The sequence below is a fragment of the Macaca fascicularis genome, chromosome 4 (genome assembly GCF_037993035.2).
Source record: "Macaca fascicularis isolate 582-1 chromosome 4, T2T-MFA8v1.1".
Taxonomy (NCBI): Eukaryota; Metazoa; Chordata; class Mammalia; order Primates; family Cercopithecidae; genus Macaca; species Macaca fascicularis.
Genome location: NC_088378.1, coordinates 14,056,479 through 14,633,194, shown reverse-complemented (window position 1 = coordinate 14,633,194; position 576,716 = coordinate 14,056,479). Strand labels below are relative to the sequence as shown.

General features: G+C 40.8%; 5 protein-coding genes, 3 long non-coding RNA genes and 1 pseudogene across 36 annotated transcripts; 5 read left to right on the top strand and 4 right to left on the bottom strand.

Annotated features, from left to right (window-relative positions):
• Nucleotides 1–46,683: 46,683 nt before the first annotated feature.
• Nucleotides 46,684–52,305, bottom strand: LOC135970387 (uncharacterized). The gene is made up of 2 exons (XR_010586064.2): nt 52,171–52,305; nt 46,684–47,723 (listed from the first exon to the last, which is right to left on the bottom strand). It is a non-coding gene; the product is annotated as an uncharacterized lncRNA (long non-coding RNA).
• A 70,868-nt stretch (nt 52,306–123,173) lies between these two features.
• On the top strand, nt 123,174–124,438 carry LOC102146286 (heterogeneous nuclear ribonucleoprotein A1-like; annotated as a pseudogene).
• Nucleotides 124,439–130,098: 5,660 nt separating this feature from the next.
• On the top strand, nt 130,099–182,177 carry SLC22A16 (solute carrier family 22 member 16). The gene is made up of 8 exons (XM_005551580.4): nt 130,099–130,190; nt 149,826–150,305; nt 159,929–160,046; nt 164,207–164,738; nt 168,118–168,245; nt 170,995–171,104; nt 175,643–175,742; nt 181,778–182,177. Exons 1-8 carry the CDS (start codon nt 130,138–130,140, stop codon nt 181,985–181,987), a joined length of 1,731 nt encoding a protein of 576 aa, XP_005551637.2. The 5' UTR covers nt 130,099–130,137; the 3' UTR covers nt 181,988–182,177.
• An 8,867-nt stretch (nt 182,178–191,044) lies between these two features.
• DDO (D-aspartate oxidase) lies at nt 191,045–213,352 on the top strand. Of its 12 annotated transcripts, none has more exons than XM_065543217.1 (6): nt 191,140–191,246; nt 193,308–193,483; nt 196,290–196,360; nt 198,467–198,575; nt 202,004–202,180; nt 211,808–213,352. In XM_065543217.1, exons 3-6 carry the CDS (start codon nt 196,300–196,302, stop codon nt 212,373–212,375), a joined length of 915 nt encoding a protein of 304 aa, XP_065399289.1. In that variant the 5' UTR covers nt 191,140–191,246; nt 193,308–193,483; nt 196,290–196,299; the 3' UTR covers nt 212,376–213,352. The 12 variants fall into 12 exon arrangements, with proteins under 12 accessions (XP_065399293.1, XP_065399289.1, XP_065399288.1 ...); XM_065543216.1 differs by having other exon boundaries at nt 196,290–196,396; XM_074036883.1 differs by lacking the exon at nt 211,808–213,352 and adding an exon at nt 204,280–204,418 and having other exon boundaries at nt 196,290–196,396.
• A 33,092-nt stretch (nt 213,353–246,444) lies between these two features.
• METTL24 (methyltransferase like 24) lies at nt 246,445–370,016 on the top strand. Of its 4 annotated transcripts, XM_045391664.3 has the most exons (6): nt 246,445–246,851; nt 281,890–281,988; nt 289,323–289,462; nt 307,980–308,208; nt 356,076–356,204; nt 369,819–370,016. In XM_045391664.3, exons 1-6 carry the CDS (start codon nt 246,534–246,536, stop codon nt 369,840–369,842), a joined length of 939 nt encoding a protein of 312 aa, XP_045247599.2. In that variant the 5' UTR covers nt 246,445–246,533; the 3' UTR covers nt 369,843–370,016. The 4 variants fall into 4 exon arrangements, with proteins under 4 accessions (XP_045247599.2, XP_073892983.1, XP_045247598.2 ...); XM_074036882.1 differs by lacking the exon at nt 356,076–356,204; XM_045391663.3 differs by lacking the exon at nt 369,819–370,016 and having other exon boundaries at nt 356,076–359,219.
• A 194-nt stretch (nt 370,017–370,210) lies between these two features.
• CDC40 (cell division cycle 40) lies at nt 370,211–420,218 on the bottom strand. Its single transcript, XM_005551576.4, has 15 exons — nt 420,012–420,218; nt 407,815–407,901; nt 400,066–400,195; nt 393,914–393,997; nt 392,291–392,430; nt 391,540–391,636; nt 390,072–390,211; nt 389,186–389,260; nt 386,987–387,032; nt 384,583–384,684; nt 382,912–383,027; nt 382,525–382,658; nt 376,188–376,264; nt 373,492–373,636; nt 370,211–372,513 (listed from the first exon to the last, which is right to left on the bottom strand). Exons 1-15 carry the CDS (start codon nt 420,198–420,200, stop codon nt 372,336–372,338), a joined length of 1,740 nt encoding a protein of 579 aa, XP_005551633.1. The 5' UTR covers nt 420,201–420,218; the 3' UTR covers nt 370,211–372,335.
• Nucleotides 420,219–420,692: 474 nt separating this feature from the next.
• Nucleotides 420,693–494,203, top strand: WASF1 (WASP family member 1). Of its 14 annotated transcripts, none has more exons than XM_045391662.2 (10): nt 420,963–421,178; nt 422,440–422,500; nt 469,687–469,847; nt 480,531–480,665; nt 485,302–485,455; nt 486,780–486,897; nt 488,440–488,612; nt 490,471–490,650; nt 491,806–492,434; nt 493,343–494,203. In XM_045391662.2, the coding sequence occupies exons 3-10, from the start codon at nt 469,715–469,717 to the stop codon at nt 493,498–493,500; spliced, it is 1,680 nt and encodes a 559-aa protein (XP_045247597.1). In that variant the 5' UTR covers nt 420,963–421,178; nt 422,440–422,500; nt 469,687–469,714; the 3' UTR covers nt 493,501–494,203. The 14 variants fall into 14 exon arrangements, with proteins under 14 accessions (XP_073892982.1, XP_065399286.1, XP_045247597.1 ...); XM_074036880.1 differs by lacking the exon at nt 422,440–422,500 and adding an exon at nt 421,905–422,049 and having other exon boundaries at nt 488,443–488,612; XM_045391660.2 differs by lacking the exon at nt 422,440–422,500 and adding an exon at nt 421,905–422,049.
• A 51,212-nt stretch (nt 494,204–545,415) lies between these two features.
• LOC141410192 (uncharacterized) lies at nt 545,416–546,574 on the bottom strand. Its single transcript, XR_012434349.1, has 2 exons — nt 546,250–546,574; nt 545,416–546,063 (listed from the first exon to the last, which is right to left on the bottom strand). It is a non-coding gene; the product is annotated as an uncharacterized lncRNA (long non-coding RNA).
• A 2,358-nt stretch (nt 546,575–548,932) lies between these two features.
• Nucleotides 548,933–550,794, bottom strand: LOC135970514 (uncharacterized). 2 transcript variants are annotated; one of them, XR_010586193.2, is made up of 3 exons: nt 550,559–550,794; nt 550,347–550,462; nt 548,933–549,219 (listed from the first exon to the last, which is right to left on the bottom strand). It is a non-coding gene; the product is annotated as an uncharacterized lncRNA (long non-coding RNA). The 2 variants fall into 2 exon arrangements; XR_012434395.1 differs by having other exon boundaries at nt 550,760–550,794.
• Nucleotides 550,795–576,716: the final 25,922 nt, after the last annotated feature.

The following is a 576,716-nucleotide window of genomic DNA, read 5'->3' as shown; positions in this document are numbered from 1 at the left end:
TTTCCCACATTGCAGAAAAGACCATAAACATTGAGCTGCTTAAATCTCACAGGGATGGTTTCTACTTATACTTTCTAGTAATGATTGAGTTGTGATATTCACCTCTGCCTCAGCTGTATCAACACAGCACGACAAAAATTATACGGGTTTTGGAGACAAGGCAAACTTAAGCTTGATGCCCAGCCCTTCTATACACAGGGCTCTGAGCTGTGTGACCTTAGATAAGCTACTGAACCTCTGTGATCTTGTTTTAGTTTTTGTCAAATGCCAAAAATATTATTTACCTCAGAGTTTAAAGAATAAACGAGATGAGTGCTGACCAGAGTGCCTGCCCCAAAGTAGATTCTCAATAAATGTGATTTCCTTTGGTTTGCAGTTTCCTCTCCAACTTATGCGTTTGAATCTGTGATTCTGGTAGAAATACAAAGTTTAATGTTCGTTATCTCCTTCATTTGATGATCACTCTTTTGACAAAGGATGACATCTGTGAGATGACTGGGTTAGCCATTTTGCATGAGTGAATGCCAAGAAGGGCACCACTCCTCGTGCCTGGAGGCATTCCCACACGCGGAGGTCTATCTAACAAGCACCGGGCTGTCCAACAAGCACTAGGGCCTGGCTTCATTAACAAAACTCTTGAAACAATGAGGCACTCTTTCGTTGTGTTTTGGTGACATCGCCCATCACCTCCTTTTGTTCCTCCTACATCAGCAAGGAAAAGTTCACTAAATTGTATTTCTATGCCATTTATAGCTGTGGTTCTACCAATAAGCAACTATCTTGTCTGGACATTCAATTGCAACATTAAAAAGAAGCCACCCAGCTAGTCTGGTTCCACCTGCATCTGAGATTCTAAAGGGAACATAATTCCTCTATTTCTACACTGTGGTTCTCATAAATTACCATCTGTACTTCCAACTCCTAAGTGATCATATCTTATAAGGCATGGCCTAGAGATTCACAAAACTTCTCAGTTGCCAATACTTTTGTACCATTTATATGAGAAAGACAGCCAGGAACAAAAATAACTTGTGAATTTTGAGAGAAAAAGAGATCATCCATCTGCAAGTAGATAGCAAGAGGAGTCCCTCTGATTACAGCAGCCCCTAGTGCATGAGTGGGTAGGAGTAGGAGCTCTCAGATTCCAGTTAGCTGGTAAGCGCCACTCGGTGAGGCCTGATGGAGTTGGAGCAGTCAAGGTCCATAAGCTCCAAACCAATAAGACAGGGCTCCCTTCCAAAGTCCTGCCCGTAGGAGAAACTGCTGGGAAGCATCATCCCAGTGGAGCAGGGCGAAGGAAAGAGAAGGTTCGAATGCAAGTGGAAAAGGGAGAAGAGGTGGATCCAGAAAACCCAAAGGCATATTTCTCCCTAGAGAATCTGTAGAAACTTTCTAAGTTTTTCTAACCACGGGCATTTCAATTCTACCCACATATATAAACATCTTCTAAAAAGCACTTTCTCAATTTTCCAATGGCTTAAAAAAATCCACACATACTTTCATATAGGCAAGAAATAGATTTGTATTTGCTTTTCTGCTCATACTATATATATAAAAGCTTTTTTGAGCTGAACAAGGAGCTTAGCATTAATTGTAATATATGCATATACATATTTTCATATATAATTACTTATTTGCTTAATAGGAACTTGAACAAGATGATTCAAAAAATAATTATAGGCCAAGTGGAGGCTTCTACCAACTAAATTGTATGAAAAATTCTCCTACGATTGTAATATGTTTTTGTTTTTTTTTTTTTTTCTAGCAAGTTCTGAATGAGGAAACATAGGTTTTGAAGCAGAAATTCTTGTGTGTGTTTCATGTAGTCTTTTTTTTTTTTTTTTTTTTTTGAGACAGAATCTCGCTCCATCACCCAGGCTGGAGTGCAGTGACACAATCTTGACTCAGCAGTGACACAATCTTGGCCCACTGCAACCTCCACCCCCGCCACCCCCCAGGTTCAAATGATTCTCATGTCTCAGGCTCCCCAGTAGCTGAGATTACAGGCGCCCACCACCAGGCCTGGCTAATTTTTATATTTTTGGTAGAGATGGAATTTCACTATATTGGCCAGGCTGGTTTCAAACTCCTGACCTCAAGGGATCTGCCCACTTCAGCCTCCCAAAGTGCTGAGATTACAGATGTGAGCCACTACACCCAGCCTCATGTAGTCTTAAAACTGCCTGGTGACTTTTCTCGTAAGATTGCCCTGCATTATTTAATTGTTCTATTATCATTTAACATTTAGGCTTGTATCTTGACATGAACTAAATAGTGTACTTGTTAGAGCAAGTACCATATTTCTGTTTTTGTTCACCTTTGAATCTCCCCAGGGCCCTGTACATATAATGAATGTCCAATTACATTGTTTAAGTGAGCTATAGAAAATTAAGTTTGGGCGTATGGAATAACTTCCTAAATTGAAATTTTTCTAATTGGTTGCTAATCTACACAGGCCATGTAACCTCACTGTTGGAAACCATCAACTGTTCCATTGCCCTTGGGGTGGTTTACATACTACGTGGCTTTTGACAGGCTCTTTGTATTGTTCCTGTCCCTATGTTCTGTGGGAAAAAAATAATAAAAAGGCTGAACATCTTATCTGGAACTTGCCCTGGCCAACAGAATGAACTTTTGTTTACTCCCAAGGCTAAGGAATAAAAACAATGGATCTATAATCTAGATCTTTTCACCAGATCTAGTTTCAGCAAACAAGCCAATCTCCAGCCTGCCACGGCCACCACACCCTTTCTAATTCAGAGAAAGCAGCAAATGGATTCTGCAACATTTTACACTGTTTTAAAAAATCAGCAAAACATTTCAAGTTAAAACTACCTAAAATCCTCCTTATCAATGCATCTGCACGTAAAACTTATTAACGTGTAAATCCAACTTAAAATATTGTTCAGAAAGCCAAACAAATATTCTATCCATCCTAGTGTGTCACAAGTGAATGTTTCATGAAACACTACTTTTATCATCTTGTTCATAGATTTTTCACAAACAAAAGATTACATGGCCAAATACATCTGGAAAATTGTGGGTTAACACCACGAAAAAGAACAGGACCAGGCCAGCACGGTGGCTCACACCTGTAATCCCAATACTTTAGGAGACTGACCTGGGAGGATTGCTTGAACCCAGGAGTTTTGAGACCAGCCTGACCAAAGCAAGACCCCATTTTTACAAAAAGTTAAAAAAAAAATTAACCAGGCATGGTGGCTCATGCCTGTAGTCCCAGCTACTCTGAAGGCTGAGGCAGGAGGATCCTTTGAGCCTAGAAGTCAAGGCTGCAGTGAGTTGTGGTGGCACCACTGCACTCTAGCCTAGGTAACAGAGCAAGACCCATTTCAAAACAAACAAATAAAAAGAACAGGGCTTCATCAGAGCCTTTTTGTTTTGTTTTGTTTTGTTTTGTTTGAGACAGAGTCTTGCTCTGTTATGCAGGCTGGAGTATACTGATATGATCTTGGTTCCCTGCAACCTCTGCCCACCAGGCTCAAGTGATCCTCCCACCTCAGCTTTCCGAGTAGCTGTGACTACAGGCACATGCCACCACACCCAGCTAATTTTTATTTTTTTGTAGAGATGGGGTTTCACCACGTTGCCCAGGCTGGTCTCGAACTCCTGAGGTCAAGTGATCCGCCCGTTTCAGCCTCCCAAAATCCTGGGATTATAGGCATGAGCCATGGTGCCTGGCCAAGCCTTTAATATGCGGATAACGTTGTGAATTTCCGGGAAGGTGATATAGTGCAACCTTTCTAAGCTTACCTCGCCAAAGAACTGTTTTTTTCTTGTACCTCCAAAGAATGCTCTGATGAAGCAATTTGGAAATCCCTGGTTGCAACAGATGCTGTTGTTGCCTCCTGCCCAGCCATCCTTTGCTTCCTCCTTGCTCTCAGAAGCTTGATTTGTTCACTCTGCCCAGAGTGGCCATGTCCTTCTGAGGAGGGTGGGCCCCTTCCTCAGCTCCAGATAAATACTGATTGGACCTAACCAAATACACTGAACTCTGTCATAGTCCATTTTCTGTGCTATGGTAAAATAGCGCAGTCTGGGTAATTTACTTAGCTCATGGTTCTAAAGGATAGGAAGTTCACAATCAAATGGCCACGTTTGGTGAGGGCCTTCTTGCTATATCATGACATCATAGAAGGCATCACATGGCCAAAGAGGGGAAGAGTGCGTGAGACAGAGGAAACAGGGTGAACTCATCCTTTTATCAAGAGCCCACTCCTGCCATAACTAACCCACTCCTGTGAAGATGGCATTAGTCCATTCATGAAGTCAGAGCCCTCATAATCTGATCACCCCTTAAAGGTCCCATCTCATATATATTTTTTTTTTTTTGAAATGGAGTCTCGCTCTGTCACCCAGGCTGGAGTGCAGTGGTGCGATCTCAGCTCACTGCAAACTCCGTCTCCCAGGTTCACACCATTCTCCTGCCTCAGCCTCCTGAGTAGCTGGGACTACAGGCACCTGCCACCACGCCCGGCTAATTTTTTTGTATTTTTAGTAGAGACGGGGTTTCACTGTGTTAGCCAGGATGGTCTCCATCTCCTGACCTCATGATCTGCCTGCCTCGGTCTCCCAAAGTGCTGGGATTATAGACGTGAGCCACCACGCCCAGCCAACCCATCTCTTAATATTATCACAATGGCAATTAAATGTCAGCGTGAGTTTTGGAGAGGACATTCAAACTGTAGCATCTTGTTTTCTTTGCCAAGCTATTGGTTTAAGCATGGTGTGTTAGTCCATTTGCATTGCTATTAGAAAACACCTGAGACTGGTTAATTTATAAAGAAAAGAGGTTTATTTTGGCTCACTGTATTAGTCCATTTTCACACTGCTATAAAGACACTATCGGAGACTGGGTAATTTATAAACAAAAGAGGTTTAACTGACTTATAGTTCTGCATGACTGGGGAGGCCTCAGGAAACTTACAATCATGGTGGAAGGGGAAGCAGTTGCCTTCTTCACAAGGCAGCAGGAGAGAGAGAGAGAGTACAGGGGGAAATGCCACATTTAAACCCTGAGATCTCATGAGAACTCCCTCACTATCATGAGAACAGCATAGGGGAAACCGTCCCCATGACCCAATCACCTCCTACCAGGTCCTCCCTCAACACATAGGGATTACAATTTGATATGAGATTTGGGTGGGGACACAGAGCCAAACTATCTCTCTCACGGTTCTGCAGGCTGTACAAGAAGCATAGCACTGGCATCCGCTTCTGGTGAGGTCTCAGGAAGCTTTCAATCATGGCAGAGGGTGAAAGGGGAGCAGTTGTGTCACATGACTAGGGAGAGAGAGGGAGAGAAAGGAGGAGGTGTCCAAGGCTCTTTAAACAACCAGCTCTTGTGTGAACTAATTTCCATGGGGAGCGCACTAAGCCATTCATGATGGATCCACCCCCATCACCCAAACACTTCCCACTAGGCTCCCCCATCTCCAACATTGAGGGTCGCTTCAACATGAGATTTACAGGGGGCAAGCCTCCTAACCATATCACAGGGAATGTAATATAATTCTGGCCAATAAAATTGGAGGGAAAATCTTCTGGGAGGGGGGTTCTAGTAGGATTTGTTTCAGCTTAAAAAGATAACCAAGACACCAAAATTCCCTTTTCTACCTGTGGACATTTGTAAATGAGCTAGGAACTGTGGCAGCCATGTCAGGGCCGTGAAGGGAGCTAGCCTCAAAGGCCAAGCTGAAACACAAGAACCAACGAGAACAAAGGTGGAAAGAGCTGGGATTCTTAAGAACAGCATCAAATTCGTGATCTAATCAGCCCTGGAACTGCCCTATCTCTGGATTTCTTTTCTGTGAGATTATAAATGACCTTAGTTTAAAAATAAATTTTATTTAGATTTTCTGATATTAGCAGTCAAAATCATTCAGATATGGGGAGTTTAACCAGTCAGAGACTTATTTAATGCCATTAGCATGATTACAGAACATTCAAAACATTTTGTTTGGAAATCTTTATTGTTACAAAGCAGTGGCTGATTACAAACTGAATGTCTCCTACTATTATTACTAGGGGCTGCAATCTTTATGTTTAGATGAATGACTCTAATATTACTATTTCTAGTGCCTCTGAATTAGGAAATTAAACATTTATTCCTTAGCAGCAGTGACGGGCTATAATGATAAACAATTCTCAAAGCACTGTAACAATGAAATCCATAACTAAGTGCTGAATTCCCTTGGAGCCTCTTAGGAGGCAGAACACGTTTAGCAGCCCTGTGCCTCTGCATGGCTGTCTGCTTGAGTGCTGCAGTGCCTAGGCTAAGACTATTCTCCCCTTTACCTTCAACAAATTTGCAATGAATCCTTCCTATATGCAAGGCACTAGAAGAGGTTCCTGTCTTCTGTCCTCCAAACCTTAATCCCCCACCCCAAAAGTCCTGCTTAGGCCTTGTCTCCATGAAGCCTCCCTAATTACTCCAGCCCCCATTGAGCAACCTCTTTGAAGAATTCATCCAAGATACCCAGGCTGAACCATGTGGTTTGGCATTTAATTGTATACACCTATATTTTTCTCTTATTAGCTCATGTTTTCTCTACCCCACCCCACTGAAAGAAAGTAGTAAAGAGATGGTGGAAATGATAAGAGTACTGTTTAAGTTAGTGGTTCTCTGTCAGACCTACATCCCCTTTTTACAAGGAATATTTTTGTCATGCCCTTTATCTATCATGAAAATCATAGATAATATAATTGACCTCTACATGCAATTTCCAAATACATGGATACAATACCCTAGGTGTATTATAAGAGAGAATAAAAGGAAAGTAACTTACGATAAAGTGCAGATGCTCCTCAGCTTATGACAGGGTTACATCTGGTTTGGATGTAACCCATCACGAATCTAGCAGCTATTGAGTAAATATCACTTTTGCAGCATCATATAGTTGAAAAATTATAAGTCAAACTATCATAAGTTGGAGACTGTCTACAACGTGTATTTCATTGTATAGATGTTTGGGATGACTACATTAGAAGCCACTACAAACTAGTAAGAAAATGCAGATTGATATGAGGTATTGTATTGGCAACTCAGATGCCACAAGCCATGGTGCTATCAGTGATGTGACTTTATTATTTATTATTATTTTTCTGTAGATCTCTTCTGTGGTCACAGTACAACTTTCTGAAATGATGAACAACTTTTGGTAATGTTAAAGAAAAAAAAAGAAGCCAATCAGCTTAGCTTGATTTACGTGGTATTCTTATTTCTAGCAATTCAGCATATATTAAAACTATGCAAAAAGTATATTTTGTTTATATGAAAAGTGAGTTAGGTTCACTTTTATTAGTTCATATAATTATAAACAGATTTCAGGACATTCAAAAGTTGTAAAGGCTGCAGGATAATTCATTGTGGGGCACGGTCTGGCATATTTTGGCACACCCAGCAACTCTGGCCCTCACCCCCTACAGGCCACACTAACCCCCTGTTTTTAGATAACCTCAAAAGTCCCTACAGATTTCTAGAAAGTCTCCTGGGATGTAATGGTTATAGTAAGATCCACTGACCTAAACCAAGACCCCCTGGAGATAGGATTATTACCATATAATCCATCTTTACCCTGAGGGCCTGAGGTGAACCCCCAAATGCCAGCTTACTGGTTCACTGCCCTGGTTCTCAAGGCAGTGCTGAGACCCATCAAAGGAGACAGCAGGTCAAACTAGGGGAGAAGGATGGTCTGCTTCCCCCTCAGGTTTCCATTTGTTCCATGCACCAGTTGAGTTCCCATGCATACTTCTGTTTGAGCAAAGGGTTCCTCCATTTTAAGAAGTGTTACGTATGTTTTGGCGGTTGTGTTCAGCTTTATAATTGCCTTTCTGGGAGGAGACATGTTTATTATCTCACCCGATCATGCCAGAAGTGAATGTTCCATTCAGTTCTTGTTTATAGTTTCCACCTCTTTATTGAGACTCCCTGTCTATTGAGTCATTGTCATTATAGTTTTCTTTAATTCTTTGAACATATATGTAACAGCTGCTTTGAAGTCTTTGCTGAAAATAATTTCTTGGCCCATGCAAGGTCAATGAGTGCTGCTGGTCCCTCATCTGAACCTCACATCTCAGGATTCAGTCAGCACATTCACTTCCTGTGGTCAAAACTTCATGGGAAACCACATCATTGTTCATAACCACTTTTAAAATTCATCATGAGAAATCCCTGTTCAAGGAGAGAAACTTCTGATGATGGAACAGCTAAGGAGAGATCACTCTGGGCTGAGAAAGAAGTATTAAATGGGGCTGGGTGGCCTGGCTTGGTGGTCTGGGCCTTCTGGAGGCACTGCAATGCTGGGCATCTCCAGGAAGAAAGAAGAGCCCTCCCACTAGCACTTCTTCCTCTTGCCAGCAGAGAGAGGACACAGCGGGCCTGGACTCAGAACACAGGAGCTGGAAAAACACAAGACTCTCTGGCTTCAAGCTCAAGAGCTGATGAATTCATCCCACAGTCAGGATGCCCTGGGAACCTGGGATGGGTTAGATATACCCAAGTCCTTGGCCAACTTCTGGTCCCCTGATTGTGCTTGTGTCCACCTTGTCTACATCTGCCTCAGTCTTTCCTTTCCTGCCCTTTCATGGCTGACCCCCACTGCCCCCCTGTCTAACAACTCTATTTAGTTAGACACTGCCTATATTCTATCTGTTTACAGTAGAGGCCCTGAGCCTGGGAGTTACTTGTGAATATCTTCTCTTTGATCTATTGACAGCATAATCCTCAGAGTCATGTTATTTCCCACATTTCCAGCTCCCGCAGTCCTGTGTTTGCGTATCTAGGTACAGAGAAACTCCCCATCTTGATGGTGAGCTCTGGAGGGCACAGCACAGCTCTGATCAGGAAGATCTGGGTCCCAGCCCCTCCCTGGTGCATGGTGTGTATGCCCCTCGGTGAGCTCTTTGGAGCCCAGTGTATTAAACTGTGAAAGGAGGACCACAGGGCTCATGCCAGGGCAAAATGAGCTAAGGAGCATCCAGCATCCGGCTAAGATGTTATTGACAATCCTAGCCTTTTCCTGTCTTTTCATGGCAGGGGCCTTATTTCCCATGCACCCCCTATATCATCTAACCCAGTTCCTGGTTCTCAGTTGCTGCTCAGTAAATATTTGTTAGGGGAATTACCTGATGCTGATCTCTTCTGCTTTTTTAATTGGTGGCTTTCACATTGTGTTCAGTGCAGTTTTAGGAGTTCTGACGAGGTGCCTGAGGGCCCAGGTGGGCCAGGGTAGGTGGAGCCAGCAAGGGTAGGTGAGAGCTGGTAAGAGTTGAACAGTGGAGGGGTGGGGTGAGTTGGGATCTAGGCGTGCCCCTATGTTCTCACTGCTAGTTTGCATTTAAATTGGTATGGGAATATTTTCTTCCTTGAAGAAGGGATTCTGTGATTTAAAGTTTGAAAATAGGCTGGACATGGTGACTCATGCCTGTAATTCCAGCACTCTGGGAGGCCGAGGTGGGTGGATCACCTGAGGTCAGGAGTTCGAGACCAGCCTGACCATTATAGTGAAACCGTGTCTCTACTAAAAATACACACAAAAAATTAGCTGGGCATGGTGGCGCATGCCCGTGATCCCAACTACCCAGGAGGCTGAGGCAGGAGAATCGCTTGAACCCAGGAGGCTGAGGTTGCGGTGAGCCGAGATCACGCTACTGCACTCCAGCCTGGGTGACAGAGCAAGACTCTGTCTGAGGAGTAATTTAATTTTACGAATGATGCAGATGTCTATCTCCAACTTCATTGTCCCAAACATTAGCCATTACAATTAAATTAAAAACTCAGTTCTAAGTTCTTCAGCCACACTGGTCATATTTCAAGTACTCAGCAGCCACATGTGGCTACTGGCTACCACTTTGGGCAGCACAGATACGAACATTCTCATCATTAGGTAACTGCTCAATGTGTTCATCTTGCCTGCTGCCCAGATAGAGCAGATTTTTCGGGACAGGGGAATGGCAAAAGAGAAGGCATTTAATACACAGGGAGCTGGCTAAAGGGGAAACGGGAGTTTTATTATTGTTCAAATCATCCTCCTCAAAAATGTGGAGGCTAGGGTTTTGCAAGGATAGTTTGGCAGACAGAGGACTAGGGAATTGGTGCTGCTGACTGGTTGGGATGTGGAAGCTGGTCCTGGTGCACTGAGTCTGCTTCCACAGAAGAGTTGCTGGTCCCAGTGGGGCCATCTGGTCAGAAAGGCAAAAGCTTGAAAAGACATCTCTAAAGGTCAATCTTAGGTTCTACAATAGTGGTGTTATTTACAGGAGTAAGTGGGGAAGCTGCAAATCTTGTAACCTCTAGAATAATGGCTGGTAATCATTTAGCTATGCCCACATGGTAGCAGAGTTCAGGCCCCTCTCATTCTCCTAACCTGGTGAGCTTCCATTAGTTTTACAAAGGTGGTTTAGTTTCGAGGACTATTATCATTTAAACTATAAATTTCTCCCAAAGTTAGCTTGCCCCACACCCAGGAATGACCAAGGGCAGTTTGGAGATTAAAGGCAAGATGGAATTGGTTAGATCAGATCTCTTTCACTGTCATAATTTTCTGTTATAATTTTTGCAAAGGCAATTTCAGTTACAGAAAGTTCTGTAAGACGTTGTTGGTCTATATTTTCTATTGTTTAAGTCATAGGACTTAGTAGACAGATAGTGGCTGTATCCCCTGTGCTGTAATATGTTTGTGGGCTTAAAGGGTAAGTTGAGTTGTCCATAGATGTAGGTTTGGATCCTATTTATTAACTTGCTATTGCCCTACCTGACTGGCTTTACATTCTGTCCTCTGTACCAGGGAGGTTCAGTCATATCAGAGGTTTCCATCTACTTTATCCATCTACTTTATCTCTAAAGGTCCCTGTGATTGTGTCTTTGTTCTCTTGGACCCACACCCATGATGAAAATGAACTGCTTTATTAGGTAATGATTGGCTTACCCTCCCACTTTTGTTAACGAAGGCTATTTATAACTACCAACAAAAAACCCTTGATCAGTATACGATTATCAGAATTCTTATAGTGAATTGAAGTAATTCCAACCCAAACTTAGAAACAGGACATTATGGTTAGCTTAGCACCTTATCTCTGGTAATTGTACAGTTTCCATGTGGCGTCTTTCAAATATTGAAAATAACTTATTAGTGTTGTTCCCTGTCTCTGTTACTACCTTCTCCCACCCTTAGGTCTTGTTAGGATTGCTTAAAGTTTTTTTCAGGTTTTTAAAGAGATTCTAGGTCCAGGGAGTGAAAAACTTTCGACAAAATAAAGTTAACAGAGTTTATATTTGAGTGAAGAACGATGTATGAATCAGGCGGCACTCACAACCAGAAGAGGTCCAGAGAGCTCTGCTCTATAACGTGGGCAGTGAGTATTTAAGACAGGAAAAGCCTTGAAGAAAGCAGAAACAAGGAACAAAAAGTGCATTGGTTGTTTCAAAGTTACTTTCCTTGTAAGGGTTAAAGCAGAGGGGACTTCCTTATCATGCTGGCTAAAGCTGGCCAGCTTGGAGATTTGGCATTAACTATGTTTCTCTTCTGATTTCTTGTTTCAGTTTGGTGATATGAAACTTTAGCATGAGTGACTCCATTTTGGTTTGATCTGATGGGGCCTAGTGCAGGAGTTCAGTCCAGATCAATGGCCTGCTATAAATTTTATGTAACAATATTCTCCCATTTTGGTCAGGCTGTCACCTAGGTGAGTGTGACCAAAACTTAGGGCATCAGTGTTACTCTCATTCACCATCATTCCCAGTTCTTGGCCTCAACGTGTCACTCATAGGTCCTGGTGACCTTGATATCATGCTTTTCTTTGATTTTTAAAAATCATTCCAATCATATAAAGACCATTTGCCATTCAACTAATGCTGCATGCAAACGTTTCAGACCTTTTGAGAGGGAGACTACTGTTATGACTGTCAGGAAGATAATACCAAGAGTGTGGTATATGCTCATTAGCCAGGGCTCCCATGCACCAAACCAACTAAAACAGACAAAGTAAAAACAAAGGTTAATGGCTAGAAGCATGGTCTCTGAGTCCAGAAGGCAATCAGTCAAGAAGATTACCAGATGTTGGATTTGAAGCATCTTATATTTTTTAACTTTTTTTTTTTTTTTTCAGAGACAGGATCTCGTTATGTTGCCCAGGCTGGTCTTGAACTTCTAGGCTCAAGGGATCCTCCTGCCTCAACTTTCTGAGTAGCTGGGACTACAGGCACATGCCACCATTCCTAGCTATTTTATTATTATTATTATTATTAATATTAGTTTTGGATATGCGGTTTCACTGTGTTACCCAGGCTGGTCTTGAATTTCTGGCCTCAAGTGATTCTCCTACCTCAGCATCCTGAGTACCTGGGACTATAAGCATGAGCCGTCATACCTGACTTTGAAGCATCTTTTGCAGTTTGAATGTTTCCAGTGATGTCTGAGCAGCTCACAGCAACAGGCACAAAAGTTGTCCATACGTAAGCTGGTAAGCTGTGGTGGTGAGTTCTTTTTAAGTCTAGATTAAGTTGTCCAGTTTCAGCTTGCAGGAAAAGGGCAATTTTTGTTCTTAGTGATTCCAAGTCAGAAAGATAGGAGAAAATTGGAAATCTTAGTTTGAAGAGTTACAACCAGATATTGAAGGAAACTGAAAGAATCCAGGATCCAGTCCAGTTTACAAGTAAAAGCTTTACAAAATGAACAGGGCTAGAATCTAATAATGGGTGCACAATAGTTTTTCTCCTGAAACATAATTTTTCTCTCAATCATCCCCATCCCCACCATAGTCAATCACGGCAAGATCAATCAGCCAGCAAAACAAGTCTACTCTCATTAACATGGGCCGATCACCTATACAAGTGTAACAAGAATAGTGATTGACCACACAAGCTCTTTTTACACCTACTTTACTGAAACATTTGGTCAGGAATCTCAGATTAGACTTTTCAAAGCCTTTTGTCCAGTCTGTTTTGCATTGCTCTAAAGGAATACGTGAGGCTGGGTAATTTACACAGAAAAGAGGTTTCTTTGGCTCACAGTTCTGCAGGGTATACAAAAATCATGGTGCAAGCATCTGCTTGGCTTCTGGTGAGGGCCTCAGGAAGCTTTAATTTATGGTGAAAGGCAAGGAGAACTGATGTGTTGCATAGCAAGAGAGGGAGCTAGAGAAAAGAGAGAGGAGGTGGTGCCAGGCTCTTTTAAACAACCAGCTCTTGTATGAACTAATAGAATGAGACTCACTCATTACTTCAGGGAGGGCATCAAGCCATTCATTAGGGATCCACTCCCATAAACCAAACATCTCCCACTAGGCCCCACCTTCAACACTGGGGATCATATTTCAACATAAGGTGTGGAAGGGACAAATATCCAAACTATATCACCTTTCCAGACTAGGAAGCCAAGCCACGGACTCACTCTCTGATGCCATCATACCTGTAATGCCAGTAGGTTTGGGTGAATTCTTCTCTTCTTCAGATCTTTAAAATACATTTAAGGTTTCCGATCCTTCTTTTCATAAGGCTAAAAAACCCAGTCTATGCATATTTTCAAATATGATGCTCTGGCCAAAGCCTTGGTAAAATAACCAATGTTTCCAATTGTATTCTGTTATAAAGAGAACAAATTCTTATTGAACTTATGCAGATAACTATATTGTCATAAAATAAGAATATTCAGCCAGGTGTGGTGGCTCATACCTATAACCCCAGCACTTTGGGAGGCCGAGGTGGGAGGATTTCTTTTTTTAATTAAATTAATCAATTAATTATTATAATACTTTAAGTTCTAGGGTACATGTGCACAATGTGCAGGTTTGTTATGTAGGTATACATGTGCCATGTTGGTTTGCTGCACCCATCAACTCATCATTTACATTACGTATTTCTCCCCCAGTCCCCCACCCATGACAGGCCCCAGTGTGTGATATTCCCCGCCCTATGTCCATGTGTTCTCATTCTTCAGTTCCCACCTATGAGTGAGAACATGCGGTGTTTGGTTTTCTGTCCTTGCAATAGTTTGCTGAGAATGATGGTTTCCAGCTTCATCCATGTCCCTGAAAAGGACATGAACTCATCCTTTTTTATGGCTACACAATATTCCAAGGTATATATGTAACACATTTTCTTTTTTTTTTTTTTTTTTTGAGGCGGAGTCTCGCTCTGTTGCCCAGGCTGGAGTGCAGTGGTGCGATCTCGGCTCACTGCAAGCTCCACCTCCCGGGTTCCCGCCATTCTCCTGCCTCAGCCTCCCGAGTAGCTGGGACTACAGGCGCCGCCACCACGCCCGGCTAATTTTTTTGTATTTTTAGTGGAGACGGGGTTTCATTGTGTTAGCCAGGATGGTCTCGATCTCCTGACCTCGTGATCTGCCCGTCTCGGCCTCCCAAAGTGCTGGGATTACAGGCTTGAGCCACCGCGCCCGGCCGTACCACATTTTCTTAATCCAGTCTATCATTGATGGACATTTGGGTTGGTTCCAAGTGTTTGCTATTGTGAATAGTGCCACAATAAACATATGTGTGCGTGTGTCTTTATAAGTAGCATGATTTATAATCCTTTGGGTATACACCCAGTAATGGGATCACTGGGTCAAATGGTATTTCTAGTTCTAGATCCTTGAGGAATCGCCACACTGTCTTCCACAGTGGTTGAACTGGTTTACACTCAGTGGGAGGATTTCTTGAGACCAGCCTGGGTAACATAGTGAGACCTTGTCTCTACAAAAAACAAACAAACAGGCATATCATGTTATATGCCTGTAGTCCCATCTACCCGGGGCTGAGGTGAGAGGATCGCTTGAGCTTGGGAGGTCGAGGCTGCAGGAGGCCATGATGATGACACTGTACTCTGGCCTGGGCAGAGTGCGATCCTTTCTCACTAACAGTTTCTGAATTATGGAGAGATCAAGTAGGGAGAAAAAAGGAACTGTTTCAATTATGTTACAAAGGTATAATTTACCAAATTCTTGTAAGCTATAGATAGATTTTTAAATAATCTGAAATACAAATATGAAAAAGATAATTTAAAAAAATTATTGCTGGATGTGGTGGCATATGCCTGTTGTCCCAGCTACTCAGGAGGCTGAGATGGAAGGACTGCTTGAGCCAAGGAGTTTGAGTCTAGCCAGCCTGGGCAACATGTCTCTAAAACAAAAACAAAACAAAAACCAAATTATTTCTCTCTCTCTCTCTCTCTCTCTCTCTCTCTCTCTCTCTCTCTCAGACAGTCTTGCTCTGTCACCCAGGCTGGAGCACAGTGGCGCAATCGTGGCTCACTGCAACCTCCGCCTTTGGGATTTAAGTGGTTCTTATACCTCAGCCTCCTGAGTAGCTGGGATTACAGGCATGCACTAGCATTCCCAGCTAATTTTTTGTATTTTCAGTAGAGACAGAGTTTTGCTGTGTTGGCCAGGCTGGTCTCGATCTCCTGGGCTCAAGTGATCTGCCTGCCTCAGCCTCCCAAAATGCTGGGATTACAGGCATGAGCCACTGCGCCAAGCCTGATTCTTTTTCATCAGTTCATTTAGTTCCACATAATTAATTCTCATTTTGCTTGATGTTGGGCTAGCAACTTATGAACCAATTTGTTTCTTCATTAGAGTTCTGGAAGTTCTTACACAGTCCAATAGTATATTCCTATGTTACCAGAAACCTGTACTTGTCAGAGTTCTTTCCATACATTTCCTTGGGAGATACCTATTTTAAGATTATAGTTGCTTGCAAAACCTTTCAGGAGAGCATCAGAGTAAAACAATTTACTGTCTATGGATGACAAGACTTAAAATGGTCAGGGTCGCAGTGACTCACGCCTGTAATCCCAGCACTTTGGGAGGCCAAAGTGGGTGGATCACAAGGTCAGGAGATCGAGACCATCCTGGCTAACATGGTGAAACCCCGTCTCTACTAAAAATACAAAAAATTAGCCGGGTGTGGTGGCGGGGGCGTGTAGTCCCAGCTACTGCAGTGAGCTGAGGATCGCGCCACTGCATTCCAGCCTGGGCAACAGAGTGAGACTCCATCTCAAAAAAAACCAAAAAGGTCGTGGTTAAAGATCTGATGAGAGTTTATTATGGTAATGACACAATTGACATGTTAAATCATTATTTCTGTGACATACAACATTTTAACATAATAACCAGAATTATAACTGATAACATTATGCCAAGACATATCAGATTTCTTGGAATTTCACAAAATTTCTGGAACACATAAACACTCAATCATCGTTGCTTATTTGACAAATGCTTATTCTGCAAATTTAACATATCAATTAAGCCTAATTAGCTTAACATTTCTCTTTTATAAGGAGACCTTCCAGGACCCCTGGAAGTTTCCAAAGTCAATGTGGGATAAAAAAGGCTTAATTTAGAATTTGATTTTGGAAAGTTTGTCAAAAACACCAAAATGTTTGTCAATATTAATATCAGTATTAAAGGTTTGATTTTTATCAATATCAAAGTCTTGGTTTGGAAAATTTGTCAAAAATATCAAAACACTTGATTAACTTGGATCACAGATTATGAGACAGTACCAGAATGACAAAGGATCTTAAAGACAAATACAGAAAAGTTACATAGTAGAAAAAAAAAATTTTAACATTGAGAATATTCTGTTTTCTTAATTAAAAGATCTAATAAAAGACAACATGGGCAATACAAAATATGTTCTAAAACTTCTTCGTTATGTTCATAAACTTTGTTACTGGGTGGCTTTGATGAAATTCAGATATTCAAAAAATACCTCTCCAGCAGATACATTCTCAGCCTCTTGAGTAATGGTGATGGTATTTAATTATAAAGCATTATTCAGATGTTAATGAAACACTTTCACTGCATACTCATTTACTTCTTACAAGAACTCTGTCTTGTAGCTAAAAGCAGTTAAGCTAACATTAGAACTAAAAAAATTTTTCGGCCGGGCGCGGTGGCTCAAGCCTGTAATCCCAGCACTTTGGGAGGCCGAGACGGGCGGATCACGAGGTCAGGAGATCGAGACCATCCTGGTTGACACGGTGAAACCCTGTCTCTACTAAAAAATACAAAAAAAAAACTAGCCGGGCGAGGTGGCGGGCGCCTGTAGTCCCAGCTACTCGGGAGGCTGAAGCAGGAGAATGGCGTGAACCCGGGAGGCGGAGCTTGCAGTGAGCCAAGATCACGCCACTGCACTCTAGCCTGGGTGGCAGAGCGAGACTCTGTCTCAAAAAAAAAAAAAAAAAAAAAAAATTTAGTTCTTTCTATTGAAACACCCCCTTTACAAATAGAAATTTTTACCTCCTGAGACATAAGTGTATCATATAGTGAACATATATGCTGTTTTTTGGCTAAGCAGTATATATTTTCCTTTCTTTTAGTTAATGCTATTAATAATTTTAACTTCTAGGAGAACCACCCTAAGTGCTTCAACTAGACTTAACTCTATCCCTGAGTCCAGGGATGAACATGTGACTCAGACTGGCCAATCAGAGATGTCATTCCCCTGGCCTGTTACCCAATATAGACCAATGAGAGTCATGTACAGAACTTTTATAGAAGAAAATATAAGAAATTGTGATGTGGGCAGCCATCTTGCTAAACATGTGGCATCTAAGAAAGAAGCCAACAGAGCTGATATATCAGATACTTGGACCTATAAACATAATTTCTTTAACATAAGTTTAAGTTGTCAAGCCAGAAGTCAAATTTACTTGTGGGCTTTTTGCAGAATTTCCCCTTTTGCTTCAACTAGTTCATGTTAGATTTTCCTCATCAATTGCGAAATAGTGAATTTTATCTCATACGGATAAATAATTATTTAAACAAGAAAAGTTAAATACTGGAGAAGAGCTATGTCATTTTTAATCACTTCTAGTTTCGGACGTTAGTCAGAAGCTTGAGGGACACTTATGTAGCTACTCTGGCCCCAGGCACAGGATCTGAAAATATCCTACTCAGGATCCGCATGAGGTCTACTGGACCCCAACACATGTAGAAGCTCAGTAGAAAACTTATTGAATGTTGAATAAATCTGGGGTAGTGTGGACTTCCATGAAGCTGCAATATATGTGCATGCCTTATTCCTGAAATAAACTATTCATACATATGCAAAAAAAAAAGAAAACAAAAAAAGACAACGTAAAGCACAGGAAATCATTTTGATAAAACACCAATTCTTTGTTTTCTAGGCAGAGCACTTAAGAAAACGTTTTTCCAATAAAACTTTGTTTGTTTGTTTGTTTTTTAACTTAGAGAAACCAGCTTCAAGTTTTGTACCAATGAACTTTTGATATTAAGATTCATTTTTAAAACCCTTAAATAATTTTATTCAATTTTGACCATCTTGACCACACATAAAATTTCTCTTTCAAAAGCCTTCTAAAACTTAAAAAAAAGTTTTAAATTTTAAGTTCCGGGATGCATGTGCAGGACGTGTAGATTTGTTATGTAGGTAAACATGTGCCATGGTGGTTTGCTGCACCTATCAACCCATCACGTAGGCATTAAGCCCTGCATGCATTAGCTATTTATCCTGATGCTCTCCCTCCCCCGACTCTCCCCACCAACAGGCCCCAGTGTGTGTTGTTCTCCTCCCTATGTCCATGTGTTCTTATCATTTAGCTCCCACTTATATAAGTGAGAATATGCGATGTTTGGTTTTCTGTTCCTGCATTAGTTTGCTGAGGATAATGGCATCCAGCTCCATCCATGTCCCTGTAAAGGACATGATCTTATTCCTTTTTTATGACTGCATAGTATTCCATGGTATATATGAACCACATTTTCTTTATCCAGTTTATCATTGATGGGCAATTTGGATCGATTCCATGTATTTGCTATTGTGACTAGTGCTGTAGTGAACATATGCATGCATGTATCTTTGTAATATTTATATTTATATATTAATTATAATGTATTATATATTATATAATTACATATTATATAATTTTATATATTTATATATAAATATTTATATATATATAAATACATATATTTTTATATATATAAATATTTATATTCCTTTGGCTATATACCCAGTAATGGGATTGCTGGGTCAAATGTTATTTCTGGTTCTAGGTTTTTGAGGAATCACCACACTATCTTCCACAATGGTTGAACTAATTTACATTCCCACCAACAATGTATAAGGTTCCTTTGTCTCCACAGCCTCACCAGCATCTGTTGTTTCTTGACTTTTTACTAATCATCATTCTGACTGGCATGAGGTGGTATCTCATTGTGGTTTTGATTTGCATTTCTCTAATGATCAGTGATGTTGAGCTTTTTTCATGTGTTTATTGGCTGCATAAATGTCTTCTTTTGAGAAGTGCCTGTTCATGTCCTTTGCCCACTTTTTAATAGGGTTCTTTGTTTTTTTCTTGTAAATTTGTATACGTTCCTTGTAGATTCTGGAGATTAGAACTTTGTCAGATGAACAGATTGCAAAAATTTTCTCCCATTCTGTAGGTTCTCTGTTCACTCTAATGATGGTTTCTTTTGCTGTGCAAAAGCTCTTTAGTTTAATTAGATCCCATTTGGCAATTTTTGCTTCTGTTGCAATTGCTTTTGATGTCTTCATCATAAAATCTTTGCCTGTGCCTATGTCCTGAGTGGTATTGCCTAGATTTTCTTCTAGGGTTTTTATAGTTTTGGGTTTTACATTTAAGTTTTTAATTCATCTTGAGTTAATTTTTGTATAAAGTATAAGGAAGGGGTCCAGTTTCAATTTTCTGCATATGGCTAGCCAGTTTTCCCAGCACCAATTTATTAAATAGGGAATCCTTTCCCCATTGCTTGTTTTTCTCAGGTTTGTCAAAGATTAGATAGTTGTAGATATGTGGTCGTATTTCTGGGATCTCTATTCTGTTCCATTGGTCTATGTGTCTGTTTTTGTACCAGTACCATGCTGTTTTGGTTACTGTAGCCTTGTAGTATAGTTTGATTGAAGTCAGGTAGTGTGATGCCTCCAGCTTTGTTCTCTTTGCTTAAGACTGTCTTGGCTGTATGGGCTCTTTTTTTGTTCCATATAAATTTTAAAGTAGTGTTTTTTTTTTTAATTTTGTGAAGAATGTCAATGGTAGTTTAATGGAAATAGCATTGAATCTATAAATTACTTTGGGCAGTATGGCCATTTTCGTGATATTGATTCTTCCTATCCATGAGTGTAGAATGTTTTTCCATTGTCCTCTCTTCTTTCCTTAAGCAGTGGTTTGTAGTTCTCTTTGAAGAGGTCCTTTGCTTCCCTTATTAGCTGTATTCCTAGGTATTTTATTATCTTTGTAGCAATTGTGAATGGGAGTTCATTTATGATTTGCCTCTCTGCTTGTCTATCATAGGTGTGCAGGAATGTTTGTGATTTTTGCACATTGATTTTGTATCCTGAGTCTTCGCTGAAGTTGCTTATTAGTTTAAGAAGCTTTTGGGCTGAGACAATGGAGTTTTCTAGATATAGGATCATGTCATCTGCAAACAGAGACAGTTTGACTTCCTCTCTTCCTATTTGAATATCCTTTATTCCTTTCTCTTGCCTGATTGCCCTGGCCAGTACTTCCAATAGTATGTTGAATAGGAATAGTGAGAGAGGGCATCCTTGTCTTGTGTGGGTTTTCAAGGGGAATGCTTCCAGATTTTGCCCATTCAGTATGACATTGGCTGTTGGTTTGTCATAAACCCCCTTATTATTTTGAGGTATGTTGAGAGTTTTTAACATGAAAGGATGTTGAATTTTATTGAAGGCCTTTTCTGCATTTATTGAGATAATCATGTGGTTTTTGTCTTTAGTTCTATTTATGTGATGAATTACATTTATTGATTTGCACATGTTGAACCAGCTTTGCATCCCCGGTATGAAGCCGACTTGATCATGGTGGTTAAGCTTTTTGATGTGCTGCTGGATTCGGTTAGCCAGTATTTTATTGAGGATTTTTGCATCAGTGATATTGGCCTGAAGTTTTCTTTTTATTGTTGTATCTCTGCCAGGTTTTGGTATCAAAATGATGCTGGCCTCATAACATGAGTTAGGGAGAAATGCCTCCTTTTCAATTGTTTGGAATAGTTTCGGAAGGAATGGTACCAGCTCCTCTTTGTATCTTTGGTAGAATTCAGCTGTAAATCCATCTTGTCCTGGGTCTTTTTTGGTTAGTAGGCTAGTTATTACTGCCTCAGTTTCAGAACATGCTATTGGTCTATTCAGGGATTCAACGTGTTCCTGGTTCAGTCTTGGGAGGGTGTATGTGTCCAGGAATTTATCCATTTCTTCTAGGTTTTCTAGTTTATTTGCATAAAGGTGTTTATAATATTCTCTGATGATTGTATTTCTGTGGGGTCAGTGGTGATATCCCCTTTATCATTTTTTATTGTGTCTATTTGATTCCCCTCTCTTTTCTTCATTAGTCTAGCTAGTGGTCTATCTATTTTATTACTTTTTTTCAAATAACTAGCTCCTAGATTCATTGATTTTTTTTTTTTGAAGGGTTTTTTTTTGGTTTTTTTTTTTTTGGTTTTTTTGAGACGAAGTCTCGCTTTGTTGCCCAGGCTGGAGTGCAGTGGTGCGATCTCAGCTCACTGCAAGCTCCGCCTCCCGGGTTCACGCCATTCTCCTGCCTCAGCCTCCGGAGTAGCTGGGACTACAGGCGCCCGCCACCATGCCCGGCTAATTTTTTGTATTTTTAGTAGAGATGGGGTTTCACCGTGTTAGCCAGAATGGTCTCGATCTCCTGACCTCGTGATCCGCCCACCTCGGCCTTCCAAAGTGCTGTGATTACAGGCGTGAGCCACCGCACCCGGCCTTTTGAAGGGTTTTGAAGGGTTTTTTGTGTCTTTATTTCCTTCAGTTCTGCTCTGATTTTGGTTTTTCTTGTCTTCTGTAAGCTTTGGGGTTTGTTTCCTCTTGGTTCTCTAGTTCTTTTAGTTGTGATGTTAGGGTGTCAATTTTCTAACAAAAGCTAGAAAGTGAGATCTTTCTAGCTTTTTGATGTGGGCACTTAGTGCTATAAGTTTCCCTCTTAACACTGCTTTAGCTGCGTCCCAGAGATTCTGGTATGTTGTCTCTTTGTTCTCATTGGTTGAAAAGAACTTCTTGATTTCTGCCTTAATTTCATTATTTACTCAGGAGTCATTCAGGAGCAGGTTGTTCAATTTCTATGTAGTTGTTTGGTTTTGAGTGAGTTTCTTTTTTTTTTTTTTTTTTTTTTTTTTGAGACGGAGTCTCACGCTGTTGCCCAGGCTGGAGTGCAGTGGCGCGATCTCGGCTCACTGCAAGCTCCGCCTCCCGGGTTCCCGCCATTCTCCTGCCTCAGCCTCCTGAGTAGCTGGGACTACAGGCGCCCGCCACCGCGCCCGGCTAATTTTTTGTATTTTTAGTAGAGACGGGGTTTCACTGTGGTCTCGATCTCCTGACCTTGTGATCCGCCCGCCTCGGCCTCCCAAAGTGCTGGGATTACAGGCTTGAGCCACCGCACCCAGCCTTGAGTGAGTTTCTTAATCTTGAGTTCTAATTTGATTGCTCTGTGGTCTGAGAGACTGTTTGTTATGATTTCAGTTCTTCCGCATTTGTTGAGGAGTGTTTTACTTCCAATTATGTGACCAGTTTCAGAGTAAGTGCCATGTGTTGCCATGTAGAATAAACAATGTATATTCTATTGGTTTTGGGTGGAGAGTTCTATAGATACCTATCAAGGTCCATTTGATCCAGAGCTGAGTTCAAGTCCTGAATATCCTTGTTAATTTTCTGTTTTGATGATCTAATATTGACAGTGCGGTGTTAAAAGTCTCCCACTATTATTGTGTGGGAGTCTAAGTCTCTTTGTTGGTCTCTAAGAACTTGTTTTATGAATCTGGGTGCTCCAGTATTGGGTGCATATATTTTTAAGATAGCTCCTCTTGTTGAATTGAACCCTTTACCATTATGTAATGCCCTTTTTTGTCTTTTTTGGTTTGTGTTGGTTTAAAGTCTGTTTGGCCAGAAACTAGGATTGTAACCCCTGCATTTTTCTGCTTTCCATTTGCTTGGTAAATTTTCCTCCATCCCTTTATGATGAGCCTACATGTGTCTGCGCTGAGATGGGTCTCTTCAATATAGCACACCAATGGGTCTTGTCTCTTTATCCAGCTTGCCATTCTGTGTCTTTTTACTGGGGCACTTGGCCCATTTACAGTTAAGGTTAATATGTTATGTGTGAATTTGATCTTGTCATCATGATGCTGGCCGGTTATTTTGCAGACTTGTTGATGCAGTTGCTTCATAGTGTCATTGGTCTTTGCACTTCAGTGTGTTTTTGCAGTGGCTGGTAACAGTTTTTCCTTTCCATATTTAGTGCTTCCTTTAGGAGTTCTTGCAAGGCAGGCCTGGTGGTGATGAATTCCCTCAGCATTTGCTTGTCTGAAAAGGATTTTATTTCTTCTCTGGCCTATGAAACTTAGTTTGGCCAGAATCTGGGTTGGAAATTATTTTCTTTAAGAACGTTGAATATTGACCCCTAATCTCTTCTGGCTTGTAGGGTTTCTGCTGAGAAGTCTACTGTTAGTCTGATGGGTTTCTCTTTGTGGGTGACCTAGCCTTTCTCTCTGGCTGCCCTCAACATTTTTTTCCTTTGTTTTGACCTTGGAGGATCTGATGATTACGTGTCTTGGGGTTGATCTTCTCATGGAGTATCTTACTGGGGTGTTCTGGATTTCTTGAATTTGAATGTTGGCCTGTCTTGTTAGGTTGGGGAACTTCCCCTGGGTAATATCCTGAAGTATGTTTCCCAACTTGGTTCTTTTTTCCCCGTATTTAAACATAAACTAATATTTAGTCCTTAATGCTTCAGTATTTTAACTTTTTTTTTTGGAGACCGAGTCTCGCTCTTTCATCCAGGCTGGAGTGCAGTGGTGTGATCTTGGTTCACTGCAACTTCCACGTCCCAGGCTCAAGCAATTCTCATGCGTCAGCCTCCCAAGTAGCTGGGAGTGCAGGCATGCACCGCCACACCCTGCTAATATTTGTATTTTTAGTAGAGATGGGGTTTCACCATGTTGGCCAGGCTGGTCTTGAACTCATGGCCTCAAGTGATCTGCCTGCCTTGGCCTCCCAAATTACTGGGATTACAGGTGTGAGCCACTGTGCCTGGCCTATTTAAACTTAATTAGAAATTACCTAGGCATGTAATGAATATCTATTACCTAATTTAACTTACTATAACTTTAAAGCTTTTGAGCTACCAGAGAGATTTTTGAAACTATGAAAAGTTTACTTATAAACCTTTATCTCACTTACATTCACCTAATTCCCTTGTTCTCAACAATTATGCTTGAATTACTCATGAAAATGTTCACAGGACATTAAACAAAACTAGTCATTACCAGGCTGGGCACAGTGGCTCACACCTGTAGTCCCAGCACTTTGGGAGGCTGATGCAGGTGGATCACTTGAGGTCAGGAGTTTGAGACCAGCCTGGCCAACATGATGAAACCCCATCTCTACTAAAAATACAAAAATTAGTAGGGCATGGTGGCATGCGCTTATAGTCCCAGTCACTCAGGAGGCAGAGGCAGGAGAATCTCTTGAACCCAGGAACTGGAGGTTGTAGTGAGCTGAGATGGCACCACTGCATGCCGGCCTGGGTGACAGAGCAAGACTCTGTCTCAAAAACAAACAAACAAACAACTAGCCATTATTGGCCGGGCGCTGTGGCTCAAGCCTGTAATCCCAGCACTTTGGGAGGCCGAGATGACCTCACGAGGTCAGGAGATCGAGACCATCCTGGCTAACACGGTGAAACCCCGTCTCTACTAAAAAATACAAAAAAACTAGCCAGGCGTGGTGGCGGGCGCCTATAGTCCCAGCTACTCGGGAGGCTGAGGCAGGAGAATGGCGTGAACCCGGGAGGCGGAGCTTGCAGTGAGCTGAGATCCGGCCACTGCACTCCAGCCTGGGCGACAAAGCGAGACTCCGTCTCAGAAAAAAAAAAAAACAAAAAAAAAACTAGCCATTATCTTAAGTCATTTCCCTGTTAACTATTTTTACAGCATGTGCATATTAGGCAGTCATCATCAAAGCAAGAAACTAAAAGTTATATATAATTTTTTAATGTGTAAGTCAGGAGAGGAGACACAACTGTTATCATTAACCCAAAAATATTTTTTTAAATTCTCCTTATTTTTACAACAATTATCTTAGAAAAATCTACAATATTAAACAAATCTTATTTACCAAAGGTTTCCCCAAGTCATGTAAACTCTGAAAGCATTTGGGTTAGTTTCTGCACTTCCAAAGGGTTTAAGGAATACTTAATTCATAAGAGCACATATTTTCCTTTAAGCCAATCAAATGGACCTTCTCTAAGAGATTTTATAATTTGGAAATAGTATCTGAGGTAGGAAAATATGATATACATAACATATAAGCGGACATACATAAATATACATGCTGGGGCTCAGAAAACAATACCCCAAAACGAGGCAGCAGAAGCAGCCTCAGAAATGAAAGCTTTCTTCTGAACTTTTTCTGCCCTCTTGCCTCAGTCCTTTTTTCCCCCAAGGGTAGCTATAGAAACTAGAATCGCTCTTCCCCAAGGCAGGTCATAAAAACCAGAACCCCTTTCCTTCAAAGCCAGCTGTGAAAACGAAACATATTACTCTGCCTTTCCCTCCACCTTTCTGTGTAAAAACTGGCTGTAAAGAAATGTTCTGATCCATCTTGTCTGACTGTAGGTCACGAGACCCTCAATCCAGAGGGGGTCCTGCCCCACACCCACAGGCAGGAATGCGTGCTCAGTGAGGCCAACAGGAATCCAGACAGGCCGTGCTGGGTTCCCCCTCAGTCCACTAGCATCAGATCATACCCTCTCTTTCCAATCATATTTCTACATAGCTGTTCCTACTTTGTTGAACCTCAGCATAAAACTTCACAATTTCCCTTGTATCTTTGAATCTTCATTCTGAAGGCTCCCATATATACCTGTTAAATAAATTTGTTTGCCTTTTCTCCAATTAATCTACCTTCTGTGAGTTGATTTTTCAGCAAACCTTCAGGAGCCAAAGGGAACTTTTCTCTTGCCCCTACAGAGTCCCAGACTCCCTGCATTTAAATGAACTCATTATTTTCTGTCTTCCTGAAACCTTTCCTACTAGAGGTCTTTTACCAAACCCTGTTCAGTTTTTGTCTAACCTGGTCGGATACCTGAAGCCTTCCTGTAGAACCTAATCCAGTTTCTCTTGTGACTTCCACAGATAGTCTGGATCAAAACTGTTCATATAAATTTGGACACAAATAATGGAGCTCATATCCAAGGGGGACTTACCATTGACACCCTCCAAATGTGCAAAGAGAAGCAGTGAGCACAAGGGGCTCAGCCGAGTAGCCAGTCTGTTTGTTTATTAATCCTGGAGTTCATCAATGGGGATCTCCTTTGAACCCTTGCTTTTGACCGTACGTCTAATAAAATAAAACCTTAGACAAAATAAATTTAACAGAGTTTATTTGAGCAAATAATAATTCAAGAATCAGGTAGCCCTCAGAACCTAAAGAGGTTCAGAGAGCTCTGCTCTGCAATGTGGCCAGTGAATATTTATAAACAAGAAAAGGCTGAAGAATGCAGAATCAAAGAATAAAAGACGGATTGATCATTTCAAAGTTGTTTTCCTTCAAAGGGTTAAAGCACGGGGGCTTTCCTTGTTATGCCAGCTAAAACTGGCCTGTTTGAGGATTTGGCTATTATCTCTCTCCTGATTTCTCTGGAAGGTTAGATAAACAACTTCGTTTCAGTTTGGTGATATGAAACTTTAGCATGAGTGACTCCATTTTGGTTTGGTCTGGTGGCATCTAGTGCAGGAACCTAGTCCAAATCAATGGCCGCCTACAAATTTTATTTAATAGGAGGTAATGATCCCAAAAGTTTAATGTGAGAATTTAGAAAATCAACTAAAAAAAGCCTAGTTATCAAATCTGTAAATCAAACAAAATCTAGAATATATAGACTTTTTAGTGTAGAAAACAGGATGTATTGTGTGGTTGCATTTTAAAAATACATATAGGGTGAGACTTCTGGCTATTGCAGAGTGAAGAGGTTGGCAAATTCTCACCCCCACAAAACTGGGCAACATTGTGAAAAACAATTTCAGGACTATGGAAATCAACCAAAAGGAAACAAGGAATTAAGAAGTTTTTAGTCTGAAAATTTACTGGCTAGGTGCGGTGGCTCACACCTGTAATCCCAACACTTTGGGAGGCCGAGGTGGGTGGATCACTTGAGGTCAGGAGTTTGAGACTAGTCTGGCCAACATGGTGAAACCCCGTCTCTACTAAAAATACAAAAATTAGCCAGGCGTGGTGGCACGTGCCTGTAATCCAGCTACTCGGGAGGCTGAGGCAGGAGAATTGCTTGAACCCGGAAGCAGAGGTTGCGGTGAGCCAGGATCATTCTCTCTGCACTTCAGCCTGGACGACAGAGCAAGACTTCATCTGAAAAAAAAAAAAAAAAAAAGTTGTATGTAAAAATGATTGATGAGCATCTACGGTTTTCATGCCTGGAGCTTCACCCTTCCCTGTGCCCTGAGGACATGCTGCCTGGCAGTTTTACCAGGGCAGTACTGGCTGTGAAAACCATCAGCCTCACTGTCAGGGGGATATAGATTCGATTTGGAGGGGGAAATGGAACCCCACACCCAATAGTGTTGTCAGGAAAAGCTGTAAACTCAGTAGAAATTGGAAAGGAAAACTCAAAGCTCAGCTAGTCTGCAAACACAGTCTTGGTTGGTGTGAGCAGCTGACCGGCTAGAAATTTAATGGAGAAAGCCTAGAAACAAGAAAGCCATAGAAATGCTATGTAATCTCTCCACAGACCCCGATGGACCAGGAAACTATGCATATGGACAGGGGAAAGCCATGAGGGCCTTGACAAAAGTAAAAGTTAGGCAGACTTGAAAATAGAGTGAACTTTAAATGTATTCTTCATCCCACACACAGATCCATCAGCAAAGGATGGATCTTGTAGGCTTAAGGTGTTTGAGCACAACCTCTGCCCAATCGTTGGCTGACCACTAAACTAAGCTACAGGGACTACTCTTCGAAGGCCAGGCTAAAAATTAAACACAAGACTTAAAAACAAAAGGCTGAACAGAGACATTAGTGGCCATGTGCTGCAGGAGGCAAAGATGCCGCTGATTGCTTCTGGGCAAATAAAGACAATAATAACTGCCTCGGGAAAAGAAATCAGAGTCCAGAGTTGCTAGAGTATATTATCTAAAATGTCAAGTTTTCAAAAAACATTATGAGACATGAAGAAACAAAATCTGACCCATACTCAGGAAAAAAAAAAAAGCAAAATAAACTATGAGTGGTTCCAGAAATTAGATTATTGGACAAAGATTTCAAAGCAGCTATTATAAATATGTTCAAAGAACTAAAGAAAACCATGCTTAAGAATGAGTAAATCAGTGTAATGACAATGATTCAACAAATAGATGATCTCACTTAAAACGCAGAAATTAGTTTTTAAAAAACCCAGTGGAAATTCTGAGTTGCAATAAATAATAACAAAAATAAAAATACTAGAGGAGGTCACAGAAGAGTCAGTGAAATTGAAGATAGATCATTAGAAATTACTCAGTGTGAAAAAAAAGAGAGGAAAAGATAGAAGAAAAAGTACACAGTGCCTCAGAGACTGGTGGGATAACATGAAGCATACCAACATACATGTAATTGGAATCCCAGGAGACTCCAGAGAAATGACAGAAAAATGTTTAATGACATAATGCATGAAAATTCCCCAAATTTGACTTAAAAAAATCATTTCACAGACTCCAGAAGCTCGAGAAACTCTAAGTAGAATACATACAAAGAGATTCGCACCTGGACACATCATGGTCAAACCACTGGAAGCCACACCAAAGACAAGAGAAAATCTTAAAACTAGCAAGAGAAAAACAAATCACCATATACAAGGGGACAATATGATTAATGGTCAACTTCTTGTCTTTAAACCATGGAGGCCAAAAGACAGTAGAATGATATATTCAAATTGCTGAAAGAAAAAGAAAAAACTGGCCGGGCACTGTGGCTCACGCCTGTAATCTCAGCACTTTGGGAGGCTGAGGCAGGCGGATCACTTGAGGTCGGGGGTTCGAGACCAGCCTGACCAACGTGGAGAAACCCCGTCTCTACTAAAAAATACAAAATTAGCTGGGCGTGGTGGCGCATGGCTGTAATCCCAGCTACTTGGGAGGCTGAGGCAGGAGAATCACTTGAACCCGGGAGGCAGAGGTTGTGGTGAGCCGGGATCGTGCGCCTGGGCAACAAGAGTGAAACTCCATCTCAAAAAAAAAAAAAAAAAAGAAAAGAAAGAAAAGAAAGAAAGAAAAAACTGTGGACCAAGAATTCAAAATCTAGAAAAACTAATCTTTAATAATGAAGGTAAAATATATTCCCAGATAAAGAAAGAATGAAATAATTTGTTGCTAACTGACCTGTTTACAAAAAAATAAATAAATAAAAAATGCAGGAAATGGTAAATGTGTGGACAAATAAAGACATATAAACATTGATCTTTTCTTATGATTACTTTGAAAAACATAACATTCTGTAAAACTATAATTACAACTCAATTCTAAACTTGTAACACATATATGTGTAACATCTAAATACTAATCACATAAAGGAAAGTGGAAATAAACTTATAGTGGAGAAAAGTTGTTATATTTTACTGGAACTAAGTCAGTATCAGCTTGAAGTAGATCGTGACAAGGTAAGATGTATATATTCATCTGTTGAGCAACCATTACTAAAATAAAATGTTTAAATAGCTGCTAGGCATAGTGGCTTACATTTGTAATCCCAGCATTTTGGGAGGCCAAGGCAGGCAGATTGCTTGAGCTGGGGAACTCAAGACTAGCCTAGGCAACGTGGTGAAATCTCATTTCTATAAAAAACACAAAAATTAGTCAGGCATGGTGGGACTAAAAATGGGCACCAAGAGGTTGAGTCTTCAGTGAGCTGCAGTCATGCCACTACACTCCAGCCTGGGCAACAGAGCAAAACCCTGTCTCAATAAATAAATAAATAAAATAAAGTAAATGAAAATGTTACACAATACATTTGTTTAACATAAGACAGTAAAAGAGTAACAAAAGAACAAAAAAACTGCAACATATAGGAACTAAATAGCAAAATGATAGATATCCAATCCTATCAAGTACATTAAAAGTATATTATTTCCTGAACATCTAATGAAAAGGTAGAAATTCTCAGGCTGGATACAAAACAATATCTGATAGTATGCTGTCTACAAGAGACAAACTTGAAATCCAAAGATAAAGATTGACAAAGAACAGGGAAAGTTTTACTATGTAAACAGTAACAGTGAGATAGCTGGTATGGTCATACAGACATCAGACAAATAGACTGTAAGACAAGAAATATGCTAGAAATGAGGAGAGATATTTCATAATGACAAAAATGTCAGTACATCAGGAAGATATGTGTATACACACCTAAAAACAGAGCCCCCAAATATATAAGACAAAACTTGACAGAATCAAAAGAAGAAATTGACAATTCCACAACTTTTGATATTGATAGAACAACTGGACAGAAGATGAGTAATGCTGGAAAAAAGCATGGTGGAAGATTATACATTCTTTTCTTTTCTTTTTTTTTTTTTTTTAATGGGGTCTTATGTTTCACTATGTTGCCTAGGCTGGCCTTGATTTCCTGGACTTAAGCAATCCTACCTCAGCCTACTGAGTAGCTGAGAGTACAGGCACCCACCACTGGGCCTGGCTACTGAACACACCTTCTTTTTAAGTGCACGTGAAACGTTCTCTGGGTTAGACCATATGCTAGGCCATTAAACAAATATAAACAAATCTGAAATAATTTGAATTATTCAAAACATGTTCTCTGAATACAATGGAGTTAAGAAATTTGAGACATCCCCAAATATTTGGAAGTTAAACAATGCATTTCTAAGTAACCCATGCACCAAAAAATAAATAAATAAGGAAATTAAAAAACGTTAAGAGGCTGGGAGCGGTGGCTCACACTTATAATCCCAGCACTTTGGGAGGCTGAGACAGGAGATTTGCTTAAAACCAGGAGTTCCAGACCAGCCTGGGCAGCATGATGAAACTCCATTTCTACCAAAAGTTAAAATCAATTTTAAAGTAAACAAAATACAACATGTTAAAATTTATGAGCTGTGCCAAACCAACGTTTAGCACAGCTCATAAATACAGACCACCTATATTAAAAAAGAAAAAAAGTACTAAAATATTACAAATCAGCTTTCACTTTAAGCAATTAAATAAAGAAAAACAAATGAAACTCTAAGCAGAAGAAAAGAAAATAAAAATTATAGTAGAAATTGGTAAAATGAAAACAGAAAAACAATACAGAAAATCAATTTAATTGAATGAAAAGTATGAAAATCTTTTTAAAGGATAACCATTTAGCTAGACTGAATAAGAAAAAAAAAAGAAAAGGCACAAATGATCAAAATCAATAATGATGAGGGGCCATCACTACTAATTTGAAACAAATTAAAAGGATTTTAGGAGACTATTATGCAAGACATGAATTACCAAAACTAACTCAAGAAGAAACAGAAAGTCTGTATTCATCTATGACAAGTAAAGTAATTGAATTTGTAGCTAAAAACCTTCCAACAAAATAAACTCTAGGCCCAAATGTTTTCACTGGTGAATTCTACCAACATTTAAGGAAAAAATAATGCTAATTCTACAATTTTTCCCAGAATATAGAAGCAGAAGAAACACATCTTGACTCAATTAAGTAAGGCAATGATACCCTAACACCAAAACTACAAAAAGATTTACCAAAAAAAAAAAAAAAAAAAACCCTCAAATTACAGGCCCAAATTCTTCATGAACATAAATGCAGAAATCCTTAACAAAACATTAGCAAGTCAAATTCAGCAGTATAAATAAGAAGATAATACATCACAACCTAGAGGGGTTTATCTTGGTAATCTCAATTATGAATAATTTGTCTCTGGATGATGAAATTATGGGGAGTTTTTTTCCTCCAAATTTTCAAAAATGAACATGGTTTAATTCTTTAATGAGAATTTAAATATTGCAATTTAAAAGAAATACAATGAATTTTCTTCCAATATTTTCTGGAGTAGAGAGTGAGTGGAAATGCTGATTTGGGTAAAAGAGAACACATTTCTTTCTCTCTCTCTCTCTCTCTTTTTTTTTTTTTTTGAGATGGAGTCTTGCTCTGTCACCAGTCTGGAGTGCAGTGGTGTGATCTCGGCTCACTGCAAACTCCGCCTCCTGGATTCAAGTGATTCTCCTGCCTCAGCCTCCTAAGTAGCTGGAACTACAGGCGCCCGCCACCACACCCAGTCAATTTTTGTATTTTTAGTAGAGACAGGGTTTCACCATGTTGGCCAGGATGGTCTTGATCTCTTGACCTACTGATCCATAAGGAAAAGATGAAACCATGAAATTAAAAACAGCAAATGTAGCAGGATGCCCCCTCATCTGTCCCATGACCAAGCAAGGGTCCAGCAGAGTCCTCAGTGACAAGCAGGGGCCTCTGAGGCCCCAACCACACAGAGGAACCACCTCCCCTGCATAACCGGGACATTTGCACGAGGACACAATCACGTTTTGTCATTTGCCAGGTATATTATAATAACTCCTTTTTCAAGGGCAAAGCAGTGAGGAAGTCATCAAAGTGGCCACGCTTGTAAATGGCATGGCATGTGCAGAAAAAAGAAATTTCTAAGTATTTCTTCATTCTCTGTTCTTGGCTTGGACCTTGGACTTTATTATAAATCGTTACTCTAGTACCAAAAGCTGAATGAGACTATTGTGCTATGGAGAAGGGTAATCTCTGCCGGCAGGAAACCAGAACCGGTCTACCTCCAAAATCACCAAGAGGGATATTTTATTTAATTTTCTATTCTATTTCCTATTTTATTTTGCAATTTGAAAAAGGAAACGATGGGTGATATAAATTAAGTAATTTCTTTCCTTACCAATCTACCATCTTTCCCAAAATTCTGGCTCAGAGCTCTAGTGACACAACTTCTTCCCCCACTTCAGTCTGGAACAGAGTGGGCAGGTGTGGAGACTTAGTGATGGGACAGCTGAGGCACAACTCACTGAGCTGATGCTGGTGAGAACCCGCAGTCACAGGCTTGGGTATCCCCGGGCCTGAGCAATGTGGGATCCCTCCCTTTCTGGGCCCTATGCGCCTCCTCACATATTTGATGATGCCCCAAATTCCTTTAACAAAAAGCATTAGAGACAGAAAGTCTAAAATGCTAATTGCAGGAGAGGAGAACCATAGGCTGGGGTTCAAACTAAAATGCAGCGATTGATGCAGAGCCAGTTCAGGGAGCAGCCTGCTGACAGTTCTAGATGTCTGAATGGAGGCCTCCTACCTACATGATTCTGCCTGTGTTTGGATGCCATCTTTCATCAGACCTAAAAACTGCGTCTGTATTTCTGCCAAAGAATAAGTTAAGGTTCCCGGGGACTCTGGGCAGCGTAAGCGATGCCCAAGAATTCTGTGAGGTGATATGGCTGACTTCATGCACAAGGTACCACACTGCAGGGCTCCTTCAGCACCACACGAGTAGTGAGCTTCCCACTCGTAGGCGAGAAGGTATCAGGCCTGATTCAGCAGGAGGAACAGTAACGTGAAGGATGTCCCTCGGACAAAAGTCAGAATGAGGCCAGGTATGGTTGACTCACAGCTATAATCCCAGCGCTTTAGGAGGCTGAGGCAGGAGGATTACTTGAGCTCAGGAATTCCAGACCAGCCAGGCCAACATAGTGAGACCTTGTCTCTACTAAAAATAATAAAAAAAAAATTAGGCCAGGTGCAGTGGCTCACTCCAGTCATCCCAGCACTTTGGGAGGCTGAGGCGAAAGGATTGCTTGAGCCCAGGAGTTTGAGACCAGCCTGGCCAACATAGTGAGGCTCTGTCTCTATAAAAAATAAAAAAAATTGTCCAGGTGTGTTGATGCACACCTATAGTCCTAGTTACTTGGGAGGCTAAGGTGGGAGGATCACTTGAGCCCAGGAGGTCAAGCCTGCAGTGAGCTGTGATCATGCCACTGCTCTCCAACCTAGGTGACAGAGTGAAATGACAGAGCAAGACCCTGTCTCTAAAAAATAAAAATAAGGTAAAAAGTCAGAGAGGTGAGAAGCACTGGGCAGGAGGAAGCAGGCAGGGAGACTGAGAGCTGCCTTGGGACAGCAGATGACAACGTGACAAGGTGCCGCAAGGAGGATGTGGAAGCCGCTGAGGGCAGGGCCTGGAGTCACTAGTGTGCCTGTGTGTCAACAGTTTCCCTGAGCCCACCTGTGGTGGTAGAGAAGGTCCTGACTCCCTTGAGGCTGCCTGACTTCCTTCTGGTCTCTCCTTGCAAGTCCTAAATATCGCTCTCCACTCCTTGTCACCTCAGAATCTCTTCAGCTAGGGTTTGCCATGGCCAGGACACACATGAGGAATCTGAGATGGCTTAAATGGCAAGTCTTCCTATTCCAACACCTGTGTCCTTGTTCACAGAGCCAAGACTGGTCCACCTGCTTCTTCGCTCTGCTTCCGTGTCCTTGGTCTTGCACGTGTTTCTGCCTTCTGGGTCCTGCAAGCGCATGTTACTTTATTTGCCGCCTAAGCCTCACTCTTCAGGCAGCTGTCTAAATTCATTGTCTAAAGGCAACGAATCATGCAGCAGTTAAGAAGATAGACTCTGGTACCAGGCATTTATTAGCTATGCAATCATGGGCAAGTTACTTATGTTCCTTCTGCCTTAGTTTCCTTCTATGTGAAAGGGATAATAATACCACCTGTTCTCATAAGCTTGTAAGAATAGAAAGAGTAAATATTTATAAACGATTTTTTGAGACATGGTTTCACTCTGTTGCCCAGGCTGGAGTACAGTAGCGTGATCACAGCTCACTGCAGCCTTGACCTCCTGGGCTCAGGAGATCCTCCCACCTCAGCCTCCCAGGTGGCTGGGACTACAGGTGTGCACCACCGCACTCAGCTAATTTTTTGTGTTTTTGTAGAGACAGGATTTTGCCATGTTTCCCAGGATGGTCTCCAACTCCTGGGCTCAAGTGATCCACTTACCTTGGCCTCCCAAAGTACTAGGATTACAGGCATGAGCCACTGTGCCCGGCCCATATTAACAATTGAATAATGACTGGCATATGGCATAAGGCTTGGCTCTTGTGCATGTATTTATTTATTCAACACATGTTTATTGAACAGCCACGTGCTACGTGCTGCATCAAGTGATGGAGATGCAATGGTGAATACAAAGAAGCCCTCAGGAAGCCTCTAGTCTAAATGAGGGACATTTAGACTTTCATCAATAATTGTACTTTAAATAACAGTACACAGTGCTTAACGGAGAGGTCCTGTTGTAGGACCACCAGGTTCAACTGCCCGTCGGACAGTAACAGACCAATACACAGAAATGGTGGGAGTTGTAGCAGAGAAACAGTGTAATAATCATATGGCAGCCAAACAAGGGGGTGGGAGGGAACCTCAAATCTGCCTCCCCAGGGAGTTTTAGACTGGAGTTTTTAAGGGAATTTTGGTGGGTAGGGGGCTGAGGAGCTAGGGGTTGCTGATTGGTCGAAAAGTGATGGGTGAAGTTATGGGACAAGGAGATGAAGGAACCACATTTCTGTGCTGGATTAGCACCTTGGGGCTGGGGTTCTGCAGACTCATTGACGTCAGGCATTCTACTGGAATGCGGGATCTGAAAAATATCTTAAGCAATTTTTTGGTGAAAAGGTCCAGTGTCAGAGATTCTATCTCTAAGAACAGTGAGGGAGCAGGTGGTCCATGTGCTACGTGACTTTCGGTTAGCGAGCAACTGCAGGGAAGTGGGTCAAAGTGCACCAGCACACCCTGGTCAGTGCCTAGCTATAACTCTGCCTAGAGCCTGGCTTGAAATTCTCGTTAACGCTGTGAGAGTGCTTTCAGTGCAGTGCTGAGAGAGTGTAATATTAATAGATCTCACCCAGGGTGGGGTGAGATGTCTGAGGCCAGACATCCAATTCCCATCTTCTCACTGGCATCTTGAGATAACCACTGGCTACCCTTTGGACTCCGGTCCCTGAAAAGAAGCCAGTTTGCTTCCTGAACTAAACCAGTGCCCTGAGATGGAAGCATGATATCATTATAAACCACCACAACCAAACCACATACCAGGAAAACACAATTCAGATCTTCTTGTCTCTTCCGCCAGCTGTGAGACATGGGGCAAGGCTCCAGATTCAGCTGGGCCTTTATTAACCAGCCCTGGAGTTAAATCATCAACCCAGAGGTCTGTCCTAACCCTGGAGCCCAAGGAGAGCCCTGATTTATGCAACAAGCAGGGTGAGTGTTGATGGATTTGTCCTTCCCAGTTACAGAGAGTATTTCAGAGTCAGCAAGGTCAAAGTGCCGAACTACACCAGAAATGACAAGGACATTGTAAAAATTCAGTGAGCCCATTAGATAATTAAAACTGTTCAGACTCTCAACTTTGTTTTAAGGATTTTTTTTTTTTTTTTTTTTTAAATAAGATTTTGCACTTGGCCCACCCTGGAGCGCAGTGGCACAATCACCGCTCACTGCAGCCTTGCCCTCCCAGACTCAAGCGATCCTCCCACCTCAGCCCCCTGAATAGCTGGCACTATGGTGCGTGCCACCATGCCTGGCTAATTTTTTTTTTTTTTTTACTTTTTGTAGAGGCAGGATCTCACTATATTGCTCAGGCTGGTCTCCAACTCCTAGACTCAAGTGATCCTTCTGCCTCGAAGTCCCAAATTGCTGGAATTACAGGCCCAAGCCACCACACCCAGCAGGAATATTTTTAAGGCAGAAAAAATGGTAAATATGTGACCAGTGGGCAGGGATTTGTTAATTCTTTTAACCCAAGTCAGGGCTACTGTCCAGGCGATACGCCAAACCTGGGCCGGCTTCCGTCCCGAAGTGGACTTTGATGCCTCACCACTCAACGCGCTGGCCTTTGGGCCAGCAACGTCACCACCTCCCGGGAGCTTGTTAGAAATGCAGAGCCTTGGCTGGGTGCAGTGGCTCATTCCTGTAATCCCAGCACTTTGGGATGCCAAGGTGGGTGGATCACCTGAGGTCAGGCGTTCAAGGCCAGCCTAGTTAACATGGTGAAACCCCGTCTCTACTAAAATTACAAAAATTAGCCGGGCATGGTGCGGGGGTGCTTGTAAATCCCAGCTAATTGGGAGGCTGAGGCTGCAGAATTGCTTGAACCCAGGAAGCAGAGATTGCAGTGAGCCGAGATCACGCCATTGCACTCCAGCCTCGATGGCAGAGTGAGACTCTGTCTCAAGGAAAAAAAAAGAAAAAAAGAAATGCAGAACGTCAGGCTCTCCCTCAGACCTACCGCATTAGACTCTGCATTGAACAAGCTCCCCTGGTGAGTGGCGTGTGCATCAGTGTTTGAGAAGCACTTGCCTGAGGGGTGTTGGGAGGCTGCCAACCTATGTCAGGTGTGCTTTAAATATGGCACCTGTGTCTGCACTGTACAAACTCAAAGGACCCAACAAGTCATCTCCGTCTGTGTCTTCCGTTAACAGAAATACCCTAAACTGGGGGTGGAAAGTGGGTGTCTGAATATTCCTGGTTTAGCAGTAAGAATTCTTCAGCAATGAAGAAAATCTAATTTGCACTCCTAAATGGCACAAAGCCTGTTTCCTTTATGGCTTTGTCTTTGTTTCATCAAATTTACTCGCCATGGTCCATACCCGAGACCAGTCAGCTCTGTGCACCAACTGAGTTAAGGCCTGCCTCGCTCCTCCAGCCAACCAGCAAGTGTGGGTACCACACTGGGTGCCAGGGGATGGAGATGGACAGCATATGATCCCTAGCCTTGGGGGTGCCTTTGTTTTGCTTTGAGTTTTGGAATTTCCTAGACTTGGAACTCAGAGTCAAGTTCAGCTGAAACAGCTGAACGTCCCCAAGCTTCCTGCAGAAACTCCCAAACCATGAACTTTGCCTATGGTTCTGAGTCAACGCCATAATCTAGCCAAGTCCCACCTTCATCTGAATCAAAGAGCATGTTTGAAGTGATAGTTTTAACTTCCTATTCTGATGGTAGGGAGGATGGTAGGAGAGATGAGGGGGTGAGTGCTTTGTCCTTATGGATTTCTGATTTTTAAAAAAATTCATTTTTTGTGAAGACGGGGTCTCCCTATGTTGCCCAGGCTAGTCTTGAACTCTTGGGCTCAAGTGATCCTCCCAGCTTGGCATCCCAAAGTGCTGGGATTACAGGCACCAGCCACTGCACCTGGCCTGTTGTTGTTTTTTATTTTTGTTTGTTTGTTTCTGTTTGAGACAGTGCCTTGTGCTGTCACCCAGGCTGGAGTGCAGTGGTGCGGTCATGGCTCACTGCAGCCTGGACCTCCTGGACTCAAGTAATCCTCCCGTCTCAGCCTCCCAAGAAGCTAGGACTACGGGCAAGCACCATCATGCCTGGCTAATTTTTTATTTCTGTTTGTTTATTTATTTATTTTTGGTAGAGATGGGGTCTCCCTGTGTTGCCCAGGCTGGTCTCAAACTCCTGGACTCAAGTGATCCTCCTGCTTCAGCCTCCCAAAGTGCTGGCATTATAGGCATGAGCCACTGTGCATGGCTGGATTTTTGATTCTTAATCTCAGCTGTACCCAGGAAACTAAAAACGTTTATGCCTAAACTGCAACCCAGGTCAGTGCAAGAACATTTGCATAACAAAAAAGTGAACTGTTGTAAGTGCTTTTCATTTTGTTGAATCTCCACAGCAACCCTATGGAGTAGGTACTCTTATTACCTTCATGTTTGGATGAAGTCACTTAACTCCCCAGAGCCCCATCATCTTCATCCAAACATGAAGGTAATAAGGTCCCTCAGTCTGTGAGGGGTAGAGCCGGGCAGTCTGTCAGTTTCTGCACTGGACCGTTATGCTAAAGTGCTTCAGATTGGCCCCCAAGTGCCCTTACACATCTCCCCAGGTGTCCATGGAGGGTTAAGCACCTCTGCTATAGACTCAGCAGAAGCCTGACCTGCTCTTGACTCCAGTCTCACAGAATCTATGCTCCCCCAGGTAGGAGGCGGCTGCCAGGTCTGGGGTGGGGATGGCACCTCAGTTGTGCAGCCTCAAATCAGAGCAATGCCCCTGGTTTTGTTCCTGCTGTCTAGCTTCAGGTGCTCACATCTCAATGAAGGCAAATCATCCCAAAGTCATTTTGCCCCAGCCCCAGATCTCTTTTTCCACCTTCTTATCCTCTCCATCTTCTTTCCATCTCACTCCCTACCTTTAATCTCATCGATCTAAATAGGTTCACAGCACTGTTTATCGCCCACGGGATTGGGTTATAAATCTACCCAATTTATAACCCAGGGAGGCTGAGGCTGGAGAATTGCTTGAACCCAGGAGATGGAGGTTGCAGTGAATTCTGCAACCTCTGCCTCCTGGGTTCTTCCACCAAGTTTTCAAGGCCCTCTACGTCTTGAGCTGGCGCTGGCTTTGTTTCGCTAAACCAACCTCTGCTCTCAGCCCCTCTGCTTGCCTAGGCACTACCCTTCTTCCCTTGCCTGTGTTGGACTGACCCAGGCCCCAGCTTCTCCCTGCTCCCCACCTCTGGCCCACATGGAGCTCTCCAACCTCTCACTTAACACTTTCTGTCAACCCCACAAGCCTTTGATTAACTATTCTGCACTGTCTTCTGATTATCTTACCAACACCACCAAGGACAGGGACTATAATAAATAGTTCTTGTGTTTTCCCTGCAGCATGAAACACTAAGCTAAACACATCACAAATTTGCAATAAATGCTTGCAGAATTAGATTTATGGACAGACTTAGAAAGCAGGCTGATTTAACCTTTTTCCTGGAGGTGATTGAGAAATATAGGGTGGGGGATGGTCTTTGAGTTGGTTGGGACAGTGTCACAGTTGAATACTGGGCAGGCTAGATGCTGCAGTTGAGTACTGGGCAGGCTAGATGCTGGAGAGGACATAGGAGGCAAGGAGGTCTGGATTGCAGGGTGCAGTGAGATCGATGTGTAAGGGCTATCTACTGTGTATTGGTTATCTAGTGCTGTGTAACCAACAACCTCCAACCTTAGTGGCTTAAAATAACAAGTGTTTACTATTTTGTAAGTTCTGTGGATCATGAATTTGAGAACAGCTGTTCCCCTGGCTGGCAGTACAGAGGTGTCACGATTCCTGGAGTTACTGTAGAAGACATGAATCAGCAGGAGTTCATCAGAGCTCTGGTAGCCTTCCTTAAAAAGTCCAGGAAGCTGAAAGTCCCTGAATGGGTGGATACCACCAAACTGGCCAAGCACAAAGAGCTTACTCCCTGAGATGAGAACTGGTTCTACACAACAGCTGCTTCCACGACGTAGCACCTATACTGCCAAGGTGGCGCTGGGATTGGCTCCATGACCAAGATCTACGGGGGATGCCAGATAAATGGTGTCCTGCCCAGCCACGTCAGCGAGTCTCCAAGAGTGTGGCCCACTGGGTCCTCCAAGCCCTGGAGGGACTGAAAATGGTGGAAAAAGACCAAGATAGGGGCCACAAACTGACACCTCAGGGTCAGAAAGATCTGGACAGAATCGCTGGATAGGTGGCAGCTATCAACAAGAAGCATTAAAACAAATGATCCTGGGTTAATAAATTGCCTCAGTCATTAAAGAAAAAAAAAAGAGAATGTGAGAGCAGCTTAGCTGGATGGTTCTGAATGAGGGAATCTCATGAGGTTGAAGTCATGATGTCAGTTGGGGCTTCAGTTATCTGAAGGCTTGACTGGGGCTGCAGAATCTGCTTCCAAGCTCACTCACACGCATGGCTGTTGGCAGGAGGCCTCAGTTCCTTGCCATGTGGTTGTTATGCAGCTCACTTCCCCCAAAGCAAGCAACCTGAGAGAGGGAGAGAGAGGGCAAGGCAGGGGAGCATGAGGTCTCTGATGACTTAGCCTTGGGAGTGACAACCATCACTTGTACTGTGTTCTGTTGGCTACACAGACCAACCCTGAGACAATATGGAAAGAGACTACTCAAGGGCACGGACACCAAGAAGGAAGCTCATTAGGGGCTATTTTGGAGGCTGTTTCCACCAGGAAACATAAGACTCCCGCTCAAACCCACTGGAGGGATGGAAGAGGAGGGAGAGAGTCTCAAAGAACTCCAGCCTGGAGTCTGGAAATTGAGGGGTCTCCTTCTCAAAAAGGCCTTTCTTGACTACTCTGGCCAAACACTGCCCCCCACCCTCAGGTCACTCTCAGGTTATCCCATATACATTCTTTGCACTTTTCACTTTGAAATTGCCTTTCTTGCAGATTTGTTGTATCTTTCCCATTAGGAAATAAGCTCCTCGTCACACACCAACATGGCACATGTATATAAATGTAACAAACCTGCACGTTGTGCACATGTACCCTAGAACTTAAAGTATAATAAAAAAATTTAAAAATAAGTTTAAAGTATAATAAACAAATAAAAAACTATGCTCCTCGTGAGCTGGGAACCTGCCTTGTTCATGCTGTGTTCCCAGTACCTAGTGCGGTGCATGACATGTAGTGGGTATCAGTACCTATAGATCTAATGAACAAATGAATGACACCTGGGGGAAGGGACACGACCCTTTGCCTAGGGGTGGGAGTTCGCACTTTGCACAAGGATGGGGCCAGTGGGGCTGAAATCCAGCTGGCGCCCTGCGTTGAAGTCTCGTCCTGGGGCAAAGCCTTCCTCCACTGAATACCTGAGTCCTCTCAGCTGGGTCTGCCTCAATCCTACAAAGGGCCATGTGTGCTAGCAGAGGTAGGGGGCTCCTGCCAAAATGTTGGGGTGGAGGCTGCAGTCCATAGTGCTCTCCCAGAGATCTTTTTATTCTTATTTTTTATTTTTAGAGACAGGGTGTTGCTCTGTCACCCAGGCTAGAGTGCAGTGGAGTGATCATAGCTTGCTGCAGCCTCGAACTCCTGGGCTCCAGAGATCCTCCTGCCTCAGCCTCCCCAGTGGCTGGGACTCTAGGCGCACGCCACCGCAGCCAGCTCAGAGATCTTTCTGAAGCTCACTCTGCTTTTCCTGTGGTTCTAGCCCTTTCCCTCCTGTTTGAGGCTCCCTTAGGCTATATAAGTCACTCTGCAGCCTCTCCTCTAGAGTAAATAAACCATTCCCTCGAGGTCCTTTTCTGCCCCAACCAGTCTCTGTGACTTTACGAGCTTGACTTAACAGGAAGTTCACCTTCTGGCTTCTGTGTGTTAAATAGCATTGTCTGGACTGACAGCCCCCGCTCTGCTGAGCCTAGAACCCAGGGGAGGAAGTGGACACGCTAGTTTGAGTTTGGCCGTTAAAACAGAAGGAACATTGATCAATACAGGACCTACTTCGTTCCACAGCAGCTACACACAGTCACGACGATTTCTTACCTTTCTATGGTGGCTTATGTTTATAAACAGCTTTTCCATACTTCAATTGTCAACAGGAAACTGTCATTACCACGAGCTAAAAAGCATTTACTGAGCACCTGTTGCATGCAGAGGGTGCTGTGAGAGGGAATATAGTTGTGACAAGAGAGATGGTAAGTTATTTATCTCCCAAATTTAATGTTAGGTAAGAAATGTGAAGTGCAGAACACTAGGTATGGTAAATTTCTATTTGCATAAAAAAGGTATTATACAAGGAAACATGCTCTCACCCGGCCAACAGAAAGGTGACTGTTTCTTCAGAGGCCTCACAGGATAGTGTTATCGGTGAAACAACCACAGCACAGGGCCTGGCCTTCATAAAAAGTAAAAAAAATAGATGTATATATATTTTTATATGGCTTGGTGTCTTTGGGAGAATACACAAGAAACTGACTACTCTGGTTACCTTTGGGTGAATGGGATGAAAAGAAAGCTTACTTTTCATTGTATTCTTTTGTACCTTTTGAATTGTGGACCACATACCTATATGAAAACATAATAATGTATAATTAAAGCAAATGATGAGATTTTAAAATAGAGCATTGTTAGAAGCCACATAATCTGTAAAGTAGAATATGTAATGTAGATATTTTTGTCTCTAAAAATGTTGTGGGCTGGGTGCAGTGGCTCATGCGTGTAATCCCAGCATTTTGGGAGGCCGAGGCGGGTGGATCACAAGGTCAGGAGTTTGAGAACAGCCTGGCCAACATGGTGAAACCCCGTCTCTACTAAAAATACAAGATTTAGCCGGGCGTGGTGACGGGCGCCTGTAGTCCCAGCTACTCAGGAGGCTGAGGCAGGAGAATCGCTTGAACCCAGGAGACAGAGGTTGCAGTGAGGTGAGATAGCACCAGTGCACTCCAGCTCTGGGTGACAGAGCAAGACTCCGTCTCAGAAAGAAAACAAAAATGTTGTGGTTTGTGTCTTTTATTAACTTTACTGGAGTGATTAACCAAAGCAAAACATGTAGGTATTTGCTTCCTCTCTGTCTGGGCCTCTGCCTTGGCCACTTGGACTTCCTAACAGCATGGCAGCTGGATTCCAAGAGTAAGTGTTCCAAGAGGCCTGGAAGGGAAGCTGCAGGGCTTCCTGTAATCTAGTTTCAGAAGACCTACACGGTCATGTGCACCACATTTTATTAGTCAAGTAAGTCACTAAGGCCAGCCTAGATTTAACAGAAGGCAAATTATGTGCACCTTTCAGTCTGAAAAGTTCCAAAGAGTTTGCGTCCATCCCTAATCCACCACACACAGAAGCAAAAGCAAGCATGCAAACAAACAAAACAGAGGACTAACATAGTGTTGCCAGGTTTTATTTTGACAAATAGAAATATTAAAAAGCAACACCAAAAAATGTTGTCATCCCCTACCACATTGTCACATCTGTTTCTTAAAAGTAAGTACTTTTCTTCCACCAAAAAAAGTAGAAAGGACATAGTTCCAGAACAAACGGCAGTTCTTTAAATAGAACAAATTTAGCTTAATGAAAAACTTGCTATGCTGTACTTATTTTTCTCATTTCAGACCAGGTAGAAAACTAGGTCATGGAGAAATTGTCCATTGGCAAACCACCAGGCGCAAGGCATGGGGACCTCCGCGGTGCAGAGCAGCACTCCCCTACTGCTGGTTTGCATCCAGGCTCTCCATGAAACCTGTGTCCTGCTGGCTTCTGGGATTTACCTCCCTACTCAGCTCCCAGTTGCCAGGGAGGTGCCAATGGGCTTGTAGGCAGAAAGATCTGCCTGCTGTCTAGGTTTCCATGGCACCACACTGATGGGGATTTTTTTCTGGCATCGTCAGGCTTTCTGCCCCAGGTTGGGTTTCTTACACTGTGGCTTCTGCTCTGTGTAAGCCCAGAAGGCTGGGCTATTCTGGCTCTGCAGGTCTAGACAAGAATTAGTGATACCATGGGCCTGACACAATGGGAAGCCTGCCCAAGGCCACCACCATCACCCGCTCTGAGCGTATCCAAATCACTGGGGGAGGCTTTCCAGCACCAGCCTCCACCTTCCTTGAATTCCTGGCACCTCTACAGTATGAAGCCTAACAGGTCCCACAGTGGGAATGTCGTACTAGATCAACCAGCAACCTTCACTTGGTCCTCTGCGACCAAGTGTCGGGAGACCTCTAAGCCAAGCCATACTGTATTTCTATGCATCGCCCAGTGTAGCTGACTGAAGTTTTACCAGTGGAAGGGAATTGCCTGCTGACAATCAGCTACTCAGATGGCTGAGGATTAATTTTCTAAGTGTGTCTGACCTAGGAACATGGCAGACATCGGAAGCAGGAATGGGTGCCAGCCGGGGAGGCTCATACCCTCTGGGTCACGTCCTCTCTGCAAAGCCTCAGCATCTTGGGGAAGCATAGTCCTACTCCACTTTCCCTAAACATTTCTAAAATTATTTTAACATTTATTTATTTATTTATTTATTTATTTATTTATTTTGAGATGGAGTATTGCTCCATCACCCAGGCTAGAGTGCAGTGGCACAATCTTGGCTCACCGCAACCTCCGCCTTCCGGGTTCAAATGATTCTCCTGCCTCAGCCTCCTGGGTAGCTGGGATTACAGGCATGTACCACCACACTCAGCTAATTTCTGTATTTTTAGTAGAGATGGTGTTTCACCATGTTGACCAGGCTGGTCTTGAACTCCTGATCTCAAGAGATCTGCCCATCTTGGCCTCCCAAAGTGCTGGGAGTACAGGTGTGAGCTGCTGTGCCCAGCCCATTTCTTAAATTCTTGATGCAGAGGGAGGAACTAGTGTCTACTGCTCACCCTACAACTTTTAGGTAAATAGTTGTCTCTTAGAGAAATGACCTCAAAATGGACTTTTGTTTATTAAAGGTATAATTGAATAAAAGGGCCAACTAGAAACAAGAGTTATGCATCTAGAAACCAGAGTCATGTATCTATGAGAGCATATCTCTTGGGTGTTTCCCCAACAGCCCTGATACCAGACATCAGGAAGCAGGACAGGGTCACCTTCCCCATCTAGTGATGCATCTAAGAAGCCGGTCAGCCCAAGCAAGGGCAGGCATAAAGCCCTAGATTTACAGTGAGCACAAAGAGTCACCTCAGCAGCCCACAGAGCTCATCCTCTGTGACAGTCCTAATTAGAAACATTATACGTAAGGAGAGGAAACAATTTACACAGACTCCAGCATGAGCTCATGGCAGTAGCTTGTTTGTTTTCCAGCTCCAGCCGCGAGGCTATAGACACACACCTCTGAAAAAATAATGCATATGTATTTTCAAGACTGATATTTTCAGATACTCCAGAAAAACATGGCAGTAGCGATGTGCTGTAGCAAAACCATCTCCATTGTGACTCCGTCTCTCCTTCGCCTTTTACCGCCCCTGTTGTCTGTCTTGGTGTTAGGATTTTGTTAGTAACTTAATATTTCAAAAAATAATTTACAACATGTTTCTTCTTTTCTGTTCTCACATAACCTTGAGATTTAAACATTTTTCCATCTGCCTTTTGTTCCTTTCCACCGGGCAGCCCCTAGTGATGTTTCCTGTGCTTAACGGAGCAGAAATTAGCAAGCATTTCTGTTTACCAGGGATGCTGCGCCTCGTGGAACAGTCACGCCGGCGTGTTACTGAGCATTTACATTCATACTACTTAACTGTTGCTAGGGGAGCCAGATAGAAAAAGACAAAGGGCATAAATCACAGCGTCTTGCTGATATTTTACCGTCAACACTCTTTCTCTTCTCTCTCATTTGGAGCAGGAGTTTTTTCTCTCTCTGTAGTCTCTTGGTCTGGAATTCCTCATCCTGGTTTCGGGAGATTCATAGAAGATGTCAATTGACCTTCTTTATAACCCACACCTTACTTATAACCCCCATATATCTCCTCCTTTTTTCTGCCCTCCTGCTCTGGTTTCCCTGTGTACTTACAACAGTTGGTCGGTAAGTTGTGGTCTGTGGTTCCACATCGCCTGGGTTTGAATCCCCACTCTAGTTGTGTGATCTTGGGTTAGTTCCTTAGCTCCTCTGAGTGGGCTTCTTCCTCTGTAAGGTGGGGGATATGCTTGTACCAGCCTCATGAGATTGTTACGAGCATTAAATGAGGCTCTGCATGTGAAGAGTCTAGTAGACAGTAGGGATTCAATAAGCCACGTTTTATTTCTGTCATCAGTAGTCTCGTGGCTGTCTTCAAGCTTGTCCAACCCATGGCCCATGGGCCACATGTGGCCCAAGACAGCTTTGAAAGCAGCCCAACACAAATTTGTAAATTTTCTTAAAGCATTGAGATATTTTTGCAATTTTCTTTCTTAGCTCATCAGCTATCATTAGTGCTAGTGTATTTTATGTGTGGTGCAAGACAATTCTTCTTCCATTGTGGCCCAGGGAAGCCAAAAGATTGGACACCCCGTGAGATCTTCTAGGCGACTGGCCCCAGTGAAATTGTGACCATGGAGGATAGTAGAGTCCCCGTAGCACACACAGGAGATGTTCCACAAACTTCATATGATCAGCACCATTTTCGGGAGGCCCCACGCTGTGCCGAACATCATGAATCAGTGAGGGTTTAGGAAGCACATCGACCTCCCAGTGTTTGGGAGTTGCTGTTTTAAGACGGCCCCATTTACCATTCTACTGCCTACATGAAGAGTGAAGACTAATCCGTGGACAGGATACCTCTCCAGCCTAGCTGTGCTCCGCTCCCTCTTTCTCGTCTACATCGAACCCTTTTCCTGTGGATTGAGATGAAAAGTCCTTGAAGGCACCACCTCGTGCTGCTGGGTCAGTCTAGACAATATTTAAGTCACATCCATTAAGTTTTCCTTAAAGAAAATGTTTGAAATATTTCTTTCTTCAGTTTGATACTAAGGGTATTTTGCCACAAGACACTTCCTGATGACCCAATTTCAGGTCTCCGTTCTTTTATCTATGTGAGAATTCTCCACTTTCAGACTCTGCTTAATTTAACTCTCTCTGAAAATGTGCAAGTTCATAAAAGAAGGTAAAATAATTACCACAGTGCATACAAAGAGGTGAACATTGCTTTATATGTACAAATGGTGTGTTACCCCAAGTGGATTTCCTGGGCCCGCCTCCTCCTTCTGTCCCAGGAGCCTGACCCACCTCTGGCCCCCAGTGAACTGCAGAGGTAGAGGGGTAAAGAAGAGCAGTTGAGTGGCTCAGATTGTTGCCTGAACTCCGGACCGAGGAGCAATCACGAGTAACCCCAGAAACTGTCCATTGGTTTGCGCACTCATGGCATGAAAAGAAGTTCCGTTCTTTTGTGCTGTCCTGGAACATCAGCCAGCTCTTAAGTCACGTTGCCCGGATTCATGTGCTCCTGCAATGAAAGGCCCTATTGTCAACAAGGCTGGTCAACAAGGCAAAGCAAAGTTTGCCCCATGCATTAAAACCTGGAACATCCTGACTTGTTACGTGCTGAGAAATGTGTGCTTGGTATTGTATTAAAGCAAATGAGGAGGGGCAGTGTCTTTAAAAATACCCAAAGCAAAGAAAAATAGATACTATCTGCTCAATGTCCCAGAGTAGAGGCTTTTAAAATGACCTGAGAAATAGGTTTATTGCTTTCATTGCTTCCTTCCTTCTTCTTCCTCCTTCTCTGACATTTGCCCTCCTCTCTAAAAACTTCCCCTCATGGTGGCCCCAGGCTCCTGTCAGGAAGTCTCGCCCACTGGGTGGTTGAACAAGCAAAGCGACTGTTCAAAGGATTCAGATAACATGGACGAAAAACACATGGAAAAGCTGATACTGAGTTCCATTGGGTTTGGAGTGGTTCTTGTGGGCAACGGATGCAGTGAGCTGAAACATACATTAAAAATACAAACCCTTAAGATCTGACTGGGTAAGACTTAAGCCCAGTATCTTTCAGAGATGGATGGCTAGGTGCAATACCCAGATCTTAGCTCTGCCTGAGTGTACCAGTGAACCTGCCCAGGTTTTAGTTTCCTTTTCTATAAAATGATAGCTTGGTTCTGATGATCTTCAGGCTCCCTTGGGAGGTCCTTGAGGCTTCAGCTCAAACCCTGGCTCTGCTATCTACCTCTTCTTGGTGCTGAGATTCCATAATATCCTTCAATTACTGTGGGACTGACTTAGTAGCAGGCATCAGAGGGAATGGAAGCCTCTACATTATCAATGCAGAAATTGAGGCAAGAGGCCAACATTATTGCACAAAACATGGCAGATGTTGGAATGAAGAAGACGGTGAGATACAGGCAGCAACAGAGCCTCCTTCATCTCTGACACAAAAGAGTCTTGACTTGAAGTTCCCCAAGCCCCTTCTTTTCTCCCGGGTGCTCAATGCTTTCAAAGCGACTTCAATCTCAAGTTGGGAGATGTGGCCCAGTTCAGGGTCTGCCACAGACTCAGGCACCGTCCCTTCTCCCATCTCAGTTTCTTCACTGGCAAATGGAAGGTATGAAATTAGATGATTTTTAAAGCCCAGCTCAGAGCTAACATCCAGAATTCCAGGAATTCCAGGAAATGCGCACTAAAACTAAGATTCTGAAACAAGTGAAAAAACAGACTAAATACTCAAACCAACTATTTTCAGACATTGGAGCACAGGTGGCACAGGACAATGATTCCCGAATGGAAACAAGTGAGGTGAGTCCTATTTGCCCCAGCTTGCTGCCTGGAGAGACTTTCCAGGCCATGGCACAAGGACACAGAGTACAGGTGGAGCACAGCCATATCCCTGTGTAGAGGGATGGGGCTGGGGTCCCAGGGACACTCGTGCACCTAGAACTCACAGGAGAGAATGCTGGAGAGAAGAAAGCTGCACACGGAGAGAACTCTGGAGCTCTGCAGAGTGTCATCTTTGGGTCTGCAGCAAAGTATTGATCAGCACATGCATGTGAGGAAAAGAAATGAGGCCAGAAAAAGCATCACCCAAAAAAGTTAGAGGGAACAATTCCTGGAGCTCCCACCAGCCAGAGAATAGCCCCTGTGGCCACCAGCCACAGTTGAAAACTTTCTAATTCATGGGGCACTGAGTAGAACACTCTGAGGATTGTCTCAGTAATGCAGCCCAATTCAGCTTACTCTAAAGGTTCCTGTGGCCCACTCCTAACAAGGCTTAAAAGCAAGTCTTGGCTGGCACGGTTGTGCGTGCCTGTAGTCCCAGCTACCCAGAAGCGTGAGGGCTGGGGCAGGATGATTGTTCAAGCCAGGAGTTCAAGACCAGCCTGGGCAATATAGTGAGACTCTGTATCTTTTTTTTTTTTTTTTTTTTTTTTTTTTTAACAAAAAGGCCGGGCATGGTGGCTCAACCCTGTAATCCCAGCACTTTGGGAGGCCAAGGTGGGTGAGGTCAGGAGTTCGAGACAAGCCTGACCGACATGGAGAAACCCCATCTCTACTAAAAATACAAAATTAGCCAGGAGTGGTGGCACATGCCAGTAATCCCAGCTACTCGGGAGGCTGAAGCAGGAGAATCACTTGAACCCAGGAGGCACAGGCTGCAGTGAACAGAGATAGCGCATTGCTCTCCAGCCTGGGCAACAAGAGCGAAACTCCGTCAAAACAAACAAACAAAAAAAAACAGGCCATGAAAGGATCAAACTGTTTTCAAGTAAATTAACTGTGTAACTGTGTCCTGGAACAACACTCAAAAGTTTTTTTGTGTATTTGTTTGTTTTGTAAAGAATATCCAGGCCAGGCACGGTGGCTCACACCTATAATCCCAGCACTTTGGGAGACTGAGGAAGGTGGGTCACTTGAGGTCAGGAGTTTGAGACCAGCCTGGCCTCAAACATGGTGAAACTCTGTCTCTTCTAAAAATACCAAAATTAGCTGGGTGTGGTCAGGGGGTGCCTGTAGTCCCAGCTACTAAGGAGGCTGAGGCAGGAGAATCATTTGAACCCGGGAGGTGGAGGTTATAGTGAGCCGAGACTGCGCCACTGCACTCCAGGCTGGGTGACAAAGTGAGACTCTGTCTCAAAAAAATAAAAATAAAAAGAATATCTAGCACTCAGTAAGGTAAAATTCAAGCAAGAGAAACAAGAAGAAAATTATACCAAGGCATATCATAATCAAATTGCTCAATACCAGTGATAAAGAAAAAAATCTTAAAATTAACCACAGGAAAAAAATTATGTTAGAAACAGGAGAACAAAGATAAGGATGGCAGCAGAGTTCATGTCAGAAGCAAAGCAAGTGAGAAGACAGAGGAACAATAATCTTTAAAGTAATCAGAGAAATATATTGTCAACCTAGAATTCTACTTTTTTTTTTTTTTGGTCTTTCACATGAAATGGCCACTAACCTAAAATTCTATACCCAGCAAAAATGTCTTTCAAAAACAAATGCAAAAGACTGTTCAAACATACAAAAGCAAAAAAAAAGACCCCCCTGAGGACCTATACGATAAGAAATGTTAAGGGGTGTCCTTCAAGCAGAAGGACAATGATACCAGATAAAAATCTGGCTCTACACAAAGAATGAAGAGCTCTGGAAGTGGAACTTCAACTACTCTAAACATGCAACAAGCTATGAATGGAGACCCTTTCTGTGGAGGCTTCCAGGACCCAAGAGTGAGGACAGAGAAGTACTCTGCCTGAGCTGACACCCACCAGAGCTGAGAACCAAGGATTCCTAAGAGGTGACATATGTGGCTGTGTTACTGCCAACTCCACCTTCTACCCAGTGAGACTGGGGAGGAGGGAGAGAGAGAAGTAAGTCTAAGGGTCACCAGAGCGCAGGACGTGTGAGGAGTGGAGACTTGCTGCCCTTCCTGCGGTTATGGGTAATGGGGTGGCTGTGCTTTCTCCCTAGTAAGGTTCTAAGAAAATGATTCCACAAATATTGGGATGTAAAGTAGCTGCCCATTGGACATTTGATTAGGAAAAGGATTTTCTGGCTTATTCATACATCATTAGCGATAGAGGAGAGTTTTGGAGAAAAAAGAAAGGGTGGAAAGAAGAGCTGCAGGGGCAGTCTGAACTCACTCAGTTGGTCAGGGCCAGAAAATGCATTTCCTGCGGTTCAAGTGGATACTACTTAGAAGGTGGCTGGATTTGTTCTATCCCTACCCCAACAGGGTTCTCTCTCTATTTACCGGGGAGCTTGAGCTGAGAGAGTCCGTAGAGTGCATATTCAGTCATGGGAGTTGAGGGGCATGGAGGTGGTTGAGCCTGGATTTACCATATCCCTGCCCTGCAAGTCTCTCTAAAAGAACCCAGATGTCTTCCAGAGAAAGCTAGCATGTTGATGCCTGCCTCACAGCCAGTCCCAGTGGGCCACCACTAGAGAGAAGGCTACCGCCGCCCTGTTAGTTTACGACCCTCTGCCCTTTCTTTGTCCTACCTCTCAGCCCAGTGCACTAGAGGAACTAGTTCCCAAAAGGAAAAGCGAGAGTAGGGGAGTGTCCCAGAAATAGAACTCCCTCATTCAGGGTCCAGGTCCAAGCTTGCACTGGACTGGGGGAGGACAGTGGCGCCGGGAGATGAGGTGAGAGTAGAATCAAGTTTGGAATTGATGTTTTAAAGTGGACTGAGGGTTAATACCCGAAAACAACGGTAGAATTTTGGACCCGCCCAAGATGTAATTAAGAGATCTGCTACCCACTGGAAAAGGTTGAGCACATTTGAAAGCGTTTCAGAAAATGAAAAAGACTTTTCTGTCTTTAAGAAAACAAACAAACAAACAAAACAAAAGAACAAAAAATACTGTCTTTCCCCAACAGGCACAATTACATTTGTAAAGATGGTTCCCAGCAGATGGTGAGGTGCTAATGAGTCCCGTGAGGCGCTCAGGAGAAAACTCACCTTCACCACCTTGCTCCTGGTGACTCCCAGCACACCTGGTCCAGCCTTTCCTCTGCAGCTGTTCTTCAGTGTATGGCTTGTCCGCCTGGAAGGAAGACTGGAGAGGGTGAGCTGATCCAGGGAGCAAAGGCTTCATGTGCCCTCTGGCCTTTTTCAGCAGGGTTAGCGGGGTGGGGCCCTGGGCCCACTCTCAGGTTTGGGGCCATCACTAGGTCCTGGCAGCTGCAGTCCCGTCTGGCCCGCAGGAGGCCACAGGTGGTGGCTAGGCCTGAGGAGAAGGTGGAATGTGAGTACCCCACATGGCTCTCCCGGGAAGGGCCCTTGGCAACATCCGCAGAGCTGGGCTCCACCCCAGTTGCAGCCTTGACATTTGGTTATTTTCTATTCTTTTTACTCTTCAAATAATACATGTTCTTTATAGAATCAGTTAGAATGCACAAATAAGCAAATAAATAAACAAATACTTCTCATAATCTCAGCACCAAACAGCCACTGTTAATAACATTTTTGTGAATTTCCTCTGAGATTGGGTGAGTGTATGAAATACACACACACACACACACACACACACAAGCAAAATGGATTAATATTCCATACACATACGTGGGATATTCATATTGTTTACAACTTTCTGTTATCCTAACTAAATAGGGTGTGATGAACACTTTTACTCATAATTTTTTGTGCATATGCCTTATAATTCCTTTGAATAACTTCCCAAAAGGAAGCTGTACCAGGGAAGTTGTTTTTAAAGTCTAGTAGCTGAATTTCTAGCAAGTACTGGTGGAGGAGGAGGACCTGGAGAAGGGGGTGGGGGCATGGGGGGAGCTGGGCCTCAGGGGAGGCTCGGGAAGCTGCCCCTCTCCTTTGCTTCCTTCGGTTTCCCTGTTTAATCCTTCCCTCCTTCCTCAGGCTCCTCTTCCCCTGGTCTTCTCTCTCATCCTTTAATTCCTTCACCCTTTGCCCCTTCTGCCATTTCAACTCCGGATTTTTCCTCCAGTGCTCAAACCTCATTCTGTTCCAGGGATTTGAATGTCCCTCACTGCTTGGTCTGCCTTCCTACCCCCCGTCCCCACCAGGTTCCCTGTGGAGACCACGTGGTGGCAGCGTGGGGTTCCTGCCCTCTCAGGTTTGTGACCTGCAGGGAAGAGGGAGGGTCTTTTCTAGTGGCTCCCGCAATGCCCTAAGGACTCTCTGATTGGCTTGGCGTAGATCACACGCCCACCTCTGAACCAATGACTATGCCCGATGTTCACCGCGGCCTCATCTGGGCCACCTGCTGGAGCCCTGGAGTTGGGGTGAAGCCTCACCCAGCCCACAGGAACTAAAAGTGGGGCAGAGGAGCGTCCTTGGATGAAGGTCAAGCTCTGTTCTGGGAATAGTGGAAATATCCTTGGGACATTAATCTCCCATAGACAGTGAAACGCTGCTTGCCCATGGGAGGATATGATAAACGTGAAGATTTTGCTTTTAAATGTAAGAATTGTCAGTGTCATACCTAAGAAATGATGGGAAATAATATTAAATATTTAAGAGTGTTAAAATAGATCAACTGCAAACGTGTGTTCCCAGGACATAAATCTGAAGGGCATACATTAACTAATAGACGGGTTATTTTTCTTTAAAGAAAAATCCCTCATGTGTCTTATATATACAAAAGGGATTCATAAGGAAGGACTACCTAGTCTCCCTTTTCACCCCAAATTTACAGTGTTAAAAATAATTTTACGGCTGGGCATGGTGGCTCACACCTGTAATCCCAGCACTTTGGGAGGCCGAGGCGGGAGGATCACTTGAAGTCAGGAGTTTGAGACCAACCCGGCCAACATGGTGAATCCCCATTTCTACTAAAAATGCAGAAATTAACTGGGCTTGGTGGAGCACGCCTGTAATCCTAGCTACCCAGGAGGCTGAGGCAGGAGAATCACTTGAAACTGGGAGGCAGAGGTTGCAGTGAGCCAAGATTGTGCCACTGCACTCCAGCATGGGCGACAGAGTGAGTGGGACTCCATCTCAAAAAAATAAAATAAATAGATAGATAAATAAATAAATAAGTTTACTATTAACTGAAAATCTTTTCAGTGCCAGATCTTGAGTTAGGCTCTTGATGTGTTGTTATTTTTAATCCTTACAACAACTCTACAAAGCAATCTTAGTACTCTTCATTTACAAAGGAGGAAAAAGAGGCTGAGAGATTATATAACCTTCCAACAGCGACAGCACTAGTAATACCCACCAAGTGATCAAGCCCAGGTTGTATGTACCAGAATGCCCTTCTTGGCTAAGAAAACCTAAAATTCCCTAACTTGTGTTTGGCTGAATTTCTGAGGGCTTTGAGTGCCCACAGTGCTCCTGCTGCTTCAAAAGCTGCAGCTTCAGCTGCTTTTGAACATCTTAGTGACTGCAGGGACAGAAATAGCACTAAGTGGAAAAAGGATCCAAAAGAAGAATCTAAAACTTCAGCTATTATATAGACACAAAGATATACTACTTAGGTCTTTCCAAATGGATGAAATGATGCCATACCTAGGTTTTCCAAAGAATTCATTCCTTTTGGTATGGCTGAACTGGTGAGGATTCTTAAGGAAGGACTACCTAGTCTCCCTTTTCACCCCAAATTTATAGTGTTAAAAATAATTTTACGGCCAGGCATGGTGGCTCACACCTGTAATCCCAGCACTTTGGGATGCCGAGGCAGGAGGATCACTTGAGGTCAGGAGTGTGAGACCAGCCTGGCCAACATGGTGGGGGCTTCTTAAAAGCATTCTGATGCCATCTCCTGGTAAAGCCAAGGGCTTGGGAACTGAAATGTACAAGAAATAAACATGCAGTGAAACACCTGAGAGTCTATTCTCTTTGTGCCTCCCGTCATTTCTGCAGGCTGAAGTTTCCATTTAATTTTTGCATCACATCTTTAGCACTATTGGACATCCTGGAAATCTCATTCACAAGATTTCAAGTTTGAAGTGATAGTGTTCGCTATCAGAGCCCCTTTTATGTCAAAGAAATTAGAAGCAGGAAGGTTGATGCATTCCCCCACAGGTGAGTCACCAAGAAAATGTTTGAGTCTTCAAAAGGCGATGGTTCCACTCTTAGCTGGTGAATTCCATGAGCATACAAAGCTCTGTTTGTAACCCTGTCAGATAAGAAGAATCTGGGGCGTGTTTTTTATTTGGTACAGGAAATAAGAGGTGGATGATTCCAGTTTGTGGAATTTGACAGTCTTCTGTTCAGTCAGTATCTCTTATTTTGTTACGCTTATTTTAACAGAAAAGAGGTCTTTTAGAATGATATGAAACTCACACTCTGCATGGGGACAGGTAAGGAGGGAAGCGTGGGATGTGTACAGAGAAAAGGCAGCAAGCCTGTTTGCAGCAAAGGAAATGTGGCATGGGGCGGAGGGACAGGGCCACCTCAGGGAGCATTGAGAGCTCAGCTATGGAGTTTAGGCTTTCTTCTCAAAGTAGTGGGAGTTAATGAAGGTTTTTGACTAGATGTATCAGAATTGTGTTTTCTGTTTTTTTGTCTGTCTGTTTATTTGAGACAGAGTCTCTCTCAGTTGCCCAGGCTGGAGTGCGGTGGTACGATCTCAGCTTCCTGGGCTCAAGCCATCCATCCTCCCACCCCAGCCTCCTGAGTAGCTGGGGTCACAGGTGCATGCCACCAAGCCTGGCTTATTTTTGTGTGTATATATACATATTTGTAGAAAAGGGGGTTTCTCCATGTTGCCCAGGCTGGTCTCGAGCTCATGGGCTCAAGTGATTCATCCACCTCAGCCTCCCAAAGTGCTGGGGTTGCAGGCGTGAGCCACCGTGCCTGGCCAGAACTGTGTTTTAGGGAGAATAATTTATTCACAATATAGGAAATAGAACAGAACAGAGGGTGGAGGGAGGCAAGCCTGTGAGATGTCTACTATAGAGTCCCAGGCTGACACTGGAAGGCAGGTGTTAGCATCAAGGGTCAGAATGGAAAAGACGTCAGGAGGGAGAAGCTACTGTAGAGATGGAAGTTACAGGTCAGAGTGGATAACGAAGGAAAAGATGGTGCTGCACTGGGTGATTGCATGGGTGGTGGTGCTGTGTACAGATTGGGATGAACATGGAGGAAGCACAAGGGTTGAAAGAGGGGATCATGGGTCCACTTTTGAACATACTGAGTTTGAGGTGTCAGTAGGACATTTGTGTAGGGATGTGAAGAAGAAAGTTGGAAATACGAGTGTGGATACAGAGACAAGTCCAGGCTTCAGTGGGACTCAGACAAGTCCAGGCAGATGAGGAGGAAAGAGGCTAGAGAAATGGTAGAGAAAGGAGAGAACAGAGATCTGGGAAGCTGAGGGAGGAGTTTTAAGAAAAAGGTGGGCCAGGCGCGGTGGCTGTAATCTCAACACTTTGGGAGACCAAGGCAGGGGGATCACTTGAGGCCAGGAGTTCAAGACCAGCCTGAGCAAGATACTGAGTTCCCATTTCTACAAAAAAAGAAAAAAAAAAAGTTATCTGGGGTGGTGGTGTATGCCTGTAGTCCCAGCTACTCAGGAGACTGAGGCAAGAGGTTTGCTTGAGCCCAGGAGGTCCAGGCTGCAGTGAGCCATCACACCACTGCACTCCAGCTTGGGTGACAGAATGAGACTTTGTCTCAGGAAAAAAAAAAAAAAAAAAAAAAAGAGTGGTGTGGTTAGCAGTATCTGATTTGGTAGAGGGATGAGAAGGTTGAGGATAGACGCTGGTAGACTTTGGCTTTTACCCTCATCCCTGTCCAGTAAGAGTTCTCAAATTGCAAAGCATTTAAAAGTGAGTGGGAATCATTAAGGGAACCATACATTTCAAAATGATTAAAATGGAAAATTTTATGTTATATTTTGCTACAAAAGAGTAAATGAGAGAAAAATGTTAACATCTAAAAAAATCATATTGTTCTCTACATGTTTCTTTTTGCTTGAAACATAATAAATTGCCTTGAAAAGTAAGTGGTAGGTCAAAAACAGAAGTATTGATACAAACCACACTTTGGAGAAATGTGATAGCTAAGTGAAGGAGGGAGAGCATGAGTGACTCAGCTTAATGGGTAACAGGAAAGAAAGAACTTGTTTTTTGTTTGTTTTGATGAGGCAACTTGTTTATCTTTCTGGGGGCCATCACTTACCCACCACCGGCCCCCATCTTTGTTTCCACCTTCATTGTGGAGTCTCACACTCAACCTGGAAACAACTCAACCTAGAAACAACATGGTGAAGGTGAGAATGAAGATGGGGGCCAGGTGGTGGGTAAGTGATGACCCCCAAAAAGATATATCCACATCCTAGCTCCTGGAACTGTGGATGTGACCTTATTTAAAAAGAGGATCTTTGCAGAGGTAATTCATAAGGATCTTAAGATGAGATCATCTGGATTATCCAGGTGGGTCCTGAATCCAATGACAAGTGTCCTTATAAAGGGCAGAAAAGGAGAAGACAGAGAGAATAGGAGGAGCCCCTGTGAAGATAAAGGCAGAGTTGGCAGCAATGCAGACACAAGCCGAGGAACACTGGGTATCACCAAAAGCTGAGACAGGAAGGATTCTCCCCTAGAGCCTTTGGAGGGAGCATGGCACAGCTGACACCTTGATTTCAGACCTCTGCCCTCTCAGAACCGTGGGAGAGTGTATTTCTGTGGTCTGTAGCCACCATATTTGTTGTGGTGATTTGTGAAAACAGCCTTAGGAATCTAAGAGGGGTGGGGAGCTTGGCCCCAGTCTGGGGTCCTGAGCAGTAGGGCTGTGTCTCAGGCTTCTCATCTTCCGCGCCCCACCCGGGGCCAACACAATCAGTTATTATGAGTTTATTCATTTTGGGCTCAAATTCACAAGATAGTATTTCACTCAAAGTGATAACTTTGTCTTCATTTTTTTTTCCTTTCTCATTCCCAGGGGATTTTAGAAAATCAACAAATATTTTATTCCTTTTTAAAATTTTTTTTCTCACACCTTTACCCCAGAGGATAGAAAGTCAACAAATATTTTAGTACTGATATCTTTCTCTTTCACTTCAATTTTTAAAGCTGGGACACTGGCGCCAGCGGGGCCCAGGGCTTGCGAGGGGAGCTCCTCCCTGGAGTCCCACTCCTGCCCTGGCACACAGACCAGGTGACGGGGGGCCTGTGACCGAGCAGGGCAGCACGTGGCAAAGGGCAGGGGGCCAGGGAGGCCTCCCTCTGATAACTGCTGTGCATTCGAGCTGCTGATGGGAATGTCCCAACCCTTCTGAGGGTCATGAGGTGTCAGCTCTCAGCAAGCAGGGGGACTGGACTGTGCACGAGACCTCAGGGCCAGGCACCTGAGGAATGGTGATCCCTGTCTTCCCCCTGACTCTGCCTGGGTGGAGCTAGGTGCTGCTCTGGCTGAGATCCTCCTCCAAGCCAGACCTGAGGTTCTATTTTTGAGGACCAAAGGAGGAGAGGGATCTTGGTCTAGGGAGAGCTGACATAGCTGCCCTCCCTCCTGTGCCCGGGAAACATTTTTCCTTGGGGACTTTCAAGGTATAAGGACCTCCAGGAGCCGCTTCAGTCCTCTTGTGTGCTGCTGTCTGGCAGCCCTAGGGGTGACTGCTGGGCAGGGTGGCCCTGGGAGAGACTGCAGCAGGGTTCTGCGCTGCCAACACTGCCACTTCCCAGCCACCCAGACCCAGCCTCACTGGTCCTGGTGACTGCCTTTCTCTTCCATCTTCCCTGGGCCAGCGAGCCACGGAGTCCTTTGCTTCTTTCCCGCTTCAAGCACCTCTGCTCTTCTTTCTCTAGCTGACTTGTCCAGGAGTCCTTATCTGGAACCTCTGGTCTTTGTACCTCCTGGCCTGCCCTCAGCTGCTCCATTGTCTGGGTCCCAGTGCTTGCCCACAGTATTCAGGGGACATCCCGGACTCCTTGGCCACCACCCACACCATTCTGTATTCTGCTCCCCCTAACAGCTCCCAGTCTCTGCATGAACCTCCCACTCTGACTACACTGCACTATTGTTTCCTGGACACACGGCGCGCACTCCTGCCTCCACACTCCTGCTTCCTCCTCCTGGAATACCCTCTCTACTGGCCTACCACCACGCACTCCTTTAAGAGCGAGCTTTCCTCCCTCCATAAAGCCACTTCTATGTGCTCCAGGCCACAGAGTTCTCTCTCCCATGACAGTTTCCTTCCTGTACAATAGTATTGCCTCTGGAGCTTCCTCACCTTCCACCTGGTGCTGCTACGTTTCCACGTGTGTGTGTATGCTCTCATTCATTCATTCTTTCTAACATTTGTTCCGAAGAAAATACATCATGTGCTTATTATGCATCAGGCTCTAGAATATAAAGATGAGTAAAACCTGGTCCCTGAATTCTAGAGGTCTCCAGGTGTGGTGTGTGTGCTGTGTGCCTCCCTCTGGCTCTTCCAGATCCAGCCTCTGCTCTGCTTATGCCCTGGGCAAAATGGCCCAAAGCCAAAACAAGCAAACTGGCTCCCCTATAACCAAACCAGACAGCTTGGGGCCTGGCAGTGCCAGGGGAGAGCTGGCATGAGCAGGGCAGAGGCTGACTCATATGCTGCCATCCACAGGCCCCATTGCCCTCTGGCTTCTGGTGGGCTGTGGCTGGGCAGCCCCCCAGGAGAGCAGAAGTTGAAGCTGCAGGGGCTGGATTGCCCTGCCCCTCGCTGTGGGGTCGCCCTGTCAGCTGTGTCACGATTCCTGTTAGTTCCCACTCTGCTGTCTCTGGATCTAGTGACTGTTCCCTTCACCCTCAGGCCAGGGGTGCTGCCCTCGCCCCAGCCCCCAACCCGATACCCTGCTCACACCTTTGCAAATAGTGTCTTTACTAAACTCTCCCAAGTGTCTATGTGTGCCATTTCCTTCCTGCCCAGCACCCTGAGTGAAAGCGTTTTGAAACCAGGGAGAAGCTGGGGGACAGAGGCACATAAGGTGCCGAGGCTTCCACACAACCAGAGTCCAGTGCACAGCGGGCGTGCTCATGTCTGCAAAAGAAACTTCCACTTTTCTTAATTCAACCCATATCCCACTCTACTGCCCACGTGGATCCTTTTATCATTGCAGGATGACCAAAGTCATTAAAAATTTGTAAAACGCCTGCTTTAGTGAAGAGCTTCTGGCGAAGGCCTTTGGATCTGTGCCCCTGAGGGCTCCAGAGCAGGACTCCAACTGGTAGTGTAAGACGTGATGTCCTGATGTGGGTGGCAGTTGCTAGAACAGGGACTGTTTCATTTCATTAGCAGTGAAGTGTGCTGTCAGCCGTCAGTGTTAGCCACGGGACAAGATGCAACCTAATCTGACTCTGAACATCCTGTCCTAGCCACCACTGAGCTCTTCCCCCTTAGGAGGTCGCCAGAAGAGTGTTGATTGGACAAGGAGAGAGAGCCCTCTTGAAGAGGAATGGTGCTAAAGTCAACCTGAAGCCTTCTGAAAATTCAGCGGCCCTAGAACGGTCCCAAATGCTATTTACTGCAAAGCAGAGCTCTGTATCCAGAGGGATTGTCCTGGACTCCACTCAAGAGGTTTAGCTTTTAAAAAGCCTAAAGGATCCCTGGCTTATCTGTTGGGTGAGCGTAAGAGTCAGATCCCAAAGGATTACATGATATGATGGATGCTTCAGCTGCTTCACAGGAATTTAACAGAAATATAAGATTTCTCAGCTGAAGCAGAGTGTCTAAGAGACAAAACTTTTTAAAACCCCACTAATGTACAACCTCAAGCCACAACTGGATTCAATTACTGCGTGGAAAGAAAGGCATTTTCTTATAAAGTCACTCTGTGTCCGTGCCTGGCTGTGAGCTGGGTCAGCCATGACAAAGACAAGCTTGTGTGTTGTTTTTGGCTGTTTTTCCTTTCAAGCCCTTCCCCTGGCACTGCCAGGCCCCAGGCTGTTTGGGTCGGTTGTGTGGAGGCCAGTTTACTTGTTTTGGCTTTCAGCCTTTCTGTTCAGCATTGATGATAGAAGAGTGGGCCTGTGTCCTGCATGGCCAGTGATGGGCTATCAGCATGGCTCGGTGGTGGCACCATGCCCAGGTGCCCCTTAGGCGGCACACAGTGTTCATTTAGGAGGCACACAGTTTGTGAGGAAGGTAAACATTCTATGGAAGGAGCCCGGCAGAGATTGTAGGGGACTTGAGATGGGTCTGGGCACATGTGGGTTTGGGTGTTGCCATTCTTAAATATTAATACAAGTACCTAACATGTGGAGTGCTTACTCTCTCTAGGCCCTGTCCTAAAAGCTTTACATGTATTACTTCATTTAAGCCTCCCAACAATTCTGTGAAGCAAATGTTACTATTATACCCACTTTACAGATGAGGAAATTGAGGAACAGAAGGGTACAGAGTTTGCCGAAGGTCACACAGTAAGTAGCTGAGGGTCCACGTGCTTGATCACTCCATTGTCAAAGAGTATGGTACAGAAACTTTAAAACCATGATATGTGCATTTATGCAGTCACTAAATATTTTTAGTGTTCTTTATTCATTATTTTCCTTAACATAGCATATTATATTAATACCTGAAAGGCATATTTGTATTGTTATATAACATGTTTGAAATCACAAGAATGGAAAGACCCATTTGGTTCAGTCTGCCTTGGGGAAGATAAGAACATATGTACAGAAAGACCTAGCCAGTGCAATAAGGCAAGAGAAAGAAATAAAAGGCACCCACATAGGAAAGCAAATCAAACTATCTCTCTTGCTGACTATATGATTCTATACTTAGAAAACCCTAAAGACTCTGCCAAGAGGCTACTAGAACTGATCAATGATTCTAGTATGATTTCAGGATACAAAATTAATGTATAAAAATCAGTAGTATTTCTATACACTAAAATATCTAGACTGAGAATCAAATAAAAAACACAGTCCTATTTACAATAGCCATGAACAAAATGAAATACCTAGGAATACAGCTAACCAAGGAGGTGAAAGATCTCTACAAGGAGAACTACAAAACGCTGCTGAAACAACTCAGAGATGACACCACTAAATGGAAAAACATTCCATGCGAATAGGTTGGAAGAATCAGTATCATTAAAATACCACTACTGCCCAAAGCAATTTACAGATTCAAAGCTATTCCTATCAAACTACCATGTTATTCTTCACAGAGTTAGAAAAAACTATTCTAAAATTTGTATGGAACCCAAATAGCCAAAGCAATCCTAAGTAAAAAGAACAAAGCCAGAGGCATTACTCTACCTGACTTCAAACTATACTGAAAGGCTAGAGTAACCAAAACAGCAGGATACCAGTACAAAAACAGACACATAGACCAATGGAACACAATAGAAAGCTCAGAAACAAAGCTGTACCCCTACAACCATCTGATCAACAAGGCTGACCAAAAACAAAAAAACAAACAAAAAAAAGGAATAAAGGACTTTCTATTCAATAAATGATGCTGGGATAGCTGGCTAGCCATATGCAGAAGAATAAAACTAGACCCTTACTTTCACCATAAACAAAAGTTATCTCAAGATAGATTAAATATAAGACCTCAAGTTATTAAAATCCTAGAAGAAAACCTAGGAAATACCCTTCTCAACACTGACCTTGGCAAAGAATTTTTGGCTAAGCCCTTAAAAGCAATTGCAACAAAAAACAAAAATTGGCAAGTGGGACCTAATGAAATGAAAGAGCTTCTGCACAGCAAAAGAAATCATCAACAGAGTAAGCAGACAACCTACAGAATGGGTTGCAAAATATTCTCAGACTATGCATCTGACAAAGGTCTAATATCTAGAACCTATAAAGAACTTAACAAGTAAAAAGCAAATAACTCCACTAAAAATGGGCAAAGTACATGAACAGATACTTCTCAAAAGAAGACATACAAGCAGCCAAGAAATGTATGAAAAAAGTTCATCATCACTGATCATCAGAGAAATGCAAATCAAAACCACAATGAAAAACCATCTCGTAACAGTCAGAATGGCTAATATTAAGCAGTAAAAAACAACAGATGTTCGTGAGGCTGTGGAGAAAAGAGAGTGCTTATACAGTGTTGATGAGAATGTAAACTAGTTCAGCCACTGTGGAAAGCAGTTTGGAGATTTCTCAAAGAACTTAAAACAGAGCTACCATTTGACCTAGCGATCCCATTATTGGGTATCTACCCAAAGGAAAATAGATCATTATACCGAAAAGACACATGCAACTGTATGTTCATCACAGCAAAGACATGGAAACAACATAGGTGCCCATCAGAAGCAGATTGGATAAAGAAAATGTGGTGCATATAAACCATGGAATACTATACTGCCATAAAAAAGAATGAACCATGTCCTTTGCAGCAACATGGGTGGAGCTGGAGGCCATAATCCTAAATGAATTAATGCTGGAACAGAAAACCAAATACCCATGTCCTCACTTATAAGTGGGAGCTAAACATTGAGCACACATGGTCGTAAACATGCAGACAACAGACACTGTGGACTACTAGAGGGAGGAGTGAAGAAGCAAGATGTGGGTTGAAAAACTACCTATTGAGCACTCTGCTCACTAACTAGGTGCAATGTGCCCATCTAACAAACTGGAACGTGTACCCCTGCATCTAAAATAATGGTTGATATTTTAAAAAAACAATATATATAATCTTACATCTATTCTATGTAAAATACATATATTTTAGGGCCTGGCACATGATAGTAATGACTCATATGGAAAGCCAGCAAGCTTTCATAAGATATTGCACACAAGGAAAGTTAAGAACCAGCTTGCTGGGCTGTCTGATCACCACCTCAGGCTTTCTGCATGAGCTTGGCTTTCTGATAGGAAAATCCAGGGCTCTGAGCCTGGAATGAACGTATGCATGGCCCAAGCTCCACCAGCAGCTTAATTCACTGTGACAGTTATCAGTTAGTTGCCTCCCAGCTCCAAAGTCGCCCTTCATTACTCGCTCTGCGAGAATGGTGAGGGTAGGCTTTGTCAGTATGGAGTCCTGGAGGGACATTGTGAGAGAAAATGGTTGCTCTTCCTAGTTCCAGGGGGCTTGCTGTCTCAGGCTCTTGCAGCTTGCACAGCTTTCTCTGCAGCCCCAGGCAGCCAGCAGCCTGAGATGCCTTCCTGTGGACAGCTTCCCTGGGCACCTGCCTGTGAATGACCTCTGCCAGATCCCCCTCAGGAAGCTTTGCAGTAGGGTGCAAAAAATGGGGTATTGCCCCTTGGATGGCTTCCTTGGAACCCGCTTGGGCATCTTTGCAATGGATGCCTTCCTCAGCACTCCGGAGACAGGTTTCTGGAGAGCCTCAGCAGTGAGGCCCCTCATGAACTTTTCCCCCATCCTGAAAGCCCTGGCCAGACCCTCTCCCATGAGGCCTGGATCTCAGCTCTTCCTTGAATGCTCTATCTCAGTCCTAGGGGAGAAAGCTGCTGTCTGTATCTGCTATTCCTATATTCTTTAGAGCTCTCTTTACCGGTTACTAGCCAATCTTTCACCACTCCAATCCCCTGTTACTAATCTGTTATAGTTAACTTTTCTTGTAGAAATTACTGATTTGTCTCCTGATCAGAGTTTAGTACATTCACCATATTTTTTCAGTCCACCATTTAAAATAAAAATGTAGCTCCCTACATGAAAAAACCTGCAAGAATCATGGAAGCAACAAAAACAATATGAAAACACTTTCACCGTTAATTTACTAAGTTAGAAGTTTCCATATTCTCTTTCAGTTCTTGGCTCTCTTGTTTAATTTTTCTGTATTTGTAACCTGCGTGCATAATTGAGTCTGCACTCTAAGTTTATGAGTTGACCTTAGTTTACGTAAGCAGTTTGATAGCCCGATAGTCCCCAAGTAGCCACTGGTCACATAGTCCTTGCGTTTATGATCAGGCATGGCGATACAATATTCCATTTTCTTCCCGTGCTGAAATTTGCTAAGCTAGTTCCTGATTGTTGCATACATGGGTTGGTTCATGCTTTTCCATATTACAAAAAGCACAGATCAAAATATTTTTGTTCAAGTTGCATCAACCCCACCTAATTTTTCCTCTTGTTTCTTCCTTTCTCGGTTCTCTAACAGCTGGGCTCACATATTTTCCCACTGGGAGACAAGAGATTATAGGAAAAGGAGTGAGGAATCCAGAGAGAATGTCTGCATAAGAAGGAGGGTGGAGATTTCTTACTGAACTAAAGGCTTCAAGAATCGGCAAATACCTGCTCAGTAAATATCTCCTGCCAGGAAAAGAACCAGTCTCAGAGGTGGAGGCAGAGAGGAATCATTGGTTGGAGAGGAGGAATTTAGAGTCAGGAAGCAAGGTCATTCTGGAGATCAAGACTGTCTTTTCTTGAGTCTCTCATAGTGTAACCTGTGACTAATGCATTAGTCATACTGAGCACGTGGAAACTACACAATATACACTAGAAAAACATTTTAGTTCTCAAGAATAGCCTCAAAATCAGACAATGCCTGAAGTAATTGAGAGTGGGAAGCACATTGTACGAGTGATTACTGTTCTCTGACATTTTAAACCACCAATAACTCAATTGTTTCCTGAATTCCCAGAGAGTCAGGGAACATGAAAAAACCTTCTTTGTCCCTCAGTGTAGTAAATGTTAACCTCATACTTAAATCTTTTTCTTTTTCACATAAAAGTGTTCCTGGTATGAAGCCCAGAAAGAAGCTTAAGCATAGCTCCCCCTGAATTGTTCATTTTCTTGTTCGTACATAATGCTTACCTGGAAATTCTTTATTTCACACTCATTCTTAAAAGGAATTTTGCTGAGTCTCCAAATGACTGTTTTCAAAATTTTCTTCCATTTTTCTGACTTGGAATCACTAGAAATTAAAACTGTGCTTTTCTTAAAGCTCTGTAAACTGAAGCTAGCAACTTAAACTTCGGGAGAAACAATAGCAACATATGTATGTATATGTGTGTCTCTCTCTATATATATGTACAACTTTTGTGCCTGCCTGCTGATGTATGGACTTCTCAGAAAGTCCACTTGAATACCCGATTCAAGTCACAATCCAGAAAAATCTGGACTGCAGTGGCAACCTGAAGATACTTGAGAGACTCTAGAAAAACTAGTCTATTGACTGCTCCGGGACATTCACCTTTGCTTTCCTTCTGTTTCCGTAGAAATGCCTCCTAATAAAGATCTGATTGCCTGCATCATATATAGTGGCCCACCCCGTCTACAATGCCACCTCCTAGAATGAGACACAGCTGTTTAACTGAACTGATCTATTCTCAGGACTAAGAGACTGACTAAAGAAGATACGAGGATGATATATTTAAATTTGCTCTTTTCTGTTCATTCCAATTTGTCTTTCTATTTCTTTGTCTATCTCTAACAATCTCTAAACCAAATTTCTCCAAAGCTGTTTGCTTGGCGTTTAATATGTGAATTTTTTTAAGTTTCAAAGTGATGACTGAAATATTTCACCCCAAAATATGGCTCCCTGGTATAGTGAGTATGTGAAATTCAATGCCCTTAGAGATCAACAAGCACTAGAAGAGACTTTTCCCCGTAAAGATAGGACTGACTCACCGAGGAGAACAGTTGCTCTTGTTAGCCTCCATTATCTCATTATCCATTACAGGAAAGAAGACCAAGAATGTAACACCAGTTCCTATACAACCCTTGGGATGCACACCTGTTCCTATACAACCCTTGGGATGCACACCTGTTCCTATACAACCCTTGGCAGGCACACCTGTTCCTATACAACCCTTGGGATGCACACCTGTTCCTATACAACCCTTGGCAGGCACACCTGTTCCTATACAACCCTTGGCAGGCACACCTGTTCCTATACAACCCTTGGGATGCACACCTGTTCCTATACAACCCTTGGCAGGCACACCTGTTCCTATACAACCCTTGGCAGGCACACCTGAACAGAACCTTTTTTGAGATAACGACTATCTCCAAGGATCATTTAAATTCCAAGAACTACTTACGAGTTAATTTCTGCTCCCTGATCCAACCATTTTCCTTGGTGATCATTTATTGCCCCTCAATACAGTTCTTTTCCTCCCCATTCACATAACGCATTTTACCCAGATTCAAGGCCCCATTCTTTCTGTAACCTCAAGACGGCATGTAAGCTGCTGTACCACATTGAGAAGATGGGTCTTCATTCTGAACGTTCCCATGTGTACACATTAAATAAGTTTGTATACCTTTTCCCCTATTTATTATTATTATTATTATTATTATTTTTGAGACAGAGACTCCCTCTGTCGCCTAGGCTGGAGTGCAATGACGTGATCTCGGCTCACTGCAGCCTCCACCTCCCAGGTTCAAGCGATTCTCCTGCCTCAGCCTCCTGAGTAGCTGGGATTACAGGTGCGCACCACACCTGGCGAATTTGTATATTTTTAGTAGAGATGGGGTTTCACCATGTTGGCCAGGCTGGTCTTGAACTCCTTACCTCAAATGATCCACCTGCCTCAGACTCCCAAAGTGCTGGGATTACCGGTGTGCACCACTGTGCCTGGCCATCTGTTCCCCTATTTTTTTTTTAAAGTAGTTTTGCTGCACATGCAATTCTCAGTTATTTTCTCTTATCACTTTGAAGATATTGTTCCACAATTGTCTAGTTTCTGTTGCTGTATAAAGGTATGTTGCAATAATCTAATTGTTGTTTCTTTGTAGATGATCTATCGTTTTTCTGCTTTAAGATCTTTTTGAGTTTAGCATTCTGCAGTTTTATTACTGCTTTTTGCAGACTGGGTGTAGACTTTTAAAAATTTATCCTGCATGGTATATGGTGTGCATCTATAACTGCCTAGTAAGTTCTTCTTGCCTGCTGCCCAGATAGAGCCAATTTATCAAGACAGGAGAATTGCAATGGAGAGTTTAATTCATGCAGAGTTGGCTGAATGGAAGAGTTTAATACACATACAGCAAGCTAAATGGAAGACTGGAGTTTTATTATAACTCACATTAGCCTCCCTGAAACACAGTCTTGCAGGCAGGGGGCTAGGGAATGGGGAGTGCTGATTGGTTGGGTTGAGGATGAAATCACAGGGAGTCCAGGCTGTCCGCTTGCTCTGAGTCAGCTCTTGGATGGTGGCCACAAGACCAGAGGAGCCAGTTTACCAGTCTGGGTGGCGCCACTGGATCCATCAGAGTGCAGAGTCTGAAAAATATCCCAAACACCAATCTTAGGTTTTACAGTATTAATGTTATTCACAAAAGCAATTAAGGTTAGGAATCTTATGCCCTCTGGCTATATAACTCCTGAGCCATAATTTCTAATCTTGTGGTTAATTTGTTAGTTTTACAAAGGCAGTCTGGTCCCCACGCAAGGAGGGGGTTTGTTGCCGGGAGGGTTTGTTATCATCTTTGTTTCAAACTATAAACAAAATTCCTCCCAAAGTTAGTTCAGCCTATAACCAGGGAGGAAGAGGGGCAGGTTGGAGGTTAAATGCAGGATGGAGTCAGGTCAGATCTCTTTCATGGTCATAATTTTCTCACTGTTGTAATTTTTGCAAGGGTGGTTTAACTTTCTGTATCTGGGAACCCATCTCTTATCAGTTCTGGAAATTCTCATTTATTATCTTTTTTAATATTGGTTTTTCATCTATTTTCTCTAGTCTTTTCTGCCACTCCTATTACATTAAATCTTATTCTATCCTCTATGTCTTAACCCCTCTTTTATGTTCTATGTTCCTGTCTCTTTGTGTTATATTCCAGGTAATTTCTTCAGATACGTTAGTTAAATAATTCTCTTTTCATTTGTTTCTTATACACTGTTTAATTTGGTCATTGAGTTTTTAATGTCAACAATTATGTTTTTCATTTATAAATGTTTTACTTGGCTCTTTTCCAAATCTGCCTGGTCATATTTCATAGTATCTGAGTTACTTCCACACATTTATGATCTCATCTTGGATTTCTTTAAATATTTCCTATACAACCCTTGGTATGCACAATTTTGCATTTAAAATGCACTATTTTGCATTTAATAATTCTAATACCAAAGGCTTGGGAGTACACATTTATTGTTTATTATTTTTGCTTTTTCTTTCATATGCTGGCTTATTCTCTTGCTGTTTGGTGGTGGTCTTTGATCCTGAATACATTGTGCTTGATCACTGGGAGTCTTGGGGGCCTAAATTGAAGTTATTTACTTCAGAAGAGGTTGTCACTTGCTTCTTCCATGGCCCAGAGGACTGGTTGAGCCTCCTTCAAGGGTCATGGTTTATAGTGGGAGACTTGAAGTTGGCTTTTGCACCTTGCAATGGGCTTGGGGCTTAGTGTCAGATTTTATCCCACACTTACCTTTTAGCTCTTTCCTGGATTTCAGCTCACTGCCATTGTTTCTTTGTTTGGAGAGTTTGTTTGCCATTGCTGCAAGCCCAGCAGTGCATTAAAAACATGTTGCATCCAGAATGTGGTAGAATTATAGCAGGAGGCCTTCAGAGGGTCAGTTTTGTCAGAAAAGTGAGAATGGACGGCAGGTGTTCATAATGTTCAAGGCATATGAACACAACAGCAAGAATTAGACAGGCACAAGTAGGTGTAGCCCACCCTTCGAAACCTTAGGAACAATAAGACATAGACATAGGAAAGAACTAGAGCACATTTCAAAGCTCTCCTCTGTCTCTCTTTCTCTGTCTACATCTGTCTATCTATGTCTATATCTACAGCTGTATCATCTAAATGTCCTATACGTAATACAAAGGTAGAGATGGGTGAAGAACTGATACCCAGAGTAAGCGTAGGATTTCCTTTAAAGGCCCGAAGCTGGTGCTCAGGGTGGAGGAAACAGCATGAACAGAGGTGCTGGGAGGGAATAAGTATGGGATCATCTCCGTGTCTCTGTTTATAACAAGGGCCTTGCCTCACTATTATCCTTCTGGCTTCATAATTGCAGAATTTAACTAGTAATTTTGTGTACAAATATCTCTTTTGAGAGACTCCTATAATTTCCTTATTTACAATATGGATGCCCATTAGAGTCCTCATAGTCTTATCAGGTGGCTTTTACATGTGGACAATGTATGACTGTATTATTTACTCCTTTCATGATCATCGTAGCTAGGCGTGCTGAAATCGATCAAGCAACAGCGTCTCAGAGAGATGCACCTTGTTTCCTACTTTTGCATGCAAAATTGCTGTTTTTTCCTTTCGTTGTCCACTTATTGAGGTGAGGTTTGAGAGTTCTGGTTTCTGTTTTTTAACACTGAAATCACCGCTGACTTGTCCATCAAGTCAGCACAGCCTTTCCTTGGCACAGCAAAGTCTGTCTGGCTGAACCTCCATCTGGGCCTGTGGCATTCTACTGAACTTTGTAGTTTTCTCTATTCTTCAAAGCATAACTATCTGAAACAGGGTCTACTTCTGGGTTGTAAATTAGTTGTAGAAAATCTGGGCTTTGAACAAAAACCACATTTGAAGGCACATGTCTTCTTTTTTTATTGGCTTTTGCTCTAAAAAGCAAAGGCTGAAAAACAGCTGTTAGCTGTTTATACAGTTTTTTTTTTTTTAAGTGTTAGACAATAGCTGTTTTCTTCTCCACTTACAATGGCACATTTTTTCTCAGGCCATTAAAGTCCTCTCTCCGTGTGGCCATGGGTATTGGTATGCACCTCCTCCCTTTCCCTAGGTTTCTGAGGAGACTAAGGGTTGTTGTTTTTTTCTTCCTTTCTTCAGTTTCTGGTTTTTGGTTTTGAATTCAGACTTTGGTCTCTCAGGATAGATGGCCGAATTTGGTCCCAGGCCAGAATCCTTCTGGGCCAACTTGACCCACGTATTCACACAGGACGCTCTAGAGGAAGCTTCTATAGGTGCACAGTGTTGATGGTTTGTGGCTAGATGACATGGGCAGAATTAGATATTGATGTAGTGGTTATTGCTGTCTATTCTACAGCCCTGAACATCGATTGTTTGCTTTCCTCTCTTAGGAATTCAGAAGACAATGCTTTCCAATCCCCTTGTCCTTGGACGTGCTCTGAGGATGCTGCCATTTCTCATTATCCTCATGGTCCCAAGCAAGCAAGATCAGCAGGGCTCAGGGACACACTGCACATGAGTGAAAAACACTCCCCAGCCTGCGAAAGGAACCAGCCAAAATGTTTTTCAGCACTCTTGTGCTGAGTGTTACCATAGCAATTTCTACTGTTTAAGACCATGGTAGCACCATCAAGTTACATGTTATACCAGGTTTTACTGGAATGTTATTTGCCTACAATTTGCCTCCTTTTAATCAATTTCTGTTCTTTCAGGTCATCAACTTGTATTGATTTTACTTATGGGGGAGTAGTCTAGCCTGTGACTTCTGGAAAAGATAGCTTCTTATACCTCACTAAGAAGACACAGGGGCTGGGTATGTCTCCCTGAGATCTCAGACATTCAAATCCCGCCTAACGAACATGAGCCTCTCCCTTCATTTACCCATCCATCACACCATAGGCTGGGCCACCTCTAAACCAGTTTCTAGGACTTGGGATTTTTTTTTTTTTTTTTTTTTTTTTTGAGACAAGATCTCACTCTGCCAGCCAGGCTGAAGTGCAGTGGCATGATCACAGCTCACAGCTCACTGCAGCCTCTTGCTCCCCAGGCTCAGGTGATTCTCCCACATCAGCTTCCCAATAGCTCAGGTGACAGGAATGCACCACCACACCCAGGTAATTTTTGTATTTTTAGTAGAGATGGGGTTTCGCCATGTTACCCAAGCTTGTCTTAAACTCTTGGGTTCAAGCGATGCTCCCACCTCAGCCTCCCAAAGTGCTGGAATTACAGGCCTGAGCCACCACACCTGACAAACTTGGGAATTCTTACAAGGTGATGCCAGGGAAGCACTGCAAGCTTGTTAGAAACTGCCTTTGCAAAACTTATAACAGTTAGAAAATTATGACAGTGAAAAAGATCTGACCTGACCAACTTCATCTTACCTTTAACCTCCAAACCGCCCTAGTCATTCCTGGGCATGGGCCAAGCTAACTCTGGGAGAATTTTATAGTTTAAATGATAATAACTCTTCCCAAAATAAAACTGCCTTTATAAAACTAATAAAAGGCCACAAGTTTAGGATTACGAGAGGGACTTGAATTCTGCTAAAATGTAGGCACAAAGGATTATCAGCCATTGTTCCAGAGGTCACAAGCTTTGTAACTTCCCCAATTACTCCTATAAATAACATCACTATTGTAGAACTTTTGAGATGTTTTTCCAAACTTTTGCATTTCTGATGACCGGATGACTCCACCTGGACCCGAGACTCATGACTCACCCTGTCCTGTGGCCCCACCCAGAAGTGGACTCGGAGCAAAAGGACCATTTTCTATACCCCAGTGGGCGCATCCCCAACCAATTAGCAGCACCCATTCCCTAGCCCCCGACTGCCAAACTCCCCTTGAGAAACCATAGCCTCCAAATTTTCTGGGAGGCTGATTTGAGTATAATAAAACTTTGGTCTCCTATGTAGCTGACTCTATGTGTATTAAACTCTTCCTGTATTGCAATTCCCCTGCCTTGGTAAGTCAGCTTTATCTGGGCAGTGGGCAAGAAGAATTCACTGGGTGGTTACATGTTGAAATAAAGATATACCTGGATAACAGACAAGCTTTGTACCCTTCACAGAGACTCTAGGGATTTGTAAATCTATAGTGACAATGCCGCCTCCAATCCCCCAACAATCCTCCCCAAAGTACTCCTCCGTCTTATTCTTCATCACACATGACTAAACACATTTTGCTCTTATTTAGTAAGGGAACAGCACATTGTGATTGTTGCTTTTAGAATAATTGGTCCAAATTAGATAATTAGAAAAATAGTTCCCATAGATGTAACTCAAAACAGTAGGTTTGTATGACACTATTTCAAAAACAAGTTTTGTGGTTAAAATAATACCTCCCTTTGGGAGATAAGAGTTTTGGCATATTAAAGGCTCCAAGAAGTCCTGTGACAAAGACATTTTGTGGAACTCTTTTCACAGGACATCTATTAACCTCTCTCAGTACAGCCATGGGGAAAACATTTCCTGAACTCTGTCTTGAAGTTCAAGTTGTCAGCATCCTCAGGCACATTTGCCCCCTGGGAATCCTGGTTTCAGCTGCCCCATCCTGCTGCTGCCCTGTCTCCACTGATCCTCACCGATTTCCTTTGTTTATGGGACAGGGCTCAATAATGGGTCAGATCAGGGTCCCACACACTTCCTCAGAGTTTAAACTAAGAGGGGAGGGGAGCTGATGGTGGAGGGAAAAGCTGCCTCTTCTCCACTGTTGTCCTCACCCACCCTCTTGCTTACAGGGGGCTGCTTCTCTTGTGTGGCACATTTGCTGTCACTATTAATAACTGTATAGTTCATTTGCCATCCTGTTCTAATTGTGGCTCAGTTGGAGGAGGGCATAGACATAATGTGTGAAGAAGGATGCTGACCCACAGCTATTCTTCCAGAAAAAGGCAGGCACCCCCAAAGTATAAGGGGAAGGGCACTTCCCCTTAGCCAGGTGGAGGCTGGCATGGAACATAAAGTCTAAGTTGAAATGGATATGGCCACCACAAAGAAACATGTGACTTTGCAAAAAGAGACAGATGGACAGTGACTTGGACAACTGTACCATATCAGAAGCACACCAGCTCCCTGAGCACAGAAACATCCATCTCCAGCCCAGAGATAGAAATGTTTGTAAAACAGTGTAACAAGTTCTGCCCAGTCTCCCACTAGGTGTCCGGGGAATGGGTTGGGGGGATAAGGAGGAGGAGGAGGAGGAGGAAACAGGTGTGTTCTGGCCAGTAATTCTCTCAAACAGGGGATGAGTATTGTTGCCAGCAGGACTTCTCAAAGGACCGTATCTTAGTTCAGGCTGTCATAACAAAATACCATAGACTAGGGGGCTTACAAACAACAGAAATTTATTTCTCACAGTTCTGGAGGCTGGTACTCCCAAGATCAAGGTGCCAGCAGGTTCGGTGTCTGGTTATGGCCCTAATCCTCATAGATGGCCACATTCTCACTGTAACCTCCCAAGGCAGAAGGGGTGAGGGGTCCAAGGCAGAAGGGGTGAGGGGTCCAAGGCAGAAGGGGTGAGGGGTCTCTTGGGGCCTGTTTTATGGGGACACTAATCCCATTCAGGAGGGCTCTTTATTACCTAACAACCTCCCAAAGGCTCTACCTCCTAATACCATCATTTTGAGTGTTAGGATTTCAAAATACGAATTTGAGGGGGGACACAAATATTCAGGTCATAGCAGAGGGTGACTTCCATTTGTCAATGAAACCAGACTGTGTATGTATCACTCTTGCCATCCATGCCATGGTTTGCATGTGATGTTGGGCAACAGGTTTATTTGGCCACATTCATGCCCACATCCACTAGACATGCACACCCTTCCCAAGGAGAAGGGGGAAAAAAAGCTAGAAACTGGTTGCGTAACAATCGTTAGTTTTATAACTGAGTAAGTTATGAATAATAGTGCTTTCAGCGATTTCATTACCAATCTGCCCCCAGGAGCAAGATGAAGCTGATAAAATATTTATGGGCTAGTAAATATTTTCTACTAATTTGCAAGGCTGTAATAAAATCCATGAACCTGATGGCCTGCAGGAAACATAACAAGAACTAGGAATGTAGAGTAATTTGGAGCTAGAAAGCCTCTTAAGACCCTACAGGAAATGACTCCCAGAAAGCAGATGAATCACAGTATTTTAAACAGAAAATAATGATGTTACGTTTGTACTTAACCAGTTATAGCCTGAGAACAATTTTCCACAAGGAAATTGAAATTTCCTGCTCTCCATTATTCTTGGGTTAAGAAATAAAATTAATTTAAGTATATAGAAAACAATATTCAAATAAATAAAAACAGTTACTGGAACACTGTATCCTGTAATGAATATGAACTTTTAGGATTGTAATTTTTAAGAAACTACAGTATGCACAGTCACATTGTGCCCTCTTGTGGCAGAAATATTGTGATCCGAGGACACGCCCTGGTGTATTTTATTCAGTAATTAATCGGGTTTGTTTGGAGGAAGTTTGTTCAAGTGAAAAGACGGTTTGCAGAAGGGAGTTGGCAAAGCATTGTTTCTGGGGCACTCTAGAGGGTGCACACCTGGAAGGGGCTGTTCTTAGCCAGGGGAGCAGCTGTCAAAAGGATTCCTGATGTTTTAACACATGCTAAGAAATACCCGTCACAGAACGCTGCTTCAGTTGTCGTCTAATGTTAAGCTTGCTCATTTAAAATATTTTATTACTGGTTATCCTCATCTATAAATAACAGTAATTGCTATTATTTAGTGAAACAGGCAGCTGATACACAGTATCTCATTTAATCTCAAAACTATGAGGTAATATAAGGAAACTGAAGATCACAGTTATTAAGTAATGCTCTAGTTTACCTAACTAGTAAATGGAAGAGCTGGGATTTGAATTTAACTTCCCCTGATTCCATAAGCCTATGCACTTCCCATTCTGCCAAGCTGACTCTCTAGCCAACTATTTCTTGTACTGAATACATGTGAGATGCTGCTGCTGGGTTCCCTGGAACTGACGAGGTGTAAGTAATATACTCCCATCCTTCAGGAACTTACGGCCTAAATAGGGAAATAAAAAAGTACACGGAAAAGAAACCGCCATACGAGGCAGCATACAAGGAATATCCATGTAGAACTATTTTTTAAACAAACACACCAAAGATCTGTAGAGTCATGTACATTTCTCCCCATCAGTGCAGTAGAGCTATATATTTTCTGAAGTTACTCTCCCATTGCTTTTGGCTTTGAGTGTGAGCAGGGCTTGTGGCTTGCTTCTAAGCTGTAGAATATGGCAAAGCTGTTGGGATGTATGTGATTATGTGTGACTACATGATTATGTTACATAAGATATTAGCACCCATCTTGCTGGGTTCTCTTTCTCTCTGGCTTTGAGGAAGCAAGTGATTGCATTGGGGAACACATGGCAAACGTGTGGGTGGTGTCTAGGAGCTGAGGGCAATAATTGAAGTCTTCAGTCCCAAAACCATGAGAAACTGAATTCTGCCAATGAGTGCCTCCAGTTGAGCAGTAACATTGTTACTCAACAATAGATAACTAGTACATTTATCTTTTAAAGTGTTATAATTTTAAATCTCGCATTTAGGTCTTTGATCCATTTCAAAAAAAAACCTGATTTTTGCTTTTTTTTTTTTTTTTTTTTTTGAGACAGAGTCTTGCTCTGTCACTCAGGCTGGAGTGTAGTGGCAGGATCTCAGCTTACTGCAAACTGCACCTCCAGGGTTGAACTGATTCTTGTGCTTCAGCCTCCTGAGTAGCTGGGATTACAGGCGTGTGCCACCACGTCCAGCTAATTTTTGTGTTGTTAGTAGAGATGTGGCTTCACCATGTTGGCCAGGCTGGTCTCCAACTCCTGGACTCAAGGAATCCACCCACCTTGGGCTTCCAAAGTGCTGGGATTACAGGCATGAGCCATTGTGCCTGACCTCATTTCAAGTTAATTTTTATAGATGGTGCAAGTTTCCCATTGTAAGGTACAGGCTGACATTCTCTCTCTCTCCCTTTTTTTTTTTTTTCTCACTTTTTTCTCTTTTTGGCATCTGGCTATTCAAATGTTCCAATAACCAATGTTGCAAATATATCTTTTATCCATTGAATTGTCGCGGCATCTGTATTAGTCTGTTTTCACGCTGCTAATAAAGACATAGGGCTGGGCGCGGTGGCTCACGCCTGTAATCCCAGCGCTTTGGGAGGCCGAGGCGGGCGGATCACAAGGTCAGGAGATCGAGACCACGGTGAAACCCCGTCTCTACTAAAAATACAAAAAATTAGCCGGGCGTGGTTGTGGGCGCCTGTAGTCCCAGCTACTCAGGAGGCTGAGGCAGGAGAATGGCGTGAACCCGGGAGGCGGAGCTTGCAGTGAGCGGAGATCGCGCCACTGCACTCCAGCCTGGGCGACAGAGCGAGACTCCGTCTCAAAAAAAATAAATAAATAAATAAAATAAAAAATAAAAAAAATAAAGACATAGGAAAGAAAATAGGTTTAGTGGACTCACAGTTCCATGTGGCTGGGGAGGCCTCACAGTCATGGCAGAAGGCAAAAGGCACTTCTTACATGGTGGTGGAAAGAGAGAATGAGAGAGAAGCAAAAGTGGAAGCCCCTTAAAAAACCATGAGATCTCATGAGACTTACTCACTACCACGAAAACAGTGTGGGAGAAACTACCCCCATAATTGAATTCTCTCCCACCAGGTCCCTCCCACAACATGTGGAAATTTATGGGAGTACAATTCACGATGATATTTGGGTGGGGACACGGAGACAAACAATATCAAAATCTTTGTCAAAAGACAATTGGCCATATATGTGTCTATTTCACTGCAACCTGCACCTCTGGGGTTGAAGTGATTGTTGTGCCTCAGCCTCCTGAGTAGCTGGGATTACAGGCATGCACCACCATATCCAGCTAATTTTTGTATTTTTAATAGCGATGTGGCTTCACCATGTTGGCCAGGCTGGTCTCCAACTCCTGGACTCAAGCAATTCACCCACTTTGGGCTTCCAAAGTGCTGGGATTACAGGCATGGGCCACTGTCCCTGGCCTCATATTTCTAGACTTTCTGTTCAGTTGCTCTATGTATCTGCCTTTATGCCAATGCACACCGTTTTACTTATTGTAGCTTTTTAATAATTCTTGAAATCAGATAGAGTAAGTCTTCCCACTTCATCTGTTTTTTTCACCAAAGATATTTGGCTATTCTAGATGCTTTACATTTTCATAAAATATTAGAATGCAAGTTCATCACAGTGCCAGAGCATCCCCCTTTTCTGCCCTGTTGTCCCAGGCCAAGAGCCTTAGCCTCTTTGCTTTAGTTTCCTCAACCCTGGGTAACCTGTCCTGTGGCTCACAATTTCAGGGGACCTGTGTCAAGCTCTCTGAGAGGCTTTCTTGAAGCTCCTCTTCGGACTTATGGTGAGAGAGTGTCATCACCTCTCATAGGGTAGCAGCAGCTCTCACCAGGAACTCTTTCTGTAAACCCACTCCCAGTGGAGTTCCAAGGGGAGAGTCACCAGACTGTTTTGTGCCTTCTATGTGACCTGTATTCTTGGCCACTTGCATTGAATGTCTTCATCTTGGTCTGTCCCAAAATTTGCTTTGTGTTCAATATTTATCATGTCTTGGTGTTTCACTCAACACTTCCAATTCAATATTTTGTCACTCATCTAAATTTAAATGTTACTCATTTAGATAATTTCATCTAGAATTTTTAGTTGTTTTATAGAGGGAGGGATGTCCAGGGAACTGAGCTTGCAATAGTCCCGGAAACAGAAGTTTGCAATTACTTGCTTACCCATTATTGCTGCTATTTTCTTCCTGTTACCATTATAGTTATAGATCAATCATATGGAATGTACAAATTGTTTCTCTGTAGTGCAATCTCATCATAGAACAGAGAACTATCCTATTTGGGGAGGCAGAAGAAATAGAGTAATACTTTGCCTTTTGAATACATTGGGAAGAAGAAAAGTGCTCAGATCTCAGTAAAATCTGAACATTTCCAGGTACTTTTCAATATTTAGATGTAGCTCTTGTGAGTACTAAGCCCACCTCCCAGCTGGGGAATGTTACATAGCAGCATTTAAATGGGAGATGAACAATCTTAACCACATGCTGGTTCTGAGGCACTTTCCTGCAGAATGACTATATAAATCCAGGTGAGTGCTTGTAAAACATACAATTACACCCCCACAGAGTGGACTGAAAGCACGTAGTCAGGCAATGAGCACAGTTTCTCAAGATTAATAATAGGGCTATAAAAGAAATACAGGATCTCCTTCACTTTTTTTTTTTTTAAAGGAAAAGGCCAATATTTATGCTTGAATGTCTTTATAGTTTGAGACACACTTTTTGTTAAAATAAATTAATACATAATTGATGATGTGTATATACATATGTACCTTGGTTTGGGGTTGATTTTTTTTATAACCTTGTAATTTAAATCCAAGGGAAATTTTTTTAAACTGGTAATTTACTTGAGTTTTAAAAACCTCATGATGAGGGTAATAATTAAAATAGTAGCAATAGCAGTGTAGTATATGATAAAGGCAGCATTTGAATCAATGGAGAAAAAATGGGTTAGTGTCACTCCACAGTCTTGGGACAATTGGCAGTTATTTAGAGGAATGTATCTATGTATCCGTACCTTTTTCTTTTCTTTTTCCTTTTTTTTTTTGAGTCGGATCTCACTCTGTTGCCCAGGCTGGAGTGAAGTGGCAGTCATAGTTCACTGCAGCCTTGACCTCCTGGCCTTAAGTAATCCTCCTGCCTCAGTCTCCCAAAGTGCTGGAATTACAGGTGTGAGCCGCTGCTCCTTGTGACCTTACTCTTTCTACCAATAAAAATTCCAGATTGTATTAGTCTGTTCTCACACTGCTATAAAGAACTACTTGAGATTGGGTAATTTATAAAGAAAAGAGGTTTAATTGACTCATAGTTCCACAGGCTTAACAGGAAGCATGACTAGAAGGCCTCAGGAAACTTACAATCATGGCAGAAGGTCAAGGGAAGGGTGCACATATTTACAATGGCAGAGCAGGAGAGAGACAGACAGCAAAGGGGGAGATGCCACACACTTTTACACAACCGGATCTCGTGAGAACTCACTCACTAGCACGAGAACAGTAAGGGGGAGGTCTGTCCCATGATTTAATCACCTCCCACCAGGCCCCTCCCCTGACATGTGGGGATTACAACTCAAGATGAGTTTTGGGCAGGGACACAGAACCAAACCATATCACAGATGAAGTTTTACAGGTAAAACACGAAGAAACACAAACCTTAGAGCAACAGAATAAACCCATATATATGTATGTGTACATATGTGTGTGTGCACACATACACATATACATGTACTCATGTAAAAATTTTGTAGCACCCAAGGGTGTAAAGTAAAAAATAAATATCCCCTTCTTCACCCAACCTTCCTTTTCTACTCCCTGGGAGAAAACAAGTTATCAGTTTCTTGCATGTCCTTCCAGAGATACTCTGTATATATTTAAGCATATATGTGCATACTTTTATTAAAAGACATTCTATTGGATAGAAAAGATTATTCCATTCACTGTTTGGTAAAATATTAATATCTTGAACATCTTTCCACTTAATACGTATTGTTCTACCAACTCATTATTACTGATTGCCTAGTATCTCACTGTATAGAGGCACCATATTTATTTAAACACTTTCCTAAATTGCTTTTCTCATATGGCAATGTTTCATGGTCTTCCCCTATAGCCCATATGGATCTCATTATGGGAGATATCTCTACTTTATTTTCCCCTATTGCATAGTATTCCACTCTAGGAATATACCACAATGTATTAATCCATTGACAGGTTGTTTCTAACTTTTCTCTATTACAAACAATAGTTTCTAGTACATGTCCTCTTATGAGAATTTCTCTAAGACAGCAGTTCTCAAACAGTCAAAGGATCACCCTGGCTATTGTGTTGAGAATAGACATGGCGTCAGGGATCAAGAACAAAAGCAGTGACCGTGGCAGGCCATCGCAAATAGTCCAGATAAGTGACTGAGTGGCTTTTACTAGAGAGTGGTGGCAAGGATGGTGGTGACAAGTGGTTGGAATGGGGCACAGTTTGGAGGTAGGAAGGATGGTGGTGACAGGTGGTTGGAATGGGGCACAGTTTGGAGGTAGGAAGGATGGTGGTGACAGGTGGTTGGAATGGGGCACAGTTTGGAGGTAGGAAGGATGGTGGTGACAGGTGGTTGGAATGGGGCACAGTTTGGAGGTAGGAAGGATGGTGGTGACAGGTGGTTGGAATGGGGCACAGTTTGGAGGTAGGAAGGATGGTGGTGACAGGTGGTTGGAATGGGGCACAGTTTGGAGGTAGGAAGGATGGTGGTGACAGGTGGTTGGAATGGGGCACAGTTTGGAGGTAGGAAGGATGGTGGTGACAGGTGGTTGGAATGGGGCACAGTTTGGAGGTAGGAAGGATGGTGGTGACAGGTGGTTGGAATGGGACAGTTTGGAGGTAGGAAGGATGGTGGTGACAGGTGGTTGGAATGGGGCACAGTTTGGAGGTAGGAAGGATGGTGGTGACAGGTGGTTGGAATGGGGCACAGTTTGGAGGTAGGAAGGATGGTGGTGACAGGTGGTTGGAATGGGGCACAGTTTGGAGGTAGGAAGGATGGTGGTGACAGGTGGTTGGAATGGGGCACAGTTTGGAGGTAGGAAGGATGGTGGTGACAGGTGGTTGGAATGGGGCACAGTTTGGAGGTAGGAAGGATGGTGGTGACAGGTGGTTGGAATGGGGCACAGTTTGGAGGTAGGAAGGATGGTGGTGACAGGTGGTTGGAATGGGGCACAGTTTGGAGGTAGGAAGGATGGTGGTGACAGGTGGTTGGAATGGGGCACAGTTTGGAGGTAGGAAGGATGGTGGTGACAGGTGGTTGGAATGGGGCACAGTTTGGAGGTAGGAAGGATGGTGGTGACAGGTGGTTGGAATGGGGCACAGTTTGGAGGTAGGAAGGATGGTGGTGACAGGTGGTTGGAATGGGACAGTTTGGAGGTAGGAAGGATGGTGGTGACAGGTGGTTGGAATGGGGCACAGTTTGGAGGTAGGAAGGATGGTGGTGACAGGTGGTTGGAATGGGGACAGTTTGGAGGTAGGAAGGATGGTGGTGACAGGTGGTTGGAATGGGGCACAGTTTGGAGGTAGGAAGGATGGTGGTGACAGGTGGTTGGAATGGGGCAGTTTGGAGGCAGGAAGGATGGTGGTGACAGGTGGTTGGAATGGGGCAGTTTGGAGGTAGGAAGGATGGTGGTGACAGGTGGTTGGAATGGGACAGTTTGGAGGTAGGAAGGATGGTGGTGACAGGTGGTTGGAATGGGGCAGTTTGGAGGTAGGAAGGATGGTGGTGACAGGTGGTTGGAATGGGGACAGTTTGGAGGTAGGAAGGATGGTGGTGACAGGTGGTTGGAATGGGGCACAGTTTGGAGGTAGGAAGGATGGTGGTGACAGGTGGTTGGAATGGGGACAGTTTGGAGGTAGGAAGGATGGTGGTGACAGGTGGTTGGAATGGGACAGTTTGGAGGTAGGAAGGATGGTGGTGACAGGTGGTTGGAATGGGACAGTTTGGAGGTAGGAAGGATGGTGGTGACAGGTGGTTGGAATGGGACAGTTTGGAGGGAAGGTAACGTGACTTCTTGACCCTTCGGTATAAAGTGTGAGGGGAAAAGAGACATCAGTGAAGATTCCAAAGTTGGGGGCCTAAACATCCAAGAAAATAAAGTTACCAATGACCAAGATATGGGACACTGGGAGATGAGCACCTTTGGGGACAAGATCAATGTCACAAAATCTGTTTTGGACATATTAAGGTTGAGTGCCCATCAGACTTCCCAGTGAGATGTCAAGAAACTAAGAAAGAAGGAAAAGATCCAGGGACAGACATTGACAAAAAGCAGCCAGTGAGACAGGAGGAAATCAAGGAAGCACAGAGTCCCAGTTTCCAGGGAAAGGAGGTGATCTAATTTCTTAAATGCTGCTGACAGGTAAAATATGAGAAGACGTACAGCACACTACAGGAACTGGCAAAGTGGAGTTCACTGTACAGCGCACTACAGGAATCGGCAAAGTAGAGTTCACCAATATGGGCTAAAGCCTGACTGGTGTAGGTTCAAGGGAACATGGAAGAAGAAGAATTAGACACAGTGATTAGAATTACAACTCTTTGGAGAGTTTTGCTTTAAAAGGGAACAGGAGGCTCGGTGCAGTGGCTCACACCTGTAATCCCAGCACTTTGGGAGGCTGAGGCGGGCGGATCACGAGGTCAGGAGTTCAAGACCAGCCTGACCAACACGGTGAAACCCTTTCTCTACTAAAAATACAAAAATTAGCCATGCTTGGTGGCACATGGCTGTAGTTCCAGTTACTTGGGAGACTGAGGCAGGAGAATCGTTTGAACCTGGGAAGCGGAGATTGCAGTGAGCTGAGATCATACCACTGCACACCACCCTGGGCGACAGAGCGAGACTCTGTCTCAAAAAAAAAAAAAAATTTAAAAAAAGGAACAGGAAAAAAGGGACAGTAGCTTGAAGGGATGTGGAATCAAGTGAGGATGCTAAGATCACAACATTCTTGTAGGCTGCTGGGAGATCCCAAGTCGAGAGGAGGAAAGTGCAGGGAAGAAAGGCACTAAGGATTCAATTGAGGATTGACGTCCTTGAGTATGTGAGAGGAGCTGGGGACCCAGTGCACAGGTTGTATGGCTGGCCTTAGGTAGGAGCACAGGAGTTTGTCCTTCATAGCAATGGGAAAACAAAATACACGAGCATAAACTCAGGAAAGGGGTTAGATGTAGCGCTGGGAATGTGTAGAATTTCTCTACTAACTGTTTATTTTCATGGTGCATTAGGAAGTTAGGATCAGCTGAGACCGACTGGCTAGGTGATGAAGGGCAGTCATGCAAGGGATGAATGCGAAGTTTTGCCTGTGACGAAGGACAGATGGTCACAGCTGTGCCATAAAAGACAACTGAATTGGCAAGTGAAGACCATCATGTCCCCTGGCAAGGCAAGCTGGTAAGCTGCCCTAGCAAACCAAAAACCAAGGAAGCGTAAGGCCAGATGGGCAGTGTGGTTCTGGGGAGGGCCCCTTTACTGAGCAAATCCTGTAAACACTGGCTGAGAGCCGGCACTAGGCTAGGATGGTGAGGTGGGATTGTGGGGGAGACAGGCCACCCCTTCTTCGACTGTTTAATCTACAGAGATATATTTTTCTGCAAGAATAAACCTGATTTTTATAATTGAAATAATTGGGGGGAAAAAGATGATATCCTCAGGTATCTGGTGAGAACAGGTAGAAGAGGGAAGGGAAGTTGGGAGAACTGAAGAATGAATTTGCAGGAAAATGGGAGGCACAATTTTTACAGCTTGGAACAGACATGCACTTTCCTCGTTAGGCTCAACTCTCCTTTTTACTTGAGTTATGCAGAGCTAGCTGCACACACTGTGCTACCAGGTGACTGGGTGGACTTTGACAAGTCCCTTTAGGTGTAAAGCACGTCCTGGAAGAGGTGCTTTCTGAGGCCCCAGCCCACAGCCCAGTGATTCTGCCACGGGACCTATTTTCCCTGAGCAATAATGGGAGAAGTTGGTTTTTAAAATAGACAAAAAGAGGCCGGGCGCGGTGGCTCAAGCCTGTAATCCCAGCACTTTGGGAGGCCGAGGCGGGTGGATCACGAGGTCAGGAGATCGAGACCATCCTGGCTAACATAGTGAAACCCTGTCTCTACTAAAAATACAAAAAATTAGCCGGGCGCGGTGGCGGGCGCCTGTAGTCCCAGCTACTCGGAGGCTGAGGCGGGAGAATGGCGTGAACCCGGGAGGCGGAGCTTGCAGTGAGCCGAGATCGCGCCACTGCACTCCAGCCTGGGTGACAGAGTGAGACTCCGTCTCAAAAAATAAAAAATAAAAATAAAAATAAAAAAAATAAAAAAATAAAATAGACAAAAAGAAAATCCATCCCAAATATTAACTGTTTTTATAAACCTCTTAAGTCATTCTGTCCCTTTCCTCTTTTATGGTTCCAAGTAAATCCAAGAAGGTCATCATTAAATAAGCCCTAATTATAAAAGACGTGTTAAGACTTAGTGTGCTTGGCCGCCTCAGCTCCTTAGCCGGCAGTAATAAAACAATGAACCCCAGCAGGACTCCGTTCCAAATCATATTCTGCAGTTATTGTTTTGACTCCTTTCTTTCATAATTGCAAACAGAATCCCACTGAGCTCACACACTTTCAAAACGACTGTTTGCCCACACTGCAGAAAGTCGTGCGGCATTTTCGAAGAGCCGCTGTTGTTTTCCCATGGCACATTTATATCTCAAACCTACATTACCTAATGCTTGCTGCACGTTATGATTTTAATTTGCTTCTTATTAATGCCCTTCCTTAATGAAGTTTTAGAAAATACAGTTTTATGTCAAACTTTTTGCTACCTTTTTTTTTTTCCGTCTTTGATTATCTCTTTGTTCCACTGGACACAAAGCAGTACTTGGCAATAATCAATTCTAGGCAACCACATCAAAGAAGCTGTATTAGCATTTTCTGTTAAGGTCTCATTACTAAATAGTTGGTAAAGGCAATAATATTGTTTTTGTTTTCTTGTTCTGGCCTTACAAATATTCTTATTTGCCCATGTATTCTTGTATAGTTCAATGATATTTAATCACACAGTGCTAAAAATTAAGTGATTCTAAGTTTTTTCTGCTGTTGGAAGAAACTGGTATGTGATTGCACAAATCATTCTGTATATTGTAAGCTGGGATAAATCTTGAAGTGCTTTTCTTCATGACTGTAGGTCTATCTATCTTTAAAGCTTAGTATGAATTCTTCATATATCTGTGCACGAATAACTCAAACAACAAAGAAACATATTGGTTTCTATAACAGAAAATTCACGGGTGGTTGAACTCAGATAAGGTCTGATCCAGAAAACAATGTTTTTTTTTTTGTTTTGTTTTTTGTTTTTTTTTTTTTTTGAGACAGAGTCTCGCTCTGTCGCCCAGGCTGGAGTGCAGTGGCCGGATCTCAGCTCACTGCAAGCTCCGCCTCCCGGGTTCAGGCCATTCTCCTGTCTCAGCCTCCCGAGTAGCTGGGACTACAGGCGCCTGCCACCTCGCCCAGCTAGTTTTTTGTATTTTTTAGTAGAGACGGGGTTTCACCGTGTTAGCCAGGATGGTCTCGATCTCCTGACCTCGTGATCCGCCCGTCTCGGCCTCCCAAAGTGCTGGGATTACAGGCTTGAGCCACTGCACCTGGCCTCAGAAAACAATGTTATGTAGGAGAAAAATATTAGAGAGAGGACCAGGACATTCATTAATACAAATACTAGGCTAGTTTTTGAGATTTTGTGATTTCTAAATAATAATTGTCAGCATTTTTTTTGCTGCGGGTGAGCATGTGTCCACATGTGTGCATCTGAATTGGTTTGCAGGTTTTGTGTGCCTCTACTTTCGTGTTGTGTTCTTTTTAAAAATTTTAACATTATGTATTTTTTTTTAATGAATGAATTTTTTTTTTTTTGAGACAGGGTCTCCCTCTGTTGCCCAGGCTGGAATGCCGTGGCGCCATCAAAGCTCACTGGAGCCTTAATCTCCCTGGGCTCAGGTGATCCTCCCACCTCAACCTCCCGAGTAGGTGGAACCACAAGCGCATGCCACCACGCCCAGCTCTTATTTGTAGTTTTTGTAGAGATGGGGTTTTGCCATGTTGGCCAGGCTGGTCTCAAACTCCTGGGTTCAAGTGATTTGCCCACCTCGGCTTCCCAAAGTACTGGGATTACAGGCATTAGTGATACTCCTTTCCCTATTAATTTTTTAAGTTGAGAAAAGATAACTGCATATATTTATCATGTACATGTTGTTTCGAAATATGTACATATGGCTGGGCGTGGTGGCTCAGGCCCGTAATCCCAGCACTTTGGGAGGCTGAGGCAGGCAGATTGCCTAAGCTCGGAGTTTGAGACCACGCTGGACAACATGGTGAAACCCCGTCTCTACTAAAATGCAAAAAAATTCGCTGGGCTTGGTGGCACGGGCCTGTAGTCCCAGCTATTCGGGAGGCTAAGGCAAGAGAATTGCTTGAGTCCCAGAGGCGGAGGTTGCAGTGAGCCGAGATCGCGCCATTGCACTCCAGCCTGGGCTACAGAGTAAGACTCCGTCTAAAAAAAAAAAAAAAAAGAAAAGAAAAAGAGAAAAGAAATATGTGCATATTGTGGAATGGCTGAATTGAGCTAATTAACATATGCATTATTTCACATATGTATTTATCGGCTTTTTAAAATGTGTAAAATATTGTGATTTCTTTTCTTATTCTAAATGACTTTGTGTTTATAATTTTTAATCTTCTAAAATGGTTCCCCCAAGTTATATAAACTTTAAGTCTCACAAAACCTGGATCTGCCTCTGCTGAGCAAAGGGTAAGGTTGCTCCCAGAGGAAAAGATCTTGTGCACACTCAGGAGAAAGGATACCTAATGGCAAAAACAGGGCATGACCAGTAAAGTTTTAATCTTTTCTGAACTTTCTTTGCTTTGAATTCTGCCTCTATGAGGCTGATAAATGTTTTCATTGGCAATGAAGATATTTTAAGGCAGGGATTATGTGTTAAACCTCTCTGGTTGTGCACCCAGTAATCAGCGAACTAACTTGTGTGGAAGAACATATTGCTGTATTAACACTTCTTTCCAGTAGTGATTCCAAAGTGATTATACAGTCGTCCCTTGGTATACCCATGGGATTGGTTCCAGGACCTCTCCGCCTCACCCGCCCCCTCACCTATATACCAAATCCATGCATGCTTAAGGCAAGTCCCACAGTCAGCCATGCCGAACCCGCACATAGGAGAACTCAGCTGTCTGTACAGGTGGGTTTCATATCCCTTGAGTACTGTATTTTCAATCCACATTTGGTTGAAAAAAATCCACGTATAGGTGGATCTGTGCTGTTCAGACCTGTGTTGTTCAAGGGTCAACTATACTTTTTTTTACTTGAACACATAAAATTTTCATGGAGGAGTCCAAATTCCATAAAGGAGTTACATCATAAACTCAAAAGGCTCTATAGAGAAAGATTATTACAATAGCAAAACATGTTTGCAGAACAAAACAATGACTCAAGTCTTGGACGTGGACCCACTTATTTCAAATAACCATCCATTGGCTGTGTCTCTAGTATTTGTTAAACAGAACTTCAGCTACAGTAAGAAATCTTGCCTGATGAAAGATTATGATTAAGAATTACTGAATGTAACTCAGTGTTTTCTAACATCCTTGAGGAGCATATATTTGTTTTAAAGGTAAATCTGGAAAATGAGTTTTAGGAAAAAGTTAATGTGCATTTACTTGGGAGGTAAATAGTTAAATTAGACTCTTTTCCTTGGCCTTTCCAAGGAGGTTTGGGTTTCATGTTGAGTTTTGTTGTAAATTGAAATTCATTTGCAGTGAGAAAGCGTGTTGAGAATGGATTTTGTCAGGTTTGTCCAGAGACTGTTGTCATTGGTCTGGAGAGGGAAGGATCTTACTCCCGTGGAATCTTTGGCTTCTTCCAGAATGTCCTCATTTGGCAATTCTGGGTGAAACACGTTGGTACTTTTTTTTTTTTTTTTTTTTTTGAGACGGAGTCTCGCTCTGTCGCCCAGGCTGGAGTGCAGTGGCCGGATCTCAGCTCACTGCAAGCTCCGCCTCCCGGGTTCACGCCATTCTCCTGCCTCAGCCTCCCGAGTAGCTGGGACTACAGGCGCCCGCCACCGCACCCGGCTAGTTTTTTGTATTTTTTAGTAGAGACGGGGTTTCACCATGTTAGCCAGGCTGGTCTCAAACTCCTGACCTGGTGATCCGCCCGTCTCGGCCTCCCAAAGTGCTGGGATTACAGGCTTGAGCCACCGCGCCCGGCCGCGTTGGTACATTTTTAAGTAACTGTAGTTTGACGTCTTGGAGTTGGTTGGGAACAAATCCAAATAAACCGGCATCTGCCTTCTGTTTGCCTTGTTCATGCTTTGCTGTTGGCCAAATCACCTCTCTCAGCAGAGTGTCCTCTTTTTTTTTTTTTTTTTTTTTTTAACAGTGTCCCCTGGTAAAAACCAGGGGGTTGTTTCCGAATGAACTCCGAGGTCCAGTTAGCTGCAACATTCTCTTATTCTAGGATTCTATTTTCAGGAACACAGATACTTTCAGACACATGTTAAAAGGCTTGGTTAACATTGGAAATAGTTCCTCAAAACTTAGAGGTTAAAGTACTGTACTGTTAAAGAAGTTAAAGTACTGATTTTAAACTTTTCTAGAAATTTTCTGGGAACAAGCAGTGTTTTTCAAGATTTCCTAGAAGGAAGAGACCTTTTTTCCCTACCAGCAGTCTGTCTATCTTTTCAGACAATCATTTTGGATTAAGGATATTTATGTAAGTGGTTAGTATGCTTCAGAATGCCTAGGGTTTATTAAACACAGGTGTATGCATTGTCATATATTATAAACATCTTTCCACCTTAATAAATATGCAACTAGGCCATCATTTTTACTTTCATTTTAAAATTATATATTATTGGCCAAGCGCAGTGCCTCACGCCCATCATCTCAGCACTTTGGGAGGCCGAGGCCAGTGGTTCACTTGAGACTAGGAGTTCAAGACCAGCCTGGCCAACATGGTGAAACTCTGTCTCTACTAAAAATACAAAAATCAGCTAGCTGCGGTGGCACGTGCCTGTAGTTCTAGCTATTCAGGAGGCTGAGGCATGAGAATTGCTTGAACCTGGGAGGCAGACGCTGCAGTGAGCCAAGATTGTACCACTGCACTCCAGTCTGGGCAACAGAGACTCTGTCTCAAAAAAAAAAAAGAAAAAATTATATATTATTTATTACAGAAGTAATAACATCCTAGTATGAAAACCTCAGATGATTCAAGACTGTATATTCCCCTATGCCAAAATATAAATTTCAACAGCTGCATAGTACTTTCTTATATAGAAAACACCATAATTTACTTAACCAGTCCCCTGTGAACATTTGGCCCTTAAGTTGCTTCCTTTTTGCTTTTCTTATAAATAATGCTATACTGAAAATATTGTACATAGACAATTGTGCATTTCTCTGATTATTTCCTTATTTTAATACCCTTGTGATTATAAGGGTAATATACTGTATACAGTATTTAGTTATAGAAAATATAAAAATAATAAAAATACTTTTATCTGAGGCAGTTAGGACCAGTAGATAGACTATTAACTGAAAAAGTTGGTAAAGCAAAGAATCATAAGAAAAGAAATTTTATGAAAGATCCAGATGACTTCAATGCTATTTGAATTGTTTCAGAGCATAAAAAGAGAAAATACCCAAGTTATTTTATATGAAGCCAACATAACATTGAAAACAGTGTGCAACAATGATTGCACAGGAAAATTCTAGACTAATCTCATTTATGAATATCAATACAACAATCCAACATAAAATATTAGCAACCAGACTTCAGCAGCACATGAAAAGGATAATAAATTAACAATTAGAGTTTATTACAGGAATGCAATGACCATTCTTATTTTTTTTCTGAGATGGAGTCTTGCTCTTGTTGCCCAGGTTGGAGTACGATGGCACAATCTCAGCTCGCTGCAACCTCTGCCTCCTGGGTTCAAGCAATTCTCCTGCCTCAGCCTCCCGAGTAGCTGAGAGTACAGGCACCCACCACCACGCCTGGCTATTTTTTTGTATTTTTGGTAGAGATGGGGGTTTCACTATGTTGGCTAGTCTGGTCTCAAACTCCTGACCTCATGATACACCCACCTCAACCTCCCAAAGTGCTGGGATTACAGATGTGAGCCACTGTGCCCAGCCAATGACCATTCTTTATTTTGAACTCTTTTATTATGACATGAGAACATTAATATTATCTTTTCAATAGGTACTGAGAAGGCATTTGATACAATCCAGTATTCATTCCTGGTGAAGATTTCATAAACCAGCAATAGATGGATACTTTCGGCATGAGTAAATATCTCTATCTTGGTCTAAAACCTAGCACTGAGCATAATGGAGAATGGAGGAACACCATATGTTTCCATTAAAGTAAGAAACAAGGCAAAGGTGTCCAGGCCCACTGCAATTATTTAACATTATTCTGCAGGTACTAGCTAATTCAGTTAGATACAAGAAACTAGGCATCAACTGAAAAAAGAGGAGGTGGCCAGGCATGGTGGTTCATGCCTGTAATCTTAGCACTAGTTGAGGTGGGTGTATCACTTGAGCCCAGGAGTTCAAGACCAGCTTGAGCAACATGGCAAAACCCATCTCTACTAAACATACGAAAACTGAGATGGGAGGATCACCTGAGCCTGGGGAGATGGAGGCTACAGTAAGCCATGATCCTGCCACTGCACTCCAGAGAGATACTGTCTCAAAAAAAAAAAAATAATAATAATAACATAACCATCATTTGCAGATGATATCATGATATATCTGGAAAATTTAAAAAGAGTCATTTGAAAAATTATGTCAAACAATATGGGAAGTAATTTGGCTTGGTAAAAATAAATAAATACAGAGAAATAGTCCTTTTTTTTTTTGACAGTCTCACTCTGCCACCCAGGCTGGAGTGCAGTGGTGTGATCTTGGCTCACTGCAACCTCTGCCTCCCAGGTTCAAGCAATTCTTATGCCTCAACTTCCCAAGTAGCTGGGATTACAGACAAGTGCCACCACACCTGGCTAATTTTTGTATTTTTAGTAAACATCAGGTTTCACCATGTTGGCCAGGCTGGTCTCAAACTCCTGGCCTCAAGTGATTTGCCTGCCTTGGCGTCACAAGTTGCTGAGATTACAGGTGTGAACCACCACACCCAGCCCAGAAATAGCCTTTTAAGTATAAAACAATAATCAATGAGAAGATGTAATAGAAGATCCTACTTACATTGTAGCTGAAAAAGTAGATTAAGCTTAAAAGAAATATAGAAGTTCCAGTTCAAAAAAATTTAAACCCTACTGAGAAATACAGGAGAGAATGTGAACAATTGGAAAGGCATGGTCTGCTTTTGAGTAGAAAGACTCATCATAATCATGTCAACTGTCTTTATTTTAATGCAATCTCAGTAAAAACGCTGTAAGGAGGGCCGGGCGCGGTGGCTCAAGCCTGTAATCCCAGCACTTTGGGAAGCCGAGACGGGCGGATCACGAGGTCAGGAGATCGAGACCATCCTGGTTAACATGGTGAAACCCCGTCTCTACTAAAAAAGATACAAAAATATAGCCGGGCGAGGTGGCAGGCGCCTGTAGTCCCAGCTACTCGGGAGGCTGAGGCAGGAGAATGGCGTGAACCCGGGAGGCGGAGCTTGCAGTGAGCTGAGATCCGGCCACTGCACTCCAGCCTGGGCGACAGAGCAAGACTCCGTCTCAAAAAAAAGAAAAAAAACCCAAAAAAAACAAAAAACGCTGTAAGGAATTTTTTTTTTTTTTGAGACCAATTAAGGTGCCTCTCAAGTTAATATGAAAAATAAATTAGGCAGGAAGAGTTGGAACAATTATAAAAAGAAGGGGTGGAGAACAACCCAGATATTAAAGCATATTATTATATAAAACCAGAATAATGTATGTAGCACAGTGCTGGCATGTTACAGGCAGCTTGATGGAACAGGGTATAAAGTCCTGAAATGCATATCAGACATCATTTATGATATATGCTGTTGTTTTGCGATATGATAACAGTGCATTTCAAATATAGAAGGAAAAAATGGATTACTTAGTTAATGGGAGTGAGACAAACCAGATGCTCTCTGGAAACAAGTTGAATTCATATTTCACATCTTATACCAAAATACATTTCAGATGGATCCAATATTTAAATATAGGAAGTAAAGAGAATGTTTTCATCATGAAATGGGGAAGAAATTTCTGAGTATAATATGAAACCCAGAAGAAAAGCTTGATCAATTGGACTGTATAATAATAATATAATTCAATATGACAAAAATAACCATAAGGAAAGTGAAAATTCAAACAACAGACTGGGGGGAAGTATACAATTTCCATCATATGTAAAGGTTTTATATTCCTGTTATACAAAAAACTCCTACAAACAATGAAAAATACCAACAACCAACAGAAAAATGAAAAAAAAAAAGAAATGTGAACTGTAGAAGAAAAACACAACAGGGTCTTAAGCATATGAAAGATGCTCAATTATATACATAATAAGAAAATATGAGAAAATACTAACTGTAAAGTAGTAACATTTTACATGCCAATTTGGCAAATCTCAAAAGTTTGCTAACATAGTGTGTAGGTGAAAGTGAGAGAAAAATAAACAGTATTACAACATACTGAATGGAGTGTAAATTGGCACCATGACTATGAAGAATAATTTTGCAATATCCTTCAAGATGATAGATATAAATATACTTTCACCCAGCAATTCACCTCTGGGAATTTAGCCAACAAATAGCTCTCATATGTGCAAATAGCACATATTATTATGGCAAAATTATTCATGGTAGCTTTATTTGTAATTGTGAAAGACTGGAAACAATCCAAATGTTCAACAATAGAAGTTTGGTTACAATGTTTTTGGTTACTGTTTCTTTTTTTAAATAATGGAAAAATATTGTAGAGCTATTTAGAAAGAGAAATATAGTGGCTTGAACTGTCCTCTACGACAGAGTAGAGCAAGTTACAGAACCATTTGTGTAAAAACAAAAGGAAGGAAACAAATATATTGATTTTTGTTTTTTTGCTTGTTTATGCATAAAATATTTTTGAAAGGATACCCAAATACCTTAGTTAGCTGGGGTTGCCATAACAAAGTACCATAGCCTAGGTGTTTTAAACAACAAAAATTAATCTTTTCACAGTTCTGGAGGCTGGAAGTCCAAAATCAGGGTGCCAGTATGTCGGGGTCTGTTGATGGAGACAGACTATGAAAGCTCTTCAGTGTCTTTTTTTTTTTTTTTTTTTTTTTTATGAGATGGAGTCTAGGTCTGTCACCCAGGCTGGAGTGCAGTAGCACGATCGTGGCTCACTGCAACCTCCGTCTCTCGGGTTCAAGCAACTCTCCTGCCTCAGCCTCCTGAGTAGCTGGGATTACAGGCGTGTGCCACCACACCCGGCCATTCTTTTGGTATTTTTATTAGAGTCGGGGTTTCGCCATGTTGGCCAGGCTAGTCTGGAACTCCTGACCTCAGTGATCCACCTGCCTCGGCCTCCCAAAGTGCTGGGATTATAGGCGTGAGCCACTGTACCCGACCCAGTGTCCCTTCTTCCAAGGGTACTAATCCCATCATGAGGGTCTCACCCTCATCAACTCATCCAAACCTAATTACCACCAGAAGCCTTCATCTCTAAACACCATCACATTGTGAATTAGGGCTTCAACATATTAATTTGATGAGGACACAATTCAGTCCACAGTACCAAGAATTTGATCATAGTAGTTGCTGCTGGGCCCAGAGAGGAAAGCAAGATGTAGGAGAATAGGATTGGAAAGGTGATTTTTCATTGCTTGCTCTTTGTACCTCTGTAATTCTCTGTTTATCTGATATCAACCAAGTGTCCAACAATTCAATTCAGTTCTGACCCTCTGTGTTACCGACCACATGTTCTTGGACTCTTAATAGAAAGTGACATGAGTCTGAAAGAGTTTTTCCAGATAAGACATCACTGGAGGTTATGGCCAGACACGAAGGCAGCATGAGATGGAGAGACATCAGGGTAGGCTATGCAGGTTGAAGGGTAGGGTATGCAGGTTGAAGGGTAGGCTATGCAGGTTGAAGGGTAGGGTAATGCAGGTTGAAGGGTAGGGTATGCAGGTTGAAGGGTAGGGTATGCAGGTTGAAGGGTAGGGTAATGCAGGTTGAAGGGTAGGGTATGCAGGTTGAAGGGTAGGCTATGCAGGTTGAAGGGTAGGGTATGCAGGTTGAAGGGTAGGGTATGCAGGTTGAAGGGTAGGCTATGCAGGTTGAAGGGTAGGCTATGCAGGTTGAAGGGTAGGGTATGCAGGTTGAAGGGTAGGGTATGCAGGTTGAAGGGTAGGCTATGCAGGTTGAAGGGTAGGGTAATGCAGGTTGAAGGGTAGGGTATGCAGGTTGAAGGGTAGGCTATGCAGGTTGAAGGGTAGGGTATGCAGGTTGAAGGGTAGGCTATGCAGGTTGAAGGGTAGGCTATGCAGGTTGAAGGGTAGGGTATGCAGGTTGAAGGGTAGGCTATGCAGGTTGAAGGGTAGGGTATGCAGGTCAGCATTATCTGCTCAGGATGGTTTTCTTGAGTAATGGACCACCTGGTGGTCTGACCAGCAGCAACAAGGCTGTAATCAATTGTCCAGCATTCCTTCCCAGGTGGGACACTCCACAACTTTGGTTTGATATGTAGATTTCCTAAGGGCAATTCCTAATTCTTTAAGTAAAAGGCATAAACATTATGAAGGAGGAGCCACGTCTCATTCCTATTCTATCTCATATATACTTAGGGTTAGTGTCAGATTCCATAAGTTAAAGGACTCAGCCCCACAAAACTGCCCCCACTTCAGATGCTGGTCTTAAGTCATGGGCCACTCATACCTTTTTTTTTTTTTTTTTTTTTTTTTGAGACAGAGTCTCTCTCTGTCGCCCATGCAGTGGCACGATCTTGGCTCACCGCAACCTCCGCTTCCTGGGTTCAAGCGATTTGTTTGCCTCAGACTCCTGAGTAGCTGGAATTACAGGCGCGCACCACCATGCCCGGCTAATTTTTGCATTTTTAGTAGAGACAGGGTTTCACCATATTAGCCAGGCTGGCCTTGAACTCCTGACCTTGTGATCCACCCATCTCAGCCTCCCAAAGCGCTGGTATTACAGGTGTGAGCCACCGTGCTCAGGCCCATATTTCTGACTAGCTGTAGATTGGTGATTGCCATGAATCCCTCCTCAGTTTGAGTATTTCGCTAGAATGTCCCCCAGAACTCAAGAAATCATGTTACTTATGTTTATCAGTTTATTATAAAGGACACAAGTGAACAGCCAGAGGAAGAGGTACGGAGCGTAGAACCCCAAAGAGTCCCAAGAGCAGAGGCTTCTGTCCTGTGAAGTTGGAGCCAGCCACCCTCCCAGAACGGGTTGGATGTGTTCACCAGCCCATGAGCTCTCCAAACCCTGTTGTTAAGGGGTTTACATGGAGTTTCTTACATAGGCATGATTGATTAAATCACTGGCCAATGGTGATCCGATTCAATTTCCAGCCCCTTTTCCCTTTCCAGAGGTTGGAGGGTGAAGGTTCCAATAATCTAATCAAGGCTTGGTCTTTCAGGAGAAGAACCTCTATCCTCAGGCTATCTAGAGGTCCTCCAGGAGTCACTTTATTAGCATAAACTCAGGTACAGTTGAAACGGGCTTGTTATGAACAGTAAAAGATGCTCCTATTTTCTCTATCATGCAGGAAACTCCAAGGGTTTTAGGAGCTCTGTATCATGAACCAGGGACAAAGACTCAGTATATATTTTCTATTATATTTTACCACAGTGTTAATGAAAAAGGGTCCTGATCCAGACCCAAGGAGAGGGTTCTTGAATCTCATGAAAGAAAGAATTCAAGGTGAATCCATAGAGTGAAGTAAAAGCAAGTTTATTAAGATAGTAAAGGAATGGCCGGGCGCGGTGGCTCAAGCCTGTAATCCCAGCACTTTGGGAGGCCGAGACGGGCGGATCACGAGGTCAGGAGATCGAGACCATCCTGGTTAACACAGTGAAACCCCGTCTCTACTAAAAAATACAAAAAACTAGCCGGGCGAGGTGGCGGACGCCTGCAGTCCCAGCTACTCGGGAGGCTGAGGCAGGAGAATGGCGTGAACCCGGGAGGCGGAGCTTGCAGTGAGCTGAGATCGTGCCACTGCACTACAGCCTGGGTGACAGAGTGAGACTCCGTCTCAAAAAAAAAAAAAAAAAAAGATAGTAAAGGAATAAAAGAATGGCTACTCCATAGGCAGAGCAACCCTTGTGGATGCTGGTTGCCCACTTTAATGGTTATTTCTTGATTATATGCTAAATAAGGGATGAATTATTTATGAGTTTTTGGGGAAAGGGGTGGGCAATTCCTGGAACTGAGGATTCTTCCCTCTTTTGGACCATATGTGGTAACTTCCTGATGTTGCTATGGCATTTATAAACTGTTATGACACTAGTGGGAGTGTCTTTTAGCTTGCTAATGCATTATAATTAGTGTATAATGAGCAGTGAGGATAACTAGAGGTCACTTTCATTGCCATCTTGGTTTTGGTGGGATGTGGCCGGCCTCTTTACCACTTTATCAGCAAGGTCTTTGTGACCTGTACCTTGTGCCGCCCTTCTATCTCACCCTGTGACTAAGAATGACTAACCTCCTGGGAATGCAGCCCAGTAGGTCTCAGCTTTATTTTAACCAGCCCCTATTTGAGATGGAGTTGCGCTGGTTTGTATACCTCTGACAATAGTACCTTTTGAATTTTGACCTATGTATACAAACACACACACACACACAAGTATTAATACTGAGTAATACTGAGGGTCGGGGGAATGCTCAGACAGAGTTACCCAAGTTCGCATAATTTGCCATGGTGAGAGTTGGACCTCAGGTTTCCTTACTTCTGTCTGAAGGTTTTTTTCCAATATGCTGTGATTACTTTTTCATCTCTTTGAAGATGTTTACTGCTTTCATGACTGAGTATTCTGGTTTTTAATATTTGAAGGTGAATCCTTTAGATTTAGGGGCATGGGGGCCACTTGTGTAAGGTCAATGATGTTTCCTCACATATTAATGCAACTTTTCTCTAATATTCCATGCAAGATATAGTATATAGAGAGGCAACCATGTGTATCATGCAATTTGAGAAAGACTTGGAAACTGTCCCATCCAAAAGTACTCATCTATTAATCTGCTCAAAGAAATGTGAAAGAAAACTTAGAAGAAATCCTACTACTGTGTAGTATCTCTTAAGTAAAATGCAAATATTTCTAGGAGAGGTACTCTTGAAATGGGAGAATTCCCTGGCTACCCTTACAGGACATGCAACAGGGCTATTGCTCATGTGTTGGGTCACCACACACTCAAACCCCTAACAGGAGGGAGAGCACACAGAGGGCAGGCACAGGAGCTAGGGCAAGTGCTTTGAGGCTCCAGCCCCATGGCAACATCAGGGGTGGGTGCCTGCCTGTGACTCCCAAAGCCCAAGCGGGCATGGCCTGTGTTATAGTGTGCTCTTTTAGCTTTGCTGTCCACAGATGGCTTAAGTGTTAACCAGTTCAGTGGCTCTTCTGCCTTTTTGCAAGGGCAGACGGCCAGTGTGACAGCTTTCTGTATCCCAAGCTCTTGTCCAACATCCCGGAAGAATCAGGTCACACACGGACTTGAAGGGTAGTGAATGTGGGGGTTTTACTGGGTGGTGGAGGTGGCTCTCAGTGGGATGCTTGGGGAGCTAGAAGGGGGATGGAGTGGGAAGATGATCTTCCCTTGGAGTTCAGATGCTCTTTCTCTTCTCTGCCACACCATTCTGCTGTTCTTCTGCTCTTCTGTTCATCTTCTCATCTCCTTGTCTGCTCATCTGCTTCTGGAGCCTGAGGTCTGTTATATGGGTACAGGATAGGGGGGTCAAAAGACAACTTCTGGGACATGAAAACAGGAATGCCTGTTCCCATTTAGGGCCTCGAGTAGCTAGGCTTGAGGATGGAGCCTTTGCTGGGAAACCATCCTCTTCTACCTAGTATCTCTCCATCTCCTGACTATATTACTATTACACTGTCAACAACTATTATTAACTCCTGAAAAAATGAATTTAACAGATTCCTGCTTCCAGGTCAGATTCTAAGAGCAGGCTTCTACAGAAATGGGACAAGCGGTTGATGAAGAGTCAAATTCTGTAAAATATTTTAAGAGATTTATTTTGAGCCAACTTTGAGTGACCATAGCCTATGAAAGAGCCCTCAAGAGGGCCTGAGAACATGTGCCCGAGATGATTAGGCTGTAGCTTGGTTTTATACATTTTAAGGAGATATGAGACTTCAATCAAATTCATTTAAGAAATACATTGGAGGCTGGGTGCTGTGGTTCATGCTTGTAATCCCAGAACTTTGGGAGGCTGAGGTGGGTGGATCACCTGAGGTCAGGAGTTCGAGACCAGCCTGGCCAAATGGTGAAACCCTCTCTACTAAAAATACAAAAATTAGCTGGGTATGGTGGTGTTGCCTGTAATCCTCGTTCCTCGGGAGGCTGAAACACAAGAATCGCTTGAACCCAGGAGGCAGAGGTTGCAGTGAGCCGAGATTGCACCACTGCACACTCCAGCCTGGGTGACAACGTGAGACTCTGTCTCAAAAAAAAAAAAAAAGAAAAAGAAAAAAAAGAAAAGAAAAGAAAGAAAGAAAGAAATACATTGGTTTGGTCCTGAAAGGTAGGACAACTTGAAGCAGGTGAAGCAGGGGTTTCCAGCTTACAAGTAGATTTTAAAATTTTCTGGTTGGCAATTGGTTGAGTTTATCTAAAGACCCGAGATCAATAGAAAGGAATGTTTGGATTAAGATAACAGGTTGTGGAGGCCAAATTTCTTGTTGGCAGAGGAAGACTTCAGGTAGTAGGTTTCAGAGAGAATAGGTTGTAAAATGTTTCTTATGAGACTTAAAGTCTGTGTTGATGTTAATGCTGGAGAGGTATAATGAGGCATGTCCAACCACCACTGCCCATCATGGCCTGAAACAGTCTTTCAGGTTAAATTTTAAAAGAGCCCAGGCTGAGGAGGAAGTCCATTCAGGTGGTCGGGGCGTCTTGGAATTTTATTTTTGGTTTACAAAGGGATAATAAATTTTGATTTAAAAAACAAAACACCTGAGCGTGGGCTCAGTGGCTGAATCCTATAATCTCAGCATTTTGGGAGGCCAAGGTGGGAGGATCACTTGAGGTCAGCAGTTTGAGACCAGCCTGTCAACCACAGGGAGATCTTGTCTCTACACACACACACACACACACACACACACACACACACACACAAATCTGAGGATCTTCGTTTTTTTTTCTTCAAAGACAGGCTCTTACTATGTTACCCAGGTTGGATTTGAACTTCTGGACTCAAGGGATCATCCCATTTCAGCCTTCCAAATAGATGAGACTAAGACATGTGCCACCACATGCATTCTCTCAGTTTTGTCATCTGTAAAATGAGTGAGCTGGACTAGTGTGTCCTCAGATTTCCTTCCTTCTGAGCTCCGTTCTGGCTAAATGATTTTTCAAATCCCTTATCTCACTTGCATCCTGTGGAAAACCTGGGGAGGGCGGAAGGGCAGGGGAGATTATTTTTCTTACTTGTTAGATGAGGAAGCCAAGATTCAAGAGGTCCATGATCACCAGCTATCTTAATCCATTTGAGCTGTTATGACAAAATGCCACAGACTTGAGTCAGTCACTCATAAAAAATCAATTTATTTCTCACAGTTCTTGAAACTAAGAATTCAAAGATCAAGGCGGCAGCTGATGAGTTCTCAGTTCCTCTGCTTCCAAGAAGGGGCCTTGGGGCAGCATCCTACGGAGGGGATGAATGCTGTCCCCTCACATGGTGGAAGGGAGAACAACAAAAAAGGACTGAGTGCTACATGGAAGCCTCAGGGCTTTAATCCCATTCACAAAACATAATCACCTCTTAGATGCCACACTTCTTAATACTATCACATGAACCATTACGTTTCAACACATGAATTTTGGAGGAAATCACTCAAACCATAGCACCAGGCAAGGAGCCTGTTTAGCACGGGCACTGAACTCCAAGTTTAGTTGCCTTTCCACTGTATCATACTCATTCATTCATCTTTTGACTACAAGGTGCTGGGGATGCAAAACCAGAAAGATAAGCCTCCTGCCCTCTGGGGGCTGACAGGGGCTGGAGAAAATGAATGCTTAGAGAACCTCATGGTCAGCTTCCTGCTGGAAAGCGAGATGGAGGAAGGAGGACAGAGAGTATCGGGGACAGAGCAAGTTTCCTGGGAGATGCCCATCACTGAAGCTGAACGAGAAAGGATGAATAGGTGTTTGGTATAAAGAAAGGGAGAGCCTGCGCTCTCAGGAGACAATACTTCATCCTTAAGTGGGATACTTAGGGTGCCATGTCAGTCGTCTGTGGTGGACTGCAAGACAGAAATTTTTGGGTAGAGGGGTTTTTCAACCCTTTTTGGATAAGATAGATTGTCACTACGCTGTTAACGTCTGTGTCAGATTTTCAGGGTCATAGGCGCCTTCTAATTTGCTGTTCTGCCATCCGCTATGCGGTCTTTATACAAGAGGCTACATTGTGAAAGACTGAAGCTGGCAGACAAGTAACAGGCCATGCCATAATTACTACTTTGGGTGGTTTATAGTTGGTTTCACTTCCCAGATTATGAAGGGGGATTAGCATTCCTCTTCAGATTGTCAAAAGACTCAGTAACTCACCCAAGTTTCAAAGGCAAAATACAAGAGCAAATTTTCATCACTTAAAAAAAAAAAAATGTATTGTGGATACTGCCTGGGCTGAGGGCTCCCTGGAGCAGGGACACGTTGCTTCCAGGTAGCATCAGTGCACCACATTCTGCAACTCTCTGCTTCAAACCCCAGCCCCTTAAGAAATACATTTTGGAAGCACAGCTGGAAAAATTTCTCTTTTGCCTTTCTCAGCCCTGCTCCTTATTTTTTGATAGCTTTGGCCGGTGTCACTGCGAGAAGCAGCTGTCTGGAAGATGTTGCTACTCTTCAGCTCACTCACAGACCTGTAAACACACACACACACACACCTTGCACCTCCCTCCTGATGCTGGCAGAACCCGTCTTCTGCTACATTCTTTGGATTTCTAACACCAACATTTTATAACATTCAAGGTTCCTAGGCCAAAATTGTATCCATTTCTTGTTCTTTGAAAGAGACTGACAGTAGCTATTCTAGGTCTTATGCACATTCTACAGATCTCCTGTTTTTCTTTTATGCTAACAGGAAAACATTTCATTCACTGGGACCTTTCTTAATTTGCTACATTTGTGTAGGAACCAATCCTTTCAAAACTGCTCCACGTAGAGCCCTCAGCAGGTGTGCACGTGAAACGCATCAGAGAAAGACTGTGCTGTCCACGTAAGAGGAAAACATGCATCATTTTGAACAAGTGGAGAAGAAAGAAAAAGAGGAAAAGAGGGAGGAGGAAAGAAAAAAGCTGGAAAGGTCAGACTGAGTCCGGAATTGGTGGGTTCTTGGTCTCGCTGGCTTCAAGAACAAAGCCGCCAACAATTGCAGTGTGTGTTACAGTTCTTAAACATGGTGTGTCCGGAGTCTGTGCCTTCTGATGTTCGGATGTGTTTCCAGTTTATTCCTTCGGATGGATTTGTGGTCTCCCTCGCTTAAGGAGTGAAGCCGCACGCCTTCACAGTGTTACAACTCTTAAGGTGGCACATCTGGAGTTCTTTGTTCCTGTTCCTCTTGTCCAGAGTTGTTTATTCCCACTCATTCCTCCAGGTGGTTTGGTGCTCTCCCTGGCCTCAAAAATGAATCTATATACCTTCCTGGTGAATGTTACAGCTCATACAATCTGCGCAGACCCAAACACTTAAAGAACAAAGCACCCATGCTGCACAAGGCGACCCCAGCCAGTTGCCACTGCCTGGTTTGGGCAGCCTGCTTTTATTCCCTTATCTGGCCCCACCCACATCCTGCTGATTGGTCTGCTTTACAGAGAGCTGATTGGTCTGTTTTACAGAGAGCTGATTGGTCCATTTTGACAGAGTGCTGACTGGTGCATTTACAATCCCTGAGCTAGACAGAGGGTGCTGATTGGTGCATTTACAATCCTCTAGCTAGACATAAAAGTTCTCCAAGTCCCCACTAGATTAGCTAGACACAGAGCACTGATTGGTGCATTTACAAACCTTGAGCTAGACACAGGGTGCTGATTGGTGTGTTTACAATCCCTTAGCTAGACATAAAGGTTCTCCAAGTCTCCACTGGACTCAGGAGCCCAGCTGGCTTCACCTAGTGGATCCTCGCCAGGGCCATGGGTGGAGCTGTCTGCCAGTCTCGGGGCCGGCCGGCACTCTTCAGTCCTTGGGCGGTTGATGGGACTGGGCGCTGCAGTTCAGGGGATGGCGCTTGTAGGGGAGGCTTGGGCTGCTTAGGAGCCCACAGCGGTGGGGGAGGCTCGGGCATGGCAGGCTGCAGGTCCCGAGCCCTGCTCCGAGGAGAGGCAGCTGAGACCCCGGGAGAATTTGAGCTCAGTGCCAGCAGGCCGGCACTGCTGGGGGACCCGGTGCACCCTCTGCAGCTGCTAGCCCGGGTGCTAAGCCCCTCACTGCCTGGGGCTCACGGCGCAGGCCGGCCGCTCCCAGTGCGGGGCCGCGGAGCCCATGCCCACCCCGAACTCGCTCTGGCCCTCGAGCTCTGGTGCACAGCCCAGGTTTCTGACCGCGCCTCTCCCTGCGCACCTCCCCGCAAGTAGAGGGAGCCGGCTCCGGTCTCGGCCAGCCCAGAGACGGGCTCCCACAGTGCTGTAGTGGGTCGAGGGGCTCCTCAACCACTGCCAGAGTGGATGCCAAGGCTGAGGAGGCGCCGAGAGTGAGGGCTGCTAGCATGTTGTCACCTCTCAAGACCAGCATCCTCGCAGACACTCAAGCTTGTAACCTCCTCTCCCCTCCTCACATTTATTTGCCCACCCCAGGGAGTAGGTTCCCAAAGCCTGTCATTCTTCGCCATCATTGAATGAAGCCCTTTATTCTGTGTCTACTATCATCTCTTTAACCTGGATGCTGAATACTAAGCTCCCAGAGGATCTTTCTGCCATCAGCTTCTCCACCCTCCTCCACCCTCTGCCACACCCCCATTATCAGACCAGTCTTCTCACAGCACCACTCTGGACAAAACCTTCAGTAGCTCCCCACTGCTCAATAGTCTTGGCCTAGAATTCAAGGCTCCCCTTGTTGTGGCCCCAACTTTATTGAGCACTTATCACAAGCCAGGTACTCTGTTAAAAGCATTTAAATGTAATTTGTCCATCCAAAATCCCTTTCCAGGAATGTACTTTCTCCCCCACTTCCTCTCCCACTCTCTGAAGTGTTGTGCTGCTATTGATGAGAGATAAGCATATGATGCAGGCCAGCCAGTAAGAGCATTTCACAGCCTGGCCACAGGCCAGCCAATCTGAGCATTCTACCCTCTGCCACCCCACCGCCACTCTCAGCTTGCTTGCTTTCTTTCTCTCTCTCTTTCTTTTTTTTTTTTTTTTTGAGATGGAGTCTCGCTCTGTCGCCCAGGTTGGAGTGCAGTGGTACTGTCTTGACTCACTGAAACCTCTGCTTCCTGGGTTCAAGCTAGTCTCCTGTCCCAGCCTCCCAAGGAGCTGAGATTACAGTCACGTGCCACCACATCCGGTTAATTTTTGTATTTTTAATGGAGACGGGGTTTCGCCATGTTGGTCAGGCTGGCCTCGAACTACTTACCTCAGGTGATCTGCCTGCCTCAGCCTCTCAAAGTGCTGGGATTACAGGCATGAGCCACTGCGCCTGGCCCCATCCTTAGCTTTCTGAAATATGTGTAGGTGTGGTGGAGAGGGGGCTTCTCTCTTCTGGGTTTGAAATCTACACAGAGAAGCAGAGAGGAGAAGTGAGGGAGAATGAGAGAGAAAGGGAGACCTGATCACATTGTCTCTCTGGATCCCATGGCGCGTGGGGCTTGCTCTACCTCTGGACTTTACCCAGAGTAAGTCAAAAACTTCCCTTGTTTTCTTCAGCCTGTTTGAGTTAGGTTTGCTGTTACTTGCAACTGAAGCCATGAAAAAAGTGTCAGGGGTGAGCGACGACTATCTGGCCGGTGGCAGGGAGGTAAAAGAATTTACTAAGACAGACCAGGCGGGGTCGCTCACGCCTGTAATCCCAACACTTTAGGAGGCTGAGGCGGGCAGATCACCTGAGGTCGGGAGTTCACGACCAGCCTGACCAACATGGAGAAACCCTGTCTCTTCTAAAAATACAAAATTAGCCAGACATAGTGGCGCATGCCTGTAATCACAGCTACTCAGGAGGCTGAGGCAGGAGAATCGCTTGAACCCGGGAGGCAGAGGTTGCTGTGAGCCAAGATCGCAGCATTGCACTCCAGCCTGGACAACAAGAGTGAAACTCCGTCTCAAGACAGTTGTAGGTAGAAAAAGGCAGATTCATTAGAGAAAGTATGAAAATACCTTTCAAGGAAGCAATGGGCAGGCTCAGCAGAAGAGGCATTGACTGCAAGGAAACAAAGGCTTGCTGGACGTTTTATAGGACGGTTCTGGGGCTACAGAGTGCCGCACTCAGTACTGATTAACGCCAAGGTTGCAGGGAGCTAACTTGGATTTTTTCGTATCAGTGGAAGATCTGGTGATAGCTGGGTATAGGAAGATTGTGAGTTATTTGTGCAGCAGGGCTGTGCTGGAGCATATACAAAGGCAGACTTGTAGCTTATCTGCTTCTTTTTGCTTTCCCCTGCTCCCACCAGCCTGACTCCCTTTCCCTAATTAGGACGCCAGAGAGAGCACTTAAGAGGGCCTATGTCATTTGATCCTCATGACCACCATGAGGCAAGACTGTTAGTTCACCATTTAGATGGGGAAGGGACACCTGAGTGATAAGCCAGTGCCCAAGGTCTCACAGTTTTTAAGTGGTAGAGACAGAATTTACAGCCAGGCCTATGACTCTGAGGCTGCTCTCTTAATGATGAGTTCCAAGGCCTTCCAGGAAAATGTACCCGGTATTTCCTGTGTGCCGGGCACTAGGCTAAGTGCCACACACTTGTCCTCTCCTCATCTGCTGCTGTTCCCAGCGTGTTCCACACACCCCTCAAAGAGGCCCTAGGTTTTCCCACATCTGCATCTTTACCTGGAACATGCTCTTTGCCCCACCTCTGTCTGGCAATATTTACTTATCTTTCCAATCTTGGATCAAATGTCGAATCTTTCTGGAAGTCTCCAATACCACACTCAGAAGCAAGTACTTCCTCCCTGGAGTCTTAAGGCGTTTGATTTGACCCCCAGGCCAGTCAGCTGCCTTTAAGCGCTGATGACACAGGAACTGGTAGGCATTTCTTAGGGAGAGTGGGGAACTGACAGTCTGAAGTTACCAGATTTAGGTTTTAGTTATTTTGATGGCATCTTGGCAAAACACCACACTTTTCGATAACAAGAAATGCCACTGTCATGGAATGGGCAGTGGCTTTGGGGTAAGACAGGGCTGGGTTTGAATCTGACTCTGCAACTCTAGAGCTTGGGTGACATTAAAAAGATTACCCATTCTCTCTGAGTCTCATTTTTCTTGTCTGAATATGAGGATGAGAGCAGTGTTGATCTTAGAGACTTGAGAGAAGTAAATGGGATAATGAATGCTAAGGGCTTAGCACAGTGTCTGGTGCCATGTATATATGTTTTTATATAAGGGATTACATCTTAAACTCATTTTTGCCCCTGCATGCAGAGCAGATGCAGGTAACACACATATTATTAAATGAAGGACCAAATCTTATGAATATCCCTCCTTTAAACCTTCTCCTAGTCTTTGATAGCAACTGGCCACCTGTAGTTGCTTAAAGAAGCTAAAGAGAATTGGAAGCAGCAAGATAGAAGAGAGGTAGAGGGAAATGGGAGTCAGAAAATAAACATCCTTTTAAGACAGGCCATCATGCTGGGCACTGTGGCTCACGCCTGTAATCCCAGGACTTTGGGAGGCCGAGGCGGGCTGATCATGAGGTCAGGAGATCGAGACCATCCTGGCTAACATGGTGAAACCCTGTCTCTACTAAAAATACAAAAAAATTAGCCAGGCGTGGTGGTAGGCGCCTCTAGTCCCAGCTACTCAGGAGGCTGAGGCAGGAGAATGGCGTGAACCCGGGAGGCGGAGCTTGCAGTGAGCTGAGATTGCACCACTGCACTCCAGCCTGGGTGACAAAGCAAGACTCCATCTCGGAAAAAAAAAAAAAAAAAAGGCCATCATAAGAGCAGCGCAGGTATTCCAGCAAGGCAAAAACCAGGATTAATTTTGTTCCTTAGATGATCCACTTCATTCCTTACTTTGTCTTTTCTCGGAGGACACTGGGTGAGATGACCAATGACATAGGCTGCATTGTTCCTTTTGGAATTGTGCAGTGTTCCCAGTTCAATCTTCCTCATAAGTGGGCGTGAGGCAGTGGTGCAGTGGTGGTGCTGCCATGGTGGTAACAGCAGCTGCCCAGCAGCTTCCTGACCTCTGGGTTGAAACTCTGGAGGTGTGACCTTGAAACCAATACTCATGTTATGACCCCTGACTTCTCCTCCAGTCCTTCCAACAATGTTGAAAGCATACAATTATCTTTCTTATATCCCTCTCTGCTTGAAATACTTAGAGGGGTTTCTGTTTCCACCACTTAGCTCTGATTTATACACATAGCGTATAGAAACAAGCATATTAAACATTAGTTTTAAATTGGGCATGGTCACACTCCTATATTCCCAGCTACTCAGGAGGCTGATGTGGGAGGATTGCTTGAGGCCAGGAGTTTGAGGCTGCAGCAAGCTATGATTGCACCGTTACCGGTGGAAGACATCAGAGTTACTGGTGGTGAATCTGTACAGGTCTGCAGCAACCTCAGTTCTTGCTTTTTCAGAAGAAAGAATTCAACCGAGGAGCATAAGGCAGAAAAAGAAACTGAGGCAAGTTTCAGAGCAGTTTATTAAAAAAGGCTTATTTTTTTAAAAAAAGACTTTAGAATAGGAAAGAAAGGAAAATTCACTTAGACCCAAGCAGGCACCTGAACGTCAAGTGCAGTGTTGAACCTTGATCCTAGGACTTTATAGGCTGGTCCCTTTCCCATGATTCTTCCCTCAGAGTGGGCTGCCCACATGCACAGTGCCCTCCTTATCCTTGGGAGGTGAGCATTCGCAGTGTTTAGGAAGTTGTACACATGCCCATCTGAGGCTTTCTTCCCTTTTCTGGTGGAGTGCCCTCAGAAGGTCATCCTTTGCCATTTTGTCTCTCTCCTTTTTTTTTTTTTTTTTGTGAGACGGAGTTTCACTCTTGTTGCCCAGGCTGGAGTACAGTGGCGTGCTCTCGGCTCACCATAACCTCTGCCTCCCGGGTTCGAGTGGTTCTCCTGCCTCAGCCTCCCGAGTGGCTGGAATTACAGGCATGCGCCACCATGCCCGGCTAATTTTGTATTCTTTTTTGGTAGAGGTGGGCTTTCTCCATGTTGGTCAGGCTGGTCTTGAACTCCCAACCTCAGGCGATCCACCCGCCTTGGCCTCCCAAAGTGCTGAGATTACAGGTGTGAGCCACCCTGCCGGGCCTCCATTTTGTCTCTTAATGCACATGCCCAGGAAGTTGTGTCTTCCTGGTGCCTGCATTCAGTTAACACTTCAGTGCAACAGGTGTGGGCCATCAGGAAATGCCTTCTCCCTGGTGCGGGCTGCCAACGTATCACTTTTAGAGAGGCAATGTGATCATTGCCAAAACATCACCTGACATTCCTAGCGGGTGAGGGAAGAGCCCTCTCCAGCCCCACTCATGCTTGTCTAACTACCTGTAACAGCGCTACTTGCACTCCAGCAGCCCGAGTGACAGAGTGAGACTCCATCTTTTTTAAAAAAAGAATTTTTACAACGTGAGTCAATTTATTTAGAAAATTACAGAGATATGACAGTTACGAAGATGGTCATCAGTGGTGGGATGCTGAAGTGTGGGAAACACTGGTCATATTTCATAATCATAACCAGGTGGGCATTATCGTTACCTTCAAGAGAAAGTGAGGTTAAATGAATCCCTCAGGATTACATAGCTGTTAGGTAGTGTTTCTGACTCCACAGCTCACTTTCTGAAGCTGGAGAAAGGAGTTGGAACTTTATTTGGTCGGCATCAGAGACCAAACATCAAGTGGCACTGTAACTGCGTCCTGAAGAATGAGTAGGATTTATCCAGTGAGGTGGGGAGGGATTTCCAGGCTGACATGGATAAAGGTGTGGTGGTGTGAGTGGGCACCCTGCGTCTTGGGAACTGATGGAGCCCTGCAGTTCTAGAGCAGAGGAGTTGCATGGAAACGTGACTGGAGGTGATACCTGAGAGGTGAGCAGGAATCTAGTCCTGGGAGTCCTTCAAAGCTGTGATGAGGAGATGACACAATTCTGAAAGCCAAAGAGCCATGGAAGGATGTTAGACAGGGTGACCTATTTGCATGGGAATCTTAGAGAGGTTACTTCATCCAGTGGAGAGCTAGGGCTTAGGATCTAAGCTGATGAGGGAGGGGTGGGCTGAGGAGCCTGTAGGTGTGTGATAAGAACTGAAACTATTTCCCTCCACACAGCTGGCTTTCTACATTGACATCATTTTACTATTTTCCTGTCTTCATTAACATGACTTTACTATTCCAGGAAACTCTTGCCCAGAAAGATATAAGTTACAAATACCTTGTGGTTCATTTCAAGAACTTCCCAAACTCATTTAGATGAATATCAAATGGTTAAGCTTTTCAGTGTAAAACGACAGTTTACTCCCCAGAATCTTTTGAACCCCTTGCCTCAAAATCCCCACCTCACTATGTCCTCCAATCCTAAACTCATATCAAGATCCGTATCAAACCCCATTCCAGCCCCTCCATTGAAATACCTGCCGGGAACCAGACTCCAAAACCTCATCTCCCTTCGTCCTCTGCTTTCTAAACACTATTAAGACTCTGGCAAGGTTGCTTTCCTTTACTGCTGTGAGACTTGGCTTTATCAAGTAGTAGTAAAACCGCCTTTGCAAAAATTATGACAGTGAGAGAAATCTGATACAGCTGGCGTCATCTTGCTTCTAAAGCCTCACAAGCTGATCCCCTTTGTTAACTTTAAAACAAAGAGGATAACAACCTCTTCCCAAAACTAATCTCCTTGCCCAGGAACTGAAACTGTCTTTGTAAGACTCCTGAAAGTCCCCAAGGTTAGGATTATGGGAGGGGCCTGAATTCTGCTAAAATGTAGGCGTAAATGATTACCAGCTATTGTTTCTTAGCTCGCTTTTCTATAAACCCTTACAGCCCAAGGTCACGTAGCTGGAGGGCACAAGATTTGTAACTTCCTCAATCCCAATTGCTCCTACAGATAACATCATTATTGTCAAAACCTAAAAATTGATCTTTGAGATATTTTTCAGACTTTTGTATTCTGTCAACCAACTGACTCCACCTGGACCCATGACTCATACCAAGGAACATGACACCCACACAGAAACTCCCATCCAGAAACTAACTCAGTATGCGAAGGCACTTTGGACACTTCTATATTTCATTCCCAATCAATCAGCAGGACCCATTTCTTAGCCCCCTACCTGCCAAATTATACCTAAAAGCCGTAGCCTCCAAGCTTTTGGGGAGGTGAATTTGAGAAATGTTTCCTCTCCTTCTGCTTGGTTGGTGATAATTAACTTTTTTTTTTTTTTTTTTTTTTTTTGAGACAGGTCTCACTCTGTTGCCCAGGCTGGAGTGCAGTGGTGCCATCTTGGCTCACTGCAGCCTCAATCTTCTGGCCTCAAGTGATCCTCCTTCCTTAGCCTCCCTACTAGCTGAGACTACAAATGCATGACCACCATACCTAGTTAATTTTGTTACCGGAAAGGGGTCTTAATCCAGACCCCAAGGGAGGGTTCTTGGATCTCGCACAAGAAAGAATTTGAGGTGAATCCATAGAGTAAAATGAAAGCAAGTTTATCAAGAAGGTAAAGGAATAGAGAATGGCTACTCCATGGGCAGAGCAGCCCTGAGGGCTGCTGATGGCCCATTTTAATCATTATTTCTTGATTATATGCCAAACAAAGTGTGGATTATTCATACCATCCCTTTTTAGACCACCTAGGGTAAATTCCTGACATTGCCACAGTATTCGTAAACCATTTTGGCACTGGTGGGAGTGTAGCAGTGAGGATGACTAAAGGTCACTCCCATTGCCATCTTGGTTTTGGTGGGTTTTAGCTGGCTTCTTTACAAGCAAGGTCTTTATGAATTGTATCTTGTGCTGACTTCCTGTCTCATCCTATGACTTAGAATGCCTAACTGACTGGGAATCCAACCCAGCAGTTCTCAGCCTTATTTTACCCAGCCCCTACTCAAGATGGAGTTGCTCTGGCTCAAATATCTCTAACATTTTCCCACTTCCTTTTATAAGAGAACCCTTAGTCCTAAGGGTTACAGAGGGATGAAGATCCATCTTCTGTAACTTCATGCTGAATAGGTGCGATGATATTTCTGCCTAACTATTATTAGGGTCTCTTGTATTGGGGGTAGAGAGGAGCTCAGTCAGAAAGGATTGGTATGGCGAGGGTCATTTATAGTCTTTAAGTTCTGACAAAAGGTGATATCCAGAAGATTAATAAGTGTCCAGTTTAAGAGAACATTGTGTAAACTTATCCTGCATTCCTACACATAAGATACAACAGCAATATATTCCACAAGAGTAAAGCTAAATAAGCAATATTATACCAAGTAAATGAAATAAGAAGCCTTTCTATGAACTGGGCAACTGTTGAAACCAAGCTGATATGATATGGGGTTGCTAGATGATTCCAGTATGTGTCCAGAATTAGAATATTGTTCAAGAATTTTACATTACTCATCCTTCTTGTTTCTTCTGAGCAGCAGCCAGAGATCACTAGTTGGTTCACAGGAATAAGTAGAGTTAATCTAGATTGTAGAAAAAAAAAAAAAACCCTCAAAAACAACTGATGGGGCTAGAATCTAATAACAGGTGTACCATAGTTCTTGAAACATATTTTTTTCTCACTCCAGTCTCTCACTTTTACTAAAGGCAAATCATGGTATGACTGATTTACTTTATTATACTTGGCCTGATTATTTGAATAAAGTATAGCAAGAATAATTATTTTTCACATAGGCTTTTAAAGTTGGCTTTGTTCTATAAGGAATTTCACATAAGATTTCTTTTTAAAGCTGAGCCCAGCCATGGGTTTGTACCCTCAAATACCTATGAGTTGGGTAAATTCCTCTCCTCTTGAGGTCCTAAGATAACCTGGGGCTCTGAAGCCTGTCAGAAAGTGACATTCTTTACTTACCAGAGATCGGGAACCCTATACAGGGGCTGTGTAGACAAGGTATGGAACCCTATACAGGGGCTGTGTAGACAAGGTATGAGGTCAGTTTTCCCAAGGGGCTTTTATTGACTCTCTAAGTCAAGTTTGATTCCTTAAAGAAAAGCATGCCATTCCAGTCAAAACCTCAGTAAAATAAACAGTTTCTCTAATTGTGCCCTGTTACAAATGAAAATAGATGTTTATTGTACTTCTGCAAATAACTATATTAACATAAACTAAGAATACTTACAATCTTCAAATTCTAGAGAAATCAGGTAGAAAGAAACAAATGTGCCCCAAATTTTGTTCACAGGAGTATACTTTACTCAATTGTTAAAAGCTGTAAATAGCTCAAAGGAAAAGTTCTCTTGACTCGGAAACACAAAACAAAGAATCAGCAATTTTTAAAGCAAAAAGTCAAAACAGATTCCAGTCTTCTGTTCATTCATTCTATTCAGCTAACTCCCGTTCTGCTGATATTCATGAACATTTCAGCTTCTCATGGGTTTTTTTCCTCTATTGTAATGTCACGATCTCCAAAGTTACCAGAAAACCTACATTTAGGAACATCTTTTAGAATTCGATAGTTGATTATAAACCACCTTATGAAGAGATTAAAACAAGACAGCAGTTGTCTGTGAATGACAAAAAGTCTTAGGACAGCCACAGTCATAAACACAATTGAGGCCAGGCGCGGTGGCTCATGCCTGTAATCCCAGCAGTTTGGGAGGCCGAGGTGGGTGGATCAGTTGAGGTCAGGATTTCGAGAGCAGCTTGGCCAACCTGGTGAAACCCCGTCTCTATTAAAAATACAGAATTAGCCGGGTGTGGTGGCGTGTACCTGTAATGCCAGTTATTCAGGAGGCTGAGGCAGGAGAATCACTTGAACCTGGGAGGCAGAGGTTGCAGTGCCAAGATCACACCATTGCATTCCAGCCTGGGCAACAGAGCAAGACTCTGTCTCCAAAAAACAAAACAAAACAAAAACAAAAACAAAAAACCATGATTGACAAAGAAATTTGTTACCTCTGTGACACACAATAATTTAACATAACAGTTATTACTGATAACGTACACTAAGTTCTACCAGAATTATAGGAGTTTCACATAACTTTTGAACACATACCAGTAAGATATTTATACAAATACAGCCCAAAGAAAGTCAAACATTATTCATATTTGACAATGCTTCCTGTATACTTTTTATGCCAAATAAGCCAAATTATGTTATTTTTGGACTTTAGGAAACCTAATATCTTAAAAGATTAATTAGGTCAGAAAAAGACATAATTTATAATTTTTGTTAAAGAGCAGATCAGTGCTCTAACAAAAACCTGTTGTGCTTTTATTCCAATATTCAATTTGTGGAAAAACTAAATATTATTCGTTTAACTTTAGCCAATATGTTCATACACATAATTTCTTTCGCAAGACCAATTTTTCACAAATGTTCCAAAGAGTCAAAGAAGCAGTTCATTACCTTAAAGCATTTAGCAAATCTAATATCTGACCTGCCTAATTTAGACCAAATGTCTACATTTTTGAAGATATTTTTATTTTACCAATAATCTTCAAAACCATTTTTATTTCTCAAAGATTACTCAAGTCATGTGAACTAAAAGGCATCACGCTTTTTACTTTTCTGACAAAATATTTGCTACCTAGTTATTATACACCAAAGTTCTCTCATAATGGGAAGTAATTTTTAATACCCCCAAAAGTAAAAAATGTCAGGTGATGCAATGCAAAACAGTACAAAGCCTTCGGTTTTGAGAGGAATCTATCCACTTTTTAATTCCTGAGGTTCCATGAGGAAAACAGGTTTTTCCCAAAACGGGATCTGTGGCTCCTCCTATGTTTTTCCCAAGGATTTCCAGACTGTTAGAGCTTGAATAAGCTGACTTAACCACAGTGCTCTTTTAAAAAGTCTTTTTAAATCTCGTATTACCAGACTTTAGCCAGGCCAAATGGCCAAGATTCCTGGCTTTTGAACTTTATCAAAAGCAACCTCACGGGTGAAACCAACAAGTCTTAACTAAAGTTATGGCTTAATCACGAGTCTATGAGGTATTTTCAAAGAGGTAGTAAGCAGTTTTTACAAGATCTAGAATCTCCAATGGTAGCTGAAAGAAAGGAAGATTCAAGAAGGGAAACCAGAAGTTGTACATGGAGGGGAAGAGAATCAACAAATGTTAAAGGTCATGCAGAAATCAAACCAGAAAGGAGTCATCCCTTAAGCTGGAACTGAACCCAGGCCATCACTGTAAAATGGCAGAGACCAAGAGAAAGCACGGTCACATGGTTACAAGGTCACGCTCCCAAGGACATGAAACAAGATGAGAGGGAAACTTTATCCAGTTTTTTTTTTTTTTGGTTTCAGAGACCTGCAGCAAAATTTGTAACTGACAGGTTTGCTGGGTCATCTTGAATAGTGGGTTTATAGGGGTCCTAGGCTTGCATTCTGTCCTAGGGTACCCATCTTTATGACAGAACAATACAGAAAGACACACAAAGCACACCAGATTTGCTACAGTGTAAGATTACCTCACAGATCCTTTTTCCCATTAATCAACACTTTAGAGAAGATAACAGAGATTTTCACCATTCATTCAATCAGTTTGCACAGCAAGAGAGAGGGGTCAGAAGTCTGACTGGTAAGAAATTCTTACCATTTTGCCAGCATGCCAGGCTTCTGGGTTCCCTTTCCCTGAGTGGCCCTAGTGACCTGGCTTGCTGCACCGTAGCCCTGGGGGCCAACCCTCAACACAAAGGAAAACTATCTTTTGCCATTCCGGCGGGAGCAAAATACATGTGACAAAACACAGACATCAGCCACTCTGCTTAGCACCCAATATCAAACTGGCAAGGCTCAGACTTTACCCCAGTTGGCCCCATAATTGTTAATCCAACCTCCAACAAGGAGTTTCAACTTGTGGGGGTAAGATGGTAGCCCTGCGTAACAGAAAAGATAAGAAAGAGAAAGAAGAGAAAAGGAGTAAAGCATTGTCTGTGGTAGGGTGGGGAAGGTGAAGAGCTCAGAGAGGTCAGAGAAAAACCCACCTATCCCAGCGATGCTGAATCAAAAGTTCAGTTTGTCAGTCACAAAGGGATCTTTTCCAGCAGTTTCACCACCTCTCAGGTTTCCCCCTTTAGGGAGGAAAAAGCTCCCCATGTCCCATGATCCTGTACATGACTAATTCTGTCACCCACAGCCATAAGCAAAGAGTGCAAGGCACACTAATCCAAAGAAATAGCAGTTAACATCCTGCAATGCCAAACCTGTTCTTAGCAGAGAGGGACTTTGTCAAGACAGGCCTCCAACTCCCTAAATTTTAGGAAGGACTCTATCTTCCTACGTTGGGCCTTGAACCCAGGTTTGGTCAAGCATCCTTGCCTTTTATTAAGAGGGGCCTTTAAACCTCTCTGTCTGAGGAGAGACTCTAACTCCTCTAAGTTGGGCCTCTAACTCAATCCCAGCCTTTACCCGGGTATTCCACCACTTACCCATAGTTAACCAGTCAGTGCTAGTCTATTTCCTTTGGGTCAAGGGTCTCCTCAGCAGAGTCTCTTCATGGCTCTCCAGAAAGATGTTACTGGAAAAGGGTCCTGATTCAGACTCCAAGAGAGGGTTATTGGATCTTGTGCAAGAAAGAATTCAAGGTGAGTCCATAGAGTAAAGTGAAAGTAAGTATATAAAGAAAGTAAAGGAATAAAAGAATGGCTACTCCATTGGCAGAGCAGCCCCAAGGGTTGCTGGTTACCCATTTTTATGGTTATTTCTTGATTATAACCTAACAAGGGGTGGATTATTCCTGCCTCCCCCTTTTAGACCATATAGGGTAACTTCCTGACATCACCATAGCATTTGTAAACTGTCATGGCGCTGGTGGGAGCATAGCAGTGAGGATAACCAGAGGTCACACTCATGGCCATCTTGGTTTTGGTGGGTTTTAGCTGGCTTCTTTATTGCAATCTGTTTTATCAGGAAGGTCTTTATGACCTGTATCTTGTGCCAACCTCCTGTCTCATCCTGCAAATTAGAATGCCTAACCAGCTGGAAATGCAGCCCAGCAGGTCTCAGCCTTCTTTTGCCCAGCTCCTATTCAAAATGGAGTTGCTCTGTTTCAAACACCTCAGACAATTTTGTTTATTTTTTGTAGAGATGGGGTCTCACTATGCTGCTCAGGCGGGTCTCAAACTCCCAGGCTCAAGTGATCCTCCTGCCTTGGTCTCCCAAAGTGCTGAGATTACAGGTGTGAACCACCATGCCCAGCTAATTAAACCGTTTATTTGCTGCAACACCTCATGTTCTTAGTGCATTAGCTTTTCTGGACAGTGGGCGAGACGAACACATTAGGTTGTTACAGTTTGGGTGGTATTTTCTGGGATCTGGACCTGGAGAATCTACTCAGTCAGAGGAGGGAGCCAGCTGTGGTGGCATCAGCACCTGTAAGTCCCAGCTACTTAGAAGGCTGAAGCAGGAGGATCACTTGAGCTCACGAGTTTGAGTCCAGCCTGGGCAACATAGTGAGACCCTGTCTCTAACTTTATGAAAAGAGAGACAGAGAGAGGAAATAGGGGAAGAAGAGCCAGGGATAAGAAATGCAGGGGATGGCTGGATGTGGTGGTGTTGGAACCGAACTGTCGATTTCTTCCTGGGCAGGGGTCGTCGCGAAGGATTACCGACACGAGATTTACAGCAGAGAGTTATTTATTACTAGCGCGCTAGGGTCCCAAGGCCAACTAAAAAAGGGCGGACTCTGTACAGCCCTAAAAAAACAATGTTGTTTTTATGCAGATCATTCAAAAATAATTAAAAATTCTATAACAAAACTAAAAAAAAAAATTAAACAACAACAACAAAAAAATCTCAACAAAATTAATTTAAAAATTAGTACAACCAATCCCCTTGACTTAACACCCTAATCTCCACCATCTTAAAACCCCTCATCCTACTCACACTCATCCTAACTTTCGGGCCATACATACTCAACCACTTACTCACCCTTATTAAAAATAAAATAAACATAGTACATACTATGGTTCTAACCCAACAATACCAGAGCCTCAGAACTAAAAAAGAGGCTCAAAATTGAGCCTCTGACACAAAAAGAGGAGGGAATGAAACTAGGCCGCATAAAACTTAGAAACTAGGCCTCATAAAAAAAAGAACTTAAAAAAATTAACACCAGGTGGCTCTGGATAGGGTCCCACCCTGCCTCAATAGGGTCCCACCCTGATAGGGTCCCACCCTGCCAATTCCGGGAAACAACCTCATGGGGTCCCACCCTGCCAATTCCGGGGGTCCCACCCTGCCTCGAAGTTCCCGGAATCAACAACTCCAGGAAAAAACCTCATAAGGTCCTGCTCTAACCAATTAGAACAAGACACCTTGCTCAGGCCATAGACAGACCCAATTACCACGCGCCTAAAGCTTTGTTTGAATTTCGCGCCCTAAGCTGTGTTTGAACTTGTGTTTGCCTATATAAACAGCCTGTAACAAGCAGTCGGGGTCCCAAGGCCAACTTAGAGCTTGGGACCCTAGCGCGCTAGTAATAAATAACTCTCTGCTGTGAATCTCGTGTCGGTGATCCTTCGCGGCGACCCCTGCCCAGGAAGAAATCGACAGTTCGGTTCCAACAGTGGCTCACTCCTGTTATCCCAGCACTTTGGGAGGCTGAGGTGGGCAGATCACGAGGTCAGGAGTTTGAGACCAGCCTAGCCAGCATGATTAAACCCCGTGTCTACTAAAGATACAAAAAAAATTAGCTGGGTGTGGCGCATGCCTGTAATCCCAGCTACTTGGGAGGATGAGGCAGGAGAATTGCTTGAACCCAGGAGGCGGAGGTTGCAGTGAGCCAGGATTGTGCCATTGCACTCCGGCGACAGGGTAAGACTCCATCTCAAAAAAAAAAAAAAAAAAAAGAAATACAGGGGACATCAACATTCAAAGGCAGTAGGGGAGTCAAGGTAATTTTTCGACAGAGAATCCAACGTTAGCCTAAATTTCATCTAGATTCACAGGCCCTGAAAAGCAGGACTTTGGAATTTGGAACCAGGAGCCCTCAGCTGGGTAGAACACAGTGGGTGCTAGGTAGGGGTGAGGGTGGCAATTAGAAACCAACCCCAGCCTGGCGCATGGTAGGACAGAGGTGATGGGGTGTCTGGAATTGGAGAGAAGTGTGGGAAGCAGAGAGAGAGGGTGCTGAGACAAACTGGACTCTGGAATTTCCCCAGGCAGGCTCTGACTGGGCTCTCCTGAGGAGGGAATTCAACTTGGTAGCTGGAGCAGGCTCCCTGGGCCAAGGGGAGGACAGGGTGGGGCAGAGCCTATGAGAATGTCTGCAAGACTCTTACTGCAAGAACTCAGTGAGCTGCCATCCTCCCCCTCCCCCACCACACAAACTCCCCTTTCCACTTTGTTGGTGATTTCTTATCTCTGGACGCTTCGGGTGCATTTATAGCTAAACTTATAATCGAATGCATACTTGTCATTTTATAAGTATAGCTCTGGGTTACTCTCTGCCCATCAATTAACTCAATTATGGTGTTTGCTGTCTGTCCTCTTTCTACTTTCTGGATACCTTGTATGGACCTAGATGTGGTTCCCGGGACACTTTGAATAGAAAGGCCAGGCTGAGATGAGGTTTGGGCCTGGAGGCCCCTTGGACGACAGGACATCAGAACATTTACTCAGATGCCAGGGAGTCTAAGTCACCTAACTGAACAACTACGCCTTCCAGATTTAGAAGAACGCACATACATAGTTTCCTCTCAGACCCCTGCTTTCTCCCCTCCCTCTCCCCCCACCTCCCTTCCACTCACTGGCAGAAATATATCCACCCCGTATTGTGTTAAGATGACTGTATTGTATTTCTAAAAGGCAAGTGTGTTGTTGATAGGCCTCCCTTTAGGAAGCCGAAAGGCTTGCCTGAGTGGTGGGTGGGGTTAGAGCCAGGCGCCCAGTCTTCTTCCATTCCTGTGTGGAGAAACTGCTTTTAGGAAATTGCTTACATTTTGTTTTATTATTTCCTATGCTTGGACTATGTCCATTCATTCATTTATTCAACATGTATTTATTGAGCACCTACTATATGTCAAGATGCCTACTCTCGTGGAGCTTGTATTTGAGAGTAATGATATCAGAATGCACATATTATATATGTATTATATATGCATGTATTACATATATATATATAATTAGGTCGAAGAAAAACAAAACCAGGTGGCATGGTAAGGGGCTAGAAAGTGATGAGGACTGATATTTTAGGAGGAGCAGAGAACAGTGACCTGACTGAAGTGAGGAAATAAGCCATGTGGCTCTCCAGGACCAGAAGTTTCAGGCAGAGGAATAGCACGTGTAAAATTCAGAGACTAGAGAGGAAGGTGTTTACTGTGTTTGCTGTCTTTGAGGATGGGCAAGGATGCCAGTGTGGCTGGAGTGGAGCAGGAGTTGAGAAAGAGTGGTAGGGAGGTGGGTCAGAGAAGCAGCCAGAGCCATGGCCGGACTTTGCATTTTGTTCTGAGCATGATAGGAGGCAGCTGAGCAAGGCAGGGACTTGATCTGGATTCTATTTCTGATGAGCACTTTCCTGCTATGTGGGGTGAGGGAGGAAGCAAGGAGAGCAGCTGGGAGAGACAGAGTGTAATAGAATCAGGGTCTATTATAAAGGAAGAGCAACCAGAATTTTCTAATGGAAAAGGATATGAAGTGTGAAAGCAAAAGAGGAGTAGTAAAAGACACCAAGGGTTTTGACCTGAGCAACTCAGGGACAGGGGTGTCATTTACTTAGATGGGAAGTGCTGAAGATGTGTGGTGGAGATGCGGAGAAGGTGGAAGTGTTAACAAGTCTAGAGTGCTGGGGTGAGGTCAGGTTGGACATGTAAATCTGGGGGTCATCAATGTATGTTTTGAAAGCCATTAAGATTGTCTGTAAAGAACCACATGGTAAGTGTTTTAGGCATTGTTCCAACCACTCAACTCTGCCGTTATAATACGAAAGCAGCCATAGACAATATGTGAATGAATGATCGTGACCATGTTCCAATAAAACTTTATTTTAGAAAGCAGATAGTGGGCCAGATTTGGCCCATAGGCTATAGTTTGCCAACTGTTAGACAAGGTGGTATTATCTAGGTAAATTTTAAAAAGAAAAGAGAAGAACTCAGAGCCTTGGGGCACCCAACACTTAGAAATTGGGAAGAGGAGAGGGATCTAAGGGAATGAGATATAGCAAGCAGCAAGGGAACAGGCAAATTAAGAGATTGGGGTGGCATGGGAGATGTCAGATATTTCAAGAAGGACAAACCAATATTATGGTGCCAATAAACATTGTGAAATACATTGAAATGGACAAAAAAATGGAGTGTTCTGTCTAGTATACCTTCAGGGTTATATTCATCTTTCATTGCTTTTGATCTATTTTACAGCTTTGTGAGTTATAGAAAACTGACAATAATGCAAATGATTCTTGTCTATAAAAACAATTATATCTGGTTGAATGCAATTACTTGCACTGGTAGAATTGGTAGAATGCAATTGCCCTGTGAATAAACCAGTTTTGCATTTGTAATCATGTGATGCTTAACCACAAGGATATGTTCTAAGATGTGTGGTATTGTTAGGCAATTTTGTCATTGTGCAAACATCATACGGTGTGCTTACACAAACCCAGATGGTATAGACCACTACACACCAGGCTGTAGGATAGCGCCTATTGCTTCGAGGCTGCAAACCTGAACAGCATGTTACTGAACTGAATACTGTAGGCAATTGGAACACAATGGTGAGTATTTCTGCATCTAAACATAGCTAAATATTAAAAAGGCACAGTAAAAATACAGTAAAAAAGATTTGAAATGCTACATGTATGGAGTGCACTTACTTTGAATGGAGTTTACAGGACTGGAAGTTGCCCTGGGGGAGCCAGTGAGTAAGTGATAGTAAATGTGAAGGCTTAGGACATTATTGTACCTGATGGCAGATTTTATAAATACTGTACACCTATGCTACACTAAATATATTTAACACTTTTTTCTTTCTTCAATAATAAATTAACCTTAGATTACTGTAACATTTTAATCCCATGAATTTTTAAATTTTAACAATCTTGTTGACTCTTTTCTAATAATATTTAGCTTAATACACAAACACATTGTACAGCTGTACAAAAAAATTTTGTTATATCCTTATTCTATAAACTTCTAACATTTTTAAATTACTTTTTTTTACTTTTTAAACTTTTTTGTTAAAAATGAAGACAGAAACACATACATTAGCCTAGGCTACACAGGGTAAGGAATATTAATATAACTGCCTTCCACCTCTACTCCTTGTCCCACTGGAAGGTCTTCAGGGGCAATAAGATCCATAGGGCTGTCATTTCCTATGACAACAATGCCATCTTCTGGAGCACCTCCTGAAGCACTTGTCTTAGGCTGTTTTACAGCTAAATTTTTTTTTTTTTTTTTGAGTTTCACTCTTGTTGCCCAGGCTGGAGTGCAATGGCATGATCTTGGCTCACCACAACCTCTGCCTTCCGGTTTCAAGCGATTCTCCTGCCTCAGCCTCCTGAGTAGCTGGGATTATAGGCACCCGCCACCATGCCTGGTTAGTTTTTTTTTTTTTTTTTTTTTTTTTTTTTTTTTGAGACGGAGTCTTGCTCTGTCGCCCAGGCTGGGGTGCAGTGGCCGGATCTCAGCTCACTGCAACCTCCACCTCCCGGGTTTACGCCATTCTCCTGCCTCAGCCTCCTGAGTAGCTGGGACTACAGGCGCCCGCCACCTCGCCCGGCTAGTTTTTTGTATTTTTTAGTAGAGATGGGGTTTCACCGTGTTAGCCAGGATGGTCTCGATATCCTGACCTCGTGATCCACCCGTCTCGGCCTCCCAAAGTGCTGGGATTACAGGCTTGAGCCACCGCGCCCGGCCTAGTTTTGTATTTTTTGTAGAGACGGGATTTCTCCATGTTGGTTAGGCTGGTCTCGAACTCCCAACCTCAGGTTATCCGCCCGCCTCAGCCTCCCAAAGTGTTGGGATTACAGGCATGAGCCACCGCGTCTGGCCTACAGCTAACTTTTTGCACTCTAAAATAATGATGAAGGTACAGTATAGTAAATACGTAAACTAGTAATACAGTTGTTTATGATCATTATCAAGTCCTATGCACTGTACATAATTGTATGTGCTATGCTTTTATACAACTGGCAGTACAGTAGATTTGTTTACACCAGCATCACCACAGATGCACTGCGTAATGCATTGCGCTATGATGTTAGGACAGCTATGATGTTACGAGGCAACAGGAATTTTTCAGCTCCCTTATACCCGATGGGAATACCAACATATATGGGGTCCGTTGTTGACTGAAATGTTGTGTTGCAATGTGTGACTGTATTAGTAAACTTATAAAGCTTTCCTTATTGCTTTTGTATGTGAGGTTCATGAACTTCTTTAAACTGGTTGTAACATCTTACTGGTTCCCTCATTAGCGAGTAATATAAAATCATTTACATGTGTTCATTTTATATTTGTATGTAAGTCATGATTTTACTTTTTGAAATTATTATTTGACAGTGGAGATTGAGTAAAATAAATATTAAGAATTCACAATTAAAATTGGCAACATGTAGATCATGGTGACTTTGATAAGAGCTATTTTGGAGTAGGAAGTGAAAGACTGATTGGAACAAATTGTATAAAGCTATAATAAAGACACACGGGCACAGGGGTAAATAAATAGACCAATGGAACAGAGTTAGAGATCCCAGAATAAACCCACACATAAATAGAAACTTTATAGATGGCAGAGTTGGCAATGCAGGAAAAGGATGGAGTCGTCAATAAATGGTGCTGGTGCAATTTGTCATCTATATGAGAAAAAAACAAAACTGAATCTCTACCTTGAACAAATCAATCTGTTCCAGTGAATTTAAGACTTTGATATGGTTTGAATCTCTGTCCTCGCCCAAATCTCATGTCGAATTGTAATCCCCAATGTTGGAGGTGGGGGCTGGTGGGAGATGACTGATCATGGAGGGGGATTTTTCATGAATAGTTTAGCACCAACCTCTTGCTGCTGTTCTCCATGTGAGTGAGTTGTTGTGAGATCTGGGCATGTGAAAGTGTGTAGCACCTCTTTACCTCTCTTGCTTCACTCTGGCCATGTGACATGCCTGCTTCCCCTTTGCCTTCTGCCATGATTATAAGTTTCCTGAGGCCTCCCCAGAAGCTGAGCAGATGCCAGCACCATGCTTCCTGTACAGCCTACAGAACAGTGAACCAATTAAAATTCTTTTCTTTGTAAATTACCCCACCTCAGGTATTTCTTTATAGCAATGTGAAAAGGAACTAATACAGACTTTTAGAAGAAAATAGAAGAGAATATTTTTATGTCCTCATGTTAATGAAAAAATGTTAAAATAAGACACAAAATCACAAACTTTAAAGGAAAATATTTATGAATTTGACACCATTAAAATTTTAAAAACACGTTTGATTGTCAAAAGACACATTAGCTTTCTGCCCATGGACGCCGCCGAAGAAGCATCGTTAAAGTCTGTCTTCTCCCTGCCGTCATGTCTAAGTCAGAGTCTCCTAAAGAGCCCGAACAGCTGAGGAAGCTCTTCATTGGAGGGTTGAGGTTTGAAACAACCGATGAGAGCCTGAGGAGCCATTTTGAGCAATGGGGAACGCTCACGGACTGTGTGGTAATGAGAGATCCAAACACCAAGCGTTCCAGGGGCTTTGGGTTTGTCACATATGCCACTGTGGAGGAAGTGGATGCAGCTATGAATGCAAGGCCACACAAGGTGGACGGAAGAGTTGTGGAACCAAAGAGAGCTGTCTCAAGAGAAGATTCTCAAAGACCAGGTGCCCACTTAACTGTGAAAAAGATATTTGTTGGTGGCATTAAAGAAGACACCGAAGAACATCACCTAAGAGATTATTTTGAACAGTATGGGAAAATTGAAGTGATTGAAATCATGACTGACCGAGGCAGTGGCAAGAAAAGGGGCTTTGCCTTTGTAACCTTTGACGACCATGACTCCGTGGATAAGATTGTCGTTCAGAAATACCATACTGTGAATGGCCACAACTGTGAAGTTAGGAAAGCCCTGTCAAAGCAAGAGATGGCTAGTGCTTCATCCAGCCAAAGAGGTCGAAGTGGTTCTGGAAACTTTGGTGGTGGTCGTGGAGGTGGTTTCGGTGGGAATGACAACTTCGGTCGTGGAGGAAACTTCAGTGGTCGTGGTGGCTTTGGTGGCAGCTGTGGTGGTGGTGGATATGGTGGCAGTGGGGATGGCTGTAATGGATTTGGTAATGATGGAAGCAATTTTGGAGGTGGTGGAAGCTACAATGGTTTTGCAATTACAACAATCAGTCTTCAAATTTTGGACCCATGAAGGGAGGAAATTTTGGAGGCAGAAGCTCTGGCCCCTATGGCGGTGGAGGCCAATACTTTGCAAAACCACGAAACCAAGGTGGCTATGGCGGTTCCAGCAGCAGCAGTAGCTATGGCAGTGGCAGAAGATTTTAATTAGGAAACAAAGCTCAGCAGGAGAGGAGAGCCAGAGAAGTGACAGGGAAGCTACAGGTTACAACAGATTTGTGAACCCAGCCAAGCACAGTGGTGGCAGGGCCTAGCTGCTACAAAGAAGACATGTTTTAGACAAATACTCATGTGTATGGGCAAAAAACTCGAGGACTGTATTTGTGACTAATTGTATAACAGGTTATTTTAGTTTCTGTTCTGTGGAAAGTGTAAAGCATTCCAACAAAGGGTTTTAATGTAGATTTTTTTTTTTTGCACCCATGCTGTTGATTGCTAAATGTAATAGTCTGATCGTGACGCTGAATAAATGTCTTTAAAAAAAAAAAAAGACACATTAAAGAGATTGAAAATACAATTACTCATTAACACTTAACTGACAAAAGATAGGTATCCAGATTCTGCAAAGAACACTTACAAATCAATATAAATAAAAATAACCTAATAGAAAAATGTTCAAAAAATATGAATAAGCACTTATCAGAAGAGAAAATTCAAATCATCAATGAACATATGAAAAGATGTAAAACCTCACTGCTAATTAGGGAAATGCAAATTAAAACCCCAATATAACACTATTTTATATCCCTTAAAGGGACTAATCTTTAAGAGTCTGATGATACAAGTATTGGCAAAGATGTGGGGAAATTAGAACTTTCATACTCTCTTGATTGGAAGATAAATTGATATAATCACTTTAGAAAGCAATTTGGCTTTTAAGTTTTTTTAAGGTATATCTCCAGGAGTTGTTGTGGTATAGGATATGCATATAACACAGCAACTCCTGGAGCTATGCCTTAGAAAAACTCACAAATATGTACAGAGGGACAGTTTATAGCAGTGTTGCTGTAGTAAAATTTTGGCTATAACCTGCCTATCCATTAATAAGAAAATGGTGAAGTGACTTGTGGTGTACTGGGACAATGGAATATTATGTAGTAATGAAAAACAAAGGATTAGAGCTGCATGTATCAATATGGATGAATTTCACAAACAGATGTTCAAGAGAAAGAGCAAGTTGCACAATACATGTTCATACCTAGTTTTCAGTGTGCAGATCTCGCATATTTTTTGTCAGATTTATCCCTAAGTATATTTTTAGTGCTATTGAAAATGGTATTTTAGGCTGGGCCTGGTGGCTCATGCCTGTAATCCCAGCATGGCTTTGGGAGGCTGAGACAGGAAGATTGCTTGAGCCTAGGAGTTCAAGATCTGCCTAGGCAGCATAGCGAGACCTCCTCTCTACAAAAAAATAAAAATAGCCAGGCACAGTGGATCATGTCTATAATCCTATCATTTAGGGAGGCAGAGGTGGGGGTACAGCTTAAGCCCAGGAGTTTGAGACCTGCTTGGGCAATATAGCGAGACCATGTTCTCTACAAAAAGGGGGAAAAAAGACAAAATAAATAAAAATTTACAAAATTAGCTGGGCATGGTGGTGCATGCCTGAAGTCACAGATACTCAGGAGGCTGAGGTGGGAGGATCACTTGAGCCCAGGAGGTTGAGGCTGCAGTGGGCTATGATCATTCCACTGTAGTCCAGACTGGACAACACAGTAAGACCCTATCTCAAAAAAAAAGAAGAAAACAGTGTTTAAAACATTCCAATTTCTAATTGTTCCTTACTAGTATATTGAAATACAGCATACTGTTGTATATTAATCTTATATCCTGCAACTTTGCTAAAATCACTTATTCTAGTAGCTATTAAAAATAGATTCCATCAGATTTTCTTTATATATGACCATGTCATCTGTGAATAAATACGGTTTTATTTCTTCCTTTTCAATTTGAATGCCTTTTTTCCCACCTAATGCTCTGGTTAGAACCCCCCATACAAAGCTGAATAGAAGTAGTGAGAACAGACAACCTTGTCTAATTCCCAAACTTAGGGAGAAAACATACAGTCTTTCACATGATGTATACTGTTAGCTGTGGGTTGTTTTTTGGAGATGCCCCTTATGAGATGGATATAATTCCCTTATATTCTTAGTTTGTTCAGTGTTTTTATTATGAAAAGGTGTTGGCTTCTCTCAAATGTGTTTTTTGCATTGATTGGGATGATCATGTTTTTTCATATGGTCTGTTAGTATGGTAAATTATATTGCTTGATTTTCGGATATTAAATCACTCTTTCATTCTTGTGATAAATCTCATGTGTTCATGATGTACTGTCCTTTTAAAATATAAAGAGACATCCAATTTGCTAAAATTTTGTTAAGAATTATTGTATCTATGTTCATGTAGGTATATTGGTGTATAGTTTTCTTGCCTTGTAAGGTCTTTACCTGGTTTTGATATCAGAGTACTGCTGGACCATTCAGTGATTTGGGAGGTATCCCCTCCTCTTCAATTTCCTTGAACAGTTTGTGCAGAATCAATATTATTTCTACCTTAAATGTCTGACTCTGAGGTTTTCTTTCTTTTCTTTTTCTTTTTTCTTTTTTTTTGAGGCAGGGTCTCACTCTGTCACCCAGGCTGGAGTGCAGTGGCCCAATCATGGCTCACTGAAGCCTCGACCTTCCAGGCCCAAGCAATCCTCCCACCTCAGCCTCCCAAGTAGCCAGGATAACAGGCATGCACCACGATGCCTGGCAAAATGTTTTGTATTTTTTATGGAGATGAGGTTTTACCATGTTGCCCAGGCTGGTCTCAAACTCCTTGGCTCAAGCGATCCTCCTGCCTCAGCCTCGTAAAGTGTGAGCCACTGCATGTGGCCAATCCTGGGGTTTTCTTTGTGGAAACAATGTGTTAGTTTGTTTGCATTGCTATAAAGGAATACCAGAGACTGGATAATTTATAAAGAAAGGAGATTTATTTGGCTCATGGTTCTGCAGGCTGTACATGAAGCATAGTGCCAGCATCTACTTCTGGTGAGGGCCTCAGGAAGCTTCCAGTCATGGCAGAAGATGAAGCGATGCCTGAGTCACATGGTGAGAGAAGGAACAAGAGAGAAAGAGGAGGAAGTTCCAGACTCTTTCAAACAACCAGATCTTGTGTGAACTCATAACTGAGAATTCACTCATTACTGGGGAGGATGGCACCAAGACATTCATGAAGGATCCGTGATCCAAACACCTCCCACCAGGCCCCACCTCCAACATTGGGGGCTACATTTCAACACGAGATTTGGAGACGACAAACATCCAAACCATATCATAAAGTTTTTAATTGCATATTCAATTTCTTTACTAGACGTAGGCCTATTCTGGTTATCTATTTCTTCCTGAGTGTTGTTAGATTGTATTTTTCAAGGGATTTGTCCATTTTATCCATATCGTGCCATTTCTATCTGGTGTAATTAGAATAGTGTTCATATCAAAATTCAGTTTCTCCATATCTTTTCCAGGTAACTCTCCCTTTGGTGCTTTGAAGCAATAGGGCATCTTGACTGGCTACCATGGCCCCCACCTTTCCTCCTAGGCTCAGCCCTTGACAAAAGTACTCCTCACTACTCTCTCATCTTCCCCCCACCTTGTATCCCTCTAGCATTCCTCACCTGAAGAACTTAGGCTTTCTTAAGTCTCTTTAGTTAGCAGGAAACTACCTAATTTAAAAACCTGGTCAGGCCTGTAATCCCAGCACTTTGGGAGGCCAAGGCGGGCGGATCACCTGAGGTCAGGAGTTTGGGACTAGCCTGACCGACATGGATAATCCCCGTCTCTACTAAAAAAATACAAAATGAGCCGGGAGTTTTGGGGCATGACTGTAATCCCAGCTACTTGGGAGGCTGAGGCAGGAGAATCGCTTGAACCCAGGGGGCGGAGGTTGTGGTGAGCCGAGATCGCGCCATTGCACACCAGCCTAGGCAACAAGAGCGAAACTCTGTCAAAAACAAACAAACAAACAAACAAAAAAAACTCTCCAAGCTGTTTATTACTTAAGGGTTTAGTCCTTCCAAGAGTATTTATGTTTCAGAAGAGAATGTCTGGACAGGATTGTGCCTAACAAAAGTCAGTCAATTTTTAATGGTGTTATTGTGGGCTCTGTGACAAGTAGGGGAGGGAAGCACTTTGGGAAAAGGGCCCTCCTCTTTTTAAAATACTATTCAAGTACAAGTTTGCTGTTATTACTCTTCTGCTTTAAGGCTGTCTATAGGGAGTTCCCTTTGTCCTTCGGTCAAAGTAAAATGTTTGACACAGCCTTGCAAGATCCTGCCTCTTCTCGAGCCATCAGACCCAGTCTTACTGCTCTGCTCTGCTGGAGCTCTGTCCTGGCCCTCAAACTGTTGGATTTCTCTGAGAAAGCGATAGTGTGCTCAGATTTTAAGGATGAGGTGGAGAAGTTCAAAGAGAGGGCATTTGCTATGGAACTGAGGCTACCAAAGTGACAAAGAGAATGCATCCCGATAGTGGCCTTATAAAGTGGAGTAGCACACTGACAGTGCGACCAGTGACTGCCAGGCTGACTAGAGAAGGCAACTCTCGCTGTGGATATAGTTGGAAACTGGCTTTTCTGCTTCAGCGCTGTGGACCAGCCATTGGCCTTTCTTCCCTAAAGTTCATTCACCTGATACCTTCCAGAAGGAAGGCCACCTCATGCCTGGGTTGGCCATGTGCCAAACCCCTGCCCACTCCAAAGTGTGGCTTGGAATGATGTGATCTGCTTATTAAAAATCAGATTGCAGGAGGCCAAGGCGGTTGGATCACGAGGTCAGGAGATCGAGACCATCCTGGCTAACACGGTGAAACCCATTTCTACTAAAAATATTAAAAATTAGACGGGCATGGTGGCGGGTGCCTGCAGTCCCAGCTACTTGGGAGGCTGAGGCAGGAGAATGGCCTGAACCCGGGAGGTGGAGCTTGCAGTGAACCGAGATCGCACCACTGCACTCCAGCCTGGGCAACAGAGCGAGACTCTGTCTCAAAAAAAAAAAAAAAGAAAGAAAAGAAAAGAAAAATCAGATTCCTGTGCCCCAGGCAGACTGACTCATCAGGGGTGGAGTCTAGAAATAAATTTACATTTATTTATTTTTTATTTTTGTATAGACTAGGTGTCACTATATGATGGTCTCAAACTCCTTGGCTCCAGCAATCCTCCCCCTTCGGCCTCCCAAAGCACTGGGATTATAGGCCTGAGCCACCGCGCCAGCCTAATTGTACTTTTTTTTTTTTTTTTTTTTTTGAGACAGAGTTTCACTCTTGTTGCCCAGGCTGGAGTGCAATGGCAAGATCCTGGCTTACCGCAACTGCCGCCTCCGGGTTCAAGCGATTTTCCTGCCTTAGCCTCCCGAGTAGCAGGGATTACAGGCATGCACCACCATGCCCTGCTAATTTTGTATTTTTAGTAGAGAAGGGCTTTCTCCATGTGGGTCAGGCTGGTCTTGAACTCCCGACCTCAGGTGATCCGCCCGCCTCGGCCTCCCAAAGTGCTGGGATTACAGGTGTGAGCCAGTGCGCCGGGCCTTAAATGTACCTTTTAAACCAAGTTCTGCAGTAGATTTTCAGGCATGAAAATTTGAGAACCATGTTTGTGAGGGGCGTCATGCGGAAGGCCATATATTCTTGCAGCCAGTAGACTGAACCCGGACCTTGCATCCCCACCCTGGGCTCTCTCTCAGCGACAACTTTTCCCAGGTGTCGGGGCTTCCCTCCAGCGTGACGACCCCACGGATACGGTGCCAAGAGCCAGGCTGGCAGCTGGGCGGGCGGGAGAGCGGCGGGGCTGGGGGCGCGGGCACCATACGACGGCGGGCTCCGGGACCACAGCGCGCCGGGGAGGAGGCCGAGGCGGCGGGAAAAAGCCGAAGATACTTGAGGGGACGGAGGGACCAAGCGACGGAGGGAGGAACAGAGTACAGCCTCGCGCTCGTACCGAGCACTGGGACGCGCGGGGAGCGCAGGAGGCCGGGCGGGGAGGTTCGGGGCGGGGCGTGCTACCCGCAGCCCCCGGAGCTCGGCTAACTCTGCGCCCAGTGCACGGCAGCACCATGGGGTCCCGCCACTTCGAGTGGATTTATGACCACGTGGGGCACTTCGGCAGGTAGGGGGCGGGGTGGGGAGGGGGCGCCACGCGGGAGGCGGCGCCAAGGGGTCCGTTTCTTTCGGTTGCGGCAGGGTTCTCGCGCGGCGCTCGCGATCCGAAAACATCTCCACTCCCTCCTTCCCCCGCGCAGTCCGGACACAGGCGTCCAGATGCCGGCCCCGAGCTGGGCTTGTCCCCTAGGACTCTGGCAGCGGGGCCTGGCATGGTGATCAGAGGCGCCGGGCTCGCTCGGGGTGCGCCTGTTGCCAGGCAGGTGGGACCTGAGTGCTCTCCGCGGCAGCCGATGCTAGAGGCCCCCCAGGGGCCAGATCGCACGCTTAGCGGGTGCCTGTGCCTGGCGGCCCGTTTCTCTAATCCCTTTTCTCACTTCCCTAGACGGCTGCTGCCCCCTTCTGCCCCGCGCCGCCGTAGGGCCTCCCTCTGTGCCTGGCAGGTATTCCCCAGGGACAACCGTTAGTCAGAGTTGGTTGCCGTTTATTAAAACCTAATATGTGCCAGGTACACTGTACCGAGAGCTTACACACAGTTCTTCATTTGATGTTCACCGGGACCCTGCAAAGGAGGTGTTCAAATCCCTATTTTAGTGATTGGGAAACTGAAGCTGGCGGGGTCAAGGACTCGTAGCCAACGCATGGTGGAACCACGTTTTACCTCCGTACACCCTCTTTTCATTTGTCAAACGGATTTAAAATTTTTAAAATTATTCATTCGTGCGTTCATTTATGGACAGAGCTCCTTTATCTGACTCAAGAGTGCTTTGAGAAGAGAGGTAGCCGGGTGAGGGGCCATGCAGCGTGACGGCCGGAGATTTGGAGCTGCGTCTGAATCCTGGCCTGCTACTTACCTCTGATATGATTCTGGAGATACTTTGTGTCTCAGTTTCCTATCCAGAAAATGGGAATTAGGCTTAGCGAAGAGATGATGTGGTGCTGTACTTCAAGGTGGAAGGTTGTATGCGTTTTGGTTTTGATTCCCAGTGTCTGCAAAAAAGAGCTGTTAGGACAGAGGAAAGGGGCAAGAAGCCCCAGCTGTTCCCTGCTTCCTTCTGCTTGCATCATTGAACGCTGTCTTGTGCCTGGCTTGGTCATAAGCCGTTGGTACGTGTTGCTTCCTTTAATTTTCACTACAGTCTGATAAGGTTGGTAGTATCACCCTCTTTTCACAGATGAGAAAAACAAGGTTTCTGCCTAAGCGTAAATCTAATACTAGCAGGGCAGAATTGGATGCCATTGGATGCCCATCACCTCCACAGCCCACACTCTCAACCATGATGCACTCCTGAGCACGGTTAGGTGACGGCCCCTCGGCTGGGCCAAGCTCTTTATGTATGATCTCATTTCATCCTTTTGGAAGCAGAATAGCACAGAGGTTAAAAGATCAGTTTTAAGGCTGGATGTCTGAGTTCCCATTCTGGCACTACTATACATTAACTATATGGTCTTGAGCATATTATTGACCACTTTCTTATCCGTAAAATGAGGCTAATAATAGCAGTACAAATGTTTTCAAATAGGAGTAGTGAAAATGTGTATATGAAGACTCCGCATGCAGTTTCTCATCCTCACAGTAACTCAATGAGGTAGGTGGTACTAACACCTTAGGTCCCCTGTGTTTTTTAGGGATTAGCTGAGATAATTATATTAGCTCGTGTTTGACTAAGGTACCCTATCAAACAGATTCCTCAACTGGAAGTTTATAACTCTCCAGTTGAACTGCCCACAGCAGGATCTGTGCCACAAGACCAGTCAGGGGCCCTGACAGGTGGGGCAGCTCTGCCATCCATGGCATGGGGCTCCTTGTCTGTGCATGGAGCAGCTGCTCATCCATAGTGACAGCTCACTATGGTGAAGAGGGGCCAAATGGGTTTGAGGAGACAGCTCTTAGCTGGCCACCATAATGTATGCAAAAGTCTTATTATTCAGTAAGTTCTCAATAAGTCATGGCTATTATTGTTACCTGAGTTCCCATATTGGTGGTCAGGATTGACTTGTGAAAGCAGCTTACAGGAGGGAAAAGGGTAACAAACCAATGCTTATACAGTAGAAGGTGAAAACAGTGTGACTGTAACACAGTACCCCATTTTTCTCAGATATTTGTTCTAATTGGTCTCTATTTTTATAAACAGAAAAGAAAGTTATTGTGATGATTATTTAGTCCTCTTTTTAAGGGAACCTAGTGAAAGTGTTAAGTAGAGCAGTGGTCTCCAACCTTTTTAGCACCAGGGACCCGTTTTGTGGAAGACATTTTTTCCGCAGACCTGTGGTGGGGTCGGGGGGATGGTTTCAGGATGAAACTGCTTCACCTCAGATCATCAGGCATTAGATTCTCACAAGGAGCTCTCAACCTAGATCCCTTGCATGTGCAGTTCACAATGGGGTTCACGCTCCTGTGAGAATCTAATGCCGCGGCTGATCTGACAGGAGGTCGAACTTAGGAGATAATGCTCCCTGGTCACTGCTCACCTCCTGCTGTGTGGCCCAATTTCTGCATGGACCAGTACTGGTCTACGGCCCGGGGCTTGGGGACCCCTAAAGTAGACAACCCTGATTACCTCTCATTTCTCATTGATCATTTCTTGAATAAGGAAGCACTATTCTAGTCACCTTGAAAAGGGGGAAAACAGGCCAGGCGCAGTGGCTCATGCCTGTAATCCCAGCACTTTGGGAGGCCGAGGTGGGCGGATCACGAGGTCAGGAGATTGAGACCATCCTGGCTAACACGGTGAAACCCCATCTCTACTAAAAATACAAAATATTAGCCGGGTGTGGTGGCGGGCGCCTGTAGTCTCAGCTACTTGGGAGGCTGAGGCAGGAGAATGGCATGAACCCGGGAGGCAGAGCTTGCAGTGAGCCGAGATCGCACCACTGTACTCCAGCCTGGGCAACAGAGCGAGACTCTGTCTCAAAAAGAAAAAAAAAAAAAGGGGGGGAAACGGGATACCTGAGAAGAACTAAAATACCATTCCAGGATTTCTCCTGAAACCATATTGTAGTTCCATAAACTTCACAGCTGAAGCTCCATATGGAAAGAAATTGAGGAGACTGAGATTTAGGCACCTGTGTTGGGAGGACCTGAACCTGGATCCCTGAGTTAGCTGTCCTGGGATAAGAGAAGTGATGGTTTAAAAGTTTAGAGTTGGAATATGGAGCCTGTGGCAGACCTTCATGGATGGACAGAGGTAGGGTTTTGTCTTTTGTTTTTTGTTTTTTTTTTTCAATATGTAGTTTTTCTGGCTCTTTTTGGACTTCAGCATATGAACATCATAACATCTACCATTTATATACAGCTATGGTGTGCCATACAGTGCTTTCCAGGTGTTAACTCATTTCATTCCCACAAAGCCCATTGTTCAAATGAGGAAACTGAGGCACAGAAAGGATAAGGATCTTGCTCATGGTCCCTGGTGGTAAGTAACAGGGCCAAGATCAAACCTTGGCAGTCTGGCTCCAGAATCCATGCTCTTAACCACGATGGGCTCCACCAGTTATGCTTTTATGCGGAATGATATAATCTAGGACTGAAAGCAATTTTCTTCATCGGTCACCCAGATTGCATGGGCCCATTGCCTGGGGCTTCTGGCCACCCTTGCTCTCCCTCGCCTCTGGGTTTTCTGCCGATTGTGTTTGTGTGATTCTTTTTCCACTCATATGTCGTATCTATAAGCCTGTTGTCCTGGTGGACCCCTAGGTTGGGTACATGCATGACACCTCTGAGGGCCAAGAACCTTTGTAAAGGAGAGAGTGACGTGTTAGAATGCTAGACGCCTAAGGACATGGGGTTTGCTTTTTCAAGAAGTTATTCTTGCAACAGGGAAAGGGAAATTTGAATTGAAGGAGTGCTTAGGACCTTTCTAGCACATGGAAAGTGTGTTTATGTGAACTAGCATGGCTTGATTGGGGGCCACTTAGTGGTTGTTTTTGGGGTATAAGATATGAGAGTGAGAGAGGCAGGAGGTAAGCTTACAGTCATCTCCATGAGTGTTTTTGTATGTCATACTGCAGAGTTTGGGTATCAGAAGATTACTTTGCAGTGCAGAGGGTGGATTGGAGGGGCAGCAAGTGGGGCAAGGGGGCCAGTGAAGACCTAGATAAGAGCCCAGGTGAGAGAGAAAGAGGGTCTGGACAGTGGGAGTGTGGGCAGGGAGAACCAGACGGTTTTAGCAGGCGGAGTTGATGGGACCTCTTGGCCCTAAGGCATGAAGGAGAAGTGAAAGGGACCACATGCCCCTCCTAGCCCACCCCATGCCCCATGCCCAGGATTTCTAGTTTGTGTGGGTGATGGTACCCTAAACTCAGAAAGTTACCTTCCAGGTGGGGCAGGCCTAGATACTGAGCTCAGTTTGAGATTGGTTTACCTTGAGTTCCTTGTGGGAATTCCAGGCAGAGACATCCAGTGGGAAGTTGGGTAGATAATCTGTTGCTCAGGGAAAATGCCCCCTTGTTAATATGGATCAGCTGGCCATCCAGGGCTGCAGTCCAGCTGGCCAGTGCCTTGTGGACAGATTAGGCATGCCTTGGCACCTGTTCCAGCTGTGTCTCAGCAGGGGTGTTGCTGAATACTTTTCCCTCTCCCTGGGCCCTGTAGATAGAAAACTTTTAAATTGATATATTGCATATATGCAGAAAAGTGTGCACCATAATCTACAACCTGATGAGCTGTCATACAGTGAACACACCCACGTTACCCCCGCTGAAATTATCTCCTCTTATGCCTTCTCCCAAGCTGTACTCCATCCCTGTCACCCAAGCTCACTACTCTCCTTACATCAACCATACTAAATGTTACATAACTGGGGTAAAAAGCACGTGCCCTTTGGCTGCTTTTGTTCCACACTGTGTTTGTGAGATCCACCCATATTGTGTGTCACAGTAGTTAGTCGATTTTCATAGCTACCTAGTATTTAATGGCAAGAATATTTCACGGTTCATTCATTTACTGTCAACAGACGTTTAGACTGTCTCCAGGTTGGGCTTGTTATGAGTTGCCTTTCTCGCATTTGTCTTTTAGGGTACGGTTATGTGTCGCTTAACGACAGAGATACTTCTGAGAAGTTCATCGTTAGGTGATTTTGTTGCTCTGCAAACATCACAGACTATATTTACACAAACCTGGATGGTACAGCCTGCTACACACTTAGGCTCTATGGTATAGCCCACTGCTCCTAGACTACAAACCTGTACAGCATGTTATTGTACTGAATACTGTAGGCAATTGTAACACGATGGGAAGTATTTGTGTACCTAAACATGGAAAGGGTATAGTAAAAATATGGTATTAAAATTATAATCTTGTGGGACTACTGTTGTATATGTGGTTCATCATTGACTGAAACGTCGTTTTGTGGTGTGGGGCTCTACTTGTGTGTGCATTTCACTGGGTATATACCTAGGAGATGATGTCACAGGTGGTGCATGTGGTCAGCTGCCAGATAGTTTTGCAAAGTGCTTATAAGAAATGTCACCCTCATAGGCTAGTTATTGGTTTTTCAGTTGCTCCACAACAATTGTCCAGTATTTTGAATGTCAAACCTTGTATCAGTACATAGTTTAACCAGAAAAGTAGATATCCTGGGGCAGTGTTTTCATCCGTATCAGCATCTCCTAGGAAGCTTCTTAAGCTTGTAGAGGCCTTGACTCCACCTTAGACCTCCTGAATCATGATTGCTAAGAGGGGGGCAGAAAAGACAAATCCTCGCTTCAGAGGCCTGCCAGGGTGGGTGCTGTGTTGGGGTGTGTGTGTGTGTGTGTGTATGTGTGTGTGCAGAAGAGAAAAAGAGACAAAGAGAGGAGAGGGGAAGAGAGAGAGAATAGTTCTGGTGATGACTGTGGGGGTCAGCTAGCTGAGGAAGAAAAAACTGAGGCCAGAAAGGTAGCGACAAACTGAAGAAGCTGGTAGGATCTGAAGACTGGACGTCTGAATGGTGCTGGAAATGGGGTCAGTGGGAAGGACGGGGGGAGTAAGAGGGTAGGAGGTCATAGTCAGAACGTGAGCTTTTCAGTGGTGGAGCTGCTCCAGGTGGTGAGACTAGTTAGGGAACAAACCCAAATGCCTCAGGTAAACTTTAGGCAAATTATACATGCTGCTGTTTGCAGGGGCTGTATTGTCATTTGCTGAGTTGAAATTTCAGGGATGGGAGTCAAAGAATATAAATATGTGTGTCATACATACATGATTTATGTTCTATTTCCAGTCATATTCATATGGGATTGTTATTATAGGATGCTCCTTAGGCCCTCAACAAAATTTAGTTTCAAGAGGACCTGATTTTCATGCCTCTTATTGCCATGGTGTCTAGTGGGTAGATGGTGGTCCATGACAAGCCACACTGTAATGATCTGGATGGGGTGATTCTCAGACTAGGAATGCTCCTTTAGTTAAAAACTACATGCTACCCTTTCCCTCTGGGATGTCCTAGGAGTATCTATACTTTTATCATACTTTCACCATAATTTCTTTGACCAGTCTCCTGCCAATGGACATTTCAGTTTTCTATGTTTTGCAGTTATAGATAGTGCTGAAAATGAAATTTATAAATTCACTTTGGGATAGTTGATATCTTTGTGATGTTGACTACTGGTTACTTTTAGGGAAGTCAAGTTTTATTATTATCAAAAGCAGACAGTAACATCCATTAGTGTAATGTCTTTTAGCAAAGCAGAGACACCTAGGTGCTTGATTTTACAAAAAATTAGTGCATATGAACTGTTTTCTTAGGCAAGATTAGTTTTCCATTTTATTTACATCAGCGATTCACTAAGCAAAGATTTTTTTTTGTCTGTACAGTTCAGCTAGCTCACAAACTCTGATGTATGTTGAGATGATTAAATGAGATAATGAGTGTGAACATGCTTTAAAGTATGATCCAATGTAAGGTGTTAGTATTTATTTATTTATTTATTTTTGAGACAGGGTCTCTCTCTGTTGCCCAGACTAGAGTGCAGTGGCGCGATCTTGACTCACTGCCACCTATGCTTCCAGGTTCCAGTGATTCTCCTGCCTCAGCCTCCTGAGTAGCTGGGACTGCAGTCGTCCACCACCATGCCTGGCTAATTTTTGTATTTATAGTAGAGATGGGGTTTCGCCATGTTGGCCAGGCTGGTCTTGAAATCCTGACCTCAAGTGATCCACCCTCCTCAGCCTCCCAAAGTGCTGGGATTATAAGCATGAGCCACTGTGCCCGGCCTAAGAGATTAGCATTATAGAATAAGCACAGTGACCAAGACAATGCTGAATAAGCTGTACATACAGCACAGGCAGGTATGAACAGAGTAGAGTGGAGAGGGGAGAATTGACTTCTGCTGTGTAAGATGAGGCCCATCTACAATCTGTGCAGTAGAAGCAGACTGGACTGCACTGTAGGGTCAAGGAGTCTCCTAAGAGAGCCATTTTTATTGACTGGAAGATGCTTCCTGAGAAAATGCCAGGGAAGGAAGAAACACCTCCTGAATGGACAAGCCTGCTTCCCAAGGGCAGGTGACCCATCAGCCATGCCAGGTGCTCACCCCCATGAGGCCACAGGCAATATAGCAACCCCAAGGCTCTGTGGTGACATGGCAACCAGTGCAGGGGCTGGGGACGAGGGATTCCGGCCTGGAGGTGTGAGGGTCAGCACCACTCATCTTCAAGCCAAGATGTTAGTCTGTGGGGTCTTTTGAGCAAGAGCAACACAAGCCTGTCTTCTCAGCCTACTCTTCCTGCCCAACCCCTCTGTCTAGGATGGACTGAGGCTGATTTCTTTTTTTCTTTATTTTTTATTTTTATTTTTATTTTTTTGAGACAGAGCCTTGCTCGCTCACCCAGGCTGGAGTGCAATGATGCGATCTTGGCTCACTGAAACCTCTGCCTCCCAGATTCAAGCAATTCTCTTGTCTCAGCCTCCTGAGTAGCTGGGACTACAGGCACGTGCCACTATGCCTGGCTAGTTTTTGGTGTTTTTAGTGGAGACAGGGTTTCAGCATGTTGGCCAGGCTTGTCTCGAACTCCTGTCCTCAGGTGATCCACCTGCCTTGGCCTCCCAAAGTGCTGGGATTACAGGCATGAACCACCATGCCCGGCCTGATTTCTGATCATTTTACTGCTGGCAGGGACATGTTAATATTTCCTGGAAAAAACAGAGCTAGCTCCCATTAGCCCATCAAGCACTGGGGCTCCAAGCTCTTCTCTTGGCTGCTCATCCCAAAGAGACCCTAAGAATAGGAATTAGTGTGTTCTCTCTCATCCTGGAGCTAGAAGAACACTACTTACTTCCCACCTGCATTTTGCTTTGTATTTTTCTTTTGTGGACTAGCTAGCTACCAGGGCCAGTGTCACAGATAGAGTTCAGTTTTGAAACTGTGGCTAACATGACCAGCCTGTGGTGTCCTGATAGCCACAAGACTTGAAATTAATTCCATTCAACCTATTATTTATCTACATGAGGTTCTATGATAAGTGAGGAGTGGTGGCTACATGCCAGCCTGGGTTATCTGTGAGGACTTGGAGAGGTCACTAGGTTGCGATAGTCTCCAAAGCAGGGTGTGTTCACCAGTGGGGGGTAGAGATGATCCCTTGGAGTGCCACCAAAAAAACACTCATTTTATATATGAATGTGTGTATAAAAGTCAATACATACAAATGGAAGTTTATATTTCCATATACATAATATGTTAATTTAGCATTATATGAATATGTGTGTGTACATATGTTCACTTTATATGTCGACATGCACATCTGTGCACACACACACTTTTAAAAATTTAACTGATAGGACACCCAGGCTAAATTTTTGGATACACTGGCCTATTGAACATCTCTCTTTACCAGGGTACTGAGCATGAGTCAATTTCAGCGCTGTTCATTTTCAGCCCAAGGTATTCTCTAGCATGCTATAGCCACTGCACTACACACTGTGCTGGGTGCTATGGGAGATACGAAAGTGACTGAACCACAGTTTCTGCTCTGATGAGACTTTAGCTCAACCTTTTGTAGGACTTCTGTTGTTGATTTGGTAGAGAAATAGAAAACATTCACCTGGTGTTCTTTAAAAAAATCAACATAAATAACAGAACAGTACTTCAGCTGCATATTGTGTTCATAGAAGAGAAGGAAAAATGGGGACTAGAAAATGCATAAATGAGGGCCGGCCGCGGTGGCTCAAGCCTGTAATCCCAGCACTTTGGGAGGCCGAGACGGGTGGATCACAAGGTCAGGAGATCGAGACCATCCTGGCTAACATGGTGAAACCCCATCTCTACTAAAAAATACACACAAAAAAACTAGCCGGGCGAGGTGACGGGCGCCTGTAGTCCCAGCTACTCGGGAGGCTGAGGCAGGAGAATGGTGTGAACCCGGGAGGCGGAGCTTGCAGTGAGCTGAGATCCGGCCACTGCACTCCAGCCTGGGCGACAGAGCAAGACTCCGTCTCAAAAAAAAAAAAAAAAAAAAAAAAAAAGAAAATGCATAAATGAGTGAGAATGGGAAAGGGGGAAGCAAGTAAAAAGACAGGACTGAGAGAAGCTGTCAGTGAAGGATAAAGAGACTGAAAATCGGTATTTAGGTTGGAGGGAAAAAAAAAAACGTGGAGAGAGAGGAGTATGAGAGGAACAGGCTAGACCAGTAGGTCTCAAAACGTGAGAGTTCTTGTAGGTCTTTGAAGTCTGCAAGGGCAAAACTTTTTCCTAGCAATACTAAGATATTAGCTGTCTTTTAAAAAACTCTCATTCTCTCATGAAAGTACAGCAGAGTTTTCCAGAGACTAGGTGATGTGTAATAACACATCAGATTGAATGCAGACACAGACATGAGAAACCAGCTGTCTTCTATTAATGCAAGTATTAACTGTGGAACAGTGCCACTATTCTTACTAATTTTGTTTCATTTTGTTTGGAACACTATAACTATATGTTATTTAATGTTAATATCTAGTGAATTTATTAAATTTAATGAATTACTAAGCATTTAAAAATTTCTCCATTTCCAGCCCTTTTTCTTTTGCCTTAGGAATTGCATTTATTTTTATTTTTGTTATTTTATTTCATTTTAGATTCAAGGGTACATGTGTGAGTTTGTTAAATGGGTATATTGTGTAATGGTGTGGTCTGGGCTTCTAGTGAACCCATCATCCAAATAGTGAACATTGTACCCAATAGGTAATTTTTCAACCCTCATCCCTGTTCCCTCTCTTTCTTCTTTTGGAGTCCCCAGTATCTATTATTTCCATCTTTATGTCTATGTGTACCTATGGTTTAGCTCCCACTTATAAGTGAGAACATGTGATATTTAGTTTTCTGTTTCTGAGTTATTTCACGTAGGATAGTCGTTTCCAGCTCCATCCATGTTACTGCAAAGGATGTGATTTCATTCTTTTTTATGGCTGCATAGTGTTCCATGGTGTGTATATATGCCACATTTTCTTTATCCAGTTAACCATTGATGGACACTTAGGTTGATTCTTTGACTTTGTAATTGTGAATAATGCTGTGATAAACAGACAAGGGCAGGGATCTTTTTGATATAATGATTTCTTTTCCTTTGGGTAAATAACCAGTAATGGGATTGCTGTATCAAATGGTAGTTCTATTTTTGGTTGTTTGAGAAATCTTGATAATGTTTTCCATAGGGGTTGTACTAATTTATATTCCTGCTAAGAGTGTATAAGTGTTCCCTTTTCTCCACAGCCTCACCAATATCTGTTATTTTTGACATTTTAATAATAACTATTCTGAATGGTATGAGATGATATCTCATTGTGGCTTTAATTTGCATTTCTTTCATGATTAGTGATACTGAGCATTTTTTTCCTGTTTGTTGGCTGCTTGTATGTCTTCTTTTGGAAAGTGTCTGTTTATGTCCTTTGCCCACTTTTTAATAGGGTTATTATTATTTTTTGTATTAATTTGTTTGAGTTCCTTATGGATTCTGGATATTAGCTCTTTGTTGGATGCATAGTTTAGTTTGCAAATATTTTTCCCATTCTGTAGGTTATATACTCTATCGATTGTTTCTTTTGCTATGCAGAAGCTTTTTAGTTGAATTAATTCCCATTTGTCTATTTTTGGTTTTGTTGCATTTGCCTTTGAGGACTTGGTCATAAATTCTTTGCCTCAGCTAATGTCCGGAAGAGTTTTTCCTAGGTTTTCTTCTAGTGCTTTTAGAGTGTCAGGTCTTACATTTAGGCCTTTAATTCAACCTTAGTTAATTTTTGCACATGGTGAGAGATAGGTATCCAGTTTCATTCTTCTGCATGTAGCTAGCCAGTTTTCCCAGCACCATTTATTGAATAGGGAGTCCTTTTCCCATTGCTTATTTTTGTTGATTGTGTTGATGGTCAGTTGCTTGTAGGAGTGTGGCTCTATTTATGGATTCTCTATTTTGTTCCATCCGCCTGTGTGTCTATTTGTGAACCAGTTCCATGCTGGTTTGGTTACTATAGCCTTGTAGTATAGTTTGAAGTCAGATAATGTGATGCCTCTGGCCTGGCTCTTTTTGCCTAGGATTGCTGTGGCTATTTGGGCTCTTTTGTGGTTCCATGTGAATTTTAGAATAGTTTTTTCTAATTCTGTTAAAAACAATGCTAACTCTATAGGAATTGCATTGAATTTGTAGATTGCCTTGGGCAGTATGGTCATTTAAATGATATCCATTCTTCTTTTTTTTTTTTTTTTTTGAGACAGAGTCTTGCTCTGTCACCCAGGCTGGAGTGCAGTGGTGCGATCTCCGCTCACTGCAACCTCTGCCTCCCAGGTTCGAGCAATTCTCCTGCCTCAGCCTCCCGAGTAGCTGGGACTACAGGCACCTGCCAACACACCCGGCTAATTTTTTGTAATTTTAGTGGAGACGGGGTTTCACCATGTTAGCCAGGATGGTCTCAATCTCCTGACCTCGTGAGCCACCTGCCTCAGCCTCCCAAAGTGTTGGGATTACAGGCATGAGCCACCGCGCCTGGCCCGATTCTTCTAATCCATGAGCATGGGATGTTTTTCCATTTTTTGTGTCACTTCTGATTTCTTTCATTAGTGTTTTGTAGTTCTCCTTTTAGAGGTCTTTTACTTCTTTGGTTAAGTGTATTCCTAGGTATTTTGTGTGTTTGTGTGGCTATAATAAATGGGATTGACTTTTTGATTTAGTTTGCAGCTTGAGTGTTGTGTAGAAATGCAACTGATTTTTGTACATTAATTTTGTTTGTTGAAACTTTACTGAAGTTGTTTATCAAGTCTAGGAGTCTTTTGGAGGAATCTTTGGGATTTTTCTAGGTATAAGATCATGTTGTCAGGGAACAGAGATAATTTCACTTTTTTTTTTTTTCAATTTGGATACCTTTTGTTTCTTTCTCTTACCTAATTGCTATGTTTAGGATTTCTAGTGCTATGCTATTTAGGGGCTGTGAGAGCGAAATCCTTCTCTTGTTCTAGTTCTTAAGAGGAATGCATTTTACTTTTCCCCATTCAGTATGATGTTGGCTCTGGGTTTGTTATATACAGCTCTTATTATTTGGAGGTATGTTCCTTTGATGCCTAGTTTGTTGAGTTTTTTTTTTTTTTTTCATTATGAAGTGATGTTGGATTTTATCAAATGCTGTTTCTGCATTTATTGAGATGACCTTATGTCTCTTGTTTTTAATTTTGTTTATGTGGTGAATCACATTTATTGACTTGCATATGTTGAACCATCTTGGCATCCCTAAAATAAAACCCACCTGATTGTGATGGATTATCTTTTTGATGTGCTGTTGGATTCAGTTTGTTAGTATTTTGTTGAGGATTTTTGTATCTATGTTCATCAGAGATATTGGCCTGTAGTTTTCTTCTTTTTGTTGTGTTCTTATCAGATTTTGGTATCATTATGATACTGGTTTCATAGAATGATTTATGGAGGAATTCCTCTTCCTTAATTTTCTGGAGTGGTTTCAATAATATTGGTTTCAGCTCTTCTTTGTACATCTGATAAAATTCAGCTGTGAATCCATCTGGTCCTGGGCTCTTTTCTTGTTGTAGTTGTTATATATTTTTTGTTACTGATTCAGTTTCATTACTCGTTATTGGTCTGTTCAGAATTTCTATTTCTCTTGAGGGGTTGTATGCTTCCAGGAATTTATTCATGTACTCTGGGTTTTCTAGTGTGTGCACTTAGAGATGTTCATAGTAGTCTCTGATGATCCTTTGTGTTTCTGTGTTATCAGTTGTAATGTTACTTTGATCATTTCCGATTGTGCTTATCTGAATCTTCTCTTTTTCTTTGTTAATCTAGCTAGCCATCTAACAGTTTTGTTTATCTTTTCAGAGAACCAACTTTGTGTTTTGTTGATCCTTTGTATGATTTTTTTGGTTTCAATTTAACTGAGATCAAATCTGCTCTGATCTTTGTTATTCTTTTCTTCTGCTAGTTTCATGTTTGGTTTGTTCTTGATTTTCTAGTTCCTTGAGGTGTGGCATTAGCTTGTTAATTTGAGATCTGTCTTTTTGATTTAAGCAATTAATGCTATAAGCTTTCCTCTTAGCACTGCTTTTGCTGTATCCCAGAGGTTTTGGTATGTTGTGTCTGTTTTCATTCATTTCAAAACATTTTTTTAATTTCTGCCTTTATTTTATGGTTAACCCAAAAGTCATTCAAGAGTGAGTTGTTTAATTTCCATGTACTTCTGTGGTTTTGAGGGTTCCTCTTGGTATTGATTTCTAATTTTATTCCACTGTGGTCCAGGAAGATCCTGATGTGATTTTGACCTTTTCTTTTCTTTTTTTTTTTTGCATTTATTGAGACTTGCTTTGTGGGCAAGCATATGGTGAATTTTAGAGAATGTTTTATGCACAGATGAGAAAAATATATATTCTGTGGTTGTTGGATGGAATGTTCTGTAGGCGTCTCTTAGTCCATTTGGTCAAGTTTGCATAATCAAAGCAACAGATCAAGCTCAATGATCTGTCATCATTGACAGCTTATTCGTGTCAATATGGTATTGAAGTTCCTTTTATATGACTCTTTTATATGACTGTCTATCTCTTTTTGTAAGTCTAGTAGTATTTGTTTTATAAATCTGGGTGCTCTGATACTGGGTGCATATATATTTAGGATAGTTAAATCTTTTTGTTGAATTAGACCCTGTATCATTAGATAATGCTATTCTTTGTCTTTTTAACTGTTGTTACTTTAGAGACTGTTTTATCTCATATAAAAAGAGCAACTCCTGCTCCTTCTTGTTTTCTATTTGCATGACACATCTTTTTACACCCCTTTACTTTAGGCTATGGGTATCTTTACATATTAGGTGGTCTCTTGTAGGTAGCAGATTGTTGGGTCTTTTTTTAAAAAAAATCCATTTTGCTGAACTATATCCTCTAAGTGGAACATTGAGGCTGTTTACATTTAAGGTTAATAATAATATGTGAGGTTTTGTTCCCATCAGAGTTTTGTTAGCTAGTTGCTCTGTAGTCTCAATTGTGTAATTGCTTTATGGGATCTGTGAACTTTGTACTTATATGTGATTTTATGGTGGCAAGTATTGTCCTTTCATTTCCATGGTTATAACTTCTTTAAGCATTTCTTATAGAACTGGTCAAGTGGTGATTAATTCCCTTAGAGTTTGCTTGTCTGGGAAATACTTTATTTCTCCTTGCTTTATGAGGCTTATTTGGCAGGATAAAACATTTTTGGCAGGCTTTTTTTTTTTTTTTCTTTAAGAAAGCTAAAAATAGGCCCCCTAGGCCCCCAATCTGTTCTGGCTTGTAAGATTTCCACTGAGAAGTGTCATTAGTCTGATAGGATTTCTTTTATGGGTGATCTGATGCTTCCCTCCAGATGCCTTCAAGATTTTTTTCTTTAGCATTAAACTTGGATAGTATGATGACTCTATGCCTTGGTGACATTCATCTTTTATAGCATCTCCCAGATATTCTCTGAATTTCTTGCATCTGAATGTCTACTTCTATAGCAAGATCAAGGAAATTTTCCTGAATTATTCTCTTAAATATAATTGCTTACTTTTTCTTCTTCTCTCTCAGGATTACATATAAATTATACATTTGGTCCCTTTACATAATTGCATATTTCTCAAAGACTTTGTTCATTAAAAGAATTCTTTTTTCTGTATTTTTGTTTTACTTGTTTAAACAGAAAGAGTGGTCTTCAAGCTCTGAAATTATCTTTTCTGCTTGGTCTAGTCTTTTACTATAGTTAAAGTTTAATATATCTATCTTATCTTTCATATCCTAAGTTTTTGGGGGTTGATTTTCAACTTTCTTTTGCATCTCAGTGAGCTTTCTTACAATCCATATTTTGAATCCTTTATCTGTCATTTCAGAATTTTCATTTTAGTCAAGATCCATTGCTAGAGAGCTAGTGTGATCCTTTGGAGGTGTCAAAACACTTGGTCTTTTTGGATAGCCAGAGTTTTTATGCTGATTCTTTCTCATCTGAAGGAGCTTGGTATAGTTTGGTTCTGTGTTCCACCTAAATCTCATCTTTTAACTCCCATAATTCCCATGTGTTGTGGGAGGCACATGGTGGGAGATGACTGAATCATGGGGGCAGGTATTTCCCATGCTGTTCTTATGATAGTAAATGTGTCTCACAAGATCTGATAGTTTTAAAAATGGGAGTTTCTTTGCACAAACTCTCTCTTTGCCTGCTGTCATCCACATAAGATGTGACTTGCTCCTCCTTGCCTTCTGCCGTGATTGTGAGACCTCCCCAGCCTTGTGGAACTGTAAGTTGAATAAACCTCTTTCTTTTGTAAATTGCCCAGTCTTGGTATGTCTCTATCAACAGTGTGAAAATGGACAAATATTGAGCTGTTGCTTCCTATTTTTTAATTTGCCAACATTTGAATGAGACTTTTAAAGTTTGTATTCTTTTTTCCCTTGAGGGTGTGGCTGTAGTATATATTGTGTATGATTGTTTGGCTTTGTTTCTGGGGGCTTTCAGGGGACCAAGGGTCTCTATGGGTTCCTTGGTTATGGATATCATTTGTGTGGTTGCTTTCCCAGATACTGCTTGTTGTAGTGATGTGTAGGGTGTATGAGCTGACACAGTATCTTCTGTAGGGCTAGGAGTGTGGAGGTCTCAAGAAGCTTATCTCATATACTAGCACTGCACTCTTCTGACAGCAGGTTTTTTGTTTGATGATGCAGTTCAGTCTCTAGGCCAGTAAGTGTCGCTTAAGGGTAAGAAGAGCTAGCTCACCCTCAGGTCATCTGATGGTGAGTGGAAACCCCTGCCTTGATGGGTGTGCTGAGGTCTTAGGGGTAGGGGCCAGCAGGGGGCTGCACCAGTTCCTCATCCTGGGCAGGCAGGAACATGATTCACTACCTATCATGTCCCTTTCACAGCACTTGTAACCCTCAGTTCATATAAACACTGTCCTTTGGCTCCTGGCCACTCCTGAGGTCTGTGAGAATGTTTCTATTGTGGCTACCACCAAAATGGCCTTGGGTCAGAGCCTCTTTTCCCAGTCCAGAACAGTCAGCTCTGTGACTTGTCTGTCCTCTATTGCAGGGACATTGCTACTTTGTGTAGGGAGCGGGAGATGGGCCCTGTTTTTTCTGAAAGACGAGGCAGTACCACCTCACTTTCAGTGGGGATGCAGCCACTGTGAAAAGTGCTAGAAAGCCTTTCTTCAATTGCATGAGTGCCAGCTCCCAGCAGGGAAAGTTTCTGCTGCATCTACAACAGTGAATGGGTGGAGTAGGAAATAGTCCCCTCTCCATGTCCCTTCCAAGCTACTACTACTGCCCCTTTCAGAAATTGGTGCTGTCCCTGCATTTCCTTTGTCCCAAGGAGCACTTTGGTGGGCTGTGCTCCCTGCTCCCCTAGAAGCAACCTGCACTGAGGGCTAGATTACTGGGGTTCCTGCAGCTCCCCGGGTCCTGCCAGTCCCCCATGGTTGCCAAAGTCAGAGTGATTGTGGGGTATGTTTCTGGGGTATCTGGTGATACAACATCACAAAGGCTGAGGTTGCTTGGGCAGGGCGGTGGCTCAGAACAGGTGCACAACCAGTATGGTGCCCACCATCTCAGTTCAGGCCTGAGGGGAGTGCCAGCACACCTGCCTGATTTGGTCACCTGGTATTCTCTTCTCAGGAAGTTCCCAATTCACCACTGACAGCATTGCCCAGGGTCACGAAGGCAGACGGGGCTCTCCCACAATTTGGTATTCAGCAGTTTGTTATGGGGGTGAGGTGAGAAGGGATGCACACCTATCTACCCTTTCTGTAAGACTCCAGGCTCCTCAGGGGTCAGTCTGTGCCAGATTCTTTCTGTTTTCCTTTTCTCTGCCCCAGCTTCTAACTTTGGGCTCCCTGGAAGATCCTGGCTCTCTTTCCTCCTCTCCTTCTCCATTTTAATTTCTAATACATAAATGGAGATAAATATGATCCACATAAAGAAAGGCCTTTTGGAATCTTCAAAATTTGTAAAAATATAGAGGCTCCTGAGACCAAAAAGTGTGGGAACTGCTGAGCTGAGGGATAGTCAGAAGCATCTTCCAGCGAGAGGGAGCATCAGGATGCAGTGGGGTGGGCAGGTCTGCAAAGGAAGAAGGGTGATGGAGATTGCATGTGTCAGTGGTGCAATTTGACCTCAGTTTGATCTGACAGGACCTATCTCCTACCTTCTATTTTAATGGTTTTATGGGAATGTTGGTGATTGCCTGAACTGATTCCGTTTTCAATCTAAATAATTAAGTTACCTGTTCAAAGGTCTGCTATGCTTCTTAATTTCAGGGGTTGGAATTTTGTGGGGTAATCCAAATTTTATCTGTTCTATCCTGTTGTTCTGTGGGCATAATTGTCCTTATGAGGCAATTTTTTATTTCAGAAAATATGTCGCTGTTGGTTTGAGTCTATAAATTTGGAGACTGTATTTTTTAAAATTTTAAATAAACTTTTTATTTTTTGATCATTTTAGATTTATGGAAAAGTTACACAGATAGTACAGCATCCCCATATGACCCTCACCCAGTTTCCCCTATTGTTAACATCTTACATTACCATAACATATTTGTCAAAACTAAGAAACTAATATTAATACATTACTATTAACTAACTATATACTTCATTTGAATTTCACCAGTTTTTCCAAGTGTCCTCTTCCTGTTCCAGGATCCGGTCCCAGAGCACCACACTACATTTAATTGTCTATAGCAGTTTCTCAATCTTTCTTTATTTTTTATGACCTTGACAGTCTTTAGGTGTATTGGCCAGGTAACCTATAGATGACTCCCAATCTGGGGTCTTTTTTAAATTATTAAACTAGGGTTATGGTTTTTGGAAAGAAAACAACAGAGATGAAGTGCCCTTCTCATCAGATCATAGCAGGGATACAGCATATCCACATGACGTCACTGGGGATGTTAACCTTCATCACTTGGTGACATTAGTGTTTGCCAAGTTTCTAGGTTTCCCCACTATAAAGTTACTATTTTTCCTCTTTTCCTGCTTTGTTTTTTAGAAACAAGTCACTAAGCCTAGCCCACGCTCTAGGAGCAAATTGCGGGAATTAAACTCTACTTCCAGGAAAGAAGGAATGTCTATAGATAGTAATTGAATTCTAATGTAAGAAAGATTGGTCTCCTCTCTCCCTTTTATTTTTTCATTCATTTATTTATATGAGTATGGTGTATTGTATTTGTCAAGCTTCTCCAGAGAAAGAGAACCAATAGGATACACAGACACATACACACACACACAAACACCACACATACGTACATATATATGAGATTTATTATAGGAATTGGCTCACATGGTTATAAAGGCTAAGAAGTCTCATGACTTGCTGTCTGCAAGCTGAAGAACTAGGAAACCTAGTGGTGTAATTCAGTCCCAGACTGAAGGCCTGGTGTAAGCCTTGGTCTAATTCCAAAAGTCCAAGAACCAGGAGCTCTGATGTTTGAGAGCTGGAGAATATGGATGTCCCAGCTCAAGCAGAGAACAAATTTGCTCTTCCTTCACCTTTTTGTTCTATTGAAGCCCTCAAGCGATTGGAGGATGCCCACCTCAACTGGTGAGGGTGATATTCTCTACTCAGTCTACTAGTCTGCTAATCTCTTCCAGAGATACTCTCGCAGACACACCCAGAAATAATGTTTTGCCAGCTATCTGGGCTTCCCTTAACCCAGTCAAGTTAACACATAAAATTAACCACACAGTATGGATTCATATATATTTATTTTATGCTTTGGGATATATTATGCCATTTATGTTGTTGCTCAAATTGTTTCAGCTTGCAACTGACCATTGGGAACTTTTTCAGATTGCTACCTGGGCCCCTTTCATATGCCCTTATCCTTTTGTTTTTTGAGTATTTCCTTACTTTCTGGTATTATAAGATATTCTGGGCTTATTTTGTATTTTTCTTGTCCTGGCTTTAGAATCAGCCACTTTTTCTGGCTTCTCTCACTGGAGAATGGTATTTAGAAACTAAGATCTGGGCAATGGGTGTGCTTGTTGCTATTGGGATGTCATTGCTTCTAGGCCTTCTCAGTAGATGGAGCTAGGTAATATATGTATATATTCTAACTCACAGATATAAATATATCTATAATTATTTCTATATTTATCCATTTACATATATGTTAAGATAAACATGGTGGAGACCCTTCGAATTTGCTTATGTTCCTTTTCAGCCTATAGACCAGATATAATAATTAGCTTTTCTTCTCTTGCAGATTCCAGAGAGTCCTCTATTTCATATGTGCCTTCCAGAACATCTCTTGTGGTATTCACTACTTGGCTTCCGTGTTCATGGGAGTCACCCCTCGTCATGTCTGCAGGCCCCCAGGCAATGTGAGTTTGGTTGTTTTCCACAATCACTCTAATTGGAGTTTGGAGGACACCGGGGCCCTGTTGTCTTCAGGCCAGAAAGATTATGTTATGGTGCAGTTGCAGAATGGTGAGATCTGGGAGCTCTCGAGGTGTAGCAGAAACAAGAGGGAGAACACATCAAGTTTGGACTATGAATACACTGGCAGTAAGAAAGAGTTTCCTTGTGTGGATGGCTACATATATGACCAGAACACGTGGAAAAGCACTGCGGTGACCCAGTGGAACCTGGTCTGTGACCGAAAATGGCTCGCAATGCTGATCCAGCCCCTATTTATGTTTGGAGTCCTACTGGGATCGGTGACTTTTGGCTACTTTTCTGACAGGTAAAATCAAATATTTAGGATTGTTGCATTAGTGTAGGGTTTATTTTCCTATCTGATTTTCTTGGGAGACAAGGAATTATGTTTAAAACTTGTCATTTTTATACTTCCTGTCTAAATTCCTACCTCTATGCTGATCCATTATTTAGGGATGTATAATGATAAGGATAGGCTCTGAAGACAGTATACCTGGATCCAAATCCTGGTTCTACCACTTATTAACTGTGAACCCTAGGCAAATTGCCTAACTTACCTGCATTTCAGAATCTTTGTCTATTAGCTGGTGATAAAAAATATTATCACTTACTTCAAAGGATTATTGCAAAGTTAATACAGAACAAAAGTACCCTGGGCATATAACCACTCAATAGATACTTTGAATATTTTCTTCTCTTTCAATAGACTTACTTTTTAATAGGAGTAGCCTGATTCTAAGCAGTATATCTGTAAAATTATGGGCTTGATATAACAGCCTCTTTTAGTCTTTTTGTGCTGCTGTAACAAAATACCACAGACTGGGTAATTTACAAACAATAGAAATAGAACTATTTCTCATAGTTCTGGCAGTTGGGAAGCCCAAGATAAGGTGCCAGCAGCATTGCTGTTGGGGAAGGCTGTTGTTTGCTTTCAAGATGATGCCTTATTGCTGCATCCTCTGGAGGGGATGAATGCAGTGTCCTCACATGGAAGAAGGGGTGGAAGGGCAAGAGAGTGCTCGCTTCAACCTTGAGCTCTTTAGTAAAGGTGCTAAGGGCCCTGCTGTCGTGACTTTATCACCTCCCAAGGCCACCCCTCTTAATACTCTTGTGCTGGAGATTAAGTTTCAGCATGAATTTTGGAGGGAATACTATCATTCAAAGCATAACCTGGCCATATATTTTTAAAATTTACATTCAAATGAATATGTAATTCTTAAAATAAACAAAGTTTTTATCGCTGTATGAACATGGACTACACCAAAGCACAGAGATGAACTTATTGGGTCTCCATAGTTGTGGATTTTACAAGCATGTGGTGGGCATTGAGTAGCTAAAGACAACAGCTTAGATCGGAAATCCCTGCTCTTGAGATATACCAGTCTAATGGGGCTGATAAACATGTCAAAAGAAAAATCATAGGGCTTTGTCATGGGCAGGACCATACCGCTCATAGTATGTTCAAAGGTACTAGGTATTAGTGTTTTCATTCAGCAAGCTGTTACACAAATTATCACTTGGGCCTTTTCTGTAGAAATGTGTTCACTGCTTGACTCTTGAAACTCAAAATATTTGCAACTACATGTATGAAATGTACTAAAATACATTTGCTGTATGACAAAAATGGAATATAAATAATGCTTATAACAAGGTCAGAGTACAAAATACATTAACTGAAAATAAATTTAGTTCCTTTGTCTGAACTTGGTATAGTTATATAGACATATATTGAACACTTACAATCACTTTGATAGATGCAGAGATGTATATATGTATAATAATATATAAATAAAAATATATTAGTGAAATTATACATATATTTCACGGAAATATATGTAATATATAAATAAATATATATTACACTGAAATATATGTAATATATATAGTTCACTGAAATATATGTAATATATAAGTAAATATATATTATTATTATTAAATATATATTATTATATATAAATATATTACATATATTTCAGTGAAATATATATAAAATATTTATATATATAATTATATATAAAATTTATATATAAAATATATATTTCACTGAAATATATGTATATAATATATATATATGAAAGCAAGTTTATTAAGAAAGTAAAGGAATAAAGAAGGGCCACTCCATAGGCAGAGCAGCCACGACGTATATTTTTAAAAGTCCTTGAGAATTTGCAAACCGTTAACTGGTATTCATTTGGATGTGTAGCTTGAATTCAAATGACTTGGGAGCTCCAGAAAAACCGTAAGCTAAAAAATCGGGTTGACATGGTCCATGACTCCCCGTGTCTGTATTCTCTCAGCGGAACTCGTTGAAAGAGACAGCCTCCTTGCACTTCTTGTAGTCTTCTACACTTCTGGCTGGATGTGCCAAGATGGCAAGTCCCTGACCACTTTTTTCTCTGGGTCATTTCTCAGAGCTGTCTTTGCAGCCAGTACCTTAAAAGATGAGTGCTATGGTTTAGATATGATTTGTCTGTTCCCACCAAAGCTCATGTTGAAATGTGATCCCCAGTGTGGCGGTGTTGGGAGGTGAGGCCTAGTGGGAGGTGTTTGGGCTATGGGGCGAATCCCTCATGAATGCATTGGTGCTGTTCTCATGGCAGTGAGTGAATGAGTTCTGGCTGTCACAAGGCTGGATTAATTCTCACAGGAATTGATTAGTTCCTGCAAGAGTGGATTGTTTTAAAGTGAGGACGCCCCTCAGGTTTCTCCCTGTTTACATGTGTCTGCTTTACCTTTGACCTTCTCTGCCGTGTTGTGATGTAGCATGAAAGCCCTTGCAGGAAGCCAGTACCCTTGATCTTCCCAGCCTGCAGAACTATGAGCTAAATAAACCTCTTTTCTTTATAAATTATCCAATATCAGGTGTTCTTTTATAGCAACATAAAATTAACTGATATGATGAGATAATGTCCCCTCTCTGCCCCAAAGAGTAGGCTTCCTAACTGCTTGCTACAAAACCAGTGAATTCCCCACATGCAGTGTTCCCCCTCTCTAATTCAACCCACTATCTGTGAAGTGTCATCTGGTTTATTGTGGGACTTGGGGATTAGAGGAACTGAGACAAAGATGCTGCTGCCCTGCTGCTTGCTAATGAAGTAAGTAATGAAATTCTTTGTTTCTGACCCAACCATCTTGTGTTTTTGCCAGCAGCCCTTAAACAGTACAGATTAATGTATTAACTTAGAGTAAAATAAAATTTAATACTCTTTGTTTACCCTCATCTTGGGCTTGAGAGGATTCTCATAAATTATTTTTCAAGGTGAATAAGTAGCTCAGTGAAAACCAAAACACATGGTTAAAAGGGACCATGAGTGAGAATCAGCAGAAACAATTGGCAGCAGAAGCAGACTTCTGCACAAAAACTTCAAATGCTAGAATTATCAGGCACAAATAACTATTTTTAAAGAAATAGAAGACAAGCTTAAAAATATTGATGAAAACTGGACATTGTATTAAAACTGACATAAAATTGAAGAATACCTAGGACATGTACAGATAAAAAGTGAAATAGGTGAATAATAAATCACCTGGATAGTTTTAACAACCTGTCTCGCACAGCTACAAAAAAATCCATGAAATGGATGATAACTCAGAAACAGTTATCAATATTAAAGCTCAGAGAGACAAAGAGGTGGGAAATATGAGAGATTAAAATTCATGGAGGCTGAAAAGGGAAAAGATCTGAAATTTATTTAATATTAGAAACTAATCAATGGTGTTTACCACATTAACATATTAGAGAACAAAATTCATACGATCAACTCAATACTTATAGGAAAAGCATTTGATGAATTTCAAAATCCATTCATGATAAAAACTGAAAGTAGAAGAATGCCTTTAACCTGATAAAAGTTTTCTACAATAAGGTTTACCATGAATATCCTAATTGTGAAGTTTAAAATATTAATTAATTTCTTTTTTCTTTCTTTCTTTGTTTTTTTTTTTTTTTTTTTTTTTTTTTTTTTTTTTTTTTTTTAGACAGGGTTTTGCTATGTTGCCAAGGCTGTTCTTGAACTCCTGGGCTCAAACAATTCTCCTGCCTCAGCCCTCCCAAATAGATGGGATTACAGGCATGCACTACTGCACCCAGCTCTTAATTCTGAAATGTTAAAAACTTTTCCTTTGAAATTAGGAACAGACAAGGATGTATGAAATACGTCTTCTACTTAGCATTGTATTGGATAGTCTAGCCAGTGCTATAAGGAAAAAGAGAGAGAAAGAGGGAGAAGGAAAGGAAGCAAGGAAGGAATAATGATTGGAAAGGAGAAATAAAAAGTCATTATTTGTAGTCATTACAATTTTGTATGAAAAAGTCCTACATATGAGTTGTTAGAATTAATGAGCATTTAAAATTAATTATATTTCTATATACCAGTAACAAAAAATTTTTAAAAATGTCATTGCAGAAGCCTAAAAATATGAAATATAAATGGTTAAATATAGCAAAAAGTGAGGAAGGCCCTCTGTGGAGAAAATTATAAACTTTAAGAATCAGATCATTGAAGTAAATAGATATATCACTAGACAAACAGATTGAGGCTCCTTCAGAGGCTCCTGGAATAGACTTGTGCATTCATAAACCTAAGTATAGACACATAAGGCATTGTATATTAACAGGAAAAGGATCAATCAATAAGTGGTGCTGGGACAGATGTCTAGCCATATAGAAGGAAATACAATTGGATTCATTTTCTAACATTTTACAGTACAATAGCAGTTCCAGAAGGACTAAATGTGCATATGTGAAAAAGCAAAACTATACAACTTTAGGAAAATAGTTTAGGAGAATATTTTCAGAACGTAATGGAAGGAAGGATGATTTTTTAAAACACAAAAAGCATTGACTATGAAAGAAAAGAGGGATAAATTTGACTTCGTTACAAGAATTTTTGCCCACCAAAAGACACCATTAAAAGAGGAAAGATATGAATGTGCACACACAAGAGAGAGAAAATATTTGCTTTACATATAACTAAATTATTAGTGTCCAGAATAATCAAAGGATTGTTGCTTACATCAATGGGAAAAAGACAACCCAATAGAAAAATGGGAAAAAGATTTTAAGTCACTTCATAGAAAAGAAAATCCAAATGGCTAATGAAAAGATGAACTGTCAGTGATATATAATCACACCATTTACTTTTGACCAGTTGTCAGAAGTCAAAAGTTTTGTAATGCTAAGTGTTGGCAAGGACATGGAGTAATAGGATCTCTCATCCTGCTGGTGTGAATGCAAATTAAGAATCCAAGTTGGGTTAACCTTGAAGACTGATTTGGTATCATATAGAGTTGGTGATGTGCACAGGCACATGCTCTGGGGCATATACCCTGAGCATGCTCTTGCAAAGGTCCACAGAGGTACATGCATAAAAGTGCTCCCACAACATTGTTCCTAACAGCCCTGCACTCTGAACAACCCAGATGCCTTTCAGTCGTCTCATGGACACATGTATTATAATATATTCTTACAGTAGGATATGTAGGCATAAAAATGAATGAGCCACAGCTACATGAAACAACATAGATGAATCTCCTATACATAATGTTTGGTAAAGGAAGCAAGTCACAAAATAATACATGTGGTATTATCCTGTTATAGAAAATTTAAAATCATAATAGCAAAACTAACCTATACTATTTATAAACAGTAACCTGTATTGTTTAGCATTGCTTATAAAAGTTGTAAAGTGAAACAAAAAACAAGAGATTGTCACCAAAATTAGAAAAATGTTTCCTCCTAGAAAGGGGAAGGGGATTTGTAGTCACAAGAGAGTTGCAAGAAGCTATCAGGAGGCTGGCAATCATCTCTTTCTTGCCTTGGGTTGTGATTTCTAGACATTTGACTTTTTATTATTCTTGAAGTTGTGTATATTTTATGCATTGTTATATATGTATAAAATATTATAATAAAAAATCAAAGAAATAAGATCTGATCCCACCCTTAAGGCGCTAACAGTGGAGAATATAGACTTTTAAACAGGTAATTTCAATGAAATGTGGTAAATGCTTTTCTTTTTCTTTTTCTTTTCTTTTTGAGAAGGAGTCTAGCTCTGTTGCCCAGGCTGGTGTGCAGTGGTGTGATCTTGGATTACTGCAATCTCTGCCTCTCAGATTCAAGTGATTCTCCTGCCCCAGCCTCCCGAGTAGCTGGGACTACAGGCATGTGCCACCACACCTGGCTAATTTTTGTATTTTTAGTAGAATAGGGGTTTCACCATGTTGGCCAAGCTGGTCTTGAACTCCTGACCTCAAGTGATCTGCCTGCCTTGGCCTCCCAAATTGCTGGGATTATAGGCATGAGCCACGGTGCCCAGCCAGTAAATGCTTTTAAAATAATAAAAACTCACATTTATGAACACTTTATTATACACTAGGTACTATTCTAAATGTCTTATATATCATCTCATTTAATTATTTAAAGAAGTCTGAGAGATAGACACTATTGTCCCCTCCCTTTTTTTTTTTTTTTTTTTGAGACGGAGTCTTGCTCTGTGCCCCAGGCTGGAGTGCAGTGGCGCGATCTCGGCTCACTGCAAGCTCCGCCCCCCCGGGTTGACGCCATTCTCCTGCCTCAGCCTCCCGAGTAGCTGGGACTACAGGCACCCGCCATCTCGCCCGGCTAATTTTCTTGTATTTTTAGTAGAGACGGGGTTTCACCGTGTTAGCCAGGATGGTCTCGATCTCCTGACCTCGTGATCTGCCCGCCTTGGCCTCCCAAAGTGCTGGGATTACAGGCTTGAGCCACCGCGCCCGCCCCCCCCCTCCCTTTTTTTAACCAATAAGGAAGAGGAAGCATAGAAAGTTCACATGGAAAATAAGGGATGGAGCTGGGATTTGAGCCCAGGCCAGCATCCCCAACTACTGCATCACACTATTTCTGAATTTCTGCTATGAGACCCCAAGGGATGATCAATGGAAGTTGTCAGATAAGAGAAGGCCCCCAAGGGAAAGGAATAGCTTTGTGTCATGAAACAACCTGGCATGTTCAGAGAATTGTGGGAAAGTCAGTGTGGCAGAAGTAGAGAAGGGCAGATTGTTAAAGGAAATGACAAGAGACAAAACCACGATGGGGATTATTTCATTTCTAGGAAGTGTGGGAGTTGTACTGGTGTGCGGTTAGGAAGACCAGCTGGGAAGCTATTGGGATGAATTATGTAAGAAATGGTGAAGACTTGAGTGAAAACGGGAAAAACAGGGAGGAAAAGATGAAGACATATTTGGGAGGCATTTCTAAACTGACAAAATTTGATGACCAATATGCAGGAGGGTGCGGAGGAATGTATTAAGGTTTAGAAGCCTGATGGAAGGGGATTTTGCTAACCAGTTCAGGACATACTAAGGAGAGAGCAGCTTTAGAAGAGAAGGGAACACATTTGGATATATTCCAATGAGCTTGTCCTATCCCTATATTAAGAAAAACAAAGTGAAGATGTATTCAAAGTTAATACCAATTACAACAGCAATAAGAGATTGCAGCTCTACAGGACATTAAAGTGGAGAAGAGCAACTGGGGCCAGATGGTGGGTGGGGAGTTAATAGCCTATACTTAGGAATCCAAGCCAGGGAAGTGGATGAAATTGCAATGGCAGAGTGTGCAGCAGAGGACTTTAGGGAGTGCCAGCATTGAGGCAGGTGGGTCATCAAGGAGGTACAAGCTGAACCAGATGAGTGGGATATTTCGCAAGCCAAGGGTAGGCACAGTCAGTGGCACTAGAGAGGACAGCCAGAAAGGACCAGGAGAGGCAACGTGCAGGTCCCTGGTGACTGCAAAGTGAGCTCAGAAAAGCTGGTTGCACCTGGTCATCATTGGCTGAGGAAACAAGTAGGAGTTGGGGAAAGAAATATTCCCTTCCGATAAATCTGTCAAGGGAGGAAATGCAAGGTGGCTAAAGGAGCAATGGAGTCAAGAGAAGATTCTTGTCTTTGGTTGGAGGTGATGAAAACTGAATGGAAGAAGTCAAAGGAGAGGGAAAAACAAAGGAAAAAGAAGTGATGGGTTTCAGAGGAAGTGGGAAGAGGCACAATCCAATACAGAGATTGCAAAATGATATTTGGAGAGAAAGGGGCATGTGTCTTCAGAGAGGCAGGAAGAGAAGGCTGAATGCAAATGCAGTTCGTGTTGGTAAGTGGACAGAGCAGGAAGTTGTGGGGCTTCCTCTCTGATGGTTTCTGTTCTCTGCAGGAGATGGCCATTCATCTACTGAGAGAGAATACACTGGAGGTGGGAGAGAAGGTCAGGCAGTGATAGGTAAAAATAGTTGTAGGTGGCATTCAGGGCTAAAATTGAATTGGGGAACATTCATATATAGGGCCAATAATCCCCACTAATGTGCAAAGAAGCAAAGAAGGCTGAAGTGTGAAGAAGATGACGGTTTCTTGTTTATTTGCATATCCTCTGCTGCACCAAGCAAATCTGTTGGTTGTAATCTCCAGACAATATCCTTTTGCCTTAAACAATTTGTCAGAGACAACCCATAGGTGGAAAATATTCACAAATTATATATCTGATAACGGCCTAGTATCCAGAATATGTAAAGAGCCTTACAACTCAATATTAAAAAAGCAATAGACTAATTCAAAAATGGGCAAAGAATTTGGATAAACATTTCTCTAAAGAATATATGCAAATAGCCAATACGCACTTGAAAAGATGCTCAACATCATTAATCATTAGGGAATTGTAAATAAAAACCACAATCAGATACTACTTCACAGCCACTGGGATGGCTATAATGAAAAAGGCAGACACTAACAAGTAGTGGGGAGAATGCAGAGAGATCGAAATGCTCATACATTGCTGGTGGGAATGGAAAAATGGGGTGACCATCTTGGAAACCAGCTTGGCAGTTCCTCAAAATGGTACATACAGAGTTACCGTATGACTATCATATGCAGTAGTAGGAATTTAACTACTAGGTATATACCCAAGAGAATTGAAAACATAAGTTCAAACAAAATCTTGTTCATAAATGTTCAGAGCAGCATTATTCGTAATAGCCAAGAAGAGGAAAATGAGCGATCAACTGATGAATAGATAAATGTGGCATATCTGTAGAATGGTGCTACTCAGAGAGAAAAAAGGAATGAAGTGCTGATACATGCTACAACACAGATGAAGCTGGAAACCCTAATGCTAGGGAAAAGAAGCCAGACACAAAAGGCCACATATTGTTTGACTCCATTTATGGGAAATGTCCAGAACAGACAAATCTATGGAGACAGAAGGTAGATGAGTGGTTGTCAGGGACTGGAGGGAGAAGGGAATAGGGAGTGGCAGCTCCCAGGCACAGAGTTTCTTTTGGGAGGGATGAATGTATTCTGGAATTAAAGAGTGATGATGGTTGCACAACCTTGCAAATATACTAAAAACCACCAAGTTGTCTACTTTAAAAGGTTGAATTTTATGGCATTTGAATTATATCACAATTTAAAAATCTGTCAGAAATAGTATTTGTTTTTTAAACAAAGAGATGCCTCTATCAATTATGAAAAGATAGGGCAAGTAAGCACATTATTCTAGAAGTAGAAGGTAGGAAGGCCTCTGTTTTTAGAGGGGCTTGGCAAGAGCTGTCATAGCCTTGTTGGACAGAACCAGCCTGGCAGGGAAGATGATCCCACAGGCAGCCAAAGTCCTGGAAGGGAGAGGACAAATTCTCCTCTCTCTTCACCCAATCCCAGGTTAAGGGGTCCTGCGGGGATGACTCAGAGTGATCAGGTATGTATATTAGCAACTCAGGTAGAGGTCTCTCCACTGAACAGCTGGTTTTTTAAAGAAGCCATGGAACTTATGTTTTGCTCAAAATAAATAAAAGAAAAACAATCAATACATAAGCTATTCAAGGTGTATGGGTAAGCCTATCTTTTATGAATTGGAGTGGATGTTTAAACTGTTACAACTCTACCTTCCACTGTGTGACTCTTATTTTTCAGGCTAGGACGCCGGGTGGTCTTATGGGCCACAAGCAGTGGCATGTTTTTGTTTGGAATAGCAGCGGCGTTTGCAGTTGATTATTACACCTTCATGGCTGCACGCTTTTTTCTTGCCATGGTGAGTTGTGTTTTTTACCTCTTTAATTCCGCTGCAGTATTTTCATAGGAAATCTTAACTCTCTTCATTTTGCTCATTTAAGATCTAGTGAGCGAGATCAAGGACTAATCTTTGTCCACTCCACTGCAGAAATCTGTCTACAGTATACCAATGCCTTATGTTTAGAATGGAACTCATTAAAGTGAAAAATTGTTGCTGGCTAGGCAGAAGTGTGTTTGCCTCTGTGTCGGGCATGTGGTCCACATCTCACAATTACTGAGGCATTATTTTATTTCTGAGTAATTATATTGGTCTAGTTAGGGCCTGTTCACTTGAACAAACAGACACTTAAGGTGTGTGGTTAAAGTCACTTGTATAATGTACAAGAAGAATGAAAACAGGAAGGCATTAGGTCCTTATGTTACCAAAAACAGGAGTTTAGTGGAAAGGGCATGAGCTTGAATACCAGCTTTGTCATATATTGGCTTGTTAATTGTATGACTTTGAGCACACTCATTATCCTCTTTGAACCTTAGGTTGTAGTCTGTAAACTGTCCATGTTATTATTATTATTCTCAGGATTCAGGGAGATTAATTATAAACAACCACAGTACAGCACCTGGTTACAATGGTAACTGTTACTAGAAATGGACTGGCCAGCAAGGAAGCTGTTTCCATGCTCAATGAGGCTTCCAGATAGATTTCTAACTATCAAACAACAGCAGCGGTGATTTTCGGTTGGAAATCACTGATCTAGGATAATAGAGGGAAGTTTCCATCTGAAGGAGGAGCTTGTGATCTTCCTAAACGCAGAGCAGCAGGTTGGATGGTCTGAGGGTCCAGAGAGAAGCAAAGGGCTTCAATCTCTCTGCACCCCCTCAGAGAACAAGATGGGGTGTCAGTTTGGGAGTCTTTTTTGATGGATAGAAAGGGTTTCTAGCAAACCGTACAGATGGCCAAGGATAAGGGAAATGCATAAAGATAAATCTAGGAGACTAGAAGATGTTGTACCTCATCAAAAAATAAATGCATATATTTAGGAATGTAAAGAGTTTTAAATACAAGATAGCAACCAGTAGTTCTGTTTCCACAGAGGACATAACTCTGTGACTGTACAGTGAGATTTCATGAGAGAAACCTTCTGGTGGGACTGAAGGTTCCACAAAGGCACAGGTACTGAGAAAGTATAAAGGTCATCTTTTGGAAGACTTAAGAGGATATTTCTGAAAATATCTGTTTCAGTCTTGCAAAATACCATGTGTTGGTTTCCAGACCCAAGGAAACAAGGCCACACCCACAGAATACATCTGTGAAATGTGGCCTTAATTTTCTGTGACTATTTCCTTTGATGTTCATGGGAAGTGGATTTGTGGTAGAATTCTGAGGATGGGAGATGCAGGCAGATTCAATTACTTAACGCATTTACTGATCTGCCCACAGAGTGTAATGCTAAGTAAACCAGACTCAGCTGTCTCAGTAAGTCTAGTAGGAAAGGCAAGACATTGATCAGCCATCTTCAAAAATAAATAAAATGTTGACAGTGAGGGCATAACAGCAGTGGGTCTGGAGGGTTCACCAGGGTCTGGAGGGTCAAGGGCTTCCTTGTTGTGAGAGATGGGTGAGAGAAGAACATTCCAGCAAAGATAGAAGCAGATGAAAGGGCCCTGAGATTAGAAAGAAAAGCCGAATGTCTGGAGAATAGAGAGGAGGAGAGACGCATAGATAAGGCTGAAGGGGTCAAGGCAGTTAGGTGGGGCTTTGTAGGATTGTCAGGATTTTGCTCTGTCTCCTAAAGGCAATGGCAATGCACAAAGGGAATTCTGGGAATTCTGGCTGCTGTGATGGGGTGGAATCCGAGAAGATGTGAGGAGTAGAGTATTATCGGTGGAAGGGATGGGTGTGAGTGGATTCACAGTGTTTTGGAGTTAGTTGTATATGGATTTTCTGAATCCAATGACAGAAGAAGTTGTAGCTGCCTCATGAGAAATAATTAGCATTGAAAAACCTGACAGGGACAAATATTACAGCTTAATTTAACTGGGAAATTTATAGTATTTGAAAGTTATCACAATCTTTGTTTAGTGTAACAGCATCACTTACCAAAAGCGACTTCTGGATTCTTGGATATAGGGTCCCGATGATCTGAGTCTTGCCATTACAAAGTTGCACAGAGAAATAAAAGCTGTTGTCACAAAAATGTTAAACTGATTATGAATACATTAGTACTCATCGAGTACCTCCCTGCCTCCTGCTAGTGTCAACCCTTTCTGACAGTAGGAATATTCTTGTAGGCCACTTCTTTGTGACTGTCTGATGCAAGGCGAAATTGCAGTTATTACAAGGGACATGTGTTTACAAAAAGTCTTTAAAAGCAATGAGGGAACATGGGAACACTGTCTGAATCTTGCCCACAAGATTTGGCCAGTTGGGATTTGGCAGAGAGAGACCTGTTAACTTTTGAAGAAATTAACATCTGCAAGGATAATCACATAGTGAGCCTTTGAAAGAGTATGATTCAAATATCTAATGATTAAGAGAGGCCTTTGGGGAAATCAGTGGTGCTCTCGAATAATTTTACAAAAATTAACTTTATGATTTGTGCTGTAGAAGTCAAATATGAAATAATTTTGTAGAAAAAATTCTTAGCCCCCTCCTCCCAAAAAACCATCATTGGACTCATTCTTTGTTTATTCCAAGAATGGTCACATATTATATTCTAATCACATATTGTAATCTAGTTTTTATTAAAGATAGGCATATTTTCAAAATAAAGTTTTTCCCCAGTTTTCCTTCTTGTGGTAAAGTACACATAACACAAAATTTACCATCGTAACCATTTTTAAGTGTACAGTTCAGTGATATTAAGTGCATTCATTCTGTTGTGCAATTATCACCACCGTGCATCTTCAGAACTCTTTTCGTCTTGCAAAACTGAAACTCTGTCCATTAAATAATAACTCTCTGTTCCCTGTCTCCCTAGTCCCTGACAACCACCATTCTACATTCTTTCTCTATGAGTTTGGCCACTCTGGTACCTCATGAAAGTGGACTCATACGATGTTTGTCTTTTTGTGACTGGCTTATTTCACTTAGCGTAATATTCATTGTATGCATAGACTACATTTTTCTTATATATTCATCTATGGACAGACACTTGGGGCATTACTTCCACGCTTTAGCTGTTGTGAATAATGCTATGAGCAGGTGTGTACAAATATCTCTTCCAGACCCCACTTTCAACTCCTTTGGATATATACTCAAAGGTGGAATTGCTGGATCATGCTGTAATTGTTTTTTAAGCAATCGTCATATTGTTTTTCCTAGAGGCTGTACCATTATACATTTCTATCACACATTACACATGTGTTCCAGTTTCTCTGCATTCCCACTAAAACGTGTTATTTTGGTTGTTGTTGTTTTTTTTAATTAGCCACCGTAAGGGGTATGAGGGGGTATCTCTTTGTAGCTTTGATTTGTGTTTCTCAATGATTGGTAAACATTTGTATTTCTTCTATTTGAAATGTCTATTCAAAGCCTTTGCCCATTTTTGAATTGCATTGTTTGTGTTTTTGTTGTTGTTGTTGGGTTTTAGGAGTTCTCCATAAAATCCCTTATCAGATATTTGATTTGCAAGTATTTTATTCAGTTCTGTAGGTTGCCTTTTCACTCTATTGATAGTGTTCTTTGATGCACAGTTTTAATTTTCATGAAGTCTAATTTGTCTACTTTTCTTTGTCTGTCAAAATAAAATTTTGATTAAATCTGTTTTTCTTACCACTAGTTAGCGTAAAGTTTTTGTCTCCATTTAGCAATTAGGATTTAACAATAAGGACCTCCTGGATACAGATAACTTGATGTGTGCATTTACAAGGGACTGAGAAATACATCCACATTATAATGGAATATTTCGATGAAACAAAAGGCAATGTCTAACATTTATATCATAAATAATCTCTAAAGTTTTGCCATTTTGGGCGGGTATGATGAGGGAAGATGAAAGGACCTATAAGAAAAAAAAAAGATAGATAGGATTGAATGTCATTTTATACATCTGATAGGGGTTTCAGAAAGCAAGTCTTTGTCATTTTCCTTTTTGCCTATATATGATTTGCAATGGGGTCAGACTCCTCAATAGTTATAAATGTGATCTTGAATATAGATCCCTATTATTTGTTTTTCAGGTTGCAAGTGGCTATCTCGTGGTGGGGTTTGTCTATGTGATGGAATTCATTGGCATGAAGTCTCGGACATGGGCGTCTGTCCATTTGCATTCTTTTTTTGCAGTTGGAACTCTCCTGGTGGCTTTGACAGGATACTTGGTCAGGACCTGGTGGCTTTACCAGATGATCCTCTCCACAGTGACTGTCCCCTTTGTTTTGTGCTGTTGGGTGCTCCCAGAGACACCTTTTTGGCTTCTCTCAGAGGGACGATATGAAGAAGCACAAAAAATAGTTGACATCATGGCCAAGTGGAACAGGACAAGCTCCTGTAAACTGTCGGAATTTTTATCACTGGACCTACAAGGTCCTGTTGGTAATAGCCCCACTGAAGTTCAGAAGCACAGCCTATCACATCTGTTTTATAACTGGAACATTGCGACAAGGACGCTTACCGTTTGGCTAATTTGGTTCACGGGAAGTTTGGGATTCTACTCCTTTTCCTTGAATTCTGTTAATTTAGGAGGCAATGAATACTTAAACCTCTTCCTCCTGGGTAAGTAGTTAAAGTATATTTAAATTTGACAGTGAAGTGAGATTTCTACCATTTGTGTGTGTGTGTGTGTGTATGTGTGTTTCTGTGTGAATTTGAGAAAAAGAGTGTGTTTTTAATGGGCCTTTTAAAACCAAGAACAATACTGCCAACCATATTATTATGATATCTCTTAGCATTATGTTGTAACACATGTACATATGAGGGGACTTCAACCAGTTCATGGAAAAATGGAATTAAAAGATAAAAATCTAAAACATAAACTTTCTCAACATGATTGCCGTCAAGGTCAAGACATTTTTGTAAGACATCAGCCATTTAGTCCATCCCTGAAGAACTGAGGGTCCTGAGAATGTACCCATGTCAGTGCGATCTTATTTACACTATTAACTGAAGAAAAATGGGTGCCGCGTACAGATTTTTTAAGATTAGGAAACAGAAAGAAGTCAGAAGGAGCCACCATGAGAACCGTAAGGTGGCTGCCTAGTGATTTCTCATCAAAATTCTTGCAAAATTGCCCTTGTTTGATGAGAGGAATGAGCGGGCACGTTGTCATGGAGGAGAAGGAATCTCTGGTGATGTTTCCCAGGCATTTTTCTACAAAAGCTGTGGCTAATTCTCTCAAAACAGTCTCATCATAAGCAGATATTTTCATTCTTTGGCCCTCTAGAAAGTTAACAAGCAAAATGCCTTGAGCATCCCCAACAAACGTTGCCATGACCTTTGCTCTCAACTGGTCCACTTTTGCTCTGACTGGACCACAGCCCTTCTTGGTAGCCATTGCTTTGGTTGGGCTTTGTCTTCAGGATCACAGTGGTAAAATCGTGTTTCATCTCGTGTTAAAATTCTCCAAAGAAATCCTTCAGGATATTGATCCCACGGGCAGTTTAAAATTTCCATGGGCAGTTATACCCTTCTCTGCAACTGATCTGGGAACAATTGTTTTGGCACCCATTGAGTGGAAAGTTTGCTCAACTTTAATTTTTCAGTCAGAATTCTGTAAGCCAGACTAATTGAGATATCTATGGTATTGGCTATTGCTTCTGCTGTTAATCTTAGTCCTTGTCAATTAGGGCTTAAACAAGATGTATTTTTTTCCTCAGTGTGGATGCTCTGCCCCTGTGGTCTTCATCTTCAATATTGTCTTGTCCTTTTCATAAGGCATCAGTGATTTCACCATTCTTCCACCCAAGCTTCACCATAAATTTAATGTTTGTTCTTGCTTCAATTTTAGCAGAATTCATGTTGCTCTAGTGGGACCTCTTTTCAAACTGATATCTTATTCTTCTGAGTGCCTCAAACTAGCTCCTCTTCAGACATGTTCTAAGAAGTTAGTACAAATTTCTTTTAGTGCAGAAAAAAATCTGAAGACACATGCCTAGTTTTTTCATAATATGCACTTTCCATTAACTTTTTTTTTTTTTTTTTTGAAACGGAGTCTTGCGCTGTCGCCCAGGCTGGAGTGCAGTGATGTGATCTCAGCTCACTGCAATATCCACCTCCTGGGTTCAAGCGATTCTCCTGTTTCAGCCTCCTGAATAGCTGGGATTATAGGCACATGCCACCATGCCCAGCTAACTTTTGTATTTTAGTAGAGACGGGGTTTCACCATGTTGACCAGGCTGATCTCGAACTCCTGACCTCAGGTGATCCGCCCACCTTGGCCTCCCAAAGTGCTGGGTTACAGGCATGAGCCACAGTACCCTGCCATCCTACCTTTTTGAAAACTCCTTGTATTTTCCATTTGAAAAAAATGCATCAGAAGAATTTAGTTCCTCCCTTTCTGCCTTCTCTCCTTGCTACCTTTTTCACACCAGTCCTTAACCCAGAGCTCTTCCCAGGGGTAACTTCTATAATGTTTGGGTTGCACCCTTTCAGATCTATTTCTGTGCATTTGTGCCGGGCATGGTGGCATGTGCCTGTGGTTCCAGCTACTTGGGAGGCTGAGGTGGGAGGATTGCTTGAGCCCAGGAGTTCTGGGCTGCAATACGCTATGCTAATCAGGTGTCCACACTAAGTTCAGCATCAGTATGGTGACCTCCTGGGAGCAGGGAATCACCAGGTTGCCTAAGGAGGGGTGAACTGGCCCAGGTCAAAAATGGACCAGATCAAAAGTCCTGTGCTGATCAGATCTGTTTCTATGCATTTCCATATATTTGTGCATATAAATGTTTTATATTTTAACATAAATGAGATCACTCACTATATATTGTTCTTTGTAAGTTGCTTCCCTTTTAAAATTTAATATGCCTGGGCTATCTGGCATCTCTCAACCTTCAGGTGTCCTTAATTTATAAATTTTAGTTGGTAAAATAACTTTTAAATACATGCAACTATAATTTTTGTTGTCATACCTGTTTCATTTTAATGGCAGGTTAAATCACTTTAGATAGCTTGAGATGTGACTCCTAGCATAAACCAAATTTGAACTAAAATGTGACAGAAATATTAGAAACCTCTTTTTATCCATCTAGTCTTAACTCCTGGTTATTTCTATGTAGGCTGCCTGTATTTTATATGATCCTCAAAACATCTTGCTTCTAAATTTTTATACATAGACATCGTGCCATCTCATTAAGGTGCTCTGATGACACATCTAGTTTTTTTTTTTTTTTTTCTGATTTCCTCAGCAGACACATCTGCTTTTGTTTATTATAGCTCAGCAGGAATTATGAGAGAAGTCGTTTTAAGAAAAAAAGATTTACTCTTTTTTTTTTTTGAAGCAAACTAACAAGTTTATAGAAAGAGCTTGTCTTAACTTCAAACTCATGCTCTATGACAATTTGAGATGGTGCAGTATCTCTAGAACAGAGTGGCCAATGGTAGGTGTGTGGAGTGTGGCTGCGGAAGCTTAGGAAGGCTAGAAGTTTAGATCTTCGTGACATAGTTTTTTACTTTTGCCAAAGACATAAATTCTCAAAAAAACTGAGCAATCTCATAAATACAAAAATGTTCCCAAAGACAAACACACATGGTTTTATATTATCTACCATTTTGGATTTTTCACGTCAGTACCCTTCCCACTAGTATTGTTGCAGATGGGTGCTTCTGCTCAATAGTTCTCTGCTGTGAAATTTTTGAACAAGTTTTTATCTCCTGAGATGGTTTGGGCCTGGTGGGAATTTGGGCTCTGGTTTTGTGCCATTTGCAGGTGCGAGGAGGATTATGAGCATTAGAGCATTTCACAGGAAACGCTCATCTCCACTGCAGTGAGTTTAAAAGTGGCAGGGCTGGCTGCCTCACAGGGATCCTTAGAGAGTTTCTAAAGGCCCTGGAAGTGAGGAGAGGGCTGCTCATGCCTTTTGGGTAGTGGGTTAGAAGGTGGGGTCCCCTTATGCTGTCGGGTGCCTAACCTTATAGAGGGCTGCTTGCTCAATGACAGGTGTAGTGGAAATTCCCGCCTACACCTTCGTGTGCATCGCCATGGACAAGGTCGGGAGGAGAACAGTCCTGGCCTACTCTCTTTTCTGCAGCGCACTGACCTGTGGTGTCGTTATGGTGATCCCCCACGTGAGTTATCTTATGTTTTATTTAGGGAATTGTTAGTTATACTGTGACAGTTTGATGGGAAGAATTTAGCTTATTACAGTTAAGTATGAAGGTCAATTCAGAGTATGATTTCGACAGAGTATATAATATTTAAAAATATGTTTTCTTTAAAACATTCTGTTTCTGTTATATAAGTAATATATGTTCATTTTAGAAAATTTAAGGAGAAACACGTAAAAAAAAAAAAACAAAAAAAAACCTAACCTGGGTGCAATTACTCACACTTATAATCCCAACAACTCAAGAGGTTGAGGGTAGGAGGATGGCTTGAGTTCAGGAATTCAAGGCTGCAGTGAGCTCTGATCACACCACTGTACTCCAGCCTGGATGACAGAGTGAGACCTCATCTCAAAAAATAAAAAATATAAAGTTCATAATCCCAATTCCCAGAGATGACCAGTGTTGTATTTTGTAAATGAAATAATCGTGTGTGAGGAAAGTCGATCACACTTTCCAGCATCATCATACTGAACATTCACTCATTTATTCATTCAACAAACATTTATCCACCATCTTTTATGTGCCGGGTGCTGGGAACACACAGCGCAGCCAGTTTCCATCAGTGTAACAGGAGGGCATATGGGACCCGTATGTACTCTTTTGTCTAGGGTGGTCGAGGATGGTGTGCCTCTCAGAGGAGGTGACATGTGATCAGAACCCTCAATGAGGGAGGCAGCCATGGAGACATCTGAAGGATATGAGTCAGATATTCATGACTGTTAGAGTTTCAATACACTGTTTTTCATTGCAGGAGATTAGTAGTTTCCAGTGTCTGGTATGCATACACACCCCAAGGAGCTTGTTTTGAAAAACAGTTTCTTAGTGAGAAACACTACCAAGAAATTCCTGAAATGACTTCCACACTCCTATATTTTGGCAAACTGCATCCCCGCAAAATACCTCTTGCATCCAGAAGTGCTTCCCCTCTTCTGAGAAAAGATGTTTTCAGACCTGTATTTTAATTCTTGATTTGGAAAGTGTCACTATAACAGTACTTAAAATATTTTATTTAATGTTCTCCTGTGATTATATAATCATTAAGCAATAGTATATCAACATTTAGAGCAAAGCATTTTAAGTTTTGCATATCGTTTGAAATTTCATTTAAGCTAACGAGTGACTTCCTTTTATAGTAGCACTTTACTTAATGATTAGGATCAGTGAGCCAAATATTTTATGTAATGAAATTTCCGGGCGATTGATACCAACTAACTGAATGCAATAAAACTACTCAGGACAAGGAGGTCTCTGCTAATTCGAGGGAACTTCATCCACACCTTTAAAAAAGTAGTTTGCAGTTAATAGTAGTTGAGTAGATGACAGCTGCCTTTAAGTTGGTGAAGAGTTGGGGAACACCAGAACCTTTGAGTTCTACAGTAAAAGGGAAGATGAAAAAGAGGAGATTTCTAGAAATAGAGCATTAACCCACAACCACAAATATCTCCCTTCCAATAAATTTTTCCCCAAATGATAAGGTCAACACAATACAAATATTAATTTAATTAATAATTGTTAATTAATTTAATTTACAATTGTAATTAAGGTGACATTAGCTCTTTAATAGAGGCATCCCAGCATCTCAGTGACTTAACATAAAGGATGTTTGTTACCTGCTCATAGAAAGTTCCATGTATTTGTACCTAGTTGGCCAAAGCGGGAGTGGTGAGTGGGTGTTTGGGTCCATGGAGTCATTCAGGGATGCAGACTGACAGAGGCACTGCCGTCCTTAACACATCAGCCCCAAGGCCACCCTGGGTCTCAGTGTCCAGCTGGCAGATGGGGGAGGAGGGAGATTTCAGAATACAGGGTGTATTTGTTAGTTACCTTTGGAAGTGGAACATGTTAAGGAGAATAAAAACCCAGGTGGAGATAAAGGTTTTGCTGTTGAGGAATGTATCAGCCACAAAGAAACAAATGAACAAAAAGTCTGTACTACTAGTTCAGTTACCACTTTCAAATTATTTTCTGAAGATAATTTATAAGCCAGGGATTACTGCCACAAAGGACACAATTTGTTTGTTTGTTTTTTTCTAAAGTAAATAGATTAAATAGGTACAAGATCTCACTCTGTTACCCAAGCTGAAGGGCAGTGTTGTGATTATAGCTCTCCGTAATCTCGAACTCCTGGGCTCAAATGATCCTCCTGCCTCAGCTTCTCCAGTAGCTGGGACCATAGGCATGTACCATCACACACAGCTAATTTTTTTGTTTTTCTGTAGAAATGGGGTCTTGCTATGTTGCCCTGGCTGGCCTAAAACTCTTGGCCTCAAGTGATTCTCCTGCCTTAGCCTCCTAGTGCCGGGATTACAGGTGTGAGCCACTGGGCCCGACCCACAATTTGTTTGTATGGCTCCTTGATTCATTCTGCTGGATCAGTTCCAGAAGGAGTGGGGAAATTCTTGGTGCCACCAGCACTATCTGGGTGTGTCTCCTTCCAAAACAGTCTTCCCAACTGGCTTTTATCACAGTTCAAACCCTCCAAAGTGGATGGGGAGGAGAGACACTAAAACTTTCCTCTACGTTTCATAAAGATGAAAAGCTTTCTCAGACTGTGTGTAGAGTTTAATATATTCAAACAGAAAAATAAGGCTCTTCATTGTTCTGAAAAAATACTGAAGGAATTAGAATGTTTTAAGTAGTGATTTTAAAGATTTTATATTTTCCTTTAAAAATATTACTTGTGATGATCTATTCTGCTAAATTTTTTCAGAAACATTATATTTTGGGTGTGGTGGCAGCTATGGTTGGAAAATTTGCCATTGGGGCAGCGTTTGGCCTCATTTATCTTTATACAGCTGAGCTGTATCCAACCATTGTAAGGTAAGGATGAATTATTTTCTGGTTGTTTTCCTGTTATCTTTCACTTGTGTGTCATTTCATTGTATTTGGCCTTTAAATGTAAATGCTTCTTTTTCATAGATGTTACCTGGATCTCTGAGATGGGAAAATGACATGCTGATACTAATTTTTAGTCTGAGGCTTTGTACCATATTAGCGAGGATATTAAACAAATTATTTTGAAATATCACTCTATTATTCCAAAAACATTTTAAGTTTCAAGTACCATAGACTTCCACTGAGTCTCTGTATTGACTCAAAACTAATTTCTCAGGATGTGTCTCTCCATGTTCTGATGCCAATTGTGTTAGTCTGCGTGGGCTGCTGTAACAAAATACCACAGGCTGGGTGGCTTAAACAATAGAAATTTATTTTCTTATAGTACTGGAGGCTGGAAGTCCAAGAACAAGGTGTCGGCAGGTTTGGATCCTCCTGAGGCCTCTCTCCATGGTCTTCAGGTGGCACCCTCTTGCTATGTCCCCAAGGGGTCTTACTTCTGTGTGCACCACTGATGTCCCTCCCTCTTCGTGTAAGACACCAGTCATATTGGATTAGGGCCCCACCCTAACAGCCTCATTTTAACTCAATCACCTCTTTAAATACCTTATCTACAAATGCCGTTACATCATAAAGTACAAGGGGTTGAGACTTCAACACTTGAACTTTGGGAGGCACAACTCAGCCCATAACATCAGTAATCATTGGCTCCCTGAGATTACCTCATCTGGAGGTTCTCAAAGCTGGCAGCTCATCACAGTCATTGAGGCATTTCATAAAAAATACCAGTCTTGGGTCCTTACACCAGACCTGCTGGATCAATCCAAGAATGAGACTCGGGATTTTTTTTTTTTTCCTTTTTTCGAGATGGAGTCTCCTTCTGTCGCCCAGGCTGGAGTACAGTGGTGTGATCTCGGCTCACTGCAAGCTCTGCCTTCCGGGTTCAAGCAATTCTCTTGCCTCAGCCTCCAGAGTAGCTGGGATTACAGGTGCACACCACTACACCCTGCTAATTTTTGTATTTTCAATAGGGATGGGGTTTCACCATGTTGGTCAGGTTGGTCTCGAACTCCTGACCTCGTGATCCACCAGCCTTGGCCTCCCAAAGTGTTGGGATTACAGGCGTGAGCCACCGCGCCTGGCCGAGACTCAGGATTTTTAACAAGTCTGCAGGTGACTTCAAGTTTCCACCCCACCTCTTTGGGGATGTCTGATGTGATTCCCACTGATCTGGGAACCTCAGGAACTTTCAGGCTTTTAAAAAGCTTTTCCAAACACATTTTACTTGGAAACTCTTTATGTGGTGAAGAGGACAGAGGTCCTTTATGGAAGCTCTGTTGGGTACCTGGAATCCCCCCAGTGCTCCTGCCTTCTTGCTCCAGGGGGCTGCAGCAGAACTTCCAGGCCTTAACAGTGCATCCTTTGTAAACCACAGTTCTTGTTGCAGCCCTGTGTCTAGATAAGACAGCTGAGAGCAGGGAGATCAAGTACCTGGTGCAAGACACACAGCTGGGACCCCAGCTATAAAGGGAAAGGATCCTTTCTCTGATTCTCCATTGGATTTTTTTTTTTTTTTTTTTTGAGACAGAGTCTCACTCTGTTGCCCAGGCTGGAGTGCAATGGTGTGATCTTGGCTCACTGCAACGTCTACCTCCCAGGTTCAAGCGATTCTCCTGCCTCAGCCTCCTGAGTAGCTGGGATTGCAGGTGTACACCACCATGCCCGGCTAATTTTTTTATTTTCAGTAGAGTCAGAGTTTCACCATGTTGGCCAGGCTGGTCTCGAACTCCTGACCTCAAGTGATCCACCCTCCTTGGCCTCCCAAAGTGCTAGGATTACAGGTGTGAGCTACTGCGCCCGGCCCATCAGACTTTTTGACTCTTTTTTTCAAAATGATCCTGTATTTTAAAGTGTAAATAGTGATTAGGGTCACACTGCTGCCAAGAGATGCTTGTCCCACAGATCTCCCTCTGTGAAATTCCATAACAGTTTCCTATCTGCAGTCCTCCCTTAAATCCTCCAAGTGGCATTTTCCTAACACCTGCTTTATCAATAGAAGTTTTCATTTTCTAAGGGAAAAAATTTGTTAGTGAGCTTGGATAATTTCTTAGCCTGTTAAAGACCCAATCTTAATGGCAACAAATAAACAAACAAGATATTAAGGTGTTTCACAGGAAACTTTAAAAAAAATCTAACTGCTCAGCTAGTGGGTTCATCCCTTTTAGGAGTATATTATTTGTCATGTGTTACAAGTGTGAAAGGCAAGTGACTTTCTGTAGAGATAAGTCCATATAACACCAGCCCAGAGATGCCTCCTCCTTGTCTCCACAAGCAGGAGGGATGTAGGACCTGGAAAATCCATTAGTCAAGAGATAGCATAAATCGTTCCCTAGGAATTTTCCATGCCCACACACCTGCCTGCTGAAATGCTAGGGCAGGCAGCCCTGTGGACCAGGATGGGTAAGTACATTTGTGTTGGCTGTAGATAGATTAATGGATATCTAGATGGATGGATGGATGGAAGAATGGATAGATAGATAGGTACACACATATATCTAAGAAAAAAGTTTATCAGACTAATATGTGACCAGGGGTATGGAATAGCAGAGGAATAACTCCCTATGTAATTGTCTATTAGCCAAGTTGTCTGAGAGTAGAGTTTTTCTTCTTCCTTCCTACTTCCCCTCTAGGTCACCCAGAGTGCTTGGGAGAGCAGTCTAATAATAAATACATCTTCTGTCCATTTTACAGGTTGTGGAACTGGGATTCACACAAGATTAGGGTCATGGTCAAAGGCACCTGGCTAGTCAGTGACCCATCAGAACTCAGATCCACATCTTTTGGCCCTTTTGGATATCCAGTGAAATACATGAGAATTTTTATGGGAGACAGTGCTTAACATTAGCAAGGGATGAGTTGCTAGCGGTAGAGCTTTAGTAGCAGAGGGGAAGAAGGTATTTTGGAGTAAGGGCTGCGTGGACTCTTCTCAGATCATATTGTGAAAGTGGCAGCCCTGTGCAGATGTACAGTAGCAGACAGGCAGAATAACAGATTACATTCTAGCGCTTACAGGTTGACAATGGTGGAGACTAGTTGAATGCAATAGAGAGTGAAGTTGCATAATTGCAAACTTACGTTGTGGCTTTGGCTCCCTTGTGCCTGACCCAGGGAAGAAGTCGCTCTAAATCAGGGAGAATATCTTTGGCATGTCCTATGGGACCCTTCTGGCCTCTCAGGTGGATTTCTGCTCAGCCAGGAAAAGCTGCAGATTTTCCCAGTTCAAAATTCAGATGGGACCAGATCCACGCAGTGCCTGGCACATATTAGACTCTCGACACACATGTGCTGAGTGAATGCATGTTATATGCTAAAACGGTGACAATCCAATCAAATAATGTCAATGTGCATTGCAATTATGAATGTTGTAGTATTTTTTAAGATCTTTTTTGTTGGCTTGGTTGTTGGTTTACAACCTCAGGTACATGACCTCAAAAAAATCCTATATGTAAATATTTAATACAGGAAATCTTTAACCAACTCTATGAGCTCCCTAAACACCCTAACACTGCATGCAAAACTTTACTTATGTATGATTTCTTTCTCAGAAGAATGCCATACTTTTGATCAGTTCTTTATAAATGTGTGTGACCCAGAAAAGATGAGGCACCATTAATTTGTAGAGGTACTTACTCACATAAAAGGACAGTCTTTCCTTACTAACATTCTATACATTTTCCTTAAGTAACCTTTAAAGAAAAGCACATTAAGATATTCCTTGACTCTAAAAAATTGAAATAGAATAGTCCACAGGTATACAGACACTTTGTTCTCTCAAATTCCCACTCCCTACCTGAAACAAATTCCTGCTGTAGAAGACCTTATTATTCTCAATGTTAGGCTGGATCAATACACATAAGGGCCTCACCTGCACAGCAGATGAAGAATGGCTTACTTCCGCACTCCTACCTTTTTTTGTCTTGAATTGTCTTGAATTATGTGCACGCTTGTATACACCACTGTTTCACACAATGTAGGTATTGTGATTTTTGAAAAATTTCAGTAAAATTATTTTCAAGCTTACATTTTTTTATGGTCATATGTTGCTTAATGATGGGCATACGTTCTGAGAAATGCATCCTTTGGTGATTTCGTGGTTGTCAGAACATCATAGAGTGAACTTACACAAACCTCGATGGCTCAGCCTGCTACACACCCAGGCTGTGTGGCACAGCTTATTCCTCCTCGGCTGTGACCCTCCACAGCATGTTACTGCACTGAATACTGCAGGCAGTCTAACACAGTGGTATTTGTGTATCTAAACGTATTGAAAGAGAGAAAAAGTCGAGTTAAAATGTGCTATTATAATCTCATGGGGCCGCCGAGGTTGACCAAAACGTTGTAATGCGGTGCCTGACCGCCCTTATCCTCGTTGGGGAGGGTGGGAAAGGAGCTGCAGAAAGCAGGTCCCTCAATCCCGGGTCACTTGCGCCTTACTCCTCTCGGCCTCTCTCCTCTGTTTCCAGGTCGCTGGCTGTGGGAAGCGGCAGCATGGTATGTCGCCTGGCCAGCATCCTGGCGCCGTTCTCCGTGGACCTCAGCAGCGTTTGGATCTTCATACCACAGGTGCGCTTCAGTTTGCAGACCCTTCCCGAGGCGACACCGAGGCAGTTTCTAATTGCCTATTAGCGACTTCTCTGTCGTTATTTATCAAAAGCCAGTACATCATTTCCTAACGGGGTTTGTAGAAACAACCCCCTTACCAACAGCTCGCCAGTCGGTGAGTAGGGTGGTGGCTGCTTTGTGATTGGCTGTTGGTGGCCTTCCACCACCGCTGAGCTGTTCATTACAACTCTGCCTGCCACAAAAGGGCGTGTCTTCACCCTTCCCTGGAAGCCAGGCCTGTCCCCACCCCCAGGCCTGGCCTTGCCTCTGTGTTTCCACTGAGTTCCTGCTGGGCAAGGCAAATTCTGGGGGCTGCCTGCTCCAAAAAGATTCTGTGGTGTCTAATGGAGCGGGTTAGGAACCCATGGTTCTCGGTTGACCCAAACCTGAGGGGCTCCGTTTCTGGCTCCAGCAGTGTGAGCCATTTGCCTGGCTTCAAAGAGTAAGAGCAGGGACACTTAGTTTGCAGATCCTCAGGTAGGGGCTGAGAGGCCGGGAAGGCACGTGAGCACTGCTGCACCTGGTGGACTCTTTTGCTCAGGAAGAAGATGCGGGATGGGTGGAGGGCAGGTGTGACTTGCCAGCCCGCAGACCCTCCCTCTCCCTCCCCTCCAGTGCCTCCTGTCTCTATTCTGATTGCCCCTTAGATAGACTCAGTCTGCAGGATTTCCTCCCGGCCTCCTCCCTGCCCCCTCTCCTCCTGGCTCCAGGCACGGGTTTCCTCCAACCTCATGGACATTCTCCCTGGACGTCTCACCACAAACTCAATGTCTCCCAAGCAGAACTGGCCAGTGACACCTGTCTCCCTCTTTTGGTTAAGGATAGGTCAGTGGCTTCAAGCATGACACTGTGGCATCGGCTTCTTATTCATCCTGTTCTTTCATCACCAAATCCTCACATTCTCCTTCAAAACCACCCCTGCATGCCTGGCTCCAGTGCCTCCCAGTCTTCTCCTTGCTCTTCATCCCCCACCCCATCTGGGTAGCATACAAGGCACCACGGCCATGACCCAGTGCCCCTGTCAGTGTCAGAATAAAAGTCCAAACTAAGCGCTATCCAGGTCCTTTCCTGACTGACCCCTTGCCCAGCTCCCCTATTCTGTTCCTCAGGCAGCTTCCCCTCCTCTCCACACTCACCCCCACTGCAAGAGTTCCCCTCTCCTCTCTGTCCCTCCTCCTCCCCTTCCATGCCACTGCCCAAATGACCCCTCCAAAAAGAGCACTTCTCTCTCATGTTTTCTGTTAAGTAGCCCTCCAGGTATCCTCTTTCCAGGAGGCCACCCAGATCTAGTGACCCCGCCTCTCCTTTTCTCAAGTGTGTCCGTATAGCATTCAGTGGGTGCCTCTTTCACAGTTGCTGTCGCAGTGTGGCTTTATCATTTGCACGTGTGTCTTCATCACCCCAGTCAGGCTGTTGTGCTTTGCAGAGCAGGACATTTTGCATCCCCACAGCTGGCCCTAGCCGAGTGTTTCTCTCAGCTTGTGTGCCACCCATGCTGTTATTCACCTACTATTTTAGATCAAATAGATTGACTTTTGGAAATTAGGTTTGTCCTAAACAATAATATCAGTGAGGTCATGGGTGTTATACTAATTATGTGTTTTTCTGAAAGACACCAACATAATCTCACAAGTAATAAAACAGTGCTTGGCATCCCCCGGAGCTGCCTTGTACACACAGCAGGTACACATACTGCTCTTCCGGAATCACTGACTTGGCATGAGTGTCTCCCGCGTCCCCGGAGCTGGCGCTCAGTAAAGCGCTTGGATGTGCCATTGGGGTGTTAGAGCCCAGCCTCTTTCTCAGGCTGACTCTGAGGTTAAGAAACCATATGGGCTGTGTGGGAGGTGTTTTGGGAGAGTCTACCACCCTTTTTAGGTCATGAACTTTTCTAGAAGAATCGCCTTTGTGCTAGCACTTGTTTTCCTTATTTTTTTTAAAAAAAGATAAAATGGAAAAGTGTTTATTAAAATAATCAGTTGAAACATGCAAATATAAAATAGATAAATTTATAAAAGCTAATTACCAAAAATAAAACCAAATAAATATTTTTTAATGGATATCTTTAAGGCTCAATTAAGGACTACGGACTTAGAAGGGATCTCTAATTTTATTTAACAGATATTTAAACAAGCTCCTTTTATTTTTATTATTTTTCTGAGACAGAGTCTTGCTCTGTCGACCAGGCAGGAGTACAGTGGTCTGATCTTGGCTCACTGCAACCTCTACCTCCCGGGTCAAGCGATTCTCCTGCCTCAGCCTCCCAAGAAGGTGGGATTACAGGCATGTGCCACCAAGGCTGGCTAATTTTTTAAATATTTTTTAGTAGAGATGGGGTTTCACTATGTTGGCCAAGCTGGTCTCGAACTCCTGACCTCAGGTGATCAGCCCATCTCGGCCTCCCAAAGTGCTGGAATTACAGTCATAAACCACCATGCCCTGGCTACACAAGCTCTTTTTTAAAGTGCTTTACAAAAATTAGTCTTCATGTAATGCAGATGCTGTTATTCTCTTCATTTTACAGATGAGGAGACTGATGGACAGAAAGTAATTATTAGCCCAGGGTCACACACCTTAAAGGTGACAGAGCTGGGATTTGAACCCAAATACCATGCTCCCTTGCCTTTTACACAAGGTCCAACAAACAATCTATACAAAAACGAGCACAGAGCAGTCAGCTCCTTGTCCAGCCTGGCCCTGAGTAGCCCATTCCTTCTCTAAGACAGTCTCTGGCCGCCAGGTGTGGTGTATATTTGTGGGAGTAGTCTGTGAATGTGCTTCCTTTGGATCTAACGAGTATTGCCTATTGTTTGTAATGAGTCAAAAAAAAAAAAATCAAATTTCCCATTAAACTTGTTTATGGATGTCAAACTGCCTGGGGATCCAGTGTTTCATATAAACATGGAAGATGTTTATATTTTCTCTTTTGAAAAGAGGCACATGAAAAATCACTCGTTCTGATGCTTTTATTATCAAGCATTATTTTCTAGTAATCTAAAAAAGGTGGACACGTTAATTAGCTTTTTGTGTGTTCATTAACTCATTTGGCAAATGTTGACTGAGTGTTGGTTTTGAACTAGCCACCCTGCTAGGTGCTAAGGAGCAGATGAAAGAAATAGCCTGTCTTGAGGGACGTCCAGTCTGGTGGGAAGAGCAGGAGAGCAAATCATCACCAGCCCCGAAGAGAAGGGCTGGAGTGGGGAAATGCCAGGTGTGGTGATTTAAAAGATACAACAGTGGTAATCATGGAACATTAAGAAACATCTTGTTTTTCAATATATCATAGCAGTAAGGCAGGAGCGGTGGCTCACACCTGTAATCCCAGCACTTTGGGAGGCCGAGGCGGGCAGATCACAAGGTCAGGAGTTCGAGACTAGCCTGGCCAATATGGTGACACCCCCCCCCATCTCTACTAAAAATACAACAATTAGCCAGGTGTGGTGGTATGTGCCTGTAGTCCCAGCTACTCGGGAGGCTGAGGCAGAAGAATCACTTGAACCTGACTGCCTGATTAGTCTTACTACCACGCTAAGAATATATATATACACACTGTATATATATATACACACACTGCATATATATGTTGCATATATATACACCGCATATATATATATGTTGCGTATATATATACACACACACAGAGTAATGAGAGCTTACATTTAATTTCATCCTCTCAACAGTCGTTTGCGACAGATACTATCCTTTCATCCATTTTACAGAAAAGGACTCTGAGGAGCAGAGAGGTTAAGTAACTTGTCCAAGGCCACACAGGTAGCAGGTGCCAAGTACCCAGGCAATATGCATATGGAGATTATAAATGGGTCAAGAACATTTCTTTTTCCTTACTTTTTTATTTTTATTTTTTTGAGACCAGGTCTCTGTCACTGAGGTTGCAGTGCAGTGGCGCAATCTTAGCTCACTGCAACCTCTGCCTCCTGGGCTCAAGCGATTCTCCCACCTCAGCCTCCCAAGTAGCTAGGACCACAGGCACGTGCCACCACACCTGGCTAATTTTTGTATTTTTCTTAGAGAGTTTCACCATATTGTCCAGGTTGGTCTCGAACTCCTGACTTCAAGAGATCCGCCAGACTTAGCCTCCCAAAGTGCTGGGATTACAAGTGTAAACCACTGCACCCAGCCTTTGAGAACTGTTTTTTTTTGAGACGGAGTTTCGCTCTTGTCGCCCAGGCTGGAGTGCAGTGGCGGGATCTTGGCTCATGGCAACCTCTGCCTCCTGGGTTCTAGCGATTCTTGTGCCTCAGCCTCCCAAGTAGCTGGGATTACAGGCATGGGCCACCTCACTCAGCTAATTTTGTAATTTTAGTAGAGACGGAGTTTCACCATGTTGGCCAGGCTGGTCTCAAACTCTTGACCTCAGGTGATCCACCACCTCAAGCCTCCCGAAATGCTGGGATTATAGGCATGAGCCACCATGCCTGGCCCTTTGAGAACTTTTTGTTGAGGGAAAATAGCCAGCAAAAAGGAAAAGATCAAAAATCTGTGAGAAGGAGGTTGGACCATGGATGGAGGGAGATCTCTGAGGAGGAGGTGAGAGGCAATAGGGTCTGGAGAGCGTGAAAGGATCTGCCTGGCCGGAGGAGGGAGGGGTGGGAAAGGGGGGACTTATTTCGATGTTTGGTTTGGGGTTTGTGGGCTTGTGGGGAGCTGTCAGGGGAGCAGGAGTGAGGAGGAGGTGGAGAGGTATGATTTGTTTACTGCCTGACTAGTCTTACTACCAAGCTAAGAAGAAAAATTCCATTCTGTTCTGGATCTTCCATTTGATTCTATTTTGCTTTTAGACTTACTCAGTGTTTTTCAGACCCTGACTTAGGGCTCTTCTGGGGTTTCTAGATCACTGGATATACTTGCCATGTCTTGAGAGACCAGAAAACGTCTTTTAAATTCCTTTGGAATGTCACTTGTAATTCCGCTACTGCTTCTGGGTTAAGCTTACTCATATATTTCTAAGAATTAGGTTATCAGTGCTCTGCAAAACAAAATAAAAGACTGCCTTCCCAAGTCTCATCTGTTATGGATGTGATCTGGCATCGCTTCACATTTGCTCTATGTATTTTATGATTCTCATTCTCAGATGCTATAAACATACCAAGCGTGTAGATTTATGAGAAAAGCCATACCTCAATTTATTTTTATAGGGTCTTTCCAGCAAATATATTTTGCTAAAGGAGTTTAAATTAAGTAAGGATGGATTGTGTTTTTACAGATTGCATGAGATTTAGCTCTGTTAATAAAAACCACCCAGCATCTTCATGATGATAAACAGAGAATAGATATGCAGACTTTAATTTTTAATATGACCTGCATTTTTAAAAGCAAATGCCTTGGCGCTAGTCTAAAAGGCTGCCTTTTATGTGTCAAAACCTAGAAAATAAAGAAATCATACCGAACTGTATAGGAAATTATATGGATCCCTCCCCCATAAAGTGGCAATTTGTTTTCACTGCCTCTGGTTAGCTTCCCCCAAATTCCATAGATTCCGGTTGATTGAAACCTGTTTTCATTCATTCATTCCCTATCATTTACTGAACTCTGATAGTGTACTGATTATTGGGGCAGGGACAGGGTTGACTAAGACACGCGTGGCATGTCGTAACCCAGGGCTCAGTTGCTTGTCTCCTCCGCAAGACTCTGGGGTCTGGAAAGATGGGGCAAGGGTCTTTTTTTCATTGTGACCACAGCTCCTAGGACAGCGCCTTCAGGAGTAATAATGCAGACAGTAGCTGGCAATTGAATAGGCGCTCCACGGTGGCTCATGAATGAATGAATGAGTGAGTGATGAGATTAAGCCTCATTGGTGACGAAAAGAACTCGAAGTCCAGCACAAGTAACCAAAGGTCTCACTGAGTAATCACAGTGACAACTGTTATGTCAAATTCAATTGCATTACCCTCTGAAAACAGTTAGGAAATTCTGTTCTCCGAAGGGTGTGTTCCTTTCTTGATGTGTCACTTATCATTATTTTTAATTCCTTCTAGTTGTTTGTTGGGACTATGGCCTTCCTGAGTGGAGTGTTAACACTAAAGCTTCCAGAAACCCTTGGGAAACAGCTGGCAACTACTTGGGAGGAGGCTGCAAAACTGGAGTCAGAGAATGAAAGCAATTCAAGCAAATTACTTCCCACAACTAATAATAGTGGGCTGGAAAAAACAGCAGCGATTACCCCCAGGGATTCTGGTCTTGGGTGAATAAATGTGCCATGCGTGCTGTCTAGCACCTGAAATATTATTTACCCTAATGCCTTTGTATTAGAGGAATCTTATTCTCATCTCCCATATGTTGTTTATATGTCTTTTAAATAAATTTTGTAAGAAAATTTTAAAGCAAATATGTTATAAAAGAAATAAAAACTAAGATGAAAATTCTCATTTTTAAAAACTGCTTTCTTATTGCTGCAAAACTATTTTTCCGCATTTGCTTTTCTATGTCGTTGATTCTCAGCCTTTCCCCACCACCCCCTACCATGCATGCCGGAGGGAGTTCACCTATTTCTATCCCACCAGTGCCACCCCTCCACGGCTTCCCAAAAGTAGGGGGCATGTGAGAATGCTTTTCTTTTGACAAAGCTCCTTGCAGATTCTATTTCTGATATTTTTTCCCCTCTTATGAAAATCATAGCTCTAAAAACAAGTGCTATTCAGAAATGCCCTCTCAAAAAATGCTTACCTTCACAATTAAACCATAAAAAAATCAGAGCTACGAAAATGATGTCTTGCTTCCCAGAACCTTGAGCCAAGAAGGCTTGAATGTGCAGACAGTCGTGCTTGTGTTTGGTCCAGATAAGGGACACATACCTGCCAGTGTCCAAGAGTGAGCTTTCTAGTCTGGTGTCCTTATTGTCCCAAAGTTACCAAATTCTCCCTATAAGTCTCCTTTACAGACCAGAGAGGCCGTGACTTTTTAACCCACTGCAACCTTTTTCAGTTGTCAGATCATCCAGGAAACTGACTTTAAGCACCATCTGGATTTGTTGCCAGTGTGAAAATGTTCGTAAGTATTCTTGCCTTTAAAAAAGTAATTTACATGAAGACTTTACTCTTTTGTTTTTTTACTATACATTTTTTCCCAACTCTACTTTAAACCATAGTCTTTCAAAATTTTTCAAAAACATTAATATCCTGGACCCTTCAACTGCAAATTATGTCATCTTCTTATCTGTGGAAGAATGCATTTCAGATTTACAGTCAGTTTCCCATAGGTTTTGGGTTTTTCCTTACTGTGGTTTCATCATAAGTTCATTTTTTTTTCGTTGCTCTTGAGATTTTGCTATAGGGTGGTATGTCTTATATCCTGCATTTGAATTGGTGAAATATTAGCATTATCGGCAGAGGCAAGTAAAAGAAGGCAGTTATATAGATGTTGTGAGTTTAAGAAGCATTGCCAAGGGGAAAAAAAGGAGGGATTTAACCTGAATTATTGACTTTTTATATGACTTTAGTTCCCTGGGTAATTGCTTAGTTCTTCACTTGGTCTTTCCATTAACAAAGGAAAAATAAAGCCAAAAACTTTTCTCCCTTTATAAAAGAAAATAACATACATAGGAGTTTATGGAGAAAAAGGAGGAAGACATTTCTTGAGCTTTTCTCTCATTTCTTATTTTGTCTCTTTTTTCTTTTCCCTCAGCCTATTTTTCTACTGCCATTAAAGTTCTTCCTCTTAGTTAACATTTGATTCTTTCTTTCTTTCCTTTTTTGAGACAAGGTCTGGCTCTATCCCCAGGCTGGAATGCAGTGGGCTTACTGCAACTTCCGCCTCCTGAACTCAAGCGATCCTCCCACCTCAACCTCCCGAGTAGCTGGGACTGCAGGCACCTGCCATCATGTCCAGCTAATTTTTGTATTTCTTTGTAGGATTTGTATTTTTTGACAGGATTTCACCATGTTGCTCAGGCTAGTCTCAAACTCCTGAGTTCAGGTAATCCACCCGTCTCAGCCTCCCAAAGTGCTGGGATTACACAGATGTGAGACACCAGGCCTGGCAACACTTTCTTGACTTTACTTTTATATTCTGTTAGTTTGTTTAGGTGATCATAGCAAAATACCACAGACTGAGTGGCTTAAACAAAAGAAATTATTTCCTCATAGTTCTGAAGGCTGGAAGTTCCAGATCATGGTGTTGGCACGGTTGGTTTCCTCTGACACCTCTCTGGCTAACAGCTGGTTGCCCTCCTGCTGTCTTTTAACATGGTCATCTGTTTGTGTATACACACCCCTGGCTGGTATCTTTCCCTCTTCTTTTAAGACCATCTGTCATATTGGATTAGGGCTCCACTCCAATGACCTCATTTTAACTTAATCACCATTTGAAGACCTCAACTCCATATATGGTTGCATTCTGAGGGTTGAGATTTCAACATATGAATGTTGAAGCATTTCTTTACATTTTTAATGCCCACTGTCTTTGTCAGTTTGGGCTGCTATTCAAAAAATACCACAGAATTGTCAGCTTAAACAACAGAAATGTATTTCTTACAGCTCTGGAGGCTGGGAAGTCCAACATTCATGTGGCAGAAAAGTAGGTTTTATTCCAGGGCTTTTTCTCTTGACTTTTAGTTGGCTGCTATCTCACTGTGTGCTCACGGGACCATTTCTTTGTGTGCACAGATATGGAGAGAGCAAGCTCTCTGGTGTGTCTCTTATCATAAGGGCATAATCCTGTACAAGGGCCCCACCCTCAGGACCTCATCTAACTCTAATTACCTCCGCAAAGCCCCATCTTCCAATACCATCACATTGATGGGGGGTAGGGCTTCAACATATGAATTTTCAGATCATGACATCTACATATGTGTGACTGTATCAGTCAACGTCTAGTCAGGAAAACAGAAACCACTGGAAATAATTCAAACAGAGAGGAATTTCATGCATAGTTAGTTATCAAAGTGCAGGAAAAACTGGTGGAACAAAATGAAGAAGTTACCTAGGGATCAGGAAGCCACTACCATGACTGGGTTGGGAGCCCACAAGCCTGCACTTTCTGCTTTCACTGCTCGGGCTGAAACCACATTTCTGCTGCTGACCAGAAACCTAGGAGCCCACACCCCCCACGGATTCTACTGAAACTGCCTATTATGCTTTCAACTGGAAGGGGTTGAACTTTTAGATTAAGTTGGGGAAAATTCACTCTTTTTTCTGGTATTGACTCTTCTATCTGTTATCATGGATTATCTCTCTCCATGTACTTGGGTCATCATTAATATCTTTTAATGAAGTATAAGTTTCTCCATAAAGGTTGTACATGTTTTTTGTTATATTCTTACAAGTAAATTTCCATTATAATTAGAAATGAGAAGTTTCTAATAATTATATTTTCTGACTGTATATTGCTGGCATAAAAGAGATTGATTTTATATGTTGATTTTGCATCCATCAACCTTGATTAAAGTATTTTTAATTCAAAAGGAAAAAATTTTCTTTACTGGGGCAGGGTGCAGTGGCTCATGCCTGTAATTCCAGCACTTTGGGAGGCTGAGGCGGGCGGATCACCTGAGGCCAGGAATTTGAGACCAGCCTGGCCAACATGGTGAAACCCCATCTCTACTAAAAATACAAAAAAATTAGCCAGGCATGGTGGTGTACACCTGTAAGCCCAGCTACTCAGGAGGCTGAGGCAGGAGAATTCCTTGAACTTGGGAGGCAGATGTTGTAGTGAGCCGAGATCTCACCATTGCACTCCAGCCTGGGTGACTCTGTCTTTAAAAAAAAAAAAAAAAGTTTTTTTTTCTTTACTGGAAGAAAAATTAGGCTTTTTGTTGTAAAAGTTCACAAATGTGTATCATGCAGGAAGCCAAACATACTTTGTTCCTTCAGCATTTCTTAATATGTGCAGCCTTCTGGTTTTATACTTGGAAAATGGTGATGATCTCTAATAGTTGGAACCTAGCCGTAACACATCCGATCTGTCTCTGATTGCAAATATTTCAAGGAGTACTTCACCATAGCATTGGAATGATCAGAGAACAAACCACATACAAGTAGGTAAACTTCAAATAGGTGACCTTGTTTCTCAGTTCTGTGTCACTGAGGTTCATGCACTAACTTGACTTTGACAGGCCACAAAGTGTGAGAGACAATGGAAGCCTGGAAGTAAAAAAGCCCTGGCTATAAGCTTCCTACTTAAGCAAACCAACCTCTCTTTACCTCAGTCTTCTCATTTGGAAATTCAGGATTATCATACAGTGTCCCTCTGGGAATGAGAAGATTAAATGAAATAATATATCAACATCATTTAATGCCCCTCTGCACAGCCCCGATATTTTACAAGGCTATTTCTCCATTCACTGTATGTGATTCCACCCACATTAGGTGTCCTGTCCACTCTTGGTCTTGCCCAGTGGGCATGGGGGCCCCGTCTGTCAGTGCTCCACATGCTGTTGCTGTCCTGACTATGCCCTACCACATGCTGTTATCCTCCCTCGTGGACTCTGCAGTTTAGCTACCTGGAGATACCTCTGCAGTTTCCCTTGTGCTCTGGTGGTTAGTTTCCATCCGTGATAGCTGCAGGAAAGACTGTGAAGCTAATGACGCAGAAACTTCAGGCCCCTTCAGTTGGACAGGCTCCTGTGATGGAGCTTAGTAATAGGTCCACTTGGACATAAGCTTTCACAGAATTTTGTAAATTTTGCAAAAGTAAGATCTAGTCACTACAATCAGCTGAGACCACTGTCTTTTTCCACTTGGTTTTTCCTTCTGTCACATTCCTCCTCTGTCACATGGCATCAAAGTGGTCACAGGCATTCTTTTCTTTTGTGACTTTGTATTTTTTTCCTCTAAAGAGGGCTCTTGAAACTGTACAAACTTCAGACCCCATAAAAGCTGAATCCGTCCCCTGAATCACTGTTAAAAGGTGTGTTGTTAGGGAGGTTCACACTCAAAATATGCTCTGAATATACTCAATTAAATGCTCTGTTCTGAGGGGACCACCTGTGTCCTTTCTCTCACTCCTATCAAATATGTAATGAAGACATACTAAATGCAAAACGGTGTAGGCAAGGGGGTACTTAATAAAATCTTTTACATGGTGTAGAGGAACATTTTCTTATCGAAGATGGTAAAGTTGACTATGGCAGCCAATGTCTTTGGCAACTTCCCCCAACAGAATATCTGGAAGTTTGGATGTTTGTTGTTTTACCTGAATTTGCCAGAAGTCAGTGATGGCTGCTCTTTTTATGTCTGAAGTCTACAGTGCACCAGCGTTTCACTGACAACTGCTTGTTCTCTAAGTAAGTTAATTTTTTTAAAATTCCCGGCCTCTCTCTGGGTTCACCCATGCCAGTTGGTGTCAGCCATTCTGCTGGAATTGAGGATCTAAAGAACACCTTAAGCAATTCTTGGGAAAAAGATCCACTGTCAGGGATTTTACCTGTAGCAACAAGTTGGGGGAGCAGGTGGTCAGCATCAGCATGCTACCTGATTCTTGATTAGTTAGCAGTTTCAGGGAAGCAGTTCAAAAGTACACCAACCCACTCTGGTCAATGTCTAACTAGAATTCTCCCTAAAGCCTGGTGTATAATCTCATTAACCCTGTGAGGATGATTTCACTGTCCTACTTCCCTGCCCCAAACTGCGGTACACATGGGAATCCCTGGCCCCTGAGCCTGGTATCTTCAATAGTCTTCCAAAGAATACAGGCTTAGGTCCTGCATTTACTGGCCACGGACACACCAGCAAAGCTAACACCCTGCAAGCCAAGAACACCCATGGGGAGCACAGCAGGAGGGGGAGGGTGGCTAGGGAAACCCTAAATGTGCTGCAGAGGTGAGGCCCTGGGGACCTCTGCAGCCTAAGTTTAAAAGTCTCTGAAGAAGTGTTGGGAAGATGATGAAGCCCAGCTGCCGTGCAGTCTCAGGGAGATCACGTCAATTCTTTGGACCCCAACCACTCACCTGGATAGCAATAACACTAGATTCTCCCCAGGTGGTTCCTGAGGTCCCTTTTAAAAGTCATCCTCAATGATACCTAAATCAATTTTCCCATCCATTTTCTGAAGGACCCTTCACTCAAGTCATAGTGCTACAGCTCTGTGTTAAAAAAAAAAAAAAAGGTTTATTAGTCCTATCTGTACAGACTCTGCACTACTACAGAGAAGCTTGCTTTCTGGGTTTCACTTCTGAGTATGTTCTCCTCTTGTTGCTTTCCAGGAAAACATAGAATCCTAACATGTGCCAGGGGAAGAAAGAGCCTTCTCAGATCTCTTCCGTGGCTCCCATTGCTTTTTGCACACCGTCCCGCATCCCAGCCAGATTTCCAGCACTTTCACACCCTGGTCTTGCACAAGCCTCCACATGAACCCCCCACTCTTTCCTCAGCTCACTTTGAACTTCCTGCCTCTGGGGCTTTGTCTCTCCAGAGATTTTTCTCCCTCCTCTTCTTTGTCCATCCAAATCCCACTGATTGTTTGGGGCCTTCCTCACTTCCCATTTATGCTCCTGGACCGGCCACTGGAGTCCACCATACTCTTCTCTCTCCTGATCCTTCACAGCACCTGCAGTAGGTGCTGTTGGTTAGAGGACAATCTTATTCTGCCTTGTTTCCTTTCTTGAGGGAGAAAACATCTCAGAAGTTCTTAAATCTTTTATAACCCTTGCAGTATGTCTTGGACAAAGTGACTGCTCTGTAAATGTTTGTTGATTGATTTTTTATAGTAGGTGCTCAATAAAATATGTATACCACCTGTGATACTGGGAACTATGTATTTGGTCTTCATTCCCGTTTCCTTACATATGACTCCTAAAACCCTTGGAATTTCCAGAGTGATAAGATCGTCTTTTGTATGCTAATGAGATATCTGGTGGCTGGGGCCCCCTAGTAAGCTTCAGGATGGGAGCTGGTCATCTGGAAACAACAAGACATGATTAGAGAGTGGGGACTTTCAGCCTTATCCCCAACCTCTGGGGAGAAGGAATTGAAGGTTAAGTTGGCCACTAGTGGCCAATGTTTTAACCATCGTGCCTACATATTAAAGCTTTCATAAAAAAAAGAAAAACACGACAGTGTTTGGGGAGCTTCCAGATGGCTGAATACGTGGAGGTTCCTGGAGGTGGTGCCCCCAGAGAGGACATGGGAGCTTCTTGTCCCTTCCCACATGCCGAGCCCTGGCCGTCTCTTCCACATGGCTCTTCATCTGTATCCTTTGTAATATCCATATTAATAAATGGGTAAAGGTAAGCAAAGTGTTCTCTTGAGTTCTGGAGCCACTCTACCCAATTGAACCATTGTTAATTGAACCTGAAAAGGGGCCTGTAGGGGCCCTGATTTTTAGCCCATCAGTCAGAAACCCACAACCTGGGGCTTGTGATTGGCATCCGAAGTAGGGTAAGTCTTGTGGGACTGAGCCCTCAACCTGTGGGATCTGACACTCTCTCCAGGTAGCTGGTGTTAGAATTGAATTGAGTTAGAGGACATGCAGCTGCAGTGTCTGCTAGGCAATCTGCAGAATGGGATGCTTAGTGTGTAGGGAGCCAACCCCCACACACCCAGTCACAGGAAGTGTTCTGTATTCAGTGACTGTGACAGTATTGAGCATAGCCGGAGAAAAAGCTGCTTTCCCGCACCACCCCCGCTCCGGCCCTCAGACCACTTTACAAAGAATTGGACATATCTCAACTTATCAGAGACCTACAACAGCTTGCAAGGGATTCTTAGTTCATTCTTGGTTTTCAGGTGGGCAATCAAACCCAGAAGTCAGGTGATTTGCTCAAGGTAAAAATGCAGGTCTCCTCACACCAAAGTTTGTGCTTTGGTTAAAATCTTGAGCTTTGGCCGGGCGCGGTGGCTCACTCCTGTAATCCCAGCACTTTGGGAGGCCGAGGTGGGCAGATCACCAGGTCAGGAGATCGAGACCATCCTGGCTAACGTGGTGAAATCCCATCTCTACTAAGAATACAAAAAATTAGCTGGGTGTGGTGGCGGGCACCTGTAGTCCCAGCTACTCAGGAGGCTGAGACAGGAGAATGGTGTGAATCCAGGAGGCAGAGTTTGCAGTAAGCGGAGATTGCGCCACTGCACTCCAGCCTGGGAGATGGAGCGAGACTCTGTCTCAAAAAAAAAAAAAAAAAAAGAGCTTGAACCTTGACGTCAGATACCCAGACTGATTTTACCATTTAAGAGACCCTGGGCCCCTTTCTTACTGTCTTAGTCTCAATGTACTCATCTATAGAATGGGGATAGTGATAATAGTACCTACTTCATAGGGTGGTTGTGATACTTGATGTCATGCGTGTGTCTAGCACGTGGTTAATGCTAAATATATGTTATTGAAAATCTTATTGTCACTATTTTGACACATGACACTGCCTCCCTGTAAACAAACTTGTTAACCGATGCCTAGAGCTAAAGCTCATGCCTAGAGCTCAGTAGACACTCATCAAATATTGAATCCCTTCTTTGAATATGTGGGCTAAAGCAGCGATCCCAAATCCCCAGGCCACAGACCACTACCGGTTCGTGTCCTGTTAGGAACTGGCCTCACAGCAGGAGGTGAGCTGTGGGGCAGCAAGTTAAGCTTCATCTTCATTTACAGCCACTCCTTATCATTTGCATTACTGCCTGAGCTCTGCCTCTTGTCAGATCAGCTGAGGCACTAGATTCAATAGGAGCACAAATCCTACTGTAAACTGCACGCACAAGGGATCTAGTTTGCATGCTCCTTATGAGAATCTAATGCCTGATGATCTGTCACTGTCTCCCATTACTTCTGGAGAAAACCATCTAGTTGCAGGAAAACAAGCTCAGGGCTCCCACTAATTCTACATTATGTTGGGTTTTATAATTATTTCGTTATTTATTACAATGTAATAATAATAAAAATAAAGTGCACAATAAATATAATGCACTTGGATCATCCTGAAACCATATCCCCATCCCCAGTTTGTGGAAAAATTGTCTTCCACGAAACTAACCCCTGGTGCCTAAAAGGCTGGGGATTCCTGGGCTAAAGAATCATGTGGTTCTATCCTAGATTATCTCCTGAATAGTGCTTCTAGCTCCAATCAATCAACAACATTACTCAGCCCTCACCCCCTCCTTATTGCTTCCTCACCAGCAGACCCAGCAGAGCCAGGCACCCGGCTAACTGTGGGCAGCCAAACGAGGTTGGAAGTTGGACAGGCTCACCTATTATTCACCATACCTACAAATCAGCTGGAGAAAGCCCAGGCTGGCAGCCAGATGGAGGGCTCGCGGGCCAGAAAGGGAAGGGCTTGGCAGAGACAGCACCATGGAGATGACAGGTTGAGGTCACTTGCTCCTTTCTCCAGGGCAATGGATGACAGAGACAGCTGTGCAGGCCAATGGAAAGGAAGACCAGGGGAATGTCCTGAATCAAGTCACCAATGGGAAGCAGTTTCGCTTTCCCTCTGTCTCAGGGCACGAGACCAGCCAGGCACTGCAAAACAAGTTTTGGTGCCAGAGACTTTGGTGGCTTCCAAGACTGCTTTTTCAGAGACAGGTAATTGAATTCTTGCTTTCAGCTGAGGGGTCGTTCCGCCCGTGCTCTGGGAGTTTGGGGGTGTGAATAGGGTCAGGGGACAGTGATGGACAGGCCACTGTGCCAGGACACACCACGTTGCTGGCTCACTCCTCCTCCCTGGCAGCTGGTTATTCTTAGCCACAGATTGCTTGCTCTTTCAACTTAGTTGATTAGAGCTGTTTTGAGAGAGTTCCTGGATACGGGAGGCTGATGTGAAACAGCGAAGCCAGTAAGGGCATCGGTGGCTGCAGGGCTGCGCTCCTCAAGCCGGACCCCACCAGGCTGCTCCAACCTGGGCCCCTTCCCTTCTCTTCCCTCAGCCCTGGCAGGCCCGCTCTCTCTCAGCTGACCAGCCCACTGTACAGCAATCAAATTAATGAATCAAATTAACACAGAAATGCATAGACTGCTCAAGGAATAGGAATAACACACTAAATTTCATTGGAGGGTTTTAAAGTCTCATAGTGTGAGAATCTTCAGAACTGGAAGAGAAAGCAGAGGCCACTAACAACCAAGCCCACGTTTCTCCTGCAAAGAGCCCGTGCTGAGGAAGCTGCCCTCCCTTCCAGAGGAAAGGTGAACCTCTGTGTGTGGGTGGCCATGGTTTGTACCATGTGGCCTCCAGTGCCCTGATTACTGTGCTTTGGACAGAGAAGGGCAACTATGCCAAAGTCAGATTCAGAGGCTGGTTGAGCCCAGCAAGCTGGCCTGGTGCTAGAATTTTCTCCAACAGGGGTGGCAATGACCAACTGGGACAATTGCATTTTCTCTCTCTCTGGAGTTTAAACCTGAGCCATACAGAGAGAGTCAGAGCAGGAACAGATGGGGAAAGCCAAGAACAGGGAAGCAAAGGCAGATGGGGAAAGCAAAGGCAGCTGGGGAAAGCCAAGAACAGGGAAGCAAAGTGCGGGGATGCTGACAGTGGAGCAAGGTTCCATGGGTGAGGGGTAGGACACTGGGTGCCAGCCCCAGAACACCCGGCCGGGGCTCCGGGATGTCTGTCCCCTGTATTTCCATTCGGACTCTCCCAAGGAGCCCCCTTTATGAGACCACCTCACTAGGTCTCTCCTATTTACCACCCAAAGGAGCAAGTAATCCATTTGTTCTGTGTTACAGATGAGGGAGTGGAGGCTAGGATACCACGGGCTGCTCCTCAGGTCACAGAACCAGTCCAGGACAGAGAGGGAACTGGTGACAGTGGCAGATGGCAGAGGAGACTGAGTTCAGCTGCTGGAACTTTCTGTAATGTCCTTATTATTAGAAACAAGTTTGTAGACAGAGTTGAATTTTGAGTTGCTCATGGATCATGCCCCTCACCACTGCTCCTCAGGTAGTTCTGGGAGCAGAGACTACAGCTCTGTGGTTTTCCATCAGCCTTCCCCAGGTTGTGCCTATAGGGAAAATGGTTAAGGAAAGGGGGATGAGGCCAGGCACGGTGGCTCATGCCTGTGATCCCAGCACTTTGGTAAGCTGGGGCAGGCAGATCACAAGGTCAGGAGTTCGAGACCAGCCTGGCCAACATGCTGAAACCCTGTCTCTACTAAAAATACAAAAATTAATCTGGTGTGGTAGTGGGCACCTGTAATCCCAGCTACTCAGGAGGCTGAGGCAGGATAATTGCTTGAACCTGGGAGGCGAAGGTTGCAGTGAGCCGAGGTCTCGTCACTGTACTCCAGGCTGGGTGACAGAGCAAGACACCATTTCAGAAAAAAAAAAAAAAAAAAAAAAGGAAAGGGGGAAGAATGTTTAGAAAACTCCCTCCAAATGCAGACCTACTTACTGGCTGGGTGTTCTAAAGGCAAGTCCAAGCCAGTTTTGTGCTACTCTCTAAAAGCCCATGGACACCTTGTTGCCCATACCCCAATATTTAACGGAAAGCAAGCTTATAGGGATACTCTCTTTATCCCATAAGAAACACCGATAGGCTAAGTCTTATTCCAAGTGGCTGAAGACCTAAGGAAAAAACTGTCAAGGCCAAACTTTGTCTGGTTGGGAAAATCCTCAAAACAAGGTGTATAGTCCCCATTTCCCTTGTCACAGGCCCATGGACACAGCACGGATTGCAGTTGTCGGGGCAGGTGTGGTGGGGCTCTCCACAGCGGTGTGTATCTCCAAACTGGTGCCCCAGTGCTCCGTTACCATCATTTCAGACAAGTTTACTCCAGATACCACCAGCGATGTGGCAGCCGGAATGCTTATTCCTCACACTTATCCAGGTGAGATATTTCAGCTCCTCTATCAGATACAGTAGATGTCAGATAGAATGATGTTAGTGGAATTCTGTTGACAAAGACAGCTGGCTATAGATGTAAGTGTAATATGCAGGGTTTTTTTTTTTCTTTTTTCTTTCTTCTTTCTTTTTTTTTTTTTTTTTTTCTTTTTAGACAGGGTCTCTCTCTGTCACCCAGGCTAAAGTGGAGTGGTGCAATCTTGGCTCACTGCAGCCTCGACCTCCTAGGCTCAAATGATCCTCCCACCTCAGCTTCTCGTGTACCTGGGACTACAGGTGCACACCATCATACCTGGCTAGTTTTTGTATTTTTGTAGAGACAAGTTCTTGCCATGTTGCCCAGGCTGGTCTCCAACTCCTGGCCTCAAGTGATCCATCCCCCTTGGCCTCCCAAAGTGCTAGGATTCCAGCCGCCATGCTTGGCCGTAATGTGCGGTTTTAACATCCTGTTGGTTCATCTCTTAGGACAGCCTCAGTTATGCCACAGGACAGAAACAACCTCCAAATCTTAACAGCTTAAAAGACAAAAGTTTGTTCTTGCTCACACTACATGTGGATTGAGCATCAGCAAGGGGCCAGCTTGTCATCAGGGACCTAAGCCAATGGAGCAGATGTCATCCTGATTGTCATCAGAGCTTGTGCCCAGGGACGGAGGGGCGGGGACCTCTGAGGTTCTCACCTCTGTGATTAAACACTTTACAGGAAGCAACTTTCAACGTTTCTGATGATGGCTCATTGGCAGAGTAGGCCACATGTCTCCACACTCAGCAGGAGGCCAGCAAGTGTGATTCTGTAGTTCCCAAAAGATGGATAGCAGAAGCATGCGATGAACAGCACTGACGACTACATGATTGGCGGCTCTCTCTTTCCACTGATAACAGTAATGACTGTCAAGTCAGAAATTACTTGTAATGGAGCTAAAATTATCCTAACTTCTAAGCCTGTATAAGAACAATTATCAGTACGTTTGTAATCAGTCAATCATAATTAGTCAATATGTATTAAGGCCTGAGATGCATGGATTTGTTTTTTATTATTATTATTATTTTTAGACAGAGTCTTGCTCTGTCACCCAGGCTGGAGTGCAGTGGCACGATCCTGGCTTACTGACTCCCTGCAACCCCACCTCTGGGGTTCAAGAGATTCTCGTGCCTCAGCCTCCTGAGTAGCTGGGACTACAGGCATGTGGCACCACGCCCAGCTAATTTTTGTATTTTTAGTAGAGACAAGGTTTTGCCATGTTGACCAGGCTGGTCTCAGACTCCTGACCTCCCAGATTGCTGGGATTACAGTCATGAGCCACCGTGCCCCACCAATGCATTGATTTTTGAACATGTCCATGCATCCTTTCCTTTCCATATTTTCCACTTGAAATGGAGGAGGAAGAAAATAGCATTAAATAGAAACCAAAATCACGTTGCAGTAATAAGATACATACTCACTGTCCCCATTTCCTCATTTCCACTCTCTTTTTCCTCTTTAATTTTATTTTTTTTAATCAAAGTTATATATGCCCATAGTTTAAGCCATCGAATAGGTTACAACATTGATTACAAACCCCAGCAATCTGGAATATAAAAATTGCCCTGTCCTTTTAATCTGGAAACTCTTGTTCTTCAATTTAAGAAGCAATCTTTGAGTTACTCAATTGTTAACTTCCTCCCTTCTGAAGTCCTTTTCCCTCTTTCTGGAAATGTTAATATGCTGGACCTCCCAGACTGGTCCTCCAATTCTTTTAGCTTTCTCCCCCTCCTATTTATCTCTCTCTGTTTTACTTTCTGGGAGACTTACTCAATTTTATCTTTTACCTTGCTATTGAATTTTTATTTCTACTATAACATTTCTAATATTCCAAAGCTCTTTTTTGTTCTCTGAATTTGCCTTTGTTATAACATCTTATTTGTGTTAGAGGGTTGCAATGTCCTCTCTTATCTTTATGAAGATACTAATAACAGTTTTTAAAAACTTTTCCCTGAATAGTATCTGTGTATCTGTCATCTCCAAACTGTGGGGTGTTTTTTGTTTTTGTTTTTTTATTTTCTCATTTTTCATGATAGAGGTTTTTCTTGGCCATGTGGTATTCTTTACCAGCCTGCTGATGTTTCTGAGTGGGACTCTGAAGAGCAGATGGGAATTTCTCAGTGTTTGCGTAGGGCTTGTTGCCAATGAGCTCACTGGAGGAAGAGGGCAGGGCCATTTATTTGGGGACATCTGTGAGACATCACAGTTTAAGTTTTTCTTCTTGGGCAGGTCATGTTTCCCAGGGAAGAGGCTTCCATGTCCTGCCTGGGGAAGGTGAAGGCCCAGATGCCAGCTGGCATTCTAGAAGGTGACAGGGGAAGAGGCTGGGGTCCTAGCATCCAGTTTGCATGTATTTGCTTAACCCTCCTGTTTTCAGCATGGCATCCCTGCCTTTGCTGGTGCTTGGTATTTTCCAGTCCAAAGACCCCTAAGAAAGAATAGACACATCTTTTATTAGGGTGGTAATGGCAGGGACCTTGGCATTGCAGGTGCAGGAACTTGGCTGGTCAGCTCCTGGGAACTGCCTCCCAGGAAACAAACACGGGCACCTGGTGTGTCCACCAGATGCCAGCTGATATAGCTTGGCTGTGTCCCCACCCAAATCTCATCTTGAATTGTAGTTCCCCTAATCCCTATATGTAGTGGGAGGGACCTGGTAGGAGGTAACTGAATCATGGAGGCAGTTACCCCCATGCTGCTGTTCTCATGATAGTGAGTGATTTCTCAGGAGATCTGATGGTTTTATAAGGGGCTTTTCCCCTTTTGTGCAGCTCAGCTCTCATGCTTCTCTTCCTGCTGCCATGTGAAGAAGGACTTGTTTGCTTCCCTTTCCACCATGATCGTAAGTTTCCTGAGGTCTCCCCAGCCATGCTGAACTGTGAGTCAATTAAATCTCTTTCTTTTATAAATTACCCTGTCTCGGGTATGTCTTTATTAGCAGCGTGAGAACAGACGAATACACCAGCTTACACTAAGTGCTTTTCTTTTGATGAGAGTTCTTGGGACCATTTTCCAGGCTCTCCTTTGCCTGCATCAGGCCTAAGTGAGTGTTCAGAAGGCTGCCAGTTAGTCATGGAATCATCCCTCAAAGAGGGTCGCTCATCTGAGGGTTCACAGGGCCATCGAGGCCCGAGTTCTCTCTTTGGCCAGGTGGCTGGGTCTCCTGGACCAGGGTTTTTCTCTCTGTGGTGCTACTAGATAAAGACTTTGGTCTTCTCTTTGGGTTTCTTTCCTACACACTATTCAGACGAGCCCAGTCATAACTATCTCCTGTGCTCATAAATGTCAATACCATATGGAGACCATGCCTGATCTGTAGGGTTGTTGTGGGGATTAAATGAGTTGACATATGAAAAGCATTTAGAACAGTACCTGGCACATAGTAAGCACTATATCGGCATTTGCTGTTGTTCCCACCATTCCAGCTATAGTTCTGTTTTAGCAGCACTTGAGCATGAATTAGGTCACCAGGCTTCCTAGACCCACTGTTGGATGGGAATTGTCTGTTCTTTGGGATGACTTCTGCAGCATGTGAATCTCAGTCGCTATTTTGTTTGTAAGGTTTGGGATGAGAACAGGGAGTTGCATTTTGGTACAACCTCACACACTGGCATAGATTGTTGGGAAAATCTATTTGTGGTCTAATTTAGTTCCCTCTGCAGCTTATTTTTTATTTATCCCTTATTTCTAAAGCAGCATCCCCAATGTGAAATTTTGGAATATAGTGTTAATTTCACATGGGCACATGTTTAAAGAAGGCAGTACAGGTTTGCTACTAAAGAAATATTTATTGGCTCTATAACAAGCGAATTGTCTGAAAATCCCGCTACTGACATGCCTTCAGTGACCTGGGGGCTTTGCCTGGGAAGCAGGATGTCTCCAAAGGTCTTTCTATCTGTTCCTTGAATTTCAGGGACACCTCTCCAAGTGAAACCAACTTAGCATCCTCTCTGCCTCAGTTCCCTCGTCTCCTCTGTGGCTTCCCTCATAGCAGCCCCTGAGGCTTATTGTTCCCTGGTCCCTAACCTAACCCTAGCCACTCTCTCATGATCCTTCCACAAGAATCAGACGGCCACATACTTCAGCCACAGCTGGATTTGTCTGTGATTTTAGGTCGTTCCTGCTATCTGTGTGCCTACACTGGACACTATTATTTTGAGGCTTAAACCTCAAGGCCTCTTGTTTCCTCCCCAACAGGCCTGGCACTCTTCCAAAAGTTGTGTCTGGGTCCAACCCCATGTGCTCTGGCAGAGGTGCCCGGGGGATGGTACAGTCCCTGCATGCCCCTGCTGGCCTCAGGAGTGCTACTCTGGCTGGCACCTGATTCCATGGTGTGGAGGGTAATGGCAGCCCCTGTTGGGAAGTCTGGCCTGCAGGGGGCTTGCCTCCAGCATGCAAGCCTTGTTTTCTTGTACCAGGAGGCAAGCCCCTGGGACTCCCCATCGAGGTGCAGTCTGTCCTCTGTCCTGGTTGGCCTGGTCCCCACAGACCTGCCCATGTCATCCACTATGTTTTCAGCCCCCAAGAAAGAGGCCCTCCGTCCTTCATCCTATTGTCTCAACTGTGTGGCCAGCTGGATCCCACAGCCATGAACTAAGCTCTGCTCAGGTTGGTTACAGACCTGCCAAGGACCTCTGTAATACCCCTAGTACCAAAAACCACCTTCCAGCTGGCTCGCATACCAGGTTTTGACCTTATTGGCCTGTTTTCCCTCCATTGATTAATCATACGAGCAGATTTGGACAGCGTGTGTCAGCATGCAAATCTCTTGTTGCTGACACATCCTCTGCCACAATGTGGCACTTTATATCAATATTCCTCCCTGCTTCCTTATTTTATTTTTGCCTCCTTAGTTTTTTTCCAAGTTTCTAGGAAGGAGCTTATTGGAAGCACTGTCATTATCATCATTTTCCTTTCTGTTCCACTTTGCTTTTCTCCATGATTACAGACACACCCATTCACACGCAGAAGCAGTGGTTCAGAGAGACCTTTAACCACCTCTTTGCAATTGCCAATTCTGCAGAAGCTGGAGATGCTGGTGTTCATTTGGTATCAGGGTAAGTGAAGAAATTTGAAGTTATTTTAGAATGTAGCATAATCTTAACAGGCATTAGAGTTCAACATAAAATATTTACTGAGTACCTGCTGTGAGCAGAGTGCTGACTTTGATGCAGGAGGATTCAGAAAGAGCATTATAGACTTTACCCCAGAGAACGGAAGAAAGGCAAGTTGTGGTATTAGACTTTTTAACAATAAACAACAATCACAGTTTCTCATCACAAATAGGATTGATTTTGGGTTTCCTCAGAGACCATGCAGTGATTTGCAAATTTGGTTAAAAAAACATGTAGGAGGTAAATGCTGGGTTTGGGTGATGTGGGGATGGTGCAGCCGATGGAAAGCAAACAGGTATGATGCTGGGATGGCTGCAGAGACCTAAGGGATAGGGACTTCTTATTTATTCGGTGTCCTTGGAGAATGAGATCTTCCAAGAAGGAAATTTTGTAGGTCACTAAACTTGCCTTTTGAAGTGCCATTTGGAAAAAAATATTTCTGAAACTGTTAGCACACTTCTATTTCATTTTTAATGTATAATTTCAGTAGGCATGCATAATTAAATGAAAATTTGAGAATAACTGCTATTTAACATTTTTATTAGTAAGACTAGCACTTAAAACATGACATCTTTTAATATCTTCCTAAACTGAGATCACTTAATATTCTATCACTTTCAATTTACATCTCAGTTTCATCATATGACATAACATACATGTCATTGGTGCATATTACACATGTAACATACATGTGTTAATCTGTGTGATAACAGTCTTTCTGCGGCCTTCTGAAAAAATGTGTCTTACCTCCTCTTTTGATATCAGGCTGCCCACTGACGTTTTCTGCTAGTCTAGTGTATACACTTGCACTGGGTGAATGTCTACCCTTTTCTCTTCTTGTTTTTCCTGACCGTCACAAACACCAAGACGATGCTGACGTCAGTAATTTCCCAAAAGCCCCTCCCCAAAGTAGTAGCTTTGCTTTTCTATCAATCTATGGATTGATTCTTCTGTATAAGTAAATCTAGAGCCAGTTGGTGAACCAAGTAGAAAAAACATTCTCTTTGATTTATGGTTATACTGTCTTTGTCCAAAACCGACATAAGCCAGTCTAATTCACAAATTTTGGCTCTAAGTAATTTTTGGAAACAGCCCTGTCCAAAATTCAAATGCCCTGTGCATCTTTGGCATAAGTATCTAGGCTTATTCATCTATTTATTCCTTCAAAACAACATATTCAGCATTCTTCAGTATCAGGTTCCTTCTTAGGTATTAGGGATATAGCAGTGAGCAATTTAGTAATACTGCTTGGTATATAGTACATGCTTGACAAATATGTGTTGAGTTAATTTTTAAGGAAGCCAGACACAGTCCTGCCCTTATGTAGCTCATGGTCTGTAGAGAATGCAGTAAATCAAATGAGTTACCAAACTCACTGGGGGCATGCGTTACCAAAAGGAAGAAGTTAGGGTGCTACGGAAGCATATGTCTGGAGAGGAAACTTGCTCTGGGAAGTGATGAGAAGCCATCCAGATCAAAGTGTTTCATCCAAGACGGTCAGGAAGAGCGTAAGTTAGTCTGGCGATGTTGCAGTGGTGAAGTGGGGGCGAGGCAGGGTGGGAGACGAAGGAGACAGCATTCCAGATGGAGGAAACAGCATACACCTAGCCCTGAGTCTAGGGCGACTGTGGTGTGTGGGAGGGACTGAAGGAAGTCCAGAGAAATGGGAAGCCATTGAGGGAGTTTACACAGTGAAGTGACTGGTCATAATTGCATTTCAAAAATATGTTTTCTGTAGTGTGGAGAATAGATTTGTGGGAAGAGATGATGATGAGATAGATTGGGTGTGGATAATAGAAACAGAGAGTGGATGGACTTGAGAAATGCCTAAGAGGAGATTTGATAGGACTTGTCAGTTGATGGTGTGTGAGAGGTGAGTAGGGAGAGAGAATCAAGGATGATTCTTGGGTTTCTGGCATTAGCACCTGCATGGATGGGTACCATTTTCTGAGTTAGGTAGGATTGGGAAAAGGGTGGATGTGTGTGCGTGTGTGTGTGTGCGTGCGTGTGTAAATGCATGAGACTTCTAAGTGAACTGATCCAGTGGGGAGTAGGTAACATGGGTCTGGATCTGTTTTTGGAGCTCAAGAGAGAGAATGGACTGGAGATATAACCTTCTAAGTGCTTAGGACTGGAAATGTAGCCTTCTAAGGGTCTGGCCTGTAGGTTGTGGTGAAGATACGGAAGAGGGCAGTCTAGCCCAGGGCAAGAGTGGGCCAGCACAGAGCCCTGCAGTAAAGGACATTAGTACCTTCATGGGGACTGCTCTGAGTCAATTACCTAGAGATATACACATTCTGATGTGGAAATTATTAGCAACTATGCACAGCACTCAAATTATTTTCCTTGCTATTTTTGAGCAATGATGATTTATAACTTTTATTTTATTTTATTTTTTTATTTTTAGGCAGGGTCTCACTCGTCTAGGCTGGAATGCAATGGTCCAGTTCAGTTCACTGTAACCTCGACCTCTCTGGGCTCAGTTGATCCTCCCACCTCAGCCTCCCCAATAGCTGAGACTATAGGCTTGTGCCTCCACACCCAGCTAATTTTTGTAGTTTTTGTAGAGATAGGGTTTCACCATGTTGCCCAGGCTGGTCTCGAACTTCACCTCGGCTTCCTAAAGTGCTCAGATTACAGGTGTGAACCACCATGCCTGGCATTATAACATTTATTCATTTACTGATGAAAACAACCCAATATTACAAATCTAAACATTTGCGTAGCAGCTATTAGTAGTACTATTACAACCTTCTTGTTAACAACCAAATCTAGACAGGAGCTTTTTAGAAAAGGAGTACTAAATTCCATCTTATAAAGCATGTTACTTTTAAGATGTTTTATTTGCCCAGTCACCAACAACTGCTATTTAGCTACTGAGTTATCTGAACCTAAGAGAATAGTAAAATAGATCATTTTCTCTTTGTATTTATAGAAACTAAAATTTTTAAATGCTCTAGGCCAAGTGTAGTGGCTGATGCCTGTAATCCCAGCACTTTGGGAGGCCAAGGCAGGCAGATCACTTGAGCCCAGGAGTTTGAGACCAGCCTGGGCAACATAGTAAGACTCTGACTCTACAAATAATTAAAAAAATTAGTTGGGCGTGGTAGCACGCACCTGTGGTCCCAGCTACCTGGGAGGCTGAGGTGGGAGGATTGCCTGAGCCCCGGAAGTTGAGGCTACAGTGAGCCATGATTGTGCCACTGCACTCCTGCCTGGGTGATGGAGTGAGACTCTGTTTCAAAAATAAAATATAATAAAACAAAACAAAATAAAATAAATAAAAGCTCTAGAGAATGTCACGTGAAGTTTACTAGAAATAATGTTATTTCACAAATGTCAGGAAAAAAATTTCACTTAATATGTTTGAGTTGGCAGATATTTCAGAGCACTCCTACCGAAGAACTGCCATTCTGGGCTGACGTGGTTCTGGGATTTCGAAGGATGACTGAGGCTGAGCTGAAGAAATTCCCCCAGTATGTGTTTGGTCAGGCTTTTACAACCCTGAAATGCGAATGCCCTGCCTACCTCCCGTGGTTGGAGAAAAGGTCAGTTGAAATGCTCCCTGCTATTTCCTTATCTGTCATAGCCATAAATCACTTCGTAGCTATTCATAAAATACATACTGAAAAGCCTCTGCCATCCCTCAGAGCTCTTTTACATTGCCTTGCCACTCACAAATGGCTAGTGCTTTGTAAAACAATCCGAAGACAGTGTTTGTGTCACAAAGACTAAGTCACACCATGCTTCTAGTAATTTGTCTTCTATTTTTTGGTGTGAACTTTGATGCCTGACTTATTCCCTATCCTTCTTGCCCCAGGTAAAACCCTCTTACTGAAACAGTATCTTAGTTTTCCTCATCTGTAAACTGGAACACTTTGGAGAATATATTTCTAGCTATAAAATGATATGATTTACTCTAATTCTTTGGATGAGAGAATCTTTTGCTTATTATAAATTATTTTTGAATTTTTTCTCATTTGTGGTAAAGAAAAAAAGTTTCATTATTTCCTTTTATCTTAAATAAGAACTCTGAAATTAAGGACCTATCCAAATTATGCCACTGCTTCCTCACTAAGCTCAGTCCGTGATACCTTGAACTTGCATTTTGGCTTACTTTTCAGGACTTTCAGGAAACTAGTACCTGGTTTCCAGTTAGGAAACACATCAAGAGTATCTCCATTTGAGATACATCAATAAATCTGTCTTTAGTTTAGTCTGGACTTGCAGGCATGTTGAGAGTTGTGAAACATTGATCCTTTCAATTCCCATAGGTGTATATTTTGGTAAATAGGAGCGATGTAAATTATTGGGTAATGTTGGGAAAGTGACTTGAAGTAGGCCGGGGCAACAGTGATCTGGTACCAGATGTAGGTTATAGGATAATTGATTCATATAATTCAAGAATTATACAACTTTTTGTTGAACACTTACATATAGCTGGCATTATGCTAGAAGCTGGTCAAAAAGAAGGATAAAATATGATTTATTGTAAAAATAATTTCATGGTCAATTGGGGATGACTGCGTGTGTATGTGTTTGTATATTAATTAACAATGGCAGTAACATGCATAGTAAAATAAACTACAGACTTATGCAGGTTGGAATGGGAGTAGAAAGAAGAAAGCCTAGACCTGCTAGGCACATGTCAGTGGCATCACAATCTAGTTTTGTAGCTTTTCAAGTGCTCTTCTCACTTTTACCTCTTAGCAATTTATATGGGACATTTTGCTTCTATAAGTCCTAGTTTCATAAAACCCATGCCCTTTTGTGCCTTGTTCACTGGCCCATAAACCGCTGTTTAAATGCCAAGTTTGGACTTGTCTACATCAGCTGATAAACGTATATTTTGAGCTATCACATGATGGAGTTGCCCACTAGCCAACAAGCAAATTTTAGCAGCATCTCCATCTTTCCTGTGTGGCAATAGTGTGTATTGTTGAATTTTCCCCCTTATAAAAATGACTAGAAATATAAAATTGGAAGCATTGATGCTAGTGATAAGCAATTGAGGCATCATATAACTTATCTTAATAAAATCCAGAATAAAATATAATAAAACAAAAAAAGTTAGAACATGTGGAAAAAGGCAATAAAATAAAATAAAATTTAGGTAAGTGGAAATTATTAGGCATGGCAAAAAATAGTAGAGTTAACTTTAATGCAATGCATAATTTTTTAGATTATGACCCAAAAAAAGCTCAAAATGGAAGAACATGTACAAAATATTGTGTATAAAAGGTGAGGTGTCATTAAGGAGTTCAACTTTTTTTGGTATTACTAGTGGTTTGGGTGTTGAAGTTTCATTATTACCCCCAAGTCCATTGTGTGGCTTTCTCATCTTGGATTTTTGTCTTAAGGATCAGTAAGGTTTCTAGAAAACTTGGCTGGAGCCCTGTGGTCTCCAGCAGATCAGAAAGAGGCAGATGAGTGAGAACCTAAGAGTGTTGTTCTCCCTCAGAGACATGGTCTAGGGCTGATTAAGGGCTTTCCTGGGTGGGGACAGCCAGGGGTATGTGTCAGGGATGGTAATTGAGAGAGAGCTAAGGGAGGTAGACAAACTCTAATAAACTCTTCATACAGATTCCTAACATTTCGCTTCATTATTTTTGCTTTCTTTTTACTCCTTATACATATTTTCTTTCAGAACCATTTGAAAGTAAGTTGCAGTTTTCCTCTTGTGGCTCAGGCTGGAGTGCAACGGTGTGATCTCGGCTCACTGCAACCTCCACCTTCCGGGTTCAAGTGATTCTCCTGTTTCAGCCCTCAAGTAGCTGGGATTACAGGTGCCTGCCACCACACCCGGCTAATTTTTGTATTTTTAGTAGAGATGGGGTTTCACCATGTTGGTCAGGCTGGTCTCAAACTCCTGACCTTAGGTGATCCACCCGTCTTGGCCTCCCAAAGTGCTGGGATTACAGGCATGAGCCACCGCGCCTGGCCCCAGGTTTAAATATTTAAATACTTGTTCTCAGAACAAGGGTATCCTCTTACATAAACACAGTAGTATAATAAAATCAATATCATTATATTGACACAACACTAAAATCTATGGACCTTATTCATATTCTGCCAATTGTCCAAATAATGTCCACATATAAATATAAATACACACAACCCATAATTTTTTCCAGTCTATGATCCCATTGCAGTCACACATTGTCTTCAGTTGTCATGTCTCTTTAGTCTCTAGTCTGTCTGTGTCTTTTATTACATTTACAAGTTTGAATAGTACAGATCAGTTGTTTTGTATAATAGAATGTCCCTCAGTTGGGGTTTGTGTGATGTTTCCTCAGGATGGGATTGAGGTCCTGCATTTTGGGAGCTTATAGGTAATCAGGGAAGGGAATGCATAGAAGTAATGTTGAATACTTATTGCATCATAGCAGGAGGCAGACGATATCAGTTTATCCCCTTATTGGGGCTGCTAACTTTCATCACCCAGAATGTCAGGTATCTCTACTGTGAGGTTACTGCTTTTTCTCTTTGTAATTACTAAATATTTTGTTGTGACATACCTGAGACTATGTAAATATCCTATTCCCATGAAATGAGTTCCCATGAAAGTAGTACTTTCACCTACGAGTTTTAGTATCCATTGATGATTCTTGCCTGAACTATTTATTACTGTGATGTTTGCCAAGTGATCATTTTATAACTCCATCTACATAGTTTGCTTTCTACTGTAAAGAAGTTTTCCTTTTCCTATATTTATTTATATCAGCATGAACTGATGGATACCTATTTTATTCAATGAATTATAATTTACTCCCTCTAATTATTTTGATGTTCAAATTGTCCAAGATTAGCTGAGTAGGAGCCCCTTCAAAGTGCTCTTGTGTCTTTTTGATATGTTCACTTGATATGCTTTTTTTTTAAAGCACTTTTTTACTTTGGGGCACAACAAAATTCCACACACCCCAAATTTTGGGAAGAAAAACGTTTTCTTTTCATGAATATTTTCACCATCTTTCCCTTAACACAAACCGGATGCAATGCCACAATCTAAATTTATGAATTCAGTGAAGAAAGAAATCATCTTTTCTCTGTTTCCATTCTCTTTTCCTCTGTCCCCTGAAATTTTCACTCTGTTGCAATGTAAATCCTGATTTGAGGTGTAGCTAAAGAACACACCCAGCATCAGACCCACCTCTACCACAACCACCAGGAAGGCCAAGTTGACATTTAGGATTTCTAGATTCCTAAGAGTGCTGCATCTTCACATGGCAGCAAGGGGGCCCAGGGGCATGCCAGGAAGCACCCACCCTCTTTCCATATCTTCCCTGAAGACAGTTGTCCTTGGCCACTCCTTGGGCTCCGGGGTGCACACAGTGGCACAGTCTGCCCCTGGGAGGAAGACAGTGCAGGCCCTGGAAAAGGACAGGGAATAGGGGGATCCTGGGTCCCCAGAAGACGGGCTAGAAGTGAAGGGAGAGGACTCCGGCTGGGCGCATGCCTGAGCTCCACACACTCTAGAAGAAGGGTACGGCTGGAGAAGGGCCAGAGCGGGGTCCTCTGGTTGACCAGCCGAAAGAAGGTGCGGCTCAGATGAGCCAGAGTAAGTTTTGAGTCCTAGTGATAGCCTTGAGCTTATGAGTAATCAGGGAAGGGGGCGTGAAGCTTTCTTCACAAACTTTCTTCGCCCAAACTTGCACTGAAGCATTGGCTGTAAAGTCTAGAAGTGAAATGCAAATGCTTAACTCCTCCTGGGAGAGAGGGCTCATTGCTTTCATTTTGCCTTAAGGGGCAAATTGTTGATAAGGCCCTGGGGAGATGAGGAGAGTTCTGATGGGGCAGGAAGGGGGCGTGAAGGCCCAGGGTACTTGAAGAGGTGTCACTGTGGGAGGGATCAAAGGCAGGGACGCCAGCCTCCCCCCCAGCACACAGTCACCTCCTCTGAGGAGTCCTCCTAAGTCTCCCAGTTGGCCTGGTGCCGCCCTGCGTCGTGGGCAGTGTCTTCCTCTGCGGGGGGCTGGGGCTCCCCACGCGGGACGGTGAGTGGGCGCCAGTCCCCGCCCCGGCCCGCTCCTGCGCACCCTCCCGGCTCCCACTACTCCGAGAGAGAGTGTTTGAGCTCCCGGCAGCCCGCGTCATTTCCACGCCGAACCAAATACTATCTGAATGATGTCTTCTTCCTGCTTCCAAAGCATCGCCTTCTAGAAGACAGGCCCCGGAGTTCCATCATCGCTGTGTTTTCAGGCCTGACTGCTGACCGCGGGAGGAAGGCTTAGGTCAACCCTGCCACCCCGTCCTCAGCTGCGGGCTTGCGGTCGGCATTTCCCGCCACTTAAAATGACCCCCGCCAGGGGGCTTCAGGCCGCGGGGACCGCAACGCCATCGGCCTGAGACCGGCGGGGGCGGCGGTGCCTGGGAATACGCCGCCTCCGGGCTGTGAGTCGGTTATCGGCAGCGGGGAGGAGAGGACCGAGGGCTGCCCTTGTGCCCCAGAGTCCTGGGGAGACCTTCTTCAGTCCGTTTGTTTGATATGCGGGCCCGCCAGGAAGGCGGCGGAGACGTGAGTGCCTCAGACAGAAGGCACGGGCTGTGCTGCGGAGGAAGACTTCGGCGCCTCTGCTTCTCAGTCCCTGGTACCCCTGAGACCTGGCTCCCTCCTGACCCCGGTGTGGGGCCTCCACAGGCAGCTCCCGATGGCCCCTGGCCATGCAGATTAGCTCCCTGCAGCCCGGAGCCTGAGTCCGACCAGGCTGGTGGAAGAACAAGGCCACGTGTCCCCTTTCCTCCCGCAGGAGGCTTTGCAGCGTCGGACTCCTCTCAGCCCAAGACGGGCCTTTCAGGGCGAGCACTTCAGGCGGGGTGGGCGGCAGGGCCACGTCCCGGTGAGGGAGCGACACCTGGGCCTCACTCTGGGCTGCCGCCCACTGACCTCCTGCCAGGCGACCCAGATGGGACGCCACACAATCTCTGCTTGTTCCTCACACTCAGGGTCTATTTTGTTGCCACCTACGCCTCTTCCACACAATGTGAGTGTTCAGCCTTCAGTGTTCTCACTCAAAAATAAGCATTTTCTCAGCAAGCCACACAGCAATGGCTTCAGCCTAAGCACGATTCTTCTGAAATAATACAAACTTCCACAAAAAATGTTTTTGTACTACAAATTAGATCGTTATTGTTTTTCAAAAGATAAAAGAGATCATCTCCTTCTCCAAAAAAAAAATAATAATAATAAAAAAACAATAATGCCCGATAATATACAGAACAAACACAAACAAAAACCCCACAGAGTCCGAGTCACCTATGCAGGTCATATTTTATATCATATTCTGCCAGTGGAGTTAAATTCTGCTGCTTTATTACTGGCTTCTTCCAGGAAATGAGTCAGCGAGGCATTAAGTCTTCCTCCAGGCAGCCCATCTAAATCAATCCTCCCGGAGGGACCAGGATTGTCCTGCCTTTGATGACATTCAGAAAACTGGGTGGCCCATTTCTGTGCTGGGCCGTGGTAACATGGACACACTTATCTCTTTCCAAGAGGCCATGCCTTATCCTGTGTCCCCAAGGAGGCCCCATGCTGACCTCAGCGCTGACCTCAGCACTGACCACACTGAGCTAGTTGCCTGGTACTTTCCCTGCCCGGCCTCTGATTAGGCCTCTCTGTAACTTTCTCTGGGAGAGTCCTCTAGCGCCCATCTTTTTCTTCTCCTGTATCTTGTGTTCTCCTGCTCGGCCTGACTCACAGCAATGCCTACGAAAGAATCTGGCTTCCTTGGCACCATCATTAGCCCCATTAGACAGCCGTGTCTGCCCTGGAGCTCACCAGGAGCTTGTCCTTTCCCCTGTCCCCCCTTGTCGTTGACGGGCTCTCCACATCACAGCCCCTGCCTCCCTGTTTAGTGCTAGCTGAGATTCCTTTCTTGCCATGGCTTCAGCTTCAGTGGAGTATGGGAATTGCCTCTGATACCAAGAGCACAGAGGGGATGAGGGGACTCTTTGCTCCTGGGAGGTCGAGTGTGTGTGTGTGTGTATGTGTGTGTGTGTGTGTGTACATGTGCATTTAAGATTTGCTTAGTGGACCCTTGTTTTCCTCAGGGGCACAGCCAACTCAATTAACCTCCTTGCTGAAACTCCCAGTGAGGTGAAGGAAAGGCACTGAGGATGACCATCCTCCATGTTTGTGGATCAGGCTGATGCAGTCTAGCAGAGGGCTAACTTAAGCTTGGGGAAATGGACGCTCTTATGTTTTAGGGTGATGACCAGAGGATGTTAGGCTGGGGCTATTTCATGAGTCCTGCTTCTTGAGTGCCCCCAACCCCATTTCCTCATGGGAGGTTGGGCCAGTGGTGTTCTCTCTCTCCGGGATGAGGTCTTGCTCAGTTGCAAGAAGCCCCAAGAGGAAAGTCACCATGCTTCTTGTACCTCCAACCATGTCACCCCAAACTTGCAGAATAACTACCTCATATGGTCATAAAAGCAGCCTGGTAGGCACTTGGTCACCTAATTTAACATCTGACTTCTGGGTACAGTTTCCTCCTATGCATTGGTGCCATCTTATGCATTGCCCATGGGGTATATAATAATGACTGGGCATCGCTATGTGGTTGCATTACAACAGCATGAAGGTGACCAGTCTCCAGGCACATTTAATGAGTTTTCCTCTGGGATCCAAGGCCTGGGAGCAATGCAGCACAGGAAACCTGACAAGGGCTAGCCACTAGGATAGCTTAAGAAGTCACTAAGCACAGGTTGGACTTTTATCAGTAGCTTGACCAGCAGGGAACCCTTGAAATGGAAAAGAAAAGACATTTGCACTTATTGAATTCTTGCATAATCATCGTAAAAACCGTGTAAGCTAGGCACTCTTATCCCTAGGAAACAATTTCAGTGAGTTTTAAAAATTTGCTGAAATCCCAAGGCTGACAGATTCTCTTATTCCCCCGAATTACGAAAATAATTCTGAGTTTTAATTAATTAGGATATCTGGAGCACAGAATATAATGTTCAAATATTAACACATGGAATCTACAATGTAAGAATCAAAAAACCCCACAAAATCAAAATAATGTTCAAATAATGATCAGTTAAAACTTTTCAAAATTGAAATACCATCCTTAATGAAACATAAGTGACATACAGGTATGGAGGATAAGAATACTCATAGATGATGCACTGGGTCTTGCATTTTACAGTAGCATGAAAAACCCCTAAACACTTTTTAAAAATAAAAGGTCTTTATTGAGCAGCTATAGTGTGTTAGGCACAGTGTTATGCTTTTTCCAGATGTTGTCTCATTTCATTTTCACAACGAGCCTAGGGAGTCAGTATTATTACCCCCATATTATGAATACGGGATTAAAGCTTAGAGAAGTGGAATAACTTGGCCAAGGTCATATGAATCGTAAAGGGTAGAGGCCTCCTAAGCACTTTTTAAAGGTGTTTTCTTTGTGTTCACCTTTTGAAAGATTATAAACACACTGAAACGTGTTGCTCAGTATTACTACAAAACTCCAATTTACTCTTCTTTCTATGCCAATGTTAAGGTGAAAAACAACCTTTACAGAGTTATTTTACCTTTAAAAACATTTATCTATTACTGTATGTTTAAGAACATAATTTAAGTTTCTAAATTGGTTGTTCTTACCGAGAGAGCCAAAAAAAACCCTGTCCCCATAAAATTTGCTACATTAAATACTTTTTATCTATGAACAGTTTTACTTATAAAACAAACAACCAAACACAACAGTAGCTCCAGCTTCATTCTCTCTCTTTTAACTACTTTTAGTTACACCAAAAAGTAATTCATTGGCTTTATTGGTTCTCTGTGGCCCCAAAGTGTAGATGCTTGCCCGATTCTTTTCTTTGGTTTGCTCGTCTCAGGTAAACAACATACTCCCTTCCTTGGATTTTTAGAATAAAAAGCAACCGAATTTAGGTTCTGTTGTTTGAAGCACTGATGCTGGCAATGCAGCTTGCATTTAATAGGAAGTGCGTTGCAGGTTCATGTGATCTCAGAGCAAGCGGAACCTCTGAGTTCTTCTTGCCTCCTGAGGGTGCTGGACAGAGTACAAGCCCTCAACAAATATTTGTTGAATAATCAATGAGTCTAATCCAGAGGGTTCAAACTGTTCTTGAAACTGCTCAGTGGAGATACTTCAGAGGTCTCTGCAGAGGGAGGGAGTGTGAAGAGACTGAGCAGATGGAGCTCTGCCCAGCAGCTTGGCCTTCAGTCAAATGCAGAGAACTGCAAAGATGCTGAGATGACAGCCTGTGGCTGGTACTTGATGGAATATGAAGCTGAGCTATTGGGGTCAGGGTCTAAGATGCCACTGAGTAGCAATGTTGATCTCTTCCGCACTCATCAACGTGAGGCATTTTTTTTTCTTTCTTTCTTTCTTTCTTTCTTTCTTTCTTTCTTTCTTTCTTTCTTTCTTTCTTTCTTTCTTTCTTTCTTTCTTTCCTTCTTTCTCTTTCTTTTCTTTTCTTTCTTTCTTTCTTTCTTTCTTTCTTTCTTTCTTTCTTTCTTTCTTTCTTTCTTTCTTTCTTTCTTTCTTTCTTTCTTTCTTTCTTTCTTGCTGTTATGTGTATTTTACCTCAATTTAAATAAAGACTACAGGTACTGGATAAGCCATTTCTTTTCATGATTGATATAGTTGGTCCAAAAAACATAACAATTACCAATCACAGCTGCCATTTAGCTCATTAGCTACAAATATTTTGTGTTCTTCTCGTGCTAACACACTTGTAGACATAAAGCTGGTGGGGATATGACCCCTGTATCTTTTAGTTAGGGAGACCAGACTAATACAAAGGAGCATGCAAGAGTTAACAATATGAGATAAAATGTATCAAATTTAGGTGTTAAATAAGTAGTAGAAATAAGAAATGCCTGGACATTTAAAATACCAAATCAACTTGGCATTTATTCAGCATCTATAACAATATAGGAATTCTACAAAATTTTAAAAGGGCAAAGCATGTAATTACCTTTGTTTTGAACTTTCAAGTGGTTTCCATTTAGATTCAACTTTAGAAATCCCCAGTTCCTAGGATGTGAAGCAGTTGATGGCTCGAATTTGGCCTGATTGGGCCCTGGAAGCTCCTGGGGTGTTTGTTCATCAGATGATTGCCTAATTTTTGTTCCTGGGTTCCTTTTCTTTACTTCCTAGAAGTAGTTGATCAGGATGCTGACAAAGGTTCACTTCATGACCTCTCTTCCATAGGATAAAAGGAAGTGGAGGCTGGATGCTCACTCGGCGAATAGACGACCTGTGGGAACTTTATCCGTCCTTCGACATCGTGGTCAACTGTTCAGGCCTTGGAAGCAGACAGCTTGCAGGAGACGCAAAGATTTTCCCTGTAAGGGGCCAAGTGCTCCAAGTTCAGGCTCCCTGGGTGGAGCATTTTATCCGAGATGGCAGTGGGCTGACGTATATTTATCCTGGTACATCCCATGTAACCCTAGGTGGAACTAGGCAAAAAGGGGACTGGAATCTGTCCCCAGATGCAGAAAATAGCAGAGAAATTCTTTCCCGATGCTGTGCTCTGGAGCCCTCCCTCCACGGAGCCTGCAACATCAGGGAGAAGGTGGGCTTGAGGCCCTACAGGCCAGGTGTGCGACTGCAGACAGAGCTCCTTGCCCGAGATGGCCGGAGGCTGCCTGTAGTCCACCACTATGGCCATGGGAGTGGGGGCATCTCGGTGCACTGGGGCACTGCTCTGGAGGCTGCCAGGCTGGTGAGCGAGTGTGTCCATGCCCTCAGGACCCCCATTCCCAAGTCAAAGCTGTAGATGACATAAAATGACAGCAAATAGACTGAGAGACTGTTGATCAAAGCACAGAATAGGTTCAAATGACTTTTCCACTGCATGTAAGTTTAATTAGACATTTCTTTGTTTTCAACATTAGAAGTGGTATAACATGTAAGCTGAGCACAGTGGCATGCCTATAGTCCCGGCTACTTGAGAGGCTGAGGCATGAGGATCACTTAAGCCCAGGAGTTTAAGTGCAATCTGGATAATATAACCAGACCCCACCTCTAAAAAACCCAACAACAACAAAAGAAATGATGCAACATGTAGGCTTCCTTAGGAAGTCTACCATTAATGACATAGGGCATAAAGCTCTATTTTTTGTTGAAAATACTTCTTATAGAGTAAAATTTCTTTAGAACTGATGTCCAAGGACCTATGCAGATTTATATGAATGTTGGAAGCTACAGAGATTTTGATATCATTTGGCTTATAAATCCACACGAAGAGATAATGTATGGAAAACGCTTAAATCACTGTCAATTGTAGAGCTGCCCGTGATCTTCGTAGGTTATAGCCAAGTCAGCAACATAATTCCTCTAAATAAAATTACATGGTGCTCACACAATGCAGGATTATTATGTTTAATTGAAGACAAAGCATGCTTGCTCCTAGTACTGGCGGCAACCTTTTCCTCCCCTCAGCTGGTAATGATGGTAGGAGACAGAGATGAAGCTGCCTGTGGATGTCATATCAATTCACTAGCTGCCTGGGGTCAAACACCTAGGGGTTGTACATTCCATTACTGTAAATGATTGAGAGCTGGTTTGCAGTATGGTTGGGTTAAGCATTTTTGAAGATGAACAGCATGTGCAGCCAAAGAACTAATTTGCTAATTAAGGTGAAACAATCATTCTGAATGAAATATAATCAGAGTATTCTGCAGTTTGTTAAGAAGTTTTGGGGAGGAGGGGAATGTGTCTCACAATAAAATGAGTTGGAATTGTGGAGCTAAATGAATTGAACCTGTTTTTTGACTCAGGCCTACTCAGAGCCTTTAATGTGTGCATGTGTAATGTGAATCCTCTAGAGAGCTTGGGTGGATGGAAAAGGACGTGCTGGTATTGAGGTAAAGAGGCTTGAGGAGGCTGGGCACGGTGGCTCACACCTCCAATCCCAGTACTTTGGGAGGCCGAGGTGGGTGGATCACCTGAGTTCAGGAGTTCAAGACCACCTTGGCCAGCATGGTGAAAGCTCATCTCTACAAAAATACAAAAATTAGCTGTGCATGATGGCGGGTGCCTGTAATCCCAGCTACTCAGGAGGCTGATGTAGGAGAATCGCTTGAGCCCGGGAGATGGAGGTTTCAGTGAACTGAGACACACCATTACACTCCAGCCTGGGTGACAGAGGAAGACTCCGTCTCAAAAAAAAAAAAAAAAAAAAAAGGCTTGAGGAGAAATGGCTTTAATTTTAATTTTTGGGGAAGATGACTTCTGTTAAATGATACAGTAAATTCTATTTTGGACATCCTGAGTGAGATATAGGGTTGCCAATGAAGAAAGTGTGGGAAAGAAGAAGCTCTCAGCACAGCTACAGCTTTGCTGTTGTGTTCATTCAGAACTTGCATATAATTTTGTTTGCAGAGAACATTCTGCTGGTAGACAGCGAGAGAAGAGCCCACCAGTGTTTTATGCAATCAGAATCATTTCTTGCAGTATTAACATTCTCAAGGAAAATCAAATGTGGGCTCTTTTCTATAGACTTCCACCAGGGGGTGGTGTTGTATCAGATTCAGATACATTGGTACATTCAAAAATTTAGAAATGACTAGAAATAAAAGATGGATACCAGGTATATATATAGTGTGTGTGCTTCTTTTGAGATTTTGGAGTTTATACACCCCAAGTGCAACTCTTCTGAATTCTAAGTATTTGAGAAATGTATAAGTTTAGACAGACTGGAAACACACATATGTATCATACATAATCTGTGAAAAATAAAAGGTTATGATAAAATTGCATTTTTTAAAGAAGGAAATAATTTTTTAATAGTTAAAAATAAAAATGAAGGCCACGGTTCAGAATAGGTAGAATTTCTGTCATTTTGAGGCAGCTTTAAGTGTACTCCTTTGTTCACTGTGCCTGTGGTTTAGATCCTGTGGCATTTTCATTGCGTGTGGTGGCTCAACTTCTATGACCTTTGCGTATTTGCTACTCTAGTTCAGCTTCACTCTGCATTTTATATTTCTAAAGTGCAACGCTGCAAGAGTGCAAGATTGGAGGCTTCTTGAGAAAGTGGTTGTGGCTGCATGCCCTGATTTCATTTTCACTAATTGCTAAGTATTTGTTCGCAGTGTCTCTGAAATATTATTCATTTCGGTCAGTAGCTGCCAACCTGGGCTGCACCTTAGAATCACCTGGGAAGTTTTTAAACAATGTCGACGCCCAGCACTGCTTTATGAAATTAGAACCTTTGGTGGGTGAGGCGGAGCTGCTGCATCAGTGTTTACTTAAAGCTGTCCACGAAGTTCTGAGAGCCAGGGCTGAGAACCACTGAGCACTCCTTCCCTCCTCTCCTTCTAGGCCCCCGCTGCTAGCATCACCATTATCCTTCCCTTCCTTCCTCACTAACTTGGTGCATGGAGCTCAGAGGGATGTGCTCACTCAGGCAAGTGTGTCCTTAGGCACTTCTGGGCAAGCTGGCCTAGAAGAATTAGCTGTCTCCCAAAGTAGCTCTTTAGAAATACTGGAACCACCTTGCTGGCTATCGGTCAGCTGCTCCAAGACAGCTATCTGTCTTTATCTGAAAGACAAGAGACTGAGTGTACAAATGGACAATGGCTAGACCACATATAAAAATAGAACTCTGGCCCACGAGCTGCAGCAACCTGCCCAGGAAACCAATTCCCTTATCTACAATAAACAACACAGGAAGCCAGCCTCCTATGTGAGTATATCAGACTTGCAGGAAGCCAGATTGCTATCTCTAGAAATAATCCAGAAAGATAAACAATAACTTCTGTAACAATTTGCACAAAATGGCCAGGACTTGATTAATAACTGACAGCATCCCTAATTTTTGCCCCTACCTCTAATTTAGAACAAATCAGAGAAAAAAAAATATTTGCCCCCACTTCTAACTTAGGACCAGCCGCATAGGATGTTCTGCTTCTAGTTAACTCGCCTACAGTGTCCCCAGGCCTATCAGGACATATATGAAGTCTTCTCTTTTTTCTGTTGTGAAGCTTTCTCACCCCTCTGCCTACCTTTGAATCTCTGCCAAATGTAAGTGTGTAAGTGTGATGGGCTGACTCCCTTGCTATAGTAAAATCTAAAGAAATAGGCTTTGCCTTTCTCATTTGACTGGTGTATTAGTCAGGGTTCTCCAGAGAAACAGAACCAGTAGGACATATGTAGATACATAGAAAGAAATTTCTTATGAGGGTTGGCTCACACAATTCTGGAGGCTGAGAAATCCCATGATGTGCTGTCTGCACGCTGGAGGCCGGAAGCGCTGGTGTAGTTCTAGTCTAAGCCTGAATGCCTGAGACCCAGAGGAGCCAGTGGAGTAAGTCTGAAGGCCACAGTGCTGAAATCCAGGGGCAGGAGAAGACAGATGTCCTAGCTCAAGCAGAGAGCAAATTTGTCCTTCCTCACCTTTTTCTTCTATTCAAGCCCTCAACAGATTGGATGATGTCCACTCACATTGGTGAAGACAATCTTTTAACTTACTGATTCAAATGCTTCTCTCTTCCGAAGATATCCTCATATATACACCCAGAAATAATGTGTTGCCAGCCAGCTGGGCACCCTTAGCTCAGTCCATTTGACACATAAAATTAACCATCACAGCTGATCTTCATTTACTTCAAAGATTTCAATGTTTATATAAGTTGAGGTCTTCCTGGGTAATCGGTGCTACTGCCTGAGAATAGACTGCTTTATTTTTTCTTTCTTGTTTTCTGTTTCAGAACATCTTTTATTTTTTTCTGAACATGAAGAACAACTGATTTCCTTCTTAAATCTCTGCTTTCAAGTGTCTGGCCTTTGTGGCTGAGTGTCTGCCTGCTGTGTCTGTGACCCAGAGGATCGAGGCTGCTTTGAGCCCTGTCAGTGCCAGTGCGTGTTTCTTCTGCAGGCAAAGGTTATGCACAAACTTCTAGGATTTTTTTTTTCAACTTTTGGGATTTTATTTGCTTAGGAAGAAAAAATGTTAAACAGAAAGGCCATAGCCCAGTTGGACACAGTTGTATAGAAGAAAGGCTATTTTTAAAAATGACATATATTCTTCTTTTTATTGAATAATGCATTCAAATCAACTGATATTTGAACCAGTTTTTCTCAATCAATTAAAAGCTTTTGGAAAAAAGGAAGAAAAGGTTGGTGGAACATGTGTCCACTGGGAGTTGTAGTTCTTAGAAACCTGTTCCAGGACTTACATAACTTGTCAAATATTTGAAATAAATGTAGCATTTTTTAAATTTCTCTCATTTTTCTTCTTAAGGGTGTGAATGATGGAGGCACATTTGAAACCTGCTTCCTCAGGATATCATTCATTCAAGAAAAGCCAATTGAGATATTTAAGTGGTCCCTTTCTTCTTGAAAAATCTCAGCAGTTTTCCACCAGGCCTGGGGGTTTTATTATCCTAAGTGACTTTGCTGCCTATAAATCACAGCCCTAAGTAGCCAAAGGGAATGCGTTAACCAGATCTCTTATAAATATAACCAATGTTTCTTCAATTATTAGCAGAACAATTGACTTCCATCTACTCAGGGCACCTGTCAACCTGGCCTGCAGCCATGATTCCCACAATTCCACCTGCCAGAGACTGTTCCCCTTGAATTATAATTTTTTTATCCTGGTGTGTGTTCTATGGTAGGAGTCCAGGACCCAATTTTTCATGTATCCCAGTATTTCTCTTCCTTGCAGATCCAAGTCATCTGGCAATGGAACTCAACCTTTGTGATTGAAACTCCACAGGGTCTTTCTGCTCTGCCCAGGACTCCTTTCCTGGGAAATCTACTCAGACCTGGAAGATTCACTCTGTGGGCAGTATCCCTCAGGCCCTACCTCTCTGGTCACAGCTTATTGGATCAGAGGAAACTGTCAGGTTTAGGCCCCATTGCAGGTAACAGAAACCCCCTAAATAATCTGTTTAAACAAGGTGGGCATGTATTTCACTCACATAAAAGAAACCTCGATATAGGCAGTTTAGGGCTGTTGTGAGGTCTCCAATGGTCATCAATGATCCAGGCTCCTTCCAGCTCATACTGTGCTATCTCAAGGGTGTGGCCCTCGTGCTCACATCCAACATGGCAGTCAGAGCTCCAGCCATCACATCATTATATCCACCCTCCAAGGACACTTCCTGGAAGGTTCACATAACACCTTTGCTTGTATTTTACTTCATAAGATTTAGCCCCAGGGTTACACTGAGATTCAAGGGAAACTGGGAATGTAGTCTTTTGTCTTGGTGGCAGTGTAAAAGTCAGGGTTTTAGTAGGCTCTGCAAAAGTATCAAACTATAAATTGAGTTAGGTCAGTGTTTGGGCTCAGAAACTGAAACCCCAGAATATGGCACGTTGACATGCTGAACTGAAGAATTCTCAAGGTCTGTCTGACCTCCTCTACCCCAATCCTCTGTTTCTCCCAAAGCACAGGATGCAGCTGTTCTCTGAAGCTCCCTTATCTGCCTGAAGTCCAAACCACCAAAGAAAAAATCAATTACCTCTGGTACCTTCCCTGAGTTTTCATCAACTGAACTCATATGACAGGAAGAAAGACTGAAGTCTGTCAACACACCTGGACAGACTTCTGTCACAAACCATGGTCTGCTCTGCAGACCCAACAAACTTTGTCCCAGGCCATTATATGTTCTTTAAACCCATTGAATTCCCCTAAAGATCATTTACAACTCCACTAAAATCATCCACACTTTCCCATCTTCTTTTCCCCTACCAAGAAGGGCATAGAACCATCTGTACCCCATTGGATTGTGGGGACTCACTCTGATTCACCCCTGTGCACATTAAGAAATTTGTATGCCTTTTCTCCTACTAATCTGCCTTTGGTCAGTTGATTTTCAGTGAACCTTTAGAGGGTAAAGAGGAAAATTTCCCTTGGCCCCTACACCAGTCTCATTAAGAATTTGTACGAAGGATTTCCTGGTGATGGTAGGCTCTGGAGATGTGTGGACTGGGGCTTGACAATCCAGGTTGTTTAGGTTTACACAGTGGAAGCCAGGCAAGAGAGAGGAAGAAGAGAAAAGGCAGAGATGGAAGCACCAGGGCCCACGTACTGCTGGGGAAGCAGTGAGAATGACCTCAGTTCTGCTCCAGACCTATTTCTTATCTTCTGTCTCACTGGACAGTCAATTCTACATTCCTCAGAAACCTCACATTAAAAAAAAATGCCTTTAAAACAATTATTGTTTTAAGAAGGTAAAAAAAAAAAAAAAAAGTGGGAGCTGAAGAATTTCAGGTTCCCAACAAAATAGTGGCTTTTTCTGTAATCATTTCAATAATAAGAATGCTTTTTATAGTTGTAGAGTAAAATCTAAACATCACAGATCAAATCCAGCATTTAGCAACTTTTGCTTAAAAATCTTGTCCCTTCTTTTCCTATCACTAACGTGATATTTTTACAAGTGCTTTTCTCCTTTATTTTTATAACCCATGGTTAAGATAAATAAGGTCAAAGCTACCCAAACAAAGCCTTTGCATTGCTCAGGCAACAGTTTTTTGTTTTTTTGTTTTTTTCAATTGGTGCTAGCTTCTAAACGTATTATTAGTTCCTAGTCAAGATCTTGTTATAACCAGTGGTGACCTCAGTAATGCAGATTATTTTCTTTAATTAATAGAACTGAGTTATGGCAATTTGTGTGACAAAACTTATATTTTAGGAGTAATGCCTGTATTTAGTTTCTTGTTTATGGATTCTATTGGGGGAATATTTTATCATAATCCTCCTTTTTCCTTGAGTCCATTAAGTGGATTCTTTCCTTTCAACCAAAAACCCTGTATAAGTCAATTTTTAAAAAACAAGTGGATCACTGTGATGGGAAAGCAGAGTTCAACTATCCACTAGACCAAAGGTCAGCAAACTGCTTCTGTAAAGAGCCCAGTGGTAAATACTTAAGGTTTTGCAGGCTACACAGTCTCTGTTGCAACCACTCAATTCCTCAACTTCACCATTGTAGTCTGAGAGTGGTCATAGACAATGCATAAACAAATGATCATGGTGTGTTTCAATAAAACTTTATTTAAAAAAAAAACAGGCAGAGTACCATATTTGGCCTGAGGACTATAGTTCACCTTATATTAGACAATAAGCTCCGTGTGGTCAGGGAGATGTCTGATTTAGCACTTTATAGCCAGCTCAGGCACCAAGCCTGGTACTTGATAAACATTTGTTGAATGACTAGGTAAGTGAACTATTAATGCAACATCAATGGATAGATTATCCCAACTTAAATTTGATTTTTTTAAAAAAAGCAAGCCCCATTCAACAAGCTGGTGTTTTGGCCTGCTGATTGATTTTCCTTAAAACTGTAAAAATCTATCTACTACTAAAATTTCACAGCTTGAATATACCATTGAGAATGCATTCATGGCCTAGATTCTCAGGCAGCTGAATTATCAAACCAGCTAAAAGGAACAGGCTGTAGAAAACTTTCTTGGGAGCAAAGCCAGCATGTGTGTGCCTTCACCCAGGTCTGCATATCTTCCTGGCATTACTCTACTAAGCCATGAAGCAGGGGCCATGAAGTAAGGTAAGGGGGCCTCTGGTAAAGGAGCCCCTGAAAGCCATGTCTCTTCCCTGTTTTTATGCCTTCTGCAGTCTCCAGGCCTGTTGTACCTGGGATTTGGCTACTGCCACAAGAGCAACAAGATAATAGATTTTTTTTTCTTTATTTCTTCTAAAAAAAAAATCAGTGCAGAACTTGCAGGTTTGTTACAGAGGTATACGTGTGCCATGGTGGTTTGCTGCACCTATTGATCTGTCCTCTAAGTTCTCTCCCTTCAACCCCCACCCCCCAACAGGCCCTGGTGTGTGATGTTGCCCTCTCTGTGTCCATGTGTTCTCAATGTTCGACTCCCACTTATGAGTGAGAATATGCAGTACTTGGTTTTCTGTTCCTGTGTTAGTTTGCTGAGGATGAAGACTTCTAGCTTTATCCAAATCCCTGCAAAGAAAATGATCTTATTCCTTTTTATGACTGCATAGTATTCCATGGTGTATATGTACCACATTTTATTTATCCAGCCTATCATTGATGGGCATTTGGGTTGGTTCCATGTCTTTGCTATTGTAAATAGTGCTGCAATAAACATACATGTGCATGTGTCTTTATAGTAGAATGATTTCTATTCCTCTGGGTATATACCCAATAATGGGGTGGCTCAGATGGTATTTCTTGTTCTAGATCCTTAGGGAATCACCATACTGTCTTCCATAATGGCTGAACTAATATACATTCCGGCCAATAGTGTAAAAGCGTTCCTATTTCTCCACAGCCTCACCAGCATCTATTGTTCCCTGACTTTTTAATAATCGCCATTCTAACTGGCATGAGATGGTATCTTATTGTGGTTTTGATTTGCATTTCTCTAATGACCAGTGATGATGAGATTTTTTTCATGTTTGTGGGCTACATAAATGTCTTATTTTGAGAAGTGTCTGTTCATATCCTTTGTCCACTTTTTGACCGGGTTGTTTTGTTTTTTTCTTGTAAATATGTTTAAGTTCCTCGTAAATTCTGGATATTAGACCTTTGTCAGATGGGTAGATTGCAAAGATTTTCTCCCATTCTGTAGGTTGCCTGTTCACTCTGATGATAGTTTCTTTTGCTGTGCAGAAGCTCTTTAGTTTAATTAGATCCTATTTGTCAATTATGGCTTTTGTTGCAATTGCTTTTGGCGTTTTTGCCCATGCCTATGTCCTGAATGGTATTGCCTAGGTTTTCTTTTAGGGTTTTTATGGTTTTGGGTTTTATATTTAAGTCTTTAATCCATCTTGAGTTAATTTTTGTATAAGGTGTAAGGAAGGAGTCCAGTTTCAGTTTTCTCCATATGGCTAGCCAGTTTTCCCAGCACCATTTACTGAATAGGAGATCCTTTCCCATTGCTCGTTTTTGTCAGGTTTGTCAAAGATCAGATGGTTGTATATGTGTGGTGTTATTTCTGAAGTCTCTGTTCTGGTCCCTTGGTCTATATGTCTGTTTTGGTCCCAGTACCACGCTGTTTTGGTTACTGTAGCCTTGTAGTATAGTTTGAACTCAGGTAGCATGATGCCTCCAACATTGTTCTTTCTGTTTAGGATTGTCTTGGCTATACAGGGTCTTCTTTGATTCCATATAAAATTTAAAGTAGTTTTTTTCTAATTCTGTGAAGAATGTCAATAGTAGTTTGATGGGAATAGCATTGAATCTATAAATTACTTTGAGCAGTATGGCCATTTTCACGATATTGATTCTTCCTATCCATGAGCATGGAATGTTTTTCTATTTGTTTGTGTCCTCTCTTATTTCCTTGAGCAGTAGTTTGTAGTTCTCCTTGAAGAAGTTCTTCGTATCCCTTGTTAGCTGTATTCCTAGATATTTTATTATCTTTGTAGTGATTGTGAATGGGAGTTCATTCATGATTTGGCTCTCTGTTTACCTATTGTTGGTGTAAAGGAATGCTTGTGACTTTTGCACATTGATTTTGTATCCTGAGATTTTGCTGAAGTTGCTTATCAGTTCAAGAAGCTTTTGGGCTGAGATGATGGGGTTTTCTAAATATAAATCATGCCATCTGCAAACGGAGACAACTTGACTTCCTCTCTTCCTGTTTGAATACCCTTTATTTCTTTCTCTTGCCTGATAGCACTGGCCAGAACTTCCAATACTGTGTTGAATAGGAGTGTTGAGAGAGGACATCCTTGTCTTGTACCGGTTTTCAAAGGGAATGCTTCTAGCTTTTGCCCAGTCAATATGATATTGGCTGTGGGTTTGTCATAAATAGCCCTTATTATTTTGAGATATGTTCCATCAATACCTAGTTTACTGAGAGTTTTTAACATGAAGTGATGTTGAATCTTATCAAAGGTCTTTTCTGCATCTATTGAGATAATCATGTGGTTTTGTCTTTGGTTCTGTTTATGTGATGGATTACATTTATTGATTTGCATATATTGAACCAGCCTTGCATCCTAGGGATGAAGCCAACTTGATTGGGGTGGATAAGTTTTTTGATGTGCTACTGGATTTGGTTTGCCAATATCTTACTGAGGATTTTTGCATCGATATTCATCAGGGATATTGGCCTGAAGTTTTCTTTTTTTGTTGTGTCTTTTCCTGGTTTGGTATCAGGATGATGCTGGGTTCATAAAATGAGTTAGGGAGGAGTCCCTCCTTTTCAATTGTTTGGAATAGTTTCAGGAGGAATGGTATCATCTCCTCTTTGTATTTCCAGTAAAATTCAGCTGTGAATCCATCTGATCTTGGGCTTTTTTTGGGTTGGTAGGCTATTAATTACTGCCTCCATTTCAGAGCTTGTTATTGGTCTATTCAGGGATTTGACTTCTTCCTGGTTTAGTCTTGGTAGGGTGTATGCGTACAGAAATTTATCTATTTCTTCTAGATGTTCTAGTTTATTTGCATAGAGGTGTGTATAGTATTCTCTGACGGTAGTTTGTATTTCTGTGGGGTTAGCGGTGATATCCATTTATCATTTTTTATTGTGTCTATTTGATTCTTCTCTCTCTCCTTCTTTATTAGTCTAGCTTGTGGCCTATCTATTTTGTTAATTTTTTCAAAAAATCAGTTCCTGGATTTGTTTACTTTTTTTTAGGGTTTTTTCATGTCTCTATTCTTCAGTTATTCTCTGATCTTAGTTATTTCTTGTCTTCTGCTAGCTTTTGGTTTAGTTTGCTCTTGCCTCTGTAGCTCTCTTAATTGTGATGTTAGGGTATTGATTTCAGATCTTTCTAGTTTTCTGATGTAGGCATTTAGTGCTATAAATGTCCCTCTTAACCCTGCTTTAGCTGTGTCCCAGAGATTCTGGTATGTTGTCTTTTTGTTCTCATTGGTTTCAGAGAATTTCTTGATTTCTTCCTTAATTTCATTATTCACCCAGGAGTCATTCAGGAGCAGGTTGTTCAATTTCCATGAAATTGTGTAGTTTTGAGTGAGTTTCTTAATCCTGTGTTCTAATTTGATTGCACCATAGTCCGAGAGATTGTTTGTTATGGTTTCTGTTCTTTCGCATTTGCTAAGGAGTGTTTTACTTCCAATTATGTGGTCAATTTTAGAATGAGTGCCATATGGCACTGAGAAGAATGTATATTCTGTTGATTTGGGGTAGAGAGTTCTGTAGACGTCTACTAGGTCCACTTGACCCAGAGCTGAGTTCAAGTCCTAAATATCCTTGTTAATTTTCTGTCCAGTTGATCTGTCTAATATCAACACTGGGGTGTTAAAGTCTCCCAGTATTATTGTGTGGGAGTCTCAGTCTCTTTGTACGTCTCTAAGAACTTGTTTTATGAAACTGGTGCTCCTGTAATGGGTGCATATATATTTAGGATAGTTAGCTCTTCTTGTCGAATTGCTCTCTTTACCATTATGTAGTGCCCTTCTTTGTCTCTTTTGAACTTTGTTGGTTTAAAGTCTGTTTTGTCAGAGGCTAGGATTGCAACCCCTACTTTTTTTTTTTGCTTTCCATTTGCTTGGTAAATTTTCCTCCATCCCCTTATTTTGAGCTGGTGTGTGTCTTTGCATGTAAGATAGGTCTCCTGAATACAGCACACTGATGGGTCTTGACTCCTTATTCAATTTGCCAGTCTGTGTCTTTTAATTGGGGCATTTAGCCCATTTACATTTAAGGTTGGTATTGTTATGTGTGAATTTGATCCTGTCATCACAATGCTATTTGGTAATTTTGCACACTAGTTGATGCAGTTTCTTTGTAGTGTCATTGGTCTTTATATTTTGGTGTGGTTTTTGCAGTGGCTGGTAATGGTTTTTCCTTTCCACATTTAGTGCTTCTTTCAGGAGCTCTTGCAAGGCAGGGCTGGTGGTAACAAAATCCTTCAGCATTTGCTTGTCTGTAAAGGATTTTATTTCTTCTTCGCTTATGAAGCTTAGTTTGGCTGGATATGAAATTCTGAGTTGAAAATTATTTTCTTTAAGAATGTTGAATATTGGCCCCAATCTCTCTGGCTTGTAGAGTTTCTACTGACAGGTCCGCTGTTAGTCTGATGGGCTTCCCTTTGTATATGACCTGGCCTTTCTCTCTGGCTATCCTTAACAGTTTTTCCTTCATTTTTACCTTGGAGAATCTCATGATTATGTGTCTCGGGATTGATCTCTGTATGTTCTCTGTAACGGCGTTCTCTGTATTTCCTGAATTTGCACGTTGGCCTCTCTTGTTAGGTTGGGGAAGTTCTCCTGGATAACATCCTGAAGTGTGTTTTCCAGCTTGTTTCCATTCTCCCCATCTCCTTCTGGTACTCCAGTCAAGCATAGGGTCAGTCTTTTTATAAAGTCCCATATTTCTTGGAGGCTTTGTTCATTCCTTTTCATTCTTTTTTCTCTATTCTTGTCTGCATGTCTTATTTCAGTAAGGTGGTCTTCAAACTTTGATATCCTTTCTTCCACTTAGTCAATTCAGCTGTCGATACTTAACGAAGTTCTTGTGCTGTGTTTTTTGGCTCCATCAGGTCATTTACGTTTCTCTCTAATAGACTGGTTATTCTAGTTAGCAATTCCTCTAATCTTTTATCAAGGTTCTTAGCTTCTTTGCATTGGGTTAGAACACGCTCCTTTAGCTCATTGTTGTATTTATTACCCATCTTCTGAAGCCTGCTTCTGTCAATTCGTCCATCTGATCCTTTGCCTAGTTATGCGCCCTTGATGGAGAGACACTGCAATCATTTGGAGGAGAAGAGGCACTCTGGCCTTTTGGGTTCTCAGCATTTTCTCATTGATTCTTTCTCGTCTTCGTGAGTTTGTCTAGTTTCAGTCTTTGAGGATACTGACCCTTGGATGGGGTTTTGTGGGGGCCTTTTGTTGTTGTTGTTGTTGATGCTGTTGTTGTCACTTTCTGCTTGTTTGTTTTTCTTTCAATAGTCAGGTCCCTCTTCTGTAGGGCTGCTGCACTTTGCTGGGGGTTCAGTTCAGGTGCTATTCATCTGATTCGCTCCTGTGCCTGGAGATGTCACTCAAGGAGGCTGAAGAATATGGAAGATGAGTGCCTTCTCCTTCTTCTGGGACCTCTGACCTTGAGGGGCACCAACCTGATGCCAGTAGTACCACTCCTGTATAGGGTATCTGACAACCCCTGTTGGAGGGTCTCACCCAGTTGGGTGGCATGGGGAGCAGGACCCATTTAATGAAGCACTTTCTCCCTTGGTGGAGAAGGTGGGCTTCGCTTCGGGAAACCCACTCGTGTGGGCTTCCCAGATTCCTCAGAACTACCAGGACTCCGGAGAGGCTAAGTCTACCGGTCTGCAGAGATGGGGCCACTTCTCCCTCTAGGGGCTCAGGCCCAGAGAGATTCAGATTCTGTCCCTGAGCCTCTGGATGGCGTTATTGGAGATTCTGCAGGGAAGCCCCGCTCAATGAGGAAGGATGGGTTAGACCTGAAGAGGCACTCTGGCTGCAGACTGCCACAGGTGGTGTGTTGGGCTATGGGGATAAGTCTTAGGACCAAACCATTCCGCCTCCCTGGCTCCAGCAGGGGAAAGTGCAGCCTGGAGGTGTAGAGATGGGTGCCACCATTCCCCTGCCCAGGAAGCTTAACGTGTTAGGCAGTTGTGAGTCCCAGTGCTGGCTGCTGCCCCGCCCCTAAAGAGCTCAAAAGACTTAGACAGCAGGCAGCCGCAGCCCGCAGCCGTGCTGGTCACTCCTCCCTCAGGGAGTTTGGTAGGCTTAAGCAGATTCCAGCTGAGAGGCCGTAAGAATCTGCATGTTCCAGGGTTGGGATGCTAGGCCCCGGAGCGTGGGTTCGTGAGTGAGAACTTCCGATCCGTGAGTTGCACAGTTCTGTGAGAAAAGCAGTTTCACCTGCTGGGTAGACTGCTCACTCACTGACTGCCTTGGCTGGAGGTGGGAGGCGGTGAGTGAGGGGTCCAAGGGTTCCCCTTCCCTGTGTGGCTCTCAGGGGAGCAGCCGCATCACACTGCTCTTCTTTCTCTCTGTGGGTCACGCTAGCCTTCTAGTCAATTTTGATGACAGAACCTGGATACCTTGGTTGCTGATGAAGGATTCACACACTTATTATGGCTTATTTTGGATGGGAGCCTCTGAGCGCTGCTGCCTCTAGTGAGTCATCTTGGGCCCCAAGATAATAGATTTTAAAAAGTCACACCTGTGTCAGCAAATTGCTTTGGCCAGAAAGCCTTCTGGTGAGGCTGTTGGCTTGTCTCTGCCTGGCCCTTCCCACACTGCCCCAGGGCGCTGCTGTCTACCTGGCCCACCAATAGCCCTTCAGTATGTCGGATCTTCTCCAGGGCTGGCCTTGCCCCTGCACTCACTCAAATACAAGTTAACTTCCTTGAACAAAATCCTCTGGACCAGGAGTCTTCAACCCGGACTGTGCATTAGAATCACCTGGGCAGCTAAAACCAACCCAAACCAACCAACTGGACAAACTAAAAAACATACCCAGGCCCACTGCCAGACCAAGAGAATTAGACTCTTTATGATGCAGATGGCAAGTATTAGTATTTTTAAAAAATCTGCTCCCAGCCCCACCTTGGTGATTTTAATGTGCATCCAGGATTGAGAACCACAGATTTAGATTTCCAGCCCTGGTTATACATTAGACTCACCTGGGGAGTTAAACATATACAGGTGCTTAAGCTCTATTCCAGACCTCACAAATCAAAATCTCACAGGGTGGGAACCAGGAATGTCTATGTTTGACAGCTTCTCCAGGAGCTTCCTGATGAACAGCTAGGGCTGAGAACCAGGCCTTAGGCCATGCCAAGAGTATACTGTTATAATGTGGACCTGGGCATGGGCATGCTAGAACCTCAGCCACCTGAGCCTGTGGGGAGGAGAGAAAACCTGGGCTAGGCCAAAAGATGGATGGTGTTGCAGCCCTTCTGACCTGGACACCCACCTCAGTCCCTTGGCCAGTGCTGTCCAAGCCTGGCAGTGTAGGGGACGCCCAGGACCTTGAATCAGTCATGGCATTGTATTAGTCTGTTTTCACACTGCTGATAAAGACAAAACTCGAGACTGGGCAATTTACCAAATAAAGAGGCTTAATGAACTCACAGCTCCACGTGACTGAGGAGACCTCACAATCACGGCAGAAGGTGAAAGGCACATCTCACATGGTGGCAGACAAGAGAAGATAACTTGTGCAGTGAAACTCCCCTTTATAAAGCCGTCAGATCTCATGAGATTCATTCACTATCACAAGAATAGCATGGGAAAGACCCGCCCCCATGATTCAATTATCTCCCACCAAGTCCCTCCCACAACACATGGGGATTATGGGAGCTACAATTCAAGGTAAGATTTGGGTGGGGACACAATGACTAACCATATCAGACACCAAGGCTGGCATGTGGGAGGCCTGAGCACTTACCAGCCAGCAGGGCTGAGGCCAAGCTTTGCAGATCTGGCTGATCTGCTACCTGGGGGGTTCTGGTATATCACTGGTTTCTGTGCCAGAAATAGGATCCTGTGTTGAACCCCATCTCGTTTCCCTGAGAACTTGAGCCTCTGCTTAGATCTCACCAACTCCTTCCCTCTTCCTCCCCAGGAGCAGACTTGCTTCTTGTGCCTGAGAAGCACCAGAAGAGATTTTAGAAATATACCTCCTAGGTCCTACTATCTGAAATTCTGATTTATTAAGTCCGGAATATGGCTCATGATTTAGGAGTTTGAAGTTCTTCAGGTGATCACGATGAAAAAAAAAAGCATTGGATATTTTGCCTCAACCTAGGATCTAGTCTTCCTTCCCACATTCCTCCTCCCCCTCAAACACTAGGAGCTCCTTTTCCTTAGAGCCACCAATTAGACTGCTTGTCTAAATAACCAGTCCTGCTGAATTACTCATGCTCCCTTCTCCCTTAATCTGTAGTTTACCCAAGGTCCCCCAGACATGATGCCATAGGATTTTTTTTACCTCCTTCCCCCATTCCTGTCTTCCTAGATTGATCAAGTTTTCTTTTAGTCCTTCCCCTCTCCACTGCCACTAGTGAAGATGTTATACTTCACTCCTTCCCTCTCTCTCTTTCTCTCCCTTCCTTTTCCTTTCTCCTTTCCTTTTTTCCTCCCTCCCTTCCTTCCTATTTTCCTTAGTAGTTAACCTAAATATTTAGTATGCATACTTGACTTAAAAGGTGTAAAGTTGACCTCATCATTTTCTTCCCGATCAGTATAAGAATCTTAGAATACTGTAATCCTAAGCATCTCTCCCATCTTTTATGTTATTGTTGTCTTATGTTTTGATTCCACTTGTTTTTAAGTCCTCCACATTTGCTATTAAGAATTTTAAAGGCTGGGTGCGGTAGCTCACACCTGTAATCCCAGCACTTTGGGAGGCCGAGGCGGGTGGATTACCTGAGGTCAGGAGCTTGAGACCAGCCTGACTAACATGGTGAAACCCCGCCCAGAATCCCAGCTACTTGGGAGGCTGAGGCAGGAGAATAGCTTGAACCCTAGAGGCGGAGGTTGCAGTGAGCTGAGATGGTGCCACTGCATCCAGCCTGAGCAATAAGAGTGAAACTCCATCTCAAAAAAAAAAAAAAAAGAATTAAAAAACTACTCAGATGTAGCCACACATTTGCTTATATAGTCATCACTTCTTGTAGTTAACTTCTGCCTGAGTTCAACATCCTTCTTGAAGCGTAGTCTCCTTTCCTCAAGGGTCCATGACTGTTAAACTCTCTTGGTAATTAAAAATGTCTTAATTTTGACTCCATTTCTAATGACAGGTGAGCTGTGTATGAACTCTGGGTTTGAAGTTATTTCCCTCTGCTTCTTGAAGATGTTATTCTGTTTCTCTGGCTCCCGTTGTTGCTATGGAGAGGTGTGCTGTAAGTCTAGCCGTTGTCCTTTGTAGGTAATTGGCTTTTCTTCTCTGATTGTTTTGAAAAATATTTTACCTTTGTCTTTGGTGTTTGTTCTGCAGTTTATTTTTAAATAATATGTCTAGGTGTGGATTCTGTTTTGCTAGACTGCTTCTTCAACCTGGGGATTTAGGCCTTTATTATTCTAGAAACTTTTCAGCCACTATTTGTTCAAAAATGTCATCTCTTCCTTTCTCTCTGTTCTCTCCTTCTGGATCTCCTATTAGATCTTCTCCAGGCTGCATGCCTATTAATTTCATGTTTTAAAAATCTCCACCTCTTTGTGTTCTATCTGAGTAATTGCTTTAGATTAATTTTCCAGTTTTTAGTCTGTCCTTGCCTGGGTCCAGTCTGCTTTCTAACCTATCCATTTAGTTTTACATTTCAGTGATTGTATTTTAATTTTAGAAATTGTATTTAATTGTATTTAAATTCTATCTTTCTTTTTTCATTATATCTTATTCTGTTCCTCTGGTATCAATTATTTCTCTTATCTCCTTAATCACTTTGAATATACACATTCTATAATCCAGCATTCAAAAAAGTTCTAGTTTGAAATTTATTCTATTATCTCAAGACTTTGGGGGAGGGTAGTAATCTTCCTATTTGATTTATGTGGAAATTAATACATATGGTGGATTATGTCTTCATGTATTTTGTAATTTGGGAGTTGTGGGACTATCTTCAGCTGATATTTTCTGCTGTGGAAATCCTGTAGCCTGGGTTGGGGAACTGTCTTTCCAGAAAAGTTTTGAATTGACTTATGTCAACACAATCACCAATCTAAAACCAGTTTTTATATTGATTTCTCTTTGGGAATTTCTGCATCACAGGAGATGCCCAGAATCCTGGATTGAGGTAAACTTCTTTGAAATTTCCCTCAGCAGATAGATAGAGGTTTTATGATTCTCCTCATAGATAGGCCCACGCTTCACAGGTTTCCCATGCATCATGTAGGGATGTCATTTCTAATACTTTCTTTGTGCAGCTTCAAGTCCTCTTCCCTTGAACCTTTCCTGGATATTGAAACCCAAACTCCCAGGCATGTAGCCATAAGGTCATTCTCTGCACATGTTGCTCTAGTATAAACAATCATTTTGAGAGTAGGATAGCGTATATCCAGAATTAGAAAGAAAATGATTTCTCTAATTCTGCAGGGACATAGTTCTACAAATATATACCTTTGATTTGTGAAACAAGACACTTCTATCATGCTAGGAAACTTTCTTCAGTCTCTACAATCTACTCCATTCCCTCCAGCAGGGAAAGGGGCTTCTTTGTGATGCTCACCGGTGCAATTCCAATATCTAGTCAGTGCTTGGTACACAGTAGGTTCTCAACCATTATTGTATGATGAAAAATGACCAACAGGTTAATATCTGCAAGACTGAGAGAGTCCTTACGAGTCAGTAAGATTTAAAAAAGGGCAACCTGATAGAAAAATGGGCAAATGATATGAACAAGAAGGTCACAGAAGACCAGTCAAGTGACTGATACATCTGTGAAAATATGTCCAATGTTACTTTTATTTAAATAATTATAGCTCAACAATGAGATTTAATTTTCCACTAACCAAATCAACAAAGATTATAAGGAAAGTTGATTTCCAAGGGTGTGGAGAAATAGACATTTATAAACTATAGGTGAATGTATAAATTGCTTTTTAGAAGGAAATAGTCTTGGTTGTTTTAAAAATTAAAAAATATTTGTTCCCTTTGACCCTATATTTCTCTCCTAGTAATTTATCCTAAATAAATATTGGTACATCTACATGATGGAGTATTTTTTGCAATCATTCAAAACACTGTAAATCTATATGTACAAATATGAAAATGTGACCAGGATATGCTAAGTAGAGCAAGTTGCAAATAATGATGAACTCTAATGTCTTTTTTGAAAAACTATTAATAACAACGTATAAATATTTATATTTCATTGTATACCAAAGGAAAATTTGAGACATATCCTCAAAATGTTAACCTTGATTGTTTTGGAGAAGAATTGTGGGAGATGTTTATTTTCATCTACATATAGATTTACCGTGATTACATTTTGTGTTATAAAGGGATGTTAATTGTATAATTTTTTAAAAGAATAATATAAAAAAGAAAAAGACCTACTGTTTTTGGTATTTAGGAGGATACTGGGGACTTTGCCCAATAGTTTCTCTGGGAGGTTGCAAGTGAGAACCAAAATGCAGGAGATTGAGGAGTGAATATGTTGTGAGGAAATGAAAATGGCAAACATAGCTCTTTCAAGAAGCTCATCTGTTGGTTCCTACAGGAAGCAAGGTACAGGGAGAGCCGTTTCAGATGGGAGAGACTAGAAAATGCTCAGATGCTGAAGGAAACAGACCCCAGGATGGGAGAAAAGGAAGATCCAAGCCATCGAGGGTTAATGTGGGCAAAGGTCAAGGGACCTTGATGTACAGAGTCCCTTGGGGAAGGCAAGGGAGAAGATGACAGAGAGAACTCTGTCATGACAGAGAGAAGGCCAGCAAGGGGGAGTGGATGTAGGCACGTTTGTAAGCATGGGTAAAGACTCTGCTGGAGGTCTTATCTATAATGACCTTAGTTATTCCCTGTAAAGTGGGAAGCAAAATCATTTGCCGATAATGGGTGGGATACCGCAGGATGGAGAAGGAGTTTGAAGAGAAGAGTGAGGTTTTAGAAGAGCCATATGAAAGATATCTGACCAGGGACACCTGAAATTGGTCACCAAGTAATGCCTGGAAGTTGGTGATCCTAGATTGGTGGTGCCCCAAATCTGCAAAACTAATTAATTAATTAAAGGCATATTTATTAAGTGCCAATGGTGTGGTCAGCAATGTTTTCAAACAGGGGGAAAGAGTGATGAATGAGATAAAAGTCTAGTCTTCATGGAGCTTATATTCAACGGGGGGAGACACCATACGTAAGTACATACCATAATTTGAGGTAGTGGTGAGTGCTGTGAAGAAGAAAACGTTATTTTTAATAGAGAAAATCAGTGTCTGCTATTTCACATAGAGTGCTTTAGTTGGGCCTCTCTGAGCAGGTGGCACTTGAACAGAAGCTTGAGTGAAGTGAGGGAATTATGATCCACGTGAATATCTGGGGAAGGACATTCCAGGCAGAAGGAACAGCAGGTGCAAATGCTCTAAGAGAATGAGTGTGTTTGGCATGTACAGGTAACAGCGAGGAGGCCAATACAACTGGGTGCAATGAGCAAGAAGGAAGTGGGAGAAGACTGGGTCAGAGATGTAGAACCAGGTCAGATCCTGCAAGATTTGGGGCCATGGTAAGGCTTTTGGATTGTGTACTAAGCACAATGGGAGGCTGTTGGAGAGTTGAGGATAAATAAATGATATAATATCATTATTCTGGCAGCTGTGTAGATAACTAATTGAAGATGGGGCAAGAAAATGAAAAGAGAGAAAGCAGTGAGGCGGCCATTGCAACAGTCCAGCAGAAAGAGGAGAGTGGGTTGGCCTAAAGTGGCAGAGAGGACAAGAAGTGGCTGCATTCAGCATGTATTTTGAAGGTTGGAATTATATAATTTGCTAATGGATTAGATGTGAGATGTGAAAATTAAAAAAGGAGGTAAAGCTGACTCCAAGGCTTTTGATCTGAGCATCTGGATGAATGAAGCTGCTATGTTCTGAGATGGAAAACATTGAGGGAGGAGAAGGTTTAGCGAAGGGGATGGGAGGTACAAATAATCAGGTGCCAGAGAAGCCATCACCACCATTCAGTTCTCAGTGCCTTGGAACCATGCAGCCCTGTAATCAGGGCCAGGTTAGCCTGCAGGCAGACTAAAAAGCACCCAAGCCCAGTGACTTCAGGGTACTCAGAATATCCTCTGTTTCCTGACTTTACTGCCCTAAAATTTCACCTGAAATTCTATCTGTTATATGTAGCGACTTTTAATAGGAAGAGAATTTCCTCTCCATTCTTCTCACTGGGGGTGGGTTGTGGGAGAGAATATACAAGGAGACTTCAAAAAGTTCATGGAAAAACAAAATTAAAATATAGAAAATATAAACTTTATTTGTCATCAGAAGTTTCGTCAAGTTCAAGACACCTTTGTAAATCATGATACAGCCATTTAGTTCACCCTTAGAGAACTGAGGGCCCTGGGAATTTACCCATGTCAATGCAATCTATTTTATATTATTAACTGAGAAAAAATGGGTGCATTTTATACATTATTTTTGAAGATCAGGAAACAGAAATAAGTCAGAAGGAGCTACATTGTCCTCCTAAGTCTATGGTGGATGCCTAATGATTTCCCATCAAAACTCTGCAAAATAACCCTTGTGTGATGAGAGGAATAAGTGGGAGCGTGGTCATGGAGGAAAAGGACACTCTAGTGACATTTTCCATGGCATTTTTCTGCTAAACCTTTGGCTAAATTTTTCAAAACACTCTCATCGTAAGCAGATATTATCATTCTTTGGCCCACTAGAAAAATGCCTTGAGCATCCCGAAAAACCATTGCCATGGCCTTTCCTCTTGACTGGTCCACTTTTGCTTTGACTGGACCACGACCACCCCTTGGTAGCCATTGCTTTGGTTGTGCTTTGTCTTCAGGATCACACTGATAAAAGTGCGTTTCATCTCCTGTTACAATTCTCCAAAGAAATGCTTCAGGATCTTGATCCCACTTGTTTAAAATTGCCGTTGAAAGTTGTGCCCATCTCTGCAGCTGATCTGGACACAACTGTTTTGACACCCATCAAGTGGAAAGTTTGCTTAACTTTAATTTTTCATTCAGAATTCTGTAAGTCAGATCAGTTTTGAGATGTCTGTGGTGTTGGCTACTGTTTGTGCTATTAATTGTCTATCCTCTTCAATTAGGGCATGAACGAGATTAATTTTTTCCTCATAAATTGACCTGGATGGTCTGCTGCTCTGGCCTTCATCTTCAACATCGTCTCATCCCTTCTTCAAAAGAGTTATCCATTTATAAACCGCTGATTTCTCTGGGGCATTGTGCCCATCAACTTTTCAAAAAGCATCCATGATTTCACCATTCTTTTGCCCAAGCTTCACTGTAAATTTGATTTTTGTTCTTGCTCCAGCTTTAGCAGAATTTGTGTTGCTCTGATCAGGGCTTGTTTAGACTGATATCTTATCCTTCTTAGTGCCTCAAACTAGATCCTGTTCAGTCATGTTATAACAAGCTAGTACGAGTTGATTTTGGCAAAAGAAACTTTTGAAATTTATGCGTAATTTTTTCATAATAGGCACTTTTTATGAACTTTTTGAAGACCGTCATACATGAAGCATGGAGAGGGATGGTGTGTCAGAGTCTGAAGGAGGTGCATGAAAGGAACAATGCCTGAGAAGGCACAGCTCTTCAAGCAGACACCAGTGGGTTTACAACTTAATGTGAATGTGTTGCAGGTCTCAGCTGAGAGTTGGCTTTGATAATGTAGAATTGGAGATGAAGAGGGTTGTTGCAGTAAAAGGTGGAAATGTTTGGGAAATCCACATATATTAGGTCTTTGCTCAGGTCAGAAGAGTTTGTTTCCGAGGGGTGGTGATGTGCTGAGCACAGAGGTATAGGAAGATACGTTTTGTTGAGGGTGAGCCATGCCTATACCCATTAAGGCTTATGTGAAAAAGTAGAAAATACTGACATGTACAAATGTAAAATGGGTATATGAACAGTAGGCAATGCATTTGCTAGTTCTTAAATTCGGAAGGAGACAAAGGAAAATGTATTTAGAAGAAAGGACGTGAGGGGGTCACAGGGGAATACTTTCAATCCTAGACAAGACAACGCTGCTGAGATTTCTCTGTTGGATAACCCAGGAAGGGTTTGTAGAAACTATGTGGTTTTGTTTTATTTTTTCCTTTTTGTCAGTCATGTATTAAATACTTTTGGGCTATGAGTGGAATGATTTAAAAGAGCTATTCAGAGACAAGGGAAATGACTGCTTGATCAGCATAATCCTGGGCTTTTAATGGGAGAAGGCTGAGATGGGTTCATTACGACTATTTTAAGCTTGCAACAAAGGGGTTTATCCACAAAGCATTTCTGCAGGCTTTCCTAGGAGAATTAGAAACTTTCACAACTATCTAATTTTAATCTTCCCAACATCCTTGTGAGGTAGGTAAGAAGGAATATTTTTACACTTTTTTTTTTTTTTTTTTTTTTTTAGCAGATCATAAAATTTCATGACAAGTATTTTCCAAAGAAACCATGTGGGGCCAAAGTGCAAAGCCAGTCAGAGAAGTCTGTCTTCTAAGAGCAAAGCTGTTTTTGTTGCTGAAGCATTTTGTTTAGTGTGTACTTTCTACTTTCTATTCTGACCTTATGGCTGTTGATGGCCTTCAATATAGTAATGCAGAGTTTAGCACTGATCACCTTAGTTATAAAGGCTTATTATGGTTTTAAGAGTGGACTGTGCATAGTGTGTGTGTGTGTGTGTATATATATGTGTGTGTGTGTATATATGTGTGTGTGTATATATATATGTGTGTGTGTGTGTATATATGTGTGTGTGTATATATATATGTGTGTGTGTGTATATATATGTGTGTGTGTGTGTATATATATATATATATATATATATATTTTTTTTTTTTTTTTTTTTGGCCAGACATTTATAGGTTTCAGAGTTGCAGAAAATTTCTCTGATACATGAAGCTGTTGAACCTTGGAAGCAATCTTTTGTTCAGCAGCTCAGAAAGCCTTTCCTGGAACATGAACTGCTAATGAAAGGCAGAAATTTTTTTTAAGTCATTGCTAGTTATTATCTTCATACTTCTTATTGTCTGAGGGGAGAACTAATTCTATTGATCTGCCCAGCTAAGTTTTACCCGTCAGTAACAAAGACTTAAGTTCTAACAATGGTGATGGATAACAGACAAACATAGCCAATTTATCCTGGGTTGTTAAACCTGAAACATAATGAAACTTTCCCCCTTTGTTTAATGTGGGATTTGAGGCAGACTACATAGAAATAGTTGTACTTCATTAAAGCATTATGGTCAAAAAGATAAAGACCTTTGTGTTAAAGAGGGTTTCTATGTTTTAAAGAGATTTGATTGTGACGGGTTATGGATTTAGCTTTCATTTTTATTTCTTATCAATGAAAGTTTAGATATCTCCTTTTCACATTTAATTTGTTAAAAAAGCTCAGGGCTGGAAGACCCCTGTGAAGTCAACGCCCTTTTGCTGTTAATCCAGAATTAGGCAACCTGAAGGATTTAACTGGTCATATTGTAATGCTAATGCTCACCACATCCCCCATTATGCTGAAAATGAGTGCTGGAATATGATGATGTGGCTTGTAAACAATTTTCATTATCATCCACTAAACATAGGAAGGCTCTAATCTAATGTATCAAATGTACGAAATCAAGATTCCCTTGAAATTTCGTCAGTGTAGCTTTTAAGTGCTTCAAGAAAGACACTTTACATGTACATTGTAACATTGCTATGAGGCTATTCTTGGTGCATTCTGTGAGGCTGCAGCAAAAAGTGAGAGGATTTATTCTGAAATAATTATGTTACATCATTATCTAATTTTGTATAAAGAAAATGCACAGTTGGGCAATGGCCACTTTATTTTGTTAAATCTCTACATTCAAAACTTATAAAATTCTATAAGTTTCTAGGAGAATGTTCTATGGTAAAGAAAGAGACTCATTTCAGTCTTTGTTGGTAAGAAACAGAGAAAGGCCTGGAAAAAGTTCTTATTGGCTTCAGAAGGTCTAGAATCAAGCTTTTTCAATGTCAACATATCTGATGTTTTATGTTTTACAGTTTGGTACTGTTTTATTTTGAAGAATATAAGGTGGGGGCCTGGGGAGTACCACAACCTGCATTCTTGGCGTTCATTCAGATCTTAATGAGGTCCTACTTCAAATTATGCCAATGTCTTCTGCTCAAAAACCATCAGTGACTCCCCATGGCCTATTTAATGCAATTCAAACTCCTCAGCCTGCTCTTTTCCAGACCTACCTAGAAACCATCCCATTTCCATGGGAGGGCTCATCGTGTTCTTTTCAGGCAGAGGGAGTGACAAGTTTCAGAGGCAGGAAAGCACAGCCGGTGCTGGGGTGCAATGAATGAGGGCACCTGAAGGTCAGGTTCACATACACCAAGTTCAGCATTGTGGATTTCTTGACATCCTCTGTTGCATCCTCTATTCACTGAACTCCTCTCTGTGCCAGAGACTGGTACCAGCAGGGAGGCAAAAATTAATAATTCACCATCCACATCCCACCCTGCATCTTCTGTGGGACTTAGGCTGGTAAACAGTCACCGCAGAGGCAGCTACGTGCTTTGACACCTGGTGGGTCCAAAGTTATAGCAATAATGGGAACTTGTTTCCTGAATTTTACATACTCTTTCCCCCCATTAAGGCAGAATTTAAAAACCACAAAGACATTAAAATAAGGACTGCTGCTATTAAAAACCTTACCAGTGATCTCATAGTCGGTGGTTGAAGCAGCTAATGTGCACACGCCGGCAGTAAAATAGCAAGACACAGACTCTTCCCCACTCTTCTTTGTCATCCATCCTACAGGGGCTTTACTCCTGGCTGCCCTTTGTGATAGGGAACTAGTTCTCTGTCCTTCTCTCTTAGCAACAGCAACATTCTTGCAGACAGCATTTGCCTCCCTCTCTGAGCAACCACCTGAGTCACTGGGGTGGGAGAGGCGGGGTAGCCCCTGGCCTTCTGCTCTCTGGGGAGGAAGCTACTCTTGTCTTTAACACTAGAAACATTCTTGAAGGAGGGATGGGTGAAGTGTGCTCTGTAACTGGATTTGTATCGAATACTGATGGTGCCAACTCACAAATGATCAGGGCTTAGGCTATTCCAAGGGTCCAGTGATAAGGAATCAGGTGACAGAGCTGGAATAGTACCAAGAGCATGCTTTGAAGAGAAATGAAGTGTGAAGTGAGCAGAGAAAACAGGAAGAGAAAGGTGAAGGAGAGAAAAGTGGTGTGGTTACATGGCACACAAACCCCACAGAAAGCAGAGATGAAAGGAAGAAAAGAGCTGTTTTAGAATAGCACAGGTGGAAAGGGAAAGGATCCACTAGTTAAATTGGACGAATGTGCTTTTCTAGAACTAATAGAAACCTTAGTGAGATACTCCCTGGCATGTGATGACTTCAAGGAAAAAGACTAGGGGTTTGCTGGTAACAACAGCAGCATAGCTCTGGTTTCCGTTTCTCTTCTCTCTCGCTCTCTTTTTGTAATTGAGAGAGGGATTTCACTATGTTGTCCAGGCTGGCCTCCAGCTTCTGGACTCAAGCAATCCTCCCACCTCAGCCTCCTGAATAGCTAGGACCACAGGCACACACCATGGTGCCCAGCTTCATTTCTCCTCTTATTTCAATTGAGTTGAGATCCAGTGAGCCCAAGCCCCAAACAATTCAACCTGAAGGCAAGAGAAAAAGGAACATAAATTGGTGCAAAACTAAAACAAATGTCTTTATGATTTATAGTGAATGGCAACAATAACAAATTATATATGATAGTACCAGGTACCAGGTGCTTCAAATCTGTTAGCTCGTTTAACCATCTCATGACAAAACCTCAATACCCTATGAGGAAGTTACTATTATTACTGTTATTATTCTTCTCATTTTAAAGATGAGGGAACAAAGCACAGAGGGTAAGGGTAACTCGTGAGCTGATGGGCATTGCATCCCAGCTAGGGCACTGAAGACTTCTCGGTGCTACTGCCTCATCAGAATAATCAAGGGACAGGCTCTCACCGTACAAGGTACCTATGGGTAATCACAACTCCTTCCTTTCACTCTACAGCTTTGGGAAATTCCCAGAGCACATAGGCGAATGAAGGAAGGAAGAAATGAAGAAGGGGGAGAGGGAGGGAGGAAAAGAGGGAGGAAAAGAAGGAAGGAAGGAAAGTTCCTTTTGCACTCCCTTCACTTCCCAGTGAGGTGCTGGGTGGAGAACAGCAGGGCTGCCAAGGGGGCTCCTGCACTTTTGAATATGAAGACCCCTTGTTAATGCCTGAAACTTTGCTAGTAACTATGCTTAGAGATTTGAGGGGGAACATTTGCACCATGGGTACAAGGATACCTTGTAATAAAAACTGCTCCCTACATATTGCCCCCCCCCCTCAACCGTCACCACGGTGGGAGCCAGTGTGCCAGGGTTTCTAAAAGTTTGATCGTGGACCACCTGTAGCTTAGCTTTGGGGGAGTCACCACTGACTTAAAACTCTCTGGAGGTGGGGCTTTTGAACCTGCCTTTTAATAACTCCCTGGGGGATTCTCATGTACACGTAAGTGTGAGAGCCTCTGTATTATGATCTGAAATAATACAGTTCTTAGCCTTTCCCCAAGGCAAAAGCAGTAATGTGATGAGAAAGAAATATGGCTTTTGACCTCAGGATTTTTAATATATTCACAAGCTGAGTTGAAATGACACAGCCCTGAGATATTTGCCTTTAAGCATGCTGTGCCTCACTTTATCCTGACAGTTCCCTGGTAATCGTTTCTGACCTTAAAAGTTTTTTTTTAAAAGCCCTTGACTTTGGGAAAGTTTTAACCAGGATTGTTTTTGACTTCAAAGTGATCTGTAGCTGGGAGATTATTTCTGGCATATGTCATAACGCTGAGATGAGTGGAAGGTGCAGGAGGGTCCACACTGTATAGGTGGTCCTATGAAAAAGGCGATGTTTTGATCATTCTTAATCTAAGCCCTTTCATTGTCATAGAATCCAGGAATGTCTCATTGTGGGGGCTAATGTCTGTGAATAAACCTCTCTAACAATGCCTCAGATGTGTTTTCTGAACACATCCAAGAAAGTGGGTATGTGTGTCTGTGTGTGTGTGTTGCATCTTTCATCAGAACTTCCTGCCCAAGGGCTCCATAGCCTAGGGTTCCCTCAGAGCCACCACTGCAGTGTTCACCCTGTCCATGCACTGTTCTCCCCACACCCACATCTTTGACCTCCGTTCTTTGTCCCCCAATGGCTTATGTGATGCATTGCCTGATTCTTTCCAAGTTCCTTCAGGGAAACCAAAAGGTACCAGGTTGGAGGTATTATTATTTGTGAGCCAGCCAATACGGGGTTGACTATGACTCTTCTTAGGTTAGGATGGATTAGCAACAAGAACTGTGGTATCTTGAGTCTGACTCCAGCAGAATTGGGGTGCAATGTCTGTTGTCTGTTAACAATTCCAGAGACATGATTAAGGCCTACCCCGTGCAAGGTATTGCTGGTTGTGCAGAAGTGATGAAGACCCCCATCCCAATGCCTGAGAAACATCCCTGGTAGAGGAAGGATAAAACAAGTCCGCAAACGTCAGAGTAAGAATTGGAGAATACGGTGTGAGGGGGAGCTAAAAAGTGTCAGGGAAGCCTTGTGCTCTCTTTCCCTGCCGGGTCTGGGCATTAAGACATTCCCCAGGCATTTTCCATATGACCAGCCCAGAGCCAGCCTTATTTGGTTGTGGAATAGGCAGTAGTGTGATTTTAGGCAGGGCTCCCAGCCTCAAATAGCAGTTCCAATGTCTGTCATTCTATTAAAACTTTGTTCTTCTAGGTCTTGAAAGCTTTCATCTTGATGGGTTCTTTTTGAACACAGATGTTTCTGTTAGGGTCCTAAGTCATGGTGAGCTGGTATCTTATGTATGTATGTATGTATTTATTTATTTATCTATCTATCTATCTATCTATCTATCTATCTATCTATCTATCTATCTATCTATCTATCTATTTGAGACAGGGACTGGCTCCATCATCACCCAGGCTGGAATGCAGTGGCATGATCTTGGCTCACTACAGCCTGAACCTCCCAGGCTCAAGCAATCCTCCTACCTTAGTCAGCCTTTCGAGTAGCTGGGACTGTGGGAACACACCAACAAGCTTGGCTAATTTTTTTGTATTTTTGGTAGAGATGGCATTTCACCATGTTGCCCAAGGTGGTCTCGAACTGCTGAGCTCAAGCAATGCACTCAACTCAGCCTCCCAAAGTATTGGGATTACAGGCCTGAGCCACCATGCTCGGCCTGAGCTAGTATCTTAATATTTAGCTACATCTTTAGGGTGGAGAGGAGAAAACTAATTGACAGTCCAGTGAACACAAATCCTATCTGGGATGTGGCTTGGGATTGGCATTTGAGGGGAGTTGAAGAATGGGTTCAAGTGTAGCAACAGGAGAATAAGAGGGAACTAAAAATAAACTTCGCTTAGTTCATTCTTCTGTTAGGGGCTGGCTCAAGGGTACCCTTTGAGGTTTCCCAACAATAACAAAGGAATATTTAATGGCTTTAAATGGGATTAAAACAGCCTTTTTTGGTGGACTTAAAAATTAATGATAGCACTTCACACTGAAAGACTTATGATTTTGCCTTCATGTAGCATTCCACTTTTAAGAATTTAATGTGACAAAATAACTATGAATGCACGCAGACTTGATTCATTCCTCACTCTTCAATTCAACAACTATTTATCAAGCATACACTATATGCCAGATACTGTTCTAGGCACCAGGATTATAGCAATAATCAATGGAAACAAAGTTCCTGACCTCATGGAGCTTACATTCTAGTTGGGGAAGACAGCATAAACAAGGCATTATGTTACCAAATCTTACAGTCAGTTTCCAGTCCGCATCTTATTAGACCTCTCAGTCTGTTACTTCTAGAAATACTTTCTTCATTTGGATTCTGGAACACCACATTCTCTTACCTTACTGCTTATCTGTCTCAGTACCCTTTGCTGGATCCTCATCTTCCTGACTTTAAACTGGTGAATCCCAGAATTAAGCCTTCAGATATTTCACACCTGTATGCTGACGATCCAATTTTCTATTTCCAGCCCTCACCACTCCCCTGAATTTCAGTCTTTTACATCCAACTGCCTATGTCACATCTCCATTTGGATGTCCAGTAGGTTTCCCAAACTGAATGGGACTACCAAAATCATACTGGATTTTCGACTCTAATTGCTGAGTTGAGTTTTTCCCTTCTCAGCCAACAGCAACTTCATTCTTCCAGTTACTCAGAAAAAACCTCGGAATCATTCTTGACTTCTTTCTTTCTCTCACACTGCACATCTGCTCCATCAGATTTAGCTACAAAGATGTCCATCACAGCATTGTTTATAAAAATGAAAAACTGGTAATTACCCAATTGTTCAACAATGGAAGAATGATTAATATGGTACATGTTGTAGTTAACAGGTTACTGTTTAAGGACATTTTCCTTATGGAAAATTTCAAATATGCTCAAAAATAAAGAGCTGTGAACCCATCATCTAGCTACAACAATGATCAACTCACAATCATTCTTGCTTCATTTACACTCCCACTTCTCTCCCATCTCCCCACTAGATTGTTGTTAATCAAATTTCAAACAACATATTATTTAATACATAAACTATATAACATATTATGTTACAAAAGCACATTATAAAGAAATATGTATAATATGATTTCATTTTTGAAAACCATCTACATGTGTAGGATAGCTATATCTGAACCATGTTATGAATGTTGGTATCTTCTTTTGCGTGTGTATATTTTCCACAGTGAGCATGTACATAGAGAAAAGGTGATGAGGAGATGGGGGATGTTGATGCCAGACATTCTAACTTCATTTTTTCGTAAATTTGATTACTTTAATTCAGACCGGGTGATATGGTTTAGATGTTTGTCTCCTCCAAATCTCATATTGAAATGTGACCTCCAATGTTGGAGGTGGGGCCTAGTGGGAAATATTGGATCTTGGGGGTGGATCCCTCACGAATGGCTTAGCACCATCCCCTCTTTGTGATAAGTGAGTTCTTGCTCTATTCGTTCATGGGAGATCTGGTTGTTTAAAAGAGGCTGGCAGCTCCTTCCTTTCTCTCTTGCTCCCATTCTCACCATGTGATGCACTGGCTCACCCTTTGCCTTCTGCCATGACTGTAAACTTCCTGAGGCCTCACCAAAAGCGGATGCTGGCACTATGCCTCATGTACAGCATGCAGAACCAAGAGCCAATTAAACCTCTTTTGGTTATAAGTTACTCAGCCTCAGTTATTTCTTTATAGTGACACAAAAAAAGGACTAACACACTGGGTATGTCACATTGTGAGATAAAAATAACCATTTGATGGAGGTGAGGATACTGTCGGCTCTGTTTTCTCTTTGGACAGTCTATAATTTAAAATGGCCACATTAGCATCTAGAGTTACAGCAGGTTTTCTCAGCTTCCGCTCTCCTGACATTCTGGGCTGGACAAGTATTTGTTGTGGAAGGCTATATTTTGCATTGGAGGATGCTTAGCCGTATCCCTGGTTAATAGGTAGCCATTAGATGCCAGTAGCGTCCCCTAGTGGTAATAACCAAAAACGTCTTCAGACATTGCCAAATGTCCCCTGGGGGGCAAAACCAACCCTGGTTGAGAATCACTGCACTACAGCAGGTGTCCAAGTTGAAATGCATGTTGTTTAGGGGATTAGAAATGTTCTGTTTCATGCATTTTCTTGGCTAAAACCTCTAGGAGGATGTAATTTGTGATCTGATGAAAGCTGCTATTGTGGTTTACTGACCTGCTTGTCTAATTAACCAACCTATGACACAGTGGTTAATGATTATCTGCATTTTTGAGACACATCCAGAAAGGACTGAGACAAGTTCAACTCTATAAGAAAAGCAAAGGTCGTGAATGAAAGCTTGCTTGTCAGCTACAACAGTGATCCATTAGATTTGCCTCTTCAGCCCACAGACTGACCCATTTTACTATTCATTATTATCCACAACACAGGAAAATACTGTGTGGAAGTTAAAAATAGATTTCTTCCAGAAAATTGATGCTACATACATATAAACAGTTCCTTTTTATTAGTAATAAACACATAGACACAAACACAACTGCAAAAGATAAAAGGCTATTTAAATATTCCATGTAATTTGACATTTTTTCCATAATGAAAACATTTTATTAGAGAACTGTAGAAATGAGATAAAGGAAAATATGAGGTCATCCTGCCCATTCTCTTCCAGAACTACACTGTTTTGTATGCACCCCCACTCCATCCTCCACCCCCAGCCCAGAGTCTTATTAAATATCCCCATTTTAATAATATAAAATACTGCTTATACTTCCTCCCACCCCCAGAGAGAAACTCAACAGAGGAGCAGAGGGTACACGCTAGTGGCACCATGATCTTTAAAAGATTACTTCTCTAGTTAGCGGTACTGTGTTGACTGCATAGAAAATAAAATTTCCAGTAAAGTCTACACCAGACATTACCAATCCAGGTTTATCAAGCACCCTACAAACTCTTATACATATTAACAGAGTTCATTTCTTGATGCTTAATGGTTATTTTCTTGAAATTATTGGGTACTCTGAATTCCAGAGAATACTGTATAAATTATTTGTAAATTTCCTTATACTTTATCTTTGCCCACTTTGGAATCAATGCTTACCTTTTCTTTTTCATGACAACATCCAGGATTTTCTTTAATGGTAAATAAAAAAAAATAATTACTACTGAGACCCTTCTGTGAGCCAGGTATTATTTGGGCATGAAATATATAATATTTTATGTAACATTTATAATCCTGCCATATATATAGGTCTGTTTATTCATGGGAAAACAGAAACTCAGAGAGGTCCAGTACTTTGCTGAAAGTCTCACAGTGCTTGAATGGCAGGGTCCTGGTTCAAACACAGTTCAAGTAAATAGTCACAGGATGTGAGGCTGGCTCTCAGTTTGTGTAAGGAAAAACTCGTACTTGTTTAAATTTGTTAAAATAGAATCCATCTGCAATATCCCCTGGACTCATCTAAGAAAAAAGCAAAAGTCAACCCTAATGGAACGTTCAGGATCCTGAGGACCCGGTGTGGCCAGGGGGTGGACTAGATTGGGTGGAGATATTTTGTTAAATGTAGAGAAACAGCCCAACTGCTTTGTTCACTAGCAGGGAATAAATTGGGTCTTTCTTAAGCCAGGAAGAGAAGAGGATTTTAGAGACGAGGCCTCCCTACAGAAAATACCCAACATTCACAAGGGCAGGGAGGTAGGGCTCCGTATTTGTTGTCTCTTGTCCATGCTGTAGGCTGTTACCGGGGAAGAGAATAGGCCGGCAGGCGCAGTCTCCCACGGAAGCATGGAAAATGAAAGAGTAAAGCAAGGAAAAAAAGAAAAGTGACCACCGCTTAAAAAATTCTAAACCCAAACTCAAACCTAAAACCCAAACCCACCCCAACTGGGTTGTGGGAAAGGATTCTACTAACAGTTGAAAATGGAACATCCACCACTGGACTTCAGGCTGTGAGAGTTCAGTCTGATTAATTAAGGTCAAGGTGGTGATGGAAATACCAGCTGGGGAGCATTTTGCCGAAAGATAAATTTGTCCCTCTGTGTTTCTGCGAGACAGCAGGGAGGTGTGTGTTTGGAGCTAAATTAATTTGATTTACATCATGCCATGGTAACTTCTGTTCTCTCCCCACCCCCACCCCCCACCCGCTGTCAGATGTCTTAGCTGGCTTTTTCCCTCTCCTTGTTCACCCCCACACATTTCATAACACGGAAAGAAAGTACGAATTGGCTTCAGGCAGAATTTAGATATAGAATAACTCTAATTTGATTATTCTGCATTGAGTGCTATTCTCTTCTCCCCAATCCCTTCTTTCTTGAGAGAGAGAGAGAGAAGTTGTAAACCCGGGCTTAAGTGCTATTTATTTTTATATTGTGCTTAATGGTGCAAACTGCTTGACTGTTCCTTGTATGCTCACCTACCCTCCTCCTATGTTTCTCCAACAACACTAATATCAGAAAATGAAGCTATGGCCCGGGATCCCGTTAGGAATGCGCTTTTTCTGGCCCTATATCTTTCAGCTCCGTCAGGCTTTGGAGGCCGGGGCGGAGGGCACCTCTTGAGGGACCCCGCACAACCGGGCCCTGGCACCTCCGGAGGGACGGAGAGGGCGCCCTGTTACCGCGCTCGGCCCACCACCCTTCCAGCGGCAGGGCGCGCTCGGCAGGACAGGATAAGGTTACGCCGAGGCTTCCTCGGTCGGGAGGGAGGGAGGCGGGTCTGAGCCCGCGCCCCGGCCCGCGGGGGAGTTCCCACAGCTGGCCGCTCCGGCCTGCGGGGCTACATCACTGCTGCCGGTCAGGCGCGGCCCGCGGGACCCCAAGGGTAGCGCCATGGCCCGGGAGAGGCCTCCCCGGAGGGGCTGCGGCACCCTGCGCCGGTGTCTACTCGGCGCCGCGCTGTTGCTCGGCCTGCGGCTGTGCGCGGACCTGCGGCGCGCCGGGTCCGGGTCCCCAGCCCGCAGCACCCTGCCGGGCCCGGCCTGGCGGCCACGTGGGCCGCACCTGCAGCCTGCGCCGGGCTCGCCGCGTGGCGCCAGCAGGAGGCAGGTGACTTACGTGCGCAGTGGGCGCCCGGCGCCGCCGGGGGGCGGCGGGAGCGGGACGCCGGAGCCTGGCTGCTGTGCCCCGCGCGGGCGCCCCCGCCAGAAGGTCAGTTGCAAAGCCATCGGTCTTGGGCCTGGGACCAGAATCCCCCTCCCGACCCCGCTACGGAGCCCGGCGCTCGGGTCCCGCAGGTCGCCCTGCGGGGACCTCCGCGGAAGAAAAGGCTTCCGCTTCTTCTCTTCCCCCTGTGCTCTCTTAGGCGGCTCCACGGGTCGCATTCTTCAGTGCCCAGATAGACTGAAGTGCGGCCGAGCGGAGTGCATTCACTATTCAGCCAGTATTTGTTGGGCGTCGCCGTGGCCAGGCGCCGTTCTAGGCTCCGCGCATCCGGCGAAGAAGGACGGAGCCCTATTCTCACTGAGGGTACATTTTAGTAGGGGAGGGTTTGCGTGATAGGCACGGAAAGGGAAAGGAAGGCGTTGCGGCTGCCATTCGTGTGCTGTGCTGCTCCCAGCCTTCCGCTCGAGGCCTGGACAGAGCTGGGTGGGTATCGCCGTGAATGGCCTGTCCACGCCACTGCCGTCATCTCGCTGAAGATCCACCAGCTGGCCGAATTTCCCTGGAGTCCCATTCCAGGCGTTGGCTGGGGGCTTGGAGGCTGGCGCCCGGTGAGAAGCCGAGCACCCAGCCCCACTTAATGAGAAGTTAATTGGATCCTCGAGGACCCAAGTAAAAACCTGGGTTTGTCTTATAATTCTCGACCGTGTTGTGCCTCCTACCTCATTAACTTATTGGCTCACACCTACTTGATTAGTCCAGTTTTAGCCTCTGATTGTTAAGGTTTTGGGCTCATCTCCTTTTTGGAGCTCGGTAATTTGCGTCATACAAGGAAATGAAAAGAACCACAGGTATGAGCTCTCCTCATCCTTTTACCCATCAACTCCTGCTTCCAGCCTCAACCACGTTCTCCAAAGCAACTACTTTCCGTTGCCTGGCTATTCGTCCTTTCTTTTAGACATCCTCCCCACCTCCACCCTGCTTCCCACCACCGGTCCTGGAGGGGAGGGAACAACTCTTCCTTTGCCTCGCTGCTGTCTTCGGCTGCCCAGTGCTAGCCTACTTTTCAGCACCACAGCCCAGCACTGCTGCCGCGGCTTCCCTTCCTCGCTTCCTTCGGGCCTCGCCCTCCGTCTTTCCACACCACTGCTGTTCCTTGCTGGGCCATCAGTGCTAACTTCCTGGATAAACTGAAATACCTTTTTCTATCTTGCAAACCTCACCTCCTGTGTAAAGTCTTAATGAGCTCTTCCAGAAGAAAGCAGCCACTTCCTCTCCAAGTTCCTAACTCACTGTCCGTGACACCATGTTAAACATTCAGCACAGTTTTGCCAAGGGCTTACCAGGTAGGCATCAGGTGCTGGAGGCACAAAACGAGTTCAGATTCTCGTGGAGGAGGCTCTTAGCACAGGCATCCGGTGATTTCCAAGCCTGTAATTGAGCCTTCAGCCTGGGGAGTCAAGAAAGGCTGCTCAAGGCGGAGGACATTTGACCTACAATGTGATGTTTCTTTTTTTTTTTTCTTTTTTGAGCCGGAGTCTTGTTCTGTCGCCCAGGCTAGAGTACAGTGGCTTGATCTTGGCTCACTGCAACCTCTGCCTCCCGGGTTCAAACGATTCTTCTGACTCAGCCTACCGGGTAGCTGGGATTACAGGCATGCACCACCACGCCGGATAATTTTTGTATTTTTGGTAGAGATAGGGTTTCACCATGTTGGCCAGGCTGATATCGAACTCCTAACCTCAAGTGACCCACCCGCCTCAACCCCCCAAAGTGTTGGGATTACAGGCGTGAGCCATGCGCCTAGCCAACAGTGTGATGTTTCTTAAGAGTGGGACTTCTTTTATTCCCCTGTGGATGTCCTCAAATATCCCATCCTTGACACCCTCAACCCCACCCTGCAGTTTTCCTTTTAGATTCACTCAGCATCTGTTTCTGCTGTCACCTGTCAAAGAATTACTCTTAACTCTTTGTCTCTACCTCAGACAACAGTACTGATGGCTGGAGCCTGTCCTACAAAGGACAGGTTTGGAATGCATAGACTCAGTGGGGCTCTGGAGGGGAGGTTCACACCCATCCTCGCTAGGAGCTTGGAGGCTGCCCCAGTGATTCAGGCTGGAGATGGGGGTGGCTTGCTGTGGTAGGTGTGGAGGTGGTGAGAAGTGGTTGGTTTCTGGATGTGTTTGGAAGGTGGATGAGGAGGAGCAGTTATTTCTCTCTTGTTTGTTTTGTTTGGGGGATAGATGGAAAGCAGGAATTAGGTTTTAGGCACGTTAAGTTTAAGATACCCTTCAGGCATACATGTGAAAATGTGAAATAGGCAGCCGGATGTGTAAGTCCAGAGCTTGGAGGAAATGTCCAGGCTGAAGGTGGTGATTTGAGAGTCATCCAAGTACAAGTGGCACTAAAACTGAGAGATTGTATGTGGTCATCTAGGAAGTGAGTGTGGCTAACAAAGAGAAGCAATCTGAGCCTGTGGCCTGGGGCTCAGTTTTATTAAAATTAAATTAGGGAAAAAAGTAAAGGAAATGTTTAGCTTTGTGCCTGGCATGTTTAGCTCTCAATAATGGTAGCTTTGCTTTCTACAGTCTGCCCCAGCTTTTTAGCCTCAGCCAGTCTCCAAATGTCATTCACTGTAACCTACAAAGGGGGCTTATGCTGACTCCTCTACCTGCAAGGCCCCATCCCCCTTTCTTATGACTCCTGACCTTTTCATCCTTGGACATTCCTCAAGTCAAGGTTCATAGCGCAGAAACCTTCCCATAGCAACCCTGCTTCATGCTGACCCCTCCCCCACTTGGAATGACAACAGAAAGAGTCTGATTTGTGCATTGTTTTGTACAAGTTGAGTCCTGATAATCCATTTTGGATGGAATGTTTTGTCTCCACAGTTGTTCTTGATGGGAAGAATTGCATTTCCCATAGTGATCCCTAGTAAATGTTTACTCCTGAGACCCCAATATGTGAAAGTATAAAAATCTTACTATTTCAGCCTATTCAGTAACAGTAAATGTCTTTGGTTAAAAATTTATAAGAAATAAATGAGCCTTTTGCTATTTCTAAAATATTAAGTTTTTAGCACCCTAAGGTAAAAATTTTCTTAGATTTCCTTCTCCCTAGCTATTATTTTCAGGATATACATCTAACCTCCGCAAATCCCTAGATAGTGATGATCTTGAATTTGCTTTATTCTCCCATTATTTCACAGTTGAATTAAAATATTCCTTAAAACTATAGAAAGATCAGTTATCTAATCCATCCTCCCACTTCTGGGAACACAGCTCAATAACCCCATGTCTCTCTAGGGACAAATCTTGTTTCTTTTCAGCCTCACATCAAGACAGCAGTGTAATATAAGCTGAATATACCATTAAGTAATTGAATAAAATTAGGAAGCTATTTGTTAAACTCCTTGGATCATAGTGTATTTAGATTTTGTTTGTTGAGAATACAGATCAACAACACTCTCAGGTTCTTGGTTACTTTGCCCCAGGCACCTCCCAGATTGATAAAGGAGAAAAAGTTCCATTCTATTTTGAGGACAACTTTCTGGGTAGATGAAAACCTGCATGAAATAATCGGGTTGCCAAGTATTTCTTGTTACTCTGCTTCCATACCAGGTGTTAGAGGCACCAAAATTCTGCCACTTTAATCATAGCTTATGCTCCTCTTAAAGAAAACAATCTACTATAAAAAGGAGTAGTGAAGTATAGTCCTAATATAATTCTTTCTTCCCTCATCCCCTTCTTCACGGAGCCATGCAAGAACTAGCTCTAAATATTTTCAGTTCTTTTGACATCAGGGGTTCTAATCTTCAAGCTTTGCGAAATGAGAGCCGATGACAGATGATGGATAAATACTGCCCTTTCTGATTATGTGCAGCCTGGAACCTATATATTCTTGTGTATTACAGATTCTTCAAGCATTCTGTCGGGACTCTTCGTCTCCAAATTTCGCATACTATGCATGCATAAAAATATCACTGTGATTCTTTCATCTTCTCTCTGTTTTCTATCTGCATGTGTTTCTGTTTGGGTTTTTTTCTTTCTTAAATGAAACAGACCTTTATTATGATTATGGATAAAGTTCTTTTTGAAGGGATTTATAGAGGACTAGATATGGTCTCCATGATTTATGCTTTTTAATGCAGCTCTTGGGTGGATGTTTTATCTCTTATAGGTTGGCAATCTGACTAAAAAACAGATGCAACATACAGGGCTCATTTGCAAAGGAGAGACACTCACTCAGTGGCCAAGCTTCCCGAAAAAATTTCATCTCTCTTATCGGATGTATTTTACTTGACATTTAATATGTTGGATAGAAAAGTGACTTCTGAGTCACAGAGCTCCAGAACCCAGCAACGTGCTGGCTTGGTTCGTTAGTTACAGATCTTTTGGAACCATGTGTCGGGGGGGGGAGGGGGAAAGAACTGTTTCCTCGTCTCCTGAAAAACCATATGGCAAAATTTAGTTTTCTTTCTCACTTCTTGTCATCCTCTTAATTTTCTAATTCTGTGATTGTCATCAAGAAGAAAGAGGAAAAATGGCATAGGATGCCCCCTGATATATCCAACTGCCTTAGGAGTCCTTACGCTTTACAAAATACTTGAAGGTAGATTTGAATTGCTTGTGAAACATGGCCCAGCAGTAGTTTCCAGCTCTTTAGGTTTTTGTCTGTGTACCTACACTTCTGTTCTTCAGGGAGCAACATTAATCAGTCCTCTCACACTGTCCTTAGGAGGCAAAGCATTTTCATTTTAAACAAAGTCACTGAGGGTAATTGAATAAGCTCCAGCAATATGTGGGTGTGAAATAGCAGTAGCTTAGTTGCACAAAGAAAAGCAGGTTTTTATTACAACTTTGATGTGTCGTGGATGAAGAATAGAGGCCTGCACTTTTTCCAAACCCCGTAGTTCCTCAGAGAGCATTCTGTGGGCAAAGGAACTGCTAATGCAGGCTCGATTGTTTTTCAACCACTGGTGCTGGAGATTTTAGCTTTTTGTGTGTAATTTGTCCCAGTCCATTTTCTCCAAGGAAAAGAATGTCTTGTCAGTTTTCTCAAATAGAATTGAATTTCCTTTTTAGTCTGTGAAGAGAATCAGGTCAAGTAGTTAAACCAAAGACTGTCAAGGCTAGGCATTTGAGTTTTTCCATCTGTGCTGTAATACCTTTGGAGTCCTTGTGTTTCTAAGGAGTTTGGCATGCTTTGTTCTGTGGTTCATAGAAAGTAACATGAGCCTGTTTCACTTACCATAAGACACACACTGAGGCAGGAATCTACCAGCATTGATAAGCTTCTTTTAAAAACACCACTTGGGTCCACTAGATACCTCACATTAGCTCCATTAATGTCTTATGTTCTGATAAAAAAAAGATAGGAAAATTTGCTGTGCAAGAAGCATTTTTATCCTGTTCAAGTAATTGAATGAAAATTGAATTTTAAGAGCCTTATAATCTAGACCCATATGTAATATAAACCAATAGCAAGCTGGGTTGCTAGTTGACTGTTCAGGAGGTAAATTTGGCCCATGAATTTTATTTGAACCACACAGTGTTTTAAGTATTTGAACATAAATATATTTATATGGGGCTTATAGTGAGTCTGGTGAGGTCCAGCTCACCATTCTCTCTATTTACCTCACCTGTTTGATCTCTGAAGGCATTTGAAGTTACAACTATAAGCCAGAGGTTGTTAAAATTAGCAATTCTTTTCCTAAAAAGTGACGATCAAGGCTAAGGTTGCTAAGCTCAGTGACAGGGTGGCACATGACTACTAGGTTCAGAAAAGCCAAAGGTCCTTTTAAATTGCTGCCGTTAAGGAAGATGAGTTACCTAAGGCTGGAGCTGGATATTGGGGAGGGTAAGATCGTAGGGGAATAGACTTAGTTAATCTAACATTCTTTTGCTTACAAACAGGAACTGGGCTCTAGCCTAACTTAAACAAAAAAGGAAGGAAAAAAGAATTAAAGAATAAACAACTCTATGTGCCTATAATAATTAGCAATTAAATTTTTTAGAATGAAATTTATTGGGAAACCTTGGGATTTCTCACTGAATTGGAGGAAGAGTTAATGACTGCGGTGTGGAGGGGAGAAGGAAAAGGGCTGCTATGGAAATCCCAGCTTTCTGAATCCTTTGATTTTCTCCCTCAAGTGCCATTGCAATACAGCTCGCCTCACTGGACTCCAGGGCTTCCTCTCTTTGTTTTTTTTTTTTTTTTTTTTTTTTCAAATTTCCAATGGCATTTTTCACAGAAATAGAAAAAATGATTCTAAAATTCATGTGGAGTCACAAAAGACCCTGATTAGCCAAAGCAATCTTGAGAAAGAAGGGCAAGTTTCAGGCATCACACTTTGTGATTTCAAATTATATTACAAAACTATAGTAACCAAAATAATACATAGTACTGGCATAAAAATAGACGTATAGATCAATGAAACAGAATAGCAAACCCAGAATAGGGCTTCCTCTCTTTGATATTCACCCTGGATCAGCTGGCTCAGGCCACGTGACCTAAACAAAGGCCAAGGGCCCCTGCCCTGTCCTGGAAGCCATTCTTAGTGAAAAGAGAAACGTTAAGTTACCCTAAAAAGTCCTTGGCATGCCTTAAGTATTCAGTATAATTTTTATGCAGTTTTGCTCTTAGGTTTTTGTTTTTCTCATATTTTATTTTGTTATTTCAACCAGCCCTTGGACTTGAGCACCTAGAAACAGAGTATAGGGTAGTTTTGGTTTTACTAATCCTGGACCCTAACATCAATGTGTGTGTGTATGAATATATGTCTATACCTATCTAACTAGCTCTATCTTTCTTTAAACATTACCTATTTCTCTATCTACATATAGTCTTATAGATAGCCTTATTTCCAAGTAGCATTGACAATAAGTTGGCACCTTTGGTATACTACTGACATTTTTAATTCAGTGAATATATGCCCACATGATCTATGTGTATGTAATATTTTTTAAAGCAAAAAGTTATTTGTGAAGACATTTATTAATTTTTTACTTATTTATTTTTATTTATTTATTTTTTTTAGAGACAGGGTCTTGCTCTGTTGCCCAGACTGGAATACAGTGGCACAATCATGGCTCACTGCAGCCCCGACCTCCCAACTCAGGCCTCCCAAGTAACTGGAACTACAGCACTGTTGCCCAGGCTGGAGTGCAGTGGTACAATCTCAGCTCACTGCAACCTCCGCCTCCTGGGTTCAAGCAATTCTTCTGCCTCAGCCTCCCAAATAGCTGGGATTACAGGCACCTGCCACCACACCCAGCTAATTTTTTGTATTTTTAGTAGAGATGAGGTTTCACTCTGTTGGCCAGGCTGGTCTCAAACTCCTGACCTTTTGATCCGCCCGCCTCAGCCTCTCAAAGTGCTGGGATTACAGGCATGAGCCACTGTGGCTGGCCTAATTTTTTATTTTATTTTATTTTGTAAAGACAGGGTCTCACTATGTTGCCCAGGCTGGTCTTGAACTCCTGGGCTCAAGCGATCCTCCCACCTTGGCCTCCCAAAGATTTGGGATTACAGATGTGAGCCACCACGCCCGACCCCCATTTTGAGGACTTTTAGTAGAGAACCTAAGTATCAGTATTTAGCCCGTGATCCCAATTAGGGTTCTCAAACCAAAGTCTCATATTCTTTGATTTTTTTTTTTTTTTCTGTCATGCATAGTTACCTCGCAGGAAAAAAAGAAATCTGCAAATTTCTTCAGGGCATCTAAATATTCACAGCCCCCCTTGCAACTGGCTAGCCTGGGATTCTTTAATGCATGATTATTTCTGTATCAGTTAGGGCTCTCTGGGTTGCAAGTGACAGACCCAACTGAAAGTAGTACAAACAGGGATTGATTGAAACCCTACTGGAGAGAAAAAGAAGAGCTGCAGGCACCAGGAAGGCCCTGGAAGTTGATTATGACTAAAATGAGCACTGAAGACCTTAGTTATCCATATTAGGCACTACCACAGATATAGTGAGTATTTACTATTCTTTTTGGTCACACCTTTGAATATCTTTCCTGTATGTGAGAAATTCTCTTCCTTTCTAAGAAACAAAACAAAAAATCATTGCCACTTGTTTTTGCACTCAAAGTGCATTCATGTGACCTAGGCTTCACCATTTAGATACACCTGCATGAGAGTTTGGATTATACCCTACAGATGCAAAGCAGGTACATGAGGGCCACAGAGTAGCTCAGTGGCTGAGATTCTAGCAGAGGCATCCAGAGCTCAGGGTGGTGTCCATGCCCAGCAATGAGGCTATGTCATCTACACTGGCATGTCTGGAGATGGTGTTTCTGCCCTTGAGATTCTGTAAACTAATAAATCTTTAATCAATCCTTTTCTGCTTAACTAGCCAGAGTACTTTCTATTGTTTACAACTAAGAACCTTGGCAGACCAATAAATTGGAGCTGGCAGTTTGGAAGGTTACAACTGTAACTTTTCCTTTTCAATTTTGCTTAGGTCTATTTAATACAGATTTTGGAACACGGTGATCACTTGGGGGCCCAAGTAAACTATGGGCGGAAGGACCTTTCCCTGACAAGATAATAACATTTTACTTCAGATACTAAATTACACGAATCTGTTAACTTATTACTAGATCAACTCAATTCAATCAACACCAAGCCCTTTTTCGTGGCACCTTGTACCCAAGGCATTGGGTGAGAGGGGCCAGTTTATGCTGTGGTCACAAACAACGCTCCCGGCTCATGATAGCAGAGGTTTATTTCTGCCTTTGCCAGATATCTGTTGCGAGTGTGGGGCGCTGCTTTGTGCTGTCACTGCATCTCTCTGGACCCCAGGCTAGTAGTGCAGCTGCCATCTGGAACATTGCTGGTCACCTTGGCAGAGGGTGAATACTCTGGAGGATCTTTGCATGGCATTGTTAAAAGCTCTAGCCTGGAAGCAACACACATTACATCTGCTCACAATCCAGTGCTCAGAGCCAGTTGCTCAGTCCCACCCAATGCTAGAGGAACCATCCTGCTGTGTGCCATAGTCAGAGAGTTAGAGATGGGTGGCAAGCAATGTCAACGGTCACCACAGTATAGTAACCCTTCAATCATCCACGTCTAAATGGACATCATCTAGGTCATGTTTCACGTTCGCTGTTTGGGATGGCTCACTGAATCTGCACATTTGACAGTACTGAATACAGCACGGGAGCCTCTTTTCAGGGGACCGAGATCTAAAATGAGGCAGATACCTGAATTTAGCAGAACAGTGAAATAAAACAAGACTCCATTTACATCTTACAAACAGTGCCGTGGTGCATCCTGGAGTTTGTTAAATGCAGTGATTCTTGTTGACATTGTTTATGTTAGATTGTTTGCAAAGAACAGGGGTGGCATGATGGTCTGCTGGTCTTTTTCTCTAGAGGGGTGGAATAAAGCAAATTATTTGAATAAATAAAGCCTTGAGTGTAAATGGGCCAAAGGCCTCTGATGAGATGAATCAAACTCCATGTCAGTCCGTCTTCATGGCCATCACTTACTCATTTGTAGTTGGAGCTGGCTGAATGACTTCCAAACATGTTTTCAGTATCCGGCCCTAAATCAGAGGCAATATTCGTGTTTTATAGCATTTGCTATTGTGCACGATGCGACAGCAAGTCATGTTAGTTTATTTTTCATGTACTTTGACTAGAGCACAATCACTTAAAAATCCCATTTAGCAAAATATGTGCTCATTGAGCTCAGAGTAATTAGGCCACAGAAGGAGGTCTTTTTCTTCAGCGGTTTCAGGAGTAGCACACGGGAGGAGTCAGTGAAAGTAATACATGGCATCTTGGAGTCCTGTTTACATGGCTTTACAAATTTCGTGAAAATACTTCAGTCTGGTGCAGCTTCGTCTATAAGATGGGCTTATATTTTCATATTTGCAGTCAGCAGTTTAAATTCTGCTCTCCTGCTTACTGAATAGGGACAAGTGGCATATCCTTTCTGAACTTGAGTTTCTTCCTTTGAACAAACGTTACTGATACTTAACTCACAGGTTGTTGTGAAGATGAAACAAGAGCAGGTAGGTGAAAGCACCTTGCAGGTGTTCACATGGAAAGAGTTCAGTCAATGAATCTGGTCTGTGTTCAGTCTTGTGTTTCCAGCTGGGGCACTGGCCTGTGAGTACCAAAAACGTGTAGATGTGTGTGCTTGTGGTGGGTAAAACCCAATATTCCTTGCCATTTTTAATATTTCTTTTATTATCCTTGAAACGTAACGCATATATAATATGCTCAGGGATCAGAGGAGTTGGAATTTTTCTTTTTAATCTGAAATAAAAGCTAGCCATAACTAGTACATTTCTGTTAGTGTTTGTATTATAAATGTATTCCCCATATAACTCATTTATTATGAAATTGTTAAGGCTTATTGTTCACATTAGTTTGTGATTTCTTTTTTCTCTCAAAACTAATTACAAATATCTTTTACAACATGCTGTTCTATGGATTTTGGTCCATAGTAGGATTGACAGTATAAATGGGATTCCAGGCTTTTGAAATACCATTTTCCCTCAAAAGAATGTTTACAAATTTCCTATTAACTGGGTCACTTACTACCACTCTGTTACCTCTTTAGTTCAAGGGAGGACAGTTGGAGTAATTGTGGGTTAAAGAGCTAATTGCTAAATTGTTTTTCTGGTCTTGTCTTCCACATTTTAGTCAATTAAGTGCATATTATTATACTTTGTACTTTATATGCATTTTAAAGATAAACTCAATCAACACAATAAACAAAGTCTAAGTATCCATGCTGTGCATGGTTTTATGCGGAATATAATTCCTTCAAAGCGGCTTATAATTTAAGAGTGAGGTAGGAGGGGCCTACTGTACTAGGAGAGTTGCATATATTCTTTCATTTAATTCCCAAAACAAAACCGTGAGGTAGGAATTGTTCTCATTTTGCAGACAGGGAAGTCAGGGCTCAACACTTTAACAAATTTGGGCAAGACACAGCTATAAGGGATGAAATGAAGGTTTAAACTAAAAATCCATGCTTTTTTCTATATTTGCCTGCTGAGAAGGGAGCTAACAACCAATTCTCATATATAGTGAATTCTTTACCAGATACAAATTAAAATCTTATAAACAAGAGGCACCACAAAGTTAACAGACAAGTGATAGTCTGGGAGAATATATCTGTAATACATAGCACCAATAAAAGATCAATATCCAAAATTTTAAAAGAACGCCAACAAAGTGAAAAAGAAAACTGAACAGAAAAATAAACGAGAAATCAGTCAGGGATTAATGGAAGAGGAAACCTGAAAGTCAAAAAATATATATATTTACATATAATGATGATTAATAAGAAGGGAAAGAAAATCAAAACACAGTGAGATTCTATTTCACCTCCATCATACTGGAAAAAACACAAATGTCTGATTGAAAAAAAAGGATTGATGGCCATATGCGCTGGCTCATGCCTGTAATCCCAGCACTTTGGGAGGCTAAGGCGGGTGGATCAGTTGAGGTCAGGAGTTCGAGACCAGCCTGACCAACATGGTGAAACTCTGTCTCTACCAAATACACAAAAATTAGCTGGGTGTGATGGCACATGCCTGTAATCCCAGCTACTTGGGAGGCTGAGGCAGGAGAAGAGCTTGAACCCGGGAGGTGGAGGTTGCAGTGAGTCAAAATCGTGCCATTGCACTCCAGCCTGGGTGACACAGTGAGACTCCATCTCAAAAAAAAAAAAAAAAAAAGGATTGAGAATAATGTAGGGACAAAGGAACTGGTTATTACACTGCATCATCCAAAGTAGCTTCCTATCCCTACTCCTCCAATATAGTCTCATTTTCTCCATAGCACGACCACTCTCTGACAATTTTTTCTTGCTTTAACATTTGTTTGCAGTCTCATCCCCCAGGAAGGTAGGGAGCTCATCTGTCTTACTCACCACAATATCCCCAGTGACTATGACAGTTCTGGCACATAGTAGGTTCTCAGGAAATACTGGCTGAAAGAATGGTTGTTTCTATCACTGGGGGACTAGACCGATGGGTTCGAGGAACAGCTGGATCTTTCAAGCGCTACCTCAAAGTCCATTTGAGGTGTCTAATTTCTGAATCAGAGTATTGCATTACAGACTCTCTACATAGATAACCCAGCATTCACTTTGCTTCAGATAACAGTGGCTGCAGAATAGAAGTTGAGAACCACATGTAGCTTATGTACGGCCCATAAGCTAAGAATGGTTTCTGCAGATGAACATTTGTAATCAGTTTGATGTTAGGATAAACTAAGTTTGTTTTTTGTTTTGTTTGTTTTTATTTCAGGTTCAGGGGTACATGTGCAGGTTTGTTACATAGGTAAACTTGTCTCATGGGGGCTTGTGGTACAGATTATTTCATCGCCCAGGTACTAAGCCTGGTACTGAATAGTTATTTTTTCTGCTCCTCTCCCTCCTCCCACCCTCCACCCTCAAGTAGGTCCCAGTCAGTGTCTATTGTTCTCTTCTTTGTGTCTATGAGTTCTCATCATTAGCTCCCATTTACAAGTGAGAATATGCGGTATTTGGTTTTCTGTTCTTGTATTAGTTTGCTAAGGGTAATGGCCTCCAGCTCCATCTTGTTCTGTTTTACGGCTGCATAATAGTCCATGGTGTATAGGTACCACATTTTCTTTATCCAATCTGCCACTGATGGGCATTTAGGTTGATTCCATGTCTTTGCTATTGTGCATAGGGCTGCAATGAACATTTACGTGCGTGTGTCTTTATGGCAGAGTGATTTATATTCCTCTGGGTACATACCCAATAATGATTTTGCTGGGTCGAATGGTAGTTCTGCTTTTAGCTCTTTGAGGAATCGCCACACTGCTTTGCACAATGGTTGAACTAATTTACACTCCCACCAACCATGTATAAATGTTCCCTTTTCTCCACAACCTTGCTAGCATCTGTTACTTTTTGACTTTTTAATAATAGCCTTCTTTTTTTTTTTTTTTTTTTTTGAGACTGAGTCTGGCTCTGTCGCCCAGGCTGGAGTGCAGTGGCCGGATCTCAGCTCACTGCAAGCTCCGCCTCCCGGGTTTACGCCATTCTCCTGCCTCAGCCTCCCGAGTAGCTGGGACCACAGGCGCCCGCCACTTCGCCCGGCTAGTTTTTTGTATTTTTTAGTAGAGATGGGGTTTCACCGTGTTAGCCAGGATGGTCTCGATCTCCTGACCTCGTGATCCGCCCGTCTCGGCCTCCCAAAGTGCTGGGATTACAGGCTTGAGCCACCGCGCCCGGCCTAATAATAGCCTTCTTACTGGTGTGAGATGGTATCTCATTATGTTTTTGATTTACATTTCTTTACTGATCTGTAATATAGAGCTTTTTTTTTCCATATACTTGCTGGCTGCGTGTAAATCTTCTTTAGAGAAGTGTCTGTTCATGACCTTTGCCCACTTTTTAATAGGGCTGTTTTTTTCTTATAAATGTAAGTTCTTTATAGATGCTGGGTATTAGACCTATGTCAGATGCATAGTTTGCAGACATTTTCTCCCATTCTCTACAGGTTGTTTGCTAACTCTGTTGATGGTTTCTTTTGCTATGCAGAAACTCTTAAGTTTAACTAGATCCCATTTGTCAATTTTTGCTTTTGTTGTGTTTGCTTTTGGTGTCTTTGTCATGAAGTCTTTGCTCTTTCCTGTGTCCAGGACAGTATTGCCTAGGCTGTCTTCCAGGGTTTTTATAGTTATAGGATTTACATTTAAGGCTTTAATCCATCTTTAGTTGATTTTTGTATATGGTATATGGAAGAGGCCTAGTTTCAGTCTTCTGTATATGGCTAGCCAGTTATGCCAGCACCATTTGTTGAATAGGGAGTCCTTTCCCCATTGCTTGGGAAACATTAATTTGAGGTATATACATTCCAGGTATATACCCCAGTGGAAAAAAATGCTATCAATAAATTTCATTCTTCTCATTAACAGATCTGTATTACTAAAAATTGTGCACAATTATTATTTTTTGAATTTCATCAATAAAAGTTGTAGAGATTTATCTTTATATAAGTACCTATTTATTAATAATATTCTTGATTTTGCTTCTTGGCTCACAAAGTTTAAAGTATTTACTGTGTGGCTTTTTTCAGAAAAGTTTTGTCAACCTCTGCTACAGAAGTGGCCTCAAGGCCCTTTAGCTGTGACTGTTGCAGGAGGATGGGTGAGAAAAACCTTCAGTGGACCCAGTCATGTCCAGGAGACTCTTGTGCTGGAGTTTTTTCATCTGTAGCTTGAGAACAGTCCTCGACTTCCACAGGGCACTGAGAATGTTTTGGGACTTTTTGACCATTCATGGGAATGGCACTGCAAAGTCTTGAAGGTCGTGAGTCCATTGTCATGCAGTGAACATTAAAGTGGTAAATCTTGGATTTGCCTCCTACTCCCTGTTACCCACCCTTTATAACATAACTGTTGCATTGTTGGGCAGATTATAGCATGAAAGGCAGGTGATCGCATCTCTTCCAGCTTCTGGGGTCACCCTTTCCCCTAATACTTAAAATGGCTTGAGCCATGTACTACAAGTTCAGTACCTTTCCTTCCCTCCAATATTCTGATAATAATGGGGCTTATCTGTTCTGGTCATCTCTCTTTGAATTCTTGCTGCTAGCTCAGTGTTTCACCTCTGGCCACTGCTGTCTCCTCTTTGCTCTGCACTGCCCACTTCTCTAATCTTCCAGAGTGACACCAACACAGGCCTTACTGAAGGTCTCAGGGAAAAGGAGGAAGATGACAATGTAGTTCAAAACAGAAATCAACTAAAACTAAAGTTTTCTTGGCCATTGGGATTTCTTACAGGCTGTCTTTTCTTCTTAGGCCCCTGCTTTCTTCTTAGGTTCCTGCCTTCTCTTATCTACACATCAATCCCTTTTCCATTTTCAAGCCTTCAACACCCCTACTCCCTACCTGGCTCTAGCAAATAAATGTCATTTTCTTTGTCAGGCAATTTAGCTTCCTTTGTTTTTCCCTTTCCTTCCAGGTCTGTCCTAGACATGAATTATGCCACTCTGGCAGACGGCAGAATTGGCTGCAGTGAGTGTTTGTTTCCAATAATCCTGTTTCTCCTTTCCTCTCTACTATTAGACAGTCCATAAAATGTGCTCAGCACAGTGCCTTGTGCATAGGAATCACTCATTATATGTTCATTGTTCTTATTATTAAGAGGATTGTGCCAACTTAGGCCCAGTGCTGGTCCCCTCATCCTAACTATGGCTACTGCAGTGTTATGGTACAGGGGAAATACATTACTAGTGGTACTTTGAGAGCAGCTATATATTGCTTCATGCAGAACCCCTTTTTCCCTTTCTACCTGTCTTCATTTTCTCCTTTGGCTTTTGGTGTTCCTTGTGAACTGTATTTATTTCTGTCTGCCATGGAAATGGGTACACAGAGGGTGATGACATAAACTTTAGGGTTCAAAAGTGCCCAGAAATGACCCAGCAATTGCATTCCAGGTAAATACCTAAAATAACTGAAAACATGTTTACACAAAACTTGTCCATGAATATTCGTAGTATCATCTACCAAAAGTTGGAAACCATCCAAATGTCTATCAGCTGATGAATGGGTACACAAGATGTGGTATACCCATACAGGGGAAACTTATTCAGCTATAAAAAGGAATGAAGCACTGATATATGCGACAACATGGACGAACCTTGAAACCTAATGCTAAGTAAAAGCAATCACAAAAGGCTACATATTGCATTACTCATTTTTTAATGAAATGTCCAGAATAGGCAAATCTAGAGAGACGGAAAGTAGATTAGTGGTTGCCAGAGGCTGGGGGTAGAGGGGAATGGGAAGCAACTGCTGCTAGGAATGGAATTTCTTTTTGGGGTGATGAAAGTATTCTGGAATTAGATAATGGTGTCAGGTGCACAGGCTGTATATATACCAAAAGCCACAGTGAAATGGTAAATTTAAAAGAGTAAATTTTGTGGCATGTGAATTATATCTCCATTTTAAAAAAATGTTCAGAAGCCCATGGAATGCATAACAGGTGTGAAAGTACATGATTTTCTCTGTTCAGATAAAGAGAAATGAACTGTGAGTGTCCTCTGGGACCTTAGCCTGATGGTACTCACTTCTGGGCGCAGACGCGTTCAGCAGAAATGTGGAGCCCACATGCTGGCCTCTCTAGGTAGCACCTGGCTTGGCCTCTCAGGAATCTTCTTCTGGCTGCTGGTGAACTTCATGGTTCTCCTTCTCCCAACAGCTCCCCAGGTGTGGCAGGTGCATTGCAGAATCAGATACACATAGCCCTGCATTAGAAACATAGGAGCTTGCTGTTTGCCAGAGCAGAGAGAGCCTCAAGCTGCCATCACTGTGAGCCTGCTGACCTCCTAGTGCACTAGCTTTTTGCACAAAGCACTGACACTGACCACCAGGGTTGTCAAAAGATGTGGCCAGGAAGCTGCCAGCCCATTGCACCTCTTATACAAGAGAGCACTTGTTCTGCTAAGGATTTTAGCTACCTTGGCCCTTCTTTCTCACCTTCATTCCCACCCAGATAACTGTTGTCACTTCATTCTAATGACTTGTGTGCAAGAAGCATCCTATGCATTTTGGAGGGCTTTTGCGTTAAAAAAGGAACAGCATTTATAGTACCTTGCTTTTAGACAGCTCTTCCCAGTTTACAGAGGCTTGTTCTGTTGTTATCCCAAGTGATTCTCATCATAACCTTATGAGTGAGACGGACATTATTTCCATTCCACCAAGAAGGGATCTGGTTAAATTACTGGATTGAGATAAATTGCGATTATAATCCAGGTCAGATGAGGTCAGATTTCATGTTCTTTCTGCTCTATACTGAGACTGCCTCTGTGCTGAAATCTGGATCTCAGAAAAATGTGTTGATTACTATACATTTGATATTAAGGCTTCTTAGAAATGTTCCAAGTGAACGAATATATCTTGAAGCTTGATTTCAGCAATTTTGTCAGGTTGAAATTTCAAGTCTGTCTTACATTTCTTAAAAACAAATTTGAACTGGTTATATAATTATAATAGGGCATGTCCTTTTGAATAGTGAATATTCATTTTGCTCAGAAGTAATAGAAAAAGGCTTATTTAACTAGTGTGCACTTAGAGGAACCTCACTCAGGAGCAGAGAGCTCCATCAGTTTTGAAATTGAAATGCTTGAATTTATTTGGATACCCTGGTTACAGAGAGTTGTTTTGGAAAATCCAAATGCCTGGGCCTTATTCCTGGGCAGGGAATGTTCTTATTTATAAAACCAAACTACCAGCACAGATTGGAGCCTGTTTAACACATACAACATTGTATCCTTTCTTGTTATGGTCATGTGTTGAGACAAGACACAGGAGAAAAGAGTGCTATCTATATATATAATTTGTTATTTTAAAAACATAGGTAAGCCATGATGCTGACAATTAAAATAAATATGTGTATATTTGTTCAAGTCATTAACTTAATAGAAAAAACAGACATAAAGTGCCCTTCATTGTTTTGAAAAAAAGTGTTTTAATAAAAAAACCATACAGGAATGTGAGAAGTAGGGTAAGGGAAATTGGAAATTTACTTTTCTGTGTCTTTTATCTGAGGAATTCTTAGGTTATAGTTATTTTGAAACCCAAACTTTTCAGTGTAAAAATAGAAGTGAAGAAAGAGGAACAGATTGGAGTCTGGAAAAAAAAAAGTAGAGAGAGAACGTACAGCAGGAAGGCTGTGTACGGGGGAATGCTGTGTTCGGCCTCATCTCAGATTTCCTCTGTACTGTGGAGATAACCAGGATGGTGAAGACTTGAACTGAGTTCAGAACAGTGGTTCTCCATGTTTTTGAGTTACAAAATTGTGATGAAAACAATTTGATGGAAGCTGTGGACAAGCTCTCCAGAATACTGAACATTTGCACACATGCCCATTCATTTGCAGTTGATTTCAGCAGATTCACGATTCTCATGAAGGTCGCTCATGAAGAGTGGGTCAGAATTGCCCATAGGAGTTTTCGGAATACAGATACCTAGGTCTCCCCTAGCACAGGGCTCCTGTGATGGACCACTCTGGCAGGGAGTCATGAGTGCCAGGTTAAGACGTGGCCAGTGGTGGTTGTGATGGTTGATTTCTAAACTTGGGATAGAGAGTTCAGTAACGGGTGTTCATCTTTAACTGAGAGCTTCTCCAGTGTGATGGGCTTCTCTCTCCTGGAATCACTTCACTCCTGGCTGGGCTGAACCCTCAGGAGGTGGACCTGCTGTCCTGGACAACAGCCCCTAGAGTCAGGACCCCTCCTCTCCACCCCCACACCCCTGCCCCTCTGCACCCCAGGCCTGGCCTAGCTACACCCTCCTTGTGCCAGGTGTGTGAGCGCCTTCGACTCCTTAAGTTAGACCTTGAAGAAGAGCTGTGTTTTCTTTTCAGGATAGTAGCCAGTGGTTCCTCCCTGCTATTGATTTTTGTGTTGTTTCATTTGTAAATAAGTGCTTGTTCTATGCTGTTAAAATGATGAATGCTGAAACAGTCTTTAGAGTTGGGAAAATTCATAGCTTCTTGAGAAAATAAATATAAAGGAAGTTATGGGTCATCTCTTCAACCTTGTCCACATCCTGGTTTATGTTCATATTCCTCCAGCTCGGCACCAACATTACTCTGGCATCTCCTAAGTTGATTAATAACATTGCACTGCCTCTATCTATACACTTGTGTCATCTCTACAATCGTTTAATGAACAAGTTGAGTAGAAGCCCCATATCCAAAGTCACGAATTTGTAGTAATTGGTCAGTTATATACAATAAAATGTGGTTAAAACAGTGAATCACAAAAACATATACATAGACCATCTATTTTAACTGAAAACATACACATGTACGTTTGTTTGCCAATCTTTTGTTGTGTGCATTGCGCCTGGCTGGAGTTGTGATCTTTCTTGCACATAGCCATCTAAACTATATCACCCACCCTTCCCAGTTTTGGTTTCTTCAAAGTGGAGCAAGAATTTGACACTTGTAAAATAGCCTAAGTGCAGAACACCTCCAGATTTTAGTGACTTTGTTATTCTTTTTTATAGTTACCTCACCCATACCTAATGCACAGTATTTAGAAATGGCACCTAGCCTTTATTGACTTGTTTGTTTCATAGGAAAGAAAACTCATTTTCTTTCTATGCACACATTTCATTGGTTTACCTAATTTTCAATTAAATTATGTCATTTCAATAACTCGTACAACTGATAGAAACTGGTTTGGGAGCAAGTCAAATGACTCCTAGCGGGAGAATGAACCAAGCTGTTAGCAGCAGGAGTACAGAGAGGGAAAATTCTGAGTTGGTTTTGTAGAGACAGATTAAGAGTGCTTCTATTGCAATGTGTGTTGAAGAAAATAAAAGTCGTGCTCCACGTTTTAAGGTACACTGAAGCTACTTTCTTTTACTTGTAAAATAAATTCCTTTAAGGAGGAATGCACTTACTTAACTTTAAGAGAATCTGCACAACATCACTATCCAGGATGAATGATTAGAAGTAGACCAGAGTAGTTATGACCAGGAGGTTATCTGTGGGAGGTCATCTCTGTGGGATCAACCTCTCATGACAAACACTGTTTTCGTCTTGACCTTCACCAATTACTTTTTCTGCATTTAACCAATAAAATTTGCAGTAACAAATATTGATAGTTGCAAGGTTACATACCAACAGTCTTTGGAATTATGAAAGCTAACTTTCAATATTATAGACTAATTAGCTCAGTGCTGTTAAACGATTTGGACAAAACCTAACCTTATGATTTCAAGTAGACAACTTATACAGGTTTAGCTTAAAGTTTATGATAACTGGTATGTAAATACTTAACTTTTTAATCTATTAAAACAAATGCTAATTTTTAATGAAGTGTTTTAAATTCTCAAAAATGTTTCCTTGTAGTTTTTCTCAGGGTTCCTGCTAAACTACTTGTCATCTCTGGTTTTAATTTTAATTTGAACAAAGCTGAATCAAAGACATGTCGGGGGTTTTGTTGTTGTTGTTTTGATTTTGTTTTGTTTTTTGAGACAGGATCTCGCTCTGTTGCCCAGGCTGGAGGGCAGTGGCGTGATCTCAGCTCACTGCAACCTCCACCTCCCAGACTCAAGCGATTCTTCTGCCTCAGCTTCCTGAGTAGCTGGTATTACAGGCATGCACCATCACGCCCAGTTAATTTTTGTATTTTTAGTAGAGATAGGGTTTCACCCATGTTGGCCAGGCTGGTCTTAAACTCCTGCCCTCAGGTAATCTGCCCACCTTGGCCTCCCAAAGTGCTGAGATTACAGGTGTGAGCCACCGCACCCAACCGACATGTAGGGTTTATAACAATTTATTTCCACCTAAAGAAAGAGTATGTCTATTTAGCTAGATTAAAGTATTACTGTAAAGTCCAGTTAGTGAATTTCCCTACTTTCTTCCAAAGTCATTAAAACAAATTGTCCTCAGCCCTAAGGATTATATCATGTTCTTTCCTCCCTGGCATTTAAATCAGTGTAAAAATGTCCCTTGGAATCATTTCTGTGGGGGACTGTAAAAGCAGTAAAACACATGGCATTTTCACAGGGCTTGTAGTCTGGTTAGAGAAACAAGATTGACACACTTGAAACAGATTATACCAAATGTTTGATTAAGTACAAAATGGGAAGTAAAAGTAATAATTGCTGAAGCACCTGCTTTGCATGCTCTATTTTGCACATAGTAGAGGCTTGAAGGATTAGGAAACTTGAGGGAATATATGGAACTAAAACTAGAGTCTGAAGAATAAGTGGAATCTGAACTGACTAGTGAATAAGCGGGAGAATTCTGGGCAAGAGGAAAAAGGCCTGACGCATGCAGTCTGTTGGGGGCATGATGCACCAGGGCACCAGGATTTGTTTTATAACTGAAATTTCCTTATGGTCTATCTGGGCACTTCCTAACTTCCCTGAATCTGATCTTGACACTGACTTGTCCTTGGTTGTACCTTTCTTTCCCTAACCAAGAATCTGCATAAGACCAATGATCTGTTCTAGCCTACCATTCGATCTCTGATGGTGTGACATTGGGAAAGTCCTGTAGGGGTGCATGCTTAATGATAACCACCTCTTTTTTTCTCATTCTGTGCACTCTTTTTTTCTAACTTTTATTTTAGATTCTAGGGTACATGTGAAGGTTGTTACATAGGTGAACTCGTATCACGAGGGTTTGTTGTACAGATTATTTCATCACCCAAGTATTGAGCCTAGTACCCAATAGTTATTTTTCCATTCTTCTCCCTTCTCCAACCCTCTACCCTCAAGTAGACCCCAGTGTCTGCTGTTCCCTCCTTTGTGCCTATGAGTTCTCATCATTTAGCTCCCACTTCTAAGAGAGAATGTGCAGTATTTGGTTTTCTGTTCCTGCACTAGTTTGCTAAGGATAATGGCCTCCAGCTCCATCCATGTTCCTGCAAAAGATATGATCTTGTTCTGTTTTATGGCTGCATAATAGTCCATGGTGTATAGGTACCACATTTTCTTTATCCAATCTGTCACTGATGGGCATTTAGGTTGATTCCATGTCTTTGCTATTGTGAATAGGGCTGCAATGAACATTTACGTGCATGTGTCTTTATGGTAGAATGATTTATATTCCTCTGGGAACATACCCAATAATGGGATTGTTGGGTTTAATGTTAGTTCTACTTTGCTCTTTGAGGAATCACCACACTGCTTTCCCCAATGGTTGAACTAATTTTCACTCCCACCGACGGTGTATAAGTGTTCCTTTTTCTTTGCAACCTCGCCAGCAAATGATAACCATCTTTTATCGAGTACCTTTTAGTAGGTGCTTGCATGAATCAGGAGAGGCTAGGTTATGACGCAGTAACGAACATTCACATGGATGTTTGGATTTCAAATTTCAGTGGATTAAAATGAAGAACTTTTATTTCTTGCTATGCTACATGGCCAGTGTGTGTTGGTAGGGATGAGAGGCAAGGTCTCAGCTTGTTGCTGTCATTCAGAGACTCAGGCTGGTCCCTGCCTCTACTTACATATACCACTGCCACTCATCAGAAAGGCCCAAATCCTTTCCCCTGACACGTTCTAATTCTCCTTTTTAACTTACTAAGGATTCATCCTCCATGACATTTTCAGAGCCACTAGCGAACTTTTTAGTGTGTTCTGTATCTTATGGAGAAAGAATTTCATGAATTTCTTACCTGTTGCACTGAGTTTATCAGTGCAAGACAGCCATTTTGGTTTTCACCTGGGAATCCTTTCTGAAGTACTACTGGGCATGCCATGTCTATATTCTCAACTAGCTTTGGGGAGGATAAAACTCCGAGACCTGGGATGGAGGCAGCATGGGGTAGTGGAGCAAGTATGGGACCAGCAGCCTAGAGGCTTGGGCCAAAATCCATTGCTGTCACCTCCTACCTGGGTGACTTTGCCATGTCATTTCACCTCTCTGAACTTCATTTTCTTCAATTATAATATGAAGCAGCTAGTCTTGATTATTGTTAAGGTCTCTTTTAATGCAAAGACCCCCTACCAGTACAATAGGTGCAGCGTAGGCCCAGCTACTTGGGAGGCTGGGGCGGGAGGATCACTTGAGCCCAGGAGTTCAAGTCTAGGCTAGGCAATATAGTGAGACCCTAGTCTTAAAAATTTTTTTTTTCATTAAAAAACATACACTGATTCCCTACGAGTACAAAGCAAGTACAATTTAAAGCTTGAAATTGTTTGTGTCTTTTGGATTCTGTAACTGCTTTGTTTTTTTAAGTTTTTACTTATGGACGGAAGGTTGTTTTTCTTTAATGAAAGGAATATTAGTCATTTCTCATACAATTAAGAAATATATTCAAGATTTCGTCAGCTTAGATCTGCTATGTTGTACAGTTTGTCACCTGTACTCTCATTTTTTCCAGTCTGAAGTGGGAGAGGGGCCTGGGTCGAGGTCAGTTGCCACTTTGGCAGCTTCGCTTCTAACCTTGGAGATTCTTGCTCCCATTCACCAAAGAATCCTGAGTCCAGAGAGTTCCACAGCAGCAGACCTGATTAGAATTGATTGACTTCCAAAAAAGTCTGCTTCCTTCAGCAATTCTTCATGTCCCTGAAAAAGGCCACTTTGTAATAAAGACTGTGGATTTTTTCCTTCCATTTAGGGTTGAGGTTGAAATACTTTTGGTTCCAGAAGAGTCCAGTGGACTCTGCCTGCCTTGTTCTGCCCTGGTGGTAGCTTCCCAGAGATTCAAAAGAAGCTTTTATGTGGCTTCTCCTAACTTGTCAGCTACTATAACTTATAGTGCATTCAGACAGAAAAATGTTCTATACATATAGAATCATGCAAGGAATGTCCCGGAACCAGAATGTTATCTCTAATTGTCAGGTAGGATTTACTGAGACTACCAAATACTGTATCACTGTCAAAGGGCAAGAGAGTAGCATAGGTCAGTATGAAACATGAACGATATGAAAATGACAAAAGAGTTAATGAATGAATGAATGCTGAGAACTGAGAAATACATACATGTATACATGCACGGTTATGTGCAACCAATGACATATTCAATGGGATGTGATAGCCTCACGAGGAAACCACTGCTACTCTTCAACCATGTGGTAAATGGTGTATGGCTTTGCTGTCCCCCATCCCCCAACCCCTGGGGCTGTCCTACTCATGGCAGAGCACTTTATGTCCTGCTTGCTTTTGTCCTGTCTCAGAGGAGAGGATCCAAGCATCATCCAGTGTCTACAACTGGTTTCCAAGAAAGGCTGTGCTTCCCATCGATGTCCTGTGCCACGTGTGGCCTCTGTCTCCTTGTCAGCCTTTGGGGTGGCTGTGGGATGCTGCCGCTCTGTGTTTTGGGTGCTCTCTGTGGCCGCTGGGATGCATTCTTTCTGCCACGATCCCTGTTCCCCTGCACTAGGTGAGGCTGGTGCTGACTAGGTGAGGCATTTTAATTCTTTTCCATGATAAAAATCACGTCTGGTTTAGAGCCTGGAGTGGAAACACTTTCCCCGGTTTGAATGAAGTTGAGACTGATATGGGCTGAGAGCCACCGAAGAGACCGCGGGGAGCCCTGTAGACCCCCTGGGTTGCAGGTTCTCTTGTGGGGAAGATGGAGATTGCTGTGCAGGTGTTGTGGGAAGACCCCCCCGTGAAATGGGTTTATAGGGGTGCAGCAGGCCTTCCTCCTGGATACACAGTGTCTCAGGGCTGGTAAATGTGTGGGGGAAGGGTAACTGACTGAAGTAAGTCAATGAACATAACAGATTGGTATTGATTCAGATGATGTTAAACTTCCGAGTTTCAGAAAGTCCAGGTAACCTTATGTATTTTGAGTAGGGTGTGTATACATGTGGAGGCAGGGTGTGTGAGAGAGACAGACAGGGACAGGAGGAGGCAGACAGAGAGAGAATCCTTACAAATATGGTTAGTGTTTTCTAAATTCCCTTTGCTTTCCTAGGCACACTTTCTCTTCTTTTTTTTTTTTTTTTTAGATAAATGTTCTCCTTCTGTTGCCCAGGCTGGAGTGCAGTGGTGCAACCATAGCTCACTGTAACTTTGAATTCCTGGGCTCAAGTGAACCTCCCACCTCAGCCTCCCAAGCAGCCGGGACTACAGGCGTGTACCACCACGCTTGGCTAATTTTGTAACTTTTCATAGAGATAAGGGTCTTGCTTTGTTGCCCAGGCTGGTCTTGAACTCCTAGCCTTAGGTGATCCTCCCACCTCAGCCTCCCAAAACTCTAGGATTATAAGCCTGACCGTGCCTGGCCCAAATATTCTTATATAAACTTACTTTCATAAGAAAACTGAAACTCGTCCCTCGTTTCCGGGTTGATGTGCTACCTCAATGAAACCCATAATTTGACATCTGAATCTGTACTATGTATGCAGACACTGTATAGTTTCTACCTCATGAAAACAAGTGAAAACCTTTGCCTTTCACTGGATCCACTCTAGGCATATGGCTTCTCTTTTAACTGCCTATGATAAAAATCCAAAATATATCAAATTTTATTATCTTAGCCATCCCCTGGTGTGTTTCAGTCTCGCTCACATTTGAACCATTTTGACCTATACAGAAAATGTGGTGAGTTTAAAGATGTCAGTTTAAGAACAAACTCCAACTCAAATTTGTTTAGCCACTCTTTCCAACTTATCAAGTTAACTTAGAGGATAAATCCAGAGCTGAGTGTTTATTCCTTCTTGTCTTTTATTTTTTATTCCTTCCTAAAAGTTATCAGGGCCTGCTTGAATTATAGTGCATTTTTTCTTGTCAGAGCTGATTTGATTTCTGGCTCCCCTGCCTCCCAGCCTACCCTCTGTGTCATGCTGCAGAGGCGGCAGATTGGCGCTCTGGATTTGAATTTCAGCATGCCTGCTGTCTACTGCCAGAGACATTTAGCAGATGGGCTTGCAGAGGGAGAGCTGGGTCTCGACAGGGAGGGGGCCTCAGGGGAAGAGGCTCCTATGGGACGGGCTGGCTCTGCCCGTTCTCACCTTGCCATTTTGACCCTGGCCCACTACTGTGTCTGTCACAAGATTAGCAGAGGCTCAGTTTTTGTTGTTGTTGTCGTCTTTAATATCCAGCACTTTGCTTATTTTGCATCTGGGTATGGAATTCTTCGAGTTTTCCTCTGAGGGGTTTGCAAAGCTTCTTGAATCTTTTTTTTTTTTTCTTTGAGACAGAGTCTTGCTCTGTCACCCAGGCTGGAGTGCAGTGGGGCAATCTCGGCTCACTGCAAGCTCCTCCTCCCAGGTTCATGCCGTTCTCCTGCCTCAGCCTCCCGAGTAGCTGGGACTACAGGCACCCGCCACCTCGCCCGGCTAGTTTTTTTGTATTTTTAGTAGAGTCAGGGTTTCACTGTGCTAGCCAGGATGGTCTCGATCTCCTGACCTCGTGATCCGCCTGCCTCGGCCTCCCAAAGTGCTGGGTTTACAAGCGTAAGCCACCGCACCCAGCCAGCTTCTTGAATCTTTAGGCTATATTTTCCATCATATATGGGGATCTTTCTGTCATTCTTCTTCTTCTTTTTTTTTTTTTTTTTCTTTTTGTGAGGCAGGGTCTCACTTTGTTACCCAGGCTGGAATGCAGTGGCACAACATGACTCACTGCAGCCTTGACCTCCCAGTCTCAAGCAATCCTCTCACCTCAGCCACCAGAGTAGCTGGAATTACAGGCATTTACCACCACGCCCAGCTAATTTTTGTGTTTTTGTAGAGACAGGGTCTCGCCATGTTGCCCAGGCTGGCCTTGAACTCCTGAACTCAAGTGATGTGCCCGCCTCAGCCTCCCAAAGTGCTGGGATTGCAGATATGTGCCATTGTGCCAGGCCTCATTATTTCTTTAATTTTTTTTTTTTTCCTGCACTGCATTCTTTCTTCCCCTCCTCTGGAATATGAGTGACATGAATGTTAGAGCTCTTGGTATTGTTGCACAGGTTCCCAAGGCTCTTTCCTCCAGCCCACAATAATTTTTCTCTCTGTTGTTCACATTGGATACTTTCTATTGATCTGTCTTCAAGTTCACTGGCTCTTTCTTGTGTCAAATTCATTCTGCTATTGAATTCATCCCCTGAGATTTTATTTCAGTTATTGTATTTTTCTGTTCTGGAATTCCCGTTTGTTCCCTATGCTTCCTATTTCTTTGCTGAGACTTTCTATCTTGTCCTTGGTTTCAAGCATGTCCACCTTCACTTCATGGATTATTTTGTAATAGTTGCTCTTAAGTCTTTGCCAAAAATTTCAACACCTGTATCACGCCGACATTGGCATCCGTTAATTGTCTTTTTCCCATGTAAGTTGGGATTTTCCTGATTCTTCATATGCTGAGTAGTTTGGGATCGTATCCTGAAAATTTGAATATTATAAGGCTGAGTTTTGTTTCAATACTGGATAATGTCGATATATTTGTTTTAACAGGCAGTTATCTTGGGTCCAGGCCTCAAGTTCCCACCAACCTCCTGTGGGTTGTAATTTCCATGTCAGCTCTGTTTTCAAAGCCTTTGTAGGGGTTTCACCTCTGTCCTATGTATATCCCACCTAGTAGCCAGTCTGGGGCTTGGGCAGAGGTCTGTCGGTTAGCTCCAGAGGTCCGTCTCTTAGCTCAGCTCTCAAAGTCTTTGCTGTACCAGCCAGGATCAGATCCACACATGTACAGTTCTAGAGTGAGCCCAGGTGCTTTACAAACTCTTTAATGGGGCCGCCTTCCCAAGCTACTCCTTCTCCCCAGTTTCCCCAGTATTATCCAGTTCCCTGAGGTTTTTCAATCTATGGCCAGAAAATCTGAGCTTTTACCCCTGCTTTGCCTATGCTCTGCTGCACACTTCCTGTGACTGTGCCTGAGTCCAAGGCCAAGCTGCGGGAAGAGAGCGACAGAAATAGTCAATGAGGATTCACCCCACTCTGTGGAGGCCACTGCCCGAGATGGGAGAGGAAATTTCCGTTTTCACGGAGTTCTGGGTGCCTTCAGGCCCCCACTGTGGCTTCTACCATCTTAGTGGGATTACTTGGGAGGGAATGCAAGAATGGAGAAAGGAAAAAAAAAGGAGGAAAAGTGGGGATTTCCTCTACTCTCCCTGAGCATCAGGAGACGCCCTGCCTCTTGGAGCCTGAACTGCAGGGCTGCTCCTGGTGCTTCCTGGCTGTACCAGTGCCCACTACCGGTGCCAGGCACCCTAGAGTAGGGGCGGGCAGGATACCAGAAGGAAAAGCAATGACGACCTGGCTCCTAGTTTCGAGGTACTTTGAATTCTGGTCTTCTTCTCCAATCTGCCCGCTACTGTTTACTTTTCAGATTCCTCAAATAACCGCTCTGTGCATTCTGTCCAGGTTTTGCTGCTGCATTCCGTGGGAGGCGCGGGGTGGGAGTATGGTTACCCAGAACGGAAACTGAGATCCTTTGTTTTTAAATGAAGTTTTTGCATGGGTTACCTGAATTTTAAACATCACTGCACAATGTATAACTGATTCTTGCTCTTTCTGAAGCAGGGCCGGGTCTGAGAAACAGTCCACTTACAGGAGACTGCTGAGGGGAAGGCACGTGAGCTGTACCTGGCACTCCCCCCGCAGCCTTCAGAAGCTCTGGGCACACACTGAGGGCGTTACAGAAACGTAACAGCAGTGCTCACAGCCTCAGCCAGGGCTGGAGTCATGTTCTGTCCAGATACCATTTTGTGCCTCTCCCTCCCCCAACTACTCCCACCCCCACCCCCTCTAAAAAGGAATAAACAATTTCCTTCAGTCATTGTTTCCTGCCCACTAACAGATGCTCTTAATTAGCACAAAATTGCAGCAAAATTGCTAAATAAATCTATTTTACTTCTTTTGGATTTGTTTCTCCCAGAAAGCTTAGGCTTCTCCATCATCAACGCATCAACACACACTCACTTTATTGTTGAGTTGGAGTCAAGGACTCACAACTTAGTTCCTTGTTCGTTTCCACGCACACAACTGTGATGCACAGAATTGATGGTTAGCCATCTTTCCCAGCAGAGAACTGCTGGTTTTGAAACCCTTCAGGAGCTCACTAGGGGTAGGAACATGCATTTGGGAGTATTGAAACTTTATAAAAAATATCCCAAACACTCTATCCGTTATCTATCGTGATAAAGAAACTGATCATTGACATTAGTCATCATATAATTTCATCCTCCAAAGGATTGTGGCCTTGAAACACAGAGGAATGGAGCATTAGAAGCATCCTTGTGGTTTATTTTATACAAAAAATGTAGAAACATGCTTGTAAAAGTGATGGTGGCACTATTTTTTGGTGATTTCTGCATGGCTGCCTAAGGTCATTCATGGGTGTGAGGATATGGTCTGTGAAGGAGGAAGCTGCTGTTCCAAATTTTAAAACAAAGAAAGCTTTTGCACAATACCGAATCGATAGCTCTCTTTTCTAGGTCATGAGTGGGCCTGCTTTTTTTCCTGTAAAATTTTTAAATGCTACAAGTTTTGCTTGAGGCTCATGGTCTTGAATTAATATATTTCTATTATGTGCACAAGTGTAAGCTGGTAAGCAAAGGAGTATTTTAAAAGATTGCTTTTTTTTGGCATTATCTTTTAGGAGTAAAATCTTGGAATTCAGCTTCATGGCTTGAGAGAATCATTTTCTTTTTTTCAAGAAACGAAACTTTATGCTGAGATCACAAATGGTAAAAATATCCCAAAGCCTCATGGCTGTGCTTGTTGCAGTCTTTTTGAGTCAAATCCATTATCTCCATGCACTGAGTGACTCAGTGATCACTTTTTACCCTTCGGAAAGTAGAATCTCAGATATCTGCAAAATAGCCACTAAGTAACATGAGCTAGTTGTGTATGGAATCTTCTGCTGTCCTTAATCTGAATTTTTGGAATTTTTTTCTAGTAATGAAAACATTTGCCTCTCATTAGAAGAAGCCTGCTCACTTTTCAATGCACATCTTCTGGACAAGGTGCCAGATAAGGCCTTTGCAAAACTGAAAGGAGGCTCCTTCCTTACCTTGGAAATCAGGACCACGCCTGCCCTGAGAAATGCTTATCTGAGGTAGGGCAGGCCTCTTCGTATGAATGCCCTGGTGGTTAGAAATAGAGGGGGTCCCCATTCCTGCAGGAGCTGGGGAACAAAGCTGCTTCTGTGTGGCAACTCATTGTAATACTCCATTTGACATTTCAGCTCAGGCCTGCTGGGGACAGACAAACAGACCAATCCAAAATGATGGTATTTCCAGCCACCTCTGCTTAAACTGCTCCTTTACCTGTCTGAAGAGGAAGTACAGGTGGCAGGCAGGATTGGGAATCCACGTTCCCACCTCCTGGGAGCAATGGGGGTGACATTGTTATGGCCACTTGATATTTGAAGCATGTGGATGACAGGCATTTAATGTACCCTGGCATTTAGGGAATTGTTTGGAGTAAAATCACATTGATTAAAAAAAGCTTTTAAAAAGGGAAAAAGGATTTTTGTCCTTTTCTATTTAACCTGCCATTGATGTTTTAAGGTGCTCAGAGAATTCTCTTTGTGGGAATTTGGGAAGGACAAATGTTGATTTGTACACTAGAGAATTAAGACAATGATAATTGAAAGAGATGATAAAAGCTAGTGGTTTCCATGGGGAAATAATCACAAACTGCTGTCAGACTGATTCCAATAAGAACATTGCTTTATGTGAAATGTTTTTTAAACAGCTCAACCAAAGCATTAAGCCAGAGCACTTCCGAGGGCATCTATTTGCGGTGTTTCTATTATATGCCCATCTGAGACTCCTCAACTTAACATTATTCACTGTTCCAACTGCTGTGCTTAGCTCCTTTGTGGTCAACACTCAGTTGGAAATGACAAATATTAGGTGGCAAGAAGAATACTATTTGAGGACCCTTAAGATAATTCTATAGTTTCACCATATTGATTTACCATATGGATTCTAAATTATTGATCTGTGAAGTTACTTTTGTGTGTTAGCCCAGGTTAAATGCTACTACTGTGTTTAAGGTGTCTCTTTAATAATGCTGGAAAGACCTTTGATGTGCTTTTGGGCTTCTAGCAGTGGAGACTGCCTCCCACGCTCTGCCTTTGTATTTTCAGGCATTTATTTTGGAGTAATACTCAGGCGCTGCGCCTTTTTGTGCTCCCAGTGTTCCCCGTAGAGATCTCTGTGAGAGCCCCTATAACCTTTTTGGCATTTATTGGTTTACACAGCTGTGGCCTATATTAAATTGTAACACAGAGCCTGGCATGTGGCACAAATGCCCACTGAATGAATGAATGACTCCTTGATCAAGTCTCACTGCCTGTTTCCAAAGAATGCTGGAACAAGAAACCTTCCATTTGCCCCTGCTGGCCCAACCTCCACTCTGCTCCACCCCAGGAGGCTGACGTGCAGGGATCAAGCACAGCTTCACTCTTCCCTGCCTTTCCTTTGAGTTTGGTCAACAGGAGGCAGGAGATCGGTGGGTGGGGCAGACAGTTAGGGTGGAGTATGTAATAGGATTGGCTGTATTCCTCTACTACAGACTTCTCCATCTAGTTCCCTTAGGCTTGTAAGGGCTCTCTGGTGTTACTAGACACAGGTATTGCATTATTTATTCCTTATTGGTTTCCTTAAGCCCTGCCCGCACCTTTGTAAATAGTCTTTTTGTTAACTTCTCTCGAATTAGCCCGTTTGAATGAGCCCACTGGATCCTGCTGGGACCCTGACTGGTTGCCCAAGTCACCCAGATGACAACATTAGTTATAATCTAGACATCATAGGGAATAGGTATAATACCTTTCCTCACTCATCGTAAGCATATGACTAACACTCCTTTAACAAAAGACAGGTCAATGAGAGAAAAGCATAACCAATTTATTTAATCAAAGTTTTACATGACATGGAAGCCTTCAGAAATGAAGACCCAGCGATGCAGGGAAAATGATCTGTTTTAATGCTTAGGTTCCATGAAGATGGACAGCTACATAGAAGTGTGATTGGACAAAAGGGTGTGATCTAATGGCAATAGGCTGAGGGGGGAACCCCAGGAAGGCCTGTCTGGTCAGCTTCCTCTTGGTCTCTCTGTGTAGCATTTCTTCCTCCTGGGTATGGGGCAAGATCCCTCTGGAACAAAGGTATTCGGGGAGAAGGGAGAGAGTGACCTTTGTAGATTTCATGGCTTGCTTTGGGGAAGAGGGTCTCCAGTTTCTCTCACCTGCCTTACAGAAGAGGAATTCTGGTTTCTAGAACCCACTCTGGGGAAGAAAGAGGAGTGAGAGACAGGAGGGCCACAGAAGATCAGAGAGAACTCACCTTTGAGGCCCATCCAATGTCCTTTTGAGACAGCCAAGTATACAGGGGACCCCGGAGTAACTCTGACCAGCCTGTGCAATGGGAGGAATGTACACTGGGCCAGAGCCCCTGGGGAAGTTTGCATCATTTGCAGTGGGGAGGAGCCTGGCCTCTGTTGTTCTGGGGTGGAACCTGAGATTCAATCTGTGAGGCAGGAAGCCAGCTAGCAGAACTTTTGCTTTGCTGAGAGTCCCTGTTTCCCTTTTCTTCCTTTTTGCCCAGTAAATTCCATTTTTCTCACCCTTCAAAGTGTCTGTGAGCCCAATCTCTCATGGTCATGTGACAAAGACCCCATTTTACCTGAGCTAAGGAGAAAGTCTTACAACACTTTAAAGTTCTTACCATGCCAAAGCACCAGACTTTGGGGAATCATGTTCTGAGCCCCAACAACATCATAGCCTGCCTCCCTTGCATTATTTCAGTAAACCTCCTCTTCTAGGCCAGCCTACCTCTGAATTAGAATCAGCTGGAGCAGGAGTCGGCAAACTACAGCTTGCAGGCCCAATCCAGCCTGCTGCCTGTTTGTGTAAATGGAGCTTTATTGGAAGACAGCCATAACCATTTGTTTACTTACTGTCTGTGGCCGCTCTTGAGCTACAGCAGGAGGCAAGGAGTTGCAACAGAAACTGTGTGGCCTGCAAAGTCTAAAACATTGGCTATTTGACCCGTTATAGAAAAGATTTGCCAACTCCTCATTTTGAGGAAAACCATAACATGTGAACTCCATCATTTTCATCCAGGGACTCCTGGGCCAGATGCTGGGGGCCCTTGTGAGTGGTCCATGACAGTGACCTGGGAGGTTTTAAACCCCGGGCCTAGCTGAGTGCTCTTGGGACATCATGTTGCTGTGCTAGCTGCTGCAGTAACCTGGGAAGCACTCAGTCTGTCAGTGTGACCAAGCAGGACTGGAAGCATTTGTGTTTAAATGTGTTGATAATTTATGATTTCAGAATCGAATAATTTCCTAAAGAGAACGACTCTCCTGAATATTTTAGCATTTTACTATAGAAGTTATTTCGTCTATGTCTGTCTCCCCCACCTGACCATGAGTGCCTCTTGGGAGAGCCTGCACAGGTTGCATGCCCATGCAGCTGGCCCTGCTCTGTGGGCTCCTGAAAAAAGAGGCAGCCTGTGGGAAACCAGGGAGGCCTCCTTCACTCTAGAGGGACTGTGTGGTGCTCAGCCCCTACAAGGGTGGTACAGGCTGTGAGGATGTGAGACTGTGGGCTCTACAGGGATCCTTCAGTGGTGTGTGTCTAATAATGCCTAAACTGAATAACCCTTGATCACTCCAAAGTGCTCGCATTGATCTCAGACCCCCATGTGAGAATGGATTCCTCTTCCCCAAACCCAGACTGTCTGCTTCACACAGACTAACCTTGTTCCCCACGACTTCCATGTTTTCTGTGTAATCCCGAGTCACCTAGGCCACCCCATCTAGGGGCAACAAACCACATTTGTACTAAAGCATCTCATGGCTGGCCTGTCTAGATGTTTCTTTTTTGGGTGCAGACAGTTCCTACCACAGTACCTGACTGGAGAACACTGTGTATATGTGTATTTACCGGTGCCTGGCACAGAGTGGCTAAAGCTCAATAAATATTGTTTGACCAAATGGTAATCAACATCAAATTCAGAGAAGGAGAAAAGAAATAAGGGTGTGGGAGGCATTAACTGGGAAGATGTATGACGAACGTTCTCCAGCTTTCTTACTAGAGTCTCTGCCTGCTCAGCCTGTACAGAACAAGAAGAGCTGTAAGAGAAGGCTGTTCTTCCAGAAGGTGCCCCTCAGGGGAGACTGGCGACATGATTCATGGGCCCAGTATAAAATGAAATGCAGGGCCTCTTGTTCAAAAATTATTAAGAATTTTGACTGACTCTAGGCACGCTGCCTGTGAGTTAGCCCTGCTCTGCAAGGAGCAGTAATAAAAAAATAATAAAATTACTAAGAATTTCGAGACAGCATCAGCAGAGCATTAAACTGAGCATGGCCTCCTAAGACTGCACATATCTTGCTCCCAGAACCCTCCCCTGCCTACTTCCTCACCGTAAAAAGGGGTTTAGGGGGCTGGGCACGGTGGCTCACGCCTGTAATCCAGCACTTTGGGAGGCCGAAGCAGGTGGATCACGAGGTCAGGAGATAGAGACCATCCTGGCTGACATGGTGAAACCCTGTCTCTACTAAAAATATAAAAAATTAGCCGGGTGTGGTGGCAGGCACCTGTAGTCCCAGCTACTCGGGAGCCTGAGGCAGGAGAATGGCGTGAACCCAGGGGACGGAGCTTGCAGTGAGCTGAGATCACGCCACTGCACTCCAGCCTGGGTGACAGAGCGAGACTCTGTCTCAAAAAAAAAGGGTTTAGGGGCCCATTCTCACTACACTGCAGGAACCCTATGCTATGACACCCAAAGCCTTTCCTGGCGCTAGACATTGACCCCACCAGCTCCTAGAGCTCTCCCTTTCCCCAGCCCTTCCCCAGCATGCACGAGCCCTCCCCACCCCTGGGAATTGCAGCGAACCTCCTGGACATCTCCTGGTGCTGACAAATGTAGGTAGGGAGTTCTGAGCTCTAATAAGGATTTCCTGACTAGTGCCCCCCTTTTTACTGGAGGGGCTCCCATTTTTGCTTCCTCCAGACCACTGCATTCCCCCAACCCTTCATCCACCCATCCTTGCTGCAAAAGGGGGCTGAGCAGATCATCCTTAACCACTCTGTTCATGGGAGCACCTCGAAACCTCTGCTAACAGGTGGTGGCTGCCTCACAGTGCTAGAAAGCCAACCTCCCCAGCCCTGGTGTTGGCAGTTCTGGGGTCCTCGCTCTGCCTGTGCAGGGTCCCAGCAGCCAAGGGCCGTGGTCCCATCTTCCTGCACTGAGGAAGATAAACAAATGCCCAGAACAAAGACGAGTCCGCAGCATTATGGTGCTTTGTTTAGAGAGGCACATATTTTTGAAGCTCTAAGCTTTGGGAGACTGTCATTGTTAAGGGAGTTTCTCTTCCTAGTGGAGCACAGCCTCAAATAAAATAAACTGCAGCTAAGGGAGAGCCCAATGGGGTCAAATGGAGTTTGCCTTTGATCATAAATGCAGAGTCAGACAGTCCCCGGGGCCTTTGCATTCTCCTGCTTAACCTGGGAGCTGGGCTGTCGCAGGCCTCATTTGTCTCCCTGTGACTGATGTGGCCTTAATGACAGCAGCTCCCAAAGAGCCCCCTGCTGCCTGTATGCACATGTGTGTGTTTTGCCGACAGCTAAAGCAGCCTTGCTTCCTCTCTGATACTGTGTCCTTCTCCTCCCACCCAGTTCCTACTTCCTTACACACAACCTATATTTTCTGTCTCTTGCAGGGTCCACGGTGGCATATAGATCTCCAGCCTTGGGCAGGCCCTGCTCAGTCCCTGGATGAAGAAGCCTGGAGATTCCTGAGATATATCAGCACCGCCCAGGTTGTGTTTCAGGCTCAAACGAGTTAGAGAAGAATGCAAAAGATCCTGATTGCCTCTTTCAAAAGAAGGAGGTGGGGAGGTTCTCAGCAACTCCTGATGAGGACTTGATGGGGAAGTGTGTTCAGAGGCGTTGTTGCTTAAACTCATCCACTCACTTGGAGGCAGATAAGATGCGTTCCATTTGCTAGGGCATGTTCCTTCCTCCAAGAGTGTCACCAACCTGAAATGTTTAAATGATTCATCCCAAAGTGTTTTAAAGATCCACTTTAGAAAATTGCTTTGGAAAACCATTTGAAATGACAGATTGGTCCCCGTGAGTAGGCAGTCGAGTATGTCACAAAACAAAACCATCATCTAGAGGTTCAAGCACCATTTTGTATTTGGAGGAACTTGCCTTTCCACTCTTCTGCCGCAGATGCTTGGCAGCCAGGGACGTGCTAGGCAAGAGAGCAGAGGAGGCTTTGCAGGCAGTGTGCTGAGGAGTTAATGAATCCAAAGGCCCTCTATCTCAGAGCACTTTAAATCATTACTGAGCACAGGCCTTTATTAGTGACTTAACACATTGTGGCAGCTCCTGCCCAGGTCCAGGCTGAGCCAGTGCCCCGAGCAGGCAAAGACACTGTCCATTAAGGAGAGTCTATGGCTCTTGACATGTTAATCAAGAGGTTCCGTTCTCTCAAGTTGCCTGATCCCAGGGGGAAAGAGAGACAGAAAAGGAAATCAAGGCCCAAGGGAAATTTAGCCCTCAACTGAGAGGTGCTAGCAAATTAGGAGCTCAGACTGCCTGGGAGCTGCAGAGCGGCTCACTCAGGAAGCTGCACAGTGGAGCTGGTGCTGTACGCCGGATCCTGGATTTTTAAAATCTCCCTCAAGCCCACTCTTGACATCCTTGTTCTCCTCCCCAGCCTCTCTGGCAGCAAAGCACTTTTCCTCCATAGGAAAGAATATATTTCTAGATCTTTAGGAGGTTAGTTAGTTTAAGGGTAAAAGAAAGTCTCATTTCTCATATAAAGCAATGAGACAAACATAGGAATTTTAGTATTTATCACCCAGACATGGACATAAAAGCTGGTTGAATTAATCATGAGTGATGGGATGTTGAATTCGTCCCTGTGCTTCTCATGATTTTATCTTATTTTGCTGCTGCAAATTAATTTGATGGACTTAGGCAGACTTAATTAAAATACTGAAATTTTAGTTTTGTAGTTTGATTTTACGTGAATGATAAGAATCTGGACCTCTTAACTGTGATTTTCAAAAGCCCTTAAAGGCTCCAGAAAAAAATAAGAGGTGTTAATTTTATGAATTGAATTTGAGAACTATGGACTTCACTCACCAAAATAAATTTACATAACACAAGCTACCAAATTCCATTCTATATGTATTTCATGTTAATGTTCCATAACTTATAAAAGGCCTATTTGCTTAGAAGAAGCTATTGAGGCATGAAATGGTCATTTTTAGATCCCTCTTGGATTTTTCCCAGAAACTACGGACTGAGAGGAGAAAAAATCTTTTTTTTTTCTTTCTTTTTTTTTTTTTTTTAAAGACAGAGTCTTCCTCTGTCGCCCAGGCTGGAGTTCAGTGGCACAATCTCAGCTCACTGCAACCTCTGCCTCCCAGGTTCAAGTGATTCTCCTGCCTCAGCCTCCCAAGTAGCTGGGATTACAGGAACCTGTCCCCACGCCTGACTAATTTTTGTATTTTTAGTAGAGACAGAATTTCGCTATGTTGGCCAGGCTGGTTTTGAACTCCTGACCTCAGGAGATCCACCCTCCCCAGCCTCCCAAGGTGCTGCGATTACAGATGTGAGCCACTGTGCGTGGACACACTTTTTTTTTTTAAAGGCATCCTCCATAGTCTGATCTTATAAACCTGGGTACTTTACTTTGCTTCTCTGGCTCTCCTTGTTCTGATCCTGAAATGGAAGAGATTGTATCAAAATTATTTCTAAGGTCCCTCCCAGTTCTGTGAGCTTGTACTGTGCATAGAGTAGTATAGAATGGTTATTAACCAGGTATTTTTGAGTGCCTACAAGGTGCCAGGAATTGTTCTGGGCCCTGAGGTTATAGTCTCTGCCCTTAAGGATCTAACCAACTCGTTGTGAAGGTGGATAACTGGAAGTATAATTATTATTCAGCTTGATGAGCAATAATAGAAAATTTGTTGTTGAAGCTCACTAGAAGGATTTTTGTCCTCCAGAAGAATGATGTAAAGTTCCCGACCTCACAATGGTTTTTAATGCGGGGCCATTTTAGCCAGATGAGGTTCTGTGCTTTGATGTACTTCCGGGTTACTAGAAGATCAGCAGATGGGAGTCACCAGAGATGACACTAAATGGTTCTTAATCAGAATCCTTTACTAACCAATGCTCCCTATCCCTCTGTATGTAATGCAAAGCTTTATGGTTGCTTTTGTGGCTTATGCCTCATTTAGAACGCATCTTGACAATGAAAGCCTACAAAACTAGCAGAATATTACAGTCACTGTTACCTAAAAAGTTCAGTTAGCAGAAGTGAGTCATCATGGGCAAGGAAAAAAAAAAAGCTCTGAAGATACTAATGCGAATTCCACCCCCATCCTCTTATGCTGCTTTTTTAACATTAAGAAATATGCTTCCCTCAAATCTGTGCTCAAGCTTGTACAGCAAGGCCGGCATTTGGTATGTGCGTCGTTGATGTATCCATTCCTCAATCCAGAGGGTATTTGTTGAACACCTGCTTTATGGCTGGCACTGTGCTGGGCCTTGGGATATTAAGCCACAGTAAAACACCCCCCACACTGGTAAATAGTTAGGGTGCAAGAGAGTTGTGTGTTCTCTAACAGGGGGCAGACAGATGGGTGGGGAAAGCTTCCTAGGCCGGGGGAGCCCGGGAGCAGAGGCATAGGGCTTAGGACAGCATGGCGTGAGACAGCAATGGGCGTGGCACCTCTAGACTTGTGCATTGTGGTCCTGGAGGCATGGCTGGGGCCATGCATTTTTAAATGAAATTCCAGAGGATATGGTGTTTGCGTAGAGTATGCAGAACATCAAGCTCAGTTTAATTAGGTACTATTTGTTTTTGTTTTTGTTTTCAATATGAAAGACCGTGATACATGGCAGAGTTCTGCAGTCCACGGTACACTGTCTGCTGCTAACAAGAAATAGTTAAATCATAAATACAGTGCTCTGTTCTAAGGGAAGTCTCCAGATTCAGCTTTTCATGGCATCCCCCAAACCATATGCCTCCAGGAAGCATGCCTTGCAGTATAAAATTAATCTAAGCAACGGTGGCTGTTTTTAAAAAGAAAAATAAAATATGGTTTAAAGCCTGTTTTTCTGTCTATCGTCTATCTATCTATCATCTATCTACCTACCTACCTTTCTATCCACCTATCCATCTATCCGTCCATCTCTACCTCTTTACCTAGTTGTCTACCCATCTATCCATTTGTAAGAATAACCTAAGAATAAGAACCCATGCTCTGGATATTCAGAATATAACTTTACAACAATACAATAGTATCTGTTGTATTTACTGCTACACACACACACACACACACACACACACACACACCCCGAGATGAAAACAATAAGCACAAAATTCTGCCCGTGAGCCTTTCAAAAATAATGGTACTATATAACCACACAGCATGGAGTTGATCGTTCTGTAAACATGCAGAAGATCATCGAAGTGATTCTCAAGTTCCAAAATTTTAAGGGTTTCCTTTGCCAGATTCTACTTATGGGTTGGCAGAAATACCAGTCAAGCTTTTGGGATACAAAATGAAATGAAAATAAATTAGATCCCTTTAAGTTAAATAATTAAAAAACATTTCACAAAATATTTTTTCCTAGAGTCTGTTTTGCTTTGTCTAGGCCTAATTTGCTTTATTTGGCTAAAATTACAAGGGGAATTAGAGAGACAGAGAACATAATTCGTTGAGCTGGAAGTTAGCTAGAAGTTACTGCCCTCACTTATTTTGCTTACAAGAGAGTTTATTGAAGCCCGGCCATAAATCCTAACTAGAAAGGGTGAAAAATCAATACTTAATTAATTTTTAGGAGCAGAAGTTTATGGAGGATTTTCAGTTGTTTACAAAAGCTAATGTCTGTTAATGAGATGGTTAATAAATGGTTAAAATTGAATAATTCTTGTGTTTTATTTCTTTTCTTTCTTTCTTTTTTTTTTTTTTTTTTTTTGAGGTGGAGTCTTGCTCTGTTGCTCAGGCTGAAGTGCAGTGGCACAATCTCGGCTCACTGCAACCTCTGCCTCCCGGTTCAAGCAATTCTGCTGCCTCAGCCTCCCGAGTAGCTGGGATTACAGGTGCACACCAGTATGTCTGGTTAACTTTTGTATTTTTTTTAGTAAAGATAGGGTTTCACCATGCTGGCCAGGCTGGTCTCAAACTCCTGACCTTGTGATCCATCCACCTCAGCCTCCCAAAGTACTGGGAATACAGGTGTGAGCCACCGCTCCTGGCCCTTGTGTTTTATTTCTGAGCTAAGAAAGGAAGAGGGGATGTTATCAGGGGGAGTGAATGAAAAAGAATGTCTCGTCAATGGAGATATATCTGTCCAAGATGAACTCTGTAGAAGAAGAAGAAATGCTTAAAGTAGACAAAGTGCCATCTTTAATAAAATAAACCCCTAGTTCCTGACTTTAGCAAAGGAGGAGCAGCTGGATCTGAAAGCTCTGACTCTGGATCTTCCATGCCTACCTGACTTTTGGAGGCCTCTGGCTAACTGTCAGTGCCAACCCCTTCAGTCCGTTGTTGGGGGTGGGGGTCAGAGGGGCTGCTGTTTTCAGTTTAAAGTTCTGGCCCAAGTGTAGCCTCTTTTAATTTGTTAAGGCAGAGATGCGACTCGCTGGAAACTTTCACTGGGGCTTTACAAAAGGCCTCCAGTAAACTCAAAAGGTCATCTGCATAAAAATCTCCCAGGGGGAGCTTATTAAAATGCATGTTCTCAGGTATCAACCTCAAAGATTGTGAGTTTGTAGATCTGGAGGGAGGCACAGGAATCTGCATTTTAAGTACCTCCCCGGTGATTCTGATGTAGGCGGACCGCACATTGAGAAACACTGTGGGAAAGGTCAGAGCTAGGTTTGGATGGCATTAGGAGGGAACGAGGAGCAAGGACCTACAAACATCACATCTTCATCTGTCATTATGGAGACATGTACACAAAGAACAATAGCAAATGGGGATCATCATGCCACTCTAATAAAAATATCCCAGGAGACTTCCCTCAAGCAGATGGCTCAGGCTTATAAGGTCCAGGCATGCTTTGGGGGCACACACAGCTGCCCTGGACTAACTAGTTGCCCACTGGAGGTGGGGCTCAGGAAGGCACCCATGTTTAAGGCACAGTAATCTGCCCACTAGCAGAACAGGGTCCAATGAACACACTGAGTTCTGACTAACTAGATTAGCAAACTTCTCTTCCCTTAGGTGAGTGGGTGGGGAATAGAAGGTGGGCAGGCAGAGACATAATTTCCATTTATCTGTGGGAGAATAGTAGGAGATGAATTATCAAATTAACATGTTGACGCACCCAGTTAATAAATGTATTCTGTAGCTGTTGCTTGAGAAAAGATTCAATTCCATTTTCTCCAATTATTTTGTCCTTTAAACAGTTGTTGAAGATCGAGAAGTAGAAAAATACTGGATTCAGAGAAAAGATATATAGGGGTTTCACTTTTTCAGCTTTCCTCTGAGATGTCCAAATCCTAGCAGAAGACACATTCACTGATAAATGGTGCGGGATGATTTTGCCAGGCTGGCCAGAGGGGATAGCAAGAGTAATGCAGATGCCGTGTTAGTTGAATAGGCTCCACCTAATATGCTCTTCTTAGATTAAAAATTTGGAAAATTAGTTAAAGGATTGGCCAAATCTAGAATATCTTTTTCTTTTCTTTTCTTTTCTTTTTTTTTTTTTTTTTAGACAGGATCTGGTCTCACTCTGTTGCCCAGGCTGGAGTGCAGAGGCACAATCATGGCTCACTGCAGCCTCAACCTCCCAGGCTCAATTAATCAACTCCTGTGAATAGCTGGGACTACAGGCGCATGCCACCATGCTCGGTTAATGTTTGTATTTTTTGTGGAGATGAAGTTTTGTCATGTTTCCCAGACTGGTCTTGAGCTCCTGGGTTCAAGCGATCCTCCTGCCTCGGCCTCCCAAACTGTTGGGATTATAGGCATGAGCCACTGTGCCTGGCCCTAGAATATCTTCTTAGGAAGAAAATTGCTTGCTGTTAATGTTTTCCAATGGATGAAAGCAATGAATCTCAAAACATTCTTTGCATCTGGAGCGGTCTCTGGTCTATGCTGTGACAGCAAAAGCTACTGCATTCATGAAGCATCATGATGACTATGAGAGTTTTAAGGGATTGGGGGAAAATACTGTTGCTCAGTAAGGTAAATATCTTGGCCACAGAACTTGTTTTCCTTATTTTCTTTGGTTTCAGCAGCCTCAGCTGTGCGAAATGTACTAGCCTCAAACACAAGTCAGAATCCCTTATGAAGTATATTTGCTTTGTGTGCAGTTGAAGTTAGAGACTTGCTTCTGCTTGACTTACACACACGTTCCCTTTGGTTTTCTTATCTAATTTTGATGGATGAGTTAAGAAAAGTGCTTCTGTTAGCTCCGGAAGAGCCTCCTGCCTGGGGCTGTTGCCCTTCTCCCCCAGGAGGAAGCGCATTCGAGCAGTGTATCACAAAGAACACTGCCTTATCAGCAGGGACTGCCTATTAACTTCACTTGACCCGTGGTCAGCTGTTTACCTTGGATAACACCTGCCACCTTTCTGGACCTTAGTGGCCCCACCTTATCTGCCTGAAATAAGGGATAACTAAGCTTGGGAGTATGCTTCTGAGATCTATGCCTATGATTGTGCCTCACATCTTATAGTAGGCCCTCTGTGGGTAATGAAGACGTGTGTGCATGGTGAGCACTGTTCTCTGTGTCTGGAATGCCCTTCTTGGTCCAAGTCTCCCGGTTCATCCTCCAGGACTAGCACCCCTCTACAAAGCCTTCCTGCCACCACCGCTCCTCCCACATTTTGCTCCTGATTTGTTCTGCCCTGCACACCCTGTGCACATGGCTACAGCAGCTCTTAAATTCTCTCCAAACCTGCATATATTCTCCATGAGATTACTTATTATCTGGTCATTGAAATTCCTCCAAACACTTTATAGCAGTCTTGTGGTTCCCTGGGGAGGGGAGTAGTTAGCATTGGAGGAGGATATAACTTTCCTATTATGGTTTTCAGGGATGGGGAAGCAATAAGTCCCTACCTGCTATTTATCATCCAACATTTCAAATTATTCACATTGATTTCCAATCTTTACAGATTGCATGCAATCACATGAATACAGACAGCCTGGCTACTGACTCTAGTCCTACACACAAGCCCTGGTCAGTGTGTCTTGACGACAGGTTCAATTTAGCTCATCAAATCCGCAACAAGCAGTGCCGCCTCTACTCCTTAGGGTGAGTACTTTTTTTACAGCAGAAGAAAACACAAACACTGCCTCAGGCAGCTCAGACCTTTTGAGCAACACAAAGTTGGAAAATGGTTGCAGTGTATAACAGGTGCCATGCTTTGCTTCCTGTCATTGTTTCAGACAGATCTGTCTGTTGTGTAACTGAAGGCATGTACAGATCACCGAGATCTCCGTGGTCAGAGGCACTTTCCCTCCCATTCTGCTGGTAACAAGTTGGAAGCCCCCATTCTCAGCATGTGGATGATCCTCTGGGTGAAACCAGTGATTTCCAGCTAGACTAAGAGGATCCTTAGTATAAGGAGAGAAGAATATTACTGTGTGCCGAAAAAAAAAAAAAAAAGAGAGAGAGAGAGTATGTTAGATTTTTTTTTTTTCCTTGAAAGGGGATCTCACTCTGTCACCCAGGCTGGAGTGCAGTGGCACAATCACGGCTCACTGCAACCCCTGCCTCCAAGGCTCAAGTCATCCTCCCACTGTAGTCTCCCAAGTAGCTGGGACCACAGGCACACACCCACCACACCCGGCTAATTTTTTGTATTTTTGGTAGAGACAGGGTTTTGCCATGCTGCCCAGGTTGGTCTTGAACTCCTGAGCTCAAGCGATCCACCTGCCTCGGCCTCCCAAAGTGCTGGGATTACAGGTGTGAGCTGCTGCACCTGGCCATATGTTAGAAATTTTATGCACAGTTATGATGTATAAACCAATACCAATAATGGCTATTGTTAGATTTGTATGTTTTATACCAATGATAAATCTGTATCTAGTTATATTTTTAAAAGGAACAAAAGGGAACTCTTATAAAAAACTATGTCATTTTGTCAAAACTGAGAAAAATTTATATCCAGTTATTCAGGTTGAAAATGACCTAGATGTACAAATGGATTAAGTGAGCTTTTTTGTAAAAGGATGGCTACAAAGTAATGGGACTATTTCACCAAATACACCAGTACTTACATAAAAACAGTTCCGAACTTACAAATGATATATGGCTCAAGAAAAAGAAGACAGGAGGAAATTATTTTTGTCGGGAACATCCTGTTCCATAGACTCTTTGTAAGGGCAATGTAGATTCTTAGGCTAGACCACTGAAGTCTTTAAGTCTTTTATAAACAGCACTGGGGACCCTAATGTGACATTGATTGTCTCCACGTCACATGCTTCCTCCTCACCTGTAGGTTTCATCACTTCTAGAGTCTACATTCAGGCCCAGGTACGACAACTACGAGCTAGAATCCTGGGTGGTCAGGGTTAGGGGCAGACATCTGGGCGATGTGGAGACCTACCCAAAGATTCCAAGGTAGAGAGAATCAGCATCACTGTCAAACTATAACAAACAAGAATTACCAGTCATTGTGGATTTTATTCTTTCAAAAACAAAAGAAGAGTTTAAAGATAGGGAAACATTCTCATATGGGTTAAATGAAGAGCAATGGTGTGTATCGGTGGAGCTTGGCACATACTAGGCACACAATACGTACTTGCCATGTAGAAGATCGCTGGAGAGGAGAGACTAGAGACGAAAGCTGGTTATGCTGTGATGGAAGTGTGGAGGCTGTGGATTGGAAGATGAGATACTCAGCCAGTTGATGGGCAGAGCTCTCTTTCTGGAAGCCCACCAGCCCACCTTCAAGATTGGAGGGAGGATGGGAAGTTGTGACAGCAGAATTTATTTTATGTCACATTAAAAATGTCTGAAAGTGGGTCATAAAAAGTGGCATAGTACCACATGCAAGTTGCTCCTGTTTTCTTGCTCCAAATTGCCTCTGTATTTTACTTAATATTTTACGCCCTGGGATAATTTCATTTAAAGGGATAACTGAGTAAAATAAAACTTAGAAAGGAGTTTTGGGGGAAAGTTTCTAAATTCCTTTTTGCTTTCCTTATACTTCAGAGCTGTTGGATAAGATAGCTCTGCAGGAAGAGTTCAGATTATTACATGTAAAAAGGTAGTTTCCTATTTTAAAATATTTTTATTGACACACAATATTTGTACAAATTAATGGGGTACATGTGATATTTTGTTACAGGCATAGCATGCGTAGTAATCAAGTCAGGGCCTTTAGAGTATCCATCACCTCGAGCATTGATCATGTCTATGTTTTGGGAGCATTTCCAGTCCTCTCTTCTAGCTATTTTGAAATATAAAATTTATGGTTGTTAACTGTAGTCACCCTACTCTGCTTTCAAATATTGGAACTTATTCCTTCTGAGGGAGGAAAATAGGCTCTGGAGGCAGGGAACATAAGGCCAATTCACACTTCAGCTATGACAGGGCATTTCCTTTCCGTAGGGCATATGCCCAGTAAATGACTTTGTAACTTTACTTGGTCCTCTTCATTTACATAGGGTGTACACAAGTAACCAATGTAAACCTCTAGAGGGTATTTAAACCCTCAAAAATTCTGCAACAGGGCCCTTGAACCCCTATACTCCGGCCTGTTCCCACACTGTGGAGTGTACTTTCATTTTCAATAAATCTCTGCTTTTGTTGCTTCATTCTTTCCTTGCTTTGTTTGTGCATTTTGTCCAATTCTTTGTTAAAGGTGCCAAGAACCTGGACGCCCCTGCACTGGTAACACTTTTATCTAACTGTATGTTTGTACCCGTTAAACAACCTCTCTTCACTTCCCCTCAGACACCCTTCCCAGCCTCTGATAACCATCATTCTACTCTCTCTACCTCCATGAGGTCAACTTTTTAACTCCAGCATATGAGTGAGGAGATGCAATATTTGTCTTTCTGCGTCTGACTTGTTTCATTTAACATGCTGACCTCCAGTTCCAAACATGTTGCTGCAAATGACAGGATTTTATTCTTTTTTTTAATGGCCAAATAGTATTCCATTGTGTATACACGCCACATTTTCTTTATCTATTTATCACTAATGGACACTTAGCTTGACTCCATATCTTTGTTATTGTGAATAGTGCTGCAATAAACATGGGGGTGCAGGCATCCCTTTGATATACTGCTTTCCCTTCCTTTGGATATATACCCAGAAGTAGGATTGCTGGATTGTATGGTAGTCCTATTTTCAGTCTTTTGAAAAATCTCCACACTGTCTTCCATAATGGCTATACGGATTTACATCCCCATAATCAGTGTGTAAAAGTTCCCTTTTCTCCAAATTCCTTGCCAGTATCTGTTATTTTTTGTCTTTTTAATAATAGCCATTCTAACTGCGATAAGATAATATCTCATTTTGGTTTTGATGTACATTTTCCTGATGATTAGTGAGGCTGAGCAGTTTTTCACATATTTATTCAAAAGAAAAATAGACAAATGGGACTGTATGAAACCAAAAAGCTTCTGCACAGCAAAAGAAACTATCAACAGAGTGAAGAGACAACCTGTTCAATGGGAGAAAATATTTGCAAACTATTTATCCATCAAGTGACTAATATCCAGAATATACAAGGAACTCAAACAACTCCATTGCAAAACAAACAAACAAAAATTCTATGAAAAAGTGGGCAAAGGACATGAACAGACATCTCTCAAAAGAAGTTTCTTATTTTCATTTAAATGTTTACCATTGAAAATTAACTTTGGGGCCAGGCGCAGTGGCTCACGCCTGTAATCCCAGCAGTTTTTGAGGCTGAGGCAGGCAGATCACTTGAGGTCAGGAGTTCGAGACCAGCCTGGCCAACATGGTGAAACCCCGTTTCTACTAAAAATACAAAAATTAGCCAGGCATGGTGGTGCATGCCTCTTGTCCCAGCTACTCAGGATGCTGAGGCTGGAGAATCACTTGAACCCAGGAGGCAGAGGTTGCAGTGAGCCGAGATTGTGCCACTGCACTCCAGCCTGGGTGACAGAGCAAGACTCCGTCTAAAAAAAAAAAAAGGAAAAAAGAAAAGAAAATCAACTGTGTAAAGAGCATCTGAATTCCACTGGGAAAAGAAATGAATAGATGACAATGGCCAATATTTTCCTAAAAACATGAAAGCACTTACTTAATTGAAAACTGAAACTAAAGAAAATATTTCTGATGCCTAAAAAAAGATGCTTTGGGTTGTGAGTAATTATGTTGATTGCACTTACTAAGGCTCCAGGACCCAGACAAGTATGCCCCTGTTCAGGTTGAATTGCTTGCCTGGGGCACAAGTAGATAACTGGCTGACAATACCTCAACTGATACTGAGGGAAGAGTGAGACCCAGACCAGAATTGGTGGTCCTGAAATTAGGAGTGAGAACAGGGAAGGTGGCCCCGGGTTCCCAGCACCAGGGAGTGTCAGAACAGTTTTGAGCTAGGTAGGGAGGGCAGGTGGTAAGTGAATTGTGTGGCCGTCTATGTAGGCAGGACGTGCTCCTAGTCCCAGGGCCGCAGCAGCAACAAGACCGTGCCACTGCTATACCCAGTAATTCCCAGGCAAACCGAAGACAATGGATGCAGCTGCAGCTGGGAGTAACTTCCTGGCAGGAGGGCAAGGAGGGCTCCAGGGACACAGGGAGTCAGAAGACAGAGGCTGATGGCCCCACCTTCTAATCTGTCTCATCTCCTTTCCTCCACCCCTAAGAACTGAAGCAGATATCACCTCCATCTTCTCTTTGATGGCTGAAGTTTATTTACTAGGAGTCAAAGCTTTTTATTCCACAGTTAGTGGAAAAGGCATTTGTCTGTGAGCGTGCACTCTATGTCATGTTCAGTTGAAAATGAAAATTAGATCCTTTTCAGTTTTGAAATGAGGTAGACTAGACCAATTAAGATGGAGAAGACACTGAAAAGAAAGGTACAGATTGTGGAGAAAGGGATAGAGAAGAGAAAAAAGGAGAGCCTGTGGGTTCGGATGACAATATCATCTACATAATGACTTTAGACATTATGTAGGCCTGGCCTGCAAGTCTTCTTGTGTCTGGAGTGGGGAAGGGTGATGGTGGGGCAGTGGAGGGGAGGGTGGGGATGAGAGTGGTAGATAAAGTGAAAGGGGAAAATCACCTTTTCTCCTTTTTATGTCAAAGATTGTATTTTAGGGGTAGGCATGGGCATGAGAGGAAAGATTTGAAAAGGGCTAATACATAGGTACATATTTTTTGTCTCTTTTAGTTCTGTTGTAGGTTGTGCTTTTTAGTTTCAAGACATAAATTCTCTCAGTCTAAGATAGTAGATGATTTCATAAGTGACACATGGTTAGATAGCAAGAGCCCATATTTTATACAGGAAATCTGGGACCTTTGGTTACCATGAGCATTTCCAGAAGAATGAAAGAGCCAAATATTTTCATCTTATAATAGTTTAACACAGCAGGAAGAGTGTTCGTCTAGTGTATGTGAAAACCATGGACCTCAAGCTTCCTTTTTGGGCATTTTTCCCCCTATTACCCTTTCCATGAAAATTTAAAACCATAGATATACTGTACGTCTATTTATGTAATATGTACATATCTGTGCTTTATAAATAAAAAGAGGAAGGGTTTGTTTTTGTTCTGCCCCTAAGAATACATTTTACCCTTTGGGAGTGATTTCGTCTGATAAGGTTTGTCTGTGTCCCCACCCAAATCTCATCTTGTAGCTCTCATAATTCCCACAGGTTGTGGGAGGGACCTGGTGGGAGATAATTGAATCATGGGGACAGGTCTTTCCCATGCTGTCTCATGACAGTGAATAAGATATCTGATGGTTTTAAATACAGGAGTTTCCCTGCACAACCTTTTTTTGCCTGCTGCCATCCATATAAGACATGACTTGCTCCTCCTTGCCTTCTGCCACGATTCTGAGGCCTCCTCAGACACGTGTAACTGTGATACAATTACACCTCTTTCTTTTGCAAATTGTCCAGTCTTGAGTATGTCTTTATCAGCAGTGTGAAAATGAACTAATACATCGTCCCTTTTGAGGATATGTTTTAGATAAAATGTGGCATTTCGTGTAAGGTTATTTAGTAAAAATAAACAATTATAAAGTGTTTTTACCCAGTACTGTGTCATTTATGCTTTAGGAAGACTATTTCTCCCCCTCTGATAGTTGGCAGCTTGAAGATCTAGATAGATATTTGGCCAGATTCTGTGGTTCCTGCTAGGATGAAGAATGGAGGACTGAAACTCCTAGGGAAAACATTAATTATCTTACCTCTTTTAACTCTCTGCCTTCAACGGGAAGGTTAAAAACTTTCCCTGTCTTTGCTCTGAGTTCATTTTATTTGTTTTTTTTTACCTTTTAAAAAATGCTTGTTAAAATATATTTCACATGCCATACAATTCATCCATTTAAAATATACAATTCCATGGCTCTTTTAGTCACTATAGTCAATTTTAGAACATTTTCATTACCCCGAAAAGGAAGCCTCTGTACCCAGTAGCAGTCACTCTCAATTTCCCTCCAACCCTCTTCTCTCCATCCCCAGTCCCCCATCCTTAGGCAATCACTATTCTACTTTCTGTTTGTGTAGATTCACCCATTCTGGACATTTCACATAAATAAAAGCGTATAATATGTGACGTTTTGTGACTGGTTTCTTTCACTTAGCATAATATTTTCAAGGTTCAGCCACATTGCAGCATGTATCAGTACTTCATCCCCTTTTATGGCTGAGTAATATTCCATTGTATGAATTTTGGTATGGTTATATCACATTTTATTTATTCATTCATCAGTTGATAGACATTTGGGTTGGTTCCACTTTTTGGTGTTTATGAATAATGTTGCTATGAACATTCCTGTACAAGTTTTTATGTGGACATATGTTTTCATTTCTCTTGGCTATATACCATTTTGCATTCCCGCCAGTAATCTATGAGGTTTCCTATTTCTCCCTATCCTTCCCTACACTTACTATTATTGATCATTCTGATTGTAGCCATCCTAGCGGATATGAAGTGGTATCTCACTGTGGTTTTCATTTGTATTTGTAATGATCTTCAGCATCTCTTCATGTGCTTATGTTCTGAGTTTTTTGTTCCTGGAGAACATCAAAGGCCATTCACTTTAATACTTTCAGGACTATTTTTAAAAGAATAATCAAGGGCCTGAAACAGTGCCACAACCCACCCCTTCTGCCCTTCAGCAGCGTTAAACGGCATGGGACTACAGTACCACTTGCAGCTTGTCCAAAGAACACCTTTATACAATTTGGGAAAGGGCACCCCTCCCTCAAGAACTTTTACTGCTAGAAAATCATTTTTATGGTGATTATGATGGGAATGACATCTCCCAGAGTTGTCCAGTGCACAGTCCACACAACTGCCTGCAGGGATCCTAGTTGTTTTTCTCTAAGACATTAGAGAAAGAGGATCACGATGGTTCCAATATTATTCTATTACCTTTGAAAATTTAGCCCTGTAAATCTCCCCCTTCCTATTTCTTCAACAGCTCTCAGATTTAATGGTCCTATGTTGAAAAGTTGGTAGTTATTTCTAACCCCAGCATTAATATATGCAAAACAATATTGTCAGGATGAATTACATAATTTTGTTTCTTCCCCACAGAGAGGGAGAGGTTGCAGTCTTAATTGAAAGGTATATAGCTTTGAATATACATATTAACTGGTTAATTATTTCAGAAATGGGTTGTAGCAGGAACTACTCATTGTCCCTCAATATTTATTCTCCCCTTCTTTTTTTGTAACAGAACTCCTAATATTAGCAGGGCACATGGCCACCTTTCTGATGGCTGTATTTCCTAGCCTTCCATGTAGCTGTAAATGGCCACATGAATAGCTTTAAGCAGTGAGCTACAAATGGAAGTGGTGTGTGCAACTTCTAGGCCACGTCCCCAAGAAGACAGGATGAGACTATCACTTCCCCTTTTACCTTTCCTCATGGCCAAGGTACAAAAAATGGAATAGTTGTCTTAGACCTTGAGATGGAAGCCATATGATCTATACTTCTTGCCTCATTAAATAAACATTAAATAAAATATTTCTGTCAAGCAAAATTTTCTATTTGTATTCTCCTTCTAGTTAAATAGCAGCAGAACATGATTTCCTTATAGACTACATATGTTTTCGCTGTAAATAATGGTTGTCTTTTTATTATAATTATTTGTTCAAAAATCTCTCTTCATTACTACTTTGTGAACTTCTTCAGATCAAGGACCATGTTTAATTTATCCATTTGTCCCTGGTGTCCAGTGTAGTTCCTTGCACATGTAAAATGCTCTGTAAATATTTGTTTATGAACATGAATATGTCAGTGAAATATAGCTCACCACAGGCAATATTTGGATATTGAATATTGTACTGTGTGTTCTGGGAATTCCAGACCCTGCCTCATAGTTTTATTTCACTTAGGGCAGCATTTTGTAGGTCTGTCTGTCATCATTCATCTATTCAGCACTGAGGATTTAGAAATGAGCAAGATTGACATAGCCCTTCTCCTCATGGAGCATTACTGTCTGGTAACGGACAGTTCCCTAGACCTGTGATCACAAATATTCCTTCCATGATCCTGTGTCCTGTGCTCATCAGCAACCAGGTGGTGTATAGAGAGCACGTGCTCTGGGTCTACCTGGATTGGATTTGACTCCTGGTTTACCACTTTGGGCCATGTTTTGTAACACCTGTGCATATTACATTTGCTCCTCCTCTTGCTTTTTACATGACCACAAACTTGACCAATTTCAACTACACTTGAAGAAGTACCATTTCAAATAAATGAAAGTAAGAACTTTATATATCATTTAACAGAATATACTTTATTACATTCCAATGTGATACATGTTTATATATTAAGATTATAGTAAAAGTATAACGTAAATTAATCCAAAAATTACAAATTATAAATAGTTTTATGTTATCTAATGTATTATATAAAAGTCTCCCACTATTTAATGACTAACTTATATGTGTATGTGTGTGCTTATGATATTTATAATAGAGAAACACTTGTATATATGTAGAAAATTTCGGAAAAGATATATAAAAAACTGCTAAACATGATAATCTCTGGAAATTAATGGCTAAAATTTCTAGTGGTAAAAAAACTCTTTTCATCTTTTTTAGTTTTATTTTATTTAAATAATATTTACTTATTTATTTATTTATACTTTAAGTTCTGGGACACATGTGCAGAACGTGCAGGTTTGTTACATAGCTATACATGTGCCATGGTGGTTTGCTGCACCCATCAAACCGTCATCTACATTAGGTATTTCTCCTAATGCTATCCCTCCCCTTACCCCCCACCCCCCGACAGGCCCCGGTGTGTGATGTTTCCCTCCCTATGCCCATATGTTCTCATTGTTCACCTCCCACTTACGAGTGGGAACATGTGGTGTTCGGTTTTCTTTTCCTGTGTTAGTTTGCTGAGAATGGTGGTTTCCAACTTCATCCATGTCCCTGCAAAGGAAATGAACTCACCCTTTTTTATGGCTGTATAGTATTCCATATTGGATATGTGCCACATTTTCTTTATCCAGTCTAACATTGTGGGCATTTGGGTTGGTTCCAAGTCTTTGCTATTGTGAATAGTGCTGCAATAAACATACGTGAGCATGTGTCTTTATAGTAGAATGATTTATAATCCTTTGGGTATCTACCCAGTAATGGGACAGCTGGGTCAAATGGTATTTATGGTTCTAGATCCTTGAGGAATCATCACACTGTTTTCCACAATGGTTGAACTAATTTACACTCCCACCAACAGTGTAAAAGCGTTCCTGTTTCTCCACATCCCCTCCAGCATCTGTTGTTTCCTGACTTTTAAATGATTGCCATTCTAACTGGCATGAGATGGTATCTCACTGGGGTTTTGATGTACATTTCTCTAATTAACATGATGATGAGATTTTTTTCATGTTTTTTGGCCACATAAATGTCTTCTTTTGAAAAGTCTCTGTTCATATCCTTTGCCCAATATTTGATGGAGTTGTTTGTTTTTTTCTTGTAAATTTGTTTAAGTTCCTTGTAGATTCTGGATATTAGCCCTTTGTCAGATGGATAGATTGCAAAAATTTTTTCCCATTCTGTAGGTTGCCTGTTCACTCCGATGATACTTACTTTTGCTGTGCAGAAGCTCTTTAATTTAATTTGATCCCACTTGTCAATTTTGGCTTTTGTTGCCATTGCTTTTGGTGTTTTAGTCGTGAAGTCTTTGCCTATGCCTATGTCCTGAATGGTATTACCTAGGTTTTCTTCTAGGGTTTTTATGGTTTTAGGTCTTACATTTAAATCTTTAATCCATTGAATTAATTTTAATTAATGCTTCCTTTAGGAGCTTGAGTTAATTTTAATTGATGCTTCCTTTAGGAGCTCTTGTAAGGCAGGCCTGGTGGAGACAAAATACCTCAGCATTTCCTTGCCTGTAAAGGATTTTATTTCTCCCTCACTTATGAAGCTTACTTTGGCTGGACATGAAATTCTGGGTTAAAATTATTTTCTTTAAAAATGTTGAACATTGACCCCCACTCTCTTCTAGCTTGTAGGGTTTCTGCAGAGAGATCCGCTGTTAATCTGACGGGCTTCCCTTTGTAGACCTTTCTCTCTGGCTGCCCTTAACATTTTTCCTTTGTTTCAACCTTGGTGAATCTGATGATTATGTGTCTTGGCGTTGCTCTTCTCAAAGAGTGTTTGTGGTGTTCTCTGTATTTTCCGAATTTGAATGTTGGCCTGTCTTGCTACGTTGAGGAAGTTCTCCTGGATAATATCCTGAAGTGTGTTCCATTCTCCCCGTCACTTTCAGGTACACCAATCAGATGTAGGTTTGGTCTTTTCACATAGTCCCATATTTCTTGGAGGCTTTGTTCGTTCCTTTTCATTGTTTTTTCTCTAATCTTGTCTTCACACTTTATTTCATCAAGTTGATCTTCAATCTCTGATATCCTTTCTTCCACTTGATTGATTCGGCTATTGATATTTGTGTATGGTTCATGAAGTTCTCGTGCTGTGTTTTTCATCTTCATCAGGTCATTCATGTTCTTCTCTAAACTAGTTATTTTAGTTAGCATTTCTAACCTGTTATCAAGGTTCTTAGCTTCCTTGCATTGGGTTAGAACATGCTCCTTTAGCTCAGAAGAGTTTGTTATTAACCACCTTCTGAAGCCTACTTCTGTCAATTTGTCAAATTCATTCTCCGTCCAGTTTTGTTTCCTTGCTGGCAAGGAGTTGTGATCCTTTGGAGGAGAAGAGGTGTTCTGGTTTTTGGAATTTTCAGCCCTTTTGCACTGATCTTTGCTCATCTTCATGGATTTATCTACCTTTGGTCTTTGCTGTTGGTGGCCTTCAGATGGAGTTTTTGCCTGGTCATCCTTTTTGTTGATGTTGATTCTATTGCTTTCTGTTAGTTTTTTTTCTAACAGTCAGGGCCCTCTTCTGCAGGTCTGCTGGAGTTTGCTGGGGGTCCACTCCAGACCCTGTTTGCCTGGGTATAACCAGCAAAGGTTGCAGAACAGCAAAGATTGCTGCCTGCTCCTTCCTCTGGAAGCTTTGTCCCAGAGGGGCACCTGCCAGATGCCAGCCGGAGCTCTCCTGTATGAGGAGAGCTCATGTAGGAGCTCCCTGTAGACCCCTGCTGGGAGGTGTCTCCCTGTCAGGAGGCATAGGGGTCAGGTACCCACTTGCAGAGGCAGTCTGTACCTTATCAGAGCTCAAGTGCTGTGCTGGGAGATCCACTGCTGTCTTCAGAGCCAGCAGGCAGGAACATTTAAGTCTGCTGCAGCTGCACCCACAGCCTCCCCTTCCCCAGGTGCTCTGACCCAGGGAGATGGACGTTTTATCTATAAGTCCCTGATGGGTTGCTGCATTTCTTTCAGAGATGCCCTGACCAGACAGGAGGAATCTAGAGAGGCAGTCTGGCTGCAGCAGCTTTGAGGCGCTGTGGTGGGCTCTGCTCAGTCCAAACATCCCAGAGGCTTTGTTTACACTGTGAAGGGAAAACCACCTACTTAAGCCTCAGTAATGGTGGACGCCCCTCCCCACACCAAGCTCGAGCATCCCAGGTCAACTTCGACTGTGGTGCTAGCAGCGAGAATTTCAAGCCAATGGATCTTAGCTTGCTGGGCTCCTTGGGGGTGGGATCTGCTGAGCGAAACCATTTGGCTCCCTGGCTTCAGTCCCTTTTCCAGGGGAGTGTCCAGGCACCACTGGGGTATGAAAAAAAAAAAAAAAAAAAAAAACTCCTGCAGCTAGCTCAGTGTCTGACCAAACGGCTGCCCCGTTTTGTGCTTGAAACCCAAGGCCCTGGTGGTGTAGGCACCCAAAGGAATCTCCTGGTCTGTGGGTTGTGAAGACCGTGGGAAAAGCGTAGTATCTGGGCCGGAATGCACGGTTCCTCACGGCTTCCCTTCACTAGGGGAGGGAGTTACCGATCCCTTGTGCTTCCTGGGTGAGGCAACACTCCACCCTGCTTCTGCTCGCCTTCTGTGGGATGCACCCACTGTCTAACCAGTCCCAGTGAGATGAGCCGGGTACCTCGGTTGGAAATGCAGAAATTGCCCGCCTTCTGCATTGATTTCACTGGGAGCTGCAGACTGGAGCTGTTTCTATTTGGCCATCTTGCCCAGAAACTCTTTTCATTTTACATACTTCTTAGAACTTGAATTATTTCTATGTGTGTTTATTTGTTTAATTATCAGCAACTAGTTTAAATAGAAAACATATCAATATATAATAAAGTGTCTTAAACAAACAATTACAGAATTGTATGTAGCTAATTTACTTTTTTGAGATATATATACATCAATATTGTTTCTTGAAGACAACATTCTGACAATTCAGAGGAAGAAATTATTCACATATTTCACTCCAGATTTATATACAAATTATATGTAACGAGTACTTTTTTGACATAATGTTCTCTTAATAAACTATAAAATTGCCCTTGATCTACAATAACACTGCTTTGTTCATCTAAGTTTTGACTAATTAAGTGAAAATTCCTTTTGGATATGTGAGTTCTACAATATTCTGATCTATATAAAAACAAATTTATCTACAAGAAAAATGCTTTGTAGTTTCAACTGCATCTCTTGAATTTATATTTAATGCCAGGTGTATCAGTTAGCTATTGGTTGTGTAATCACTCTAAAACTCAGTGGCTTAACAATCACCATTATTTACTGTTGCTTGTATGTCTTTACTCTTGCTTGTATGTCTGCAGGTTAGCTGGGCTTCAGTTGATCCAGGCTGGGCTCAGCTGCGAGGCTTTCTTTCTTTCTTTCTTTTTTTCGTTATTATACTTTAATAATGTTTATCAAATAGTAAATAACTAATAATGTAAATATAAAATGTAAAAATATAAAATAACTATTGTACATGTGCACAATGTGCAGGTTTGTTACATATGTATACATGTGCCATGTTGGTGTGCTGCACCCATTTAACTCATCATTTACATTAGGTATATCTCCTAATGCTAGCCCTCCCTCTCCCCTCCCCCCACCCCATAACAGGCCCCAGTGTGTGGTGTTCCCCACCCTGTGTCCAAGTGTTCTCATTGTTCAATTCCCACCTATGAGTGAAAACATAAAGTGTTTGGTTTTCTGTCCTTGCAATAGTTTGCTCAGAATGATGATTTCCAGCTTCACCCATTCCCTACAAAGGACATGAACTCATCCTTTTTAATGGCTGCATAGGCCTATTCCATGGTATATATGTGCCACAGTTTCTTAATCCAGTCTATCATTGATGGACATTTGGGTTGGTTCCAAGTCTTTGCTATTGTGAATAGTGCTGCAATAAACATACATGCGCATGTGTCTTTATAGCAGCATGATTTATAATCCTTTAGGTGTATACCCAGTAATGGGATGGCTGGGTCAAATGGTATTTCTAGTTCTAGATCCTTGAGGAATCGCCACATTGTCTTCCACAATGGTTGAACTAGTTTACAGTCCCACCAACAGTGTAAAAGTGTTCCTGTTTCTCCACATCCTCTCCAGCACCTGTTGTTTCCTGACTTTTTAATGATAGCCATTCTAACTAGTGTGAGATGGTATCTCATTGTGGTTTTGATTTGCATTTCTCTGATGACCAGTGATGATGAGCATTTTTTCATGTGTCTGTTGGCTGCATACATGTCTTCTTTTGAGAAGTATCTGTTCATATCCTTCACCTACTTTTTGATGGGGTTGTTTGATTTTTTCTTGTAAATTTGTTTGAGTTCTTTGTAGATTCTGGATATTAGCCCTTTGCCAGATGGGTAGATTGTAAAAATTTTCTCCCATTCTGTAGGTTGCCTGTTTACTCTGATGGTAGTTGCTTTTGCTGTGCAGAAGCTCTTTAATTTAATTAGATTCCATTTGTCAATTATGGCTTTTGTTGCCATTGCTTTTGGTGTTTTAGACATGAAGTGTTTGCCAATGTCTATGTCCTGAATGATATTGCCTAGGTTTTTTTCTAGGGTTTTTATGGTTTTGGGTCTGACATTTAAGTCTTTAATCCATCTTGAATTAACTTCTGTATAAGGTGTAAGGAGGGGATCCAGTTTCAGCTTTCATATGGCTAGCCAGTTTTCCCAGCACCATTTATTGAATAGGAATCCTTTCCCCATTGCTTGTTTTTGTCAGGTTTGTCAGTGATCAGATGGTTGTAGATGTATGGTATTATTTCTGAGGGCTCTGTTCTGTTCCATTGGTCTATATCTCTGTTTTGATAGCAGTACCATGCTGTTTTGGTTACTGTAGCCTTGTAATATAGTTTGAAGTCAGGTAGCATGATGCCTCCAGCTTTGTTCTTTTGGCTTAGGATTATCTTGGCAATGTGGGCTCTTTTTTGGTTCCATATGTACTTTAAAGTAGTTTTTCCAAATCTATGAAGAAAGTTATTGTTAGCTTGATGGGGATGGCATTGAATCTATAAATTACTTTGGGCAGTATGGCCATTTTCATGATATTTATTCTTCCTATCCATGAGCATGGAATATTCTTCCATTTGTTTGTGTCCTCTTTTATTTCATTGAGCAGTGGTTTGTAATTCTCCTTGAAGAGGTCCTTCACATCCCTTGTAAGTTGGATTCCTAGGTATTTTATTCTCTTTGAAGCAATTGTGAATGGGAGTTCACTCATGATTTGGCTATCTGTTTGTCTGTTATTGGTGTATAGTGATTTTTGCACATTGATTTTGTATCCTGAGACTTTGCTGAAGTTGCTTTAATCAGTTTAAGGAGATTTTGGGCTGAGACGATAGGGTTTTCTAAATATACAATCATGTCATTTGCAAACAGGGACAATTTGACTTCCTCTTTTCCAAGTTGAATGGCCTTTATTTCTTTCTCCTGCCTGATTGCCCTGGCCAGAACTTCCAACACTATATTGAACAGGAGTGGTGAGAGAGGGCATCCCTGTCTTGTACCAGTTTTCAAAGGGAATGCTTCCTGTTTTTGCCCATTCAGTATCATATTGGCTGTGGGTTTGTCAGAAATAGCTCTTATTATTTTGAGATACGTCCCATCAATACCTAATTCATTGAGAGTTTTTAGAATGAAGGGCTTTTGAATTTTGTCAAAGAGCTTTTTCTGCATCTATTGAGATAATCATGTGGTTTTTGTCTTTGGTTCTGTTTATATGATGGATTACGTTTACTGATTTGCGTATGTTGAACCAGCCTTGCATCCCAGGGATGAAGGCCAATTATCGGATAAGCTTTTTGATGTGCTGCTGGATTCTGTTTGCCAGTATTTTATTGAGGATTTTTGCATCAAGGATTTTTGGTTTAGTCTTGGGAAGGTGTATGTGTCCAGGAATTTATCCATTTCTTCTAGATTTTCTAGTTTATTTGCGTAGAGGTGTTTATAGTATTCAGCTGAGATGGCTAAGGGAGGTTCTGTATTTTACAGAGGGCCGGCGGACTGGCTGGAGTGCAAACTCTCCAGGGTACGTTTTTATCATGATGACAGTGTAAGAGAGAGAACAGAAGCACTCAAGGCTTAGGATCTGGACTGGCATACTCCCACTTCCTTCCATAAAGCAAGGCACATGGCCAAGCCAAAAAGTCAAGAGACAGGGAAAGACTCTTTCTCATGATGAGCATGGAGTAATGTGGATGGTGCAGGGTTGAAGGAGCAGAGTCAACAAGTCAATCTGCCACATCAGATTTGATCATGGCAAACTGGGGGAAAACTGGGGCAGAGACTTGAGTGGTCTGAGCTGTGTGGATTCAATAGGAGGTAGAAAATAGGGAACAAGATCTGTTATGTGGAAGAAATGGAAGTGCTTGTGAGAGGAGTGCTGAATTTTCTTTAGGCAAAAAGGGTTGAAAAAGCTATGGCTTAGGGACATCAGAGGGCTGACTTACCATGGGATGCAGTGGGAAAAAGAGCAGTGTAGTTGGGTGAAGGGTGAGGAAGAGGCAAATGAGACTATCAGCACCCCTCCACACCCATGGAGACTGGTTGCAGGACCACTGCAAAGATCAAAATTTAGGATGCTCAAGTCCTGGATATAAAATGGTGTAATATTTGTATATAACCTATGCACATCCTCCTGCATCATTTAAATCATTTCTGGATTCCTTATAATACCTAATACAATGTAAATGCCATGTAATAGTGGTTATACTGTATTGCTTTTTATTTCTACTATTTTTAATGTTGTATTATTTTTATTTTTGTTTTTTTGAATATTTTCAATCTGCAGTTGGTTGAATTTGTGAATCAGATCTGTGGATACAGAGGGCTGCCTGTATTAAGAATGTCTAGGTGGGGTGCCATGGCTCATGCCTGTAATCCCAGCACTTTGGGAGGCCAAGGAGGGTGGATCATCTGAGGTCAGGAGTTCGAGCCCAGCCTGGGCAACATGATGAAACCCCGTCTCTACTAAAAATACAAAAGTTAGCCAGGCATGGTGGGGCACACCTGTAATCCCAGCTACTTGGGAGGCTGAAGCAGGAGAATTGCTTGAATCCCAGCAGCAGAGGTTGCAGTGAGCTGAGATCGTGCCACTGCGTATCCAGCTTGGGCGACAGAGCCAGACTCCATCTCAAAAAAAAAAAAAAAAAAAATTGTCTAGGTGGATGATCTCTGAACCGAAGGCTTATTTTAGTTAATTAAAATAAGGTAAATAGTTATTATCCGCTGAACTTGTGTATTTCCAGATTATGCAATCATCAGTCATCCCTCCGTATGGGGTTGGCAGTTGGTTCTAGGCCACCCTCTCCCCACCAACAGATACGAAAATCCACGAAATACCAAGTCTGGCTGTAGAACTCACAGATACAAAACATTGGCCCTTCATATCAGTAGGCTCCTGCATCCCATCAATGCTGTATTTCTGATCCATGTTGGTTGAATTGTGGACATGGAACCCATAGCTATGGAGGGCTGACTGTATTTATTGAAAAAAATCCACTTACAAGTGGACCCACGCAGTTCAAACCTGTGTCGTTCAATGGTCAGCTGTAGTAGAATCTACTAGATTGAAGTGTTTCTGCACTGCGTTTAGGTTCGGCCAAGTAGTGTAGCTACTCTGTGGGATTTTGGTATCCTAAATCACATATAAGTACAGTATTTGGGGCAGAGAAACCATAATCACCATTTAAAAAAATCATTCTCAGTTAATTTCATGTTTTACATTAAAACTGGTGCTTTAGGTCGGTCGCAGTGGCTCACGCCTGTAATCCCAGCACTTTGGGAGATTGAGGTGGGCAGATCACGAGGTCAGGAGTTCAAGACCAGCCCGACCAATGTGGTGAAACCCCGTCTCTACTAAAAATACAGAAATTAGCCAGGCATGGTGCCATGCGCCTATAATCCCAGCTACTAAGGAGGCTGAGGCAGGAGAATCGCTTGAACCCGGGAGGCAGAGGTTGCAGTGAGCTGAGATTGCACCACTGCACTCCAGCCTGGGCAACAGAGCGAGACTCAGTCTCAAAAAACAAAAAGAAAAACAAACAAACAAAAAACTGGTGCTTTAATCAAAGTGACAATCCTTGCACCATTAAATAAGGAATATTTCTGAGTCAATTCAATATTCGTAAGTTTATAATTTTCCATATGATGTGCTACCTATTGAGTACTTAAGTACAATTAATTCATAATTTCTTCCCCTTTTGGTGTGAATTTAGGTGAGGGAACCTTCTGCTTCTTGCGTTCTGGATGCAGCAGATTCACATACATTTGCCTTTTTTCTTATCTGCACTATTTAAAAATATATTACATTTCTAAGAAAACAGCTGTTGTCTTTAAGTCAAATTGCATATGCAGCACTGTGGCCATTAGAATGGAGACAAATTACCTCATTAGTAGAACACACCTCTCCTCAAGAGAACTAATCCTGGGGCTTATATTTTTGGACATATTCTGAGAAAATCTAAGACTATTGGATAGTCTTCTTTGTTTCATTGCTACTGTGATTTACATCACTTAAAAAAGCCAATTTGATGTTGCATCTACATGTTTGAGTATGTGATTCTCTGGTCTTTGTTTAGCAGATAATTTATCTTTCATCCAGAAGCTTTAAGCAATAATACTTTTTTGTGAAAGAAAGTTTATTGAATGTGTATATTAGCCATGGGTTAAAACAAGAGAAGGCTTGATATAACTAAGAACTTTGGCCTTGGAAGTGTTATCTTGTCAGTCCAGCACTTTGCTTCATCGCATTTTTAGTTGTTGATTTCCATCCTCTTTCTTTATAGGCTGGGAAGTGATGATACCCATTTTGAGGTCAGCATGGCTAACAATGGATGTGAAGTGCATCGTTTTGATCCTAGTGTCAAGTCAGCTCACATTCTGGAGAGTCAGCACCTTTGGTATCACCGCTTGTCCATTGACTGGCGGGATCCCCATCCAGCTGTTGCTGCCCAAAAACCACATAGCAACACCAGAAAACTGGGAAGCATTTTGAATGAATTTGGGCATCACAAGGTGAGGTTTTCATTTGATTTTTTACTTGAATAAAGTGAACAAACCCATCAGCTTTTTAAAATGCAAACCAAGAATAGCAACATTGACATTGGATTGTTGAAGGTCCAATTTTAATCTTACTAATCACCCAACATTATTTATAGAGTCAACTCTAGACATAAAGTGTTGGCAAGGATAGACATATTTAAATTGATGTGAAGATTTTAGTTGCTGTTGAGTAATGTTAATGGTCTTGTCCAAGACTAGGCAAGAAGACTAAGGAACTTACTTCTGGCATAGGCTGAAGAATACCATTTTCATTTGGCAACTGACTTACACTTTTCAGACAGAGCAAACTACTTATGTTGACCTCAAATACAAAAAAAGAAAAAAAGAAAAAAGAAATCGGGGTTATGCTTACTAAGATATTGCTTGTGTATCATGTTTCTCACTGTTGTGACGTGTTTCTCACTATTTTGAATCGCTAGGCTCTACACAGAAAATATATATAGCTTTGATTAAAATTTACTTTATAAAGTTGAATGGACATTATGTATGTTACAAATTATATAAGTATATCAAAGGATGTCAAATCTCTGCAAACATTTTATTATGAATAGACAGCAAAAAAGAAACCCAGTTTTTGAACTGTTCTTTGAAAGCAATTTTTAGTGTAGTATACCCGAGCTAATTGTATTCTGTAGGCAGATACTAGAGAATTTCTCCTGAGTGCAGTTGGCTTGTGTTTGATCTTCAGTCTTTCTTGGGTTTGGCTATTTTGGTCTGTATTCCCAGCCGGAGATGCCATGTAGTTTAGAACAGGTCAGAATGGGTGTTTCTATTTGAGAAACAGTGTGCATGAGACTCAATTTTAAACTTGAGTTGGCTTCTTGATCTTCAGTAAGAGGTTTTTCCAGGCCGGGCGCAGTGGCTCACGCCTGTAATCCCAGCACTTTGGGAGGCCGAAGCAGGCAGATCACAAGGTCAGGTGATCGAGACTATCCTGGCTAACATGGTGAAACCCTGTCTCTACTAAAAAATACAAAAAATTAGCTGGACGTGGTGGCGGGCACCTGTAGTCCCAGCTACTCAGGAGGCTGAGGCAGGAGAATGGTGTGAACCCAGGAGGCGGAGCTTTCAGTAAGCCGAGGTCACGCCACTGCACTCCAGCCTGGGCAACAGTTCGAGACTCCGTCTCAAAAAAAAAAAAAGAGGTTTTTCCCTGCATTGTTATTCCTCCTCCTCCTCTTCCCCATCTTCCTCCCTTTTCTCTGCCTCCTTTCTTCGTCTTCCTCTTCCTTCGCCCTCCTCCCCCTCTTCTTCTTCCTCCTCCTCCTCTTTTGTTCTTTAAACATCCTTTAATTAGATAGCCCATGCTTCTTCAAGAACAACTTCAAAGAATTTGCTGTTCTTTTAACACACAATTAACTACTGATTTGTATTTTACTTTGCCACCAAGGGTAACTGGTGGCATTTAATAGTCAGGAGCCTTAGTGAGACACAGGTAGGATTTTTGGGTAAAACCTCAGAAGAGAACTCCTTTTTTACATGCTGTTAATGTTTTTCATATGTGTGGGAAGAAGCAGGAGCATTTTTCAGAACCTTATTTAGGGTTTTGTTTTTTTCTTTTTTGCTGCTTGTTACCTTTGTAGATCTGTTTTTTACAGCTGAAAATTACAGGCCTAATTCTCTAATATGTCAACTTTAGATTATTCAAAGAGCTAACTACTTATTTTTTTGTGTTCAGTTAGGAGTCTTGCTGTTCCTCCTTTATGCTCTTTACATCTTAGCCCTCTCCAGCACCACTCTTCAAAGAAAAGACTGAGTAGGAGAAAAAGAGAAACTCAATGCCGTTTTGCTTATTTTTTTTTCCCCAATATTTTAGCAAAAGATTTGGTAAAGATGAGGATAAAATAAGACTTTGAAAGAGTGATCTGTGGATATAATTGATCTAACCACATTTCCTATGGGAAATGTATTTTTAGATAACAAGGTACGTACCTGAATTGTGTTTGTTTAGCTCCATGGGAGCTGCGACGGACCAACCTTTCTGCTAAGGAGAAAGCATGAGGCCTTTTGCAATGCTGCTCCTGAGATAGCAGAAATATTTACAATGATGCCTAAAAAGGAGCAATGTTTATGTTTCTAAGGCTACTTATTTTTAAAAAAAATATTTACAATGAAAGTGATCTGGCACAGAATTACCAGGAATGCATTTCCTCCTTTTTTTTTTTTTTTTAATTCCTTGTTGAAGAATTTAAAAGATACTGATATGCTTCCGTAGAGATTTTCTTTTTGGGTCAATGCTTTAAAACAAAAACAACAAAACTAAACCCATCAGCAAGTGATTGCTTTCCTTAGGAAAATGCTTCTAGGAGCTATACGGGGCCAGATAAATGGAAACCTTGTTTGTGTGTTGTAGCAAGCTCGGTCTGTTTTCATTTTTCTGCATGTACAGATAATGGTAGATAGGATGTGGCTGTGGCAGGGGAAGCAAATAGAAAAAAACACACTAACAAATGTCAGCGTTTCTGCCTTCACACCTTCACTCATTTATTCTGAAAGTGAGTGTCGATACCAAAGCGTTTTTAGCTGTTTTATTTCAGAACTTTAAACTATTTCATATAGTTTTGTAATAATTTCCCTGTTCTGCTGTTAGTTTTCCTATTCTGTATATCTACACCTAAATTCCAGCCACTCAAGTAAAAATATGGGCAAAAATGGAAGCAGTCTTCTGAGATAGTGACAGAAAGATGCATATGGCTTTTGTACTGCTTTTAAAACTCTTCGGTAATTTTAACTTCAAACTCTAAATCAAAAGCCTGTTCTAAAGCATCAGGCTAGAGCAGCTGCATCAGCAAAAGCATGTGGACCAGAAGCCCAGTCTGTCAGGGAATAATATCACTTGGATCCAGCATTATGTGAAATGATTAACTGTCTACTCTTTGCAGAAGTGGTTATTGTTAACTAAGCATACAGTTTTTTCAGAATGCAACTAGAAATATTGAATCTGAAATTTCTGCTCATTTTAATCATAATGTATGGTTTTTTTCTAAAGTCTTTGTTACATTCAGAGTATCCTCAATGAGCCGAGCTAGGTCATGAGGAATTATAACTATTAGTTTTGGTCTTAACCATGCTGCTGATAACTCTGAATAACAGAGCTGCCTGAGGGTTTCCCTGTGTAAGCTCATTAATCTTGGTTTGAAGCATGGTCCTCTTACTGGCTTTTGACGCTGGGCGAGTCATTTAACCTCTCTGGCACTCAGTTTGATTGTCAGTTAAATGAGGACAAAGATACGCCCAAAACTGGGGTTTTTCTGAGAAGTAGGTCTGAGAACACAGTGTGAAAGTCTCCAGCAGAATGCCTGGTGTGAATTAGTCACTCAGTTGTTTTCAGTAAACTCAAAGGGTTTTTATTAACAATTTTAGTAAATTTTATAGAAAACCTTTTTTTTTTTTTTTTTTTTTCCTCTCTTTCTTTCTTTCCAGGGTAAATATATCAGAGATTTCTCTGGAAATTGCTAACCACCTAGTTCCAGTCAAGAGTTTTTAATGAGAGCTTTGTGTGAAACTCAAAGGCAATTGGTCCTTCAGAGGTGGTTGTAGAGAACTATTGTTTGGTGCCTCCAGGCGCTGAACAGCTTTGTGGGTAATTGTATAGAAAGTAAATACTGTGCTGTATAGAAATTAAATAAACTGCTGAGAATTAATTCAGATACAGGCCACGCAGAACAGATGTAGGCCCTGGGGCTGGGGCCCTCTGGTCAGACGCCCTGGGATAGCTGGCCTCCCTGCCTGTCAGCTCAGGGAACTGTGTCTTCCTTCATCTGCCCTTGTCGCCACCCAGGCCGTGGCTCAGTGTCCACCTGAACCCTCACAGGACTACCAGTTTCTGCCTCCCTTGGCTGGGAGCTCACCATTGATTCCAGAACATCTGTTTTGTTGTGTGGTCACTATGATTACATTTGAGAGAATATGAGCTTTGAAATTACACAACTGGGGTAACATAGCAAGATTCCATCTCTACAAAAGATTTAAAAAATTAGTTGGGCATAAGATTTAAAAAGTTAGCTGGGCATGGTGGCATGTGCCTGTAGTCCCAGCTACTCAGGAGGCTGACGTGGGAGGATTGGTTGAGTCCAGGAGGTGGAGGCTACAGTGACATGATTGCTCTACTATACGCCAGCCTGGGTGACAGAGCCAGACCCCTCTCTCAAAAAAAAAAAAAAAAAAAAAAAAAAAAAAAAAAAAAAAGAAAGAAAGAAAAGAAAAGAAAAAGCAATTAAAGACTCGCTTTTTGTTTTTCTTTTTACTTATCAAATTGGTAAATATAAATAAGATATTGATACTGCCCTGCATTGTAATGCTTGTTGGGAATAATACACTTTGCTGCTGGAAACGGAAAACAATATACTCTTTCAGGAAAGAAATATGACCATATGTATATAGTGTGTCAGTTTTCATTTCTAGAAATATTTTTTGCCTTAAATTCTGTTTTATCTGATGTTAGTTCTGCCATACTTGCTCTCCTTTGATAAGTATTTATGTGAAATAACATTCTAGATTCTTTTATTTTCATTATTTTTGTATAGTTTTAGTTTATGTATGGCTTCTAAGAGCAATATATTCAATATATGTCTGGATTGTGTTTTTAAACCCAACCTGAGAATGTCTTTAAATAGTTGTGTTTAATGCTTTTATATTTCTGTTTATTGGGATTTCTGGCATATTGGGACTAACTTCTACTCTTTTAAATTTGGCCTTTGGCTTTCTGCACTTCCCCCTCCCCCCAACTTCTTGCTAAAGCTTTTATTTCTATTCTTCGTGGTTACCTTTAGATTTAAAAAGTATATAATTAACTCTAAAATTTTAATACATATAAAATTATTTAGTATTTCTATATTCCTTCTAAACATGATAAGGATCATCAAAAGTTAACTACCCATTGAACCTGGGTGCCCACATTACTATTATCTGGAGTTTTATATATTTTTATTTTTATTTTTATTTATTTATTTTTTTTGAGACGGAGTCTCGCTCTGTCTCCCATAAAAAATTTCAAATGCCAATGTTGCTAGAATAGAATGAACCCTCACATATTTTCCACTGGGATTCACCATTTTTTATTATTTTGCCACATTTGCTTTCTCTGTCTCACTGTCTCTCGCTATACACTTATCTCTGCAACATAAAAAATAAAAAACTCAATAGAAAGCAGTGGATGAGTATTTCCATAATAAATATATCTGTATATGTGAGTTTAATCCATTTGTATGTATTGTTTTTGCTGATATATTTGGATTAATTGCTTCTTACTTTGGTATATCTCAGTCCAAGAGCTGACATCATAATTAATGTGGAAACAGTGGAAATATCCTTATTAAATTCAGGGAAAAATAAGGATTGTTATCATTACCATTAAAAAAAAAGATTAGAGCTCTTTAAAAAAAAATTCACATTTTGAGATAGATTCACGTGCACCTGTAAGAAATGATACAGAGATTACAGATAACGAACATTTCTAGCACTACAAGGATCATGTTTCCCTTTCATAGCCACACCTACCTTCTTCCCCTTACCTCCTTCCCTAACCCCTGGTAACCACTAATCTGTTTTCTATTTCTATAATTTTATCATTTTTAAGAATGTTTATAAATGGAATCATACAGTGTGTAATCACCATTGTTATTTAATACAGTTCTTAAGATAATAGCTAATACAATAAGAAAAGAAAAAAAATTAGGAGGATAAATTAAGAAAGAGGTAAAAATTTTATTATTTGCAGATATTGTTATTATTGAAGGACATATTATTTGAAGATAATATGATGGTATACTGGAAAACTCAAGATAATCTAATGAAAAATTATCAAACAATAAGAAAATTTAATGAGTTGTCTGAGTACAGTATACAAAAAATTTTTAACTACATTTTTGTGAATAAAAACTAGTTAGAATACAAAAAGGAAGTAAAGTTTATTTACAAAAGCAACAAAAGTAAAGCTAAAAATAAACTTAATGAGACATGTGCAAGGTCTACAAGAAGAAAACTTAGCCACTCAAGGACTTAAAGGAAAACTTGAACGAATTCGAAAGCATAGTACCTGCTTTGATGTAAATACTCAACATCATAATGATTAACTCTTTCCTATGTTAATCTACTGATTTAACATGTTCCCAATAAAATTGCCAATAGGATTTTTTTTTCAGAACTAAAGAAGCCAATTCTAGAGTTCATATTGAATTAACAAGCAGAAATAACCAATCAAATTCTGATAAAGGAGTAATAAAGGAGGTTAACTAACCCTATGAGATAATAAAGCTTCTTATACAACTATAATAATAAAAATGGTACTATTGCATGAACAGATAAACAGATTAATGGAAGATTTTAAAAATCCAGAAATAAATCCACATACCTCCAGAGCTGATATATGATAAAGGTACTATCTCAAATCATAGAGAAAAGGTGGATGTTTCAGTAAAATTATGGGTACTTATTTAAAAAATGTTTTTTAAGCTTTATTTGATGGCTTTTGCCAAAAAATTTAAACCAATAAAGTTTTTTTAAAGACCATAAAAATATTAGAAAGAAAACTATGAAGACTTAAAAAAAAGTCCTAGAGTTAGGAAGTCACAAAAGAAAAGAATAATTAATTTGATTACGTACAAAATTTCCACATGGTAAAACTACCAAAAACAAAATTAAAAGACAAATAACAAACTGAGAAAATACTGACAATTCATTTTATAAGCAGAGAGTTAATTTCACCAGTATAGAAGGGCTTCACCAGTATAGAAAGACCCACAACTTGATAGAAAATTGGATGAAGAAATAGTTGATGAAAAACAGTTCACAGAAAAGGAGATACAGATGGCTTATATGGAAAAATATTAAAACTTGGACATATGAAGAGAAAGACAAATAAAACTATAGTTGGATATAATGTTTTCATCAGATTATCAAAGATAAAAAGTCGCAGAAATATAAATTGCTACAGCGTTTCTGCAGGGCAGTTTGGCAATATCTATCACACTGCAAATGCAAATCCAGCAATTCTACTTCTGTGAGTTTGCCCCCCAGTCATATCCCATATGTGTGAACCGATATATGAATAAAGTTATTGTTTTTTGCAGCATTGTTTGTAATAGCAAAGGGTAGAAAACAATCTGCATAGCCACCACTGTGGAAGTAGTTAAATGGAGAATTGTATATCTTTTCATGGACAACGTATGAAGCCACTAAAAAAAAGACAAAGCAAATTTTAATCTATTGATGTGGAACAATTTCTGAGATACATTTTTAAGAAAGGGAATTTACAATGCAAAGCAATTGCTAAACAGTTTTGAAAACAAAGAACAAAGTTAGAGAGCTTACGCTACTTGATTTCAAGACAATGTAAGGAATAGCAATCAAGATAGTCTGGTACTGACGTAAAGATAGACATATAGATCAATGGAACACCAAGAGAATTTGGAGATGGAAACACATATATACATTATCCTTAGCAAACTAACACAGGAACAGAAAACCAAATACTGCATGTTGTCACTTTTAAGTGGGAGCTAAATGCTGAGAACACATGGTCACATAGAGGGGAACAACAGACAGTGGGGCCTATCAGAGGGTGGAGGGTGTGAGGAAGGAGAAGATGAGAAAAATAACTAATGAGTTCTAGGCTTAATACCTGGGTGATGAAATAATCTGTACAACAAACCCTCATGGTACAGGTTTATCTATATAACAAACCTGCACATGTACTCCTAAAAGGGAAATAAAAGTTTTTAAAAAATCTGCAGTGAAGAAAAAAAAGAGAAACACATATATAATTAATTGATTTTTATGAAGGCATCAACATAATTAAATGGGAAAAATTATAGTCTTTTCAACAAATGGTGCTGGAACAATTGGTTATCTGTAAGGGAAAAAAGTAAAACCTGACCTGAATCTCACATCATCATGAAAATTATTTTGAAGTGGAACATAGACCTAAACATAAAAGCTAAAATTATAACACTTCTAGAAGAAAACATGGGAGAACATCTTTACAACCTTGACATAGGCAAAAATTTTTTAGACAGTATATTTCTTAGCGTAAACCATAAAAAAATTTTAAAAAGACAAATTGGACTTTATCAAGATCAAAACTTCCTGCTCATCAAAAGACATTGTGAAGAACATAAAAACTGGGAGAAAATATTCATCACAAATATATCAGAAAAGGACTTGTATCCGGAATACATAAAGAACTCTTACAACCAAAAATAAGGAGACAAACAATTCAATTAACAAACTAAAGTTTAAACTGGCACCCCACCAAACAAGATATACAGATGGCAAAAACACCCATGAAAAGATGTTCAATATGATTAGTTATTAGGGTAATGAAAATTAAAGCCACAGTGAGATACCACTTCATAACTACCAAAATGGCTAAAATTTAAAAGACTGATGTTACTAAGTGATGATGAGGATATAGAGTAACTGGAAATCTCAAACATTTGTAGTGGGAATGCAACCTCTTAGGAAAAGAGGTTGGCAGTTTCTTAATTTCTTAATATATTTACCAATTGATCCAGTAAACCCTTTCCTAGATATTTACCCAAGATAACTGAAAACATATGTCTGCACAAAGGATTGTAACTGAAAGTGTGTAGGAGCTATATTCATGATAACCTCAACTGGAAACAACTCAAATGTCTGTAACATGTGAATGGGTAGAGAAGTTACGGTATGAATGTATCTCTTAAATGTACCATATACCTACCACACATCCATATAGAATGAAATACCACTGAGCAATAAAAAAGAACAAGCTTTGTGACACATGCAACACAAATGAGTCTCACAGACTTTATGCTGAATGAAGGAAGCCAGATTCAAAAAACCACCTGTTATGTGATTCTCTATATAAAGTTCTAGAATAGACAAAAGTATTCTATGATGATAGAAAACAGATCAGTGGTTGCCTAGGGCAGGTGGTGAGGGAGCAGAGTTGGAGATTTACTGAAAAGATCACAAGGGAACTTTTTGGGGTGATGGAAACATTCTATAATTTGAGTATGTTGGTGGTCACATGGGTATATACATTTCAAAAGCTGTTGATTAGCTGGGCATGGTGATTCACACCTGTAATCACAGCACTTTGGGAGGCTGAGCAGGGTGGATCTCTTGAGGCCAGGAGTTTGAGACCAGCCTGGACAACATGGCAAAGCCCCATCTCTACAAAAAATACAAAAATTAGCCAGGTATGGTGACACACGCCTGTAGTCCCAGCTACTCAGGAGGCTGAGACAGGAGGATCAATTGAGCCACTGCACTCTAGCCTGGACAACAGAGCAAGACCCTGTCTGAAAAAAAAGTAATTGACCAATATACTTAAACTGTATGAATTTCATTGTATATAAATTATATTTCAATAAAAGCAAATTGCAGAAGAGTGTGTGTAGATTTCCACCATTCTACTACTCACATAATTGTTTTTGAAAGTATACGCAAGAAACTAGTGATGCTGGGAGACTCTAGGGAGAAGAACTAAATGACTGAGGAAGAAACTCTGTACTCTTTATATCTTTTGATTTTGTACCTTGTGAATATTCAAACAGTTAAAATATTTTCCATGTTTTCCTATCCATTTTTTAAAAAAATTATCTACTTTTGGAGTTCCTTTTAGATGTATTTTGGAGCCTCTGAGTCTATCCTTCTTGTCTCTTCATTACTTTTTCATTCACTCTGTCCTATGTTAGGGTAAATTCCTCACTACTAGCTTCCAATTATTTAATTTTCTTTTTAACTATATCCAGGCTAGAGTTTATACCATTTATTGGTATTTTTACCAAAAGAAAAAAGACTATATTTTTCACTTCCAAGGTTTCTAATTGGTATTTTTCCTATCCATCTGTTCTTTTCTAGTTTTGCATGCTTTTATTTAAAAGTGTGTTGTCGCTGCTTGCATGTTTGTGAAAGTTGATATTCTTCTTGCCTGAGCTGAGCATCCTAAACATACTTATTTTAAACTTTTGTCAGATTTTTCAACAAAATTAATCTTGGAATGAAGTAGCATTCTAATTATTGCGTTGGTTGTTTCTCTTATCCTTTGACTTCAGTGTGTATTTTGGAATTTTGGCTTGCTGGCGTATTTTCAGTAGAAGGTTTTTGGTTTGGTTTTGCTTTTCTCTTTCTTTTTGGCATGCCCTTCTCTGCCTAGTGAGTTTGCAGTAACCTTCAGGACCTGGTTCTTCTAGGCATTTGGATCTTACTCTTCCCAGTGGTATGTGGACTATTCAGACACTGAACCATCAGAGGTCCAGCTCATTTGGTATTTGCTAGGGTTTATCACTCTCCTCCCATCTTCTTAGGCCAGCAGCTAGTTTTATGCCACAGCTCCAGCCAGTGGTTGTTAGTGTGTTTCAGTCTCCTTTCTGCCGCCAAGGAGTTCCACTCCTGCCCCTGGCTTTAAACAATGAATGGGCTCTGGCCGCTCTCTCAGGGGAGCACCTTGAGTTCCTATTTCCTGTAAGAGATGCACACCCAGCACCACTGCCGCCTGCTCTAAGATGGAAGCCCGCCATTTCCGGCCTGCCATTCTGCTCACCGCCCTGTGTTCATTCATGGGGGTGCTCGTCTTGGTTTTGAGTCCTGCTGTGTCCTTTTTGTTTCTTTTCCTCTCTTTCTCCCTCTCAAATAGTTCTCCCTATTTTTGCTTTGTGTTTGGCGTGGGGGAAAGGGGTGCATCTCACCTTCATATTTTTCTTTAAATCAACTTGAAATGGAGTCAGCTTTCTTACTTAGAATTATCTGAACAAATAATGTCCATAGACTTGTGAGTCAACTGTCCTAGGTTTGTTTGTTAATACATTTTTAAAATACCTAACAATGAAAGATTTTGAAATGTTGCCTCCAAATCATATCCTACACCATTATTTCTCAAATTTAATGTATGCATGAACCACCTTGGGAATGTAATTAACATGCAAGTAGTGATTCTGGAGGTCTGGGGTAAGACCTGAGGTTCTGTATTTCTAGTAAGACCCAAAATGATGCTGATGGTGCTGGCTGGGAAACTGTACTTTGAGTAACAATGTGTGTACCACACTTGGAGAAACAGGACCAGAGGAGAAACACATTGCCCGTGACTATGGCTTCATAGTCATGCGCAGTGCTGAGACTTGAATGCAGTCCCCGCAGAGCACAAGCACTGGGCTACTCTGTGCCCTGTTGATGCCTTCTGCCCTCAGCCTGAGACCCTGGTGTAAAGGACAGACACTGTCATAGTTTCATTGTTTTTATTCCCATGCAGCCTATCGTATCCGATTTCTGTACTAGCTGTTGTACCGCAACACATTTTTTTCTCAAGACGGAAGCTCTTTTATAAAAGTGTTCCCTGCCGGTCTGCCACACCAGGTCAAGGTCCAGGCATGCCTGAGTCTTAGATAATGATTCACCCTCGAGTCGGAGCCTTGCTTCTGAGTTCTGTGTTCCTGAATGAGCTGTGTGCCTCACCGGCAGAGACTCCTTATTGTACGGATCCCCATTCCAAGTACCTAGCAAGCGTTCTGGAACTAGACAGCATACATGTTGGCCTTTTTCTCCAGCACCTCCCTAAATAAAACGTACAAGGCATGAACATTTGAATACCTTATCTGTGGGCACAATCTCCCCTGGAGTTAACAAGCAGCAGCCCTGAGCGTCCAGAGACCTTAGCTCCTGATGTTTCAGAATGCTTGGGCAGGAACCCTTATGGAAAACCAGATATGCTGTGGTAAAGGTGGAAGTCCAGGTGATTCTTTCAGGTCCCAGGGCAATTTCTCTCTAAATTTGTTTAAATTCCTTTTTCAAAGAGAGGTGTCTATCTTTCTGTGTATTTGAAGGCAATTTCGTCGTGCAGAATGGTGATTTAATCAGGAAGGTGCTGTGTTTCTGTGAAATAAGCCAGTGGCAATTTAGCAATAATGAGTCATTCATGGTGTTGAATTGCAATTTGAAATGCAGAGACGTCTTTCGGCCTCTGTCACTCTGCAGTGGACCCTAAGGACAAGCCATCTTGGGAAAGTGAGTCAAGAACTTCCGAACTCAACATTTAGGAACTTTGTTTTCCTTTTTTTTTTTTTTTTTTTTTTTTTTTTGCCAAAATTCATCCATAAAGGTGAGATTTAAGGTGTAGCTAAATGTCTTGGCTCTTTTGAATATTTTTCAAACCATTCAGTATTTAACTAACATGGAGCTGCAATAGAGTAGAAAGCCCATCTGATGAGAGAACTAGCTACATCTGGCTTTAGCTGTTGTGTTCGAGTTCTCCAGAGGGACAGAAGCAATGGAATAGATACATATATATAAAGGGAAGCTTAGTAAGTATTAACTCACGTGATCACAAGGTCCCACAATAGGCCGTCTGTAGGCTAAGGAGAAAGGAGAGCCCAGTCTGAGTTCCAAAACTGAAGAACTTGGAGTCTGATGTTCAAGGTCAGGAAGCATCCGGCTAGGCCAGTCTCTCCTTTTCACGTTTTTCCTCCTGCTTACATTCTAGCTGCGCTGGCAGCTGACTGTACCCGCTCAGATTAAGGGTGGGTCTGCCTTTCCCAGCCCACTGACTCAAATGTTAATCTCCTTTAGCAACACCCTCACAGTCACACGCAGCATCAATTCAATCAAGTTGACACTCAGTATTAACCGTCACAGCTGTGGTTGGTATTTTCTTTGAGGTGTTCTACCTTCCATTTTCCCTGGGCAGAAGCCATGACTGGCAAGGTTATATGTACACGGTGCTCTGGAATCTGGAGACCACTCCCAGATGTACAACTGTGTGGGGCTTAGACTCTCGTATTAGAATGGGGAACACTGGACAACAAACCAAAACAATGTCAATAACACACCACAAGCAAAGAATCCAACCACAAAGGGAGCTTGGTTAAAATGTCACCCAGGCAGGGTCAACCCCAGAGATTGTGACTTAGTAGTTCTGGGATGGAGCCCAGCATTTTTAACCAACCCCACCCACCTCTAACCCAGGTGATGTGAAGATCATCTCTTTGAGGAACCTATGTGTGTGGAAAGGACTTAAGTGGCTCAGCCTTCCCTTTGCAAATCCCCCACCCTCTTTTGTTCATAAAGCCCTTGAAACAAGAAGGGGGTCAGGAGCCTGACTGTCAGCTTCTGCAGCATCCCCTTTGTCTCCCCACCAAGTCTCTGAGTTTCCCATTCCTCAGTTTCCCCTATCGTAAGGTGCATGATCTGAACCCTTGCCACTGGAGAATGTTGTGGAAAAAAATGAGCATGTGTTAGTGAGAGAAAGGAGCAAGGAATTTTCATCAGACCAGATTTGTGATTTCATGGTGAATGATGACTGATTATGGCTTCTTCGAGATTTTTCAAAGGACCTAGTATTACCACAAAAGAGGAAGATTTCACACATGGAAGAAATCAGTCCCCAGGGTGCTGGCATTTTTCTTTGTTGCTATGTACAAGGAGTGGGCGTACTTGTCTGAGAATCTTGCCATTTTCGAGAAGTTTGGGGGAATGAGAACCAAGAGCTTCTTGAGGGAGCAGAGGGCTGTTAGCCCATGTGGTTACCTGGGTTTCCCTTTGTGTGACTTCCTTTCCTAAAGGAGATGATGGGTCTGTAGAGGAATGTTATGTTCAGTGAGCACAGCTCAGATTTGCAAGGTCATGCCGCTCTGCAATTCCTTTATGAGTGTTAAAAAACAGTTAATGCCTTTTGACAGGAAGAGGATGAGAACCTGCTATCATATTAGTGAATTCTCTGAGGGAATGTGTGTTCCTGAGCAAATCCTTCCAGGTCACACACATGCTGGCCATTTCTGCCTGGGGAGCTCAGCAGTGCCAGTTTTCATACATGCCCAAGCATAACAGACACACCCATGAAACAGGCTCCAGGTGCTTGGGAAAAGACGGTGATAGTTTCATTCAGAGGTAAAACCTGATTTATTTTCCAGCCAGTGAAAATATCAGGAAAGGAAGGTTTCGTTTCCCCCTTTTTAGTTAAAAACATAAGGACCTTTTAAAAAACACAGCTTTCCTAGCATGGAGTGGCATTCAACAGTTTTGCAATTAAAATGATAATGAAACATTTCTTATAAGAACTTCTCTTTAAAATCAGCATGATGGGTTCACAGCACACTATTAGAAGGAATTATGTAAAGCAGCCTCTCTGTTCCCAGTTTTATTTTAAGATTTAATTTATTCCAGATTCTGCAGGAAAAAACCACCCATGTGACAAGCCTGCTAACAGATGTCAATTTAGTTTTATAGCACATGCCTGCACTTCAGAGTCAGAAAATGGAGATTATTCTTTTTGCCTGCTGTTTATTACATGACGCAGCTTCATAACATTATGCCCCAGAGGCCAGCTGATTAATAACCTGTGGGCCAGCAACTTATCCTTGCTTCTATCTGTCTTCTGCAGTGTTAAGTGTAAGCTTTCTTTCACATTACCCTTTTGGATTAAGAGAGGTGCTGGAAAGAGCAAAGGTGACAGAAAATGGATTTTTTTTTTTGTTTTAATGTCATCTAGCTCAGAAGACAGATTATACTGTAGTATAGGTAGCAGAAGAGAAATAAGATTAAAAAATAAAAATCATTAACTAGACAATACCAGATTTATACTAAAATTTTTTTGTGGTGTTGGTGGGTAAAACAGTAAAACAAAGTTAACTCTACATGATAATTATTATGTTAAATTCAACCATAATAAGAAACCTTCACTTCTTCATATTCACAGGGATCATTTCCTTATGTTCCCATGATCTAGTAATTATCAGCTTATATGTATATTGCATTTCTGTTCACATCCCCATCCATCTTTCTCTCCATCTGTCTGTCTGTTCATCCATTCATCCATCCAATAAATATTTATTAAGCATCTACTGTGCGCAAGGTCCTGTGCTTAAATAATAAATGTGGAAGGATAAAGAAGTCTCTTTTTAATTTTTAAAAATGTTTAATTGAGGTAAAAATACACTTACCACAAAATTTGTCAACGTAACCATTTTTAAGTGTACAGTTCAGTAAAGTACATTCACATTGTTGTGCATTCAATGTCCAGAACTTTTTCATCCTGCAAAACAGAAATCCTGTGCCCATTAAACAATAACTTCCCTTGCTCCACTCCTACCTGGTAACCTCTAATCTTCTTCCTGTCTCTATGAATTTGCCTAATCTAGGTACCTCTTATAAGTGGAATCACATATTATTTTGCCATTTTGTGTGTAGCTTATTTCATTTAGCATAATGTTTTCAAGGTTCATCTGGGTTGTAGCATGTGCCAGAACTCCCTTCCATTTAAAGGCTAAATAATGTTCCATTGTATTAGGTTAGTGCAAAAGTAATTGTGCTTTTTGCCATATGTATAGACCGCATTTTGCTTATCCATTCATTTGTCAATAAACGCTGGAGTTGCTTGACCTCTTGACTATTATGAGTAGTGCTACTGTGACCGAGGGTGTACACATGTCTCTTCAAGGCCATGCTTTCAGTTCTTTTGGGTATATTTCCAGAAGTGGAATTGCGGATCAGATGGTGATTCCATTTTTAAGTTTTTGAGGAACCACCGTAACTGTTTTCCATAGCAGGTACATAATTTTACACTCCGATAAACAAGTCTTTTAAGATGTAGCTTAAAAGAAGTATGATGAGTGCTACAAAGTAAGAGTACAGTGTGCTATGGGAATGTTTAATAGAGAATGCTGGTCTAAGCTGTCATTGGTTCCCATATTTCTGATGCCTCGTCCACAGTGGAGGCTTGGTAAGTGTTGAGTGGGTGGGTGAATGAGCCATCCAGACCCTTGGTCATTAGACCTCTCTCCCGTGTTTCCTTCCTGCTCTTCAGTTGCCCTCCTTTCTACGGAATGGATCTGGGGAGCAGTGAGAGGATTTGTTAGCTGCTTCTTGGTTGCCTCTGTTGTTCTCTGGCAAGATTATGGAAAAAAATTTTCTAGTAATTTTTTTCTCATTCTGTATATGATGTAATATATTCAGAGATGTTGAGATAGTTTTGCCAGATACATCCCTGCCTTTTCTTTGGGGAGGAAAAAGGGAACCTGCCCGTGGATGTGAGATGAAAGTGTAGTGCATGTAAGATAAAAGTGTAGTGGATATAAAAGTGTAGTGATGTTAGGAAGTGGTGGGGTATTCACGGAGAAAAATGTTCTTTCTATTCTTAGAGCATTGCTTCTGTTTTCTAAAGAATTTTGTTCTATAAAGACAGCAAAAAGGTCTCTTGCTCAGTTCCTCATTTGACTTAAATCAGTAGCATTTTGTGTTATATAGCTAGTTTAAATGGAAATTTCATTCTTGAGATTTTTCCAGAGAATTCCAGATATTTAAAATATATAGACATTATATTTGAAGACTTAAACTTGTTGTTCCTGATGTTATAAAAAGAATCTGTTTATCAGATCCCCAAACTAATGAAAGACATAATTATTATTCTGTCCAATTTTTCATGCTAGCAATTCAGGCAAAGAAAGAGGCTGGCCACAAAAAAATATCACAGCTCTTTCTTTAGAAATTTGTATTGGTTTTGAGGTTTGCCATGGTGTTATTATTCTGATCAGCTAGAAGGATCAGTTGTTGGTCTGAAATGAGTCCTGAGGGTTTCTTATAATTGCTCTGGTCTTGGTATTGGCACAGGAGAGCAATGTTAATGACATTTTCAAGATGCTGGCTTTGGATCAGGTAGAAGGCATTGGGCCATGGTGCCCCGTAGGAGTTGCTGGCTCCCAACCCAAGACCTGAATATCAACTTTACAACCTGTTTGTTGTGTGAATAGCAAGGTGAATTAAGTTCTCTGAGCCACAGTCCATTTTTTCCATGAAATGGGGGTGTTGATATCTTTCATGCAGGACTGTTGAGGGGATTAAAGACAAAAAGGACTATAAAGAAACTAGCACAGTGATTGGCCAGTTACTCCCCAGATGGGCACTATTTATTAAGTAGTTATTGGGTTGGATTTATTTGAATTGTTTAAGGCCTATATTCAATTACTGGCGATGGAGTATTATGGTATGGATGATTTGGTATATTTTATTGCCCTTCACTTTCTTAGCGATGGGGGAACTTCTATTAGGTTAACCATTTACTGCAGAAAATGTTAAAGAGCGCCAATTTTCTGGATTGGATTCTGAAAGTGTTTAGAACAGCAGCAGTGTGACTCTGATATCCAGACATGCCTTTAGTGCTCTTGGGACTCATCTTTCTCCACCGACAGCCATGGATGTAACTGGTGTGTGTTTCAAATAGTCCACCTGCTTCATGGCATTGGTAGGCGTCTTGTAATTTAGTGATCTTTCCCCTGTGCATCTCCTGGGTGTAAGTATTTAAAGTCATACAGGCTTATTGAGGATATTATTGTGAAATAATATAGGTGGTGAGTATTCACATCTTTGAAAACATTTTATGTAGTGACCGTTCAATACTTTTCACTACATTTGACTTATGTCATTGTATTTCCCTTAAGGTTGAACTCCCTCTTTCTGATACCTTCTGTTATGTGATTTTGACTCCTTTTGGGGACATATCAAGTATAGTGCTGAGTGTTGGCTGAACTAAGTGCTCGGGAATATACTGGATAACTAAGTTCTCTGACTACATGAAAGTGGTGTTACTGCCCACCTCTGTCTTTGTTGTTGTTACCACCCCCCACTTTTTTTTTTTTGTAGACAGAGTCTCACTCCATCACTCAGGCTGGAGTGCAGTGGCGCGATCTAGGCTCACTGCAACCTCTGCCTCCCGGGTTCAAGCGATTCTCCTGCCTCAGCCTCCTTAGTAGCTGGGATTACAGGCATGAGCCACCACACCCAGGTTTTTGTATTTTTAGTAGAGACGGAGTTTCACCATATTGGCTGGGCTGGTCTCAAACTCCTGACCTCATGATCCGCCCACCTCAACCTCCCAAAGTGCTGGGATTACAGGGATGAGCCACTCAGTGTGTTAAATGTAATCACCCCATTTGATGTGTTAGGTCTCAATTCAATTTCCCAACCTCTTTATTTTTCACTACTTTGCTATGGCTATCCTATGCTCTAACCTAACTAGATGGTTTTACTTGCCTAAACTTTCTCATCCTATGTAGCTTTAATCATAAATCCTGTTATCTTTAATATTTTCTCTGTATCTGAACAAGTATAAAAAAAGGCAACCATCTTTCCAGTCCTATCCCAAATGCTGTCTCTTCCACAAAACCTTTCTCTAAACCATTTATTTTAATATTTTAAATCACATAAGTGGCATATGTTCACTGTAGAAAATTTATATAATAGAGAACTCCAAAGGAAAAAGGATGAAAATTAAAGTCACCTGTAATTCTGCTGCTGAGATAACTACTATTAATATAGATAATCTCAGGTCAGGCATGGTGGTGGCTCATGCCTGTAATCCCAGCAGTTAGAGAGGCTGAGGTGGGCAGATCACTTGAGCTCAGGAGTTTGAGACCAGCCTGGGCAACATAGTGAAACTTTGTTTCAACAAAAAAATTGAAACATTAGTTGGGTGTGGTGGCACAGGCCTGTGGTCCTAACTACTTGGGAGGCAAGAGGATCACTTGAACCAAAGAGGCCGATGCTGTGGTAAGCCATAATAGCATCACTGCATGCATTCTAGCCTGGGTGACAGGGCAAGACCCTGTCTCAAAAAAAGAAATCTCTCCTTCCACACTTTTGCCCCAGTGGTATATACATGTTAACACAATTAAGGTGGGATGGTCATATATACTATTTTATAGTCTGAGTTTTTTAATCTTAAAATATCTTGAACATTTTTACGTAGTATTAAACATTTCATCTACATATATTGCAGCATTGTTGATAATAGCAAAATTCTGGAAACAACATATTTGCTCTTTAATAGGGAACTGAATACATGAAATATAATAAAACCCATTCAATTGAATACTTGGTGACTACTGAAATACATGGTATATATCTATATTTTGCTGATATGGAAAAATATCCAAGATAATTTGTTAAGGGCCCAAAGCAAAGACCAAACAGTGGGTATACTATGACACCCACCATTTGAATAAAAATAAAGAAATGTTCATACAGTACGTGCTTGTTTATGTACTCTGAGGCACAGGTCTTTGGAAATGGTTTTGGGTAAAAGTGCTGATATAGTTTGGATATGTGTGTCCACCCAAATTGCATGTCAAATTGTAATCCCAAATGTTGGAGGTAGGGCCTGGTATAAGGTAATTGGCTCATGTGGGCAAGTTTCTCGTGTAATGTTTAGCACCATCACTCTTGGTACTATCCTCACAATAGTGAGTTCTCATGAGAGCTGGTCACTTAAAAATGTGTAGCACCTACTCCCTGTGTCTTGCTCCTGCTCTGGCCATGTGACGTGCCTGCTTCCCCTTTGCCTTCTGCCACGATTGTAAGTTTTCTGAGGCCTCACCAGAAGCCAAGCAGATGCCAGCATCATGCTTCCTGGATAGCCTGTGAAACTGGGAGCCAATTAAACCTCTTTTCTTTATAAACAGCCCAGTTTCAGGTATTTCTTTAGAGCAATATGAGAATGGACCAACACAAGTACTTTGGGTTTTGGGGTGAAGGGGTGTCTTTGGGTCAAGGCACTTCGGGTAAAGTTACTAGGGATTCTGGGGTGGGAGAAAGACACTTCACTGTCCTTTTGACGAGTTTGAACATTTGTCTTACCATATGCATTAATATTTTATAGTTTTTCTATAAAATCTTATGAAATACTTATCTACAATGTAATTTGTAATGCCTACTTATATTCTAATGAGTAAATGTATTGTAGATTATTTAACCACTTCCCAATTGTTGGATATACAGATTATCTCCAGTTTTTTACTACCATAAACTGTACAGTCTTAAGGCTTTTTATATGCTTTGCTAAATTACCCTCAAGAGAGTTTGTGCCATTTTACTCTGCTGGGATTCTTCCAATGGATGTAATGGCTTACTCATTGGAATTCCCATAAAGCTTTGTTTTTGTTTATTTTATGGAAGTTAGCTAGATCCTTGCATCATAATTACCTGGGTACTTAGGGTATCTCTTTGATACACTATTTATCTGTCTATATACTACATCATGTATCTATTTATACCATACACTGAAATTGTTGAGACAGCAATTTTGTCATATTCACCTTTTTCCACAGCAGCCCACAGCATAGTGCTTGCCCATGTGAAATGCACAGTAAATAAATACTGGATGCATTGAGATGAACTAGTTTTCATGCTGTGAGTGAGCATCTTTCTAAAATGATAGTAGTGAAACTTGTTCAGCTGGCTGAGTATGCTATGGTCATAACCCTTGTTAGAGACCACCATACTCTTTGTGGAGCATCATTGTTGCCCAGGCTGATTGCAAAGGCACAATTACAGCTCACTGTAGCCTTCACCTCCTGGGCTGAAGTGATCCTCCCACCTCAGCCTCCCAAGGAGCTGATACTACAGGTGCATGCCACCATGACCGGCTCATTTTTCTACTTTTTTTTTTTGAGATGGAGTCTTACTGTGTTCCCCAGGCGGGTCATGAACTCCTGGGCTCAAGTGATCGTCCCACTTTGGCCTCCCAAAGTGTTAGTATTACAGGCATGAGCCACCGTGAATAGCTGTTTTTATTTTTAAAGTAAGATTTCCTATATGAATCTGTTCTCTTATAATGGAACTCCCTTATAATTGATCTGGAGAAAAAATTGTTTTAGCATATTTTTAAGCAGTGTCCAAGACAGTGCTTTGTGATAAGTAAGAGTTTTTCTCTTATGGGTGAAATTCTGGTTAACTGTTGTGAGTTTTCTCTTCAGCTAATGGCTATTATTTCAGAGATGTTCTACTAAAGAATATGTCTTTGAGGACAAAAGTCTCTGGTCTCAGGCCTAATACAGCCAGGCTCTAAAATTTCACAGAAAAATTAAACTCACCAAATTTCCTATTATCACCACTATAGCCATCGTTTTCAGTCTCTTCCCCTAATCTAGATTTTAATGCAAGCTGTTTCAAAGAGGAAAGTGCAGGGATAAAGTTTAGCCTCTTCTAGCTTTTGTGTAAAAAGTGATCATGTGTAGAGAAGCCTGAGGCATTAGCAAGGAACATAAACAGAAGGAATATTTCACCTGCAGGAGAGGTAGCGTTCAGAATGCCCTTTTCGCAATTCACACATGGAAACCAGAAATGAAATACTCAGCATGCCTGTGAAATAATTACCTTGGTCTGAAAGAATTACGGAGCATAGAAAGGATAGGAATTTGGCCAATAGTGTTGCTACAAGCAATGCTAAAAAACAAACACACTAATATCATCGGTGGCACTTTCAATATGCCTCCCCCTGACAATAACACAAACTTTACTCTCTCATGGTTGGGCTTATAACAGGCAAAATTTGAAGAAAATTTATCATGTGAAGAATGCCAAACACCCTTCTTTTTGCTTCTTACACATTCTGTTATCAAGGATATTTTTTCTTGAATGTTTGGGGGCAAGTTGGAATAGTTTTGCATGGTTTAGTTCAGAATAGAATATTCCTATTTATATTTTTTGACATGCTAAGCTAAGTGTTTTTAATCTAAACAAATTCATTTATTTATAAGAAGACTCTACATTGAGGAATCAAAATGAAGAATAAGCTATTACAGATTTTAAAAATCTTCTATACAAGTAGAATAAGGTTTATTGGGACAGCCAGACATATTAAAAGAACTTTAGATTTCTATAACATTTTCCTGACAAAGATTTCTTTACTGTAACTTAAACAGCACTTTTTTGAGGACCTTTTCCATTTAGAGTGAATTTAACAATCATAGATTTAATATAGGGTAGCAATTTCCAAGAAATTATTGGACAGCAAAGGATAAGTGAGTCCTGTTCCCTAGGCAACCTCATGGAGGGGTATAACATCCTTCAAGCTCCTAAAATGAAGTTTAGAGTTGCTACTATTTTTGGTTTCAGCTTCCTCTGGAAATGGTTTTTATTCCTTGAAATTATTCTTGTATGTAATGAAGTCTGAGCTCTTTCCAATTATTTTCCCTGTAACGTTAGTCTTGTATGTAACAGCATCTCCATCCTTTGATCTCAGCATGTATGGCTATAAGAGGAATGGCCGCCCTGGAAATGAGATCAAATTGGGGATAGCAACGAGTCTCATGAGAAGCGAGGGAAGAGCAGGGACATTTCCAGCCATTTGTCAGGCTTTTGTAATTTCATGAAGAAAAGTACTCTGGGCTTTTCTGACCCACGCAATCTTTTGTGATTTTTTTTAAAAGCGAATGTACTATGGGACACTCAGCTTTAGGTGGAAAACATTTTAAATAGAAAAAATGCTGGAATGGGTGCATTTCTGATTCTTTCAGTAGGCTTCTTGTGTGAGTGCCAAGTGCCATCTATTTGGGCATGGCAGCTTCTATGTGGTTCCCCCAGGATTGTCATTCTTTCTTATCTGCCATCTTTCTCTTGGCCCTTTTTCCCTTGTTCTCTTTGCCCTAATTCTGTTTGTATTATAATGATTTTTTTTGTTTGTTTTTTATTTTTGTTTTTGTTTTTTGTTTTTCCCGCACTAGGCCGACAGTGCATACTGAGTGATTGCAATTTTAGGAACACTCATTCCTTAAGGAAGGCGCACTGGGAAATCCCTGCAGAAGGGCCAGGTGTCGGCAACCTTTCAGAAATGGAAGGAGGTCTTGCTGCTGACCCCCACCTCTTCAACATGTTGGAAGTGGTGATATCTTGTGGCCTAGAAAGTCCAGGGGACTTCTGAAAGTGTATTCTACCAGTTAGATTCATTTGAGCTATTGAGCTCATCTTTGAAAAAGATATTCCTCTCTGGGAGACTGAGTTTATTCTTGACAGAGTACAACTACTTAAGTCATGTAATGTTTTTTGTTTGTTTTTAAGACACAACCTCACTCTTTCACTTAGGCTGGAGTGCAGTGGCATGATCACAGCTCACTGCAACCTCAAACTCCTAGGCTGAAGGGATCTTCCTGCCTCAGCCTCCCGAGTAGCTGGGACTATAGACACATACCATCATACCTGGTTGATTATTTATTTATTTATTTTTAATTTTTTTTTTTTTGTAGAGATGAGGGTCTCACTATATTGTCCAGACTGGTCTCAAACTCCTGGCCTTACGCAATCCTTGGAGCTTGGCCTCTTAAAGTGCTGGGATTTATAGGCGTGAACCACTACACCCAGCAAGTCATGTAATCTTACTGGTTTCTCACATAGTTGTTTGTGATGCTTGGCTAAAGGAATGGAAGCTGGCAAAGGTGGAATGGGAGAAATGTTGGCATATGGCTTGGTGTGTGCATTCTACAATAAGAGCTGTGGCCAGCCAGAGGGCATCTGACAATGAAGGCTGTGGGTGGGAAGGCACAGGAGGTGGGAGAGAAATGCAGAGGAAAGTGGGAAGGAGAAACACTTGGGAATCATTTGCCTTCTTTGCCATTTTGACTGAGGCTATAGACATGTCTCTCTGCAGCATTCCATGGTAAGATTTCCTCATGCAGGTGAACCATACTTTGTTAATTTATGCTTGTTATATATTAACTACTATCTAGTTCATACTCTATGCCATAGGTGAAGAAGAGAGGCTGAATTTTTTTGTTGTTGTTTGCTTTTGCTGGATAATACTGAGAATTATTTAGGTATTCTGTAAACACTTTTTGAAGGCCTCCTGTCAGGAATTCAACCAAGGACAGGGAATCCATGCTGAAGGTCCTTGCCCACAAAGACATCATGGTCTCTAAGAGGAGATAAACATTTGTACAAAAATTATATAATCTTACCATGGCACCACAAGGGAAGCAGAAGAGAGGTAGCTTATTTGGCTTGGGGAGTTAAGGAGGGGGCATAGAGGAAGTGATATTTCAGATGGCTCTTGGAAGCTGAACAGGAATTTACCAAAGGTAGAAGAAGGAAGGGGAAATGGTAAATGCAAGGGCACAGAGGCAAGAGAAAGAATGAGACATTCTGAGAAAGGTAAAAAACTCAGCATGGCTGGCACAGAAGGTAATTTGTGGAGGGAGCAAGGGCATGAGGCAAGAAAGGGGGGTTGGGCTCAGGTTTTGAAGAGCTGGAGTGGCTGTAAAGGCATTCAGATTCATATGCAGTTGCAGGGAGCCAGCAGGGGCCTGAAGCAAGGGACTGAAATAACTAGGTTCAAAATTAGATACATAATTCTGGAAACATTGTGGAAGGTGGACAACTCCAAGCTAAGATCTCTTGAGAGAGTAGACATAGGTTATTAAAAATATCGGGCAAGCAGCCAGGCACGGTGGTTCACGTCTGTAATCCTAGCACTTCGGGAGGCTGAGGTCGGGGGATCACTTGAGCCCAGGAGTTTGAGACCAGTCTGGGCAACATGGTAAAGCCCTGTCTCTACAAAAAATACAAAAGTTAGTTGGGCGTGTTGATGCACACCTGTAGTCTTAGCTTCTCAGGAGGCTGAGGCGGGAGGAATGTTTGAGCCTGAGAGGTGGAGATTGCAGTGAAGCCAAGATCGCACCACTGCACTCTGGCCTGGATGACAGAGTAAGACTGTCTCAAAAAAAAAAAAAAAAAAAAAAAAAAAAGAAGAAGAAGAAGAAAGAAATAAAAGGAAAGAAAAAAGCTACCAAAATTTAAAATGTGAGTGGGCATGAGGGACCTTTACTTTTTGCTTTATACATTTCTGCCTTAGTTGTATTTTTACAATCAATTATTTTTAACTTAAAAACATTTTTTTTTAATGTCAATAGTTTTTGGGGAGTGGGTGATTTTTGGTTACATGGATAAGTTCTTCAGTGGTGATTTCTGAGATGTTGGTGCACCCATTGCCTGAGCAGTGTTCCCTGTACCCAGTATATAGTCTTTGATCCCTTATCCCCCTCCTACCCTTTCTCCTGAGTCCCCAAAGTTCATTGTATTATTCTTATGCCTTTGCATCCTCATAACTTAGTCCCACTTATAAGTGAGAACATCTGATGTTTGGTTTTCCATTCCTGAGTTACTTCATTTAGAATAGTGATCTCGGCCAGGCGTGGTGGCTCACACATCCCAGCACTTTGGGAGGCCAAGGCAAGTGGATCACCTGAGGTCAGGAGTTCGAGACCAGCCTAGCCAACTTGGTGAAACCCTGTTTCTACTAAAAATACAAAAATTAGCTGGGCATGGTGGTGGGCGCCTGTAATCCCAGCTACTTGGGAGGCTGAGGGAGGAGAATCGCTTGAACCCAGAAGGCAGAGGTTGCAGCGAGCCAAGATCGTGCCACTGCACTCTAGCCTGGGCAACAGAGCAAGACTCCATCTCAAAAACAAAACAAAACAAAAAACTCCATCCAGGTGGCTGTGAATGCCATTATTTTGTTCCTTTTTATGGTTGGATAGTATTTCAAAATATATACCACATTTTCTTTATCCACTCGTTGGTCAATGGGCATTTAGGATGGTTCCATAATTTTACAATTGCGAATTATGCTGCTATAAACATGTGTGTGCATGTGTCTTTTTCATATAATGACTTCTATTCCTGTGGGTAGATACCCAGTAGCGGGATTGCCGAATCAAATGGTAGTTCTACTTTTAAGGAATCTCCATACTGTTTTCCATAGTGGCTTTACTAGTTTATATTTTCACCAGTACTGTAAAAGTGTTCCCTTTTCACCACATCCATGCCAACGTCTAATATTTTTTAATTTTTAAATTATAGCCATTCTTGCAGGAGTAAGGTGGTATCTCATTGTGGTTTTGATTTGCATTTCTCTGATAATTAGTGCTGTTGAGCATTTTCGCATATGTTTGTTGGCCATTTGTATATCTTCTTTTGAGAATTGTCTATTCGTGTCCTTCCACTTTTTGATGGGATTATTTGTTTTTGTTTTGTTTTGTTTTGTTTTTTCTTGCTGATTTGTTTGAGTTCCTTGTAGATTCTGGATATTAGTCCTTTGTCGGATGCATAGTTTGCGAATATTTTCTCCCACTCTGTGGGCTGTCTTTTTACTCTGCTGATTATTTCTTTTGCTGTGCTCATGTTCTTTGCCCACTTTTAAAAGGAGAAACGTCAAATCCCACTGCAATAAAATTTTGTGCTTCAGCAGAAAACACTTAAAATCTCCATTTGAGAACCTAGAAATAAAGCCAAATACTTGCAGCCCACTGATCTTCAATAAAGCAAACAAAAGCATAAAGTAGGGAAAGGACACCCTGTTCAATAAATGGTGCTGTGTAAACTGGCAAGCCACATGTGGAGGAATGAAACTGGATCCTCATCTCTCACCTTATACAAAAATCAACTCACATGGATCAAAGACTTAAATCTCAGACCTGAAACCATAGAAATTCTAGAGGATAACATGGAAGAAACTCTTCTAGACATTGGCTTAGGCAAATAATTCATGACTAAGAACCCCCAAGCAAATACAACAGAAACATAAATAAATAATTGGGACCTAATTAAACTAAAACCCTTCTGCACAGCAAAAGAAATAATCAGCAGAGTAAACAGACAACCCACAGAGTGGGAGAAAATATTCACAAACTATGCATTCAACAGAGACTAATATCCAGAATCTACAAGGAACTCAAATCAACAAGGAAAAAAAAATCCCATCAAACAGTGGGTGGTAAAGGACATGAACAGACAATTCTCAAAAGAAGATATACAAACGGCCAATAAATATATGAAAAAATACTCAACAACACTAATTATCAGGGAAATGCAAACCCAAACCACAATAAGATACCACCTTACTCCTGCAAGAATGGACTTAATTTAAAAATTGAAAAATAATAGATATTGGCATGAATGTGGTAAAAAGAGAACACTTTTACACTGCTGGTGGAAATATACATTAGTTCAACCACTATGGAAAACAGAATGGAGATTCCTTAAAGAACTAGAAGTAGAACTACCATTCAATCCAGCCATCTCACTACTGGGTATCTACCCGGAGGAAAAGAAGTTAGTATGTGAAAAAGACACATGCACACACATTTATAGCAGCACAATCCGCAATTGCAAAAACATGGAACCATTCTAAATGCCCATCGACCAACTAGTGGATAAAGAAAAGCTGGTATACATACACCATGGAACACTACTCAGCCATAAAACAGAATGAAATAATGGCCTTTGCAACAACTTGGATGGAGCTGGAGGCCATTATTCTAACTGAAGTAATTCAGGAATGGAAAACCAACTATCTCATGTTCTCACTTATAAATGGGCTAAGCTATGAGGATGCAGAAGCATAAAAATGATATAATGGACTTTGGGGACTTGTGGACGGGGGAATGGGTGGGAGGAGGGTGAGGGATAAAAGACTACATATTGGGTGCACCAAAACCTCAGAAATCACCACTAAAGAACTTATCCACATAACCAAAAACCACCTGTACCCCCCAAAACTATTGAAATAAAATAATAATAATAAAGTTCTATTCAATACTTTATTTTTAAGGGAAATACTCATTCCTAAAGTATTTAAAAATTCCTCTAGGGCTTGGTATAAACAAAATTTGAACTGGGCTTTTTGTCTAGGAAGAAAATGGACATATGTCTCATTCTCCACAAACAATGAAATCTGTTTTTGCACTATCAGTAATTTATTATTTCCCCAGGAATCCTATTAATCTAAATTGCAGATAACACCGAATAAATACTTTAGATCTACCTATGAACTGTGCATTTATAATTGCATTTACATGTGGGTTTGGAAATCACCCTATAGATAACTGAAAATTGACTGTTTTAGAAAAGAAATGTAGATAGATTATATAAATTTTTTACATGGACTATGGACTCGCTTTTGTTGATCCTTCCCTGTGAACTGTTTTAAGTTCAAATGTATGTGTGGCTTAAAATTTTCAGCACCTAGATCAAGAAGCTCACGATTAATACAGCCTTGTTCATCACACTCAGTTTTTTGGAATCAAAAAATTGAAAATGTATATTCTTAATTAGCCAGGTGTGGTGGCATGTTCCTGTGCCTGTAGTCCCAGCTACTTGGGAGGCTGAGATGGGAGGGTCGCTTGAGCCTAGGAGGTGGGGGTTGCAGTGAGCCAAGATGATGCCACTGTACTCCAGCCTGGGCGACAGAGCAAGACCCTATCTCAGAAAAGAAAAGAAAAAGAAAAAGAACATGTATGCTTTTAATTGAAGATGCTAGAAAGCTGTCTTCTGCATGAACTTACTAGATAAACATCCACTTACAGTCCTTCAGAGTAAAGTAACCAAATTTGGCAACTGCACTTCAAAAGAACCAAGATGGCTCGGTGCGGTGGCTCACGCCTGTAATCCCAGCACTTTGGGAGGTCCAGGCGGGCTGATCATCTGAGGTCAGGAGTTTGAGACCAGCCTGGTCAATGTGGTGAGAAACCCCGTCTCCACTAAAAAAAGAAAAAAAAAATTAGCCAGGCATAGTGGCGCATGCCTATAGTCCCAGCTACTTGGGAGGCTGAGGCAGGAGAATCACTTGAACCCAGGAGGTAGAGGTTGCAGTGAGTTGAGATTGTGCCACTGCACTCCAGCCTGGGTGACAGAGCAAGACTCTACCTCAAAAAATAAATAAATAAATAAAAATAAGAAAGAATCAAGATGGTGCTGTTCTTCCTCCTCTCATGTAATGTAAGACAAGACAATTAGAACTCATTTTTCTCCTTTATGACATTTATGGAAAACAGTGGTATGAGGATTGTTAGTAATTTAAAAAACATAGAGTAACTTAAACGTGCTAATATAACGTCTTGTAAGAGATTTGGCTTTAGAGGAAGTTCAAATATTATTATATGCCTGAAAGAAGCCGTTATTTAGGCTGTGAGGTAACAATTCTCATTCTATGTAGCTAAATTCAGAGCTCTCTTTGGTGCCTGAAAATGTCTGCCTGAAACCACCCACTCCTCAAAATGTAGTGCATACATTTTATTTTGGGAAGGTGTTCATGGTGATAGGTTAGCAACTGACTGGCTGCTTAGCTCCATCAATGGTGTACACACACTGGGAAAGCTGCATTCTACCCTTTGTTTCCATTGAAAAAAATGCCATTGGAACCCCCACCCTTCCCCCCACCACCAGCTCCAGTAAAACTGCATTGCCTCATGGCTGAAACCTCCCAGGCATCAGCAATTCCTTTAAGGAAGGAGGATGAGTAAGAGGATAGAGGATCCTGGAAACCTCAATCTAAAAATTTTAAAACGAGCCACCACTGAAGTCAAGTAAGATGACACAGTCCCTGGTTGACAACCCATAAAACTTTAATGATTATCTCTACTCTTTGTGTTCTGAGCCAACATATGCACTCAAAAAAATCTGTTATATGTATTGATCTCTTTGATTCAGTTAAAAGTATATATTTTTGGATGATTTTCAAAGGATCATCGTTTGCCAAAATCTCCAACATGTCGATTAATATCAACAAAGAAATAAAAGAGTCTTTTTACTTTAACTACTAGACGGCCATCCTACTCTTTTCTCTGTTGTGGGACTGAGGAGTAAGACAGAATTTAGGGCGGTCAGAGAGGATAAATCTCAATCAGGAGTCCTCTAGAACACTCCTCTTCCTTGTTCTTTTCCTTTATATGCTCTTCTTCTACCTCCTTCTTGTCAAACAAATGAGATGTTTAACATCATATGAATATTTAGATGACTCATTCCTCCAGTGCTCCATCCCTTCCTTCCTTTTGAATTTGCAATCTTTCCTGCTTCTGCAGTTCAAAAATTGCCAAGTGTGAATCAGTGGATGTTGTGAAACATGAAAAAAAAAAAAAAAAACCAACAAAAAACTTCTTCCTAATTCATATTAACATAAAAATACAATGGCCACAATATTTTTTCAGGGAGGTCAGCTCTCATTTTTTATCATAGCTCTATGTAGGTTAAATTGTGTGGGTGCATTTTAACTACTATGGGATCAAAAAGTCTCAGGACAGCCTGCTGAATTACGCCTAAGAGAAGCTTAGGCTGTTTGCAGTCATCGATGGAATGCTGAAGTCAAAACATTGAAATGATCTTTTCCTTAAATATAAGGAAGCTGTTCATGAGTATTAAAAAAAGATGCCTTTTTGAAGGGAAAACAACAGCAACAACAACAACAAAGAACTCACCAGAAACACATTTTAGAATTATATGTGCTATTTGATCTCAACTATTAATATTTTCTAAAGTAGATAAAATACTGCAAGAAATATAACCAAAAGTTGATAGACATTTCCTCTTGGGACTGGGATTTTGGACGATGTTTTTCTTCTTTATATCTTTATTACTTTTCTGATGTTTAACAATTACCATATTTTAAACAGCAACAGCTTCCCAAATTACTGTCCCTTCCTAAGGAATGGAGAGGCTTGGGGTGGGGTTGGGATGTCATATGTTTGTTTCTTGGTATATTGGGTCTCAAATAATTTTTTCTTTTTGACAATTTAACGTGCAACACGATGTGGAAGGTAGACCTGGCCTCTTACAATTAGACCTAATCCTGCATCTGAGAATTAAAGAGAATAGCATAATCCATTTTTGGTGTGGAAGGGGATGAGTTAAGGGAGGAACCCCTGTGTAGCAGAACAGGGAGGGGTTTTGTGGCAATTATTCCAGGTTCTACGGCTGCAAATGATGGCTCTCTTATTATGTGATTATATTAATTTATATGGAATTTTATAAAACATGAAATGGCAAAGAAAATGTCCCAGCCCCAAATTATGCCATTTGGTCACACAGAACCTATGAAGTTACTAGGAATGGCAATGTCATTACTCTAAAAAAAGTACACAGAACAAGGAGGTGGGAGAGGGGGCACTAGTTCTAATGATGTCATGAGCTACAACTGCTGAAATGTGTGTGCCTTTTTTTCAGCCAGGCTGGATTTCTGCCACTCACTCCCAGGAATGGCAGCAAGCAGGCCATGCACGTGCTAGAAGTTCAACAAAGACTCAGATTAATAAATACTCCACATTTGCTTTTCTTCTATCATTTTTATCAAAGGAACTGTTTAGTTATGAACCCTCACCAATATTGTATTTTGTGCTTGGATCCTTTAATATTGTGGGGGTGTTAAGAACATGCTGCAAGAACCCCTATTTTGAAGTCAGACCCAGTTAGAATCCTGATTCCACCACTTAATAGACATGTGTGATCTTGATGGGTTGTTTAATCTCTCTGCATCTCAGGTTTGTACGGACACTGTTTGCCATTGGTCTTGGCTTCAACTCTCACAAACTGTATGACCTTTCTAGACCTCAGTTTTCCCATCTGTAACATGAGGATAACAAAAGTGCCTATTTCATTTGCTTGTTTGAAGATTGATTGAGGCATTCCTTGTAGTGTTTAGCCTGCTGACTGGCTGGTTACATGATTTGGATGTTTGTCCCCTTAAAATCTAATGTTGAAATGTCATCCTCAGTGTTGCAGGTAGGACCTGGTGTAAGGTGTTTGGATCATGGGGGTGGATGCCTCATGAATGGCTTGGTGCTGTCCTCAGAATAGTGAGTGAGTTCTCTCTAAGTTCACACAAGATCTGGTTGTTTTAAATAGTCTGAAATCTACCCCCTTGCTCTCTCTTGCTCCTTCTCTTGCCTTTTGATGTGCCTGCTCCCCTTTCACCCTCCACCATAATTGTAAGTTTCCTGAGGCCCTCACAGAAGCAGATGCCAGTGGCATGCTTGTACAGCCTGCAGAACTGTGAGCCAAAATAAACCTCTTTTCTTTATAAATTACCTATCCTCAGGTATTTCTTTATAGCAGTGCAAAAATGGCTTAATACAGCTGGACACAGAGCAAGTGCTTAATTAAAGTTAGTTATTAGTTGTGTCATTATCAGTAGATACAAGATAAACAGATAAACATCATGTTCTGTGGAGTGGTGCATCCAAAACAAATGTTAGGAATTTTTCAGCAATATCCAGTGAGAGCCAATGAATGGTTATTTCTGCAAGTGAATTGTCTAAGCGCTCTTACTCTGTTTTTCCATCTAATCTATGTCTGATATCTGGTATGTTTGTTTGGTTATTGTATGGGTGATATGTATAAGTGATAGGTACTGATCTTTCTGTGTAGAAAGTTTTTCCCCTCTCATTCTAATTGCTACACAAATTTAAAGGAAGTTCAAAACTCGTACCGCTTGAATTTTTTCTTGCAGGTTTTGCTTTTCTTATTTCCTGGCCTTTAGCCATACATCTATTTATAGTTTGCTTTCACTTAATCCCTCCTTTTCTCTTGGGCAGGGCCTTGTATATATGTGTTGATTATAAGCAGAGGGGACTTTACCATAAATTTAGTGAAACTCAAGTTTTAGGGCCTGTCACTTGCATGGGCCACAGGCCCCTTCCAAGATCTTCACTTAATTCTGTATTAGATGTTATAATTTTGTATTAAAAAAAAAAAACAAAACAAGGTCCCTCAAGTGAAGCTTGAGGCCCCATAAAATCTGGATCTGCCCCAATTATAACTTACAGCTTTTTTTTCAGGTTAAAGACTTGACACATTCAACTTAAAATTGTCTAAAGTGAATGTTACTGTGGGAGCATTCTGAGACTAAGGATATTTTTGTTTTCCTGTTCTGCTTGAGGTCCTGATTACATCTTGCTCTGCTTCTTCAAGAAAAATAATCTATGCCTTCATTAAAGTCCTTTGGCTGGTCAAAATAATGTCAGTATCTGGCTTCTTAAGTATATTCCAGAATTTCAAATGAATAGATAAAGAGGACACCTAACTTTGGGAACGTGCTGCCTCAAACTAAATTCCTTTCGATTTTTTAGTGTAAAGGAAGTGACCAGGTATGATTTTGCAGCCCAGTTTTGCTAAGCACTGTAGATTTCCAGAGTAAGAGAGCAGGGATAGTGCAGTGTGGTGATCATGAGGACTGTTGCAGGAGAACTGCCGTGATCCTGGAGCAAAGGAGGAGGAGGCAAGAGGGAAGGATGTAGGGAATCTAGCCAAAGAATAGAGATCCCAGAATTCGAAAGCTGCTTACCAATTTGGCAGTGCCAAATATGAACAGTAGATGTTTAGGTGGGAGCTTTAAATTTCTAAAGACACAGATTATCGGCCTATTGCACATCCACTAACCACTTCTTTACAAAAGCTTTGAACTCCCAATGTTTCCAATGTGGATATCACCCAATAAGTAGCCGAGAATACTAGAATATGTTGAATGTATTTCAGATTAGGTTGAGTTGCATGTGAAAAAAGTAACAGTGGTTTAAAAATAGAAACATTATTTTTTTTCCTGCGAGACACAGTGGCTCATACCTGTAATTGCAGCATTTTGAGAGGTTGAGATGGGAGGATCGCTTGATGCCAGGAGTTCAAGACCAGCTTGGGTAATATAAGACCCCATCTCTACAAAAATTTTTGTAAAAGAGCCTGGTGTGGTGGTATGCACCTATAGCCCCAGCTACTCAAGAGGCTGAGGTGGCAGGATTGCTTGAGCTCAGGAGTTTAAGATTGCAGCGAGTTGTGACTGTACCACCACACTCCAGCCTGGGTGGCAGAGCAAGACCCTGAGAAGAAGAAGAAGAAGAAGGAGAAGGAGGAGGAGGAGGAGGAGGAGGAGGAAGAGGAGGAGGAGGAGGAGGAAGGGGAGGGGGAAGGGAAGGGGAAGGGGGTGGGGGAATAAAAAAATTTTTCTTCCTCCTCTTACATAAAAGAAGTCTGGAGGGAGGTAGTACAAATCTTGCGTGGAGACTCCACAGTCATCAAGAACCCAAGCTCCATCCAGCTATCCCCACCTCCTCCCCTAGCATGTAATCCTTCTTCCTATGGTTCAGTATTGCTGCTGGAGCTCCAGCCATTACATCCTCACTGCAGTTGAAATGATGGAGGAAGCCCTAAGTATAGCCTTTTCCTTTAAGGAACCTTTCTGGAAATCTCACATGACACTTTTACTTATATCTTATTGCTCAGATTTTAGTTACATGGCCACACAGTCATAAAGAGACTGAAAATACAGTCTTGTTTGGGCAGCATTGAGGTCAGCTAGAAGTCAGGGTTTTGTTGAGGAAGAAGGAAGAATGGATGCATGGGCAAGCAACAGTCCTGCCATGCTATATTTGCCTTTAAACTACAGTATATATTGGTATTTTCTTTATTTTATAAAATGCTTTCTTCAGTACATTTCATAGGGTCTGAATTTGTATTAATGTGCAAACTGGTATTGATCAGAAGTAAATTTAGAAAACACCAGATTGTGCCTTTCTGGGCACTCCTGGTGCAGAGAGATTCTTGGCATAGAGGGATATTAACTTTCAAAAGATATTGGGAGAAAAGAGGGACTGTGCTTCTTTCTAAAATATTGTGGCTGTCTTTAAGTTTACCTAGCTAGCCCTCAACTTCTAAGGAGGATGAAGACTTAAGAGTTGTAGACTTGCCTCAAAGCCGTGGGGGGTGTGTGTGTGTGTATGTGTGTGTGTGTGTTGTGTGTGTGTGTGTAAATGCATCTAAGACTCAGAGCAGAGGAATGATGTTTGGGATGTGGAATCCCCTGTCACTAATTAATTACTTTGTGATCTTAAGTATATCATTCGGTTTTATGTGTTAAATAAGGAGTTGGATCAGATTTTCACAAAGTCCCTACTGACTGTAATCTTCCATAACCCAGAACCTGTGAGGTCCATTTAACCATCCACCTATCCACCCATCCACCTATCTACCTCTCCATCTGGTCTGTTTGTCATACATCCATTCACCCACCCAGCTACCCATCCATCTATCAAATATTTTTGAGCACCTGCCAAGTGCCTATAGTGTGCTAGAGGCTAGGTATTAAAAAATAAATAATTATCAGGCATATAGTCCAGTATAAGGCATAAGGAATATACACCTCTCTTGCCTCTTGTCAGATGAAAATGCAGTTGAAGAAACTTTTCAATTTCATCTGCTAATGTACTGTATATAGATGGCTTTTGGCTATCATGTTTGAGATACTTCTGTATATTTCCTGTACCAAATTTTAATTTTGCCTCTGAGCCACCTCCCAAAATATAGCTGCTGTTATTCACAGAAGGCACATTTTGATAGTAACTTAAATCAGACTATCTTAATATTTTTTGGATTATGGAGAGTGGGTGAAAATAACAACAGCTAACACTGATGGCGCTCTTACTCTGTGTTAGGTTCTGTGCATGGTGCTTCACATGCATTTCTTGTTTAGCCTCAACACAGCCCAATGATATGGATGATATGGGTCCTATTGCTTTCCTCTGAAGCACCGAGGGGCTAAACAACCTGCCTGAGAGTCAAGGTCCCCAACCACAACATTGTTCTTAGGAAAGTGCTTATGTGCACAGGCATACATTTTTGCACACAGTTCCAGAGACTATAAGCCTCGCTGAAACCTTGGCATGTGTTTAGGAAATTCCAACCTTGTTATATCATAATTAAGAAAGCAGCTGGTTAGAAAACTATCCTATACCTTCCAAGGCCAAAGATTACCAGCATGTGGATATTTTCTGCATCTGAGTGTGGGCTGAGGCTGAGAGTGTTGTGCACACATACCATGAAAAGCTCACCTGGTGTTATCAGCCAAGGCCAGTGATTCTCAAAGTGTGGTCGTTGTACCAGCAGCATCACCAGCAGCTGGGCTCTTATTAGAAACACAAGTACTTAGGCTCCACTTCAGATCTACTGAGTGAGAAGCTCTGTTTTTATGAGCCCTCTTGGTGACACTGCTGTGTGTGATCCTCTGAGTGGCACAGTCCAGTAGGACTTTGTGTGGTAATGTAGATGTCCTGTGTCTGCACCGTCCAGTATGGTAGCCACTAGCCATATGTGGCTATTGAGCACTTGAAATGTGGCAGAGAAACTGTAATTTTAATGAATTAATTAAAATTAAAGTGGCCACATGTGGCAAGCCTCTACTGTTCAGGATAGCAGCTCAGTGGTTTTCCTAAACATTCCAGTGCCTTACATCTGAACAGTTCACTTCCTTGTACACACCCACAACAAAATAAAAAACTGAATGCCATTTGGATAATTACATATTGATATTATCCATTTCCTTATTTCAGTGTTGATCTCATTTAACTAGAAAATATATTTGAGATGGGAGCCTTATAGTTTAATGCTAATGAAATATTCCATAAGATAAAACCAATTTGTATCTATTTCCAAGTCCTATCAGAATTTATGTTAAGTCATCCTTTCTCAGATTATTGCCCCTGCTTTAGATCATGGTGATAAGAGTTTTAGAAAAATCCAGCAATGCAAATTTCTTGATGCAATGCAGCCTGTACTTGAAGGGCAGCTGTGGTGCCCTGTATCCTGTCAGAGGGGGAGATGACCAGCAGAAATTCCTGGTGTTCCACAAAAAGGAAGTGACATGAATAGAGAAATGGGCAGAAAGGTTTTAGTGGCATTTTGAGGAATAGCAAAGAATTACATTTGGCTAAGTGTCGTGTGCATAAAGAGTTGAAAATCAAGACCCTAACACAACGTTTGTGCTCCATGGAACAATGGAATTGATAACTGCTGTTATTCGTAACTGCCAACCCTCGACCTCTCTTGTCTCCTCTCTTTCCATCAGTGAGGTCTGAAGCAAGGTGATCACAGAGGTGGAGGATGGGAGGCCAGGGGGAGGGTGTTACGGAGGCAGAATAAGTGGGACTTGTTATCTGATAGGATATTGCACCTGCTGTGAGCCAGGACCTCTGATAGGAACTTGGTACCTAAAGAGAAGTTAGATTCCTGCCCTGAAGGAACTTGCAACCCAGGTAAGGGAATCAAAAGATCAACACAAGAGTGACCATGCTACCTACTTCACTAGAACTCTGCATGGGGTTCGGAAATGGAGGACATCAAGGTGGCTCTGACAGGTCTAATGTGAGTTGTTGTGTTGGGGTTAACTGCAGCACTGGGACTCATATGTTGTATGACTGGAGACGGAAAGTTGAGACTTGGAGGTTGATTAATTAAAGGTGATACTAAAGTCTGAGGCAAGGCTAGACTCAGTGGTAAAAATAATTTCCTGTATATATTTTTTCAAAGCTGTATTCCTCAGTCGTGTGTGTGTGTGTTGTGTGTGTGTATGCACATGTGTGTACACACACATCCCAAGACTTCTTAATGTTGTCTCACCTCCTCTCATTTCTGGCTTCTAACACTTGACCCCACTCACTGCTGATTCTTTCATTATTTTTATCCCTAGTTTCTTCTCACTTATATTTTAGTATATGCTTAAAACACAAGCAAAAACTAAATACCAAATGCGTTTCTTCTGTGTCCCTCTAAATTAATGCTTGCTTTTTGCATTGGGGCCGTGTTTTTTTGTTTGTTTGTTTTTTCTTAAGTCACATTACTGGCTCCAGCATGCTCTGAGGTTGACCCAGTTCCACCATCTAAGGGCAAAGATTCTCCTACTGAACCCCAAGAGCATGTCTTCCTGAAGATTTTATTTGGATGTTTACTTGGGTTATTTGTTTATACATCTACTCATTTAAGAATCATTTATAGATGTCTGAGTTTTATGTCCCATATCCTCCCCAAAATACTTTGGAACACTTGCAGATAAATTAACCAGGTGATGTAACTTTAAGGCATTGGGTTCTGATCTTAAGGTGAGAAATTTGTTTTTAGCTTCCCAGGGAAGTAGGGTACAAATGGAAACAGAAAAGCAGCTGCCGGGAGCTGTCCGTGGTTCTGCCGTTGACCTTCTGCCTGACTCTGCCCTCGGCCAGGTCGCTTGCTACTGCCTCAGTCCTGCCTACGTTTGTGCTGCTTGGTTCTTGCTTGGTTCTTTACTGTTGCATAGGAATCATCCTGCTGACTTCTGACATCTTGGCTGGTCACCAGCTCACCCATCATCTGTCCCTGACTTGGGTTTCTGGGGCTGCGTATTCTATCACCTCACCCAGCTCAGGAGATTCTTGCTCAGCAGCCTCAGGTTGGATTATTTCATCAAGCTCCATATCTGGCCAGAAAAAAAGAGTCTTTGCTTGTAAATGTTTTCCTCATTTCCTTTTTAATTCATTTGAAGAGGGTTGTTCCCTGCAGAGGTCATTTTTGTAAGCTAATTACTACATAAAATTATTTTATTTTATTATCAGTTCAGAATTGGTCCTACATTAGCTTAGAGTGACCCTTCATATTTCTCGTAATCTGTAGGGCAAACTTCATCTCTTTTTTTCCTAGTGATAGCAGAAATCTTGTACTATTATATTTCTGCCCGTTGACAGTGATAATTGAAACTAATTTAGTGTGTTTAAAGTCTAAGACTCTCAAAGAGACTTTTAATCCTCTTGTTCACATTCACAATAGATTAATTTGTTCTATTTTTCTGCAACAACAAGACCCTCTTTCTAATGCATTTAGCTTCTAGTTTTGCAGGTACAGATATGTCTTCCTTTAAGTAAACTTGATATATAAAAGCCTAGATATATTTTATCATTAAATAACAACTTTTCACCATTAAACGAAAAAGCAAGAAGTTGTATTGATGTAATTATTTTAAAATTGTGATTGAATATTGGCCCAAAATGTAATGAATATGGAGAATGAATGTTGATTTGTTGGGGTGGTAGGGAATTGATGATAATCCAATTATTTATTTATTTATTTTTATGTATTTATTTTATTTCTTTTTGAGATAGTCTTGCTCTGCTACCCAGGCTGGAGTGTGGTGGCATGATCTCGGCTCCCTGCAGCCTCCGCCTTCTAGGTTCAAGTGATTTTCCTGCCTCAGCCTCCCAAGTAGCTGGGATTGCAGGTGCATGCCACCAGGCCTGGATAATTTTTGTGTTTTTAGTAGAGACAGGATTTTGCCATGTTGCCCAGGCTGGTCTCGAACTCCTGGCCTCAAATGATCCACCCACCTCAGCCTCCCAAAGTGCTGGGATTATAGGTGTGAGCCATCATGCCTGGCTGATAATTCAATTTAAAAAATATTCATAAATAACTAGATGATGTGGCTAAATAAATAACTGAACTCATTTACAACACTTCTTTTCAGAATTCTGTTTTACAAAATGAGAAATTTCATAAAAGGCATCAGTAAGTGCCTTAGAGTATATGATTGTGGCCCCAAAGCATGGAGGCAAGCAGCTGAATTTGCAGGTCTGTTAGAGCCTGAGTGTAAAGCCCCTCGTTCTGGTTAGGGGATTGATAAACTGCATGGTTCATATTGACATTTTATTGGTGTTACTTGTGTAGCTTTGGCTCTTAGGGGGCTCAGTTGTTTTTATAATCGATAGTAATTGCCAGTTTTAAACTCTAATATGCATTTTCCAGGTAGGAAAAAACGTATATCCTTTTAAATATTTAATATAAAACAATAAGTTGAAGCATTTTTTATCAAAATATTTAAAATGAAACATTATGTAAAGACAGTTTAACATGTATTTAGTTAAAACGGATTTGTTCTCTCTTCCTTTAAATAGCATGCAGGTTTTTGTCTACTCGAGGGAATTGTTCAGACATGGAGGCGGAGGTGGGTTTAGGAATGCCCTCGCGTGTCATGTGGCTTCAGGATGAGAAAAGCAGCTGGGTGCTGACTGGGCTGGTGGCAGCAGAGGAGGCTTTTATGGTTTGTCTGCACTGGGCTCCCAGCTTAGCACAACCTGCCTTGTCCTCAGTGCCTCAAGAGCCAGGGACAGGAAGGTGTTAGGACAATTAAAAATTGTAAACCATAACCATTTTTTGAACCTGCTATCCTGCTTTCGGGGATTTATGCTAAGAAAATAACAGAACACACACACAAACTTGGTTGCCCAGTTTGTTGATCACATCAGTTTGTAACATCATCCATTTGGGAAAATATCTAAATGGCCACCAGAAAGATGACTGATTAAATAAATTAGATAATTACAAAAGCTGTTAAGAATAAGTTATTGACAGAGGCTTTCATATTTTTTTTAAGCAAGAGAGCTCTTTTCCCAAATGAAAATTTGTGAGGGATTCCAAATATGTCAAGGAGATCAAAGGGGAGCTGCTCTTGAATTGAGATCTGGAGCTTCACCCACTTGCCATCTTCCTCATCCCTCCTGGGGACCCGCAGTCACCTCCTTCAGATTCTGAAAGCTCTGAGGGCCTCTGTTTGAGAGAAAATTTTAGAGGAAAATTTATTGACATGGAAATATATTCATGGTCTGTTATGTTAAAAAGCAAATTTCAAAACATAGGATAATTTCAATTTTGTAGAAAATATGTGTTCCAGTTATGCTCATAAGTGTTAGAATTTGTTGTGTGTGTGTGTGTGTGTGTGTGTGTGTGTGTGTGTGTGTTTACAGCAAAGAAAAATGTTTGGGAGTTCAGAAGTAAACTGTTTTAAAATTCTAGATTATCGGTATTTTACTTCTTTTTTCTTTTTGCTTATCTATGATTTTAATTTTTAAATAATGACCATGTATGCTTTTATAAGAAAATATTTTTTGGTTAAATGCATATTAATTTCTAGAATGCACAGCTTTGGAGTATATAGTACTTGACACAATACAAGTAACTTTCACCTTTTTTAAGAAAGATTTTCATAAACAGCACTTAGTCTCTGTTCTAGTTATATATTGCTTCATAATGAATTCGCCCCCAAGCTTAGCTTTTTAACCCAACAACTGATCCTTTGATGCTCTCTCGTAGTTTATGTGGGGCAGAGTTTTGGGAAGGGCTTTGCTGGGCGCTTCTGGCTCAGGGTCTCTCATGCAGTTGAAGCCAGATGAAGGCTTGGAGCAGCTGGGGGTTGGCCAGGCATCTCTCTCTCTCTTTCTATTGACTCAGGACCTCTTTATGGGTCTCTCTGCAAAGGCTAGTTTGGATTTTCTCATAGCAGTACAGCCTCAGGGCAGTCAGACACCTTTCCTGATGGCCAAAGTTTTCAAGAATGAATATACCCTTGAGCAAGGTAGAAGCTGCATTACCCTTTACCACCTAGGCTTGAACGCCACTTAGAATCACTTCTACCAGACTGTGTTAGTCAGTCAGTCATTCATAGCTCATCACAATTCTGGAGGATGGGCTACATAATTGGTGGGGCCCAGTGCAAAATAAAAACGAGGGGTCTTTTGTTCAAAACTAGTTAAGAACTTCAAGACAGTGACAGCAGAGTGTTAAATCAAGAACTAAACCTTTCTAGGCTTGGGGCCCTGTGTGACTACATAGGTTGATCCCATGTCTCAGTGGTGGGGGTGTCAAGGCCAAGTGTAGAAAAGCATATTAGATGGGAGATAATGGTGTTACATCTTCGGAAAATAATATCTACTACATTCTCTGTGACTCATCTCCAATTAATTTGGTGGCTCACACTTTTACTATCTAAAACCACAGTTAGCCATTAACTGTAGAGGAGACACTACAGGCTGCCATAATAGTAAAAAGGATGTATTCTAAAAACCCTTATGGAGATGATGGTTGCCTCTAAATAGCAAAAATACCTGGTTTAGATTTGTTATGGGTTGAAGAAATTCATAGATTAAAGCCCTAACTCCCAGTGTGACTGTATTTAGAGATAGGGGCTTTAAGGAGGTGATTAAGGTTAAATGAGGTCATAAGGGTGGGACTCTAATCCAACAGGACTAGTGTCCTTGTAAGAAAAGGTGGAGATACCAGGAGTGTGTGCAGAAAGGCCATGAGAGGACACAGGGACAAGGCAGCCATCTGTAAGCCAAGTGGGGAGGACTCAGGAGAAACCAAACCCGCTGACACCTTGATCTTGGGTTTCCAGCCTCCAAAGCTGGATAAAATAAATTTCTGTTGTTTAAACCACCCGATCTGCTCTGGTTTAAATGTTTTTATCTCCTCCAAAATTCATGTTGAAACTGAATCCCAATGCAGCAGTTTTTTGTTTTGTTTTGTTTTTTAAGGCGGAGTTTTGCTCCGTCTCCCAGGCTGGGGTATAGTGGCACCCTCTCGGCTCACTGCAACCTCTGCCTCCCGGGTCCAAGCAATTCTTCTGGCTTAGCCTCCTGAGTAGCTGGGATTACAGGAGCGCAGCACCACACCGGCTAATTTTTGTATTTTCAGTAGAGACGGGATTTCCCCATGTTGACTAGGCTGGTCTCGGACTCCTGGCCTCAAATAATCTGGCTGCCTTGGCCTCCCAAAATGCTGGGATTACAGGCATGAGCCACTGCTCAGCTGTATGCAGCAGTATTAAGAGGTGTGGCCTTAGCCGGGCACGGTGGCTCACGCCTGTAATCCCAGCACTTTGGGAGGCCGAGGAGGGCGGATCACAAGGTCAGGAGATCGAGACCACGGTGAAACCCCGTCTCTACTAAAAAATACAAAAAATTAGCCGGGCGCTGTGGCGGGTGCCTGTAGTCCCAGCTACTCGGGAGGCTGAGGCAGGAGAATGGCGTGAACCCGGGAGGCGGAGCTTGCAGTGAGCCAAGATCGCGCCACTGCACTCCAGCCTGGGCGACAGAGCGAGACTCCCTCTCAACAACAACAACAAAAAAAAGAGGTGTGGCCTTTAGGATGTGTTTGAGTCAGGAGGGCTCTAGCCACGTGAATGGGATTAGGTGCCCTTATAAAAGGGCTTGATGGAGGGAATTTGCCTCTTTACTCCCCTTCCATCCTTTCTGCCATGTGAGGATACATAGGTGATGCCATCTCTGAAGAACAGGTTCTCACCATACACCAAACCTGCCAACCTTGAACTTGGACTTCCCAGCTTCAGAAGTGTATGATATAAAGTTTTGTTCTTTATAAATTACTTAGTCTAAGGTATTTTGTTAGAGTGGTACAAACATACTAAGACACAGACCTAGCAGACTAATACAATATCTAAGACTTACAAATATTTACTTTAGTTGTCCTATTTATTATTTTCTTTATTAGTCATCTTAATCCATTGAATATCCCAGGTTCTCTGTCAACTGTCAAGTAAAACCAAATCTAATAACAGATGCCAGTTTTATTAATATTCCATCTTTAAAAGCATTCTGATGAATAAAGGCTTTATTATTCATTTTTTCTGGAGTATTATTTGTGTCCAGTAAAGGTTCCTGTCCACTGTACTACTGTAGTTGATTTATGGATTTATATAAAGTAATGTTGCTTTTAATAACTAGGGTCAATTGTCTGCAAATTTAGCCATGAATAACTTCTCTTCCCCTTTCTGTGTATGCCACTCCTCCCTTCAAGGGCTGGAATCTATTTCACCTCCCCTTGAATGCAGGCTGGGCTTGCAATTTGCCTTGACCAATGGAATGCAGTGGAAGTGATGTTTGTGACTCCCAGAGCTAGGCTTTACTTAAAAGGTGTTGCAGCTTCCATTTCTACCCTCTTGCAGGCCAGCAAACATGTCATAGAATCTGCGTGTTTTGCTTGAGAGCCCCCTTAAAGGGGAAAAGGCTCAGATTAGAAACTGTAGATGTGAGGATATTGAGTAGTCTGAATGAGTTCCCATACAGGGAATAGCAGAGGGCCAAAGACAAACTGCCCCTACTAGGCCTGATTGTGTGGCTGAGAAGGAACCAAGGAATGAAGTAGAGGAGTTTCATGATGGTGGTTTCAACTGACTTTGGAAACTTGTTGACCTGCCCTGGGTTTGGCACTTGGCGAGGTCAGAGCTGTCAGTGTTGGCTGATATAAGGACTTATCCATTAGAATGATAACCATAATTGTGTTAGATGGTTGCTGGCCCTTGGATCTCCGGAGTAGGGCACTTTTTTCTAACCATTGGCCCTGGGAATTGGCTCCTAAACACATTGCAGAAGCCCTATTGCAAAAGCTACCCTGAACACTGTGAAGCGTTGAATTTTATCTCCCCCAAATTAATATGTTGAAATTCTAAACCTTAGTACCTCGGAATATGACCTTATTTGGAAATAGTGTCATTCCAGATGTAATTAGTTAAAATGAGGTCATACTGCAGGAGGATGGTCCCTATTGCAATCTGACTGATGTCCTTATAGAAAGAGGAAATTTGGACAGACGGAGAGAATACCATGTGAAGATGAAGGCAGAGATCAGGTGATGCAGGAGCCGAGGAATGCTGAAGATTGCTAGCAAGCCACGGGAAGCCAGGCAAGCGGCATGGGCACATTCTCTCTCATGGCTCTCAGAGGGACACTTGATCTTGGAATTCCAGTCTTCACAACTGTGAGACAATACACTTCTGTTATTTAAACCTCCCAATCCATGGTCTTTTGTTACGGCAGACCTTGGAAATGGATACAAGCACCCATGCCTCTTCCTCTCCTTTCCTCGAATCTCTGCAGTTCTGGGTGGATGATCACAGGGATAAACTTGTGCCTATGATGAGGAAGCTGCCAGGTGCCATCAGGTTTAATCTAATTAAAAATGAAAATTCTCATTTCTTCAAAAGATTTGTGAAAGTCAATTGATTGGATATTGCAGGTACAAGGAAAAGGAGATAATTTTTGATAGGAGGACCCCTTTAATACACTGGAAATAATACCAAATACGTTGTTTCATCTACTTTCTTTGAGACCTTTCTACCCAAGAATGTCACTTATTCCAGAGTTTTCTGGGTGTTAACCTTAAGTTGTTTTTCTCCACAAACCTGATTTATCCTAACTGTATTAGTATTGGCGCTTGATTATTCCCATCTAATCATTTGTATGATTTTTAGTGGCGTAATTGTTGAAAGCTGATATTAGAATCTTCAAAGTGGCATATCCTATTCAGCAGTGTTTAGTGCTTTATAATAACAATAATATTGGATGCATTATGCAGTAATAATGGAAATCACATTTGCAAAATCATTGCAGTAATGGGACGTTTTAAAATGCGAGAAATAGAAAATGCACTCTGGAAGAGCAGAGCATGTTTTATTCACAGCCTTTTGGCTGCCTGTACTCTCAGGTCAGAAGGCAGAGAAGAGCTTATGTGCTCCCCAGGGGGCACCACCCTGGGCTGCATGATTTAGGCGGCTTTTCAGTCACTGGAATCAGAAGAGGGTGGGAGCATTGTTGTGTTTGAAAATACTTTTTGCTCTTTAGAATAGATTAGCATTTTATAAATGAAAATTGGATTTTCAAAGAAAGGCTCTGCTATGATTTAGCCTAATGATTTGGTTCCCTTTGATTTGCTCATAACTTCTGATTGATAGTTTATTTTTAAGATGTTTGGAATAAATATACAAAATATATTCCTCATACATCACTAATAGAGTTTTTAGGTCAATTTAAAGCTGATGAACTTTACTCTGTCCCTTTAATACTTCGATGTATTCCTCACATTCAACATATGCAAACTCACAGAAAACCATGGTGAACATGACTCTGTAAGGAACCTAAAACATTCTTGGCTATGTGAATTGATAGAACAAATGCTGGTTTTAGGTTCTGGATATTTTCTGTACCAATTAGACAATTTTATGAAGTTTTGATTAAATATTTCCTTTGGCAGCTTAATTCCCCTTATTCCAGGATTATTCCGTTTAAAATTTGCCAAGATTAAACAAAGCCATGGACATGCCAGGGCAGCAGAGTTGGGAAAAATGAGTGAAATAATTTATTTATGAATAGTGTTTTTATTTATTTATTTTTATTTTTTATTTTTGTTTTTGTAGAGATGAGGTCTCACTATGTTGTCCACGGTTGTCTTGAACTCCTGGGCTCAAGTGATCCACCTGCTGGGATTACAGGCATGAGCCACTGCACCCAGCTAAATTTCACTGTGTCTGATTCACAACAATTATTTTAGCCTGTTGTGTATTCACATGCAACCTGTCTTTGCTCAGTTCCTCTCATGAAGAAAGGTTTTGTTTTGTTTTAACTTTTTCTCTTTGAGTTTGGAACTATTGAACGGACAAGCTGGTTTACAGACACCCAGTCTTTCCTAAGGCACTCAGTATTCTTGGGGTATTACCATCACTTTTTCCTTGGTGGACCGGGAGGTACAATCCAAGGCAAGAATGTGAAACCGTGTCTCACAGAGTCTCAGGCATCAGGACAAAGCCCATTTTCTTGTAGCTGTTATATGTAAATTCTGTGTACCTTCTCTTCCATTCAACTCTGAAATCACCCAAGGAATGTGTGTTAGGCTGCTGTTGTGTTGCTATAAAGAAATATCTGAAGCTGGTTAATTTATAAAGCAAAGAGGCTTACTTGGCTTATGGTTCTGCAGGCTGTACAGGAAGCATGGTGCTGGTACCAGCTCCTGGTGAGGCCTCAGGGAGCTTACAATCATGGTGGGAGGTGAGGAGGCTCCAGCCTGTCAGATGGCAAGAGAGGGAACAAGAGAGAGGGGGGCAGAGGTGCCACACTCTTTCTAAACAGCCAGATCTTACGGGAACTCAGAGCTAGAACTCACTCAGTATCTCGAGGACAGCACCAAACCATTCTTGAGGGATCCACCCCTATGACCCAAACACCTCCCACCACACCCCACTTCTACCATTGGGAATCATATTTCAAGATGATATTTGGACAGGACAAACATCCAAACTATGTCAGAATGTTTCTGTGGCACAAGGAGCCTCACATTTGAGCCTCATATGAGAAACTTATCAAACAGACATACAATGAGAAGGGAAATAATGGGTAGCATACATCTTGGTGTTTATCTGTTTTTCTAAACAAGCAAAGTTATTTTCACTTTCATGGGGCAGGATATTCATGACTTCAGTCAGCAGCTTCCTGAAGGGCTGCTTAAGGTTCTGCTGTCCCCTCGTGGGGCTACAGCCTTTGCAATGATTTCCTCCAGCCTCATTATTCCAGTTTATGTCTGAATGCTGTCAGCTTTCCTCCATGTGGTAAAATTATGCCCCTTGAAAAGTGCTCTGCAAATGTAAACTGGCAATATTGATAATAATACTTTATTCACTGACCTATATTCGCTCTCTAGATAGCACCTTATTTTCCAGACTCCAAACCTCTTTGGGACTCTGAGTTACCCATTTTTCCTCTTGGGTGTATTGGAAGAGGCAATGTTATGTAGGGGTTACGAACACAGGCTCTGTAGACAGACTCTGTTCAGAGTTCACCACTGCCTCTCTAGCCATGTGACTGGGGATGGGTTCCTCACTGAGTCTGGTTTCCTAAACTTTAGGGATACTCACAGAATCACCCTTACAGTGTTGTTGAGACGATTAAATGGATATTGCAAGGGGAAACCCTTAGCATGGTGTCAGGTACATATAATTACTTGGTAAAGATGAACTTTCACTGTGTTTAGGGTTCTGGTGTTCTAACGGATTTTTTGCATGGGCAGTGAAGAGGAGCGGATTCTCATGACTTGATTAATTGCAAAATATTGATCTTCCAATCCTCTTCTTCCTTTATTCTGTCTCACTTGAATGTGAACTTGTGTTCATTAAATAAGCAGAGGATGGTGTTGCTGCTTTTTTTTTTTTTTTTTTTTTTTTTTTAGAATGCTATACTGGTATGTACATTGTAAAGAAATCATAGAATAATAATTTTTTTTATAGTCCAATATTCAGATACTCAATAACTTTTTCCTTGGTGTCCAGTCTTGATGAAGTTGGAGTTGGGGGAATGAGGCTTGCAAGATAGTCCCTGCAGGCAGTGGCCCTCTGTCACTTCCTTTCTGTAGACACCTTCTGTCAGGACTTGGCTGAGTTTCCTGGGGTGGCAGATAGTTTGTGGGGTGCACAGAGGTCTGTGATACACTCGCTCTACCTTCTCCTTCTCAGATATCCATTCCCACTGGGCAAAAAGCAAGACAGTCTGTTGTGATTTTTGCCTGGCATTTCATCATTTGTGTATTAACATATGTTAACATAACAGGCTCACGCCTGTAGTCCCAGCTACTCAGGAGGTGGAGGCAGGAGGATTTCTTGAACCCAGGAGTTTTATACCAGCCTAGGCAACATATTGAGACCCCCATCTCTTAAAAACAAGAACAAAAAACCAAAACATTTAGTATGGAATGGAGTTAGAAATTCATGTCATAAATGGCCACTTGAAAACCACCCTCAGCTCTAAAATTTTAAAAATTCTGCTTCCTTCAGAGATAGTTATAATGTGAAACTCCCGATATCAAGATGGCTTTACTAAATCTGCTGATCTCATTTCATTGCTTTGTTATAGATTGACGTTCTCAAGGCAGATCTGGAAAGTGCAGAATGGAAAGTTTTGGAAAATCTTATTCTGGAAGATGTTCTTGAGCGGATTGGACAGCTCATCTTTGAGATCCATCTCCACTGGCCTGGGTTTGAGGTCAGTGGCAGTGACAGCAGCGTCGTGAGGTTCTGGTACAGCCTTCTCAAAGAGTTAGAACAAAAGGATTTCAGGCTTTTTCACAGTTATAAAGATTTATCTAAACCTCAGCTATTCTTGAAGAAAGACATTTTCAATGCAAGTAGCTGTTACACTCTGAGTTGGGTGAATACAAGATGGAAATAGGATGCAGGATGTCCTCAAGAGCACAAGAAAATATTTGAAGAATGGAGCATGTCCGCGATTCTAATCATGAGTTTACTCATCCAGTCTCCCGCTAGCCTGTGCCCTGCTTGAGGCAGGGAGTGTGTTATTGCCTTTGCAGTGCATGCAGCCTGGTGCTTGGCATGTGATAGGGGCACAGTTAATACTTGTTAAAGGGAGGAACACAGTCACCCCTATTTGCCCAGACGCTTCCTTCACCGTAATCTGGAAGATTATCCCCCATTCATCTCAGTTTTCCCTAAAATTCTCTGTGTATCTGTAATCTATGAATTCACCAACATTGAAATGAAATTATATACATTTCCTTTTTTACTAGGTTGGTGAGATTTTTAAGTTCTTCGCCTACTGTTTAAAATAGGGTTTTAAATTTGAATTTGACTCTGCTTTTTCAAGATTTTTCTTATTTACCTTGTCAGTGATATTCTTTACAACATTGTTGATTTCAGTCATTCCTTCTCAGCCTTTGCTGAGGCCGTGCTGTGGCTTTATAAGCAGCAATACTTCTGATTTCTGGGAATTTGGATGCACCAAATTCTGTCACTGAGTTAAAGAGACTAGACTATCAAGAGTTTCAACTCGAAGGTGGAAGTTCCAGTTCGAGACCAAGTCTGAAGGCAGGAGACCCATGTCCCAGCTTGAAGACAGCCAGACAGAATGAATTCTTCCTTACTCTGCCTTAGGTTCTATTTAGGCCTTCAAGTGGTCGAATGAGGTCCACTCACACTGAGGTGAAGAATCTGCTTTATTCAGTCTACTGATTTAAATATTAATCTCATCTAGAAATATCCTCATAGATATACCTAGAATAATGTTTAACTAAAGATCTGGACGCCCTTTAGTCAAGATGACACATAAAATTAACCATTGTAGGTAGGTAGGTAGATGGATAGATAGATAGTTAGATATATAGATAGGTTTTCCTACTGGCATGTTTCACCATTTTCTTGACTCACATATTCTTGTTTCCATCTGGCTCCTTCAGTCTGTGCTCTCCTCGCTGAAGTAAGTCCTTTAATGCTTACTTTATTATGAGTCCATGAGTGATATGGTTTGGCTATGTCCCCAACCAAATCTCATCTTGAATTGTAGTGCCCATAATCCCCACATGTTGTGGGAAGGACCTGGTGAGAGGTAGTAGAATCATGGGGGTGGTTTCCCCCATGCTATTCTCGTGATACTAAGTTCTCATGAGATCTGATGGTTTTATAAGGGGCATCCCTCTTCACTTGGCTCTCATTCTTCTCCTTCCTGCTGCCATGTGAAGAAGAATGTGTTTGCTTCCCCTTCCACCATGACTGTTTCCTGAGGCCTCCCCAGCCATGCTAAACTGTGAGTCAATTAAATTTCTTTCCTTTATAAATTACCCAGTCTCAGGTATCTCTTCATAGCAGTGTGAGAATGGACTAATACAGTGGGTATTACACTTTTTAGATTTGACATATTTGAAAAAGCACTTGCTTTTCATACCTGAATAAAGTTTATTTGTGCACAGGAAAAAAAAAGAGCTTCAACTCAAGATGTTTTTTATACTCAACCTTAATTCCCCTTCACTTCCTATTAAACTAAGCACAGAGCAGGATCTGGGTATCTTTGCTCTTGCCTCTTCTGCCTTCAAACATGATTTTTCCACCCACAGACTTGCCTATGCTGTCAAATCTTTTTTTAAAAATATGTTATGTCTAATAATGTTAAGTGCATTTTTCTTTACTCGCAGTTGGCATCACTTACACGACTGTGGCCTGAGGACCATCGTCTCATTTTCCTAGGATAGTTAGACAGTTTTTCAATAGTACCAATCCTTTCTACATTAAAAATTAAATGGAAAGTTTAGGTTATCAGTGGTTCAAATGCTCTCTCTCATTACTATTTACAGGATTAAACACGTGCATAATTTTCCAAAATCCTATTTCAAATAAATAGCATAAAAAACAAATTATTACTTTATTGTCAATTAAATATATTTTTTGGCATTTTTTTTTCCTGAGTATAAAACTGTATGTATATTGTTCAAGAATTGGGGGGAGGGAGTAGAATACTGATTATTACTAGACTTTACCCCTTTTCCCAATTTTGTACCTCCTTCTACCCTCAGACATTCCCCAGGTTGGCTCTTTGTTTCTTGAAGTGGTTTGAAAATGCCATTCCTCAAGTGAGAAATCAAACCATATTAGACTAGGATGAACTCACTAGCTTGAGTTGAAAGAGAACAGGACTTTCTGAGTTAGTTGTGATAATTAAAAAATACATATACACATGAGCTTTTTATTTTAAAACTCATAGTCCACTAATAAAAGTTGTTGAGCCGAGAGGACCAGCTTGAGTAAGCGTGATCTGAAAAGGCAGTTTAGTCGTTTCAATGTACAGAGGTATTTCAGATGTGCGGAAGGGTCCATGCTCACTCTAAATTGGTTTATACTGTTAGTTTATATGGTGTCATCTCCAAAGCAAAGCTTTAGGCCAGTTCTGTTTGGATTATATAACAGATTTATTTTCATAAAACTTTTATATACTGAAATATATAAACATTTTTATACATTAAAATGTGGAAAGTGTATTCATCTTAAATGTCCAGTCTGATCAGCTTTTAGATATGTAACACACCCATATTAAGATTTTTAATTCGTGGAACTGGAGATTTAGGGCATTACTGAAAGCCCCTTTGTCTACGGCAAGTTAACTATTTACTTCAGGTTGGTGGTGTCGAGCATTGACTTCATCATGCTATATGTATCTGAAGCAAGAATGAATGTACTGTTAAAAAAGAATAAATCATGAACATACCCAGCCACATTCACTGACCAGGCAGCCTGTTTAATAGTTATTCATACTTATTTTATGCTTATTTCTAAAATGGTCCCTTTCATTCCCTTCATGGATAGTTTGAAATTTGTGATGAGTACTCTGATGGTTGTTAAGGTGTCCCTGCCTCTAGAGTTTATTATGTTTATCATGGTGGCCAGGGTTTCTTAACCTCAGCACTATTGCCATTTGGGCTGGATAATTCTTTACTGGGGGAAGGGCTGTTCTGTGCATTGTAGGATATGTCCCCAAGGGGGCAAGATCACCCACTGTGGAGAACTACCGGTGCAGGCCATGAGAAGGAGACCAGGCTACTGTAGCACTGTTTGCTTGTGAACACGCAAACACAAGATCCTCTTATGAGGAACAGGCAAAACCATAATCATCACCACCACAACCACCATAAGAGCAACACAAACAACACACAACAAACAAACAAAATCAAGTTACTCTTTACTGAGAGCTTACTGCCCGCCAGACCATGTGCATAGCTTATTCCTGATTCTCCCAACAAGGAAGTTTATTTTTTTCCAATATTATGGGTAAAGAAATTCTGAGAGAGGCTGGGTGCAGTGGTTCACGCCTGTAATCCCAGCACTTTGGGAGGCCAAGGCGGGCGGATCACGAGGTCAGGAGATCGAGACCATCCTGGCTAACACGTTGAAACCCCGTCTCTACTAAAAATACAAAAAATGAGTGGGCGTGGTGGCGTGTGCCTGTTGTCCCAGCTACTCGGGAGGCTGAGGCAGGAGAATTGCTTAAACCTGGGAGGTGGAGGTTGCAGTGAGTCAAGATCACGCCACTGCACTCCAGCCTGGGGGACACAGAGAGACTCCATGTTAAAAAAAAAAAAAAAAAAAAAAAAGAAGAAGAAGAAAGAAACTCTGAGAGGTTAAATGGCTTACTCAGATTACTCAGGTTGTAGATGGAGGAACAGTCATTTACATTTGGGTCTGTCAGATCCCCAAAAGCCCGTGTTTGGTCCCATCCACAATGCAGTTTCCAAAGCCTGTACCAAACATAAGATGCTGTGTCCAAAGGACACATTTTTGCCTCCCTGTTAGTAAAAGCGGAGTGGGGGGAAACTACAAATAAAAAAGGCCTGCAAGTTTGAGTCAGAATTATTTTGTAGCATGCAGGGTTGCTGAACTTAAATAATCTACTTGATTAAAGTGGGCCTGCCAAATGGAAGCTTACTGAAGAAATATGGAGACCCAACAACTTCTCTGTCAATATATTTAGGTTGCCAGAAAAGCTCTTGCAGGCCTGGAAATGACTCTTCTTCTGGCTTGTCCCAGTACTTGTCACTTTCCTCCTGGGTTTTAGAAATGGCAGTCACTTGGAGTTGCTTAAGCAAAGTAATTCTCCTTTGCTTAAAACCAGTCTTTGACTTGCAGATAAATGAGCTAAGATGTGAATATCTGTGACATGCATCTCCTAAATTTTTACTAGAGCAGTGTTCATAAAGGATTCTGAAAATACCCATTTGATAATGCTCTTATCAAATAAGTAACAATGCTCTTTTGTAGGTGTAAGCCATATGAGGATGAAAGAAATTCACAATTTGCCTTTTAGCATAAACTGTGTCATAATTTGTTAAAGAAAAACGATTTTCCCCTTTTCTTACAGTGCTTATATTTGATGCAGTTAAAATAGAAAAGGTTATCATATAAATATTTGTAACTATTTGACATGTTCAAATGAAGAACCAGGGAGAAGTGAACACATTTCTGCTAGAATTAACCAAAAGTCCGAATTTACCTCAGGATAGGGCATAAACAAACTCATGGGTTAACAGTGTTTAGTACAAATCAGTTATTCATGTAAGCATTTCTGCTTTAGTTATAAGATCTTTTAGTAAGTATAAGAATTGCATTTTTTAGCATTAAATGTTTAGATTTTGCAAAGCTTGGATTAGTCCCTGGAAGCCAGGCTTATCATATTTTGCAAGTGTAAAAATGATGACCTCATTTAAATAGATCGTTATACTTAACAATACAACAGTACCTCCAAGCTCAATTAGTGTAATGTTCTTTTCTGATGGAGATAAATTTATGTTTGATTCTTAAGCAGTAACATAATTCTTTCTGTACTAGCCAATTGCTGATACTTTGTGGATTCAATAATACATTTAACCTTATGCTAAAATGTCTTACTTTTTCCTACATTGAAAGAGGTGCCTGAACTTATCAGATAAAATCATAACCCAAAGATTCAATATATTCTTAGAACTGCTTACATTTAGAGATTGTTCTTTAAATGACTAGATTATTTCTTAAGAAATATAAATCAAGCATTCTTAATGTTGTCACGCTTTATAACTATGTGGAGGCTGGGTGCAGTGCCATGTGCCTGTACTTCCAGCTAAGTGGGAGGATCACTGGAGTCCAGGAGTTTGAGACCAGTGTGGGCACCATAGTGAGACTCTATCTCAAAACAAACAAAAAAACCAAACAAACAAAAAAGAGAACTATGTGGAAAAAATGGTTCCCAACACATTAAAATTTAATGCTTTCTTAAAACCAGCAACTTCTTATTTTTCTCAGATAGACTATTTTAACTTTTTGTTAGTGATTAGTTTTGTACAATGTGGCTATCTTAAATAATAAGGGATTTAAATTTGGGGGATTGAATTTGACTAAACTATTCAAGACTAGGGAATTTTAATAGAGAAACCAAGTGTGCCCAGGACTGATATCTAATCAGTGTGTACCAGTAGAGAAGAGCTATGTGCAACCTGGTGATTATAGTTAATAGCAATGTATCGTATACTGGAAAATTGCTTAGAGAGTAGATTTAAAATATTCTCACCACAAAAAATAAGTATTTGAGGTATTGGATGTGTTAGTTGATTTAGTATTCCACAATGTATACATATAACAAAATATCACGTTGTGTGCCACAAATATATACAGTTTATTTGTCCACTAAAACAAAATATGTCCCTTGGAATACATTGGACATATTTATACTTTTTAAAAAAGAGATACAGTGGTTCCCTAATGGTCCCTCTCCACGGGAGACCCTCTCCCAGGATGCCCAGGCCTCTCCCCATGACTGGGCAATTAAAGGCTAACTCACAGCACAAAAGGCAGCTTCCAGGATCCCGACCCAGCGCTGTGGCTTGCTTCTGTTCTAATTGGCCTATCTTTTGCCTTACTTGTCATTGGATATTTTGAATATCACTCCTGGGTGAATCTATATAATAAACAAAGGTCCAAGTGTGTTCTATAACATAATGAGAAACTGCAACTGTGTGTAAATAAAAATTATCTGTATAAGAAAATACTATTTCTCAAGGTTTGATGTCAGATTAAACATCATTTTCTCAGGGACCCCTCTTATTTAAAGCTCCCAGCTATGTGTCCCCACAATGTCCTCTATTCTTCCTCTCTTAACACTGTCTGTACTTTCTCTGCTTGTATAATGTCTGGTTTTCCCAGCAGACTGTACACTCCATGAGGGTAAGGGCCATGTCTACAACCCCAGTGGCTAGGTAAAAAGGGTTCAATACATTTTCGTTGAATATAAATTTAAAAAGCGATTTCCATATAATTTTTCTAAAAAATTATTTCATCATTTGTTATTGAAGTTTTTTCTGGCATTAAAAATATCTTTGGAATTTAGATGGACCACTGTCTCTCATTTTGTTATTTAAATTTGGACACAATTTGTTCTCTTCTCGACATGGCTTTTCATTGCACTGCATGTGGTAGTCCCTATTCCTGATTAACGGACGCCAACCTGGAAATCTTGGCCTTGGGGAACTGAGAACCATATAATAATTGAATTGAATGAATACAATAATAATTGAAGGCTCAATTATTATTAGAAGATATCTGAGTCCTAGGATATTAAACCTCAATCTTTCTCATTGTCCTTTCTTGGAAGCAACTCCCAGCAGTCTTTTTGAGAGTCAGTATATGGACCCACAATTCATAATAATATGGAAATATTTTTCAGTTAATGAGAGAAGGAAGGTAGGATGATGCGAGGCTATTTCTACCAAAGATAGGGGCATTTTTACAAAAATGATTCAAGCCATAGTTTTTATAGGACATGGAGTATAAAGTGCATAATAAAGACAATAGTTGAAAGAGTAAAATCAAGGTGAGAAAAGATATTGTAGAGACTGAAACATGAGCCAGAGATTTCCTTGTGGGCAAAGAGAAAGTGATGGGGGCACAACTCTAACGGAAGGAGCCGTGAGATGTCTTCAGTTACAGGTGTTGTTTTACTAAAGGATGAAATAAACGCTATGTAAATAGTTGTTTCTTTTAAATTACCTAGCTCAGAGACAGCAAGCCTAGAAACCACAAAGGTTATAACACGAATCCAACAGTTTTAAAAATATACAATTAAGTGGCATTATATAGAGGCAGGACAGTAGGATGAAATAAGAGACTCTTGATACTGCTGCTGACTAGCTGTGCTGTATCAAGCAAGTCTTCACCTTTCTTGAACTATTTTCTTAGGTTAGAATATTTAATTTCTAAAGTTTCTTCTAGCTTGAAAATTTCATTATTTTGACAACTGTGATTACATGAGGCTTAGACAATGGTAAGATAATTTCTTAATTTGTATGCTGCTATGGTCTGAATATTTTGTGACCCTCCAAAACTCATATGTTGAAATATTCCTAATGTGTTGGTATTATGAGGTGGGGCCTTTAGAAAGTAACTAGGTGATGAGGGCAGAACCCTTGTCAATGGGATTAGTGCATTTATGAAAGGCCTGAGGAAAGTTTTTCCCCCCTTTTACAATGTGAGGACACAGTGAAAAGGCACCATCTTTGAAGAAGAGAACTAGCCCTCATCAGACATCGAATCTGCTGGCACCTTGTTCTTGGACTTCTCAGCCACCAGAACTGTGAACAATACATTTCTGTTGTTTCTAAATTACCTAGTCTGAGGTATCTTGTTATAGCAGCCTGAACGGATTAAGACAAGTGCTGTAAAGGGAAGTCTTCTGATAAATTCAGAAGAAGCCAAATGATGTGCTTATGCAGAAAAAGCCCAGATGAAAGGTGAATCCATTATGATGGTTCTCTGGTCATCGCGATGAAGTACCCTTAGGAAAGTACCTTTTTGTATCACACACTGAAACTCACATGGTTCTAAAAATCAGAATGTAGTATGTTTTTTAGACTGCACTAGATTACATCCCTGTTTTTAGACATTTCCAATAACATGGCGACATCTAAAGATACAAAATACAATTATACATAGATCCCCAGAGATCCTTCCATATATACATGTATGTGTATATATGTGTTTGTATACATGTGAGTACATATGTGTGTATATAATATATAAGTATGTGTGTGTATGTGTGTGTGTGTATGACTGAATGTCTAAGAAGAACACATTTTACAGATACAAAAGCCCAGAGGGAGGGAGCCTAGAGCCACACAGGTAGACAAGAACCTACATTGTAGTAGCCCTTGGAGTTTAGTGTAACCAGTAATGGATAGAGGCTAGAGCACCAGATAAGACCTGGTACTGGGGAGAAAGGATTGGGGCTAAGGACACCTATAGCAAAGAGGACCCTTAGAGGACTACAACCTCAGTGAAAAATGGACTTAAAAATTCTACATCCACCAGCACAAGGACGCTTATCTCTGCTTATAGCTCTGAGTACAAAGAAAAGTATTTATGAGAAAGTGAAACCTCAGGCCTGTGCAAGGAGTTGAATAGTTGAATTTATCCTAATCACATGATGAGGAAAACCATAAGCTGAGAAATTAAGATAAAAAACTGGTTCTACCCAAAACTATAAAAACCCTGTAAGAAAACCTAGGAAATACCACTCAGGACATAGGCGCGGGCAAAGATTTCATGACGAAGATGCCAAAAGCAATTGCAATGAAAGCAAAAATTGACAAATGGGATCCAATTAAACTAAAGAGCTCTGCACAGCAAAAGAAACTATCGTCAGAGTGAATAGACAACCTACAGAAAGGGAGAAATTTTTGCAATCTATGCATCTGGAAAAGGTCTAACATCCAGCATCTATAAGGAACTTAAACAAATTTACAAGAAAAAAACATTAAAAAGTGGGCAAAGGACACGAACAGATATTTCTCAAAAGAAGACATACATGCGGCCAACAAACATGAAAAAAAGCTCAACATCACCGATCATTAGAGAAATGCAAATCAAGACCACAATGAGATACTATCTCACGCCAGTCAGAGTGGTTATTATTAATAAGTCAAAAAACAACAGATGCTGGCAAGGCTGTGGAGAAAAAGCAACGGTTTTACACTGTTGGTGAGAGTGTAAATCAGTTCAATCACTGTGGAAGACAAGTGTGGCAATTCCTCAAAGACCTAGAGGCAGAAATATCATTCAACCTAGCAATCCCCTTACTGGGTACACACCCAAATATACATAAATCATTCTATTGTAAAGACACATGCACATGTATGTTCACTGCAGCACTATTCACAATAGCAAAGTCATGGAATCAAGCTAAATGCCCATCAGTGAGAGACTGGATAAAGACAGTGTGGTACAAGAACAGAAAACCAAACACCGCATGTTCTCACTCATAGGTGGGAACTGAACAATGAGATCACTTGGACTCGGGAAGGGGAACATCACACACAGGGGCCTATCATGGGGAGGGGGGAGGGGGGAGGGATTGCATTGGGAGTTATACCTGATGTAAATGACGAGTTGATGGGTGCTGACGAGTTGATGGCTGCAGCACACCAACATGGCACAAGTATACATATGTAACAAACCTGCACATTATGCACATGTACCCTAGAACTCAAAGTATAATAATAAAAAAAAAAATTAAAAAAAATAAAAATAAAAATATATTTCCACTTAAAAAAAAAAAAGAAAAAAGAAAATGTGGTACATATACACCATGGAATACTATGCAGCCATAAAAAGAACGAGATCATGTCTTTTGCGGGAACATGGATGAAGCCGAAGGCCATCATCCATAGCAAACTAACACAGGAACAGAAAACTAAATACCTCATGTTCTCACTTGTAAGTGAGAGCTAAATGATGAGAACTCATGGACATGAGGGGAACAACAGACACTGAGGCCTACCTGAGGGTGGAGGGTGGGAGGTGGGAGAGGAGCAGAAAATAATAGCTATTGGGTACTGGGCTTTGTACCTGAGTGATGAAATAATCTGTACAACAAACCTCCGTGACATAAATTTACCTATATAACAAACCTGTACATGTACCCCTGAACCTAAAATAAAAGTTTAAAAAAGTGAAAAAAAAAAAAAAAAAAGTGTGGTATATATACACCCTGAAATACTATGCAGCCATAAAAAGGAATGAGATCATGTCCTTTGCAGGGACATGGATGGAGTTGGAGGCCATTATCCTTAGCAAACTAACACAGGAACAGAAAACCAAACGCCGTATGTTCTCGCTTCTAAGTGGGAGCTAAATGATGAGAACATAAGGACACATAGGTGAATAACACACACTGGGGCCTGTTGGAAGGTGGGGGATGGGAGGAGGGAGAGGATCAGGAAGAATAATGGATGCTGGGCTTAATACCTGGGTAACAGTATGATCTTTGCAGCAAACCACCATGGCACACGTTTACCCATGTAACAAACCTGAACATCCGACACATGTACCCTTGAACTTAAAATAAAAGTTGGAAATTAAAACAAATAAACAGGTTCTAGGGGTGATACCTCAGGGGTATACTGCAGAAGCAGATGCAAAACCACTCTGAAAGGACTTTTCACCAATCCAGGCTACAAAGTATTTCCTTAGAAAAATAAGACCCATAATAAAATATTAGAACTGACAAGGAAATAAACTCTACCCTATGAGGTAGAGTTAGCAGACACAACAAACCATGTGATTTTCAGCCCAAGAACTTGAGATAACAGAATAACAATCTTAAAGAAGGTATAATATACATGATTTATCATGATTAAAGGCATAAAGGACTATATAGGAGCCATAAAAAAATACGACACTGTGAAAAAGAACAGGTAAATATAAAAAAGTACAAATACACCTTTCAGAAAAAAACAGCCATGGAAACAAGTTTAATGGAACAACGGCACACTGGACACAGCTAAAGAGACTTTAAAATGAACTGCAAGACAGACCTGAGGAAATTACCCAAAATGTAGCAGAGAAAAATACAAGCATTTGTATTTTTTATATAAGATATTTTATGATCAGATTGAACCTTACAATGTTTTTCAGAAGATGAGGCAGCACACTGAGTATCTGAGCCACTCTTATGTAAAAAGTGGTACTAGAACTGTACTGTGCAATATGGTAGCCTCTAGACACATGTTGCTACTGAGCACTTAAAACTGTGGTTAACTGAGAAACTAAATTTTAAATTACATTTACTTTTAATTCATTTAAATTAAAAATATTATACAGTCACATGCCACATAACCTTTTGCTCGGTGACAGACCACCATGTGATGGTGGTCCCTTTAGATGATAATGGAACTATACAATGGAGTAGGCTATACCACCTAGGTTTGGTACATACATAAGTCTATGATGTTCGGACAACGACATCACCTCATGATACATTTCTTAGAACCTATTCCCGTTGTTAAGCAACATGTGACTGCACTTGGTTTAGTTACTGGAAAACTTTGAAGTATGTTTGAAACAATTTGGGCACGTAAATCTACTTTGTATGAAAGATAAAATACTTTGATGAAAATGTAGTGTCTGAATTGAGATGTGCTGTAAGTGTAAAATATATACCAGATTTAAAAAAAAGTAAAATATTAATTTTTAAAATAATTGAGTACATCTTGAGATAAAATTTTGGATATGTCAAAACATATTATTAAGTCCCTTTTAAATCTGGCTATTAGAAAATTTGAAATCACATATATGACGGACATATACCTATTGGACAGAAGAAGTGTATTAGAACAAATAAAAAATGGAGATCCGAGTTGCTCCCTCAGATCTAAAATGCTGGAGGCTGGACAGTGGGGAATCAAAGAAACTCATCTGAAGACAGCTATTGCAGATATAAGAAGCTGTAGAATCAAGAGTTTCACTTTTACTTACTGTCACTAAAAATAAAGTCACTCTAAGGGCATTGGCTGCAAGTCTGTGACTTCTTTTAAGTTCCAGATAAAATTGCAATTAGGTTGAGAAGGTTGTTTCCACAATTTTTAAAGTGACTATGAATATGGAACATGTATATATAAATATACTATGCACATACATTATACACACATATACATGCACATATACACATGTACAGTGCATATTTTTGACCAGCTAAATTTCTCTTTTACTTTACATGTCCCAAATAGTCTAGTTTCCCAAATGCCCAAGATAAATTCGGGACTCTACCTCAGTGGTTCTCATTTGAGGATCTTGCTAAAAGTGCTGACTTTGATTTGAAGGTCTGAGTTGGGAACAAAAATTCTACATTTAAAAAAAGCTGGCTGGGCGCAGTGGCGCATGCCTGTAATCCCATGAGGGAGGCTGAGGCAGGCAGATCACCTGAGGTCAGGAGTTCGAGACCAGCCTGACCAAGAGATGGAGAAACCCCATCTATACTAAAAATGCAAAATTAGCTGGGCTGTGGTGGCGCATGCCTGTAATCCCAGCTACTTGGGAGGCTAAGGCAGGAGAATCGCTTGAACCTGGGAGGTGGAGGTTGTGGTGAGCTGAGATCGCACCATTGCACTCCAGCCTGGGGAACAAGACTGAAACTCTGTCTCAAAAAAAAAAGCTTTCTAGTGATTAGATATGTATTTGTGTGTCTACATATACATATTAATATATACTTTAAATTTGAATCTTCAGTTAGTTCATTCATTTTACTCAGTGATCAAAGAAACATTTCACAACATGAATTTTGAGCCCAGTGCTGCAATAGACACTTTCCTTCCATTGGATCTTCTCTTCTTCTCAGGCCCTTCGTACTTGCCTTGTTTTCACTGTATTTCATCAATTATTTTACGATACACTAAGAAAGAATTGAATGCTGCCCATTAAACTATGACATTCATTTAACTATAGCCCTATTCAAAAATGTCAAAATGTGAAAAATATGCATCTGTGATGATAAATGGAATCAGTTTCCCCAGGTCTTACTTTGAGACCCACATTTAATACTGCTGATGGATACCGGGGCCTGGATGCCACTTTATACCCCTTCCCATACATGAATTCATGATGTCTCCCCCAAATAATCCCTACTTTCTTCTGAATTCTATATCTCAGTAAGCAACGCAAGCCCTAGGTAATTCAGATGCAGACAGTTCTCAGTCCATACCCTGAGAAACAGTGTTCTTCAAGGAAAGTCTCTATAATTGTTCTCAGTGTTGTGATATTTATGGTTACCATCTAAGGGTTTGCTAGTTCAAAGTCAATGTTTTCTTACAGGTATTTTATAAATATACCAAGGATACCAGCCAGCCCTACAATGTAGCCTCAAGAACTACTTAGAAATGTGGCTGTGTAACACTACTTCCTGTTTTTGAATCTTAAAATTTGCTCCTTGTTTAGGACAAAATATTTCCGGCTTGTGACTCAATATATAATATTCATTCTAGTAAATCTTTCACTAAAGCATCACTTTTATCCTAACTTTTAGGAAGGAAATCTGTCCTGGATATGACAAAAAGGCTGCAAAAAGGAAAAGGAGCCAGATGGTAACCACCTAAGTCCAGTAACCACGTGATCTTGAGACTTTTTATGCTGAAATATAACCCCACTCACTTATGTACTCTAAAATGTTGTGTAATCATGACTTAGTGCCACCACTAAATGAATAAATATGGAATGTGTTACATTTAATGTGCTCTGAGGGTACTGCTGTGTATTTTATTATATAATCATAAACCCATTGATATACCTGAATAAACCACATCCACCTCTAAAGCATCATTTCTCTCCATATGATCCACTTAAAACTGCAAATGGCTTAATCTAGTGTCTCAATACACTTAAGACTTAAAAGGAGACTAAAGATGAACAAGATGAACATTTTGATAGCACTTTCTACAAAAAATGCTTTATTTAAAAATATGATCTTTTTAAAAAGGAGACAACTTTTATATACACTTACTTTAGAAACAGTCAAAAACACAACAAAATAAATCCAGATTTAGAAATGATGATTTATAACATACAATACTGGTGTGCTGAACAAGACAGTTTAAATGTATGATTCTTTTTGTCCCTTCACATTTCAATAATTCACATTTGTTAAAACTAGTGGTTGGGACTAAAGAAAAGGTCATATCTGAATCCTTTCCCCTTCAGAAATCTGTCATCCTTCTGGGCAGTTACAGAAATGGCAGCAGCTAGGCAGTGTTTGTATTTCTTTGGGTGCCTGCCTCTGTGCCAAAAAATATCTCTCTGCTTTTATTAATTTTTCTATGAAATTTATTTTTATGTGGCTATAGGGCCTGGTCATATGTCCCAGGCCTTTTAAAATCTAAATTTCTAAAAATGGACACTCCGTAAGGGCAAGGAGCATACACTGCTATGACCTCACTGGACTCAGAGTTTAATGCTCTTAGGTTATCAGCAAGAGACATGATTTTATCTTCCAGTTAGCACTCCGAAGAGCTATCAACCAATCTTTTTCAGCATGGTAGTGAAATATTTCAAACCACATTCAAACATCTAATATAGACTTATAATAAAACAGGAAAAATGGCTTGCCAAATTAAAGTGCTATGAGCTACTACATTCAAGAGGTTATCTTGATTTTCTTTTATTTTTTGAGATGGAGTCTCACTCTGTCGCCTAGGCTGGAGTGCAGAGGCATGATCTCAGCTCACTGCAACCTCTGCTCCTGGGTTCAAGCAATTCTCCCTGCCTCTCAGCCTTCTGAGTAGCTGGGACTACAGGTGCCCGCCACCAAGCCTGACTAATTTTTGTATTTTTAGTAGAGATGGGGTTTTCCTATGTTGGCCAGGCTGGTCTTGAACTCTTGACCTCAGGTGATTCACCTGCCTCAGCCTCCCAAAGTGCTGGGATTACAGGCGTGTGCCACTGCGCCTGGCCTATCTTGATTTTATAATCTGATGTTTAAAAACTATTTTCCACCATGGTCACCGCTTCTCAAACTGGGGAACTCTAGCCATCTTCCGGGAGTGTCACTTTTTTTTTTTTTTTCAGACATAGACGTTTAAAAAATTTTTTAATCTTAAAAAGTTCTGTTGTATATATTCACAGGTAAAATAGGAATAATTTTAAAGATAAAACACATGGCTTCAAAGAAATTACAAGTTGACATCTTGGACTCTACCCATCGTACTTTATCTCCTCTGAGGAGGATTTCAGTAATTACAGCTGCGAAGCAATGACCTAGGAGATCTTGATTTCTCAAAGTGTAGCTAGGTCTTTACTGACAGTGAATGTAAATAAAATTCAAAGTCTTGGTGCATCCTCCTGAGTTCCATCTTCAGATATAATGTAATTCTCTGATTAAATACATACAGTCCTGTCTATACTGATCAGGAATTAAGTCAACGAAAGAACTCTGGACTGATTTTTATTTTTCATTGTTTATAATTAGAGGAATGATGCAGTTAAAGAAGATTACTGCTTTACAACTAAAAATACACAACATGTGTCATCAAAGGGAGTGGAACTCATGAAGCCAAAAGATTAGAACTTGACCCAGTGAAAATAATGGGGACAGTAACTGGGTGGTTTTTTCCCTCTTCCAAATTTACATTAAATTATATTATCCCTATTCTTTACTGCCCTTTTGGCTGAAGAGGTAAATACATGGTATTTTTCTGAATAATTAATTACATTACCTCCTCTAGAATCCCAAATCCACTAGGGATTCTTTCTTGACTCCAAAAGGATGCTTTCGGTATGTCATCGGTATAAACTCAAACTGCTTGCCAATTGTAACTACTTGTCAAATAGAAAGTCAATAGCCATTTTCTGTATAAATAACATTTATAAAGAACAAAATTAAGTTGCAAATGAAATTACGTCAAATTTACAGTTTCTTTTTTTAAACAATGGGTCAATGTCATCAACATTATCTGTAAATCAAGTTATCATCTGATACATTTAATAATTAAATACATTAAATATGACAATGGATCAAAAATGATCCTAGCTAGTTTAAGGATTAATCTAATTAATCCCACAATTTAATGAGACCATCCCAACCACATGTTATGACCTTAGAAGTTTCATGAGGATGCCACACTGCACCTATACACACTTTATCATGAGCTTTAAATCGACTGTAGAGTTTTGTGGTCTTCCAGTCCCAAATGTTTAATTTTCCATTTCCATCTCCTGAAATCACATAACTATAATGGGAAGAAAAATAAATTCAAATTATTCAAATACCTTAACCTGGTAAGGTGAATGAAGAATAGGGGAAGATACTGTCTTTTCACATTAACATTAAAAAAAAATCCAATGCAAATATACAATACTCAGAATAACAGGTAGAACATGAAGCAGTCTACAATTTGAAATTCTATTTTAAAAAACCTCCCAACCAATCTAAGAGTAGAAAATTATTTTTAACTGGGAAGACTGGGAGTCCCAGGGGCCATAATGAATGAGGTTACACAATCAGTCTCTAGATAGTCAGAAACAGAGATTGGAGAACCAATTCCACATATAGCTAGGGAACACTTTTAGATCGATTCCATCATAGTAGCTCTACCACTTTCATAATTACTTTTTGGCTTTAATATCTTTTGAATACATCTAAGACTGAATCAGAGGTAGGCCCAATTACTAAGCTAAACATACAAAGTTACTGGGATTTCTAAATTACTTCTACCTATACATTTTAACTAAGAATCATGCTGTAGGCTTCACAAATCCAGTGTGACCTAGAAATATTCAAAAGCTGGATTAGAGGTTTCAGCACAGACAAGCTGTAGTGAAGCTGTAACTGCAACACTGTAATACACAATTAATTCTTCTGGTGTTCATTCAGTCATAGCAATACAGTGATTATAGCACTTCTAGTCTTGCTTAGAAAAGCAGAGAGAAAATAAGACTTTGGTTATATTGACAGGGATTTATTAGGTGACTAAAGGGCATAAGCCTAAGTAATAGAAGGGAATATACTAAAGCAAGAACCTAAAAAAAGCAAAATGTAATTTTCCTAATTTGTTCTCGCCTTTATAGCCAGCATTTTGAAAATGTTAACAGATTATCGAGTTTTCATAAAAATATATTATGTGAGAGTGATGTGTAAAGTGTTATTTGTACAACAACAGTTTATATCATATTTGAATACTAGAACGGGTTAGAAGTTTTAAACTTACCTCATGTCTGGTGAAAAGTCCACCTGACAAGCGTAGCCTGCTACCATATGGCCCTTAAAAATTTTTTTCTTATTTAATCTAAATCTGTTCTGTGCTCCAAAAATTAAGATTTGGTTGTCCATTGATTGGCATGCTAGCCATTTTCCTGTAAATTCAATAAATGAGGTATTTTAGAGAAAGACTAAAACATTTTTTAAAACTTTTTATTTTAAATATGTTCACTGTGATTAATATAACTTTTGCTCCCAAATACTTTATAACACTAAAAAATAAATTTACTATACCACCTGTAAAGTGTTACAAATATGTCACTGGCAAGAGGTATTAATATATAAACTAAAGGCTTTTGCATATACAATCCTATATCATTGAGCACTCTCATATAAAAGCTTTTTTTTTTAAAAGAATAAGGAAATATAGAAATTCCAAGTTTCATGTTAAAGAAATAAGCTAAAAGTTATGAAATGAAATGAATTTATAGTAAGTATAGACAACAGAACTATGGGAAATAGGAGAAAGAGACTTACCTGTGGTAATTATGGAATAAAGAAAGATTAACTGGTGAGAAAGCCTAGGGTTATAAAATAAAACTATACAAAAAAAGAGGTAATTTTAAAAAATTATAGTAACTTTTTTAACAGCCACAATGCTTTTCTCTACTTAGCCTCACAAGGCTTTTCTCATCAAAGCCCCTAGAGCCTAAACTGCAGTGTCTATAGTCATGCGCCACTTAACAATCTTTCGGTCAATGATGGACCACACATATGACAGTGGTCTCATAAGATTATAGAGCCAAATTTTTACTGTATCTTTTCTATATTTAGATATGTTTCAATACACAAATGCTTACCACTGACTAGATTATTCAGAACAGCAACATGCCATACAGGGGTAGAGCCTAGGAGCAAGAGGCTATACCATACAGCCTGGGGTAAGTAGGCTATACCATCTAGGTTTGTGTAAGTACTCTGTATGATGTTCATAAAATGACAAAATCACCTAATGCTGCATTTCTCACAAGTACCCTTGTTGTTAGGAATGCATGACTATACTTCCACCCTATATACAGTCATTCCTTGGTATCTGTTGGGAACTGGTTCCAGAATCTGCACTCCCTACCCAATACCAAAATCCACAGATGCTCAAGTCCCTTATATAAAATGGCATAGTATTTGCATATAACCTACACATATCTCCTGTATATATTAAATCACCTCTCGATTACTTATAATGCCTAATACAACATACATGCTTTGTACCTAGTTGCTATCCTGTGTTTTTTAATTTGTATTTTTAATTGTTATATTGTTATTTTTTACTGTTTGTTTTGTTGAATATTCTGGACTCGTGCTGGTTGAATCCCAGGATGTGGTACTCATGGACACGAAGGGCCAACAGTACATGTAAACATTACTAAGTAAGGAAATAGACTCAATGCCTGAGTGGGTAAATGGCCTTGTTCAAGATGGGCACAAAATTTGTAACAGGTGGTTTAAAAATAAGCTACGTGAAATGTAGATGCACAGTGATGAAGTATATAATCTAGCAATTATCAAAAAAGGATTCACTTAGGTTGCTTTTCTTATAAAAAAGATAGAGCATTTGACAACTATTACCATTTGCTTGTGTCAGAGGCCCTGATGGAACACAAAACTCTTCCTTGCCCCATTATGTGAGTTGACAGTGGCTTCGATGACAATGTCCCCCAAATATCAGAACCCTCACTTTAAGACTCTCATGTAGAGCTATAATTACATCAGTATATTGTCAGTATATCTGTAGCACAAATTATCTTGTACTGAAGACAATGGATTAAACAATATTAAATAGATTTATCTTTTTAATTTTTGCCTGAGAAAATTTTTTATAGTGAATTGCTAAAGTGTTCTCATTATAAAGAATCAGACCAAAATTTCCTATCCCCTGAAAGAGATTACAATAAACCATTATTATTATTTTTTTTAGAGAGAAGGGTCTTGCTCTGTTGCCCAGGCTGGAGTATAGTCATGCAATCATAGTCAACCTCCTGACTCAAGCAAACTGCCCATCTCGGCCTCCCAAGTAGCTAGAACTACAAACGTGCACCACCACGCCAGGTGATTTTTAAAATTTTATTTTGTAGAGACGAGGTCTCTCTATGTTGCCCAGGCTAGTCTCAAACTCTTGGGGTCAAGTGATTCTCCTGCCTTGGCCAATCATTATTAAATAATGTACTGAACGTGATTCTGTTTGGAAGGAGAATGAGAAAAGAAAACTCTGGCCGGGCATAGTGGTTTAGGCCTGTAATCCCAGCACCTCGGGAGGCTGAGGAGGGAGGATAACTTGAGCCCAAGAGTTTGAGACTAGGCTGGGCAACAAAGGGAGACCCTTGTTTCTTAAAAAAAGAAAAAAAAAGAAAAGAAAAGAAAAGAAAAGAAAAGAAAACTGATTGTTAAACAGAAATCTTCTGATGTTCAATCAAGGTTAGCAGTAAATCATTTTTTAATTTTTATTTAAAAAAAGACACAGAAAAGTAGGTGAGGTGACTTACATATGAAAGCCAGTAATTCTTTCTAATATTGTAAAGATTACCTTATACAAGTAATGGCACTGTGACAAACTTTCCCAAGAAGGAAGGGGCCAAAGTTCTTTTGAATACAGAAATCACACCGTATCTTAAAAGCTCATTTAAAAATACAACCTACACACGAACTCACCATTTGGAGACAAAGTCACTGCAGGCATTGAGTGCATACTGGGTTCTGCTATATACTTGAAATCCACAGGGATATCCCTAAAAATTTTAAATAGGATATCGGAATAAGCAATTTTTATAAAGTACCTTCTGAAGAATTATCTCTGGAACAAAGGAATAATATGCAAATAAAAGCAAACTCTTGAAATTATGTATTTAATAAATCTTTCATGAAACTTTCTGGAAGAAGAAAAATCACAAGATGACACTGTATTGCTTATGGTGAATCTTGTACTTCATAAATGACTTTCCATGGTCATTATAACAGTGACAGTGATGTTGTTTTCTATTTGATTTAAACCTGGCCTTTATGTTAGAAAATCTGTTACTAAAAGTTCTTTAATAATGTACCATGGCAACGGGTACACTAAAATCTCAGAATTCATCACGATATAATTCATCCATGTAGCCAAAACCCATTTTTAGTCCAAAAGCTGTTGAAGTAAAAATAAATAAATCAATTAAAAATGTACCATGGTAGGGCAAAGCAAGATGTCTGAGGCAAGCCTGGGGGAAGTGTTATTTTACCAGCCAGTCAACCTTAACTCGAGGGGGTGAGAGTGTTAAAGAGCCTGCAGCAATGCAGGAGGATGGCAGGCAAAGCTGTCGGGATCTGTGAGCTGGTCTAGCCCATCCAGAAATGATGATAAATTATGATAAATAAATGCTTGGTACCTGGACTATTTTCAGTTTACATGTAAAGCATTTCAAATGTGTTTGGTGAAGGAGAAAAAACATTAAAAAAAAAAAAAAACTCATGTGAGTGATACAAAGAATGAAAGAAAAAAAAATCAAAAACTAGCCACCTAAATTTAGAACCATCAAAAGTTCTAAGCGCCTTTTCATTTTCAATATTCTCCAAGCTAAAAATCCTTTTCTGAAAGGAGTTTTGGTCTTGTTGCTTTTCATGAAACCAGAAATATTTTTTACAGAGTAATGTGTGGGAAATGTAATCTGATGAGTAACACAGATTATACAGCAGCAATTTCAATTTCAAACCCTGTTTCAAGTTCCAATACTCTGGTTAACTGTAAAACAATAATAATGTGCCTTAATATAAGGATTTTCTCTATTTATCCATCCATCCAGCAGAAGGAGCAAATGACTAGAAGAAACTTCTATCAGGGTCGTGGTCAGAGGAAAACATCTTCAGGTATAACCTGGGGAATAACATCATTTGTCAGATCTCCAACCCTTTATAAACCTCTATGGTACCAATGAGAACTGACATTTAGAATGACTCAAATGTATTAAAAAGATCTGCGATCGACAAAAGGCTTGTTTCTTCCTTCCTTGTACTTATTGTTAGTGGTTAGTTATTTTACAATATGAATTAAAACATGAGAATTTTCTAAATTAACTGTATTCCAGGTTCATATTGATCAATGTGTTAACAAAAGTAAACAAAGAAATTCAAATGGATACCTTATTTCAAGGAATCTTCATACCAGGAGCTTGGAAGAAGAATTGGAACTACGCTGTGGACTTCATTATTTCTAGCAACAATGCCTGCTAGGCATAAACACAACATGGCTCGGCACGGTGGCTCACACCTGCAATCCCAGCACTTTGGGAGGCCAAGACGGGTGGACCACCTGAGGCCAGGAGTTTGAGACCAGCCTGGCCAACATGGCAAAACCCTGTCTCTACTAAAAATACAAAAATTAGCTGGGTGTGGTGGCACAGGCCTGTAATCCCAGCTACTCGGGAGGTTGAGGCAGGAAAATTGCCTGAAGCCAGGGGGCGAAGGCTGCAGTGAGCCGAGATCATGCCACTGCACTCGACACTCCAGCCTGAGCGACAGAGTGAGACTCCATCGCAAAAATAAACAAACAAACACAGCACTATTTTCTAATTGGATACTGTAACTCAGTATAATAAGCTAGTAATTCATATCTTGCAAATAATCTCGTTTAAAAATGAATTCACCAAAAAAAAACCTAATAAATGTCTATGAATTTTTAAAGCTAAAATATAAACAGTAGTGTCAACTTCCATAAAATTTTCTTTAAGAAATATTTTACCAAAATAAATACCTTCTGGAGAAAACACGTCTATGACATTTCATGCATTTGGTCAATTAAAATACCATGAGTTGGCCCGGTGCGGTGGCTCATGCCTGTAATCCCAGCACTTAGTGAGGCCAAGGTGGGCGGATCATGAGGTCAAGAGATTGAGACCATCCTGGCTAACATGGTGAAACCCTGTCTCTACTAAAAATACAAAAATTAGCTAAGCGTAGTGGCGCATGTCTGTAGTCCCAGTACTTGGGAGGCTGAGGCAGTAGAATCACTTGAACCTAGGAGGTGGAGGTTGCAGTGAGCCAAGATTGTGCCACTGCACTCCAGCGTAGGTGACAGAGTGAGACACTCCCTCAAAAAAAAAAAAAGTTGCTGAATATCTAATACAGTCTTTTATTCTCCTTTAGAACATAATACAGTTAGTTTGTATAGTTTTACTTAAGAAAGCCAAGTTTCCTTTTCTTGTATTATTATGGTACTCTAAGCAGGTACAGAGTATAAAAGTTTGGCAAACACCACTTGTCTGAAGGCCCCAGTGTTGCTAATTTTCCCAGAGAGGAGGTCAGCTGTCACTTTGCGGAGGTCAGGGCGTCCCTTCCTCTCCTAAGCAAGTGGCCATCACTAGTAATTGCTCTTAGGGATGATTTATGCAGTGACGCACAGTTCCGGGGCTCCTGAGCTGGTTTTGCTTCCTACTTGTCTTTGTAGCAGGACAGACCCTCACATTTATTACTTTCTCACTAATCAAATCAAATACAAGTTATTACTACCTTCTCTCCTTACCAGTCCCCTCATTCATCTAACTATCCATCCACATGATCAAGAATTCAAGTTTTGTGAGGCCAGTAGTTTGTGACCAGCCCAGCAAACAGAGTGAGACCCTGTTTCTACAAAAAACTTAAAAATTAGCCTGGCATGGTGGCATGCACCTGTAGTCCCAGTCACTCAGGAGTCTAAGGGAGGAGGTCGCTTGAGCCCAGAGCCCAGTAGTACAAGGTTGCAGCAAGCTATGACTGCACCACTACATCTAGTCTAGGCAACAGAGTGAGATCCTGTCTCTTAAAACACAAAAAACAAGCTTTGGAATCAGTTTGATCAGAGTGTGAACTCTGGCCCTTTCGTGTCCTATATAACCTTGGCCAAATTACTTAAACTATATTAACTTCCTTATACATAAAATGGGAATAACAAATGTACCTATCTTATAAGATTGCTTTGCACACTAAATCAGATGGTTCAGGTGAAATGCTTAGCATAGTGACTGGCATATAGAAAGAGCTCAATCAGTGTAACATCATTGATAATTATACCAATAATGACTTCTTTAGAGATTCAGCACATATTGTGTGCCAGGCACTGTGTTGGGAACAGACAGTAAGCATGACTCATACTGTTCTTTCTTTCATGGTTAAGAACTTGTCAGGAAAGAGAACAAATAAACAAGCACTTGAAGTATGCTAAAAGCTGTGGAAAGCCAATGACAGTGTGGGATGATAGAGAGGAGGCACCTAATCTTATCTGAGGACTGGTCAGAAAGGCTCTCATAGTAACGGTTAAACTGAAATCTGTTTTTTGTTGTTGTTTTTTTTTGTTTTTGAGACGGAGTCCCGCTCTGTTGCCCAGGCTGGAGTGCAATGGTGCAATCTCGGCTCACTGTAACCTCCACCTCCCAGGTTTAAGCGATTCTCCTGCCTCAGCCTCCCAAGTACCTGGGATCACAGGTGCACACCACCATATCTAGAGATGGGATTTTACCATGTTGGCCAGGCTGGTCTTGAACTCCTGACTTCGTGATCTACCCACCTTGGCCTCCCAAAGTGCTAGGATTATAGGTGTGAGCCACCGTGCCCAGCCTGCAATCTGTTTTTTTAAAATTACATATTTATTTATAATTTTTAATTTTTTTATTCAGATGGGGTCTTGCTCTGTCACACAAGCTAGAGTGCAGTGGCACAAGCATAGACCACGGCAGCCTCGACCTCCCAGGCACAAGCAATCCTCCTGCCTCAGCCTCCCGGGTAGCTGGGACTACAGGCCTGTGCCACCACACTAGCTAATTTTTTTATTTCTTGTAGAGATGGGGTTCAAGAACCCAGGCTGGTCTCGAACTCCTGGGTTCAAGCGATCCACTCAAATCAGCCTCCCAAAGTGCTGGAATTATAGGTATGAGCCATTGTGCCCAGCCAAGTTAAAGTAAAATCTAAAGAATGACGTCATTTATAACAAAACAGTATCATGACTTTTTAGGAGTATTTCCTAAGATCTGAGAGGAAATAAAAAAAAAAGAAACATACTAACATTACCATTAGTTTAACAAAAATTCTTTGCTGACCAATGTTTTACTTTAGAACACCCACATACACATATCCTTAAGCCCTGTAATTGCTCGATTGTTTAAATATTTACCAACTTCTTTTATACCACTCTACATTTAAACTTGAAAATATCTGAAGGTAGAAACATCAGAAAGTTTGAGTATGATCAAACTGTTAAAGTACATAAAACAAAACAGAACATGTATATGTATGTTTATTCTCCAGAGTCTGTGCAAATGATTTAAGGTGGTTCATATAAAACTTGGGGTCCATATTAGATACTCTGTAAAAAAACATTTCTGAAGTAAGAAAGATCTTAGCTGTAAGGTAGTCTCTAACATGGGCTATATGTTAAGACTACTCTCCACTACTTGGGGATAATCTGAAGGGGTGCAGTGGTGGTGGTGGTGAGTGTGGGAGAAACTACAATTAAATTACATTAAATGTTCAGTCACCCAGATTGTCCTGACAATGGTTAGGGACCTGCTCAGGTCCCCAAAGGGACTTAGGTATAAAGAGGAAACCACTGGCTGTGGTTCAAGGCTTTCCACTTGTTAAAGCAGAAAAACTTGTGGGGGATGGAAAGATACACTTTTTAGTCCTTGCTAGGAGGACTCATGGCTGAGCTGTGCTTCATAACTGACTGGTTTCCATTCATTCATTCATTTTAACAAAAAGGTTAGTAAGCATTTTTTTGCAACTAAATTATAGAACACACAATGATATGTAATGAAACTAGTATATTGCTTAACTTTAGAAAAGTATTTTTTTCCCTAGGAAAGTACAATTAACCAATATATGACTATATTCTATAAGTAAAACATTTGTACCAGAGTGATGATACGGGGTTACATGGTTTGGTTCTGTGTCCCCTCCCAAATCTCATCTTGAATTGTACTTCCATAATTCCCATGTATTGTTGGCGCGACCCTGTGGGAGATAACTGACTCATGGGGATGGTTTCTCCCATACTGTTCTCGCATGGTAGCGAATCAGTCACACAAGATCTGATGGTTTTATGAAGCGAAACCCCTTTCACTTGGCTCTCATTCTCTCTCTTGCTGCCGCCATGTAAGAAGTGCCTTTCTGGCCAGGCGTGGTGGTTCACGCCTGTAATCCCAGCACTTTGGGAGGCCGACGTGTGCGGATCACAAGGTCAGGAGATCAAGACCATCCTGGCTAACACAATGAAACCCCGTCTCTACTAAAAATACAAAAAATGAGCTGAGTGTGGTGGCGGGCACCTGTAGTCCCAGCTACTCGGGAGGCTGAGGCAGGAGAATGGCGTGAATCTGGAAGGCAGAGCCTGCAATGAGCCGAGATCACGCTGGTGCACTCCAGCCTGTGCGACAGAGTGAGACTCCATCTCAAAAAAAAAAAAAAAAAAAAAGGGCCTTTCTCCTTCATCAATGGTTGTGGGGCCTCCCTAGCCATGTGGGACTTAAGTTCATTAAGCCTTCTTTTATAAATTGCCCAGTCTCACGTATGTCTTTATCAGTAGTGTGAAAACAGACTAATACATGGGGCATCTTTCAGTACTGAATAATCATAAAAAGTGGACATTTAAAAAAATTAAGATATACGCCACTACTTTCTTTGGGTGGTTCTAGGGCCACGATCTCATGCTCAATCCCCCTCCTCCTTGCCAGTTATTTTACAGAGATGAATAAGGAACCTAATAAAGAATGTAAGACAGCAAAATACAAATCCAGCATCACTATAAGAAAAACAACTCAAGATACACATCCTTTGAAAAGACTATCCAAAGATTATAAATGGTAGCATGTTTAGATTTTAATCTCCACATTGTCAGTATTTACATAGTTAAAAGTTTGATTGGCAAGCCAGGATCACAGTTGCAAAAAATATTCAATGGTTCCATATTATCAGGCTTCATCTTTGTCGATATAATTTTTAACTGCTTGCTTTATATAAATCACATTTTGTACTGATGGAAACTCACCATTCCCAAACTCTAAGGCTTTTATCATCAGATGTGCTCACAAATCTCCTATTCTCATCCACAAAAACGATGGTGTTGACAGCTCCCAAATGCCGATCATATTCCTGCACAATTTCTCCACTTCGAATGTCCCACTGTATATCAAGCAAGAAAAAAGGTAAAGACAGAAGTAGAGTGGATTTATGAAAGACCATAATTCTGGAAAGTAGAGAAGGAGAAGATCTTCAACATGATGTTTTTATAAATGTAAATTTTTCTAAGAATGGTGCATCAGCCGTCCCTAAAAGTAGCAAACATTAAATGAGTAATATTAGCTTATTAACTTATTCCATCCCCTTATACAACATAAAGCTTAGGAGTCTTAACAAAATACTGTGAAAAACTTACTTGCACAATCTTCTTATCAGACATCCCAGCCACAAAGAGATTTTGCTTATCTTCATCAGGATTGAATTTGACACAATAAGGTACTTTTCGGTTTGTAAATCTTGATATACACTGTCCTAAAACCAAAGACTCAAATTAAATAGGTAAAATAAATTTGACCACTTAAAGATGACTGTGAGATTAAGATCTAGAGGTCACCAGCTTAATAAATTTTGAAGAAGGGCTGCCTGCTTGCTCTTTACTGTAAACTACATTTGTTCTTTTTCACAGATTTTTAATGATTAAAAATAATTTTTTCAAAAGTAAATCTGCACTACCAATTGTAGAATAAATAAATTATAACTTCATTCATATAATGGAATAGTGCAAGCAATAAAAAAGATCAAACTATTGGTATAAGCCATGAGGGACTCTCAGACATTATGCTGGAGCTAGAAACAAAAGAGAAAAAATGGTATGATTTCATATATAAGAAGTTTAAGAAGAGGAAAAATGAATCTGTGATGACAGAAGTGGTTACCATGGTTACTGGGAGTGGGCACAGACTGGAAAAGGGCATAAGAAACCTTTACTGAGTGCTGGAAATATTCTATATCTTGATCTTGGTGGTAGACAACTGCATAGGTATGTTTACAAAAAAAAAAAAAATCACTGAATATTTAGGCACTTCATACATTTTACTGTATGTATATTTTATCTTGATTTTTAAAAGAACCTGCAAAATGGTAGTCTCTCAGCGTTGGCTACACGGTACAATCATCTAGTCTATACACTGTACCAATTACGTAAATACCTCTGAAGGTGGGACTCAGGTATCAGTAACATTAAAGCTCTTCAGATGATTATAATGTGTGGCCAGAACTGAGAACCACTGCTAAAGTGCTGAAGAACATGGGCTTTGGCATCAGAGAGAGCTTCGTTTGAAACCAAGTCTGCCACTTACTAGCTGTGTGACCCTGAAAAAGTTAGCTCTTTAAGCCTCAGTTTCCGTATCTATAATCTAATAATAGTACTTACCTCATAGGGATAAATTAAGATCGAAGGAGATACTGAATATCAATGCTTAGCAATTATGCCTATTAGATGACGTTTAATAAATATTAACTATTATCATTACCCTTCAAATACAGTAAGGGTAATGATAATAAGACAATAAGATAATAAGATGATTTTTCTAATTACATAAAATTATACTAGCCACAACATATTAATGTGAATCAATTAATAAGCAGCAATTAGTATGGCTGTGAATATATAAAACCAACTGGCCTGTGAAAGTTTAGACCTACATTTTAATCAATTTGTGCAAACACATTTAATTTTGTTCATTAGACATTTATTGCACTTCTGTTATGTGCAGTGCACAGTGCGAGATGATGTAGGGGAACAGAAAGATCAATTAGATGGCCTATACAAGATTTTGACTTTGCTTATCTGTCAATATGTTTGCTTTATAAACTCTATCTGGTGGAAACAAGTTTCACAGTAAAAGAGCTACTTATGCTCAGTTTCAACTCTACAAATGTATTCTGTGATATTTGCTGACAGTGAATGGTAAGAGAATCAGCAGTTAGAGAAGGTGCCATTTGGCCACAGAAGACTACTCACACCATTTCATACATAAACGATAACTTGTAAGATGAATATGTATTAGCATAAGTGAACTCTTACCTGTCTCAGTGTCCCAGAGCTTAAGATACCTGTCATAGGCTGCGCTGAGGAACTGTGTTCCTGCAGTATTGAAGCAAATATCCCTAACAGCCTTACTGTGACCTAAAGGTGGAGTCAACAGAAACAGCAATGAGGTGAAGCATCATATCTTCTCTTAAAACATAAACACCATAAAGAGACACAGCACTAAGCAGTGGTTCTCAGCTGTGAGTTAAGATCACTGGAATGCCACTGCCTGATTTACTGACTTAGAATATGTTATGTGTGGGCTTCAGAATGTGGGCGTTTTTTTTCCCCTTGAAGAAGCTCCTCAGGTGATTCTGATGCATAACATCTTGGTTAAGAACCAAGAGAAAAGGTTTAACTTTTCTTTTAAGTCTGTCATAGCAATTTCTTAATATGCAGTACATACAAGTGACGACTAGCTAGCCAAGAATTTATGAATTTAAAAGACCAATTATTGCCAGTGAAAGAAATGGCTGCTGGAAGTTTGGAGGTTCACTCTCAGACTGTTCACCAGGCTGCAAGTGAAAACAAAGTGACCTAAACCTAAAGCTCAGGAAACTGTAGCCCTTGTTCAATAATTGCATATTTCTGTGATCATATTACCAAATTTCATAGAAATTGATTCAGAATGTAGGAGACTTTCCAAAAACTATTATTAGCTTGCATTGGTTTTTTATTTTTGAGACAGGGTCTCACTCTGTTGCCCCGCCTGGAGTGCAGTGGCTGGATCTCAGCTAACTGTAAACTCAACCTCTCTGGCTCAAGCGATCCACCCACCTCAACTTCTCGAGTAGCTGGAATTACAGGTGCACATCACCACGCCTGGCTAATTTCTGTATTTCCTGTAGAGACAGGGTTTTGCCATGTTGCCCAGGCTAGCTTCTATTGTTTTAAGATGATGTTTTGACAATACACTAATTTTAAGGTGCTGATTACACTTTACTTAAAAATGAATATTGCCAGACCACTCAACTCTTAAAAGTTACAGGGAAAAATAAAATGTGGCTAAACAAAAGCAAAAATGTTCCACCCCACCATGACCAAGACACATACAATTGTGCAAAATGAGCACGGCACAAATTGTTAACCACATGCAGCAGCTCTAAACCATCACCTCCAGTGAACTCTCATCAGGAGGTATGTGTCATGGCAATTAGCCATCCTTTTCTACAGCCGGAGTCCCAGTCAGAGCTGCTATCATCTCCCTCAGGAGGAAAATTTCAGTTTTCCACAGAAAAATGGTCTGTCAGTACAGGGGAGACAGATGCAGACCAAATCCACTCTATCTGACGGAGACATTTTGTTCCCCTGTACACAGCTAAGAGCCCTCCACAAGTCTTCCTTTAGGCTGCGGTGTCATCTTAGGCAGAATTAATTTGTACAGGGAGGCCCTAAAATCATAAAGCACTGCCGAACAGACTCCCACTTTCATCTAAAAACAGAGCCACTAAGAGTCACACCGTCTCAATGTGGTACAGTTAAATCTGGAAAGAGTAACTAGCCTTCACATGAAATTTGACAAAGACAATAAACCTTTCTCTACCAAAAAGGCTAGCTTGTCACAAAGCTCTCCTCCCTTTGGCCTTCTTTCTTTCTTCAAGGAGTTCTCTCAATCTCATCCTTTTTTTATGCTTTAGCTGCCAATTCTCAGTCTCTCTTCAAAGCTCAACATTTGGCTATTTAATTGCTTACTGGACATTTTCACCTCAATATCCCAAAGGCAGCTCAAATTTGGTATATCTAAAACCTCACCATCATCTTATGTTCCTTCTTGGTGAATGGCACATCATTCATCCAGTCTCATGGGAGTCACCCTAGATTCCTGTCTCACTGTGATCATTCACATGCCATTACTAAATCTCACTGACTTTAACTCTAATATGTCTTCTCTCTCTGCTGCTTTGGTTCAGACTCTCATCATCTCTAAACCAGACCTATGAAATAACTGTGTAATTCATTTCCCTTCCTCCAGGCTTGCCCTACCAAATCATCCTGCGTATTGCCATTTGATCTTCGTAAACTTCAAATCATGTTGCTTTCCGGAAAGAGCTCTTTAATGGTTCCCCAATGCCCTCACAACAGAGGCTAAACTCTTTATTAATGGCACAGGAGGTCTTCCACGCTCTGGTCCCTCTCTTGCTACTTTTCTCTGCTTTTGTTTCTCACCATCCCCCATACTCTGACAATCCTGAAATGTATGTGGATCCCCTCAGCAGCACGCTGCCTCACGCTACTTTTGTTTTGCATCTGCTGCTCTTGCTTCCTAGTTCTCTTTCTTTGTCTAACTGGGGACACTGACAGATTCAGCTCAAGTCTATGGAGACTTTACTTCCTATCAGTGTAGTAAAATTACTGTCGATTCTTCCCAGATTTATGTTGGAGAGAAAAGAAGCATTACCAATAAATGTTCTCAGACAGCGCCGGTCTCCATAAACCTCCCATAGCTGGGGTAGAAAAAAAAAACACATAGAAATATTACATTTAGTAAAGGTCTTTCAATCAATAACACCAGCCCTTTGCTGGTTACGTGTGTGCATATCTGTGTGTGTAAACACACAGCTTCAATCATTAAATATTAAACACTGAATATCATTAAATATTGCTTGGTGCTGCCAGTTTGTGTTATATTATTTGGAACACACACACACACACACACACACAGTCACATACACTCAAAACTAAAGAGTTTTAAAGATGTTTACATCAAAATATCAAGAAACTTAACTATAGATGGAGTTAATTCAAGTGAGTTTTCATTTTCATATTGCTCTTTTCTGTTTCATACATTTTCTAGGACGAAAAGTTTCTACTTTTGTAGCACTACAAACGACTTTTAAAGGAATTAAATATTATTAAAACCGCCATGTATACCAACTTTTAAAGGAATTGTGTTATTAAAACCGCCACTTATATATTTGATACTGAAAGGCTTTTTTGTTTAGTTTTCTGAGGTAACAAGTATTACAGAAGCTATAAGAAAATGATGATCTAGACTAAAATAAAAGGTTCATAATTCTCAGGACATCTAAGGTAGATTAATACAATAGCTTCAAGGCTAGCTTTATTCTTGACTGCCTTGAATCCAATCCTCAACAATGTTACTAGCACTCTAAAATAGAAAGCATTTCCTTGCCACCAGTGCCAATATGACACAGTCTCAGTTACTGTAGCAGACTAGGAAAGGACCTCTGAGACCTGGTTTCTTGCCCAAGACTGCAATCATTCCTTGTCTCTTCGATGTTACGCTCCAGCAAGCACAAAACTGTTATTTTCAGCACACACTATGCTGATTCATTCTCTTCACTCTTTTCAGGCAAACTCTACTCCTGTTTCCTTATTCTTTACTTATTTAAACTTCTTACTAAGGTATGCTTCCTCTTTGAAACCAGCATATCTTGTGCTTACCTCTATAATGATCATTTATATCATAATAAAATGATCATCCTAAGGGGGAGGGACAGTGCCTTCATAAGCTTTTACTTTCAGTCCCTTCCACATAATAGAATGTTTATAGAAGTCAACTAAATTGAATTCTATGCTTTTTTGGTTGGTCAAAGAAAAGACCAACATCTCAATTAACATGGCTTGTACCAAGTAAAAGTAAAATGGGGGTTTTTACTCCAAAATGTTGGCCTGTCATTTTAAGCTATTAGAGACAAATGCCTAAATGGTTGCTCTTATCAAAAGAAGTGGCCTTTTTCATTGTTAATATCCATGAATTATTTACAAATGATAAAATTTTAATGACTCAACTTTTGAAGCCCCAAGAGCACTATAGCGTTGGTATTTATTGAACCATCATAATGGTCCAGACAAAGAGAAGACACAAAACCGGTAAGAACTATCCTTTCAGATTTAAAAATTTTTTCAAGACATTCTGCATATTCAGGTTGAGATGCACTGGCAACCGAGTTTTTTCTACCACACATTCTACAACTGAACAGAAGCTAAAGATGGAGCTTCCCAAGACTAGAAAAGGTGAAAGAAGGGGCTGGGAGCAGTCCTGTTACTTGGTTTCTACTAGTATTTAGAAGAAAATGGATGAATTACATTTTCTACTTTCTAAAAATAGGATTTCTATCATATGTCCTCTCTATTTCATAAGGTTTGGAGAAACAAATAAACTACTACATATACAAAATCTCTACAATGATTAGTGATTAAATATTTGTATGTCCAAAGCCAACATGATTGGATTACATTCTCATCAGTTTTCTAGGCTTAAAAAGCGGCCTAGCCACTGCAGGCGCCTGTAGTTCCAGCTATTTGGGAGGCTGAGGCAGGAGAATGGCGTGAACCCAGTAAGTAGGTGGAGCTTGCAGTGAATTAAGATCATGCCACTGCACTCCAGCCTGGGCGACACAGCAAGACTCCATCTTAAAAAAAAAAAAAGCGGGGGGGGGCTAGCTAATTGGACCACAGAGCCATATGGAATTTATGTTTGGAAGTAGTTCATAAATTGTTGCATTTACAGGATCTAAGAGAAAATAATTAGCTTCTAATTGCCTAACAAACCCAAATTTTTTTATAATTAACCAAACAGATTTAAACAAAGAACTAGCTTTGCAGCACTCCTACTCTGTTACTGAAAACTCACCTTAATTTTACAGTCCATGGAACAAGACAGCAATAAATGGCCAGAGAGAGGAAACAATCTGACTGCACTGACGCCCTATAAAAAGGTATTACAGTTATCAACCAGAAGCATTCAAAAGATGAGCTCAAATGAAGCATCAAGAAAAGACAGTATATATTAAGTACCCTAATTTGCTATTTTTCATTCCAAAAATCACACCCCAGAATAACTTTCATTAGCATTCCAAGAGCAGACCTTATTGACACCAAGCTTTTGAAGATTTTTTTTTCTAACCTTTAATATTGAGTTCCTCACCCAATGGAATCCTGAGTCAATCAAATTGCTACTGCCCCCACTTCTCTTCCTTTTTTTACTTAGTCCCTTTGCTCTTTGCAAAGAGTTGGAAATTACAAGTTGGAATGGTGCATATGACAAAGAATATCAACATCAAAAATTTTCATGTACCTTATCTCTGCATTAGTTTAAAAATTACCATAGTTTATAAACCAGGGCGCATCTAATCTCTGAAGTGTGATAACCACAGAGCTAAAGCAAAATTACTGAAACTAAGCAGGAGACTTGGTGCTAGTACCAGCCCATTACTCACTGATTTGGTGCCCAAAAGGAAGAAGATTGTAGCAGGAGCTTATGGGGAAAGGCCTGGCTACAAGGATGCAGAACACTAAATCATGAACGCTATATCATGGCCAATTCAGATGGCTTGAAGACTGATTAGTCACCTGTGATGGATGTGCGGGCACCTCCAAAGCCTAACCCAGAATTATATTCAATTTGACTTCCCTGCACCTTTACCAGAAACACTAAATGTTCCACATCAACAGCTAAAACTGTATGTTGGCTTCATTATAATAGCATTACAGCAAACAGAAACAACCAACTTGCTTACCTTCGTGTGTCCAGACCACACATGAATTTGTTTTTTGGGAAGATAACACTTCTCAGGTGGCATAGTTGACCGTAGATTAACACCAACATCCTGAGGTATGTGAAGATAGGACCTGCCTTGATAGTCATACATTTCTTTAACTGAAACAAAAAGGCAAAGAAAATCAATAAACAAATACAACTCATAGTCATGAAACCTATATTTTTAAAATCACATTTTTTTCACAGGGATATCTTCCATATTAAGGTTCAGGTAGTAACACTCCAATGATGTAAAGATCAAGAGTCAGCTAAGATATAAGTGCTTAAAATAACTGCTATCATTTACAACTAGAGGTAGTATTTCGAAATTCCTAAATACCCAGAGATTACAGACCTTTAGATAAGATCTATACTTCTTTTCATCACTTACACATCTTAGTAATCTATAAAGACTTCACTGTGGCATAATTATAGCAAGGGAAGATAATACTTGGGCCTTGTGAGTCACTGGTAAAGAAGCAGAAGTAAAACAGGTTAAGAAGGAAGTTAAAACAAAACAAAATATATCAACTATCCTTTTCCCGTGCTTTCCTCTTTTATGCCCTTCCAGTTCCCTTTCATTTATCTTTTCCTGCTTTCATCACAAATTTTACAATAAGGTCACCTGTGAGATTTAAATGACATACTGTATATAAAGCAATTAGCAACATGCCTGGCACAGAGTAAGTACTCAATAAATGTTATTATATTATTGTTATTATAGTTTTGAGCACCATAGTACTGAATAGACTCCTTGGAGATAAAACTGAAGCTTGAAGAATGAAATATGGCTTCATCAAACCTAAATATCTGATGTAATATAACATTAGAATAAGCAACACTGTAAGCACTAAGTTATTCTTTACAGTTTTAGATAATCACTATGTAAGTTCCTAAAATATAACTAATTATTAACTAACAGGTACATTCTAGAATACTTATGATTTATTTTGGTGAATATGCATTTCCTTCTACAAGTCAAAATAAGTATGAAAGCCTTAATCTCCATCTTTTCACATGAAAATCCAAGTTTATTCTGAGTATAGCTGAATAACGGTTATGAACTGTGTGGATACCTGAGTATTTGGCTTCATTAAAAACAGTTAAAATGACTCGGGCACTATTAATACACCAAAAGAGTCAACTTTATCTTACGAAAGAATAGACTGTGGACTATTCAAGTTTCTTCTTTATCTATCATTTAATAAAATTCATTAACACTTGGAAAAAAATTATCTGTGGCTATGATTAATCATGCTATTTTTTCTCCTTTATCAGTGTACAGAAGTCTGCTGTAATTTCCTTGGGATACAAATTGTCTAACATAATTATACTCAACATAATGATTTTATGACAGCTGATAGTAAGGGTAATGATACTGTATGAACAGCTAACAGAGTAAATATAAAAGGTTTTTCATAAAAATGAAGATGTATAAAAAATGTTACCATGTAAGATTGTCTTCTCCTCCCCAGGTTTCTCTTCTTCCTGCTTTCCTTTTTTCTGCCTCTTTGCTGTGATTTCATCCAATTCTTTTTGTTCTTCCTAAGAAAATTAAGGAGTGAAATTTAAAGTGAATGTTCTAGAACCTCATTATACCTAAAGTTGGTGCTATAAATTATTTATAATGAGGTCTACATATCTGGTCCAAGTATGTTCCCAGGATAACAAGCTCAACACTTTTTTTTTTTTTTTTCTGAGACTGGCTCATGAAGACAGTGAGATTAGGAGGTGAGGAAGGGAATGGCAGAGCATTTACTTTACAAACTTTATAGTAGTTTTAAAAATACACATAGAGATAACATTTGTTTAAAATTTTAAATAAATTCATAAATCAATAAAACTTCTAATCAATTCTAGTGTCATAGAAGGCTGATTTTGTAGTTACTATCTGAATGTCTAGTATCAGAAGAACAGCTACCATGGCAGCCTAATAGCAATATCAAGGAAATCTTTATGAAAATTGTTCAATATTGTAATTCAATAAAAAAGCATGAGAGAAAACAAATCAGCAAAAAAGGTAAATAAAAATATTTCAAAGAAAAATAAATTTTATTGTATATTTTCAATCAACTAAAGGCAGAAAAATTTTGATGAGTCATTTGGTTCTCTAAGGAAATCTCAAGTTTATCAATGTAGATATCCTTCATAGAGATACAGCATAGACCTGAACTGACAATTACAAACATCAAAGCTTACTTCTGAAGGTTTGGCTACATCTTTTTCATCCACATATTTTGCCCATGGTCCCAAGAAACCATCAATATTGGATGCATCATTTTCTTTAAACTTTTTCCTCTTTTCTGTTTTCTTCTGACCAGTTTCAAATACAGTTAAACCTACGGTAACCAAAAAAAAAAAAGAGAGAGAGATGTACATTTTCTAAAGAAATATGAACAGATGTTTATTTTTGTTTTATATGGTTAAAGAAAGATGATTGTTCAAGTGACCACAGAGTCATTAAAAAACAAACAAGCTACACGAATCTACCACATACGCTGACTCATGCTACACAAAAAGGGATTCAACCTTCTGGGCAAAGATACTTAAAACTAATTCAATATTCTGCAAATTCTAATAGTGTATACTTGAAGAAGAGACCCAAATATGTGTTCCTACAATGGCACACAAGCCTTTTATTGAATCAAAAAGCCGTGTCAGTGGATTTGTATGACTTTCTGGAAAAAACTGAGGAACTCATTATGGCTAAATAATGATAAAGTGACCTTTGGAAGCAAGAATAAACTGTAATTTATCATTTTAAAACTAAAACTAAATTACAGTAAGTACTTAATAACTTATCTTCACTTCACTTGTAATGCAAAAATGTAAATCAAACAAGGTTTCACCAGAAGTGGTACTTCTTCCAAGTGACTTCAGTCTCAACTTCACCTCTAGTATCATTAACGTTAACAGTAAAAGAAAAGGAGAAGGAGGCTGTTTCTGGTTGAGATTTTGATTTGAATAATAGGAGGTGGCATACTGTGTATAGTCATTAACCTGGAAAAAGAAAGGTTTGTGGAATCATAGTCACAAGTTAACTAAGAATCTAGCTACCTTTAGGTGGGACTTACAGAGGTCTAGTTCAAAGAAGAAATGTCTGTCTATAGTAATTCAGACTATGTTTTATAGCAAAAGCCTGTTAAAATTCTATTTTAACAATAATCTAGCTCATGTACAGAGAGCAGCCTGATCACATAGGGTCTATAGCTACTAAGCAGAAGTGTCCCATGCAACCAGCAAATTACTTTTTTAACTGCATTTTATGGATACTACTCTAATGGACTGATGAGCCTTGTGACAAGTTAGCGTTTAGCGTATGATGTTTTGTCTTATTGTAAGTACAAAATGAATATGAATACAAACATACATTAAAACACATATTCAAATTCAGCCTTCAAAGCTACTCTTCAAAGACAATCTTCACAGACTTACCAAATAAAGTATTTCTACTCTGTTAAAATGAAGCTTGACATAAATGTTGAGAAGTCAATTGCCAAAATTATCTATACATTAGTTATAATTTATTGAGTGATTTCTACAGGGTTGGCATGGTGCCAAGTATTCAAAATAACTCAAAGATATATGTACCATTATTTTTTCTACAAGGTTACACAACTAGTAAGTGGCAAAAGCAAGCTCTAAACTGTAACATTTCTGAACTATATTGCTCTAAACTGTATTGCTCCATTGTTTCAACTTAAAAAAAACCAAAAAAACCAAGTGCTAAATACTATTTTTTACTGTCTAATTAAAGTCACTCTGCAAGACACTAATTATAGATGTGTACATATTTGATATTAAATGTTTCAAATAAATTACCTTGATTTTTTTCAGCTTCTTCCACAGAACCAATATATTTAGCAGACACTTGATGATTATCTAATGAAGGGTCTAATGCATAACCTGAAAGGAAAAAAGTGAAAATTATTAACTCCATTTTGCTGTTTAAATTCATTTTATTATTATAATACAAATATACACATTTCACATTTTCTTTCCCAGATGTCAAAAATGATCTCTTTAACTCAGGACCAATCATTCTGCCCTGAGCTATATTGCTTCCTTTTTTTTTGAGACAGGGTCTCACCCTGTTGCCCAGGCTGGAGTGCAATAGAACAATCTTGGCTCACCACAATCTCTACCTTCCAGGCTCAAGCAATTCTCCTGCCTCAGCCTCCAGAGTAGCTGGGATTACAGGCATGCATCATTACCTCTAGCTAACTTTTTAATTTTTCTGGAGAGATGGGGTTTCACCATGTTGGCCAGGCTGGTCTTGAACTCCTGACCTCAAATGATCCACCGCCTTCGCCTGCCAAAGTCCTGGGATTACAGGCGTGAGCCACTGCTTTCGGCCCCTGAGCTATATTTCTATTTAGAACCCAAAGCTATATTTTTATATTTAGAACCATAATATGTTTCTTACAGGATGAATTTTGCACACTGACATTACATTACTAAGAGCCTCTCTGGCCAAGACATCAAACTTTAGTTTTAAATATTCTAAGAGCTTGAAAATACATGTACATGATGCATTTGGAAATCCAGAAACCATTTTCCTTTTCTTATTGGTAATGGATATTGCAGGCAGGGCTAAGTTTATCAAATTATATAAATTATTAAATAATAAAAAAGGGTAAGAAGATTACATAAAATCTAGCTATTATTTTGAAAATACCATTCGCAGTAAGGACAGTCTTCCTTCCCAATCTTAATATATTTCTATTTCATCAATCATTCTTTATATTTCCTTAAGAGAAGGAAGGAAGGATATCTACCAACATATGAATGCACTTCTTAAATTAATTATAGAGTATGTAGCCACATACAAATGTGGTCCTCCGTGGTCTATGGCAATTCAAGGAAAGAAAGTCTACCTAAGTTAGCTCAACTCAGTTTTTTTCTCAAGTGGGTGTGCTAGCACAATAAATGTTTGGTAACATTAGTCTGGTATACTCACAAGAGTGCTAGATCACTGATCAGTTTATGGCCTACAACTCGTGTGTACAATAACAGAATACATAAAAAAGTACTAAGCCCATTTTTTTTAAAGGGTACATCCTAGTAGATAGACTTATTATTTTCATTTTTCATCCAAAGTAGTCCCAGCTACTTGGGAGGCTGAGGCAGGAGAATGGTGTGAACCCAGGAGGTGGAGCTTGCAGTGAGCTGAGATCGCACCACTGCACTCCAGCCTGGGCGACAAAGTGAGGCTCCATCTCAAAAAAAAAAAAAAAAAAAAAAAAAAAGAATATAGGGAACTTCTTTTGGGGAACAAGAAAAAGATTCATCATGAGACATGCTCTTTAAACAAGCTAAGGACATAAGTGCTCAACTCACTCTCATGATATGCTAGAACAGAACCAACCACCTAGCTATTAGCTGATTTGCACATAGATTTTTTTTTCAGCATTAAAATATGTTCTCAGCCAGAGGAGAGAGCTTGGTGGCAGAAAATCAGCTTTGGAGTAGAATCTCTGAAATCACAGGTTCGAATCCCATGAGTTATTTTATCTTTAATCTCTTTGATGTACAGAATAGTGTTCTGTACATAACTATTTCCAAAAAATGAGACTTTTATAAGCTCATACCAAGTTAAAAGTTCCCATTTCAATAATAAAAAACATATCCGGCTAGAATGTAAATTTCTACTTTGAAAGGAGACTTAACATCTACATAAATGGCATTTCGTGATGTGTCCGGAGGGGTGAAGGAGTAGAGAGAGAGGGAAGAGGTATCTCTGGTCCTTGTCTCTGTGTAAGTACCATTCCCCAACTCATCTGGCCATAGTCTTGTAACTCAGAAAAATAAGTTATGCTTTCCTCTTGCTCCGCATCCTCTGTGGTAAAAATCTTTACTGCCATACCACCAACCCCACTACTGCCTTCCACCCCCGGTGATTAAGAAACGATATTATTTTCCTTTTACAAATAAGAGTTAAATATTTGGCCTTACGTCTTACTACAAATCAGCCAGTGATAGAACAAGATCTAACTCTCACACTACTAAATTTCAGTCCAATTTGTTTTCTCACTATCTTGTGTCTCAAATAAGTGATTATTTCTGCATTTCTTAAATATTCTTATCTATCTTTCTGAAGCTTATTTTCCCTTTTATCTTTTTAATGGAGTTAACGTCTACTTCCTTCCCTTTGGTACTCTTATTTGAAATGGCTATCATATTGATTTTATTATTATACCCTTCAGATAATCAAACTAATAATAATTATTAAAACTAATTCCATTAGGTAAATGAAAGGGACTATAAACAATTTGCAAAACAATGGTCATAAATAAACGAAAAAACCTTCGACCTCACTGGTAGTCTGGAAAAATCAAGTTGCAGTAAAGAAATACAATATTTTAAGGATCTAGAACTAGAAATACCATTTGACCCAGCCATCCCATTACTGGGGATATACCCAAAGGATTATAAGTCATGCTGCTATAAAGACACACGCACACACATGTTTATTGCGGCACTATTCACAATAGCAAAGACTTGGAATCAACGAAAATGTCCATCAGTGACAGACTGGATTAAGAAAATGTGGCACATATACACCATGGAATACTATGCAGCCATAAAAAAGGATGAGTTCGTGTCCTTTGTAGGGACATGGATGCAGCTGGAAATCATCATTCTCAGCAAATCGCAAGAACAGAAAACCAAATACCGCATGTTCTCACTCATAGGTGGGAACTGAACAATGAGATCACTTGGACACAGGAAGGGGATCATCCCACACCGGGTCCTATTGTGGGTAGGGGTGGGGGAGGGATAGCATTAGGAGATATACTTAATGTAAATGACGAGGTAAGGGGTGCAGCACACCAACATGGCACATGTATACATATGTAACAAACCTGCACGTTGTGCACATGTACCCTAGAACTTAAAGTATAATTAAAAAAAAAAAAAGAAAAGAAAAAAAAAAAAGAAGAGTAACAGCAACAACACACAGGAGTCATGCTTTCTCAATGGAAACCTCAAATATATAAACTGATGCCCTGTTGTTTTCTTTTTTTTCCCTTTTCTAACAGAAAACTTAGTATACAGAAATAAAATCCTAAAAGTCTGAAAAAAAAAGAAATATAATATTTTGATTATCAAGTAAACAAAGGAAAAACAATCATACGGATCTTTGATGAAGAGAAATAGGGCTGGGCATGGTGGCTCAGGCCTGTAATCCCAGCACTATGGGAAGCCGAGGCAGGCAGATCACTTGAGGCCAGGAGTTTGAGACTGGTCTGGCCAATATGGTAAAACCCCATCTCTATGGGGGGGAAAAAAAAAAATTAGCTAGGCGTGGTCATTCACGCCTGTAATTCCAGCTACTCAGGAGGCTGAGGCACGAGACTTGCCTGAACCCCAGAAGCAGCGGTTGCAGTGAGCAGAGATCCCACCACTGCACAGCCTGGGTGACAGAGTGAGACTCTGTCTCAAAAAAAAAAGAGAAGTAGGACTTTTATACTCTGTGGCGGTAGAGTAGGTTTAGAGAATTCTTTTGGAAAGCAATTTGATAATATATAGCACAAGCTTTTAAAACACATATTATTTTACCTACTTTTGGGAACTCATTAAGAAAATAATATAAAACAATATAAAACCTGTAAAGTTTTATGTACAAAAATATTCACTACCACATTTTAAAAAGCACTTTGTAGCATAACATATACATCACATTTTTAATAGTGAAAACTGGAACCAAACTGAAATCTAAGTGATACAAGTAATATATTTAAAAATTATATCTTTGTTCAGTAGACGATTTTTAAAAAATCATTTAAAAATGTTATTAAATGATTTCAAATATTGAAGTTAAAACTCATGTTAATAATGACTATTGTGAGACTAAAAGTATTTAAAATTCTATTTTCCACTTCTATAGGTGGGTGTAGAGAAAATTCTAGATGAAAGTAGAACAAAAGGAAGAAACTTCATTGAGAAGCCCCAAGTAAGACTCGCAGGGGAGCAGACAGAAAACAAGATGAAATTCACGTAACCACTGAGGGACTGAGAAGTCAGGAGAAATAGGATAAATGCAAGCTAAAAGCAAAACTGTAGAGTGAGTAACTCGGATGACACAGTAAATGAGACCATTTTCAGTGATAAGGACTCTACAGGTGGGCTCTATGAAAAACTAACTGTATTGTAGAATACAAATCTTCCAGAAATAATTCACTGGGATTCTAACAATCTTACAATATTGAAAAATGGGAAGAAAATTAAAATAAATGTTTGTACTATATTCCAGCAGTGATAGCCCAGGGTTATGAGATTGAGGTAAAACTGAATTCATGTGTCACCTCCTGTATATCTGTTAGATAACACTACTACGAGGGGTAAGAAAGGTTTGCTCCCTTGCACTTTGCAAATGAGGGAAGGTAACAGAAAGGTCTCACAGCCTTATATTTCAGGTGGAAGGGTTAAAAAACAAGAGCAACAGGAACAAAAGTTGATAGGAAGCTGGTATAGGAATTACTATCAGAAGTCAGACAAGAACTTTCTATAAGAAAATTATAGGACAAACTAATAGAAGTCATATACTTGTTCACTGCCTGGGAGCAAAGAAAAAAGAGACAGTGTTAAAACTGAGGTTTAAAGAGACAGTTGTTAAAGCTTAGATAAGGCTGATTTTATTTATTAAGTTTACTTATTAAGTTTACTTGAACTTAATAAACTGTCTCTTTAAACCTCGGTTTAAACCTCGATCTTACTAAGTTTACTTGAACTTAATAAATAAAATCGATCTTATCTAAGATCTATCATAAAGGAGACAAACCAAAATTTTCTGAGTTTTGTAACTGGCCATTCCTTTTATTTTAGGCTGCCTAATATACTATAGCCCCAAATTCATTTTTTGTCTTTAACTCAATAGTTCAACCCATGTCCTAGTTCGCCACTTCCTAGTGGGAGAGGCAAAAATCACCAGATACTTCAAACAAACAAACAAACAAACAAACAAACAAAAAACACAACCCATTTCTGAAACCAGGTCTAAAGCCAGCTGAATAGTTTTAAATGCTTATTCTTGTTATAAGGTAATTTAAGAAGAAAAGTAGGTATCAGTATAAACTTACTTGGACTTTTTTTTGTTTTGTTTTAAAGGAGACAAGAGAACTAAATTATTGCTTAAGGTCCTTCTAAAGTTGAAGACAGTAAGTCGTTAAAAGTCTCTTATTATAGGTTAGAATATAACAAAACCATGATGTAACAGTTTATTTTTATGTGCTGCACATTACTTTAGATTTACATGGGACCCCTTACACAAGCAAGGGGTATAATGTATTTGTAACCATTTTATTGGACTGGAAGTGTCATAGAACTGCTTTGGGTGATTTAAGTGGTATATAGTCTTGGCTGTGATTTTTGGTACATTCTAAGTCTATTACAATCTTACCATGGTGAAATATGATCTAACACATGATAATCCTTTATACAAGCAGTTTCCATGCACATTAAATTTTTAAAATCCCACCACTGACAGGATGTAATTATTTTACATAGTGAATTTGTGACTATTCTCTTTCCTGACACCCTTCAGTGATCAAGAGAAAGCATTTCCAAGATAAGATCTGAGAAACAGAGTAAAGTTAAATAGCCCATAATAAGATAAAAAAGTAATCTCTTAACACTATCTTTTCATTTGCCAACTTTAATAGCAATCTACATGTAATGGACATAAAATAACAAGTGTCCATTACCCAGAATGCAACAACAAAGAGCATTCTGGTTAAGATCACGAATATTTCCAGTACTCAGAAATCACAGTGGATTTACAATGACAGCTAAAAATATGAGTTCACCTTCCCATTTACATAAATATTTAAGGATATCTATAAGAAGGCATACTATCCTTTTTGAAGGAATCCAATGAATTTTAAAAGCCAGAAGACAAAACAGATTAACACACACAGATCACACTTCTAATAAAGCCAAAATTGAAACTGTTTTAAGTCTTATTGCCTTACCATATGTTGCAAAAGTTCTCCTTTGCTGCTCAAACATGAAATCATTGATATGAGCTGGTTCGGCATATCCAGAAAGCATATTTCTAGGTGCGGCCATTTGCTGTGTCCTAAAGGGATTTTCTGGTCCAAACTGCAATGTCACAAGAAAAAAATAAATAAATAAATAAGAAAGAGACAAAAGTTCTGAGTATATGGAAGTTAGAATTACTGGAATAACTGTACAATTTTTTTCAACTATAAATCACCAAGGGCCTATTAACCTATCTGGGAACACATTAGCCTGATATGGTGCAGTGCAGCTGGGCAATGGCTGAATAGCACCATTTGTCAGCCCCTGGGACAGAAGGAGAGGAACCCCTCTCACTCAAATCTATATGTAGCTATTTATTTCAAGAGCTCAGTAGCCACATGTGGTTGTCAGCTACTACATTCGCATTATTGCAGAAGTTCTACTTCACAGTGATGCTCTAGATAACTGAGAGTTACTATAGTTGGCCCAAACCATGATTGCGGGGATTTGGGGTGACTTTTATATCAACAGCGGCACTGTGATACAATTTTTTTAACAAATACATGTTTGTTTTCCACTAGTTCCTCAAAGCGGAAGACTCAGAATACTCAATATTTACCACAGTGCCTGGCATATAGAAAGTACTAAGAAGGAAAGATTAATCAGAATTCCATTGCGGGTGGAGGATAGAAAAACAGACAACAAAATAAAGTGCTTGAAAAAGTCCCTAGGAAAAGACATTGCAAATGTCAATAAAATATCTCCACTCTGAAAAGTCACACTTTGAAGAGTCACATTACTTGTCTTATACCAAATAGTGCCATTTTTATCTGTTTATAACACTTTTGCGTTTCCAGAATGCTTTTCCAAATGCTATTTAATTTGATCTGTACATAAATTCTGACAAGTTAGAGAAGTATTCTCCTTTTCGTGTTGCAAATGAAGAAAAAACCCCCAAAGGCAATGTATTTTACCTGCCCTAGGGTCAAGAGTTTTATTAATTGGCAGAAGCAGGGCTAGAACAAACCATAGTCAAGCATTCTATTACATCATAAAGTTCCTTAAATGCACAATCAGAGCCTCTAAGTTTTAAAAAACTGGGTAAAAAATTATCAGAATATGTCAAGTGCTATTAATTTAATGCTATTATAAAAGGTACTGGGAAAACCCAACTCTTTTTTTTGTTTGTTTGTTTTAAAATAAAGAATCAAATGAGCTTCCCATTTTGAAAAGGGCAAAAATAATAGGATATTTTTATTTGAACTCCGTAAGACCCACTGTCATGATGAATTATTTTGACATTAGAACACTGTAGGTCATTACTGTTAGAAACCATCCCTTCTATGATATATTTCCAGAGCCACAAATAAAAATTACTCATCTTCGCTTAACCAGTACACTGCATTCTCTAGAGATCAACATTATACTATGTATGAAAATCTGAATTTAAATGTTAGCTGTGCCTTACTTTTTTTTGCTTTAGAAGAAAATAAATTGCTACAAGATTCCTATATATTGACAGCTTCCATTTATATGTTTAAAATGATTCAATTTTAAAATACCTGATTTATATACAAAGCTTTTATTAGTATATATTCTTAATTATAATGGATAGCGCAAGACTTTGCAGCCTATATTAGTCCTTCCTGTGCCTGCTGATGGGTGAAATATATTGGGGAAAAAAATCTAGATTGCTGAATGCTGGAAGTAGCAGTCAACTTCATTCAGTCATGAAATTTATTACAAAAACAGGAGCAGCCATAAAATTACAGATAACAGAATGATTTAAAAGTTTCCTAGATGCTCTACCCGGTACAGTCAGCTATCATCCACAGAGCAGCATCTGCTATTTCTGGACAGAGGTGGCGTGGAGGGGGCATGGTGGGGAATCTAAAATGATAAAAATCCCCACTGTCCTTAATTGTTACTCCCATCACATATAACAGATGACCAATCATTGTGCTTTAAGTAACTTTCCATTTAAAAAAAGGAGACTACAATTTCCATATTCTTATTTAATTCAGATTTTACTAAAAAAGAATAATTCTTCTACAGGCCATACATACCAAATTAGCTCCACTTTTTAAAGAAAAAGTGTCAGTGTAAAAGAACTGTGATTTCTATACAAAGACAGATCCATATATTAAAGCTATGTATTATATAAGGTACTATACCTAAAGCAATCTAAAAATTTACATGTGCCTATGTCTCATACAGATTTAAGCTGAGGCAAAAAAAAAAATCTTCTAGTGATACAGGGAATCAGTGGGAGGAAGATTCATCTACTGGTAGCTATTGGAGCTGACTTCAAAGACATTGAATGTTAACAGAGGAAGGCAGAGAACACTATTTAGCAGGACTCAGCTCTTCCCAGTTACTCAAGATACGTCTCTCAGATGTTCTTGGTCCCTGTGAATATGCAACTCTTTTAGTTCTGGAACAACCATTAAAAAAATACAACAGAGCATATAGAAAACACGCAAATCTGATTTGCAAACACTTCCTTTCAAGTTTTGGTAGTTAACTAAGTTTAAGAGTAAATTTGGGTTCAAGTGATTTTATAACAATATGTAAGTAAATACATAACATAAACATGAATGTATAATATATTTAAGTTCATACACATATTTAACAATTTTTAGCTAAAACAATAACGAAGAACAATATAGTAAATTACAATCTCCTTAAATAAACATACACATTTAAGCGAGAAAATGTTTGCAAACCATACATCTCATAAGGGGTTAATATCCAAAACACACAAGGAACTCAACTCAATAGCAAGAAAATAAATAACTTGATTAAAAATTGGCAAAGGACCCGAATTTCTCAGCATTTCTCAAAAGACATATAAATAGCCAACAGGGGCCAGGTGCAGTGGCTCACGCCTGTAATCCCAGCACTTTGGGAGGCCAAGGCAGGCGGATCACTTGAGGTCAGGAGTTCACGACCAGCCTAGCCAACATGGTGAAACCCTATCGCTACGAAAAACACAAAAAATTAAGCATGGTGGCGCATGCCTGGAGTCCCAGCTACTCAGGTGGCTGAGATGGGAGAATCACTTGAACCCAGGAGACAGAGGTTGCAGTGAGCTGAGATCACACCACAGCACTTCAACCTGGGTGACTGAGTGAGACTCCGCTCAAAAAAAAAAAAAAAAAAAAAAAAGCCAACAGGTATTTGAGAAAGTACTCAACATTACTAATCACCAGAGAAATGCAAATTAAAATCACAATATCATCTCAAACCTGTCAGAATAGATATTATAAAAACAATAAAGGGTAACAAGTGTTGGCAAGGATGTTCTGGAGAAAAGAGAACACTTGTACACTGTTGGTGGGAATGGAAATTAGTGCAGCCACTATGGAAAATGGTATGGAGGTTCCTCAAAAAATTAAAAATAGAACTACCATATGACCCCAGCAATTTCACAAATGGGTATGCATCCAAAGGAAATGACATAAGTATGTCAAAGAGTCAGTCTAAATGGCTCTCAATGTTTGAATGCATAAAGAAAATGTGGTAGGTCTGCACAACGGCATACTATTCTGCCTTAACAAAAAGGAAGCTTGTCATTTTTGACAGCATAGATTAACCTGGAGGGCATTATGTTAAGTGAAATAAGCTAGGGGGTGGGACAAGTATCACATGATCCTACACGTGGAATTCAAAAAAGTTGACCTCACAGAAGCAAAGAGTAAATGATTAGCAGGAGTTGGGTGGGTGGGTGGGGATGGAATGGGATGGAGGGGTTTTGGATGATGTTGGTCAAAGGATATACAATTTCAGTTAGATAGGAGGAATAAGTTCAAGAGATCTATTGTACAACACGGCGACTACAGTTAATAACAACGTATTCTTGAAAACCACTAAGAGTAGATTTTAAGTGTTCTCACCACAAAAAATGATCAGTACATGAAGAAATGCATATGTTAATTAGCTTAATTTAGCCATTCTACAATGTGTACGTATTTAAAAACACATTGTACATTGTAAATATATACAATTTTTGTTAACTAAAAAATTAATTAATTAAAAAATATGTAAGTACTAATTCAAATCACTACCCCCAAAGTATGTATGATGTTCCCGAGGGAGGTAACTATCCTTAAACATCTGTCAACTGAATGAAGTAGTGGTTTACTTACAGGGTTAGGAGAAAAGCACTCTTAATTTGTGAAGATGCTGGTTGATAACTCTCAGAGATCTGATACTATTGTGGATCTCAAAAATCTTCAGTAGGTAGAGTATTGGTGAGTCAGAATTTTAGCAGCATATTATAACATTGCAGGAATTAAGACAATTTATACTACTAAAAAAGGGCTATATAAAATCATAGTTGTAAGTTCACATACAGAAAAATAACCCAAATTACGGAACAGACAGTAGTACACTAGATTGTTGTACATTTTTCATTCATATTTATTGTAGTCATTATTGTTCAAAATATTTATAAACAAATTTTAAGGTGAGAAGAGTCTGTTAACTTAATTATTTCCTGCAAATTAAGAGAAGATCCCCACGATTCAATTTCATTGGTGGAATATGTTCATCTTATAAGACATAAAAATATTAGTATGAGAAAATTTCATTAGTGCTGGTTCTATGACCGTTGGCCTCAGTTTCCTCATCTACAAAATAAAAGATCTGAGCTATATGATTTCTAACAGTAACTGGTGTTTTTTTCCTCTTAACTTTTATATTTTTTTCTATTCTGAAGTACTACTATTTTAAAGAGTCTGGAATTCTTCCTGAGACTTACGGATTTTATGGGGTTAGAGAAGCTAATTAATACATTTTTGTCTAAGCAGATTTAAAAAGAACTGAGTGAAATGAAGAAATTACTAGACTAAAACAATGGCTACTATGTCTTCAAGTTCTATCCGTTATGTGAGAAAAAATTATCTGTATAACCAGGTAGACTATTTGGGAAAAGTCCTTGGTCAGAAGAGAGAAACAGTATTTTATAAAATAAAATAAGCAATTGAGTAAATGTTCAGAAGTAGCAAAGTCAAAGGCAAAGGGGTATACCCTGCAAACTCCACAATGGCCTTCAAACTGGTCTTCCAGTTTTAGAGAGACAGTTAAGACTGATCTGGACTCAAATCTCTACATTTGCCACTTGCCGGCAGTATAACTTAAGACTTGGTTTCCTCGTTATAAAATAAGGACACAGGTACTTACTTCGTAGGGTTGTAGTGAGGACTAAAGGAGATGAGGTATGTAAATCTTTCAGTAGGTACCTGGCATACAGTAATAAATGGTGGCTTTATTTCACTAATCTATATCCCTATTCTTTTCCATAATGCAAACTCATACCAAATAAACCTTAAAAATTCAGCTTTGATTATGCCACTCCCCTATTTAAGATCCTCACAAATCTATTTATCATTGACTAAATCAAAACTCTTCACCTTGGCCCCCAAAGCCTTGTGCAATGTTATACAAAGTACCATTCTAGTCTTATCTCTCGATTCTTTCTTCTGGTAAGGACTTGGGCATTCCTGTTCTGTAGATCTTTTATGATGTGACTCATGCTGATCTCTTCTTGGAATCTCTCCTCATAAAAGCCTACCTAGTCACCAATGCCAATAATTAATATAAACAATAATGATGACTACCATTTGTTAAATGCCTACTCTGTGCCAGAGAGATTTTTTTAACTATATCATACATTATCCGATTTATCTTTATACCTCAATAAAATAAAAATTATCTTCATTTTACCTACGAAAAAACTAAGAACTTCCAAGGTTACACAGGGCTAATAAGTATTCAGCTTAACTCCAAATCTCATGTTCTTGACCTGGATTGAATTGCTCAATTCAAATACTACTTCTTTCAGGGAACTTTTAAAAGAATTTACAACCAGATGCAATTTTTCCTTAAGCTTGAGTAGTACTTTAGAGGCATAATTAGAAACAGTCTGGTCTCTATCATTTAAAAAAAATTCATTTGACCAAACCAACAAACAGCACATCCTCTCTGGGAAACACTAGCTTGAGGAGAGGGATTATATCTTGTTTCTAACAATGGATACTCAAAACACAGGAACTTAAAATTTAAACTGGTGAAGTTCCTAGTGATACTTTTCCAGACTTTGTCAAGTGATACACATCCTAGCCAAGTGATAACACATCCTGGTCATAGAAGACAAAAGTTCAAAATTTGTTTAGTTACAGAGGATTCATTTGGCAACCAGGAACAATTATAATTTTGCTTCCCTTTGAAGTCCTATCAGTCCTTTCTTACTTTTTAAAGAAGTATTGTAGTGCTCCTCACATAAACTAATTTATATATTTAATGTGAGGTTCTCCAACCCGAGGAAAAAGAACATTAAAGGACTGAAAATCCCACAAAGAGAATGACAGGCCTTTTGTCAATATCACCACAAAAAATTTTTAACTGGTCTTTTAAATTGTCCTTGAAAGTGTTGGAAACTAATTACATAGCAAAGTATTAGTTATGCATGAAATTTAAGAACTCATGAAAAAAGCAGGCTTCAGAGAAAATAATATGACATGAGAATGTTACATATCAGAATGCTTCCAAATTTTCTTATTTACCTAATTCAATGGCTCCATTTTATGAAAGTACTTTTCATTTTAAAAAATCATGAAACATATATTTACATATAATACACAACCTCTCTTCAGTGGGATGGCTAAAATGGTGTCAATAGATATGAGACAGCCTGTAGTCTGACAGGCTAGAAGGATTTAAGACACAATGGAATAAAAATTAAAATGTGCCATAGTGTCAGAGCATGGGAAGATTTTTGCTAAGCGCAGACCCAGTGAATCGCTGGAGCTCTGTCTAAACACAAGCACTAACATCTCTGGCTGTGCTACACATTTCAATGGTCATCTTTTAAGTGACTACAGAAATCTAGGCAGGGAAAGTACTATATGAAACAGCTCCATGACTCTCACATGTCACAAAAGGGCTAATTTATGCTACAAAATGAAAAACGTTACATCATTTTCCACCAAGATACCATAAGATATAGCTCCTCAACTCCATCTTGAAAGTGCTTCTTAAAGATTCTGCTGTATTTCAACCGAATCTGTATTTCTTCGTTTTATAATTACCATTTTCTGGTATCTCTATTTCATCAATCAAGCATTCTTTTCTATTTTAAAAGGCAAAATATCTAGAAGTTTAATCTTTTCTGTAAACTTTCCTAAATGGATAATATTCAAAGACTTTCTTCAACGAACAATATTAGCTGTTTCTGCTTTTTTTTAATTGGGAGAGGAAAAAAAACCCCCAGTACTCTGTTTTATTCAGAGCAGGCTTCAAACACTGTGACTACTTTCTAGCAGTGTGTCAGTATGACATTTCAGGGGCATCTGTAACTAAATGTTTCATAATATACTACATATTGATGCTGGTAAGCCCCAATATTTTCCTTTATGGTTAATTATAACACTCCCTCATCAAGACTGAGGAAGATGTCAACTAAGTTCATATTTAAGAATCAGATTTCCTTTTTCAAAAGACATAGTTCCATGTTATCAGACATTTGTATGTAGACAGATAAGCAACTAGTGGATTTTTAAAAGTATTCTCACAAAAGCATACTACCTAAACTTGTGGAGAATAGAAGGATGTATTTTCTAAAAGCTTAAATAGTATGCTTATGTGAGAAAACCTTTAAAAATTCACTACTATACCTAATTATCTACTATGATTTAAATTCTTTAGCAAAACTCAGAACCTTAAATATGTTTTCTTACCTCAGGAGCAAACATGGTCTCATAGGTAGGATTATACTGAACTTCTTTGACAGCAGGGTCAAGGTGAACTCCAGTCTCCAAATCTTCCTAAAAAGAATACGAAATAAATATGAAAGATCTGATAAATGACTATTTTATTTTAGAAGCCACATTAAAGTCACACTAGCCATCTTTAACATCTATTTTATGGTTATAATGTATCATATGATTAATAATTCTAATCAAGATTAATAAAATTAATGTATACAGTTAGTGTTAGAGGTTAAAATATATAAAAAAATTTTTCTTTTTGAAATACTAACTTTATTAAAACTTTAAAATTTTTAAATTTAAAACTAAATAAGTTAACATTACTCAAAGTCTTAAATTAGTTTAAGATATTTCAACTCTTCTTTGTTATTAACTCAAAAGACCCAAACCTCTACTGCCAAATTCAAAAGAGGTATTTCTTTTTGTATTCAGCAAACTGTATTAGATATGTAACCAAATTGCACTTGGTTGGGTACTGGACAGGAAACAAAAGGAAGTGACAGGGCCTGAATCTTCTAAATCTAAAGTCTTACGATCTCAGTTAATATTTCAAACATCTTAAATTCATTTCCCAGATTACTGAAAATAAAAATCTCATCTCCACTGACGAATCACTGGTAGTATAACTTTTGTATAACTCCACCACTTACAAATATGACAATTCTCAAACTGGTATCTTTAGCCTGGACCTCCCCTGATTTCTAGAGACTTGTATATCCAACCTTCAACTTGGCATCTCTTCTCCCAAGATATCTAACAGACATCTCAAACTTAATATATCCAAAAGAGAACTCGTGGCCTCCCCTCCCTCAATGAATCCCTCCAGGCTTCTCTTAGTTAATCGCAATTCCACCCTTACAGTTACTCAGGTGAAAATCTGAAGTTTTCCTTGATTCCTCTTTATTTTACACTTTATATCCAATCCATCATCAAATCTTGTACCTTCTACAAAAATCCAGAATTCAACCACTTCTGACATCCTCTATTGAAGTGGCTCAACTTAACATCTTGTATCTGGGTTTTTGGAGTAGCTTCTTACCTGGTCTCCCTGTTTTCTGTCCCTGACCACCTATAGCCTCACTTCCCACAGGAGATAGTATGATTCTTTCAAAATATTAGTCAGGTTATGCTACTCCTATGCTCTAAACCCCTCAGTAGCCTCCCTAGTCAGAGTAAAAGCCTAACAAAGGCCTGACAAGCTCCATTACCACTGGTTCTCAGGAAGCAGGCAGGTTCCCTAGAGTAGTTTTACAGGGTAATTTTGTTTTCCTCTGTTGTCCTGTCTGAACATTCACATATTAAAAACATATTTGATTATAAGTACCTTTCCTGTAATTACTGCACTTACGTTCTATTTTAAAAATTGTAAAGAAGTTATATATCATCTACAAATTATATTTCAATAAAGTTGGTATTATAACATTGCTGTCATAAAATGACTGGTTGAGAATTTCCCCTCCATGGTCAGCCCCCTGCCCCTACTAACTTCTGTCTTCATCTAGCACTATGCCTGTGCTCACTTCACCCCAGTCTCATTGGCGCATCTGCTATTCCTAGAATAGGCCAAGGAACAATCCTGCCTCGGGGTCTCTACACTTATTGTTATTTTCCTTTGGAATGAAATGTTTTTCCTGTGGATAGCCACACGATTGTTATCTCTCCTTTTAAGTCTGCTCAGTTTTTCTGCTTCCCCCTTACTTTGTTTTATTTTCCTCCATTATATTTATCCTCAATGGACATATATATTATCTCGCTCTCTCCACTAAAATGTAAACTACACAAGGTGGATTTTGCACACACAAATGTACAATCAAACCCTTGAACTATCCCTATCATATCACCATCTTTATTCTGCTGGCCTCTTGTTGATGGTAGGATATATCCCCTAACACAATGCAAAGACAATGCAAAGTAACATCACGCATTCTGCAAAATAGATGGGATTTCATGAAGTTGATACTGATGTTGGAGAAGCAGCAATGCCACAGATAAGTGAAGATCTGGTAGAGTTAGACTAGCTGATGACCAAAGACTAAAAAACCGACAAGAAAAATACCATAAACCTACATTCACTGTTCCAAAATTTGACCACTCTTAAAAACACTTTACCATGGCCCCTGTATCAAAACAGGCAACTTAGTTTCTCTACTTCTTAAAGATTCAGAGCCTATCAGGTCTCTTGAGCTTCTCTTCTCTCTAAACTGCCCATATCTTTACCCTGTCTTATCCTATCCTTTTCATGACTTCAATTACCACCCCCAATTTTTATCTGCAGCCTTAATCACACACCTAACTTTGGATCCACGTATCCAACTGCCTACTAAATTTCATTATATGAATGTCCCACAGCATCAAACACTATGCTATGTCCAAAAGAGAACTTACCATTCCCCCATGACTCCATCTTCACTAATAAATCAGGCACAGTCTTGCTGACTCTACCTGTGAATATTTCTCCAGCAATCTCACATTTACCCTCCCCTTTTTGCATCCCAGCTATACTGGCCTAGTTAGGGCTTCATTATATTTGCCCTGGCCTATTGTAATACTTCCTTATCTGCTTTAATACACCCTCACTTTTGCCATATTAGACTAATTGCTGATTTTTAAAAATAGCAAGCACTTTGACGCTTTCTGTGCTGCAGGCAATGTTACCGCCTTACATCTTAGGCAATGCCTTTATTATTTTATGTCGCCTTATTTTTCCTGATACCTTCCCTCCTCCTGCCTCAGGAAAACTGTTGTTTTTTTTGTTTGTTTGTTTGTGGTACTAAAAAAATGCTGTACTCTATTTGATAGTACTTGTGATACATTATTTGTTGCACATGGCTTTTACGTACATCATATATCCTCACTGCTCAGTAGAACACAGGGCATTCAGCACATATTCAATAAATATTTGTTAAATTAAATTGAAGAAAAGCCAAATCCATAGAGAAATTAAGTAGGATAAGGCTGGCCAACAATCACTGGATTTGGCAATTATGTCATAAAAAACCTTTGCGAGAGTGACTTGGTTAGTAAGGACTATGGAAAGCCATCTGCAAGAGGCAGAGGTGTAAATGAGGATCTAGAAAAACACCGTATAAATCTGTACTGAAAATATTTGGTGATAAAAAACAGAACAGATGGGGTATCAGGTTGAAGGATTTTCAGGGTCAAGTTTTTCTTCTTCCTTAAGAAGAGACTAAGTCAAAGATGTGGTCAATCGTAGGCTAGAAGGCAGGTGACGGCAGGGAGAGACACATGACAAAAAGGACCAGATAAAGGTACAGTTGTCCTGGAAGAGGTAGGAGGGAATAAAATTCAGGACACAGTTGAAAGATTAGCCTCTGAAAAGAGGAGTGCTCTCTTTGGGATGAAATAGAGATGACAAAGGTAAGAATGGGTGATAGATGACAGATGTTTGGAGATGTTGGGAATCATAATTGATCTCTTTATTTTCTTGGTGTAGTCAGGGCACAGGCATCTTTATAAAGCAAGCACGGAGCTCCAGATTCATTTATTCATTTAACAAATTTGATTGTGTGCCTACTATGTGCCAGGCACTGTCCTGGGCCCACAGAAACAGACAAAGATACCTGCCCTTGTGGAGTTTATATTGTAGCGGAGGCAACAGACAATAGACTATATAACACCTAAATAAGTTATACAGCTCTCTAGAAGAGGCTAAATAACATGAAGAAAAAGAATTTAACAACACTAATGTGCCAGCACCAGAGTAGACACACTATTTCATATAATCTGTGAGGGTAAGTGTTAGTAGGATTAAGTCACTTAACCCGAGCTACTAATAGAATAAAAGGGAAGGGGAAGAGCTCAAAGTAACCACAATGAACAATGTTAAAGAGACCTAATTAGTGACAAATTAAACAATCACTGGCAGAGTAACTAGGTGTATCAGTCAGGGTTCTTGGTTGCAAGCAGCAGGCTGACTCAGCATTATAAAATCCTTATGAGTTTCTCTTAGAATTACCAGGAAGTGTGGAGAATAAGCTTTGACAAGTAGGCAGAAATAAAGGGTCAGTATACATTTAATAGATGAAATCGCAATTCAAAATTAGTCATCACAGAACCCATCAAAATTAATCATCACAGAACCCATCAAAATTAATCATCACAGAACCCATCCAGTGAGGATAATGACTGAACACTACTACTTAACTGCTATGGCTACCACTGGATGCTGCTATTGAAACTACTGGCCTGAGAAACTAGAAAACGTTGACTACCATTGCCAATTTAAGTCCTCTTTCCTGGCTTCTTTGCGGATAAATTTCAGATTAGAAAGCTTAGGTTGGTGCATCTGTTTGGCTGAGCCCATCAGATACACCCACCCAACAGTCCTGAGCCTTAGCTGAAAGGGAGCTGAATGAGAATAATCTGGGTTTTCAGCTTCTGAAGATGGGTGATGAACAGGGATGTTCTTCACATTAAAACCCTTAAGAAAGGGGTTTCAAATGCTAGGCCACTGAAAAGATGACAAATATTATCTATATCACACCAGAATGAACACTAGAATCTTCACTGATGAAAGATACTATCTTGCATACGGCCCAATAGCAAACTCAGTACTATAAAGTTAGCAGGTTACATACAAATTGCTTAAACTGCATAAAAGCTAAATTAAATGCTTTTCCCTCTTAATATTCAACTCCTAGTAACAAACTGCTTAAAATAACATGAGGCTTAGCCACATTCATACCTTCCCAAAGGATTTTATAGTGTACAGTTGCTAGAACCACTTTATAATATGGGATACGAGATCTTTCCAATTAAGGGTATTTAAAATATTCTAAATTGAAATTATTTTGAAGAGTATCATGACACATCAATTTTTAAATGCAAAGTACAATGTAAGAAATTACTGTTTATATAAGCAACACTGGCAACCAATAAAAAATATAAGTAAGTCCCAGTCTCTGACTCCTGCTAAAATTATAGAACAAATTGAACAACCCTCAAGAAAATGAAGGGCTGTTATTTTACAAAAATTTAATTAGAAAACTTGGACAATACCACAACCTTGTTTTAACACCCATAGGAGTTCAATACCAATTAGGCATGCAATTGGAATTACCACAAAATAACAAATAATTTCTATTCAGTTTCAATTATCCACAAAAATTAAAATGCAGGAAGTGAAGGGCATCCTGTGGGCCAAATAAGTTTAAATAGTTTATCTTTTGTTGATTCAAAGTAATTTGAGAATAAAACTAGGTAATATTCACTTTTTAGTCTTTTCCACATTTCTTCCTGTGTCCAAATAAGAAAAGAGGCATAAAAACACCATGCAAACTATAAAGCGGGTCACAAATATTATTATTATAAATTACTTATCAATTTATGGCACAGTTTTTTTTTTCATCCCAGGAAATAGAAATGACTAAACTTCCTAATAGAAGAATTTAGGTGAATGATATAAAAGAAGAGAAATTCAGATAAAGATATCCTCTGAGTTTGGCCCTTAACAGATTGCAGAGGAAGAAGTGGTCCATTTGAAGCTCACAAATACAAGAAACACCACTGTTTCTTGAAAAAAACTGAAAATATGCCTCAAAATTAGAGGCAGAATTTTTATTTTACTTTAGTTGGCTATGCTAAGGCAAAGAATACACTGGGGGAAGTAACACAGTCACTGGTTGAAATGAGAGAAAGCCAGATCTGCTTTTGTTTTTCTAACCTTAAAGTCACTTAATAAGCAACTCTTGCAATCCAACAGGGTCCACTGCATGAATTCTAAAGTGCAAAACCTTACACTCTTGCATTCAAAAATTTTTATTTAGAAAATACTCATTGTCATACATATACCGGAGAACACAAATATGCATAATTGGAGTTCCAGAAGAGAAGAGAGAATAGGACTAAAATAATATGTGAAGTGATAAGAACTGACAACTGCTAAGAAATGTCCAAAGGTCCACATTCCAAACCAATTGATCCACAATTAAAGAAATCCAACAAATTCTGAACAGAAAAAATAAAAAGAAATCCATACACGGCCGGGCGCGGTGGCTCAAGCCTGTAATCCCAGCACTTTGGGAGGCCGAGACGGGTGGATCACGAGGTCAGGAGATCGAGACCATCCTGGCTAACACGGCGAAACCCCGTCTCTACTAAAAACACAAAAAATTAGCCGGGCGAGGTGGCGGCGCCTGTGGTCCCAGCTACTTGGGAGGCTGAGGCAGGAGAATGGCGGGAACCCGGGAGGCGGAGCTTGCAGTGAGCTGAGATCTGGCCACTGCACTCCAGCCTGGGTGACAGAGCGAGACTCCGTCTCAAAAAAAAAAAAAAAAAAAAAAAAAAAGATATCCATACACATGTATCCTATAATAAAACTAAAGAATGAAACCGTATCTCAAAAAAATTGGGGAGGGGGGTCTTAAAAGGTGTCAAAAGAAAAAAGAAAATCACTTCCAAAGAGAAACAGCTACACTAACAGCCGATTTATCAGTAACAATGAAAATCAGAAAAGAGTAGAATATCTTAAAAGTGCTGAGAGAAAACTGCCAGCTAAGGAAACAACCCAGTGAAAATATCCTCTGAGAAATACAGTTAAATGAAAGCATTTTATTTATATATTTATTTATTTATGAGACAGGGTCTCACTCCGTCTCCCAGGCTGGAGTGCAGTGGCGTGATTCTGGCTCACTGCATCCTCTGCCTCCTTGGCTCCAGTGATCTCCCTACCTTAGCCTCCCAAGTGGCTGGGAAGTGCACGCCACCATGCCCAGCTAATTTTTGTATTTTTTCTAGAGACAGGGTCTCTCCATGTTGCCCAGGCTGGTCTGGAACTCCTGGGCTCAGGCGATAACGCCCGCCTCGCCCAGCCAAAACATTTTAAAAGACAAACTAAAACTGAAAGCATTTGCCACTAAATCCTCACTAAAGGACATTCTAAAGAATGTGCTACAGGCAGAAAGTGATACCTTGCATATGAGATGCAACAATCATCATCATTCACCATCATCTTGTGGAGGGTGTATGTGTATATGTAAGTGCATGCATATATACCAGACAACAATAGCTAAAGTAGGAGTACAGGGGATGTGAATAAAATTCAAGTGTTCTAAGGTTCTCGCATTGTTCAGTAGAAGGTAAAAGTACTGATCAAATGTGCTATGCTTTCTAGGGGTAACCACTTAAAGAACGGAAACTGACTGCATGACTTAAAACAAGTACAGGGACAGAATGTAATGATTTAAAAAATCCAAAAGAAAGGATGCCTAGCATACTAACTTTCTGCCTTTCCTTTTTTCTGTGATATGTGTTTATGACTATACTTTTAAAAAAATTGCCATGGCTGCATCTCACATGATCCGTTGCATAGTTGCTTGGAAGTGCAATGTCACAATTTTCAAATATGGAAATTTTATAGCTATCTTTTTGTGGTTAGTTTCTAGCTTACATGTGCTGTGGTCAGAGAATGCGATAATAAGATTTTAAATCTGTTGAGACTTATTTTATGCTCCAGTTCAGGGGTGGCTAACTACAGTCTGTGGGCCAAATCCAGTCCACAGTCTGTTTTTTTGTATCAACAAGCTAAGGATGGTATTTGCATTTTTAAAGGCTTAAGAAAAAAAGATGAAGAAAAAGAAAGGGCGAAAGAGAGAAAGAAAGAAGTGACAGAAACTACACGGTGCCAGCACAGCCTGAAATATTTACTGTCTGGCCCTTTACTGAAGTTTGCCAATCCCTGGTCTAGCCCACGGTCATTTAAAAAATGTTTCATTCTGTTTCAGTGTTTCAGAATGTTTTCAGTACCTGAAAACAACATTCTGTGCTGCTGAGTGCCATGTTCCCTAAGACCTTTAGATGTAGTTTACTAATTTTTTCACATATTCTGTATCATTATTGATATTTTTTGCTTGTTCTATCAATTATTGAGAGGTATATAAAAATCTCCCGCTGTAATTGTATATTTGTCCATTTCTCTTTGTAGTTCTGTCAATTTTTGCTTAAACATTTTGAGCTTACATTGTTTTATATCTCTCTGTGAACTGAACCTTCCATCGTGATGAAGTGACTCTTTTGTCTCCCGTAATGCTTTCTGCTTTAAAGTCTATTTTTATTGATGTTAACACAAACAGTGCTAGCTTTCTCTTGGTTAAAATTTGCCTGGTACATCCTTTTTATTTTTATTTTAGATCTTCCTGGAGGTGGTAGTCAGCATGGCAAGGCAAGAAAAATAAATAAAAGAAATAATGATTAAAAGAAAGAAAAAATACTGTCATATTTGCAGCTGATATGGCTATGTAAGTAGTAAGATCAGTTGTAAGTAGTAAGATCAGTTAGAAAGTTAAATAAATGAAAAATACAATAGCATAAAAATAAGATACACCTAGAAATACCTCTAATAAAACTGTACAAGATTTTGATATGGAGACAATTACAAACTTTGGAAGAAAAAAAAAACTTAAAAAAGGCCTAAACAAATGAACGGATATAACATTATCTCTAAGTTGACCTATGACTCAATGTACTCCCAAACAAAATCCCAACTGGGTATTAGTAGAACTTTCCAAGTTAATTCTAAACTGTATATAGAATTACAGGGCCCAGAAGAGCCAGCCAAAACATTCTTGAACAACAAAAAAGGGCAAGGGAACTGCCCTATCACCTGTCAAGCCATATTATTAAGAATGTTCACACTACAGACAAAAATTAATTTCATACGGATTAATGACTTAAATGTGAATAGTTTTCCAGAGATAATACAAGAGAATATTTTCATGACTATGAGTTAAGGATTTCTCAAACAAGCAACAGGAACCACAATACATAAAGGAATAATTTGATAAGCGCAGACTATATAAATAATTGTTTGTAAACAACAGGGAAAAGTGAGAGACAAGTCACAAAAAGAAAAAAATTTTGCAACACACACAATTGACAAAGGATAGTATCCAGAAGATGTAAAGATCTCCTAAAAATCAAAAGGAAATGACAACCCAATAGTTGCTTTCAAAAGAAAAAAAAATTAAACCACCAATAACATATATGAAAAGATACTCAACTGCAGGAAAGAGCTCAGAAAAAACATGGATTAAAAATGCTGCATAAATGTATTCTCTGCCAAAATGCTTGCTATTAATCATAATATAATTAGTCAACTACAGATGAATATATTTGCATGCTTCACCTCTCCCTTGGTCATTTTCCAATTTTCCAATCATTTGCAGTCATTGTATTTACTATGCATAAATTTGTTTTCCCTTCATATAAACAAGTGTTGGTTCATAAACTAACAATGAGCAATGCCCTGTACTCTCTCATAGAACCCAGACCACTGGGTGGACTAGCCCCAGCTCTACTTCTAATGGACCTCTGGTACCTTATGCAACCTTTCCTCCGGGGTTTCCTTATTTATTTGTGCTTGAACTAAGTGAGTTCTACACAAACACCTCCAACCCTGCCACTGCCTGTCCAGCTCTACATTTCTGATTCTTAATGTGCATACTTTTACAAGACTTTCTTTTTCATTCTATTCTCTTACCAAATATACTTCCGTAATCTTGTGTACTAGGCACCGGAGACACAAACGAACGGATACGTCTCTGGACCCCAGGGTCTCACAGTCCAGGGCAAAGAAAAAGATGAACAAGTCACGGCAATGTGCTAAGTGCTATAGTTAAGATATGATAAAGGGGCTAAGGTAGAATAGGAGGAAACGCGCAGTGAGACTGAAGGACCATAGTGTTTGGAATGGGGGAAGGAGGCACTAGGCAAGGGATTTCCAGGCAGAAAGACTAGCGTGGGCAAAATCTTCAGAGGAAGAAAGAAAATTTGGCTTTCAGGGCTTTGTAAAGAGTTCAGCATGGGAGAATAGCAGCCCTCACATGCTACCAAAAAAACTTAGAAATTACCCACTGGACAATATGGTGTCTTTGGGCAGGGAAGTGATAGGACGCAAGTGGAATTTACAAAGATCATTCTAGGTGCCCTGTGGAGAAAAGAATGGGGTATAACACTGGGAGACAAGAAAGGAAGAAGTAGAAATATCAGTTAGAAAGCTACAACTGTCTGAAGAGAAATGATGAGAATCTGAACTAAGCAGTGGCAGCAGAAGAGAGAGATTTGATGAATATCATTGAGTTAAAGTGGACAGGACCCACTATCCAAAAGAAGAGGCTGAAAGAGAAAGAAAAGAATAACTCCTGGGAGAAATAAGGAAGATATGAAGCCTGCACCAGTGAAAATAGTGAGGAAGGAGTTGATATGAGATAAATTAATGAAACAGAAATGTTAGAATCAATTGAATGACTAGCTTCAGGGGCTGAGGCAGAAGGAAGAGAAAAGGATACCTCCTTTGTTCTTGGCTTGAACTAGTGGGTGGATCGTGGGATCATAGATCAAAATGGGGAAAACAGAAATGGATTTTGAGGGAAAGAAAATAATTTTTCAACACATTGAACTGGAGGTGGCTGAGTGCCAACCTGCAAGAAACAAATGTACAATTACAGTGGGAGATTTTTATATACCTCTCAAGGTTGTAAGCTAGCAAGGAGGATAGAACTGGAAATAAAAGGATAGCAAGCATGTGGCACTGTTAAAAGGGCTTTACATCTTTTATGGCAATTCTTATAATTCTGTTAGATCGGTACTACTGTTATTCCTACTTTACAGATCAGTAAAAATTAGGTGCTGAGCATTTAAGCAACTTATCCAAGGTCCCCAGGTGGGTAAGTGCTGGAGGCAGGATTTGAATTACAGTCTTAATTCCAGAGCCTGTGCTAACCATTTCACGGTGTTCACCTTGAGCTAGGGGCAGCACAGACTGAGGTTGAAGGTATGGAAGAATATGTGGAATGCAAAGAGGACCAAGAGCAGAGTCCTGGGAAACACCAGTATTGAAAAGGGAGAGTAAAATAATTGGAACAGAATGCTGAGTAGAGCCCCATGGAAGCGAAACGGAGAGAAAGTTTCAAGAAAGAGGAACTAATGAACAGTGTCATTTGATGCAGACATTTAAGTCAGATGGCTGAACTTGACAACTGCAAGGCCTGGGACATCACTCACAGACAGTTTCCCAAGAGGGTAGGGCCAGACTGCATCGGGTTGAGGAGAAAATGAGATGAAGACAAAAAGAGAGCTCCAAAAAGCTGAGCTGTGAAAGGAGAAGACTCAGGAGGTTACTGGAGGGGCGTAAGTTTGGAAAGTTTTGTTTTGATAGGAAGTTAGGATTCTAAGCATTCTTTCATGCCAGATGCCCATTTTTAAAAAGTAAAATTCACAGACAGCTTGTTAAAAATCTGTAAAACACTTCTTAAGTCATTAAACTAGACTTAGGGACATGATACAAAGGAATTTTTGGACACCGCCTCCCATCTTCACATCTTGAGCTGATCACCTACCTCGGGCTCTACTGGGCCTACACTATCAATTGGTAGATGCTCTCATCAGGCTCTAGACACATCAGCTTTTCCTCAGTTCTTCAAACACACTAAGCTCTTTGCCTTCTCAGGCTTGCCTGTCACCTTTGCCTGGAAACTCTTGCCTGAATCAGCTTCCTCCATTGAGATCATGCAGCTGTTTCTCAAATCCAAGGCCTTTTTCTCACTGTATTAACATACATAATCATAAAACATTTACTGCACTCTCACTAGTTACCAGGCTCTGTGCTATATGCTTTATTTGTGTAATTTCACTCAATTTTCACACTCATCTTCTCATGTAGACAGGTGTTTTGAAAATGATCTCTGCTTGTACAGGTGAGGAAAGAGAGGAGGCTGCATAACTTGCCCAAGTTCACATAAGTGGTGGTGCCAGGATTAGAACCCAGTTTTTCAAAAATAAAACAAATCGAGGCCACTGCTCACTTCAAGTGAAGGTACAATACTCTAGTTTGGGAAGTCCTGATCTAATTTTATTTATGTTCCGAGATTACATCTGCACTTTACAGGCTATGTCCCTAATTCACAAATTCAAATTTCACCCCCTCTTTCCACTTGCTTTCTGATGGCGGGAGGTAAGGGCAGAGAGCATCGGAGGGCTATTCCGAACTTCCAATTCTGCTTCTCCCGAGGATGCATGTGGGAAGGAGAAGAAATTCAAACGTTAGCAACTTATCTCTGAGCAATGAGGTAAGCCGGGACCTAACAAGCGGCTGGCAGTTTTAGAGCTGAAGCCAACAATTCCCACACCGCATCAGTAGCAAAGGTGCTTACCTTAACTGCCACCTCCGGAGCCGAGTCCACTGCCACTGCTAGAGACGGCTTGGCTGAAGGCGATTTAGTCAAGTGCATGAGGGAGTCGGCGGCTGGCAGCGGACATCGACTGCTCTCACTGTCCGAGTCAGATTCGGACCCTGAACCCGAACCGTAGGAAGCGGCCAGAGCTGCAATCGCAGCCGACATGACGGCAACAAATCTTCTGCGGGGACCCTGTCAGGGCGGAAGAAGAGGAGGCTCCCAGGTCCTGACAGATTGCCATGGAACCCATCATTAACTTTCTTTGCTAAGAAATAATTTCTTACATTTTAAAACAACAAGCTAATTATTATTAGAATAACTACTGTCGAAATGAGAGCTTAAAAAAGTTTATCTAGGGAAAAAGAGAGAATTATAATAGCTTATAACTTTCAGGACCTAGTTGACTAAAGAATACGAGTTCCAAAATACCTTGAGGCCTCGCGGTCCTGCACTCCCAGCGTGCAGCGCGGCAGGAAGCACCAGAGGGCACAATGGGAAGTGTAGTTTGGAACGAGGGGGCGGGACGGGGGCGGGTCCCTCCTTGACCCCGCCCCCGAATGGATGTTCCATTCAATTGGCTGTCATCTTCCCTCATTCCCGAGCCAAGCACTGTTCTCTCCGTCCCCCTCCCCCAAACTGAGGATTGGGCAATACCACAGAACCTCAGGAAAGGGGGGAAGAGCGAGCTTCGGCCCCACCGATGGAGGAGTGGGCGGAGGCTGGGTTTCCCACCTCGACTGCACCTGGGCACTCGAGGGTGAAGAGGAAAGTGAGAATCTGAAGTTTTGAGACCTCTGACTGGCCGGGAATAGCTCCTGGGGCAGGGGGCAAGGATGGGACCATAGCCGGAGAGAGTCCCGCGGTCCCCCCTGCTTCTGGCGCGGGTCCCTGCGTCCGGTTGTGGAGCGTCTCGCGCGGGGAGGGGGCGGGGGGAGCGGCAGCTCGCGGTGTTGTTCACTCGCGCGTCGAGCACACGGTGGGTCCGGCGGCCGGTGGGCGCCCCAGGCGGCGTTCCCAGTGGCCTGGCGCCTCGGCCGCTGTCCTGAGCGGGTTCCGCCCCAGAGCCCGACCCTCCTGGGAGCCCTAGGTGGAGTCCCGCGAGCCGAGGGGGACCGGCGACCGCTGCCGAAGCATGAAGAAGGGGTAAGCGAGAGCCCCCAAGATTTCACGGTGAGCGCGAGTCCCTGAGGAATTGCTTTTTTCGGGGAGGGGGTGCTGGGAGAGGAACTCTTCCTCACCGGCCGGAGCAGACCGAGGGGTGTGTGGCCCGCATAGGTGACGGGGATGGATGGGCGCGCCTCCCCCGCCCCGGCCCCCACCCCCATCCGCGGGTTTCCCGAGCGCCCACCGCCCACCCGCCAGCCGGGCTGGGTGCCGAGGGAGACGGCGGCGGGCGCGCCCGGGGTTCGGCTGCAGGGACCGCCCCGGGGCTGCTTTCGCCGGAGAGACTGCGGGTCTCACCTGAGGTGCCACCGCCCGGGCTTCCCTGCCCACCCGCGCCCACGGTCCGCCCGGTGCCTCTTTCCGGGGGAGGCGGTAGCCCCGGGCGACAGAGAAACCTCTGCTCGCTCTACGTGCCTGGAGCTTAGTAAAGCCGGCTCGTGCGTTTGCGTGTTTGCTCCGCGAGTCGGTGTCTAAAGACATAACGGTAAAAAAGCGAGTGCAGGCATCCTTTTCTTGGTTGGAAGGGTAGGCGAAGCAGTGCCGTCGCTTCTGGTGCCCGTTCGTGGGGGCTGCCTCGGGCAGAGTTAGGGAGCCGCTCACTCAGCGCTCATGTCGGCAGGACTCGCCCATTGTGCCACCCAGATAATTATTCAACTATGCAGCATCCATTGCACCTTTCCCATTTTTCTTTTCCCCTTGCTACAGCATGCCCCCTAGCTTCGGTACTCTGACGCCTTCTCTTGCACTTGCGGATGATGAACTGGAATAACGATGAAAGAAAGCACATCCTATCTCAACATACACGACCTGCCCTATAACCGATTAATCAATTGATCCCCAGCTAGACTAGGTGCTTAAATATGACTTACTCTAATCATTTCCTTTTCTGTATAATGTGTGCGGTGGATTCGACCTAAATTTTTTCTTTGGTGTTAGATTCACGGTTAGCTAAGGTCTTTTTTCTTTTCACTAATTGATGTAATTGACTTATGGGTTATTCAATCCGTCTAATGTTCTTAAATTTAAACTTGCGTGGTAGGTAACATTCATTTTTCTGATCATAGCACTATATCATGATTAAAAATGCAGTCTAAATTTGAACTCTCTGAAACAGTTTATCCTTTATGCTCTAAGTTTCTGTTAGGAAACATATTTTTGTTTATATTGAATATTCGAATGAAGTATTTGATGTAAAATTTCGGAAGTTTTGAATAAGAAAAGTTTTGTATTTGGTTTTCAGTAACAGAATATGTCATTACTAATCGTTGCCTTCCATTGAATGGAAGAATTTAATATTTAAGGTGAGGATTTTAACCACCGTATCAGTCATTCCCTAATTTATCTGATTTTATTTTTTATTCACTTTTGTCTTTGCAATATCTTGTATTTAATTATTTGTTTTAGAATCCAATTTTTTTTTTCTAACTTCGATCTACAAGTATGAGTAGGCTTCAGTTTTGCATGATCTACCTGAAGGATGAATTTTTATTTGAAAATACAATAAACAGCTGTTGGTTACTTGATTTTTATGTTAAAAACTGTTTACATCTCATTATTTAAAAATAAATGATTCACTATCAAAAATAAGTGTTGTATTTTTATAGTTTTCCTTTTCCATCTTGTTTACGCTTGTTGCATTAACCCGTCTGATAAAAGAGAATCACATATAAGCATTGCAGAGGCAGTTTTAAGGTACGGTAATTGTTTTATGGCACTTGGAAGTGGCGCACATATAATATAAGTTGATGGTGTAGGATTAGTTGCTTGGTTAGGAAATGACCTTGCAATTTACAAAATGGACACCTTTGTGCCTTGATTTCCTTATATGTAAATGGAGATAATATGTAGTAGATAATGTGCATAAATTCAGGAAAGGTGTGTTTTTGTAGTCCTTTTAAAGAAAATTTAAATAGCTGATGAATGATAAAAAAATTTCTGTGAAAAATACAGTGAAAAAATGTCAGAATTTTCCTTGTCATGTTAGAATGGCTGATTAACATTGATTCTTGCTTTGGAGAGAGACGCCTCTGAATTGAAAAATGTTTCTCATCTATCAGTGGTTTTAAATAATTGCAGACATAAAGGTTATTACAGTTAATACCTACATGTAGTTAAACATATAGATAAAATAGTTAATAATAAATAAAAATTATGACTTGATAATAAGAATATTGAATTAAGTTAGTGAAGAATAATATAGTCAAAAAATATTAAGGCCTTTTTTGTTAAAAATTTGCAGGTGTTACAATCCAAAATGCTTAGTCGTGATCATTTATAAGGTATGCTATAGAGTTACTTTATTACTCATGTTTGTAAATATCCATATATTCAGAGACAGTGTATTAATATTGTACAAGACTATAATTATACATTTTGCTTTATTTTAGGAATAACTTAAAATATCTTTCCAAGTACTTGATTTTCATTATCATAGTACATAGTACCTTGTGATTTCCTTATTGGACTACTATCAAAAGATTATATTATTAGCACTTTTACCAAAACAGTGCTTTTGGTTACTTTGTGAGAAAACTTCATATAGATAAGACTATTAAAGTGTGTTTAAAGTTAACTATTGTATGGTTTCTTTTTTGAGAGTGATTGTTTTATAATGTTTTCTTGAATTAAAATTTAGCTGTCACTGTCACTTGGGTAAATGCAGTAAAGTCATGGTTTTTTTAGTTATTTGAGGAGAGGAACTGACCTGCAGCTTATTGTCATAAATCCAAAGTTGTCAGTGTAGTGTTTAACAAATAGTAGGGGTTCAATTTTCTTTTTTGAACAAATAAAATGAATGTGTAAAGAATATCCATTGAATTAATATACTCAGTGAAACATTTTTAAAGATTTATCAAACATTTTAATTAATGAAATGTATAACTTTATCTCAGGAGAAAAGAGAAAAATGAATTTGGAGGTTCTTTGAACTCCATTTACCTGTTCAGATCTAATTCCATTACCTGTACACTTTTGAATTGGCACTAGATACTTAGCAGTCTTTGGTTTATGAAATATTAACAATTTTCTTCTTATAGCTCACTTTATGAAGATGTATGTCAGCATATTTTTTGTTTTCCCTACACTAGATAGAAGTGTGTTTGATTCTTTGTGACTTAACTTTTCTAGTGAAATAGTAATACAAAGATATATGTAAATTAAATCCTGTGCTAAATGCCTGAGTACCTAGTTGTTAAAAATAAATGACCCCTGAGGTGGAACTTTTTATAAAATTAAGAATCTTGTGTTTTTAGTTTATCACATTCAGCTTATAATTTTGTGAATTGGTAGTTCTAACTTACTACATGATTGATTATATTTTACAACTTGTAAAATGGTTTGGAACTTGGGTCTTATTTTCTCAGAAACGGTATGCTTAGTGGTTAGAGTCACAGACAGCCCACTACTTAAATAATAAAATACCTGAATTATAAGATTATGTTAATACTAAAAAAAATCATAAAATTATGTTAATAATTAGCATAAGTATATTCAAATACCTATAATAATTTGTATGACAGTCTTTCTATGGGAAAAATAAGTTTCAGATCTACCTTGAAATGCTAGGATCTGTAACTCTCATGTTAGACATGACAACATTAGGAACTTGTTCTCTTTCACCCAGTGGACTTGAAGAGGAGGCTGTTTCTCAGTTCAGTGAGTGGCATAGCCTTACATTATCTGGGACGAGAAGTTAGGGCATGACAGAAATTAGAAGGAAATGCAGTCTTCTGTGTGACTTTACTTCTCAAGATATTTGATTATAAAATGAAAAGGTAGATGTCGATGACTTCTGAGGTGTGTTTTAGCTACAAATAAAATTCCAAGACTTGATGTAACTTTGAAGCTTGATGTAATCCCACTTTTTTCCTGATAGTTCATTTTCCCTAATATTACAGCTTACGTATCTCTGTGAGGACATTTCTTTCTGGACCTACCTCTGAAAAAGAAAGTAGCCTTAATCCTTTCTCACATGCCTGTTCTCAGAAGCAGTATTTTTTAGTCTCTTAAAGGTGTTATTTTTGTGATGGGTTTTACATTTGTTTTAAGTTTTAAAATAAACTCCCAGCACTGTCAAAAAACAGGATTTTTCTTTTGGATTGTTTCCTTTGTTTCCTTATTTTGAGCTATTAGTAAAGCCAGGGTAGATTTTATTCATACTTTGGAGAATGATCATATCCAGTGAATCTCCATAGAATTTTTTAAAGGAAAAAATGGAATGAGGTGATGAAGTGGGAGTATGAAGATACAAAGATGGGTTATTGCCCCATGAAGTATGGGGCACCTTGTATTTGTAGCAGCCTTACCTGAGGTGCAGTGAAGCTTTGGTATGGATGTCATGGGACTGAAGGCAGATTGAGAAAGTGAATCTATGAACTCCTTGAGGACGGTTTTGTTGTTAGTGTTTGGTTGTTTTGTTTTGCTTCATTTTTGTGTTCCTAGTGCCTGTTTTTGGTTTAAGCTAAATGGAATGGATTTTGATTGTATGCAATTACTACAGCATAAAAGAGAAGTCATTCTCTTCCTAGGTGGAAAGATCAGGGTGCTGTGAGGGAAGAGGTAAAAAAAAACACAGCTATTTTTGTCATATGCATTGGAGTATTTAATAGGTTTTTTTATTAACTCCTTATTTGGAGATCAGTGATATTAAAAAATAATGTGTAACATGGTCCAAAAGGAAAAGAAGTAACATTGTTTGCTTGCTGTATGTACAAGACACTGTATAGGTACTATCACATTTATTATTTCTCTTGTTTAGTTGCTACCATAGCCCTATGAGGATTTAATTGAAGAAAAAGGTTAACTGAATTGAACAGGTTGTTTGTTCTGCCTAGCAGAAGCCCAGATTCTCTCAGAACTGCTTTATCTCCCCTTTTACCGATAAGTTACTGTTGGAGTAGTTGTTTTAATAACTTGATAATAGCAATTCTGCCTGCCTGCTACCGTCCCCTCATTTGTAATTGGTTCATTTAGTGGATCCTCCTTGTTAAACCAATGATTCGTAGTTCATAATCAGCACATAATTATTGAGGGCCAAGTAGGTGCTAAAAAGGATAGGTCTCTATTCTCTTGGAGTTAACAGTATAGTAATAAACAGGTGTTGAACAAAACATTTGTATTTAGAAATTTTGGTGAATGCTATAAAGGAAAAGAAGAGGGAACTGGATTTACATTGGGAGTTAGGGGAGGCTTCTTGGAGGCAAGATTAGTGGAAGTTAGCTAGGTGGAAAAGGAAGAGAATGCAAAGAACAGATGAAACAGTTAAAGCTTAGTGTAAGAGGGATTGTGACTTGATAGGAGGTTGCGGAGGTAAACAGAAGCCAGACTATGCAGAGGGCCTACATGAGGCTTGGTTTAACAAAGTTAAGGATTTTAAGTCTCTTGGGGAAGGCCATGAAGAGTTTTAATCAGGTTAATTACTGGATCAGATCTATCTTTTATAAAGATCACTTTGGCTTGGAAGGTGCCAGAGAGACCAATCACAATTCTGTTCATTTCTGTGGTTTATTGGCCTGATTTTAGACACTTGCACTAAGCCAAGTCACTCAGAACTTTTCCTGGATCCTCCATGCCCAGAGGTTGAATAATTTGTTTTCTCTTCAATTGCTGAAGCTGTGAGATACAAAACTCTGGAACTGTTAATGGCCTTGTTTCTTGCCCTGTGAGCTAGATAAGCTGGGGCTTCTAGAACAAAGAGTGCAAAGAAGCAGATGCACAGAGTCCTGACTGTATTCGAGTTCCTTTGTCCATGGTCCTGAGATTGGGTTCCAGAGACATCCTAGTTATCTTTGTCATAAGTCCTCCTTTTTGCATAAACTGTTAGAATTGTATTTGTGGTACTTGTCAGCCAGCAAACTGAGTCCTCTCATAGATCAAGTAATTTGCTCAAGGTCACATGGCTAATAGAAACGGAGATGGAATTTGAACACAGATATGTGTGATTTCAAAGTCCCATTTTTTCTCTACTCCCTTATGCTGCAAAGGTACCATTTCTTAAACTAAAGGTCCTAAAGGAATTCTAAGGAGGTGGATTTCAGGTGTGGTGACATCTATTGGATGATGATGACAGCAAAGTTTTTTGTTTGTTTGTTTGTTTGTTTGAATTTGGTGTGCTTGATAATAGTTAATCCAGCATCTAGCCATTCTTTATTCCTAACCCCTAGCCAGGTGTACTTCAATAAAGTTACATTGACTAACTTATTTGAAAAGAAGAAAAGCTTATGGTATCAGGGCATGGATTAACTTGTTTGATTCATTTACCAGAAAATATCAAGTCTCTTATGTTTTCACCTTATGCTACAAAAGTAAGCTTGTTTTCTAGTCATTTTAATGGGGACATCTCTTGTCTTATTTTGCTGAATTTTCATAACATACATGTGCTAGAGGTTATGCCAGAGAATTGTGGAAAGGTTAAATGAAAAGGGAGGAACAGTGAAGCATTTTATATTATAGTCGAGGATGAAGACTAGCACTCATTTCTTAAAATTATTTTTATAGATTTAGAGGGTACAAGCTACATGGATATATTGCATAGGGGCAAAGCCTGGGCTTTTTAGTATAGTGTACATTGTACTCATTAAGTAATTTCTCATCCCTCACCCACCGTCTATTCTTCCACTCTTCAGAGTCTCCATTGTCTATTATTCCACTCTTTATGTCCATGTATACAAATTATTTAGCTCCCACTTGTAGGTGAGAACATACGGTATTTGACTTTCTGTTTCTGAGTTAGTTCACTTTAGATAATGGTCTCTGGTTCCATCCATGTTGCTGCAAAAGAGATGATTTCATTCTTTTTAATGGCTGAGTAGTATTCCATTATTTGTATTTAAATTTTCTTTAATCATTCGTCGATGGACACTTAGGTTAATTCTGTATCTTTGCTATTTTAAATGATAGCACTCATTTTTTTAAAACCAGAATAAAAGCCCTGTGTGGTACATCATAATACATGACTACAAATTTATCAATTTTGTTATTTTCAAAGAATCTTCATTTAGTTTCATTGATTTTTTTCTCTTTATTTCCTGTTTTCAATTTCATAGATTTCTGCCTTAATTATTCCATGGTGTATATGTGCCACAGTTTCTTATCCAGTCTATCATTGATGGACATTTGGGTTAGTTCCAAGTCTTTGCTATTGTGAATAGTGCCACAATAAATATACGTTTCCTTTTGTCTTTATAGTAGCATGGTTTGTAATCCTTTGGGTATATACCCAGTAATGGGATCGCTGGGTCAAATGGTAATTCTAGTTCTAGATCCTTGAGGAATCGCCACACTGTCTTCCACAGTGGTTGAACTAATTTACACTCCCACCAACCTGTAAAAGCGTTCCTATTTCTCTACATCCTCTCCAGCACCTGTTGTTTCCTGACTTTTTAATGATTGCCATTCTAACTGGTGTGAGATGGTATCTCATTGTGGTTTTGATTTGCATTTCTCTGATGACCAGTGATGATGAGCATTTTTTCATGTGTCCATTGGCTGCAGAAATGTCTTCTTTTGAGAAGTGTCTGTTCATATCCTTTGCCCACTTTTTGATGGAGTTGTTTTTTTCTTGTAAATTTGTCTGAGTTATTTGTAGATTCTGGATATTAGCCCTTTGTCGGAAGGGTAGATTGCAAATATTTTCTCCCATGCTGTAGGTTACCTGTTCACTCTGGTGGTAGTTTCTTTTGCCGTGCAGAAGCTCTTTAGTTTAATTAGAACCCATTTGTCAATTTTGGCTTTTGTTGCCATTGCTTTTGATGTTTTAGTCATGAAGTCCTTGCCCATGCCTGTGTCCTGAATGGTATTGCCTAGGTTTTCTTCTAGGGTTTTTATGGTTTTATAGATCCTTTCAGTTTTCTAATACAGACTTCATGATATTTTCAACTTAAAACAGGTTTATTGGGATGTATTCCCATCATAAACTGTGGACCATCTGTATATACACTTGGTGCCATAAATTCCAAGCACTGCTTTTCATGCATCCCACACATTTTGATAGATTGTATTTTCATTTTCACTTAATGCAAAGTATTAAGAAATTTCTCTTGAGACTTTGAACCATGTGTTATTTAGAAGTGTGATGTTTAATCTCCAAATGTTTTGAGATTTTCCCGTCTATCTTTCTGAGATTGCTTTCTAGTTTAATTGCATTGTGATCTGAGAGCATATACTCTGTTAGTTCTGTTCTTTTAAATTTTTTCAGGTGTGTTTTATGGCCCAGAATATAGTCTGTCTCAGTGAATGACTTATGTGAGCTTGAGAATAACGTGTATTCTGTTGTTGTTGGTTGAAGTACTATATAAATAGCAGTTAGATCCAGTTGATTGGTGGTGGTTAGTTCAACTGTATTGTTACTGATTTTTTGCCTTTCAGTTAATTACCGATAGAAGAATGTTGATATCTCCAGTTGTGATCATGAGTTCATGTTTCCTCTGGTAGTTTTATCAGTTTTTTGCTCCACATTTTGATGCTCTGTTAGGTGCATATACGTTAAGAATTGTTAGGTCTTGGAGAATTTGCCCCTTTGTCAGAATGCAATGCCTTTCTTTATCCCTGTTAATTTCCCTTGCTCAGAAACCTACTTTGTCTCAAATTGATATAGCTACTTCAGATTTGTTTTGATTCATGTTAGCATGGTATATCTTTCTCCATTTCTTTACTTTTAATCTATTTCTATATTTAAAGTGGGTTTCCTATATACAATATATAGTTAGGTCTTTTTTTTTTTTTTAATCTATTCTGTCTCTTACCTTTTAATTGGTATATTTAGACCATTCACATTTAAAGTGATTATTGATATAATTGTATTAAAATCTAATGTATTTGCAACTGTTTTTTATTCATTGCACTTGTTCTTTGTTTCATTAAAAAGAATAAGTTGGCTGGGCTGGTGGCTCACACCTGTAATCCCAACACTTTAGGAGGCTGAGTCAGGCCAGTCACTTGAGCCCAGGAGTTTGAGACCAGCCTGGGCAACATGGTGAAACCCTGTCTCTACAAAAAAATACAAAAATTAGCCAGGTGTGGTGGCATGCACCTGTAGTCCCAGCTACTTGGGAGGCTGAGGTAGGAGGATCACTTGAGCCTGGGAGGCGGAGTTTGCAGTGAGCCAAGATTGTGCACTATACTCCGGTCTGAGTGATGGAAGGAACCTCTGTTTCACCCCCTCCACCCCCCAAAAATGTCCTCTCTTTTTCTGCTTTCTCTGACTTTAATTGAGCACTTTGTATGGTTTCCTTTTCTCTCCTCTCTTAGCATATCAATTATACTTCTTTCTTTTTAAAATGTTTTGTAAGTGGTTGTCCTAGTTTGCCTCTCTTTTTGTATGATTACTGAGGAGAAGTCCAATTTAATTTTTATCACTATCCCTCTATAGGTAAAGTGGTTTTTCTCTGTCTTTCAGAATTTTTCTTTGTCTTTGGTTTTCTGCAGTTTGAACATCACATGCCTAAGTGTAGATTTTCTGGTATTTATCCTGCTTGATGCTCTCTGAGCTTCATGGATTTGCTGTTTGGTTTCTTAATTTTGGAAAAATTTTGAGCACCTGTATATGCTAGGCATTGTACTAAATATCTTATGTATGTGATTTAATCCTCACGACAACCCTGTGAAGAAGTATGATTCTCATTATTTGTGGTGGGAACTAAGTTTTAAATATAGACCACTACAGAATTTTTTTACAATAGTCACTAAAATTTAACTGCCTTGGGCTTACCCCTTAAGCTTCCTCTAGATGTAATGAAAAAATTGAATTATTTTGATTTACTTGTTAGGTCACAATACTGCAGGTGAGTGTTGGGGACTGATTTCAGAGTTCAAGTCGTGTGCAGTGTATCAGATTTGTGTACCATCAAAGGAGTTGAATGAAAATGGCTATATTGTGTCCTTTTGATGAGATGCAACTATTTTACCAGCAATTTGCATACATTTGAAAGTTGACTGAACCAATTAATGGAGAATCCAGTACTTTGCTTTAATTTAAAGATGATCTCAATTCTTTTTTTTTTTTTTTTTTTTTTTTTTTTAAGATGATCTCAATTCTTAAGTGGTTGGGTGCTGTTACTAGAAATAGAGAAGCCCAAACAATGAGTAGGTTTCCTTTTTGGGGAGAGTGGGGAATGATGGATAATGAATTTGATTTTGGATATTTTGAATTTGAATTAGTGAGATGTCCCTGTGGAGCTATCTGGCAGACTGATAGCACAGGACTGTATATTGTCAGGACTGTTATGGCTGATTGTATAAGTTTGTGTAAGTAATTTAGAACCCTTAATGGTTAAAGATCTGGCAATGATGGATGATGAGGAGAAAGTGTAGAAAGAACTAGGTATAACAAAACTGTTGACTCCTAACATTGAGTGGAAAGAAAAAGGAGAGACAGAAGAGGATGCTGAAGGTGTGATCAAAGGATATAATGTGTTGCATTCTTAATATGACTGTTCTCTTGGGACAGGGGATAAGGCCTTGTGGTCTGGCCAGATCTCCGAAGAGGAATGCCAGATGCTAGTGAGTAGGAAGGGAAGCAAAGAAAAAGTGTGTTGATGGTTTTGAAAGCAGAGGAGAATGACGGTTGCAGGAACTTGGTAAGGACAAAGTTGTTTTATAATAACGAGGCAATGAATGGATAGGGTAGAATATTTATGTCAGAAAGAGACACTTCGGAGATGGAGATCTCATAGGTAGAACTATTAAAAGAGTCTGTACACAGACACTTGATGTGCTTAGTAGTAGAAGGAAAGGTGCTACTCCTCAGAACTGGAAGTACTGGCAGTGGAGCCCTCGAGAGATGGGGTTCAGTTTTTAAAGCCTTGCTCTTGTCTGTATACTTCTAACAGTTGCTCTAGGCTTGGCAAGTAGTAAAGCCACATCATTTGAAGTGAGAATCTTAGAGGGATGAAGTAGGTTATGTGTTACTACTGATTCCTGTATTTTAAAATGTATTCTTCTTGCTCCCAAAAACAAGTCTTTTTTATTGTGATAGAGGCAGTGCACAACTGCATGCCTTATATACAGTAGATAGTGTTAACATCATAAAAATCACCATTTTCACTATCACAGAAGGAAATGAAATAGAGCATGTCTTTCAGTGGATTTGTACATACAGAACTTAATTTCATTCATTAGCATTCACAAGAAAATGTAAATTTTTTGATAATGCTGTACTAAGTACAGAAAGATGACATTAATGACTTCTTATCAGTTAAACATGAATTTCAATATGTATTTCGTATAGTAGGGATGGATTTATGAGTTCCTCAACAATTTTAATTAAATTCATTAAATTCACTCATTATTAATGGTTATGTGAGAGGTCATGTTAGGAACAGAAAGTGCAGTGAAAATAGTATTTATTTTACTATTCTAATGAAATCTTCTTTGAGGTATAAGAGATAATTGTTGTAAAAGGGCTTTTGGAACAAGTCTATATTAATGTAAGATGCTACTGTAAATTTTAAGACTAGGGAAATAGGACCGTAGACGAGATCATGATTTACATTTTTCATTAAATAATCAGTGTGGTATGTAAATGTTTCCAGTGTAATCAGTGACTAGAATAAACAAATATTTGTTTTGGTTATCATCAACTTAGCTTTATTATTTTGAATTTTAAGTGACTATACCAATAATATTGAACTTAAACTACAGAAAGATGGTGATGATTTATTGAAAATTAAGTCACTTCTTTTTAATTATGTTGTTTCTATTTGAATTTGTTTTTCATTTGTAGCTGCCTCACCAAATATTAGTAGAATTGTCTATAGTTGACCTTATTTGAGGGTTATGGTGAAACATGTAAGTTATAGATGTAGCTCATCTTAAGAAAACATAATATGAATGAGATTACTAATGGAGTGAGTTTGGATAAAAATAAGAGAAAAGGTACAAGGACTAAGTCCTGGAGTCCTCAAAGAATTAGAGGTACAGAAGATAAAGAAAAGGATGCACTAGCAAAGGAGACTGAGAAGGAGGTGGGAGAAAAGCCAAGAACTTGAGGTACCCTGGAAGTCAACTTAAGCAGGTGTTTAAAGGAGTGAAACGCAGTCGAGTTGTATCAGATGCTGTTAATAGTTTGAGTGAGAAGAGGTCTGAGAATTAGCCGTTGTCTATAGCAGATAACTGACCGTGGTGAGATGGTTTGGCACAGTGCGGGGAATGAAAGCCTGAACAGGACAGATTTTAGTGAGAATTGGAAGAGAGAAATCAGATAACTCGTTCAAGAAATTTTGCCATAAAGGAGAACAGAAATTGGGAGAGGAGTGGCTGGAGGGAGAAGTGGGACCAAGAGAAGTTTTTGTTGTTGGTGGTGGTTGCTTTTTTTTTTTTTTTTTTTTTAAAGATGGGTGAAATTATAGCGTGTCTCTATGCCAGTGGAAGTGATTCAGAAGAGGGAAAAATGATGATACAGAAGAAAGGAAGGATAATTAATTCATATTGCTTAAATAGGATTTGGGAACTGGCCTAGAACTTTGCCACTGGGTGAAATGGTTTCTGTGGAGAAATTTTTGACTTTGACATAGACAAATTACAAATGCCTAATAACGCAATTCATCTATTGTTTTATAGTTGTAGATTATCTTTATTGATGTGCACTGTACTCTTTTACATATTTTAAAGCTTATGTCTAATATTACTAAGTTTAAATCAGTTATTTTTTGTGACTAGGCCGTAGCAAATAAGCATTTTATAGTATGTGATTATTGTATTTAGTTGGAATAGTTAATGCTATTTGATTAAATGGATTTTTGAAAGCTTTACTGAAATACAGTTGACATGTAATAAACTGTACAATTGGATGAGTTTGGATTTATGCATACACTCTATCATGACATCAAAATAATGAACCCCCAAAAGTTTCTTAGTTACTTTTATAATCCCTGCATCCTACCTCTCCCTTCTGCATCTACAAACCCTCACCCCTTCCCTAAGCAATGACTAATCTACTTTCTGTCACTGTAGGTTAGTTTGCATTTTCTAAAATTTTATATGTATGGAATCATGTAGTCTGCATATAGTATGCAACACAGTCATGTGTTGCTTGATGACAAGGATACGTTCTGAGAAATTGTTAGGCAATTTTGTCATTGTGTGAACATCATAGACTGTACTTACACAATTCTAAATTGTATAGCCTGCTACACACCTAGGGTACATGGTAGAGCCTATTGCTCCTAAGCTACAAACCCGTACAGCGTGTTACTGTACTGAATAATGTAGGCAGTTGTAACACAATAGTATTTATGAAGATATTAAACATCTAAATATAGAAAAGGTACAGTAAGTATGTGGTATTAATATAAGAGATTAAAAATGGTACACCTGTGTAAGGCACTTACTATGAATGGAGCTTACAGGACTGGAAGTTGCTCTGGGTGACTCTGAGTGAGTGGTGAATGAATGGGAAGGCCTAGGACATTACTGTATGTGACTGTAGTTGTTATAAACACTGTATACTTAGGTTACACTAAATTTATTATAAAAATTTCAGTAATAACCTTAACTTACTGTAACATTTTTGCTATATAAATGTTTAATTTTTTAACTTTGTGACTCTTGTAATGGCAGCTTAAAACACAGACTGTACAGCTGTACAAAAATATTTTCTTTCTTTATATTCTATAAGCCTTTTTTATTTTTAAAATTTTTAAAGCTTTTTTTGGTTAAAAACTAATACTGAAACACACACCTTATCCTAGGCCTACACAGGGTCAGAATAATTGATACTACTGTCTTCCACCTCCACATCTTGTCCCACTAGAAGGCCTTCAGAGGCAGTAACCGGCATGGAGCTGTCATTTCCTATGATAACAATGCCTTCTGGAATACCTTCTGAAAGAGCTGCCTGAGGCTCTTTCTAACTTTGTAAAATAAAAAAATATGTAAGTAGAAGGAGTACAGTGTAAAATAATGATAAAAAGTATAGGATAGTAGATACATAAACCAGTAATGTAGTAGTTTATTCTCATTATCAAGTATTATGTAACTATACTTTTATGTAACTGGCAGCACAGTAGGGTTTTTTTTCAGTATCACCACAAATATGTGAGATGGCTGCCTTACCTATGATGGCTAACATCGTGTGATGGCTACAGTGTTACTAGGTGATAGGAATTTTTTTTTAGTTCCCTTAGAACATTATGCGACTACCATCATATATGTAGTCCATCACTGACTGTAACTCATGACTGCAACTCCAGTTATTTTAAGATAGGGTAGCCATTTATCCTTGGAAGATTCTGCTTTAAGAAATACTTAAAAATTTTTTTCACACACAAAAAAAATGTTTTTGAGTTTTGTGTGCTATGTGCCAGGCTTTATGCTAATCATTGTATCTTATTTGATCTTCATAAACAGCCGGCCAAAGAAGGCAGCACTAGCTACAGAGGGATGGAGAAGTTAAGGTTCTTTGCACAGTTTGTAAATGGCAGAGCCAAGATTCAAACCCATCTGCTCTGTGGTCAGACTCTGTACTCCTAACTGCTATTTTGTCTACCTTTAACTGCTATTTTGTCTACTCTGCTAAATTTTACAGATTAAATACAACTAGCAATATTTTTGCTTGAGGACAGAGTAAATAAAAAATTGTCATCCGTTGCTACAGTATAAAATACCAATATTAGCTTATTATTTAAATGAATGTAACACTAAAACTGAAAGACCTTTCATTTCATGTTAACTTTCTGGTATCCCTGGTCATTTTTTGAGCCCTGCTTTCTATAAAATGAGTAAGCTAACTGTTCTCATTGTCTTCAGGATAGTCTTTGTAAAGACTATACTTTGGTGTGTAAATGTAATTTGGGAAATACCACTGATTTTTTAAAACATTTAAAATCTTTTCAGGGTAAAAGAGTTCAGAAATATTTTGGTCAAAATGAGAACTCAGATTAGGAGAATTATTGTAGGGCTTTTTTTTTTTTTTTTTTTTTTTTTTTGGGTAAACTCTCTTCTTAGTCTTCTTTCTCCCTGGTTTCCTGATCGAAGACACTGTTTCTTTTTCATAAGCATTCATCTGCTTTCCCATTTCCTTTATTCCCTAAATAATGTAGAATAAATGGCTTATCATATTTTGGCTTGCAGTATCACCGATTTTTTCATGAATGATTCTCTTTTCCCATCTATATCCTTGACATCTTTAAAATTTAACTTTGCACTACTGCATTTTTACCCCTTCTCCTTTTACAAAAACTGTACCTATCTATTTGACTTTCATTGTGCTTAGCTTCTTTTATTCCTGGAATTCATGCATCTTGCCAGGAACATAAAGGGAGCTAGAAAGGTGCACGAGAACTAAGGCTTCTAGAACCTTGTACTCAGACTTTATCGTGCATCTTGTTAAAAAGTAGGTTCTGATTCAGAAGATCAGGGGTGGTACCAAAATACACAGTTCTTACAAGTTCCTAGGTGATGTTGATGCTGCTGATGCTGGTTTAAGGACCACCTTTTGCATTATCACTGGTATAGAAGATCCATGTCAGAAGGAAGTAGTTAGAAAAAGTATTGCTTTATATAACAATATATTATAAAAAAAGAAAAAGTATTGCTTTGAAGGGAATACATTCTTAAATGATCATGTTTATAAAATAGATGAATTCAAAGGAGAGGCAAAAGGTCAGGTAGGTAGTTTGAGAAAAAATAGAAAGGCGACAGACATCTGAATAGAATACCTTAGTTACTAATGTTGCTAGAACTCTCTTATGACATTTAAAAAATTGTGGTAAGATACACATGAATTAAAATTTACAATTTTAATCATTGGAAAGTGTATAATTCAGTGGCATTAAGTACATTCACATCTTCCAACTTCTTTTTTTAAGATACTTTTATTTTTAGACCAGTTTTACGTTCATAGCAAAATTAAGCAGAAAGTACAGAGAGTTCCCATATATTCTCTGACCCCACATGTGTATAGCCTATCAACATTCCATATCAGAATAGTACATTTATTACAACTGATGAACTTACATTGATAAATCACTCAAAGTTAATACTTTATACCAGGGTTCGCTCTTGGTGTTGTACGTTTGATGGGTTTTGATATGAGAAATGTGTAATTTCACCTATCTGCCATTTTAGTATAATACAGAATAATTTCAGTGCCCTAAAAATCTGTACTCTGCCAATTCATCCTCTCTCCTTTCCTGCCCCTGGAAACCGCTATGCCTTTTCTATCATGTCATGTAGTTGGAATCATGTAGCCTTTTCAAATTGGCTTCTTTTGACTTGGTAATATGCATTTAAGGTTCCTCCCACATGTTATTTTCATGGCTTGATATTTCTTTTGAGTGCTGAATAATATTCCATTCTTTGGGTGTACCACACTTTATTTTACTTACCTACTTGAGGACATATTGGTTGGTTCCAAGTTTCAGCAGTTATGAATAAAACTGCTAAAATGTCGACGCTGAGATTTTTGTATGGGCGTAAGTTTTCACCTCATTGGGTAAATACCAAAGAATGTTTTTGCTGGATTGTGTGGTAAGAGTTTGTTTCATTTTATAAGAAACTGCCAAACTGTCTTCCAATTATGCATTCTCAAGAGCAGCGAATGAGAGTTCTTGCTCTGCATTCTCTCCATCATTTGGTATTGCCAGTGTTTTAGATTTTGACCATTCTAATAGGCATGTAGCAGTATCTCGTTTTAGTTTGCAATTTGCTACTGACACGTGATGCATGACGTTGAGCATCTTTTCATATGCTTATTTGCAGTCATGCAATCAGTGTATCTCTTTTGGTGAAGTATCTATTGAGTTGAGAACTTTTTCCCAATTTTTAATCAAGATGTTCATTTTCTTGTTGAATTTTAAGAGTTCTTTGTATATTCTGAATAACAGTCATTTATTAGTCTTTTGCAAATATTTTCTCCCAGTTTGTAGATTGTTTTCTCATTCTCTCAACATTGTCTTAACAGAGCAGAACTTTTTAATTTTAATAAAGTCCAACTTACCAATTATTTTTCATGGATTGTGCCTTTGGTGTTGTATTTAAAATGTCATCTTCAAACCCAAAGTCATCGTGATTTTCTGCTGTGGTACCTTCTAGGAGTTTTATAGTTTTGGATTTTATGTTTAGATTTATAACCAGTTCTCAGTTCATTTTTGTGAAGTGTGTAAGGTCTGTATCTAGATTCATTTTTTTGCATGTGGACGTCCAGTTCCAGCATCATTTGTTGAAAAGACTATCTTTTCTCATTTGTATTGTCTTTGCTCCTTTGTCAAAGATTAGTTGACTATTTGCACGGATCTGTTTCTGGGCTCTCTATTCAGTTTTGTTGAACTATTTTTCTATTTCTCCAAAACTACACTGTCTTGATTACCATAACTTTATAGTAAGTCTTGAAGTTGCATAGTGTCAGTCCTTCAATATTGTGTTGTCTATGCTGGGTCTTTTGACTCTCTGTAATAAACTTTAGAATCAGTTTGTTGATAGTCACAAAATAACTTGCTGGAATTTTTATTAGGATTGTGTTGAATCTACAGATGAAGTTGGGAAGAACTGACATCTTGACAATATTGAGTTTTCCTGTCTGTTATGGACTGAATATGTCTCCATCCCCCACCCCGAAATTCATATGATGACATCCTAACAATGTGATAGTATTAGGAGATAGGACTTTGGGGAGATGATTAGATCATGAGAGTGGAGTCCTCATAAATGAGTGCCTTTATGAAAAAGACCCCATAGCACTCTCTCGAGCTTTCTGCCATATGAGAACACAACAAGAAGTCTGCAGCCTGGAACAGGACTCTCACTAGAACCTGACCATGCTAGCACCTTAGTCTCATAGAGTTCCAGCCTCCAGAACTGTGAGGAATAAATTTCTGTTGTTTGTAAGACTCCTGTTCTGTGGTACTTTGTTATGGCAGCCCCAAATAAGAAACTACCAACGAACATAGAGTATCTCTGTATTTAATTCTTTGATTTCTTCCGTCAGAATTTTATAGTTTTTCTCATATAGATTTTGTACAAATTTTATGAGATTTATGCTTATTTCATTTTTGGGGCTTGCAACATATGGTATTATGTTTTTAATTTCAGATATCACGTATTCATTGTTAACATGTTGGGAAGCAGTTGACTTTTATATATTAATCTTGTATCCTGCAATCTTTCTGTAATTGCTTACTATTTCCAAGAGTTTTTTGGTTGATTCTTTCAGATAGACCATTATGTCATCTTTGAACAAAGACAGTTTTATTTCTTCCCTCCCAGTCAGCATACTTTTATTTTCTTCTCCTATATTAACTAGGACTTTTGGTGTGATACTGTAAGAGGGAACATCCTTTCCTTGTTCTTGACTTTAGCAGGAAAGGTTGTAGTTACTTGCCATTAAGTATGATGTTAGCTGTAGGTTTTTTGTAAATCTTCTTTTCAAGTTGAGGAAGTTACCTTTTATTCCTAGTTTGCAGAGAGTTTTAGTAATGAACGGGCATTGGTTTTTGTCAAATGTTTTTCCAGTATCTTTTGATAAGATCATGCAAGCTTTTCTTCTTTAGCCTGTTGATATGATAAATTATATTAATTGATTTTTGCATGTAGAACCAGGCTTGCATATCTAGGATGAATGTCACTTGGTCCTGGTATGTAATTATTTTTACACTTTGTTGGAATCGATTTGTTAATATTTTGTTGAGGATTTTTGCATTTTTGTTAATGAGAGATATTGGCATTTAGTCTTTTTTTTAAATCTTGTGTTTATCTAGTTTTGTATTAGGGTAATGTTAACCTTATAGAATGAGTCTGCTTCTGTCTTTTCCTTTATGCCTTTTGAAGCAAGAAATATGTTGTCTGCCTGACAAATCTTAATTTATACCTTGCTTATTTTGAGAATGCTGAATAATGAAAAAGCTAAGTTGTGATTAGGTCAGAGTCAACTCTCAGAAGAGTCTACCAAACAGGAGGAGAGGAGAAGCAGAATTTGTCTATGTTCTAGGACCTGTCCGAAAAAACAAAGTTTTTTATTCTTAAGTAATAATATTTGATATGTTCATATTATTTTTACTCTTTAAAAAGTACATTGCATGTATTTTCTTAAAATATATTCGCTGAAGTGCCCAGTTTATACTTCAGATATATCAGTGATACAGATAGAATTCTGAATTTTACCACTTGTACTCTTTCAGAATAGCTTAATAATAAACTTTAGATTTATTAATCTCATTTGGTGATAACAAGGTCCTCCATTTTGTTTTGTGTTAGACCTCTTTTCTTTATTTGCATATGTGGGTAATCATATTATTTGAATAATTTCTGCAAGGATTAGGTTCTTGCTGAAATTGTGGTCCTTTCATAGAGGTCAGGTTAAGGCTGGGCCTTGGTTCTTCCTGTCATGTAGCTTGTTCATAGAGTACAAAGCAACATGGTTCATCATAGTAAGTAAGAAATCTGGAATGTAAACATAATTGTAATAATTCATTGTAAAAGGTATGATTTCTTCCCAGTTTTTTGCTGAATGGCAAGGAGTGGGGGATTCCTATTTGGTTCTTTAAAAAAAGCTATAGAAAGCAACATATACTATCAATTTTCTTCAGGGAAAACATAATACAGTGCGATAAATAAAGTCTCACATATCTTGACCATGTAAAAATATCTGGACAAGTAAAGTTTAATCTAGTAAAATGAGGTACTCTTGACTCAAGAATGGTCCACTGCTATCTAAGAGGCTCATGTGAGTATAATGAGCTTATTCAGGGGATCAGTATGTGGAAGAAAGAGGGATAGCCAAATTTATCCAACAGTTGGTAGGATTTTTGGATGAGTTTCATTGCTAGTTAAATGAAACTTTAGTTAGTACCTCCCTCCTAAGAACATATGTTTTCTTCCAAATAAGATGATGATAATGAGTAAAACGAGGTTAGTTGGTAGAAAATGTAATACACTGTTTAGTACAGTTAAACAGTGTATCATGAGTAAAAGACTATAACATAAGTAAAAAGGTACTTAAAATATTTGTTGAATTAATGAATTTAGAATACTGCTTTTTATGTTCTGAACTTAGAAGTTGGAGGAAGACACCTTGAGAGGACTTACTGATTTATTGAGCCTTAGTTTTTACAGCTAAAGATTTTCCAGTCAGATACGTCTTTAGTAGCAATAGGTAACTTTTTTTTAATGAAAAAATGTTTCAGACTTTTGGGTAAGCAAGAATTGCATTTATTTCATCTAGGTAATTTCAAATTCATAATTGGTAGAGTGTGATTAATGAGGGTTTTGCTATAGTGATCCTCTCCTATTATAATTAAAAGTAATTGGCTAAACTTAAATTACTCCTTAGGCCTCATGTTTCATTGTTCTAATTATTCAAGGAAAAAGGTAGGTTCTTTGAGTATGAGAAACAAGAAATAATAAATGTTGGATATTATTTTTGTTCTCAATTTTAAACAGTGTTGGAGAAATCAGCATGTTAAAACAACTGTTGATGATAGCTTTTGGAATAAAGTTGCAGTGGAAGCTACGGCTGCAAAATCATTAAAATCTTCAAGATAAAATTAAGAAGTAATGTATCTCAATAGCAACTCTGATAGCAGGTGTCAATTTAAAGCTACTTCTCATTTCTGCTTCAAAAGTTATATACTAATAAAAGTGGAATGATCTTGAAAGCATCTTCTACTTTTAAAAATTAAGTGTGTAGGGACAGGATTAGAAAACATTGTTGGTTTTACAATAGGTTTGGAACTAGCTCCTCAATTTTTTTTCATTTCAGTTAAAGGTGGCATACTCTCCTAGGCTCAAAACCTGTCTTATTCTGTATCTAATGATTTTTCTTCTCTTATTTCTGACTACCAACAGTCTAAAACCCAGATCCTCATCAATTCTTAAGTGGTAAATTATAGGTGCTCCTCAAAGAGTCCTATATCTGATTTTCCCATTATTTTTAGTCCGTCCAGCAGTTAGCTAACATATTATTCTTCCTTGGCTCGTAGTTTTCAGTAGACACTTGATTTTAAATCAGCTGTTTTTCTTACTATACTGTTTTATAAAATACTGTGATGTAACAAGTATAACTAACATTTTTAATATAATTTTGTGTATGATGAAAGTGTATATTCTGTTTTAAAATTAGACTTATTCTAACTAGATAAAACTTTCAAGTTGGTATTTTTGATGTAAAAGGGTATTTTATATACTAAATAGGAGTTGAAAAATTGGTGAAGCCATGGTTCTTTTAGAGCTGTGTTAAAGAAATAGATGCTTCCCAAGGTACAGGTTGATCATCCCTAATCCAAAATCTGAAATGTTCCAAAATCCGAAACATTTTGAGCACCAACATGACATCACAAGTGGAAAATTTCACATGTAGGTACTTAAAAACACTTTAATGCACAGAATTATTTAAAGTGTTACATAAAATTGCCTGCAGGCCATGTGTATAAGGTATATATGAAACATAATGAATTTCATGTTTAAACTTGGGTCCTATCCCCAAGAGATCTCATTACATGTGTGCAGTATTCAGATGTTTTTGAAACTGGAAACACTTCCGGTCCCAAGCATTTCAGATAAGGGATGCTCAACTTCTAACTGTGGTCTTATGAATAGTGATGTTTATTTGGTTTGCTGGCCGTAGCCCGGCATTAGGCTCCAACAGGTACCATCTGGTGTCAGTTGGAGTTGCTATTTGAAGACCTCTTTCAGGTGCCAAAGATAAAATTAAAGGTGTGGAAAAAATATTGTAATGTCACTTCACTTCAGTGATAATGTTCCTTTTCTCAGATTCTGGCAGTGTCACACAGTTATCCCCTATATCAATGGTTCTCATCTTAAGTATACATGGAGCTTGGTCTAGAACCTTACTATCTTTAACTCAACAGACTGTTTTCTGTTTTTGTTTTTGTTTCCTAATGCAGGGTTGACTCTAGCTACTAACCTGTGTATTATTTTTACTTATTTGCTCTTTTTTCTTTTCTTATGCTTGCATCTCCGAAATTTGCCTTCCCCAGTTTTCAAAGTAATCTGTAATTTTCTGTTCTTATTCAACCAATTCTGAATAGTCAAAACACAAAATGTTATTAGTTGCTATGGGACATACAGAGAAATATAAGATATGATCCCTGTCTTCAGGGAGCTTATGGTATGACTGAATAGACAAGATGTAAGCATGGAAAACTGAAATAGTGTAAGAAACAGTTCAAGAAAGATCACGATGCAGTAAATGGCTATTTGGTTAATAATAATAATTACTAGCATAGAGAATAGAACTCTGAATTCAGAGGAAGGACTAACTCACCATGAATTGGGTATATTAAGAAGGTTTTCATGGTGAAGGAAGGATTTGTTCTGGACATTGAAGGATTAATTGGATTGAGCTAGATAGGGAAGAAAGTAGACATCCATTCTAAATAGAATAGTAGCTGGTTCTAATCTTCACTCTTAACTCCAACATGAATCATATCTTTTTTAAAAAAAAATTACTATGCTTATGGAGTGTAACATTGACTCAGACAAGTCACCTGAGTGAATTATTCACTTATTTTATCTTAGGGTCAAAGAAGCTCATGTGAGGGTTCCTCATTCCCTAAAATTCCCGTTTTATATTATATAAGATGGTAAACAAGAAGACACTTTAGAAATAATGTAGTCCAACCTGTAATCTAGTAAAAACATCTCTTCTAGGGGTAAATAATTTCCTTATTGGAAATGTCTGATATAAAAATATTTTTTTCTGTTCAAATTAAATGTCTTCTCATCACTTTAAGCTATTGATCCTAGATTTGCTTTCAAAGAACTCTCTTAACTTCATTCCAAACCAGGAAATGATAATGGCAAAACAGTTTAACCAAATCTACCTTTTTAGTTTCTGTTCCAGTTTGTGCTTATAGCAGATAAAAAGCATACTTAGGTGTATGTTGTGATGGTATATTGATATATCGAGGCCAAAAATAATGCTTAAGAGTTATTGAATTAATAAGAGCCCTGATACTTAGGGAGAACTATAGATTAAGTAAATCTATATTGATTTACTCTATAGACAAAACTGAAAATATGTAAAGAGTCTGGTTATTTCGGGGTATTAGGAGCACCTGGTTCATTACTTTTGCATACCCTAGCTGGAAGTCATCCACTGTGAAGGTATCTCTTTCAAAAGTATCTATTTCATTAATACTAGCTATCCTATGTATAATTTCAGCATATTATATCCTTTTATGTCTTATTTGGCGTTAGGATGTTCTTAGCAGAATTTTTTACGTGTGCCTGACTTTCACCAAGGACGAATTTACATAAGATCCAGGCTTTGGATCCTTTTAGTCTTTGCATTTCAATTTTTATCCAAATTCTCTGATTTTTTTTTGTAGTGCAATAAAGTTATAAACCATGGCTGAAAAATATTTAAAATCTTCAAATGACTCTGTTGCAATATTTCGAAGTTTGTGGTATGTTTGTTTGTTCCCGTATAAAGTAAATTATCAATCAAAGGTAATTATATTCAGGTGTATAGTTTGGATAATTTTATTAATAGAAAAGTTTATAATCTTTATAATCATGTTTATTAAAATGTTTATGATAATGGATAAATTGTGAAGTGTAGGGAACAACTATTTTTATCCTTATTGCTTCTGTATGGAAATTCAATCAAGTGAAATTTTGTGGAACTTTCTTTTTATATCTTTCTCTTAAGGTACCTTTTTATAATATGCAATTACTGTCCTGGCTCAAACCATGCATGCATTAATATATTTTAGGTATTACCTTTAGAATTCTTTTCTAAAGGAAATCAATAAATTACTTGCTTCATCCTCTTCCACTTTGATATTAAAAGTTATTTTTAAGTCCTGTGTTTCTATATGATATTGTTAGGTACTTTAGAATGTTCTTTAGGAGTGTTCATTCACATCATTGTAATCCATATGATATTGTATTATATTAGGTGTATAGACCACAAAATAAAAACATTGAAAATTATGTTGGAAAAAAGTAAACTTAGAAAAAACAGACTTAAGTCTTTGCCTGTCAGTCCATCTTCCTTGCCATCATTCAAATAGTTTGTTGAACCTCACTTCCTCTAACATTTTTTCAGGTATAGAAAAGGAGAGTTCACAACTTCTCCTGAAATTTACTTTTGGAACTCAAAGGAATCCCTCTAATTTTCACTCCAAATGTATCCTCAACTCTTCCTCTCCCTACTTAAAACAAACTTATATATATTATTGTCACATTTAAATATAAGCGCAGTCTCTCTTATCAAATGTTTTATAATATTCTATTCATTCTAATTGAGTTTGTTTAAATCCAGGTTTATAGCATAAACCTCAAATTACCACACACACACAAATCCAAGTTTTCCTATTGTTGGCTTTTTTTTTTTTTTTTTTTCTGAGATGGGTCTTGCTGTGTCATCCAGGCTGGAATGTAGCAGCACATTGTAGAAACCAGCTCTCACTATGTTACCCAAGCTGGTCTCGAACTTCTGAGCTCAAGCAGTCCTCCCACCTCAGCCTCCCAAAGTGGGATTACAGGTGTGAACCACTGTGCCCAGCCTTGTGTTAGCTTTAAGCAGGATAGAAAAATGCATATTAAAATTATGAGCTACCACTGTACATGCACTAGATTGACTGAAATTAAAAAGGTTGACTATACCAAGTTTGGGTGAGAATGTAGTGAGAAATCAACATAGATAGATTTAATCTTTGGCTTCTTTTAAATATTAGGGCTTTTACTAAATCAGTCTTAAGCTTTCTTTTTGGACATTGTACAGCTAGTTATTCTTTTTATTTGCCATAAGGTCAAACTGGAACAGAAACCAGAATGGTAGATTTGGTTTAACTATTTTGCCATTATTGTTTCCTGGCTCCCTATCTTCACCTAGAACTCTGTTGGTGGAAATGTAAAATGGTTAAACTGCTTTGGAAAGCAATTTTGTAGTTTTTTACAAAGCTAAACATATAACCCAATCATTCCACTCCTAAGTATTTACCCAAGAAAAACAAAAACATCCACACAGAGACTTGTATAAAATGTTCATAAGTTACTTTATTTATAATAATCAAAACCGGAATATTACCCAAATTTCCATAAACAAGTGCAACAACATGGATGAATCTGAAGCATCTCAATCATTAGGCTGAACAAAAGAAGGCAGATAATAGTTACTACTCTGTGAATCCATTTATATAGAATTCAGCAAGCAAATTAATCTATGGTGACAGAAAGGTCAGTGGTCCTTGGAAACATGAGGGGAGGAAGGGATTACAACGGGGCACAGAGAAAATCTGGGGGATGATTGTGATGATTTCACAGTATTAAGCCATGTTAAAACTGTTTTAAACCTAATCAAATTTTATACCAGTATGTGCAGTGCATTAGTTTTCTATCACTGCTTAATGAATTACTACATATTTAGCAGGCTAAAACATCTCTAGTAATTATCTTACAGTCCTGTAGGTCAGAAGTATGAGTAGACTTGGCTGGGTTATCTGCATAGGGACTCAAAAGTCCAAAATTATGGCAGTGACAGCTACATTTCTTTTCTGTTGGCTCTGGGGAACAATCAGCTTACAAGCTCATTCAGGTTCCTTGTAGTTGTACAATCTTAAGCTTCCCTTTTCATATCTAATAAGTACAGAGGCAGATTCTATTTTTCCTGATGGTTATAATTCTTCAATGAATTGTGAATTGTTTCTCTTGGACTGTGAAGACAAAATGAAAGTTTGGAAGAATTTTGATAATACAGACATATATGAAATAATAACAGAATCCCAATTTAAGGAGAGTAGTTAGCCAGAGTAAGTTTTTGTTGGATTTAATATTATTGTTCCTGGTGTCCAGGTTCCTGTCTTCTTCCTGGGTGTCAGAAAAAGATTTCTAGCTCCTAGAACTGCTTTCAGGTTCCCTCCATCTTTAAGCCAGCAGTAGCTGCCACATCTCCCTCATGCTTCAAATCTTTGCCTCCTTTCTCTGCTGTCAGCTGGGGAAAGCTTCACTTTCAAAGGTCTCATGTGTTTAGATTAAGCCCACCCATATAATCTCCCGATTTTAAGGTCAGCTGATAATTGACCATAATTATATCTTTAAAACCTCTCTTAACATGTAATATAATCATAGGAATAGTGCTAGAGACTGGATATCATGGGGCCATCTTAGAATTCTGCCTGCCACATGCTGTATGTTGTGCCTCACTTAATACCTCAATAAAATTTGTATGTTTTTTTCCCCAAAAAACAGGACAAAAAGATATAATAATATGGGCATGTAATGGGATGGTTGTGACACCTAAATAAGATGTAAGTTGATTTTTCTCACTGATTTGATTTGGCATAGCATTTCTATGTCCAAATGGGGAAATAGAACTAAGATAATAATATACTTACCACTTTCTCTATATTTTTTATTTTCTTTCATCTGTGATGTTAAGAAACAGTAGAAAGGTGAGGATGTAGCTAAAAATCAAACATAATAGAGGTGATTTTGTAAGTTTTTAAAGTTCATTCAAAATTGTGATTAATATTGTGATTTTATGTATGTCTACAAAGTAGTATTTAAAAATTACTATTACTTTATTAAACTTGTACAAGAGATGAATCAATGTAAGTGTGCATTTTGTTGATCCTATTGTTTAGACCAATCTTGGAATTCTTGAGTTTATAGAATTCTCGTATTACAGGATGTAGGAAATAACCGTTTTTGTGACATGTAGGATGCTTTACCTCCACATTGTTTATTTCCTAAAAAGGATTCAATCAAGAGTAATACATTTAATATTTTATTATTTTTATTTATGACCAAAGGTTTTAGAAATTAAAAATTTTAGTAGACTAGATGAAACTTTAGAATGAAATGTGGTTAGTCTCGCTTCGATCCTCAGATTACTTCTGTGTAATACCAAGTGTTACCGAGAATGTCAAACAGCTGGAACTCTCATAAGTTGCTGATGGGGGTATAAATTAGTTCAAGCACTTTGAAAACTATTTGACAATATTAACTAAAGCTGTATGAATGTGTGCGTGTATATACCCTATAACCCAGTGGTTTACTCTCTTTAGTCATTCCACATTTACTCCATAATACACATTAAAATCTCTTTAAGATCAAATGTTTGTCATCTTTTACTCTTTTTTTTTTTTTGAGACAGATTTCACTCTTGTTACCCAAGCTGGAGTGCAATGGTGTGATCTCAGCTCACTGCAACCTTCGTTTCCCGGATTCAAGTGATTTTCCTGCCTCAGCCTTCCAAGTAGCCGGGATTACAGGCTTGTGCCACCGAGCCTGGCTTGTTTTTTGTATTTTTAGTAGAAACGGGGGTCTTACTATGTTAGCCAGCCTGGTCTCGAACTCCTGACGTAAGGTGATCCACTCGCCTCAGCCTCCCAAAGTGCTGGGATTATAGGCATGAGCCACCGTGCCCAGCCCTTTTACTCCTTTTTAAGAAGACTTATTTGTTCCTCATTGACTACCAAAGTTCAAAATCTTCAATTTGATTGCTTTTTAAAAAATCTTTTATTCCTACTTCTGTTTTCCTTTCAAGCAAGTGTCCTTATTTTTCCTCTCTTATTCTCGACTTAAAATATCCTCTGTCCATGCCGTTTTGTTTGTGATGGACGTCAGTGTTGTCCAATACAACTTTCTGCAATGAAGGTGGTGTTCTGTAACTACCCTGTCCAGTATGGCTGTTGAGCACTTGAAATGTGGCTAGTGTGACTGAGGAACTGATTTTTAAATTATTTACTTCGTTTTAATTTAGCCACCTGTGGCTAGCTAGTTAATTTATTGGATGCAACGGTCTGAATTACTGCCTTTCTTTAACCTCTTTGGCTTGTTTTGATTTCATTCTCTCAAATGCATAATAATTTACCTTAGTCTACTTTAGACCTTAGCTATATGTTCATTTTTATTGTTTTACATTTTTTGTTACATATTTTTGCTTCCTGATTATTTTGTAAGCTTCTGGTTGGTGAAGCTATTTTACTTCTTTTCTATTCCTTTCACTTTCTATATTTTAACTATAATATGTAATCTGTAAATATTTATTGAAGGAAGTAGTCATCTGGGAATTGAGGAACATTATTTGGAGCTTCAAAATACCATTGAAAATCTTTTAGGGTATTGTGAAATTTGGGAGGCCAATTTGTCAAGAATACAAAATAGATTTAAAAACAGTAACAAGGCCGGGCATAGTGGCTCACACCTGTAATAGGAGGCTGAGGCAGGAGGATTGCTTGAGCTCAGGAGTTCGACACCAGCCTGGGCAGGCAAGATAGGGAGACCCCGTCTCTGCAAAATAATAATAATAAATAATAAATCATAATAATAGTAACAGATTAAGAGGGTGGGAGGGGGCTGAGGGATAAAAGACTACATATTGGGTACAGTGTACACTGCTCAGGTGATGGGTACACCCTAATCCCAGAAATCACTACTAAATCACTTATCCATGTACCCCGGAAACTTGAAACAAAAAATTAAAATATGTATACTGACAGAAATACAGTAGAGCAAGCAGTAGATGCAAAATCTGAAAACAAAATCTAGTCTCATCTCTGCCATTAATTTTGTGAACTTAGAGAAGTTTCTTACCTTTTTCAGGTAAGTTTGCTAATCTACAAAAATGAGATATGAATTAGTCGGCGTTTCAATATCTCTTCCAGGTTGAGATTCCTTTTCTTTTTGTTTCTTTCCTCTTTTTTTTTTTTTTTTTTTTTTTTTGACAGAGTCCCCCTCTTCCATGCTGTCTTCTACAGAACTACAGAAAGAAGATGACATTTCATGTGAATTGTGGGGCATTGGAAGGTGAAATGCTAGAAATATTGTGTTTACCCTGGCTCTCTAGTCTAGAAGTCAGGTGGACTGAAGTTACAGGGCATAGAGAATGACAACGATGTAGGGGAACAAAGCAATTAAGTAAATCTAAGATTTCTCCTTGGGACTGAAATAGGTAAAGTGGGCATATGCCATATAGAATAATGAAATATAAGGGAAAAAATGAAAAGGGAAAAAAAAGGAAAGCCTCTAAATGTTCTCTTGCTTTCGCAATTAATTTTGGCTTTAAAACTCATCATTCTCCCACTACCCTGTCCCAAATACCATTACTCTCTCCATGAGCCCAGTTACTTGGTTGTACACATTACTAGAGTTAGTCATAAATCTTTTCCTAATCCCATAGACTTTGTGGATAGGGAGTCATATATTGATATAATTGATCTGCTTTAGAAATAATTTTCAGTTTTTGGCTGACTGTCGAAAGTTTCTTAAGCCAAGAACTTGTGCTTCACCCCTTCTGGTGATCCAATCAATCATCAACCTGTTTCCTGCTACCTCCAGGATGTATCTTGAGTTGACATGCTTCTGTATCACTGTCACATAGTCCAAGTGACTACCATCTCTGTCACTGAACTACTTTATTCATCTTCTGTCTGGTATACCTGCATTTATTCTGCCATTCCCCACTACCCAAGTCTCCATAGAGCAATTAGAATGAATAGTCATTCCTGATCTTGGCACTCCTTTGCTTAAAATCTTTCAAAGGTTTTCCATTAGGACAACATAGAAAATTGTCAATATGACCTTCAAGGTCCTACCTAATCTAACCCCTGCTAACCCTGGAGTCTCTCATTGCACTTCACCCATGATGGCCTGCTGTCATTATTATTCCCTGTTCACCTTTCATTCTAAGAATGAAAACACATGCACAAGCTTCAGTTTCCCCAGCTTAGCTAGCTTAGCTAATAATCCTTTTGTTCTTAATTTAAATGTTACTTCCTTAAGGAAACAGGTCCCTTTTATAGTGTCCCCTACTTTTACTTCATTACACTTATAAGTGTAATTAGATACTAGATTCTAGGAAATACATGGGGAATTGTTTGGTTTTGCTCACCCCTTTGTCTTTAGCACTTGGCACACAGTACTTGCTTCACTGATGTTCAGTAAATGGTTGATGAGGTGAATGAATCAATGGATGGTAGTGTGTCATTACTGCCATTTTTCATATAAAGTACAACGTATTTGATAGGTATATGTTTTTAGAAATATTTTCAATATGAAGAACACAGTCTTGTTTTTCTAGTAGCTTAATTCTGCGTTTGTGGTTTAGATGCCTCAAACTTCAATTTTAACATCTTTTAAACCACTAAAAATAAACTTGGTGGTTGGGTGCAGTGGCTCATGCCTGTAATCCTAGCACTTTGAAAGGCTAAGGCGGGAGGATTACTTGAGCCCAGGAGTTTGAGGCCAGCCTGGGCAACATGGCAAAACATCGTCTCTTCAAAAAATTTAAAAATTAGCCAGGTGTGATGGCACACCCTGTCGTCCCAGTTACTTGGGAGACTGAGGGTAGGAGGATCGCTTGAGCCAGGGAGATCGAAGCTGCAGTGAGTTGTGATCATTCCACTGCATTCCAGTTTGGGTGACAGCATGAGACCTTGTCCCAAAAGGAAAAATAATACAGTAATAACCTTGGTGCAATATTATGCTTGTATAGTGATTTGTCAAGTAAGTTTCAGTAGTGGTTATATTAATTTAAAGGAAGTAATATTTTCTTTGAGAGTAACATGGAATCACATAAGAAAATACTACTATTTAGTGGATTTTATTACTAACATGACTATACAGAGTCTTCTTTCCACTCTATAGGTGTCTAGTACTATTAATTATTTCATTAGCATACAGTTTTCTTGACTGTATCAGAAATGTTGGTGTTATGAATTGCTGAGTATGTAGGTTATTTCTTCATTTCCTTTTTGCTTTAGTTTGCTTAGCAATGTGTTATTTTCAACTTTAGTAGCCTATCAAAATTTAATGCTGTGCTGTTGTGACTTCAGGTGACATAATTTTTTTTTTTTTTTTTGAGACGGAGTCTCGCACTGTTGCCCAGGATGGAGTGCAGTGGCATGATCTCAGCTCACTGCAAGCTCCGCCTCCCGGATTCATGCCATTCTCCTGCCTCAGCCTCCTGAGTTGCTGGTACTACATGCGCCCGCCACCATGCCCGGCTAATTTTTTGTATTTTTAGTAGAGACAGGGTTTCACCATGTTAGCCAGGATGGTCTTGATCTCCTGACCTTATGATCCACCCTCCTCGGCCTCCCAAAGTGCCGGGATTATAGGCATGAGCCACCACACCCAGCCTCAGGTGACATAGTTATTTATATATTTATTTTTGGTAAAGATAACACTGTTTTTTGGGCAGTTTTTTTTAAAGCAAGAGCCAGAGTACCTCAGAGCAAATAACTGGAGATGTTCAGCATGATGAATAGTTCTTTAGTCCTGTGAGTACCTAAATTGGTTTTATCATTTTCCTATGAATCTCCTTTAGACATTCATGAGTAGTGAGTAGTTTTAAAGTTTGCTGCTCACAACAAAGGGAGAAATTTATGATTTCTATATATTTCTGAGGTCGTTTTGCACAAGAAGCACAAGCTTCTATTTCACTAGTAAGTGAAGTTATTTTTAACTTCAGTTTTTTAGTTTACAGTAGTGAAACAGTTTGAGATAATGTGCATTATAGATTTAGGGAAAGGTAAGTTATAAAATTCTGTTTCTGATGTACTTCTAAACAATAACCTTTTAAATTTATTTTATATTAAATCACTGTTTAAAGACCTATGGTTTTGTATAATTGAAATATGGTTTTAAAATTAGATATATTTTTTAATGTGCAGTTCTTCATGCATGCTTATTTAAAATTTTTATATTTAATAATATCTGCCACAATTATATTTCGTCATTGGCATAGGAATTTGTTAAGGAAATTATTTCTATGAAGAACAAAGCTCTATTTAAACATTCTCATACTCAAATTATTTCACTGGTCAATTGTGCAAAATTAAGTGACTTCTATTCTTAAGAACGGAGGACATAAGTATTTGCCCTCCCCAAAGTTCTTAACATATTTGAAACATTAAAATTGTTTTTATTAGAATACTTACTTTAACCTGTTCCTTTAGGTCACATAATATAATCCTTTAGTTTGAATAAGTATTTAATACTATATTATGACAATTGAAAATTGTATTTCTATAACATATAATTTTTTAATGTCATTTTAAAAATACTGAAACACCTTTAAATGATCATAAATTATTTCATTGACCATGAATGTAAAGAATCACTTGTCATTGATGAGGTAATAAAATACTTTTCTTATGTTCTTTATATAACCCATAAAGCAATTATTAACTATTAATATAATTATTTTTGTGACATCTTAAAATAAGCAGCTATTTTATTTTCCTCTGAATTGTTGACTACAAGGAGTCCTTTAAACATTTTAAATAAACTTTACTGGCCATTTTGAGTTCTGAAATCAGAATTTAGATAGTGTACTTTTCTGATTTCTAAATTTGTAAAATCATGACATCTGATCTTGGGTTATTTTTAATACTTTATATATTGCTTATACTCATCCATGTATGTGCCTCATTTTGAGTCAAGAGAAGGCATTCTTAAACTAACAGAATATATTATTAATATTAGTAGTAGTCATCAAAATAAACTTTCAATTTAGAATTCTGTCAAACATTTTGCTATGGTTAGATTTCAGTAGTTTCGTTTTCCTTGCCTTCCTAAAAGAGGGCTTTCAATATAAGATATTGTGATATCTTATAAACAGTATTGTGGCTCATTTTATTTTTAATGTTAAAATCTATGTCAGGATTTAAAAGTATACCCATGAAAAGGTTTTTTTTTTTTTTTTTTTTAAATTAAAAACATTATTAAGATTTTAGCTAAGTTATTTGTTCTTCAAAATTATTTTAAAATCTTTTTGGGAGATATATTCTTTAGTTTACATACTCTTTGATGTTTGCTTCAGCAATTGACAGTTTAATTGATAAGAACATAGGAAAATAAGAAACCTGGGAATTGCTTTAGTTTTTTTTTTTTTTTACATCATTGGGAAACCAAATTACTTTTGGAACCACTTGTGTTATATAATAGTTGGGAAATTCAAAAATTGGTTATTTTATGTTTTAGCACAGTATAATTTAGCCCTTTTTAATAAAAGTTTCCCCTTATTAAGCAAATTAGGCACTGATCGATTAAAAGATGTTAAAATATATGTAATTGGTTCATTCTATGCAATGTTTAAATTCTTAAACAGTGTATTATTTGCAGTATTAAAAATACTGAGATGAATTTGATTTTATATTTGCTTGATAATTAAATCATACCTGTTAGCATTTAGAGTTTCTTCTGGTTTTTGATTTTTTAAAAATTACTTTCTAGCCTGACAAAGGATTCCATGAAAAAGATGGTGTTGGGATTGCTCTAAAATGGGAATCAGGCAGTTTTCTCAGGATTTAGGAGATAAAGTTATTAGGCTTTTTTTTTTTACTTTCTGCCACTAAGATTTTGATAGTTGAGTTAGATAAATGACATTAGAAATCACCAAGGAATAAGGTAGAGAAATAAGAAAATGAGTTTGGTGTTGAAACTGAAGTACAAAGAAAGGATGAGGAAAGGTTTTCTCTCTAAAAAGCTTTTGCATCGTACCTAAAGGCACTATTTTAATCACAATGAAAGCCATTTTTCTTTTGAGATTTGGATAATATTTCAAAACTAGTTTGTATGCTGTACATTCCTTTCATCAAAATGTGTGTGATTGCTATACCCTAGAACTCAGAGCTAGCCCATAAAGATGAAGAAATGAATAAGATACCATCCATCCTTGCTTTTTCTTAGGGGAGTGAAAGAAGCAAGCCTATGTTTCCACAATACATTTGTAAGATGTTATTTTTCTCAAATGTGTTTCTTTTCCATGCACATACAAAAAAGCAACTCCTTAGAATCATGATTAAATAGTTGCTTTAGAAAAGTGCATGTGTGAGGCGGGCGGATCACGAGGTTGGGAGTTCAGAACCAGACTGACATGGCGAAACGCTGTCTCTACTAAAAATACAAAAATTAGCCGAGCGTGGCGGCACGCTCCTGTAATCCCAGCTACTCAGGAGACTGAGGCAGGAAATTGTTTGAACCTGGGATGCAGAGGTTGCAGTGAGCCGAGATCGTGCCATTGCATTCCAGCCTGGGTGGCAGAGCGAGTCTCTGACTCAAAAAAAAAAAAAAAAAAAAAAAAAAGTGTATGTGTGTCTATCTTCCTGCAGCAACCTATTTTTTCTTTTTTGGCTCCCTTAAAGCTTGTGATTTTGTTATTTCTTCCATTTATGTATTGATTAACTGTTGAGCATCTTCTGTGTTCTAGATCTTGGAGATATAAGTTGAGTAAGGCAAGATTTTTGCCTTCTAAAAGCTGACATTCAGGCATGGACGTGTAAACAAATAAGTACAGTATAGTAAAGTATAATTGGTAGTAAGTAGGTAGATGCACTTGTGAATCCAAGTTGAGGGCATCAAAGAGTAGATGGTTCCATTTACCTGAGGGATTCAGTTAGTCTTCAGAAGAGAGTTGCTGCCTGAGTCTAGTCTTGAACGATTGTGTATTCTCTATTGAGAATAAAAAGTGAAATACATCCCAGGCAGAGAGCAGCATGAGGAAAGGCAGGACTATAAAACAGCAAGATGTATTTAGAGTAATTAGAGTATAATGTAGGAGTGTAGTGAGAAATGAGGGTAGAAGTGAGGAGGGGAGGCTAAATCCTGAAGACCTCGTATGTTATGTTTGGACTTTACCCTGACAACAAGGAACCAAGGAAGAGTTTGATTTTGCAGAAGGACATTTCCAGATTCAAATTTTTTATAATACAATAGTCCGCCTCTCATTCATGCTTTTGCTTTCTGTGGTTTTAGTTACCAGTGGTCAACCATGGCCCAAAAATATTAAATGGAAAATTCCAGAAAAAAAGTTCATAAGTTTTAAATTGCACATCATTCTGGAGTAGCATGATGAAATCTTGTGCCATCCTGCCTGGAATGCGATTCATCCTTTTGTCCAGCATATCCACACTGTATATGCTTCCTTCTCATTAGTCATCGACATCCTCAGCTCCTGACTTTCAACCATTGACATTGTCATGTCTGCTTCTGACATAGCCTTACACTATGTCACAGTGCCTATGTCATTCACCTCAGTTCATCTCATCCTGTAGGCATTTTATCATTTCACACCATCACAAGAAGGGTGAGTTCAGTATTGTGAGTTGAAGAAACACACTCAATGTGTTTTTCCTCTGCTCTCACACCACAGTAACAATCAACACAGAATACTTGTGTGATCAGCCAAGCAAGCAATTAATTCTTCAGCAGACTCTGGCTGGGTGTCCTTCAATTCAGTTCTGACACTATCTACGTGGAGATAGTGTCAGATCCCACAGATTGAGGGTTCAGTCCCACAAGACTGCCCCTTCTTGAGATACCAGTTGCAAGTTCAGGCCTCTGGAACTTCTGTTCCTACCCACTTCAAGTTAGGTTCCCATTTCTCCCCCTTTGGGTTTGATTAATTTGCTGGAGTGGCTCACAGAACTCAGGGAAGTACTTATACTTACCCATTTATTATAAAGGGTATTACAGGAACACAGATAAGAATGCATGGGGCAAGGTATAGGGGAAGGGGCATAGAGCATCCATGCCTTTCCAGGAACCTCCATGTGTTTAGCTCTCTGGAAGCTCTCCAAACCCATCCTTATGAGTGTTTACAGAGGCTTCATTACATAGACATAATTGAATAAACCTTTGGCCATTGGTGTCAACTTAACATTCGGCCTATTTCCCCTCCCTGGATGTTAGGGAGATGGGGCTAAAAGTCCCAACCCTCTAGTCATGCATTGGTCTTTCAGGTGACCAGCCCCCCCATCCTACAAAGAAGTAACACTTTGGAGATTCTAAGGAATTTAGAAGTTGTATCCCAGAAAACTGGGTGGAAAACCAACCAAATAAATATTTCACAATATTACAAGTACAATTAGATGTTTTGAGAGAGAGCAAGAGTCCACATTCATGCAACTTTTGTTATAGTATATTATTGTAATTGTTCTATTATTAGTTATTGGGTTATCCTCTTACTGTGTCTAATTTATAAGTTAAATGTTACAGATATGTATAGGAAAAAACATAGTATGTATAGGCTCAGTACTATTTGTGGTTTCAGGCACCCACTGGAGGTCTTGGAATGTATCCTCCATGGATTGGAGTGGATCTGCTCTATTATTAAAGCAGTGGTGTGGGATGGGTTGAATTGGTGGGAGTGGTGTGGTATAGATGGAATGGCAAGGAGAAAATATAAGACTGGAGGAAGAAAGTCTGTCAACCTGAGATAATCAAAAGGATCAGAATCCAGTTTAAAGAGTTTATTCAAGCAAAAAGCTGGGAATAGCCATTTAGGAGATGCAGACTCCAGAGAAACGGGGTCAGTGCTCTGAAGTTAAAAGTTAAGGTTTTGCTTATGAAGGCAACAGCAGCCCATATGTAGCAGCTGCTGCAAAGATGCTGGCTGCAACGGGGGAGGAGCGGTCAGGGCTGGGAACAGGTGGGAGCCCTGTGCTCTACCAAGTTGGTGGGGTGGGAGCTCTGTGCTTCTGGGCACAACTGCAGCCACCCAGCCACGGGCTCTGGTCCTGGCCATCTCTGTGCTCTTGGGGGCCTGGGAAGCCTCCTTGCCCCCACAGGCTTGGAAGTGCCTGCTCCCATTCTCTGGCCTCTCCCCCATCCCGGCACCTGCTCCAGGGCAGAGCAAAGTTGTGACTAAGCCCAGGTAGTGTCACAACCTGGCAAAGTGTGTGTGCACTCAAGACAGTACTGACACACCAACCCCTGCCACCGTGAGCCCCTCCAGACTTTGGGTGCCTATGAGTGTGGGAGGAAAATGGAAGTGGGGGCTGAGGGCAGCTCAGCTCAGGCCTGCAGGCACCCCTCAGCATGAACAGCATGGGTGCCATGGACAGCATGTTGACGGTGACAGGAGGCAGACAGGCTCCTGGGTAGAAAGGGGTGGGTCCTGGGTGAAACCCCATCTTCAAGCCGGGAAATGCCTGAAGCCTGGGGGCTGGGCTCTCAGTTCTGTGTACCAGAGTGAGAACTTATGGTGCCTTTTCCAAGCCTACCCATGGCTGCCTGTGGACCAATCAGCATGCACTTCCTACTTTCAGAGCCCATAAAAACTTCAAACTCAGCCAGATTCACACAGACGTTAGGACTATCAGCTGCAGGAAGGAACTACCCACTTTGGGTCTTCTCAACTCATTGGGACAATCTCCTTGTGAAGAAGAGCTACCCACTCCTGGTCTCTTCTCTGCTGAGAACTAGACACTCATTGGGATGACTGTCTGTGGAAAGGAGCTACCCACTTCGGGTGTCCTGAGAGCTCTTCTGTCACTCAATGAAGCTCCTCTCCATGTGCTTCATTCTTCCCAGACGTGGGACAAGAACTTTGGACCTGCTGAATGGCAGGACTGGAAGAGCTGTAACACAGAGCTGAAACATGATACCCACTTGCCACGTTGCAGGCAATGAGAAGAAGAGAAGAGAGAAGGAGAAAAGAGCTGCGGCCCTTTGGAGATCCCAGATCTAGGAGCTTCCTAAGCCAGGGCTGTGACACCCTTTTTGGGGCTCTGCAGTTCCTGGTGTCTCCAAGCTTCTGGGCACCACAGCGTTCCCTGGTTCCTGCTGTGGAAGCCACTTGTGGTATACCTAGTCCAGCCGCAGCTTCTCAGGGAGCCAGCACCTGTGCCAGAACCTGGAGCTGCCTGCCCCACTGCAGCCAGCATGTTTGGCTATGTGCAGTGGCCAGACCCTGTGCTCGCTCACACATGCTTTGCCACTCTGTGCTTGGCTCACCCTTGGCAGGTATGGGATCTAGGCTGATAGTGTGAGCTGAGCGCAGCCTGCCAGGCTGAGTGAGCGGAACATGCCCAGCAGCCCTGAGCAAAACTCAGGCACAGGTGCCACTGGCCACAGAGGTTTCCAGCTGGAAAAGCGACACCCTAAGGATCCTGTGATACTTACATAGGAGGAAAACAGAAATTTAATAGGATTGCAACTTTTTTTAATAGAAGGCTGGTTTATGAGTTACAGTAATTAGTTACAGTTTGTTTTCTTTTCCACCTGGCTTTTCTTTCCTTTACAGCTGTTTTTAAATTTCCTTTCTGATTTTAAAGAGTATACTTAACATTCCATCTTATGACAGTGTGATAGCCACAAAGTCTGTGTGTGAGAAAGGTCAGAGGGAAGTTAATCCATGATGAAGATCAGCAGTGAAGAGGGAAGAGGTCTTCCCTGGGGTCGTTTCGTCATGTGCAACATTTTACAAAACAGTGTAGGTAAGGAAGGAGGCCAATATATAATCAGAGAAACAAAGGTTACAGCTGCACAAGTTACAGCTGCCTGTCACGTGACTGAGGTCCCGTAATCACGTTCCTTTAAGGTGCAAAATAGAGTCCAACAGCTTAGATTTTGAATTACCTGTTTTCATAAGTCTAACCAAGTGAGAGAGGACTATGGTTTGAATTAAAGTAGTAGCAGTTAGAATAGAAAAGGATTATCAGAACATGAGAGATGTTAATGATAGAATTAATAAGGCTTGATCCTCTTTGGATATAGAGAAGAGACTGCAATGGTATGGCAGAATTGAAGATGATGCCTAGATTTGAAGAGGAAAATGTAAGGAATTTGGCTTTGAATATTTTGAATTTAATAAGTTTTATGGAACTTCCAAGTAAAAATTTCTAGGAGTCAGTTGCATAGGCATATCTGCAGCTTAGGAGAGAGATTTGAACTCGAATTAAGAAATTTTGAGTTATTCACATATTTAATAACAGAAATTTAATAGGATTGCAACTTTTTTTAATAGAAGGCTGGTTTATGAGTTACAGTAATTAGTTACAGTTTGTTTTCTTTTCCACCTGGCTTTTCTTTCCTTTACAGCTGTTTTTAACATTTAACATTTCTTATGTGCCAAGCATGTACCGGGCACCAGGGATACTGTAAAACACATGAAACCTGCTTTATGACTAATAAAGGAGACAGAAATCAATCATGAAGATACATAATTACAAACTGAGACAAGTGTCATAAGGAAAATTTAGAGGTTGCTGTGAGAAAATTTTAGCAGGAGGACCACATCTCATTGAGACTGGGGGATCAGGGAGTGTTATCATTGGAGCTAGAATTTGAAGAACAAGTAGGAGTAGGGCAAGTAGAATATTTTGGGCAGAAAGAACATTAGCTTTATACCAATAAAAGTATTCAAAGGTTAACAGACTAAGTTAAAGAAAAAGCAAAAGGCAGCAGCTAACTGTATTCTGTGAAGAGATGTGTCTAAAACAAAGATGGAAGAAGGTTGAAAGGAAAAGCTCTATTATGCAAACACAACCGAAGGAGCTGGTATGGCTACAAAAAATAGACTTTTAAGCAAAAACCATATTATTAGAGATAGAGGAAACTTGATAATGGTAAATATACCTAATAACATAGTCTTGAAATATATATATCATATGGAGAATTTAACAACTCTGTAGTCATAGTGGGCAGTCTTAACATGTCTCTCTGATAGACCGGGAGACAAAAATCAGTAAAGCTATAGAAGATGTAGGTACATTAGCAAATGTAACTAATGGACATACGTAGACCACTGCAACCACCAATAACAAAATGTATATTATTTTTCAGTATCCCTGGAATGTTTACAAAAATTGACTATTTTGGACAATAAAGTAAGTGTAAATACATTTTAAAAGGATCAAATGATACAAAATGTATTTTCTGACCACAATGTTCTTATTCTAGAAATTAATACAAAAACAAAAAACTTTTCGAGGACATTACATTAAGATAATGGACCGTTTTGGCCGGGCGTGGTAGCTCACGCCTGTAATCCCAGCACTTTGGGAGGCTGAGGTGGGCTGATCATGAGGTCAGGAGATAGAGACCATCCTGGCGACAGTGAAACCCCGTCTCTACTAAAAATACAAAAAAATTAGCCGGGCATGGTGGCGGGCGCCTGTAGTCCCAGCTACTTGGGAGGCTGAGGCAGGAGAATGGTGTGAACCCTGGAGGTGGAGCTTACAGTAAGCTGAGATTTCGCCACTGCACTCCAGCCTGAGCAACAGAGCGAGACTCCGTCTCAAAAGAATAAAAAATTAAAAAAAAAATGGACCGTTTTCTCTCATGAATGTAAATGCAAAAAACTAATCATATTAACAAACCAAAACTATACTTCATCTTAGCCAAAAGGCCAAAAAGTGATGACAAACCAAAACTAAATCCAGTAATCAATAAAAAACAGATAATCTTCCTATTTTGAGGTCAGCTGATTAGAAATCTTAACTCCATCGACTACCTTAATTCTAAGCCCTTTGCCATATAATATAAATATTCATAGATTCAGGGGAATAAGATCATGGGTAGCTTTGGGAGACCATTATTCTCCCTACCACATACATCTCATCCAATTAGGTTTATTCCAAGGATGCGGGGTTGTTTACCAACAATAACAACAAAAAAACCCAGTCAATATAATTCACTACACTAACAGAGTAAGAGTCACATGATTATCATAATAAATGTAGGACAAACATTTGATAGCATGATTTTTTAAAATCTTGGGCAGCTAGTAATAGGAACTTCCTTAGTCCTAGCCAGAGCAATCCGACAAGAAAGAAAGGGCATCCAGATCAGTAAAGAGGAAGTCGAACTGTCGCTGTTCACCAATGATATGATCATATACCTAGAAAACCCTGAAGAGTCATCCAAAAAGCTAGAACTGATAAATGAATTCAGCACAGTTTCAGGATACAAAATTAATGTGCACAAATTAGTAGCACTGCTGTATGCCAATAGTGACCAAGCTGAGAATCAAATCCAGAAACTAACCCCTTTTAAAATAGCTGCTACAAATAAAATACTTAGAAATACTTAGAAATATACCTAACCAAGGAGGTGGAAGACCTCTACAAGGAAAACTACAAAACACTGCTGAAAGAAATAATAGAAAACACAAACAAAATGGAAACACATCACATGCTCATGGGTGGGTAGACTCAGTACTGTGAAAATGACCATGCTGCCAAAAGCAATCTACAAAATGCAATTTCCATCAAAATACTGCTGTCATTTTTCACAGAACTAGGAAAAAACTCCCAAATTCATATGGAACCACAAAAGGGCCTGCATAACTAAAGCCAGACTAAGCAAAAAGAAGAAATCTGGAGGCATCACATTACCTTACTTAAACTATACTATAAGGCCATACTCACCAAAACAGCATGGTACTGGTATAAAAATAGGCACATAGGCCAGGTGCGGTGGCTCACATCTGTAATCCCTGCACTTTGGAAGGTTGAGGCAGGCAGATCACCTGAGGTCAGGAGTTTGAGACCAGCCTGAACAACAGGGTGAAACCCTGTCTCTACTAAAAAAAAAAAAAAATTAGCCAGGCATGGTGGTGGGCACCTGTAATCCCAGCTACTCAGGAGGCTGAGTCAGGAGAATCACTTAAACCTAGAAGGCAGAGGTTGCAGTGAGCTGAGATCACGCCACTGCACTCCAGCCTGGGTGACAAGTGTGAAACTCCATCTCAAAAAAAAAAAAAAAAAAGCACATGATAACAATGGAGCAGATTAGAGAACCCAGAAATAAAGCCAGATAAGGACACCCTGTTCAACAAATGGTGCTGGGATAATCGGCAAGCCACATGTGGAGGAATGAAACTGGATCCTCATCTCTCATCTTATAAAAAGATCAACCCAAGGCCAAGTATGGTGGCATACGCCTGTAATCCCAGCACTTTGGGAGGCCGAGGCAGGTGGATCACCTGAAGTCCAGAGTTCGAGACCCAGCCTGACCAATATGGTGAAACCCCATCTCTACTAAATATACAAAATTAGCTGGGCGTGGTGGCGTGCACCTGTAGTTCCAGCTGCTCAGGAGGCTGAGGCAGGAGGACCGCTTGAACCCGGGAGGTGGAGGTTGCAGTGAGCTGAGATCATGTCACTGTACTCCACCCTGGGCAACAGAGTGAGATTCCATCTCAAAAAAAAAAAAAAAAAAACATAAAAATTCTAGGAGATAACGTTGGAAAAACCCTTCTAGACATTGGCTTAGGCAAACACTTGCTGACCAAGAACCCAAAAACAAGTGCAACAAAAACAAAGATAAATAGATAAGACTTAAACTAAAAAGCTTCTACACCACAGCAGAGTAAACAGACAACCCACAGAGTAGGAGAAAATCTTCACAGTCTGTACATCTGACAATGGATTAATATCTAGAATCTACAAGGAACTCAAACAAAAATCAGTAAGAAAAAAAATCCCATCAGAAAGTAATCTAAGGACATCAATAGACAATTCTCCAAAGAAGATATACAAGTGGCCAAAAACGTGAAAAAATGGTCACCATCACTAATAATCAGGGAAATGCAAATCAAAACCACAATGTGATACCACCTTGCTCCTGCAAGAATGGCCATCAATAAAAAAATCAAAAAACAATAGCTGTTGTTGTGGAAGTAGTGAAAAAGCATTTTCACACTCCTGGTGGGAATGTAAACTAGTACAAACACTACGGAAAACAATGTGGAGATTCCTTAAAGAACTAAAAGTAGATCTACCGTTTGACCCAGCGGTCCCACTATTGGATATCTACCCAGAAGAAGTCATTATACAAAGAAGTCATTATACAAAAAAGATACTTGCGCTTGCATGTTTATAGCAGCACAATTTGTAATTGCAAAAATATGGACATATATAGCATGTATATAGCACAATTTGTAATTGCAAAAATATGGATGTATATAGCATGTATATAGCAGCACAATTTGTAATTGCAAAAATATGGAACCAGCCCAAATGCCCATCAGTCAACAAGTGGATAAAGAAAAGTGAGTGAGAACACACGATGTTTGGTATCCCATGGTGTGTGTGTATTCCATGGTGTGTGTGTGTGTGTGTGTGTATATGTATGTGTACATACACACACACACCATGGTGTATATACACCATATATTCATGGTGTGTATGTGTGTGTATATATATACACACCATGGAATGCACATACCCTGGGATACTACACAGCCATAAAAAAGAACGAAATAATGACATTCATAGCAAGCTGGATGGAATTGGAGACTATTACTGTAAGCTATGAGGATGCAAAGGCATAAGAATGATACAATGGACTTTGGGGACTTGGGGGAAAGGGTGAGAGGATGGTGAGGCATAAAAGACTACCTATTGGGTACAGTGTTCCCTGCTTGGGTGATGGGTGCACCAAAATCTAAAAAATCACCATTAAAGAACTTATACATGCAACCAAATACCACCTGTTCCCCAAAAAACCTATTAAAATAATAATAAAGGAACTTCCTTAATCTATTAAAAGGTGTCTATAAAACAAAATAACCACAAAATTCCGTATTACAGACACCTTGTGAAATGTTGAAGGGTTTTCCACTTGCGTTGAAAAAGACAAGGATGTTTGCCATCATCCTTATGTATATGAAATACATATTTCACATTGTTTTAAAGATTATAGCTAGTGTGGTAAGGCAAGAAAAAGAAATAAAAGATGTAAGATGGATTAGAATGGAGGAAATAGTCACTATTCACATATGATTGTGTGCATTTAAAAATCCAAAATAATTGCAGATAAGTTAGAGATTAGGAAGGTCTCAGGATATAGGGTCAATATTAAAAAATCAATTTGTTTTCTATATAATACAACAATATATATTGTGGTTCCAGTGTTATAAAGACATCTACATACAAATAAATAAGGATTTATAAGACTTCTCCTTAGAAAAGTATAAAACATTAAGAGACTTTTAAAAATCCTGAAATAGTTGGAGCAATATATTATGTTCGTGGATAGAAAGAAATGATAAATATCAGTACTTCCCAATATGATAGGTTTAATACAGCTCCAGTCAAATTCCCAATAGAGGGGTGTGTGTGTGTGTGTGTGTGTGTTTGTGTGTGTGTGTGTTATGTGTGACTTGATAATCTTATTCTAAAAATTTACATGGAAATACACAGTGTCAAGAATAAACAGAACATTTTTGGAGAACAGGATTGGAGAGCTTGCCCTATTGTGTATCAAGACTTACTATAAGCCAGGCGCAGTGACTCAAGCCTGTAATTCTAGCACTTTGGGAGTCTGAGGCAGTTCGATTGTCTGAGCTTAGGAGTTTGAGTCCAGCCTGGACAACATGGCAGAACCGCATCTCCTAAAAATACAAAAAAATAGCCGGGTGTTGTGGCACATGCCTGTAGTCCCACCTACTCAGGAGGCTGAGGCAGGAGAATCGCTTGAACCCAGGAGTCGAAGGTTGCAGTGAACCAAGATTACACTACTGTACTCCAGCCTGAGCAACAGAGTGAGGCTCTGTCTCTTAAAAAAAAAAAAAAAAAAAAAAAAAACTTAATATAAAGCCTGATTAAGTCAGTTTGTCATTAGCTCTAGGTTAGTCAAAAAGAGCAGTGGAATAGTACATAGCTCAAAATCTAATTTAAAAATACGTAGAAACTTGATTTATGACAAAAGTGCCACTGCAGAGCAATAGAGAAATACTAGGGTTTTCAATGAGTGGTGCTGAGATAGTATATAAGAAACCTAACTACTACATCACACCATTCACAAAAGTAATTCCACATCAATTACAGATTAAAAGTATTAGCAAAACAAAGCTAAGATATAAAGCGAAAGGTCATATTTATGATCTTGGTATAGAAAAAGATTTTAGAAACCATGCTTTTGTTCTAAACTTGAAAAGATTGAGAATATCCTTCCCACATTGAGCATAAAAACTTCTGTTCATTAAAAGACATCACTAAGAAAGTGGAATAGCAAGTGAAAGAAGAGATTCACATCACTTACAACCTTCAAATGGCTCATATCTAGTGTTTCTGCAAATCAGCCCTAACACAACAAATGGCCAAAAATGGACAAAAGGATTGAACAGCCACTTCCCAAGAGAAAAATCCAAAAGATCAAGAAACATGAAAAGGTGCTTAAATTCAATAATTGGGAAACACAAATTAAAACTCTAACAAATGGCCACAACATACACTCAAGAACAGCTAGAATTTAAAAACTGACAGTGTCAAGTGTTATGAGGATGTGGAGCAGCAGCAGCCTCTTAACGGCTGAAAGTAACGTGTTGGTACAGTCTCTGGAACAGTTTGGCATCATTTCCTAAAGATGAAGTTGTGTGTATCCTTAACTTGGCTATTCTTGTCCTGAAGTATATTCACAATAGAAATGTGTACACTAAGACACATGTACGTGAATGATCAGTGTAGTGCTCTTCATAATAGCTTCAAACTGGAAACAACTCATTAACATTAGAATGGGTAAATAAATTGTAATGTCATATAGTGGACTATTATACAGCAATGAAAATGAGCAACCTGCACAGAGCAATATGGATGAATATTACAATGTGGAATGAAAAAGGCAAGGTTTAAAATAATATGTATTATATTAGTCTATATAAACTTCAAAAAGCTGTCAAAACCTATAGTGTTTAAAGTTGCTTGTGTAAGTTGTGAAAAGAAAAAGAAAAAGAAATGCTTTTTATAAAAAGAATAAAGGTTACCTGTCTTGGGGAGGTAAGCAAGGATGATTGGGAAGAGGACCAAAGTGGAAGAGTTCTGGCAATTGGTACAGGCAATGTTTTATTTCTTAATGGGGTTACATGAGAGTTTGGTTAAATTTTTGAGGTGTACAATTTTGTATGCTTTTTTTCTCTACATTTCATGTTGCAGACTTTTAGAATGGATTAAAAATGTAGAGAGAATGCTTAACAAATAGGTCAGAGGAAACAAATTTATGCAAAAGTTTTTTAAAGCATGTTGATAAGTAACACTTAACTGCAATTAGGCTTCTTTTTGTTTGTTTTTTGAGACAGAGTTTCACTCTTGTTGCCCAGGGCTAGAGTGCAATGGCACGATCTTGGCTCACTGCAACCTCCACCTCCCAGGTTCAAGCGATTCTCCTGCCTCAGCCTCCCTAGTAGCTGGGATTATATGCATGTACCACCACGCCCGGCCAATTTTGTATTTTTAGTAAAGACAGAGTTTCTCCATGTTGGTCAGGCTGGTCTCGAACTCCCGACCTCAAGTGATCTGCCCGCCTTGGCCCCCCAAAGTGCTGGGATTACAGGCGTGAGCCACCGCGCCCGACCCGCAATTAGGTTTATCTCAAACTTCTCATTTGTTAGTCATTAAAGCTCAGTAATTAATAAATTGTTTCCTTTGGTAACCATTGTTCACTGATAGGTAAGTACAGTCATTCGTTTCTCACTTTGCACAGTAGTTCAGGACTGTAAAAAATGACAGTATAAGTTGAAACCATGAAAAACGATCTTAATAAAAATGGGGAAAGTTACAATGTTTTATGTACACTCTAAAAATTTTTGTCAAGACAGTAAAACCTCTTATATTGTTGGTTTAAATGTATAGGGAAATTTAAAAGTATTTATTTAGCACAATGTCATTTAAGATATTGGAGTCAAGTAGAATTAGTGTTTTATTTCTTTGTAAAAAACACTTATCAAAGGCAGTTTGAGCAGTTCTTGTTGTGTAACTACAATAGCAGAACTAGCAGAGTGAGCATCTTTTCTGTGCCTTGGCAAATTGTCGTACTCCTTTCTTTTAAATTAGGATTAGCTTCCAACATTTTATCTTTTGCGCTTTCACTGTTACGAAGTAGCTCCAAGAGTTTCCTAAATGTGAAGGCTTTTTTGCTAGTGTCACTTCTTTTGGAACATATTCCTTCTTTTTGTCACAGCCACACTCCTCATTTAGGTCTGTAGGTTTGCCTTCACTAAGTTCCTCAGGCTGCATATCTAGAAGCTCTCGAACAGTGGCGGTGGCAACATTTCCACAGTCAGCTGCTTCATCTGTTACTACACTTATGTTGGATTTGAATTTCATTTCCAGTGTCATCATTTTTTTTGGTTTTTTTGTTTTTTGTTTTTTGCTGCGCTTCTGTCTTTGTTGGCCAATTCCTGCTTTCATGTACCTATTTAGTAAAATTTCATGTAGATTTAGCACTGGAAAGCAAGAAGGCAACAGATGCATGCTTTGCTGTCTGTGGGTGAATTGACTAACAAATGAGGTGTAACCAATCATCTGCTGACTTTGAAAGAAGTGGTGATTGGTCACTGATCATGAGGTACAGCTCTTATTAACAGTGATTTGTGGACTACAGCAGCAGTCTCCTTGTTTTTGGCACAAGGGACTAGTTTCGTGGAAGACAATTTTTCCACGGGCCAGGGATGGGGGGTATGTGTAGTGGGGGATGGTTTCAAGATGAAATTGTACCACCTCAGATTGTCAGGCATTAGACTTTAATTAGATTCTCATAAGGAGCGTGCAACCTAGATCCCTCACATATGCAGTTCACAATAGGCCTCCTGCTCCTATGATAATCTAGTGCCGCCACTGATCTGACAGGAAGTGGAACTCAGGCAGTAATGCTTGCTCACCCACCTCTCACCTCCTGCTGCACAGCCCGGTTCCTGACAGGCCTCTGTTCCTGACAGACCACCGTTACTGCTGTGCAGCCCGGGGGTTGGGGAGTGCTAGACTAGAGTACTAGAAATGAAGTTTGTATTTGTGCAATTACTCACAGTTAATATACTGTAGTAAGTGAAATTTGAATCATGGTGTTGGGCAGTGTTGTTACTTAACTAAACTCGAGTCAGTCAAATTTGTGCATATGGGAAGCATGCAAAGTGAGAGCAGCCTGTAATTCAAAGACGGTTGAACTTTTTGATCAGTTAAATAAAGATTTGGTAGATTCCGATAAGATTTCAAGTGCAGGGCTACTTAGAGTATTTGATCTGAGCTGTTGAACACCTGATACATTTTATGTGATAATGTCAATTTGATGTTACTCTCACAGCTTCCTTAATCCTTTTATGCACTTCCTTAGAGAGAACATCTCACACTAACTCTCTAGAACAAAATCCGTATTACAGTAAATAAAAACAGTGTTTTTAGGAGAATAATAGTGATGATGATTGTAAATTCACCATGTAGCAGCTGACATTGAAAGCAAGTTTTTAAAAACTGTTTTGTATAATGTTGATATTCTACTAATTGAAAGTTAAATCAATTTTGATTATTTTAGTTGGGTAATTTCATTTTTACTGTCTTCATACAAGCAAAGACAGTTGGCCCTTGAACAGCCTAGAGGTTAGGGGCACCAACCCTCTGCATTGCCGAAAATCTGTGTATAACTTCTGACTTTCCAAAAACTTAACTACTTATAGCCTACTATTGACCAGAAGCCTTACCAAGAACATAAACTGTTGTTTGACATATTTTGTATATGTATTATATGCTGCATTCTTACAGTAAAATAAACCAGAGAAAAGAAAATGTTATTTTAAAAAATCATAAGATAAAGTACATTAACTGTTAAGTGGAAGTGTATCATTATAAAGGTCTTCATCCTTGTCATTTTCACATTGAGTAGACTGAGGAGGAAGAGGAGGGGTTTGTCCTGCTGTCTCAGGGGAGGCAGAGAGGGAAGAAAATCCACCTGTAAGTGGACCCATGCAGTTCAAACGCATGTTGTTCAAGGGTCAACGGTGCTTTGTTCTTCAGTGTGAAAAATAGAGTCTCATTCTGTGTTGGCTGAAATTTAATATTGTTCATTTATTTTTGATTTCCTACAGGTGAACTGGCACAAAGGTTAATCTCAAGATGCCACTAGTGAAAAGAAACATCGATCCTAGGCACTTGTGCCACACAGCACTGCCTAGAGGCATTAAGAATGAACTGGAATGTGTAACCAATATTTCCTTGGCAAATATAATTAGACAACTAAGTAGCCTAAGTAAGTATATATCAATTAAAAATATACTCACAAACCTGAATGTTATGCTTTAGAGTATTAAGAAGTTGTGCTTCTGATTAATTTGGGAGTGTGGTTTGGTGAGAAGAGTACAAAATTATCCTGAAAAATATAGTCACATGAGTATGATTATTGAGTTTTAGAATAATATCTTCTTCTGCATGATGTTTCTTCTGGGAAAGGAAAATACGGACAGAATCTCTAGAAACAGTATCACATGATGAATTAAAATTATTGAGATTGTTTTAAAAATATATAATCTGTGAAAGGACCAGAGTTGTATTTTTGCTTGGTTATTATCACTATTTACTCTGTTTAAAGGCCTCAACTATTTGTGTTTTCAAACACTAGTATCCATCTCCTTATATATATAATCAGTTTAGGGAAATATTTTTATATTAGCAAAGATCTAAAGTGAAAGGTATGGGGTCATTACTAGTCAGAGGAGTAGGCTAGTCAAGTGGTTGTCTAAGAGACATTAGGATATAAGTCAGGAATCTGATATGCAATGTGGTGTGAAAACAGCAAGTGAACCTGGCCTCTGGCAGAAGTCAAGCAGGTTGGCCAGAGAATAAAGGCCAGTGAAAGAGGCAGATTAGAGAAAAGGAGACAGGCAATATGTTCTCATTACAAATTTACAGAATAGAGCAACTTGGTTAAAGAATTAAACAAATTATTTTCTTTTCTTTTTTTTTTTTTTTTTTTGCTTTATAAAACAAATTATTTTCTAATCTAAGTTTAATCAGAAAATTTTAAAAATAAATCTGGTCTGTCTTTTGCATTTAAGGATTAGCTTTTTCATAAGACATTGATATTTCATTTTAAAGGTAAAACAAGGTGTTCCTGGCAGAGATAATATCTACCAAGTGGTCCTAGATTTATCTCATCAGCCATATAAATTCTGATAAGCAGGCTTGGCTTTTCTTTTCCTTTCAACTTTTGTCCTTTCTTTTATAATTGAGTACTTAGCACAAGAGGTTGTTAATCTAATTTGGTTCCAGTAAGAAAGTTTAGGCATACATCTGTAGCGAGAGCAACATAAAAAGTTAAATTTGAATATTCTCTGTGAGAGTACTAGTTTTTTGCATTACCTGTGAAATAGTAAGAATAAATAAAAGGCTATTTTATTTTAATTTTGTTTTAAGTATATTCCTTCTTCCATTCGGTGATTATTTTTTTCAGTTTAGTGAATCATTAAAATATTGTATTGTTTACTTGAGACTAATTAAAAAAAGTGTTAGAGTTCCCAGATTAAATATGATTAACTATATTGTTTAAAGATTTTTGCATATTTTTTGTGACCTAGCATGGATTGATTCAAATATAACATGATGTCATATAAAATTTGTTTTATATACATTATGTACATACATAAGTATATAAACAAGTTAATATTAAAATTCATGTTAAGAAATAGAAATGGCATTAGTAATTTTGTATAAAATATTTCTTAAAATTAAGATGAATTCTGGATCCAGTACAGGCATCTTATTTTAGGTATATACCCAATATAGAATTTAGAACTAATATTATGATTAAGGGTGATAATTTGCAGTACTAACCCATTTGTTACAAAACTTAAAGATGAAAAGTTAAGGAATTTTTAAGTCTATATAGTCTATATAAGCAACATCTATCAGCAGGCACATGGTTATGCTGTAGCCAAACTCTGAAAATTATAAATACCTAGTAACAATATAACTAAATTAGATGTTGGATGCTTCACTTTTAGAATCAGAGACCTGGAAGGCATCATTTAAGCAGTTTGTAGAGATTCAGAAAGAAAGAGAAAACCCATAAAATACTGTAGCAAGGTGTGACAATAGTTTACCGCCCTGATATTAACTTCTCTGGCAGCTTTCCCACCTGACATAGTTGAGAATCTGGAATTAAATTTAAAAGGCCTCTAGATAGCCAGAATAAATAAACTCACGCACTAAAGACCATGCACATAAAATAACCAATTGATCCCTCTCTCAAAACCTGTTTACTTTTACTTTGATAGTTCAAACAGATTTGATGATGTGGTTTCCAAACAGTTATGCTTCAGAGGATAAAAGGAGGAAGCATGGGAGGAGATACCAGAAGGAGGCATCACTGAACCCAACCAAAAGGAGGTAGTTTACAGGAAAGGACACAGTGATGTAAGGGAAGATGCAACATAAAAACTGGGAAGAAGCCATTTAATGTAAAGCAAATATCTTTATCCATTTCAAGGCTGTTTCTGCCTAGGATAATATTTGATTTTCAAAATTCATGCCCATGAGTCCCTAAGAAAAAATTAAATTATATTTAATTTTATATTCCATTTAAGAAGAGGGAAGCTTAGAATACATTTCACAAGTTTCCATCCAAAATAGTTAAAATAACAATTGATGTATTAGATAATCTCTGAATTACTTAGAAAACTTGGCTATCCAAAATGTTTCTAGATAATGGAGATTTTCACTTTGGTGCTACTATTAGTACAAAAAGTGCTTGAGAGTATAGCAATGAAAGTAAACTGTGGGGATCTACATGGCTTAGGGCTGGATGTCTTCCTGACCCTTTCCTCACAAAAATGTACTTCCTTTTTTTATTTTTTTGAAACAGAGTCTTGCTCTGTCACCCAGGCTGGAGTGCAGTGGTGCAATCTTGGCTCACTACAACCTCCACCTCCCAGGTTTAAGCAATTCTTGTACCTCAGCCACCCAAGAAGCTGGGATTACAGGCAAGTGCCATCATGCCTGGCTAATTTTTGTATTATTTTTAGTAGAAATGGGGTTTTGCTGTGTTGGCCAGGCTGGCCTTGAACTTCTGGCCTCAAGTGATCCGCCCACCTTGGCCTCCCAAAATGCTGAGATTACAGGCGTGAGCCACCATACCCAGCCAGTACATCTGTTTTTTAAGAGATTTTTCCTAGTAGAACATAATTCTGTTTATATTAGGTAATTACCACAAACCTATAATTCACTTTGTGTCAATTTCCTCTTGCTCATTTTATTGCTTTCTTAATGATGCAAGATTTTTTACTCCTTAGCTGAGCTAGGTCCGGGTTCTTGTCTCATGACGAGGAAGAATTAGGCACACAGATACTCGAAGAGTGAATGGAGTAGAATTTATTAAGAGAAAGGAAAGCTCTCAGCAAAGAGAGGGGTCCTGAAAGCAGGTTCCAGGTTGCCCCCTCACAGTTGAATACAAGGGCATATGTCCCCTCACAGTGGAATACAAGGGCATACATATGTATATAGAAGCTGATGGGGCTGGGTTCCCTATTTGTATAAGGCACAAATTACTGGTGGCTTCACCACATTCTCCCAGTGCACATATAGGCCCTTAGTTCGCTGTGGGCATGTTTAGGCAAGCCCCCTGTGCAAGTTCCCTTATCTGCCCAAAGCATCTGGTGTAAGCACTTGTAGGGTGGGTCAGAGAGTCTCTGGGGACCCTTCCCTTACTGTCTGCCTAAAGCAAGCTAGCTAACTCCTTTCATTAACAACCATTGGGATTCTGCATACCTAAGGGATCTCTTCCCCTGGCTTTTCTCTTATTGAGTATAGTCAGTTCTTATTGCCAAGATTAGTCTTTTTCATCTCTGTATCTATACCTAACATTTGTATCCCTACCAATTGTTGAATAAATGAATAACTTTATACCTGCTTTTTCTTCCATTTGGGTTGCTTCCCCTATCTGCCAGAGAAACTGTCTCTGGATGTATCTTGATCACCGAGTAACTTTTGACACCTGAAAGTGAGGTACTTCTATCTCTGCTGTGTTGCTGTTACCTTATATTAAGAGCTGCCTGTTATTGAGCTCCTCTGTATTAGGTGCACTTCAAGTCTCTTTGCTTACTTCTTTTAGAGACAGATATTTTTATTCCTGTTTTACAGATAAGGAAATTGATACCAAGGTCTCACAGTGAATAGAGCAAATATTTGGACTTATTTATTAAATTGCTTTAAATATTTGTTTAAATGTCTGGTTCTCCCTCTGTTCAAAATTCAGTAATGACAGGGATCTTCTTCCAGTTATTTTGTTTTACTCTTTTCAGTAATAAGAACTTACACAACTAGAGGAATACAGTGATTTTAGATTTATCATTTTTTTTTTTCAGAAATTGTAACAAGAGAGTGTAAAAGATCTCCTAAATTTCTGAATCTGTATTTTGGGCATACCTGAGACAAGTCATTTACTAGGTCTTTGATGAATCTTGGGTTCTTCCATTCGGCCTAAAATTTATTTCTACCTAATACAAATGCTGATTATATAGCTGATTATATATAAATGCTGATTATATATAAATGCTACAGTCTACATATAAATGCTTTCAGATTGACAGGCATATTATTTGCATATATATTTGCATCATAATCTTCTCTAACCCTCCTCAGGTGGACAGATATAGATAAAGCAAGTAATTTCCATTTTAACATTTAACAGGAAGTAGTAGAACAAGGTTTAAAAGCAGGCTTCCCACGGTATCTCTTTTCTTTCCCTCCCCCACTTTGTCATGGCTGGGTGACTTTAGGGTTTAAAGTTTAAAATACAGTTGGCCCTTGAACAATGTAGGGGTTAAGGGCACAGATCCTCAGTGAAGCCAGAAATTTACATATAACTTTTGACTCCCCCCAAAACTTAACTGTCTATAGCCTACTATTGACCAGAAGCCTTACCGAGAACATAAACTGTTGCTTAACATGTATATTTTATGTTGTATGTATAGTAGTATACTATATTCCTACAATAAGGTAAGCTAGAGAAAAGAATATGTTATTAAGAAAACCATAAGAAAAAATGTACTTACTGTTCATTAAATGGAAGTCATAAAAGTCTTCATCCTCGTTATCTTCACATTGAGTAGGCCGAAGAGGAGAAGGAAAAGGAGGAGTTTGTTTTGCTGTCTCAGGAGTAGTGGAGGCAGAGAGGTGGAGGAGGTAGAAGTAGTAGAGATGGGCACACTGTTGTAACTTACAAAAGCACATCTTGGTTTCTGACTTTTTTGCTTCTTCATTTCTCTAAAAATGTTTTTATATAGTACCAATCCTCCTCTTATTTGCTTTAGTTTTGGTACCTGTATCACAGAAGGGTTCATGTTGTAAAATAAATCAAAAGTAGTCTTGGATAAGTGGAACCCTTTTGACAGATTCTCTAATGTTAATTTGTTTTCTGACACCACTTCTTCTATGTCGTCTTTTTTTGGGGGGGGGGGGGGTGATTCCATTTTTTTAAATCTGAGATTTGCTCCTTTATTTTTTATTTGTTATTATGCTTTAAGTTCTAGGGTACATGTGCACGATGTGCAGGTTTGTTACATAGGTATACATGTGCCATGGTGGTTCGCTGCACCCATCAACTCGTCATTTACATTAGGTATTTTTCCTAATGCTATCCCTCCCCCAGCCCCCCACCCTCTGACAGACGCCAGTGTGTGATGTTCCCTACTGTGTGTCCATGTGTTCTCGTTGTTCAGTTCCCACCTATGAGTGAGAACATCTGGTGTATGGTTTTCCAACCTTGTGATAGTTTGGTTAGAATGATGGTTTCCAGCTTTATCCATGTCCCTGCAAAGGACATTAACTCTTCCTTTTTTAGGGCTGCATAGTATTCCATGGTGTATATGTGCCACATTTTCTTAATCCAGTCTATCATTGATGGACGTTTGGGTTGGTTCCAAGTCTTTGCTATTGTGAATAGTGCTGCAATAAACATAATGTGTACATGTGTCTTTATAGTAGCATGATTTGTAATCCTTTGGGTATATACCCAGTAATGGGATCACTGGGTCAAATGGTGTTTCTAGTTCTGGATCCTTGAGGAATAGCCACACTGTCTTCCACAGTGGTTGAACTAATTTACACTCCCACCGACAGTGTAAAAGTGTTCCTATTTCTCAACATCCTCTCCAGCATCTGTTGTTTCCTGACTTTTTAATGATCACCATTCTAACTGGCATGAGATAGTATCTCACTGGGGTTTTGATTTGCATTTCTCTGATGACCAGGGATGATGAGCATTTTTTCATATGTCTCTTGGCTGTGTAAATGTCTTCTTTTGAGAAGTGTCTGTTCATATCCTTTGCCCATTTTTTGATGGATTTTCTTTTTTTTCTTATAAATTTAAGTTCTTTGTAGATTCTGGATATTAGCCGTTTGTCTTATGGGTAGATTGCAAAGATTTTCTCCCATTCTATAGGTTGCCTGTTCACTCTGATGATAGTTTCTTTTGATGTGCAGAAGCTCTTTAGTTTATTTAGATCCCATTTGTCAATTTTGGCTTTTGTTGCCATTGCTTTTGGTGTTTTAGTCATGAAGTGTTTGCCCATGCTTATGTCCTGAATGGTATTGCCTAGGTTTGCTGCTAGGGTTTTTATGGTGTTAGGTCTTACATTTAAATCTTTAATCCATCTTGAGTTAATTTTTACATACCGTGTAAGGAAGGGATCCAGTTTTAGCTTACTACATATGGCTAGCCAGTTTTCCCAGCACCATTTATTAAATAGGGAATCCTTTCCCCATTTCTTGTTTTTGTCAGGTTTGTCCAAGATCAGATGGTTGTAGATGTCTGGTGTTATTTCTGAGGACTCTGTTCTGTTCCGTTGGTCTATATATCTGCTTTGGTAGCAGTGCCGTGCTGTTTTGGTTACTGTAGCCTTGTAGTATAGTATGAAGTCAGGTAGTGTGATGGCTCAGCTTTGTTCTTTTTCCTTAGAATTGTGTTGGCTATGTGGGCTCTTTTTTTGTTCCATATGAACTTTAAAGTCGTTTTTTCCAATTCTGTGGAGACAGTCAGTGGTAGCTTGATGGGGATGGCATTGAAACTATAAATTACCTTGGGTAGTATGGCCATTTTCATGATATTTATTCTTCCTATCCATCAACATGAAATGTTCTTCCATTTGTTTGTGTCCTTTTTTTTTGTTGTTGTTGTTGAGCAGTGGTTTGTAATTGTCCTTGAAGAGGTCCTTCACATCCCTTGTAAGTTGGATTCCTAGGTATTTTATTCTCTTTGAAGCAGTTGTGAATGGGAGTTCACTCATGATTTGGCTATCTGTTTGTCTGTTATCAGTGTATAGGAATGCTTGTGATTTTTGCACGTTGATTTTGTATCCTGAGGCTTTGCTGAAGTTGCTTTAATCAGTTTAAGGAGATTTTGGGCTGAGACGATGGGGTTTTCTAAATATACAATCATGTCATTTGCAAACAGGGACAATTTGACTTCCTCTTTTCCAAGTTGAATGGCCTTTATTTCTTTCTCCTGCCTGATTGCCCTGGCCAGAACTTCCAACACTATATTGAACAGGAGTGGTGAGAGAGGGCATCCCTGTCTTGTACCAGTTTTCAAAGGGAATGCTTCCTGTTTTTGCCCATTCAGTATGATATTGGCTGTGGGTTTGTCAGAAATAGCTCTTACTATTTTGAGATACGTCCCATCAATACCTAATTTATTGAGAGTTTTTAGAATGAAGGGCTTTTGAATTTTGTCAAAGACCTTTTTCTGCATCTATTGAGATAATCATGTGGTTTTTGTCTTTGGTTCTGTTTATATGATGGATTACATTTACTGATTTGCGTATGTTGACCCAGCCTTGCATCCCAGGGATGAAGGCCAATTGATCATGGTGGATAAGCTTTTTGATGTGCTGCTGGATTCTGTTTGCCAGTATTTTATTGAGGATTTTTGCATCAATGTTCATCAGGGATATTGGTCTAAAATTATCTTTTTTTGTTGTGTCTCTGCCAGGCTTTGGTATCAGGATGATACTGGCCTCATAAAATGAGTTAGGGAGGATTCCCTCTTTTCCTATTGATTGGAATAATTTCAGAAGGAATGGTACCCGTTCCTCCTTGTACCTCTGGTAGAATTCGACTGTGAATCCGTCTGGTCCTGGACTTCTTTTGGTTGGTAGGATATTAATTATTGCCTCAATTTCAGAACCTGTTATTGGTGTATTCAGGGATTCATCTTCTTCCTGGTTTAGTCTTGGGAAGGTGTATGTGTCCAGGAATTTATCCATTTCTTCTAGATTTTCTAGTTTATTTGCGTAGAGGTGTTTATAGTATTCAGCTGAGATGGCTAAGGGAGGTTCTGTATTTTACAGAGGGCCGGCGGACTGACTGGAGTGCAAACTCTCCAGGGCACGTTTTTATCATGATGACAGTGTAAGAGAGAGAACAGAAGCACTCAAGGCTTAGGATCTGGACTGGCACACTCCCACTTCCTTCCACTGTTTCATTATTTCCTTGACTGACACTGTTACAAACGCTGTGAGGTCATGCAAAACATTTGGACACAGTTTTCTAAAATTTTATGAATTTGTTGTCTTGGGCTTGATGGTTTTCTTGGCTTTTTCAGTAACAACTATTACATCTTTGATGATATAATCCCTCCAGACTTTCATGATGTTCTCTATTGGGATTCTCTTCCATAGTGTTGACAGTCTTCCATAGAATACTGTGTGTAATGAGTCTTAAATGTCCTTATGACCTCCTGATGTAGAGGCTGAATTAGAGCTGTCATGTTTGCGGGCAAGTGGACCACTTTGACACCTTCAGTGTGAAACTCATGGAGTTCTGAGTGGCCAGGGATGTTGTACAGTTATCACAAAAATTTTAAAAGACAGTCCCTTAGTGGCAAGGTACTTCCTGACTTCAGGGACAAAATGTCGATGGGACCAATCCAGAAAAAGGATTCTCATTGTCCATGCCTTTTTATTGCCTTGCCTTCTTCTTTTGGCCTTCTTTTCCCTTCAAGGCTTGAGGTTAGCAGCTTTATAGATAAGGGCAGTTCTGATGATAAACCCAACTGCATTTGCACAAAACAGTAGAGTTAGCATGTCCCTTCCTGCCTTAAATCCTGGTGTTCACTTTTTCTTACTAATAAATGTCCTCTGTGGCTTTTTTTTTTTTTTCTGGAATAAGACATTCTCATCTGCATTAAAACTCAGTTCAGGCAGATATTGTTTCTACTCAATTTTTTTCTTTTTCTTTTCTGTTTTGTTTTGTTTTGTTTGTTTGTTTCTTTGTTTTGAGAGAAAGAGAGAGAAGGTCTCACTTTGTCACCCAGGCTGGGCTGGAGTACAGTGGCATGATCACAACTCACAGTAGCCTCGACCTCCCAGGCTCAAGTGATCCTCCTGCCTCACCTCCCCAAGTAGCTGGTACTACAGGCGCATACTATCGTGCCCCACTAATTTCTGTATTCTTGGTTGATATGGGGTTTCACCATGTTGTTCAGGCTGGTCTCAAACTCCTGAGCTCAAGCAATCTGCCCACCTCAGCCTTTCAAAGTGCTGGGATTGCAGACAGTCATGCCTGGCCAATTATTATTATTTTTTTTTTTTCAAGCAGCATACATGGAAACCAATTATTTTCTTAATGGCATCTGGGAACTGATCTGCTGCCTCTTGGCTGACAAAAGCTGCACCTTCTCTTGTTGTGACATTTTTAAGGCCAAACCACTTTCTAAAAGTATCAAACCATCCTTTGCTGTCATTAAATTTTCCAGGTTTAGATCCTTTACCTTCCTTTTGCTTTAAGTTGTAGTATAAGGACTTCACTTTTTCTCAAATCATGTTAGAGTCTATATGTAGACTTTTCTTGTAACAGCCATGCACCCACAAAAAGTGCATTTCGATACAAGATTAAAAGATATTCACAAAAAAGTACAAGGTTTTTGTGTCTGCTGATGTAGCTGCAGCAATGGCTTCATGATTTTCCTTTTCTTTTTTTATAATTGCCCTTAAGTTTGATTCATTTATCTTGAAATGCTAAGCAACCACAGCTGTAGACCTCAATCTGTGGTTCATATCAAGCAAATCAACTTTTTCTTGTAATTTTATGACTTTCCTGTACTTGAGAGTACTTCCAGCATCACTGGTGGCACTTTGAATGAGTCTCACAATGTATTCAAGGTTTACAGTATTGCATAAAACATGGTGAAAAATATGCAAGAACCATGAGAGATTACTTCCTACTCTCATATACAATTTATGGAGAGAGAACTGCTCAAACAGCATTTTAAGTGGATACAACACTAGCGCTAACTGCAATATCAACAGAGGGTGGCTATAAAATTATTACAGTAATACAGTATTACTACACTTAAATTTATTGTTATGATTTAGTACTATTAGGTTGGCAAAAACCGTAATTACATTTGCACCAACCTAATACATCTTTACATTTCTTTATGTTTCTCTTGACTATGAGTGGCATTATGTATGTTTGTGTTTTGTGTGTAAATTTTGATATGTTTTAACTTTTTATAATAGATTTCTGTATATTTTGTGGTAGTAAATAATAAAATACACTCATATTTACATATATTTTATGCATTCATAACGTATCTTTAAAATATTTTTTAAATTTTTAAATATTTTTAGGCTATGTGGTTTATCTGCAAATTTTTTCAAATTGTCTCAAATCTCTAAAATTTTCAGTGTAATTATTGAAAAATATCCACATGTAAGTGGACTAGCACAGTGAAATGATTTTGTTCAAGGGTCAACTGTAATTCCAAATAAATGCCAAATTCAACAGGACACCAGTTTTAATATTACATTGTTCAATATTTATCTCTGATCACAAAGTATCTGAGGCAAATATCATGCTAGATTTCTACTGCTTGCAAAGATAAAAACTCAGTGCTCTGGATATTAAATTTTATGATACATGTTTCATTTTTGCTTAGGTAAATATGCTGAAGATATATTTGGAGAATTATTCAATGAAGCACATAGTTTTTCCTTCAGAGTCAACTCATTGCAAGAACGTGTGGACCGTTTATCCGTTAGTGTTACACAGCTTGATCCAAAGGAAGAAGAATGTAAGCTTATTAATATTGTATTTTCTTCTGTGTATATATTTTAAGTTAGATGAGATGAATGATATATTTAAGAACAATATTAATCATGAATGTATTACAGATCATACCCATGTCCTTTGGTGTACATATTGTAATAAATCAGTGAATTATCTAAAAATGCCATCGGTATGACTCTCCTGGCTTTTCTTTTCTACTGTTTTAAATCTCTTCTTTTTGTACACTAAACAGCTCCTAATTTTGGCATAAATAAGTCATTTTAACCAGATATTTTCCTCCATTCTCTTCATTCTCTTTCTCTTTTCTCCCTTATAATTTATTTGTATACTTTTGTCTTAGAAATAAAAACTATTAGAAAATTACCTGAAATCTTTAGGTTTGACTCTTCAAGAATGTAACTACTTTTTTTTTGAGACAGAGTCTCACTCTGTCACCTAGGCTGGAGTGCAGTGGCGCGATCTCAGCTCACTGCAACCTCCACCTCCCAAGTTCAAGTGATTCTCCTGCCTCAGCATCCTGAGTAACTGGGATTACAGGTGCCTGCCCCCATGCCTGGCTAATTTTTTTATTTTTAGTAGAGATGGGGTTTTGCCATGTTGGTCAGGCTGGTCTCAAACTCCCGACCTTGTGATCTGCCTGCCTCAGCCTCCCAAAGTGTTGGGATTACAGGCGTGAGCCACCGCACCCGGGCATATAACTGCTTTTAATATGCTTTTTTATGTGCATATTGCTAAAGTCTTACTAGTTATTTAACTGAATGCAACTTCCTACTTTAAATGAACATTTCAAAAACAAATTGCCAGTATGTAGGGTGTAAACATTCTATACCAAGATATTAAATCAGGAATAATCAGGTAAGGAAGCCACCCTATAAGCTAAAATAACTGTAGAAACTTCAGTGGTAAAATCATGTTTTATGCCTTGATAGAATACGTTCAATGCCGATGTTTCCTAAATGCCTCTTTTTGTTTGTTTTACAAAAAAAAATGTAATACTAAGAACATAATTTGCACTTATCTACCACAGAGAATTGTTTAATGGAATTTCTTACACTCTCTTCAAAATATTTTTGTTGCATTAAATAATATATATGCAAATTATATAATAGATATAATTTTTCGTGTAAATGCAAATTATATAATAGATCTGAACTTTAACAATAAAAATACTAAAGGATGTCACTGGAAAGAACAAAAATATAATGTAATGACGGATGTCTTAGTGATGGAACCAGCTATTTTTGAAATAATCTAATGTGTAAATAAGGAGAGGTAAATACTTGGCACACTAGATTTCTACCACTTGTAAAATGTAAACTCAGGGCTCTGGATACAAGAAAAAAAGGAATAATACTTAAAAAATAGCTTTATTAAGATATATTTCACAACCTACCTATACCTTGCAGTTCACCCATTTAAAGTTGAAGTGTACAGTTCAGTGTTTTTTAGTATATTCAAGTTATGCAACCATCACCACAATCAATTTTAGAGTATTTGTATCACTCCAGAAAGAAGCCCTGTACTCATTAGCAGTCACTCTGTTTCCCCTTCAGCTCAACCCCTAGCAATCACTGATCTTTCTGTCTGTATGGATTTGCCTATATGGATTTGTCTGTATGGATCTGTCTGTATGGATATTTCATATGAATGAATAGTACAATATGTGGTCTTTTGTGACTGCTTTCATTTAGCATAATGTTTTCAAGGTTAATTCATATAATGTGTATTTATATTTCCCTGATGGCTAATGATGTTGAATATCTTTTCATGTGCTTATAGGCCATTTGTATATCTTCTTTGGAGAAATGTCTATGTAGTTCCTTTACCCATTTATAATTTGGATTATTTGTGTTTTTATTTTTGACTTGTTGGAATTCTGTGTATATTTTGGATCTAAATCCTTTATCAAATAATGATTTGCAAATATTTTCTCCCATTCTTTAGGTTGTCTTTCTTGGTGGTGTCCTTTGAAACATGTGCATGTATCAATACATTAATTACACCTCATGGAATTCTTGAAGTAAAATCATTGTTAGTGATGAAAAAATACTTTATGGTCATGCTTTCAGATATATAATTTATAGCCAAAATTTGTTTTTTAGATAGCTCAACTATTTCTAACTTGAATATAAATTTATGCCATCAAATAATAGAGAAATACACGGGCAGTTCTCATATGTAACAGAAATAAAAGTCAACATTTAGTTTCAAAATATTGTTACATTTTAACAAATGTCTTAGAACCACCGTTAAACTTGAAAGTGAAAATACAGATAACAGTAAATAAGATGTTTGTGTTAAAAAACAAATTTTAATATTTCAACAACTATACTGTCAGAATTATACATAGTTTCCTTTAAAATTTTGTGGAGCAGTGGGGGAAGAATTCAGAATCTAAAAGCTGAACTACTTCATTTGAAATTGTTTTGGAGAGGTTGTATTGAAGGAGTTTTCAGTTATTTAACCTTGGTTTTTTAATTCAGTGGGAGTTCAAAAAAAATAACATCATGTGTACAGTACTAAATTGCATAGTGTGGTATCAGTTTTTTTAAACCATTTTGTAGTAACTGAAAACTATCAATTTCGAAAATATTTTTAAATGAATTTTAAACAAAGACTTGTACAATTATATTTAAGTCAATTATGTTTATAAACATTATACCGATTTATTGCTTCATAATTCTATTTTATTAATATCAGATGTTATTGTTGGCAAGTGGAAGGGGCTTCACCACAATGGTCAGTTTATAGACAAGCGATAAATGGGAGGAGTTGAAGGTAGAAAAGTACAACATGCTTATTACTTTACATGTTTCTTATATCCTTTACCAAGGAAGTTTGGGGAGATTAAACACTAGGTTTCATCTTAGTTACATACTTATTGATTAATAAGTGGGGTAGGAGAGTGGCAAGAACTGATCCACTTTGACTGCAGACAACACAAGCCACTTCTGGCAGGAGCCTGAAAACAGTGTGTGGTATTGTGGCAAACAAATTAGCCTTAAAGGCAAACAGATCTGACTTCTGTGTTCTGGCTCTTCTGTTTATTAACTGTTTAACCTCAGGTCAGTTATATACTATGTCCTAGCCTTGGCTTTCTTGTAATATTTCAAAATGGAATAATTCATATCTTACTGAATTATGAAGATTAAATGAAATGAAAGTTAGTGAAACCATCTAGCACATATAGTATGTACTCATTAAATACTGTATCTCCAGTGCCACTTTTTAGTGACAGTGGGGAAAAACTTTTTGCTTCTCTGAATTTTATTTTAGTATTTATAAGTGTGTTACAGGTCATGCAGCAGTGGAGTTGCTAGAAATGCAGTTATGGTGCCGCCGTTGCAGAGCCAGCCTATTGCACCACCTGTGCCATTGGTCCCGTGTTCATGTTGAGTGAATTTACTTGAGAAGATGATAGGAAAATTATTTTAGGGAGAAGGATAACTTAAGAATTGTTGGCCGGACGTGGTGGCTCACACCGGTAATCCCAGCACTTTGGGAGGCCGAGGTGGGCAGATCACGAGGTCAGGAGTTCAAGACCAGCCTGGCCAACATAGTGAAACCTCATCTCTACTAAAAATTAAAAAAAAAAAAAAATTAGCCGGCCGTGGTGGCAGTTGCCTGTAGTCCCAGCTACTTGGGAAGCTGAGGCAGGAGGGAGGAGGAGGACGGAAGAGGAGGGAGGAAGAGGTTGCAGTGAGCCGAGATCGCACCACTGCACTCCAGCCTGGGTGACACAGTGAGACTCTGTCTCAAAAAAAAAGAATTGTTAGGATTGTTATACTGACCTTGCTATGAGGGTATTTGTCTGTATACTTAAGGCCATATTAAATATCTAAGAAACTACTTTATTTTTTAATATCAGGAAATCACTCTAAGAGTTAAGAATGCAGCATTTTTGTATATTTGTTATTTTAACGTGCTGCACAGTTCAAAATAAATGAAGTTATTTTTAAATCATCACATATGTGATGGGGCTGTGCTAGTTACTGGGAATACTAATGTATAAGATAGTCTGAGTCTTCAAGAGCTTATAGTTAGGTAGAAATCCTTATAGTTCAGATAAAATATAAGTTAAAAAGAATAATATAGATCACCCAATACTTAAAAATATTTCCTTTACAGTAAAGTTTGTTTTAACTTGATAGTACACACAAAAGATTTATAGCATACGTAGTGTAGAGGTTAACAGCGTGTTTAACCCACAGTGCCACTAATAAGTAAGTAATTCCTTTCAGAGTTACTGATGTAAGCTAAAAAGAAGGAATAAAGGGAGATGGAAAAGAAGATAAATAGGAGAAGAGAACCTAAGTTGGTGGGGGCCCATGATGGCAGGTAGAAGAAAGAAAAAGGTATATTTGGTTGAAATGTAGATATGTTTCAGATGTCTTTAGGGCCTTCTGAGCCCTAGAAATCAAAGGTTAATTAAAACCTATCTGATTGGGAAATTAGGCACAGAATGATAAGGGTAAATATAATGATAGAACATTTATAATGTGGTTTCTGATTCATAAGCCACTAAGGTCACAACCTCTTGAACCGTGCTGACTTTTAGACAAATACAGTATATGAATTTGCCCTTATGTTAAATCATCTTAGTAAAATAAAATAAAATGAATTCTTGATTTTTGTTTCAGTGTCTTTGCAAGATATAACAATGAGGAAAGCTTTCCGAAGTTCTACAATTCAAGACCAGCAGCTTTTTGATCGCAAGACTTTGCCTATTCCATTACAGGAGACGTACGATGTTTGTGAACAGCCTCCACCTCTCAATATACTCACTCCTTATAGGTAGGTAGGTTAATAAATGGTAGCCCTATTATTTATCTCAGACTTCAGATTGAAATGCTAAATCCCCAAACATTCTTTATTTCATTGGGCTTCTAGCCAACACATAGAGCCCTCTCTGTCCACCACCTTTGCAAAAACCTTTGTTTTATTCACTGGATGAATTCCTAAGATTCTGGCATACAAAAGACAAGACCTATTCAAAAGAGTTGTTTTGACAAGTTAAGAAAAGCCACTGGTAAACTTATTAATATAAAGAGATAAGGAGTCATTATTGTCCTTTTAATTTAATTTTTAACCAAATGGAAAAAGCTCAAAATTCTGTCCTTCTAACAAAATAAACATTATAATTTTTGCTTGTTTTGTCTACTCTTTTTTTTTTTTTTTTTTTTTTTGAGGCAGAGTCTCGCTCTGTCACTCAGGCTCACTGCAAGCTCCACCTCCCGGGTTCATGCCATTCTCCTGTGTCAGCCTACCGAGTAGCTGGGACTACAGGTGCCCATCACCAAGCCTGGCTAATTTTTTGTATTTTTAATAGAGACGGGGTTTCACTGTGTTAGCCAGGATGGTCTCCATCTGACCTCGTGATCCGCCCGCCTCGGCCTCCCAAAGTGCTGGGATTACAGGTGTGAGCCACTGCGCCCGGCCTGTTTCGTCTACTCTTGATTTGTGTGCATTAACTTCTTATATAATGAATAGGTAGTACCTTAAAATGCTTTTTACCACTTTGAATAAAATCTGGAATTATTTAACCTTTTTTTGAAGTTCTTTCACGTGGTTTGTTAAATGGATAATTTAAGATGTATGACACATCCTGAATAAAATAGTATTTAGAGAGTTATTTGAAATTATAAGTCAGTGTGCAGATCATTAGATATAAATGTGACTATTAGAATGACTATTACGTGATGTATTTTGGATTTAGTAAGATAAATCATAGTATTGGCAGAAACTTCAAAATTTCTCTATTCTAGATGATGTTATTGTCTTTTCAGGCTTTTATCTTTGGCAGAGCTATTTGTAATTATTGGAATTGCCCAAAGGACTTTTGAGAAAATTTGGGATTCAGCAGAAGTTAGGGATGAAAATTGCCCAGCTGTACTTTGAAGTATTAGTACTAACTCAGAAAAGCATCTGGTTTTCCTCTTTTCTTTGTTTCCTCAGATTTGTGAGAAATTTTCTATTGGTGCAATATTCAATTTTATTTTGTCAATATTTTAACAGGAGCTGTATTTTGTTGATATAAGAGGATAAACATTTTAGTGAAATTATTTCTGTTCTGAGTGCCTAAGTCTTACTAATGTGTGTTTTAATTGATACATTTCAGAGATGATGGTAAAGAAGGTCTGAAGTTTTATACCAATCCTTCATATTTCTTTGATCTATGGAAAGAAAAAATGTTGCAAGATACAGAGGATAAGAGGAAGGAAAAGAGGAAGCAGAAGGTATTACAAGAGATTAAAAAATTGAGGTTAATTTTTGTATATTTGTGTTTTGTTGCATATATTGAACTTCATTAATCTTGTATTTTGAAAGTTTTATTTTATTGGGTCCATATAGTTAAATACTGAAGTCTTTATAACTCCACAGAAAGAACACAGTCTGATGGGGAGCAGATGAGCAATTAGGTTATTAGAGTATGGCATAATAAGTGCCGTAGCAGAGGTATGCATAAAGGGTTTAGATAACACAAAATAGCATCTGCTTTAGCTAGCAGCCAGGGTAAACACTTCCAACAAAGCTTATAATGAATCTTGAAGAACAGATAGGAGTTAGTTAGGTGGACCAAGGAAGAGAGGAACATTTTGGTAAGAAGGAACAATGGAATCTTGTACAGATATTGGTAACGTAGATTAAGCTAATATTTTCTGGCTACAGAGCACATCCTAAACGTTTCTCTCCTAAATGTGTTGGAGAGGTTATTATATTCACATGAAATTTCTGTTATTTCTGTTGTCATTTTCCACTTTCTAATAAAATTCACTTCTCTCTGCTTTATATTTCATGTTAATGATAACTGAAAACACAGAAGGTTGAAGCAAAGTTAGATTTAGGCTGAATTATGAAGGAGGCAAGTTCTGTCTTTATCATCTCTCTGGTTCTCCTGTAACTATCTCTGCTTTCCCTAATCCCTGTATAATGCCGTTGTATTGTCTTCTTTGCTAGATGGTAACCCAGTATTCTAGCTAACATTTGCAAACTAGTGACTGGCAAGCCAGATTATGCCTGTAGGGTGTGTTTCATTTGCCAAACACAGAGGTTTTTAAATTTTGGAACTAGAGTGCCTGAGATGGACATATCTGTCTAGCTCACCACATGCCCCATCTTACACCCGACTGACTTCATTCATGTATGTTATCCGCTTGGCCGCTTTGGGCATTTGAATTTGTTACACTTACTCTAGCCCTTTCTATACTTTCTCCCCCAGTTTTGAATCACTTTTTGTTTTATTGTTTAAAGACAATGTTTTCTGTTGAGTGATATAGTTATTATGGGTTAATTAGATAATTGAATTTTTTTCTAATGTGTTGGCTAACTAATCAGTTACTTCCCAGATAACATAACCTTAGTACATTTTTACATTTTGATTAGAGGTAGGCAATGCCATTAATGGTAGAAACTTCAAACTAATGCCTGTGGAGCAAGGGTTCATGAATCTTTTTTCATGTGAAAGACTTTCTGACCTCAAATTGTATTCTTTAGGCGTACTATTTTGTGTCTGGCGCCATCAGTTCGAATTAGGGGTTAAACAAAACATGGCAGGAAACTGGGACTGCAGCACACTGGCTAAGATTTAACTCGGAATGTACAAGTGAACCATTTCTGTGTTACTTTTACTATATTACGATGACATTGTCTTTTTTAGTGTTGATGTTAGAATGTTATTTTGATTGTTATAACCTCTTTTTTTAAATTAGCACTTTTTTTAATTTTTTTAAAAAATTAGCACTTAAGCATTTGACTTTGTTTCAATACATCTGTTATAGCAGAAAAATCTAGATCGTCCTCATGAACCAGAAAAAGTGCCAAGAGCACCTCATGACAGGCGGCGAGAATGGCAGAAGCTGGCCCAAGGTCCAGAGCTGGCTGAAGATGATGCTAATCTCTTACATAAGCATATTGAAGTTGCTAATGGTCCAGCCTCTCATTTTGAAACAAGGTTTCTTTACTTTTGTTTTTGTTTTTTTAAAAAAATGATAAAACATTGGCTTTATTTGTAATATCTGTACTTCTAAGTCTTGAGTCCTAAACTGTTGAACAGGCAGACCCTGTTATAAATATAGAGATTACTTCAAAATCCCTACTGCTGTGGGCCTACTAAAGTCAGGCCTTGAGCAGGTCATTTTCATACCTGGACTTTAGTTTTGTCATCTGTAGAAAGAGGTGGTTGGAGTGGCTGATCTTTAGGGTTGTTTTAGCTTTAGTGTGAAATCTCAATAGTCTCTCAATATTTCGGGCACAGTCTGCTAGAATTTTGTAATGGAAGTGTAGGGTCTGGGATTTTTTTGAAATACTATTGATTTACTGCATATAAAATAGGAGTGAAGAAGGGGTTCTGTTTTGTTCCTTTTGCTTTCCCCTGTCTTCCTTTCTTTGCCACATCACCCACCTCAGATACATTAGGACTTTCAAACAAAAGTACTCATCCCTTTTGTAGAAAAGAATAGGTCTTTTTCCTTTCTCAGTGGCCAGAGGCCCTAACTAAATAACATACTACCAGCAAACACATTAAACTGGCATCTCTCTATGAAGACATTTACTTGGGTATAGTCATGTTTGTTTGTTTGTTTTGAGACAGAATCTCGCTCTTATCACCCAGGCTGGAGTGCAGTGGTGTGATCTTGGCTCACTGCAACCTCTAACTCCTGGGTTCAAGTGATTCTCCTACCTCAGCCTCCCAAGTAGCTGGAATTACAGGCACACGCTACCACGCCCAGCTAATTTTTGTATTTTTAGTAGAGATGGGGTCTCACCATGTTGGCCAGGCTGGTCTTGAACTCATGACCTCAAGTGATCTGCCTGTTTTGGCCTCCCAAATTGCTGGGATTGCATGCGTGAGCCACTGTGCCCAGCCTAGTCATATGATTTTTTAATGGAGAAGAGCTTAAGGTTTTCTTTTAAGTAATATACATATAAATTATTGGGCCATAAGTGTGCAACATCTTGACCTATTTTAGGAGAAATATACATCTGAGAGATACTATTTATCTGTATTACTGAAAGAATTGACATTAAAAAATTATAGACACATTTATTTCTACTACAGTTGAGTAATTAAGGTATTTATCTGGCTCACTAAATACAGTAATTTCTGACTTGCTGTGTGTACATCTGTTAAATCCAACTTTGTCCCCAGAATGTACTAGTAAATATTTATAAATCTTAACATGTTCGAGGTATCTGAAATTTTGCTTACATCTAAGTCACATGTTGCTATGTTACTCAGCTGTTTTCTGAGTACCCTTGCACGTTTAAAACAGCAGAAGGACAGAAACAATATAGCTAGCCACCTCTGTGCTGTTAGTATCGGGGAGGCCTTTCTCTCTGGTGCAAGACTTTTAGAAGTCATTTGAGAGCACACTGAGATATACTAATAGTAGAAAACTCATTTTCCTATTCTACCTTTCTGTCATTGGCATCTTCTTGTAAAGAAAAAAACTGAAATAGAGGCAGATAGCTTTCCACACAACTTGCTAAAAGTTAATTATTTTCTTGTTTATTAGATTATGTATGTAATGCTTTTCATCCTGTGAGTTGAATTAGTATTCTGTTATAAAATAATAAAATAACTGATGGTCATCATAGTAGATCTCTAAATCAACAAGTAAGGGTTACATTGTGAGCAGCATTCTTTGTTTTAAAAGCAGGATTAATGTAATACTTTTCTGAAAGTTTCTTAAAAATAGTTAAAATGTTGGCATTGAAAGGATAAACTTTAAATATTTAATATCTCATGTAGAACACTTTTCCTCCCAATAATTCAAGAAAAATTCACTGATACTGTATATTTCTTTTAGACCTCAGACATACGTGGATCATATGGATGGATCGTACTCACTTTCTGCCTTGCCATTTAGTCAGATGAGTGAGCTTCTGACTAGAGCTGAGGAAAGGGTATTAGTCAGACCACATGAACCACCTCCGCCTCCACCAATGCATGGAGCAGGAGATGCGAAACCGATACCCACCTGTATCAGGTATGTTGGAACAAGCATATGATGTTTTATCTTAGGAGTCAGTAACTTTTTCTTTCAAGGACGAGATAGTAAGTATTTTTGGCCTTCAGGGCTTACAGTTTTTGTCACAAGTACTCAATTCTGCCATTGTTGCATGAAAGCCACCATAGACTATACATAAACAAATGTGTCTGCATTTAAATAAACTCTGTTTATAAAAACAGGGAGCAGGTCTGATTTGGTCTATGGGGCATTATTTGTAATCTTCTGGTTAGAGCTGACACACTCTCCTAGGAAAATTTAGCTAATAAGATTTTAAAGACTAAAGCCTGTTTCATTTTATTATAGTGTTGTTATTAAGCATATCATGTGCAGTGTATTAAGAAAAATTAAGGATTTTTTGGAATGTGGGTAACAGTCTAAGAAATGGGAACCAAAGATGTGATTATTAATACTAATTTGGTATTAAGGAAAATACTTAAAGAATTTCAGAGAGGATTGGCAGTTGCTCATAATAATCTTTCTGTAAAGCTATTTTGAAGTTTAATCTTGTCAGTTATTATCCAAATGATAAATTTCTAATAGAGAAATATTAGGGAAATTTTCTAATAGAGATATAGAGATCAGCTTTACAATTTTCAGTTAAAAATCCAATTTTCTATCACTGACTCATTTGATGTTCCATCCTCAGGAAAAGAGAGAGCTGTGAATTTCTTTCTGTGGTTTGTAATTAGCTGTCATTGATGTAACTGAAATAGCATATGATGAGACTTAATAGTTTCAGTATAAATACAACATTATATTGGCCACAAGTATTGCTACAAAATTGCATTATGATCAATGTTGAGTCATTACAGAGACTCCTGTCAGTATAGAATTGAGCATTTTATTTATCAAAGTGAGCATAAAATGTCTGAGTGGATGCAAAAGTTGCATGAAAGAATGAGACTATTTAGACTATTACAAACCAAAGCACCACTCATTAACTTTTTTTGTTGATGTGCTTTTAGTTCTTTTTTTCCCTAAATACTGTTGAAGATGTTAAATTTCTATAGGAGCATGTTAATGGATCTATTTTGATATAATTACAGATAGTCATTTATAGTTTGTGTGGTTAGATTTTCTCTTTAGGCTTTTCTCTTTTAATAACTTGCTAGAATCTCTTTGTCATTTCAGTTCTGCTACAGGTTTGATAGAAAATCGCCCTCAGTCACCGGCTACAGGCAGAACACCTGTGTTTGTGAGCCCCACTCCCCCACCTCCTCCACCACCTCTTCCATCTGCCTTGTCAACTTCCTCATTAAGAGCTTCAATGACTTCAACTCCTCCCCCTCCAGTGCCTCCCCCACCTCCACCTCCAGCCACTGCTTTGCAAGCTCCAGCAGTACCACCACCTCCAGCTCCTCTTCAGATTGCCCCTGGAGTTCTTCACCCAGCTCCTCCTCCAATTGCACCTCCTCTAGTACAGCCCTCTCCACCAGTAGCTAGAGCTGCCCCAGTATGTGAAACTGTACCAGTTCATCCACTCCCACAAGGTGAAGTTCAGGGGCTGCCTCCACCCCCACCACCGCCTCCTCTGCCTCCACCTGGCATTCGACCATCATCACCTGTCACAGTTACAGCTCTTGCTCATCCTCCCTCTGGGCTACATCCAACTCCATCTACTGCCCCAGGTCCCCATGTTCCATTAATGCCTCCATCTCCTCCATCACAAGTTATACCTGCTTCTGAGCCAAAGCGCCATCCATCAACCCTACCTGTAATCAGTGATGCCAGGAGTGTGCTACTGGAAGCAATACGAAAAGGTAATTTTCTCAGCTCCATGAAAAGCATTGCTATAGTAGCATTGGAAACTTTCTAAATATTTAAGACAAAAATGTGTTCCTTATTTATAAAATTTTAGGTGATCATGTTGTATACAAATGGCCTTTAGAAAGTAAAGCTATATCCAACTTATATTTAAAATCATTTTCCAGAAAATAGATCACATTTGATCATTTTATTTTCATGCTTTGTAGGTATCCTTAAAATGTTTATTGAGTGAATGAGAAATTTAATATATCAGACTTGTGTTATAGAATATTTAATTAAAACCCTTTATATTATGCTTAATGTGTATATTAACTCCTTTAAAAATAGTATTTTCTTCAATGTTAAGGCTGTTCATTTCGGGTATCCATGACACTTACTCTACCAGATGCCTTTAAAGGAGTGAGGTTCTTCCCTTAGTAACAAAGGAAAGACTTCTCATATTCATTCATTTATTGTCATTATTTCCTAAGCAATGACTGTAGGCCAGGCACTGAGCATATAGAATGAATAATAGTGCCTTTCCCTCAAGTACAATGGATAATGAAGCCACAGAAAATATATTCAACAATGTTTAATTTATTTGACCATTGGGATGATAGAAGAAATGTACCACCTCATTAATTTTTTAGGGGGTGGTAAGCAAGGAGGTATAGTAGACCATGATGGATAAATAAACTTTAGATACCTACTGGGATACCTGGTAAGTTTTACCAACTAATAACACAGATAACATAAAGATTTAATGCCTTTCTCAGTATGATTTCTTCACATTCTTTTCTGATCTTTTTATTTTTCCTATTAGTATTTCTCATGTGTATTTTATTCCAGAAATGTTAATAATATCAAGTATGTAGTATTTGGTATTTTGATTTAAATGAATGGTTTGGATTCACTATATCAGGTATTCAACTACGCAAAGTAGAAGAGCAGCGTGAACAGGAAGCTAAACATGAACGCATTGAAAATGATGTTGCCACCATCCTGTCTCGCCGTATTGCTGTTGAATATAGTGATTCGGAAGATGATTCAGAATTTGATGAAGTAGATTGGTTGGAGTAAGAAAAATGCATTGATAAATATTACAAAACTGAATGCAAATGTCCTTTGTGGTGCTTGTTCCTTGAAAATGTTGGTCATTCTAGTGTTTTGCTTTCTTTTCCTTATAATAAATGACCCTTTTCCTCCATAACTTTTGATTTCTAAGGAAAATATTAGCATACATTTCAAACTAAATGTTTTACAGTGGCTTATCTTTTTCTTCCCCCTGAAAAGACTAATTTGGTCAAATAAACCACTAAGTATTAAGCATGGACAGCTGTTGTTAGAGTAGCAGATTCAGTTTTTTGATATATCTTAATTGTGTACTTTGTGAATTTTAATTTAAAGAAAGCAACTGAATTGAAATCTTGAGGGCAGCTGTATCTATTAATGAGCCTTATTCCATTTCCTGATGTTTTAAAAGAAGAAACACTGCCTTGATTATATGAATACACTCAGAAAGTACATTTAGCTTGTAGTGTTGAATTCTCTTAAAGGAATGCTTGAATTTTTTCATTATTGTTTTATTGTTTTTATATACTTGCCTTATTTGAATGTTTAGCAGTATCCCCTTCCCACTTATATATTGTGTGATATGATTTTGCTTGCCTATAGGAGTTAAAAACTTTTCCATGTGAAATACTCTGACTTAAACATACATGTAACTTACATAACTGTTAAGAATAACAGTCTGATTTAATAAATGGTTCATTTTAAAAGTTCATCAGTGTTTCTGTTTGAATAAAATGATTTATCATAATTTATCAGATACTCTATGGTAGGCTTTAAATAGTGAATGAAAATTTAAAAAACACTTAAGCTACATAATTTCCTCTTAATTGCACAGCTTCATATTGTCTACTGTGTAAGGTAGCTTTTATGTCATTTTCCTCCTAAGTTCATAAACTCTATATTTCTCAACTGTTTGTGGTTTTAAATTAAAACCTCAACTTGTCATCTAATTTCAGCAAACCTTAATTTCAGTTTAACAGTGTTCTTGAAATTACGTTTTGCAGCCAGGCATGGTGGCTCACGCCTATAATCCTAACATTTTCGGAGGCTGAGGCTGGTGGATCACTGGAGCCTGGGAGTTTGAGACCAGCCTGGGCAACATGGCGAGAACCCCGTCTCTACAAAAGTGTACAAAAATTAGCCGGGCATGGTGGGGTGTGCCTGTAGCCCCAGCTACTTGGGAGGCTGGGGTGGGAGGATCACTTGAGGCTGGGGAGGTTGAGGCTGCAGTGAGCTGAGATCATGCCACTGCATTCCAGCCTAGGCAGAGTGAGACCCTGTCTGGAAAAAAAAAAGAAAAAAGAAAAATTGTATTTTGCAATGATAAAATGAGTTAATGTTTGCACAACTTAGATTTAGGGGTGGAGGGGAAGCACCATTAATATCAGATTACTTCATTTAAAGAAACAACTCAACGAAGTTTGGGTAAGTTGATTGTAGAAGTGACTGTGGTCTTCAGCCTTGCCTATATCTACTCCTTTTGCAGTACAATTTCCAGTTCTTCCCATCAAGAGGTGAGTTCTGTTCCCACGCCCTTGAATCTGAGTGTCCCTGAAACTTGCTTTGGCTAATAATAGCATGTAGCAAAAGTGACAATTGTGCCAGTTCTAAGCCTGGGTCTCAAGAAACCTTGCAAGTTTTAGCCTTCTCTCCTTCCATCTCCCTACCTCCCTCTCTCAAACCTCTGCCATGAGAATAATCCCAAACTAGCCTGGCTGAAGATCAGAAACCTCATGGAGGAGAGGTATCTCAGGTGAGACCATCTTAGACCAGCCAAGCCCAAACTCGCTTGCTGGTGGTAGACAGATAAGCAAGCCTGGACAAGGTTAGCCTAGACTAGCCCAGCCCAGCCCACTGATTCAAAATTCATGAGCAAAAATAAATGCTTATTGTCTTACACCTAAGTTTTGAGCTGCCAGCATTATTGTGGCAATAGATGGTTGATGTGCGAGCTCACTTTGTAACTTGATAATTTGGAGGAGGCTATCTAGGCAGATAACTAATGACCTGTAATCTTTATAGAATAGGAATAATAAACCAAATTCTATTGTGGCAATTCAGTTTGGACATTAAAAAAACATTTTCTGATAGCTTTAATAAAATACTTGATTTGCTCTTTTGGGTAGCCTAGAAAGAACAAGAGATTAGAGAGCCATTTGAAGTTCCTTTCCAACGTCATGAAAATGTATATTGTCAAATTTAACTCAAGAAAATATGTCACAGTTTAAAGTCTAAGTGCTCTTACAGTCAAAAGGAGGCAACTAGTATGTATATTTTATAAAACTCAAATATATATATATATATATTTGGGGCGAGATAACCAAAACCTAATAGTACTGGTTTTGAAGCAGCTAAGGATGTTACAAAAGGAAATTGGTGAAGATTTCTTAATAATAGAAGCAGGCATGTTAATCAGTAAAGCCCTACAGTATATATGCTCAGTAGTCTATGATAGACTTTTTTCGTTTTTCAGAACATTTTTGGAAGATGAAAAAGTGCCTGCAGACTAAATAAGCCAGATATGTAGTGTCCATTTTAAAATCAAAATAATCTTTTAATCTAGATATTTAGCTTAACTTGCTGAGGGAATTTTGGAACAGAACATTCAGTGGCCAATTTTCATACCCTAAGAAGAATGAAAGTTACTGGGTAGTAACTACCTTCTTGTTGAGTTGGTGTACTACTCAACAGGGTCATGCACAAGCATAGAATCAGGAAAAAAAAAAAAAAAGGCATTGTGTACCACAGGGGAAACAATCGGCTTCACTTGTTTTGGTTGATGTCACCTATTTACCTCTATTATCAAATCCAATGAATGCTTTTTAATCCTTAATTCACATATTCTGTGTTTATTCTACTTCCTTGAAGCTTTCAATCTGTTGGGCCTTTGTTTTGCTGATCCTTCTTCTCCTTCCCAGGAGGAGACAGAAGGAGGAGAGGGAAATACCTAGCAGCAGTGGTGTTTGGGATGAAATGCAGTCATTATGGAGGAAAAGGGAGTTATTCTATATCTTTTCCTAATGAAGGAATAGTCATAAGCTTCAGATTTATAAGGCATTTTAAGCCATCACCACTGCTTTATGACTTACAATCAATCTGGGCAGATGAGATGACTTCCAAAGCATTTTTGTTTTGTAAATATTTACTGAAAGATAATAATAAGGTTCATTTAGGTTGTTTTCTATAAATCATGAAACATCTTCCTCTATTTTTACTTTTAGAAAGCTCTGCCCTTTAACAACCATCTCACATCTGTATTTTCATGAAGTCTTCTCTAATTACAACTGGAGCTCATATTCCTTTTGAATTTCTTTTTTGTTTTTTTTAAGACAGAGTCTCACTCTGAGCTGGAGTGACAGTGGGCTCAGAGTCTCATCCAGGCTGGAGTGCAGTGGCATGATCTTGGCTCACTGCAGGCTCCGCCTCCCGGGTTCAAGTTCCTTTTGAATTCCTGTAATTCTTTTATTATAAGCTTTTTTCAAGTGATACTCATACCATTTTGCATCACAGTTATTTCCTATTTGAGCTTGCCAAATAGATTACTTGCACAACAGCAAGGGTGTTGTCTTAAATACACAACTCACAATATCTCTTTGCATAAAGAGGTTCAGAAATATGTTCTTTTTTATTTGGTCCACTAGGCCTCTTAAAATTATTTCTTCCTAGGCACTGCTCCTGTTTAAAATTTCTTTCTCCACTAATCTCAGTAACATAGTTGATGTAAAACTAATCCTAATTTCATCAGAACTTTGTATGTGTGTATTTTAATAAATGAAAAGTATAGGAATGATTCTTCTAACCAAAATGTGAAATGTATTAGTGTTTCTGAAGTCATTTCTTAAAACAGCAAAATTGATCATGTGTTTTAATTTCATGGGAATTCTCATGAATTACTTTGAAAACACAGCTTTAACTTTGTCCTTAGTAAACATAACACTGCTGTTTATTTTTTCATTTTCACTCCACTACGTATATCTTAACCCCAGCTTTTTTTTTAAACCACTTTTCCAAACTGAAGCAAATCTAAAATAAATTTAAAGCTCCTAAATAGTTCAAAAATTCCTTTTAGAATCCTTTATTTCTGTAATATCTACTCAGTAAAAAAGTACAAATAAACCAATGCAAGATATTAATCATGCAGTATCAGGATTTAAAGGATGGCTTTGCTGTGTTGAACTAATGAAATGGAATAAATATCAAATTATGGTTATTTCTAAGTTGTGCCATATTGCTTATGATTAATTAAAATAATCTTACTGAAGCCAAACAGAATGCATAGGACCCTTGGAATACAAATAAGTTTTTTCCTCCCTTGATTCACTGCTGTACTAAGAGCAAATTTATGTCCTCCATGATTTGGCCCTAGAATGCATCAGTAATCTCTGTTGCTTTTCAAGCTGACAACCAGGCTCTGAATAAAGAATGAATACCAGCCTTGAATGAACATTTCAGGCACTTTTTTTTAGAAGGCTAGTCATCAATACCTTTTCTCATTATTGTAAGGCCAGCTGCTCTGGTTTTCCTTTAGAAAAAAAAAACATAACAGCATGTATTGAAGTCATCTTTCTCAAAATATTTATAGTTTCTTTTTTGTATATTTGTTTAGTGGTAATGATTTTGAATATTTTATAGTATCTATATAAATGCAATCCTTGTGTATATGTATGTGTTATAGTCAAAGACTTTTTGATAAATTTCTTATTTATCCTGCCTTTAAGCTAGCTTTTTCAATACCACTCTTTTGACACCAATGTCTCCAGGAGTATTAAAATTACCTATCTTCCTTTCTGGCCTGGAAACAATAGACACAAAAGCCATTAAGTCACAGTATGTTTTCCATTGTAACAGCTTCCAATATTACTTGAAGTGTCCGTTTCATTCTTACCTATGAAAACCATGAAATGTTATGCTTCTAACTTTAATGAAAATCTATAGGGACTGTGTATACCATTCCAGATAAAGGAGCACATCTCCTATTATTAATGGTTTATTTAATATTTTTATTATATATTGTATATCTTTTCATTTATTCAGCAGCATTTTTTGATGCCTGCAGAGTTTTGAGACTGCTGGATATTGGGGCCACAACAGTGAGTAGACAGAGCCCTACTTTCGGAGTATACAGATAAATTAACAAAGAACAATGAATGCAGTCAAGGAAGCCCATAGTAAAGAGAACAGTCCTAGTCTAGGAAGTCAGGAAAGGCCTCTAAAAGGAAATGACACTGAAGGTTTGCGATGAACCTAGACAAATGTTGAAGTGAGTGTGGAGTCTCCCAGGCAAAGGAAACAGATGCGTGTAAATGTATGCAAATGCTTGGTGCAGAGCATATAAGCAATGCAATAGCTGGAAATACATTAGAAAGATAAGCAGGAGCAAATCATAAGAGGATCTTAGGAAACATAGTAAGGAGTTTGCATTTTATTCCATGGGCAATAAAACTGAAGAAGTGAGTTACCAGTACAGCATTTTGGAAAGATAGCTGATGGCTACAAAGTGGTAAATGGATTAGGGAGAAGTCAGCTTGGAGGTCAGGAGACCACTCAGGCTGTTAGAGTGGGTGGACAGATGATAGTTATGGTGGTGGCAGAGGACAGAAATAATGAGATTTAAGAGACATTTAGGATGTGGGATATACGAGGCTTGGTAATTGGAGAGGAAGGATTCAAGGATGACTTCCAGGGCTGACTTACTGTTGGGTGGAACATTAGAGGAGGAACAGGTTTGGGAGAATAGATGATGAAGTTTGGGACATAAGGCAGGGAGAAGATCACTGACATGGATGGGGGAGGAATTTTATATTTGTGGAAGGAAATCTCATATGCAGGAAGGAGAAAAGTATGCTGTAAGTAGTTAAATTGAAGATCTGATGCCAAAAAATTGGGATTTATTTTTTCTTTGAGGTAGATGACAACATGGCTTAGGATGGTTGGGGAATAAGAGGAGTGTAAACAATGTTAAGAAAAGTAGAGATGGCTTAACAATAGTCATTGTGAAAAACGGGAAAACTTTCCAAGGAAGTAGGAAATTACCACAATATTGAAGCCATTGTTAAGGTTGCTGACAATGAATCGATAGTGGATCCAATTTACTATGTGTGATTTTTTTCAGCAGTCTAAAGACAATTGCCAGAAACAGTTGCATTTGTACAGAGTTTGGGGTTTGAGTGGGGTGGAAGGACTATATCTTAGGAAGATTGACCAATATCCTTAATATCTGAATCCCACAATTAAACTCCCATGTAGAAATTCTTCACGTGTAATTTGCTGTAATGCGAGTCCGATCTTTTCTTATGAAGTCCATTCACAGGCTCTCCTGCATTGTCAAATCATGCAGATGAATCTTCCTATCTTTTTAAGACTTTTCATTCCACTCCCCTAGACTCATCATCATCTTGGTTTTCTTTCTGCTTAGGTATAGTATGCAGTCCCCCCTTTTTTTTCCTGTTAACACCTACACAATTTCTGTCTTATTCCCATTTTAACATGCCCAGCTATCCTTTATACTGCTATCTTTAAAATCTAAAAATCTTACTTCTAAGGATTCTGTCGGAGATAATTCTGCCTTGAAAGTTATGTAATTTGAAACAAGCAGCAAAGGCATTTGACATTTTGTCTATCCCTTTCATGTCTGAGTTATCTCATCTGCCTGATTTACTCTGTGGGCAGGAATCTTTTCTCCTTTGAAGAAATTTCCTTCCACTCAAAAAATAAATAATTATGCTCGATTCTATTACGGTTTTTAGAGCATATTAAAAGTAGGCCGTATTTTTAGGTTTGATTTTTGGTTTGGTTAACTTTCTACAACTCTTTGGCAATAAACTTTTTACCCTTAGCCAGCCATCTCAGAAATGTCTGCCATAGGGTCTCAGCAAAAGAATGTGGATAATTCAATGTAAACTACGTATCATTAAGAAAATAACTCAAAAGAGAAGGGCCTACTAACCAAATACCAGGCTTTTCATCTTGATTTCAAAAATTGATTCATTCCTTTTGCTTGGTGGTTTAATCTTTGTATTATGAAGCATGCATACCGAAAAGTACATAAAATTTTTAACTCAGTCGTCTATTATTACAGTGTAACCACCATCCAGGTCAAGAAATAGAATATTGCCATCACTCCAGAAGTGCCTCTTGTGCACCCTCCTAATCACCACCCCTTTCCTAACTCCAATGCTAAGGATAGCCGCTATCCTGATTGATGGTAATCACTTCTTCTATTTAGACATTTGCCATCTCAGCATGTGTTTCTGAATACTGTAGTTCAATTTGCCTCTATTTTGGACTTTAATTAAAGTGAATCTTTAGGTATGTGCTTTTTATTGTCTGATTTCTCTTAAAATTTTGTGAAATTTAACCGTGTTGTTACATGTGACTATTTTGTTCCTTTTCATTGTTTTATAGTAGTCCGTGGTATAAATATACCACAATTTACCCATTCTACTGTTGATGAATATTTTAGTATACAATTTAGGGCTTCTTATAAATAATATTGCTGTGAATGTTTTGCATGTGTTTCTTGTTCATTTGCAGGGATTTCTGTTAAGTGTATACCTAGAGGTGGAATTACTAGATCATAGAATAAGCATATTTTCAGCTTTAAGTGGATAATGCCAAAAATGTTTTCCAAAAACGTTGTACAAACTTATACTCCCACCAGCATTCTGAGAATTCCTGTTCCATATCCTTGTCACCCTCTGGTATTATTCTGTTTCATTTTAGGCATTCTAGTGTGCAATATCTTAGTGTGACTTAAATTTTCATTTTTCTGATTACTAGTAAGGTTGAACATCTTTTTATGTGCTTATTGCCATATCTTCTCCCTCTCTGTGGCTTATTTCTTATTTCAATTTTCTTTGAAATTACTAATTTAATATAATCCATATTATCCAATCTTTTTTATGGTTAGTCCTTTTTATGTCCTGTTTAAGAATTACATTTTTATTCCAAAGTTATATGTTTCTCCTATATCGTCTTCTGGAGACTTTGTTGTTTTACCTTTCACATTTACATCTATAGTCCGTCTGGAATTAACTTTGTGTGTGGTGTGAGGTAGGAGTTAAGTTTCAGGTTTTCTTTTTTCCAATTAAGACAGTCCCATTTATTGAAAAGATTGTTCTTTCCTCACTGCTCTGCAGGACCAATTTATCAAGAATACATAAATACAGGCAACAAATAAATAATGCGTGTATTATTTATGTTGATATACAACTATATAATGTTGATGTGTAGGTACAAATACATGTCTATTTATAGGCTTTATTTTTATAACAGTATCACAGTTTTTTAATGTCACAGCCTTAGTAGAAAAGCTTAGTTTAGTAGCTTAATGAGACCCTGGTGTCAATATCCAGAAAGCAAGCCTGTCCACCTTGTTGTTTTTCTTCAAGATTATTATTCTTGGCTCCTTGCGCATCTATATACATTTTAGAATCTGATGGGCAGCTAACAGGACATTCAGAGACAGAAGTAGCCATATTGGCCTTGGTAAGTGTGGGAGCTCATTACATAGCCTTTATTTCTGCCACTATGACCACTCTGTTCATGTGCCCTCATGCAAGTTTTCTTGGCCTTAACAGAGCACACCTGCTTCAACTGAGCATTTAAATGTCTCTAGAACTCTTTAATGAACAGATCTTCAGTCGGCTGCTCAGCTGTATCTGCTTTTCCATAGCTAGGAATAAGGGTCTCATTGTAAGCTACCAAACTAAGCTTTTATACTTAGACTTTAACTGCCTGTTAACAGCTCTCACTTTCTCATTATCCCTCTGCAGAGCATCATAGCAACTTAGCAATAACCAGCAAACCCCACTGTCCTTGTAGGCATTGTTTTCCCCATTTCATTCAAATGCCTGAATCTTTTCACATGCAAGAGTATTCTCACCAGTATGTTTTCCCAGGTTACCATTAATGAAATCTTTAGCAATTTGGCCATTGCCTTGTGCCAGGGACTATCCATGCCCCACATACCACTCAGGATGACATCCTCTTTGCCCACCAGGTAGTGGAGAAGTCAGTCCAGTATTCTAACACATGTTTTTAGACTACTTATGCCACCACCTGTATTATTAGTGTAGGCCCTTGGAGATGCATATACCAAGACAAGGATTAGATGTGTAAGAGAATTATTGGAGGGAATGCCTATGACGAAAAAAAGGGAGGGGACCAGAGAAAGCATGTAAAAACCTTCCAATTGCAAAGGAAAGGAGGGAAAAAGGAGGATTGGTTGGAAAGAATTATAAATGTAATTATATAATTATAAATATAAGAATTAAATATTTATTATATTATAATGTAATAAAGTGTTATAGACTGCAGTGCTATTCTAAGAAAGTTTTGGCCAGGCGTATGGGGAATCCTCAAGCCATAGTTGCCTGTTAAAGGAATGGACCAGTATTACTGACCCTGCTGTGTTCCTTGGCTCTGAGAAGCATAAGGAAAGCTTGGTCTTAGCATAAATGTGGTGGTAGATTCAGAAGACTGGCAGCTGGGACCATCAGTCAACTCTGTTTCCCTCAGCAGATGTGCATGGTACATTTTCATAGCCACCACAGATTGCCTCAGTGTCTTTGTGAAGAATCAAATGACTGTAGGAGTATGAGTCTGTTTCTGGGCTTGCCACTGTTCCATTGATTTGTCAGTCCTCTGCCAGCACCTCAGTTTTGATGACTGGTACATTTTGTAAGTCCTGGTCAGGTACTCTAAACCCTCCAGTTTGTTCAAGATTGCTTTAGAGATTCTAGGTCCTTTGCATTCTCATGTGAATTTTAGAATTAGCTTAATTCATTTTTTTTTTTTGAGACGGAGTCTCACTCTGTCGCCCAGGCTGGAGTGCAGTGGCTGGATCTCAGCTCACTGCAAGCTCCGCCTCCCGGGTTCAAGTGATTCTCCTGCCCCAGCCTTCCGAGTAGCTGGGACAACAGGCGCCCACCACCTCGCCCGGCTAGTTTTTTGTATTTTTTAGTAGAGACGGGGTTTCACTGTGTTAGCCAGGATGGTCTCGATCTCCTGACCTCGTGATCCGCCCGTCTCGGCCTCCCAAAGTGCTGGGATTACAGGCTTGAGCCACCACGCCCGGCCTTAATTCATTTAAGAAGAATTCCTGGGGTTTTCTCTGGAATTACATTCAATCTATAGCTCAACTTAAAGGAGTATTAGCAGCTTAATATTGAGTCTTCCAGTTGATAAGCATGGTTTATCTCTATTTAAGCCCTCTTGAATTCTCAGCAGTGTTTTGTAGTTTTCAGTGTAGAGATTTGGCATGTCTTCTATTATATTTTTTCCTAAAGTATTTTATGTTTTTGATAGTACAGTATTTAAATTTTAAAATTTCACTTTCCAGTTGTTTGCTGTCAGTAGACAGAAGTATAGTTGATTTATGTTTATTGACTTGGTGCCCTACAAACCTGCTAAACTCACTGATTAGTTCTAATGGTTGTTTTGTAGATTCCTATAAATTTTAACGTAAACAATCATACTGTGTGAATAGAGGCAATATACTTTGTTTCTGATCTGTAGACGCCTTTTATTTCTTTTTCTTGTTTTATTTCCATGGCTGGGACTTACAGTGCAATGTTGAATAGGAGCGATAAGAGCAGGCTGCCTTGCTTTGATCCCATCTTTAATGAGAACACATTCTGTATTTCACCATTCAGTATGATATTAGCTGTAGAGTTTTTGTAGATGTGCTTTATCAGTTTGAAGAAGTTCCCTTCCTGTCCACATTTGTTGAAAGTTTTTATCTTGATTTGGAGTTGAGTTTTGTCAGATGTTTTTCTGTATCTATTGAGCTGGCGATATGCTTTCTCTCCTTTTTTTATTAATATGATCAATTACATTGATTTTTAAACATTAAATCAACCTTGCATTTCTAGATTAAGCCCTTGCTTGACCATGATCTTTTAAATACATTACTGGATTTGATTTGCCAATGTTTTGTAAAGATTTTTGTATTGCTGTTTAGGAGAAATATTAGTTTCCTTTTTGGAATGTCTTTTTCAGATATTCCTGGTGGTATTATGCCAGCCTCATAAAAGCATTCCCTCCTCTAGTTCCTGAGAGGTTGTATAAGATGGGTATTATTTCTCTTTTAAATGTTTGATAAAATTCACCAGTGAAACCATCCAGGCTTAGAGTTTTCTTTATGTGGTGGATTTGTATAAAAGATTTAACTTATTTAAAAGGCATCAGATTATTTAGATTTTCAGTTGTGTCCATTTCATCCAAATTGTTGAATTTATTGGCATAAAGTTATTCATCATATGTCCTTATTGTCCTTTTAATGTCTATAGAATCAATGATGACAGGAGTTTCTTTTTATTTATTGTTCTTGGAGTCCAAAGGACTTCTTAAATTTGCAGCTTGATACCTTTCATTAGTTTTGGAACATTCTCAGTCATTATCTCTTTAAAAAGTTATCTGCCCTTCTTTTCCTCCTGAAATTCCAGTTTACCCACATATTAGACTTTACTACTTTCTCCTTTGTCTCTTAATTTTCTTCTGTGTTTCCCATCTTTTTGTCTGTGTTTCATTTGGATATCTTCTTTTGGTCTCTTTCATAATTTACTTAATCTGTGTCTAATCTGTTATTGTACCTATTGGCCAAGTTCCTAATTTCTGTTATGTTTTTAGCATTCCTAGAATTTCCTATTTTTAAAAAGTTTCTAGTTTTCTGTCAATTTTTAATCTTATATTTTATGCCCTTGAACATTATAAGCATAGCTATTTTATAGTCTCCGTTGGATAATTCCAATATTTGGGGCCCCTATTCAGTAAGATTGAATTGCACCCCTTGGAAGGCCTGTCTATTTCTAATTAAACCTTAGTTGCAGGGTGCAGCCCTTTAGGGACTCAACCTAAAGCGAGGAGGTTCATCTGACCTCCTACTTTGGCCAGTTCCATACTTTAGCTCCTATCCTCCTAGCACTCTTGAGTGTGTCAGAAGTACTGCTTATTTTTTCAGTAGTCCTCTCAGGAATCATAAACTTATCCAGGAGAAAAGTGATCCCCAAAATTGAGCTATCAAACACTCCCAGATCTTGGCCTGGTAATTCTTTACTATCTGGATATCTCTCAGGTAGTTTCAAGTGTATACCTTTAATAGTTTGTGCAGTTTTTCTAATTGTCCTCAAAAGATAGTAGATCCAAATTACCTAGTCCATCATTATCAGAAGAGATTAGCCAGCCCATTTATCAGGAAAAAGGAAATTAATGTGAAGCCCAGTTTTGGTACTTATAAAAAGTGGTATTAATAGCCAAAAGTTTTTTCTACCCTGAGTTATAAAAAATGCAGGCCGGGCGCGGTGGCTCACTCCTGTAATCCCAGCACTTTGGGAGGCCAAGGCGGGCAGATCACCTGAGGTCAGGAGTTCGAGACCAGCCTGACCAACATGGAGAAACCCCATCTCTACTAAAAATACAAAAAATTAGCCAGGCATGGTGGCACATGCCTGTAATCCCAGCTACTTGGGAGACTGAGGCAGGAGAATCGCTTGAACCCAGGAGGCGGAGGTTGCAGTGAGCTGAGATCACACCATTGTACTCCAGCCTGGGCAACAAGAGTGAAACTCCATCTCAAAAAAACAAAACAAAACAAAAAACACAGTTTCCAAATTTTGACTGAGTTTGTTAAGACCACAATTAAACCATTTGTTGCATGCAGCTGCATTTAAAGACATACCAAAACAAAAAAAGAGAACTGTGAACAATTCAGCTTATTTTTAACTAACAAAAGAAAGTGTTTGAAGGTATAGATAGAGAGGCTTACATAAGTGGAGACAGTGCATCCCTGAAGTATTTTGAGGAATAAGAAAAAACAAGTGACAGACCTGTCAAATGGTTCCCATTTGGCTCCCGATTTACTGCTCGGGGACTTACAGGATGCTATTTGAAGCTGAACAACTTGCAAAAACTTCATCAAAAATCAAAATTCCCCCGTGGCACTTTACTTTGAAGCATTCTTGCTTAAGGGAGGGAAATATGTTTGAAACGTTTATTTGAACTTCAGTTCTATTTTAACTTTTTAGTGACTGTAGAATCTTTGTTGATTACAAATGATCTCCTAGCAGGTATCATTAATCATACCTCTGCTAGAGGGTATAGACGGTCATCTTTCTACTCCCAGTTCTTGGTACAATAGATGTTCATTAAAACAAAATATTAGACCTCTAGAATCTTTTAAGAAATAAATCATTCTGGATAAGTCTCCTTTTCAGATAATGAAGGGTTAAAATTTTGCATACTATAAAAGAAGTGTTACTATTATCACCCCCACCTACCACCACCATCTATTATTTTTGTGCCAAGCACTGTCCATCCTAAGCAGTTTACATTCTTTTTATTTTTATTTTTTTTGAGATGGAGTCTCACTCTGTGACCCAGGCTGGAGTGCAGTGGCGTGATCTCCACTCACTGCAAGCTCCGCCTCCCGGGTTCACGCCATTCTCCTGCCTCAGCCTCCCCAGTAGCTGGGACTACAAGCGCCCGCCACCTCGCCCGGCTAATTTTTGTATTTTTTAGTAGAGACGGGGTTTCACCGTGTTAGCCAGGATGGTCTCCATCTCCTGACCTCGTGATCCGCCCGCCTCAGCCTCCCAGAGTGCTGGGATTACAGGCGTGAGCCACCGCGCCCAGCCAGCAGTTTACATTCTTTCCTTCATTTGATCTTTTTAACATTGGGATAAGGTAGGAAAAGGTATTATCTCCATTTTGCCGAGGAGAACTGAAGTTTGGAGAAGTAACTTGGCCCATGTCTCACAGCTTCTATGGAGTAAGGGCTGAATAAGGCCCAAATTTGAATCCAGGTCTGTCTGACTCCACAGCACATGTCTGAAGTCAGTGTTGTTAATGAAAGCGACTATGAATTTCTCTGACTTTTAAAAAAGAATATTCTGGACATAATTTCCATTTAAAAAATGATACTAATGTAGCATTTATTAAAATGTATTATAACCCCGTCTCTACTGAAAATACAAAAATTAGCCCGGCATGATGGCCCGCGCCTGTACTCCCAGCTACTCTGGAGGCTGAGGCAGGAGAATTGCTTGAACCCGGGGGGCGGAGGTTGCAGTGAGCCAAGATCGCGTCACTGCACTCCTGGGTGACAGAGCGAGATTCTGTCTCAAAAAAAAAAAAAAAAAAAAAAATTGTTTATATTACTGTTTCCAATTAGACTGTGAAAATCTTGAGCTGTATCTTGTTCATTTTTGGGTTCCCAACCTTCAGTATAGGCTGTAGTTCATAGGAGGTCTACATGTTTGTTAAAATAATGAAAGAATGAAAGAATTAGTGTCATGATATCAGAATTAGTTACTGTGAGGTGCTAAAAATATAGAAGCAGAAATAGATAAAGATGATTGTGGCCAGGCACGGTGGCACATGCCTATAATCCCACCATGTTGGAAGGCTGAGGCTGGAGGGTCACTTGAGCCAAGGAGTTTGAGACCAGCCTGGGGAAGATGGCAATACCTTGTTTCTACAAAAACAAAACAAAACAATACAAATTACTGTGTTTCACAAAGTTAAATAGGTAATGTTTCCATCCTTACTCCTGAACTGTGCTTTCTTTGAGAAAAGTTCCAGGTGTCATTTTTATTTTTTGCTTATTTATTTCATTCATTTAACTAATATTTACTAATAATTATTATATACCAGGCACATAAGACTACTCATGTAGTCTTACATGACATAGTAGTCATTGTTTTCTTTTTACTGTACTTTAAGTTCTGGGATACATGTGCGGAACACGTGCAGGTTTGTTACATAGGTGTGCATGTGCCATGGTGGTTTGCTGCACCTGTTAACCCGTCTAGTAGTCACTGTTGATTTAAAATTCCCTGATAGTTTGAACAAGAATAGATATTGTCTGATAATTTTTGCAGTTCTGATAAGTGTGAAGCAATATCTCTTTAGTTATCATTTTTCTATATGTATATTGGTCATTTAAGTTTCCCCAGCCTATTATCTATTAATATCCTTTGCCCATTTTAATAGGATATTTGCCTTTTCCTTATTAATTTATATTATACAATAATATGAACTATATAAATATCTTCTCCCAATCTGTAACTTGCCTTTTGAGTTTTACTATGCAGAAGTTTTAATTTTTAGTATTTAATTTGATATTATTTTCCTTTATGGTTTATACTTTTCATGTTAGGTTTAAAACATGTTTTTGTACCCTGACGTCATAAAGATATTTTCATATAATTTCTTCTGAAAGCTTTAAAAACTAGCTTTTCACATTAAGTCTTTAACCTTCTAGAATATATTTTTGTTTAGGGTATGATACAGGGAATCTAATACCATTTTTCTTTATGAACTATTGTACAGTCCCTTCTATCCCCACTGAATTGCAATGCCACCTCTCTCATATATCACATTCCCATGTGTGAATGAGTTGGGGATATAATAGTCCTCCTCTACAGCAACAATACTTTTCCCTAGTTACTATCCATTTCTAAGTCTTAGTTTCTGATAAGCCAAGCTCCTTTTGATTCTTTTTAAAAATTATCTTGGCTATTCTTGGTCCTTTATTCTTCTAAATGAATTTAAGGGCCAATTTACCCAATGCCATAAATACTTTTTTTGAGATTTTGATTGGAATTGCATAGATTGCTATTAATGCATGGATTGCACAGATAAAACATGACAGCAGTTTTCAGGAGACACATGTCAAGCCAATCCCAAGGACTTCCTTTCCACACTTAGATGGTAACATCAGGCTCAGTCTCCAGATTTTGCAGCTCAGCCAACAACTTGCTAGAGAATCCACTGTTAGGCATCTACAGTCTCTGTTAGTCACTTGAGCCCTCTGCCCTATCCATACCTACTCAGCTATAACCATGGATTACCACATTCCTCGTAAGACCATGCTGACCACTCCATCTGTCCTTGTCAATCCTCTACTTAATACACAGGGAAGGAATGGTGGTGGATGATAGTAATTCTGCATTTCCTAGAGAGAGGGTTCTGATCCCATAGGTGGTTTGTTTATGGTAGTGTTCCTGTAGATGGTATATTTCATGACTTTGTCCTTGCTTTTGGTCTTTAACAGTTCTAGGGTAACTGAATAGAAAATGGTCCAGCTCATTATCTGTTTATAGTTAGATTATTATTAGATACCTTTAATCTTTTTAGTTATAATTAAAGTTATCTTTATAATTATGTTTTCTAAGTGGTGATACATAATATTTTTCTAAATATTGGTGCTTAGCTGAACTTGCCTAATAATTCTACTAGTTTATGGATTATCTTGTATTTTCTAGGCAGATATTGTAAAATCCTTGGGAATGGGCACAATGTCTTATTAAACTTGGTATCCCTAGCATTAACACAGAACCAGTACAAAGAGAGTGTGGCCAATAAATGTTTTCTGGAATAGAGGGAAACCATATATGATTTAAAAGTTTAAATTCTTGATTTAAAAAAAATTGAGCATGATAGTGACTCTGTACCTTTGAAAGCTTGGGAATGAGAGAAAGGTTTTTGAATGTTTGAAAAAAAACTAAAGTCTGTTAATTTCATTATGAAGTAGAAACCTTCAGTGAGGTCTAAGATGCAAAGTAGGGTCAGTATGCAAACAACTGCAGCTAATATCCAGGACAGGGAAACATCCAAAGCAGAGAGGAAAGCAGTCCAAATCAGGGGCAGAGACCAAAGTACCATCTCATAGAGGACAAGGGATGAAAGGAAGGGCTCAGGGAGGGGGGAGCAGCTGCTGAGGGTCAGAAACAGACAATGCAAGCAAGAGAGCTCTTTCCCATCTTCCTTGGGAGGCTCCATCCTCCTTATTTGGTAGGGACCTGCTTTCTTTCTCTACCTCTTCTACTTAAACAAAGATGAGACCTTGGATGAGCTATACTTCCCCTCCCATCCATCTGTTCCTATCTACTGTTTTCCTAGACAGTCTACCCACATTAGCTCCATGCTGAAAATATTTTGGTTTATGACTGATACCCTGTTGCTGAGAGGGACTTTGTTGGAAGACAGTCCTCAATGACTCTTGCACTGCAGTGAGGCCCTGACCTCTGTTTATCTGGGTCATTTCTCAGGGTTGTTTTCGTAGTGAGCAACCTTGAGGGAGGAGATAATGTCTCCCTCCAGGACAAAGAGTAAACTTGCTTTTTATAAACTTGCCAGATCTAAAACAGCATTTACCCAAATCTATTCTGTAATGCAACCACTGCACATGCTGGTCCATCTATCTAGGTCCATTCATAACACTTGTGGGAATTGGAGCTTGGGAAACCATTGCAAACATTTGGAAATAATGTAAAATTTACAGAAGAGTTGTAAGAATAAGAACAGTACAAAGAAAAAAATTAAAGTCTATTATGTATGATTTTAAAATTTTAAAATATTAATAATTTTCTCGGTCAGGCACGGTGGCTCATGCCTATAATCCCAGCAGTTTGGGAGGTCGAGGTGGGCAGATCACGAGGTCGGGAGATTGAGACCATCCTGGCCAACATGTTGAAACCCCGTCTCTACTAAAAATACAAAAATTAGCCCAGTGTGGTGGCACACACCTGTAGTCCCAGCTACTTAGGAGGCCGAGGCAGGAGAATCGCTTGAACCCAGGAGGCAGAGGCTGCAGTGAGCAGAGATTGTGCCACTGCAATCCAGCCTGGGCAACAGAGTAAGACTGTCTCAAAACAATAATAATAATTTTCTTAAGGATTTTATGCATGTTGGCAGCGTATGGTTTGTACTAGAAAACAGCAACAAAAGAACTTTGATAATCTCATTGAAAACACACGCAAATGCGAATACCACACAACTATTAATTATGGCTTGTAGTAACTACACATGGTACCAGTCTTATGTGTAGAAAAAGAAAAGTAGCTTAAAGAAAAGATACATATGAATCATTTGATAACATTAATTTTTTAATTTGTGGGATTCTGTACACATGGTTGTGGCACCACTGTGATGCCAGAAAAATAAGCAGAAAATATTCTTTGAATATTTTAATAGAAAATTGATAAATTCAGGAAGAATATTAGGAGTGGTTTATACCTCATGAAAATATGATTTTATTGTTGGCCAATGGTGATTTATAACACTGAAACCTGAAGATATAAGCAGAAATTGTAGCCAATTTGTTTATGCCGGTTTAGAAACGTAGTGCCAGATCCACACTGATTCCAGTTAATTTTAGGTGAGAAAAGAGCTGGTTTTATTTAGGAGTGAAGTTTTCTACAGTGACTTGGGCTGAAACAAGAGAAAGTGTCAGCTTAAAATGACAGAGGCTGTCTTCCTAAGAAAATAGAACCACTAACAACTTACCATAATTTTACATTGTAGGAAGGCAAATAATAAATGATTCTATCAGAATTTTAGCTAACCTTAATAAAATATCTGAATTACCTTGTTACAGCAAAAGCAGGAATGTATTTTTATTTGTTATGCAATAAATAAAATTTGTAAACTCCATAATGAGTATATTCTCTACCACATATCCTCTACCCATCTGAGGAAATATACACTAACCAATACAGCTGAAGCTACTTCCTGTCTCCTTGCAGTTTTAATTACTACCATGAATTTAGTGTGTTGTTTCCATACCTTTATTTATATTTTTATTATATGCATATTTCACATATATAGTGTCAGGAAAATGTATGTGTGTGTGTATCTCTAAGAAATATACAACATTGGCCAGGCGCAGTGGCTCACACTTGTAATTCCAGCACTTTGGGAGGCCGAGACAGGCAGATCACTTGAGGCCAGGAGTTCGAGACCACCCTGGCCAACATGGCAAAACCCCATCTACTAAAAATACAAAAATTAGCTGGGCGTGGTGGTACATGCCTGTAATCTCAGCTACTCAGGAGGCTGAGGCAGGAGAATTGCTTGAACCCGGGAGGCAGAGGTTGCATTGAGCCAAGTTCATGCCACTGCACTCCAGCCTGGGCAACAGAGTGAGACTCTGTCTCTACATAAATAAATAAATATAAAAAAAGATAGCGTTGTTGTTAATAGCTTTCAAACTATATTCATGGTTTACTACATATTTTTCTGCAGCTTGCTTTTTTCTTCAACAATATGTATTGAGTTTCATCCATGATAATATGTAGGGCTCTAGTTCATTCACTGCCAGAGCCAGAACAGTATGCCAGTGGAGGAATAGACTGTAAGTGATTTATTTAATCTCTCGTTGCTAACATTCACTGGGTTGAACCTTACGTTTCTGTTTTCTCAGGAAGAAACGATTAACTTTCTAACATTCTCATGTGCACACAAACAGTGTGACTCTCGTGAAGGAAGACCGTCCCTGGTATAACTTAGATATTCCAAGGACTACGATGGGATATACAGCACTAAGGAGGATTTTCAAAGATGTGAGTCTAGAAATATTCTCCTGGGAACCAGAGGGAGATAATTCGATAGAGGGAGAGGCTGGGAACACTCAGCTCACTACTTTAAGAATCTGACAGCGAGGACAGGGAAGAATAAACTTAAAGACTGGAATTTGCTAATGAGAGATGGTAGGGAGATGGATGCCCAAGGCAAGTAGAGTAAGGTGTGTCAGTGATTTCTGAGCAGAGCCTCGAAGACAGTGGGCAGGTTGGTCTAGAAAGCTAAGAGAACAGCTTTGATGTCAAAGCTGGTGGACTTGGCCCCAGACAGGAAAATATACTTCTTTTCCCAAGACAGTGTCTGAAAGGGAGAACTCAACCTAGCATGGGGCTTAAAAGCCTTCAGGGCAAACAGTCCCCCAACCTTTCTCCCACCCTCCGTCTCCACAAGGCTGAAAACTAAAGGCCTCACAGTATGGTCTGAACAGGACAGCTTTAACATGTGTCAACCATTTTACCTTATATCTATAGTACTACAGTAAAGATTACAATACTACAAAGATTACAATATAGCTATCATGGAGTGACACAGATGGAGGTTCAACTAAGGAAGAAGAGTGAAGTAAAATCTTGAACTTAAGGAAGCTGCCTCCCTTTGGGTGGAGGAAGAAGAACTTCTAAATAGCAGCTAAAAGTAAACCAAAGCAAATTATTGAACCATGACAAAAGGGCAAGTTTGGAGGAAGCGGAAGGTATACCATGGGAAGCAGCTCTTAGGTTTTCTCACAAGAAAAAAACAGCATTGGAGATAATCATAATCCCCTGAACTGTAAACTGCTATGGTTTATTGCCACATGTGGACGCCATTACTAGACCCTGGGATGTCAGAGGGAAACCTTACAGTAGAAGAGGGAGAAATAATTTAAAAAGCTAATACTTTTTTTCCATTGGTCACGTTTTTACAAACTAAAATTGATTGCAAAATTGCCCACAAAATCTGAATATAAAATGTTTCTATTATTAAGTAAAAACACAGCTAACACTTATATGGCATGATGTGCTGTGCTCCATTCTATGTAATTAAATGTATTATGTTATATTCACAGCCATTCTACAGAGTAGTTATTAATGTGGTCCACATTTTGCAGAATCCAATACATGTCTCGAGGTCACCTAAGTAGTACAGCAGTCCTCCCTTATCCACAGTTTTGCTGTCTGAGGTTTCAGTTACCTGCAGTCCAGAAATAATAATACAGGTAAATGGAAAATTCCAGAAATAATTCATGAATTTCAAGTTATGCACTGTTCTGAGTAGTGTGATGCAATCTTGTGCCACCCCTCTTTGTCCCACACAGCACGTTAATCATCCCTTTATCCAGCGTATTCATGCTGGATACACTACCTGGCCATTAATGACATGAGCTATTCTGACATCCAGCCATGGATCATCATGGCTCAATGATCCAGGATCACCTGAAGCAGGTGATGACATGATGATGTCAAAATCCTGACATCACCATGCCTCAGTGATCCAGGATCCCCTGAAGCACATGAGCCTTCTGACATGTTGGTAGAAGGTCAGTAGTAGCCTAACACTATGTCACAATGCCTACTTCATTCACCTTACTTTATTTCAGCATGTAGGCATTTTATCATCTCACATCACCACAAGAAGAAGAGTTAGCACAGTAAGTTATTTTTGGAGAGAGACTACATTCACATAACTTTATTTTATTAGTAGTTAATCTCTGTGCCTAATAAACTTTATCATAGATACGGCTGTATAGGATAAAACATAGTATCTATAGGGTTCAGTACTATCTGGTTTACAGCATCCACTGGGGGGTCTTGGAATGTACCCCCACGGATAAGGGGGAATGCTGTAACTGATAGAACTAGTATCTGAGCCCAAATAGCCTGGCGCCAGTGCCTGCGCTCTTCACCACTGTGTGATACTGCTTCTTATACAGTGTGAATATTTTCAAGGTCAGATGCCTAGAGGTTAAGCAGTTTATACATCTACGTTAGCTGGACCTTTGGTAAACTCAGCTGGATTTGAATTGGTGACTGTTGTATGTGTGCACTATTGACTTCCTGGCTCTGGTCTGAGGGTACATGCCCTTAATAACAGATCAGCTATTTTAGTCATGTTCAACTTACTAGGAATGTGGGCAGTTTTCTCTTTAGAAGAGCCATGTGTCTTTATTAAAGTTCTGGATGTAATGATGAAGCTTTGTCTCTTTTTAAACAAGATATTAAATGTTATATAGTCCCAGTAAGGGAAGGCCCATTTGGACCACAGAAAATTCCACCACAAAGACTATCAGGAAATATAGAAGAAAATTATTCAGCCTCTATTGTTATATTTTAAAATAACTGAATGGATGGCTACAAAGTGACTTTGTGCTTCACAGAATAATAGGCCTAAAACCCCATCAGTAGGCTATAGTCTGTGTTCAGGCAAGAGAAGCTTTGGAATTAAGTGGTCCCAATAGAACAAAATTAACCTTGTGATTAACAAACCACCATGTGTTCTGAGGTCTACCAGCTTGTCTAAAAAATTAACCCTAGGGGGCCGGGCGCGGTGGCTCAAGCCTGTAATCCCAGCACTTTGGGAGGCCGAGACGGGCGGATCATGAGGTCAGGAGATCGAGACCATCCTGGCTAACACGGTGAAACCCCGTCTCTACTAAAAAATACAGAAAACTAGCCAGGCGAGGTGGCAGCACCTGTAGTCCCAGCTACTCTGGAGGCTGAGGCAGGAGAATGGCATAAACCCGGGAGGCGGAGCTTGCAGTGAGCTGAGATCCGGCCACTGCACTCCAGCCTGGGCAACAGTGCCAGACTCTGTCTCAAAAAAAAAAAAAAAAAAAAATAACCCTAGGACACATTAATACCATTCTTCCACTCTTGTAGATGCATTTTTTTTTTTTTTTTGTCTTAAGTCTTTTTTATTTCTTCCTGAGTTTCCTTTTAAATTGTAGCTACCCCTGGGAGAGGGTGCACTTTTGGGTTTATCAGCCCACACCAGATACTGTTCATCACTTTAGCAAGAGTTAGATGACAGGCAATCCAGTGGAAGAATGGCTCATGGAGTCAGGCAGAAGGGTGGGATAGAAAAGGTACAGAGAAGGGTCGGAGACAAACTGTTACTCCACAGATTTTCCCATGCTTGGTCTGCCTCCAAAATCTGATGTGTACAGTATTCAACCTAGAAAAAAAGGCAGCTTTTGAAAGCCTTTTACAAAGAATGTCTTGTTTGATGGTGATCCCACCATTCTTTCGGTCTCTTGAGTTTAAAATCTTGATTCTAAGGCGTAGAGAGTTCACTTCTTTCTCTCCATTCCCTGAACCAGTCATTTATCAAGTTGCATCACATGTCTCTTTGCATTGTTTTTCCTATTTACCCCTTTCTTTGAATTCTAACTTTTAACTTCATAACTCAGACCCTCTTCACTTGCCTAACTTACTGTGTTGAGAGGTTGCTCAGGGCGATCGTAAATTCCTCTGAGATGTGTAATTTCCAAATGAGGTTCGGAAGTCCCTGAATGGTTTGCTCTTCATAAGCATTGTTCCGTCCTAACTGTAAATTCAGACTCACTTCCTAGTGAGAGTCAGTATCATGAAGAAAGGACAGAAGAAAAACGCTGAATAGGGTCAGGGACTCAGAAGGCTGAAAGGGGTTAGGAAAATAAGATTGGAATAACTCCACCCTCAGGTAGAGAAGAAAGGGAAAAAGCAGGAAGCTCTTGGGTACAAGGGCCTCAGAAATATCACTGTGAGAACTTTTAAGGTTCTGGATCCTCTTTCTGGACCCTCGTCATTGCCCTTTTCATTCTCCTTAAAAAATACTTAAACGAAGAAGGGCCTACATGCTTAGTTGTAGGGATAGAAGAGAAAAGGGAAAAAGCAAATTACCGAACAGTGCTTAAAAGGATATCATTTTAGTTAATCCATGTATGCAACATTTGCTTGAGCGTGCATAACCCAGCTCTGCAAGAACACCTCAAGAACTAGACATGTGGTGACTTCAGGGAGGAAAACTGAGGCCGAAAGACGGAGAAGTAGGCAGGCTAGTAGTGTTTGGCTCTATATTGTGTGCCTTTTGAGTGTTGTGACACGTGAATAAAATATCTCTCCAAGATTAGTAAAATAGGGAGTGGTATTGGGACACATACTTTTCTACAAACTGTTCTATGTGGAATGAGAACTTCAAAAAAGGAAAGTCAGGTAAACTCCAGGGAACTATGGGAAGAAAGAATGAGGTACATGGGAAAACGCATGATTCAGGACACTGTCAACCTAGGTTTAAGCATCAGCAGACCTGACTGTCTAAAAAAGTACTGTAAAGATCTCAACTAGGGATATAGCAACCTGACCAACATTCCTAAAACATAATATTTCCTGTGTCATGTTCCCACTCAAACGCCATCAATGGAATTTGACCTTCCAGTGGTTTCAGTGGTGGGTGAGTCCCAAATTATGACTATTTTGTAAAAGTCCCTCAGATGATTCTATTGTGTGGCCAGAGTTGGGAATCATTGCTCTAATCTGAAAGTGATCTTAAATTCAGAAGTCTGTAGATAGTGTGATGGAGAACACTATTTTAGGGCTTAGCCTGTGGAGAAGATGAAGGCACTTTAAGTTCAGTTCAGCCTCAGCCTTCTGTATACCATCTTTCCGTGGACTTGTGGGTAAAGTTCTGTGGAGAAGCACTGAACATGACATTGACAACCAAAGAGATCCTTGTGAAACACAGAAAGAATTCTGAATCCAAATTGCAAATAAAATTTTATTTTTCTTGAAAGAAGGACACATGGGGTCAAGCTTAAGTCGATCATGAAAATACAAATCAAATGTGTGGGAGATGCATAAACTTCCAAAATTTATTTTCTTGGTAGAAACATAGATTTTATCTAGTTTTTAAAATAATTTCAGCTTTTTGATTCAGGGGGTACATGTGCAGGTGTGTTACCTGGGTATATTGTGTGATGCTGAGGTTTGGAGTATGATTGATCCCATCACCCAGGTCCTAAGCATAGTACCCAATAGTTTTTCAACCCTTGCCCACCTCCCTCCCTGCTCTAGTAGTTCCCAGTGTCTGTTGTTCCCATCTTTATGTCCATGAGTACCCATCGTTTAGATCTCATAAGTGAGAAGATGTGGTATTTGGTTTTCTGTTTCTGCATTAATTTGCTTAGAATAATGGCGTCCAGCTGCATCCATATTGCCTTAAAGGACATGATTTTGTTCTTTTTATGGCTGTAGTATTCCATGGTGTATATGTGCCACATTTTCTTTATCCAAATCACCATTGATGGGCACCTAGGTTGATTCCATGTCTTTGCTATTGAGAATAGTCCTGCAATGAACATATGAGTGCATGCGTCTTTTTGGTAGAATGATTTATTTTATTTTAGTTATATACCCACTAATGGGATTGCTGGGTCAAATGGTAGTTCTGTTTTAAGTTCTTTGAGAAATTTCCAAACTGCTTTCCCCAGTAGCTGGACTGATTTCCATTCCGCCCTACAGTGTAGAAGCATTCCCTTTTCTCCGCAGTCTCACCAGCATCTGTGGTTTTTTGACTTTTTAATAATAGCCATGGATAACTCGTGTGAGATAGTACCTCATCATGGTTTTGGTTTGCATTTCTCTGGTGATTAGCGATGTGGAGCATGTTTTCACGTTTGTTGACCGATAGTACATCTTTTGAGGTTTCTGTTCATGTCTTTTGCCAATTTTTAATAGAGTTACTTTTTTTTTTTTTTTTTTTTTGCTTGTTGATTTAAGTTCCTTATGGATTCTGAATATTACACCTTTGTCAGATGCAGTTTTTGAATATTTTCTCACATTCTGTAGATTGTCTGCTTATTCTCTTGATAGTTTGTTTTGCTGTAGAGAAGCTCTTTAGTTTAATTAGGTCCCATATATCAAATTTTTGTTTTTGTTGCAGGTGCTTTTGAGAACTTAGTCATAAATTCTTTCCCAAGGCTGATGTCCAGAATGATGTTTCCTAGGTTTTCTTCCAGGATTCATATAGTTTCAGGTCTAATGTTTAGGTCTTTAATCTATCTCGAGTTACTTTTTGTATATGGTGAAAGGTAGGGGGTCCTTGTAAAACCCAGCCATGCTGCGTATGGCTAGGCAGCTATCCCAGCACCGTTTATTGAATAGGAGTTCTTTCCCTGTGGCTTACTTTTGTCAACTTCGTCAAAGATCAGATGGCTGTAGGTGTGTGGCCTTGTTTCTCAGTTCTCTATTCTGTTCCATTGGCCTGTGTGTCTGTTTTTGTACCAGTACCATGCTTTTTGGTTACTGTAGCCTTATAGTATAGTTTGAAGTCAGGAAATGTGATGCCTCAAGTTTTGTTCTCTTTGCTTAGGATTGCTTTGACCATTTGGAATCTTTTTTGTTTCCATACGAATTTTAGAATAGTTTTTTCTAGTTCTGTGAAAACTGATATTAGTGGCTTCATAGGAATAGCACTGAATCTCTAGATTACTTTGGGTAGTAAGTCTGTTTTAATGATACTGATTCTTTCAATCCATGAGCATGGAATGTTTTTCTATTTGTTTGTGTCATCTCTGATTTTTTTTAGCAGTCTTTTATAGTTCTTCTTGTAGCCGTTTTTCACTTCCTTGGTTAGATGTATTCCTGGGCATTTGATTTTATTTTTCTTGTGGCCATTGTAAATGGGATTGTGTTCTTGATTGCCAAAATCTATTTTTACTTTGTTCCCAGACAAAAGATGAGTAAAACAAGCCTAGGATCTAATCAGAAGCTTGTTGATTGAGGAGATGACCATTCTCCAGAGTTGACCTGATGGAACAGCCATAGTAAATAGCCCAGAAGAGAATTCATGTCAGCTTTCCACTGCCTGGCAATGTGTCTTTGGACAAGCCACTCAAATTCTCTTGGCTGTCATTTCTCCATCTGTACTATAATGGAAGGTGCTCTGTGGGTGCCTCTGCTCTCCACGGTTTTGTGAAAGAGCACCTTCCCACCTCATGGTGGTTAGGAGTATAGGATCTGGGGTGGACTGCCAGCCTTTGCATCCCAGCTCTGCTACTCACTTGCTATGTATGTGGCCTTGGGCAAGTTTCTTAACCTTTCTAAGCTTTAGCTTTTTCATCTGTAAAATTGGGGCAATAGTAGTACCCATTTTTTAGTGATGCTGTGAGGATTTAAAGGGAAATGCACATAAATCATTTATCACAGTGCCTGGTAATAGTTAAATAAGTGTTACTTATAACTATGGTTATTATTCTGTGTATAGAATTAGAAGGCACCACAGAGTTAGATGGACACCATGTAGCTCCATCCCCTTGAGTTAAAGATGAGGAAACCGCAGCCCAGAGGAAATGAGTGACTTGCTCAGGGTCTCATATTTCACCTTGTATGTTTGGGTATTGTAAAATCAGACTGTGTCCGGCAATGCTATTTAGCACTAAGACTCCATCTGGGCAACACAACGTAGTCTGTGAATGTAACAAAATTAAGAAACAGAGAGAGTATAGTCTGCACCAAGTTTAAAAGATGTATAATCACTCATTATACATGAAAACAATAGAATGAAGCTTAGTTAAATGTACTTTTTAAGTAGACACCAGACACTACCTTATAATGAAAGAAGTAAAAAGGAAAAAAAAAATTACAAAAGACATTCTTTCCTTCTTAAACTGAGCTAAGATAAAGTCCCAAATATTTGCTTTATTTAATCTTAGCCACTTTTATAAAATGCTCCATTGGCCCTATATTTAGCAGTTGGTAGTTAGTACTGGTTCCATCATAAAACTCCTTTACCACTCACTCTCCAGCGGCAGTAATCTCTTAATGGGATCTTTCAAGCCAACTGGGAAGAGCAGGGAACGTGGACCTGGACCTCCCACTCCCACTTCCCACCAGCCATCTGTTACCTACGGTGTGACCTCAGTCAAGTCACCCAGCTTTTCATTACCTTAGGGTTTTCATTGTTAAAATGAGGCATTTCAACCTAGTGGTCTGTAAGGCCTCTTGTAGCTAAGTACAGAGAGACTGCGCCGGTGATGAAGAGCATGAATGTTAAAATCAAACCTCCTTGACTTGAATCCCAGCTATATATCTTACTAGCTTTGTAACCTTGGACAAGCCATTTAGCCTCTCTGTGCTTTGGTTTTCTCATCTGTGAAATGGGACTGCTAACAGTACCACCTCACAAGATTGCCATGAGGATTAAACAAGTGAATGTCAAACAGGTGGCGTATCATTAATGCTCAGTACATGGTAGTTAAAATTTAAAATTCTGTAATTATATAGAGGGAATTTTATTTATTTATTTTTAGCAACTAGAATAAGTCCTCTGGGAAAGGCACCTGTATTACCAGGATGCCTTGGGGAATGAGCTTAGGACAGGTTCCTCCTAACTCACGCAGGTTGGAAGGCACAGTTTATATTTGCTTTTGGGGAGGAGGATATAGGGAGAAGACTCTTCCAGATCTAAAATCCTACTTCTAATTCTACTCAGAGTCCTCTATTAGCTAAATTTCTGAAATCTCTTTTATAGCAAAGGAATGGAATAGAGCCATGTTTAACCCCAAATGTTGTTAATTTTCTGGCAGTATGATTTATCTTATTACCTGATTTGTTAAAGAAACCAGACCATTTAGCAACAAAATCGAAAGAAGTTTAAAAACTGCTGGACCATTATGTGTCACAGCCAATGTGTTACACAAAAATACAGTTGTTTTGTTTATGTGTGTGTTTATTCATTCATTTATAGATATTTGCTGATCACCCACCATGTGCCAGGCACTATTCATGTTTCCTAGGGGGGAAGCAGTGAACAACAACAAGAAGTCCCTGTTTTTGTAAACCTCACATTCTACTGAGGGAGTCAAATTACCTATGATAATATAGGCAGTGACTAGTGTGACAAAGAAAAATAAACCAGGATAAAGGAATGGAATGGAATGTAGGGGTGGGGGTTGTTAAATAAAATAGGCAGAGTGGTTCTCTCTAAGGAGAGAACAGAAACTGGGATAAAGGGAATGAGTGATTCCAGGCATTCCAGGCAGAGATAACAGCAAGTGGGAGGCTCTGCAGTCATGTTTGCAGCAGCAGAGAAGGCCCACATGTCAGGAGCAGAGTGAGCCAAGAGGAGAGGGTAGGGAGTTGAAGAGGAAGCGCACCTGCTCATGCTCAGCGGCTGCGGCGAGAACTTGGGTTTTTATTCCTCCTGCGACACAAAAACATGGGAAGGTTTTGAACAAGGTAGTGATGGGATCTGATTTGTATTTTTAAAAGAACCTGGCTGTGGTATGGAGAATAAACTGCAGAAAAGGGCACGGGCAAAGGCAGGGAACTCAGGAGGCCATGGGAGCAATCCAGTGTTGACTGGGGGCAGATGGTAGCCGAGGAGCAGACTTGGAGGGCTCTGATTTGGGAGGTACTTTGATGGTGGAACTATCTGTCTACTAAGAGAAGACAGTCTGGGGCATGCCATGTTTGTGACACCTGTTAGACATCCATGCGGACATACTGAGAGGGAGGTCAGCTACAGCAGTCTTGAGTCCAAGCAGTCTTGAGCTGCAGATTTTTTTTTTTTTTGAGACAGAGTTTCCCTCTTGTCACGCAATATGGAGTGTAGTGGTGCAATCTCAGCTCATTACAACCTCTGCTTCCCGGGTGCAATAGATTCTCCTGCCTCAACCTCTGAAATATCTGGGGTTTCAAGTGTGCACCACCAGGCCCAGCTAATTTTGTATTTTTTCAGTAGAGACAGGGTTTCACCATGTTGGTCAGGCTGGTCTCAAACTCCTGACCTAAAGTGATCCACCCACCTCAGGCTCCCAAAGTGCTGGGATTACAGGTGTGAGCCACCACATCCGACTAGAGTTACAGATATTAACAGGAGTCATCAGTACGCAGAGGTGGTGAGAACCACGACATTAAATGAGGCCATATAGGAAATAGAAGAGGAAGACTTCCAAGACTTAGGTCACCTAGAGTTGGGGAGTAGAAGGAAGATCCTACAAAGGGAAGGGAGCAAAAGCCTTGGTGGGGTCGCAGGAAAACAGGAGAGTGAGTTCTCCTGAAGTCACGTGGAGGGAATGTTTGATGAGGAGGAGGTAGTCAGCTACATTGAGTGCTGCAGCGAGATGCATGAGCTGAGCCTCCGGCCGTGTCCAATACAGTACACTAATTCAGTATGAGAGATGCCTACCTTCTGCTGACTTCAGAGACCAGCTTGCCGAAGGTCACTGGGCTTCACCTGGCATAGCAACATTCATTTAACCATATTTGCTCCAGGATTTTTAATATAAAGTATTTGATGAGAAGAACTAAGATTCTTCTACGGGATCAACTATGCAGTTTACTAAGTTAAACTTAAAAAAAAATTGCTGCCAACTACAAAATCTAACCATATATGGTGGGTTACTGGTGTTAACTCCAGTCCTCCTTCCTGTGGAGTTGAGGAAGCCTTTTCTGGGAGCCTGAAGGAAATACCCGTACCCTGTCTGGGTCCTATTAATAACTCATCCTGGTTCCTGATTGTGTGCTGATCTTTCCCTGTGTTCCATGCCAGTTTGTATTAGAATGGTCACAATTGGGCTGATGTATTCATTACACATAATTCTCATTCTGTTTCAAGAGTTCAAAATCCTCTATGTTCAGCCTTCCTCAGCTGTACTGCTCATTCTTGTTCATCATTTGCTCCTTCATAGACCCAAGTAGTGCAGAAAGTTAAGGAGGTTTACTTTCCTTCATGTGCCCTTTGTGTGGCTGGCCTGCTGCCTCTCTTGAATAGCTTCTGTCTCCCTGTGGTGTGTCAGTGGGAGTGCTGACAAGGCTTACCTGATTTTTGGCAGGGAAAGAACAACTTCTAAAGCAAGTTGCTATGGTTACCAAGTCTTCCCACTGCATAGCAGTCACTGACTCTATGCTACTTTTTAATGTTGCTCTATCAGACATTCTCCTTGGGTATGGCAGCTTGGGGTTTTGTTATTTAATCATTTCATGCCCACTTATGCGTGGGTTACATAGAGAGTGAGGAGAATAGGGTCCTATTATGGGGAGCATACACGTACACCCACACATGCATACATGCATATTTCAGGTTTGACATGCCTGAAACCACAGCTGTTTTTCCACTCAGATTTCTTGCACCGAGTCCATTTTAGAAGGTTTTCTACAAGGATAACAGATTGTATGTGGAATCATTTTGTACATTCCAAAGAAATGTTTGTGTCTATGTTTCTAGACACAAATTATGTGCGTGGAAAGTTTCCCCAATTCTTTTCTCAGTAATTATCTATTTTCTATCTCTAGGAGAAAAAAATAAAATAGAAGTTGATTATAGATGAAATGATTCATTTGTGAGCATTTTTGAAAGTTAATGTTTCAGATCAGACCCATTGTTGAGCTTTTTCTATTGTTTGTGCATGACTGTAATTACTAGAAATTGTGACATTTGGAGGCTAATTGAACTGCTGTCTTATCTGACAGGCACAAGTGTTCTGGGTAGAAATTCAGAAACTAATATAGTGGGTGATGAACATTATGTGAACATCATAGAGCCTTTCTCCCCACTTAATTGACCTGCTGTCGAGGAAACACACACACATCACTAACCAGAATTGTAGTTAGTCCAGCATCATGATGTAGGCAAGGTGGCAGAGCTTGGCATGGTCCTGGGTCTCGCTTCCCATCAGTTCCTCAGCCCCATCCTCTCAGCCTCCCAGAGCTGTCTCACCTGGCCAGGCTCCGGAATGGCCGGGAGTGAACAGCCCCTGGCCCACTCTTAGAGTTGGCTTTCTGGGTGGAGGTTCGGCTTTGCTTTTCCCTCCGGTCTGTGCAACTTCGTGGCTCTGTGCGCTGATGCTGGCAGCACTAGGTCTTTGGCACCTACAGCTCAGGTTCTTGGGCAGATTGATTTGGGGATCACTGCCTCTGTATAAGGATGTTGGTCCTAACTAATGACTGACACCAAAGTAAGGAGGCCTTTGGCCTGTCACTGCCTCTGAGGTACGCAAGGATGGGGTCAGCTTAGGGACTGCATAGACTAAAACACGACACAGTGATTTGGAGAACGAACGTTGGACAAAATGGTAGCCATGTGTCTCTCCCACAGAGCTGGTGGGTGGGCTTCTTTCAGCTGTTTCTTACCATGAAATTAACAAATAGGTGTGTTGAACCCCAGACAAGTTTCTCCAAAGACAAACTTGAGTCAGAGCAGCCACCAGTCTGGGGAGAAGGAGGTGCCTGCCCTGGCTAGGACCCTGGCAGCCCCGAAGACCCTGAGAATCCACTCAGCCTGCATCACCCCTGTACCCAGTCCTTCCACACCTGAAAAGCTGACCCTCCTTTCACCCATGGACGTGCACTCTCCAGGCAGAATGGGTTCCTCTATCACTTCTCCCACCTCGGCTGCCTGCCATGTTGTCACCCACTCGTGAGGCTGTTCGCAGCTAGTTCCAGGTCCCAGGGAGAGCTCAGTGTGATCACAGGTTTCAAAGCTCTCTGGAAGAAGAGAGAAGAGAGACTAAATTGGTCTCCCCGAACTCTCACTTCTTTCTCCTTGACCCAGGAAGACCATCAAGCTCTGTTGCTCCTGCCTCCCTGCCTGGAGCCTGGAAACTCAGGCAGCTGGCTGTGTCAGTTTCAGGAGACGTACCTCATTTATTTCTCTTCTCTCAGGGATCACTGCCCTGTGCTGCCTGAAAACCATCATTGAATGTCTGAGTACCATGGTTGTATACACCTTGTCTGTTTTGGTAGCTGTTTAAAGAAGGAGGGTAAATCTGGTCCCTGTTAGTCTATCATGGCCATAAGCAAAGTCCTCTTCTTCATTAAACACTTCTTTCCCATTAACTTCCGAGACCTGACGTTCTTCTGCCTTGTCTCTAACTCTCCTCTTAGCCTCCTTGGCAGGCTCATTAACTACTGGAGTTCCTCAATCATCCACCATCCTGTTCTTGTCTCCTCCCATTCTGTAATTGCTCCCTGGGTGAACTCACCATGCTGAAGGCTTTGGTAGCCACCTCTACCATAAATGAGATTTCTAGTCCAGAGCTCCTGTCGCTAGGACTTCAACTAGGATTTCTTGCACTGGAACCATTTTAGAAGGCTTTCTACAATAACGGATTGTATGTGAAATCATTTTGTACATTCTAAAGAAATGTTTGTTTCTATGTTTTTAGACACAAATTATGTGTGTGGAAAGCTTCCCCAATTTTTTTTCTCAGTAATTATTTTGTATCTCTAGGAGAAAAAAATAAAATAGAATTTGATTATAGATGAAATGATTCCCAGATATCCAACTGCCTCTGACTCCACTACCTGTATATTTCTGTGCATCTCAAACTCAACATGTCTGAACGTGTTCATTGTCTTTACTCAGATTTGATCCCCCTCCAACTACATAACCAGTTATGAAGCCAAAGCCCATATATATTTCTTAACACCACCTTCTCCCTCCCCACCACATCAAGTCCACTGCCTAGCCTTGCTGCCTTGGTGACCCTTCTTCAGAAAGAGCTCTGATGCCTGTTTCCTTCCCCATCTGCACAGCTGCCACCTCTGGTCCAAGGAGTAACCTCTTAACCCATCTCTACCATTTCATTCTATTTTGTTCTGTGCTGCAGCCAATAGTGACTTCTTAAAAATGCAAATCTGATTATTTTGCGTGACTGCTTCAAATACTTCAAAGACTTTCCATTGTTCTACCTGATCTGTCCCCCTCTGGTCTCAGATTACAGCACACACCCTTCAGTCTCCCATTTCTACCGTCACTGGCCTTATTTCAGTTCCCTAGAGGCCCACACACCCTCTTGCCACAGGGCCTTAGCACATCCATTCACTCTGCCTGAAATGGGCATCTCCCTGCTTTGCGTTTTCTTCCCTGAGTCAGCTCAGTCACACGTCCTAGGGAAGCCTCACGAGGGCAGGCCCTCTGTTACATGCTTTCATGGTGCCATGTGCCTCATTGCCCTGGCATGTGGCACAGTTATAATTTTACTTTGATTTGTCTAATTCTGTGATTAGTGTTGGTCTTCCTTCCTAGACTTGGTGAGCTCTGTGACAGCTGTTAAACTTCTCTTTCCCCTCACTGTCATCGTGTTCCCAGCCTTGATGTAGGGTTGGGACTCGATGAAAGTCCTGCTGAGCACACACATGAAATGGTGGGGGCACCCGGGGAACAGGAGGGGAGCAGCCTGGCTCCTCAGCGCTGGGAGGGGCTCTGGGAGGGGAAGAGGAGTCTGCACACACTGAGGGCTGCAGGGTCACAGCTGCCCCATCACCATCAGGAGAAGCCTCTGCTGGGGCTGGGGCACCCACAGACTTCTGTGCTTCCGACATTGGAAGTGTCCTCTGCTATCAAAATGGCAGAACTCTTCTAAGCTTTTAAAGTGATCCACTCGACTTTCGTTTCCTTTCCATACTTTCATAAAACATTTAGAGGAAAAAGACAAGCAGGACAAATGGAACTCTCACCTTAATAACCAACAGAGAAGACTACAACTCCAAGCTGTGGGTACTTGCCTGTGCAGCAAGGCCCAGGGCTGCAGGTGCAAAAGCCAGATGCCACCTCTGTCCAGAGGCCTTCCCAGCTTCAGAGCATCTCTGACTGTGGATTTCTCCCAGGAGCAACAGCACAGCCCCACGCCCCCGCTCATCTTCCCTGACACTTTTGGCACTTTTGTGAGAGAAGCACCAGGAAAGCATGAGAGTGAGCCTGGGGCCAGGCCTCAGGGGACCACAGAGCCACATGCAGTACCACAGTCATTTTGGATCCCCTGCATGAAATGAGCAATGTGGTTTGTGCACATGAGGACCTAGTGGTTAGAAACACAGCAGGTGGTTCTTTGTAGTTTCTTCTTGATGCTTCTTGTGGCCCGCAGCCCGGCAGGGCTTTGCTGTGGGGAGCCGCAGGCCCCTTGTGCAAGGTGAGGTTTAGCTCACAGTCAGGGCTCCCTTCTGAATCAGGCAGGCTCTGGGTGGTTTTGCTACAGCATGAACAGGACCACCTCTTTATGAGATCCTAGGCAAAGACCAAAGTGTTTACACTTAGACAATGTTTCAGCATGTGGCAGGCGAATCTGGGGATGACGGGGAGGGAGAGGGAGGGAGAGGGAGCGAATGCGTTATAATGACTGTCCCAGAAGGAGAGTTACTAGCTGTGCTCTGACAGCAGATTGCATTTGTTCTCAAAGAATGCAACAACTCTTGATTCTGCCTTGGAAACTGAAAAACAGCATTCCCCTAGCTCTGATCTTTTCAGGAATGGGGGTGGAGGGCAAGGGTAGAGGTTGGGCTGATGAGGAGCCATGGTGGGGCAGCCATTCCTGGGGCTTCGTTGTCAGCCTCTCCTCTCTGGGACCCTGCGTGGAAAGCACCACCTCAGCACTGAGGGGAAGCCCCATCACCCAGAGCCCTCTGTCCCATCCCCCTGGAGCCTGACATTTTTGCTGCTGAAGTTGCAAAGGCATCTGAAGCTCACCTTAGTGGCCTAGGGCTTCCCGCTCCCCTTTGGGAATTTTCGACATGAAAGCAGAAGGCCTGGCACAAAGAAGTGTGTGTGGTGTGTGTGCATGTACATGTGTGTGTGTGTGTAATGAAACTAGGCCTGGGGCATGGAGTGACAGGCGCCTGGCCAAGGGAACTGGGAGTGAACAGCCCAGTGGATGTTAATATTCCACATTCCTGCCCAAGTGAGGATGGGAATCCCTCAGAATAAAAAGTATCCAAAGTCTTGAGAGTCAGATTTTGTAATCAAATGCCAAGTTTCCCATTTGACCAAGTTACTTATGTTCTCAGAGCCTTGGTTTCCATATCTATAAAGTAGGAATATTGCTATCTATCTCCTGGGATGTGTTAGGTCCAGTTCCTGGGGAACAGACTGAGGCAGAGATGGGGAATGGGCGCCAATGCCTGCAGGGGCAGGAAGGACTCAGGACTGGGCAGGGGAGTGGTTGGGACAAGCACAAGACCTCGGCCAGTTTCACAGGATGCTCTGACGGATGGCCTTTCAGAGTTGTACCACCTTCAGTCAAGGGGGCCAGGGTCTTTGTGTCTCATCTACAATTCCCCACCAGCCAGCCACTGGCCGCTGGCCGCCCCTGGGGACAGGGTTCCTAGGGTAAGGAGACTTCGTGTGAGCCCCCAGACACAAACACTCCATCCCCTCCTGCACCAGCTGAGGAGGGCTTGGGCTGTGCACTATAGCAACTCCTGCAGGGCTGTGGGAGGGAATCAAATGACACAGAACATATATAGTATATATATAATATATATATATACTATATATATATATACACTCTGATACAGAACATATATAGTGACAACAACAGCAAACCAACTGATTCATCGTGCCCAGGCTTATCCTTGGAAAAAGTGGGCTTGTGTTTTTAAAGTTATCAGATGTCCTTCAACGCAATAGCCCTCGGGGTAGAGGAAAAAGTTTTGTTTCAAACTTATTTAGTGGGAGGAGGCTGGATGGTCCCAGCCCAGCTGGACGGAGGCAAGGTTTGGAGTAAAAGAGATGAAAATGGCCTTGATTTTAAAGTGTGTGATGGGGCTGGGTGCAGTGGCTCATGCCTGTAATCCCAGCACTTTGGGAGGCCGAGGCAGGAGGAGCACCTGAGATCAGGAGTTCGAGACCAGCCTTGCCAACATGGTGAAACCCTCTCTACTAAACACACACACACACACACACACACACACACACACACACACACACACACAAATTAACTGGGCATGGTGGCAGATGCCTGTAATCCCAGCTACTAGGGAGGCTGAGGTGGAAGAATCCCTTGGACCCAGGAGGCGGAGGTTGCAGTGAGCCGAGATTGTGCCACTGCACTTCAGCCTGGGTGACAGAGCAAGACTCTATCTCAAATAAATAAATAAAGTATGTGATAGGAGAGGAAGAAAAATTATTTAACACTGAGAGCGGATCTGTGGACATGGATTCTGGAATTTGTGAATGTTGGACCCATCTCATTCCTAGTTAGTTCTCTAGGAGGTGGTATATGCATTTAGGGGTAGGAAGATTATACATTATGGGTGATTACTTTGGAAATCTCAGAGAAAACTCCCTGGGCTGGTGGTGGCTGGCACAGACAGAGCCGAGCAGCCTGTCTCCAGAGACTAAGTCCCCCAACAGGCCAGTGGGATCCAACAAGCAGGTGCCCTTTCAGCAAAGATCTAGGCTGCAGGAGACTCATTCTTCTGGGACTTCTGTAAGATCCAAGGAAGGGAAAGCTTCCTTCATCACCGAGACTGACTTTTCTCCTAGCCAGGTGGGAGGGGGCCCAGAGCGGGTTAACTAATTTAGACAAGTAGATGAAAAGAAATTTATGGAGTAAATTTCATACTCAACTCACATGTTTAGTACTTAACAAATGCCTGGATTTAGCGGGTACACAATAAAATAATCCATTCCTTTTTCTTTTTTATTCCCTTTTGTCAGGGATGTACCTATACCTTTTAACCAGCTGAACCTTTTCTTGTTAAAAAAACAAACTGGAAAGAAGGATATACTTCTTTGTTAGCTTTACCAATCAATTACGAACATCGATTAACTATTTACTATATTAGGTTGCTAGCAAGATGGTAAAACTAGCTCAAGCTGCTTGCTAATCAATGCTGCAGAAAAACAGAAGCAATGGGGAAATGTACATTTGGGGAAACAAACAAAAACAACAATGAAAGCAACGAACAAAACTCCCCAATAAACAGGAGCCATGGTGGGGCAGCCATTCCTGGGGCTTCGTTGTCAGCTTCTCCTCTCTGGGACCCTGGGTGGAAAGCACCACCTCAGACTGAGGGGAAGCCCCATCACCCAGAGCCCTCTGTCCCATCCTCCTGGAGCCTGACATTTTGCTGCTGAAGTTGCAAAGCCAACTTGAAGCTCTCCTTAGTGGCCTAGGGCTTCCCGCTCCCCTTTGGGAATTTTTGACATGAAAGCAGAAAGCCTGGCCCAAAGAAGTGTGTGGGGTGTGTGTGTGTGTGTGTGTGTGTGTGTGTGTGTGTGTGTGTGTTATGAAATTGTACCCCTGGTGCATGAAGATTTTCTTGAACCGTAGTTTGTGGAGGGGTGGCTATATCCCAGTGTGGATAAACCCGAGGCAGCAGTGAAGAGACTGTCTGGAGAAAGGCAGTCCTTTGCCACCTCCTCAATGTAAAGCTCTGTGGCAGCAGCCTGGACTATTGGTACAGGTGTCTGCAGAGCAAGTTCATGGCAGCACCAAAGCCCTGCCAAAGCGAAAAAGTGATGAAAACATCTGTAGACTGAACAACTAACCTTCTACATTCATCCATTATGTCCTCTCCACAGCCCAAGTGATGGGACCATCTCTTTTCCATCTTGCCTTATCCTAAAGGTTTTAAGATGAAACCTTGCCCCGAGAAGTTGTCTGGCTACTCTAAGCCAACAGCCCACAGGAATCAGTCGTGATTCCACGGTGCATAGGGCTCTCCACCAAGAGCTTAAGCCATCATTGCGCTTTTCCCGATACACATCACAAAATGGAATAGAGGAAACATTACAGGTAGGGTAAGTAGAGGAGAGGAGAAAAAAAAAGAAGCTCACAAGCCAAAATGACTAGAACAATACAACTGCCAAACGAACAAGCAAACTGTACAACATGTACCGTCTGGCAGAAGTATTTGAACAGGTGGACCAAGAATTTAAAATAAGCATTATAAATATGTCTCAAGAAATAAGAAAATATATTAACAAAAATAAAAATCACACAAAAGAACCAAGTAGAAATATTAGGTATGGAAAAGGCAAGCAATGAAATAACTCCATAGATGGGGTAACTAGTAGAATGGATACTATTAAAGAGCAATTAGTTGAGAGATCAGATTGAAAAACTCTCCCAGAACACAGCAGAAAAAGGTCAGAGGAGAAAGAAAATATGTAGTTTTTAAAAAGAAGCTGAGATATGGAAGACAGAGAAATGTCTACATCTGCATCAGATACCTAGAAAGAGAAAAAAAGGAAAAATGACAAAAGGCAGTATTTGAAGACATAATGGGGATAAATTTTCTGGAATTAAAGAATTGTATCCCACCAATCTCTTAATCAAATGTAATGACATACTAAAAATATCCCCAGGCATATGTAGCTTCAAGAGTCTTTCCACAGGAAGAGCCACCTTGAAAACACTCTGGGGAGCCCTTAAATAACAAGAGAAATAAATTCACACGAGGAAGCAAGAGTTTTAGGAAGAAAGGGTAATCATATATCTTGGTAGAGTTTACTATTGTCTTAAAAATTAGAATGGGAGGGAATATATTTATGTAGCAGCCCAGAACTAAAGTTCTATCCGCATGATGTAGGGTGTCAAAATGAGAGGAAGCCCAGCGGAACATGAGATTAATAGTAAAGCAAGAAAGATGATACAGATATTGCTAAGTTCAATAAAACAATAGATGTAAACATGATGAGTAAGGAAGGTCAACCACCGTATGGCAAAAGCAATGTATAATTTTTAATCTTACAGAAGAAAACTTGTTCTATTCAATGGAATTTAGGAACAGAGAACAGAAAAAGAAGAATAAAGCAAATGGAAAATAAGACAATGGAACTAAATCCTAATTTAGTAGCAAAAGGGTTAAACTTACCAAAGACGCTGTCAGATTGGATTAAAAAAAACAAAATATAATACAACAATATGCTGTCTTAAAAACACGCACTGAGGACAGTAAAACAGAAAATTGAGAATAAAAGTATATAGAAAAATACATACCAGGTAATCATAAAGTAAAAGAAAACTAGCAATATTAGTATCTTACAAAATAAGAATTTAAGGCACAAAATATCACAAAGGATAGATGATAGACATTATATATGCATAAAAGAAGTAACAAAAAGAAAAGATACATCCATTGTGATCATATATATGTGTAATTAGAAAGCCTCAAAATGTTTCGACCACTTAAAGAATTGCAGAGAGAAATAGACTATCCTACAATTGTAGTTACAGAAACAGGTTGATCAAGCAGACAAAAAAAAAAAAAAAAAAAAAACCAGAGATATTAAAGACCTACCAATGAAATTAAACAAGCAAAGATTTCAAGTACACATGGAACATTGACAAAAATAATCTATCAGGCAATAAACGAATAAATATATGCAGAAGTCAGTAAGAAAAATAGAGCTAAACAATCTCTTCTGTTTAGAAACAGAACAACATACTAAATAGCCTTTGAGTGAAAACTGTAAAGTTTAAAAATACTAAAACTATATCAAAATTGTAGGATCCAGCTGAAAATTTCAGGAAAATTTAGGTTTTAAAAAATATTTTGTATTTCTTTTTGAGACGGAGTCTCCCTCTGCTGCCTAGGCTGGAGTGCCATGCCACGAACATAACTCACTGCAGCCTGGAACTTCTGAGCTCAAGAGAGCCTCCTGCCTCAGCCTCCCAAGTAGCTGGGACAAAAAGGCACGCAACACCACGCCTGGCTAATTAAAAATTTAGTATTAAATACATTTATTAGGAAACACAATATGTTAATGATAAATGCAGTCAGCAATTAATGGAAAAACCACAAAAGAGCAACAAAGCAAACAAAAAAAAGAAGGAAACAATTAGAGGGCAGAAATAAAAGAGTGCACAACAAAATCAGTGGAAAGGATTGGCCCAATTTTTTAAAGTATTAAAAAGAGATCTATAAAAAAAGGATTAAGAAAAAAATAAGACATAAATGAAAATACAGAATGGGGAAAAGGAGATCACAACACAAAGATGAGAATAACGAAGAAGAGCACACAGATATCTATCTGCCATTAGATTCGAAAGCCTCGCTAGATGAAAGAAAGAAATTCATAGAAAAATACGAGATGCTAAAATTGGTACAGGAAATAAAACTTGAACTAGGTCAGTAGAATTAAACAAATTAAAGTCAAAAGCCTACCTTCCAAAAAAAAATCACAGGCTCAGTCCGTCTCCCAGGCGAATTTTACCAAACTTCGAATGGTGTGACATGTATTAAAAAGATGTCCATTATCATCCAAATCAAGCTACATATCAAATGCAACTTTAATCAAAATTCCAGCTAGATTGTTTTTTGAGGTACTTGGTTAAATTAATTTATATAAAGACATAAAGATTCGTGACTAATCAACCTTAAAAAAAGAGTGTAAAGATAGGGGAGGGGGCTAATCCTACTAGACGGTGACACGCTGTGAAACCACAAGTAATCTTTTAAGTGTAGTTTTGGAGCAAGAACAGAGAAGTTGGTCAATGGAGAAGAATGGAGAGGTCAGGGACAAACACAGACATATGTGGACATGAATGAAGGACAGATGCGTTGCCACAAATCAACAGGGAAAGGACAGATGGTGTAGTAAAAATGTTATTAGGAAATCTGGCTCACTATATAGAAAAAAAATAAAACTGGGTCCCTACTCAGTACCACATCGCTGGCACACTGAAAACAGACTAGAAACCAAAATGTCTTCTAGATAAAATTATAAAATTAATCCAAGAAAATACCAGAGGTGTCTTTATGACCCAGAAGCAGGGAAAGACTTTCTAAACAAAATTTCAAAAGCACAAATCACATTGCAAAACAACAACAAACAATGCAACAAACAGCAAACAAATGAACTGAATTAAATCAAGATTAAACGTTCCCGTTCAATAAAAAAACACCAGGGACAAACTTAAGATGGACAGACGACAGAATAGGAGAAAATATTTGCGATGTCTAAACAAGACCTGGGATTAATATTTAGGTTATACAAGAACCTCTTGCAACTAAAAAATAAAAAGAAGTTCCAACAGAAAAATGAGTAAAGTATAGGGACAGGCAATGTACAGCCACCCCAGAAGCTAATTACATAACACTATACAATACATATGAGGAGATACTAAAAATAACTAATTAGACAATGCAAATTAAAATGTGAGATATTAATTTATGCCAGTTGGCAAAAAATACGAAGTTGGATGCTGCCAGCTGTTTATAAGAACGTGGGAACCCGTATGCACTGATAGAGGGAAGGAGTGGCTGTTTCAGTCTTTCTGGAGAGAGCAATCTTGTCCCTTTTAGAAAAGTGTAGCATATGCAACCCTATGCCCACCGAGTCTCTCCTGCATATTTATCCTGAAGAAACTCTCACCAGATCTACAAAGAGATTGCTCATTACAGTATTGTTTGTTGGGGTAAGGAGTTGGAAATGAAATTGGTGCCCCTCACAAGGAGAGCAGAGGTGACACGTGATGGGCACATAGCATGGGTTATTTTGCAGCAGTCGTTCCCAGCCAAGTTACTATGAGATGGCAGCTTGGATGGATCTTGAAGACAGAATGTTCAATGAAAAGTGTAAGAAAGAGGCCGAGCATGGTGGCTCACATCTGTAATCTCAGCACATTGGGAAGCTGAGGCAGGTGGATTGCTTGAGATCAGGAGTTCCAGACCAGCCTGGGCAACATGTTGAAGCCCTGTTGCTACAAAATACAAAAAAAAAAAAAAAAAAAAAGAGTGTGGTGGCACACTCCTATAGTCCCAGCTACTCAGGAGGCTGAGGTGGGAGGATGGCTTGAGGCTGCAGTGAGCAGTGATTGTGCCACTGCACTGCAGCCTGGGTGACAGAGCAAGACCCTGTCTCAAAAAAAAAAAAAAAAAAAAAAGAAAGAAAGAAAGAAAAGAAAGCGCGGCCATAGAATACAATACCACTCACATAAATAAAGTACAGGTATACAAAATAACAACATACATTTTATAGGAACACTGAAAAGCAAAATACACATACATAATGTGGAGGAATATTTGCCTATGTGAAAGTGATAGGAAAAGAATGAGGTTGGGTTGTGTGGGTAAAGGAATACATTTTTTTAAATGAGTGACCAAATAAAAAAAAAATGTGTGGAACTCATAAACAGCTGGGTAAAGTCATTTTAATGGATACATCATTGAAAAAGTTTCTGTTTCATCATGTCAAGTTGATTTGTGCTTTTGAAACTTTGTTTAAATTTGTTTTGTGCAAAGATTTTAAAAGCTATTGTCATTTCCAAATTGTTCTCATGATATCTCACTGTGTAATGGAGTTTAAAAGATAATTCTAAAAGCAAAACTGTGTGTTTCCCGTTTAATTTTAAAAATTAAATTTTAGAAAATACAGCACCTGAAAGGAAAAGGAAGGGAAATCACCAAGTCAGACAATGACAGGATAGTCCGTTCCAGTGCGGTAAATCATTTAAAACAATGGTTGTCACTGTAGTTTTTTCCCTATAGCCATTATATATATTCATGCTGAACTGTGAACTCATTTACTCCTATTTTATCTTCTGGGCGCTGTCACCCTCTCTATGAACACCAACGTGTCTAACTTCCCTGAATCACTGACCCCTTGCCTTCTTAGGGCCAGCATTGGAGACCATGGCAAGGCCTCCCATCCCCAAACGCCTGCTGTCACTGCTGATTTCCTGAAGGCCTCTCTGTCTCTAGGAATCCATTAATAAAATGCAAATTGCTCTTTGAAGGGAACTCTTGGTTGAAGCAGATTGGTCAATACTCTTGGATGTGTGGATAGTTGGAAGGCAGCCAACAGCTGGGCAAATGCAGAGAGGAAGAGAGGATTAGGATGGAGGAAGGAAACTGAACAGGGCAGTGAAAACACACTTTCACCCCTCACACTTTTCTGAGGCTGCTTCTCTCCTGGTAAGCTTCAGTGTCCTGTGGAAGATGAGCAAAGGGCATGGTCAGCTGTGGGTTTCCATACAGTTGGGTTCAAATGATGTCAACTTTCGCCTTCCTGTGGGTTCCCTGGGACTCCGCTGCAGCTTTCTATGTTATTTTCCCAAAGGCTTGATGGGTGCTGAGGCTGCTCCCCTGACTGCAGCCTGTGAGGTGAGTTCTGCAGCTCCATATCCACTGGCTTTTCAACACAGTAAGAAGCCTTGCGGGTGGCCTCCAGTCTGAGATGCACCACCACCCCCAGCTCCTTTTCCAGCTGACTCTCCAGCTTTCGAGCCCCTGTCTTACCAGGTGTGAGAACCAGTCCTAACTGGCACCACACCCTCACCCTCCCAGGCCACGCACACAGGTGTCAGCAGCGGTCAGGAGGGACTGGTCTTGCTTGCTGCCGGTCAAAGATGACAAACTTCTCTGGGTCTCCAGCTGATGGCCCTTGGGGTTCCTCATGCTGGGGAAGGTCCTGCTCTTGCACACTCTGTCTGGGGCATCTGGGCTCCTAGAGGCAGCTACAGTCAAGGATGGTTTGAGCACAACCTCCCCTCTGAAAGAATGAGAGGGAACCATTCTGATGTATGCAGGGAGAATGGATGCGCAGCCATTTCCCCAGTGGGTCTCTCACTTCATGTATTTCTTTTCCATGGGCCCAGTGAACTGCCCCAGTGTGGTACACTAGGGAAGGTGTCAGAGAGGGCTCTGTTTAATTGTCTTAAAATAGGATTTCTGGGTTGGGCACAGTGGCTCACACCTGTAATCCCAGCAATTTGGGAGGCAAAAGCAGGAAGATCTCTTGAGACCAGGAGTTTGAGACCAGCCTGGGCAACATGGTGAAACCCCGTCTCTACAAAAAATATAAAAATTAGCTGGATGTGGTGGCATATGCCTGCAGTCCCAGCCACTCAGGAGGCTGAGGTGGGAGGATTGCTTGAGCTTGGGATGTTGAGGCTGCAGTGAGCCGTGAGTGTGCCATTGTACTCCAGCCTGGGCAACAGAGTGAGACCCTGACCTCCCACCCACCCCCACTGCCAAACACCAAGAAAAGAACCTCTGCAATAGAATTTTCGATGTTGTCCATAGTTCAGAAAATTCACTCATAATGTCTTGCCATCATGTCCCCAGAACCATACAGTGTGGGAGCTGGAAGTCCCCGGCCCTCAACTACTGGTGAGAGCCCTCAAGGCAAAGAGCCTTGCCCAGACCCACAGCCAGGCAGTGGCTGTGCAAGGTCAGAGCCCACAGCTTCAGGCTTGAAGTTCAAGACTCCTTTACTCCTTTGACCCTACATAACTTTAATATATGCAATGGGGACCTGGTTATTCAAAGGTGACTTTGAGAATAGGGAACTGGTATTAAAAGGTGATTTAAGTAGATTTACTCATTATTTGTGTAAAAATTGACACACAGTACAAAAATATAGGATATTGGATTGTTTAAGTACTCAGCACTAGTAAAAGGCTTTTTTTCCTTTTTTAAAAGTGTTCATGGAAATGTGTTTGGGGTGAAGCAGGCATTCTGGATGATCAACAGGTGGCAGTGTTTCCCTGCTTTATGCAGTCCTGCCAGTCTATTCAAGGGAGGAATATTGTTCGTGCGTCTGGGATTAGATTCTAATCAAAGGACTTTTTAGAAACTGCCAGTTGGAGCGACAATACAGTGCCTGGCAGGGTCCTCCCTGAGCCTCCCGCACCTATTTGACAGCAGGTGGTAATAGAAGGGTCACTGGGTAAAGCACAATCCTCCGCAATGACCCACCTTCATCTCTCGGAGGGAAAAGGGTTGAGGAAGACAGAAAAGCCATGCGCCCGTGCTGGGCTTAACTGGATTGTTTATTCCAGTGTAATTTAGAACGTGTTTTGAAATATTTCTTTTCCATGTACTTTTAATTTGAAAGCACAGAGAGGCGTGTTCATGGTAAGAGGTGAGATCTGGGGAGACGGGGCAACCCTGTCCAGTGTGAGCTGCTGTCTGGTGATGAGGATGCAGCCAGCTGGGTCCTTGGGCTGAAGGGACTGGTCCAGGTCAGGTAGGGATGCAGGAAGGAGAGGAAACTACACCAAAACACACAGACCGTTGCCTGTTACTTGTGTGCCCCAGACCAAAAAATAGAGCAATAATAGCAGCAAACCTTTATTGTGGGCTTACTATGTGTCAGGCGCTGTTGAAAGTTTTTCATTTATTTCTTACTACCACCGGGAAGGTAGATACTATTATTATACCCATTTGACAGATGAAGGAACATTGAGTTTCAGAGAGAAAAACCTGACCATATAATTAGTAACAGAGCCAGAATTTGAACCCTAAACCCAGGGAGTCTGACTCCATGCTCCTGCCACTGGTTGACTCCAGCTGTCCTGCGCACACGGGAGCAGAGCCTCGTGAAGCTGAGGCTTGCTGCGGTAGCTCCGGGAGGCCCTGTTTCTTTAAAAAGAGCCATATTCCCGGAGAATGGCGTAAAAACCCGGGAGGCAGAGCTTGCAGTGAGCTGAGATCCGGCCACTGCACTCCAGCCTGGGCGACACAGCGAGACTCCGTCTCAAAAAAAAAAAAAAAAGAAAGAAAAGAAAAAAGAGCCATATTCACTGGTTGAGAAGGAACTCTGTGGAGTCGGCCTATGATGCAACAGGGCGCCCTGTCCTGGAAGGGTGCATACTTCACATCTGGATTGAGAGGACTGATTGACTGATTTGGAGCTCATCATTGGTGAAGAATTATACTTACCATTTTGGAATGATAATCGCAAATTCTTGTGGCTTCCTCAAATAGAGGGGGCCCATCCCAGAGTGAAAGTACTGTGGACAGTCTGCATGGAGTCTTGCGGGGTCCTCAGGGCTGCGTGGAACGCCTACCCATGCTGGAGAGGTCAGTAAAGAGCCACAGCCTAGGCCAGGATTTGGCAGGAACAACATTGAAACCTTCCAACTGAAACTGAAGGGATGCTTGCGACGGTTCCAGACCAGAGAGCCATGTTCCCTCTGTTGGGCAGTGATCTTACACAGTACTCAATCTGGGGTAAAACACCTCACCTTTGTATTTGGTTTGTGTTTGTGACTTCTACTTCACAGAATGTGGTTTAGGCCTCTATTCATTCAATCCTTCTGAAAGCCTTTACTGACACCTGTTATATACAAGGCTCATATAGGAAGAATAATAATCAGCAGCAGGGACACCAGCTAACATTTGTTAAATGCCTATCAAATACCACATCCTATGCCAGGGATCCTTAAGCCTTAGGAAGCTGGTCTGCTCTGGATTCACATAGTGGGTGGCTCTGGTTTCCCTTGCTTTCACCAAACCCTATGAGGGAGACACTACTAGTATTCTCATTTACATATGAAGAAACTGAGGCCCACGGAGGTTAAGTAACCTGCCCAAGGGCGTATGCTTAGAACATATGGAAGTAGGATTTCAGCCTAAATGTCCAGGGTCCTTGGGCTCAGCCATTGTGCTACGCTGCATATGTGTGGTACATGAATGAGAAAATTGTCCCTGAGGAAGGTCTAGAAAGTGTCCATCAAAGGTGAATAGCAAGTACCAGGAAAGAATATGAGCCGTCTTCCAGAGTTTGAACCCAGATGTCTGACTCCTAAACCCTGTTCCTAACCATTTGTGCTATACTGTCTGTGTTAGAGAAACAGAGCCAATAGGATATAGATATTTATCTATTATATATAATAAGGAACTGGTTCACATGATTACGGAGGCTAAGCACTGGGATATATATATATATAAAATGAGGAAGTGGCTCATGTGATTATGGAGGCCGAGAGGTTCTGATGTGCTATCTGCAAGCTGGAGGCCCAGGAAAGGGTAATTCAGTTTGAGTCCAAAGGTCACAGAAACAGGGGAGCCAAGGTGTAAGCCCCAGTCTAAGGGTAGGAGAAGATGAGATGAGATGTCTCAGCTTAAGAAGTGAGGCAGAAAAAAAAGAGGTGAATTCCTCCTTTCTCGGCATTTTGCTCTCTTCAGACCCTCAACGGATGATGCCCACTCACACTGGGGAGGGGAGACCCCATTGTGGGATTACTGAGCCCACCGATTCAAATGCCAGTCTCATCCAGGAACATCCCCACAGACACACCCAGAAATAATATTGAATCTGGGCATCCCAAGGCTCAGTCAAATTGATACATAAAATTAACTGCCTATTGAAAAGTATATAGGATGCAAGTTCGGATGCTATAGCAAAGACGGAAACAGCAGTGGACAAAGCAAGAAAGAAGTTGGTTTCTCTTTCATAACAGTTCAGGCCTAGTGGTCCAGGGCTAGTATGCTGGTTCAATGGTGTGGGAGACCCAGGTTCTTTCATCTCATTCCACAGACATCCCCAACACATGGCTTCCATCTGATTGTCTAAGCAGCAGTGACTCCACTTACCATGTCTGCATTCCAGCCAAAGGAGAAGGGGAAGAGAAGGGGAAGCTTCTTTCCCTTTGAAAGCACCATTTGGAAGCCATTTACCTCATTTCTTCTTACATGGCAGTAGTCAGAACTAATTGACTGTACCTTGCTGCAAGGAAGGCTGGGAATGTGTTATTAGTGGCCTGAAGTTATACTCTTTTATAACATAGAGAGAATGAATAGTGGAGTATATCTAGCATTTGTTTCCACAGGAAATATTTACCAGAGGTGAGGCATATAGAGGATCAGATGAACGAGGTTGATAGGAGTGTACTGGTCCCTGCTGCAGAGTTAGAGGTGTGGGACCTAGTCAGGCTGCTTGAGTTTGGATGCTGGTTGCACTCTTCGTGTGTGTGATTTTAACCACAGTTACTTTATCTGTAAAATTGGGATAATAACACTTTATTTGGATGTCATGAGTATTAAATAAGATAATTCATCTAAATGTTTCCCCCTTTTTTTTTTTTTTTGTTTTTGCTTAATCTGGGTTCCCTGGAAAACAGAACATGAGGCAAAGTTGAAGTACTAATGCTTTTTAATGAAGCGCAATAGTAGGGCAGCCAGTGTGAGGCAGGGAAGGATGGGAAGCAATGCCGGGCCCCGCTGCTGACCTGGCCAAGGCTTCACAAAGACACAGTGTGCCAGCTGGCCCCAGGAGATGCCTTTTGGACAGGCTGGAGGAAGGAATAGCGGGCGACTTGATCTGCAGAATCCCTCCTGACTCCTATCCCCAAACGATCAAAGTTCATCCCCTGTGGAGTTTCATATCCCACACTCTGGGGTGGCATCACCTGACCCTTTTAGAAACTGCTGAGGAGTCCATCCCTGGTGCTTTGTGGTGTGGCTCTTCCTCCAAGTCTGGGAGGGGTGCATGGAGTCATCAGCTCTGGCTGCTGGTCAATGACTCCATGCTCTAGTGTGGAATCATCTGGCAGAGTCAGTTGATGCAGGAGCTGCAGAGGTTACATGGATAATGGAGGGTGGAAAGATGTGGAGCTTAAATAGTCTAAGGCAGCTCATAAGATGTATCGAGTCCATTATTGCTTTGACATTAGACAGCACTACCATTCTCTAGCTACGACACTTTAGGTTTAATGCACCCTCACTGAGACTTGGTTTTCTCACATATAAAGAGGTGGTGACAACGCCGGCTTGACAAGCTATTATGAGGATTAAATAATGCCGTTGATGTGAAAGGACCTGGTGCTATGCCTGGTAAACAACAGCTTCCTGCCTGGTTTTCCACTCTGCGGTCATGGGAACCGGATCCTCCTTCCCCTGCCAGTGTTTGGTATGTGCAATTGACATGTATCTCATGCATCTTTTGATATTCTGTAAAGGGTCACGCAAACAGGATTTTAAGACAAGTATCCTATCCCCTTCCAACAAGATAGCCACTCCTAGAGTATTTCTATGTTCAAATTCTAGAACCGAGATGATCACCCTGGGAAAGGTAGGAAGCTCCTGGCTGCTGTTCAGGAGAGCTTCTCCAATTCCAAACCAGGCCTTGGCAAACCACCCCCTCCACGGAGCTACTTGAGGGCAGACAACACGTTTTCCTGATTCACTGCTAGCCTAGAAAATCAAGAGCAATAAAAAGAGGGAACTATGTTTAGTATTTTACGATGAGCTAAGTAGCATTCTAAGGAGGTTTTTGACTCTACTTTAAGTCCTATAACAACTCGGCAAGAAAAGAATTAATATTAATGCCATTATTCTCCAAGCAAGGTCACCAGGCCATCTTCACCAGAATCACCTGAAGGCTTCTCCAAATGCAGATTTCCAGAGTCTACCCCAGATCTGAAACGGGACCTCTGGGGTGGAGCCAAGAAGCTGCATTTTTAACAAGGTGCCCAACTGCTTTTTCTTACCCAGAAACTCTGAGGTCTAACCACTGACTCAACTTCCTTTTGAGATCCCAACTGACCAATCCTACAGTGATGTGCATTATTGATCTCCAAGTGAGAATATTTCCTTTAACCATTAACCCTCTGCTACACATAGAGAAGTTGAGTGATTTGCCCTATGATGTGGGGTTAATAACAGACAGACAGGCAGTCACAGCTCTAGAACCCAGACAGCAATTCTTTCCAACACATAATAATGTATTAGATATATCTATGAGCTTCCCCAGATTCTTTAAGTTCTAAGACTTCTGGCCCAGAGTAAGCTTGAGTAGGGAGTCATCCAAGCTGGATTCAGAAAGGTTTAGATACTTGAGTTGCTGTTGTGTTGTTAGATCTCTACAGCAACTAGTGACTATCCAGGCACCAGAGCAGCCACTGGGTGGATTCCTGCATTCCTACTTCATGAGCCTGACACTAAGCCCCCTGGGGAAAGAATAGAGGGTGACTTGATCTGCAGAATCCCTCCTGACTCCTATCCCCAACTGATCAAAATTCATCCCCTGTGGAGTTTCATATCCCACACTTTGGGATGTCTAAAAGGGTCACCTGACCCTTTTAGAAACTGCTGAGGAATCCATCCCCTGTGCATTGCGGTGTGGCTCTTCTTCCAAGTCTGGGAGGGGGTGCATGGAGTCATTAGCTCTGGCTGCTGGTCAATGACTCCATACTCTATTGTGGAACCATCTGGCAGAGTCAGTTGATGCAGTGGCTGCAGAGGTTACATGGATAATGGAGTATTAAGTGTATTAAGTATATTAAGTAGTATTAACTCACATGATCACAAGGCCCCACAGTAGGCTGTCTGCAAGCTGAGGAGCAAGGAAGCCAGTCTGAGTCCCAAAGCTGAAGAATTTGGAATCCCGTGTTTGAGGGCAGGAAACATCCAGCACAGAAGAAAGATGTAGACGGGAGGCTAGGACCAACTAGCCTTTTCACGTTTTTCTGCCTGTTTTATATCCTGGTTGCACTGGCTGCTGATCAGATGGTGCCCACCCAGATTAAGGGTGGGTCTGCCTGTCCCAGCCCACTGACTCAAATGTTAATCTCCTTTGGCAACACCTTCACAGACACACCCAGGATCAATAATTTGCATCCTTCAATCCAATCAAGTTGACACTCAGTATTAACCGTCACACTCCAGTAGCTGCTCTACAGAAGCTGAAGAGCCTCCTGAGGTAGAGAGTGAGGGACCTGGGATTCCTGTACTCCACGAAAGGATACTCCTAGTCCAAGGGACTTGCTCTTGGCTCCCCTGGGCACAGTTAGACCACGGAATTTCAGGGTAAGGATGGCATCTGGGCACCTTGGTAAAGTTCAGAGGGGAGACCCTGGACATCTGCATCTTAAAAAGCCCCAGGTGATTTTGGAAAAGGTGCCCTGGTGGCCTCACATGGAGAATCCTGGGTGTACCAGCTGCAGCTACCCTTCTACCTTCCACCATCATCTGGACCTGGGCTCCAAGGCCCTGCTACCAGAGGAGGCAGGGCATTTTTAAAGGCATAAACATGTATTTCTTTCTTCCATTAATTTTTAAGACTAGTTACTAAATAATGTAGTGAACATTTAAAGAAATAGAGGGCAAAGTGAGCCATTTGTCAGGCTAATCCTTCCTTGGGGCCCTTGTTGTGGCTCAGGAGGCACAACAATGGGAACCGGGAGAACCCTGTTAAAATCCCAGCCTCCGCTGCCACCAGCACGTGCTCCCAGCTGCCCTCCTAATCTGCACAAGCATGTTGTTGACTTGATTTGTTTGGTTGACGCCTCATTTCCCCAAATATAAAATAACTTGAAAATAAAGGAAGAAAATGAAAGTTAAGGAAAAATGGGCTGTCAAAGTAGACTCAAGATTAAAACCATTCATACCTCTCATGAGGCTTGGGTGAGCCGGTGGAGAGATTTGTTCCAGAGATATGAGTCTTCCCCTGCTCTAACTGAGGTCAGGGGAAGTTTCTGTTCTCCCATCTATCCCTGCAGTAGGACAGGATTCCCCATGCCCACCAGAGACCCCCCAGGCCCACCTTACCAGAAACAAGGACAAAGTTCGCTTGACATTGGATCTCTCCTTCCTTTTGAGGTCCCAACTACCAAATTGCACAAATTAGTATATGCATTATTCATCTGCAAGTGAGACTTTAACATGGTGAAAGGAAAGGAAAGGAAAGGTTCTATTACTTATGAACCCAACGCTTGTCAGTGCTAAATTGCCTTGCTTATATATAAAAGCTCTCTGGGATTGCAGAAGGCAGAATGCCATTGCTGTTGTTAGTTACATGGTTGACTTCTTTCTGATGGGTCTAAATTGTTACCTTAGTGACTTCCTGCCATGCTGCATCCAAGTTTTGTGGGGCCTGAAGCTTATATAATTTTGGAAGCTTTCTTAAAACAAAAATACATATTAAAAATGTACGTATAAAAGCATTTATTTAGAATGAGAAGTCACAACGAATCAGAAATTCCACAAATATCAAATTCAAACAACATACTATTTTTATTCATTAGCTCTTTGAAACACCCTTATAACACTATGTTAACACTTTATTCCCTTCGTTCATTCCCCGTCTTCTTTTTTCTTCCATACTCTTCAATCGCCTCTTCACATGACAACTTTATGGTTTTTTGTTTTTGTTTTTGTTTTTTTTACGGAGAGAAGAGAAAGATAATTCACTTTTCCTCAAACACGGTGGAAAACATTTCTTTATTATATTTTACCAAAGTTTCTTCCAGCTCTTTATCGGCAGTGTTATGTACATTTTCAGATTGTTGTCAAATGTTTGAAACCTGGTGTCAGGTTTCACACGTGAGCTGTGAGAACTGGATGAATTTTCCGCAGACTCACTTCTGGCTCCATTATTCCAAATTCCTCCTCTCCCTCACGTTGCCGCACAGCCCCTGGCCTTGCACCTCTGGGGCAGGAGGGCGGTGAGACTTCCCAAAGCCATTCCTCAGAACAGCTAGCAATTACTTAACACATAGAAGTAACTGTGGACCATATAAAATATCCCAAGAAACCCCAATTAAATGTTCCATGTATTTAATTCCCCTTAACCGGATGCTCAGAACATCCTCTGTCACTCTACAAAAGGCGCTGTGTGATGGTAGGTACGCCAGGAGGGAAAGAGTGTTCACTGGCTGAAGTTAAGATCGCTTAAATCTCTACAGTTTACAAAGACACACGGCGTAGGAACGCATTGCTGGGGCCCTTCCCAGAGCCTTGAAGTGAGGTACTAAAAGCTTCATTCACTTCAGGGTTAATCCTTCTCTGCTTGCTGCTGGGTCTGCGGAAGTGAAGTGGGGTCTTCCTGTCATGCTCTGTGATTAGCATGTGTGCTGGAGACACATGTGGGCAGGGACAGGCCTGTGCATGCCCATCCCCTGCCCCCCCTACCCCCGCCCCAGCACCAGGACAACTCTCAGCTCAGCTTGGGCAGCAGGCTGGGGAAGGCCTTTCAATCCCCACTTACTTTGCTGAGATACAGGAAACTCAGGCCCTCGATTTTCTGGCATCAAAACAGCTCAGGTGTGGTGGCTTACGCCTGTAATCCCAGCACTTTGGGAGGCCAAGGTGCAGGGATCGAGAGGTCAGGAGATCGAGACCATCCTGGCCAACATGGTGAAACCCCGTCTCTACTAAAAAAAGAAATAAAAAATAAAATTAGCTGTAGTTCCAGCTACTCGGGAGGCTGAGGCAGGAGAATCACTTGAACCTGGGAGGCGGAGGTTGCAGTGAGCCGAGATCGCGCTATTGCACTCCAGCCAGGGCGACAGAGCCAGGCTCTGTCTCAAAACAAAAACAAAACCAAAAAAACCAGAAGTGGCTGTTTCCACGGTCTGGTGGTTTCTGCCCCAGGGAGAAGCAAGGCACACTTGGTTTCTCTTATGGTCCAAAGGAAGTGTGTGGGGGAGAAGGGGAGCTGGGGGCAGGGGTGCTGGTCTAATGTCCTGTGCGGACTAGTGTTACAGCAGTCCAGTTTGAAGGCTCTGGTCATGGGAATGGCTTCTTGGGAGAGCTCCATATGTCAGGAAATTACTTATCAGATGTAGAGGTAATAATAGGACATGCCTGGCAATGTTTGAGGGCACTGAGAAGGCAATAAGACAGAACGGTTTTTTTTTTTTTTTGCTTGTCTCTGCCAAGCCAAAAATGTAGGCCAGCATCAACAGTCTGGTTTATAGGGAAACTAGAGGTCAGGGGGCCAAAAGGAGATATTCTGTGTGGGAGCTCAGTTTTCATTTTTGCATTTTTTGTGGGGGTACAGATCTGCCATCGGAGGTGCAGGTTCAGGCCAGCTGGTCTGTAAAAGTCCCTTCCAGGATAACTTTCTATAATTATTGTCTTTGGCTTAAAGCACAGGCTGTTACCGGATGGAAGGTCTTGACTGTGAGTTGTCCAGGTTCTTGGTGTGTTGAACACAACACACAAAGCAACAAAAGAATGAAACGAAAAAGACAAAGCAACAAAAGAACTGAGCAACAAAAACACAGATTTATTGGCGTGAAAGTACCTTCCACAGAGTGGGAGCAGACTCGAGCAAGCGGCTCAGGAGTCCCCCTGATTTAGGCTTTTTATTAGGCTAAAAGAATTTGGTAACACCCCTAGGTGCCCTGTAGAGGCAGCCGGTCGGTTATTCCCTATGAAGGATTGGCCTGAGACCAATCAGAGGCTGAAGTGGAGACTTCCGTCTTGTTATCACAGGAGCCATGATGTGGCGTCTATGCTACCTAATCCCGCCTAGAACTGTCTGCACCTGTTGTTCTTTTGCTTCTGCCTTAACCCTTGGTTACCTTCAATGCCTATTCCCCTGCCTCAAAGCCCCACAATAGGGCAGCTGCCTTTGGAAAGGGTAACACACTACGCTGTGATGACCACACCACAGGGAGAATTTGTTCACTAGCAAATTCCACAGACTTGGTGTCTGGGAATATCAAGAAGGGAACCAGCCTTGTAAAGGGTTAGGGGGAGAATGTGGGAGGGTCCAGGGCTCTGTCCTCTCACTCCCTCCTGTTTTTCCTTTAGGGTGAGGGGCCCTAAGCAGTCTGTGAGTAGCAAGAAGGTCCTGGTGTCAGAAGTGAGGGGAAAAAAGTGGGGGAGGTGGAGGTGACAGAGTGTCAGAGGGACATTTCAGTTGATTCATGAACCAGTACCACTTTGTGAGAAATTAATCACTATATATTGAATGTAAAAATTATTACCCTAAACAGGATAAACTTTTGACTCCCCTTTTGTTCATTTGGATTAAGTAGTATAATACTTAATTTTGACATTTGACTCTTAAGATTATGTAACCTAGCTACTTCAGGATGGCCTTAGACTATTTTTCGGGTAATTTGCTCCATTTCCTGACTCCTCCTTGCAAACAAAACGATAGTGACACTTTATCCTGATTTTTTCTTCTTTTTGGTTTATGCCTATTCTAATTAAATGTGTATACATAAAGTTAAAAAAAAAAAACCTGGAATCTAACTTGGAATCTCTTGGAGAACAAAGTGTTTTGTTCCTAGAAGCCCTGCTGGGGAAGAAAGGAAGTGATGTGGTTCAAGGTTGGTACCAAAGTGACCATGTTCTCGGACTGCCCAGGGTCCAGGCGATCCCAAGTGGTAGCAGTAATGACGTCGACCATTCAGTCCCCCACACTCACCTCTTTCTCTTCTCTCCCTCTAGTCTCCCCTTACGTCTGTTTCTCTTTCCTTTCTCAAATATAGATTGAGTCCCAGTTACTCTCCCTTGTACTGAAGTGACACAGAAGTGAACAAACATAGACCAAGTCCTCAACCAATCGCTGATAGGTTAGACATTATCCTAGGTGTTTATGTCGAATTTTCCTAACAACTCAGAAAATTGGGTTTATTATTCTCATTTTACCAACATGGGATTAAGACCTAGGGCGGTGTCTCAAAGCCTATGCTTATTTCATAGAACAAATGAGTAAGCAGAAGCACCAAGAAGGTAAGTGGCTGATCCGTAACCACACAGCTCCCAAGCGGTTTCGCCTTGGTTTGGCTCCAAACTTGTACCCTGCTTAACCTTTTAAATTGAATGGGGTTGAGAGGTTACTTCACCTCTGGTTCTGTGACCAAACCGAACTTGGGTCCGCTTGCCTAATGCACAGAAAAAGCCAAATACTGACACCAGGATTTGCAGTGAGAGAAAGTGAGACATTTATTGCAGTGAGCAGAGCCAAGGAGAATGAGCAGCTATCGCTTAAGACCCGAACTCCCTGATGGCTTCCAAGCAGGGGTTTTTAAAGGTGGCAGGGTGCAGTGTGTGTGGGGGCGTCTCCAAAGTGAGAGAATTTCTGGAACTTTTCAAATCTATTTCTTGGCTTCAGTCTGTCTGAGATCACTGTGAAGACAGTTGGCATTTTCCATCAGGTGGGAGTCCTGGTTTCTTAAAAACAACTCAAGGACATATGTCAAGACGTTATCTTTAGTTTCTGTAGGGAAACAAACATCTTGTGACTCTGACTTATTTGGGTGGCTATTGTAAAAGTTATTATGATCTTCTCACTTCGTGGGTTATGTATTCAGTTCTCTGATTGCTGGCCACAGGGCTAGCTGGGTGCCTGGAATTCCCCTTGAAGGACTCCAAATTTTTCCATGCTGGGCAGGGGACAGCGGTTGGGGGAGCCTGGCAGGCCCCTAAGATGGTTCCCTGCCTGTCTCAATTCTGGAGACTGAGGAGAGTGAAAATCACCTGGTGACCATTGAACGGGCCCGGGAGATAAAAACTTATCTGAGCAATTCAGAAAGGAGCAAAGACCACCCGGTGACCACCAAACAGGCCATGTGGAGGCAAAACTCCTTATCTGGGGAATTTAGAAGTAATCAAACTTCTCTAGTGTCTAAAGTTGGCACTTTTAAGCTGGGGTGCTGTGGCTCACGCCTGTAATCCCAGCATTTTGGCAGGCCGAGGTGGGCGGATCACTTGAGGTCAGGGGTTCGATACCAGCCTGGCCAGCATGGTGAAACCCCATATTTGCTAAAAATACAAAAATTAGCTGGGCGTGGTGGCACGCTCCTGTAGTCCCAGCTACATTGGAGGCTGCAGCAGAAGAATCGCTTGAACCTGGGAGGCAGAGGTTGCAGTGAGCCAAGAACTCGCCACTGCACTCCAGCCTGGGCAACACAGTGAAACTCCATCTCAAAAAATATAAAATAAAATAAAATAAAGTTGGCATCTTTAAACTTTTAGAGGTTCCAATCCTCTTTCAAATTTTATAAGCAGCTAAAATTTCTATACATCTCCAGAATGCCGTGCTGAAGCTCATTTTACAACCCTAAGCTCCCACCTTAAAAGGTTCATAAATGCTGGGAAGGAAAATCCACCAGGGTGCGCTCAGTCCTCTCGCTGAGGTGCCCCACTGCACCCTTTTGCAGCGTTCTTCCTTTCTAATAAACGTTCCTTTTTCAAACCTGTACTGTTGTCGGTAAATTCTTTTTACCAGCCCTCCAGTCGAGCACTTCCCGGTGCCGGGGCTCTGACACCAAGCGCGCAGAGACAGAGGCCGGCGGCCCTCTCTCTGCTGCCCCTTCTCCCTGCTGGTCTCACCAATGCTCTCACCTGAGTTTCTCCTTTTCCATTTCCTCCTTTACCAAGGGCGCAGCTACTCTTCGGAGAGGCGGTTGGGTCCATAGGGTCAGCTGCCTCTTGGAGAGCTGTGTGAGGCGATGAGGGAGCTGAGGGGAAGGAAAGAGAGGGTCCAGTGTGCCTCACCTTGGTCCCGCACACCGAGGGAAAGGGTTTCAAATAGGACTGGTGGATTGCTAACACACCGTCCATTTTGAGAAGACTTCTTGTATGGGCGGCAGTGTGCTTCCCCAAAACTCGTATGTTGGAGCCCTAACCCGTAACACCTCAGAATGTGACTGTATTTAGAGAATGGATTTCTAAAGAGGCGATTAAGTTTAAAGAGACCATTAGGGTGAGCCCTACTCCAATCTGCCTGCTGTTCTTATAAGAAGAGGAAATTGAACCTGCAAGGAGCTATCAGGGGGCCTCGTGCACAGAGGGATGACTGCGTGCAGAGGCCACAAGAGGGCGCCCTCTGCAAGCCAAGGAGAAACCTCAGACGACACCAACCCTGAAGAGGAAATTGATCTTGGACTTCTGGCCTCCGGAAGAGTACATTTTTGTTTAAGCCACCCAGTCTTTTTTTTTGTGTGTGTGTGTGTGTGTGTGTGTGTGTGTGTGTGTGTCCCTAACAAAGGAATAAAATTTTGTTCTCATATCCTCAAAAAACTTAGTTCATCTGAAGAATTGAAAGTCTGAGGAATTGCCACTTACAAATATTTTGGTGGGTTTTTTTTTGTTTTGGTTTTTGTTTTGGTTTTTGTTTGAGACAGGGTCTCACTCTGTCGCTTCAGGCTGGAGTGCAGTGGCACAATCACAGCTCACTGCAGCCTCAACCTCCTGGGCTCAAGTGATCCTCCCACCTCAGCCTCCCAAATAGCTGGGACTATAGGCATATGCCACCATGCCTGGCTAATTTTTTAAATGTTTTGTAGAGACAGGGGTTTCACCATGTTGCTCAGGCTGGTCTCAAACTCCTGGGCTCAAGCGATCCACCCACCTCAGCCTCCCAAAGTGCTGGGATTACAGGTGTGAGCCACTGTGCCTGGCCAACAAATACTCTTTTGAGGGAGGCAGTCAAGCTAGGCAGTTTCTACAAGTTTTGTGTTTTTATTTTTTTAAACAGAAATCAATCATTTCTCATCTTAGCTTCAAGTAATTACACGAGAGCTGTTCAAACTTGAGCATGCATCAGAATCACCAAAGGGCTTGATAAAACTGAGATTGCTGAGCTCCACTCCCCGAGTTTCTGATTCAGTAAGTCTGGTGTAAGGCCTAAGAATGTGCATTTCTACAGCATTCTCAGGTGATACTGATGCTGCAGGTTTGGGGACCATATTTTGAGAGCCAATACATTCTATTTTAATTCCATCATTAATGGTTAATTTTTATGTTATTTTTTAGAGACAGGGCCTTGCTCTGTTCCCCAGGCTGGAGTGCAGTGGTGCAGTCATCGTAACCTTGAACTCCTGGGCTCAAATGGACCGCATGCCTCAACCTCCTGAGTAGCTGGGACTGTAGACCCAGGCCACCACCACATCTGGCTAATTTTTTTTTTTTTTTTTTTTTTGTAGACACAGAGTCTCGCTGTGTTGCCCAGGCTGACCTCCAACTTGTAGGCTCAAGTGATCCTTCCACCTTGGCCTCCCGAAGTGTTGGAATAACAGGTGTGAGCCTGCACCCCAGCCTAATTCCACCATTTATTTGTAAGTGGTTTTTGCTATGTTTAAAACTTCTTGGAGGACACTTAGAAGCCTTCTTCCCCTGTGTCCTCGAATGAGGAGTGGGCACTGTGAGTCAGGGTGCTCGGCTAGGGGGTTTGGTCCTTGCATTTGGGGCTATTTCCTGGCCCTTCTGACCCTGCCCACCCAGAAGGGGAAGAGAGTTGTCTGTGGTCATCAAGGATACTACAGCAGGATGTGAGGGCCCGGGCGACAGGGTAAAGAGCTGCCAGCACGTGTGGCTATTCTGAGGCCTAGAATTTATGTAACTGGAACACAAAGTCTCAATCCCCAGGGCCAGAGAGGGATTTGGGTCAATGGGAAGTTGAAAACAGCACGAAAATGAGCCCGAGTAGCTCCGTGCACGTGAAGCAAAACTCAGCGTCTGCATGGGCAGTGTGAAATAGGAAATAATTAAATGTTGTCTGGGGCTCATGTAGTCTGCAGGTTTGGGACATTTACCCACGAGCCAGCTGGGAACATTTCATAGAACTTCTGACTAATCGAAAAAGCAGCTTATTCCAAAATCAAAAATCAAAGCCATTTTCATTTGGTTGCATGTAAAATGCCCAGTCATATCGGAGTCATCTATTAGAACCCAGGGGTACACACGAGTGCTATAGTTGACTCTTTTGTTGGTAAAGAATAGTACCCCCTCCTTCCCTCCTCCCCCGATAAAGCCACTTCTGGTTTGTTTCCTTTCAGACCCTTTTCCATGCATTTGGCATGACTGGTACCTTTGGAACATTTTTACCAAGCTGTGAATTTCTTGAGGGTATCATCCGTTTCTTCATTTTAGTAGGCCCAGTGCCTAGCACATAGTAGGTGCTCAGTAAGTATGTCTCTAATGCACCAAGTAAAGGAAGAAATAAATGAACTAGTTAATTTTCAGCGAGGAGAGTGAGAGTAAGGCAAACAGCTCTAGCTACTAAGAGCCTGGGAACAACAGATGCTTGCTCACACTGTAGTTCATGTTGATGCTAATTTCCTTTAAAAAACCCTAACATTTGTATAGTGCATTGCAGTTCATAAAGCATGTTTTCATCGTCCCCCTATCCAGGTCTCACCAACTTCTTTGTTGCCAACTTTTACCGGACCTATGGGTCTGAAAGAGAAGCACAGTCCATAGGGCTTCTCTCGTTTTAAGTGTGGCTCTCTCAGAAGCAGGTGTGACAGCTGCCACCCCGCTAAGAGAAAGACGTTTCAGTGTCTGCCTCCTAGGGACAGAGCCTCCTGGTGACTCTGAGGATGGCGCAGGACTCTCCCAGCTAACACCACACAGAGGCTCCCCCTCTTCATGCCACCCCTTTGCCAACTGCAGCCTGTGTGGACCCAGACACTTCTGACCCAGGCTCCAGTGCCCGCACATCTGATGGCCTGTGTTTCAAACACTAGGCACTCCTGGACATTCCCTCTCCACAGTGTGTGATGTTATTTTTCAGACCCATTTACTGTTGTCCAGTGGCCTGCCAAGACGTTGAGGTGAAGATGCTGACTCCCTCACCTGCTCTCCTTTGTTATTTTAAAAAACATGTCAGGGTGGAATGCACATCCCTTTTGCTTCACCTTCCAGGTTTGCTACCCCTTTAATGCAGAAAGACTGTCTTTTGTGTGTGTACTCCACAGAAAAGGATCAGTGTTTACCCCTTGTGCTGATTTTGCATCAAGGATAGCATTCAGTGAAGGTGGCTGGGACTGCCTTGCATTTCAAAACCATTTTAAAAGCAGAAGCTAACTCCGCAGCCTATGCTGCCCCAGTTGGCTTTCCTACATTTCCATCACAGTGAGCCAACGACAGCCCATGGTACTGCCATGGTCTCCATAAGGAAGGGAGAAGACCAGCACAGGGCGAAAGGCTACAGGGTCCTTGGTGTCTGCGCTCCAAGTCCCTCTAGCCACCTTCCATATGGCTCCCCAAAGACAAAGTTTCACCGTGTTGCCCAGGCTGGTCTCAAACTCCTGGGCTCAAGCAATTCACCCACCTCAGCCTCCCAAAGTGCTGGGATTACAGGTCTGAGCCACTGTGCCCGGCCAACAAATACTCTTTTGAGGGAGACAGTCAAGCTAGGCAGTTTCTACAAGTTTTTTTTTTTTTTTTTTTTTTAAACAGAAATCAATCATTTCTCATCTTAGCTTCAAGTAATTACACGAGAGCTGTTCAAACTTGAGCATGCATCAGAATCTCCAGAGGGCTTGATAAAACTGAGATTGCTGAGCTCCACTCCCTGGGTTTCTGATTCAGTAAGTCTGGTGTAAGGCCTAAGAATGTGCATTTCTACAGCGTTCTCAGGTGATACTGATGCTGCAGGTTTGGGACCATATTTTGAGAACCAGTACATTCTATTTTAATTCCACCATTAATGATTAATTTTTATTTTATTTTTTAGAGACAGGGCCTTGCTGCGCTTCCCAGGCTGGAGTGCAGTGGTGCAATCATTGTAACCTTGAACTCCTGGGCTCAAATGGACCTCATGCCTCAGCCTCCTGAGTAGCTGGGACTGTAGACACAGGCCACCACCACGCCTGGCTAATTTTTTTTTCTTTTGTAAACACAGAGTCTCGCTATGTTGCCCAGGCTGACCTCCAACTTCTAGGCTCAAGTGATCCTTCCACCTTGGCCTCCCAAAGTGTTGGAATAACAGGTGTGAGCCTGCACCCCAGCCTAATTCCACCATTAATTTGTAAGTAGTTTCTGCTATGTTTAAAACTTAGCAGAAGCTTCACCTTTCCCTCAGCAATCAGGGAACAGGAAGTAACCAAGTTCTCAAGACACCTTCTTATTTAACTACTTAACCAGAGCTAGCTGCATGCAATTGAACACTGAGGAAGACAACTTTCAGGTGCCAGGAGTTAGGAGCCAAGGCCCCGGGCAGGTGCCGTTTCTTCCATGCAGCCTTCCCTGATTCCCTGTTTGGTGGTGGTTTTCCTTTCTCTCTGCCTCCAGAATGCATTGCCTGCTTCTCCATTAGAGCATTCGCTGTGTGTCACCCTGAGTTGTGGGTATGAATTGTAAGTCTTGCATGTTCTTGTAAACCTCTTAACAGTGAGGACTGTGTCACCCAGGAAAGTGGTTTGCAACACGGTAGGTGCCTGAGGTTTGCTGGATTGAAATGAATTTTAAGTTTTAAATGTTAAGTTCTTATCTTACTATTTCAAACTGTCATCACAGCCAATTCCAGATGATGCTCTTTCCCGGGTTCCAAACAACACAGGGGCTTACTGGGGTGAAGGAGAGCTCCCCAGCACCTGGGCCTGGGAGCAGCTTGTGGCCTGTGTGGGGTGGGGTGGGGCAGGGGTGAGGGATGCGGGTGGCTGACCTGGCCTCACCTTAGGGCTCTCCACTCTGCAGATGCTCACCCCAGCGGGGGAGTCCAGTGCCATCTTTCTCTGGGATCTGGACCCGCTCGGGGGCTGACTTTCTCTTTCCCTGCCCTTATTTAGAGCAAAGCTCCGTCCTTGCCCTTTCCAGCTTCTGCCACGTGCTGCATGAGGCTTCAGACAGCACAGGTCTGTTTTTAGATTTTGCCTCACGTGTGTGCAGCTAACTTAATGAGCTCTCTATAGGGGTAGCTTTCTTGAGAGACCGTTGCTAAGGGCCAGTCACACGTTTCTCACCGTGTTGTGATGGAAACGTGATTAGATGCTGATCTGTGCTCAGCAGACCCTGCTGGAGTGTCTGGTTGGAGTGGCCTCTTCTCTATAGGGGCCTGAGGGATTTCACAGGCCCACAGACCCAGCCTTGTGATTTCAGCAAATGGACAAGGGGTGGTAAAATGCAACGGGTGGAGGGTTTTGGAAGACCTCAGATCTCTATGATTGATGGCACTGATCCACTTCAACAGCTTTGTCTGAGCACTGTCTGTGGTGGGTACCAAAGACGCTGGAGCTCTGGCCTCTGCCCTTTAGGAGCGTATAAGCAGTTGGGGCAGTGACGGTAGACAGTGTTAATCAGCAATCTAAGGCTTCCTGGGCCTAAGGGCAGCCGGTTAGGGGTCCTGGTGGAGGGAGAAGCTGGGGAGTAGTTCAGTGGGCTGGAGTGGTTAGAAAAGTTAGCGCTTTAACAGGGTCCTGAAGCACCAGCCTGGAGGATTGGGAGTGGTGGGGAGGAAAGGTGAGGGGCCTGCAGCAGGGCTGGAGGCAGAAGTGAACTCATCTGGCAAAATAACAGTGATGACCACCATTCCTTGACCACCCTTTTTGGGCCAGGCTCCCTTCTAGGTGTTTCCTCTTTCCATCCTCACAACCACCCTGAAAAGTTGGCGCTATGATCCCAAGTTACAGAAGAGAACTGGAGCCTGGAGAGGCTCCATACGCCGTTCGTTGTCCCACAGCTGGGAGGCAGCCGTCCAAAGTTAATCCCAGGCTGTTCTCACTCCCCAACCTGTGCCGGGATGGAGGGGAGTGGAGGGTGAGCTGCCTGGAAGAGGGAGAGGTCTGGGCTGCGGTGGAGAAAGAGGCTTGGCTTTAGGAGAGAGGGGGTCCAGGCTGCAGAGCCAGGGAGTTGCCCTGAGGGGCTTGTCTGGCCACTTCAAAGCTGTGTGAACTTGTGTGAATTTCCCAGCCTCCCCTAGCCTCACTTTCCTCACAGGTGAAAAGGATCACGATACGTATCCACAAGGTAGTCACAAGGATGAAATGAAATATGCTGTGTGTGTGTTTGGCACTGTATGGCCTATGACAACGGCTAGTATTGTTTTATAAATATCATTTATTCTGGTGCATCTTGGGAATAAGGCAGCTTCCGGGAAATCATACCTGGGGCAAAGGCCAGAGCCAGGCCCACCACGTGGGGGACCGGTCGCCCAGCCCTTTAGTCCCTCCTGCCTCTAGTCAGGGCTGGGGAGAAAGGAGGATTGTAGATATGAGGAATTAGGCCAGGTAGAACAGCAGCTACCCAAAACCTAAGCGTAAGTTGTGAGGAGGTTATTGTCCTCTAATGACAGCAATTACAGGGCCTGCTGGAAGTTTCTCACCCAGCCACCCCCTCCCCATCTCAGGGTCTCTGCCCCAGCCACTGACTCTGTCCAGCCTGCTCCTTCGACAGTCTCTGCCAGGTTGGCTTCTTTTTGCCACTGATGAATTTTGACTGTCATTTTCCCAGAGAAGCCCTTCCTGACCATTCCATCTAAGGCTGCCCCCAATTACAGAGCCCTCCACCCAGCTACAACAGAATACTCGTTTTTTTCAAATGTACATGGATCATTCACTACAGTAGGCTGTACGCTGTTCATAAATCATGTCTCAATAAATTAAAAGGATTGAAATTATGCAGAGTACATTCTTTGACCACAACAAAATTAAAAATCATTAACCAAGACAAATCTGGGAAATCTCCAAGATTTGGGAATTAAATAATACCTTCCTAAACAAGCCATGGGTCAAACAAGTCATAAGGGAAATTAGAAAATATTTTCAACTGAATTATAATGAAAATACAACATAACAAAATTTGTGGGGTGCAGCTAAAGCAATGCTTTAGGAGGGAAGTGTTAGCTTCAAATGCCTGCATTTAGAAAGAAGAAAGGTCTAAAGTGGACAATCTACATCCACCTTAAGCAAAACATACAAATAAATATAAGGAAAAGTGAAGAATGGGACAGATAGAGTGAAAATTGATGAAATATAAAATGGATAGCAATAGATAAAATTAATAATACCAAAGCCTGGTTCTTTGAAGGCTCAATAAAACGGATTAACCTGTAGCTCAGCAAATCAAGCAAAAATTAAAACACAAATTGACAACATGAGGAATGAAAGAGGAAACATCACAAACATTCTACAGACATCAAAAGGACAATAAAGGGTTATTATGAATACTTTTAGGCACTAAGTTTGGCAATTTAGAAAATATGACAACCCTTCATTATAATAAAAAGTCTGGCACCATTTTTAGATGTTTGACTGCTGAAAGCTTTTAGGCCTCACCCCTTGCTCTTTCCTTTGTGCCCCACACCTGGACAAGTTGATAGAAAGCCGAAGTGCTGTCCCCTTTGTCATTGGTGGAAGGTTCAAACCATGCAAGACCCTTTCCCCACGCTGCACAGGAACCCTCACCCTGAACTACCCCATCACTACCATGAAAATCCCAAGCCAGTCTCATTTTTCTACCGTCATATAGCCAAACCAGACTGTGTACTCAGTAAACTAGGTTCCAGCCATCAGGCTATACGTTTCCAAAAAAATGCAGACAAGTTGATGGAGGGTGTTTCTAGGGGAGTTTTAAACTTTAAATAGCACAGTATAAATCACCAGCCAAAATATCTCATTCCTATTGTGGCCAAGGGTCAGTTTCATGGCTCCATATGTCTTCAGAAATAAGCACGGAGCTGCATAGGCTAGCTTCAAGTTAAACTTAAAGAACATCTACAAAAATCCTACATCTCGCAACGTATTTAATGGTGAAAGATAACACTTTAATGTCAAGAAGAAGGCAACTCACAACTCCAGTGCAATATTATACTGGATTCTACCTGGTGCAATAAGGTAAGAAAAAGAAAAGCCATACAAATTGAAGAGTTGGGAAGTAAAACTGTCCTTATTTGTAGATGTCATGATTGTATATGTAAGATATCCTAAAGAATCTACAAAAACTGCTAGAAATAAAAATCGAGTTCAGTAGGGTTGCTCAATACAGGGTCAATGTGTAAAAATTAAGTGTATTTTTATATTCTAGCAGCAAACAATTGTATTAGGTTGGTGCAAAAGTTATTGTGATTTTTGCCATTAAAAGCAATGGCATTAAAAGCAATGGCAAAAACCGCAATAACTTTTGCACCAATAATGGTATGAAAATTTAAAAATAACACCATTTATTTATAACAGTATCCAAAGAGACTAAATAATCAGGTATACATTTAACAAAGCCTATAAACCTTCTATATAGAAAAGAACAAACAATGTTGAGAGAAATTAAAGGACATTTACACAAATGGATTAGAAATGTCACTATTGTTAAGACGTCAATTCTCTCAAAACTGATCAGCAGAGTCAACAAAATTCAAATCAAAATTCTAACAGGTGCTTAAAGAAATAGAAATTCACAAGTTGATTCTAAAATTCACATGAAAATGCAAAATTACCTTGAATAGCTGAAATTACTTTGAAAAAGAACGAATTGGGAGATGTTATACTACCTGTCTGACAAGACAGTAATCAAGACAGGTTAGTATTGGCATAATGATAGTCATAACCATCAGGAAAACAGAATAACCAGAAAGAGATCCACACGTGTGCGTTCATTTGATTTTCAATAAAAACTAAAGTAATTAGATGGGGAAAGGACAGTCTTTTCAGCAGATGATGTTGATATCCATTTGGAAAGAAATGAACCTAGAATCTTATGTCGTACCATATGCAAAAATTCAAAATGGATCACAGACCTAAACATAAAAGCTAACATTGTGAAACTTCTAAGGGAAGACATAGAAGAAGAAAATCTTTGTGACCTTGGGGTAGACAAAGAATTCTTAGGACACAAAAAGCATACACCATTAACAAAAAATTGAAGTATTGGGCTTATGAAAAACTAAAGGCTTCTACTCTTCAAAATAAATTATTTTAAAAAACGAAAAGGCAAGCCACAAACTGGGAGAAAATATTCTTTATTTATAATATAAATTATATATAAATGTATATTTATTTACATATTAATATAAATATATATTTTACATATTATAAAATATATAAATATATATTTATAAATATTAAATATATATTATATTTATATTTCATATTATATAAATGAAATTATTTTTATTCACAAATATTTAAATATATGTATCAAATATATTTGTGAATATTTTGTGAATATCTAAATCTATCTAAAATAATAAAAGGCTTATATTCAGAAGACTCAAGAAGATGATGAAAAACCCACTGAAAAAATGGGCAAAGCTTTGAACAAGCATTTCACAAAGGAAGATATACAAAAGGCCAGTAAGCACATGAAAAGATGCTCAAAGTTATTAGTCATCAGGGAAATACAAATTAAATACACAATGAAATACTATGACACTCTCTCTAAAACAGCTAACATTGAAAAATAAACTGACAATATAAACTATTAGCAAGGATTTGAAATTACTGGAACTCACACATTGCTGAAGGGCGTGTAAAATGGTATTATCATTATGGAAAAGTCTGGCAGTTTCTTAATGAAATTAAACATACACTTACCATATGACCCAGCAATTTCAGTCTTGTATATTTGGCCAAAAGAAATGAAAATATATGTCTGCAAGAAAGATTTTCATGCAAATGTTTATAGTAGCTTTATTCATACATGCCCCAGATTGGAAACAGCACAAATGTCCAACAGATGAATATTTAAACAAAGTGTAGAGCATCCATAGAGTGGACTACTACTCAGCAGTACCAATAATCCAACTTCTAATGTAGACAATATATTGCTTTTATTTGTATGAAACTCTACAAAGCTAATTTATGGTGACAGAGATCAGATAAGTGGTGATGGGGTAGGGGATGGGGGCAAAGGATTGACTGGAAAGGAACTTAAGGGAATTTTTGAAGTGATGCTGAAAATTGCTATATCCTGAATGGGGGTGATTGTTCCACAGGTGTATGCCTTTGTTAAAACTTATAGGTCTAAATCTAAAACCAGTGCATAAAGTTGGTATTTAAAAAATGTTAATATCCTACCTTTTTTTTTTTTGAATAGCTGAAATTATTTGTTTGTTGCCCAGGCTGGAGTGCAATGGTGCAATCTTGGCTCACTGCAACCTCTGCCTCCGGGTTCACGCCATTCTCCTGCCTCGGCCTCTCGAGTAGCTGGGACTACAGGTGCCCGCCACCATGCGTGGATAATTTTTTGTATTTTTAGTAGAGACGGGGTTTTACTGTGTTGGCCAGGATGGTCTTGATCTTCTGACCTTGTGATCCACCAACCTTGGCCTCCCAAAGTGCTGGGATTGTAGGCGTGAGCCACCGTGCTTGGCCAATATCCTACTTTTTAAAAGAGATCAAATTAATTAATTTTGTGGGGGTGAAATTATTAGGGCTCAAATCAATGATGGCTTTGATCCCACAGTTAGGTTTCTTAGAGCAGGGCTTATCAGGGAACATGCCAAACACAGCCAGGGTGGCCCAGGCACCTGTCTCCAGATACACCTCTTCAGGTTGTCTAATGTCAAAAGAAATGGAATCAGAGGCACTCTGGCAACAAGCATAATCCAACATCTGATTAATCTGTGTGCTTTCTTTCAAAAATGGGTTGGAATCAGCTTATAAAAGTATCTATAAGAGGATAGAAGATAAACAGTTGAGGAAATGGAAACAAAGGGAAAATAATGAAGAGATAAAGCTAGGAGTGAAGCAAAAACACTAAGATAGCTACTGCTATGGTCTGAATCTGTCCCCCAAAATCTGTGTGTTGGCAACTTGACTTCCAGCACAGCAGTGTTGGAGGTGGGGCCTTTTGGAAGGTGGTTGGTCGTGAGAGCTCTGCCTTCATCTATGGATTAATGCTGTTATAAAAAGGGCTTGTGGGAATGGGTTCTTTCTCTTCTGTTCCTCTGTGAGGACAACATTCATCCTTTCTTGCCCTTCTGCCACGTGAGGATGCAGCAAGAAGGCCCACACCAGGTGCCAACACCTTGATCTTGGACTCCACAGCCTCCGTAACTGTGAGAAATACATTTATGTTATTTATAAATTACCCAGTCTGTGGTATTCTGTTATAGCAGCACAAAATGGGACTGAGAGCTACCTAACATTAAGTCCTATACAAGAGTAGAAGTGGGCTGCAAAATTGACTGAGCCTCCTAGCAACTGAAGCAAAAAAGGAAACATAATCACAGTTCAATCACAGTAGCCATAGATTAAAAAAAAAAAAAAAAAAAGCCTGTTGCTACAAATGGTATATTTAGCACATCATTTTTCTGAGAAGATTTGTTGGGCAGAAAGAAGACTTGTTAATATGGACTTACATGAGATTTGTCAGGAAATCTGAATGCTTTTTACTATCATTATTGTTTTTGACTTTGCAAAAATTCTGTCCTTGCTCATGCATAAATTGGAAATATCATGACTTCTGAACATTGGATCTTTCAGCTCCTGACCAAGTTGAAAATCACAAACTTGCCAGTAGATTTTGAACCCACTGCACATTCTCAATGTTCTTAAGCCTCAGGAGTATCCCTTTGTTGAGGTGGATTCCAGAGAGAAACGGACTTCTCTGGTTCCAGTGTAACTGATCAGAGACAACCTCTGGGATGTTGCAAGGATTGTGGGAACCCAGAGCTAAACAGTGGATTCTTCCAGGGCATTAAGGGCCAGAATAATAATGTTATCTTGTCCATACAAAGGAAAAATTACAAGTTTTATAGCTACTAAATACAAGGCTCTTCTGGCATTAGGCATGATAGGTATCTCAGGAATGTGAAAAGGTCAGTACTCAGTTGAGTAAAGGCTCCCTAGATCTGAGGAAGAGAAGTATTCCAGTTGGCCTGAGGGGAAGACTGGCATTCCCTTCAGTCTTCATTCTTGACAAGACTTACTATTTTAAAATCATGGTAAGATAGATATTAATTATGGGAGAAATCTCTTCCATTTTGTATTTTAACTAAAGGATAAAAAATGAGCACTGATGTTTTCATATTTTTGAGATACCTATAATGCCTAATGTTAAAAGATACTTACATTTATTAGCTATGAAACTTTTAACTTTTCAATTGTTTTGGCAAGATAACATTAATAGCCAATAATATGAGATAGAAAAAAATTTACCCACAATTATTTCTATACAATATATCATTCTTATTTTGTAATTCTGCTTTTGTACCAAATGATATATCATACAAAAATTTAATGTTATGCAAGCATATTCATAATTGCCTTTGTAAATGACAATATTACATATATAAGTTAGTTAATATTTCCTTGTACACTTACATTTATCCAGTTGTTTCACAATTATAGATCGTGCCTTTGGTAAAGCATTCTTTTCTTTTGGAATATATTACTCAGATAGCATTTCAGAGTTGAAAGCCTTGAAGGTTTGAATGGCTTTTAATATGTATTGACAAATTTTCAAAATTCTGCATCAAATTGCAATAACACCTAGCAATATATGAATACACAAGTTTTACCAGTCTCATCAACATTGGGTTTTATAAGATTTTCTATATTTGGCTAATCTATTATTTAATTTTTTAACATAATACATCTGGGTTTTCTTTTTAACCTTTCTTCCTTTTTATTTTTCTTCCAACTTTTATTTTAGATTCAGGGGATACATGTGAAGGTTTGTTACTTGGGTATATTGTATGATGCTGAGGTTTGGGGTAAGAATGATCCCATCACCCAGGTACTAAGCATAGTACAAAATAGTTAGTTTTTCAAACCTTGCCCCTTCCCCCTGCCCCCTTTAGTAGTCCCCAATGTTTATTGTTGCCATCTTTATGTCCACGAGTACCCCATGTTCACCTCCCTTTTAAAAGTGAGAACATGTGGTATTTGGTTTTCTGTTTCTGCATTAGTTCATTCAGGATAATGGCCTCCAGCTGCAACCATGTCGTTGCAAAGGACATGATTTTATTCTTTTTATGGCTGTGTAATAGTTCATGGTAATACATACAATTTAGTTCTTCGCTCTTGTATGAATTTTTGGTTGTATGGAGAGGGATGCAGAACATTTTTTCATATGTATTTTGCTAATTATATCTTTTCTGTGTGGACTGTATCACTTCTCATTTATAAGTAAGAATCTCAATATTTTCTTTATAAATCATAATTTCTTCATATTATGTAAATGTTAATTCTTTACATTTTTAATAAAAATATTTTTTCTATTTTCTTAGTTATCCCATCAAACTATTACACTTTTATGTAGTTGGTTCTGTTAATCTTTACTTTTGTACTTTCTTTGATCACTTAATAGCTTTAAGTTAATCCACCAGAGATTTGATAATAACAGTTTTGTTTTCTGCTGATTTTTCTGTTTTATAAAAAATATTTAACTCTTTAATACACATACAGAATTTATTTTCAATGTGTGATATGAAGGGTTAGATTATTTCTTTCAAAATAGCCTAATTATCATTCCTGAGAACATTTAAATAATCCTTCTTTTCCTCATTTTGTGATGCTTCCTTTATCACATAATTAAGTTTTCACAATAAGAGTAAGTCTCCTATACTTTCTATTCTATTTATTCACATGTCCATTTTCTTTCATCAGTAGCCTATTGCTTTTACTCATTGTTTTAAATCATACTTAAATATCTGGTAGAACTAGTTTTCTCTGATGTTCTTTAGAGGAATATTTTTTGTTTAAAATTAGTTAATAATCATAACAGCTAATATGTAATGAGTGCTGACCTTGTGTTAGGCACCATGCCAGGCTCTTCATTTGCACTCTGCTGTTTAATCTTTGCCACAATTCTATACGGTAGGGTTTTTTTTTTTTTTTTTTTTTTTTTTGAGACGGAGTCTCGCTCTGTCACCCAGGCTGGAGTGCAGTGGCGCGATCTCGGCTCACTGCAAGCTCCGCCTCCCGGGTTCCCGCCATTCTCCTGCCTCAGCCTCCCGAGTAGCTGGGACTACAGGCGCCCACAACCGCGCCCGGCTAATTTTTTGTATTTTTAGTAGAGACGGGGTTTCACCGTGGTCTCGATCTCCTGACCTTGTGATCCGCCCGCCTCAGCCTCCCAAAGTGCTGGGATTACAGGCGTGAGCCACCACGCCCGGCTATACGGTAGGGTTTATTGCTGTCCTCACTGTACAGATGAGGAAGTGATTCTTAGAGAGGTCAAGTCATTTGTTAAAGGTCAGACAGCTGAGGCCAAAGCCTTATCAGTTTATTTTTGTAGGGAGTCAAAAATAAGATTTTTGGCACATGCCAAGTCCTTTTTTACTTTGAATGGGATTATTCCCAATCTATAAAGTAATGAGAAGAAGAGTTGGCATTTTGTCAATTATTTAACAGTTCTCTTGGTCCCTTTTCCATATTGAGGGCTTCTTCATTTATGTCTCTTGCTAATGTTTTAAGATCTCATGCATGTAACATGAGGCTTTTTGCTAAATATGTTCTGTGTTTTGTTGCCATTATGTCATGAGTGGAGCCATTTCTGCTGAGGCTACCTCAGAGGGTTCCTCTGGAAATGGCACCCTAACATGGTAACATCTTTAACTTCCACACTTGCAGGCCCACAGCAGGGACAGAGCCCACCCTGCATGACTCAGGTCTTACTCAACCAGGACACCCTTTCCTTTCATGCTGGCATGGATATTAACACAAAATATGTTCCTTCCCCACTATCTCATTTTATTGGAAAAGCAGGTTTCCAGGCCAGTGTGAAAAGAGAAAGGAGAGGAGGAAGAGGGGATGAAGTGGAAAGGCACATTACAATAAATTCAGAACCTACAAGCACACTGCATTTTGTAGTGGAACCAGGCTCGTTTCTTGAAAGCAACTAATCTTGCATTCTGGGTACAAGCACTTACATTTTTCTGGAAAAAGTCATTTGATCAGCAACATTTATTGAGCACCCATTTTGGTATCTCTTGGGGCCACAATATAAATGAAAGGACTACTTCTCCCCTAAAAGAACGGGAGGTTATGGGCCTCTTTGTTTTCTCTTTCCAGGGAGAGAACGAGTCTTGAAGCATCAACAGCTCTTTGAACACTTCCCGGGAAGACTGTTCGAGGTAAAACATGAGTATCTTTTACAGCAGAAATCCTATCATTATCTATCAGAAAGCGATAGGGAGCAGAGGATGGGCAGGACGTTAACAGCCCACATTTCACCCTGGCCAGGACCACACCACGTGCAGCCCACCCTCACCACTGCAGAAGAGCCTGTCGTGCCTTTGCCCTGCCTCTTGGCAACCTTCACCCACTGGCAGTGCAGGGACTGTGAGACTCCGAGCTCTACCATTAACTGATGCTGAAACTGTGGGCAAGTTGCTTGATTTGGGTGAGAGTTCATTTCTTCAACTCCAAAGTGGTAAGAGATTTATTAAAACAACAAGTGGCCATTCATGGTGGCTCACACCTGTAATCCCAGCACTTTGGGAGGCCAAGGCAGATGGATCACTTGAGCTCATGAGTTCGAGACCAGCTTGGCCAACCTGGTGAAACCCTGTGTCTACTAAAAATACAAAAAATAGCTGGGCATGCTGGTGCCCGTCTCTAGTTCCAGCTACTTGGGAGGCTGAGGCATGAGAATTGAACCCAGGAGGCGGAGGTTGCAGTGAACCAAGATCACAACACTGCACTCCAGGTTGGGTGACAGAGTGAGACTCTGTCTCAATCAATCAATAAAACAAGTAATAGCCAAAAATAAATAAGTCAGTCAGTCAGCATAAGTGCCTGACTGGCAGGGATTTCAGAGGCCTAGGATGTACTGACATATCATCTTCGAAAGATTTTTGTGAGAATCAAAATGTGATAATGCAGATATTAAATAAGAAGTATTCAAGAACAATTTCTTTTTTGAAAAAAGATGCAAAAATCCTTTAAAAACATTTACCAAACTGAATCCAGCTATGTACAAAAAGGACCATCATGACCAAGTGAGTTTATCCCAGAAATGCAAGATTTGTTTAACATACAAAAATCAGTCAATATAAGCCATCACATTAAACAGACTAAAAATAAAAAAGTATAATCATCTCAACAGATGCATAAAAAGCATTAGATAATATTCAACACTGATTCATAAAAACCAAACAAAAAACAAGGACTAGAAGGAAATATTCTCACCTAGGTAAAGGACACTGACAAAGATACCTATATTAATACATACTAAATGGGGAAAGGCTGACTGTCATGCCCTGAAGATTGGGAACAAAGTAAGGATGTCTACGCTCACCATTTCTATTTAATATTATACTATCATTCCTAGCCCATCTGATAAGATTAGAAAATATATAAAAGGCCTACAGATCAGAAAGGAAGAAATAAAACTGTTTATTTTTGTGGATGACATGGTTGTCTAAAGAAATCCTAAGAAATTTACAAAAAACTATTAGAGCTAATACATGAGTTCGGCAAGGATGCAGGGTATAAGGCCAGCATACAAAAATCATCATTTTTATATACAATCAATGAGTAATTAGAAACTTAACAATATCATTTATAATGTCATGAAAATATTAAATACATAGGGGTAAATTTAGCAAAATATGTGCAAGACTTGCACAATGAAAAAATGTAAAACATGGCTTACAGAGATTAATGAAGACCTAAACAGAGACGCATATCATGCTCATAGATGGAAAGACTCAATGTTATCACAATGCCACTTCTCCACAAATTGATCTATACACTCAACATATTTCCAGTCAAAATCCCTGAGGGAGTTCTGCAGAAATTGACAAGCTAATTCTAAAATTTGTAGGGAAATGCAAAGGATCTAGATCTGTACCCAGAATAGCCAAAACAATTTTGATTAAAAAACACAGTCATAGGATTTACAATACCTGATTTTATGACTTCATCTAATGCTGTAGTAATCAGGAGATTGCAAACATAGGTATATAAATGTGTAGCTCTGATCACTAGTACACCAAACATTTAAGAGAAAGAACTACGTGTGGGCTGAAGCAGAGAAGTTTTCAGGGGTGGGAACAGACAGGGAAATGGAGAATGCACACCTGGATTTAAGTCTGCAGATTCCAAGCAGTTGATAAGATTACAGAGTGTATTGACAGATTGGACGAAGACCACCTGCCCTGGGGAGGTCAATCTGCTTTACCCAGTTTACCAATTCCAATATTAATTGCATCCAGAAACACCCTCACAGACACATCCAGAATCATGTTTAACCAAATATCTGGGCACCTTGTGGCCCAGTGGACACACAAAATTAACCATCACATAAGGTCTCAGCTCCACCTTGGAAAGTACTGATTCTGTAGGTCTGGATGAGACCAAGGAACTATATTTTTGATGGGTAACCTGGGGTGGTTCTGACGTACAGGTGTCTTTTTAACGCCGGTTCCTAACCATGGTGCTTAAGCATTGTGATAAGGTGGTGTGTGGGAAGGCTTCCTGCACGGGTGAGATGAGAGGCTAGTGCTGCCTGGAGCCTCCTGAAATTATTCACACTAGCCACTCGTGGGATACTTACCTTGCCTCACTCATTCCCTCTTGCGAAAGCAACAATAGAGCCTTTTGCCTGAGCTTTCCCCTCGCTCATTATGCTTCCTGCCCAGTGCTGGTGCTTTCCTGTGTGGCTCTCTGCATGGTGGACAGCCTCCTGTTTCTAGGGCTCCGGAAGTAGAAACTTCTGCCTCCATAACAGTCATTTCCATGTCTCTGTGTTTTACCATACCTAATTTAAATAAATCCTGGGTACATTTTAAAACAAGATGCCTGTAGAAAAACAGGGAAGGTGCTGAGCCTTTCATTGCTAACACTTTGTTTGGATTTTTGTCTTCACGTGTCCTCTGGATAAGAGAAAACCTCACCAAGAAAGACCATCAGACTAAAGGCTGGCTCCAAGAGCGGTTATCTCTGTGGGCCACAGACACACATGCGGGCTCCCACTGGGGCATACTGTGCACATACCCAGCCCGGCCTTCTGTTATCTTTGTTGATGTTACAATGCAAGTGCTAAATTTTAGAAACTGCCAGAGACAGACTGTCCCGTAACAAGAGCCAAAGATAGCAATAAGACACTTGATTTTTACCTGGAACCAATCTCGTGAGGTGAGTAATTTAGGAGAAATAGAACGCAATCTCAGGGTTTTGTGACAATGAGCGCATTAGGCTTGGAGCTAATGCCTCACAAATCATCTTTTGCCAAGCTTTGAAAGGGGAGTTTAGGGGCAGTTTGTTCAGTGCAGAGAAAGAACATCTTTTTTACACAGTAGATCATTGTTTAACATCACTAAGATTGTGATTTCTCCTCTCATTTCCTCTGCTCCATCTTTCAAAACATTTTGACCTGATAGTGAAAATGATTTTGATCTCTAGTTTTCTTTTTATAGTCTAATTATTTTTGACAACTAATTGCATTTGCTCTCTCATATGCTTGGCCTGCTCCTATAGGACATCTCTACTGGAATCAGAATTATTTCCTTGGTGATGGAGAGCTCCAAAAGCCACAGGGCTTGGAAGTGAGTATTGTGTGGTTGGAGATAGTTTGCGGACTTCAGATGGTAGCTGTGGATGGTGAACTGAAAGTCATCCTCAGCTTAATAACGAGTTGTCATTTATAAAAGATATCCAAATTTTTTATTGCAATTTTATAGAAGTGATCTCACATCTGATCTCCTTTTCTCTGCTTCCCAAAGGTATTATACAGAAAAACATTGTATAAAGTATTACCCTTTGAGGAGTTTCATCTCTTTCATTAATTTTTTCCTTTGTACCTTTTATAAAATTTAAAAATTGTAACTTTGGTATTTGCCTCCTCGTTTTTGTTTTTCCTGTGAAATCTCTCAGTATATTGCCAATGCCAGCTCTTTCCAAGTTGTACTTAATTTAATAAGTCTAATATGAATAGCATGAGGGTTTTTTTTCAGGTGGAGGATGCCACATGAACTCTCAGATTCTCTTCAGAGTTTGGTCCTCGTAATTCAAGCTCTCATGTTCTACTTCTCCCTTCCACCTTCAAGAAGCTCTGCCTTCCCTCCCATCCTCCCTCCTGAGCTCAGCTCTCCAGCTCTGACTCTGACTTCCCTCCCAAGCCCAGGTCTGCATTTCAGTCATTTCCTGGAAGTCTCCACGTTAATGTTCGTGGAACCTGGCTGGGTTTGTTACTGTGAACCTCGAACAAGTGGGAAACTACTTGCAGGGGAAGCCTGACTTGTCCCTCACCGGGGAAGCCGGGGGTAAGAGGTGGGACTGGGGTCCCGCCCACGATCATTCCCCAAGTGCAGAACACCAGTCTTCTGTCCTATAAGAAAACAAAACCACCCGTCAGACAGGGAAGTGGGGCCTGATGGGCAGTCCGAGTGGGCTTTGGGCTTCAGAACAGAAGGCGGGAGCTATGCTGTCCTTTTTTTTTTTTTTTGCAACTGGGAGGAACTCATGAGAAGTAACCAGGCTTCAGACACAGGGTGGCTCCTCCACCTAGGATGCTGGGCCAGGGAGAACCAAGAATCAGAGCAGCCCTCTGAAAGCTGCAGATGGGAGGGAACATGCTTCAAACTCAATGGAGGGAGAGAAGGGCAGGATGTAGGATCCCATCCCCAAAATGCATTCCACGGAACAGATGTCCTGTGAGTATATAGGTCTCCCTTGAAAAAGTAGTTTGTAATCAAATGCATTTGGGGGAAGCTGAGCAAATCAAGTTCAATACGTTTCTTGACTGTAGGAATTCTGAGTCTTTAACAAGCTAATGTTCTCTGCGAAGGGGGAACAGCACACAGAATTTTCCACAGGTACCTAAGTCATATGACAATCTCTGTCTCTGCATATAAAAAGGATGTGGAATTGTGGAATGCTAGAATCGTGTAAAACAGTTTCTCCAATAACTAGTTACTGACTGAAACACCACCTACCTCTGAGATTACCAAATAACATGGCAAAGGGTTTACCAGAATCCAGAACTGTGGACAGCCTGGGAGGGTAAAGAAGGTGAAGTCTCCATGCAGGCTGGTCAACATAGCCCAAGGCTGGGAGAAAGAATTTTCCTGAGGTCAGCAGGCCAGAAATAAGGGTGCGTGCATGGTGGTGCTCCTGGCTCATGCACACACACACAGCCTCATGCACCCAGCCAGGGGGGCTGGCAAGTGTGGGTACCTTGTAGCCATGGTGTTAATAGACGCTGGAAGGGGTCGAGGGTACCTCAGAAAGAGTGACGAAATCTAGCACACCTGCTCCTGTTTTGCAGGCTTTAAGCCTGCAGTCTCTGAGTCGCTCTGGGTCTTTTTAAGTGCTGCTTCCCAGGGAGGCAGGCGGTGCACAGGAGATCACTCTCACCTGAGAGAGGAGATGGGGGCATGGTCCTGGGACACTCCCCTCCCCTGCCACGTGTCCATGGCAGAGGCACCGGACACTGGTAAATTCACTTAAGCACACCCTGAGAATGACCCTGCATGGCAGAATCACCTGAATGTGTGCTCCAAGTTCTGAGCTAAGGAATCTGGGCGTGGCCCATGTACTTATTTAATTTTTATCTATGAGGAACATGTGAGCCCCTGCCTATCCTGTGGCACTCAGGCCAGACAGAGGATGGAGGCCCTTTGTTTTGAGTTAAGTGAAGGTTGCCAGGTGGGGGTTGTTAGGAAGCGTGCTAAGGGAAAAAGCTATATCAACTGCATGCTTTTCACAAGCAGTGGTGGTCTTCCTATCCAGCTTGCGGCGCCGGGACCGCCCTGTGGGTAAGTTCCCACTAATAAAACCCTACGTCTCTTCTGCCGGCTCTGTCTCTTCAGCCTGTTGGATCTGGTGCTATCCTACTGATGTCAATAGGGGTTTGGTACAACACCCCACTCTCCCAGCCAGGTGACCTTGACTGAGACTTTAAGTTTCTTTGAGCCTCCATTCTCTTTCAGGAGGGGGCAAACATTCCCCCCACCACACCCACCTTACAACAAGTTTGTTATGTGCCATAAATGAAGCAAGGACATCGTGAGTGGACTTCGTAAATGGAAAAGCACTATTTAAGTCAGGGGCTCTTAGGGAGTCATGATCCCTTGGGAAATATGTGGAGGGCAGATTGGGGTTGGGGGAGCTGCTGAGGTAGAGCGTGTTCTGACCCTGGCTCTCCCTTGGGGTCCCCTCACAGCAGTCACCAGAGGCCCCTGTGTGGGTGACTATGGCTCTGGTGAAGCTCAGGGAGCTTTCTGTCCTTGGCGATGTTACTTGTATATTTCTCTTCATCGGTTTCTGTTGACCCTTCACTGTTCCTCAGACAGGTAGCAAGATTCAGTTCCCAGGTACGCAGTGTTAGGGCCACTGAAGTAGGGAGTGGCTCAGCCAATGGCTTTTCTACTTCGGGGCATTCTGTTAAAACATACATGACTGGGTGCCACCCCCTGGAGTTTCTGAATCAGCAGAAATGTGCATTTCTAACAAGTTCCCAGGGGGTGGTGATTCTGTTGGCCCCAGGCACTGCCTTGGGCTGACAAGACTGGGGAGTATAGGGAGCCTTCACTTTGGGGCTAAAAGATCAAAGCTGTCTACTGGTCTAGGGTCCTCTTATAGCCCCTTCCCTGAAAATCCCAGAACTCAGTGTTTCTGTTAGGGCTAATGTGCCAGGGCCTGGCTGCCCACGGTGCCCTATGTGAGGATCGGGGATAGCCTTGCCTGCCATGTCACCATCCAGGCTTTTGCCCGCTAAGAATCACGGTGGGTGCTGCACAATGGCACCATGCTGACCTTTTCTCAAAGGATGCCCATTTGTTTTCCGATTTGGAAAGTTAGCCAAGGTTTGCCTCAGGGGTCTTGCGTCTGTGGGCCAAGAGTACTTATTAGGTTGGTGTAAAAGTAATTGCGGTTTTTGCCATTATAATACCAACCCCAATAATAGCTGAGTGCCAGCTGTGGTCCTTGACCTGAAAAGCCCTGCAGCCAGCAGTTGGGCTGGTGCCAGGTGGTGGATCCAGCTCAGTGATCCAGCAGTCGCTCCGGGCACTGCTTCCTGCTCTTACCCCCAGTCTGCCCTTGCCCTTCCCCACATACGTTTCTCAGTTAACCCGCCAGTGGTTGCATTTCTCATCATGCTGTCCTCACTGCAGCTGTTTGGCTCTTCCCTGAGCCCTGCTGCCTGGGGCTCTCCCCTGCCTCCGGGGTCACGGAGCACCTGCTTGCCTCATTCAGGCACCATTTGCATACCACTGACCTCTCCCAGCTCAGAGTGAGATCCTTAAGTGACTCTCAACGCAGCTTTTCCCCACCTCATTTCTCTCCTTTTCCACTCAGATTCAGTTTGCGTCACTCCTTTTCCACACCCAAAGGCCCAGTGTTTAATTTTCCTTCAGATTTTATTTTGTGGGGATGGTGTTAAGCCCTGCAACACTTGCTTTCTATGAAATAATGATCTTAATCTATCTCATAAAGGTGCTCTTGATGGAACTCCACGGTTTGTTTCCTGTGGGAAACTTAGCAACTGATAAAAACTTAGTTTTTATACTCTTCTGTTAACAGCCTCTTCTGAGATATAATTCACATGCAACACAATTCAGCCAATTGGAGCATACAATTCAATTGTTTTTAGTATATTCACAAATCTGCATAACCATCACCACAGTCAATTTTAAAACATTTTCATCACCTCAAAAAGAAACTGTGGAGACGGGAAGGTTGCTTGAGCCCAGGAGTTCAAGACCAGCCTGGGCAACAGAGCAAGACCCTGTCTCTACAAAACATAAAATAAAAATAATTATCTGGCCATGGTGGTGTACACTTGTGATCCCAGCTGCTCGGGAGGCTGAGGTGGGAGGATTATTTGAGCCTGGGGGCTTGAGGCTATAGTGAGCCATGACTGTACCACTAGCACTCCAGCCTGAGGAACGGAGCAAGACCTTGTCTCAAAAAGAGGGAAAAATCCCAAAAACCTCTGTACCTTTAGCACCTTTAGCTATTATCTCCTCATCTCCCCACCGTCCCATGCCTCCCGCCCTAGGCGACCGTGAATCTACTTTCTCTCTGTAGACTTCCCTGTTCTGGGAATGGAATCACACAATGTGTGATCTTTTGTGTGACTGGCTTCTTTCACTTAGCATAATATTTTCAAGGTTCATCCATGTAGTGGCAGGTGTCATTCCTTTTTATAATATTCCATTGTAGGCTAAACAACATTTTGTTCATCCATTGATGGACATTTGGGTTGTTTTCACGTCTGGCCTAGTAACTCCTTATAGATTCCTAGGAAGCTGTAACTGAAAAGGCCTTTGAGTCTGGAAATCCCAACCCTTTGTTTCATAGATGAGGGGCCAAGCGCTCTGGGAGGTCGCCTGGACTCTGGTCCAATTATTCCTTGATTCCCTGATAGCTGGAATGGAAGCCCAGTCCTCTGACTTCCAGGTTGTGTGCATCCCCTTCCTCTAGAAACAAATCTCCTAGAGAAATCTGAGGAATTATCTAACCCTAACCTTTAGGGTTCTCAAAGCACTTCTTCGTCTCCTGGATGTTCTGAGCTTTCCCTACCTCCTACAGGAGGGAATGGTTGAGGCAAGTTAGAAATTTTTTTGTGTGCATTATTTCTTGATGTTGTAATCCTTCATATTAAAATCACAAACATCTGTCCAGGAGCTAATGTTCTATGATAAAATAGAATAAAGATAGAAGTACTACTGAGGAGAGGGATAATCTGTTGTCATGTAATATTTCTTCAATTATTCGTATTTACCAAAAAGGGCCCCAAAATGATTTCATGGTGACAAAATTTGTCTTGAATAGAGTCAGACAGGGCTCCTCTTACAGGGGCACCCAGCTCTGTTTCCCCCAAGGTTGCTCCCCATGGTCACCCTCCCCCGATCTGCTCTGGACTTCACTGCTGCCACCATCCTCTTGTCTACCCAGCCCTCTTACACTTCCCTCCGCCAAACCTACCCTCCCCTTCCCCCAGGAGATCACAGAAGTCCAGGGACAGAAAAAATAGCTTCTTTTGTCTGACAGAGGCTCAGGGACTTGTGGTTTAACTCATAATAGAGTTCCCGGAAGAAAGGAACAATTAATTAAAGATGAGAAACAAGCTGCTTCTTGAGGGGAAATTGCATTGGTAATTTTCCTTTTTCTCCTACCAGCTATGGGAAAACCAGAGCAGTGAGTTGCTGAAGTGACCTAGTTCACACTGAGCAGCCTAAGGCACGACTGGGTGATTTTGTATTAATGTGAAACCATATAATTTAGAATGAAGAGGATGAGACCCATTCACACAAGTACCCCAAAATAATGACTACAAAAAGAATTCAAAGGTGCTAGCAGCTATTTTTACATTAGTAAAATAAAGGGAAAATGGAATTGGACATTAGTCCAAGCCCTGGGGACATTTAGAAATTCTGAGGTCTGGAGTGGGGTGGAGAATTCGCATTTCTGTCAGGTCCCAAGTGATGCTAAGGATACCAGTCAAGAGCCACACTTTGGCAGCCATTAATTTAGATACATTTTCAGCCCTTGAATTTCCCTTTATTGCTAACACTTCCCCTTTTCTTTCTCATTAACAATATATTAGGGAAAACAACATGCCCCTTCCTTTGAACCAGCTCTAGAAAATCATCTGCAAACACTTCCTCTGATACTTATATTCAATTGCATTGCCTTGTTGCATGCAAAAATAATGCCAAAATAACTATCATCCAAGTGCTTTTAATAGAATCAGCACCTATGGAATAATGTTGCAGCCTTTACTAGAATTTGTACCTTTGTATACAGAAGAGTTGTTTGGATAATAGTAACAAAAATAAATAAAAAACATCCAAAAATAAATAAAAAACCTTACTTTATGTGAGGCTGCATATGCTGGTTAATCTCCAAGCTCCTTTTTCCCGGCATCTTCCCTCTGAACTCAAAGCAGGTGAGAGTGGAGCAAGGGATCAGGTGTGTGGTTCAGGGGAGTTAGAAAGGGAATTTTTTTTTTTTTTTTTTTTTTTTTTTTTTTTTTTTTTTTACTTCTAGTCCACTGGGTATTTTCTTTTCCCAACCCCAATTTATTGGAAAAGAATGTGTTTGTAGCCAGTATTGAAAGAACTTTTATTTCTATTAAGATTCAAAAACTTAACTTTCAATCATGTGTTTACTGATTCAAAAAGGGTAAAAAACAAGGAGAACCCGGAGAACAACATTTTCCCCTTTGCCTTAGAGGTGGTAACATGATGAGGTTACAGATGAGTCCTCACTGCAGGAAGCTCACAGAGCCAGTGCCTTTTGATGTCCTGGCCATGGATAGAAATGCATGGCACATGACTTTGGCAACATTTTTTTTTTTTTAACCTTATTAAAAACCACTTTGGGAGGCCAAGGCAGGCAGATCACCTGAGGTCAGGAGTTCGAAACCAGCCTGACCAACATGGAGAAATCCCGTCTCTACTAAAAATACAAAATTAGCAGGGTGCGGTGGCACACGTCTGTAATCCCAGCTACTCGGGAGGCTGAGGCAGGAGAACCGCTTGAACCCGGGAGGCAGAGGCTGCAGTGAGCCGAGATTGCACCATTGACTCTAGCCTAGGAAACAAGAGTGATATTCCGTCTAATAAAAAAGACACATGACTTCATGGAAAGAACTCTACAACTTCCAACAGGAATGCGTTTTGGTGCGAAAGATGAAAATGTGACGAATCCCCACTGTCTCCTAACCCCCTACATCCATTGGTTGCCCAGAAGCACAGGACGGTCCTTGGGTGAGCCTAGGTGGTCACACTGTTTCTGGTTTGGGACTTCACTGCCTTCACATTTCTCAAGGGGGCTGTCAGTGCCTCCCAAGCAGGAGGTGCTCACCTCCAAAGAGAATGGCAGGCGGGGGAGGCTCTGTTGGTGATGCAGCTGTCACATCCTATTAGTGCATAGGTGGGTGTCATAGGGTACAGGAGGTATGTCATTTATAGACATAAATTGCATAATTAAGTTTGATAGAATTTTGATGCTTTCTTGGCATGTAATTTGTTCGTCAAGTGAAAAGCCTTGAGGAAGTCGATCATGTGGAATTTGGAACTCCAAAGTTCAAGACTAGGTATTTTTCACAGTGGAATGGGAGCTCGAGAGCAGATGTGATTTAGAGCAATCATAA

What these genes read in the sequence shown, in the direction of transcription:
- SLC22A16 (XM_005551580.4), top strand. Translation starts at nt 130,138, where the DNA reads ATGGGGTCCCGCCACTTCGAGTGGATTTATGACCACGTGGGGCACTTC. An exon ending in CTTAAACCTCTTCCTCCTGG is followed by an intron (nt 164,739 to 168,117) that starts GTAAGTAGTTAA and finishes GCTCAATGACAG; the next exon opens with GTGTAGTGGAAATTCCCGCC. An exon ending in TTTGGATCTTCATACCACAG is followed by an intron (nt 175,743 to 181,777) that starts GTGCGCTTCAGT and finishes AATTCCTTCTAG; the next exon opens with TTGTTTGTTGGGACTATGGC.
- DDO (XM_005551577.4), top strand. Translation starts at nt 193,312, where the DNA reads ATGGACACAGCACGGATTGCAGTTGTCGGGGCAGGTGTGGTGGGGCTC. An exon ending in TATTCCTCACACTTATCCAG is followed by an intron (nt 193,484 to 198,466) that starts GTGAGATATTTC and finishes CCATGATTACAG; the next exon opens with ACACACCCATTCACACGCAG. An exon ending in CTCCCGTGGTTGGAGAAAAG is followed by an intron (nt 202,181 to 211,807) that starts GTCAGTTGAAAT and finishes TCTCTTCCATAG; the next exon opens with GATAAAAGGAAGTGGAGGCT.
- METTL24 (XM_045391663.3), top strand. Translation starts at nt 246,534, where the DNA reads ATGGCCCGGGAGAGGCCTCCCCGGAGGGGCTGCGGCACCCTGCGCCGG. An exon ending in GCGGGCGCCCCCGCCAGAAG is followed by an intron (nt 246,852 to 281,889) that starts GTCAGTTGCAAA and finishes TGTCTCTTGCAG; the next exon opens with GGTCCACGGTGGCATATAGA. An exon ending in GATATATCAGCACCGCCCAG is followed by an intron (nt 281,989 to 289,322) that starts GTTGTGTTTCAG and finishes CAATCTTTACAG; the next exon opens with ATTGCATGCAATCACATGAA.
- CDC40 (XM_005551576.4), bottom strand. Translation starts at nt 420,200, where the DNA reads ATGTCGGCTGCGATTGCAGCTCTGGCCGCTTCCTACGGTTCGGGTTCA. An exon ending in GAGAACTTTTGCAACATATG is followed by an intron (nt 393,998 to 400,065) that starts GTAAGGCAATAA and finishes TTTTCCTTTCAG; the next exon opens with GTTATGCATTAGACCCTTCA. An exon ending in GACTTTTCACCAGACATGAG is followed by an intron (nt 372,514 to 373,491) that starts GTAAGTTTAAAA and finishes TTCCCATTATAG; the next exon opens with TTATGTGATTTCAGGAGATG.
- WASF1 (XM_065543214.2), top strand. Translation starts at nt 469,715, where the DNA reads ATGCCACTAGTGAAAAGAAACATCGATCCTAGGCACTTGTGCCACACA. An exon ending in GCCTCTCATTTTGAAACAAG is followed by an intron (nt 488,613 to 490,470) that starts GTTTCTTTACTT and finishes TATTTCTTTTAG; the next exon opens with ACCTCAGACATACGTGGATC. An exon ending in ACTGGAAGCAATACGAAAAG is followed by an intron (nt 492,435 to 493,342) that starts GTAATTTTCTCA and finishes TCACTATATCAG; the next exon opens with GTATTCAACTACGCAAAGTA.